Here is a 539,647-nt window from a genome sequence, read left to right as displayed (position 1 = left end):
ATGTGGAACGAAAAGAACGAAAGAACTGATTCACTGATCTGGCAATCCGCTCGCAGGCTGATCAAAAGACTCAGTTCTTTGAAAGAGCGAAATCTTTCGCTCTCAGAAGAACTGGTTCTTCCGATGGCTCTTTTGTTCAGCTCGCAGGCAATCCGCTCGCGATCAGAAGATTTCGATCTTTTAAAGAACTGATTTTCTGATCAGCTCGGGAGCGGGTTGTCTGCATAGATTCAAAAGATCAGTGAACTAGTTGTTTCGCTCTTTTCGTTCCACTTTTCATTTGCGTCCCGGCGTTAGCCTGCCCGTGTGCTGTGTGTGAACTGTGGCAAGTAGATTTTATTTTTTATTCCCGCGGCGGGAGGATGGTTATGCATAGGAGAGCAGGCAGCTATATTCTGGGAGTTCTATTGCAGTGTCGCACGCCGCGTTGCGCTTGGGGTGTAAAACATTCATATGGCTCTCGCTTGCGGTGTCTGATCAACAAAATCAGCTTCAGCTTTTTGCTTGAAGTAAGGGGTGAGTTACCGCTCTTTAAAAAAGAGCGATAGATCACTCACTCACTTTGAAGAACCAGCTCTTTAGATCAGTTCGTGAGCGGATTGCCCACCTCTAGTGTGTAATGATTAGTTATAGCGTATGTATGGATAGTAATAGCACATGGTTGGATAGCTTATGCGTGTGTATAGATAGTTGTATCGGATGTATGGAAAGGAATAGCGTGTGTATGGATAGCTATAGCTACAGCGTGTGTATGAATAGTTTTAACGCGTGTTTAGATAGTTATAGCATGTGTGTGAATAACTATAGCGGGTGTTTATCGAAGATTATTATTGTCATTGAAAATATTAAAACGTCTTAACGAACACAGTTGTGAATTTGATTTTACAGCAGCGATTTTAACTTCTTCAGCCAGTCTTTATTCATCGAGGAAAAATTACTACCTATGAATGATCAACACTTATTTACTAGAAATTTGATTTAGATCAAAACGGGTTCTTTTGAGTATCATAAGTTATTGGTAAAAAGAGTTGCAAGTTTTCTCAATGAGCATTCATTAAATTTTCGTTTTTGTTACTCGGTGCGCGGTTTTGATTTTGTTTCTCGCACACAGAGAAAGAAACAAACTTGTCGCTATCGTGAAAAATAACAAAACAATTAGAAATGCTCTAAATCACAACTGAAGAAGTTAAGATATTTTCCTGTCACTCGCCCAAACCTTGATAACAACTACCGAAAAACGTGTGATTGAGCTCTTGCTATATTGAGTTATTGAACCAAACGTTTTTTTTTCAAATACATGAAGTTATATGCTGGGCTGGAACTAACCTAGCATGAGTTTTATCGATTAAATGTCAAACAATTTTCAAATTTAAAATTTTCGGTTGAATCGTTCTGGGCTCCAATTTCAGATAGTTTCGTAAAGTTTGCTTTTTGCTTAGATAGGAAAATTTTACCAATTCGCTCAATTAAATGATTGTCTTGGTAGTGCAGCAAACAAAGGGTTGATTCGAATATGTATGAAATGACAGCGATTAAATAAAAGATATCCATTCTTTTAGTATATATTATTATTTATAACGTTTTAACGTCTCAGCATCCAGAAATGCACTGTTAGATAAAATTGCAGCAAATACTAGAGTTGCAAAAATTGCAAAATTTCGCGCCAAAATTGAAGTGATGACCTTTTTGCGGCACAGAAAAAATAAAATCTGGATAAAATCTGGATCATCCATGAAAAATCTGGATAATTGGACATCGAAGCTGTCTACCTGGATACATGTTCAAAAATCTGTATATTCCAGCTAAATCTGGATACCTGGCAACGCTGCTATCGAGCACAAAAAAAAACAACAGTTTGACATTTTATCAAATAGCAACGATTCGGCTCGTTGCTATCGCGTTGCCAAATTTAATAACTCGCTACTACCCGAGGTGGGGATTGCTATTTCCCAAACCAACATAGCAACGCCCGGTGCGGTTGCCGCGTTATGGTGGGAGTTGCCAAACTAGCTTTAGAAGTTTCAATTTAGCCACTGGTGGGCTTGCTCTTATAGTGGGTTGAAAAATCATATCACTATCACACTATCATAGATTTTCTATTCCATCTTTTTGCCAGCTGTACTGTTATACGAAAAATGCGCAACTGAAACAAAATATGTTTTTTTTAAATTTTCTCTTTGGTGCCAATATATTTTTTTCCAATATACGCAGTGCTCACGTGCTGTTTGAATAAGTCGTTACTTAGTTTAGTGAATGGTCAATTTGAGTACAACAATCGAATTGTTGTGGAAATCGGTTTAACCGAGTTCCGTTTAGTTGTTAGTTCTTTAAAATTCTATCTGCTGTAAAAAACGTCTCATGCAAAATTCCAGCTCTACCGTGCATTAGCCTCTCTCCCAGAACCAGGTATGATCACAAAAGTTGATCCCCGCAGACAGCCCAAGAAACAATCAATAACAAATACAAATAACGGCTTTTGACGTTGGACTAACGTCTATATCGAAGTTAGGCACCTGAATTTGAAAATCTAGTAATTCAACCGGGGAAAACCAGGGAAAAGTGGTCAGGTTTTGAGCGCTTATATATCAGTCATTTCTTTTCAGAATTTCGAGGTTTTGGCATCAACCGATCAGAAATTCTTTAACGGTTGAATTTATGTAACAAAAATAACCTATTGTTCGAGATACACTATTGAAAAATTGATAAATCACATCGATTGTCTAAATCATACCGAGCAACCAATCACCACCTCTCTTCACAAGCACAGTCGACACTAACAGATACAACCGATCTGACTTTGTAAACAGTCTCACAGCTTTCAACCAATAACGAGCTCGCTTTCGGTAGCTGCAACAGGTGTTTCAACACCGTTTTAAAATGCTTCTTTTATCATTACCACTGAACAGATTCTAAACACCAATGGCTTGATTGATAGGGGAAATATTGCGCAAGATTGTCATATAATAATTTAAATATGTTTTCGATACTAAACTAGTTAAAAGTTGTGTTAAAATTCGTGCACATTCAACCAATCACAAGCTCGCTTCTTGTTTGCTCGCGGATGGATTTTTGCTTTGGGCTATATAATAGCCTGTGTCGTCTCATAGCAGTCATCAGTTAACAAGTGAAAGGCCACCAGGCCGGTCTTGTATAATCAGCAGCGGTGGCTGATTCCAGCGGCCAAACTGAGCTGCAGCAGAACCAGAGCGGTGGTATCAGGCAGCAGCGGCGGAGGTAGTGGGAAGCTGCATTTCTTCATTCAGTTCGGTGCTCCTTCGATCTGAGTTGGACCCCACCAGCGGTAATCCAATTCAGATATCGTTGGGTGAAAACGTTGGGTGTGTGTGCAGTGTGCACATATAGCGTATGTGCATCTGTATTGCTATGACATTTGCGATGATAGGGATGGCGCTGTTGCGTGTGTATGGCTAGCTATAGCGTGTGTAAGACACTAGCATGTGTAGCATATTATGGCTATTGCGTGTATATCTTCAGCGTGTGTACGGATAGTTATAGCTTGTGTGTGGATAGCTGCTGCGTGTGTAATGATTAGTTATAGCGTATGTATGGATAGTAATAGCACATGGTTGGATAGCTTATGCGTGTGTATAGATAGTTGTATCGGATGTATGGAAAGGAATAGCGTGTGTATGGATAGCTATAGCTACAGCGTGTGTATGAATAGTTTTAACGCGTGTTTAGATAGTTATAGCATGTGTGTGAATAACTATAGCGGGTGTTTATCGAAGATTATTATTGTCATTGAAAATATTAAAACGTCTTAACGAACACAGTTGTGAATTTGATTTTACAGCAGCGATTTTAACTTCTTCAGCCAGTCTTTATTCATCGAGGAAAAATTACTACCTATGAATGATCAACACTTATTTACTAGAAATTTGATTTAGATCAAAACGGGTTCTTTTGAGTATCATAAGTTATTGGTAAAAAGAGTTGCAAGTTTTCTCAATGAGCATTCATTAAATTTTCGTTTTTGTTACTCGGTGCGCGGTTTTGATTTTGTTTCTCGCACAGAGAGAAAGAAACAAACTTGTCGCTATCGTGAAAAATAACAAAACAATTAGAAATGCTCTAAATCACAACTGAAGAAGTTAAGATATTTTCCTGTCACTCGCCCAAACCTTGATAACAACTACCGAAAAACGTGTGATTGAGCTCTTGCTATATTGAGTTATTGAACCAAACGTTTTTTTTTTCAAATACATGAAGTTATATGCTGGGCTGGAACTAACCTAGCATGAGTTTTATCGATTAAATGTCAAACAATTTTCAAATTTAAAATTTTCGGTTGAATCGTTCTGGGCTCCAATTTCAGATAGTTTCGTAAAGTTTGCTTTTTGCTTAGATAGGAAAATTTTACCAATTCGCTCAATTAAATGATTGTCTTGGTAGTGCAGCAAACAAAGGGTTGATTCGAATATGTATGAAATGACAGCGATTAAATAAAAAATATCCATTCTTTTAGTATATATTATTATTTATAACGTTTTAACGTCTCAGCATTCAGAAATGCACTGTTAGATAAAATTGCAGCAAATACTAGAGTTGCAATTCTCTCTATTATTTGTTTTAATGGAATATAAGAATACCGTAGTCCAACGTCATGCGGTCGTGTCTTGAATACCACCCTCCTACTTTTTAAACTATAGTTCAGCCGAAATCCGCTTAATAAGCTGTAAATCAATAAAATTGTTCGTTGGGATGGAAGACAAACATTCGATGCATCCTTCTGTTCCATAGTGTGCGCTAGTATATTTTTCCGACATTCCTTCGTCCAAAAAAGTGCTGATACCACCTTGTTTCCCGTGGGAGATACAACGACAAAAAAAGAGTAACGATTTCCTTTCTTGATAACTATTGGTGACAGAGACAAAGGCAAGAAAGCAAGAGATTCGTTTCTCTCCGGGTAATCAAAAGAATAGGTTTAAGTAGAATTTGTTTAATGAAATCAATCTAGTAACAGACTCGATTCCGAGCAGTCGTTATTTTCTCCGAACGTATGACGACTTATGTATTGTATAAGTCCCTGACAAAGGTCTAAAAGATTAAATATAATTAAATATAATAAACAGAAGGTCGAGTTCCGATACCGAATGTAGCACCAAGGCTTTGCTTTGCATGATTAAAAAACATTCGGTTTCGACAATTTCTGTGCATTTTTTCATCGGTAAAAAAGTGAAACGTTGACCACTTTGAGGTTTCACATCCCGAAGTCCAATTGAGTTTAATAGCGAATTTATTTATTCCACTGTGTGCGGGCAAAACTGCCGAGGAATAATGAAACGTCATCGCCATTTAAGGGGTTATATACCTTTTTGGCCGAGAAAAATGAGGAAAGTTTGAATTTATTTTTAAGTGCATAGCACCATTTTCATTGCATCAAAGTGGTATTTTTTAATGGAAGTACAGTTTATCAACAACAAGACAATACATTTAATTTTGAGATATACCAATTATAACTGGAGTAATGGCCGTTTCCCCGAAACGCTATTTTTTGCAGAGGCTTGCGGTGATCCTGATAGAGACTCAGCGGATAAACCGAAATCAAAAAACTCATATTATTTCATTAGTTTAGAAGTGTGCCGGGTCCTTGAACGATCGCTTTTATGAGTATTTTGTTTTCAGTGCAAACGGGAACGTTTATCCCAAAAAATGCACGTTTTGAGAGCAAAAAATTGCATTAAAATTTTTTTTGCGGCAAAATGTAACTGTATGTTTCAAAAAGCGATCATTCAAGGACCGGCGAATTTTATAACGAAAATTTAAAAAAAAAGATGAAGGAAATCAGTTCAGTAGTTTTCCCGCAATCAGGATCACGGCAAAGTCATTTTCCGTAAAAAAACTATTCCGAGTTTTTATATTCAAGTTTAGCTTATGCGGCCGTGGCGAGGCGCGTTGCAAATCGCTCTAACTTTCTTTCTATTGCTCAGATCTTTATGAAAATTTGTGGAAATGTTCTCAAGATGTTGTATTTGAAGATAATGTAATAAAAAATTTTCCGGTTCTTTGAAAACTAAAAAGGTATATAACCCCTTAAGACGCAAGTAAGAAAGAGATGCTAGATAATTGTTTACGAACTTAGCGCGTGCGGTGGTGGGTTGAAGCTGACAAATTTTACAGTGCGCTTCGGGCAGCAAGGCAGGTCAAAACTGGTTCAAAGTCGAGCGCATAAAGAAGGGTTTTGACAGCAGTTAGTGTGCTTCCAGGTCAAAACGAGGTGAGCTGGTCAAATAAAGAAATTCGCTATAAATTAAGCAGGAGGACTTTTCTCGAGAAGACGAAGCTTTTGAACCCTAAACGAAACGTGTTGGTCAAATTTATCTCATACATTCCATGGGCACCCTAAGAAACAGTTATCCCGAAAAAAATAACATTAAAAAAACATTAAAAAAAGCTCAAAAATTGCTGTAATTGTACATAGCTATACCATAATTCATCTATGTTTTTCATTGTAGATACATCAATTTTTTTTATGGTTACAATAAAAACACGGTATTTTTACTGTAAGCGTGTAAACGATTGTTGTCATTACCATGTCTTAACAACGTTTTTTGTTGTTAAATCTACCTCCGACAGTAATTTTACCATGAAAAACATTGTCAGTGACTTCTAAATGTATGGGAAAAATGACTGAAAAAATGCTGTTAAAATACATAACGACCCCCCTTTTTCATGATAAAAATTGTAAAAACGATGTTTTTTATTAGTCTGGACAATGATATTTAATGTAAAATTGATGTATCTACAATGAAAAACATAGTTAAATTATGGTATAGCTATGTACGTTTACAGCAATTTTTAAGGTTTTTTTTAATGTTTTTTTAATGTTATTTTTTTCGGGATGCAGAACCCTAATTTTAAATTTTTTGAGGGCCAAAGGCTCTGGAGGAGGGAGGGTTTGCACGATGAGTCGATTTTGGTTATGATCAGAATTTTATGAGTATTTAAGTCATCAGATGGCAGGTGAAAGTGGTCGCATCCAAAATGTATGACGAAGCTAAAAGTCAATAATCTTACTCCGATGCCAGTGCGAAATAATGATTGCACATTTGGTTTTGGTTTTGACAGGCAAATAGAAAGTAGAAGCTATATTAGGTATATCCCATTTGTTTATATTCAGTAATTTTTTTTTTCTAAAAACAATAAGAAAAGGTATTTTTTATTTTTGAAAAGCAACTATAATAAAATATCTGTGATGGAAAGTTAATCATTATTGGCCAGATACCAGCAGCCATCTTTTCCTGCAATTTGTTGTATAGGACTACCATCCGCGTTCATATATTTGCATGGAATATGCAGCGATGCACTTTGCATCACTGTCTCGTTACGGTTAATTTTTGTGTAGCTTCCACCAGCGCTCCTTTTACGAATCGTGAATATTTCCTTCGCTTTTCTGTTCACTGACGGTGTGAGAGGTTTTGATTGAGGTACAAGTTCATAATGTTCCTGTAAAATAGCATGATCGCCGCAAGACAAACAATTCGGAAGTTTGCTACTGTCTTTTAACACCACACCAGCAGAGCATCCTGTCATTTTCAGCTTAGACTGTTGATGATCTTTCATCTGCTGTAAATTATATAATACTTTTTCGAGCTGTCTCTGAATATTTTCGGTTTCGGTTATTTGGGCTTTTGCGGCGATCAGTGTTTGCATCTCGTTGAATTTCGAAAGTGTCGATTTATTTTGATTGAAAATTTCATCATGAAGCGAAGCAATGCTTCTGGCGACATCGGTTTGTATAGTGTTGAAAAATTCAAACGGGACGAATTTATTGAGGTCTGTGGTGTAAGCTCGCAAAGACAATTCAGCGTGCACATCTGCCCTATCGGCTTTGACGGTTGAAAAGTGGTTCAGCTGCTCGGTGACTGATTGTACGTTCTGCAAGAACTGCTCTCTCTCTTTGTCTATGCATCGAATCGAACATTTCACTTCTCGAAGTTGGATTTCTAAGCGGTCTAGCCCAGCACCGAATTGTTGAAATTGGGTTTCATACTGCGACACTAGTAAACTAAGACACTCCAAATCAGCCGATACTCTGGCAAGCTTTTTTTGCTCGTCACATAAGCGACTTTCCAAGTTTTCAACTTGTCCTAGAATTTTAGCCGAAAATTCGAAAATCTCCAGGTTTCTAGACTTCACTATATTGACGTTATTTTCAAGAACCTTCAAGCGTACTAAATAAGCTTTTAGGAGATCGTTTATCGCAGCTAATTGATCGGTTGTGTTGTGAGTTGGTAGAGGTCTATCTTTTGCAGATGCTTCGATTTGAATTAAGCTGTGAGTTCTATCAGCATCAGCAAATAGTTCCGATGACTGGTCAGTAGTTCCTTCATCTAATGGAAGATTATCATTTGTACTCGAATAATCATCTGTATCTGGAGATAGTCCATTTGAAGTTTGCCTGGATTGTAGTGATGATAAAGATTCGCTAACACTAGCGGATTCGAGGTCTTTTTGGTTTGATTTAGAAGCTGCTTCTCTAGGGAATGTATTCTTAGAGTCAACTTTCTGGTCGATATCTTTGTGGGAATCCGCTGTGAGTTGTGAGATTGTGTTTTCCGATTCCTGGGAGTTTAAGCCACCTGATTGCTGTGAGATTGAATCGTCTAAGGCCGTTTCTTTTTCGAATGTAGGGTTTTGGTTCTCGCCACTTGATTCCGTAGAAATAAGCTGATTATTACCTATGTTCAAGCCAACGATAAGTTCTCGGAAGAGTTTGTAGAGAAGTTGAAGGTTTACAATTCCTGATTCCGGTTTTTCAAATGCGAGCTCAAGTAGATCGATAAGCGTAACGGGTTTTGCTGTCATCGTTTTTGCTTCTTAAAACTTCGAAGATAAAATTGGACACGTCATTAGATATTTGTAAAATAATTTTAAGCTTACTTTGATGTAAAGTTTCTTAACAACAACAGTAGCGACTGTTCTGTTAAGATAAATTAAAAATAACTTAAAAAATATTGGAATTAATATGAAGTACGACCCTCTCTTCCCATCATTGCTAGCAAAAAGTGTTTTACTTGTATTTTTGTTCATTTTAGTAGCTTGTTACTCTTCTACATGTCAAAAACAATCCAAATCAATAAAGACAAATTGTCCCCTCAAAAAGTCAAAACACCACACAATTTATATCGTCCCAAATCCACTAGAACCTTTTGTTAGATCTCGTTCTGATGAAAATACCCCGCAATCAGCATTCATCCGAAAGGGGGTGATACAGAAGTAGTAGTAGTAGGCTACGAATGAGATCAAAATCATAATAGCACCCACCAGCCGTCACGATGCTAACCGGAGCGAGAGGGCTCGTAGAAGGCGCAAATCTAAAGAAAATCCGCCTTTATTGCTTTCACTTCTGTTTCCCTGCCAACCATTTCCGGATGGGTCGTGTTTTGTAGCAGCAAGCAAACAACAATGCGAATCATCGTCGCGCGGATCTTTTGTTGTGTTCTAATATAAACGGCTAACAGTGGTGGCTCATCCTTCTTCCAGTTTGCTTACGCGGGTGAATCTCTACCATTCAAAGCTCTTTTTACCTCTCGCAGGCATAACAACAAATTATTTTTTCACGCAGGATGGCAAAATAATTATTGAGACGTTTTGAAGATTCGGGAGTTATAACTTATTAAAACGATTTCGATGATCGACTAGGTCATCGAGAATCAAACAGTTCTAAGGCAGATTTATTTGATTTATTACAAACTGTTGTTTGGGTAAAAAATCTTGTTATATGCTTTATGTTTTGAAGAAAAAAAAATCTTATGAATTAAATAGGTTTGAAAAAAAAAATTTATATTTATTTACTTAATTTAATGTTATCGAGTTTAGAAAGATGGAATAAAGAATGGAATAAAATGGTGTAAGAGAGGTGCACGAACGTTATATTATTTTTATATTAGTTTCTGGAAAGAAAAAAGAATTAATTGCTCTAACCAATTAATTCTACCAGTTGGATCAGACGCTAATGGAAGGATGAATTATTAATTTTCACTAAACTACCTGAAATCCAAATGTATAATCAAACCACTGTTTTTTGATTTATGAGTTTATTTTGATTTATCAGTTGAACTGATAATAAACATTTGATGTTTAGAAACAAACAACGAGATCTTTGTAGACGCTCCCAGAAAGCAATAAATATCAGCACCCCATTTTCTGTGAACAGTTAATTTTTTTTTTGAGTTTAATCCTTTCGCCAAACCCGCATTATCCTGCAAAAGAGCTTTGTTTTCTTCAAATATTCCCGGTTTCGTTTCGCGCTGTCTAGGCTAACCAAACCGAAGGTGCTTCCGGCTTTGTTGAGGGTGATTGTAACTAGCAGGAGGAAAAATGCAGTATCAATACAGGGGAGGGAGCCTTCTAGCCTGAGCGGGACGAGCAATATGTTATTTGTCGGTTCTGTGCAGATGCAGCGATAGAGGCAAACAATTTGCTCGACACAAACAAGTAATAAAGACACTACTGGCGTTTGCATCTTTTATGTGCGACAATATTTCACGGATTACTATCAGCATTATGATAATCATCATCACATCATGCGGAAAATATATTGAGACCCCTTATGATGAGAGGATTATTGGAGTTCTATAGACCGGCGAGTGTTTCGCTTTATATTGGAACAGTTTCAAAGTATTTACGTCTCCACACATTTGGAGGAAACATGTGGACAGGATTATTTGGGAAATGTCCTGGGATGGGCGCATGGTTTTTGATATTTTATTCCATATGTTTAACGATTCGTTAAACCTACTAAGTGATTGTGGCGATGCTGAAATTGGTGATAGCCATTAGTCAATTTGAAGTAATCGATAGTTCCCGACATCGAAAACACTATTAACGTAAATATAGTTTGGAATGTAATTCTGTTAATTTTCAATCATTTGGGTATCATTTTACCAAAAATATTCCAGATCGCAGCGGGTTATTGTTACGTCACAGATAACAGCAGCGATGCCAACCTTTTTTTAAAAATAACTGAAAAAATTCGAAATAAAAAATTGGAGAAAGCTGGATATATAAATTTGACACTTTTACAAAAATTTGTTTGATTTTCGGTTCAAAAATGTTGCGTGAATAATAAATATATACATATATTGTATCTTATTATTGAATGTCAACAAAAAGGGTGAAAGAGATAATGCATTGTTATTTTGAATTTTTCGCTGATGGAGAAAATGGTTACTAGATATAAAGTCTGGCGTACCGTGCTGGATCGAAACCCGTACAGTATCGAAATCCGTACACTGTGATGTTTTTCTTCAGTTTTAAGCATTATAAAAATGAAAATTCATATGCTGATTACATGTACAATGTACATGAACCTATCATATGAATTTTCATTTTTATAATGCTTAAAACTGTTAAAACATCAAGGTGTACGGATTTCGATACTGTACGGGTTTCGATCCAGCACGGTACTCAAAATTTTAAAGATGCAACTAGAGCTCGATTTAAACCAGAATACCGAAGAGCTTGAATGCATGAAATACTGAAAAAACCATTCATTTAAGAAGAATGAATTCAACAAATATGGTGATGAATAGAGAGCTGGATTAAACTAGAACAATTTTCGAAAAACTGGAGATATTGAACCTTCAGCTGTTTCGCTGGCATGCCCAAAAAAACTGGAGATATCCAGGAAAAACTGGAGGGTTGGCAACCCTGGATAACAAGAGGCAATTCATTTTAATGCTTGTTTTAATATACTTTTGGTATTATACCTCCATTCTGGTGCTGTGCGAAATTCTACATTTTCTATTACTGTTGAGAGGTTATTATTGATAAGTTATTAAATAGGGTATAATTAGTGTTGAGAAGTCACCAATTAATGATTTATCAAAAAAATACCGGAGTCCCGTTAAAAAAAAAGGGAAAATCGCCATTTCATGGAATAGTGCCTATACTATTGGGCTGCAATATTTGTTGAGAAATAGTGAAAAAAAGATAATTTTATTTGGTTTGTTTATTTGTAGACCCTTTTATTTACTAAGGTCTTTTGGAAAAGTTGAAATTTCAGAAATTCTTGATGTTTTTTTTTTTCAGCTGTGTCTCTAAAATTTGTTGGAACCTACTACAAACAGCACTTTGTCATAAAGAAGAATGATAGTAAAAGTCCTCTTGGACCATAATAAAAAATTCCGTTCTCTTCTGAGACTTCAAGCGTTTCATCACAAGGCGGGGGCCTAGCGTGGTTGGTAACATCTCCGCCAACTACGCTCGACGCCTGGGTTCGAATTCCACCGCCGACATAGGTGTCGATGGTTGTGAGGTGGCGTGATCCACTCACAACCAACCAAACTGGTCTAGATTGAATCCTAGCCGATACCGGGAGATTTTCTGAGGTAAAAAATCTCTGGGATCACGCCTTCCATCGCATGAGGAAGTAAAGCCGTTGGCGCTGGTCCGTTAATCAACGGGTCGCGAGTTAGGGTTCTGGGTGGAGTCGGCTCCCGGGCGTCGGTGATTGGCACAACAACAGTGGCATAACTAGACCGACGGAAAATAAGCGAGATTAAAAAAAAGCGTTTCATCACTTCGTGTGCTACAAAGCATAACGGGTGACAACTGAAAACTTTTTTCTACTGCTGTCAAAACAAGTTGGATGAATTTAACGAAAAACTGATTTAGGGGAACTGCTCCATTATTCATCTCATTAAGCCGATATCCACGGATAATGCACGGATTAAACACCAAATTTTCACGAAATCATTGAACAAATTAACTAAATATGCTTACGTGCTCTTATGGAATCGTTTAGCATTGCATATTTAGTAAAATTAGTTAGATTCATCCTGAATTTTGTATAACAAACCATTTTTCACAACGCTTCCATATCCATCTCAAAATTTGAATCATTGCTCAATTATTCATCTCACGACTCCCCCATATTCATCACACTGTTAATCATGAATGAATCACATTATCATGAATGAACGTAGCCGCAGCCCGTCGTAGTAGGTTACCTAGATATCCGCTGCAGTTGTTTACGTGCAAAATTGGTAACCACTACAGTGCTGTAGATTTATTTCAATTATGTCGGAATAATTTAACATTTTCAGTATGATTTTTTCGTATTAACAGAAACTGATTTGGCAACTTTTTATCTTATTCAACGCAGTGAAAACAGATGAAAATACATGCAGTTGAAATTTAGGAATTGTGGAAATTCATCTCATATATTTCTGCTGATTCAAGCTTGTTTTAGGAAATTTGAGGAGAACATTTCCAAAATTAAAGTATTCTAAGTGTGGTGAGTGATTTTGTTTAGTGATCAAAATAAAAAGTGGTCCGCTAGTGTTGAAAAAACTTTGGTTGGTTGCTAAACGAGTCCCGTGGTAGCCGAATAGAACAATCCGCGGATTTTGTTTTCTGAGGTAGGTGATTGAATTAAATGAGTTTTCGAGTGTAGATACCCGACTATAATATCAAATTTAGTGCTTTTAAGAGAGTATTCGAGGATTATTCTTTATGAGGAATCTAAAGTGAACTAATAAGAATCCATTCCATGGATTAGCAGATTGGTTTAAGAAGAAAATTTGCTTTTTTCCTGTTTTCAATTGTGTTTTCATGTTGAATGAGATGAATATATGGGCTTAGATGAATAATGGAGCAGTTCCCCTATTTCTCATGAAGATACGCTCATTATAAATGAAAAAATTGAGCATTATAGAAAGGTCAGTTACCGACCTTCCGACGAGGCTGCCGGAACAAAGGCGTTGTACGGCCCTTACGTCGACTTTTCGGAATTCTACCAATCAACTGTTTGCAGTAGGTAGGGTAACGACCCCATAATTCGCCCACTTTATCCGAGTACCCCAAATTCGCCCACCTATTTATTTTTATTGTTCGCAATATAGTGTCAACTCTTAGAACCGTGTTCAAACATAAAAAAGAAACAGCTGATATTGAAAATAAATTATTTTTTGGCATAATTCAATAACAAACCCTGTAAACAATTTGTTGATTAGTGGGTGGGCGAATTATGGGGTCAGGGCGAATTATGGGTCCCTTACCCTACATAGATTGATCTCCAGTTATTTTTTGTACCAAAGAAATCATCGATTTGCTGACACTGAGGTAGATTCGTTGGGTTGTGTGTTTGGGGTACAAATGGAGTCGAATAATTGTACAGAAGCGTTTGTGGTTTTTGATGTAATGTGATAATATTTTATCTGGCCGAAACATGGTATGGTTTTGGAAAAAAATGAAGTTTAAAAGAAAAGTTAGTTTTAAACCATGATTTAGACAAGAAAGAAAAAATCTTTTTCTGTTGGCAAATTGTTGTTGAGGTTTGCATGAAATTGTAACTAGTCCTGTGCGCCGCCACGCCGCGCCGCCGCCGCCGACACTTTTACGCACGCCGTTGCCGCCGATGGTTTTGAGTCGGCGCGCCGCCGAAGAAATTTTTATCGCGCCGATAGTCATTTCTTTGCTGGTTGTTAAATTGTTTGTTTACTTGTTTCTTAACCAATCTTATTTCTTTTTTGACATCCTGTCAACCCGGAAGAACATATTTCTAACTATTCATTTTGAAATAAAAAAACCGAACATGAGAGTGTACACATCATACGCAATATTTTGGAAGTGGTAATTAGTGTCACGCCGGTACACGCCGCTGCCGCCGCCGCTGCCGCCGCCGCCGCCGCCGAGAATTACCAACGGCGTCACGCCGGCGCGCCGATCGCCGCCGAGGTAAAATGTTTTCTACGCCGCCGCCGCCGATGATATGGTCGACGCACAGGTCTAATTATAGCCAGTCAAAACGAGAAGATTTTTGCTTTCAAAAGGTTTACCGTGAACTTTTTGCCAGAAATTGTTGTGCAGTTCATAGCGAACTATACGATGCCCTTGCAGAATGCTCCTTGTTTCGACGCCATATTAAACAGAACTGGGCATGCATAAACAAAACAAAATATACTTGCATAAAGAGGAGAGAGAAAGAGCTTATATATACAAACTTTCATTTCTCTCTGAGCGTGTTTGTTATGGAGTAAGAGAGCCTCGAAAAAATGCAAATTTTAAGTTAGGCAAGTTAGCCTTCCGCATTGGGGCATATCATACTTGCCTTGGTATAAGGAGAAGCCTGCGATGTGGACATTTTTTTTTAATTGTAAAATTTTCGTGTAACAGTTATTACAAAACAAAATAATTGCAGTGCATTACCAATTAAATATTCTACCTAAATTCATGAAAAGCGATAAGCATAACAAAGATGCTGGCGTTCTTCCAACGACACACAGCTTCATATCCCCCAGAGTTATATTCCACCTGTTAAACTGCCGTAAGCCGACGAAACTACTAAAATTGAGTTTTCAACAAAAAAAACTAAACTAAGAAAATCCCATACGTCAAGATGTCCAGTTATTCATGCGTTTCGAAAAAAACCTGTAATTTTTGCTTAAGATAGATAAAAAATATCGTTTTTATCCATAATTTTCATTACGCTTATTTGAAAAACTGTTACAAAATTCTCCAAGATCTCGATTAAAAATTATTCTGCTATTCCATGCAAAAAAGACCTATACGAGAATATTTCCTTCAATAATACTTAAAGGTGCTTAAAGTCACTATAGTTGTTCATTATCGAAAACTTCTAGACCCGTATTATTTTGTTTAGCTCTTAGGGTGACACTTTCTGTCATAGGAGCAGGCTTGTTATTCTTCTCAATATGTGAAAAGAGCAAAGTGAATATTTACCGCTCACTTCTCGCCCAGCATAAGCGCTGCGTGTAGCAATTTTTTGCACCAAACTTTTTCATTCTGCTTTGTGGAGTGTGTGCCCACTTGCTGCGTACACCAACGCTGAGCAAAACGAGAGTGGTAGTGATAATACACAAACCTAAACCGCGGTGCGCACTGCAGCGATAAAATCTTCAAGCAAATCGGTCGCTTTGCTCACCAGTGTGAGAGCAGTTGTTTTCGCAAGATATTCCCCTATACGCTAGTGATTCTCTGAGGAAAATAACAAACCTGCATAACAGTTCCCAAAAATCGATTCTTTTTTTAAAAAATTTCTATTTTCAACATTTTTTCCTTTTCGCCGTTAATTTGTTAATTTGTTAATTTTCAATCAATTGGGTTACATTTTACCAAAGATATTCCGGATCAAGCGGGTTATTGTTACGATAACAGAAAAATTAAGAGGCAATTAATTTCAATGCTTGTTTTAATATACTTTTGGTATTATAACTATATTCTGGTGCTGTGTGAAATTCGACATTTTCTATTACTGTTGAGAGGTCACCTTTTGTTATATTTATTATTATTGTTCAGTTATAAAAAAAGGTATAATTAGTGTTGAGAATCTCCAATTAATGATTCATCAAAAAAAAATTCGATTCATTTTTTCAAAATTTTCTATTTTGAACATCCTTTTCTTTTCGCCGTTTTGGGGGGTTTAATACCCAGGAGACCTTCCCCAGAGTTCCCCAGAAAATTTAAAATCAAATTTTCATGAAGGTATATTTTTTTTTAGAAATAGATATTTTTTAAATCTTTAATGCCCATTATAACCACCAAGCGTCTTTATTCAAAAAAGCTATTGCGAAGCAGTAGCATGATACTAACCATGATTTACCATTCCAAGACCCGGGAGACGCTATCATTAGATATTTTTGCATTGCAGTATTTTTTTTTTTCCAATGGAGACGCATGGTGATTATGGTGGATATTGAAGATTAAAAAAATTCTATCTCCAAGCTAATAATACCTACCTTAAAAATTAGGTATTCAATGTAAAATTTTCTTAAAAGTCAAAACAAAAAATCAAATGATAAGCTCGCTCGGGTATCAAAACCTCCAAAACGAAAAAACGGTTTGTATCATAAATTTTGCAAGCTAATGGTTATTTTAAGTACAGTTTGATAGTTTTTTCGAATGTTCTATCATTTACCTTCACTTTTATGCCCGAAGGTTCAAAGTCGGATCAAAGGCTACAAATTTTTGAAAATTGAAAATTTTGAATGATAACTTTTTTTTGGACAACCCTGTAACAGAAAGTGCCACCTTTATGCTCAAATAAAAATATGGGTCTAGAGTTTTTTGATTAAGAACAATAGTACTTTGATGATCGAAGCAATTTTTTTTGGATAAGTCTTTTATGCACGGAATTGACACTCGAATCAGAGATAAATGTAGAAACCAGGATTTGATGAACAGTTTAGTATGCATAGCAAAAACTGGAAAAGCTTTAACTTTCTAAATTTTAAATTAAATCAAATAGGAGAGCTTTTTTTACAAATGTCGTTCGATTTGAAATGCCAATATTGTCAGATTGATTTGATTCAAATGTTTTTGAATTGGGCGTTTGATGGGAGTTTAACTGTTTTCCGTTTTCAACTCTTTTTCAATCGAAATCACTTACCATGACAACGTTACTACGTTATGATACAATTTTGCAGTATCCTGCAGTTTGGATGAATTAAATTTCGAATAGCCAATCTAATAAATCCTAATGACAGCAGAACTGTATAACGTAAGTAGAAGAATAATATATTCAATGTTTTCAAATTACGAAACTTTGCACAATTTAAAATTCTAAAATGATATATTTTATACTCCATCACAAATAATAATTACATTCTAAGTACATTATTTACAGAATGTTATTCTACTTTACAGCACTATGGCTTCGTGGGTAGAATTCAACCAAGTAAATACCATCCTCTAGGAGCACACCGACCGTTTATCTGTCGTCCACATTACATCCAATCAGGTTTTCTATGCTGAATCCCGTAGTATTTCCATATTTGCGCTTTCGATTAGCAAAGTCAAATCCAATCAGTTTTGTTTCGCCGTAGCTATCGACTACGTTTAGTTCATCCCCAGCTTCGATAGTGCGTTTCGCCGGTTGACATCTATCAGCAAGAACGTTTGGTAGCAAATGGCCCGCGTTATCATAACTATAAAGTTTTTTATCGGAGCCACGTGCGAAATCTTGTGATCCACTACTGATTTTATCGGAGTTATCATCATCTTCACAGCAATCATCTTCGGTGTCATTTTGAACCTTCGTAACTTCATTAGATCTATGATCTTTGGCATTCAGTTTTTTCTCTACGGGCGAGCTATGTCCATTGCGCTTTGTATAGTCATCATTATTTTTTTGCTCGATCTCGTACACTCTCCCTATGGAATGATAATCATCATCACTCTCAACATCAATTCTGTCATCATTTGAAAGATCTAATTCGTAAGGACTGGTATTGTCTTCAGTGCCCACGGCTGACGGAGAAGAATCGATTCGACTCATACCCAATTGATATCGTTCGGTGGGGATTGTCATAGGAACGTTGTTGTTTGTTTTAGTAAAGTACCCACTCACACTATCGCTAATAATTGAACTACCATTGTTATTATTGTTATTATTGCACTGTAAACTATTTACACTGTTTTCATAAGAACTACTGGGCCCCCCTCCTTCACTATTATATCCGTGAAAAAATTTGTTCATCGCACTGGAAATTTTCAAGCTGTCCACATTACGTTGCAGGAACTCACTGTTCTCCATAACTGCTGCATTCAAGTCGTCGATTTTCCCTCCGAATAGGCTTAATTTACTGTCCAGCATGAAATCTCCCCGCGCAGAAATCGGCAGTCCGTCGGTAAATCCTGCCATGTTTGCGTGCGGTGGAAATTGCATCGGTATCACCGGAACCGGTTTCCGTATCCAGAATGGTGCGAACGGGTTGAACACCGCCGGAAAATTCATTCCGGGCGGAATGGTGGTGCGTTTGTAGCGTTTTCGCCGTCGGAGGAAACTTCCGTTGTCGAACATGTCCTCGGCCAGTGGATCCAGCGTCCAGAAGTTCCCCTTACCGGGATTGCCGGGCTCGCGAGGTATTTTGATGAAGCAATCATTCAGGCTAAGATTGTGACGGATGGAGTTTTGCCATGCGGGGAATTTGTCTTTGTAGTAGGGAAATCTGGGAGGTGAAGCACAAAAAGTTTTCGTTAGTATAGTTTGAATACTCAGATAATCTGATCCAGGCGCCCTTCATTTTTGATGTAGGGAGGTCAAACGTGAATCTGAGAGTATAAAATAAAAGACTTCAAGCTCTCATTCCTGTCTTGCTATTGAATGGGTTTTGAGCGATACCCATTCAATCAGTCAAAACGCTTGATGCACAGTTACATAATTTATGACGAATCCTGATCTGTCGTAACTCGAATGATTTTTAATCCAACCGAACATTCAAGTAGCTTAAACATTACATCTTGACTAGACTACAGAATGCTTTACTTTTCTGGTATGATAAGCATAAGTTAGACGAACAATAAACTAAAACGATATAAAATGGCGCATAAGCAGGTAACGAACATTTTAAAGTTGCGAACACGATTTTGAGCTTCAAAAATCGTAACTAAAGGGTACTCCACAATTATACCTTAATCGTGATTGTGAATGTTTAATCAAATCGCGCATATAAAGAGTTTAAGCTTCTCTTCATTATTTTCCCTTTTAGATTACATTTTATCCTTATTGGTGTGCAAATTTCAAGGCAGTCTCTTAAGAGAAGCGTTCGTATACTTAGGTGAATGGTCTCTGAAAAAATGTTGTCTGTTTATGCTTTTTAAGTAGGCTGACCAGACGTACCGTTTTGAACGGGACAGTACCGTTTTTTCAACTTTTTTAAACCGTCCCGTCTTTTTGCTATTTTGTACCGTTTTCGGCTACTCCATGAAAAATTCTTAACTAAAGCTTTGCAATTTTGCTTAATGGAAAATAAGTTTCTAAGCAGCCAGGATTTTTTTTATTATTACTGAGTACATTTTGTGCCTTCCTGACAGTACCGCACAACTGGAAAGGACATCCGTATTGTGAACTAACGAAAAAGTCGCGATTTAAGATGAGACTATGATAATTTTTAGTCAAAATCTTGATCATGCAAGTGACAAATTTAGGAACCTATTGCAAAAAATCACACTCTTGTCGCAAAATTCATCGAACGCTAAGTATCGTACAGGATCCGGTAGTTTCATCAGGGCCTGCAACAAAAGATAATCAATATGATGGTCGCAGTGGCTCTTTTAGTCCCAATGCCCTTAAGGCATACCATAAAAAGAGGTTCATCAGAGCAACGAATACCTAATTGTTCGCATGCTTTTGTTAGTAAAAGTTTCCAAAAATCAATCTTATCATGTGTCCCGTTTTTTTGAACCCATTTGTCCCGTTTTTATCCCGAGAAAATCTGGTAAGCCTATTTTTAAGAAACTCTACTAAAGCTATGGAAAGTTATGAAATTTTACTGGATATTTTTCGTACGTGTAAGAATTTTTTTGGAACACATTTTTATTTTTTATGTTTATGTTGAAATTTCAATAAATGTGCATTATTTTGGGCCGTTCTTTTCAATATAAATTCACTTACAAAAATCAGATCCAGTTTTGCTTGTTTGACAATTTTTTAAACAAAATCATAGTTTCATGTGCCAATCAAGACACAGTTCGTTATAAGAGCAATTAATACGAAAAAGAGTCATCGACGTAATTGATGATGCTCGGTGTTTAATTCTCGAATCAAACAGATTTAAACATTGTAAAATTCTTTTGCAACTTTCTATCACGACAACCAGGTTGCGAACCATTTTGTATTATGTTGTTAAATTTGTGTTCTTTTTGAATGCAGACATCACGCGTCGGGAATAGTAATTGCAAATTTGTTTTCCAATCATAATTCAACTTTTCATTATTTTCAGTTCTCTCGAAGCTCAAATACTTTGAAGTAATGTTGAGTTTGGCTAAATACCTAATGGAATTCACCAAACGAAGTCAAAATTTAACAGCGTGACGATAAATTTCTTCAAAATATTACTCGAAATTGATCTATTTTGTATTTTTACCAGTTTCTCAATTAATAAATAATTATAGATTTGGTTTCTGTTCTCAACCTTAACAAAAAACCAAAAATCGCAGCATTCTTTGGGAAAATTACCTATTCATAATAAAGTCACAAATCCCGCTAAGCGTCAGTTTCTTTTGCGGCGACTGCAGTATCGCCATGGTAATGAGTGCAATATACGAGTAAGGCGGCTTTACCAATGCCTGAGCGCGTGAAGTCTTTGTACTTCCCGTTCCGTTGGTACTATTGTTTGTGGCAACTACACTGCTGCTCCCATCACCGGTGTCATCCTGGTGATTGCTGGTGTTATCGTTTGTAGTGTTGCCACTGCTGGAATTGCTTCCGGTTGCAATAGTGCTATTGTTGCTAGCAGTATTTCCGTTTGGGATATTCTGAAGATGCTGGCTGTTGTGAGAATGATGATGATTATGATGATGTGGGAGCTGGTGCTGATGGTGGTTGTGCTGCTGATTCACACTGTTGACAGCGCTGACAGGGCTTTGAACCCTGTGTAGTGTATCGTGTGAAGGATGCATGGTTGAAGAAATAATTGTTCCAGGGAGTACGGGTCGTAGATCCAACGGTGATGGTGACGGGAGAGGCGAGGCAGTGGCTTGCATATTCGATCGAAACAAAACAGTATCACACCTTTGATTTAAAATCTTCACTTATTTTAGTTTTACGTTACTATAGTTTAAAATAGTTTAGTAAGAAGCCTATTCACTCATCATAAGTTTCATCACACTAAAAAATCACATACATAACACGACGTTAATAAAGTAACAGATTTATCACGTTTTATTATCTTGAAGAGCAAACCACTCCAAAGCGTGACAGATTTCCGACTGAATCGTATCCTTGAAATAAGCACTATGGACTTTTGCAAGTGATTGCCACTCTCTCTCCGAGAAGCGGTGCTGTCCGCGGCAAACAGATCGTCGCACGTCAGCGTTCGAGAGAAAAATGATAATGTTATTTTAACTTTGTGGAAAATTGTGAAAATTTTGCGCTCACGTATGCATGATAATAGCGTGTGCGTCTGATGTATGCAAAAACTCGTAACTAAATGTTATCTATTCACTCAGGTCCTCTCGTTTTCCTTCTCTCTCAGCTACATCGACACAGGATGCCAATGTTATCCTGTCCCGTCCTCCTAGTACCACCTGGTACAAACTGGCAGCATCCGTTTGCTATGTTGTAATAATTTCTCTTTCCGCCTGGGACGCGGATTCCTTGCTTACATCCGACGCCCCTCTAGTAGAATCTCGCCCAATCCCTTCAAATGAGTCAAATCTAAGCGCGAGGATGTATTGTAACCTATACACCAAAGTACCAATGCCAGCATAACAACGAAAAGCACATACAAGTCTCCCACCCATCTTTCCCTCCCCTGTCTTGAAATCACACCCTGCTACAGAGCGGGAAATTTCGACCGACGCGCGGGACTCTGGCTTCAAAAACTTGTGAAAACTGTGTTCCTTGCTAAGTAAAACATTTATTTTAGGCAAAACCACGCCAGCGCCAAACGCCAAATGGGATATTAGTCCAACGGCTCGCTGCTTCATGGTATGACTGTGTGTGCTGGAAAAGGATCGTTGCTGGATATATGAAAAAGAGAAAATAATTGGGTGTGTCTTTGATTCATGCGATTGCTCTCGAGTAAAGTTCGAAGGTTATATGGTATTATGGAGGGGTGTGAGCGAGAGCACACTAGATTCTGTGCCGCTGGTATATAGCACAACTACTTAGCAGTCTTGAACGCAACTAATACCAGCGTGAAACCATAAACCAGCTCATGATTGGTGTGGTAGAGGAAGTGGAAGCCGTCTTCAACCTCCAATGCGGCTCGTACATTTCCGCCATGCTTGTTGCAATGAAAGGAAAATTATGTTTCTTTGTCCTTTACCGATGTTTCATCTGTGCTGTTACGATGTCAACGTTGCCGGTGGTTGGTAAACTATAACGCAGTTAGTCGCTAGTTTCCCAAAGAACATTATGTGATATTAGGATTTGTTAGGATAAATAGCATTGTTATTTTGAATTTTAGCTATTCACTAAAGCCAGTGTCTAGAGGTGAGACTAATTTAAGGTAAAGTAATTCATTCGAAACATTGTACTGTTCATTTTACATTTTTTTTACAGAATATAATTTCTTTGGAAGGATAAAACTAATATCTACAACTTTGCTCACAAAAGATGACATCTTCGGCCTATAGGAACCTCTGTGCAATTCAGGAACCTCGCTAAAAAGCAAAAAATCTCCTCCCCGTGCTTAATTTAAATTTCAAGAAACATTTATTATAACTATTTCTTATAGTACAGGCCTTGTTCAATTTTGGCAACACGTCCAAATTTATTTTTTTATGCTTACCGGACTAAAGCGAAAATTCAATTCAACGCTTGGATGGTTGCTGGTGGCAACAGGTCCAAAGTTTTTATGTTGTCAAAATTGAACCGTGAGAAAATCGAACGGGGTCTGTATTCCAAAATTTTCAAAATAACCATACCAACACCAACACATAAGAACTACTTTTTGTCTTGGCCACTGAAAAACTCTCTTTGTTAAACACCGAGACGATCACAAATCTTTGTTTCTGTTCTTCAACATTCTTCCTTTAATATTTTCCAGGTTTTCTCGCTGTAAAAAAAAATTTTGTCCTAAGACGAACTCAACAAAACAAATTGAGCACAAATCGGAGGAACCAACCCAAAGTTATGGAATTTCGCACATTTCTATCTTTCTCCTTAATTTATATATAGATTGCATATTTATTTGTTCAAATTTTGAGGTCAAATTAACTTGTTTTCATTATTCTTGTTGATTTGAGCATAATTTTTTTTATATAGGGGGGGAGTTTGTAATGATTTATTTATGTACTAAAATATCTATTCAGAATTAGTATTATGTGTTCTGCCACAAATGGTGATATTTCAACACTATTATATATATTTGTACGCTTTTTAGTATTATTGAATGTTATTAGCTTTCGCAGTTATGATAATGTAATTGTAGGAAAATTATTAAACCTACTTGTCAAGAAAAAAAAAGGAATAAAAGGAATAAAACGAAACTTAAAATAAACTTAAAATAAACTTGAAACTATCTTACTGACTATAAAGTGAGCTAATCGTTGCAATTGAGGATTGCAACGATTTTTGTCGGAATTTGTTGATAATTTGGCTTGACATATTTTCTAATGTTTCTACATTAGTGAGCCTATGTAGCTCGTTCGTGCTAAACCAGGGAGGACGCATCAAAATCATTTTCAAAAGTTTATTCCGAATCCTTTGAAGTGTCTTCTTCCTGGTTGCACAACAACTTGTCCAGATGGGAACTGCATATAACATTGTTGGTCTAAATATTTGTTTGTAAATTAACAGTTTATTCTTGAGACAAAGTCTAGAATTCCTGTTGATAAGAGGATATAAACATCTGATATACTTATTGCACTTTGACTGGATATTTTCAATGTGCTCCTTGAAAGTAAGATTCTTATCATAAATTAGCCCTAAGTATTTAACTTGATCAGACCAATTTAAGACCACACCGTTCATCTTAATAACGTGGTTATGGGTGGGTTTGAGAAATGAAACTCTTGGCTTATGAGGAAAAATAATTAACTGTGTTTTAGAAGCATTAGGGGAAATCTTCCATTTTTGTAAGTATGAAGAAAATATATCTAAACTTTTTTGAAGCCGACTGCATATAACACGAAGGCTTTTTCCTTTTGCGGAAATGCTTGTATCGTCATAAAACAGAGATTTCTCACAACCTGGTGGTAAATCAGGAAGATCAGAAGTAAAAATGTTATATAAGATTGGGCCCAAGATACTCCCCTGAGGCACACCAGCTCTAACAGGCAATCTATTAGATTTACCATTTAGATAGTTGACCTGGAGAGTGCGGTCAGTTAAATAACTTTGTATCATTTTTGGAAAACTGAAATTTGACATTTTAGCTATTAAACCTTTATGCCAAACACTGTCGAATGCCTTTTCTATATCTAGAAGAGCAACTCCAGTCGAATAGCCTTCAGATTTATTAGTTCGAATCATATTTGTTACTCTAAGTAACTGATGAGTAGTGGAATGCCCATGGCGAAAACCAAACTGCTCATTTGCAAAAATTGAGTTCTCATTAATATGTGTTATCATTCTATTAAGAATTCGGGAGTTTTCGGGAAGTCTTTTGATGAGGATATAGAAAATCCCATCATCTCCTGGTGCTTTCATGTTTTTGAATTTTTTGAGAATGGTTCGCACCTCATTCAAGTTTGTCTCCAATACCTCTTCGGAAAGAAATTCTTGGGTGGTGATCTGAACATACTTTTGGTTTATTCATTTTCAATAGGACTTACTACGTACAAATTGGAGTTATGAACACTCTCAAACTGCTGAGCAAGTTTTTGAGATTTTTGTTCATTCTTTAGAAAAATGCAATCACCATCTTTAAGGACTGGAATGGGCTTCGAGGGTTTCTTAAGAACCTTCGAAAGCTTCCAGAAAGGTTTTGAATAAGGTTTTAGTTGTTCAACTTCTCTCATGAAATTCTCATTTCGCAAGAGAGTGAATCTATGGTTAATTTCCTTTTGTAATTCTTGAAAAATAATTTTCAAAGCAGGATCACGAGATCTTTGGTATTGACGTCTCCGTATGTTCTTCAAACGTATAAGAAGTTGAAGTTCACTGTCAATAATTGGTGCATTAAATTTTACTCTTGCCTTAGGAACTGATAAATTCCGGGCACTGAGTATTAAGCTGCTAAAATTTTCTAATGCTCTGTCAATGTCAGCACTATTTTGTAAAATAATATCATCATTCAAATTTTCCTCGATCGTAGAACGATATCTATCCCAATTAGTCTTGTGATAATTTAACACAGATCTAGTGGGATTTAAAATAGTTTCATGGGAAATAGAAAATGTTATGGGAAGATGATCAGAATCAAAGTCAGCATGAGTTGATAAATCACTGCATGAATGGCTTTGATTTGTTTGTACCAAATCAATTGTAGATGGATTCCTTATAGAAGAATAACATGTAGGACCATTTGGAAATAAAACTGAATAAAATCCAGCCGAGCAATCATTAAACAATATTTTGCCATTGGAATTGCTTTGAGCATTATTCCAAGATCGATGTTTCGCATTAAAATCACCGATGATTAAAAATTTAGATTCATTTCTTGTGAGTTTTTGCAAAACTCCCTTGAAATAATTTTTTCGCTCACCAGTGCATTGAAAAGGCAAATACACTGCGGCTATAAATAAAATGCCAATACTTGTTTCAATTTCAATTCCCAAACTCTCGATAACTTTGGTTTCAAGATGGGGTAAAACACGATGTTTTATTCGACGGTGGATAACTATTGCAACTCCACCACCGGCAACATCAATTCTATCAAACCTATGAACTATAAAATTTGGGTTCTTTTTCAGTTTAATATTTGGCTTCAAAAGCGTTTCAGTCACAACTGCAATATGCACAAGCACATCGTGGACTGTTAAAAAATTTAAAAATTCATCCTCTTTCGCTTTTAAAGAGCGAGCATTCCAATTTAGAAAATTTACAGCATTACTTAAAATCATTGCTGAATTCCAATTTCATAACAATATTAGTTATGAATTTTATACCTTCTTGAACAGCCTCGTACATCGAGTTACAGTTCAACAAAACGGACATTAGCTGCAGCATGGATTGTTGTAGGTATTCAATCTTTTCGGGAGTTGGATTACCTAAATCAATACTGGCTGACTTTTCAGCACCAAACACGAATGGTTTGTTACTGTTTGAATTTGAAATATTACCTGAAAGGACACTGGGATATGAACAGCCTGGTGTTGCCTGAGCAGGATTATTTTTCTGAAATTTGTTATCTGAATTTAAATAATTACCTACAGACACACCTGCTAATGAAAGTGCTGGTGATGCCTGAACAGTACTGAAAGTCTTTTGATTACCCACATTGACGACAGGTTGTTTAGAATTCCTACGTTGTCTAGAAGCAATAATTTTTGACCTTACAGGACAATTAAAGAAATTAGATTTGTGATTTCCCCCACAATTTACACATTTGAAACTATTAGTGATCTCTTTCACGGGGCAGATATCTTTCGTGTGACTAGTGTCACCACAAATCATACATTTTGCAGCCATATGACAGTTTCGAGCTCCATGACCATAGGCTTGACAATTCCGACATTGCGTAAGATTATGGATTCCTCCATGTCTCTTGAAATTTTTCCACTTTATTCGCACGTTGAATAAAACACGTGCTTTTTCTAAACATTTTAAATTATGTACTTTGGTACGATCAAAATGTACTAAGTAATTTTCCTGGTGTATTCCAGTTTGAAAAATTTTGGCATTTGCCTTTCGTTTCATCAAAATTACTTGGTTGAGGGCAAAACCAAGTGATTCTGACACACAATCTTTGATTTCATCAATACTTTGATCATTTGAGAGACCTTTCAACACAGCCTTAAACGGTCTCTCGTTTTTGGCATCAAAAGAGTAAAATTTATACATCTTTTCAGTCAAATACTGTAAAAGATGTTTATGGCCATCAAAAGATTCGGCCAAAATACGAATTTCGCCTTGGCGACCAATTTGAAAATTAACTTTCACATTCGATAGAAATGATGAAAGTTCTGATCGAAATGCTTTAAAGTTTGCTACAAATACCACAATAGGTGGAACTTTAACCTTCTTCATAACGGCTTTATGCTCAGTATGAGAAGTTTGGAGTTCTTGATCCCCAACGGAAGAAAGAATATCATACCTGTTAGTCGAAATTTCAGTGTCACTTGGAGGAGATGCCTCACGTTTCCCTGAAGCCGCATCAAAGCGAGCTTTTTTATTTTTTCCAGGCATAACTGGAAAACTTCACTACACTTTCACTTCACTATAGAATTTAAGTAGAAAAAAAAAAAACAAAATTATTACTTTGCGTTTCAACAGGTAGTCTTTTAAAAAGATTGCCTGTTGAAAGCGAAAAGCAAAATTTCAATATCTCTCGGTAGTCTAAGACTTAGCCTCGAGCTGTTGGTAAAATGCGACCGTACTGTAGGACAGTTCAAGTCGATCAACTCAGTACGATTAAAGATCTCTTTTGCAAGGGCGGCTCTTAGATAAGGGAATATTGGTTATTTTTGAAGATGTATTTCATCTCGCCGGAAATGACTCTTGAAAAGTTATCCACAACTTTAATTACTTACTCTCCTGGTGAAACATCTCTCAGGATTTCACCTGCGTCACAATGTTACGGCGAAGCACTTTTGAGCGTCCTACATCTCCGAGATCTTGATCCACTTGGTCCAGCCGCCTGCTCGTTGCGCGCCTCTACGTATTGTACCGGCCGGGTTCGAGACGAGCACCATTTTTGCGAGATTGTTGTCCGGCATTCTTACAACTTGTCCCTCACCAGGGATGCGAGGCATTTTTTCAAATGTCGGCACGTTCCGAGAAAAAAATGTTTTCACATGTCTTCCCGCTCGAAGGCTGAAAAAAATTACCGCCGAATCGAAAACTGGCAAGCAAACAAAAAAAAAGGACACCATCGCTGAAAAATGCAGGTCACAATCACATATTTTCCAATGTCAATACCTGTTTTTCAATGTCTTCACTTTGTCTTCACAATGTTTTCCAATTTGGCATCGCTGATCCTCACATACTCCGCCGAAGATGGTTCTAAGCACACGTCGTTCGAAAATGGCTAGTGCTTACAAGTTCTCCTCGAACATTGTCCATCTTTCGTGCCCGTGGAGGAACACCGGTCTTATGAGCGTCTTGTACTTGGAGCACGCAGTACGGGGGTTTGCCAGACCTCAACGTGTTGTGGAGTCCGTAGTAGGCATGACTTCCAGTTACAATAGGTCTGTGGATTTCTCTGCTGAAGTTGTTGCCTGACGTTACTAATGATCCGAGGTACACAAATTTCGTCAACCACCTCGAACTCATCTCTGTCGATCACTACGCGTCCTACGAGCCCTGTCGCGCTCGGTTCCCCTGCTAGCAGATACTTGGACTTCGACGAATTCACCTTCAATCCAACCTTTTCTGCTTCAGCTTTCAGCTTGGTGTAGTGTTCGCTTGTCACGTCCTTCCGACAAGGTCCACGTCATCAGCAAAACAGATGAACTGGCTGGGCTGGCCCCGTATATTAAAGGCCTCACATTTCATAGGCGGTCCCCGTGGTTCTGTGGTTAACGATGTAGGTCGGCTAGCTCTCCCACACGGTTGTGATATCGGGTTCGATTCCCGATTAGGTCGAGGATCTTTTCGAGCTGGAAATTTTCTCGACTCAGCACTGGGGCACGGTGTATCGTGGTACTTATCCTACAACATGCGAAAATGTGCCGAAAACAATATCGATAACAAATTCTCTCAACTTATCTAGTTGATCGAGACCGCATTAGCCCCCCAGGCTAGCGTGCGATATTGTTTTTTACGTTTCATAAAACTTTCAAGCACAATGTTGAACAGGAGGCAGGAAAGACTGTCGCCTTGTTCTGTATCACAAATCCTGACTATCAGCTGATCCAGACAAGAAGCGAACCTATCCGGGCCTAGCTTGATAAGCTCCGCTGTGATTCCATTTCCGCTGTTTCGACGCATCCCTCAAGCGTTTAGTTTCTTGTAGAATCTACGTGTTTCTTGAGAACGATACAGCTGCTTATTTCACCCACACTCCACCGCTTCCAGGCGGGGCTTTTTGTTCCGGAAAAGATTGGCCTGCTGTCTTCGTTTCAGTTCGCACCGACTCATGTTATGACAGGTCCTTTACTGCAGCATCAATTCCCGCGCTGCATTCTTCTAGTCTAGAATCATTTGACACTTCTTGTCGAACCAGCCGTTACGTTGATTCCTTTCGACGAATCCAACAGCACCTTCCGCTACGTTGTTAATGGCTGCTTCCACAGAACTCAAACAAATCTCCAAGGTGACTTCGGTAAGCTCTTTCTCATCCGGTAACGATGCCTCAAGGCTTTGCGTGTATTCAGCAGCGAATCCGGGGAGTTTAAGTTGCTCCAGATCATACCGTGGCGGGCGACGGTAGCAGAAGTTGTCGACAACCGGAAGTCAAAATATGATCGATTTGTATTTCAGTCTGTTGTGGTGAGCACCAGGTGTACCGATATGGAAGACTATGCTGGAAGTAGGTACTACGTATGGCCATGTCTTGGAGACGGCAAAGGCAATGAGTCGAAGGCCGTTTTCGTTCGTGAGCCGGAGTGCGCTGAACTTTCCATTAAGCGCTCTGAGTTCCTCCTTCTGGCCAACCTGAGCGTTGAGATCTCCGATGACGATTAAACTGAGGTTTAAACGTGAAACTCAAACAAATTCTTCAAAAACTCGTAAATTCCCAAAAAAAATTAAGAGACAGAAATTTTGTTTCTTATACGAAGTTACATAAAATTTTCTAATCTAAAACTTTGTCGAAAACTGCAATGCTCTAGCGTGTAAGAATAAAAAGTTGGTGTCGAAGCGCCATCTCTGCGGCCAAATCGCGAACTAAACTGAGCATCAAGTTGAAGTTCTTATTACACTGAGAAACTTTGCTGAAGACTGCACATAGGTTGGATAGAGTATCAAAGTACTGGACCGTGTATTCCATGCAATAAATACATAGCAATTGTATTTTTATATGAAACCTATGGTTATATTCAAACTAAAATATCACAAAAACACCAAAAAACACTTCTTTCAAATTTTCAGAAAATAAAGATTTTTTGATGGACAATTTTTAGAAAAAAAAAAAGTTTTGCTAATACTTGCTACCCGTTGAGATATCTACTTCACAAAATTATGTATTTTTTTTTCAAATTTTGTGTATTATTTTCACTTAAGTACTTCAGAAACTTCTGTACTCGGAAGAAAACGACGCAATTATTCAATTTCTATCGAAAAAAAAATTGTAAGAAATCATATCGAGTGAATTCATAAAATTATCACAATAAAAAGTGAAATTCAGACAAAATTTATAAAAACTGGTAGATCTCTGAAACTTGAAGAGTTATAAATTTTGTATATCATGTAAAGTTTCATGGAATTCAGAGATCTACAACTATGTCGAATACCGCAAAGCTCTAGCGTGTAAGGGAAAAAAGAAGTTGGCATCGCAACGCCACCTTTGCGGCTGAATTCCGAACCAATTCAAACATCCAAAATGACGCCCTAACTATGCCAAGAAACTTTGTAGAAGATCGGAAACCGATTGGTCAAACCCCAAGAGCGCTATTAATTTCGTTCCGCTAGATTCCATTTCTGGCCCAGTGTGCAGTGTACCGTCAGTAGGATTTCTATCAGAAGTAACCTGTCCTATCGAGTTTATACGCTAAGCTGGACTGAGCAAACAAATTTGATTCAATTTTCAGGGCACAGGTAGGATCTGCAACATGTTGCAGAGGTTAATTTTGATAGAAATCTGATTGATGGCGGTACACTTGTAGTGTTGGCAGGAAACAAGATTCGACATACTCAACTTTTAACAGCCATTGCCATAGCATTTTTTATGGACATCGTAGCTCCTTAGTGTCTTCGGCACCGTTGTTAAGCATAAAAAAATACGCTTTGAAATTTTAAAACCTATGGTTCAGACCATTTTGAGCCCTTTAGAATGAAAAATGCAAAGAAGTAGGTATTTTCATGCAAACTTTCATACAAATTGGAAGTGCAATGCGCCTAGCGCAGACGAAACCAATCGACTCTCAAGAAATTTAGGATTGTTTGGAGTCCCAATCGAAACAAAAAAAACTTAGTTCTGGCTTTGTGCTCGCAAGCTTCATTTTTTCCACATATCGACGCCCCACTTTAATATGTATCTTTAGTATTACTTGTGAAATACCTAGATTATTTTCAAACCAAAAGTATCTCGCTTATCACGATAGTGACAAAATTATACAGTATGAATCAAGTAAATAATACATACCATCTTGCATTGCAGCAACTTCTGTAAATTCTTAATTCGTGTGTTAATTCTACGTATTCCAGACTTTTTCTTGACAGCAGGGTATCGATTTGTCTGTAGCTGTTTAATTAAGTGGTGATTTGGGCATTGATGAAAGTGGATTGTAAACGGTGAATGATCTGATTCGAATTTAATAACTATTGTGTTCATCCCCTTCGACAACGTTTATCGGCACCACTTACTGTCAAGCGGGCATTCTTCACTCGCAGCCAAATCTCACGCTGTGTAAATTAGATTTTGTTTATTCAAAGTGCTGTTGAAGCGGTAGGCAGAGGCAGTAGCGCGTTTTTTGAGGACTCTTGTGAGTATGGTGGCATCGTAATACCTACCACAGGGGGTTGCAGATGTTGGATAGTGAAACCGTCAATTTCCTATTCTCTTTCTCGCTACTGAGCAATCAATCAAAATCGTATCATCTCCAGGAAAACATGTTCCGCAAATGAAAATTCGTAATTTCGTAGGATAAATACCAACAAATAAATAGCCCTCTGTGAGCTTTTTATTCCTTTTTTGCTCGTTTGTGTGAGCGCAAAACATTAGAGTGTAGACACGTGGCCAACGTTCCGGGTGTAAACAGCATTTCGTTTAACACCATCTCGATGAGGCCTGGGTAGTTTTACCGATGTTGCTGTTTGATAAGCTAAGAGCATTTTGTTCCCATAACAACAAGCCGCGATATCAATAAGTTTGCTCAAAAAATTAATTAGAAGTGTTGACACGTGACCAAGCGTTCAATATAAATATCACGCTTCGGTTGACTTAACACGTGTAATGTAAGCAATAATCGCAATCAAGATCGTTGACAGTATCAACCAAGTTGTCAACCTACCACACTAAACCTTGCTACGTTTGTTTTGTTGTTCCGAACAGAAGTATATCGCGCGAAAAACCCTGTAATGTTTTTCTGTGGAAATTCGGTTCTAATATGATTCAATCAGTGTTATTATTCTGGTTTTAGGAATTCACAAAGAGATGATTGAATATATGTAGCTAAAAAATATCGCTGGAGAACAATATCGCACATGCGAGCGCAGCATTCATGTATACGCATGCGAAAATTTGGATGAAGTATAATAGTGCTAAAACTAAGAGTTTATTATAAATCCAATAAATAATAATAATAAAAGCAACAAAAGCGTCGTATTTTCACCTAAATTCAACTACCATCTTTGTCTGCGCAAAAAGACAAGGAATGTTGAATGGGTTTCAAATATTCCAAACTTTATGTGATTTTAACTGTTTGTTTCGCAGTGCCTTGTCACAATATCACAATAATACAATGACAGCGGGGCTTGAGCGCGGTGGGCTGAGCAAAGCGGATAATGTACCCATCGTAAACAGGGAGTAGGATGTTTATAATTAAACACTTACTTTTCATATTTGTTTTATTATGAAGCGCGATTGCCTGGTACGCCTGTCGCCAGTAGGTTGGCAATCTTTGCGGAAGGGGTGCAAAGTTACGAGGGTGTGCTGTAGCTTTGTTCTTTCTGCACCATCCTTCGCCACCGAGCACGACGTGGTTCCAGAGTAGTTTGTGAGCTTTGCACATGCCCTCGTTTAATAATTTTCCGGTCCAATACAGGGGTGAAAACTGCGGAAGCGTTTGAAAATAAATCGTCGCTCATATTTGTCTTCAAATTAAATATCATAAATAATAATGATCGGTTGCGGTAATGGATTTGGTGTGACAATAAGACATATGAAATGATAATTTCGAGAGGATTATGGGATTGAGAAGGTAGAAAAAGGGACAGAAAGCTGTTTGCGGCTAGCTTAATTGATTCTCATGAGTAATTTATTCCATATTCGTGCCAGAGCAATTAAACTCTGTTATTTTTTTTCTTTTCTCCGATTCACCATCACACAGCAATATACACATCCAAAGCTTTAATCTGAATTTATCATGTTATTTGATAAAGATGTTTTGCTTCATTACTGTACATGTACTATATTGATTCAATTATTGTTTGATGAATGAATTGATTGAAAAATGTGTATGGTAGTGAGCAAATGACTCCGTTTATTTGAAGTAGTTTAATTAGGGATTACATACAGACCATGCTCTCCAGATGGTTAAAAAACACATAATATTCGTGCCACTATAGACCTCAAATCTGTCAATTCAATTTCGAATGTCGGAGTCGAAAAGAGCATCAGCTGAGTAGAGAAGAGACAGCGAAAACCATGCAAAGTTTTCGAAGACGCAGCAGTTTGCAGATGTAGTCATGGCCTCTGTATTTTATGATATGCGTGGGTTTTTGTCTACAACAATTTCACTTAATGACCAAACGATGCATTATTATATCCATAGGATAAAAACAAGAAAAAATGTTTGTATTTTTTAGAAATGCAGCAATCTGCAAGTTGATGACAACAAGCGAATAATTTAATAATTGAATAATTTTCTAATAGACTTCTTCTTTGCTCTGAAGTTCTAGTTTATGACTTAAACTAATTTAAGCAATAATTAATGACTACTACAAGGTATCAAGAATTTTTATAAAATATAAATTTACCTCTAACTGGTTATAACACAGCATCATTGTTATTCTTAAAGTTCTGTAAAAATCTAATGAAGAGTAAGTTATTTTATTAGAGATCGTTGTTTGAGCTAGAATTATAAGTATTTTTTTTGGTTCATGATTGAAATCCAGAAAAGCTAATTCTAATTTGTGCAAAAACTACTACATCTAAGTAAGTACACGGGGAGTAAAACATTTAATAGACGTCGATACAATTTCCACAATACTTCCGAGCATACTGCTCGTTATTTAGCAAAGGATTTCCGCTCCAATCAAATTTCCACATGATTTCGATTCACCGAGCATACAAATATTGGTTTCATTTCGAATTGCGCCACAGAATCACATTTCCCATTGTTTAGAAAAGGTACCGATACACATTGAGCACATGCAATGCACGATGCATTGTCTGATTTCGCATGTCCTACCTCCTGGCTGGCTGGCTGACTGGGTGCCGAGATTGCTGCAGCGAAGCAGAAGTTTGGTTTCACCGATTCCATTCTCCGTTCAACAAATCATATTTAGATGTCCCTGGGACGGAAAATGGAAGCTTCACCGCAAGCGTACGCTACCGCACGGAATGGGAACCACACATATGTGAGTATACATACATTCATAGTCTATACCACTCAGGCAACGGGAGTTCGATCCGAAGCGAACAATTTATTTTATTGCCTACAGTTAGTACACAAAAGCGGTTCCAATTCAAAGGATTCGCCGGAAACAGCGTCTAGCCCAGATAACAATATTCGAAAACTTTTCTGAATCACAGAACGTGATTACTCTAAATAAAATCAACCTCTATAAAAATTTGTGCGCTTAATGTAAGTGTTCATTTTTTGTGTTCTATTAAAAGTTCAAATTTTTTTTTTTTTGTGAAGCTATCAATCGCATTTCCAGGCTGCCGCATAGACCACGGTACGCTTCACGTATTGATACACGCATCAATAGAGGATGATATTACCGATGGATGATGGTGATGATGTATGTAGCAGAGACTAGGAATTGTACCCGGTGATTGGTTTTGCATTCCGCACACATCAATCGACCAACCTCCGTCGAATGTTCCGAAGCGTGCACAGGCACTGTATTTTCGAATCGCTCACAGACTATGCTTGGCCGCATTTCCGTTCAATATGTGCTGTTCAATATTTACCTACTCGGGAAACGCTGAATATTGAATCGTTTTATAACACACAGCAGTACACACCGATGGAATTAGATCCAAGCGCCCTCTTCATTTGTAAAAGAATTGCAGTCTGACTTCTTGTTGGAAAAGAAAATTCAAATTCTCGAAAGTTTTATTTTAAAGAGCTCGATTTATTAGTACTTCTACAAATACCGAATTTCATAGTAACCGTTTGATTAAATATTATCTGCGGGGGTTCTCGATGAAAGGTGGAAAAAATACTTCTCCGTTTGCATTTTTTTAAGAAGGGTGTGTTGCTTAGCTGCAAAAGTATTCCACTATGTTTTTGAAAGTCGGAAATAATTTCATCGGATTCTTCTACTTCGGATGAAATTCTTGATATTTTCTCAGCGGTTGATAAAGTAAAGGTTTCAGAGATCGAACGCGTAGGAGTTGGATGTGCTTTCAATAATAAATCTTCAATTATTTTTCGTATTTCCACTTCTTCTTTACTGTAGGAGGCACAACTAGATTCACTGCCAAGATCGAGGCTCATATAAAGTAAGTCAATAATGATATCATGCGCTTCTGCGATGCTTAAAATACCAGCTTGCTTCAAAGCTTCTACTTTTTCCTCTAGATCTTTAAGCAAAACATCGTCGATAAAAACCCTTATCTTGGATTCATTAAGCGTATCAGAATCGTTCAAAGAAGCATTGGAACTCTCTGCAACCGGTTCATCATCGCCTTCCACTGAATAAACTACAGAATTAATCAATTGCTCCATATTGAAAATTTGTTCAATATTTCTGATCCCAAGGCAAGCATAGAAGGGATTTATGTCTTGATTTTCATCTGGAAGATTATTCAAAGTCGAAAACTGAATCCACTTGTAGGTCGAATAGATTTCCATTACACGTCCATTTCGCGCCTGAATCAGCCTCATATCGAAGTGAGAATTTTCCAATTTTGGCAGCTCATAAACACCATCGAATCCGTCCTTTTCTGCTCTGTATATGGCCATTCCAACATGTTGAGCAACTCGGAGGTCTGCCACATCGGTCGCCATGCATTTCTTCATACTATCAGTAGGTTTTTTCTCCTTCAAACGGTGAAACCCATTACCGTTTATTTGAGCTACATGATCATACATTCCGAAATGAGCACTGCAACGACCTCCTAGATTAAATAATATCCGATGAGTGGTCTCTAGAGAACGTGCTGGGTCACTCACTACCTGGTAGGTGATCTGGATCTCATTTTTATATGTCACTGTAAATCGTACTTGGATCATCAGGTTGTTGCATTCACCAAAAACAACATTGGTAAGAATTAGGTCGGAATTTGTAACGTAAGGTGACCATATACGCTGAGACCAAACGCTGGTTCGTTTTAACGGTACAGACTGGATCGATGAAGTCAATTTGGCTTCAGCGTAGTACAGATAACCTTTCACAGTTTTGCTGCTTCCAAGAATGATTTCATCTGGTTTAAAGTTTTTGTCCGGAACGCAAAGGCTAACAATTGCTGCGTCTAAGGTAATTACCTCGAGTGTAAGTTTATTTGTAGTTTCCCAGGTATATTTTTGTACTTCAAAAGTTGCTCCCGTTTGTGGACAAGTGAGTACACCGAATTTCGAAACAGATAATTTTAGTTTCTCGGATTTGAATATCACTGAAGGGTCGCACATTTTTTCGCCTTGCACGTCAACAATTCCCGTGGACTGCTATGATAGAGAACATACGTTTAAGTCTGCCACAGTATCAGTATTAACAAATTATATGACTCGTTATAACAAATTATATGACTCAAATTGGGACATGATTATGTTCCGCCCCTTCTGGTATTTTTGATTCTTTTAATTTGTTTTGCGATATAATTGCATCCTCATATAATGTCGTCCAAGTTCAGTTTGCCTAGCCCTATTGCTTTTATTTCAATGAGGAACTCAGTACATTTTATCTTACCTTGAACATTAAAGTTATTTTATTCGCATGAATAAATCGTTCATTCAAAATTCAACATGTTCATGGTTTTTGCCTTTCTCCTAGAAAGGTATAACAATCACTGGAAAACCAAAGGTATAAAAGCGGTCCCAATGGCCGAATGTCATATACCACTCGACTCAGTTCGACGAAATGAGCATTTTCTGTATGTATGTATGTATGTGTGTATGTGTGTATGTGTGTGTGTGTGTATGTGCCACTTTTTTTTCTCACTCACTTTTCTTAGAGATGGCTGGACCGATTTCCATGAAATTATTTGCAAATGAAAGGTCTAGTTGCGCCATAGGTTGCTATTGAATTTCATTGTAATCGGATTTTTAGTTTAGAAGTTATGTATCAAAATGTAAAAATCACGAAACATCAATATCTCAGAAACCACACAACCGATTTCAATAAACTGATGAACTGATTGCAAATGATCGGGCTGTCTCCAAAACTCTTAACTTTTAAATTTCGTGATGATTGAACATATGGTACAAAAGTTATCTAAAGAAAAGTTATCCTGAGGTTGTTTGAACTCACTCATTTTTCATGGCTGAACCGATTTTCACAAAATTAGTGTCAAATGAAAGGTCTAGTTGCCCCATAGGTTGCTATTGAATTTCATTGTAATCGGATTGTAACTTTGTCCGTTGTTAATAAAAATGTGAAATCACATAATGAAAGTGAACACATTGACTTTCTCCTAACGATCACTGGCTAATTAAAAGGTAGAAAAGTGATCCAAATGGCCGAATGTCATATACTACTCGACTCAGTTCGACGAATCGAGCATTTTCTGCATGTAGGCATGTATAGGTGTACATGTGTGTGTGGGTGTGGGTGTGTACGTGTATATGTGCACCTTTTTTTTCGCACTCACTTTTCTCAGAGATGGTCTGACCGATTCTTCCTATCTTGGTGTCAAATGAAGGGTATATTTGCCCCTTAGGTTGCTATTGAATTTCATTGTAATCAAACTTTCAGTTTTGGCGCTGCGGCAAAATGTAAAAATCGCTCCTATATCTCAGAAGCTATGAACAAAGTTGAATTCAAATTAATGGGCTTCAATACCCTTAAACAATAAATTTCATAATGTTTAAACATGTGGTTTAAAAGTTATAAAAAGAAACCTAACGCGGGAACTGTTCAAAACTATAGCTACGATCAAAATATGTGACCTCAACATCATTTAAATTTGATATTGTACTATTTCAATGTTTGCGGCCTTGTTCGGAATTGAAGTTGAAATTAGAAGTCACTTTCACTTTTTCTTAAGCACAAATATTAAGTCAAATTTCACATACTATACCTAAATTATTACTTTATCTATAACATTAATATTCTAGTACCCAAAGAGTGGATGCACCTTCATTGAATTGTATTCGACAATTTAAGGATGTATTCCAGAAACCGGTAGCTACAAAATCGAGTTTCAAAGTGAAATATGGATTTTACTCCCGGCTTGCGGGCCCGGGATAATGTTCCTAAATAAAAACATTGGGTAATGTTTGTCCCTTTAAGGTTGTTTTCCAGAAATTGGAAGCTACCATGTATCTAGAAATTTAAAATGGCGTCCTAAGTTGATTTCTGGCCTCTGGGTGTTACGCTTCCGCAATACTCGTAATAAATGATATTGGGTCATCTTAAAATGTTTCCCAGAAACTGTAAGTCGACATCTTCGCCATTGAAATACTTTTTTTTTATTGCTTTATTAAGGTGGCTTTCAGCCACAGGCTGGTTCGCCACTATATCATTGAAATACCCGAATTAGGCACAATTTGGCTATCTTAGGATATATTCCGGCAAACAAAAGTAGTCATCTGGATTTTTCGCGTGTTGTATTTGAAACATATTTATTTCATGGTATGTTTTAATGTATGTTTTAATGTATGTTCATATGTGTGTGAATGTTAGGTTTTGAATGTTCGGTATAGTTGTGCTGTTGGCTATTTGAATGAGAAAGGCTGGGTCTCACCGCTAGGTGGAATAATTTGAGTTTTAACTATTCTATTGGAAGATTATCGAAGTTGTTTGAAGTTTTTCACTCAAAAAAATTTGATCAAGACGATGACTTTTCATAAGCTCAGCAACCTTCGCTTGGGAAGTGTCGCAATTATCTACAGCTGCTACCGTCATTAATTTTCTTTATAATTGCAGATCTGAAGTATTGATTTAATATTGGAAATACCAGGATTTGCCGCTCTACAGGATACCGCCATCAGTATTCAAGAGACTTGAAGATTCCAAGAGATCCAGAGCTATTAAAGATTTGCTGCTCTACAGGATACAGGAATCAGAGTTTTCAAGGGGATACCGCCATCAGTATTCAAGAGATTTGAAGATTCCAAGTGATCCAGAGCTATTCAAGATTTGCTGCTCTACAGGATACAGGAATCAGAGTTTTCAAGGGGTTCGAAGGTTTCGAAAGATCAACGACAATTCAAGTACACCAAGAAATTTGAAGATCAAGATTTCTTTTATTATAACAGCTAAGTATAGAACTTAATTTACTATATTTGTATCCATTTGCATTTTTTGTTGCCCTACCATAGTGTGCTCTTTTACACACAATGGAAGTGGATGAAAAAAATTGGGCCGATCCTGTTTCTATTACACCTAAACCTCCTGACCCTTTTTCCACTGTTTCCTCAATTCCCTCACGCGTTAAACTGTATCCAGACGGATCGACTGGTTCATTTGTTGTTTATTTCCGACCAAAACTAGGGCCTCAATCAAAGCCCTTAAACATCATTCAGATATCTAAAGATTTAGAGTCTCATTTCAAGTCTATCATTGAAATTTCTAAGGTCAGACCTAACAAATTGAGAGTTGTGGTTAAAGACCTTACTCAAGCTAATAAATATGCTACTTCGGAGTTTTTCACCCGGGAATATCATGTTTATGTTCCCGCTCGAGATGTAGAAATTGACGGTGTTGTTACCGATTCCAGCTTATCCAGTGAATTTCTTTTAAAAGACGGTGTTGGATATTTCAAGAACACTTCCATTCTAACGGTTAAAATTCTCGATTGTCAACAATTGAGATCCGTGTCCTTTGTAGAAGGGAAGAAAATATATTCCCCCTCAGATTCATTTCGTGTCACATTCGCTGGATCTGCTTTACCATCTCACATCTCGATTCACAATGTCCTTGTACCCGTTCGCCTGTATATTCCACGAGTCATGAACTGCACCAATTGCAAACAGTTAGGCCATACTTCTGCCTACTGTTGCAATAAAAGTCGATGCGGTAAATTTGGGGGTAACCATCTTGATGACTCTTGCAATCAAGAAAATAATAATTGTTATTACTGTGGTGAAACTAAACATGAACTCTCGAATTGTTCCTTATTCATTCAACATAAAATTAAAATGAAACGATCTCTTAAAGACCGCGCTAAACGCAGTTTTTCTGATCTCCTTAAGCAATCGGAAACAAATTCTCTTATTTCTTCTAATATTTATGATTTATTGTCCTCTGATGAGACGGACTGCGATGTTCCTCTTGCTGGTCCTTCTTTTTCAAACCCTGGTTGGTCTAGAAAAAGGAAAAATCTTTCTTCCCCAAAACTTTCCAACAAGGGCCCTAAAATATCACTTAATAGGAATTGTAATGTTCCCAAATCTAATCACGATACTGAAAAATCAAATCAAACTTCCTCTAGAATTTTAAATTTAAAGTCAACACAAGAGTTTCCACCACTATCACCCAAAAACTGTGATAGCACATTCACACCTTCAAATAATCAAACAAAATCAGGAATTCTGAAATTTTCTCATGTAATAAACTGGATTCTTGAATCATTAAACATACCGGACCCTTTCAGCAAATTTATTCATTCATTACTCCCTGTTTTCAAAAATCAAATTTCAATGCCCCCTCATTTCTACTTTAATATCCTTCGATGACTAACTTATCGTCTGAGACTAATGATTTTATACATATTTTACAATGGAATTGCAGAAGTATCATACCAAAACTTGATTCATTCAAAGCTATGATTAATAATTTGAAATGTGATGTGTTTTCTATTTGTGAAACATGGCTCACTTCAGATATCAATCTCAATTTCAATAATTATAATATCGTACGATTAGATCGAGATATTCCCTATGGAGGTGTACTTTTAGGGATTAAAAAGTGTTATTCTTTTTATAAAATTAATTTACCTTCAATTCAAGGCATCGAATGTGTAGCTTGTCAAATTAACATACAAGACAAAGATCTCTGCATTGCTTCTGTATATATCCCTCTTAAAGCACTAATTAGACAACAAATGCTTTCTGATATTGTCGAATTTCTACCCTCACCCCGTTTAATATTGGGAGATTTTAACTCTCATGGTGTAGCTTGGGGTTCATCTTACAACGATAACCGCTCCACTTTGATATATAATCTTTGTGACAATTTTAATATGACTGTTTTGAACAATGGAGATATGACACGTGTTCCGAAACCACCGGCTCGTCCAAGCGCATTGGATTTATCATTATGTTCAACGTCATTACGGTTAGATTGTAGCTGGAAGGTTGTCTATGATCCCCATGGTAGTGATCATTTACCAATTTTAATTTCAATTTATAATGGGTCAAATAGTACTCGACCAATTGACATTCCGTATGACCTTACATTAAATATTGATTGGGAAATTTATAAATTAAAAATTACAGAAGCTTTAGAGGCATTGCAACACCTTCCACTTCTTGAAAAATATGATTCATTTGCGGGTTTAATTTTAAATTCTGCAATACTAGCCCAAAGGAAAAAATATCTTGGCGTTTCAACTAAAAGACGACCTCCTACTCCTTGGTGGGACAAAGAGTGCTCAAAAATTTATGTTAAAAAATCGAACGCGTATAAGATTTTCCGGAAAAAAGGAAAAATCGAAGACTTTGTACGATACATGAAGTTAGAATCCATGTTTAAAAACTTGATCAAAGCTAAAAAACGTGGTTATTGGCGACGATTCGTTAATGAGCTTTCCAGAGAAACATCTATGAATACTCTTTGGAACACTGCTAGAAGAATGAGAAATCGAATAGTAGCTAATTAAAATGAAGAATATTCAAATCAATGGATATTAAATTTTGCAAAAAAAGTATGTCCAGACACTGTTCCTGTTCAAAAAATTAATCGTGACAATTTTTCTGAACAATCATTGATGGAACTACCATTTTCTATTACCGAACTGTCTATCGTTCTTCTCTCTTCCAATAATAATGCCCCTGGTCTGGATAAAATAAAATTTTTTTTACTGAAAAATTTACCTGACATTGCTAAAAAAATGTTGTTAGATTTATACAATAATTTTTTTGAACTAAACATCATTCCACATGATTGGAGACAAGTAAAGGTGATTGCTATCCAAAAACCTGGAAAACCTGCTTCTAATCATAACTCATATCGTCCAATTGCGATGCTTTCTTGTATTCGTAAATTGTTTGAAAAAATGATTTTACATCGTTTAGACCATTGGGTTGAAAGTAATAATTTATTATCACATACCCAGTTTGGCTTCCGTAGAACTAAAGGAACAAATGATTGTCTCGCATTACTTTCAACAGAAATCCAGATTGCATTTGCTCAAAAAGAACAAATGGCTTCTGTATTCTTAGACATTAAGGGAGCCTTTGATTCTGTTTCTATAGATGTTCTTTCTGATAAACTTCATCAAAAAGGACTTCCTCCTAAATTTAATAATTTTTTATACAATCACCTATCAGAAAAACATATGCATTTCTCTCATGGTAGTTTGTCAGCGTTTAGACTTAGCTACATGGGTCTTCCACAAGGCTCATGTTTAAGTCCACTGCTCTACAATTTTTATGTGAGTGATATTGATGACTGTTTGGTAAATTGCACTATCAGACAATTTGCAGATGATAGTGTGATTTCTGGCACAGGTCCCAGGGCATCCGATTTACAAAGATCTTTACAAGATACCTTGAACAACTTATCCAATTGGGCAATACAACTAGGTATAAACTTTTCAGTTGAAAAAACTGAATATGTAGTTTTTTCTAGAAAACATGAGCCAGCTCAGCTCCAACTTATGTTAGTGGGTGAACCCATTACTCAAGTTTTAGTTCATAAATATCTTGGCGTATGGTTCGACTCGAAATGCACTTGGAAAAGTCATATTCGATATTTAATACAGAAATGTCAACAAAGAGTTAATTTTTTGCGCACAGTAACTGAATCATGGTGGGGAGCACATCCTTGGGACCTTATTAAACTTTATCGAACTACAATTCTATCAGTGCTCGAATACGGATGTTTTTGTTTCCGTTCTGCTACAAAAAGTCATATCATAAAACTTGAACGAATACAGTATCGCTGTTTACGCATTGCTTTAGGTTGTATGCATTCAACTCATACGATGAGTTTAGAAGTGTTAGCGGGCGTTCTCCCCTTAAAAGATCGTTTTTGGATTATCACTTTTCGCATTCTTGTGAAAAGTGAAATTTTGAATCCTATGATAATAAATAACTTTGAAAGACTTGTTGAACTTCAATCTCAAACTCGTTTTATGACTGTTTATTTCAATTACATGTCTCAAAATATCAACCCTTTTTCATTTCCTTCAAATAATATTTACTCATTAGATACCTTTGATTCTACCCTATTTTTTGATACATCAATGTTAAATGAAGTTCGTAGTATGCCTGATCAACTACGTATACAACAGATTCCAAATCTATTTCGTGAAAAATATCAAAATATAAACTGTAATAATTCATTTTATACCGATGGTTCTTTTCTCAACGGATCTACTGGTTTCGGTGTTTATAACAATAATTTATCCGTCGCTTACAAACTCGAAAGCCCTGCTTCTGTTTATGTCGCAGAGCTGGCTGCTATTCAGTACACATTAAGTTTTGTTGAAAATTTGCCTAAAGACAATTACTTCATCTTTACGGACAGCCTCAGTGCTATTGAAGCTCTCCGATCGATAAAAAGTATAAAGAGTTCTTCGTATTTTTTGAATAAAATACGCGACCATTTGAGTACTTTATCCGAAATCGCATCACAGGTTACATTAGTATGGATCCCTTCTCATTCTTTAATTGAGGGCAATGAGACGGCAGATTCATTAGCTAAGATCGGTACGGTACATGGTGACATTTATGAAAGACCTATTGAATTCAATGAATTTTTTAGTTCTATACGTCGAGAGTCGCTCATGAACTGGCAAAACTCTTGGGACAATGGAGATCTAGGAAGATGGTGTCATTCAATTATTCCTAAAGTTTCTTTAAAACCTTGGTTCCACAAATTGGACGTAAGTCGTGATTTCATTTGTATGATGTCTCAGCTTATGTCCAATCATTACTGGTTTAATGCTCACCTTCGTCGTATAGGACTCACAGAGGATCACCTTTGCACCTGTGGCGAGGGTTACCACGATATTGAACATGTTGTTTGGTCATGTCCGTTATATCGTGAAGCTAGATCCAATTTAGGAAATTCTCTTAAAGCTCGGAATAAACAACCAAATGTCCCTGTTCGTGATGTCTTAGCAATTTTAGATTTCCCATATATGCGTCTGCTATATTCCTTCCTTAAATCAATTGATGTTCCTATTTAGTACACTTTTGTTTCCATTTCAGATTCTATTTACGCGCTTAACCAGGAATAAGACGTTCCCGAAAATATATTTGGCTCTTGAAGCTGCAGGAACCATATTAATCAAGATTGTGTTTTATGATTTGTAATTTATTTATAATTGTATTATTGTATATGAAAAGATGAGAGGGTTTTTATGCCTGTTTGAGGAGAAATATTCATTAATTTTACTCAAGCAGGCTTTTCCCTACTCCAATAATTATTTCGGCCTCGTTATGCTCTCTGCGATTGGGCCTTTATCTTATTACATTTAATTAGAAAAAAAAAGACGATGACCGCATGGCCGGATATTCAATTGATGCTGGTAGTAGCTGGAAGTCCGCCGTTGAAACAGTCCTGGAGCTCGAAGGCCTTTGGTGCGTCGTCAAGCCCAAATTGAAGGAGGATGGAACCTACGAAGCCGTGAATGCAGACAAAGATCGAAAGGCAAAAGCGAAGATCACTCTGCTGCTTGATCCCGTTATTTACGTTCATGTCCGGTAAGCGAAGACAGCCCTAGAAGTATGGTCGAAGCTGGAGTAGACATTTGAGGACTCATGCCTAACGAGGCGAGTTGGGCTTTTGCACAAGCCGATCAAGACGGAGTTGTCATCGTTTGATCCCATGGGTGACTACGTAAACCGAATTGTAAATACAGGGCATCATCTCTACTGCTGGCCGCGCTTCCTGTATCGTCCAATGATTATGGCATCAAAACGAAGCTGCTACAGGAAATGGAGGGGCCGTCTATGGATTCGGCGTTTACTGTGGGCAAGAAAAGCAACCGAAGTAACAAGCAGGTAAAGAAATCCGAACCCCCGAAATGTCCAAAGTGCCGGAAATGCCAGAAGTACGGCCATATAGCAAACGACTAGAGATGCACAAAAATCCATCGCATCAAAATCATCGTTTTTTTTTGGTTTGTTGATTCGAGTACAAGCATGTACACGACTCGACGGAAACTTGCTGAAAAACATCAAGCGGCACAGTGGTAGCTGCAACCGGTGGTAGAATGAACGTGGTAGAAACTGTTTCACTGCTTTTTAAGCCCCAGTACCAACAAGAAGCGAGAAGTTCAGCTGCTACCGGAGCTTAGTGCAAATCTACTCTCCGTCAGCCAAATTGTGAAAAAGGAGCACACCGTGACAGTTACCCACGACGGAAGTAAAGTAGCCAATATGAATGATGACATAATCGCGACCGGAATTCATAACAACAATCTCATTAAACTTGAACAGCGTCAACAAGATACGAAAAGCGCTCTGGCTTATTCGTTAGCTGTGAACCTGGAGGTTTGGTATCGGAGATTGGGACAACGTCAATAGCGTTCGCCGGTTGACCGAAGGTTTGGTCAGTGGCGTGAAAATCAATGGCGGTAAACAAGAAGACTGCAAAATTTGCTCAAGGCAAGCAAAGCTCACTTGCAGAAAAAAGCTTGGCGTCGTTATTCCGATATATGCGGTCCGTTGGAGCTGACTTCGCTTGGAAGAAGTCGATATTTTCTTGTACTCGTAGATGGCCAATCCCGGCGCATGTGGGTGTATTTCCTGAAAACAAAATCGGAGTCAGGAATCCCGAAAGTATTTAAAGATTTCCATGGAATGAAGGAACGACAATCTGGCTTGAAACTCAAGATACTGAGGACCGATAACGGAAAGGAGTACATTAACCACGGTTTCGAGAACTATTTGAAGCAGCACGGCATACGGCATCAAACGACGATGATCGACTACACTGCGGAGCAGAATGGTATGGCAGATACTACTGGACCTAAGATGAGAAAATCGTGTTCGTTGCGGTGTACGTTGACGTCGTCCTTAAACAATGAATCTGTAAAGAATGAAATCAAGGCCAAGCTTAGGAGTACATTCCGAACGAAGAACTTGAGACCTGTAGTGAGCTGGTTGGGCATTCGTGTTAACCGTGCGGAAGGTTCAGTATCGCTGGCTCACACTGATTCCATCTTGCGTCGATTCAACATGCAAGAATGCGAAGGCTGTCACTACTCCAATGAACGCTGCAGAGAAGCTCACGATAGACGGAGCAGTATCTTGGGGTTGTAGCCGTCAAACCATCGTGTTACTACCAACGTGAGAAGCGGAGTACATTCTTGTTGACCGCGGTACAAGCGGCGTCAGGTTGTCGAGGACTGGTGTCGCAGTGACTCAATCGGGTTGCGGTTGACAACCAAAGCACAACCGGCATAGAATGAATCGGCAAATACACATCTCGAGCGCAGCACATCAATATCCGGCACCATTTTATACGCGATGCGCTGCATCGGAAGATTGTTTCGCTGACCTTCGTCGAGATTGATGAGCGAGTAGCAGAAGGTTTGACAAACCCATTACCACGAGTCAAGCTCAACTCAATTGAAGTCGGCAGCTTAAGAAGGACTTTTGAATAAATTGAATAAATTTGTATTATACTTCCAACTGTCATCCGAATTATGATGTATAAGAACATGGTGTAACGGTATGTCAAAGGCAAAATCGGCCATTTGGAAAGGAATTGTCAGAAACTAAGTTTGTTTATATACAACTAATGCATAAAATTATCGCACCTTATAATATATGTTTTACCTTGTACCAAAAAACATTTTCATTTTAGAAACAATTTTTAACTTATAACACACGAATTTGCGGTTTTCATTTGTCTAGTAGGGGAGAGGGGGGCAGTTTCGGACACTGGCTATGAGAAGGAAAGGATACAAGAACTATGCCATTTTCTCGGCAATATTTGATTGGTTCAAAGTGCAATGGCATTCGTGATTGTCAAACAACAGCAAATTGGTTCACTTACGCTGCTTTGGAACCTTATTCAAGTGTTCCAGAAATATAAATTGTCCAATCGCCTTGGTATACGGTACGTCAATTCATAATTCATATGGGAACTTTCGATTAAATATTTCTCTAGAATGGTTTCTTCCACGTTGTAAATACTTGTTGATCTGAGTTTTCAGACGAGAAAACTCTCTGATTTTTCCGTTTTTTAGTTTCTTTGATTTTTCAGACGATAGACCAAGGTACTTTTTTTAATTCCGCAGATATCAGAAGCGTGTCTCAAAGACATTGTTCCGTTAGAAACTCTTCCCAGCTCATCTTCGTTGATGCTTGCTCTATCGGTTTTCCTTCTGTAGTTCCGAACCATGTCTAAAACTGAGAAACCTGCCAACTCACTTATATATTTTGTTTGGTTGAAAATTGCACCATTTGTTTTTTTTTTAACCTCTGTCCGAAACTGCCCCCTTTCCCCTAAGTAACGATATATCAACAAACACAACAAAATTATTTGCTGTCGCCTGGTGATGCTTTGCTTCTAATTCTCCAAAGCAAAAAAACTCTACCTAACTCCGTGCTTACTTTTTGATCAAACCGTAACACCATGACGTTCTCATACCACACTCTCAGCAAATTCGAAGTTAAATTTTAAAGATTTTTTTCAATAACGAATTTTGAAAGACACAACAAAAACAATATCGCACGCTAGCCTGGAGGACTAATAGCGGTCTCGACCAACTACATTGATTGAGAGAATTCGTAATCGATATTGTTTTTGGGCTATTTTGCATGTTGTAGGATAAGTACAACGATATACCGTGCTCCAGTGCTGAGTCGAGAAAATTTCCAGCTCGAAAAGATGGACCTGATCGGGAATGGAACCCGACATCACAACCGTGTAGAAGAGCTAGCCGACCGACATCGCTAACCACAGAACCATGGGGACCACAAGTTTTAAAAGAATTAGCAAATTTTAATGATGAAATATGATTTGAACGGTGATTTTAAATCATGAGGCCATGCTTATAAAATGACTGTGTATCCACGACAGCAAGTTTTCAACTAATTCGACTCTCATTGTTTTGCACAGGTATCCCTACTTCCCGTACATTCGGTACATAACCTGACAGCCACTGACGATAGCACACACATGCAATGCCAAGCGGGCTGTTATTTTTCATCTCCTCATGTCTGTTGGTTCTTCCAAGCTGTCGCTGATGACAGTCTATAATCCCCGACATCCTGCGGCACGAATCCGAGCGGCATGTCAGGTGATTATGATTCACGAAAGTATGGCCGATGCTATAATGAAAGCGAGATGGTGCGAAACACTTTTTTTACGTGGGGAATAATATCAACAATGGAAACACATATGAAATGGTTTGCTTCGTATTCATTATGCCACCGGCTTGAGATAAAGGAGAAACGAAAAAGTGCGAGTCAATGGTGCTTATTACGGGAGTCACTTCACGGTGAAATCAGAGTGAAGTGAACAAAATCCTGTTACGGGACTCACGTAAGTGAGAAAAACGTCGCGAAGTGACATCTGCCGTGGAATCTGGGTTATTATGAGTGTCATATCAGTGAAGTGAGAACGGGAAAAGCGACGTTTCGCGTGGAATTATTTCACGACCATTTTGGACGGTGAAATGATTCCACGAAGCTGCCATAAGTCTTAAAGTTGATTGATTTGTGATCTAATGGTAAATATTGGATTTATTCTTCAATAACGAAGCGAATCAGAGTTTGATCCGTGCCTTAAAGCGGTCAATTTTTCATTTTTTTGTCCGATGAAAAAATGCAAACTAGTTCAGGAAATTTTCGATACCGAAAAAAACATTTTTTTTGATGCCGAATGTCTTAGTAATGCAGAACACGTCAAGATCTGGTGTTATCTAAAAAAACGGGAAAAAACGACTTTCTGGGACTTGGACATTTTTGAGCTGAGAAACAATCCCATTTCACTTGTCCTATTCTCAATTTCACTTCACTGTCAATCTCACTCCACGAAGGTGATTTTTGTCACCTCACTTGAGGTGGAATCGGGAATAGGTCTGAAAAAGTGAAGTGAGCGTGAGAGTGAAATATATTTCACCGTGAAGTGACTCCCGTAATAAGCACCAATGATAGCCGTGTGCAACACAAGGCAGTGTAAGCTTGAGCTGTATGTGAGCTCTCTTGAATTCAAGCTCAAACTTATTCATGAGGCTGTTAGAGTTAAAAACAGAGCTGATGTCAGTATAGTGTCTCCATACAGTCTTTTTACAAACCCTGCATAAAGTTCTTAACTTTCTATATCTATATTTTTGAGATATTTCAAAATTAAGTTTTTAATTAAGGCATTTTTTTTATGAAAATAGTATTTAACAAGTATTGGAATATACGTTCAATATCATACAATTCATTCTTCAACAACAAAGAGATTGGATGAATAATTCAGAACAGCTCACATCCTTGTTGTCAGAAGAAAAGCGAACTTTTTGTTTTTGCAAGACCAACGTTGAGCTTTCTTTATTTAAAGATACGATATATCAAACCATTGTTAATGTTAATTGAAATGTAAAAAAAATATAGTTCTATTTTTATATTCTTCAGAAAAATGTTTCCAGGACCACCACGAAGCAAGGTTGCATATACAATTTTAGGGTGTTATTTCGCCGCGTGCCGATGGCTCGCTCCACAATTTTGACAAACAATGTATGACAAACTTGCAGTCCGTAAGCAGTACTACAAACTTGTTGAACAGTGCAGTGCTCTAACTTTTATACTTGAAGTGTGAGAACCCATATTCAGTGCAACATTCAGCCAATATTCGCGTTGAATATTATTGAATGTCGCACTGAATATTGGTTTTTACACTTTAGGCATGAGAGTTCTCTAGTACAATTCAATTCTCTAGTACTTTCCAATACCTTTTCTGACGTTGCATCCATCTCAACTTCGCATGAGGAAAGGTGAAAGCAAAAGTTTATTTATTCAAGTAAAAAAAAAGACGATCAACACGTTCCGGCCTGTTAGGATAGTGAAGGATAAAAACATTGTCGCATAAATCTACACTCTACCGGAGGCTATTTATCCGTGCCAAAGAACTGATCCGAATTACAAAAACATGAATTGAAATGAGTTTCCGTTACGTATTTTCGCTCGCTGAGCTGCTGGAAATGTTATACCTACTCCCCTCAATCCGCTTTAGTACTAATTTATCAAAAAGTTACATTGCAGATGATACGAGAGGATTCCGTCCTAGGAGTAGCAGTATAAAGCATATAACCGTATATTAGAAGGTAAATAGGATGAACAACTGAAAACAAACAGCTAGAGCACAATATGCGAGACAACCGGATTCCGTCAAGCATAAGCTGCCTGTCATCCCCGAGAAGATAACTTATACAGCACTTGATAAAATAAATCTAAAAAGAGTATAAAGATGTTTCAATCAAATAATGAGGGTTTTCTGTTTGAGTGAGCAGATTGCGCGAAAAGTAAATCAAACATGAACAATCTACTCTCGGGGATAAACAAATAATTTGATTTGATGCCCTCAGGCCGACAAGGGCTCGTCTGTGAAAAGAGCATTTCTCCGGCTACATATATTCGACATTATGCAGCTGAGAGCAAACGACCTGCGGGTGCTGGGTTATTTTGTTACTATTGGAAAATTTGTCAAATATTTACGTGAAATGAAGGCTGTTTTCGGGATATCATACAATTGTTGCGCTGTCATATTTTTGATGAAATATTATTAGTCGGAAACTAATTCTAGTTTATTTTTCTTTACAAAAAAGCTCCACTCGTGTGTGCTTCCAGAAACAGAAAATCCGATCTGGTTCGAATGCTCTTGGTGAGAACGTTACAGATGTTCTATCAAAAGAAGCAAACAGTGTACCAACACGATAAATGAATCTACGAAAACTAAATATTTAAACGCGTACTTTATCCCAACTGGGGTGCAAAGTGTTGTTACCAAAGTGAGCATCAGAACATAAACGAAAAATCTCTATGTTGCACATTTCTTCAACAGGTTTCATCGGAGTCAGAATCAATTAGCAAACTTCAAGCACATGTTCTTTGTGATTACTGATTAAACTAATAATAAGTTTATTGATGGACTTCGGAAAACTATATTATGTTAGGGGTTACTCAATTACGACTGCCGAATCCAATCATTTCGTCGTCCCATGTTTGGATGGTCAAAAATAAAATCTGGTGGAATTTATGGCATTGTCTACGTTGCTCTTTCTTACGAGAAGCATCGGTTTATCACATTCCAATGATTTAATAAACAACCAGCTAACGCAAGGAAATAAGTACGGCGCGTGTTGTAATCGCAAAAGCTTGTCGAAAGAATCACGCACGTTACTGATTCGCATTCTTTTAAATCCTCCCACTGACACAATGTTTAGATCGAAAAGAAATTTGTTAGATGACGCCACAAGTGCGTGAGCTTGTAAAAGACCGTATTCAAGAGGACTACATATTATGTTATTTTTTTGCAGGCATAAGATGTTTCAATCAAACTCAGGGCATTACGAATTTTGAAGGAAAACTCAAAATTCCCCATTAGAAAAATTATCCCGCAATTACGCCCACTAAACCAACTGTTGTATTTTGCTCATCAAACAAAGAATAATATTAGTCAAGCATCGTATCAAAAATTGCTCTTTGTTCAACTTCAGATCCTCACGGCAAACAGTAACGAGTGCCGCTTCTGATTTTCTATTCTCAGCAAAATGGCCCGGTGGAAACTGTGTGCCTTTTCCGCTCGGCGCAAATTTTTCAAGTGGCACTCTTTAACGTGGTATTATATTGTTGTTGCATACCCTAGTAGGTTATGTTCGAACCACTTCGGCTTACAACAAAGAAGTGAGGAAACGAAATTCACCATATGATACCCGGATGAATACTTTTCTCTCGTTAAATTGACGGGCCTGTTTGATTTTCGTTGTTGGTGTGTTAGGCCGGTGATCACTGAACGGTAGACTGGAAATATTATTCCCAGTGAATTACGAGGCTCAACACCAATTGGTTCGAATGTTTGATTTGCACTCAATTTTGTATTATGTTTGGTACAATATATGTAATATTTTATTGCAACGCTGATTAGGTAACATCTAAACTACTTAGTAACACAGAAAATTAAAACTATTTTGAATACGCAAGAAACCTTCTTGTTCATCGGATAAAATATTATTATTCGAATTGTTCCAACGACGTTGTGCATTCTGTGCAGCTGAATATCGTAAAGAACAAAGTAGGATAAGTGCGAACATAAAAAGTGCACATCCAAGTGTGGCAGTGAGGGATGTTCAATATTTAAAACATCAGTGGCAATAATTAAAATGATATGTTTATCAATTAACAGTGTTTATTTATTCTTTTGTGTATTCATTGTTATGTGTCTAATTTTTTAAATAGCTATAAAAATTAACAAAAAGATAGAAAATAAACATCCCTAGACCCTGGGCAAAACAATTCATTCCAAAAAAGGCATCTGATATTGCAATAGGTCCAGGAAGCGGTGAGCAAATGAATGGAAATTCGCATCGCTAAGAGCCCACTTCTGGCCGTTAAGTAGGATAAGATTATCGTTCCCTTTGCCTTTGACTAGGCTCGTGGTTGCTCGCCAAGAACGGTTTCCTCTGTGCACTGTACTGTATGTGTGTATCTGGGACAATTCGTTGGTTCAACCGTGAGGTTGACTGGTGGTAGATTTGGTCCTGGATGAAAAGTGAATCGAGCGTGAAATCTGTATTTATAACGAGACTCCTTCTGCAATACGAAAAAGGGACACAACAAAGGACAGCAGAACTGTGTCGGTGAGGGGGTTTTAATTCGCTCGATTTAATATCACTCGTTTAATTCACCCAGTTGGGTGCCTACAGCCTTTAGAGTGGCGATGATGGCGGATGACATTGATCGGGATCATGGATACAAAAACAAATTGTAGCCCATGATCGATTCAATGATTTGCTGCCGCTCACCGATCGTTATGCTGAGAATAATATTTTTTGTTATTCCATAATCCCCTGGTAAACACTCTAAATTCACTCTGTTCATTTTCAATAAGGTCAAATCGGCGGAAATCAGCTTTGCTGAACCATAAATGCAAACAAAGTGTGTGCGGAACGAGAGCAAAGAAAAAAGTACACTCGAAACCTTGTTTACCGGGGAGCTTTACATCAGTAATCGTCGTATGGCCGCCATAGTTTCGTGTAATGTTCGTTATAGGCTTGGGTTGTTTGGGATCCTTTTGCATTGTGCAAAACATAGGGGATGTATACAGCGATAAACAACAAAGAAGATTGTTTGCCATTCTTTGCAAATGGAGTGGGGCATTGCTTGGTTGGAGACTCTGGCGTCAATAATGTCACACTCAAGAGATTTTGTAGTTTGGCCATTACAACACGTAAAATAGAACAAAAATACTAAAAAAACTATATATCTGTGTAATTTATTCAGGCTTGATGAAAAAATGAATAAAAAATTTATAATTGGCAATTACAAATAAGTATACAATCACATGCATCATTATTTTCACAGATTTCAACTGCCTCTCCCAAAACCATTTTATAATTTACAGCGAAGTATGCACAGTACTTCAATGTAAAATGATTCCACTTGGTAACTATTAATAAGCGAGGAACATGTTGAAACCAAAGGTCAACCTAATAGTGACAGACAAATTCTATACAACTTATTTTCATTGTTCTGGAAAGATCACAACATGTACTCCAACTTTCAATTCATAAATCTCACACACTTTAGGACCCTAATCTCCTGGAAGATTCTGTCTCAACAGCTATTTCAGTTTCCGACCGAATTCTTCCGTACTACATTCCACATTGGAATACACATCGTGCGAGGAATCACCAATGATTCTTTATAGGGTCTACTCCAAAAGTTTTAAGTTTGTATTATTTTTAGCTTGAATTATTGACATGAATGTCGGCATTATTTTGTTTAAAATTGAACCAAAGCGTCCAGCAGCATGCAGCAATTCTAAGTATTTTTCTGAGTTTATTCTAGGTAAATTGGTATCGATAGGGACGTGAAAATCTAAAGTTTTGGTTTAGTTTAAACTCAGGATTCTTCATCAAATTATGCCAGAAACATTCGACAATAGAGATGTTTATGTTTGAATGTTTTCCCGAGGTAATCGTACCACAACTCAAACAACTTTCTATTCTATAATCACACGAAACTAACTGCTACTAAATGAATATATGACAAGCATGTACATAACACCGGTGATGTACAATTTTTGTTAAGCTAATCGATTATTTTTCCAGTGGCCGGTAATCAACCATCGTAATCGGCATCAAGTAACCGATTAATAATTCGATTAATTTGGCACTATCCGAAATCGAAGAACTTGGAAGCTTTTGATAGTTTAGTAAAGCGGGCAATGTATGCAGTTTGCGAGGATACGAAAATGAACGGGAATAGAAGGTGTGACTTTTAGGCTTAGAAAAAATTTTCCCTCGTCCAGACGGGACCGTCTGGACCCAAGAAAGATTATAGCTTTTTATCCATATCTGTGAATTTTGATGCCCCTAGCCATCATCAAATGAGTTCACATAGTAATTGCTCGCCGGGTTCGTCCTTTATATTTACGAGAAAACTCATTTAAGTCTCTGAAAAAAATGTTGGTGGCTGGGGACTCCAATATTCCAATATACGGCTAAAAACCTATATTCTTTTATTTTTTTCTAGTTTGAGATTTAGGGCAACACCTGTGTTGACCGGTGCAATCCATGTGGATAAACGATAGCCCATACAGTCGTGACTATATTCTGAACTAGTTGTTAGGTAGGTTTTATGGTGATTGATTATGCGGGTTGTTTGTTTTACTTGGTTAAAAAAAGCTGGAGAACTTTTTCAAGGTTTCCCATGATCAACCTCAATAACTCTATTGTCTACTGTAGTCACCGTGTTGAGAGTCCGAAGCGATATTTGTGGCATATGAAACTAGAGTTAGAGTGTTGTAAATAACCTAAACAAATAGAGATTGAAAAGTTTCATTTGGATGGAGTGTCATGGGTCTCAATTGGTCTCGATGGTCGATGCTAGTCTAGCAATCCAGTCGTCGTATGTTCGAGTCCCGGTTCCGGCCGTGAAGTGTGTGTTCAATGAACAGATGGATCAATTTCCGATAGTGGAATGGACAAAAAATTCATAAGCATTCGCCGGCTCTTACTCTTCTCTTCGCCGGAATTAAGCAAAGTCTTGGTGCTACATTCCGATTCGGAACTTGACCTTCTGTTTATTTATACACAGACTTCGCAGCCTACTGTTTAGTGTACAACAATTGCGGGGCTAGCGCTACGATCCCAGACTTGGTAAAGCACGTACCGCACTAGGAGCGGAACGCAAATTGAGCTCTTGCTTGCTAGGTAACACGCACTCAAGCTAGCTGCTTCGGTCGCCGACTCGGCTCGTGAAGAATAAGAGAATAGCACCAAAAAGGTGATATCTCTTCGTTGGTGTTTCTATAAAGTTACATGGAGCGCGCGGTGTAGCCCCGATCCATTTTTGCTTTGTGGCATCTCCGCCTCCTTGTACTCTGATTCTCCTTGCTATGTACAGGGGATAGTCAAAATAAGTAGGATAGGCAAAATTTTGATGAAATTTGAAATGCTATAGCTTTGCTAAACGTTATTCGATTTCAATAATTCGAACACCATTGAACTGGAAAACTTTTGAAGTTTCATTTTCTGATCCCAGATTTGGCCTAGGTCACCGGATATAGGAAATATTCCTGAGTTCCGGTAGGCATGTCAAACCTGCTAATTTTTGGATGGATTTGGTAATGGGTTACCTGATAAAAATGCTCATTTGCATCATTTGCATAGATGACAAAATCATTTCTGAAGCGAATGGTTCATCAAGATCCTGAATCGGCCAAGAACTCATCGAGAAATGGCTATTTTTCATCCGGAAGTCCTCAGAGGAACCTTTAGTAGGGGACATTTACGTTTTTGCACCAAATATAGCGTGTTACACCTCTATCTTCAGGATTTTTATCAGGAATCTTTTAAAAGACATATATCTGAATATAGGCTGCATTGGCCACTTCCGGAACGACCTGGAGGCCCCGAAGGAACCCGTAGTGGGAGAATTCACATTTCTGCATCAAAATATAGCATGCGACACCTCTATCTTCAGGATTTTTCATCAGGAATCATCCAAAAGACATATTTTTTCAAATACAGATTACGTTGGCCACTCCCGGAACGATCCAGATTCCCCGGAGGAACCTGGAATTGGGACATTTACATTTTTGCAGCAAATAAAGCGTGCGACGCTTCTACCTTCAAGACTTCTCATCAGGAACCATCAAGAAGACATATTTTTGAATACATATTACGGTGGCCACTCCCGGGATGATCCAGCCTATATTTGGAAATATTTTTTTTGTATGATTCCTGATGAAAAATCCTGAAGATAGAAGTGTCGCACGCTTTATTTGATGCAATAATGTAAATGTCCCCATTTCCGGGTTACTACGGGGTATCCGGATCATCCCGGGAGTGGCCAACGTAATCTGTATTCAAAAATATGTCTTCTTGATGGTTCCTGATGAAAAGTCTTGAAGGTAGAAGGGTCGCACGCTTTATTTGATGCAGAAATGTAAATGTCCCAATTCCGGGCTCCTCCGGGGAATCTGGATCGTTCCGGGAGTGGCCAACGTAATCTGTATTTGAAAAAATATGTCTTTTGGATGATTCCTGATGAAAAATCCTGAAGATAGAGGTGTCGCATGCTATATTTTGATGCAGAAATGTGAATTCTCCCACTACGGGTTCCTTCGGGGCCTCCATGTCGTTCCGGAAGTGGCCAATGCAGCCTATATTCAGATGTCTGTCTTTTAAAAGATTCCTGATAAAAAATCCTGAAGATAGAGGTGTAACACGCTATATTTGGTGCAAAAACGTAAATGTCCCCTACTAAAGGTTCCTCTGAGGACTTCCGGATGAAAAATAGCCATTTATCGATGAGTTCTTGGCCGATTCAGGATCTTGATGAACCATTCGCTTCAGAAATGATTATGTTATCTATGCCAATGATGCAAATGAGCATTTTTATCAGGTAACCCATTACCAAATCCATCCAAGAATTAGCAGGTTTGACATGCCTACCGGAACTCAGGAATATTTCCTATATGCGGTGACCTAGGCCAGATCTGGGGTCAGAAAACGAAACTTCAAAAGTTTTCCAGTTCATTGGTGTTCGAATTATTAAAATCGAATAACGTTTAGCAAAGCTATAGCATTTAAAATTTCATCAAAATTTTGCCTATCCTACTTATTTTGACTATCCCCTGTATATTACACGTTGAGCTAGCGCACAGTGAGCGCTGACGACGTTTGCGGGTGAATGGGTGACTATATATTTGTGTTGTTTTCAAAATTAAATGTCTTGAATTTAACGAAATGAAATTTAATGAAATTCAATGAAATGAAGCAACAAAATAATGCTCTGTTCAGGAACACCAGTGTAGCCAAGGATACAAAAAGGGTTCAAGTGATAACTGATCAGTAGTCTAAACTGATTTTCTATTTCTTTTTATAGTTTTAAAAGAACATGCGGTGAAAATTTTTTATTGCAACAGTTGAAATTACTTGGCTTTGTTTGTTTCGTTCTCACATTTGATATTTTTTCACAAGTGTACTGTCCACACGCGCAAACCAGGAGACTAACTTACTTCTTTTGAAAAAATGAAGCAAGAATAAAAGTAAGGTGTTCTACGAGGTGTTGCTCTTTAAATATAGAAATCTTGATATACGGTTAAGAACCGAAGCGCATTACACAGTTTTAAAGAATCCATACGTTTCGGTGAATATTTCCTCTAATATGAGGTTTAAATTGTTTTATATTTTTAAGCCTTTAGCCAAAGAATATAGTAGAGAATGATCAAGAAACTATTTTGATACTTTCCGTCGTTTCAGGAAGCATAATCATCAATTATCTATTCATAACACGAGTTCATATTTCAAAAAATATTACAAAATTCCTATTCGAACTTGGTAAAGCCCGCACAGCATCTCGAGCAAAGCTTGATTGTAGCTCTGCTTCATAACCCACACGCACTCGGTCTAGGTGCTTTTATTTTCACCTGTTAGTTGTTAAATTATTGAATGAACCTTCTACATATCAGGTTCATATCGATTTCCAACTATTTTTAGTACTAAAATTAAAATGTTCGAATGTACAACAATCGCAAAAAATCAAAATAATAAGGAGCGAATTTTATTACTTTTATTACTTTTTATCTCATTTACTAGTTGAATATGCTGCTTATGTTGAACAGAAGGATGGTTTTCGTAAAACAAATGCAAATATGTCCTGAATTTTCGAAGAAATAAAGTTATTTAAATACATTTGAGGGACATAACAAATTCGCCACCCACGGATTTTTCGAAAAACCTTATAAGAAATTTTAAACCCAATGTACATACGCATGTTGCAATACAGATCGGACTCGATTATCTGTAGGCGATTATCCGGAGGCTCGATTATCCGGGGTTCGACCATGCGGAGAGAATGGCTTGATTATCTCGAGTTGTTATTTTTCTCCGATTTCGGATTTTGTTGACTATTCTACCTAGAAATACCAACTTTGATTCAGTATTTTGCGTTATATGCTGCGTAGTCAATTCAATGATGCAAAAAGGGGAGGAGCAAGATTGATTTTGGTTCAACTTATTATTATTGAATTTCTACTATTTTGACGGTCACCGTCGCATGGATGGGTTGCTTCTGAATAAATCTTAGTCGCTTTCTCTGATCCGCAGCTTATCTAGCCGCAACGCTTATATAATTACCTATAAGAGACTTATAAAAAGTGTATCAAGGTGTTTTAGCGGCTTCATGTTTCCTTCATAATTATTATGGAACTTATTTCGGAATCTGGTGACCGATTACGATAAAGTTTATTAGAATATGAAGGCAGCTATACCTTTAAAACTAAATATGTTGCGTATAAATCCGTTCAGACATCTCCGAGATAAATGAACTTAAATAAACTGAAAGTGGTTCATATGATAACCTACAATAACATTTACACTTATTTTTATTAGCTATCTAGCTGTTCTTGACAAGCAAAAATAGAAAAAAAATCTAAATAAATAAACGGTTCTATTATCCGGAGAATTCAGTTATCCGGAGTGAAATATTATTCAATGCTCCGGGTAATTGAGTCCGACCAGTACATACATTCAGAGTTGCGATTTATCATCAATCCAGCTACTCATGTGTTAATTCTGATTGAACAAGCGAGACATAATAAGATATATTTTATTTTATTTAATCTCCATTAATGAATATTCTTTGATATGATAAAAAATTTTCATACTAATCAAATTATAATAATATTCACCCTGGGCTCAGTAACGAAAATGAATTGAAGGCCTAAACGGAAGAGAAAAGTGCTTCCAAACAACTTGCACATAAGCTAATAGCCGAATTGAAAAACACATGTTTGCCATCACAATGTTACCGGTTCAGTCAATGTAATGCAAATAAAAAAAAACAATGCTAATTTACTTATATCGCTAAAACTATTAATTTATCAAATCTCAAATATCATCAAATTGACTAACGTTTATAACAACAGCTTTTGATTTATGAAAGCATAATCTTGATTACAAATAGCATAGACGAAATGCAGTAAGCTCACGATCCGTAACGAAGGTAAATGATATCACTCGTATTGCATTCATTGTTTTAAATCAATAGATTTATTTTTTCATGCGAGTAAATATCACGCTGTTGAAATGATATTATTTTGGATAAATCAGTGTCGGTACTGTAAGCAGTCGTATACTTGTTTACTAAAAAGTACAAACCACGCATCATCCAAGTTGGCGGATTGCAAGAGCAAGACATGTTGATTTATTAGAAGCCACATCAAATTAGAATTACATCAAAACGAACAACGGCAATGCAAAATCATGTTCAACTACACAAGCAAACACTCAGCCATCATCCCTCCCTGCTCATCAATCCATAGCAGCACTGCCCAAGTATGATGACAATTCTACAAGGTATGCTATTCACGTCGATGCATTAGTATTAGTGATCGTTATGAACTTTTTCCAATTTTGTATGAAATTTGAAGATTTTGCATTTTAAACTAAACTTATAAAACATACTTTCCTGAAAAGTTATAGAAATGATGTTGAAACATGTTTTATTTGTGGGGAATACATAAACATGCTGCGGTTTAGGTAAAATATGCTGTTTTTCATCAATTTGCCGGTAACCTTTTTGCACTTTTCGTTATTTTCTTGAACTCTAATAGCGCTTCTAAATAGAGTCGCTTATGTTTCATACAGTAACAAAAGTCATGAGCTATGACAATGACTAAGATTATGCTCCAACTATTAGAAATATAGCATTTTTATATATTTTATTTCGACATATTGTCGCAATTTTTCACACTAAATCTAAATTAATATCAATTTCTAGTGTGTTTCAACTGGAGATTCACTCTCCAACCAAAAAAATCAGATATAAAACAACATAAAACGAGAAATTTCCAAAAATGTTCTGAATTCCATACAAAACGCGAAATTTTTCATAACGAGATTTGTTTGTGTGCGTGGATAGACAAAAATGTAGCATACCTTGTAGAACTGTTATCATACTTGGGCACTGCAGCAGAGTAAACGTCGAATGCCGTGCGCGAGCGGTCTCAGTCCAGCCGACCTGACGCACTGGCGGTTCAAAACAGAACGAAAAAGATGAACGTTCAATGTGTATGTGCCTCCCGGTGACGAACGAAAGGTTACGGCACTGCATTCGTAGCTTCTTAGCTCTTGCGCCGAGCTGGGGCTTGCTGCGAATGTCGCATGAAAAGATAATACGCTCGTGGTGATGGGTGCCTAGAATTTGGCGATGTCACCGAGCGGCTCGGAGCGGTGCTTTTACCAAGTCTTGCTACGATCCTACTGACACTAACAGTCTCTTCCAAGCCGAGACTCGAACCTACGACGACTGGCTGGTCAAGGCCAGCATCGTACCTCGAGACCATCTGGGAGTTATTTAGGAATTAATCTTTCGATATTATCCAGTCACAAATATTTAGTATGGAAACTGAAATGAAATAAAAATAACATATAACTTATATTCTTTGCGAAAATTGCAACAATTCTTGTTGGGTTATTTATGGTAATCATATTCATGAGATAAACTTTCAATTACCATCAGCAGCAGCAATGCAGATTTCCTCGAATATAAGTGTACCGCTGCAATACGAATAGTACCGCTGCAGTACGAATAGAAGTGTACCGCTGAAACGTACGAATAGAAGTGTACCACTGCAATTATAGACGACGAGAGACCTACGGCTCTCTGCTACACATACACTGTACGGTACTGTTGCTTTTATCATGTTGCATGTTTTCTTTAAAGACATCAGTTTTTATTACGTTCTAACAGCCTATTTAGAAATTGTTCATGGAAAAGGGTTGCTTTAAACTTCTTGAAAAGCCTTTACCTTCAAGACATCAAATTAGTCTAAGTTCATGAAAGCAAACATAAATTGACCTATTGGGACGGGGAGACTCTGTCAATTTTTCTTTTGATATTGATAAAAATATCAGGGGGAATGTTTGGTGTCTATTCATGTTGTCTGTGCTAGGAATGCTCACATGTGATTGGTTCTTGTTCACCTTATTTCGTTTTCTGCGCTGAGCAATGGAATAATAATAATAATTAGCGTATTACAAAATTGTCCAATATTTTATATATTCAAAAACATATTGGATCCTTTATGTGGTTATGTGGTTATGCTGTTATTATTGTTTGAAATCTGACGCAACATTTGCCAGTTTCATTTCCTTTTTTACAGAATGCATTCCAGTATAGAAAACAAAGACGTAGTCCCACGTCAAAACATGCCTGCATGCATGTTTTCGTCCGCCATGGCCGGTTGCAAGGGCGTAGATGTTTTTTTGCAAATAAGCTGATGTAATTATCTTCCATGGGAAATTTATCAAACTCAATTATCTGCCTTAGTTTTGTATCACCAACCGAAAAAAGTCTACATTTTTAATGCAAACGTTAAATTTAACTCCTCGCTTTCAGCAGAATTGTCCCCTATATTCTAGTTCGTCGTTTTCTCTTGTTTTTCCTAATCTATAATGAAATCTTAGGATCAAAATTCTGGTATTTGTCTTTGAACAAACGATGTGTAAACACCGTAACCATACTTTTTCACAATTATCACGCAGAATTTTGTATTTTCGCGATTTATGTATTTTTAATCAATTTACTCAGTGTCCGGTAATTTTTTTTTCCAAAACCATTCAAAACCAAGGTCAAGGTCGAGTTGTTCCTGAAGTCTGAAGTTTTTTTTCTTCACTACACTCTTTTTTCCTTAGAATCATTATTACATGTGGTATAGTTTTTTTGCGGTTCTGAGATCAATTAGCTTAGCTTAGCTTAGATTGACTGCACTCCGTGATTGATCCGAACTTGTAAAATTGCCCAGTAAATCAACTGAAGAAAGACTCAATACTTCGAAGGGTTGATAACGACGCCGGCCATGTCCTTGCAATCAGGTGGAAAGAGGGAAGGGATATTAGAGCGACTCTATTCTCTACATCTCCACAAAGGTAACAGGAAAGAGGTTTCTGTTTGCAGGGAATGGTAAGTTGGATCAGGATTCACTTCGATAATTGATGCGTTCATGCATAGAGTTTATAGCTTATTTAAATTTGGTGCTGGTCTAAACTAACAGACTTTAATAATGCTGTACAGGACACGCATAAGTGTGTAATTAATTTCACTAACTACAAAACTACAAAATACTACACTACACGAAGTGGATCTGAATTCTACCGACATACCATAGATAGGTTGTTGGGGCCACTCACAATTTTTTGCAGTTGTAAAAGCAATTGTCACAAAAATAGAAATGCATTGATGTTTTTAATTTTTATACAAAACTTGAGATGAATCAAGAGAGCCGTAATTGAAAAGACAAAATTGAACATTTAGTTGTGTTATTAATCTAACTTAATTAATTAAAAATGCAAAGCAGTTGCTTTTAAAGGCAAATTTCACACAAGATTTTTGCCTAACAGCCTCTCGTTTTTAATACTTTCTCAAAAAAAAATTGAAAATGACTTCTTGTTTTTTCATGCCAAATACTTAGAATAAATGAACAATAAAAACGATATGTATGTATAAAACTGCTTTATTCACATGAAAATCAGCTCTTATCTGATAAATTTACGTATATTTCATAAGTAAAATGTGTGACATATATTTTAGCCCGCCAATAGATCTATAGGTACAAATTTATTCCATAGAGTAAGTCTTTGTCGAGGAAGCTTCGTAGCCGTTACAGAGGCTATAGAGTACACTTTGACAAGCGGCTGATTGTGGGTTCAAATCTTAGTAGATTCAGGTCATTTGGTTGTCAAAAGACTTTGACATGGGTTATACGCCGAATTATTCGAGTAACTTTCCTGTTAACAGAATAAGCCTCTCCTAACTATAGGAAACGTATAATACTTCTTTTCAAGGGACTAAAATTGGACCTATGTTGGCACGAGGAACGAGCTTTCGATAGGAATTCTTCCTCTCGACAAAATAAATTCCTCCCTCAATAAAACTGACCAGCGGGTTCGTTGAGATCTCTCCTAAGAACTGTGATTGGAAAAAAATGCGGGAAGGAAATACGCCCGGAATAGAATATATAAAGTGAAATAAAAAGAATTGCTTAATATTCTAACACACAAATAGTTGGTATAATCAGATTATGAAGTAATTTATTTGAAACAGTAATAATTTTCTGAGCGTTCAGAATTTCGTTCTCTAGCCAAAAACAAACTCCTTGTTAATTTCAGAATTTTCACAGCGCTGGACACCCTGTCATTAGTTTTTTCTGGCGGTTAATGTTTTACTTGGTGTTTGTTTCGATTCACAAATAGAAAACATTTTATTTTCCGATTGTGCTATAAGAAAGTTTGAAGGTGAAATTTGAATGTCTACAAATGGCGTTAGAATTGCTCAAAATATAATTTTTTCAAAAATTATTTGGCTCCATGGCCCAAGGGGTCCAATAATATGATCCAAAGTGGTTTTCTCTTTTTTCACTACTCTAAATCATTTAGGCATATAAATATACTCTTTTTGAGATATCGTGGAATGTTTTTTTAGCGAGAATTTCTCAACTTGGGAAAAATGTTCAAACCCAATCATAGGCGTCAACTTTGAGGGGCAAAGAACTTCTTGACCATCCCTTCTCTCAATATTTCTACGGAGTTGGAGCTTTTGTTTGCATTGCCCAAAATTTCATATTCCTGATTTTTTTGTTGTATTTCTAAACTTTCCAACCCTCACCCTTGTTTGAAAAATTGTGGTCTATGCTGGTTATCTCTCCTAGATGGTCTCGAGGTACGATGCTGGCCTAACAAGCCAATCGTCGTAGATTCGAGTCTCGACTAACTCAACAATTATTGTACCGTTTAATCTACATGCTTGTGGTGTTATTCAATATACAACACAATGTATATTACACATATATTATGCTATGTTATACAATATTTAATTAAAACTAATGCACAACATTATCAGTTCACAACTTACATAATCCACCCAGAATTGAACGAGAATAATGCAATGAATCCAATAAACTTTTGAAAACAAAATATCGCTAAAACTCAAGAAAATAATATATATCATTTTCATCGTTCACGAATAATAGTTGAAAGATTGATTCAAATTAGTGAAGACGATAATCAAAAGCTGCTCCTTCGAAGGCGAGGGGAAAGGAAGGGGTGGCGTTATTCCATCCTGTGTGACTCTTGATGTTGCCTATGAACGGTATAAGGTATGTGTTGTATGTATTATATCAACACTGCCATCCAATCTGTAAGTAGGAAGATTTTCCTAACAAATTCCATTACAGTGTGGTGCGTCGCAAAATGAGTGGATGCTGGCTGCTTTGTGAGCAAGTAGATTGAGATTGTTGATTTGGAGCCTGGTTAGCTCGGCACCAATTCGCATCAGTCCTGTAATAGATATTTCTGAACGATGTTGTTTCTGGCGTACCATCATATACCATGTACCCCGAATACCCTTCATCCCATGAAGTGCGTTTGGATGTGTATGTTTCAGTAAATGGTTTCTATAGAGACGAATCTATGTGATGCGATAAAAAACATATTGTTTTCTTTGTATTGGTGAGCATATATATGCCGAAGGGGAGATATCATTTTCAAGTGGCTGGCCAATGAGAGCCAATGCTGAAATTTGAGTATGGGGTGGTGGGAAAGGATATGATTATGTTAAAGCGAAGAAAAAGGACGGAATTATTTCCGTGATCCATAGAGAATACTCTTACCTATAAATGAAAACATTGGTTGAAGCAAAAGACTGCCGTAGACGCAGGAATGAGGGACAAAACAAATTTAATTCGCTTTACCATCCGGCCGTGTCGTAAAATGTTGTGTAATAGAATATTGGCGTCCTGGCTGCTGGTTGTTTTGGACCGCGTACCACTGTGGTAGGGGGAAGGCCTCACTAGAACACTAATGGAAATCAGTAGTGTTAAACTTGCCAGGTTGCAACTACGGGACATAATAACGAAGTTTTCTTGAAGCATCCACTTGACACGAGGATTGGGAGAAACGTGAGTATTGTGCGGCGAAAAACGGATGTTGGAAAAACAGACACTCTGTTTGCTGCCTTTTCCAACAAACAACGATCAGGCGAATGGCGGCAGCAACGCGTAGTGTGGAAGAACATGCGTCCGTCCATCGAGGCGCAATGACACTATGTGGAGTGACGAGTAAACTGTGTTTTTAATATGATAATATTTAAATAGTGAGAAGAGATATTTGACTGAATAGAGTGAATGATTTTAGGCTTTTATGTGCAATTGCGCTGTGCTGAGGCTGTGTATGAAATGAAATTATGATAAATTTTTTTTCGCAAAAGTGTTGGTTATGTGATGTAAAATCATGGTTTAGGAAAACTTTTGTTTAGGTTATTCAATATGTAGTTTGTTCAGGTTTCAAGTGGTATAATTATTACGGTTGATAATAATTTCGCGTGATCACACAGATAGATTTTATTTGTGCCAAGATTTAAATTCGATATTTTTTTAATATTTTTCATTTTAGTGACTTCCACCCGCCGGTTAGTGTTTGCATACAACATATAATTGCTTGTGTCTTCTAGATAATTTTGATATTTTCATGGTTAAACAAAAGTTATGGAAATAATTTTTCTATATCAAGATAAATCTATTTCGATGATTTTTGTGTATATTTATAGCAAGAATACATAGCTGTAGGAAGATTATAGTAGAATTTAACAGCACAATGCCAAGTTGCACTTCTCAATAGCAAATATGCTCTTAAACTAAAGTTGAAATGGCACCACTAAGTTGAAATTTTTGTAATAACCGGCTCAGTTTCAGCTGTTCACCAACCTAAATGAATAAATTGGAATTATGTAGAAGTAATATTCAAATCATATAAAACGATTGTCTCAAACAGTCTGATGTTATAAGAAAGATTTGCTATCAATCTCAACAAACAGTGAGAACTAACATTCTAGAAATGTAAGGTGCTGTTTTTGTACGGTTGTAGCAAGCCAGTATGTTCAAATCCCAACTCAAGAGAGCCTGTTAATGTCAACAGGTCATTGCAATTCTACTCTGGGTCGTGCACATCAACGTGGACAGAAAAATGTTAAATATGACTTCTAGCAAAACAGAATTAGAGGCCAAACAGATAGAACTTTCAATTGAATTGTTTAGCTATTCACGGATTTCTGATTTTTATGTATCAGCTAAAAGAGTGTAGTTTTCTGAGCAAAACGTGATTTTTAAAAAAAATTATCATTGTCCTTAGATTTTTAAATGAAGAATGAAAAACCGCTCTAAATCGCTACAATGACAGTTGGTACATGGGCGAACTGTCATTGTAACGATTTCGAGCAGTTTAAATTTGTGATTTAAAAATTGAAGGCAATGATAGAAAATTTTTGAAAAACACGTTTTGCTTAGGTAATGCAGCTCCTTCAGATGATATAAAAACTGATATAGCTAAACAACCCAATTCGGCTGTGAAAACTTTGAAGCATTTATATACCAAATCCAAAACATTTATATACCAGAATAACCAAAACCAATCAGAATACAGCTCAAACTATCTGAAAAGCATTGCTGGAGGAAAAAATAAACCATAGCAGAAATGGACTAAATCTGGCTGAAAGTGGTTTCAAAAACAGAACTAAAATTTTAAAAATGGAGAGTTTTTTTCAATGAATCTCAATTCTATAACATCTTATCCACTAGGAAGGACATAAAAATTTATCAAGTTTAACTGGAGCGGTCTTAAAAGCAAGAAAAAAGTAGGAACCAAAATAATCAAAAATGCACTCTGAAATAACTGAAAATACCTGAAAAGCTTAGGAAAATAAACCAAAAAAGGATATGGCTACTAAATCGACTTTAAACAGCATAAAAATAAAATAAACTTAAACACATTTCCCATTTCTAAAAGGTAGAACGACCAGAAAATAACATGATCAAAATTCGGCCAAAATACCTGAAAAACGTAGGCCAGTGAAAAGGTCATAACAGATATCAACTTCAAACTAAAAAGAAAGCCGTTCAAAGGAGCAGAGAAACGTTTCTATGACCAGGGAAAACAGCTAAAAATTGATACTTTTTATATTATAGAGCGCATCAGAAAGTATGGACACACTTAGAAATGATTGAATAATGGGTATTTTCATTTCTGAGGTTAAACTTTTATTATACAAACATTTTCTCTAATATATTTATATACAAATGTGTACTGCTTTTTGCTGTTTCTCATCATTAACCGTATCCAAGATGGCCGACTTTTTCTTCAACCGCCTTCATAGCACAGACGCTCTTCTAACGGAAGTGGCCACTTTGATCCAGTCTTTTTTTGATTTTTTCCACTGGAGAGATACCAACTGGTCTCGGCTGGCCAAACAAGCCTGTCGTCATATGTCCGAATCAAGGTTCGGGAGAGGCTGTTAATATCAGTAGGATCGTAGTGCTAGCCCCGTAATTGTCCTGTACACTAACAGTTGGCTGCGAAGTCTTAGATAAACAGAGGGTCGAGCTCCGATACGGAATGTAGCACCAAGGCTTTGCTTTTCCACTGTATCTGCTGCTCTGACATGTTTCCTGAGGTTTGCCTTCAATAATGCCTAAAATGTCTCAATAAGGCATATTTCCGAGCAATTTTACGGATTCATGTGCTTCGGCACAAAAATTACCTCGTTGTCTTCAATCCACTTCGTGATATTTTTCGTGAAACTTTGACCGCATTGAGGTACGTGTTCCCGAAACTTTTGAGCACTATTTCTAAGCGATATTTTAAGGTTATTTTTTCAACAACTCTGGAGTATTTTGTGATAAGGTCATATGTCTGAACGTAAACAAAACGAGTGAGAGATGATTTGTGCTTGTGAAGTACAAGAGATATAACTCTCACTCGTTTTGTTTACTTTTAGAAATTCGACCTTATCACAAAGTAGTCGAGAACTCATTGCCGCCCTAGTACACATTGTGCGAATAGCCTTCTAAAACTTAAACATTAGCTTATATAATGCTCATTTCGTCTATAAGGATCCCCAAGAACATTTCAAAAGTCAATTTGTAGTGAGACCTTGTAGTGAAATACAACCGACGACGTAAACATACAGACATAAGCTGTACTACTATTCAGGTTTCCAATAAATATTTATTCATATTACTAACAGCATTAGGTACAGCATTAAACATAACATCGCAACGAAGATTTATACTAACTACTCGAACTAAATAGCACTCTTCCAATGAATAAACTTACTAGCAAAATTAAACTATTTACAGCATTATCACAGCTACTCGAACGGCCGTTTCGACCGCCCGTCAAACTGAGCGGCAGTTTGTAGTTGTAGTTCTCATTGTACTTCAGCTTGACAGCGTCAAAATCTTCCGGTAGCTCAACGCATTGCGAATCGAGGAAGTTTATCTCTTCGTTGCTGCTCTTGGCTAGAACGCACAGCTCGAGCGAGGACAGATCATTTCCAACAATGTCTCTGCCGTTGATAATCGCGAGGCGGTTACTATAGGACACGACACGTTCGTAAATGATGTTGTTCTGTTTATCGCGGACATAAACGTAGAAATCTCCAATGTCATTACTTGAGGTGACATACCAGTGAGCAATCAGTTGGCCACGGAAGCTGTGGAACATCAGAAAATAAACCCTTATTACATTGTCTAATAATACGGCATAAATGGAACTCACTAGGCTACTTCTCGAAACCGCAACTCTGGAAGAATTTTATAAATATCTTTATCTGAAGCTGGAACGCACGATAGCAGTTCATCAGTAACAGTATGTAGATACTTGTCGGCAGCTGTGGCAGGCTCAGAGCAGCGAATCCGTTGATATATCTCGGGAATCACTGGCAATCTTTTCAGGTAGTTATACAAGGGTCTAACATAGCAATCGCACAACAACGGGTTGTCTATTGGAATTCATAACAAACAAAAAATCATTATTAGTGTGACTTTAACAAAACACGCAGTAGGCTTATCAAATTCGGGGTAGTAAATTTAGACAAATAATTGTTTAAAACATAATTCATTTGTGAGGTTAAATAGCTAGCGATGAAATGTGTTACTGAAAAAGCAAATAAGTAATCTGATAATTGATTGGAGACCAACCTTCAAACCACACACTCAGGTTCGATGACTTCATCCTATCTACCAGCGCTGTATCAAATTTGCCAATCTGATTAGCCCGCAAGTCTAGTAGAGCCAATCGCTTCAGCTTCAGTAAACTGTCGTACGATACGTTCAAGATGCGGTTATGATGCAGCACCAATTCGGAGAAATTTTCAGCCATATTGAACACGTCACTTTCCAGTTTTGTTAGCTCGTTGAACGAAAGATCCAATGTTTGGAGGGATGTTAAATTGCCCAGAACACCCTTCCGGATATCTTTAATGTTATTGTGAGAAAGGTTGAGATCCGTTACGGTCTTCGTTCCGAATTTCAGATCGTGCGATATGATTGACATTGTGTTGTAGCTGAGATCAACTTTACGCAATCGATACGGGATGTAGGGATCGGACGGGAAAGTCTTCTTAGTTAAAAAGCTAAACTGATTATGGCTGAGATTGATTTCCTCCAAACTGAGACAGTGGTCTAGTACTCCGTTGGTTTTGTTGTCCAAGCTGTTCAACATGTTATGTGATAAATCCAACTTCCTTAGAGAGACCAGTCCTAGGAATGCATCGTTAGGAATCGAGCTCAACAGATTGTGGGACACGTTCACCGTCAATAACTGTAGCAGTCCATCAAAGGCTTTTCCACTAATTTTCTGCAATCCATTGTTCATCAGTTGTAACTCGAAAAGAATTGGAAGGTTTCCTAATGCTGCTTTCGGTAAACTGGTGATATTGTTGTCTTTCAGATGCAGATACTGTAGCGTTCCTAGATCTCCTAAACTGTCACGCGGTAATTCAGAGATTCCGTTTGCTTCCAGGTTTAGTCGCTGTAGGGTTAATAAACCGGCAAAACTTCCTCGTTCGAGATTGTTTTGTAACCTATTATAGCTCAGATCTAACGTGAGCAATGCGTTCATTGTAGGCCAGGTCTTATCCGGAATTTCATTTATTTCATTGTAAGCCAAATTCAAATGGTTCAACGAAATTGGGATTTGGAAAATTCGTTCTAGTTTGTTATGCGTCATTGTAAGAAAACGCAGTCCGCTGGTTTTAGCCAAAGCCCCGCGGGTAATGTCCTTCAAAAAGTTATGACTCAGATCCATCTCGAGTAGAGTCGGCAGGGTTCCAAAGGTGGACGGACCAATTTTCTCCATAGCGTTGTGGCTAAGATTTAAGACCCGCAGCGAGAACAGATTCTGAAATACGGCATTGTAAATGAACGAGATGTTGTTGTTAGACGCATCGATTGTATGCAATTCGTAGAGTTTGGGGAATGTATTCTTGGGTATCTCCACGATGTTGTTGAATGATACGTTGAGCACTCGGAGCCCCGTCATATTGGCCAGCGGAATTTGACTCATGTTGGTCAGTAGATTATGGGTAAGAAGCCACTCCGAGGCGTATGTCGTTTCATCGAATGCTGTTCGTGGGATGCTTTTAATAAGATTGTGGGATAGATCGAGAACTGTCATGTTGGCACAATTGATGAATGAATTTGGCTCGATGGTTTCCAACCGATTGTATGATATATTGATGTGGGTAAGATAAAGATCTTTGAACGCATCTTTTTGAATTTCTGTTATCTCATTTTCAGCTAAGTTTAGCACCTGGAAATTGTTCGAAAAAATTAGTTCTATTGAATATAATGGTCGCCAAGTACTCACCTCCACATAGTTCAACTGGAAAAACATCTGATAGTCAACCTTCTTGATTCTGTTTCGAGCCAAATCGATAGTGCCGATTCTAGTCACTGAGCCGAAGGTTCCTCGACCAACATCACTTATCATGTTGTCATTTAAATATAATCGTCTCAAAAATCTCATTCCACGAAATGTATTGGCATCGATTTTTTTAATACTATTGTGAGCCATATTGAGAACTCTCAGGACAGCATTACGAGCGAAGGTACCCCGCATGATCTCCGCTAGGGCATTGTGTGATACATTGATCCACGTCATTTTAGTCAAATCTGACACGTGAGACGCATCCAGTTTCGTGAGGTTATTGTAACTGAGATCTAGAATTTCAGCTTCTCGAAGACCTTTGAACTGTCCTTTTTTCAATGTGACTATTTGATTACCGTGAAGATCTAATGTTTTAATTTTTTTGAACGACTGGAATTAAAAATAGTTTTATAAATAATCCTTCTTATCAAATTTTGTTTACCATAAAAACGTCCATTCCGATATCGGCCAGCAATCCGTTGACAAAATGGAACTTTTCCAATATTCCATCGAATGACATCCCGCTAAAGACACCTTTGGGTAAGTTTTCGATCCGGTGTCCATCGATGTTGAGTACCTTCAGTAGGCCCAATATTTTTAGCGCATCGGCGGGGAAAGCTGCCAGCTCGCTGCGCATCAGATGCAGCTCCAGCAATGTATCGTTAATTCCGTAGAATACATGGTCACTGATGCTAGCGATGGGTGTATCATGTGCATAGAGCCGCTTCACGCTTAGCTTGTGCAGTAGGGTTCCAAAGAGGTTTTCTGTTGTAGAGGAAATGAACGTGTGGATAGTAAAGAAACCGGAGTTAGTATTTGTTCATAAGTTAGTGTAAACCAAACGGCCTCTCAACAATTGAAAAATGCCGGCGTTCCGATCACACGGATTTGAAATAAAACAAAAAAAATAACATATGCCGTTCACCAGCGGAGAAAAGCCTTGAACTTGAATTCGATTTGTCTAACACGCGGATGTATAGGCAGACACCGAACATTAAAACTATGCTATCCGCGAGCGTTCGTATTCATTTACACTACTATATGCAATGCGATGCAGCAACTGTTGAGAGGAAAATGTATTGGAACAACAACACTGTTTCCTCATTTGATTTTGGGAAATCTCGAAACGCATCGATAGTGGCCTCTTTGAGCACGCGCAATTCAATTAACCTCTATGATGCGTAGTGAACAGCGAATTTTGAAAAGTGTAGCGATTAATAATGAGGAAACGTGAGCGCGAACCATAAACTATTACCCAACAGCTGTAATGGATTAGATGCGGTTTTTTTTTAAATGCCATAAAAAATACTAAACAACATTTGCTTATTACGAAATCGATTAAGTGATTCTGGGTTTTATGTGTCGTATTGTTGCGGGTCGAATTCAGCAGTTTTAGTTTCTCTCTCAGGTTTTTAGAAGGCTTCACTAGATATATTAACCCTCTAGTGCCCAAGTTATATTTCTAGACGGGCTTCGATAAAATCGCTATGAATCATTATAAACCTTTTTTAAGTACACTAAAGTCGCTTTTTACGCGGGGGATACGTGCCGCGTAAAAAAAACCGCGTAAATTCCGGAATCCGCGTAAAAAAAACCATCGTTCATTTTGCATTCCGAGTGAAGGGGAACCGAAATCCGGGCAAAAAAAAAATGCCGCGTAAATTCCGGAATCCGCGTAGAAAAACCGCGTAAATTCCGGAATCCGCGTAAAAAACCGCGTAAATTCCGGAACCCGCGTAAGAAAACCGCGTCAAAAGTGACCTTAGTGTATTTATTAAAGCTTTTAGAGGTTTGACTGAAGCCCGCCAAAGGCGTGTAGAATTTTAGTGATTTGAATCAATGACCTATTATGTCTTTTTTCTACATTTTTGAAAAAATATCCTAGTCTAGTCATTTGTTGTTTCCACATTAAAATGTCTGAAATGCTCTTTGTTATATGCAGTAACTTTATTTTTTATTTTTTATTAAATCTTATGCTACACAAAACAATATTCGTTAAATAAATATTTTATTCTTTTGAGATTTAGGCTGAATTGGGCACAACTATTCATTTAATTTTGCAGAGCCGGATGAAGCATTAATAGTACGAAAGTTGGAGCAACGATTCAATTGGTTAGACGAATATGAAGGCGATTCTCCTCTTTACTACACACTTAAAACTGGATCTCGAGCTCGGCCAAAAATCATCCGAGTTCACTCGGCAATTTTGGATTCAACCGGTATTTCAGCAAAAAAATGCCGGTTGCCGACAGTTGTCAGATCATTTTGCCGAGACTTCGTCCAAAAAACTAAGCTTGACGAATCTCGTCTCTATTTTTTGCCGAATTTATCGTTAAACACTGTTGATGCCGAGGTCAGCAAAAACATTACTGGTATCTCGGCACAAATTTTACTCGTTGCCGTGTTTCGGCAATACAGCTGTCATTCTCATGAACGAGTTGCCGCCATTTTTCTTAATGCAAATTTATGCGTGTTACGGGTGAGCAAACAGGAATCGGATACAAGTTTGGCTGACATTTGTGCAAATTACAAGTGTTTACAATCCGGTAGCAGAAAAAAATGTAGTACAGTTTGGGGGGAAGTGGCTGGAACTTAAAAAGTGTAGTTTCAAATCGTGTGAATACAATATTTTATTTGTTTTAGGGATAGGCATTGACGTAATTTTAGATTAGATGTTTAGCTCAATGCCCTACTGGCGAGCAAGATAAAGATAAGTATTCAAGATTAAGTATGAATAAATTTCTTTACTTACTAAAACTCATCGAGCTTATAATTTATCTTTTGAAAGAAAACTACCTGAATCACAGCAAAACTATTTTCTGCGATTGGATTCCACTGAAAAAACGGCTCTTTACTGTGCCGAACATTCAGCTTATATAACCGAAAGGTCGTTAGACGGTTTGCCGCTTCTCGGCTGGATTTGCCGAGAGCACAGTCAACTGTGTATCGCGATTCTCGGCATAAAATGACATCTGTCAAATATTGGTTTTCCGAGATTTTCGGCAAAAGAGATTCAGCCGAGATGGTTACCGAGCACTCGGCTGTCCAAATCTCAGCACAAACAATGCCGAGATTCGGCGAAATTTTTTAAGTGTGTACATTAGAGTTGTTGTTAGTTTCCATAAGAGTAAGAGTAAGTAAGTAAGTATAGTCTCCGCGAACGTTGGGTTCATAAGATGACTATAAAAACAAATATCCTAATTGCTATCATTTTCGTGATTTAGGCTTCAGTTTTACCTTTGTTATACTAAACAAAGGTTATAAAATCGGTCGAAAAACGCAAAATAGATCCATGATCCGGAGGGCCGAATCGTTTATACCATTCGACTCAGCTCGACGAACTGAGCAATGTCTGGTCGTGTGTATGTGTGTGTGTGTGTGTGTGTGTGTGTGTGTGTGTGTGTGTGTGTGTGTGTGTGTGTGTATGTATGTATGTTGTCTGTATGTATGTGTCGCAAAATACTAACGCACCTTTCTTACAGAACGCCGATTTTAATGTTCTTATACGCAAACGAAAGCTACTGTGCTCCCCCAGAATGCTACCGAGTGGATTTTTGATTAGTGGCTTAGATTTTAAAATATTGATCAAAGAGTATTTTTTATATAAGACATTTAACTTTTAAGGCAAAATTAATGGCACGGAGAGCCATGTGTTGTACACCAATTTACTCAGATCGACGAATTGAACAATTTATGTATGTTTGTGTATGTGTACTTGTACGTATGTATGTGTAAATATGTTGTTTATATGTGTAGTATATCAAAATCGACCCAAAAAAGAAAAATAACAAAAAAAAACTCTCTTTACAGAACGCTTATTCCGATTTTGATGTTCGCATGCTCAAATGAAAGCCCCAGAGATCTTTGGAAATCATACTGAGTGCGATCTTTTATTGGTTGCTTGAACTGTAGAGTTTTGACCAAAGTATATTTTAGACATGGGATATTTTACTTTCTGGATAATTTTTCTCTCTCACTGCTTTTTTCTCTTCTCTATCCCTCTTTTTTCGTATCGCTATTTATTTCTCAAAGAAAATCAACAATCATAGACAACTTTTTATAATCTTTACACTCTTCGTAGTGCGTCTTAACTGGTGTAAATAAATTACCGTTAAGCTTTTTCTTTGAAATTTGAACCAGATTTTAGAAGAAACTGCAATGCTTACTTAGCTCCTTTTCTTCCGAAGCTCCCGTCCTCACTTCTTATAAAATATATACTGAATTGTACGTTGAACCTAGATTTGCGAAGAGTAAGAAACATTTACAGCTTTCCGGAGCCAAGCATTGTAGCAAAATCTGATCCCACAATGTGCACATGTAACACAATTAGCGATGCAGATATTTAGAAAAGCTTTACCAAAGATGTAGAGACCTATTTACGCACGTATGTTTTAGTGCCACCCGTTGAGAAAAACACAAATAAATCGCTGTTTTGTTTGCAATGCTACGTTTTAAACAGCTGGAGAACTTTTTAGTTGAATACTTGTTTTATGTATTAAATTTGTGACCAGAAATCTAAAGTAGCAGGTGAACGTAATCGGCAAAATTAGGAAAAAGTGTTGAAGCAACTCTACATGGCTATACACGTTTACTGGTATGCGCAGGTGAAAAGTCACTTATCTCTATGAATGAAACAATATGCTCATGTAAGATATAAATATTGCTTTCTAATTTAAGACTAAGTGCAAACAGAGTATCCATGTTATTCCACTTCTCGTTATCGCAGCAAGATTTAAAAAGTCTTTATTTAGGATTTTTTCATACAGCCTAGGCCTTCGAAAAGAATAATGTTCTTGCATACACTCTGAAAATCTAAAATTCTCAAAGATCGTGGAGAACCTTCATTTTCAGATAAGAGAGAATTTGAGATAGAATTAAATTGACAACTTTCATCAATAGCTATATTTTTTTCCTGTATAATTCTAAACTTTATTTCGAGAGCAGGTTTGTAGAAGTTTGCTTCAATTCGTAAAAAAAACTTGATGCTGATTCATAAATCTAGGTCCTGCGATTTCTGAAAATAAAGCGAATAAGTAGAACCGCATTAAACTAACATACATGGTTGCTGTTCTGGTGTGAAATCAGCATCATTGTTATTTACAGTCAAACCTCCATGAGTCGATGTTCTAAGAGTCGATATTTTCCTATACTCGATGATATTTTCAGTCCCTTCGATTTCCCATACAAACTCAATCCCAGTAGTCGATATTTCTATTACTCGATGCCTCCTTCACTCGATGGTCCCGCATGGTAACTTTGCTAGTTGTTTGGTTTCTATGAGCCGATGTTGTTTTCCAATTCCAAGTTTTGTTGACGTGAAAGAGTAAATGACATCTCAATTCGCGCTGAGGATGAAGAAAACTAAGAAATGAAGGAATAATGTGCTGACTGTAGTCCATATATGATAAGCTAGACCGGATTTTTATTGAATTTTGTTAGCGAAACTAGACGAAACAACAAACTCTAGAGCAATAATACCGGAAGCTTGACAGTTAGAAAAACATCTTGCTTCTTAGTATCTAGCTGAATTTTTTATCCAGGCAAAAAATCATTTAAAAGCAGAGGCGAACCAGCTGAAAGCCTCTCAAATAGACATATCATTAGATGCTCACAACTCATTTTACAAATCTGCAAATTTTGACACACGATATCAAGAGATGCTAGATTTATAGTGTAAAAACCAACGGACATATAAAAATGCCCTCATTTCCTATAATCAATTTTAACTCTTGCTATCAAAGGAAATGTTACTTTTACAGTGTGAATTTTTTCTCCAGAACTGCAGTTTAACTATCTATAACATTGCCGAATACACTGCCCCTGTTTACATAGTTGACGTAAGAGCCAAAATGACCAAAATGCACTTTTTCGTTGATTCAGCTTCCTTTCCCTAAAATACATACACTACAAACAAAAAGAAACCCATCTTGTTCTGAAACTTTTGAGAAATATTGCAAAAACGTTTTGGCGTAACTGCCAATTGGTTGCAAAAACTGGCGTCACTCAAACAGGGTGCAATTGTTTATGTTAAGACGTTTTATTCGACTGTCTAACTACTGTCTGTTTGTCTAAGTTAAGTCGTTTAATTCGACAAATATTCCATGGAAAGGGGTGAAGGGGAAAGTAGGATTGAATAATTGTATTGCATATTAATATTTTCACAAAACACTCAGCCTCAGGAAGGTGTAAAGTCACCGTGTCCTTCCCCCTACTAGTGGATATTCGCATCAGATGAAATAATTAAAACGTGTGTGTATAATACGGTGGGTAAACTTAATTGATTTGTCAGAACGTTTTTAAGGTTCTATTTGGGGCCCCAAACAATCCTGACACTACCGGAAGTGGATTGATCGATCAAGCTCTCTAGGAAGGAACATGCGCAAAAGTTTTCCTATACAAATTCATACAAATTAATGTATATGCATATGTAATGCACCAATCAGAGGCACGAGTAATCCATATCCGCAAGGTTTAGCATTGTCTGGGGGCCTAAATTGAATCAGAGAAAAACTTTGTCCTGGCTCTGTGCTGTCAAGTTTGCATTTTTCCATGTAACGATTACCCACCTTAGCGTAAATGTAAGTCTTTATGCATGTGTTTGTGCGTGTTCGTCTAATCGCAACTGTCGATGTACAATAACTGACGTTTGACCGAAACACGATTGATCAAACTGAATCAACTGCGAGGCAGAGTAGGAAGTAGTCAAGTTTTTACGCCAAGCTATGCGAACAATCTGCGAGAAAAATACTTGTTTATTCGCATAAACTGGCGTAGCGGTTTTTCTGGATCAATTACTACGGGCCGACTCGTATAATCCATGGGGCCTGTTTTCAAACATCAATCTTTATAAAATTGACAAACTATTTTGTTGGAATTGTATTTCAATATAATGATTTAGGGTAAAATAACAAAAACGCGTTTTTCTCGCAATGATGGTGTTGGTTGTTACGTCAACTATGTAAACAGGGGCAGTACAGTATTTCAATAAAACATATTATTATTTAATACATTATATTTGACATATTTTTGCCATTTTTGAATTATTTTCCTAGAATTGTGATTTCAAATGATCAACCAATATCATAAAATTAAATCTTTATCAATATCGAACAAATTGGCAGCTATATCGAAAACAATCGGTCCGGATCGATTCGCGAAGCAAAATGAATTGACTCTAGACTAGGGTGGTTTACTGGTAAAACAAAAACCGAAAAAAACCGGTAAAACCGATATTTTTTCCAATACCGAAATACCGGTATTGGAGAGGCGAAAAAACCGGTATTTCCGGTAGTTTTCTTAAAATTAAAAAAAATAATTGTCACAATATTCATAAATCATTGTAAGGTTAATGAATGCTACCCACTTAGGTAGGCGTAACAAATCAAATGACGGTCTATATAATATTATATATTTAGAAACATTGAATATTAATTTACTCTAACCTATTTATCAATTTTTGTTTCTTTCTTGTTTGTTCTGCTTGGATTCAAATTATGTTTTTGTGTGTATCGATAATATATCAAAAAACTTCTTATCAATAAAGCAAGACATTTATTTTTTAAGTAGAACAACTAACTTCTTTACACACTCATACTTACAGAGGCAACCCGTGGATTTTGAACCTACCAGTTCAACCACAAATTCTGAAAATCATAGTTTGGGGCAGTAATCACAATCTTGTCCGCGAAAAAACGTAAGTCATTATTCGTTTTGTGCTATTTAAAAGTAAAACTAAAAAAATAATATTTAAATATAAATTTGGATTAAGGATTTTTTTGGCGTCTCCGAGTGCATTGCACAGGTTGCACCTAGTTATGAACATGTTGCTCCTTATACAAAGCGTTTCCAGGATGAAATAATCAATCAATAAAAAATTTTGTCCTAAAAATTATTGCTCCTTATTCTTGAGGAAGCGAAATTTAAATAACTGTAGCATGGCCAAAGCTTCGTCGCCCAAACCGCAGCGAATTTTATTAGCGATAATTATAGCTGAGAAAAATGCTTTCTCAGGTTGAACTTATTATGGAAGAACTGTCAAACAGAATAGAGAAGTATTTACCTTCGATTCCTTCGAATTTGTAGAATGTAAATACTTGTCTGATCGTCATTTCATTTTCTTCTTCATTCATTTACTCTTCTCAACAGTTTCAATAATTGTTCCTCTAAGAATTTTAAATTTATTCAATAATTTCAAACTAAGTTTTGCGATGTGAAAGAAATTTGCAATAAAAATCTGCATGTTTTTTTTCATTAATATGAGTTTCGAAATAATGTTCTTCGCAATCATATCACTGGGTTCATTCATTAAAGTTTTCCAAACACTATTAAATTTATCCAGTGTTGTATCTGGATCGTATAACACCACAAAAGATCAAAACAAGTGGTCCAAATCTTACAGAAAAAAAAGCTGGGTCGTAATGAAGCATAGGTACTCATCAATGCAAAAACATAATTATGCAGCGACACGTCCATAGATGCGACCTAGGCAAAAAATAGATTTCAAATCCAAATTTCTGTATATATTTAATTATTTTTCAGTTTTATTTTCTAATAGAGAGAATGATTTGCGTTATTTCCCTAAACAATGATTTCCAGAATTTTGTAGTTGAACAAGTAGGTATAAAGACCACGAGTCGCCCCTGGTTTGTATTAGTCAGAAAAAATAAAAATACCGGTTTTTTACCGGTTTTTATTTTTATAAATACCGAAATACCGGTTTTTCGAAAAGTCGGTAATACCGACCACCCTACTCTAGACACCTGTTGCTAATAAAATTGATTAATATCTTGAGTTTATAATAACAAAAAATAGTGTACACTACTCCATGCAATCTACTGTATGAATAATTGACGACTTTAAAATTTTATTCTATGAGTCGGTATTTCCTTGAGTCGATGGTCCCCACGTTCGATTATCTCAAGAAAAAAAATTCAATTACTTCTAGCCAGCATTTAAAAATTGGTTTGTGATCGAAAAAATAAGACTCATGTACTCCAGTGATAACATTCTTATTACTTGCAAAAACCACGTCAATCTTTTAGTCAATGATCGTCTTTGGTTAACTCTCTGAAAACTATCTTTCAAATTCATTTCATTCATCATTGAAATTGGAATTATGATGGTATACGATTTGTAAGTGACTGGCCAAATATGTATAAAGTAATAGTTAGTATAACAAAGGTTTCTGCACCACTAGGTGGATTAATTTAGGTTTTTGTTTGTATGATGGATTAATTAACACAAAAATAATTTCAAAGTTTTTGAATTTGCGCAGAATTTTATCCAGTTTACAGGCAAAAGGTAAATATCGAAGTGCATGGAATATTCACACTTCAAACTTAAAAATCTCTAGCTTCTTCGCTATAAGCAAAAACATAAAGGCAACGCAATTAAGGTTTGTAGTTCAACAAAGACAGGACTTCACAATAGCGATAAGTGACCTTTCACGTATGCACACTGCTAAATGCGTATAGCCGTGTATAGTTGCTTTTGTTTTTTTTCCAAACTGTAATCTTGTTCTCGTTGTTCCAAACTGTGTCTCGTTGTTCAAACTTTTTATCATTTTAGCCATTTTTTGCCGAATCCCTTTTGCAGTTTGGTGAATAGTGTTACGGTCAAAAAATGGTCAACTTCAATTTGCCGTATTATTCTTATCGTGAAAAAACGTGAACATCCCTCATTTTAAAGATGTGTGTGTATAGTATCATGCTTTATGTTTGATTTTGACATTTGCTCTTCCGTTGTGAAAATGGCGTCGGAGCAAGAAAACCAACGCATCAAAATTTTGCTCGCGCATCGTGGAAAATCCGAAGTACTTTACGCCACGTTTGTCGACCGCCAGGAATACAGGATCGGGGGGAAGCCGACATCCGAAGGCCGCCAAAACGAAAAAAATAGTGACCAGTAGTTTCAAGCAGAATCCCAACTTTTCCGCCCGAGATTACGCTACGCTTGCAAACTGGGAGTATCGTCTACAACTGTGAATCGAGCGACAAAACGAGTCGGACAGTCGACTTACAGAAAGTTGGTGACTCCAAATCATGACGATAAGCAAAACCAGTCGGCAGACAACGATCGCGAAAACTGTACGTGAAGATGCTGACGAAAGTTGATTGCGTGGTACAGGATGATTGAACTTACGTCAAGGCAGACTTTAGACAGCCTCCTGGACAGGAATGTCATACGGTAACTGGATGAGGAAAGGTGGTAGAGATTTTCAAACACATTAAGCAGTCGAAGGTTGCAAAGAAATATCTCCCGTGGCAGGCCATCAGTTCCCGTGGTTCGAAGGGGAGCATTTTCCGCTCAGTCAACCAGAAAATTTATGTGCAGTAGTGCCTGAAAAAACGTCGGTTGCCTTCTCTCAAAAACGCAGTTGTTCCGTGCTGTTTTGGCCAGATTAGACATTGTGCCATTATGGAAAAAGGCGATGGAGTCGTGTGCCGTGAACAACATCTTTCCATATAGGAAAATACTGGGCTATCGTCAAGCGAAACCTAAAAACACTAAATTTGATTTTCTAACAAAAAAAAAATACCGAGAAAAACCGTGCCAGAAGCCGCAAGCTCACTGCGACTACGTGTAAGAAAAGAGGAGGCAAGAGCTGTCGAAAATCGAGTTCACCGTCGGAAGAAGTGTGAGCACGTGGAGCAGGTGCTCGCCAGCGCAGAAGACAACTTTGCTGGAAACGACGTGCGAAGTCAGAAGCTGGAATTTTCTTGTGCACACATAAAGTGTTCTCTCGTATCCTGTTCTTCAGATTAAGATTATTAACGGAATCCTTCGTCGGTGAATACCAGACTGGTTTTCGTCAGGGGCGTTCCACGACGGATCTAATGTTCACGCTGCGACAGACCTCAATAAATTCCGGGAGTATAACTTACAGACTCACCATCTGTAGGTTTTAAGATTACATATGACTCTCACTAAACGAGCTGTGGCAGGTTATACTAGAACACAGTTTCCCGACGAAACTAAATAAGCTGAGTCATATGACGCTGGAGGGATCGAAATCATGCGTGCGGATAGCTGGTGGGACATCAGTCGCGTTCGTAACGTTAGATGGGCTGAAGCAAGGGGATGCGCTCTCCAACTTACTGTTTAACTTCGCCCTTGGATTGCAGTACGAAGAGCAAACACGCAAAGAAACTACGATCATCACGAAATCTCATATGCTTCATGGTTTTGTGGAAGACATTGATATCATTGGTATCGACTGTAGGGCCGTGGAGGAGGCCTTCAGGACTTTCAAGAGGAAAGCAGCGAGGTTGGGATTTATCATAACTCTGCCAAAACAACAACACAGAGCCTCCTACGAACTACGTAACCAGCTAAGGGCTCATAGTATCGTCACAGTGGGCTTTCGCTCGTAAATGTAGAACAACAGTCGCCTCCCACAGAAAGAACAGGATGGTCAATCGACACTCGCGCATTAAAGAGATGCACACTGTTATTCGTTTGGCTATGTGGTTTTGGCTCATTTCTGTTTACTTGGTTCTATCTATGTTGAAAAATATTAATACAAGACTATGGTATAATTATTATCCAGAATCTCCGCACACAACGTGCGTAATTTTCATTTCTAGAAAAAAAATGTCAAAATACGTTTTAGGACAAAAACGTCGTGTTGGCGACAGCTCGTTTGACATGTTTGTTCAAGAATGTTTTTAAATAGCGAGCCGTGCCAATGCAGAAGAAAAAGAAGACGATTATCGCAGTGAAAAGTGGTTCTACAGTGACCATTTACAAGCCTGACCATGATACTGCATTGCAGCAGCTTTTTTAATGGAGACGCATGATGGTGGACATTAAAGATAAAAAATTCTATCTCCAAAGTAAAATAAATAGACTTTCGTGTAAACTTGATGAAACTTGAAACAATGTCAAACAATAAGATCTCCTGGATGTAAAACCCTTCAAAACGGCTAAAAACGGCTTGTAGCTGCGTTTTCGCATAGTTAGTGTTATTTAAGGTACAGTTCAATATTTATCTTGAAAAGGTCTTTAAAGGAAAGGTATTATTTAACTTCAAATTGATACTAAAAGATTTAAGATCGGTTAAACGGCTCAAAATTTACAATTTTTTTTAAGTTTAACATTTTGAAAAAGTTGATTTTTGAGCTAAACATTAAAATACGGGGTTAGAATTTCTCTATGAAGAATAACTATAGATTTGTGTATGATAGGGGTAATAAAATTTTCGGATGTCTTTTTTGCAGGGAATTGCTGATAGATTAAAATCAAAGCAGAATAGCTCTTTAAAAAAGTACCAATCCTATTTCAGGCTATAACAAAAAATTATCTCCCTACTCTACACAGTACCAAAGAATGAAATTTACAACTAATACAAATGAAAGCACATAACGATTTCTAGCACATAAAGTGAAAAACATATACAATTCCACACCGTAAATAATGTACAATACAGAATCGTTTTAAGACATGTAAATTTGTACGTTAATTGATATAAACTTAAAGCTTCGAATATAAATATGCATGCAAATTCACAATATATTCATTTACTTTGCATGTGAATATAATGCCACACGGAATATTACGTGGTTTCCAATGCTCCATTTATGTGCATTTAAAGTAATGTAAATTTTCTTTACTGTGTAGAGAATTTTGTGTATGTGTACTACTAGAGTCAAATCTTCACTTCTTTCGTTTATAATTATTCATTTGATTTTTCTAAGTTGAAAGTCTATTTTTAATCTAAGACAAAAGAACAGTTTTACGCAAAACGTTGTTGCAAAAAACTCAGTGCAATGATATTCAAAAATAAAACATTTATGACTAAACTCTTGGCAATATCAATCATTCAATTTGTACCGATTCACAACTTTGAGCAATTTTAGATGCAATCTTCTCTTCTCATTCCAAGAAACGGTGTTCAATGTGATTCTATGTGCATCGCCAACAATAGGTTTGCCTAATTTTTTCTTCTGCATGTGTTTGCTTCGAACTTCTGCAGTTGCTACTAATTGCCGTACGATTTAATGGTGGAATCCGCAAAACAGCAAAAAAAAAATCACGAGCATTGTCAAGTATTTTGATGTGTGAATTCGACGACTCTCAACTCGACAGTTGTTCGTCAACATTTTTCAATCTGGCTCGAAATTCAGTCTTAAAATGTACCTCTGGAGGCCGGAGCCCACACTTTATTCTTCCATTGAACTTTCAACTCCGATCACTTTTTGGCAATTGTTGTTACGCTAAAAATATTAGAGCAATAACCATCATGAATAAAAAACTGTTGAGTCCGGCGTGTATTAACTTCACGTTCACTTCGCCTTGGCATATGCTGTTGCACGAAGGAAACTCATCATTTAATTAACACATGGTGTATCGTATTATGTAAAGCGTAAAACTTGCCGTTCCTTAATCGATTTAATATAGCGCTCGTTAAAGATACTTTCAAATGCAAACCATGCATGGGCGGCTCAGCTACAACTGGGTCGGTTGACGTAGACGTGAAGAAAGAGTTTTTTTTCAGAGCTGTGCCTACATGAAGCGAAAGTCCCAATGATTTTCTACCAGCGATTTGCGGGAACTTACATCCGTTCCATACGAGAGAATTAAGTTGATTTCCGGATAAATGTGAAAAAATTTAGAAGTGATGTTCAATGGAAATCCTAATTAATATGACATAAACTGAAATTATGGTTAAATTTAAATTGAATATATTGGAATAGATCCTGCGCCTTTTTCGATCAATTGTTTTCCTCTCCATCGAAAATTTTGATTCAAACATACAAGCGGAATGATGTGAAACAAGAAAAAAATTCGTCCATTGTTACGCTTTAGTCGACAAACATGCAGTGAAAGCTCTAACATGTTTTTTTTTTTCAAATATGTCGAAGTGGTAGGCTCCACTAGGGTTTATGTTAAACATGCTCACTTCATTTACTTCTGATGAAATAAAGTCAACATGAAAAAATTTTGTCATTTACAATGAAGCTGGACAAACTTTGCCGGGAAAACGTGCAAAAAAGTTTCGAAAAGCGTTGAAACAGAAATAAATGCACACTTTCCTCAACACTACATGACCAACCAAACTGGAAACCACCAAGAAAAATACGACAGCCATGAACGGCAGTTAGAGTGGATTGCCAAATAAAACAACTGGCACACAACACACAACAAGCAAAACCGCTTGAATGGCACATGTGAAATCTATAAAGAAACAAAACGATAACTCGAGTGAGTTTTCGAAATATAACCTGGAGACCTGCATACACCTGTTCCCTCGAGTGAAATGCCGCCAATTGTGTGGTACTTACTTATTTTACACCGCTTTATGTGCAGCTCCTCCACCGGTACGTTCAGGCTGGCTACATTGATGAAAGCTACCGACAGGCTTGCCAAGTTGGAGTTCTCGCACTCAATGAAGATTCCATCGTCCGTTCCACGTGTGCAGACGCAGGGGTACAGGAGTTTTGTTCTATAAATGAGGAAATAATTTTCGTGTCAGTTGGTGCAATTTGATCGATGCATAACAAAGAAGCTTGTGCAGTGCAGTTGTTCATGTTGAATAATTCCAATTTGATTGTATGAAAAAATATCAATTAAGACAATTATAGGACAAGAAATAATTTGCTGGAAAGTGTAGCAATTTTGTATAAAGCTATTGGACCCCTCAACTAGTAGCATATAATTGTCTTAAACTTTTCAATAATATAATATAATAAATATAACAAAGGTGAAAACTGAAGTTTGAACATGAACTAATATTTTTCAAGGCTTCTGATTATTCTAAATACACGAGAAGTATTACCATACTGCTTTAGATTGGTTATCTGATCATTTTTGTGACAATCTAGCTTTCTTTTGTATATAACATTCTTTATTTTTATTTCACTTTTTTAAGAAGATTTTCAGCCTTCGTTATACATAATTGTTACAAGTAGTACATTCGGAAAAGATGAAATGAAAGATTTTTCGTGTTCGCTGCCGGAGTTTGTTCTTGTCGGTGTTGTTTCGTTGCCTGTCTAGGTCGATGAAATGCTTGACGTCTTGTTTGTCATCGTGTCAGATTTGAGCATGTATACCAGTATCCTTCATTCATTCGCCAGGGCATCTCGAATACTGTCCGGGATTCCATGGGAATCCCGGGTGCTTTAAAACCGGGACAGTTTATAACCATGTGTTCCATCGTCATTGTAGTATTACAAATGTCTTTTTTTTAATCTTTTCTTAAAGGTTGTTGCTCTACCGATACTTATAACATTCTTATTGAATGTGTAAAAGCTGTTGAAATTCTGGGTAACACTGGTTTAGAGTGTAATATTTACAAGTGCAAAGTTTCGTCTCAATCTGTGTATTGGTTATCGAGATGGCTTCAAGCAAGAAGTGCTTCGACAGCAAATTATGAGCGTAATCGTGGAAATCCAGGCCAGTCCCACTAATGAATTGCGAAACAGTTGAGAATCTACCATTCGACCGTGTCCCGTATTTGTATTTGTATTTGTATTCGAATTTGAATATAGGCTGAAAGCCCGTTACCCATTCTTAATAATAAGTTTTACATTGCACTTATACAGGTTAGTTACATACAAAAATATAAATATACACACTTAAAATTTATTGCCGGGTCTCGGTAATTTTTGCCGAGAACGGCACCACTGAGTGCTCGGTTAAAAAAAGAATGACAGCTGTCACATTTTTTCGTAAATCTCGGTTCAACCTAACTGAAATTTCGGCATAAATTATTACCGAGCTATCACTGCCGAGATTGCGGATATTTTGTGCTGAAATTTCAGTTAGGAACACCGAGATTTACGAAAAAATGTGACAGCTGTCATTCTTTTTTTAACCGAGCACTCAGTGGTGCCGTTCTCGGCAAAAATTACCGAGACCCGGCAATAAATTTTAAGTGTGTAAGGTTGGTAAAATACTAGTCAAATAATGAGAAAAAAAACACTAATATAGTTGTCCTTTAAAGTATAAACTAAGCTTATGTTTTAACACTGATGTACTCATGTCAATTCTGATGATCTGCTGCAGTGTGTTGAAGGTATTCATAAATTGAGTAGTTGGCTCGTTCTGCGAATAATTCCTGGATCGGAGAGGAGGGTCAAACGTTCTACGTGGTCGAAGCGTGACTTGACTGTTGTTAAAAATTAGTCTTTCAGCAAGAAGTTGGCTGTCAGTGCATCCGGATAAAATGTTCGTAAAAAAGACGATGTCGTTTATCTTGTGTCGTGAGTTTATCGTGTCAAGGTTCACCAGAGAGCACAAGTTCTGACAGGGAGGTAGTTCTTCTCCATTCCACCCGAGATTCCTAAGAGCAAGCTTAACGAATTTTTTCTGGACTGCTTCGATTCGCTGAATGTGAGCTACGTAGTAAGGCCGCCAAACGACACTTGCGAAATCGAGTTTGCTTCTAACAAGTCCTTTGTAGATTGCTAGAATTGCGTGAGGATCATCTAGGTCTCGGCTATACCTTCTGACGAGAGAAAAAAGTTTCAAGCTATCCACGATAACATTGTAAATATGTTTCGTGAAAGACAGTGTACAGTCGAAGGTTACGCCTAAATCGCGAACATATTCAGCACGTGGTACAACATTACCTGAATAGGCATAATTGTACAATACGGGGTGAGCTTTTCTAGTAAATGTCTGTACTGAGCATTTGTTTGCGTTCACATGTAGTCCACAACTATCACAGAATCTTCCGAAAATTTTTAAATCACTCTGCAATCTTTGGCAGTCGTCATTATGTTTAATAGGTAGAAACAATTTCGCATCATCTGCGTAAATCAAAACGATTGCATGGCAGATCACATCAGGTAGTTTATTCATCAAAAGCACAAACAGTAATGGGCCCAGATGACTGCCTTGTGGTACTCCTGAGTGGACAATAAATTAATTCGATTTACTTCTCCGGACCTTCACAAACTGCACTCTACGTTCTAGATACGACTTGAGCCAATTGTAGAGCGAGCCACGTATCCCTGCATCTGCTACTGCCCTTAATATACTGTCAATGCTAACAGCGTCGAAGGCTGTGCTCATGTCTGTATAGATACAATCAACTTGAAACCCTTTGGAGATGTAGTCCGTAACCAAAGCGGTAAACTCACAAAGGTTTGTAACAACGGATTTGTTTTTCAAAAATCCATGCTGCACTGGAGAAATCTGATTAGCGATTGTTTCATAAAGCTTTTTATACACTAGTGATTCGAAAAGCTTCGGGACAGCTGATTGTATTACAATTACACGATAATTTTCTACATCATAGCGTGAACCTTTTTTATGCACCGGCGTAATTTGCGATATTTTCCAAATTGACGGAAAATGACCGGAAGCAAGCGAGGAGTTAAATAGCCATGTAAGAGGTCTTACAAATTCCTGCTGAAACTGTTTTAAAAGTTGGTTCGATAATTGATCTGGGCCAATGGACTTTCTCGTGTCTAGTTCTCGGACACTACTCTCCACGCTATTGTGCGACAACTGATATGTTACTCCATCATCTCCGTCCCATGTGGTAAATTCGTTCAAAGAGACCCAGACGACCCAGTAGCGACCTGGCTGCGGAGGAACAACGAAGACGACCGACTCTGTGAAGGCAAGGAAGGTGGGGTGTACTTCAAGCGCGATCCAAACCTTTTGGTTTGGGACGTGGCCAAGAAGTTCAATTCTTCCGTTTAATTCATCCAGCAGACAATGAAGCGGACCGTACTCCATGTCTTCAGTGTAAGGATGGCCAATCCCGTGCCAGGAGCCTCTACCGGTACAGTCGAAATACATCGCCAACCAAGCAAGTCCCCGGCCTCGAGTTAATCTTTAACTAGTCCCACCTGGATATTCCGGACAAAATTGCCAAGAAGTATTTCATGTGGTAGGCAACTAACAATGGCACTATCAATGGCCAGATATATGAAGTATAATGCCTCCGGAAGGGCCTGCTGCTCTTCTTCCGGTCCCTCAAAGGTGACACTCTGTTTCGATGGGCGATTATAAAGAACAAGTTCCGGAGAATAGGAAACGGTTTTAAAAACGACTAGCATTTAAGGAAAAAATGGATGAAAGTATGTAAGGTGCAAGTGTTGCACAGAATTTGATAGGTAGCGTTGAGTCCAAGGTGCGGACATTTAGCCTAGGAGAGGATATTAAATAAACCAATTGGGCAAAAACATAGCTAATATGTGTTTATTTATTACCTGATCGTTGCTGCGAGTATAGTCTTTAGTATGTATTGATCTCGAGTCCGAGATATTGTTCACAAACATTTCCCAACACAGACCTCGTATCGAAACTTTCTACTAAGCAATAAAACTACAATGAGTTGTGAGATAGTTTGTAATCTCCAGGTTTTCTTTTTAATTCTTCTTGGTTTTAACATTTTATGTTGGAACATTTTTTATTCATAGGGAATATAACCGTATTAATTTCACAGAACTCGATTAGCAGGATTTTTTTTTTCTAGATTTCGAAATCAATGAAACACATGAAATATTGGCAGCTGTGGCAATAAATATGAGGTAAATTCGAATATTATGTTAATTATTAAGTTAATAATTAAGTTTAAAACTATTTTTTAGCAGCTTCGAAAATTGAATATATATTTGCATTTGTGCACACAGGAAAAATAGTGACAATAGCACATTTTAAACAAAACGCTATACTTACTTTTCCGGACATGTATACTTTGGCCCTGGTGGTATATACTCCGCAGCGGCAATTTGCAGTAGGCTCAGGAGAACGGTTATAATTAAATTTCGCAGCATACCACTCCCCAGCGTGTGTTGTTTCATTGTTGAGCAGTTTGAATTGCCTTTCGCTTTTGATATACAACTGCTAGCTATTTTCACGCAGTCACTGCACTACACATTCACTGACTAGACCGGTGTTCTCAGCGCTAGCCACACTATTCAATGTGTTGTTCGTTCAGCACCCGAAACAGGAATCGCAGTGTCGTTGTCAGTCATGCGATAAATCGGTGCGACCTTCAAGATCATACTGGCCGAGGAGTGGTTCGGCTACTCCCCGGTTGTGAGTTTTTTCTTACTATAAGCACCACCACAAACGTGCATCGAGAGATTCTATGCTCCCGTCGCCTTTACGAAGTTTACATTTCTATTCAACAGTATTACGCTGTAATAATAGTTGGTTACTAGCTATATATTTAGTAGTAAGGTAGAAGAAATATATTTTTGTTATATTTGTTATAATAACAAAAAAGTCTAAAGGGTAAAGAAACTTTCTAATTGCATCAACCAAACTTAAGAATGAATGTATGTTAGCAGCATCATTATTTCTTCATGATTATGAAGTATTATATTAATGGTCTCGGTAAAAGTATTTTCAATGTCCTAACTTTATGATAAGGCTAAAAATGATCAGACTGTACGAAAACGAGGGTAAATGCTTTGAACATAAACCTCGCATGGATTACTCCAATTTGGATACGCTTTTGCTTCTGTGATGCTGCCACAGGTTCGTCACCACTGATGTTTGAGTCTCTCGTTGAAAGCGCGGCTGGCTCCGATCGACTTTGCAGCTTAACGCGTTGTGTAATAGTCATAGAAAACTGTGGACAATGCACAGCAGCGTAAAATACGTTTGATTTAACGTGGCCTTTTCTATTTCAATTCAGCTGGTCCTTCTCATTTACATTAACTATTCATTAATGGTTGTAATTTTCCACCTGTACGCTTGGCGGATCAGCGCAGACGCTCCGACATTATGTTGCGATTCACATGTTCACTCTATTATGGATAATTAATTCAGCAAACCACTCGCATCTGCGCTAGCTTTATATGAGACTGCAAGTTACAGACGGTCAATGATATCGTTGCGCTCGCCAAGGTTGCTATACTGGATTACATTTTTATATGTGCAACTATTTCCTGGCGACAATCCAAATCAGATTTTTCGTTCGAGACAGCTACAATTGATCATTCTTTTTGACACACTTATTCACCATAGCAAAACATGACTAACAATTGCTAAATTCGGATTTGACTATTGAAATGCCCACCCACCAACGTGCACTCCCGTTGTAATGTGGTCAATTAAGTTCGACTTGAGATGTTGAGCTCGTACCGTAAGATTGCCACGATGCCAGCAAGATCGACTAAACGCGACGAATGTGAAAGTGTAACTGAGACGAAGCAGTCCAAAGCTGGTTTCAGGTTGGATTTGATCGCTGGCCCCATCGCTTGTAGTCTTCTGGTCATAGTACCGCAGCGCACGAGTCATGAGGCAAGTTACGGTAGGGGCGGCGTACGATCATGTTTGTATGTGGGTGTGTTGACGTTGAAATATCATACATACTCAGCCACCTCGCGATCATTCTTTTTTCTGTTCCCTTCATACATCACATTGTTTTATTGGACATAGTGTAGCCCAAATGAAAAGCTATACTTCATTTTATTTGTGGTTATTCTACATGAAGTAGTCTTCATTTCACCAATGGTTGTTTTTAGAGAACTTGAATGTAAATCTATAATAAATATCAACGGTAAGTATAAAAACGAAAAGATACAAGATTTGAAACGCAAATGTGTTTACAGATCGGTGGAATAACATTTTGTAACAACATTGCAGGATTGATTACTAAATTCTAGTAAATATTGTAAAATATTACGAAATATTTGCATAAATACTACAAGGTATACAGCAGGGTTATATGAAATGGTGGCGAAGGAATTAACCGGTAATTAGAGGGATTTTTTAGTTACAAACGTTACAGAGTCCGCAAACAGAATCGATTGGTTTGTTTAGACCTAAGAGGATATACAGTGTAGAAATATAAAAAAAAGATTTTGAATAAATCTCAGTAAATGGAAAAAAATCACGAGTTTTCGCTGGCTCTTACTCTTCTATAAATTTCTTTTATTGGGAGAAATAAAAATAACTTATAAAGCCTGTATAACACCCTTTGACCAATGGTCAAATATTGGACCTTTTGACATAATGGTCAAATTCATTTGACATCATGATTGTTGTTTGCCCGTGTTTGCCCCATGTAAAAATTGGAGAGTGACAAACAATTATCTTTGACCAAATTTACATCTGTGAAAAAGTGACAAATACTCGACGCTTGGTCAAAGAGTGTATTACAGCCTTAACGCATATAACCGTTGCAAGAATGTTCAATTCTTGTTGAGTAATTCATGGTTTCTATGGTAGCCATATTCATGAGATAAACTTTCAATCTGATTCACCATCAGCAGCAGCATTGCAGTTTTGACGTAGAACTACGTCTCTCAGGAAGTTCGGAAAAAGCGAAAAATATGTCCAATTTCAAATGCCAATAAATCGGTTAGTTTTCGATGGATTTCCTTCGTTTTTGCAGCAATCGAATGAAAAATCGTCTAAGAATTCTCCCAAATGTAGAAAATTGTAATATTATTATTCGAACTATTGTACTATTGAAAATTGTCAAGCTTATTCAAAGCGCAAAATTCAACCTCTGATTGGTTCATATATGATCGCTTTCCCAAGCACGGTCGACAGAATTATAGACCTAGTAATTCGAAATGTACTGAGCGATTCCACAAAAAACGGGCAACCAATTTAATCGACCATTTTTTGATTTGGCATAGACGCAAAAAATGCAATAAAAATTCAGCCCAATTGTTTGTTGAGCAGTTTCAGCTGAAACTCTCATATTAGTTTCAGCTTCAGCCAACGGTTTTATGGCGGTTAAACCCGTTGCCAAAAATAGCAAGTCGTAATGAACACTGATAGCTGTCAATAAAACTCTAATAAAACTTCCAATAAAACCGGCAAGAGTCAATGCGATTTTGCTTTATTATTGGTTTTATTATTACTATCTATTGCCACTTAAAACCACTCCAGCTTGCTGTCATATAACATAGAAACCAGTTTAATTGCGGTCATTCAAATGCCCAGTTTTAACCTGTCAAACTTGTAAACAAATATATGCAGGCAATGATATACATACAGGTGAGACAAAAGCAGCTGAGTTGGTTTAGTGTGATGCAGAATTCTGTCGCAGTCTCCGTAAGATGTGTGTAAAATGCTTTAGAGCATCTTGCAGCGCATTTGTGAACATTGATGACGTAGAACTCCAAAAATCTAATAAAGTAACACAGCAAACTTAGTACTTTTCGGTAGTTTTTTTAAAATTTTATCGCCAGATTGTCTTGTTTTGGTTGAAAATAATTTCCTATGTCGTTAAATTATGCGTCCTTAAAAATAAGGTAGGGGCGAGACACTATTGATATATTTCGAAATATATTCAATATTCAATTAAACTAAGTATGTATCGTTGCATTTTTCGTGCACCTCTCTATTTATATCAAAATTTGTCGATTCCTCATTATCGTCGGTGTGATGTCAGATTTTTCATAAAAATAAGGTTGTCTAGGTCTAGGCCTAATAATGCAGGCATCCAACCTTTGCCGCACCTTACAACATATATATCATTGAACTAGGCTTATTGCGGCTACGATTAATGCCAACTAATTTCCAACCACGCCATATTGATATTTTTGAAACTTTTTATAATCTTGAAACGAAAATCGAATCGTCGTCTGACTAACAAATAAATTGAATATCCAAAGTTGATTTTGATCTATCTCTGTATTGAAGAACACGGCTAGATTTTTTTTCTGAAAACTGAGCTGAAACAATCCAATTCATTTTTGCTAACAATGAGATAATTTTTGTAAGCCCGTACTATTTTGATGGCGCATAAATTTTAACGCCTATAATCTCAAAATGCACGACAAAATTTCATGCGCATATGCTTGAGAGTTACAAAACCTACCAAAAACCCCTCCTTATTCCTTATTTTTCTACAATATCACCATCAAATAAAATCGATTGCACGATGATAACCAACACAGGTGAAACATTCCTCCCGCGACGAGAGACTTCCTTATTAAAAAAAGTGGCGTGATGTTCTGGTGTGTGTGCAGGAACGGTACAACAAATCAACTTATTACGGTTGCTGCCGAGCAATGAAAAGTTGATTTGGACTTATTGTGGCAAGTAGCAGAGCGCAATAATGCAACCAAACTTATTGCGCTCTTAAAGAGGTAATGCCAGTTGCTTATAGTATGCGGTACTCTTTCCATGTGGTTTTAAAGCAGTTTTATTGCCATTCTTATAATTGATTCAATAAGCTTGGCAAGAGTGGGCCACCTGGCTGTAAAGCAAACTTATAGCGGTTATCAGGAGGTTCTGATAGTATTTTTAGTTTTAACAGCAATTTTGCGAAATTGGTCATGAAAACCGCTAAAAGAATGCAATACGACTTAAATTGTTACTTGGGATAAGTATTAAATAAATTAGTCGGCACTTCCTTTAATGAAAAAATGCCGTATTTTGACAACAAACAAACGTTTTGGGATGTTGGTATTAAAAATATATGGATCGTCATCAAAATCGAGTTGCAAAATTGTCCAATTTAATATATCGAACAACGTATTGGTTATTGTTATCCATGATGTGGTAATACTGTTACCACAGACAAACAAACGTGCCTCTTCGAACAAAAATCCAGCAAAATCTTCGTCCTTATTAGTGATGGGAAACTTATCGATAATATCTATAAGTGCTGGTCATCGATATTATCGTTAATTTTTTGACGTTAACGATAATTATCGATGTTATAAGGGTGAGCACCCTACCCCAGGAGTTGCTTTTGCCGCTAGGTATTTATTGGGTGCTGCTATTCGACAAGATTTAGGGTGGGACATTGTTGCGGTTGGTGTAAAGGTTCGCCCCGGGTGTCACTAAGTTTCTGAGAAATAATGGTAACTAAAAAAGTATTTATAGTTTTTAGTTTCCTAAGAACATATGAATGCTACAACTTAGTATTGGAGAACTTTAAAAAAATATCCAAACTTTTTATAATAAATACATTTTCTTTGGCTTGCCAACTCTTATAATATGATGGACATGCATAGCGGCAGTCTATTGGTAATTCTCTGGTAATTGTTTAGTTTAACTTCGAACTATTTAAGTTTAAAGTATCTGTTACCCAACAAACAATTTTTAGTTCCACTAAAAATTCAAATCAACGGAATTGTTGCGCCAAAAAAGTATCCTGATTATACAGGGGGTAGACAAAATATTTGAGATAAAAAAAATTCTCTCGAATTTTAAATGGCCAGAACTTTACGAAAAATGGATCAATTTTGATAACCAGTTTTATTCACTGGAAAACAGTATTATATTAGTATTACTTGGGAACTTGGTGTGACCAACCTACACCGAAAATGTTTCGGATTTCAAGAGTGTGTGTCAAAGAGTAAATTTTTGCAACGCATTGAAATTACTTCATTTAAAAAAATCTGAGATCACCAATATTTTCTAAAATCATTTTTTGTTTTTAAAATTATATTTTTTTCGGAGTAGGATCTTTAACTCATTTTTTTATTATTTTTGAAGGAAAGTTCAGATAATTTTTACTAAGATATGTTGATTCATAAGAAAAAGGTTCAAATACAGTTAGGTTTTCTTACGCGGGGGGATACATGCCTCGTAAAAAAACCAACATGGTTCAGAAATCCGGTGGTTCAGCTTGCTAAACCGCTTTAATTCAAAAATTCGCGTAAAAAACCACGTTAATTTGAAAATCTGCATAAATATCCTTTTAAAGAAAATCCGCGTGAAAATAAGCTGACCTTTTTAAATGTTAATCCAGATAAATTTTCAAACGCAAGTTTGCAAAGTTGCTTGGTTTAATAAGACCTACACACCCACAATGTTCGATTGAATTCTGCTAGAGTGCTGCAAGCTCCAAGAAAATTAGTACCCAACAGGGAAAAAACCGCCAAAATCAACACCCATACTTAATAAATTCATACCTCGATGATTCCTTGGCGAATTTTCAATCTTTGGCTACCAATAAACCCGAAATAAATTCTTATTTATTGACAACATATAAACCTAAGTGAAACAGAATGTCGGAAAAAGTTCTACGCGTTGCAAAAATGTACACTTTAGCACACACTCCGGAAATCCGAAACATTTCCAGTGACCCTTGGTCACGTCCAGTTCTCAAGTAATACTAGGAAACTAGGACAGTTTTCCAGTAAAATGAAACCTGTTTTGTCAGAATTGATTCATTTTTCGTGAAGTTTTGGCCATTTAAGAATTGATAGAATTTTGCCTGCCTCAATTATTTCCCTTATTGTACAACCTTCAAAACGAACTTCGGCTTGAAACTACTCCGTAGAAAGCACTCCCGGCAAAAAACCCGAAGACATTCCAAAACAAACTGTTTAACTCGTCCGGTTGTTTGAATTTTCATTCGCAGTATCGTAAGATTTGTCATTCAAGGCCTTAACACAATGGATACGTTGTGGTTGCGTTTGCGGCAATTTGACAGTTAGCCCATACATTTACTGTCACATTGACGGCAACGCAACGCAAACGTATTCATTCTATTTGGGCCATCTCTGTCTCTGTTTTTAACAAATTTTTATAGCAAAATTGCATTTGTCGAATAACGTTTGCGGTAAAAAAAAATGGACAAAAATTGCCGATTTGCATGGGTTTACCTTTAATCGCACTGACGAAACTACCCATGCATCATCAATCATTAACCCATTAGTAAGCAAAAAAAAAATTGACAGCTCTATCAGTCAAACTCTAACTGTGATGGCGAAAAAAGTGAAGCTACTCCGTTCAGAAGTGTGCGCGTTCAAAGAACGGTACCCCGCCGCGTCAAAAACGGACATAGTGCGGCACTTTGTGGACGCCGGGAATGCCGGTTCTGGCATCTACAACATCTTGACACTATTGGCCAATGATCAGAGCATCGAAAGAACGCCCGGTTCCGGACGGCCAACGACCCTGAGCGACAAGAAGCTTCAAAGGATGCTGAAGAGGAAGACCGAGGGAAAAGTGGCTAAATCGCTGCTTGCACTTGGCCGAGGAGCAAAAAACTGTAAGTACCTTTTTACAAATTCTACTACTACATCATGTCATCTATGTTTATTCTAGCAACTATTAATGCTTGTGATCGTTGAAAAGGACAACACTGACGACTTTCGGCAAGAAGAATCAAAGGCGAATTTGTTTCCCGAATTTTTAAACCTCGAGGTATCACCTGACGTAATCTTACATTAACTTGTACTCTTAATTATATATTTGCAAGTAAAGAATCATTGATCTGTTCTTATAACATGCATACATACGAACAATAAATTTTATAAGTATGACTAATAAAAATCGTTAGTGATCGAGAATAAAATTTCCCCTCCGATTCATAAGACAAACTTATGACTTCTATAAGGGATCTTTGTGGAGCAAAATCATAAGAGGTTCTTATGGAACTCAATAGTTATTTTTTCTGGGTGTACCAGCGACAGTCAGATTTAATTTTTATTGTTTACTTTTGCATCTGCGACCTTTTGACATGGGTGTCGAACAATGCCCTGCACGGAAAACGAAAAGTACCCATTTCCATGTCGATTTCACTCAACGGCGTCGTTCCGTGCAGGAAGCCAATTTTGAGTAGTTGTAGATTTATTCAATAGAAGGTATATAGTACTAAGAGTAATAATACGTCAAAAATACCCAACGTTTAGTTCAATCTTTTAAACTATGCCTTGGGTAGAGTTCAGCTAATTTCATTCGATTGAATTAATATTAGTTGAAAAAAGCGGATCATTGAAAAAAATCTATAAAATCTATCTCAAAACCTACTCACGTACCTTCTAATTTGGTGTAACTGGCTTCATTAATTTCCCCTTTGAGTGCCTCCGTTCCTAGCTTCATTCTCACAATGCAATTTTATTCTTCTTCTTAATTGGCGGCTATTAATTAAAAACAGAAGCACAAAAGCAAGTTCTTCACTTAACATCACCAATTTAAAACCAAAACTACCAATATCAAAGAAAACTCTGCCACTTTCTCGAAATCAATTTCATTACGCGGGTTATGAATTTTCAACCAGTTTGATTTTTCATCCAATATTGGGTTCAAACTACTCAATGTTGACTTTTTGTCAAAACACCATCATTGAGTAAAGGCATGTTTAAAATAAATTAAGTTGAAATGACTCAGCGATAGTATTGCAAAACTACCCAACACGTAAGTTGTAGAAGGTTCACATCATTTCAGGTAGTTTGTACCCTCTGGTTGGGTAGATTTTGTTTTCCGTGTGCTCAGTTAACGATATACGTAAAAATCGTTAGCTTGAAATATCGATATAATTGGCCCTGACGACTCTGTTGATATTAGTGATGGGAAATATCGCCCAAAACCGACATCGATAACAATCGATAATTCCGGGGCTTTTATCGATATTATCGATAAGTATCGATAATTTGACAGCTAACGTTTGCGGTAAAAATTTTTTTTCAGATGGTGATGGAAAAAAACTATTTCAGATGGTGATGAAAAAAAAAACTAAGACAGATAACTGAGTTGGATAAATTTCCCGTGGAAGGTTATCATGTTAGCTTCCTCACAAAAAAATATTACGTCCTTGCGTGCAGCCTTCCGGCAGTTAACCGGAACATTCGCCATGGCGGACGAAAACATGCGTGTAGCCGTGTTTTTAAGCTCTTTCTTCGTTTTTTTTAATTAATGCCTCCTCCGTTTTCGCGACAAAATTGTTGGAATAGATCTTGCGGTTCAAGTTTGTCCAGAAATTCTCGATGGGAAGCAGATGGGGGACAATATATCTAGCTAATGGTAGCAGTGGTCATAGGCTCCTACAAGGGAGATGGGGGACATTGGGCGGATTCGCCGACTTCGGTACCACATCGATATTCAGCCGCTCCATCTCCTCCAACGATCGCTTCGAGTAGTTGGCCGACGTCAAATCTGGCCAGAACACCGTGTCTTCGCGCTTATGGTATTTCTTGATGAACGACGCAACTTCTGTCAGGCACTTCGTACTATAAATTTTCCCATTCACGGCCAGCCCGGAGCGAAAGAAGAGCAACTTTGAAATACCTTTCTCACTGATTGTCAGCCAAAGCCGCACCTTCTTGGGGAGCTTGGTCTGTGAAATAAACTTTACCTCGGTGCTCACTTCCTTCGTGGGGGAGGTAAAACACGAAGAGCCCTGCTAGTCGTTGCCATCCATGGTGAGATAGGTCTAGTCGTCCAATACCACTGCCGCGTCGCGATTCACCGGGAAAATTGACTTGACCATCTTATTCAACCGCTGTTGCTGCGTCATTGTCTGCAGCTCCGAGACCAGTGGACGGGACTGCCGCTTCCTGCATGTATGTCCATGTTCTCCACACTGTTTTAGAGCATGCACCAACCTCTCGGCCAAGTGCACGCAGCGACTTTTCCTCTCGGTCTTCCTCTTCAGCATCCTTTGAAGCTTCTTGTCGCTCAGGGTCGTTTGCCGTCCTGAACCGGGCTTTCTTTCGATGCTCTGATCGTTGGCCAATAGTGTCAAGATGTTGTAGATGCCAGAACCGGCATACCCTTTCTACGGAGTAGTTTCAAGCCGAAGTTCGTTTTGAAGGTTGTATAATAAGGGAAATAATTGAATCAGGCAAAATTCTGTCAATTCTTAAATGGCAAAAACTTCACGAAAAATGAATCAATTCTGACAAAACAGGTTTCATTTTACTGGAAAACTGTCCTAGTTTCCTAGTATTACTTGAGAACTGGACGTGACCAAGGGTCACTGAAAATGTTTCAGATTTCCGGAGTGTGTGCCAAAGTGTACATTTTTGCAACGCGTAATACTTTTTCTGACATTCTGTTTCACTTAAGTTTATATGTTGTCAATAAATAAGAATTTATTTCGGGTTCATTTGTAGCCAAAGATTGAAAATTCGCCAAGGAATCATCGAGGTATGAATTTATTAAGTATGGGTTTGGCGGATTTTCCCTGTTGGGTACTATATTTTTCTGAGCTTGCAGTACTCTAGCAGAATTCAATCGAACATTGTGAGTGTGTAGGTCTTATTAAACCAAGCAACTTTGCAAACTTGCGTTTGAAAATTTATCTGGATTAACATTTAGAAAGGTCAGCTTATTTTCACGCGGATTTCCTCTAAAAGGTTATTTAAGCAGATTTAAATTAACGTGGTTTTTTACGCGAATTTTTGAATTAAAGCGGTTTTTCAAGCGGATTTTTGAATTAACATGGTTTTTTCACGAGGCATGTATCCCCCGCGTAAGAAAACCTAACTGTATTTGAGCTTTTTTCTTATGAAACAATATATCTTAGTAAAAATTATCTGAACTTTCCTTCAAAAATATAAAAAATGAGTTAAAGATCTCTACTCTGAAAAAAATATAATTTTAAAAACAAAAAATGATTTTAGAAAAGATCGGTGATCTCAGATTTTTTCAAATGAAGTATTTTAGATAGACAATTTAGTTGCCTAAAACGTTCTATGCGTTGCAAAAATGTACACCTTGACACACACTCTTGAGTCCGAAAAATTTTCGGTGTAGGTTGGTCACACCAAGTTCCCAAGTAATACTAATATAAATCTGTTTTCCAGTGAAATGAAACCGGTTATCAAAATTGATCCATTTTTCATAAAGTTCTGGCCACTTAAAATTCGAGAGAATTTTATTTATCTCAATTATTTTGTCTACCCCCTGTATAAATCAGGATACTTTTTTGGCGCAACCATTTCGTTGATTTGGTTTTTTAGTGGAACTAAGAATTGTTTGTTGGGTAACAGATACTTGAAACTTAAACAGTTCCAAGTTAAACTAAACAATTACCAGAGAATCACCAATAGACTGCCGCTATGCATGTCCATGATATTATAAGAGTTGGCAAGCCATAGAAAATGCATTTTATTACAATTTCGTATCATTGTTTTCTATGAGATGGTGCAAAAAGTTTGGATATTTTTTTAAAGTTCTCTAGTACTAAGTTGTCTAATTCATCTGTTTTTAGGAAACTAAAAACTATAAATACCTTTTTAGTTACCATTATTTCTCAGAAACTCAGTGACACCCGGGACGAACTTTTACACCACCCGCAACAATGCTAAATCTTGTCGAATAGCAGCACCCAACAAATACCTAGCGGCAAAAGCAACTCCTGGGGTAGGGTAGGAGAGGTCTCCTTCTTTTGGGTCTCCTCCAGTAACCAACTGCACTGACTTGTGCTCACCCTTATAATATCGATAATTATCGTTAACGTCAAAAAATTAACGATAATATCGATGACCGGTGTTTATCGATATTATCGATAAGTATCGATAAGTTTCCCATCACTAGTTGATATTGGTTTGGTTTTTACTTGCGAAAGTGAAGGAGGGAAATATTTTTGCTTTTGTTTTCACACATAAATTGACAATTGCAAATGAGAATTCGCGTAAGTGCGAACAGCCATAAAAATCTCTTTTACTTGTGTCAGGGCTAATACAAGCAACAGAACTGTCAAAACTGTATAAACAAAATTTATTCACGTTGTTTGCTGTGCAAAGGCAAACCGGAATAACACGCGTAAGTCCAATTTTACGTTTCAAGTTTCTACTGTTCAGTTCAGTAACATAAGAATCGGATGCAGCAAAATTTCACCTTTCAATATTGCGTACATGAGAGCTTAGCTTTGAAATGGGTATCGGGGAAAAACACTGGGACACCGACAGCAAAAACTACAAGAAGGTGCAAAAAGCGTTAGAGGTAAGTGGATAAGATTGACTTGCATCAATTTCGTTGTAAAATCTTTTTTCACAGGACAAATGGAAACTGGTACCGGCTTTCCTCCAGGTGAAAGGTCTCGTCAAGCAACATATTGATTCGTTCAATTATTTCATCAATGTGGATATAAAAAACATCGTCCGTGCGAACGACGAAGTCAAGAGCGATGCTGACCCTTGCTTTTACCTCAAATATCTCAATGTCAGCATTGGCATGCCAGATGTTGAAGAAGGGTTCAATAATACTAAGTCGACCACTCCACATGAATGTCGACTGCGGGACATGACTTATGCGGCACCGATTACGGTGGATATCGAGTACACTAGAGGTACGCAGCGCGTTGTACGGAACAATCTCCTTATCGGACGAATGCCAATTATGTTACGTTCATCAAACTGCGTTCTTACTGGCAAATCGGAGTTCGAGCTATCCAAAGTCAACGAATGTCCAATGGACCCGGGAGGATACTTCGTAATTCGGGGAACGGAAAAGGTCATTCTCATTCAGGAACAGATTTCGTGGAATAAAATGATCACCGAAGATTACAACAATGTCATACAGTGTCAGGTTACTAGTTCTACACATGAGAAAAAGTCTCGAACCATTCTCTTATCGAAGCATGGCAAATATTACTTGAAGCACAACTCAATGACAGAGGAGATTCCAGTTGCTGTTATTTTCAAAGCAATGGGTATAGCATCTGATCAGGAAATTATGCAATTGGTTGGAATAGATACGGAAACTCAGAAACGATTTGCTCCTTCGCTACTTGAAGCCGCTAACCATAAGGTGTATACTCAACAACGCGCTCTTGAATACATGGGCTCGAAGCTTATTGCGAAACGTTTCACGACAGCGGCTACCAAGTATAAAACTACAGCTGATGAAGCGAGAGATTTACTTGCTACCACTATCTTGGCACACGTTCCTGTGCCAAATTTCAATTTTCAGGTAATGTTTAAACTTCCTTAAAATGTAATCATACATTGTATAACATATTTACATTGACAGGTGAAAGCAATTTACGTTGCTTTAATGATACGTCGCGTGATGGCTGCGGAGTTGGACAAATCTGCCGTTGACGATCGGGACTACTACGGCAACAAACGATTAGAATTAGCCGGGTCGTTACTTTCACTTATGTTTGAAGATTTATTTAAGCGTTTCAATTGGGAGCTGAAAATGATTGCCGATAAAAATATCCCGAAAATCAAAGCTGCCCAGTTCGATATCGTGAAGCACATGCGAGCCGCATTGATATCAACAGGTTTGGAAACGGCGATTTCAACTGGAAACTGGACAATTAAGCGTTTCAAAATGGAACGGGCTGGAGTGACGCAAGTGCTTTCGCGTTTGAGTTATATTTCAGCACTCGGAATGATGACGAGAGTTAACTCTCAGTTCGAGAAAACCAGGAAAGTCTCTGGTCCTCGTTCACTGCAGCCAAGTCAATGGGGTATGCTCTGTCCATCGGACACACCCGAAGGAGAGGCTTGTGGGTTGGTTAAGAATTTGGCCCTAATGACACACATCACGACAGAAGTGGATGAGGAACCCGTCATTCGATTAGCGTATAACTCCGGTGTGGAAGACATCCGTTTACTGGGTGGTGAAACCATAAACAACCCGAAGGTTTTCATGGTGTTTATTAACGGTAACATTCTGGGAGTTACTATTGGATACAAAAGGTTGGTAGAAGTGTTTCGTATGATGCGGCGAAAGGGTTTAATCGGCTCGTTCGTATCAATTCATACATCATTCACCCAGCGCTGCGTTTATATACACACGGACGGTGGTCGACTGTGCAGGCCCTACATCATAGTTCAAAGCGGTCGCCCTTTGGTACAACAAGAACACATCGAGCAACTTAAGGTTGGACTCAGGAAGTTTGATGATTTTCTACACGACGGTTTAATAGAATATTTGGACGTGAACGAAGAGAACGATTCATTTATCGCCTACCAGGAAATTGATATTGATCCGGAAAAAACAACTCACCTAGAAATTGAGCCGTTCACTTTGCTGGGCGTTTGTGCTGGTCTAGTCCCATACCCTCACCATAACCAGAGTCCTCGTAACACATATCAATGTGCTATGGGCAAGCAGGCGATGGGAATTATTGGGTACAATCAGAAAAATCGAATTGACACACTCATGTACAATATTGTATATCCGCAAACACCAATGGTGCGTTCGCGAACTATCGAGTTAACTAACTTTGATAAGTTACCTGCTGGTCAGAATGCTACCGTGGCCGTTATGAGCTATTCCGGGTATGATATAGAGGATGCATTGATCCTTAACAAAGCTTCAATAGATCGAGGCTACGGTCGTTGCTTGGTGTACAAAAATAGTAAATGTACTATTAAAAGATACAGCAATCAAACATTCGACCGCATCATGGGCCCGATGAAAGACTCTCTCACCAACAAGATTATTTTCAAACACGAGTGTCTCGATACGGATGGAATAATTTCTCCTGGAGAAAAAGTACTTTCAAAACAAACGATGGTTAACAAGGAAATGCCTGCTGTCAAATCCACCAACCCAATAGAGCAGAAAGAAGCGGGTCAGCAACCGATTGCCTATAGCGCAGTTCCCATCACCTACAAAGGCACTGAACCAAGTCATATCGAAAAGGTTATGGTTTCGACCAACAACGACGAAGAGTTTTTAGTAAAGATTCTGCTTCGCCAAACTCGTCGCCCCGAAATAGGTGACAAGTTTAGTTCACGGCATGGACAAAAAGGTGTCACAGGGTTAATTGTCGATCAGGAAGATCTCCCGTTCAATGATTACGGAATGTCTCCGGACATGGTAATGAACCCCCATGGTTTCCCTTCACGTATGACGGTTGGTAAAACACTTGAACTATTGGGCAGCAAAGCAGGTGTTCTGGAGGGCAAATTCCACTACGGTACTGCTTTCGGTGGATCAAAATGTAACGACTTACAGGATGAGCTGTTTAAGAATGGTTTTAATTATTTGGGCAAAGATGTGTTTTATTCTGGAATCACAGGCGAACCGCTTGAAATGTATATATATTCCGGTCCTGTCTACTATCAAAAACTCAAGCACATGGTGCAGGATAAGATGCATGCTAGAGCCCGAGGTCCCCGAGCAGTACTTACTCGACAACCGACACAGGGACGTAGCCGTGAAGGAGGTCTTCGTCTGGGAGAAATGGAGCGGGATTGTTTGATATCTTACGGCGCATCGATGCTAATCATGGAACGGTTGATGATTTCGTCCGATGCATTTGACGTGGATGTTTGCAATGTTTGTGGCAGACTAGCTTATTCTTCCTGGTGCCACAATTGTCGATCATCTGCCAGTGTTTCTAAAATATCTATGCCGTACGCTTGTAAGCTGTTGTTCCAAGAACTAACCAGCATGAATATTGTACCCAAATTAAAGTTGCACAACTATTAGTTATTGATTGAAGACTGCTATCAATTAAATGCTGTTTGTTGCTAAATAAAATACAAAAAACGTTTATTTAAACTATCATAAATGTAAACTACAAATCGCACCTCTTATGCTCTTTTTGCGACAGAAGCTGATTTTTTGAAGTACTTGGCTTCAACATTTTTACAAAATGTTGTAAGGTTTTTGTATTTGTTGATAGTCATGGCCAGCACGTTGTTTGGTAGTGTCATTGTAAAAATGCTAAACAAATGTCCGAACACCAAGGCGTCTAATTCAGTAGGTCTAAAAAGAGTATTAATATGGTATGGTATTATTTCACTTCACATTATAACCTTACTCATCGCCGTAGAAGTATGTTTTCTCATCCAATTTCGAGCTGAGCGATATACATAGTTTATCCACCTCTGCAACTACCTCATCGAGCTTCAAATTCAAATATTCTGCCACATTCAGTTGACGACACACAGATCGCTGTTTGCGCCAGTTCTGGATGTGATTCAGTGGAAACGGATAGACGCAACCATTCCGTTGTTTGGTTATTTCGTTTCGTACTTGTGGATCCAGCCAACTGATATATTGCTAATAAATCCAGAAGATATAAGCGGTGATAACCATAGGAAGTGCAATCAAATCAACAAGTTAAAGCTCAAACTTACCTCTGCATTTGTGAAAATATGTTCCACTAAACAAAGATTGGTTCGAATGTCGTCTTTCACATCGGGTGATAAATTTCCGGTCAGTGTCAACTTTTTCTGCTCGACAAAACTAAGAATGGGCCCAAATTCAGCGTACGTAAAGTTTTCTACCCGCAATACAGGCAGCTTGGTTCGTTTACCACCCGGGGATATAAATTCTGCATTAGCACGTTGTTCTACATTGAAGGGCAATTCCAGCATCCTAAGATAGGTCCGTACTGCCAAACAACTGGCATTTTCAGCCAACAATATTTGTCCCTCTTCGTACGGTTGATAAAGATAAGCCGTTTGAGGCCATGGTTCTGATGCTAGAAACAATGTTTTTATTCTTTTTTCATGAAGATGCTATGCTGGAATCCTAAAACAGATTTTGATACAAATCATGCTTACCTATAAGATTGTCAAGGTATTCTTTAGTCATTACACTCATTCTCGTTTGTATTTAGTCTAAATATACTATGTAACGCGTATAGAAAAGTTAATTTGAATCTAATTGAGATTTTTCTCTTCTTTGATTTTGCATAACCACCAGAATGCCAGACGGATCGTGTGTCGAGCCCTTATAACAAAAATCAAAACAAAATAGAATCCCTTACAACGGTGCACATTATGAAAAGGTGCGGAGAAACATATATACACACCAAAACGTGGGAGTCTATTTTACGTGAAATTTATGTAAACTAATTCATATAGATTTCCTGTCGCTAAATCTCACTAAAATTATAGTTGAGAATGTATTCCATTAAATCGGTTAGTGTATTACTGTCAACTAAGAATGAACTGAGAACCTGTTCTTAAACGTATCATATTTGTAATTTTTCTACACATTGAAGCGAAATTTGGCTGGAAATAAGATGGTAATTGGGTTGTTTAGCTATATCAGTTTTTTATATCATCTGAAAGATCTGCATTTTCTAAGTAAAACGTGATTTAAAAAAAATTTCTATCGTTGTCCTTTGCTTTTTGAATAACGATTTAAAACTGCTCGAAATCGCTACAATGACAGTTCGCCCATATACCAACTGTCATTGTAGCGATTTCGAGCGAATTTTTATTCTTCATTTAAAAATCGAAGGATAATGATATAAAGTTTTAAAAAATCACGTTTTGCTCAGAAAATTACACTCTTTCAGATGAAATATAAAAATCGTAAATCCGTGAATAGCTAAACAACCCAATTGAGGTGGAAGCTAAATTTTATCAAACTTTTAGTTCCTCTAATACGGTCCCTCTGTTTTCCACCACTATTATGTTCTTGTATTTGAATTTGTTTACTGATACTATTAACAGTAACAAGAACTAAAATAAGAAGGGCACTTTTGCTAGGCATTTGACAGAGCACAAGAAGTTTAAAATCATTTTAAACAAACAAAAGGGTCGGAACCACAAAATTATGTTCATTATCAATACTTTATCAAATTTAGTCACTATATATAGACACCACAAAGTGAGTACATGAACCAATAGATTTTTGGGTTCCTCTGGTGATTGGTGATCCTTTTTAATCGCTGCCGTCGCCAGCAGTGATTTCTACTTTAACAACGAAATGCCTTTGATTCAAGCGCGGTGTTTAAGATAGACCGCGTTCAGTTTTGTGCAAATCTCTCAATTTTTTTTACCTAAGTAGATTTTTACCTTTTTCTGAATAGCCGTGAATAAAAGTGTGATATCAGCCGTATTTGATCGATTAAATTTCGACATTGATTAATCGATAACTTTGAACTCTGACTCGATTCATCGACAATAATTAGTGACGATTGACGATATCGTATCAGCCTGGTATCTTCTTAATCTAAGTAACCAATTTAAACGTTATTAAGTTCGAAAAATTACCACGTGTATTCCATGGATGACTTGAATGTTTGATATTTTAATTTGTAATTTTTTAATGGTTGATATAAATTTATCGATATGGTGGTTAGTTACGATGTCATAAACGCAAAGCTCCGAAACCGACTGGACCACCTGCAACAAAATCATGCGAATCCGAAAGAGAAATTCCGTTTACTTAAGCGTTACCTGTCGCACTTTGTCAAGTTGGTGCGGTACGGAAGACTTTTTGAGTCATCATTCTACGACCACTTACAGATGATTGTGGTAAGTAATAAACTTGCAAATATTCCTTTGATTTTTGCCCTATTTTGTTTCCAGTCACACTTGAACGATCGTTATCCGATAGACCTAGAAGCATTAGGAACGGTTATTAGAACTCTATGCGTAATCTGCTACACATCAGAGGTTCCTTACCAGATGGTGATTATAGGACTACAGGGTTTACTAGATATATTCGAACGAATTTCTGGTCAAGAAACTTTGAATGTTTTACAGTGCTGTAATTCGCATATGTATGGCTATCATATGTTAAATATGACTGTGGTTTAAGTAATTTTATTTACAGCAAAAGGTTGATTTCACAAATCAAGAAATTCAAATATATGAAAATTCAAATGCAATTGGTCGAACTGGTTTATGTCAGTTCGTTAGCCTATGCTGGCAAGTCGGTCGAACGTAGAGAATACGTTAAAGGTTTCATTGGAATTTTGGGCGATTTCTGTTTGGAACTTCTTGATTGGAAGCCGGTTCAAGTGACAGAGGTATTCATTGTACATTTTGCAATTTGATGTATTAAATAACTTTTATTTTACTGTTTAGGAATGTCGGAATTTTCTCATGAGACTGCACACCCGTAACCCTGATTTGAATGTGTTATCAGTTCCTGTAGAAAGATTTGGAATCAATGAATATAACTTCACTAAACTAAACAATATGAGCACTCTTTGGCTGGATTTTAACTTTCGCCCTGCAACCATTCATTTTTCAGCAGCGGTTGTTGTTAACCATGGCAACCATCGAAACGAGATGACTATCAATGTTGAAGTGTTGCACAGTAGTGTTAGTCATGTTGAGTTTACTGGCAGGTAAATTAGGTGAAATTGCATTGATGTTGTTTTTTAATTTTTATTCTTTTCAAAAGTGACGAAGAACCTGGGTTGAAAATCAGCTACACAGCTATTTGTTTGAATCCCGCAGTAATAAATGTCGACAAAAAAGGAAGCTTGATATTCAGGTTATCGCCAGAATTTGATTACACCCGCTTTCGTACCGAGGTTCTCCCTAGTATCCAAACTAATCAAGAAAACGAAGAAAGCTATGGTCCGTACTCATTGTGTCTAGACGGTTTGCTAAACATGTCCTTACAAAACACATTTCCATCTGTATCTGCTACAGCTGCCTCTGTGTTCGACCAATCGGAAAGACTACAAGAGCACCGAGAGGCCATCGAACAACACAAGAAAAATCGGCAGCAAATATTAAATGATCTTAGCACGGGAGACAGTAACAAAGAGAACGAAATACCTGCCGACTTTAATCATTCTCGTTCGTTGAGCCAGGATGTTCAGAGATTACGTGTTTTTGAACCGCTAGTAGAAGATTGTCAACGGCGAATAAACCGCGACCTAAATAGGCAACGCTGTTCGAATCAGCAAACGGTTGGAAAACGAAGGATTTCTACCGAAAAGCGAAGTTTAAAAAAAACTGTCGATCGTCTGAAGAACAACAAACATGATACAGAAGAACTTAGATGCCCCACTGAGCTCGAACAACCCAAATCGAATGAATCGTCGGCCAAAAAACGCAAACTATATGCCAATAAAGTTGAAGAAAATGAATTAAATGCAAGTAAAGACTCGCAGACCCAGCGTAACATTTTTGTAGAGAGAAAACTAGTGAACACGGTAAAGCCTATGAAAACCCAAGAGGAAAAATTTGGCGTTTCTGCAGAAGACCATGAGTATGAAAAATTAGAGACATCTGCTGATATAACAACTTCGGAAGAATTTCAGCAATCGCTTAAAGCTTACATTGATAATAATGGCATTTTCGGTATTACACAGCAGAAAATTCTAGATAAAAAACTTGAAAACAACATTCGTAAAATAAATCAAATTGTTGATCGTACTACACGACGATTTTTCAAGCGCGAGCCTTCTGAGAATCCTTACGAATTCAATGAACCAGGTGATCGTACGAAAAAACGTAAAATGAATAACACGACAACTAAAAAAGCAAAACAGAAGCCGGACGATGCTGATCCAGATTTTTTGCCAAATAGAAAGGCAATCAAAAATAAATGTAATGTTTCTCGCCGTAACAAAACTGGAAATTTACAAAGTAAAACTAAAACTGAGATGAACGTTTCACAACCCGTACTGTTGAAAACAGAACCGTTAACTCAACGAAAATCTCTGCCTCGTAAGACGAAACCGTCCGCAATAGTGGATTTGATATCTGACACAGAACATACAGATAATGATGATTTAATACCGTTGAAAAACTCTTCGATACGGCTACCGAAGGAAGACACTTTCCAAGATTTTAACATTTCTCCCATGGAATCTGAGCACTGGCAGAATCGACGATCACTCGAGCCAAAAGCTAAAGATTCCACACACAAACCATCCATCATGCCGACTGGCTTAAAAAGTGGCAAACGAACTCCAGGCGTCAATGCAATGAAAGGAAACTCTAAAACTAGGGCATTGATTGATGCATCCACAGAGAACGTTGACTCAAGCACCATGTTTACACTAAGAAATTTCAACAAACCAACAGAAAATGTTCTACAAAAAACTACAATGGAGATAATTGAACAAGAAAAAATAAAGAGTAAGTGTATTTAAGCAAGGATAGCGAGCTTACAAGAGTTTTCGTTTATTTTATTTTTTCGTACAGATCAAAAGCGTGAATCATTCTCTTCATTATCGGAGAACAGTGTAGGATGCGTTGTTTCAATAAAGTCAATAACTCCTCCATGTAAACAAACTGAAAAGGTAATTCAACCGAAACTAACTAAGGAACGTATTGAGCAACATTTGGCAAACGAGAGTCTTTCTACTTCACCGCAGCAATCTGCAGGATTGAGTCGCTGTTTCATTCGATCTCACCCGGAGAGCTTATCTGATAGCCGTGCTCGGGATGGCATCGCAAAATATAACATGGAGTATGCACATAGTAATTTCATGTTAAATAAGTACATCGCAGAAAGTCATAACGTTGATAGACCAGCACAAACAGACGAGGGTGGAGCAAATGGTGAACCTCAAGAGGGCGATGTAAGTGTTCAGGTTTCATCAATGCGAGAGGCACCTGTTAGAACATCAGTGTCTTGCGATTCTTTATCTACCCACTATCCTATGATGAAGAACATCACAACTGAAAATATACATGATGAGCTTGACAAGAATAAAACAAATACTGACCATAAGCCTTTCGAACAATTTGATAGAAGTTCATTCAAGCGCATTTCTTCTGATGAGGAAAATATTGGTACTCATGTAAAAGTGTCTCAGGTTCAGACAGAAAGGCAAAAAACTTCAGCAGCGAAGCCTGTTAAAGAACGCTCGAATTTAGCTGCTGTTATGATAGCAAAGTTCAAAGAAAATTTGCACCAGCAGCTTAATCCGGCTTTAAGTGAAATGGAGAATAAGATAGGTAAGCTTAATGGTATGCAAAAAGTTTTCGAGCAGCTTTCGACCGATTTCCACGCGAAGGAAATCAGTATGAAATGCAAAGAGATAGTAGCACTAGAAGAGAAGCTAGATAAACTTCTTGATGATGTGGCTTCATTGTGTAAGGACTCTAATGAAAGGTATTATTTTTATCAATTACGTGTAGATTGATTTCGGTATAAACGATCGTTATATTTTGCAGAAGCAACTATGCTTTCCAGCTAGGCAAGAATCTAGTCAAATACGACAAGTCCAAGCGTAAAGACTACATAGATCAACTGGATATTGGTCGACAGGAAATGCCGCTCATAGTCAATGACTGCATTAAAGACGTCTGGAACGAACAGGTGTACACCAGGAAGCTTCAGCTAGAGTTACTGCTTAAAAAAATGTTAATGTGAGCTCTAATGTTTTCTTTCTTGTTATATTCTTGTAAAAATTGTGTCGTTCAATTGAGTTTCGGAGCATATCTGAATAATTGTAAATGTACAAACCTAATATATATTTCTCCATAATAACTTACCTGGTTGAATTGTTTCGGCATTCCTTCGCTGGCCCATCCATCATGAAGGCCTCGAAGAGTGCAGAGTAGATCAGATAACGCACTGCGATGGAAAATAAAATCGTATCGGTCTAAGTTTAGAGGCCCGGATATTCGTTTTCGTTCAGCGGTGTACGGTACCTAGAACTGCGACGTCCAGTCTAATGCGATGGATTTTAAGATAAAGCTAACGAGCCACACCAAGTCAGCAGTGCTGGAACAGACGATGCCCTTTTTTTTGTAACGCACAGATTAAAATTAAACTTTCTTGCTAACAGGCGTGTTGAACCCGCCAAAGGTTAACAATATTCGTGGACTCGCTTGAGATAGAAGATGCAGTAACCTAGGTGATGTCATCAAAAAATCAAACCGAACTAGTAATAAAACACCAACTCTATTTGTTCAGCTTGTCCATTTACAAGTTTGTTTTGGGTTGCTCAATAATAAATACCATGACCATCTAATGTGGCTTTTGTTCGATATTGGAAATGGTTCACTATATTCACTCCTATCGTACGCACTTGTCCTGCTATTTCTGTGCCATAAGTATAGTATAGTTTATCTCTTTAAAACTACTACTTTCCTTTCACCGTTCAGTGCTCTCTGTTCGTTGCCACTCATTGCAGTGATCCATCCATTGTGACCTAATCTCTCTCTCTCTCTATTTTTCTCCAATAATTTAGTTGGGCAACATAAATTAAACTTACGCTATGGAGTGTTGAAGATATTCTCAAGCGTCAGGCATTCATCTCGCTTTTAATTTCTATTTTTTTTTTACTATCGCCAGTATTTAGCTTAGTGTTTACCTTGTATGGCGCATGTAAATGTGTTTATAATCCAAAGTTAAGTAAATCGATTTTAAACCTATATAGGTGGAAATGACATTGGAACAAATAACATGTAGTTTTGAAAATAATCGTTCACAAGTCTGGTTAAGGTTAACCGAATCACGTAGCTCAAGATGGGAACGTTCCATTGAGGTACATGAGTAGGTTTCGTTTACGTATAAATAATAATAATCCTCGCTAGCGGAACTTTCATTCTACTCGTTCAATGATGGTAGTTGGGTTTTCAACTCTAACGCCATTTGATGCTGGACTTCAGTAAAGTTCTTGTTTCTAGTTTGATAGAGCAAAAACATCCAACCCTAAAATCCTTTTGTAGTCATTTCAATTAATTGCGCACCATTCAACATGTACATGTTCAGTGCGCACAGGAACACAAAATTTATCTCTAGGCGTTCTGTCAGTAAAAATCACTTGCTTCGTTGGGACTGCCAAGATTGAAACTACTTAACCTTAAAATATCTGAACGTAAAATAATTCACACAATTTACTCAAACGTCATAACCGAATGAAGCTCGCATTTTTTTGAGTAAGTTAGTTGGGTAGTTTCCTCTTTTGTCCCTAATGTTTCACCTCCAGAGTGGTCTAGTGTATGTGAGATAAACGAATATAAAACTTCAAATGGTTATCAAATTTCATGGTTGATTTTATTCCTTTTTTTGTCGATACTAACTGTTTTCCAATATGAAACGTCTTTTGATTTGTTGTATGATTTCTGTATAACTTTTTCTGTCTTTCTGAGGATGTGTAATGATGCTGCTAGGTACGCATTTGTGAATGTTATGATAATGAAGTCTTTTTGCAGTGCTTGATGAAATTTGTGTCGAACTTGTTTTCGAACAAAGAAGTGTTGTGTATGACGTCATCTGAACCTTTTCAAACATACAGTTTACTTTAGTTTAGAAGACATTCCGAATATCGTTCCATGGAAAGTGACTTTTTCAGTTTCAGGTAACGAACGAACGATTGCCATGTTCTCGCCAAGAGATCCACAGTACATCGATTTGTCGCTATTGTACACTGTAGACAAGAATGATGATAGAATTTTGGGGACTGTTTGCTCTTGTTCTTGGGGTTTCGAATTTACATACATTCTGTTCGATATTGTTTACTCTTTGGGATTTTTCGAAAAACAGTGTTCATTTAGTTATGTCATCTCAAGAAAGTGAAATCGAACATAGGCATATAGGTAAGAGTCTCAGGATTTTAGTTAGACAACACACGAGTGATACTTTTCGTCAATGAATCAAGAGATGCAATATACATTTATCGAATTATTTACTGAAAAAAGGAGAAACAAGGATCAACCAACTGAGTAAACAAATTACCGAACATGTGATAAGAGCAAACAAATCTACGTTCTTTTGCTCAAAAGGTTCACTGAACTGATGACTTAAAACGTTAGATGACTGTTATATATTCCTTCTCTTCCTTTTGTTATGCTATCTCTGGTTTTTAGCTACAGTAAACTTTTTTACAGTTATTCTAATGAGTCACTCTTCCGAAAAAAAAAAAATAAACGTACGACCAACCTAAAAATTTGATTATGCATGTAGTATTGTTAATAATATGTACCTTACGATTTCTCGGTTATGTTTCCACTATGTTTATCTGTTCTGTCTCTCTTAATAGTTTTTTTTCTTCTTCGCATACTTTCAATCTCGCACGTTCGCAATATTCACGCTTGTTGCTCGCTTTTATACATGAATGTGATTTTCGGTTATTTCCGCTAAAAACTCTCCGTGCTCCTCACCGGGTGATGCATGCCCGATCTGTTGTTCATGGCGCAACCTGGCCAGTCGCGCTTCAGCTTGGGCGCGTGTCTCCCAGAGCGAACCGTTGTCTCAATAGCTGCCCACCTCGCATGTGTCTGCCAGCTTAGGGCAGATCTCTTTGAATACCTTTGACACGAATGAACATTTGGCGTCAAGACCACCGCCCGGTGGCAGATCCGGAATGTGTTGTTCGCTGAGCTGTTTCAGCAGTAATCCGTATTCTACGTTCGGACCCATTTCGGTGATTATCTCTTCGATCTTCTTACGCAATGCTAGTTCCAGTTTTTCCTCTTTCTTCACAGCTTCTTCGCTCGGACCGGGAGCACCTGGGAATGCAATGATAATTATACTCATATTGTCACGGCTTCCTTTGTGCAGACAGGTGTCGATGACTTGGTTTGCTATATCTTCCAAGTTGTCCGAAATCTGCATCCGGCTGTACACAAACTGGCAGAGATTAGCATTGCTCATCACGTCCCATACACCGTCGCAGGCAAGCACCAAAAATTCATCGGCAGAATCCCGATCTTGACAAAATATTTCAGGCTCCGGAGAAACCAGCTGTTCGCACTGCCCCAACTCCTTGACATTCTTGAAATCGTAATCTCCAAGCGCTCGTGAAACCGCCAGGCTGCCGTTTACCCTTTGAATCATTACAGAACCTCCTGCTTTCTGGATTCGTTGCTTCTCGCCTGGCAGTATGGGTTTGTGATCTTGGGTTGAAAAAACGGGTCCACCATTACGACAGAGAACAGCTCGCGAATCGCCACAGTTAGCAATGTAGATGCTTTGTCCCGAGATGAATGCACAGACTGCAGTTGTCCCGGATTTATCCGCCCCAGAGGCCAGCTCCGGTATATCCCGCATTGTTTCGTCCAATTTGAGAAAGCCAGCATGTATGCCCTTGGTAATATCGTTATTGCTAAACTCTTGTGTTCTGATAATAGACTGTAGCAAATTTTTGGCACAATGATCGGCTACTTTATGGCCGGCATGGCCATCGAAAACCGCAAAATAGTTCCAATCATCTAAACCCTCACCAAGCCCGGTTTTAGAATAATGTGCGTCTTCCATTTCGCACCGCCATCCTTGCATCGAGCCGACACCATACCGTAAACCGTTTCCCTCACCATGTTCGTTGTGTTTCGCTGTCATCGGCTTTTCCAGAAACGCACCCATCTTCCTAACTTTCGGACTGTAGTCTGCTTTTCTCACAACAGTACCAACATTGGCCACTCACTACCTTTTACCGACTGCTGCGGCGGGTGGTCAACAGACACCTTTTTCCGCCACAAAACAAAGCGTGTACCTTTTTGCTTGCTTCGTGAGTTGTGTCCACCGGGAGCAATCAGCTGAGCTCAATCTGTGTTTGATAAAAAAAGTAAATAAAAACGACATAAATTTAGTGTTCGGTTTGTGATAAGATACAGCTCCCCATTAATCCCTCTGTAGTCGGAAACGCTATTCTCCCAAAACCGAGCCCAATGGGGAACAAACCGAAATAGAGATGACCTCAGCGCAGCTGGGGAAGCTAATGTTGAGCTCGGCACTTTGCAGCCACTTCGTTCTACTTGTTTTTTTTTCTTCAATATTGATGAAGGGTTATGCGTCTATAAACTTATTCAAGTCGATTTTCTCAATAGTAATTAGATTGATTAGTGTTTTGTTTATCTAAAAAATATGTTTTTAACAGTCCATGATCAATTTTTGAAAAAGTGTCACGTAAATTATACAAGTCTGATTCTTTAGGATGTGATGTATTTTAAGGTTCATAAAGCCAAAACACAAAGAACCTGAGAAAATGCATTTTACGCTTAGTGCGTTTAACAATTGCGTCAGTCAGTTTCAAGATCGACAGATATACGCTATGTATGTAATTGGTTTGTTGTACACTGCATTAGTGGTGTAACTGGTCACGAGATTCGGTACGGCGGCACATACATGCATAGGTAAATGCAGTCACGATTCATTCATGAGTTCATAATTGTTGCTGCAAACGCTTTCACGATTTCAGTATAGTACCTATATATAATAGAGGTTATTTTCATGTGATACGTTAGTGAGAGAGAGGCTGTGAGCACCGGCTATCCTCGCAATGAGATGGGGTTGTTTGGCCTTTTTACTTCAATTCATACTACCTAACACATATGACAACTTGTTTGTGCATCGTCTTTTCAATACAAAGTTAGTCGATCGTGTTATCTTGAGGTTGGAAATCAAACCAACCAACCAACTTCACCAGCAGCTTTTTGTTTAGGAATTTACATTCATACGCAAAGCTACGGTAAATGACTTCTTTCTATTTATCAAGGTGGAGTTGAAAAAACCTTTAACTAGACAACTTTGTTCCAGATATGTACAAAGGAACATGATGATGATGATGGTCTCACCTCTTACCCCTACAAAGGTTTGAGAAAGACGATTTATCTACAAGATAATTATTATAAAACAATTAAACCAGATAAGCAAACAAAACGAACTGGTTTTCATCGCAGATATAAATTTCTTCACAATTGATCCAATGCTTTGCAGCGATTCAAATAGAGAAAATATTCGCCAAAAGTCAAGTAATTCATCGACAAAGCGTTGTCGGTATCAATTTATTTGCAACTGTCAGCCAAAAGACATTTACACATTGTTCAAACATTGACTTTTTGGCAGATGGGAAATGCACTAAATCGAGATATAAGTTTATCTAATGCGTAATTGAAATGTTGAAAAGTTGTAAAAAATGTTCGCGAGGGATTTTGAATTCACAATTTCAATGTACCTGGATGCAAGATAGATTAGTTCTCGTAGTTTACATATGCGATGTTCTGTCACCTTAAAGGATGTATCCGTCCTTTTTTTGGGGTTCAATTTTTTAAGCCAAGTTTTGTAACACGGATTTTTGGCAAGAACCACTTAATTTGCCCAAAACTTTTTGATACACTATTTTGCGCTGGAATAAAGGATCGCAAATAACTGTTTTTTTCCAAATAGTTTTTGGTGGCTATTGTTAATTTCAAATTTTAAGATTTTCGTTATGCTGGTTGGTGAACAAGCTTTTTTCTGTCCCGTCAGAGTCCACCCGTGTAAAAATGACGATTGCGAATATTATGACACGGCGTCACAGGAAATAATGAGGAAAAAACTTTGCAACACAGAGCACCTGAATTCTTCCGATTTTTCAGTTGTTAGTGAGTTATCCGTGTAAAACGCACCGTTTTTTCCGACGTGTACAGTACAGCAGGATAAAATTCAAGCGAAAAAAGGATGTTTGCTGTCGCGCGGATCTGATCGTGTGTATTGAAGAACTTTATGAAGCAAAATCGCTCAAAATACAAATTGGGCGGCTGACGTTTCTCGGCCACACAACCACATTGAAAAACAGCCGTCTTGCGCGCAAATTTGACGTTTTCACAGATTTTGCGCACACATCGTCACAGTGATGTCTATCTGTGACGGCGGCTTGGGCGGCTTTGCAGTACACTGAACACAATGGAATGGCAAGACTGGTATGGTAGGTTTACCTACTCAATGTTCTTTCGCTGACTGAAAAGTTAGCATATGAACCCTAGTGCCTGTATATTAGAGAAATGACAAGACACTCACCGTTAAGGCAACTGTCATCATCAAAACAGGCGAGCTGTATAATTTTGCATTGCCATTATTCGTTTTGATGTTGGCAGTTGCCTTAACGGTGAGTGTCTCTGCGTCTCTCTGGTGTATAGGCTCCCTAGGACCCTTTAACAGAAGACGAGTAGACTCGACCAAAGTTGCTGATTATCACAATCATTCATAAATCATCATCGTCGCTGCTCACTAGTGACATGGTACTATAGCTGCAGCCTATCGCATCATCAAGTGCGAATAACAGTGCTCAATGAACTGTTTGGGTGTATTCTATTCTTTACTTCTTCTCCTGCTATTGTATCTCATTGGGTTACCACATTCGGCCACCCGAAAAAAAGTTACCCACGAGCAATTCGACTTGCATCAGAACGAAGTGAACGAATCTAAAGAAGCGAACGAAGCGTCGGGAAAGACCAATGACGTTTACAAAGGAAAAAACACGGTTGGTTTTGGAGAGAATAGATTCGTACAAGACTCAAACATACATCGCCACAAAGGGTGGCAGAGGCTTAAGTCACTCACCATGGCACGGGACAATCAACACGTTCGTTTCATTTATGAGTGCATGCTCTGTTGCCACTGTACTTAGCACTTCTGGTAGCAGACAACGTATTTGAGTACAGTGGAATTTCGATTTTATCAAGGTCAAAAAAAAAAAACACTTTCCGGTAAATCTAACGTAACTTTGTATTCGAGGAAATAATGAAGGTTAGTATTTTTTGTTGCATAGCAGCCAAATCTAACGAAAAATACTAATTTTTATCATTTCACCAAGTCCACAGTTTTGTTGGATTCACGGGAGGATTTTTTTTGACCGTGATAAAATCAGTGCTGATAAAAGTCATTTTCCCCAGCAAAATTCTTCGACAATTACAGCCAATCATTTTCAATTTTCACTTTTAATGATCGCAGCACTCTTTCAGATACACTAGATTTTCGTTCTAGTAACGTGCTGTTATACTCAGATGAAATAGATCGCTCGCATCGTTCACGGTTACGGAATAAAATTTGACGACAAATCCAACCAAATGATCTTCACTTCAAATCGAAAAAGAAAAACAAACAGTCCACTCAACCAAAATGAACCTCACCGAAATACTTTTTCACTGACACTGACCGATGCCTTGACAATCTTCGTTAACTGATAAACTGATTTTGTTGTCTTACTTCCATCGCATGAAATACAATGAGGTGTTTTGACAGTTCACTTCCATGCAAAAAGCGGGAAGAGAGAACTCAGAAAGGATTGTAAAAAAATAACGTTGAAGGATGCTTTTTTTCAGTTTCACTCAAGAGTGTCAACAAATATCAACCCTGGATAAAATCGAAATTCCACTGTATAATGAAGCGATAATCAGCAACACTGGACTCGACTCGACCTGTATTTTGAACGAAACGAGTTAGGCCTCTGCCAGGCTGAACGCCAACGCGAGCGATCGGGCGAGATTCTTGCCGTAGGTAAATAAATAGCCGTTAGTAGAGCTGTTCATCAACCTACGGCGAAAATCTCGCGCGATCGCTCGCGTTGGCGTTCAGTCTGGCAGAGGCCTTACTCGTCGTAGCTTCTGTAAAACGGTTCTATTTTTTCGTGGATTGCGCGAATCTTTTGCGAATTGTTTCTTCCAATTCGAATCCGCAGACAAACGTCCAGAATTCCCAACACGTGTGATATTTTTTATAGAACTACCAGTACGTAACGAGTGACGCCAGCTTCGTACATCTGCGAATTAATATTTTGTTGTAACAATAAGATCACTATGTGGCGCTACACGTGGTTTACAAACGAATTTCTGTTTAAAAATTTACACGAAATTTTCGATCAATACTGTTCCTGCTGGAACGTCTGTATGTGATTTGTCTTTCAGTACGTATTATAATATTAAATTGCTTTTCTCTATTACTCAGAAACGGTATAAGATATCGACCATATTTCAATCACGTTTTCCGTTTTAGGACAAGAGCAATTTTGTATTCATTTTCAAAAATAAATTTAAATTTTAGGTATGAATACTGAAAATTTGAAATATGGCATTTTGATCTTTAGATTGACCGCTATCTAATCAAATAAGCTCCAAACATTTCAGGACGGTTTTTCGTCATATTTCCAACTCCAAAAAGTCTTTTTTACGCGTTTACATGCGAATTTGAAACGCATCCACCGCGTGAAAAAAAACCTTAGTATATTCCGATTCGTTTACGCATAGCTATAATTAACAGTGGCCAAATGGCTGAAAGCAACGCGACGCGACAGATACTGATTTGATGTTTCGCGGTTTTGCGGACGATATCGACATCATTGGTATCAACCGTAGAGCTGTGGAAGAGGCCTTCGGACCTCTCAGGAGGGAAGCTGCGAAATTAGGGCTTGTCATAAACTCCGCCAAAACGAAATACATGGTGGCTGGCAGAGTGCGTGGTAGTCCGTCGGAGTTTGGTGCTGCGGTGGTGCTAGATGGGGAAACATTTGAAGTAGTCGACGAATTTATTTACCTGGGAACATTAGTGACATGTGACAACGAGGTTAGCCGTGAGATAAAGAGGCGGATAGCAGCCGCAAACAGGGCCTTTTACGGAGTACGTAACCAGCTAGGGTCCCGCAGTCTGCAAATCCGTACTAAACTTGCACTCTATATAACACTGATTCTTCCGGTGGCTCTCTACGGCCATGAATCATGGACACTGAAAGAGGCTGATCGGCGAACTCTTGGTGTTTTTGAGCGTAGGATTTTGCGTTCAATCCTTGGCGGCAAAATTGAAAATGGTGTTTGGCGCAGACGCATGAACCATGAAGTGTACCAGGCATACAAATCGGCGGATATAGTCAAGCGGATAAAACACGGCAGGCTTCAGTGGGCTGGGCATGTAGCGAGAATGCCGGATGAGCGTCAAGTGAAGGCTATATTTAGCAGGAATCCCGATAGAGGTCGTCGACTTTAGGGTAGACCCCGCACTCGTTGGATGTGTGCTGTCGACGAGGTTGCACGCGAAATAGGTGTTAGGGGCTATTGGAGGGTAGCAGCCCAAGACCGAGGGACATGGCGACGTATTCTGGATTCGGCACTGGATCGATAATCGGTCTGTCGCCTTAAAAGTAAACAGCCACCCCGTTAACGCATAATATTCAGAAAATTGATTGCTCCGAAGCATTAACAACAATATTTTATATTATTGCTGCACAAATGTATTCTTTTTTTCTCCTTATAGCAAAGACCTATCGGTCCGTAAAGAAATGTATTCTTTATTACATGCAGAAACTTTAGTGATAATCTGATTCAGAGAAGCTATTTACATTTTCTCACATTAACTTTGCGATGTTTACTCTTCCAAAAAAATCAGATTGAGTTTTTATGTCCGAAAAAACAACAAAAATTCGTCATTTTAGCCAAATTAATACACAAGGACATTAAATACAATGTGAACAATACATCCGTGATGATAGGTGTCAATATTTATGTTTATGTGCATGTCCTCTTGTCATACAATGAAGACTGAATTTCTGCATGCTAGCTTTCGAACGTGACTACTGAGCATTAAAGCTCTGGTAGGCGTGTCTTTTCGGACTAGAACAAGTAAAACAATAACAACAACAATAAATCGGTTATAAAGTCACATCGTTTGGATACTTTAAAAAGCTACTTTCGAAAGCTACATTCTGTTAAAAAAACAATCAACTTGAATAAATGAAAAATAAATGAATAAATATAAGGAATATTAAATACATTTTTTTGGGTTTTTACGAAATAATAGATGCAATTTCCGATGATTTTCGATTGAAACTCACGAATAAAACCATATTTTTCTATCTGAAGCTTCTACATTCCCATCAGCACCAACGCATAAATGAAAAAAATCCGAGCCATGACTTATGTCAAATTATTTCTTCAAAGTTGAATGAAAAGTTTAATCAGAAAATGAAAATTTTAACCTGTGTCTAGGGTACAATAGGTTTTTTTGCTTGAATGTATATTTTCCTTGAGATGCAATTTCCTTAAGTAAATCCGGTTGGGTCTTCAAAAACTTATTAAACTCTGTGCAAGTATATGTAAGTAGGATTACTATTCGCAACAACAGGGCCCTTGATAGTTTCAACACGTAACTCTGTGATGTAACTGAGAACATTTTGATTTCCAAATGTTGGCAGTCTGCGAAAATATTCGTTAAACAACAGCGGTTGTTTCCGGAAGTACAACCAACGATTTGTGCGAGCTCGGAGAAGGGAACAGCTTATGCGTTAGAGCAGCGGTTCTCAACCTTTTTTTGTCCGCGTACCCCTTGACGATATTTTTCATATCGATTGTACCCCCTGGCTTGGTATGTTCTCGCAGAGTGGGAGAGAGTAGCGGTAGATCATGTTTTAGTAGTCAATTTCAGGTTTCAAATTGAACTATGGTTTCTTTGATTGTTACAGTCATGTTTAAAGCTCATGACTGAATAACAAATGAAATATTATGAAGTAATAATGCTTTGTCCGCCATTACTGACTTTTCTTTCGCGTACCCCCTGAAGGCTTTCGAGTACCCCCAGGGGTACGCGTACCCCAGGTTGAGAACCGCTGCGTTAGAGGATTTGTTCATCGCTACTGGTTCTTTTCTGATTCTGTTCGTCGATATTTTCGGCGGAACAATAGCTATTTTCATTTCTGGTTGTTATGCTTAGTTATAGCACAGACAGACGTCCAAGCAAGAACAACATTGATCAAAATTTCCGTGTAAATTTTCAAAGTAAATTGCGTTATAAATCACTTGTACACTAGCGCCGCTCGGTGACCTTATCGCTACAATACATTTTTTTTCGCTGGTGTACGAGGCTGGCGGTACTGGTGGCGCTATCTGGTTACGGATTGCTACTACAAAAAATCTTTACACAAATTTGGAACTCAGCTTAGACGTCTGTCTGCGGTTATAATATACAGTTTGAACAGTACAATTTGGAAGTCATCTAAGGTGATTCCCGCAGCAACTTGGGTTACTAGAGCCACTAGTTAATTCTGAAAACCGCCTATCACTATAACATGGGTAATAAAAAAGTTGTGTTTTAGATCTATTTAAGAACAGTAAAAAATGACCGTTGATTGGTTGTAGTAGATGTTTATTTTGCAACTTTCTGTTGCCTACATTATTGTTGGTCACTTACAAAGACAATATCTCTTGTGTTAATATTATAAACAAGCATCTGTGTTTGTTTTTTTTTTTTTTGATATCGTACAAAAATATATCAGTCATTTCGTTTCTGTACGGTTGTTTCACTTCTATCAATTTTTGATTCAGGTTTTAACTATTAATTGGGCCATGCAGGTGGTTACATGTACATCATGTTTCTACCAATACCTGTTTCAACTAAAACGACTGACGAAATAAAACATATTCGCTTGACATACAAGATTTGTCGCACGATACTCGATATATATGATTAGTGTTAACGTGTAAATAAAATTATGAGGTTTATCACCATAAAGCTATCTATAATGAACGAATGGCTTCAATCTTAAAACAAACTACAAGCCTACCGAAAACATACGAAGCTCATAAAGTAGCTACGAACGACTAACAACGACAAACTTCAACAAATTTGAAGTAAGTTTTAGGCAATCAGGCCGGCAACTTGCTCAGAATAATCAGAACAGGGATTCAAGTTGTACAGCATCGGTCCTATCTATCTTGATTCGATTCGGAAGACTGCGTTGAACAGAATAGTCCCATTGTGAACTTACTTTGGACAATAGCTGCTTTGCAAAACAGATGCGCCCAGAAATAGGTACTTAATTACGTATCGCCGTAATTTGCCGAAAAAAATTCAAATCGAATTCCAAAGTAAATAATGGCAAACAGATTAGATCGAATTACTTCCAGTGAGACTGAAACATAGAGTATAGCTATTACTTTTTTTTAAATATTGATATCACAAATGTTTTCTCGTGTTTTCATGTTCGATTAAATTTATGGTTTCATTATAGCAATGTTCTACGCGTCTATCTATCGCTTCACTTTGTTTCTTCATTAGCTGCTAGAGTGACATCAGATTGCCATCGGAACATCCTCCGACACAGGGCTGTCGGCAGTCACTTCCTGTACAGTGCTGACTATTTCCGCTCGGCACATTGGACAAAACTGCAGCAATGCCGCGCACGTCGTACAAAAGCCACGATGCTTGCAGGGTTCTATCCGAATCGAGGCTTTCTTGTCGACGCAGAGCGTACACGAGTCCTCGCGAACGCTCAACTTTCGTAATTGCTCTAAGAATAGATGCCGTGGTAAAACAATCTATAAGATTAGGTTGTGGTTAGTGAGTATGATAATAGTGGCATTTGAGCATTTTTACCTTATCTTGATCTTTCAACTGTGCATGATCATTAAAACTCATGAACTGTCTGTTTTTCGGAGGATACACGAATGGTGTCGATCCGAAATTGAACCTACACTGCTGAAAGGACATAAATGAAGCCGCCGCGAAAAATCCATCTCGAGCACTACCGAAAACCTGCTTCAGTATACCACCCTCGAATCCGTCCAAGCTAAATATCACTTCTCGTGCATCTAAATCCAGCAGACATCCAAGAATGGAACCGCCCTTCCAAGTGTGAAGATCGTGAGGCATTGAGCGGGCGCTGTGCCAGATCAGTTTCCGGCAACCGTCGAATGCTATCGAGTACGCATCGTCACCGATACCGTAGCCCTCGTGGCTAAGAAAGTTGGAGTCCTTGGTAGCCCAACCTATCTGCATGACGCCAGGTGTGATTATCTGTACCTCGTAGTACCAGCAGCCGGTGTTAACTTGGAATGTACACCGGACGCTCTCGAACGAGTATGCGTCGCACCGTGCTTCCAGCCCGTCTGGTGAGATTTTAAGGTATTCGCTTACGTCACGGGTGTTGAGCATCACGTTTACATTACTCATATCCGTTACCTCGTACGAATACTTTCGACCCTCGATGAGGACTGAAAGAGAAGATTTCAAAGCTTTAGTTATTGATGAAATCAGGGGTGTTCTACAAAGCGGATTTTTATTAGTTTGATAATATTAATTAGAGATTCTCTAACAATAGAGCTATTTGTTAGTTCAATACCTAATTGAATTTTAAACTTTGGAAGAACCTAGCACGCGTACAAGAAAAAAATACTCACAATAATTATCCAAGCACCAACGAGCGCAAAATCCAACTTGCCGAAAAATGAACTCGTTGCTTTCGGTGTGCCTTTCCAATCGCGTCAGTGGATTTTCAGGATAGAGGGCAAGTTTTCGCTGCACGAAACAATCAATATTTGGCAAAACATTTGTTTAAAGAATCGATCAGAATTAAAATTGAAACAATCCTACCTTGATGGTTGCCTTGTTTTCGCTCGTCTGTGCAAATTTCTCCAGCGCAATCAAGGAAAAAAGCATCACATCCGGGTTGATGCCTTCGTCCTGCAAAGCCGCATTAACGTAATGGAATGTAATCGAATTAAAGAAGCTAATAGTTTATGAAAGGTACCTACCAGATTCCCTAGTAGATATCCAAGCGTGATGTCGGATAACACTGCAATGCTGCTGGGGCCGGCCAACTTTTCCGCCAGGCAACCTAGAATAACGCAAAGATTCCGTTCCCTTTTGGGTGTGCGGCGAATTGAGTGCGTTATCATATCGGCGACCTGGAAGTGCGGTAATCAAAATGATAAACAAAGTAAATCAATGTCAATGACTTTAGCACTCGAGAATCATTTTGGATCAATAATCGCGTAACTGCCCTATGTTCAAGTCTCAGTTGATAAATATATCAACCTTTTAACACTTTTTGGTTCAAAGATTCGTAGAGCAAGCTATACATGTGCATCGAAAGCGTATTCGTGGCAAAACTCTTTACATCACACCGACGAAACTTGAAAAACCGGCAACGCTAGATTAGCATGTCACCAAGGTCGCATGAGATTGTTGGTCAGCGTTCGTACTATGTATTTGCATCGCGGTTCATTATTGGCAGATTTATTAATGGGCGGTACAAATGCTTTGTTCATGACATCTTGCTACTAGTTACGAATGTTTCATAAAGGAATAAAAATAGAAAAAAAACGAAGGCTATTCACCTCTAGGACTGAATCTTTCGTTGGAAGTGGACTGTCGTCTAGTAACAATGTGATAACGCTTGGTCCCATCGGATGCTCCAGCGGTACGACTCGGATAAGTGACTTTACCAGTTGAATCCAGCCAGATGGCTTATCAGTGATGTCGTGCAGCATAATCATCGAGTTAGGTGGTTCGGGTTCACTGAAATCGAGACATTGTAACGGAAGGTTATTGGAATGATTGTTAGGAGGAGTTCATGGCTGTTTTTTGGAAAACTTATCTTTTTTCGTGTGCAAAGTCAATCTTTACAGTGACGTTAAATTTGTTTAAAGTAAAGAGTTTTTCGTATAACATATAGGCTATAATTCTTGATCAAAGTTTTGTGTTACTTACAGAGCGCTTCTGAACGCTAATGAGGTGATTTGTGCTTCTCATCGTTCAAGGTAATTGTATTGACGACAGTATAACCACGTGTAACCGTCGAGGGTGTTAATTTTGTTACGCATAGATTACTAATTTTTGTCATTTAACTGTGATTCATACTACGCATCTACGTTATTTTTTTTAACTTACAAAGCCTTGCAAAGTTTTTTTTTCTAGTTCAGCATTGAGAGACAACTCCCCGTTGGCCAAACCCCAACAATCAGATATATGTAAATATCACTTTTTTCAACTGTATTTTTGTTTTCAAAAAACTCATCAATTTGATCTGTTGAAACCCACTGTTTGATAGATATTCAACTCACACCACTTTTTTCAAGTTCTTTGAAAAACTGTTTTCAAAATCTAAACGGCTCGGGCAATGCTCAAATTTGCAGAAATAACAATATTAGTATCGTGTAGTTGAGCTGCATAATTCTTCAGACTGTGTAAAATCAATTCAGTATTCTTAAGATAATCAAACCCGAAAATGAATATTTAATTAATATATGAATATTATCATTTGAAACATTTTACCTCTTTTCTTGAGAACCGTTCCCCCAACCGTCCTGTTGTCGGAGAATTAATTGTATAATAATGATCATACATTTCAATGAACTTATGGTTTTTGCTGGAGAATCACGGACAAATTAAGAAAAACGTGTATTTTCTAAATTTTGAAAAAAAAAATTAACCTAATTTCAAAATAACTCGAAACTGATGCATTTAGAATGTTAACTAACAGGAGCTTTTTGATTTTTAATGACTTTCTGAATATATCAAAATTATTAGAATACAAAAAAATGAAAACTGTTGAAATTAGATTTTTTTTGCAAAATTAATTTTCCATATAAATTTTGATTTTCATTTCTCCATCCTGGACTTTGTTTAAAGTTGCGTAATAACTTCAAGTTTCTTAAGAAGTTGGTGAATGACTGGACCAAAGGCGCATAACAGTTCCCACTAGTGAACCTCAGCCTTCCAGCTACCGTACCCCTACCTTCTCGTGGTACCAACTGATGTGCGAGTAACCAGTGGAAAGATCGGGTAACCAACCCTGGTGGGACTGCTGGTCGCATGCTGACAGGGGACGGGGCTTCCTTTCTCGGAAGGGAGTTTCCTGGGATCGACACCAACAGAAGCGTTCTAAGTAACGCAGTGTCCTTCTCAAGTCCTGGTAGTGCCCGGGACTCTAAACAATGGCACTACGATGGCCCTCCTGCGACATAGTGGGGTTGGTCGCTGGCCTTGCAAGCCCGCACCATTAAAAAACAACAGCAACGAACGCAATAACGTTAAGTACGGACCGGAACAATCGGCTAAGACCTAGGCAACGAAAACGGACTAACGATTGGATTCTCGGAACATGGAACTGCCGATCTCTCAACTTCCTAGGAAGTACCCGCGTGCTTTCCGAGGAATTGAAGACCCGCAAGTTCAACATCGTAGCGCTGCAGGAGGTATGCTGGAAGGGGACGATGGTGCGTACGTACAGGGATGGTCACACCATCTACCAGAGTTGTGGAAGCACACATGAGCTGGGAACAGCTTTTATAGTGATGGGAGAGATGCAGAAGCGGGTGATCGGGTGGTGGCCGATCAGCCCTAGAATGTGCAGGTTGAGGATCAAAGGCCGTTTCTTCAACATTAGTATTATCAACGTGCATAGCCCACACCTCGGAAGTACCGATGACGACAAGGACGAATTCTACGCGCAGTTGGAGAGTGAATATGACCGCTGCCCAAAACATGATGTCAAGATCATCATCGGTGATTACAACGCTCAGGTTGGCCAGGAGGAGGAGTACAGACCGGTGATTGGACGATTCAGTGCACACCAGCTGACGAATGAAAATGGCCTCAGACTAATCGACTTCGCCACCTCCAAGAACATGGCCATACGTAGCACCTTCTTTCAGCATAGCCTCCACCATAGACTCACCTGGAGATCACCGAATAGAACAGAAACACAAATCGACCACGTTTTGATTGATGGTCGGCACTTCTCGGACATTATCGATGTCAGATCACATCGAGGCGCTAACATCGATTCGGATCACTACCTAGTGATGGTTAAGATACGCCAAAAACTATCCGTTGTGAATAACATACGGTACCGTCGCCCGCCACGGTATAATCTCGCGCGACTGAAGCAACACGACATCGCAACACAGTACGCGTCATCGCTCGAAGCTGCACTGCCAGAAGAGGGAGAGCTTGAAGAAGCCCCTCTAGGGGATCGCTGGAATGCCGTGAAAACAGCTATCAGCAGTGCTGCGGAGGAAGTCCTGGGACACGTGCAACCGAATCGACGTAACGAGTGGTTTGACGAAGAATGTCGGCGGATTTTGGACGAGAAGAACGCAGCGCGGGCAACAATGCTGCGTAGAGCCACCCGTCAGAATGTGGAGCGATATAGACTGAAACGGAGGCAGCAAGTCCAACTCTTCAAGGAAAAAAAGCGTCGCCAGGAAGAGGAGGAATGTGAAGAACTCGAACAGCTGCACCGCACACACGAAACACGAAAGTTCTACCAAAAACTCAACGGATCCCGCAGAGGCTTTGTCCCACGAGCCGAAATGTGTAGGGATAAGAATGGAGGCATTTTGACGGATGATCGTGAGGTGATCGAAAGGTGGAAGCAGCACTACGATGAACACCTGAATGGCGTGCAAGCAGGAGACCACAACAGGAGCGGAGAAGACGTGGTCGGTGCAACGAACGACGAAGATGTGCCACCCCCCACAATAAGCGAAGTTAAGGATGCGATCCGGCAGCTCAAGAACAACAAAGCGGCCGGAAAAGACGGCATCGGAGCTGAGCTTATTAAGATGGGCCCCGACAAACTGGCTAGCTCGCTGCATCGGCTGATCGTCGAGATTTGGGAAACAGAACAGCTACCGGAGGAGTGGAAAGAAGGGGTTATCTGCCCCATATACAAAAAGGGCGACAAACTAGACTGCGAGAACTATCGAGCGATCACAGTCCTGAATGCCGCCTACAAAGTGTTTTCCCAGGTCATCTCCCAACGCCTGTCACCATTAGCCAGCAGGTTTGTAGGAAGCTATCAGGCCGGCTTCATGGAAGGACGGTCTACAACTGACCAAATCTTTACACTGCGGCAGATCCTCCAAAAGTGCCGTGAGTTTAGAGTCCCTACACACCATCTTTTCGTCGATTTTAAAGCCGCATACGATTCAATAAACCGACAAGAGCTATGGAAAATTCTAGACGAAAACGGCTTCCCGGGGAAGCTGACAAGACTGATTAAGGCTACGATGGAGGATGTGAAGTGTTGTGTGAGAATTTCGGGTGGAACGTCGGACCCATTCGAGTCTCACAGGGGGCTACGACAAGGTGATGGTCTCTCCTGCTTATTGTTTAACGTCGCGCTAGAGGGTGTTATGAGACGAGCGGGGTTTGACATGCGGGGCACGATTTTCAACAGATCGGGTCAATTTATTTGCTTTGCGGATGACGTGGATATTGTCGGCAGAAAATTTGAGACGGTGGCAGACCAGTATACCCGACTGAAACGTGAAGCAGATAGGATCGGACTGAAGATTAATACGTCAAAAACTAAGTATATGCTTGCAGGTGGGTCCGAGCACGACAGGGCACGCCTAGGCAATACGGTAACAATCGACGGGGATGAGTTCGAGGTGGTCGACGAGTTTGTGTACCTCGGCTCTCTGGTAACTGAGAATAACGATACCAGCCGGGAGATAAGAAGACGTATTATCAGTGGAAGTCGTGCCTACTATGGGCTCCATAAAAAACTACGGTCGCAAAATCTGAGTCTTCGCACCAAGTGTATCCTGTACAAAACGCTAATAAGACCGGTCGTTCTCTACGGGCATGAGACGTGGACAATGCTCGAGGAGGACTTGCGAGCACTCGGAGTTTTTGAACGTCGGGTGCTAAGAACCATCTTTGGCGGTGTGCAGGAGAACGGAGTGTGGAGGCGTAGGATGAACCACGAGCTTGCGCGCCTCTACGGTGAACCCAGTATTCAGAAAGTGGCTAAAGCTGGAAGGATACGCTGGGCTGGGCATGTAGCTAGAATGCCGGATAGCTACCCTGCAAAATTGGTGTTCGCTTCAAATCCGGCGGGAACGAGAAGGCGAGGGGCGCAACGAGCGAGATGGGTGGACCAGATGGAGCACGATCTGCAAAGTACCGGGTGCCCGCGGAACTGGAGGCAGGCAGCCATGGACCGAGTGAATTGGCGGAACCACGTTATGCAGGCCATGTCTTAGGACGTATGGCCATCTAAGTAAGTAAGTAAGTAAGTAAGTAAGAAAATTGAAAAAAAACAACTTTTTTTTTAAATCGAAATTTAATGTTTATTTTTATTTTTGTTTAGTCAAAAAATTTTTTTTTGCGATGTATATTTTTTATGAGGCATTATTAAATCCCTACAACTTATTCTCAACCAGTTTTTTCTATACAACCAACAGTTTCTGAGCTACAATGCTTTGAATAAAATCTAGGGGAAAGTAGGGTAAGATGGACACTTTTAATGGACGGATAGGGGAAAGTAGGCACTGCGGGTAAGATGGACACTTTTAATATTTCACAAACTAGAATGTATTATGATAGTTGAGTGATGCGAATACCTTCTTTATAGTGTGTTAATGCTTTTGAGTTGCATTATCGGTTTTCAGCAAGCAAACTGTCAAATTTGTAAGTAAAACAAAGAATATTTTCGTGAACGCGCAATTTGATGTAATTTTTATTCCACGGAAAACAGTGAAAAACTCGTGAAACTTACGTGTTTTTATTTGTTCACAATAGTATAGTGATTAATTAGTCTTTCCTCGGTTTTCTAGTGAAAATCCAGCAGATTTTCGATGTTCCGATGAAGAGCTACGATCGTTTGAAAAATTTACAACCAGGTCGGGCAAGACGGACACACGGATTTTCCAAGAATTTTCGCATGTAGCATCTGTTGTGTACTACAGATGTTCACAAAGTACACCCGCGAGAGAAACCAGCAGATATTAATCACTTAGCAGTTAGAACAGGCCATATAGGCGGAGAATTTTCGCCTTCATCGAAACCCATCCTCTCAAACTGTTCATGTGATGTATAGATGGATTCTAATAACGTAGAGTAATGTATGGCCATCACTTAACACATAAATCAAAAGAATACTCAACGTACTACATCTTTTTTGTGAGTGTCCACCTTTACCTTCGTAGTGTCCATCTTACCCACCCCAAGTGTCCGTCTTTGCCAACCATGTCAATAAACAGCAATTTGTAGTCTTAATTTTGAAGACCCAAAACACATAAAACTTGGAGGAAGTTCACTAATACCAAAAATGATTATGAAAACAAATGACCTTAAGTTTCAATTTGTATGACTACTACGATCTAAATAGCAATACCTAAGTAATTATTTAGATTAAACCTAAGGGTGTCCGTCTTTACCTACTTTCCCCTACGTCAAAAAGCATACGCCCATTAGGAAATAACTCACGGGTCTAAAAAATCTCTACATCTGTGCAAAATGCTCAGTTTACTAAGCCAAATACGTGTGCAAAGTTTCATTCAAATCAAAAATGGTACATTAAATTTTTGCGTATTTCCAGATAATTTGAGATGATTTTGTTCTATATAAGTTTCACTAAATTTCTGGCAGCATGGCAGCACATTGTATTTCTTATTTTGCCAATGTAAAACGGGAATCCAATCAGCAAAAATAATAGATAACAAAGTGGTACGAATGCAATTAGAATTTCACGTTTCTTCTGCGGGCAGAATTTATAAATTGATTAGGAGAAATAAAATTTCAACAAATTTAGAATTATTGATTTGTCCGTAATGTTCCAAACGAGTCTCTTTTTCTTAGCTCGGATATTAGTTACAGAATCTACCGCAAATATTCCAGCAATTTGGAAGAAAATATCTGGAAACAATTTTGTAAATTTGAACAGTGAAATAAAAATTGTGATGATGCATTTTCAAAAGATTTTTTTAAAGTTTTTTATGTTTGGTGGAAAATGGCCTCAAGTAATGACGAAGGAAACCGAAATGAAATTAACCAAAATTTTGCATTGTTGTATACAAAACAACATCACGCAAAAAAAAACAATAAACGCTTCGGATTTTTTTTGCTGCGACCAGAAAGGTTGGCGTACTGCGAGTAAGTGTTATTTAACCCTGGAAAGATAATCTTATTATGAATCATTTAAAATGATAGTTTTTGTTTAAAATTTAATAATGAGTGATTATTACGGTGTTAACACATCGATACATAACAAATACCAGAATTGAGTTTTTTGAAAAACGAGAACGGATTCGCACTATTTGAAAAAGAAAAGGAAAATGTCACTAAAAGCGAGGAGTCAAATTGACACAGACTATCTTTCTAGGGTATATGTGACTTTCCCTTCCTTATATGCTAACTGCAACCTTCCCTGGAGAAGCTTCAACTATGTGTCTCTTCGGCCAGTTTCTTATAAAGAGGGACTTATCTTGTTTAAAGCTAGTCACAGTTTTATAAAGATTTACAAGAAGGAAGGGTAAGTGGGTAGAAAAGAGCCTGAGAATAAGTCTTTTGAGGTTCGAATCCACGACCATCCGCTTGTCAAAGCAGACTCTGTAACTTCGCGGTTACGCAGTTTCTCATAGCGCTACAGATTAAAATTTGTTCTCTTTGTTTGTTTTAACTGATTTTGTTCAAACGTTTTGTGGTTTGCCTTCAAAAAATAAAATATTTTCACTATGCAACCAATGTTGCTGTGAGTATTGAAAAAACAATGTTTTCGCAAAATAATGCCTGAAAACTTAATAATATTTCATGTATTTATAAGCCATGCTTTATCGATTAGAATAAAAAGAAGGATAGCGCTTTAATACCCTATTAATGTTTGCAAAAAAAAATGGACAAAAATAAGCGATTTTTCATGCATTCACCTTTACACGCACTTACGAAACTACCCATACCCCAACAATCATAGTAACCAATGAAGCAGAAGAAGTTTAACAGCTCTATCAGTTGAACTCTAACCGTGATGACGAAAACAGTGAAGCCACTCCGTTCAGAAGTGTGCGCGTTCAAAGAACGGTACCCTGTCGCGTCTAAAACGGACACTGTGGACACCGGATTACTTCAAGCGATCGTTGGAGGAGAAGAAACGGCTGAATGTTGATGTATTACCCAAGTCGGCGAATCCGCCCAACTTACCCAAGGTGCGGAATTTCTGGGTAAACATGAAGCATAATATATACTCTAACGCGTCCCGAAAAAGAAGAACTCAAATACATGCCTACACGTATGATTTCGTCCGCCATGGTTAATGTAACTCCGGAAGGCCGCGGTAATATAATTACCTTCCATGGGAAATTTTTTAAATTCAATTATCTGGCTTAGTTTTTTTATCACCATCCGAGAAAAGTTTTTTTAAATGCAAACGTTACATTGTAGCTGGCAGTTTTTATAATTTAAGAAAATGAAGATTTGGATTTTGGCAAACACATCGACTGTCTAAGCATGAAAAGAGAGCTAAACCCTCTGGTATATTGTTTTAATACCTTTAACTGTTTATCGATTTGACCATTCATTTTGTACCGTTTAGGATTCTTAATGAAGTACATACGAATTAGGGGCATTTCTACATCAGTCATTACAGGAATGTGGGTGGGAGCTCCGGTGGAGTTAGTGCTGAAGTAGAGATCGATGGGGAACGATTTGAAATAGCCGATGATTACGCTTGTGACATGTGACAACGATATGAGCCGTGAAGTAAAATCTCGAGTTGCGAACAGGCGTTCTATGCACTACGTAACCAGGTAAGGTCCCGTAGTTTGCAAAACTAGCGCTGATTCTGCCAGTGGCCCTTTACGGACATTAAGCAGGGACACTGAAGGAAGCAGCTTGATACTTGGCGGTATATTGGAAGATGAAATGTGGCGCAGACGCATGAATTCCGAGTTGTACCAGGTACACAAACGTGATGATATAATGATACCTTCGTGGCAGGCTTCAGCGGGTTGGACATGTAGCCAGAATGCCTTACAAGAGCGCGTCCACATCTATCTTCAGCAAAAAAACCAGGAAGAGGCCGTCGGCTCCGTGGTAGGCATCGCACTCGGTGGATTTGCGCGGTGGGAGAAGATGCATGATCTTCTGGTGTACGAGGTGACTAAAAAACGGCTGCCAAGGACAGAAGAAGCTGGACATCTCTTATTCGTTCAGCCTTAGACCGGTAAACGGTCCTTCGGCCAACAAAGTAAAGTAAGTAAGTACATAGAACAGATTCCACAAATGGCAGATGGACGCACCGACTTATACCGGAGATATCCGGCTGGGTCGGGTGGCGACATGGCGAGGTGAACTTCCACCTGACACAGATCCTGTCAGGCCATGGTTGCTTCAGGCAATATCTGCACAGGTTCGGGCCAGGCTTTGTTTTGCTCATCTTCATCTTAAAGAGAAAAAGTTTTCTTCCCTCTTAACAACTGTGAGCTTACATTCAATGTGCATCACACCATCTGCTGTAGAGAGAGCGCAGAGTAATAGTTTCTCTGACGAAAAAAACGCTCCTAATTCGACAGAGCAAAAACCGAGTGAAACTCTTGTAAATTGCTCATCCGCGCACGCAAGAAAAGTGAAATAAATACCTCGGCAATCAACTGAGCATTGCATTACCGTTCTCATCGCTCTGGGGTGCGGCAAAAACAGTATAAAATCGAACTTTCTGCAGACTACGCACCCTTGGTGAGTTGTGAATCTTCCTATAATATTAAATTCGAAAACGGTTAGGATGTGGCTTCAATGTGAACCTAAATGTTTTGATATTTGGCCAACTTCTCTTCTAGTAAAGAAGAAGCTAACGAAAACTACTCCCTCTTAAACCTCTTAAATTTTTATCCCTAACACGCGATGATTAAGAGTGAAAAGGAACTCTGCGATTGAAATACTCTACGCCTAAATGTAAATAATTACTCACTCTGTGTGAGAGAAAAACTAGTTCTCCAAGGGGTTTGGCAGGTAGAGAAAGAAATTCGAGCAAAAATAAAGAGAACGGAAGAAGCCTGGTTCGGGCACGCGGGGTCCCACATGTGTCCCGAGTGCGTGGAAGAGGAGGAGACTGCAGAGCATGTCTTCTTCGTATGCCCCCGTTTCGTAAGAGCGAGGAGCAACATGATGGCTGTGAGCGGGCCTGGCACTACTCCGGACAATCTTGTGTGGCGGGTCAATCACCAACACGCCAGTGGTAGCTAACTACCAGTCTCCAGGTAGTTAGCTAGGAGGTTATAAGAGTAAAGAGGGTGCATCACGCACAAAAGCCACTTCCCGACGTAATACTTAACCGTCGTTCCGGGAAGACCAGGGCTGGAGACTGGAGGGGTTTCAGTGGGTCGGGACAGGGATCAGTAGGTGTCTGGGGGAGTATAACTACCACAGCATCTCTCCCCTAGTCTCATCCCCACACCCTGAGTTCTCTTCTCAGGTGTCTGTTTGCAGATTTCCCCGCCACCTTTGAAAAAAAAAGTACATAGAACAACAGCGATATTTTTTTCCATTATGAGCGTTATAATGGCTTGCCTTCGAACAATACTATATTTTCATTTTGCAGTCAATTCAATGTTGCAAAAAAAATAAAAAAAATTTTTTTTTTGCAAAATAATGTTTAAAAATACAAAATTGAGAATATCTCATGTGCTTATAAGCCATGCTTTATTGGTTTAGATAAAAACAAGATAGAATCTTAATAAGAATAACCTATTGAGTTTTGATACACTGGAAGCGATTGAAGAAACATGCGAAGTACTAAAAACAAAAAGGAGAATACTGTTTCACTTATACGCAAATACGCAGAGCACACATTGCTGAAAAATATGTTTGATACAGGGGTTCTCAGATCTTTTACAAGGCGGAGCACTTTTTCAAGCCAAAACGATTGGCGGAGCACTTGTATTTTTTTTTTCTTTCATTTATTAAGGACGTTTTTGATTCTAAAATGTAGGAGCTCCATTTAATGTTTTGGTTAAAATAGTGTTCCACCCAGCAGAAAAGTAACGGTCGAAAACAAACTTATTCATTCGCCCAGTCTATAAAATAGCCAATATTGCAGCAGCTATCGAGACACAACACTCCACAATTCTGTATCTGAGCTTCTTCCGCTTGTTATATACTGAGGCCCTTGCAGGAAGCCTTTGTTGGGGAGTACCAGTGCTTTCCGGGAAGGGCGAAATAAATGTGCACTACGTGTCAAATTCTTGATAAGTTCAAATGTACTTACAGACTCATAATTGGTTTTTAGACTTCAAAACGGCATACGATTCAGTTAAGCGTAACGAGTTATGGCAGATAATGTTTGAACACGGTATCCCAACAAAACTGATTAAGCTGATTCGTGCGGTTTCTTATCATGCGTCAGGGTAGCGGACGTTATTTCGAACCTGTTCGTTACGTTGAACGGTCTGAAATGAGGTGTCAGGCTCTCAAATCTGTTGTTTAACATTGCCTTGAAGGGTGTAGTACGGAGAGTAACTGTACCATTATCCTGCAGCTTGCATGTCCGCACAATATTTTTGCTCTATAGGACGCTGATTCTCCCGGTGGTGCTCTATGGCCATGAGTGTTGGTCGATGAAGGATGCCGATCAGTAAGCATTTGAAGTCTTCCAGCGTAAGATCCTGTGTTCAATATTTGGCGGAAAACTGGAGAATGGAGTGTGGTGCGGCGGGCGCATGAACCACGAGATGTACCAAGCATATAAAATATATCAGGCTACAGTAGGGTGGTTTACCGGTAAAAGAAAACCCGGTAAAACCGATATTTTTTCCAGTACCGAAATACCGGTATTGGAGAGGAGAAAAAACCGGTATTTTCGGTATTTTTCTTTAAATTTAAAAAAAAACTTGTCACAATATTCATAAATTATTGTTAGGCTAATGAATGCTACTTACTTAGGTAGGCGTTACAAATCACATGACGATGTACACAGGGTGTTAGGCAGCTCACTTTTAATCAAATCCTTCAAGGAATGATAGGGAACCCTATTTGATGAAAAAATCTTTCTGCGCATATGGTCAACATTTAACTACTGAAGAGTTATTCTCTTCTTCTAGTTTACGGTTATGTTCACCTTCAACGAGGTCTATCACAAGAAGTATGATAGCTAGCTCAGTTCTGTTGGTTCTCTTGGAGAACTGAGAAAATTTCGTAATCAATAGTGTCTCAAAAATTCACGATTTTCTGCTCGTTAAAGGCGAACATAACCGAAAACTAAAAATAGGGAATAACTCTGCAGTAGTTGACTTTTGGCCATATGCGTAGAAGAATTTTTTGTTCATCAAATATGGTCCTCTATCGCCCCTTGAAGGATTTTAAGCAAGCTCCCTAACACCCTGTATAATAAATACATTTAGACAGAAGCAACATTAAATATTAATTTAACCTGACCTATGTATCAATTTTTGTTATTTTCTAACAATTTGCTCGGATTCAGACAATGTGTTTGTGTGTATCGATAATATGTCAAAAAACTTCATATCAATAAAGCAAAACATTTACAAGTCTAAGTAGAACAACTAATCTCTTTACACACTCATACTCACAGAGGCAACGCGTGGGTTTTGAACCTACCAGTTTAACCACAAATTATGAAAATCATAGTTTGAGGCAGTAATCACAATCATATCAGCGAAAATACGCAAGCTATTATTCATTTTGTGCTATTTAAAAGTAAAACTAAAAAAATAATAAATAACTATCAATCTGAATTAGGAATTTATTTTTTGTTGATACAAAGTGTTACAGGATGAAATAAGCAACCAATGAAGAATTTCATCCTAAAAATTACTGAAAGTGAAATTTAAATAGCTGTAGCATGGTCAAAGCTTCTCATTTCAAATATTTATTTCTATTTCAATTACAAACTTGTTCATATGCCCCATTTTTCGTTTCTCCATCAGAAGCTAAAGTTAATAAAATAATTATAATAATAAACGATTGGCACGAACTGTTTAAAGAGCATCGAACAGAATAAAGAAGTATTTACCTTCGAATCATCATCTTTTTTTACTTTATTCATATACTCTTCTCAACAGTTTCAAATATGGTTTTTCTACGAATTTTAAAGTTATTCACTAATTTGATGTGAATGAAAATTAAAATACAAATCTGCATGTTTTTTTGCTATTACATGAGTTTTAAAATTATGTTCATCGTAATCATATCACTAGATACATTCATTGGAGTTTTTCAAAGACTGTTACGCAGTGTTGTATCTGGATCGTATACCCCAAAAGATCAAAACAATGGTCGCAGAGGTCCTAATCTTCCAAAAAAAAAAAGTCTGGATCGTAATGAAGCATAGATACTCATAAATGCAAAAACATAATTATGCAGCGACAGGTCCATACATAGATGCAACCTGAGACGCTAAGCAAAAAATAAATTCCAAATCCAAATTTCTGTAGGTAACGTCTTCGGCAGTGGCTTACTTCGGCAAGTTTTTGCATGAGACTGCGACAGAAAACCGGCCGAAGAGAACCACTACCGGAGACGTTCGACACCCTTTAATTATTTTTCAGTTTTATTTTTAAATAGTACAGAGAGAGTGACTTGCGTTTTTTTTTCGCTGACAATCATCATTACTTCCCCAAACTATGATTTTGAGAATTTTGTAGTTGAAAAAGTAGGTTTAAAGACCACGAGTCACTCCTATTTCGTATTAATCCGAAAAAAATAAAAATACCGGTTTTTTACCGGTTTTACCGGTTTTTATGTTTATGAATACCGAAATACCGGTTTTTCGAAAAGTCGGTAATACCGACAATGAGCTGGCCACGTTGCACAAATATTGGTGGAGCGACCAGTGAAGATAGTCCGTGGAAGACCTTAGTACTCCTTGGATGTGCGGTGTGGATGAGAACACTCGATCCGCGGGTGTTGGGGATGATTGGAGAAGATTGTTCAGATGTATTCTGGATTTGGCAAAGGGATGATCTCTTGCCAAAGAAATAATATTTTTCGCCCTCAGCAGAAACGCCGCGAAGTACTTGTCAAAGTTTCTCGGAGCACGATGTTTGGAATATAGAATCATTGCTTCCATACGTGAGTAGTTTCAATAAATTAGGTGCATTTTCCATTAAATATATTTTTTCCAAAAATATTTTTCTGCACACTTAAGAAAAAAGTTAGCAAAACAATGGTCAAAAACAGTACTTTCAAGCAATAAACTGTTGAAGAATGGTCATAATAATTTCATGTTCGTCAAATGCCTTTGAAAAAAAAACTGGTTTTCATGATAATTTTATTGTATGGAAGCATTTTATTGGCATCTAATTGTATCAAAAGGTTTTTGATCGTTTTCAGAGGAAAAGGTTTGAAAAAATTAAAGCTACACATGTATTATCATATTTTTGAAAAATTTAGAAAACTCCATAAAATTATTATGAAAACTAGGTGAACTACTCGCGCATGAAAGCATTTCATTGGCATCTAATTGTATCAAAGGGTTTCTGATCGTTTCCAGAGGAAAATGTTTGAAAAAATAAAGCTATGTATGTATTATCATGTTTTTGAAAAATTAAAAAAAAAATCAATGAAAATATCATGAAAACCAGATTTTTTAAAGAGCATTTAATGAGCGTCATATGTTTTTGACCGTTATAGAATTGTTTTGTGGCTAAAAATGCTATTTTCGTATATTGTCTGCTGGCTATGAGCATGATGGAGCATTAAATTCGGCGATATGGCATTAAATGAGCATCGATAGAGCACTAAATTTCCATGCTATTAACTATTTTTTCTGCTGACCTTGTACTTCCAGCTTAAGGGACAAAACGATTTTTTCGTCGACCAATTTAGGCACGTTCAACTCTTTCAGCTAAAGAAAAAACAAAAATTCTTGAACTATAAACTCGCCGAAAATTTTCATATGTCTACGGATAAAAGAATTAGAAGATTAGCAAAAGCCATCCGTTAACTGCCAACTGTAATTCATTTAAACAACATTAAAAATCTGTTCTCGGTTTCATAGCAATAAAACTGATTTTCTATACACATACAAATAATGACCTCGTTTGTTTGGTTTCCAAAACGAGGCGTGATTGTAGTAATGTTAAATGATAAGAATTCAGAGCAGCGTGTGAAAACAAAAGTGTGAGTTGCCTTGCTATGTCGTAAAAGATTGTCGATTTTGATTTAATAAATCAAAATGGTAAAAAAATACATTTTGTCATATCACCTTTCACATTGTTTTTTTTTTTTTTTTTTTTTTTTTTTAATTGGTGACGTCAGTAACTAATCGTTCAGCCTGATATCAATTGGTTCGACCCGTATTTGTGCAAATAATCTTATCAAAGTAGCAACAATAATGGATTAGTTGATGATGCACTTTTCGTCAGGCGATTACGTTTTCCATTGCAGGGAAAAGATAAATATGACGCACTCTTTGAACCACGAAAAATTTCGGAATTATGAGTAATTCCAGTTTGCGAATATGACATATGTAATCCTTTGGCTGTTTGTTTTTGGGTATTACCTAGAACGAATAGTATCAGCGATGGAATCCATAAATCATTTTTGTATAATCTAGATTAAGATTAGATTTCAAGAGATCAAAAAAAAAAAATTGCAATGAAAATATTTTAGAATAATTATTACTGTATCGTATAGTCGTAAAATCGTTGTGTGGTTCTGAATGTTTACAAAATCTATATCATATTTATCAGAGATATGAGCAAGGTACTTCAGCAATGCATAAAACACCAACATAGTCTCCCTCATATAAGCCGCCTATTTATCGTAGCTCGTTGAAATCGCTTTCACGATAAAGCTGAACTGTAGCCATCTTCAACCACCGGCAAAAAGGCACACTATGCCTATCTTCTTGCGAAGTGGATGTAGGAAATGGAGAGCGTTATTGACTTAAATTTTATTTTGTGTTAGACTTTCTACCACCTATCGCAAACGCTGAATACTACTTTTTTGCTTGTTTACTATGACACGTTGATTTGTTTGCTGGAAAACACTCGACCTGGATGATGACATGTTGGTTTTTATTTTGAGTAGGTAATTCAAATTTTTAGAATCGGATTTTTTTCATGAGAAATTCAAGTTTAGTGATACATAAATATGTTAATGAAATGTAAATATTCACCACACAATTATCTATAGGTACATTCGAGTTTTCCTAGCTGTCTAGCAGAGGCGCTAATTACGGTGGACAAAACAGAAAGCGGAAGTGTAGAACGAAACCATACAGTTCCGCTTGCTTCTTTGATGGATTTAAGTACAGATATAACAAGTCACAGCCTCCTTCATGTGCCTGGAGCATTTTGGTGCAGTATAATGAAATTGAATAGCGACACAGCGCGAGAGTGCTCTGTGCTTTCCGATCGAAAATTCTGACTACGTGTTTGATTGTCAGGGATTTTGTAGGACAGTCAAGTATGCGACGAGGAGGGGAAACATCATAAGGATAAATGCTTGCGATATCTGCAAATATACAGCGGCAAGCTCTCGGAATAAAGTTTTTTTTTGTAAACCACCGTGAAAATATGTGACCATACATCGTAAGCGGAAATGAATAACATAAACATTCTGTGGTTTTGCATGTATGCACATTTCACGATGATTTCCATGAATTACAACGTGTGACATGAGATCAGTCGCTCAGTAGAAAATTTCTTCGTGTATTCAAACAAACTTTAAAACAAATATTTATTATAGCAACATAATCGAACATTTATTCTTCTTTTCAAATACAAATTTATAAGTTATGCAAATGTGAATTTACCATTGGCGCCGTTTTTCTATCTAATACGGAGAACGTACCGCCCAAGTCACTGGTTTCGACTAATCGATCGCTTTACTTGGGACTGAGCCTATCGATAAGCTTCGTGTCATACAACCGAACTCACCGGAAGGAAGAAAAGATCAAAACCGATTGTCCTTCATCGAGTCGTTACTAAGTAGATACTGAGCAAATAGCGAAGGCAACTAAAATAGTTCCATGAGCGAGTATGCAGTTGGTGCCTAGTTAATTACATAAAGCCTACAACTGCCGTTCGCTTGTCGCGCACACAACGCTTGTCATATCCAACATGTTTATGTAGAACTCCCAGTGATTTTCCTCATTGGTTCGTGTTTGAAAATGGTACAATAATTGCAACTATTAAAGGTTATATTCACTCATTTATTTAGTTAAATATTTAGTATTATTACTAGTACACGTTTACCCTAGGAAATTTCTGGATATTTTTTGTCAAGACATAGTTTAGAAAATTCTACATTCTACAATTCTAGCATTAAGATCAACCTATACCTTCATATTTAAGTTTGTTTATAGTTGATAAATGTAAAATATGATTCAATGATAACTGCAGAAATGCAGACTGCAAGACAACCTATATTTGTCAGGTATGAGGAATTAATTACTGGGCCAAGTCTCAATCGAATTGTGATAAAGAGACAAAGAGGTCTAGATATATCAATCATTACAGAAACTCACTTGTCAACAATGGATCCTATAATTTCCAATGTTTCCTTCACCAGTTCATCCACTGTGTCCGAAAGGGAAACTTTCCGATCCAGGCGTCCACAGGACCGTCCGCCATGGTGACCCACTCCGACCAGACCGCCCCTGCCGTCATCATTTCCACTGGCAGCGTACGAATCACGACTATTCTCGTTCAGATAACCATCTTCCACCTTGTCCTTACACAAGCATACTCCCATCTTTGCAGATGCTTGATCATACACTGTCTTCACCAGATGAATACTAGAAACTGACTTCGTCGATCAAGTTGATCATCACGGTTTCTCTGTTTTATGTTCAAACACTGCGCCACTTTCTCCGCCTGACTCTCACTTTAGTATAAAATTTAATTCTACCAGATCTTATCAATAAACTGAAACAGAACTAAACTCAAGCGAAATACGTTCCGAAGTGTTTTAGAATAAACTTGAAACTTCCCGAAACCTGGTAAAATCGTACATTTACCTACCGCAGGCAAAATGGGAGTTTGGTTTAGATCACACCACAACGTCACAAACACACACGTCAACAAAAATTATCTCATATTCTAGGAATTCCACAGCTTCATGCGTCACGCACTACGTCTAAATCGGCGATTATTTACCGAATTCCTTTCTGGATTGGTTTTGCAATTACAATAGTTTGTAGGTTGCACAAAACACGTAGAGAACTGGCCTGTCATCAAACTCAAAACACAGGCAGTGTTGATTTCCCCGAGTGTCTAGTGTCACACACAAGACGGCCACATAAATATTTCACATCAACCCGCACGTAAGATCTTTTCCTGAATCAAACACTTCACGGTTCTCCTTTTGCAAATCTCAATGGCTATTAATCGATTGAATAAGTACGATAGCTCTTTCACAAATTTTATTTTCTACAGCTTTTATTCTAGCAGTGACACGACCAACCTATTCGTCACTTTTACTTGAATGAAACTACGATGGTGGTGGATTCGTAGATTGTACGTTGGTTCTTCTTGTTCTTCCTCCGAGTATGCGGTAGAATGGGCGCGTGAGTTTCGTTCAATTCGGTGACATTTATTTATCATCTCTCACGAAAAAAACTAGCGTAATTTTTGAATGGGTCCTTGCCGAAGAAAGCTGTAACGTAATATTACTGTTTTATAACGAATTTCTTTATTCCGCACTGTGTCCGGGCAAAGCTGCCGAGTAGTAAAGAAACGACATCGCAATTGGGCTCTAAAGCTATACCGGTTTTTATATATCATTTGAAAAAGCCGCGTTTTCTGAGCAAAACGTAATTTTTAAAAAACGTTTATTGTTTTCCTTCGATTTTTAAACGAAGAATAAAAGAACTGCTCGAAAGGTCTTAAATGACGTTTCGCTCATGTACGGCATATAAGAGAATTGTCATTTAAGGCACTTCGAGCAAATTTTTATCCTTCATTTAAAAATCAAAGGAAAATGAATAAAATTTTTTTAAAAATTACGTTTTGCTCAAAAAATTCCACTCTCCCAGCTGATATATAAAAATCAGAAAAGCGTTTAAAATTTTAGGACCCCATTTACGACGCAAGAGAGAAATAGATGCCAAATAATTGTTTATGAACTAAGCACGTGCGGTGGCGGGTTGAAGCTGACAAATTTTACAGTGCGCTTCGGACAGCACGCCAGGTCAATACTGAGTCAAAATCGAGCGAATAAAGTAGGGTTTTGACAGCAATTAGGTTGCTTCCAGGTCAAAACGAGCCCGAAAAAAAAAAAAATTACAAAAACATTAAAAAAACCTTAAAAATTGCTGTAACTGTACATAGCTATACCATAATTTAACTATGTTTTTCATTGTAGATACATCAATTTTACATTAAATATCATTGTCCAGAACAATAAAAAACATCGTTTTTGCCATTTTTACCATGAAAAAGGGGGGTCGTTATGTATCTTAACAGCATTTTTTCAAGCATTTTTCCCATACATTTAGAAGTCACTGACAATGTTTTTCTTGGTAAAATTATTGTTGGTGGTAGATTCAACAACAAAAAACGTTGTTAAAACATGGTAATGACAACAATCGTTTACGAGCTTACAGTAAAAATACCGTGTTTTTTATGTTACAGTAAAAACACGGTATTTTTACTGTAAGCTTGTAAACGATTGTTGTCATTACCATGTTTTAACAACGTTTTTTGTTGTTGAATCTACCACCGACAATAATTTTACCACGAAAAACATTGTCAGTGACTTCTAAATGTATGGGAAAAATGCCTGAAAAAATGCTGTTAAGATACATAACGACCCCCCTTTTTCATGGTTAAAATGGCAAAAACGATGTTTTTTATTGTTCTGGACAATGATATTTAATGTAAAATTGATATATCTACAATGAAAAACATAGTTAAATTATGGTATAGCTATGTACAGTTACAGCAATTTTTAAGGTTTTCTTAATGTGTTTGTAATGTTATTTTTTTTCGGGAGGTGAGCTGGTGGAATAAAGAAATTCGCTATTAGATTTTTGGTGGAAGTGTAAAGCTCAAAAGAAGCTTGGCTTTTTCAGCTTTGTCAGGATTGAAGCAGAATTTAGTCAATAGAATTTATACAGGTACGGAGAATGGTTTGAATCCTATGTTTAATTTCTCTGCTGTTGAAAAAATAATACTTGTTTAATTTCGAATGAAGTGTATCATACAGTAAACGACAGAGCTTTGAAAAAAAAAATAAAATAAAAATAAATTAAGTTTCTGAGCAAAATGAAAGAGTGAGGAGGAAACCAAATAATTACATGGCTGTTAAGGGTGGGTAGACAATAATAAAAATATGGTATTATGAAGCCGAACCTAACCAAATGAGTTATTTGTTATGGTTTTAAATATACATTAGAGTCTCTTTTCGATCGTCTTATTTTACGCGGATTTCAGAATTTACGCGGTGTTTTTAAGCGAATTTCGAAATTTATGCGTTTTTTACGCAGATTTTGGAATTTACGCGTTTTTACGTGGATTTCGGGATTCACGCGGATTTTTTAGAAATTTGTTTATAATTGTTTTTGGTTTCGGCGTGTTTTCAATGATTTTTCATTTTCAAATCGTTTATTCAGATCAGATGATTTTACCTAATCCAATTACTGAATCACTGATTTAGCCTAACCGTTTCAGATTTCTTCTCGATTTTTAGCTCTATTCTCAGGCGGAAACAACACTGCCATTGGTCTTTTCTTCGAAAGTGTTTAGCAGAAATTATTAAAAATTATTAGCAGATGATTGTTTTTAAAGCGGATTTTGGAATTTACGCGCGTTTTTTAAGCGGGATTTTACGCACTATAACGTATCCCTTACATAAAAAGAGACTTTAGTATATGTGTAAACAAACTGAGGCACTGAATCAACTTTTAGATAGAGTTAACAGTTCAGTTGTTTTTTTAATTCCGGTCGAAAATAACTCTGCTATGCATTATGGCAAGATTCAATTCTGGTAATAATCTGAGAGTAATAACCATTGATTTAGTAATTTTGCCTGAAAGTTTAAAAGCTTCGTCAAATGGTTTATAAAGTGCTTCAAAATATGCCGACGCCTTTTCGATAACTTCTGCTAGAGATTAACTCTTGACATTGACACTTGCATGCAAAACTTGTATGTAACATCGATATAGAGATTAGGTATCGATATCTTTGCAATCCTTCGTTCGTTTTGTGCAAATTGATACGAGATACGGTGTTACTCATAAGTTTCTATTTCTCAATAACTTAAAATTAAAACATTTTATTGGATTTTACCTTCAGAAACAATGGTAGTGCGTGAGTATAATGAGGAACTCAAGTATATCGAGCGTATTTCGCCGAATAGCTTTCGAATTAAAAAAGGCTTCCAGCCAAACATGAATGTTGAGGGTATTTTCTACGCCAATAGCCGGCTCGAGAAGCTAATGTTCGATGAGTTGCGGAACTCTTGTCGGCCAGGAATGACCGGTGGATTTCTACCAGGAGTGAAGCAAATCGCCAACGTTGCGGCACTTCCGGGAATCGTTGGCAGGTTAGCGATCCGTTCGGTGTTATCCAGTGTTTTTTGGTTTTAATAATATGTGTTTGCAGATCTGTTGGTTTGCCGGATATTCACTCTGGATACGGATTTGCGATCGGAAACATGGCTGCTTTTGATATGGGTGATCCAACGTCTATTGTGTCACCAGGGGGTGTAGGATTCGATATCAACTGTGGAGTACGGCTGCTGCGTACTAATCTCTTTGAGAAGGATGTCAAACCTGTGAAGGAACAACTCGCACAAAGTCTATTTGACCATATTCCAGTTGGAGTAGGTTCGAAGGGAATAATTCCGATGAATGCGCATGACTTGGAAGAGGCACTAGAGATGGGAATGGATTGGTCTCTACGAGAGGGATACGTTTGGGCTGAAGATAAGGAACATTGCGAAGAGTATGGACGCATGCTGAATGCTGACCCTAGTAAAGTTAGTATGCGTGCAAAGAAACGAGGCCTTCCTCAGCTTGGAACATTAGGAGCTGGTAATCATTACGCGGAGATTCAGGTTGTGGAGGAAATTTACGATCGATATGCAGCCAGCAAGATGGGAATTGAGGAGCTCGGTCAAATTTGCGTAATGATTCACTCTGGAAGCCGCGGTTTTGGCCATCAAGTGGCCACTGATGCGCTTGTTGAAATGGAGAAAGCTATGAAGCGCGACAAAATCGAAACCAATGATCGGCAGCTGGCTTGTGCCCGAATCAATTCAACAGAAGGTCAGAATTATCTGAAAGCGATGTCAGCAGCAGCCAATTTCGCGTGGGTCAATCGTAGTTCTATGACATTCCTCACCCGACAAGCATTTGCGAAACAATTCAATACTACTCCGGATGATTTGGATATGCACGTTATCTATGATGTTTCACACAACGTGGCCAAAATGGAGGAACATCTAGTCGATGGTCGTCCAAAACAGCTTCTAGTTCATCGGAAAGGCTCTACCAGGGCATTTCCACCCCATCATCCCTTGATACCGGTGGATTATCAACTTACCGGACAACCGGTCCTTGTCGGTGGTTCAATGGGAACATGCAGCTTCGTGTTGACTGGAACCGAAAAAGGAATGGCTGCTACCTTTGGTTCGACTTGCCACGGAGCTGGAAGAAGTTTATCGCGAGCAAAGTCGCGTCGTAACTTAGACTACAAGGATGTGCTGCGAGATTTAGAGGCAAAAGGTATTTCTATTCGTGTAGCGTCGCCGAAATTGGTGCAAGAAGAGGCACCCGATTCGTACAAGGATGTCAGGGACGTGGTGCAGACATGCCACGATGTTGGCATCAGTGCCAAATGTATTAAGCTTAGACCCATCGCAGTGATAAAGGGGTAATTTGTAAATTAAAATGACTGGTAACTTAATTTTTGAGATAATGTTCTCACATATAATTGAATAATACATGCCTGAAGAGTAAACGATCGTCGGCGAGAGCATTGAAAACCGTGATGACTTTCTGACGTAGATCAAGGAAACGAGAAACCGAGTAAAAGATTGGTGGGGGATATTGTCAAAATACCAAACCCTTCTGCCTGGACCCGTCTAGGCCAAATATTAGACTAGTACTATAACTGTGCGATTGGTAGGGATAATTTGAAGAAGTCTTTGGGTTTTTTTTAAGGTTCCAAAGCTGTAGAGCTACCATCTACAGCCTGGCGAAAAGTTTTGCCATTATTTAAAATTGTCTTTCGAACCAATTCATTAGGAAATACCTAGTTTAGTTAGATGAAGGAGAATTGGGAAATTAATAAATCTTGGATAAAGTTAACAACTCAGCAACTTTGGACGATGCTTTTCATTTGTGAATGTGTATTCTAAATTTTGATTGAATCACTTTTCACGCAAGTACACAGTTCTCGTAATGTACGCTGAAATATGGATTGCAATTATATTAGTCAGCTAAGAATGCCCAAAGTAGACTCATTTACCCCGGTTCGAAAGCATTTCATGTGAAACTGGTAAGAGCCTCAATAAAACGAATTCGCCATTATTAAAGCACAGTGCGATACGTGGGTTGGCAAATCGTATTAGCCGTGCGCGGTCGTTCTAAATCTCTACGGGTTCTGACGCTAGTGCGAACGACGTTCTCACTTCAGATTGCCACCGTCATTAGCGCGCGAATCAGTGCCGTTCTTAGAGCTGAAATTTTAAGCAGCGATTTAAACTTACAGTTTACCGAACTTACAGATGAAAAACTACAGAATTTTACCCGCATGAAGCCAAAAAGTGAACATAATTCAAACTTGATCTGTGACAGTTTGCCTAAAAACGGTTGAACCAATACGCAGGCGGGCGGATGTCCAAAAATGAAATGTTGTTTTTCACGTGAAAAAAAAAAACATCGTATGTATATCTCAACAGATTTTGCCAGATTCGGTGGACTTTGGATATTTTACGTTCAGTTTTCACCCGGCTACGGAGCGAACCACTGGCAGTGCCCAAACAGTCGAACATTGTGCTAATTGCATGCGCGCGTTCTCAGTCAACCGAAATTTACGATCCGAGAGTGTAGGCTTTTTACGGGTTTGAATTATTTGCGAATTCGGTTACCAACGGAAGGTAGGAGAGCAATTTGTCATCGAGAGGATTTACGTGTTTCGGTGTATAGATAAATATAATGAAGAAAGCGTTTTTTCGAATGCGAGAAACAAGGCATCAGCTCGAACAACGCAGATGTTGCTGCTAGAGCTGAATGTGTTTATAGCGAATACGTGTGTGGCGGATGCAAAATTCACGCGTGGGAGTTCTTCAACGCCGACGACGACGGCTGCAAACCTTGATGGTTTTGCTGAGCTAAGCGCGGACTCAAAGCTTTCGTGTTCATGTAATGACCCAGCAGCTTGTGCGCTGTATGAAGCGGTTTAGTACTATGGGCGTGTATGCATTCACCGATAGGATGATTTCCAGCGACTTTGAAGTCATTCTGGAGAATGGATTTAGTATCCGCTAGCTGTTATTGAGTTGGTGAGTATAACTTAACGAAATGTAGAACTTAGAAAATGATTCTCTCGCTATTATAATCTCCGAAATGTGAGAGTATAGTGTGATATTTTTTAACAATAGGCGAAGGCGAATTTAATATAAGTGATAAAAGTTCAATGCATTCAATGCAATGCATTGCTGATTTTATTTTACGGAGATCATTGACGTTCCTGTACATTATAATACTTCATTTTCCCTTGTAAGAGACTGAACCACTGCGACCATTATTTGATCTATTGTGATTATACGTGTCCCTTACGGAAGAGACACGATCTGCATTGTATTAATATTTGGCATTCGCAGTAGAGATGGTCGGGTATGGGAAATTTGTTACCCGTACCCGACCCGTACCCGACTCATCGAGAATTTTCAACCGGCACCCGACCCGAACCCGAAGTCGGGTTTGTTTGAAATACCCGTACCCGACCCGAACCCGAAAAAGTTTGTTTTCAACTACCCGTACCCGACCCGTACCCGAAAGAAAAATACCCCGAAATTACCGGTACCCGACCCGTCCTTGATTTTTATTTTATTTTTTTTTAATACCTGATTACCTCGTACATTTTATGCACTGATTGTCATATGTGGTTTCTCGAGATGATGGCCAGAGTTGGGCTAGACCCGAGTGTTCATGTGAACGAATGTCAATGAACCAGAGTTCCAGGCGATGTATTGGTGCTCCCAGAATCCAGCGTAGCATCTGTCACTGAGAACGTCCGCTCGTCTGATGTTGAAAAATTTGATCATTTTTATCATGCAGCAAAATATCTATTCATAACAGTGTACGGATAATTTGGGTTCCGTTAGTTACCACATATTAAAATTGATAAGGGATTTCAATTATTTATTTTGTATGCATACGTATGTTTCATATAAACTGCTGAAAATTTTTATTTTGTTAATTTACCCTACTAGCACAACTCGCAGAATGGTGAAAAATGCATGTCTGGTAGAGTTTAAATTAAGCGGCGAGTTTTATGTGCACATCGTAGCAATCAGGAATCTAAAATTCGGTATAACACAGATCAAGACCTGGGAGGCAGAAACGAATACTACACTAAAAAATTATCGAAACAGATGACACGCACATTCGTCGTTTTTTGATAGCGTGTAACTATTTTCCTGCTGTAACCCGAGTATGACTCGAACATCACGAATACTAAATGTACATTTGTATGCAAAACACAGATTTTTCGAGTCAGTTTCTTCAGATTTCTGAGTTTATTTATATTTACGTAGACTTGCGCAGAGTTGCAATAATTTTACAATTTCATACCTCACTATTTCGTGAAACGAAAATCAAGACTCAACCGTGATGAAGTGTATAGTTAGAAACTGTTACCAAACGACTTTTTTTTTGATACCCGAGTAATAATTACGTAGGAGGTCTGCCGAAAAGAGTTTATTTGCAAACATTGCTTACACGTTTAAACAACAAAAATGCTTTTAAAAAAATCGGCAAACTTTCAAAACTCGTAGCTTACCAAAGGACAGAAATATTATGTTTCAGAAAATGTTGTTAATTTCATTGCTTGTGTGGATGTTATTTTTTTATTTTTTATTGTTTATTTATTTCGTCAAGCAAATTTAGATTACATAAATATTTCATTACAGTTATTATTTATAGTGTTTACAATGTTCTTGTTACGAGCTAAATATTTCTAGTGTATTTCAGACAGTTTTTAATTTCTTTTTTTTTTGACATTGTTATGCCAATGGTTTTACAATGTCGATTATACTGACACATCATTTGATTTATGGGACCATTTTTTGCATAATTAGTTCTGCAATATTTTTCTGAAAAAAGTTTTCTCGTTCTAAGATGCCGTGAAGGTGTATTAAGGCTGAGTTGTGATAGTAATGCAGATGAGTCTATACGAATTGAAATAATGTCATTGACGAAGAACAGCATTGCAAATTCGTGGCGTTGTTTAAGTATTTGCAGATTAATGAGCATGCCAATCTACTTTGATCGTCGCTTTTTCTCATTCACCAAGTTCAGCTTTGAAAGCGCTCAATACGACAGCGAAAGGTTCTGGACCACCAAAGTTGGGGGATGAATCTTTTCTAGCTAGTCAGCCAGCCTTCAGTAAAAATTAACCTGGTTTTTCTTAGCCAGCTGCGGAGCGTTCGGCTCTACACTACTTTAGAATGATAAGAAGTGGAAATCAGGGCTTCAACATGCCTGAAATTTGCAAAAAAATTCAATAATTTGTGTGTCGGCAGTTAAAAAACAACGTGAGCCTTCCAGAATTCTGGCACCACGTTGTTCCCAATTTCTCGTTTGGTCTCTAATATTCTGTAGAGAATTTCCATGTTTGGTTTTATTTCCATCCAATCCTCGTTGCTTTTTATTAGATTATTGATTTGGAAATCTTTCAGTGTTTTTGTCCCTGTGCTTGGTGGTTAGCCTATAGGGCGCGTACTCCCGGGTGGCGGATGGGAGTGGGAGATGAAGAGAGTTGGTCATCTGTAAATTTCCTTTCTTCCTATTATGACTTCTCTTGGCTATCTCCTATGTGTGAGAATTCTTCTACAAAATAAAATATGCTTTTAATTTTACAAAAGGCTAGTTTTGAAAAATGGATCTCACACGTGGACCAAACCACCGTTTTATTGTTTTTGTTTTTCTCTTTTTTTTTCTTCTTTTTTTCAGTTTTTTTCTTTTTTTCATCTATTTTTTTCTTCCTTCTATGTTTTCTTTCTTTTTTCCTTCTACCTTTCCTAAAAAATTAATCCTTGCTCATATCGTCGGTTGGTTCGGTGTTGGCGCGGCTTAGGGTTTTGCAGTTTTGAGTTTTTGATGGCAAACGATTCAAAATACTATTAAATTTCATCTCACATGGACCCGTTTCAAAATTCACAAAAAATCAGGAGTTGTAGGTGGATGTGTCTTTATGGCTAAGGTTTTGAATGTCCTGAAAGGGACCACAGAGTGAGGTTGCAACTCGTATAACTTGCTCATTTTAGACCTGAACAAATTCAATAGGGGTGGGAAGTCTTAGAATTTTGGGTTTTCACGGAAATTCTCAAACGCGGTTTTCTCGAAGCTGTGAGTTTTGAGTTGTGCCGGGATGAAGTTCATACTGACATTAATGTACTTTGAAGTCTTTTATATGCGGGGGATGGCGCGTAAACAACCGCATAAGTTCCAAAATCCGCGTAAAAAACCGGATGAATTCTGAGGTCCGCGTAGATTCCGAAATCCACGTAAAAAAGATGCGCTGAAAACCGTGTAAGGGGAGACCTTAGTGTACCATTATTTATTATATCCTTTTTTCTCGTTTCTCATTTTCTATAAAATAATGAGTCAGTTTCAGGTCAAAATAGAAAGAGAGAGGGATAGAAAAAGGAGGTGAAAAAAAAACAAGGAGTACACTAGAACGACCAAATGAAGAACAATCTTGATACATAAGATCCTTGAAAGGATAGCAAACATGATGCATGAGGGATCAGAGACAGCAAGAACACGAACCAATTCTAACAGGATATAACAAGGCAAATTAATGCGAAACGACTCGTGAATGAAAGTAAGAACGACTACACATAAGGTAAAAAAAACATAAAAATAAAATTTGAACGGCAATCACAGGACGAAAAGATTACCTTCACAGGTGTATACATTTCTCAGTCGACATTGACTCACCCACCTCTGCCTGTGAAGGCCGATAATACAAACAATTCATTCGTCAAAGATAACATTCTTTGACCTTTTAACACATTTAATTTTCAGATTTTAACAATGCCGGTAAGAATGGTAAGAGTGATCAAATTTAAATCAGATTGCGTAAATGTAGCGTATATGCTGTCTTCTGCCCATACAATAATAGGCCCGTGTGGGGGATGACAGCTAAACAGTGTTTTAGTGGGTGACATTACCCGTCTCGTCTGGTATGCTATAACGCAAATCTGAAGAGCCCTGCTTAGTTACCCCCAGCCCTCCGGCTCCAGCAGAATTAGGCTCTCCAAAAGACAAAAAAAAGGAAATCTTTCAGTGTTTTTGTGTTGTCAGCGATGCGAGACAACACAAACAACACTTTTCGCTCTTACAAGATTGAAACTTAGTTGAAATTCTCTTTTTCGTTGTATGGATGCGATATCTCTTATCTTCCAGAGTTTGTCAAAACTCTACATTCCTAGTGAAGTTGATAAGCTACGTGGATTAGTTGAAAGAATTTTTTCAGTGTATGATTATAAAACGCAGTTTTTTCCAACTGGTTCATAAAAATTAATATAACTAAACAGCCAAATCGCGTAGCGTATTAGTGTATCCCGACATTGCCAATTTTCAGACACTCAAATATAACCCACAAACTTAAAGAAAGATTTGTAATATATACTACCCACTTACTTATTTTTATGGCGACAGATCGTTGAGATCCTATGTCGAATCCAGGATACACCTCCACAAAACTCGGTCTTGGGCTGCTCCTCTCCAGTCTCCCCTCACACCCGCTGCTCTGGCATCCTCGTCGACGGCACACATCCAGCGCGTGCAAGGTCTGCCTCGAAGTCGTCGGCCTTTATCCGGTTCTCTGCTAAACATTATCTTCGCCGGTCGCTCATCCGCCGTCCGTGCTACGTGGCCAGCCCACTGTAACCTGCCTTGTTTCATCAGCTTGTGACAATATCAGCGTGTTTGTATACTTCGTACACCTCGTGATTCATGCGCCTGCGCCATAACCTATTTTCTAGTTTGCCTCCGAGTACTGATCACAGGGTTCTCGCTCGAAGAAGCCAAGCGCTCGTCGATCGACGTCCTTCTACGTCCACGATTCATGTCCGTAGAGCGCCACCGGAAGGATAAGCGTCCTGTAGAGCGCAAATTTCGTACGGATATGTAAGCTACGGGACCTAAGCTGGCTACGCAATCCGTAATAAGCCCTTTCGCTGTCGCAATCCGTCTCTTCACCACACGGCTCACCTGTTTGTCACATGTCACCAAGATAAACAAATTCGTCGACCACTTCGAGAGTATCACCCTCCATCTTTACCGCAGCACCAACACCCGCAGAACTATCACGCTCTGCCAGCCACCAGCAGTGTTTATGGGGAATCCAATTCTCTTAGCTTCCCTTCTAAGAGTCGTCCTCAACAGCTCTGCGGTTAACACCAATAATGTCAATGTCGTCCACAAGGTTTTTTTTGTGAGATTTGGACCACTGCGACCATTGTTGATCTTTTGTGGTATACCTCTTAGTCTAGGTACTCGTGGCAGACATATCACTATTGATGGAAGTGATCGTCGTTGTCATATCGCACCCTTTCTCCCAATTAGGCACTGAATTTCGTATGAAATGTATTACCTCATTAGGATTCGCAGACCAGACCTCGAAAGGCTCTAAAGTTCCTTTTCCAAAGGCTCTTATTCTGCGCTGCATCAGTGCACTGCAGTGGCAGAGCAAATGTTCTGCGGTTTCACATTCGAACCCGCAGAGACGACAAATTTCGTCATCTGACTGACCAATTTGTCTCAGGTGATGCTTACTTGGACAGTGTCCTGTAAACAGTCCGGTAATTGTCTTTAGTCCCTTTTTATTTAAACTAAGCAATTGCTGACTTTTCTTGACGCTTGGTTTTATAAAGCGTTTAGACTGGCGTAGCCCTACTGAGCATATCCAGTTCTCTAGTATTGTCCTATGTTACCAGGTTTTCAATTCTGCTTTCAAGGCACTTGGTGACACCCCACAGAACGGTTCTGGGCCTATGAAATTGGTACATGACCCCTGTCTAGCTAACGTATCGGCTTTTTCATTGCCTTCCACTCCGCAGTGACCAGGAACCCAGTATAACCATACTTGGTTCCTTTCTGCCAGTTGTTTCAATGAAAGGATGCACTCCTATACTAGCTTAGAGGTACATGTGAAGGTTTTTAGTGCTTTAAGTGCTGCTTGGCTATCAGAAAAAATGCATGTGTTAGCATGCCTGTATTTCCTAGCCAAACAGACTTGTGCAAATATTTCGGTCTGGAACACTGTTGGCCAACGGCCCATTGGTATCGAGATATCTTAGACTTATCCCAGGACCATTTATACCTGCTCCGGTTGAATCATTCATTTTTGAGCCATCTGTGTAAAAGACGACAGAGCCTTGTCGGATATTCGGGCCAACTTGTTCCCAAACTTCCCGTTCGGTCTCTATGATTTTAAAAGGTATTTCGAAGTTTGCTTCTGTATTCATCCAGTCTTCGACACCTGGTATATGTTTGCTCAGCTGGAAATGTTTGAGGATTGCCAGTTGGCCTGTCTGATCTCCATCAGGTACTTTTTTAAGGCGTGTTAGTCTCAATGCACTTCTTTCCGCCTCTAGTTGTACTACCTGTTGGAGTGGTAATAGATGCAGAATTGCATCTAAGGCTTTCGACGGGCACACAAGGTGCAGAAGAATGTGAGACTTCGTGCTCCTCTGCACACCTGCCCTTCACATTGCACCTTCTATAGATAGTTATGTTGAAGCGCCAGTGCGAGCCCGTCACCTTGCTTCACACCATTCAACATCACAAACGCGTCAGAAAATTCGCTCGCATTCCTGAAGCTTGATGCCAAGCGTCGTACGTAACAGTTTCATTAGTTTTGTTGAAAAACCATGTTCAAGCATAATTTGCCACAACTCGTTGCGTTTCACTGTATCGTACGCCGCCTTAAAGTCTATGAACAGATAATGTGGCTGCAAGTTATGCTTTCGAAACTTGTCGAGAATCTGTCTCAAGGTGAACATTTGGTTCGTTGTTGATCGTCTCGCTCGAAAACCGTATTGGTATTCTTCAATAGAGGCTTCCTGCCACGGCCTCAATTGCTGGAACATGATACGAGAGAATTTTATAAGCGGAATTGAGGAGGGTTACGGGAGTCACATAACGGAGAAATCAGAGTGAAGTGAATAAACCCCTATCACAGGACTTATCTAAGTGAGAAAAACGTCACAAAGTGGCATATGACGTGAAATCTAGATTATTATGAGTGTCATATCACTGAAGTGAAAACGGAAAAAGCGAGGTTTCGCGTGGAATTATTTCACGACCATTTTGAACGGTGAAATGATTTCACTAAGACGGGATAAGTCTTGAAAATTGATTTTTTTGTGATCAAATGATGAGTATTGGATTTATCTTCCAGTCCGTGCCTAAAAACGGTCAAAGTTTCAACTTTTTGACCGATGAAAAAAATGCACAGATAATTAACTAATGAAATTGTCGATATCGAATTTTTTTCTGATGCCAAATGTCTTAGAAATGCAAAAAAACGTCAGCTCAAAGAAAATTCACAGCTGCTACTAAAGTGTTGGCGTAGGCCCGATTCTTCTCTTCCGTCACCTCTAAACACTCCGCTTCGAACCAGTAAGTTGAGCAATAGAATTTAAAGAAAATTCATTGTTAGCTCACTTCTATGAGACGTAATTAAAAATACAGCCAGTACCAGCTAAAGCTCTATAGTCAAACATTTCGGATCTTTTCAATTATAATTGGACGGAATAATTGTTCAAAAATGTAGAGAAAATTTTACATTTGGATTTACAAACTAAATTTTTAGTATGCTTTGATGACTTGCCAAACTTTGTTCAAACAAGAGTATCCACAAGCAAGCCTACTGCCTGAGCTTTTGGCAATGTTAGTAGAAAGGTGCACCTTGGTTACGGTTTTCCGTGAAATGTCAAACAGATCAAACAGACTGCTTTTTCCCTACCACAATACACTGGACTTGAATTAACTTTCCTCAACCCAACTTAACCTCAAAGCAGGCGCTCTGTCATAGCTTCAAGATAAAAAAAAGTTGCTCTCCTCGGAGGTTCAGTCGCTTTTTCCGTCAATTTAGTTATTATATATAGGACCAGACAGGGCTTGACGATGGGTTGCTTCCAGTGGGCGTCTAAATTTATGCAACATTAACGCGTTCTTGCAACCAAGAAGCTTGCCGCATGTAGCTCCGAGCATAGTTGTGAACGAGCGCAATTCCTCGTGTGGGCATAATAGCTTTTCGAGGCAGTTTTTGTCCTAAGGAATCGAGACTGGCTGTCACATTCGTTGCGTTGTTTGGTTGTGGTCAGGGTTTCGGATTAAACAATGTTTCCACAACAAGATGGATGAGTATTGTTCAACTTGATTGTATATCTGCTCGTTCTGCTTCAGTTCTACCAAAACTTTATAGTTTATTATTCGCACATTTTTATATTTAGGGAATTTACTCAAAAAAATGTACTAAACAAATGCAAACCCGCGGTGCAAATAAAAACCCGATCTCTTTCCACGTATGAGAAGTGTACGTGAGTGCATATGTCCCGATTAAGAACATCCAGTGACAATAACTCTCTCACCATTTCGCCTCCACCTCCACTTGTTTAGTCATCAGTTGATATCTTTCATCATAAATCACGATGAGACGTTGAGATGCTGGTAGACGCAGCGACAGACGCGGTTTTTTCACCAAACAAAAAAAAATCACCGCAGTTCATTTTGTCTTTTTAAGCCTCTCATAAAATAATAACGGCTTCGAGGGTCGTATACAAAACTGACGGCAGAACTTATGGCCATGCCGTCTTGCGGTCGACGTTAAAGTGCATTAAAGATGCAGTATTGTGAAAGAGAGAGGTTCATTACATTCCGTGGCGCGTCCGTCGTGCTGAGCATTAAAACCAAGTGCGTAGGTGAACTACATCTCATCATTAGGTTTTCCTTTTCCGTCGGTACCGTGTACTACATGTTTTGCTTAAATACTAAATACAACGAGGATGTCTCGATCGCAGAAGAAAAATGGCTTCGACGCCATGAAGATTTATCATACGCCCTGCAGTTGTGTGATGTGCGGCGTAAATTGAAGGATGTGTTGTTCTGCAGGGGAGAGAAAAAGAGATTAGGGGGAATAACGGCCCACCACCGCATCGCCGTGTGTGGTGAATTTATCGGTAATGAATGTTGCTCGCTCACTGACAATAATAGGCGACAAGCAATCCTAGAGTCATGCAACAATGATTCATAAATCAAAACAAGTCAGACTGTACAAGCGGGAATGATTTCGAGGAGATACCGATGGCCCTGAATCTGAACTCATGTACCCTTTGATTTGATTTTGATCGTGGTCATTTGCAGGAAAGGAGCCTTATGAAGGAAGTTGTTTTTTCTTTCTTCCTTTTGTATTTTTGCTTTTTTGATCTTTTGTATTTTTGCTTTTTTGATCTTGTTTTGTAGCTAATCTACTGTTTAGTGTTTTGCTCCTTTGTTCTCTTACTCTACTTTCATCATTACTTATTTTTGGTCGGCGTGTCCTTGTCCTGTTTGGTTTATTTTTTCTACTATGTCTCGCAGGAAGGTTCGATTGTGGAATGAAAATCTTCCCATGCAGAAATCTTTATCTTAAACCTGCACTAGGTCACTGTTGCATTTGTAGTAACGTGTTATTGTTCTAAAATGTAATATCATTTCCACAAAATCTTGAAGTTTCCAAAATAGAGCATCAATCACTATGTTTAACTTTTGTTCTAGCAAATGCATATATAATATATGTCTAAATATTGCAAATGATAAAAGCAAACGACTTGAAGTTGTTTTTTTTTCCACATAAAACTCGGAGTTGTTAGAATTACTTGAACGATGAAACGATAATTTTAAACTCTAACCTTTAAGGGAGAGTTAAAGTGCTGTTATTTTTTTCTTTCAAGTTTCGCAAGAGGTTCGAAAAAGAAAAGTTGTACCTACGTATCTAAAAAAGAAACATACATTCCAATGAAAGAAATGGTATTCAATAATCATACTTTTTTAGACACTAGCTATAATAATAGGATTTTTTTTCCAAAGTGTTTGAAGTGTGCATCAAAACGGTGAATTGCTAAGGAACAAATTCAAATTGCCCTTCACGATTCATCTGACAGCTGTCAGTTGCTGCGAAATCAACCGTTAGGCTTTCTAGGAATTGTGATTAAAATGCATCAATCAGACCACATTTTCTTACAGCTTCCTCCGGCACTTGATGTATCAAAACCGAGACAAGGGCATTGCGTCCGGGTTGTTATATGTCCACTTACCAAAATGGCATTCTGCGCGGCACTTGGCACATGGGAAATAGTTGGATCGATAGTTTGCGTTTTTGCCTACGACAAGTTTGCCATATCCGTTACATTTTTATTAACTTGTTATAACGGATTCAATAGCGTAGAGTATGATGATGATGGCTTGCGAAGCTGGCAACAGCGGCAAATGAGATGCGATTCATTCCACCATCAGGGCTTTATCGGCCATGCGGTTGATCGCTTACTGGAGCTCAATTTATCATATGACCACATGAGAATGAATACTATACGCCACAGGGAGCGGTAAAATTAGCGATCACGTATGCTTGTAGTAGCAATAATGGATAGACATTTTTTTCTGCCGATCAATATGGCCATTTCCTTATACGAGGAAAACAACTTTTGAAAACATTCATTCGACTCATCCGTCGACAGTGTGACGTCGAGACCAGTGGCAAACAGTCCAACGATGTCCGATATATTCGTGTATGCATAAAATGGTAACACTTCAAGTAATTCAGTTGTTCTGCTGTTCTTATGTACACGTACATCATTGCTGACTCCTAGGCTTACTTCTTTGCCTGCTAACGAAATTATTCGAATCATATAAAAAAGCTTGATTGCAAATGTTCGTTCCAAATCCATTGTCAGTGATAGCACACTCATAATCTTCTGATAGTGTTATATGAGTTGTAATGACGAGAAAAAATATTTTAGGCTTTTTTCCGCAATGAAGTGCGCTTGTGGTACCACTGGCGGTCACAGTTCCAACATGAAACGCGAACATTGTACATCATTAACTGTCTGCACATTGTACCAGTAGCGCAAGTGAAGCACGAAACCTAGTGGAAATTAATACCGAACGTTACGAAATTGATCTTTTTTTTTTTTTCAAGACCTATCGGTAGTGAAAGTTTGACAGTTGCTCAAAGTGGATTTGATCAGGAGACTCAATTTTTATTTATTATCGATTAAATATTGTCTCTTGAATAAACCAGCATCTAAATCGTTAACAGCATCTAAATCGTAATTCTCGGTATATGTTTGCAACATTATCGCCAATCAAATTTCTGAAGCGTCTACGTGACTCAAACAAAATATGATTACTTTGAATTTAAACTAATTTGAAATCCTCAAAAATTGAGCAGTCCCTTCAACTCCATCATCCGATTAAACATTTTAGTAGGCCAAAATCGCGATAGTTTTTCGATCTTTGATTTTTTCTTTTGTAACTGCTTGTAGTGATTGATTTTTCTGCAAAATCCAACGAATCTATCTCGACTTAGTTCGGGTTGCTGATCGTGCGCACCGCGAAAGAAAACAAAATCTATTCGCGGCGCATTTCCATTGCCGCAGTTGTTGTACCTGCCCGCTCGACCATAATTGGAAGCCTTAGCTGTGCGGCTGATATCTCCATGAACATTTTCTTTTCTGGGCTGGAAAGTTGGATAGAGCAGAACATAATTACAGCCATAACTTTGCATCGAAGTTAGGTGATCCATGCAGAAATCTTTATTTCGTCGTTTCTATCTCATTTATCCTTTATGGGCGATGGATTTGTATGGAATAGCCGGCAACATAATTTCTACTTTTACGTCAACCAGGCGCGGGATTTGTTTCGCCAGGCACTATGATGCAGCTTGATTCTTAAGTATAGTGCGCGGCTTTCACGATTTTCGCCTTCCCATTTTGGAACCGGCCCGGTGCACAAACGACACTGAAGCGAGCGCAAATAGAGCGTATCGATTGGAAACTACCTTGAACCAGCGAATCGCTCGGCAGGCTCTAGACGGCACGGCACGGACCCTGCCAACTTAGCTGGCAAAGCTCGCGGGTATATCGTTTTTTGCATATCTTTCACCCCCACGCCCTGACCTGTAAAACTGTTCATTGACAGCGAATGGTGCAAGGCTTTTGAAAGTAAGAGCTCCAAGTAACATTACGGTAGAGCAGCTACAGTCAAAGGTCATTTAGCCGGTCACTAGACCTATCTTGTTTGAAGTTTATCATGATAAACTTTCCTTTTCGGAAATCGGGTCCAAGGATTTTATTTGGAGCGATGCAGTGTTTAAACAAACCCAACTTTGATGTTCCTAATAACAAGAAACCAGATACGATCGGCCTTTTCAGAAGAAAAAGTCGTTTTTCGATCTTGGCCAGCATGTCATCGAAAATGGCATTTACAAGTGATAAATGCCGGTAAAGAAGCAATCGCAAAACATTGCGCAGGTGCACATATTCCAGAGTAATAAAGAAATTAACCATTCGCGTATGTGGGTCAATTATGGGTTTATAATGTGATTTGTTATTAACTTGTTTAATATGATTTTTAACGTTTCAATAAAGCAACTATAAGCAACAGACATGTAGTCGGTTTTCTACTGAGCAATTCCATAGTAAATGTGCCAAGTTTAATATTTTCGACTGTCATTTTTTATTTGGCTGAAACATTGCACAAATCCTATCGGTTAAAAATGTAGTTTTGTGCTGTTTTAAAAAAACTAAATCAGTGTCTCGAAGAGCTCATTTGAAAATAAACATGTTTTACTTGTACGAAAAGAGTAAAAATGATTGTTAAGAAATAACAAGAGAAAACGGTGTAAATTTACTAAAAAAGACAAAAAAGTAAAGCCGCAATAGTTCAGTTGGTATGGGGACGTTCCTAAACCACGTGGTCATGTTTTGATCACTTTTTATCGCTTTTTTGGAATCGCTTTACTGAGTATTGCAACACCCAGTTTGAATATTGCAACACCCCGAAAAGTTTAGCATCACTTGATACGGGCAGATCAATGTAACTCTATTTCTTGATTCTGAAAACCTAGCGAGTTGTGGTCTTCAGCATAGTTGCTCAGGAGGTCAAGAAGGCGCTAGTGTGCATGAAGTTTTGGGTGTTTTGAACGCTATTTAGCTCAATAATCCCACCATTTAGAGGGGTGCGATTCTCAGCAAAGTTACTCAAGAAGTCAAGGGCTTGTAAATGGCGAACAGTATTGTGTGGAATTCAGCCGCAACGCAGCGCTAGTGTGCATGTAGTTTTGAGCGTTTCGAACTTAGTTTAGCTCAAAAATCACTACATTCACACTTATTGCTTACACATGACGAAGTGAAACCAATTTGAATGTTGAACATTTGATCACCACACACAATACGTAAGCTCGTGTGTGATTCAGTACTAAATTGTCTACCATGTAGAAGCCTTTAGCATCCTGAACAAGTTTGCTGAACACCGTAACTTTCTAGCAGGTCGGAATCGTGAGATTAGTTAAGTTCAAAATACGACGAATTGCGTGCCCACTAGCGCCACATAGCGGTGAAATTTCACACCGAATTGGTCACCATACAGTAGCCTTTGACCTTCTGAACAAGTTTGCTGAAAACTGCAACTTTCTAGGTTGTCAAAAACACGAGATATCCGCTTATTCCAGGTGATGCTAAACTTGTCGACAGGTGTTGCAATATTCGAGCTGGGTGTTGCAATACTCAGTAAAGCGATTCCAAACTTATGACGGGTAGTGTACATCGTTAAAACCATTATTTTTTTATAAAAATTTAACTCTTTTATATTAACCTCAAAAAACTACCAATGCATAACTGTGTCGTTTTAGTAGCAAAAAAAAAGTTTTTTAAAAAGTGGGGTTTTAAAGCTATTCAATTGGCAATAATATTTTTGTGTTTTTTCATTAATGTTTGTTTTTGTCTAACGGTGTTATTTGGAAGGAAGGACAAAATTACTGGGCGATGGATCTACAACTTTGCTAAGGTCATGGTACCAATCAAAGAATCCGTACTGGCTTATTTTTTTATAGCAACAATTAATGTTTAACACATTTTTGTCCTTTTCATATACACTGGGATCGATTTTTACGCGGTTGGTTATACCGCGTTTAAAAGATTAGATTAGATGTACTTATGCTTAACTCATTTGATATCGCGTGCAAATAATCTTCCGAACCGAGTAAAAATAATCCGCGTTATTGTAAAAATATCTCGTTTAAAAAACCGCATAAATACAACTTGCGTGAAAAACGATCCCAGTGTAACAAATGGTTTTTTAAAAAATTAGCTTTTCAAGATAAATAAATTTTAATATAGTTCATTACTTATTTTCGCAAAATAAAAGTTTTCTGCAGGGTATATTTTTCGAAAGAAGTTCAAATGGGAGTTGACAACCTGGAAGGAGCGTAAAACTTAGCTTCGGTCCTCACAATTTCCTATCTCACAACTCCACGGGTCATACAATCACAATAGACTGCCAGCTGAAAACCAAACACAACTGGTTGGTGTATCCTGGGTAATGTTGTCATCCGACAATAACTAAGTGAGAAGGTGCGACGCGATCCTTGCGCGTTCACCATATTCGGCGGGAGAGGAAATGCTTCGCCAACCCGAGCGTCTGTTCACTAAAGTGGTGCGGCTCAAAACAGCGTCTGTTCTTCATGTTAGGAGCGACTGATCAACATGGGACTCTAAACAGTACTGCCAAAATGGTCCCTCGGTGAGACTGCAGGTCTCATAGATCTAGGCAAGGAAAACGGACTAACGACTAGAATCTCGGATCGTGGAACGGCAAGCCTCTTAATTTTTTGGGTAGTACCCGCATTCTTTCCTACTTAATAAGGGTCCGCAAGTTCAACTTTGTAGCGCTGCAGGAGGAATGCTAGAAGGGAGTACCGGTACGGTACACACGTACAGAGATGATTACACCATCTACCAGAGCTTCGGCATCACATACGAGCTGAGCACAGCTTTCATTGTGATAGGCAAAGTGCAGAAACGCGTGATTTAGCGATGGCCAATCGGCAACAAAATATGCAAGTTGAGGATCAGAGGTATGCTTGTCATTCTCCTCAGTATGTGGAAAGAGCGGAGAAAAAATTCACTGCGCACTTCCCTTTCAGTATGTGCCTGCGTGTAGTAAATGCTTTCACCACACTGCTTCTTTCTCCACTCCAAAGTTTCTCAACCAACTTACAGAGAGACAAACACACTTCCAGCTCACCCCACATCTGATAGAAACTAGAGGGGTGAATCACTCCACGGAGAATACGCAGAAGTACACCACAGTGTTCACTGGCGAGTAGTCCGAAGTAAAAAAAATAACATACCGGGTAAAAGTGTAGTCCTCGTGTAGCTACACCGCGAAAACGAATTCGAACAGAGTAAACTCGACCGGCACGAGCAACGCAGTCTATTTTTTTTCCTCCCAATCTCTTTCCGTCTTCTGCCATGCTCAAGAAACAAACTGTAAAACGCACTGCAGATAGCTCTGCTGTGTAATTATTGTGCGTGATGTCCATACATGTGAGAAAGTACACCATAGTTGATTGTCTCACAAGAGAGAGATTTTAGATGTCACCGCGGTGCTTTCAGGGAGCTCACCAGATAAAAATCGTCTGCCGTTCGCTTCTAGCATGTGCGTTGGTTTGCTCTTTAGTGTGAGAGCAATTGTTTTCGCAGTGCAAGATGTTCTCCTGCACTCTAGAGGTTTTCTGAAAAGAAAAGACAAGCATGATCAGAGGGCGTATTTTCAACATTAGCATCTTTAATGTGCACAGCCCTCACCTAGCAAGTAACGATGACAATAAATACGCCATTTACGCGCAGCTGGAGCGATACGAAAGCTGCCCAAAACATGACATCAAAATCGTTGACGGAGATCTCAACGCTCGGGTTGGCCAAGAGGAATATTTCAGACCGGTTATTGAAAAGTTTAGCGCACACCGGCTCATGAACGAAAACGGCCTTCAACTCATTTTCTTCGCCGCCTCCACGAACATGGCCATTCGTAGTACCTACATCCAGCATAGCCTCCCATATCGGTACAGCTGGAGACCACCACAACAGACTGAAACACAAATCGATCACGTTTTGATTGACGGAAGGCTCTTCTCGGATATTATCGACGCCCGAACCTATCGTGGCGCAAACATCGATTCAAAACGTCGTTGTCAACAACTTCCGCTACCGTCACCCGCCACGGTATGATCTGGAACAAGGAGTTCAATCCTCGAAGTCGCTACTGAGCATGCGCAAAGCCTTGAGGCAGTGTTGCCGGACGAGGGAGAGCTTACCGAAGCTCTTCTGGAGAACTGCTGTAGTACTGTGAAAGCAGCCAATCGCAGCGGAAGGTACTGTTGGATTCGTCGAGAGGAATCGACGTAACGACTGGTTCGACGAGAAATATCAAACGATTCTAGACGAAAAGGATGCAGTGCGGGCATTGATGCTGCAGCAAAGGACTAGTTATAACGTAAGTCGTTACAAACATAAACGAAGACAGCAGACCTATCTTTTCTGAGACAAAAAGCGCTGCTGGAAGAGCTGGAATGGGGAAATTGAGCAATTGTATCGTTCTCAAGAAACACGTAGGTTCTACAAGCAACTAAATGCATCCCGAAAGACGGATTCAGCGATTTCTGATTCAGGTGAAATTTGTTCTATGCAGACTTGCTCTGGGTCTACTAGAACAGAAAGAACTGTATCAGATGTGGCGGATAAAAATTTTACGAGAACCTGTGTTATGTGATCCCTTGAACCCTCAAAAAAAATTGAAGTCACTTTCAGCTATAGAAATTGCTCTGTGCTCTTTCTATGATATTGAAGGTGCTTTTGATAACGCGTCCTATTCTCCAATGTCTAGTGCAATGAGGAAAAAAGGATTTCACACGAGTATTGTTGACTGGGTTCAAAAGGAGAAATCACCTCTGAATTGTGAGGCTCGTCTATCGCGGTAAGGGCAACGAAAGGATGTGGACTTTGGTAATGGACTATCTTCTCAGAAGCTTAGAAGCAAAAGGTTTCGCAGTTGTGGGCCTTGCAGCTCAAGAACAACTTTCTGTCTGCATCAACTGATGGTCAGGATCTGGGATACGGAACAACTACCGGAGGAGTGGAAGGAGGAAGTAATACGCCCGATATATACTAGAAGAGAGGCAAGTTGGAATGGGTGAACAACGGAACAATTCTTTACGCTGCGGCAGATCCGCGAATACCACGTCCCCTCACACCACCTATTCATTGATTTTAAGGCCGCTCACAACACTATCGACCGTTTCGAGCTATGGAAAGTTATGGACGAAAATGGCTTCACTGCGAAAATAACCAGACTGATGAAGGCCACGATGGATGGCGTACAATGCTGTGTGAAGGTTTCGGGTGCGATATCAAGCTCGTTTGAAACAGACAAGGGATTTCGAAAAGGCAACGGTCTTTCCTGCCTCTTGTTCAACATTGGGCTCGAAGGTGTTATGAAACGTGCGGTCTTTGACATGCAGGGCACGATCTTCAATAAATCCAGTCAGTTCATCTGCTTCGCTGACGACATGGACCTTGTCGGGAGGACGTTTCTGGCGGTTGCTGAACAGTACACCAAGCTGAAACGTGAAGCAGAAAAGGTTGGAATGGAAGTGAATACGCCGCAGACCAAGTATCTGCTAGCAGGGGTTCCCCAAGCGTGATAAGGCTTGCATAGGCAGTAGCGTAGTCATTGGTTAAGATGAGTTTGAGGTGGTTGATGAATTTGTGTACCTCGGATCATTGGTAACGTCAGACAATAACTCAGACTTAGGACCGTCTTCGGCAGAGTATGCGAGGATGGTGTATGGAGGCAAAGAATGTGTGCATCGCAGAAGGTTTCTACTAATAAATGTAGAACGATTGTCGGCTTTCGCATATGAACCAAATGGTAGAATAACATCCGCGCATCGAAGAGATGCCAACTGTTATTCGTTTGGCGATGTTATTTTGTTTTTTTTTCCCTCTATTTCATTTCTATTGAGAAATCTTATTACAATTATAGATAAATAATATAAATCATTCTCAAAATCTTTTCAAACAATGTGCGTATTGATCATTTCTAGAAAAAATGTCGAAATACGTTTATGAAAAACGTCGTGGTGGCAAGTACTCGTTTGACATGTCTGTTAAAGGATATATTTGGACAGCGAGCCTTACCAACGTCAGATGCAAAACTTTTTTTCTTTTTTTCTCTAGGTTGTAATATTTTATTTGTAAGAAAACTATATTAGGCTCCAAAAAAGTTGGGAGGAAGTACGTAATAGTTTCTCATATTTTTACTTAAATTGATCAATGTCTTTTATATTTTTGTAAACTCAATCAAACTATACTGCCGTTCCAATCATAGTAGTCCCATGTTCTACAAACCTTATGAACGCTAGGACAACTATGCTTGGAAGGGCAGTATACAAACCTTCAAATTATACATATCTTTGTCAATGCTACGTTTGTTCCCTTGAAGTTAGAGCTGGAAATGCTCCACAGTTTAATGCTTACGAACTGAAAAACAGTTTTCGTTTACGCTATTTATATAATGGAAAAACCACTATCGCAGAGTGCGTCTTGAGCTGCCCGACAGATCAGACGTATTTTCGGTTGCTTGTGGACTGGTCTTTGACTGCCTATAGCTTCAAAGTTCGTGTTTTGTCAGTGTGTCTTTTAAAGATTACCTGGAAGTTAACTTACATCAGTCTTTCTCAAAACTACCTATTTTTTTCTTTCTCAATACTTGCAATTTGATATTATTTTTGAACTTTTTTCGTATCACCTGAAATGGCAGGACGAAAAAAGAAACCACGCATCGCTACGGGGAGGAAAAGAGAGGCATCTCTTTCTGAAACTAGCTTATGTAGTGAAAATTTATATGGGATTCTGCCTGAGTAAGAAGCTGGCGAAATTGAAATGTTCGAAAGTAAAACTATCCAAAGTGAAGTTTCTGTAAAAAAGGAGAAAGTTCCACCTATTGTGGTAACTATTGCTTCTGAATTTAATATTTTTAAAAGAGAACTTTCTACGTTTCTCTCCGACGTCAAAGTTACTTATCAAATTGGCCGAAGAGGCGAATGCCGTTTACTGGCCCAAACATTGAAAGATTGGAATCGTCTTATTCAGTATTTAACTGAAAAGATGTATAAATTTTTTACATATGATACGAAGAGCGCCAAGCCGTTCGAGGTCGTATTGAAAGGCCTCACCAACGATCAAACCGTTGATGAGATCAAAATTACTTTGACAGAATTACTTGGTATATCCCCTACCCAAGTAATTCTGATGAAACAAAAATCACGAGGCGAAAACAGTCAGCGAACTGGAATTTCCCTTGTAAATTATTTAATTCATTTTAACCGCAGTGAGTTTAATAACTTAAATTTCTTTGAAAAAGCACATGTTTTATATAACGTGCGTGTAAAATGGGAATTATATCGAAAGTTTGGCGGAGGTGAAAAGCACATCACCCAGTGCCGTGTTTGCCAACGTTATGGCCATGGTTCAAAGTTTATACCGCCTAGTGTTGGTAGTTCGAAAATGACCGTTAATATGGGTAAGCAAAACACGCTAGAAAATTGTACACCTATTACTCCAGCTAATATTGCTGCCAAAAATATTTTTTCTAATGTCAACTGCCTGGGGCCTATTACGGCAGGTAAACTTTCTTTTTTGCAACAGGCAATGTTCGATCTTATGAACGCCATGTTGCAGGCAAAATCAATGTTTGAAGCTATTCAAATAGGCACAAATTTTACTATTAAAATTGTTTCTAATTTAAAATTTAGCAATGATTTTGAATAAATCAATTAAAATATTAAATTGGAATGCTCGCTCATTGAAGGCCAATGAAAATGAGCTTTTTATTTTTTAACAGTAAATAATGTGCATATTGCAATTATTACTGAAACATGATAGGATTCAGGGTTCCGGCGGTGGAGTTGCAATTGTTATTCATCGCCGAATCAAACATCGTGCTCTTCCCCACCTTGAGACGAAAGTTATTGAAACTTTGGGAATTGAAGTTCAAACTGAACTTGGGATTTTATTTATTGCCGCAGCATATTTACCATTTCAATGCACACGCGAGCACAAAAATTATTTTAAAGGTGATTTACAAAAACTCACCAGAAATCGTTCGAAATTTTTTATAATCGGCGATTTTAACGCTAAACATCGTTCATGGAATAATTCTCAAAGTAATTCCAATGGCAAAATTTTCTTCAATGATTGTTCATCAGGATACTATTCTATTTTGTCTCCGAATAGTCCTACATGTTTTTCTTCTGTAAGAAACCCTTCAACTATTGATTTGGTGCTTACAGATCAAAGTCATGTATGTAGTGATTTGATCACACATGCTGAATTTGATTCTGACCATCTTCCAATAACTTTTTCTTTATCACATGAATCAGTTTTAAACCCTATGAGCTCTGTTTTTAATTATAACAAGGCTAATTGGGAAAGATACAAAACTCATATTGAGAGAAATTTCAATAATGAGCTTGATTTGCAAAACGAAGTGAATATTGATTCCGCTTTGGAAGCATTAAAATGTGCAATTGTTGATGCCAGGAATTATTCTGTTCCAAAGGCTGAAGTGAAATTTGATTCACCAATAATTGACGAAAATCTTCAACTTCTAATTCGTTTGAAAAATGTCCGCAGACGTCAATATCAACGTTCTCGTGACCCTGTTTTCAAAATTATTTATAAAGATTTACAGAAAGAGATTAAACATAGATTAACTCTTCTGAGAAATCAAAATTTTGAGACTAAATTGAAAAATTGGAACCATACTCAAAACCTTTTTGGAAGCTGTCGAAGATTCTTAAGAAACCTTCAAAGCCTATTCCAGTTTTAAAAGATGGTGAACGTTTTCTTGTATCCAATGAACAAAAGGCTTAAAGACTTGCTCAGCAGTTTGAGAGTGTTCATAACTCAAATTTGAATTTTGTGAGTCCAATTGAAAATGAAGTCACACGTCAATTTGATTTAATTTCTTCCCAGAATTTTTTACCTGCAGAAATAATTGAAACTAACTTGAATGAGATTAAATCAATTATTAAAAATTTCAAAAATATGAAAGCACCTGGAATCTTTAATGTACTAATCAAACATCTCCCTGAGAGCACAATGGAATTTTTAGTAAAAATTTTCAATTGCTGCTTCAAAATTGCATATTTTCCCAAATTATGGAAAAATGCAAAAATTACTCCAATTTTAAAACCGGATAAGAAACCAGCTGAAGTTTCAAGTTATCGACCAATCAGTTTGCTTTCTTCAATAAGTAAACTGTTTGAGAGAATTATTCTTAACAGAATGATGTCACACATCAACGAAAATTCAATGTTTGCAAATGAACAGTTTGGATTTCGCCATGGGCATTCCACAACTCATCAATTACTCAGAGTTACTAATATGATACGAGCTAACAAATCTGAAGGTTATTCCACTGGAGCTGCTCTTTTAGACATAGAAAAAGCATTCGACAGTGTTTGGCATAAAGGATTGATTGCGAAATTGCAAACTTTTAATTTTCCAATTTTCCTAATCAAAATTTTAAAAAATTATCTTACTGATCGAACTCTACAGGTTGTCTATCAGAATTCAAAATCTGATAGATTTCCTGTCAGAGCAGGTGTACCTCAAGGTTCAGTCTTGGGTCCAGTCCTGTACAACATATTCACTTAAGATCTTCCTGGTTTGCCTCCAGGATGCACAAAGTCATTGTTCTGCGATGACACAAGCATTTCCGTAGAAGGAAAAAGTCTTCGTGTCATATGCAGTCGATTGCAGAAAAGTTTAGATATTTTTTCTTCCTACTTGCAAAAGTGGAAAATCTCTCCCAATGCTTCTAAAACTCAAATGATAATTTTTCCGCATAAGCCTAGGGCTTCTTTCTTCAAGCCAAACAATAATCACGTTGTCAAGATGAATGGGGTTATTTTAAGTTGGTCCGACAAGGTTAAGTACTTGGGACTAATTTGTGATAAAAAACTTATTTTCAAAGAGCACATTGAGAGTATTCAAGCCAAGTGCATCAAATATACGAGATGTTTATATCCTCTCATTAACAGGAATTCTAAACTTTGTTTAAAGAACAAACTTTTGATTTACAAACAAATTTTTAGACCAGCAATGCTTTATGCTGTACCGATCTGGTCAAGTTGCTGTTCAACAAGAAAGAAAACGCTCCAAAGGATTCAGAATAAAATTCTGAAAAGGATTTTGAAGCGTCCTTCTTGGTTTGGTACACTCGAATTACATAGACTTACTGGTGTTGAACCATTAGAAGCTATGTCAAATAAAATTATTAACAATTTTCGACAAAAATCGTTGCAATCCTCAATTGCTACGATAAGCTCTCTTTATAGCCAATAAGTTAGCAATTAAGTTAGTTGTAAGTTTACTTCCCCTTTTCTGACAAGTAGGTTTAAATCCCTACGAATGATAGATCCTAACTGCGAAAGCAAACAAATCCTAACAATTAAAATTACAAATTTCTAACAGTGTTGAGAAGTCACCATTTGTGATTGGACACACATACTCATTATTTACTAATATTTATCATAAATACTTAAGCTACTAACAAATCCCCCCTTTAAAAAAAATAAATAAAAGAAACCACTATCGCATTTCTTAAAACTTGAAAAATAAATATTGGAAAAACAATTTTACACGGTAAGTACCAGAGCCTTTTTTTGTGTATTTTTTGGTGGTACCCTTAAATGCCTCACCTCACCCACGGGACTATATGAGGATTGTTTTAAATGGTCAAACATTTTTTCCTCTTGAAACGGTTTTATGGGATTTACGAATTGAGATGATAAAATAAAATAATGTAAAAATTAAAATTAGCGTTATTGTTTCTTCGCAGGGCACAAACAATTCGGTCACTGATATTATTTAATATCAAAAATTTAATAGGGTATAAAAATGTGCTGATGCTTTAAATGAAGACTTCACGTGGAGAGCGCATCCCGCGGTGCTAGCCGTCGCCCAAATACTTTCAAGCAAATATGATCGCGTGTTCACGAACCATTCGCTGTGTTTCTAGTTATCATTGTTTTTGAAGTCTCGCCACCTTGCTTACTGCTGCGCCACCACGATACTGCTGATTAATGGTTGTAAAATATTGAAACTTTTGCTCGCGAGCGCATAATTGAAGCATGTATAGGATCAGATGAACGGCTAATTAGTAAACAAACGTGGGCTGTTTTACTGAAGCTGGTTTATTGTTTTCCGTGCTATTGGTTGAGCATCTGGTCAATTATACTTTCGTTTTTTTTTCGCAACGGTTTGAGACAAAATGTCTTTATGGCTGTTTCCAGTTTCTCTGCCGTCCGATAAAGCAACAGAAAACTAGTTTCAGCTTCTTAGACCATTCACAGTTATTAAAACAAAAAATACGCTTCAGACAGACCGATTACTGTACTCTAACAGTGTACTGCTATAATCATGCCATATTTAGCAAAGTGCTTCAAGTACAAAGTTACCCCGGAAATCTACGAGCGCGCATATAAACATTTCATGTTCAAGTTCACTCACGTTTGTCTCCGCTACATCTCAGCTCATCTCCTCGGAGTGGATTCGCGATATTATATTGAGCCTGCGAACACCGTTACTGCAATCACACAGTGTCGGCAGCCCGATGATGTCCACTTTACGATTCGGTAATGGAATTCTCGCTAATAAGAGCCAGTACAGTTTAACGATAAGCTTGAGGGATTGTTGTGCTATACGCTGATGGTTCATTGGTTTCGTAGCTGGCAGGCGATTTTACGATTTGATTTGACGTACGTAGGCAGCAACCGGCCGGAGAATTTTGTTTCTTACCGTACCGCAGGTGGTTGGTTTGGGTTATAGTTGAATTTTATGGATCGAACATGATCAGCAGTAGATTTCTTCCTCCATCCAAATTAGGAATCCCAGAGGCTAGCCAACAATAGCTATTTCGTGGAGAGGCATTATAGTTCGTTGCTGCTTGGTGGAGGTTACGCTTGTATTGTCTAAATAAAGGTTACACCCTAATGATCGTTGTCTCTTGAAATTATTCTTGTGAAATTTTCGTTTGTTTGTAGCAAAAAATCCTAACGTATCTTAGTCTGGTTTTCTGAAGTATATAAAGTATAAATATTTGGTTATCTATTGTGTTAAAATTTTATATGAAGATGAACTTTACGTAAATTTACTCCTCTGTCCTACTCAGCGACTAAACTATGTAAGTACATTGAACGCAGAAGAGCAGTCGTTCATATTGAGAAGGGTAGCAATGAACCTGATGTGTTAGCTAGGTAAACTACTATAGTGGTAACCCGATCAGGGAGACAAAACAAAAATGTAACAGAGGCTGTTAGTTTGTTACGAGAAAAACATATCAGGTTGTGTTTTCAATTTGATCCCGTTAGGTGTTAAAATAACAGAAATTATAACAAAAAAAAATTCTACTAGTATCAAACCCATATCAAACTTTGTTACCAACGTATCACCTTTCTAACAATATATGACAGCATATAGAACAGTATAATAACAACCGTTGCTAGAAACAACAAGTTTTGATAGAGACAAAAATTTCGTTAGACTTTTTCCAGAACAACTTCATTTCACGATTTGTTATGATAACTTATTCTGATTCTATTTAGTTATCTTAAGCATACGGGAAAATACAAAATCGTATCAAAATATGTAATTCGTATCTCCTGTTGATAGAATGTTGTAATTTTTCTGTTATGCTCTTCTGATCGGGAATGCTATGCCCTGTGGTACATGCATACGGCTCTGCTGCGAGCACGCGAAAGCCAGAATAAGACATGACACATTGCGTGTTTATCTTCCGGTTGAATAAAGTAGCCCGTAATATCAGGGCCACGACGCGTTACGCCGACATTCGCTGAGGCTTGGTCGCTGTTTTACAGGGCGGTGCGACGATTCACTGGTTACAGACAAGTGTAGGAAAATGTTGGCAATTGTTGAATAATATTTACATATGAAGAGGTGAGCGCTTATACAGGGCTGGAATCTACTCGGCCACTTTACGCTTAATGGCGCCGTACCGGGGAGGGTACTCTCGACGAGATCTCGAAGAAGATTGAATCTCGAGTTGCTTTGGATCTGTAACCTCTACAAGGATATGTGATATATATATTTTCAGCCGGCACAGTAATAGGCACGCACGGTAAGCCTACAAAGCGGGTAGGTTGATATAGGGCTGTGATGGCAATAACGTTTATTTATTTCATATTGATGCGCTGAGAATCTTACCCAGCTAACCGGCGGCGGTATCCTACAGTATAAATTCCCGACAATCGCATGGCATTTTGTATTGCCGATGTTCGAGATCGAACATTTCCGCGTCATTAGGGTATAATAATTTTTGCAGCATTCGGATAATTTTTTGGGTTTTTAATGCATTCTATCAAAGATTTACATTCTATTTGATCGATTGGATATTTCTTGGTAAATCGTTTGACGAAAATAAGGCTCTGAGCATTGCTTACTGTTTCCGCGATTGAAATAAAAAAAAATCATCTCAGATAAATAAATAATGCGGTCATGCGGTCACTATTGAACTGCACAATTTGCATCGAAGAAAAAATAAAATTGGCCAGAAGTCTGCCCAACCAAACTTCTCAAGGGAATTCTAAGTGGCGATATTTGACAGAGGAACAAGGCTCGGTGTAGTAGAGCAGTAAGCGTGTAAAAGAAAGGGTAACATCATATTACACACAAGCACGGATAAATACTAAGCATGTCACTACTCAATAGCGGTATTGCTGATAGGGCGACATCCATTAAGTACGTCACACAAATTTTACTATTATTATTATTATTATTATTATTATTATTATTATTATTATTATTATAATTATTATTATTATTATTATTATTATTATTATTATTATTATTATTTTTATTATTATTATTATTATTATTATTATAATAATAATAATAATTATTATTATTATTATTATTATTATTATTATTATTATTATTATTATTATTATTATTAATATTATTATTATTATTATTATTATTATTATTATTATTATTATTATTATTATTATTATTATTATTATTATTATTATTATTATTATTATTATTATTATTATTATTATTATTATTATTATTATTATTATTATTATTATTATTATTATTATTTATTATTATTTGCATTCATCTGACATCAGGGTCTACATGAATATAACTTAAACTAAACAAACACGTTTGTGCGCAATAATCGTTGTCTAAAACTATTTGTACTCAGAGAAAAGTCAAATAAGGTGTACAGATTGTTAAATAAAGAACACATTACACGTAAAGGTTCATTCTGACCATATTCGGTGCGTCTAAGATCTAACCTGATAAAATCAAAACTTCTTAGATTACGCGGTGGAACATTCACATTAACATGCGCTAGAATAGGAGCTGAATCTATACTTCCAGTTAGCAGGTTTTGTATGAACAATACTCTTTCCAGTTTATAAGCGAGTAAAGGCGCTATATCATTGGTTTTGAAACCCGAATATAAAGAGGAAATACCTATGTTCCATCCCAGCAGATTGGTCAACAAAGGAGTGTACTTCCTTAGCTTTATCACTCCCAACGAATTAGGTATAGGGGAACTGCTCCATTATTCATCTCAGTCCGAATATTCATCTCATTCAACATGTAAACACAATTGAAAACAGGAAAAAACGCATATTTTCTTCTTAAACCAATCTGATAATCCATGGAATGGATTCTTCTTAGTTCACTTTAGATTCCTCATAAAATATAATTCCCAAAAACTCACTTTAAAGCACTTAATTTGATGTTATAGTCGGGCATCTACACTCGAAAACTCATTTAATTCAATCACCTACCTCAGAAAACAAAATCCGCGCATCGTTCTATACGGCTACAACGGGACTCGTTTAGCAGCCAACCAAAGTTTTTTTCATCACTGGCGAACCACTTTTTATTTTAATCACTAAACAATATCACTCACTACACTAAGAATAGGGGAAAGAAGGTAAAGACGGACACTGCGGGTAAGATGGACACTTTTAATATTTCACAAACTAGAATGTATTATGATAGTTGAGTGATGCGAATACCTTCTTTATAGTGTGTTAATGCTTTTGAGTTGCTTTATCGGTTTTCAGCAAGCAAATTGTCAATATTTTCGTGAACGCGCAATTTGATGTAATTTTTATTCCACGGAAAATAGTGAAAAACTCGTGAAACTTACGTGTTTTCATTTGTTCACAATAGTAAAGTGATTAATTAGTCTTTCCTCGGTTTTCTAGTGAAAATCCAGCAGATTTTCGATGTTCCGATGAAGAGCTACGATCGTTTGAAAAATTTACAACCAGGTCGGGCAAGACGGACACACTAAGGTAGGGAAAGATGGACACACGGATTTTCCAAGAATTTTCACATGTAGCATCTGTTGTGTACTACAGATGTTCACAAAGTGCACCCGCGAGAAAAACCAGCAGATATTAATCACTTAGCAGTTAGAACAGGCCATATACGCGTAGAATATTCGCCTTCGTCGAAACCCATCCTCTCAAACTGTTCATGTGATGTATAGGTGGACTCTTATAACGTAGAGTAATGTATGGCCATCACTTAACACATAAACCAAAAAAATACTTAATGTACTACATCTTTTTTGTGAGTCTCCACCTTTACCTTCGTAGTGTCCATCTTACCCACCCCAAGTGTCCGTCTTTCCCAACCATGTCAAAAAACAGCAATTTGTAGTCTTATTTTTGAAGACCCAAAACACATAAAACTTGGAGGAAGTTCACTAATACCAAAAATGATTATGAAAACAAATGACCTTAAGTTTCAATTTGTATGACTACTGCGATCTAAATAGCAATACCTAAGTAATTATTTAGATTAAACCTCAGGATGTCCGTCTTTACCTACTTTCCCCTGCTTCAATCTTTGAAATGTTCACCTCAAATTTCCTTAAACAAGCTTGAATCAGCAGAAATATATGAGATGAATTTCTACAATTCCTAAATTCCAACTGTATGTATTTTCATCTGTTTGCACTGCGTTGTAGAAAATCAAGAGTTGCCAAATTAGTTCCTGTTAATACGAAGAAATCATACTGAAAATATTGAATTATTCCGACATAATTGACATAAACCTACACTGCCGGTACCCGCATAACTGTCCCATACTGATTTTGGTCACTTTTGAGTTATCATCGAGAATCGACTTAATTATTATCATATTTTCTGGAAAAAAAATAAAATTGATGCTTTTGCATGGAAAAACATGGAAAAAATACCAAGCTGTTTTTGTCCCATATTGAAAGTACCCGCATTACAGTCCCACTGCATAGTGGTACAAACTGCAAACATATAATTTTGCTCCAGATTAGTGTATATCGGATTATTTTAGGCATATAGAAGTATGTCATTTAATTAACTAATCTAATGTTGTTCGTCTGTAGTACAATCTTCGTTGCCAATGATACTGCCGGTTGCTGGTTGAATTAATATGTGATGGGACAAAATATGCGAGTACTTTTGAAATGTACCCGCATATTTTGTCTCATTTTGTCTTTTTTTTTCAAGTTATATAACGAAAAACCAATTCCATCAATGGTTTTTTGTTCACAACGATAAACTTGTGCTGTCATGAAACTGTTATGGCCGTTGGTTCTGGATGTAATTGCTGGAAATCTGAAAATTCACGGATAATATTAAATCGCAGTTTTCTCAACATGTTGTTTTTCATTATGGGACAGTTATCCGGGTACCGGCAGCACTGTGGTGGTTACCTAGGTTACCAGTTTGGCTCGTAAACAACTGCAGCGGATATCTAGGTAACCTACTACGACGGGCTGCGGCTACGTTCATTAATGATAATGTGTTACATTCATGATTAACAGTGTGATGAATATGGGGGCGTCGTGAGATGAATAATTGAGCAGTGATTCAAGTTTTGAGATGGATATGGGAGCGTTGTGAAAAATGGTTTTGTTTTACAAAATTTAGGATAAATCTAGCTAATTTTACTAAATATACAATGCTAAACGATTCCATAAGAGTACGTAAGCATATTTAGTTTATTTGTTCAATGATTTCGTGAAAATGTGGTGTTTAATCCGTGCATTCTTCGTGAATATTGGCTTAATGAGATGAATAATGGAGCAGTTCCCCTATTACTTCTTACATACGGATCGGTTGGTACGGATTGTCCCCGATCTTAGATTATATTATATTATATTACGCTGCACAGTAGGCCTGGCCGTTGACAAGAAAAATGTATGGAAATCATTTTAAAAAAAATGGTGGATATCATTTTCCAGGATCCTTTCAAGTACTGGCTGTGTTAGTGTACACTAGACTAGACACTAGACTAGAACAATACTCTTTCCAGTTTACGCCTCCTTTCCAACGTGTCCATTCCCAGATAACGGCAACGATTTTTATAGGGAGGCAGTTCATTGGGATTACTCCATGGAAGAAACCTAAGTGCAAAAATTTTGATCCTTGTCACATTTTGTCACACATCAACGAGAAGAGAAGTACGTCACGTCACAGCAACTCCCCTCCCCTATCAAAAAAAAACCTTGAGTGTCCTGCCCCGAAGTGCCTGCCAGTAGGTCTCGAGGTTCGATAATGATCTAACATTTTAGTCGTTGTAAGTTGGATTCCCGGACAGATTTTTGTGAAAAAGTACATATAAGTACAGATTTTTCAAATAGCTAGAAAAGATTAGCCTAAACTTTGTAACATACACAGTAACGATACAATGAACATGCTCTCGCAATCCAAAAGTTTCATTGACAAGTGAGCTAGTAGTTCAGAACTAATATTAACAAAGTCAATGCAATCACAGTTTTCTAAAAACTCATTGTCAAACGTCTTTGAATTTTTTTCGCGGGTTTACAAAATAAACAACTATGTTCCAATGGAACAGATTTCTGTCGGAAATAGTACAAATAAACAGGATTTTTGCAGTTCCCAGTACAGAAAAAAATGTTGCGAAACTGCGCAGACCCATTTGGGGACTCAGGACTTTCTGCTGTGTCTTGAAGTAACCAGTTTCGAAAGAATTTGTTTTACTTTTATTTTAGTTTGATTATTAATCGAACGATTAATAATGAATAAAAAGGAGGTAAACTGAATAATTTTTCTAGTCAATTTTTTATTTTTAAATATTTTTCATGGTACGTTACGCAACGTTCTACCCCCCTTCCCTCATCGTCACAAAGCGTTACGATTTTCTTATTCCCTCTCCCCCTTTATGCTTTATATAATATTAATATATATAATTTCTGGTTACGCCACTGCTCATCAATCGAGTAACATAACGAAAGAAAATAATAATTTTACGTTCGTTAAAGGCAAATTTGTAAGAAAAAATTGGTGAGTCAATTATCCGTGAAAAATTTTTCGACACTTCAGATAATCGAGTCTGACCTAATTTTTTTTCAGGACAGTGCGATAGATCTCTTTTATTTCAAAAGATATAAATAGTTTTATATAGAAAGTTCACTCAAATCATAATTTTGAATATAACTTTTTTCCAAGAGTTTTTACTCTTTTTATATATTCTTCAAAGTTATTAGACTAGATTTTTGACGTAGGACTACGTCTTTCCGTAAGGGTTCAATTTTGGATTTCTCTCGCATCTTGCGAAACGTTTTATATATATTAAATCAATCTTGTATACTGCCGCGCATAGCAAGTCAGTCCCATTTGCATTTTCAGTAAAATTGAGTTATTAGGCGTAAATGGTAGCTAACAATGCATAGTTTCGTAACAATGGATGAGCTCAACGACTTTGTTTTGAAAAACTGCTGGAAAACAACCAAACATATTGTCCCATCTCGTAAGAAGCAATGTTATAAAATCATATAAAAACGCGTTTTTCTCGGCTTGCTGAAAATGCAGGTGGGACAAACATGTTATGCGCGGCAGTATAGCGATGTAAAAATCGACACATATGTTTATGCATCACTCGTTTCCTGCATTTTACAAGATTTGTTATTTGCATCAACAGTACGACACACGGTGCTCCCACAGCCCGTATTAAAAAAACGCACCAAAGGATCTGACACCATTCGATTCGCTATGACGTCCTGAATCTCTGGTCAAAACTTCAAAATCATCGTACGGTACATTTTTGAGTAATACCCTTTTGAAGGTCGTAAAGTACAGGAAAGTGATATAAAAACGACGAAAAACGTATTGTAAAGCACGTTTTTCAACAACCATTTCATGAAACAACATCCAAAATATTTTCTACACATCCCAAGTATTACTTTCCATGACATTTATCATTAGAAGAAGGATTTATTTGAAAATCTCACAGTGCACAGTAATCTCAACTTGAAAAATCGTGATCGTCTTAGAGTTGACTGTGAAAAATTGATTTTATGTACTCAATGTCTTCAGCAAAATTGTTTTATAGAACAAGGCCTTACTTTGGGCGTTTTCTTCTGCTGTCAATCGTGACACGGTAGAAGACAGTTTCCGACTGTAGAATAGACAAAGTGGATGGTGGTTGCTGTGAAAGCAGCAAAAAAGTGCTCATTAACCACTAATCGAAACGAAATTCGGTTTTTGTTTAATGGCTGGGGGCAATTGTTTCAAACAATTGATTGGAGGCTATTGTTCCAAAAATTGTCCTTCTCAAGACGAACAAATTTACAGCTGAAAAGTAAATGAATTTTCTCTTTTGGTTGTACACATAGTGGTAGGTATAGACCAAATTAACATGAGCTTGAAGAAATATTCTCTCTTTTCTGGTGGTAATAGCTCGAGCACTGGTACACTGTCCGCTACAGGACAAATAGGATTCCAAATTAAAGAGTTGATTTTCTTATTATTATAATAATTATATGCAGTTTCAGCCAAAATTATTTACAAGCTTGAGGAAAAGGGCTCTAATATATGGTGTTGATAGCTCTAATATTGGCACACTGTCAGTCCTCTAATCTATAGGATAAAATTCAATTTTTGACATAACGAAACATGAACAATACCAACATTTTTGTTCGCCGATCGCCGGGGTAGGAGGAAGTTATGTGCTGAATGCTGAATATGTCATTACAATGAGACCAAATAATATTCAAGCGATGATGAAACTGAAACCAATGGCTTTAGCAACAAACAATTAAGGACGTGGCAAATAACAATTAAGGACGAATTTAAGTTTTCTACCCTCTAACTCACTGTGTTGTTTGTTAATGAATGATAGCTCCTCGTTGTCCTACGTCAGTAATGCGAATGTTTGTCAGATATACACTTCTACTTTTCCGATTGTTTTAATAAAGAAGATTCTTTTGTGTAAAATTACGTACTTTTTAAAATAATTCTGCTGTTTCTGAAGTTGGTGTTTTACAACCTTCAGCAAAAATATAAACCCAGAAAAATGTAGAAGAATAGAAATTAATTCATTTCATCATGGGAAAAAGGTATAACGAAAAATGTCAATTTTCTGCCAAAGTTTAACACATGAAGTCATAGTTTTAAAATGTTCAGTAAAAATAGGTGTTTTTCTAGAAAATGTATGATGTATGAATGTATGTAGAAAATCTTGAAAAAACCTAAATTAATCCACCTAGCGGTCAGACCCAGCCTTTCTCATTCAAACTTTTATTTGTTTCAATAAATTTACATGAACGCTTCAATCCAATAGATGTATATTCTCCCTTAAGGTTCTAAAATATTGATGTTGTAATCTATACATATAAAAATGCAGTCCGGTCTGTCTGTCTGTCTGATCCATATAGGCTCGAAAACTACCAAACCGATCGACGTGAAAATTTGTATGTAGGGTTTTTGGTACCGATAAAGGCTCATATGATAGTTTGAAACCCCTCCTTCTTCTGGAAGGGAGGGGTCCCATACAAATGAAACACAAATTTCTGCACATCTCGAGAGCTAAACAACTAAATGGAACCATATTTGGCAGGTGAATGTTTTTAGTGGTAACAAATTTGTTCCATAATCGACCCCAGGCAACATTTTGGATTGTAAGATGGCAACTTCCGGTTTCTGGAAAACAACCAGAATGGCCGATTCCCACCCAATATAATAACATCCGGATCTAGAATGATACTCAGGAGCTAAAATCGATAGGAATTGTCGTCAAATGTCATTATGAAATCCAAAATGGCGACTTCCGGTTCCGGGAAAACAGCGGCAAACGGGAAAATATTACTCAATATGGGTATTTCCGGAACCGTGATGATGCACTGAAGCCACAAATCGACTTCAAACAACATTTTGAATTGTAAGATGGCAACTTCCGGTTTCTGGAAAACGGTCTGAAATGGACGATTTCCATTAAATATGAGTATCTTCGGAACCAGGAAGATGAACAGAAGATGAAAATTGGCTGATTTCCGTCTAACATGAGTATCTCCGAATAGAATGATACACAGCAGCTGAAATCGATCACAGACCCCATTTTGGATTCCAGGTTGGCGACTTCCGGTTTCTGGGAAACAGCCGAAAATGATCGAATAACACCCAAAATGGGTTTTTCTTCAACCAGGATGACGCTCAGATGCCAGAAATTATCTTAAATACCATTTTGAAATCCAAGATGACGACTACCGGTTTGGGAAAAACAGCCTAAAATAAACAAATACTATCCAATATGAGTATCTCTGGAACCAGAATGATGCATGTAGCTAACAATTGACCTCAGGCACCATTTTGAATTGCTAAATTGCAACTTCTAGGAAACAGTCGGAAATGACCGAATAATGCTCAATATGGATATTTCCGTAATCGAGATGATGCATAGAAACCAAACATTGACCTTGGAGACCATTTTGAATTTAAAGACGACCACTTTTAGTTTCTGTAAAACAACCAAAATAACTAAATACCTCCAAATATGGGTATTTCTGGTGTCAGATTGATGCTAGAAAATCTGTTGAAAATGACCGAATACCACCCAATATGAATATATTCAGAATTAAGGCGATGTACAGAAGCCAAAAGTTGAGAATGTTGTCATTCCGATAAAACCAATCATTTCAAACGATTCGTTTTTTGACTTTGATCATATCTTATGGCCGATTCGTCGTGCATTTGCAGATTTTAAACACATCGCAAGGAATCAATGAATTTGAAACGTTCAAATAGTACGATACCACATTTAAATTATGTTGAGGCCACATATATCGATCAAAGCAGGTATAGTTTTGAATGGTTTTTAAATTTCTTTTCTTTCCATAACTTTTGAGCCACATATCAAATTGTTATGAAGTTTGTTATTTGTAAGTTTGCGAGATGACTCGTTCGTATGACACTAGTTATGTTCAAATAAGTCATGTAATCTTTGAGATAATAGACTTTCGTTGTTTTATTAACAATTTAATACATAACGGTTGCTTAAGTTCGATTAAAATCAAATAAAATGGGAACGTATAGGGCAGCCAAAATTTGAAACCACGTGTTCAATCGTAATTCATCAGTTACCCCTTAACTGGCCCGCTCATCTGATAATAATATTGATCAAATCCTTTCTAGGAGAAAGGCTAAAAGGTTTATTGTAAATTATGAACTGAGTGAACTTTCTATATAAAACTATTTGTATCTTTTTAAATAAAAGCGATAGAAATGTGATATCTTCGACAAAGTTGCCTGCAAAAGTATCTGCTACAACTTTTTCGGAGACATTGGCTATCTGTCTCAATGTCCTAAAAAACCTTATTTCACTTTTAGGTGGACTAATCACTGATACGTTCATTTGAAAAGAAGCACAATGAAATACACAGAAACTTTCTCAAATGCAATGAGAGAACGCTATTAATTCAGAGCACGAAATCAGCAAAATTACCACTAAGGAATACACGGATTGCAAACAATATTCTAATGAAATCATTGAAAAAGAATCTAAATACGCTTACCTGCTATTATGGAATCACCCTGCTATGGAAATATAGCGGACTTGGCGAAATTTATACCATATTCTGTAAAACAAGCCATTTTACACAACGACCCTTAATTCATCTCAACACTTGAACCACAGCTTAGCATTCATTTAATTTTTTTTGGAATTTACTATCCATTATTCAGGCAACTTTGTATCGATGACGAATCATATAGCTTTACGAGGTTTGTGTGTGCAAAAAATGCTTTCATTCATTCCGAAAAATGTTTAATTTCTCGGACTCCTTTTTTCGAAAAATATTGCGATTTCTGCTATGTGGAACGTCTAAATGAATGAAAAATAAATACTTCTTGATGTGAATGTTTTTGATCGGCACTTTAAATTTTTAACGCAAGAGAGTCATCGTCGTCAGCTCTTGCTGCTGGTAGTGCCTCGAGCATTAAAGCCCTGAAAAATTTATCAAATTTAGGGCTTTGAGGTTAGCTTGTAGGATTTAAACTTCAGAAGAAACCCAAAGTAGACTGAGAGAAATCCGTTTCATGGATTGGTAGACTGATAAAGTCCTAATCGGTATTACAATTGCTTTCGCTTATAAAAACATATAATTTAGACATTTGTAGATAATTCAAGCATGTTCTACGATATAATAAAGGTTAGATACGCAGTCAAGTGGTTTTTGGTTTGCATGATGCCGGTAGTTTGTTATCGCCTGCCGTGCCGTGGACAGACATACTATTTTTCAGTGTAGGTACTTTTTTATCCGTCCATGAAAGAACACTCGTTTCGCTTCGTCTGGTGGGTTTCCGAAAAACTACTTATTTGGATCGAGAAACCGACTCGGTATGATACACTGAGCATCGAGTCCAAGTTGAGAGCAACCACGGTTGTCGTACGAAGCAAAAACCCACTCACTGTGAGCAGCCGAATGCAAGTCGCTCGATGCTACGTTGTGCAATGCAAGTGCTGCGGCCGCCTCTGCGGTCGGTAGGTCTAGGTTCAATCAGATTTTTTTAAAAATCAAATACAAGTTGTAAAATTTACAATTTTTAAGAATTTTCGCTCTCTGTCGCTCTTTTTAAAAAAATATAGAGATAGTCTGAGAAAATTATAACTAAAATTATAATTATAATCTAAATGTTGCACTTCAAAATACATTGCAGTATGAATAAACGGGTATTAATAATTATAATTAAACAATGAATCAGTAATAATAGAATAATAAATCGATAAATCTGATCGAACCAAACAAGTTAGGTTTTGCACACTAAAAACTCTGTTTGACTGATTTAGAATATTCCAATATCAATCGATTCTGTTTTGGCTGGATTTTTTACCTTCAAAGGACATTTTACAGCTAAAAACAGGTAAATATTAAACTGTATTGATATGCATAAATTGCGTTTTGTTTTCAATTAGAAAGCGCTCAAAGACTTGAAATGACGTTATGACGGTGTTTGATGCTTGTCTCTGGAGGCGGCAAATTCCACGAAGCAATTTCATCCAAATTTATAGCTTTAACGTTTTGGTATATTTCGACTTTCAATGTACGCGGTCGATGGTTCGTAACTAAAAACTTTGTGTCAATATTGGTACATGGTGAACACACCGTGCGCTCGCACGAAACGACTTGGAGACTTCAACGCGGCCAGCGACGAACCGACGCTCGGGATCGCACTCTTTAGCGACGGTTCGCTGCACGGTGCAAAAGTTGCATTTTTGCGGACCATGCGTGTGCTGTTTATGAACGGCGGTGCTTTTGTTTACATCGGCCGATTTGCAAGATTGAGTGGCCCAGTCTGGTCGCGTGTGAGAGAGTGAGATCTCACCGCACCGGAGCAATAACATGATCGGCAGCCCACTCAAGTACTGTCGGCGGTTGTATTTATTTACAGACATTTACAATGGTTGGAGACCGCAAAGTGGTTTTTAGTTCGGCCGGTTTGGTCCGAGGCTTGCAAGTTTAATGTTTTCTTCGTAAGTCAGTTTCGCGTTGGCGGGCAGCCCATACGGACCACAAGTCGAGCGGCGGATCGAAATAAAATAAGTAGAAAACGAGCAAAAATAAAATGAAATGAAAACTGGATGTGAAGCGAATTAAGCGAGAATCGTACTTTTTGAGGGAAAACATCAGCTCAACGGAACGATACGATTCGCAGCGAGGCCACCGTCGCTGCTGCCGCAAATCGCAAAGCGCTTGTTCCCAGCTTACGTACGGTACCTACAGCGTAGCGTTTGGATTATGGTTGATCATTTTCCAAGGAACGCTGTACGTTTTCTATTTGTTTCTGAATACTGATAGCGTTTGCTCGTAGAAAAGTCACGGGAGCATTTTCTCGATTTGATTACAACGAAGTTAAACCACCTGTGCAGTGCAGGTAAACAAATATTGGTGCAGCGAAAGTTTTACTAGGGAGTCGGAGGATAGTGAATTGTTAGAATCATTGACGACATTAATTTGTGGTAAAATTACGAAGAGTTGCAGTTACGAAGACGGTGTTGTTTCGTTTATCTTAAAATATTTCTAACTGTACCGAAGAAAAGTGCTCGCAGTTGTCGATTGAAGTCAATAAGTCACGTTTCGATTCCCGGAAAACCGTTCAACGGGATATCTTGATCCTCGTGGACACGATTGTTCTTTATTTCGTTGTTCTACACCGTTGGATTATCATTACTTCGTGCTGTGAAACTTGTGTCGTCTTTTTTTCGCTCCATAGTTCTCTACGGCTGTACGGCTCTATCAACGGTACTATTGCCGCTATCGGTAGCGGTTGAAGCGAGAATAGTTGGAAGAAAGTTGTTGCCGAGCCGAGTGTGCAACTGGACGGAACAGTCACCCCTGAGTGACGACGTAAGGTAGCGTACATCTTGATTATATATGTACACTGTAACGGGGCTTGGCCGAACGTTTAAAAGTTTCGAGTTTAATTTTCTGTTTTTATTTTTAGTTTAGGTAGTATTCGTGTTGTTTCTTCCAATTTGGAATTATTGCTTGTAAACTCAGTTTTAGTACTACAATACATTTACGAAAATTTCTTTTTCACAATTACAGATGAATTCACCATAATCGGTGACAAAAAGGAAAAATCGTATAAAAGCAACATTTTAGGAAAGTACAAGCAAGACGTGTGCGACATTTGTTTCCCTAGAAGCAAAATTATCGAATGCCGAAGTGTATCCTTGATGTGCAGCCGTGTGTTAGTGAGGAATGTATCATTGCCAGTTAAAAAAGGAAGTGCTCAGTCGTTGTTTCACTTGAATAATAATATTGAGTTTAGTTTTGCTGGTGGAAGTGAACTTTGGAGGAGGGTGAATTTGAATTGACCGAGCGGCGGTATAGACCATCAACCGTATCATACTGACGAAAACCAATCTGCGCTGGATTTGTGTTGGCTCTTAACTTCAAAAAGGTAGGTAAACATCAAATTGATGGTTTTCGGGCTGAGAGCGCTGCGCAGGGTTAAATGAATGAAGCAATGATTTTAAGCGCTGAGATGTGCGATAACACTTTAAATTGGTGTTTTATTTGTTCATCTATACGTCTTCACGTCGCGTTGGATGGGTACTGGTAGTAAATTTGCATTAAGCCATCTGATTCGCTTTTTATGGAACAGTTAAACAAGTTCATCGGCAGGGTTTGTTTGAATTTTGTTTCTACAAACAGCTTCATCGCAATCGATTTTTATTATTTCGTAATAGTTATTTCACATCTTTGAGAAATTTCGTAACATGCTCATTACAGTTACAACAGTTGTACAAACACTAAACAAGACAATACATAAGTTGGAACATTGCAATTCATCTGATTTCCACCTAAGATTAATTAAAGCTTGGAGCGGTCGATTATGTGAAAGCACTCGTTGATCCTTGGCCAAACATGTCTGCAACACAAAGTGCGTAAGCTTTCGTTTCGCATTGAATGATCATGAGTCACTTGTCCAAATTTACTGCGTCACTGATGAGCAATCGTGGCACGTGATCACGACACCGTGTGATGCCATGACAATCATCATTTGATCACTCGATCGTTTTTTGGATACCAATGTTTGCCCCTTTTACTTCAATATTCCAGATTTAAATTCGCTTCCACAAACTCCTCCTGAGCTGAAGAAATTTGCTGCAAAAATAACAAGTGGAAAAATTGCAATTTGTAACATTTATCGTGATCTCTTTCACTGACTACGCAGTGTACAATGACAGTACTGTAAGTAATGTGAAATAAGTGTTTGGATGCCAAATAGGTTTTTAATGGTTGTCAATAAAACTGAATAGATAACATTGGGTTTCAATAGCAGTGTTTATGATATAAAATCGCTACTGCTGTTTGCCTGTTGACACGTACGGTTGTGTATGGTCTCATTATATTGGCTATTCTTTGTAATAAGTTATATCATTCTTCAAAGACCAAAAATTAAGAGAAGAAATATTTTTTGTCAAAAATGCCCTAAAATATAAAATTATAGCTTTATAACCGTTCCTGTGAATTTTGGTGCCCCTAGCCAACTCGGAAGTGCGTCAAAAGGTCGCATAGTAATTGCTCGCCAGGTTCACTAACAGGAAAACTTCATTCAAGTCTCTGATTACTTTACGCTTTCAACTAGGTTAACACCAATATTCACAGGAACGGTTAAAGATATAATATTTCATTTTTTTTTCTTCAATTGGGCCTCTAGGGCTTTTTTTTGTTTTTGTCAACCATGCTTAATAATTGAAGAATATAAACAGTCTCCACTATATCTTGCAGTGTACAAAACATTCTGATAACGACTTCATAACGACTCATGGGTAACTATTATTGATGCTGCATGGGTAGTTTCGTCAGTGCGTGTGAAGGTAAATCCATGAAAAATCGGCAATTTTTACCTATTTTTTTGAATGGAACTGGGGTTTTCATGTGAAATTTTCTGACGAACACGATAAAATCATCAAATTTCAAATCAAAAGACCTAGGTACTCATTTGCCAAAAAAATGCACTATATTTTTTGAATTCAGAAACAACATACCTGGTTACACTGCAGCTTAAATCTAATATATTTTGAATTCTTTAATTTTTTTTTTCAAAAATAATGTATCAGTTTATTTCTAGATTTCTATTATTTCTTTTTGTATGTTTTGTTTTTTTAGCCGTATTTAAAAAAACTAAGAGTTTTTGACGAAAAATGACACATTCAATATAAGGCGGGAGAGTCCCAGAGCGAGGAGTACCCGATCGCACAGTGCTCCAATAAGGCAAAAAGTGGAACCTAATTCAATAGCACCTTTCATTTTCATCCTAGTTTAATAGTGTCTTCGGAACAATTGTTTGTATGAATGATCTGCATAATCGCGAAATAAAATAAAAACACTAACTTTTTGTATTGAGAGATAGAGAAATGGTTTATTCAGCAAAGTTGTAGAAGATTCGGAAATATGAAACTTTGTTGAACAAATCAAAACTTTATCTTCATTGGGTACAAAGTTAAAAAGTATATTATAAGCAGGGATGGTATTCTGCGCGATTTTTCGGGACTCGTAAGCAAGGATGGAAAAACTCGTATCGCATAACAATCATTCGGGTATCATTTCTGAACGTGCTATTTAAAAGCTTTCAATCCTAGTAAACCATCGCTATTAGAAGTTACACATTCTCAAGCTTGCAAGAGACAACTTAGAGCAAAGAAATATATGGTAGCTTTCTTGGCCGATTTTGTTTCAGTATTGCCTGCTTTAGGCGGAGCGAGCAGCATATAGCGAGTGTTTCACGAAAGAATCGTAAACGATTGCACTCAAGCGATCGCAGTGATTCTTTTAAATGTTGGTTGCTTGTAGGCGGAACTCGGCTACTCCACGTCGTGCTTACACCGTGATATACCACGATGATTCTTGGTGATTTCAAGTATCACATGCTAATGCACCATGCTACAACTTCCGTTAGCATTGATGATACCTGCTTGCTCCGGTAAGCAAACAATTGAACGCAATCTAACGTTCATTTGGATTCATAATTTTGTATCACTGGCGATAATATCTCAAAGATTCTCGCAATAATGTTGAATGCAAGTGAACTTGGATACAATAAATACTATCGTGTTTGAATCATTCAGTCTCCTTCTATGGTATTAGGAACTCTCAGAAGCGAAAAACAATCAGCAGCGTTTCTATGGAAAACTTGTACGCGAGTGGAAATAGTTGAGCGATAACTGATGAATCAAAGAACACATTTGCATGGAATATTGCTAGTGAGTGAACTTTTCCATGCTTGCTCGTAACGTAAGTAATCTACGTAGAAAACTGTATTCTACGTTTTCTACGGTAGAAAACCTCTTGCAAGTAGAAAACTCTCAAACACTCGAAAATTCACAGTATGAGTCATAAAATGCCATTCGCTGCGCTGATTAGATGTATTAAAGTAACGGGAGAAGTAACCCTCTAGTGCTCAAATTAATTTCTAGACGGGCTTCGGTCACTATGAATCATTAAAAACACTTTTTAAGTATTTTTTAAAGCTTTTTAGAGGTTTGACTGAAGCTCGCCAAAGGGCGGCATTGGGCACTAGAGGGTTAATATAACAAAAAAAAAAAAAAAAAAAACACGAAGAAGCTAGAAAGTTTTTTTTCAGATTATTTTGTGATTATGGCGAAACAAGCAATGATAAAGAAACTCAAAAAAGCAAACAACATATTTGTTGTCATCTAAAAATGCTAATGAAAGCAAAATCGCATATAATATACGCTACATACAAAATCAGTGCAACAGCAAAGGCGCATCTAAGGCCTGATTTTTACAGAACGATGCTATCGCTGTCAAATCTCATATATTATCCATTTAGTTAATTGTAGTTGTCGACTGGCGTCAATTGATTTTACTCCCGCACATTATACCTTACGTCGCAAATAGTGCGCTGTATAGCGCATCTGATGTGCTATACAGCACACTACTTCCCACGTATCCTTAGAGTCGCAGCGAAAAGTCGCGTGCAACGAAAGTCGCGATTTCAATTTAGTGCTGCGACGTTAATATTTAGAGCGTACCCAACATCTCAATGATTCATGGTTTCCCTGGCATATATAAAAAAGCCCACCAAAAATTCCATGCAACTTTAAACGGTTGCAGGAAGAATTCTTTACACCCTCGGGAATAATAACTCTAGAATGAGTAAGATTTGACGCATTTTCGTAAAAAGATGAACAATTCGTAAACTGAGTAACTCCGTAAATACGCATAATTGAGAAACAAGGCGTTTTAAAAACTGAGTGATTGTTACTCACTTTTTGGGTACATTATTACACAGTTTTGAGCTTAGGGGTTATATACCTTTTTGGTCGAGAAAAATGAGGGAAGTTTGTATTTATTTTTAAGTGCATAGCACCATTTTCATTGCATCAAAGTGGTATTTTTCTGAAAGTACAGTTTATCAACAACAAGAAAATACGTTTGATTTTGAGATATACCAATTATTACTGGAGTAATGGCCGTTTCCCCGAAACGCTATTTTTTTGCAGAGGCTTGCGGTGATCCTAATAGAGACTCAGCGGATCAACCGAAATCAAAAAACTCATGTTATTTCATTAGTTTAGAAGTGTGCCGGGTCCTTGAACGATCGCTTTTATGAGTATTTTGTTTTCAGTGCAAACGGGAACGTTTTTCCCAAAAAATGCACGTTTTAAGCACGAAAAATTGCATTAAAAATTTTTTTTGCGGCAAAATGTAACTATATGTTTCAAAAAGCGAGCGTTCAAGGACCGGCGAATTTTATAACGAAAATTTAAAAAAAAAGATGAAGGAAATCGGTTCAGTAGTTTTCCCGCAATCAGGATCACGGCAAAGTCATTTTCCGAAAAAAAACTATTCCGAGATAATCGCGTGTAAAGTTTCAAGTTTAGCTTATGCGGCCGTGGCGAGGCGCGTTGCAAATCGCTCTACCTATCTTTCTATTGCTCAGATCTTTATGAAAATTTGTGGAAATGTTCTCAAGATGTCAAGATCAAGATGTTGTATTAAATTTTTTATTACATTATCTTCAAGATAATGTAATAAAAAATTTTCCGGTTTTTTGAAAACTAAAAAGGTATATAACCCCTTAAGTAATAACTCATTTTTTGGGTTCTGAATTGCTACTCAATTTAATTTTCGAATTTATATAAAGTTTCGAAGATAAAATTAAACATACCTGGGTTTGTTGTTTGTACTGGCTAGAAAGCCCTATAATATTTTGCAAACGGGAAGTATTTCTAATCCGAAAATTTATGAAACACATCAAAAACAAATTCAATCGATGGAGATTAAAAGCAACGATTTTAAATGTCAAATTCGTTCTCAATTCACACAAAATAATCATTACAATTAAAAACAAATAATATTTTCAAGCTTAAATTTCGTTTATTCTTTTCGTAGAATACTCGTGAAACACTCTAGACACTATTAAGCTGGGATAAAGGTGAAAGTCGCTATGGAGTTAAGTTCCACTTTTTGCCTTATTGGACCACTGTGCATCGGCTACAAAGTTAAGATTTCTGCATAGTGACCTTATATGAAAAAAAAAATTCTTTAAACTTTCAGACAAATCTGAGATGGTCGTTGACACGATTGTACTCCTTTTACACACTTGGGATGGATATTTTTAAGCTATAATCTAAAGCATTTTATAACCATTTTAATTTATGAAACATGTTTCTAGTAGGATCAACAAAAATAAGCACAAGAACTTTTGTTGAAAAATTTTGCCTTGATTAGCGTTTGAAATGTTTAAACAAAATTGTTCGGAATAAAATCATTACCTAAACAGTGATCCGAATTTGAATCGAAAGCAGAGATTCAAATTCTCCATATTCTCGTTACAAAACGTGTTTGACACTTTGAAAATATTACTTCATTGCAACAAAAATAAAATTCGTTAGTCAAAGAAAGCGAAAAAAACTGCTCTCACACCAAATTTTCTCTTTATGGTTCAGCAAAGTACATTGCTGAAGGTGTATGAGCAAACCACTTGTTTACTTAATCACAGCATTTTTTTCAAAAGTTTACTGTAATTCAGTTCTACAATTTACTGAATTTCGTTCAGCAATTTCGTTTTTGCTGTAAAGCAGTATTTCATTGATAAATTCACTGAAAACCAGTAATCGATTCAGTGATTCGCGAAAATACAGCAAAACTGTTTGATGAGCAGAAAACAGTAAATGAATGTTTGCTGGAATCCAACGAAAGAATTGATATGTCAAAAACTTCTACGTCAAGCTGTCAATAGTAAAACGCGCTAAATCGCTGTGCAGCTGGTACGGGATCATCGCTAAGCTCCTGATAGTGGATATGAGACTATAACTAAATCACTGTTGGGCTAGATGAACCTTAAAGTTGAAATGATAATGATACATCTCTAGTTCAACAGTAATTTGGCTATGAACCGATGGGCGGGTGGAAGCTGGTGCCTGAGGGAAACATGGTTCCCTTGAACTAACTGGTTAACCAGTAAATTGATTTATGCTTTGCTGAATGTACAGCAAATTGTCATAGCTGACAACCAGCAAGTTGTGTTTTGTTTTACAGAACATGCAGCAAACGATCACTTTTATGCAATTGAGCATTACTGAATAATCAGCAAATTTCATTTTGCTGATCAGATCGCTGGAAACACAGCACACCAAAAATCAGCAAAATTTTGCTGGTTTCCAGCAATGAAAATTTGGTGTGTGGAGTAGTGTTCGACATCGGAACGAAAACGTTGGGTCCGCGTTCCGGTCCGGTCCGGTAAAGAATCGGAACTAGCTCGTTCCGGTCCGATTTGGGTCCGGTCCGATTGGCTTCGTTCTGGTTCCGGTCCGGAGTCCGGTCCGAAGTCCGGGAACAAAAGTTGCCAGTTTTTTCGAGAGCGTTATTTCAGTGAAAAAATATTATTTATGCATGTTGAAAAATGTTTGACTAAATCAATACAATACAAACTAAGTTTTGCAATTTGTTTTTCTATTTTTTCATTATATTTTTTTTCTAATTGAAAAATTTGGAGTGTAGTAACAAAAAAGGCTGGTTCTACAATTTTCCTAGTTTTGGAACATTTATTTAAGCCAATATTTTAGTAAAAGTAGCTGCCGAATTCTTTTCCTACTTAGTCTGTTTATGCGTGATGTGACGAGGACCCGTCCCGAAGAAAATTTGTTTTCGAGTGGAACACTCGATGCAGAAACACACAGGACGTCTCTTGCCATTAACGACAGGTTCGGAAATCTTTCAGAATTGTTCTGAATGATGAAAAGAAAATAAACAACACCATAAATGAAACAAAAATTATGTTTATTGTAACTCACTTTCCACCAATTTAGCCGATGGCATTTAATTAACAGGGTGGCCAGGAGATTTCCAATTTCAAAATCCCGGTTTTTTCCCGGTTAGAAATTGATGTTTTTCCCGGTTTTAAAACGCATAAATATATAAGTTCAACCACGTTTATTTATTGACAAAATAATTTTGTGAGAGAATCTTGTTTTTCATTATTATATCATTATTTGATTTCAAAACTTGAAAAAGGGTTAACTTCTTCGGCACACATGTATTTGCTGTTGATTTTTCGACTTTTCATGGCTGAGATTTTCATTATTTCACTCAGCTAAAATCAGGATATAATTTAGAATCAATTTGTGCTTCATGTTTCAGAATATTTTCACATAATTTTTTTATTTATTTTGAACCGTTTTTTGGAACAATTTTCTGTCATTTTGGACTTACGTAAATAATTACTGTTTAACTAAAGCAATATTTGTAACTTTCTGCACTCTCTGGTTGAGATTTTCTGCATTTTGTAGGACTGGTTTCTGCTTTTTCTAACCTTTAATATATATTTTTACAAATTTGGAATTTAATTCAAAGTTGTTTTGGCAGTTGAGCTTCGGAAACGACAAATCTTTGAAATCATTTTCTATCATTTCAAGCCTTGTGAAATTTCATTAATTGTTTTTAAGCTTTGTTATTAGTTCAATTTGGAATCTTTTCTAGAGTTTCTTCTTCTGATTTCTCGTCAGACTAAAATTTAGCAATTTTTTTTAGCTAAATTCCCAATTCTGAGTTCATTTTCTCTTTTAAAACCTTTTCGCCTCAGAAAATCTCCGGAGGATTGAATCTAGATCAGTTTTGGTTGGCTGTGAGTTAATAACGTCATCAACAACCATCGACACCTATGGCGTTGGGATTCGAACCCAGATCCAGCGTGGTTGGTGGAGGCATTACTTGTTTCAGGTTTAAAATATTTTTTTATCATAGTTTAGTTTTTGCCTATTTCAAGTTAACATATAAAATTTTATTGGAATCATTGTTGACTTCTCTGACTTCTCTGACTTAAAATATTTTTTAGTAATTTGAAGTTTTTACCTTCCCTGGGATTTGTAGGTTTTTGTTGGCGATTTGTAACCCAAGATTCAAATCTTGTTTCTTTTAAAAGAGTATTTTTACATCAATTGTGAAGAATTCGGTACATAACTTTGAAACAAACTCAGCCATAAATAACATTAGACGTTGATCCAGTAAAGTGGTGGTTGTTTCGATGTTTGATCGCCACTTACTGTTGAAGCCCTAATCAGTGCGAATGAGAAGGGAGACAAATTAGAGAAAAACAATCGCAGCCAACTGTTAGTGTACAGAACAATTGCGGGACTAGCGCTAGGATCCTATCGACTCTAACAGTCGTCTCTCTTAGCCGAGATTCTAACGAATGACGACTGGCTTGTTACTCCAGCACCTTACCTCGAGACCAACTAAATGGTTCCTTGAGCCTTCCAGTGTTTGTGAGATGGCAGAAAATGTATAGTGCGTTGAACTAATACAACAGATCCAAGCATGTGTAAATGAAAAATAATGCTAAAAATGGACATGATAAATTTCCCGGTTCAGTTTCGAATTCCCGGCTTTTTCCCGGTTCGCTGACCACCTTGAATTAAGCACAAACTCAGAACAAGTTGTGCGAGTCTATCAGTTGTTCACTAGTTTCGAAGTGATAGCAGGAGCAAAATTGAAATAGCAAAAAAAAAGTATCAATCAATGTCTTTCTAATTTAATATGAACCATGTGATCAATTAAAGCATATATTACAGGTTAGAAAGGCGAGCAAGGCCATATGGGTTGACTTTTAATAAAAGCAGCGAAGAAAATCTAAAAGGATGAAAAACTTGCTACGTTCTATGACCTAAATTAAATAATTTTTTTCACCGAAAATGTCCGGGGTCCGGAAAGCATTACCCGGTCCGTTCCGAAGTCCGGATGGCTTCGTTCCGGTCCGGTCCGGAAAAAAATCGGACTTTGAAGGTTCCGGTCCGATCGGACTTCGGACCGGACCGGACCGGACTTTTACCGGACCCTACCCGGCCGATGTCGAACACTAGTGTAGAGTTTAATCCGAAAAAAACATAATAACAGGCAGTGAATTTTATTGCTCCTAGCAACCTCTGAAGTGCGTCTAGTCTTCAGAGACTTTTATTGTCTTGTAAGCAAACGGAGAAGTGACGAACTTGGCGATCAATTGCTCTGCGACTTTTGAACGCACTTGTGAGCTTTTGTCGACCAGTGTAACTATAATTACTATAACAACACATTTTCATACTTCCATATTGATGGTTTCCAAAACAAAATCACGAAACATATTGAAACAAATATCTAAATTATTCCAGCTAGTGTTGTGGTCTGGTTCTTCTTGTACAAATTTTACCGGTTCTTAGAATAAATCAGCACTTAGTTTCGATTTCGATTCTTGAAATATTTTTTTAGTGCCACATAACTAGAATGTGTTCAATAACCATCCTCCGCTGTCAAACTTAGAGAAGAAAACAAAATCCTTGTACCTTCATCAACATTGAAGATGACATGTTTATTGAGCAAACGCACACTTTATACATCCGATCGAATTGCCTTAGTATCAGCAACAACTGTATTAGTTGATTTTGGTAGCAACCTTTCTTTATTGTGCATTAGTGCTGGCCACCGAATGAGGGTCCTATAAAAAAGAAAACTAGAAAGAGCTGTAAATTGTGAAATTTAATAACATCGCTTAGTTTCGACCGAGCTACCGTAGATCTAAACCCGTAGCCGGCGGGAACGACGACCCGTTTATGACCTTGCTTGTCTAAACCGCGAAGCGGCAAGCAAATGGAAAAGTTATGTTCGCAAGGGAATTAACGGACAAACCGAGCTTGGACCTGTCATCGCGAACACACGAGCCACAAAGCGCATGCATTCGTTTGTTTGCACAGCCCCCTCGTGTAAGACGAACAACCGAAAGTTGATGCCGTGACTAATCTAATCATGACCGGTAATTTATTGGTCATTAATCATGGTGGTGCCGTTCCTTGTGCATCGAAGTGATGTATAGCATTGGCCAGACATACATTTTTAATTTGTGCTTAAATTATGGAACAGATTGACACCACTTCTTTTGTCGTTTTTTCGAAATCGAACCAATCGAAATCGAAAAAGGTTCACGTCAAACTCGTCTACATATTTGGTCATGCATCGCATTTCCGATTCGGCTTGTTCAACCAGTTCAACTGTATATATAGTAGACGGCATTGATGTATTTTTCAAAGCAGATTTTGGAAGAGAAACAATTTTCCGTCTTGGATTATGCAGATGGAACTGTGATGAAACAATAGAGAAAGTGCTTCAGCAAATCAAGTTTGATTTCTTTCTTTACCTCATTTGATTCTGAATTTTACCCTTTTCCTTCACTTTTATTTGAATTGATCACGCCTATATATATCATCATGCGCGATCTTGATTAGTGCTGATAATTCAAAAGGTAACGGGCTGTTTTAGTTTATAGTGATCAATACCCGGATGTTTTTTTAGATCTCATAAGCACAAGTCATAAAATTATAAAAGTACGGACGGAGACCATCAATTATTCCAACTATCGATAATTTAATGCTAACTCCATTGTTTGTAGGCACGGTGTTGAATCGATTTGATAAGAATTTTGAACGTACAACTCATTCTCGCCAAACTTGGCCGCTCTACCAGCTGCGATCATGTTTAGCTGTTGGTGAATATCTCACCACCTCTCATTAGTCATTGGTGTGTGATCTAACACCGCTCGCAGCGCCTCGCAGCAATTTTCCATTCTGTATTATTTAGTTGCTCTTGGTGGAATTTGTATTCAAACCCGTCGAGTCAAGCTTCCTAAAAAGGAAGCCCGAGGGTCAGTAAATTTCATAGCCATTTGTTGCCGCGGGGTCGGGAATGCGTCAGTCAGTGTAGTGTCTTTTCGTTAATACCGTGGATTATCAAACTACGGACTGATTTTTTATTACGATGTTTATTTCTTACAATTGCAAAGGCTAGATGAAATTATGGCGGAAGTAATGAAGTAATACGCACTAATGCTAGGGAATGGATGCTTACGACTGATGTACTGTGTATAATGTTCCAGAGGCGATGGCAACAATTTGGAATAGCTCTAAATTATGACTTCATTTCCAGTATAAAGTACTGCGGTCAATGGGAGTGGCGTCTTCGGAAAAGATGCGTTCCCGGCGTGGTCGTTGTTTACAAAAGTGCACTGCCATGTGGGTCGGGTAGCTGAGCGTTACAGTTTACCGCAAGCCTAGAAAGTGCGTACACAAACATCAGGATTCTTTTCGCTTATCAAACACTTCATAGAGAGGAATTCGGAGTTTCGTCATGGCTGGTTCTGTTTCTCTTGAAATGCTATCCGGTAGAGGTGGATTGCTATATATGGATATAACAGCAAGACTTGACTGGATTTAGTGATGTCTTATTCAAAAAGTCAAAACATATTGATAATATCATCAATTTGTTAAACCTCTTGATTAATCCTTTGGGCGGTTGATTTATAGTTTTTTTTTTTTAGTAGAAGTCATGTTCCCAAGTTAAAAAAAACCTACTACGTGACAATTTACAGCAAGTGCCGAGCCCATCGATCATGTCACCTGCGTGATCAAGCACGAAGAGCGTCGAAGTTATTCACTGTCGTAATCAGAGTCAGATAAATTGCTAGTATGATTCGTCGCTCACCTTGGCAGAGTATTAGAACAAAACACTTAATTGCGCGATAGCTGGCTGTATATGTATGAGACAGCTTTTTTGGTTTCGTATGTTAAACGTATTTTGTGATTTACCATATTCAGTTGTTGTGTTGTAGTTTTAACGAATAAAAATAAACAGTGCGAATCTAAGCTGGTAGTCAAGTTGTTATCTTAATCAGGAAGTAATTTTTTTTTTGACACTACATTCGGCCGCTGCTATTTTGTAGATTGATGGCTCAGGTGGAATGTTTTTGAGACAATGCAAGTTCGTTCCGCTACCACCTGATTTGAACAAGACGATTTGTTCGCCCCGCAAAAAAAATAAAAAGAAACAAGCGGAAAAAAGTCGGGGTTTTGTCTTAAAGTGCCGATTTCCTCTTCTGATGAACCCATCTAGTTCGTACGTCGTAATTAATTCGTTTGATGAAAATTTCTCAACCCACAACAATGGAAAGTTTATAGTTTCTTCGTTTTCACCAAGTAAATAACACTGTCGATTGAATAAACATGTTCGGGGTGGCATTTCCCAATGCCTTTTTTTCGCTGTCATTGTTGGACTATTCTTCCTGCGGGCGTTTCAGGGGTGCATCGTATTTTAACCAACTTGTGGCCACTTGGTCTCATCTCGGGAACTTACCTATTTTTCACGAGTCTGGTTGCGAAATTAAAGTTTCATAAGTATACTTCATTTATTTCATGTAACAGTTGTACAAACAGCATGTTCACGTGTGCCTACAATGAACGGGTATTAGTTATTTTCACACATTATTATCATTTATTTGTTCTTACAATGTGTACTTGAATAAATTCTTCATGCGAGAAAAAATATCTCAGTCATTCATTGCAAAACAAGGTAAACCTGTATAGTGAATTCGGTTATACCACAGTGAGCAAGGAATAAAATCGACAAACAGAGACGGCAATTGCGGTAAACGTTCAATCGAACAATTTAATGCTTTCCCAGCCAGACGCCAGACAACAAAGATCCCCTGTTGCACCTTTAGCTACTCGGTTCGGAATGATTCTGCATTGCATTGCAAGGTAGAAGCGAAGCAATTCTACAAAACTGACTTTGTTTTATTTTTTTTTTAATTAATGATGTTAATTTGGCTGAAACTTTGCATATATGTTTCTATGGGCAAAAGATGCCATTTTGTGCATTGTGTGTGGTGTGAGTGTATATTTTCGGAAAGACAATATTATTTATTATTTAGTTGAAAACACTGTCATCATCGAACAGCACTGTGATATGCGTTCTCGTTTATCGAAATCCCAAAAAAATGACTTGCACGAGGGCACAGTGTGATTGTGCAAAAAATCTTGAAAATTTAAACATTGACAAACTGTTATAACAAGTGAAAATTTTGAATTGTCTACAACGTTTTAGCTCGCGATGATGTTCTGTTTGTTCAAGAGCTATCTTCAAATCTTACAATAAAATCTAACTTATATAAAGGAAAGTAGCATCGTTGTATCCTCATGTAGACTAGCAAGATGTGGAAGAGGATCATTAGTGCTTTTGTAGTGTTCATAGTTGGGGTAATTTGCATTCAATATGGTTCACGATGTCTGTTCAATAATCATTGTATTCTCTCTGTTTAAGATTTCCATCGCCGAGCCGTTTCCCAACTGGGGAATTGCAATCATGGTTCCAAACTCGGCCATTATCACAGCCGGAGGCAACAACATTGCTAGCGGTGTAACTCTGATAAATGGTTCACTTGGTACCTTAAGTAGCGTGTCCTCGGTTGGAAATATTTCTGTGGCTGCCAGCACTCTAATTAACATGGTGAAAACCCTTGTGAATTTGAACACTGCTATCAGGACCAGCCTATCTGCTGCCAACTCTAACACTCAATCCGTCGGTGCAACATTTGGTGCAATTAATGCTTCCACTGTCAACATACCTAGCAAGTACGGCGCCGGAAGTGGTTACTAATCTGACAATGTATCTTGGTGGTTCCAATGTTGCCGGTATCAATGCGACATTGGTTGCTATGGGCACCGCTGTAACAAAGCTAACAGCATCACTTGCTGCAATGGAAACGGCCATAAACAACACGGTTTCGGCCGCTGGTGGAAGTACTTTGACTGCCACGATGGTTTTGAATGGAATTCCGACTGCTCTGGCTACAACGATCAATAACAATTTGAATCTGCTCAAGAGCAGCCTCTCCGACATGGTGACTCCGATCAAAGCTATTGTCAGGAGAATCACTGCTGCTAATGCTTTCAATCAGTTAGTGACCACTGCAGCCACGAACTTAGATAATGCATATAACACTTTTGTTGAAACTATAACCACTCTAATGTCATCTTCAAACTTAACTGTTACCAACTATGCAAATGCTGCAGTGAAGGCTATGAAGCCTGACTGGACTTCCGTTACTGCAAAACTTGCAGTGTGTTCGACAAACAGTACACTAAAGCAGTATGTAACCAATTATACCACATTTGTAACAAAAACTTCAACAGATATCTACACGACGTTTGTGGGAACTGCTACTAACACAACCAACGGTGTTGCTGCTAATTTGACAGATATTGTTACCGACTATATGTTTGATTATTATTTCGAGATTGCGTTTGTAGCAAATTCTGTTTTCTTTCAAATAATGACAAAAATAGCCGCAGGATCGATTGTTTGCAGCACAAACGTCGGGACATATTGGTTATCATTGATTGCGAGCATGTCATCATCATTTAGTACGTGTACGACGACGGCTATAATGATACTTAATTTAGCTATCGCGCAATTCAACAATGGTCTGCAAGTCCCAATTGCTCTCAACCAGCTCGATAGCATCTTGTTCAAAATACACAACTTTTGCGAAAGACAACATTGCCTTTAGTGAAGCATTGGCTTGTTTAACGGTTAGTAAGACTATTCGAATCAGTTTCAGTATATTTTCCCCTAATAATTTTTATTTGATCAGAGTACATCGATTGGACCAAACCAACTGCAAACTATTTTGACTCAAGGAGTAACAGACGCGTTGAGTTATTTAGTGTCTCTAGCTGATTCCATATCTTTGATGGGAGGCATTATTGAGAATTTTTACGCCTTCCAAACGGCCCAGCTCTCAGCAGGATTCACGGCCTTGGGTACGGCGATTGCAGCTTGTTAACTATTGACATGATTTTGAAGTCTATTTCGATAGCATAAGATATAGTATAGTAGTTGCTAAAAAAACGAGTAAGATTTAAGTTCTATCTTAGTTGAAACTAAATTTTAAAGCATTCCGAGAATCGCTACATCATCATATTGTTTTTTGTTGTGGAATGCCTCAAAAGGTTCTGGGCCTGACGGAATTTCTCCAGTATCCATGAAAAATTTTGCAACGGAACTTACTGCTCCATTGTCCTGGCTTTCCAACTTGTCACTAGCACAAAAAAAAAATGGATAGCTCGTTTCTAGTGCTCGTTTTCAAATCCGGCCGGAAATCCGACATACGTCATTATCGTGGAATAGCCATAATTTTTTGCATTCCTAAACTATTCGAAGCAATTGTTAACGAAAAACTATTTCTCCAAATTAAAAACCGAATTACTGAGAAGTAACATGACTTCTTCAGGGCCGTTCAACATCAACCAATTTACTTGAACTCATAAATTATTCATTGAATGAATGGATAATGAAAACCACGTAGAAGCTCTTTACACATACTTCAGCAAGGCATTCGATCGCATAGACATACCAATGGTACTCCTTGATTTGCAGCCAGAACTCCTGAAGTGGCTCGAATCATATTTAACTACACCAAAAAATAGTTAAATTCAACGTACAAAACTCAAATCCGATTCTAGTCACTTCTGGTGTCAAGGCTCTCACTTAAGACCTCTTCTTTTCATCCTATACGTTAACGACAGTTCCTTTATTCACGAAAAACTGAAAGTGTTAATTTATGCCGACGATAAGAAGCTCTTAAATAATAAATAAAGAAGACATCAATGCATTTCAAAATGAAACATACATATTCTACGCATGGTGTAAAAAAAGCTTACTAGAGCTTAATGTGAAAAAAATGCAACCCAATACCATCGTGTCGAAAAAAAAACAACACCGGGAAACCGAACTGTAGCAAATTCTGAAAGAGTTAGGGACTTAGGAATTGTCTTACTTCAAACTAACCGTCATTGACCATTACAACACAATAATCCACAAAGCTAAAAACATGCTAGGGATTATAAAACACTTTTGTTACAACTTTCAGGATCCGTATACCATCATAACATTGTATATAGTCTATGTAAGATCAATACTGGAATACTGCAGCATTGTTTGGTCACCCTGTACACACGAAGAAAGAATAGAATCAGTGCAAAAGCAATTTCTATTGTATGCTCTTCGTAAATTAGGTTGGACATCATCCGTCCGTCAACTGTTGTTCTTTCCAGTAGGTACCTAGTTAATAAATTACGAGTTGACCCATGACCAACCATGCAAATTGACGTGATGTTCTATGCAGCTTGTAGGGATTATCGCAGTTATCTATAGGTTTCATACAGTCTCCAGTCATACTCTTCCAAAGTATTGCAGAATACTCAGATGACGAACATTTGCACAAATTCATGCAGACACAATAGGTGAAGAATTGCATCCAACGCTTTCGTTTGATTACGTTTGATTTACTAAAAATAATTTTGTGCGGATTATTAAGTACTGTTCGTCTCTACGTTCTCAACATGAATGGATTGAACCATGATCCAGGAACCGAATGCAGGGGGAAATTTGATCTACAGTTTCTAACGTGTTTGATTTACTAATAATTTACCTCTAGTTCTCAGGTTAGCTAATCTCATAAGCAAGTTTAACGAACCTTGAATAAAATTACATTGAAATAAAAAACAGAAAACAGTAAGATACAGGGAATTGACTAGATGACATGACGTTATTCAGTTTGTTTTTTGTTCTATTAGACATTTTGTAGTCGTGGCATACAATTTCTCATTTTTTAGCTGGTTCAAAGTTATAGGTTTTTGAATATTAATTATATAAAAAAAAACCGAATATATCGAAAAAACCGAATATGCAAAGCCACGACCGCAAGGTTAACGTAGAACTACATAAGGTTGTTTGTTACATTACTTGTATTGAATATGTTTAAAATTTTGTGCAAAAGAGGAGTTGAAAAAAAAAAAAATAAAATTCGGTAGTATAATTTTAGTTTGCACATACATCACTGAACAAGAATGAAACAGGCGGGGGCCTAGCGTGGTTGGTAACGTCTCCGCCAACCACGCTCGACGCTTGGGTTCGTATCCCAACGCCGACATAGGTGTCGATGGTTGTGGGGTGGCGTGATCCACTCACAACCAACCCAACTGGTCTAGATTCAATCCTAGCCGACACCGGGAGATTTTCTGAGGCAAAAAATATCTCGGAGATCACGCCTTCCATCGCATGAGGAGATAAAGCCGTTGGCGTCGCGACGCGTCGGTCCGTTAATTTAACGGGCCGTGAGTTAGGGTCCTGGGTGGAGTCGCCTCCCTGGCCGTCGGTGATTGGCACAACAACAGTGGCAGAACTAAACCGACGGAAAATAAGCGAGAATAAAAAAAAAGAATGAAACAAACAACATACAACGCAAACAAGTTCTAACAATCAAAGTACATGAAGATTAAAATAATATTTTACTTCAAATTCCAGCGCAACGAGAAAATATCAAATCTCCAGTAATTTGTTTGTTGTCCTTAGGTGCCATCCACATACCACGTGGACAGCTTGGGGGGAAGCTTGCCGTGTGTAGACGCTTTGTTTATCGTGTCCCTCATAATCGCGTTTAATTGTGGTGCATAGTACAAAAATTATGAAATTCAAGTAATAGTTGTAGCTGTAGGAATACCCTATTCCTTGTTTATTACAGTATGTTCGAAGTGAATTACGAGTGAAGGGATTCAGGAATTAGAATTTTATTACAGTTTTCTTGTACAGTTTATCGCTCTGCAAATGGCTGTCCTAATAGCGCAGTGGTGCGTTGGTGAACGCGTTTAGCGTTCGTGTTCTTGCGGAGAGTGTATTGTGTCTAAAGTTCATCGCAGTGAAACCTCTTCTCCAGTGTTACGCTGTACATATGCTTGTCGCCGATGGCAAGTTCTGCTGAGGCTGAGCGGCAGAAGCCGAGAGAGCGACAACTGTAATCATGGAAACGGTTTGTTTGTGCTCGCTCGGGTGCGAGCTCGGCGGCATGCTTGACTCACTGAATGCAGCTTCGGTGTAAGATAAGTGCATACATTTACAGACATGTTTATTTAAACTGCTGGTGGCTTTCACGAACATGAATCAAATACTTTGGTATCCGCGCTGTATCCCACGATTTTCTAGGCTGATTGTGTGTTTAGGCTAGACGGCGCAAAGCGCAGTGTTTTTATATATTTTCTCATTGTTGCTATTCATATTTCTTACTTGAGAAAAGCTGCGTACCGCAGTATGTTTCGCAATATGTTTAATTGTGAAAATGTTTTGAAATTTCGAATTTAAAATTTGTACGATTACATTGTTTCGATATGCATTGTTTTTAATTTGTTGTTCATGACTTCTCTGGCTTTTGAATGATTATTTTTAGCTTCAAGCTAAATTTTTGCTATATATTCATAGACGCAACACAATTAATTTAGGACGTTTTGGTTTAGGTGTGTGTGTCTCCTTTTTTTTAAAATTAAAGAGCTTTGGACTCGTGGAACTTTGCCATTTTTGTCTTTTTTAAGGTATTTTTTTGCGTCAACGATTGATATTAACGGTGAATATTCATATAGTTAAACACATGAGCAGGCTGAATGCGACCATACCCGCGTTTAAAAATAATTTACTTTTTACAACTCGCAATCGAATATAAGTCACATGTCAAATGTGATGAAAACAGCAGCTGCATACCGTATAGCGGCCGCTTTGAACAACGTCATCGCGATATATATTAATTGTTCTCAGTATTGTTTTTATTATTAAATATATCAACTTTATTGATTCTAAAATAACAATAAAAGATAGATAGGTTTTGATCAATCATTTGAGGTCGGTTTGCGGTAGCTGGTGATCTGGAGATTCGTATCGCGTAGCTTACTCTTACAGGGCATAAAATCGGTGCCTGCAAATCAGCTCGTTGATTCGCGCTTAGCTTTTGTCTCTGACGATTTTCTATTTGGTTGAAAAAAATATTCTTCTCGCACGGGATTAGAAAATATTTAATCGTATTGCCTACCACGGCAAATCCTGATCTTTCCTACCCCATCATACTGACACAAATACCCTTCCTGTGACATCCGTAGAGATGCAGAGGTGAACTCTGTCCCATAACAACGTTTGTCGAACTAACAATCCTCTTCCTATTTTTTCCCAACGACTGTAAGGACGTGGCCGGCGCCGTTATTGATCTTTTCAAAGTGAGAGTTACTGAACTGTTGTACATTGAAGATGGTATAACATCCCAAAAACTATCTATGTGGTTCTCTGTGCAACTTCACTAGCTCAGGTCAAACACGGAGGTGCAACTACGATATGTACGGTCGTCAATGCTCATGCTCATGTTTGTTGATATAACGTTGATCGCATCTGTGTGCCACCCCGATAGAGGGGATTGAGACATTTTTCTGATAGCACAGTTGTAAGCTGTTTTCACATTGAAAATTTAACGGTCCATATATTTTAAAAGCCAGCATTCCAAAACGTTTGTGTGTTGTCAAGTACGGGAACTTTTCATTTGAGGAAGTGCCGACTAATGTACCTACTACTGGTGCTGCTGGCTACTGCACAAAGGCAGCTTTTACTAGAGGAAATGCCGCTGCACCAGCTGGCCCTGCCAATATCGCTGCTGATGCTATCCGCTGCCACAGCTCCTACTGTTGAGTAAGGATTGTTGTAGTCGCTGTCTAGAACTAACTAGAAAGAACTAACAGGCTCTTATATAGTTCAAATAGCGCATTAAAAATGACTAGGTCTATAATTTTGTCGACGGTACTTGGAAAATTAATCATTAGGCTGGGTAAAAGAGATCGATTTTCCAGAACCAAGTTTTTTTGGTTCCTTTTGGGGCCCCAAACAACCCTAAACTTACCGGAAGTCGATTGGTTTTGTCTCCGCTTGGCGCATTGCATTTCAAATTTGTATGAAAATTTATATGGAAAAACCTACGTTTTTGTATTTACCTTTCCAGAGAGCTGAATAATGATCTAATAATGCACTACATTATGTAAAAGTATAGTATTTTAGATTACCTAACAACTTTGCAAGAGGCGCTGAAAAGCTAGGATATCCCGAACAAGAGCTATAGCTGTTTAAAGTTGAGTATGTCGATTTAAATGCAGAAAATCTTGTTTTCTGCCAACATTACCAATGCACACTGGGCCAGAAATGGAATCTAGCGGAACGAAATTAATAGCGCTCTTAGGGTTTGACCAATCGGTTTCCGATCCTCTACAAAGTTTCTTGGTATTGGTTCGGAATTTAGCCGCAAAGGTGGCGTTGCGATGTCAACTTCTTTCCCTTACACGCTAGAGCTTTGCGGTATCCGATAAAGATGTAGATCTCCAAATTTCATGTAACTTTACAGAATATACAAAATTTCTAACTCTTCAAGTTTCAGAGATCTGCGAGTTTTTATAAATTTTGTCTGAATTTCACGTTTTATTGTGATAGTTTTATGAATTCACTCGAAATAATTTGTTACAATTTTTTTCTCGATATAAATTGAATTATTACGTCGTTTTTTTCCGAGCACAGAAGTTTTTGAAGTACTTAAGTGAAAATAATACACAAAATTTGAAGAAAAATACATAATTTTGTGAAGTAGATATCTCAGCGGGTAGCAAGTTTAGCAAACCATGATTTTTTCTAAAAATTGTCCATGGAAAAATCTTTATTTTCTGAAAATTTGAAAGAAGTGTTTTTTGGTGTTTTTGTTATATTTCAGTTTGAATATAACCATATTATGGAATACACGGTCCAGTACTTTGATACTCTATCCAACCTATGTGCAGTCTTCAGCAAAGTTTCTCAGTTAAATAAGAACTTTTACTTGACGCTCAGTTTAGTTCGCGATTTGGCCGCAGAGATGGCGCTTCGACACCAACTTTTTATTCTTACACGCTAGAGCTTTGCAGTTTTCGACAAAGTTTTAGATTAGAAAATTTTATGTAACTTGGTAGAAGAAACAAAATTTCTGTCACTTAAATTTTTTTGTAAATTTACGAGTTTTTGAAGAATTTGTTTTAGTTTCACGTTTTTTGTAATAGTTTTGTGATTCGAAACATTAGAATCACCAAAGAATATGCAATTTTCTGAATCAGCATACGTTTTCGGTTTAAGTATACGTCGAGTTTTCGTTAGTAAAGTTAGGCTTATTGAGTAGATCCGTTGCTATTGGATTTAGATACGAAACAAACAAAGTAACATTTGATCCAATAGCAACGGATCGTGAAACTCAAACAAATTCTTCAAAAACTCGTAAATTTCCAAAAAAATTCAAGAGACAGAAATTTTGTTTCTTATACGAAGTTACATAAAATTTTCTAATCTAAAACTTTGTCAAAAACTGCAAAGCTCTAGCGTGTAAGAATAAAAAGTTGGTGTCGAAGCACCATCTCTGCGGCCAAATCGCGAACTAAACTGAGCGTCAAGTAAAAGTTCTTATTTAACTGAGAAACTTTGCTGAAGACTGCACATAGTTTTTATAAATTTTGTCTGAATTTCACGTTTTATTGTGATAGTTTTATGAATTCACTCGAAATAATTTGTTACAATTTTTTTCTCGATATAAATTGAATTATTACGTCGTTTTTTTCCGAGCACAGAAGTTTTTGAAGTACTTAAGTGAAATAATACACAAAATTTGAAGAAAAATACATAATTTTGTGAAGTAGATATCTCAGCGGGTAGCAAGTATTAGCAAACCATGATTTTTTTCTAAAAATTGTCCATCGAAAAATCTTTATTTTCTGAAAATTTGAAAGAAGTGTTTTTTGGTGTTTTTGTTATATTTCAGTTTGAATATAACCATATTATGGAATACACGGTCCAGTACTTTGATACTCTATCCAACCTATGTGCAGTCTTCAGCAAAGTTTCTCAGTTAAATAAGAACTTTCACTTGACGCTCAGTTTAGTTCGCGATTTGGCCGCAGAGATGGCGCTTCGACACCAACTTTTTATTCTTACACGCTAGAGCTTTGCAGTTTTCGACAAAGTTTTAGATTAGAAAATTTTATGTAACTTTGTAGAAGAAACAAAATTTCTGTCACTTAAATTTTTTTGTAAATTTACGAGTTTTTGAAGAATTTGTTTTAGTTTCACGTTTTTTGTAATAGTTTTGTGATTCGAAACATTAGAATCACCAAAGAATATGCAGTTTTCTGAATCAGCATACGTTTTCGGTTTAAGTATGCGTCGAGTTTTCGTTAGTAAAGTTAGGCTTATTGAGTAGATCCGTTGCTATTGGATTTAGATACGAAACAAACAAAGTAACATTTGATCCAATAGCAACGGATCGTGAAACTCAAACAAATTCTTCAAAAACTCGTAAATTTCCAAAAAAATTCAAGAGACAGAAATTTTGTTTCTTATACGAAGTTACATAAAATTTTCTAATCTAAAACTTTGTCAAAAACTGCAAAGCTCTAGCGTGTAAGAATAAAAAGTTGGTGTCGAAGCACCATCTCTGCGGCCAAATCGCGAACTAAACTGAGCGTCAAGTTGGAGTTATTATTAAACTGAGAAACTTTGCTGAATACTGCACATAGGCTGGATAGAGTATCAAAGTACTGGACCGTGTATTCCATGCAATAAATACATAGCAATTGTATTTTTATATGAAACCTATGGTTATGTTCAAACTGAAATATCACAAAAACACCAAAAAACACTTCTTTCAAATTTTCAGAAAATAAAGATTTTTTGATGGACAATTTTTAGAAAAAATCATGGTTTGCTGATACTTGCTACCCGCTGAGATATCTACTTCACAAAATTATGTATTTTTTTCAAATTTTGTGTATTATTTTCACTTAAGAACTTCAGAAACTTCTGTACTCGGAAAAAAACGACGTAATAATTCAATTTATATCGAGAAAAAAATTGTAAGAAATTATTTCGAGTGAATTCATAAAATTATCACAATAAAACGTGAAATTCAGACAAAATTTATAAAAACTCGTAGAACTCTGAAACTTGAAGAGTTAGAATTTTTATATATCCTGTAAAGTTACATGAAATTCAGAGATCTACAACTTTGTCGAATACCGTAAAGCTCTAGCGTCTAAGGGAAGGAAGTCGGCATCGCAACGCCACCTTTGCGGCTAAATTCCGAACCAATTCAAACATCCAAAATGACGCTTTAACTATACCAAGAAACTTTGTAGAAGATCGGAAACCGATTGGTAAAACCCTAAGAGCGCTATTAATTTCGTTCCGCTAGATTCCATTTCTGGCCCAGTGTGCAATGTACCGGCGTCAGTAGGATTCCCATCAGAAGTAACCTATCGTAACGAGTTTATACACTCAGCTGGATCGAACAAACAAATTCTGGTCAATATTCTAGGCATAGGTAGAATCTACAACGTGTTTCAGAGTTTATTTCTGATGGAAATCTGCCTAACGCCGGTACACTGGCAGTGTAGGCAGTAAAAATGATTTGCAACATAAGTTTCGACATACTCAACTTTGAACAGCTCTATTTTTTTTTGGAACACCCTAGCTCTTTGATGTCTCCGGCCAAGTTGTTAGGTATCAAAAAACCTTCCATTTGAAGTCATGAAACCTATGGTTTGAGCCACTTTAAGCTCTTTAGAATGGAAAATGCAAAAATGTTGGCTTTTTCATACAAATCTCCATATAAATTTGAAATGCAATGCGCCAAGCGGAGACTCAACCAACCGACTTACGAGAAATTTAGGATTGTTTGGGGCTCCTAATAGAACAAAAAAACTTGGTTCTGGCTTTCTACTATCAAGTTTCGTTTTTCCCATATATCGATTCCCCACCCTAGTAATCATATAACGGCTAATCAGATAAGTCGAATTTGCGTTTCAACAAGGATTGACTATTTTGAATAATACATTCGCATGTCATATCAGGCTTGACAATTTCGAAGGTTTTACTATGCGATAACTTAATTTTTACGCAGATTATAAAAGCTGTTCGGGTGCTGTACCAATTATTAAAGGAAATGATAATTCATGGAGATAAGGTCAAATTTATAATTTTTCCAACATAACGTAAATAACATAAATTAATTGAAGAGACAATATCAACTCTTCAATTAGGTTATTTCATCCTGAAAAGAACAATTTACTGTTAAATTGAATATCGATAAGATGCTTATCACATATTTGCGTTATCACTGACAGTGCGAATCTATTTATTTTATTTTTTATTTATCTATTTAGGTCTTTGGTCGTGTCTGGAGGCCGGGAATTGATTTTCAGAGACCGGAGCATGATGTCGAAAAGAGGGAGGAGCAACTATCAAAGAAGAAGGGGGTCTTAATTGATAAGAAAGTCAGGTCTTTTAGTAGTCTTGAGTACGATAACTTTCATGATGTGGCCGCAATCGGATGTCAGAATTTTCACTCGCATTATATTTCAAGTAAAAGTTTGTTTAATATTGTTGTACCTATAAATGTTAGCGTAAAGTGAGTTTAGTTGAGAAATTTATGAGTGTTTTTTTTCGGAAGAGCCGGTCGGACGCTCATCGGGTGTCGGTGGTGTACATGTTACGTCCGGAATTGTCACGCTTTTCGGAGTGTATATTACCTAAAAAACCTAAATTAATCCACCTAGCGGTCAGACCCAGCCTTTCTCATTCAAACTTTTATATGTAAAAATAGATTTACATGAACGCTTCAATTCAATAAATGTATATTAACTTTTTATGTTCTAAAATATTAATGTTTTAATCTATACATATAAAAATGTAGTCTGGTCTGTCTGTCTGTTTGATCCATATAGGCTCGAAAACTACCGAACCGATCGACGTGAAAATTTGTATGAAGGGGTTTTTGGTCCCGATAAAGGTTCCTATGATGAGACCCCTCCTTCTTCTGGAAAGGATGGGTCCAATACAAATGAAACATACATTTCTGCACAACTCAAGAACAAACCAAGCAAATGAAACCAAATTTGGCATGTGGATGTTTTAAAGGGTAATAAATATGTCCATAATGGTTCGACGCCCTCCCTCTTATGGAAGCACATGTTTATGCACAAATTTCTGCACATCTCGCGAACTAATCAACTAAATGGCACCATATTTGGCAGGTGAATGTTTTTAGTGGCAACAAATATGTTCCATAATCGACCTCAGGCAACATTTTGGATTGTAAGATGGCAACTTCCGGTTTCTGGAAAACAGCCAAAAATGGACGATTTCCACCCAATATAATAATTTCCGGATAAAGAAAGATACACAGGAGCTAAATTCGACCACAGATACCATTTTAAATTCTAAGATGGCGACTTCCGGCTTCGGAAAAACAGCGGCAAACGATAAAATTCCACCCAATATGGGTATTTTCGGAATCGTAATGATGCACTGGAGCCACAAATCGACTTCAGACACCATTATGAATTGTAGGATGGCAACTTGTGGTTTCTGGAAACAGCCAAAAATGGCCGATTTCCGTCTAACATGAGTATCTCCGGATCTAGAATGATACACAGCAGCTGAAATCGACCACACATCCCGTTTTGGATTCTCGGTTGACGACTTCCGGTTCCTGGGAAACAGCCGAAAATGATCGAATAACATCCAATATGGGTGTTTCTTCAACCAGAATGACGCTCAGAGGCCAGAAATTATCTTAAATACCATTTTGAAATCCAAGATGGCGACTTCCGGTTTGTGGAAAATAGCCTAAAATTACCAAATATTATCCAATACGAGTATCTCTGGAACCAGAATGATGCAATGAGCTAACGATTGACCTCAAGCACCATTTTGAATCGCTAAATGGCAACTTCTAGGAAACAGTCGAAAATGACCAAATAATACTCAACATGGATATTTCCGTAATCGAGATGATGCATAGAAACCAAACATTGACCCTTGACACCATTTTGAATTCAAAGACGACCACTGTTAGTTTCTGGAAAACAACCAAAATAACTAAACACCTCCCAATATGAGTATTTCCGGTGTCAGATTGATGCCAGAAAATTTGCTGAAAATGACCAAATACCACCCAATATGAATATATTCAGAATTTGGGCGATGTACAGAAGCCAATAGTCGAGGATGTTGTCATTTCGATAAAACCAATCATTTCAAACGATTTGTCTTTTGACTTTGATCATATCCTATGGCCGATTCGTCGTGCATTTGCAGACTTTAAGCACATCGCAAGGAATCAATGAACGTTCAAATAGTACAAAACCACATTTAAATTATGTTGAGACCACATATATCAATCTAAGCAGGTATAGTTTTAAATAGCCTTTGAATATCTTTTCTTTCCATAACTTTTAAGCCACATATCAAATTGTTATGAAGTTTATTATTTGTAATTTTCAGAGATGACTCGTTCGTATGACACTAGTTATGTTAAAATAAGTCATGTAATCTTTAAAATAATAGACTTTCGTTGTTTTATTAACAATTTAATACATAACGGTGGCTTAAGTTCAATTATAATCAAATGAAATGGGAACGTATAGGGCAGCCAAACTTTGAAACCACGTGTTCAATCATAATTCATCAGTTAACCCTTAACTAGCCCGCTCATCTGATAATAATATTGATCGAATCAGTTGTGTAGTTTCTGAGATAATGAAGCTTCGTGATTTTCACATTTTGGTACTTTACAGACGAAGTTACAGTCAGATTACAGTAAAATTCAATAGGGTGTTACGAGGCAGCTAGACTTATTAGTTGACACTAATTTTGTGGAAATCGGGTCAGACATCTCTGAGAAAAGTGAGTGAGTTCAAGTAGTCTTCGGAATATGTTCCTTTTCATTGCTGGATTTCACATTTTTAAACATAACAGACAAAGTAATAGTCTGATAGCAAAACAAATCAATAGGGTCTAATGGAGCAACTAGACCTTCCATTTGACACTAATTTTATGAAAATCGGTCCAGCCATCTCTGAGAAACATGAGTGAGATTAGGTAGTCTCCATAACACGTTTCTTGTCATAACTTTTGAACCACAACTTCAATCTTCATGAAATTCAAAAGTTAAGGGTATTTTAGGTAGCCCGTTCATTTGAAATCAATTTTGTTCAAATCGGTTGTGTAGTTTTCGAGATAATGATGTTTCATGATTTTTACATTTTGATACATAACCTCTAAACTAAAAATCCGATTACAATGAAATTTAATAGGGTCTTATGGGACAATGGAACCTTTCATTTGCAATTAATTTCATGAAAATCGGTCCAGCCATCTCTGAGAAAAGTGAGTGAGAATAAAAATCTGCACATACACACACACACACACATACACGCACACATACAGAAAATGCTCAGCTCGTCGAGCTGAGTCGAGTGATATATGCCATTTGGCCCTTTGAAGCACTTTTATACTTTCGGTTTTGCAAGTGATTGCTATACCTTTCTAGGAGAAAGGCAAAAAGTGAAATCTATGATGTAATTGTGGCTGAGAATATTTCGATTTATGCCCAGTGTATTTAAAGTAAATGGGCAATTCACAGGTGTTTAGCGGTATATAATTCTTTTCTGCTTCGAAAATGGTTGCCTTGAAGTTCAGTGTTGTGTTCGTGATTTTTAAGGGAGATTCATTGCATTGTATAATCCGACAGACAGCACCATCTGCTAAGAGGCAGGAAGCGGAGAGAACCATGGAAGGGTCTGCTTATGTTTGGTTCTGTGAAGGCAGCGGAAAAAGTCTGCGCATAAGTTGTTGAATTTGATGGTGCGCAATGCAACAGTTCGTTGACCTGCACATACGAAAAATCTTCGGATTTCGCCAAGATAAATATAAATATTTATCTCTAAATTTCTAAATTCAGGTCAGCTTCAGGGTCAGCTACAATAATGGGTCACTTTTACGCAAATACGTGTATCCTCAATGGTATTTTTTATAACTCACTTGTAATATAACAAGATTTTCCTGTACTTTCGTGTTCGTGAGCGTGTGTTATACAGGGTATGCATCACGATTCCTTTGCTGTTGGGTTCGTGCGGCATTTAATGTCGAACACGTTACTCCGGAGTTACATTTTCTTACTGGAATCATTCGTCTCTGATTTCGAACTGCACCAGAACATAACTTGAATCGCTTGAGAAAGTGTAGCACGCAAGTGGAATAATAATCTGATAACATAATTCTGATATGCATTTAATTTCTATGACTTCTCTAGTTTTTGAATAAATTTTTAGCTCCTAAACAAGTTTTACATAATTATTTTAAATTTTCAAAGCTCAGCCACTTTGAATCAATAATGTTTATTTCGGCATTTTTTAAATAGACTAAAAATGTTGTATTGTTACTTATACTTATAAGGTTTTTATCGAATTTTCGGGCTTTGGATGCATGAATGGTGCCAGATTTTAAATTTAATAGGAATATTATTATTTTTCCTTTTTCAATAACAAAAAACAATACCATATTCATTTCAGAGAGCGAGTAATGGCGCTATAACCATAAGCTAGAAATGCTAGGACTAGAGTTAATACTCAAGTTCCAACCGTAACAGTGGAAGCGAGTAAAGGCGCTATATCCTTGGTTTCGAAACCCGAACATAAGGAGGAAATACCTATGTTCCATCCCAGGAGATTGGTCAACAAAGGAGTGTACTTTCTTAGCTTTATCACTCCCAACGAATTAGGTATATTACTTCTTACACACGGATCGGTTGGTACGGATTGTCCCCGATCTTAGATTATATTGTATTTTATTGCGCTACACAGTAGGCCTGGCCGTTGACAAGAAAAATGTATGGGAATCATTTTTTTAAATGGTGGATATCATTTTCCAGGATCCTTTCAAGTACTGGCTGTGTTAGTGTAGACTAGACTAGACTAGACTAGAGTACGATAACTTCCATGATTTGCAGGGACCGGAATATGATGTCCGATGGTGAGTCCGAGATGGCGACCTTCAGGGAATCTGTATTAAACTGTGGAAAACGTTTACAAACCTCCTAACATTGGTATTTCTGGAACCAGGACGATTCTTAGAACCAGAAATAAAAGTCCAACGACATTTTTTAAATTCAAGATGGCGACTTTCGGTTTTAGAATTTTGCGAAAAACGAATATATGCTTTGCAAAATGTATATTTTCGGTATCAAGCTGACGGCCAGAAATGACAACGGGTGTCGAACGCTATTTTCAAATTTAAGATGACGACCTCTGGTATCTGAAACGCTGTGAAAAGCTGAAGAGAATATTCAAATATTCCCTGATATTAGGTTTACAGATCAGAGTTGACTCCTCGAGCATCATCTACCAGAGCTGCTGTAGAATGATCAACATCATGCAGTTAGATTACATGGAGCAAGACATTCAGCTAGACAGTCGCACAAAATGCAACATATCGGCCTAGCGTTAGAAGCGTTCCACTATGATCCAGATAAAAACTCTAGGCAACACAGCAACGGTGAGTATACCACAATATATATAACTAATGGTAGCAGTGGTCTTAGGCTCCTACAAGGGAAAAAAACGGTGCCATTGGGATAATGAAAACAGTTTGCACACTATGCCGAGCACCGAGTTTTTACGAGAAGCTCCAGATTTTTCTTACAGTCAATTATATGTCGCTTGTTCAAGGGTTGGCTCATCTGCAAACTTGTGGTATATGAACAAGTTCGTAACTAAAATAGAAATAAAAACACATATAAAATAGAAATAAAAACACATATGAAATAGGTTGGTAAAAAATATATAAAAATATAGAAAATTCTAGAAAAACCAGGAATTTTTCACACGAACAAGACCGGATACATTCAGCTAGTAAGGTAATAAAGTGATAGATAACACATTAAAAAGTTGAGTGCTTTACTGCCGTTCTACGCATAGTTGTCCTATGTTACTTTTGGTCGATTTTCGTTTTTTATCACCAATGAGTTTATTTTCATCTCCCAGATGGTCTCGAGGTACGATGCTGGCCCAACAAGCCAGTCGTCATAGGTTCGAGTCTTGGCTCGGGAGAGACTGTTAGTGTCAGTAGGATCGTAGCGCTGGCCCCGCAATTGTCCTGTACACTAAACAGTCAGCTGCGAAGTCTGCGTAAAAAAACAGAAGGTCAAGTTCCGAATCGGAATGTAGCACCAAGGCTTTGCTTTGCTTTGAGCCTGTTTTCATGTATATTTCAGAAAAACTTTTTAAAATAGCATTGTTTGTTCCGAAAATCTTGAAAAACCTTCCCAAGTCTTTTTGCCCCATCGATGATATTCTACAAATAATTGTCCCACTAGTTTTTTTTTCATTCTAATTCATCCCACTAACCACTACTTCCCATATTAACAACTTGGGAAGTGCTACAGAGCACCAAAGACTTCCTAACAACGTTTGGCTACATTACGGGTTTCAAAAAGTCGGTATCGAAGATAACTTTGCTTGATTATTTAAATGCGGTACGTTCATATCTTTGTTAGGTATACCTAGGGACAGTGGTAAATCGCGATTTCGCGGAAGAACTGTGAAAAATAACAACGTTCTTTGCCAATCATCCAAAATTTCGATTTGAAACCTGCGAAATTCATGGAAACCAGCAACACGGACAAAGCTGAAGATTAATGGGCATCTCTATGGCAACGGGAGGCCTTTCTCTACGTATCCAATAAACTGAATTTTGTCGATTGATAACCTGCATGATAGAATTTCAGAGTGTGTAGCCAAAAAATCAAAGTTGCAAGCTGAACTAAGTACAAGCAAGTATTATTTTTTAAAATACCCGACAGTGAGATTGGTATTATAACTTTAACAGATATTCGGATCGCAGACATTTTCTTGGACTATTACGGTTGGAAAATAAATATTTAGCGTTCCCGGAAAGTCGGTAGATCGCGAATATAATACGAGCCTGAAGACAATTTAACACATACCTATAGGTTTTACTGACTTTTAGTCAGTAATGCAAAGAAATTATGAATCGTACGGTTAAATGACAGTATATTAATTTAAACCAGCGAATTGTTTCTTGTTTTCGCCAAAAAAATCACTTTATTCAGTATTTTTTGAAGAAGAAGGTTTCCGCGAAATTACCGCGAATTTTGAATATTTTTCATTTTGCCACCCACGAATTTTCATTTTTTTTGCCACGAATTACCACTGTCTCTAAGGATACCTAAACCTTGTTTGCTGGTTTGTTATCTAAATGCTTTTCCTTTTCAAACATGTAAGAAAATAAACGCTTGAGATTCATACTAATTGGAAGTTGTAAGAACTGTCTTTTGTGTGTGGCCAAAATGATAAAAGCCCAACGACGTTCAAATATGATAGGAATGGGCAATATAAAAAAACAATTCCTCTTTGCAATGGTAAGTCATCTGATACTTATTTAATTAACTAAACTTTCATCTCGACTATTATCACTTGCGTATAAAGACAACTAGTTTAGCGTGATCATTTTCGTGAAAGATTAAACAGCCTTGTATCCCCAGTACGAACTTTGTATTGGGAAATATCGAATGCACGTGGTGGGACTGATATGCGTAGAAATTACCTATTAAAAGGCAAATTTCTCGGCATTTTTTTTATTCTCGCTTATTTTCCGTCGGTCTAGTTCCGCCACTGTTGTGGCCAATCACCGACGCCCAGGGAGGCGACTCCACACCCAGGACCCTAACTCACGACCCGTTTATTAACGGACCGGCGCCAACGGCTTTACTTCCTCATGCGATGGAAGGCGTGATCCCAGAGATTTTTCGCCTCAGAAAATCTCCCGGTGTCGGCTAGGATTGAATCTAGACCAGTTGGGTTGGTTGTGAGTGGATCACGCCACCTCACAACCATCGACACCTATGTCGGCGGTGGGATTCGAACCCAGGCGTCGAGCGTGGTTGGCGGAGACGTTACCAACCACACTAGGCCCCCGCTCTAAATTTCTCGGCATTATTGTCCCAGTGGGTATTTTTATGGAAAAGAGTGTTAAATCGAAAAACCTTCAACTAGATTTATTGAAAACAGTCTATTGCAAGGTAAAACTGGTTAGAAACCCATAATTGCACTTGTTGCATTGACGCAATGCGTAAAAGTATTGTAAAACTTTAACACCGTTTTTCTCGTTTGCATGATTTGGAACATGGGAAAATTATGCGTAGAACGGCAGTTCAACACTCAAAGTTAGACGGCTCATGTATTTTGAACCCCAGCTTTTCAGAAGTGTTTTCAAAATGAGGCAACTTACAATTGGATGCATTTACTACTGCCCGCTACAGACAGAATTTCACTAAAGGAAGTGTCCCGCCGCATCACCTGACTCTGCTACTATCGACGTGATACCCGCTACAACTGCTGCCACTATCCGCTATCCGCTGCACTGCTGCTGCTGCTTCTAAGTGAGGATTGTTGTTGTCGCTGTCCAGAAATAATATGAGCAATTTCGGCTGAAACAGGCTCTTATATAGGGATAGGCCAAAGAACACATTTCAAATTACTAGGTCTACGATCCTATTGACACTAACAGTGTCTCTCCCGAGTCGGGATTCAAACATATGATCGTTCCTGGAGACCTGCTGGGTGCGGCTTGGACCTAATCAGAAGAAAGGTAATATGTTTGAGTAATCCTGGCTTGACTGCAAGAGGCCGTCGTTTTCGACAGCGGATCGGTGGCTTCGGGCTGTCTCGATTCATCGCTCCTGTGCTGCGTTTTTGACACATGATTTATTTTTAAATTTGTTACACCCAACGCAAATAACGCACAAGGTTCATTATGTTTTATAGGTAAAAAAAAATAGTTTAAGTTGATCATTATACGGGTGATATACTCTGCGCAAGGGATTCTGCTGCCAGTACTTGTTGAAAACTTGTGATATTTATTCAGAGAGAACAGACAATAATGTTCATATAAATTTTTTTTAAATGTTGTGTAAAAATTTGAATCAAAATACATTGTTAACGTTGTGTGACGTCACATAAAAAATATTCAAAAATTAAAATTTACTGTAAACATTGTATAGTTCACCTTCTTGTTATTCACATTTTTTTTATTGATAACAAACGAAAACGGTAACAGTAAAGAAAATTTTGGCAAAACTGGTTCAAGACATCAGCAAAAGGTTCTGATTCTCTAATTCATCTGTACCACTTCCGACAAATATCTGTTCCATTGAATCATAGTTGTTTATTATCTGAATTTTTGACAGAAACAGCTTCGACGATATTGGTTCATTGTTTTGCGTTCTGTACTACTAGCTCGCTTGTCAATGCAACAATGGAAGACAGCGTTACTCGTATCGTTACTGAGTCTGCTACAAAGTTTAGTCTGATCTTTCTTAGCCTAGATTTTTTTAACAAAAGTCTGTCATTTGTACAGTAAAGAATCTGTGCTGAAAAAACTGAGAAAATCTGTTAGTTTCCAGAAAAACCTGTGCAGTTGGCATCAAGGGTCTGAAGAGCTCGAGCTAATAAAAATGGTATGGATTCATTTGACACATCCTAGGCTACTGAAACAAATCCGATTATAGCAATCGGAGACCTTTTCTAGAATCCCTAGCGTTCATTAACGATGAGCGAGATGTTATTTTCTATTGTGTTTTGTTATTTTTTTTGGGCATTAGGTGAAGCACTCCGATTTGTAACTTGACCATCTGGTTATTTAATACAAACTTTGCAGCCAACTGTATTGGAGTACAAGACAACCGCGGTTTGAACTTACAACGACTGACACGTTAGGTCAGTATCGAACTTACTGGTAAGCACTTTGGTGTATTAGGACACTCACGGCTAGTTTTTTTTTTAATGAAGGAGGGGAGTTGCCGTGATGTGGCGTACTTCTCCTGGGGAGGTCGTCAAAATGTCACAAAACGTGACAACGATGGGGAGGGGTTGTAAAATTTTATCAAAATTTGCGTGACGTACTTAGTGGATGTCGCCTTATTTGACCTGAGGCAATCAAGCAATGTCGTACTTGCCATCGCGTCTATCCGGTTTCATATCAATTCGGTTTAGCGTGCATAATGTCAAACGTACTATGCCTCGCTTCTGGGGGGTGTCATCGTAGTGACCATGATATTTTGTTTTGAGCATTTTGTTACTATTTCTGGTATTATTTTATTTTCCTCAGTGTGCCTTGATAATGTTTCGAAAAGTTTCAAACTGTACCATTTACGGTCTAATTTTTGATTACGAATTTACGCGGTTTTTTTCTTACGCGGATTCCGGGATATCTTCACTCAGATTCCGGAATTTACGCGGTTTTTTTACACGGTTTTCTTCTACGCGGCACGTATTTCCTGCGTAAAAGCGACTTCAGTGTATCTTACCCTTAGGCCTGAATATTCTCCAATTCTCAACATTATAAATAAAACTTGGATTCCTATGTAAATCATTCCAAATTACGATTTACTTCACTCACTAAATTTTCATTTTCATTTACTTGTATGAAATGTATAAGTATCCTACAAATTTGTTGAATAAAAGAAAGTGTTATTAAAAAAACATGTTTTTGAATCAATCTATAAACATGCCCAGGCTGTCAGAAACTTCAGCGTAAAAATATTAAGTTTTGTATTTGATTTTATAAATTTTCTCTCCTTCCTCCTTTTGTTCTTTCTTGTAAGGTTTTGTCGAATGTCCGCTCTTTTTCATTAGAAATTTTTATACTCTCCTCCGCTGACAATCCCATAATTAATTTGTGAATGACCCGTGAAATAAATAAAAATAATATAAATAATCATCGTAGTTTGTTGTTCGTTAGTTGCTATCGTCATATAACAATATGGTATGGCTTACTCTATCCTTTTTCAACATATTTCCAACTTATTGAATAGCACGAGGATACAGTGTGCTTGTGTTGGACTAGGAGTTGGACTACAAAAAATCTTTGATAGTTAAACATTGGCAAACTGTTTATACAAATGAACATTTTCTCATTTTGTACAACGTATCAGCACTGTCCTCGCAATCCAGCTTTGTTTGTTCAAGAGCTATCTTTAAATCTTCCGATAAAATTTAACATATAAATAGGAGAGTAGCATCGTTGTGGCCTCCAGTAGACTAGTAAGATGTGTAAGTTGATCATTCTCGCTTTTGTCGTGTGCACAGCTGGGGTAATTTAACTTTGTTTTGGTTCAGAATGTCTGTTCAACAATCATTGTATTTTATCTGTTTAAGATTGCTAACGCTGAACCGGTTCCCAACTGGGGGATTTCGCTTTCGGTTCCAAACTCAGCCATCATCCTAACCGGATCCAACTACATAGCTAGCGGTGTAACTCTAATAAATAATGCACTTGGTACTTTGAGTAGCTCGTCTTCGAATGAAAATGTAACCATAGCTGCCAACACCCTGATCAACATGGTGAAAACACTTGGGACTTTGAATAATGCTATCAGGACTAGTATAATTGCTGCCAACACGAACACTCAGTCCGTCGGTGCGACATTTGGTGCAATTAATGCTTCCGTGACGGGATTGTCAACATACCTGGAAAGTACAGCGATGGAAGTGGTTACTAATCTAACAACGTATCTTGGTGGTTCCAATGTTGCTAGTGTCAATTCGACATTGGTTGCTATGAACACCGCTGTAATTGCGCTAACAGCATCACTTGCTGCAATGGAAACGGCCATAAACACCACGGTTTCGACGGCTGGTGGAAGTGCTTTGACTGCCAAAATGGTTTTAAATGGAATTCCGACTTCTTTGGCTACAGCGGTCAACAATAATTTAAATCTGCTTAAGAACAGCCTTTCCGATATGGCGACTCCGATCAAAGCCATTGCCAGTGGAATCACTGCTTCTACTGCTTTCTATCAAACGGCAGTCACTACAAACCAGACTGTCGCTACTACAATAACCACTTCTGGATCAACCATTAAAACTCTAATGTCATCTTTGAAATTATCAGTTACCAACTATGCAAATGCGGCCGCGCAAACTATGAAGACTGATTGGACTTCGGTTACTACAAAACTTGCAGTGTTTTCGACAAACAGTACATTGAAGGCGTACCTCACTAATTATACCACGTTTGTGACAAAAACATCAAAAGATTACTTCACGACATTTGTGGGTACTGCCACCAACACAACCAACGGTGTTGTTACTAATCTGACAGAAATGATTATCGCTGATATAAATGAATATTATACTAACGTTACAGCGATAGCAATATCGGAGCTTGGCCAATTGATACCCAAGATAGCCGCGGGATCGACTGTTTGCAACACAAACGCCAGTACAAATTACCTTTCATTATTTACGAGCATCGCAACAGCACCCAGTACGTGTATAACGACGGCTACAACGATGCTCAACTTAGCTATCGCGCAATTCAACAACGCTCTGCAAGTCCCTGTTACTCTCAACAATTTCTACACTACCGCAATAGCATCCTGTTCAAAATATACAACTTTTGCAAATGACAACATCGCCTTCAGTGAAGCATTGGCTTGTTTAATGGTTAGTAATACTATTCGAATCAGTTTTAGTGTGTTTTCATCTAATAACATTTATTTGATCAGAGTACATCGATTGGACAAACCCAACTGCCAACTATTTTAACCAAGGGAGTAACCGACGCGTTGAGTTATTTAGTGGCTCTAGCTGATTCCACATCTTTGATTGAAGGCACCATTGCGAATTGTTACGGCTTCCAAACGGCCCAGCTATCAGCCGGATTTACGGCGTTAGGAACGGCGATTGCAGCTTGTTAACTATTGGCATGATTTTAAAGCCTGTTTCGATACCATCAGATATGTCACAGAAGATGCGAAATAAATGAGTAAGAAGGAAATTCTATCATAGTTGAAACCAAATTCCAAAGCATTCCGAATACCGATGATCGATCTTTACGAATTTGTTTCATTCTGTTTGCTTGACAAAGAAATATTTTGTGCAAGTTTCAATCTTTGAGTTCTAGACCTCAAAATATAGTTCTCTCTGGTACTATATCTTGAATAATCCTTTTACCCTCTAGTGCCCAGTGTCGCCTTTAGTTGAACCTCTGAAAAGCTTCAATCAATACTTTAAAAATGTTTATAAAAATTCATAGTGATTTTTTCGAAGTCCGTCTGAAAATTATCTTGGGCACTAGAGGATTAAGAAAGTATATTCATATAGGGTATCGGCTCTATTGTCATCAGGTTTGTCTCATCATCGTCAGGATTATTAGCGTTATTTTCTTGCATAATGGTTCTTTATATTGCGATGCATCTTCCTGCAAAAAATTAGTTCTTTATGATTTTATCACCCTCCGGACGATAATAGGACAAAGGACTTCGTTGTAGTCCTACTACAGTTTTACTTTTAGTTTAACCATTATCTTCCAAATTGTGGAAATAAAGAAACTGTTTTATCTCAGAGATTTCGTGACTGATTTGAACAAAACTAGTGTCGAATGCACGAGTTGTCTTTCCAAATCATAACTGATGAAAATCATAAACATTACGCGTGTGCTTCGAAAGTGAAAGACAGAAACATGATAAAACCTGTTGAAATCTGTAATTTAATTCATTGTGCTTCTTTTTCTTATTTATAAAAATGGAATTTCGTAACGCAGTTGATCTTATTGACATTATTCCGTCGAGTTCTGAGGAGTTTTGTGATCACAATCATTCATCATTATTAGGGACAGTGGTAAATCGCGATTTCGCGGGAGCCGCGAATCCCGCGAAACCCAGCATCGGCCGCGAAATTCACTACAACCTGCGAAATGCCGCGAAAGTAATGAAAAACAGCAACATTCTATGTCAATTATGATACATTTCGATTTGAAACCTGCGAAATTCATGAAAACCAGCTAGACGGACAAAGTTGAATATTATTGGGCACCTAGATAGCAGTGCGACGCCTTTTTCTACGCAACCGAAAAGATGAAACAGTACTAAATCGCTCACTTACAACGCGATTTTGTTAGCCCGAGTTGAATTGTCTTCGAAATATTCGGATGCTAGATGCTAGATATTTGAATATTTTCTAATTTGTCACCCGCGAATTTTGAATTTTTTTGCCGCGAATTACCACTGTCTCTAATCATTATTTATCGAGTAACCGTTATCGGCTTCATCATCGTTTTCTTCATAAGCGATATGTGATTCGTATGCAGAATTACCTTCGGGAGAATCCGAAGCGGCTTTGATCTTTCGCTAACTCTAAAAGGAAAAAAGCGGATTACCGGTTGAGATGCGGTTGTATGACACGACTAGCGATACGATACAGAGTAAATCCTCTTTGTGGAACACTTTAAAGCTGCTTTCAACAACTCAGTGGCATCTCGCTCACAAATAGCAGATGCATTCGTAGATACTCCGTGGGATGCAGTCGAGTTTAGTTTTTTTGAAATCCTAACGAACCAAGTTGAAGCAGCCGTCGACAAACTGTTATCTTCCTGTTCAGTTGGTTAATATAAGGAATTCCTACCTAAACAAACAATATCGCACGCTAGCCTGGGGGCTAATGCGGTCTCGATCAACTAGATTAGTTGAGAGAATTCGTCATCGATATTGTTTTTGGCACATTTTGCATGTTGTAGGATAAGTACAACGATACACCGTGTCCCAGTGCTGAGTCGAGAAAATTTCTAGCTCGAAAAGTTCCTCGACCTGATCGGGAATCGAACCCGATATCACAACCGTGTGGGAGAGCTAGCCGACCGACATCGCTAACCACAGAACCACGGGGACCACAAGGAATTCCTACCTGGGTGCTTAAAAAATATAGTGATGCTCTGATCCATATCTCTGTTCAATTGTCTCTGTCTTGTTGGAAATGTTCCGTCATGTTCCCTGTTCATAGGATAGGCGACAAGTCTGACATCGGAAACAATCGTGGCATCATTTCGCTTAGTGCCCAAAGGTGGCTTAGCTCGAAAATATAATAAACGATGCTCTTTTTGCAAGCAGCCAGCACTACATATCTACTGATAAACATGGATTCTTTCCGAAGCGGTTCGTCTCTACGTGCTTCAAAACCATGGATGCTGGTGCCCAAGTTGACACTGTTTCAACGGATTTCAAAGCTGCGTTAGATCGAGTGGATTATGGTATTCTCTTAGCGAGAAAATCGGCGTGTCTCTCGCTTTTGTCACCTGGTTTAGATCCTATCTGTCTGATAGAGCTATTTATGTAAAAATCGGTTCTGCCCGATCTCAGACATTTTCCAATGTTTCTGGAGTCCTCGAGAAAGTAATTTTGGACCATTGCTGTTCGTACTTTTTATCGACGCAATCGACAAAATGCTTCCATCTGGCTGCCGAATGTTCTACGCGGATGATGTTAAAACTTATAAAATTTTTAAGAGCCTTGCAGACTGGGACGAAATTCAGAGGATGATGAACTGTTTTGTTGAGTGGTGTTCCCGTAATTGCATGACTGTTAGCATTTCCAAATGCAGCATTAAATCTTTACAACGTAAAATGGTACCGGTTGTATTTGACTACACCTAGCAGGACAGCTTTTGCAGCGAGTAACTCAAGTTCGAGACCTGGGTGTTATGCTAGATAGTGCTCTTACACTTCAAACCCACTATTGTGAAGTTATCTCGAAAGCGAATAAACAGCTTGAGCATATTTTCAAAATTTCTGCTGAGTTCATGGAACAATCCTTCCGAATTGCTACGTTTTGAAGACCGTTGCCAGTTTCTCTGACTTCGAGATGGTATATAAAATTGGTATATAAAATGACATCATAAACCTCCAGCCTATGTGGCAATTTGGGAAAATCCCATTGCTGTCGTGGTTGACCCAGTAGATCATTGACTTTACTGTACACGGCTGTAGAATCGGAAGCAGAATTGCCTTAGAAACCATTTTGAATTTTCTAGGTGGCTTGCACTTTTTGGAAAACAACCTTCACCCCATATTTGGATACCTACAGAAGGCAGTATATGATACGGGGTACATGCAGCTGTTGTTGCTTGCAGTTTAGCTATCCTTCTAGAGACACCCGACTGACAGATACGAATCGGTTAAAACAATGCCAATAGGGCATTTGCACAGTGCATATGTATTAGTCATCTGTTGGGCAGGCAAAAGTGACAGCTCAATATGATTAACACGGATCGGCCAGCGCAAAATTATTTAAATAATTATTTTAGAGTACTCAACACGAAAATCACGCAATTAAAACTAATTTCCTCAAGCTTACATGTTTATTTATAACATACAAAATTTGTCTTCAGTATTAAAATTCGGTATGCGGTAAAACTAGGTGTTTTAAAGTTGTGACCCAGGCTAATCGGAGCGGCGCGAATATGGAACAATGAATTTATCGAAAAATATTACATTTCCCGTTGTTGCAGAATAACTCGCCGGTAGAAATGTACCTTGGAAATTATATAAAGGTTTTAAAAAGTTTAGATACATTTGAAAAATACCGGATTCCGAAAACGTTATGTTAGAATTTTGTTTCACTTTCGTTTAAATAAATTGTTGATTAGTATTGATTTTTGTATGTCTAAGAAGTAGTAAATCTTGTTAAAAATATCTAGAAATTAAATAAGAGCTATTTTTTCTGGGCTCGGAAGATTTATGATCGCCAAAGAGTGTATACATTCTAGATTTTTTTTGACAAAATGATATAATAAAATGATAGTTATCACTATTCGTAGATATTCAATAAAAAAAATGACACATAAAGGATTAGAATCCGTCAAGTAATTGATGATTGAATCTCGAATCGTCACAACGGAAACAAATGATAAATCTGCAATGTGTGCCCAACAGATGCTGTGTATGTATGTGTAGCAAAAGCCCTATGTCCAAGTCTCGTGCGGGCACATACATTGTTAAGCAGAAGTCGAAGCTTGTTCGGTCTCTTCTGAGATTTCAGTCACAGGACTCACAGGCCTGTTATGTCCTCCGATGTCTCGATTTTGGTCAGCGGATTTGGAATGGAAACTGGAACAATATCTGTCTAGGGGGCCATCCACATACCACGTGGACAATTTTTATAACGATTTTAACACCCCCCCTTAGCCTTTCAACACCACTCAGTACGTGTTTGACGACTACTACAACCATACTCAACTTAGCTATCGCACAATTCAACAATGGTCTACAAGTTCCTGCTGCTTTGAATAATTTCTATACACTACCGCAATAGCATCTTGTTCAAAATACACAACTTTTGCAACAGATAAAATCGCTTTTAGTGAAGCATTGGCTTGTTTAATGGTTAGTAAGACTATACGAATCTGTTCTAGTGTGTTTTCTCTAATTACTTTTGTTTCATCAGAGTTCATCGATTGGGCCAAACCAACTGCAAACTATTTTGACTGCGGAAGTAACTGACGCGTTGAATTATTTAGTGGCTTTAGCTAATCCCACATCATTGATGGGAAGCACCATTTCGAATTGTTATGCCTTTCAAAAGGCACAGCTTTCAGCCGCATTTACGGCTCTAAGCACGGTGATCGCAACTTGTTAACTAATGGCATGATTTGAAACCATGTTGTATATAATCAGATAATGCAAAGATTATAGAAGATGCGAATAAAAACGAGTGAGATTTCAATTTACCGATAGCCAAATTATAACTCTACGTTGCTGATGTCAAAATATTGATATCTTTTTTCCCCCTGGAAAAATATAACGAGTAAAAATCGTTTTCCGTGTTCATGACCTTTTAGGCCATGAAATCATGAATCTAGTTCATGACACATGACTAGAGACAGTGGTAATTCGCGGTAAAAAAGTTGAAAACTACCGGGTAGTAAAAAAGGAAATATTCAGAATTCGCGGAAATTTCGCTGCAACCTTTTCTTCAGAGAACGCAAATGAAGTGCTTTTTTAAGTAAAAACAATAAAAAATATTGTTTTAGTTAATTTAGGCGTTTCATTCATTTTTAGGCGTTTTCATGAATATGACTAATGGCTGCTACAAGCGTTTCACATCGCTGTCGCATGGACTCATGGAATAATGAGTTATGACTCATGATACCATGTTTCGGACTCTGAATATCATGAGTTAACAAGGGGTTGTTCACATTCTACGTGGACAACTTAGGGCGTTAGTGTGAACGCAAATGTCTACGCTTGTCCACGATAGGGCGAAGGGGGTATTGGTAATGTCCATGTTGACACAATGTTTTTCCGAAAAAAAATGAAAATCTGCCAAAAATAAAAATGCTGGCCTGCAACAATAAAAAATCTACAGCTGTTCCAATTTAAGAGTCGTTGGCAGCTGTATTTGTGACAAATTAGCTTCTATGTAAGGTGGTCGGCATTACCGACTTTTCGAAAAACCAGTATTCCAGCATTCGTGCAACAAAAAACTGGTAAAACCGGTATTTTGGTTTCATTGCATGAAACAAATCCATTAATTGATCAAGTTTCAACTTATAAATCTACTACTTATTTTTGGAAATGTGAAATTTTTTTTCGTCAAGATAAAGCTGTTATCTACTACTTATTCGAATACGTCACGCCCAAAATTCCAAATTATCAGAGTGATGTATCTAATTCAAAGTGTCATGAACGTTATACTGAGTTCAAAGAATTTTATTTGAAGTTTCATGAAATAAATTCCTGGCTCCATAAACCAAAACACGATTTCATAATCCATGTCAAACTTCGTGATCGATGAATAATGATTAAATGATCCAAAGCGAGGTTTCACAAATTAAATGTAAAGTTTCATGAGTCGAATCCCATAAATCATGATTTCATGAAAATAGCTCATGAGTTCCATTCATGGTTTCATGAAAAAATCGGAAAAATCTGCGAAAAAAGTTAGAATGAAAATTGTGATTTTTAGTGCCTTATAATAGAAAACTCAATGTTGCTCGTAATATGTAAGAGATAGAAACATGTTGTCTTCGGTAAAGTTTCTTGTTTTAAGATAACCTAAAACTTTGTCGAAGACACCTTGCGTCTATCTCATTCTGATTGAAAAGTAAATTTTTTATCTCACTCATTGGTGGATTGATCACCCATTTTTCTACATTAAAAAACATCATTTTTGAATATCCTGAAACTTCTCCGAATATATCTTATGGTTATAATCAACAAAAACGCCAATATATCATCCCCTCGATAAGATATCAAGAATCTTTTTTCATGTGAATTTTCGTCTTGAATTACGCTTCGCAGTAAAAATTTCAGTTCTTGATCAAAAATTTTTTTTTATATGTGTTTTGAAGGGTTTTATCTGCAAATTATGAGAAAGATTCACTTTTTTGTTATGTTCATTGGGCTCTGTGAGTCAAATAATTGAATGCAATGCTGAACCAAACCATGCAAGATATTAAAAAACCACCCCACAAAAATAAAAAAAAATTTATGGAAAAATTTAGAATTCGAATCCCATAAATCATGATTTCATGAAACTATTTATGAGTTCTATTCATGGTTTCATGAACTAAAGCGAGTTATTATAAATCGAACGGCCGATTTCATGAGTTTAGCTCATGTTTTCATAAGTTAAATCATGGTTCCATAGCCAAAGCGAGATTTAATAAATCGAACGTCTGATTTTTTGAGTCAAAAACTAGGTCTCATGACTCGCCAATGAGGTCAGTTCATGGTTCCAAACCGAACGCCCGATTTCATGAGTAAAATGTTAAATTTCCCGAGCCATAAATCATGATTTCATGATCGATAACTCATGGTTTAATGCCCATTCACTCATGATGTTAGCATAACACTAACGTACGTCTAAGAATCTTCGACAGTTTCCAAAAAGACTTTGATAATGCTTTGAATTTTTCAACTTTAGTCTCGAAATTTTGGTTTCTCAGAAGAGTAAATCTATGTTTAATCTGTCTCTGTTAATTTTTGAAAATAGTTTTAACAACAGGCTCACAGGGAAAACATTGATATTGACGTCTGCGAACATTTTTCAAACGAATTAAAAGTTGAAGATTTTCGTCAATTATTGTTCAATCAAATCACTTGAGCTCCTGGAACAGAATAATGTCTGGCATCAATAATTACTTCAATACTTCCATGGCGGAATTAATGTTCATTTCATTTAGCAAATTTAACTCGTTTTTGAAACTACTAGTTGGCCCGTAATGGTTAGCCACTTTCAAATGCATTTTGGACTTTTAAAAGTTGGTATTTAATTCGAAATGATAAATTATTTTTTGGAGTATTGATTGGAAGTTCAAGATGTAACTATGACACTATCGACAATTCAATGCAGATGGCCAACGCTGGTCATCTCAACTGCGATAAATCCTGAGTTCAGTAGATCATGAATTCGCTTGGATCGATTGCTTACTTGAAAACAAATTCACATCTCGCTTCTTATACGGATCCACTTTTTTCAGTTTTTTCTCCAATATCTAAAGTCTTTTTCGCCATTATTTGATTGTTTTTGAAAAATTGTTTTCTAACGATTTAATTTTTTTTTAATTACATAACTTAAATGATAGTTGATTTTTTCAATCGTTTAATGGTCTATTCAAACTAAATTCACAAAATATATAAAAATGAATGTGATTGAAAAAAAAAAAAACAATTTACAAAAAATATTGATCGTGAAAAAATACTGGATTGCTCAAGAAAATATAAGTTTGTCTCTGCAACTTGTTAAAAGTCATAGCAAAGCTTGGAATAACTGAGTAATTGGTTTTTGATGGGTAGTTCAAATCACTCTCTAATACTCCGGTATAACTTCACACATGATAAATGATGCGCATTATGTGAGGAGAAAAAAAGGACGTGCATGAAACATCTGTCATCTACATTCCAACACAGAAACCTTCTCTTATGTTGCGTAACAATATAACAATCCTCATCCACAACCACCTTTGTCTATTTCTTTGTTTTCATCTTTTTCTTAATAAACAAACAAATATTATTTGGTAAAAAATTTAAAAAAAGTTGGCTTACTGTGTTGAATTTGCAGGATAGTAGGTAAACCTATTTTAAAATTAGAGCTTTAAAGATTAAAGATTTTGTGTCGATATTCCAAAATATTGTAAATCAATTACGATTATAACTACGTATACTGAAAGGATTAATACAATGTGTGCTGCTGCATACACTGTGTAGGTTAAATGTCTTTTTATATTTCAAAATATCGAAAAAAAATTGGATTGCTCTATCTCTAACATTTTTGTAAACTTTCCTAGAGCTTTGAACAATAGGGAGAAAGTTGGATAGATTTCAAGTGCGGCTCGTCACGGCGCCATAAGCTAAACTTGAAACTCGATTCGGTGTTTCGCAAGAAATGACTTTGCCGAGTTACAGTCGGTTTTCTTCAATGTTTTCTAAATGTTAGTTAATAACCGAAGACGGTCGTAATTGATATTTTTAATAAACAAATAACTTTTGGCTATTGAATAACTGTACTATTAGAAAATTACAATTTCAATGCATATAAAAATTGCTACACGCTTTGAAAAAATCCAAACTGCTTGTTTTCTCGAATGTTTACGTCCCCATCATGTTCGTTTATAATCCCCATCATGTTCTTGACTTTTTCATAGTCTATCCTCAATGAATTACAACGGGTACTGCCTTATTACATCACTTGATAACCTAATTTTGATGGTAATGCCATTAAACTATAGAACTTATTGGACATGTAGATCTGCTTAATATAGACCACTTCCTTTAGTGGACCACCTGAACTTCTTACACCAAATTACACATTATAAATATACTTATTTTGATTTATGCTTTGACAACTTCAATAATGTTCTTCATTAGAAATGTTGCAAGAGACGTTTACTATAATATTCTTCATTAAAGCTGCAAAAAATGTCTTTTAATAACAGCTCCCTGGTTTGCCATGGTTTGTTGACGTTTTCATAGAAAATGGCTTTGCCAAAAACTGCACTGACATCACACTTTCCGAGCGAAAATAATCAAATTTTCGATGAACGGGTAGGATAAGAGTGTCTTTAAAAAATAAGCAATAAATTTTACTAGAAAAACACTTAAAATATTGAAAAAATAGTGGCCCAATTAAGGGTGGAAATAATACTGTTTTCCTTATTCATCGAAATAACACCGCGAATCATAGTTACCATAAATTTGTTATGATTGAGTTATTGTATAAAATTGCTGCTAAAATGGGAAAACGCCGTAAATTGGTAAAAAATATACTGAAGCAGCTGTTACTGAGTGTCTTCAAGCAATAAAAAGTGGTGTTTCGACTAGAGAAGCTCGCAGGTGCTCCAATGTTACACGATCCACCGTAATGTTCCGTGCAAGCAGCAAGTGGTCAGTAGAGATGGTCGGGTATGGGAAACTTTTTACCCGTACCCGACTCATCGAAAATTTCCAAACCCGTACCCGACCCGAACCCGAAGTCTGGTTTGTTTAAAATACCCGTACCCGACCCGAACCCGAAAAATATCTATTCTAACTACCCGTACCCGACCCGTACCCGATAGAAAAAAACGCCAAAATTGCCGGTACCCGACCCGTACCCGACCCGTCCTGGTTTTTTTTTTTTTTTTTGTTCAACATGCCTGGGTACCTCGTACATTTTATGCACTGATTGTCATATGTGGTTTCTCGAGATGATGGCCGGAGCCAGGCTAGAACCGAGTGTGCGTGTGAACGAATGATAATGAACCCAGAGTTTCAGGCGGGTGGTCCACTATAAGGAATCGGTCCACTATGAAAAGTGCATGTCTGGTAAAGTTTAAAATAAACGACGAGTTTTATAAACACATTAAAGGGTCAAACGAATTTTAAAAGGTCAAAATTAATATAGTTCATAACTTGAGACAAATTTGATAATTCACTTCATTTGCCAAAAACCTGTAATTTTGAGTATAGATTCAGTGTCATTGATAAATTCTAAAAATCAGTAAAAAACAGATATTAAATAAATAAATAAATAAATAAATAAATAAATATTTAAGTGCTTAAGTCCAATATATGGGTGCAATATCATAAAATTTGATTTTTTTATAACTTTTCAAAACTCGGCATACTGACGTTTTTTGACATATTTAAAAAAAATATATTATTACTTTGAAACGCTCTGCAGCTTTAATGATAGCTTGATTTTTTTTGGCCTCGAAGAAAAAGTTGATTTGTAGTTAGTTTTTATTACCTATTATAATATATAATATTGTTTTAATTTTTATAAAAACAATTTTTTTTTGCGAAATTTGTTTGATTTGAGGAGTTGTGCTAAAACTACGTAAGCTGTTTTTGTAAAGAGGACGCCCTGTGGCGTTGCTTGTGGTTGAAGATCATATAATTCTGTTTAATAAAAAGTTAGGGGAGAAGTGCTAAAAAATCATGAAAAATTAAGTCACGTGCTTTATGAACGTCTCCAAATAAAAAGTGGAATGGAGATTCGTGTTCAGCACCCCAAAATTAAGTATATACCATATTTTTGTCGTATTTATCGACACTTTTTTTTTACTTGGCAAGCATTTGTATTAAGTCGCCCCACTGTGCAATGCTCCGCGGTTTTCCTGACAGTTATGAAAAAAGCCCGACAAAAACTCCATTTAAATCAAAACCGTTGCAGGAAAAACTATTCAATCTAACATTAGAAAGCGATAGCATGATGTCATTCCCTTGGTGCATAGACTGCCGACAACTGTCAGAATAGGTATTGGGCGATCTCTCGTTGAGTGATGATGGGCGATTTTCTCTCCGACCTTACCGATTATCGACATTAAGAAAACACCCAGGCTTGAAATGATAAAAATTGAGTTCTCACAATTCACGAAAATTGAATTACCCGTACCCGACCCGTACCCGACCAATTGAGAATTTTTCAAACCCGTACCCGACCCGAACCCGAAGCCTTGGTTTTTTAATTACCCGTACCCGACCCGAACCCGTAGAATATTTTTTGGCGTTACCCGAAACCCGACCCGAACCCGTCGGGTACGGGTCGGGTACGGATTTCGGGTAAAAATACCCTTACCCGACCATCTCTAGTGGTCAGGAAAACCACGGAAAGGTAATCAAACTGCATTGACTGCCGCGGATAACTCGGATGGCACGTAAAGGATTCCCTTTTACGAAAGAACGGGTGTAGTCTACAGTTGATCCAGATCCAGAACTCTCAGTGCGTAAGCCAGAGTTAGTTTCATCAGCGGCAGCTACGGTTGAAGAGATATAATATTTAGACCTGGCACGAATTAGGAAATTGCCCATTAAAGGAAACTGAAGCGATGATTTATTTCTTTTATTATGAAAAAATAAAGGTATTATCTAGTTGTTTTTCATGCAGGAATGATGATAAACATGTTACTTCATGTTTATATATAATGAAATACTTAATTCAGTTTAGATATTTACACTTTTTCTTGCAAAATTTGCAGCTACGCTACTAAGTAGTCCATTAAAGGCAGTTATACCCTAACTATGAAGAAACGTTCATAATCAACTGACAGAGGTTTGGCTAAATTTAAATTTCATATACATGCTTGATATGTTTGTTGTATTCCTTACATCTCAAAATTGCCTTCCTCCCTTTATTACGTTTTTGGCGGTTTTTGCCGATGCACCTGCATCAGAACCTTTAGCCATGTGCTAATTTAACACGTGTGTCGAATATTAGTTAAGACGCAGTTAGCTTTGATTTCCTTACGAATGGCTCCATACCAGGCAAGAGGAGGTAAGTGGAGGACTAAAAACAAAGGTAACTTGTAATCAGAACAGGAGTGTTTGCGTTGCTACACACAAAAAAATAACAAACTTCAGTGTACCTCAGGTTCATAGTTGCTTGGGAGAAAGACAATTTGAGTAACTTTCATTTGTTGTGAGTGTGACTGAAAGACAAGCAAACTATATATATTCCGATTCTCAATATGAGTTTCATATCTTTCCCAAAAAGCCTTGTGATAATTAAATACAACGCTCATATGGTTTAAAACGGGTTCCTGTGATATGGAGAAAAAGTTATTGAAAGAAAGACGCAGTCCCATGTCAAAACTAAACTTTCTTCTTAAAATGTTCGTTTTTTCCCAACAACTGTGAAGTTTACGATCAATCGAATATGATTTGAAGCTGCTTCTCGAAATGTGATGAACTGCAGATGTCGTTTAATCATTTAAGTAATTTCTTGCAATAAACAAGAGTAATGCAATACAAATCAATCTTTAGATAAAGTTCTCGATACTATGCGTGTAGGGTGCTGCTATACGGTGGAAACAAATCTTATAAAACTCGTATCACTTTGTATTAAATATATTAGCTCTAAAGCTCAAGTTGATACAGTATGTAGGTACCAATTTAGAAGCTGACATTGATTCGGTAAATCATTCCATTTTCTTGTCCAAATTAGAGAAACTTGGCTGCACTGCGCGCTTTTGAAAATGGATAGAATCGTCTTGTTCGAAGGGAATTGTTTGTACGAATTGGAAACTGTCAATCTGCCTCTTTTTCAAATTGTTCAGGAGTTCCGCAAAGCAGTAATCTGTGGCCACTGTTATCTTACATCTGAGCAAAATCATTTCAATTCGCCTGGAAATACGCAAAAATTTAATCGACCATTTTTTATTTGAATGAAACTTTGCACACGTATTTGGCTTAGCAAACTGAGCATTTTTCACAGGTGGAGAGATTTTTTACACCCTTGAGTTACATTCTAAAAGGGCGTATGCCTTTTGGTATTGGTTTTATTCGAAGCATTGTAGCCCAGAAACCGTTGGTTGTATAGAAAAACTGTCTGAGAACGAGTTGTAGGGAATTAAAAATACACCATAAAAAAAATCTACACTGTACAAAAAAAATTTTTTTTTGACTAAAAAAAATTAAAAATAAACATTAAGTTTCAATTTAAAAAAAAAAAAGAGTTGAATTTATTTTTATTTTTTTTAAGAAACGTGACGTTAATACGCAACTTTTAAAAAAAGTCCAGGATGGAGAAATGAAAAATAATTTTTTTATGGTAGATTAGTTTTCTTATAAAAATTCTAATTTAAACATTTTTCAAAATCTTTGTATTCTGATGATTTTAAAAGATGCAGAGAGTCATTTTTGATCAAAAAGCTCTTGGTAGTAAACATTCTAAAGGCATTGGTTTTCGAGTTATTTCTAGTTCGAGGACTACAAGGAAATGCAAAACCTATTGAATTTGTTCAGTGACTGGTGCTCTCGAAACTGCTTATTGTTGAGCATTGAGGAATGCTTTATTATCAGTTATCATCGCACACGAAATATGTTGTCCTATGAAAACGCATATAGCAAATCGTCAACTGGGGTTTGTTTTTAAAATCTCCCGATAATTTGTTGACCCGCTGTGCTTTAAAGCGCTAAACTGTGCAATTGTTCGTTCGACGTTAGAATTCGCCAGCATTGTGTGGTGACCTTATCAAACAGTTTGGATAAATAGGTTAGAGAGTGTCCAACTCGATGTTCCGGACCTTCTAGCAGAAATCGGATTCTATGCGCCATTCAGAACATTACGACCCAGAGCTAAGCTGCATAGGGATTTCCAGCCAACACAGTATGCCGCAAACTCCCCCATCTCGTTTATGATTCGCCAATTCAATGATTTTAGTGACAAGTTTAACTTAAACGAATCTTCAGTAATGTATCGCCGTAGATTAGTTTCCAATAATATGTTGTGATCATTTTATGTATTGATATGTTCTTGTTTTGTAAAGTATATTTAGATCGAAAGTTGGTGAGGTTTTCACGCACATTTGAGGTAGGTCCTCGTGACCACCTCAAGTGAGCTTTTCTTCACCCAATATTAATGGAGACAGATATTGGTCTGATGATGAAAACACGAATAAATAAATAAATGAATGAATGAATATTTTCTCGTGTTTTCGTTTGTATTAAGGAAAAACTGTTGACCAGCATTAGGAATATATCTACAGAAGATTTTATTATTTTATTATGCTTGATTGATATTATAATAAATCAATTCATTACTCATTAATCTTTATCTTGTTATCAGTTAGTTAGTATGTTCTATATAAAATAAATATATTGAGTAAGTAACATCGTTGATAGTTACTGCCGCCTTGATTCAATTTTTTTTTCATGCCAAACAGATAACTAAATAAAATAAAAGAAATTTCCCATGACTCAAAAGTGGATTCTGATACCAGGAAATAAAACAAATAATACTTTCGGATTCTATCGCTTAATGCTACACGTTTTCGCTAGTCTCGAATTGTGAGCTGTTTGTAAATATTATTTCAGATTATTGCGTGAATGCATCTGGATAAATGTTATTTTCCAGCGTGGAAACAATCTGCTCCGAAATGCGTGTTGTTTGATTTTCTGCTTCTGTTTCGCACAGTTTGTGCTGACATAGCCGCTTGTGTTACCGCGTTTACAGTTGTTTTTTCAATACCTATCAGGTTGCTGTTGTAACAAGTGAATATTACAGAAACAGGAAGCATATGACAGAAAAATTACACTGCCGCTGGATTGGGGTTTTTAGTTATTTTGCTAATTTTTTCCTATTTTTTTTTTGTTCATCTATAATTTATTTGACACGGCACAAATACAATTTAATGTTTAACGGCGCCAATTATATCTGGTAGCTTACTTTCTAAAGTATCTTAATAACTAAAAGCAAATTTTTTATCCTCGCTGCCGACTACGAGCTGAAACTAAATGTAACTTAAAGCTATAATATTTTGCATTAAAAGCACTGGTTTACTGTATGATGGTTTTCATTGCCATAGGTAAGCACATGTTCCGCTGCTGGGCCAAGATATTACGAACTGGCATATTGGGTTGTCTCCCTCGGGACCTGAGAGTATCGTGCGGGTCTAGTTGCTGTTTCCGGATCCGGGGTCTTAACGTGTTCTTGTCGTTTGGTTGGGTGTAGGCGGAAGGGAATAGGATTAAACTGGGGCGTGGATGGATTTCAGGAAAACGTATATAAGGGACATGTAGGATAGGTCACGGCTCGCCAAGACATCACGAACAGGAACAGCCGGCTGCCTACTAATAATTTAGACCTGGCGTCACGGTGTACAGGGCATGACCAAATAACGTGCTCTATGTCGTGATAACCTTCACCACAGGCACAGATACCACTTTCCCCGAGCCCAACACGACGGAGATGCGCGTCAAATCTATAGTGGTTGGACATAAGCCGGGACATCACGCAAATGAAATCCCGACCTACATCCAACCCCTTGAACCACGGGTTCGTCGACACCTTGGGGATTATGGAATGTAACCACCTTCCCAGTTCCCCTCTGGTCCAAGCATTTTCCCAACTGATAATCGTATTCTGTCGTACAAATGAAAAAAATTCATTAAAGGCAATTGGTCTTTCATAAATTCCACCGTTTGTTGCGCCCACCTTAGCCAAAGAGTCCGCTTTTTCATTGCCCGGTATCGAGCAGTGAGAAGGGACCCAGGTAATCTGATACGATTTTTCGGATAAAGCACTCAGATGTACCCGTATTTTCCCCAGGAAATACGGAGAGTGCTTAACATCTTTCATCGATCGGAGAGCCTCAATGGAACTAAGACTGTCCGTAAAGATGAAATAATGGTCCGTGGGCATTTTTTCGATAATCCCTAGGGTGTACTGAATTGCAGCCAATTCTGCGACGTAAACAGAAGCAGGATTATCAAGCTTATGGGAGACGGTTGAATTGTTATTGAAAATACCGAAGCCAGTGGACCCATCAAGAAGTGTTCCGTCAGTGTAGAACATATTGTCGCAGTTGATGTTTCGATATTTATTGGAAAAATTTTTGGGGATCTGCTGCACGCGTAAATGATCCGGGACTCCACGAGTTTCTTCTATCATGGATGTATCGAAAAACACAGTAGAATCAGAAGTATTTGATAAGTCGACACGATTTGGAATATTCGAAGAAGGGTTAATATTATGGGACATGTGATTGAAATACAATGTCATAAAACGGGTTTGAGAATTAAGTTCGATTAACCTTTCAAAATTTTCAATCACAGGACGGTTCAAGACCTCACATTTGATAAGAATGCGAGCAGACAGGCTCCAGAAGCGGTTTTTCAATGGTAGTACTCCAGCTAAGACCTCCAAACTCATCGTATGGGTCGACTGCATGCAACCCAAGGCGATACGCAAACAACGATATTGTATTCGCTCCAGTTTGATCAAATGTGTGTTTGCTGCGGAGCGGAAGCAGAAACACCCGTACTCAATGACAAACAATATCGTTGTTTGGTAAAGCCTTATAAGGTCTTCTGGGTGGGCTCCCCACCATTGTCCGGTTATTGTACGAAGAAAATTTACTCTTTGTTGACATTTTTTCATCAGATACCTAACGTGACAACCCGAGGTGCCTTTAGAGTCGAACCAGACACCAAGATATTTGTGTACCAAAACCTGAGAAATCATTTTACCCATTAATTGTGTTTGAAGCTGAGCAGGTTCATGCTTCCTAGAAAAAACTACTATCTCAGTCTTCTCCGGAGAGAATTCGATACCTAGCTGTAAAGCCCAAGCAGACAAATTGTCCAAGGTATCTTGCAATGGTCCTTGCAAATCGGCAGCTTTGGCTCCTGTAACAGAGATTACACTGTCGTCTGCAAGTTGTCTTATCGTGCATGAATTTGCCAGACATTCGTCGATGTCATTTACATAAAAGTTGTAAAGAAGGGGGCTTAAACATGAGCCCTGGGGAAGACCCATGTAGCTAATGCGAAAAGTTGCCAAATCGCCGTGCGTAAAATGCATGTGCTTTTCGGACAACAAATTGTGCAAAAAATTGTTCAAAATTGGAGAAAATCCTTGTCGGTGAAGTTTACCCGAAAGAATGTCAATAGAAACGGAATCAAAAGCCCCCTTAATGTCCAAGAACGCAGACGCCATTTGTTCTTTGCGAGCATACGCCAGCTGAATATCTGTTGAAAGCAACGCAAAACAATCATTCGTCCCTTTGGCACGGCGAAAGCCAAATTGAGTATCTGATAGTAGACCATTTGATTCGACCCAATGGTCTAAACGACGGAGTATCATTTTTTCCATCAATTTCCGGATACAGGAAAGCATTGCAATCGGCCTATAAGAGTTGTGATCAGAAGCTGGTTTTTGGATGGCGATCACCTTCACTTGCCTCCAATCCTGCGGTACAATGTTTTGTTCCAGAAACTTATTGAACAAGTTCAACAAGCGCCTCTTGGCATTGCCGGGTAGATTCTTCAACAAGTTGAATTTGATTCTATCTAACCCAGGCGCGTTATTGTTACAGGACAGGAGGGCAACTGAAAATTCTGCCATCGTAAAAGGTGATTCTATCGCGTCGTGGCCCGGAGACGCATCGCGAACAATGTTTTGCTCAGGAACAGAGTCCGGACATACTTTCCTGGCAAAATCAAATATCCACCGACTTGAAGACTCCTCGCTTTCGTTGACCGTTACGCGATTCCGCATTCTTCGGGCTGTGTTCCAAAGAGTGCTCATCGATGTCTCCCTCGACGTCTCGTTCACGAACCGACGCCAATATCCGCGTTGCTTTGCTTTAGCCAAACTTTTAAGCTTGGTATTAAGCTCCGAATACCGTATATAGGCTTCTGGAAGGCCAAAAACGCGTCGGATCTTTGCGTGTAGACATCGGAGCATTCTTTGTCCCACCACGGAGTTGGAGGCCGCTCTTTGATCGTTACGCCGGGATATTCCTTCGTTTGGGCTTGCAACGCGGTGTCGAGGATTAAGCCCGCGAGGAGGTTGTATTCTTCAAGTGGTGGGTGATGTTGAATCGACTCGACCGCTTTTGAAATCATTTCCTCGTATAACTTCCAATCGACATTCCGTGTGAGGTCATACGGAATGTCAATTGATCGCATGCGAGTTGAACCGTTAGTAATTGAAATAAGAATAGGCAGATGGTCGCTACCGTGAGGATCGAGGATTACCTTCCATGTGCAATCCAACCGTAGTGACGTCGAACATAAGGATAGATCCAAAGCGCTTGGGCGCGCTGGAGGTTTCGGGATACGTGTCATTTCACCGTTGTTCAAAATAGTCATATCGAAGTCATCGCAAAGGTTATAGATTAAAGAGAAGCGGTTATCATTGTAGGGGGAACCCCAAGCCGCACCATGAGAGTTGAAGTCTCCCAAAATCAAACGTGGCGAGGGAAGAAGTTCTATTAAATCAAAGAGCAACCGTTGCCCAACCTGTGCTCTGGGAGGAATATATATTGAGGCAATACAAAGCTCTTTACCTTGTATTGTCATTTGACATGCGACAACTTCGATGCCTGGAATCGAGGGGAGGTTAATACGATAGAAAGAATAGCACTTTTTAATCCCTAAAAGTACTCCTCCATATGGGGTGTCTCGATCAAGGCGAATAATATTAAAATCATGGAAGTTGAGATCAATATTTGAAGTAAGCCAAGTTTCACAAAGGAAAAATGCATCGCATTTGTTTCTATTTATTAAAACTTTAAATGAATCCATTTTTGGTAAAATACTTCTACAATTCCACTGTAAGACAGAGATAGAATCCTTCGTATACGCAGATGAATTAGGCATCGAAGGATACAATCGCTGCAAGGAGGGGCCATTGGGCAGTCAACTGCTTCAAAAATGATCTAACTGTTGGGAGGAATGCTGTAAGAAAAATTTTAATTGGATCGGGTACATTGAAAGTTTCAAAAATCCAGTCCACAATGTCAGAAAATTTCACTAATCCAGAGTTTGTTTCATCAACTGGAAGTGCAAAAGGAACAACTGGGGTTTTAGATGTTCCTGGCAGTGCTGGGAACTCCTTCTGGGACTTTAAATTTGCAAGCCCAGGAGGAGTTTGCTTCGGTTTTTCCGCAGCACTGTTTGGTTTGTTTGTAACTTTCATTTCACTTTGGGAAATCTTAGGACCTTTTCGGGGAAGTTTAGGAGAGGAAATATTTTTCCTCTTTCTAGACGCCCCAGGATTGGCATAAGTTGTTCCCGCTGGTGAATCGTCAGAATCGGTTTCATCAGAGGACAACAGATCAAAGGGGTTCGATGTTATGGTAGAAGTGGTCACGGTCTTCTTCAGCATCTCAGCGTAAGATCGCTTTGAACGCTCCTTAAGTGACCGTTTGATTTTATCTCTGCGCTGAATGTACACCGGGCATGTGAATTTTCCCAGCAGTGAATACATTTTTCAGCATTTACACTGCAAGAATCGTCCGCATGAGTTTCTCCTCACTTGCTACATCGTGCCTTATTGCAGCAGTAGGCGGCTGTGTGGCCTAGCTGCTTGCAATTGGTGCAATTCATAACACGGGGTACATACAATCGCACAGGCAGACGAACCCGATCGATCGAGACGTGGCTAGGGAGAGCAGATCCGGCAAACGTAACACGAAACGAGTCTGACGGAGTGTACACTTTTGTGCCGTTGACAAGAGACACAGACCGCAATTGCTTGCAATCTATGATCTTTACTTTTACGTCGGACACAAAGCATTTTTGTGTAGCTTGCCAAGATACACTCGACCGACAGACTCGAATCGGTTATGACACCGTCGATCTCCACGTCTCGTGCGGGTATATAAACGCGATACTCGCGTGTGAAAAGCTCGGAGCGAGCAATAGCGTTGGCCTGTTCCAGGTCGCTGACCACGACACGGAGCTTGTTGGGTCTGACCTTGGAGATTTCGGTCACGGCCTTGTACCCCTCCGTCAGGTCTTCCGAAATCTGCAGGATGTTTAACGGTTTCGATTTCGGTCCTACTTTTGGCCGGAAGAAAACAGTAAAGCTGCCCTGAAATCCGTCCGGGTGAAGCCCGGGGCGAGGGGGGACTGGAGAATTAACAGAGGAAGGGTTGGCAGGAGGGACAGGGTCGGAGGGGTTCGGGGAATTTTTTCCTATCTCCGTCACAAAACAAACACCATAACGTAAAGCAATTGGTGGTACATTGCCCCGCTAGCAGAATTAAGGAATGTTCATTTTATAAAACGGACATTTTGAATAGACGATAAAAACTAAACATTAACTCCAAATTTGATGAATCTTCCTTTATCGTGTAGTTGAGTTTGTTGACATTGTGCCGGTGTTTTGGTTTTGGTGTCGGAACGGTTAAGTTTCGGAAAATGGCACGAATCGATCAAGATACTCGTTTTTGGATTGTTCAAAAGTACTGTTCCGAGGGACTATCCTGTAGAAATATTGCAAAACTTGTGAAAAGGTCTAAGTCTACTGTGTACCAGATCATCAGAAAGTTTGGAGAATACGATTATCTTGAAGATTTGCCAAGATCCAAAACCAGAAAAGGTGCGGCTATTCCACAAATCGAGCAGAAGTGTGTGAAGCTTTTACTGTCCAATGAATGTGACTCTGTGCGAAAAATTGCTTAAAAACTCAGAGTTAGTATAGGAACGGTTCAAAATATCAAACGAAGGAATAACATCAGAACCTACAAAAAACAGAAGACACCGAAACGGACCGAGGAACAGCATGAACGGGCAAAGGAACGATGTCAGAGGTTGGATAGGATACTGAAAAAGCAATGAAACTGTTGCATTTTAATGGATGACGAGACTTACTGAAAACTGGACGCAACAACACTTCCGGGGCCACAATTTTTCAATTCTATTGTAGGTAGGGAAGTACCAGATGTAAAACGATCGATTAGAATGGACAAGTTTGGTAAGAAAGTGCTTGTATGGCAAGCTTTTTGTTCTTGTGGAAAAAAAGTTTGCCATATTTCACAATAGGAACCATAAGCGCTGAGAATTACCGGAAGGAGTGCATTCAAAAACGTCTTGTTGCTGTGTATCGTCAACACAAGACCCCACCAATGTTCTGGCCAGACCTTGCATCCGCCCACTACGCTGCTGCCACTCTTGAAATGCTGAAGAAATATACGATTAAATTCGTCGAAAAGGTGAATAATCCACCAAATTGTCCAGAGCTACGTCCGGTTGAACGCTATTGGGTAATTATCAAGCGGTATCTTCGAAAGGATGGTAGAGAAACACAGTCAATTGATGAGTTCAAGAAAATGTGGTCATCTGCAAGCCGAAAAGTTAAGCCAGAAACTGTAAAGAGGCTTGTGAGTGGAGTTCGAGGAAAAGTTCACCAGTTTTATAGTTGGATGAACTTAGTTAGGTTTTACATTTTGTACTTTTTGTTGAAAACTAAACCTTCATTTTGCAAAAAACCGTCTAGAAATTGCTTGAAAAATAATAAAGATATCACCAAAACAAAGTGTCCGTTTGATAAAATGAACAGTCCTTAGACCTTCTGTTTATTATATACAGCTTTTGAAGCCAATTGACACTAATAGTCTGTTCCGAACCGAGATTCGATACAACAAACCAGTTGTTAGACCAGTATCATACCTAGAAACCAGCTGGGAATACATCATTATCTATTTCCTAAATACATTCTAAGTATAGGTAGCTAAAGTCCTCATGAACGGGTTGTTTTTCTCGTTGCCATACGTTTATCAATTATTTTCTAACTGAAAAAAGGTTTTTTCTATAAATTCGAATTGGAATTCACAAGATACTGATTTGTTTAACTCAATGATTTTATGACACTATTGATATGACAAAATAACGTCCGTTGAAAAGACATGTTTATTGTACAACTGTTTTCTATAAAATGCATTCATGTTGTTTTCACTCAGAATAAGCACTACGCGAAAACGCGAAAAATTCACGCATTTCAAAAAGTCGATGCTCTATTTCAAATGCCCATATTTTCGAAAAAAATAATGTCTTGGCCTCGAGAGAGTATTTCATTCAACTCAAATGTTACAGCTTTGAGCCCTGAATGTTGGATGGTTTTGAAAGTGTGGTTTATTTCATTCATATTTTTCGGTACAAATAAACAGGAATGATATCAGAGTAAAAATGATTGCTGAATTTTTAGAATAACGGTATTTAATTAGCCAAATCTTAACGGCCAGCTATCCGCACGCACGATTTTGATCCCTCCAGCGTCATACGACTAAGCTTAATGAGTTCCGTAGGGAAACCGTGCTCCAGCATGATCTGCCACTGCTCGTTTATTTCACTGAGTCGTATGCGACCTGAAATCCACAAACAGATGGTGAGTCGGTAAGTTGTATTCCCGGAACTTATCGAGGATCTGTCGCAGGGTGAAGATTTGATCTGTCGTGGAACGCCCCTGTCGAAAACCAGCCTGGTGTTCGCCAACAAAGCATTCCGTTAACGGTCTCAATCTGAAGAACAGGATACGGGAGAGCACTTCAAACGGAGTTGCCTCGATAGTTGCCACAATCCAATCGATGGCCCTTCTTATAGATAGGGCATATGAGGCCTTCCATTCGTTCGGCATTTGTTCATCCGCCCAGATCCTTAGTATTATCTGGTGGATCGCATAGTACAGCCGCTCGCTTCCCGCTTTAAGAAGTTCGTCCTTGTCATTAACATGACCTGCACAGGGAAATTTCTGCTTCTGACTCTGTTGACAGTTCTATAGAAGCTATCTTCTGGGCTGGCGAGGAACTGCTCCTCGTACTCGCGCTTCTTCCGACGGTGGGATCTATTTTCGGCAGCTCTTGCTACCCCGTAACCTCTCTCTGTTCTGACGCGTAGCCGCAGTGAGCATGCGGCTCCTGGCACGGTTCTTCTCATCTGTCGCTCTGTGGCACTCGGAATCGAACCAAGTGCCTCGCTCGCAGTCGTTTCGATGGCGCCGTGGATACTGCTCCACAGCCCATTTATGTCGTCCACTCCTTCCTCCTGCTGTTCTGCGATCCGTGGATCCAGCTCTCTGGCGTATTCTACTGCCACGCCAACAGCTTTCAACCGCTGAATGTTGAAACGCGTCGTCCTCTCTATGCGAGATTCCAGCACGTTCGACAACCGTGCGCGGATTGTACAAACGACGAAATAATGGTCAGAGTCAATGTTTGGTCCCCGAATAGACCTAACATCAGTAACATCCGGAAAGTGCCGACCGTCAATCAGTACGTGATCGACCTGGGAGCAGGCTTCTCCATTTGGATGTCTCCAGGTGTGTTTCCGAATATTCAAACGTGGAAAATAGGAGCTACATATGGCCATTCCTCCGGCCGCAGCAAAGTTTATCAGCCTCAGGCCGTTTTCATTGGTTGACGAGTGGAGGCTATGCCTTCCAATGACCGGACGGAAGAATTCCTCCCTCCCAACCTGTGCGTTTGCGTCTCCGATGACGACTTTTACGTCGTGTTTTGGGCACTCGTCATAGATTCGCTCAAGCTTGTCATGACTCTCGTTTTCTGATTTCCCAGTACTACGAAACCGACGCCCGTTCCGCTGCTTTGCCGCCACTGTAGTAGATGTGGTACTTTAAAGAAGTGCGTGTAATAGGGTCAACTGCACGGAATTCCCTTTCTCCGGAATTTGGCCACCGAACCTCCTGAATCGCAGCGATTTAGACTCCCTGCCGCTGTAGTTCTCGAGCAAGCAAGCCAGCCCGCGCCGGTTCATTAAGGGATCGGACGTTTCAAGTACCCAATTTCCAATCGTTTACCGTAATCTTTTTCCGTGTTCGTAGCCTAGGTCTTTGTCGATTGATCCGCTCCGTGTTTCTAAATTCGTTGTTCGTGGTTGAAGAAAGGTTTTGGTATGCTATCTTACTAGGGTCGCGATACCTACCCCATCTTGCTGATGGGGCTGCCATCTTAGGTGTAGCTGACGGGATACAGCATTCCATAATTCAACCGCCCGCTCTGGGTCAGACGCTGTTGTACACCGCCCCTATTGGGATACAGCCGCGTACGGCCCCCTTCCCAGTCAGCATACGACCATAGTTTCCACCGGGGGTTGGTTACCCGATCTCCGCTAAGGTTACTCGTATTCCGGTTGGCACCATGTGGAGCTTGGGATAGGAGTTGCTGGACAGAGGTGAATGGCAACATTAGGGTCTCAAGTTACATGTGTCCAGCCATTTGCCAACCGAAGAAAAGAATATCATTATTATTTCTCATGAAAATTCAAATAGCACATAGTGGGCATTTGCCAACATTATCGCATGGGAACATTCGGGAATAATTGTTTTTGTCATAAACACTTCTTCTCGATTCAAAATTCTCGTTTTCAGCCGTTCAGTTGCGGTGAAGGGTTGTTTTTCTGTTTCAATTCGAAAAAATATACAGCCGAGGTATACCAATTGCTGTCAAATACCCCTGTTGAAGCCTTTTTGAGTGGAAGAACGTGTCACGAGAAGTTTTAACGCTTAAAAAATGGCTATTTTCACGTTGTAAACCGGCATAGCGGTGGAAGAAAGAAGGTTTCCGAAGATGTCGAAACTTACTTGACCAAGACGCATTCCAAACGCAAAGGAAATCGGCTGAATCAGTTACACCAGTTACACAGCGAACCGTGTCCAAAGTCCAAACGCCTCAAAGTCATAAGAATGATTCAGCGAGGACAATGGGTTCCGTATTGGGATAGATGAAAAAAAAAAAAATGGGTTCCGTACCAAGAGATGTCGAAAGGGCCTTTCTCTGTTTGTGACCGTAACTGGTGGCGAGAAATGGTTGCATTACGATAACCCAAAGCGCAAAAAGTCATGGTGAAAGCTCGGGTATGCGTCGGAATTGATACCGAAAGCAGACGATGCATTTAAGCCATAAGAGCTGAAGGAAAAACGGCCACAATACTTGGGCTTCTTGGGTCACCTCGAAAAAAGAGCGTTTTTTCGTCAGGAAATCCGCAGAAAGATGAATAAAAGTATAAATATTGCTAGTATGTAATATCTTCTACTTGTACGAAAAGTATTTTAAAGAATTATCGTATTCCAATGATACTACATAAATCTAATTTTCATTCTAAATCATAAAGCTAGTAGTGATCAACGTTATAAAAGCATCCGTTTTTTATATATTTCAAATCTGTATCGTTTTCCTTTTCTTCTGACGCCGGTACACTGGCAGTGTTGGCAGAAAAAATGGTTTGCAACATAAATTTCGACATACTCAACTAGTATTCTAGTATTTTTTTGGCTCACCCTAGCTCTTTTGTGTCTTCGGCCAAGTTGTTAGGCATCAAAAAACCTACCGTTTGAAGTCATGGAACCTATGGTTTGAGCCATTTTGAGCTCTTTAGAATGGAAAATCCAAAAAAGTTGGTTTTTCCATACAAATCTCCATATAAATTTAGAATGCAATGCGCCAAGCGGAGACAAAACCAATCGACTTGCAATAAATTCAGGATTATTCGGGGCCCCAAACAGAACAAAAAAAAACTTGGTTCTGGCTTTCTGCTATCAAACTTCGTTTTGCCTTTCTCCTAGAAAGGTATAGCAATCACTGGAAAAACCAAACTTAGTGGTCCCAATGGCCGAATGTCATATACCACTCGACCCCTTTCGACGAACTGAGCATTTTCTGTATGTATGTATGTATTTCTGGCCTTTGGGTGTACCGCTTCCGCAATATTCATAATGGATGAAGTCGGCATCTTCGCCATCGAAATACCCGGATTAGGCAAAATTAGGGTTTGGAGTCCCGGGAACGATTTCCCGGGATTCCCGGATCCAGGGAACAGAAATATTGATTCCCGGGATTTCCGAGTTCCGTGAAAAATTGTAAGATTCTCTATAGTTTCTTATGCAATATTGCAATAAAATTAAATACGTCAAACTAGTGCGACCTGAAATAAATAATTCAATAAAACTAGAAAACTAGATTTGCGACGCAGTTTATTTAAAAATATCACAATGGCATAGCAAATATATTTAAATGAAAAAAAAAAAAAAAAACCGAATAGGTTTGCTACTGCTCAAGTAAACAGTAAATATTTACTGTAGTGTAAAACATATTCTGCCCAAAAAAGCCGTATCGAATATAGCAAATATTTTCCGCGTCCAATGCCTGCCTAACACTCAGTTTTCTCTTCAACAAACTGAAAGAATTGGACACCAGTTTTCAATTAAGTGTAGCAAAAGCTGTAATCGGTGTTTTGAAAGTATTCCAAAAATCGAACATCAGCGGCGATTCAGCAGACTTGATCAAAGTTTTATAGAAGGAAATAACATTTTTGAGTTTAACGGAAAATTGTCAACGGATCTGGAGCGATTGTTTGACGACATGAAGACCCTTAATTCTCCTCTTCTGCAAATATATGCTACAAGATCGATCACGGATTTTTGGTGTTAACTTGAATAGGTTTTGTATTTTATTTGTTTTTGTTTTGTTTTTCATGCGAATTGAGAATGAAATTTCAAACATTTTTTTGTTATCTTTGACTGATAAACTTCATTTAAAATCACATTTTGCTAAAAAATTCGTCCGTTCCCGGTTCCCGGGAATTCCCGGGAAATGCGATTTTTCATTCCCGTTTCCCGGGAAATCGATTCCCGGGAATATTGCAAACCCTAGGTAAAATTTAGCCATTTTAGGATGTACTCCGGTAACCAGAAGTAGTCATCTGGATTTTTGCGTGATGTATTTGAAACATATTTATTTCATAATATTTGCATATGTATGTTTTAATGTATGATCATATGTGTGTGAATGTTAGGTTTTTATTTTTGATTTAATAATGGTATAGTATTTAATAATGGTATAGTTGTGCTGAAACCAGCATAAATTTTCAAGGAGTATTTTTTCTCTTGAATCGTGTAAATCTATTCTAACATATAATAAGTTCGAATGAGAAAGGCTGGGTCTGACCGCTAGGTGGATAAATTTAGGTTTTTCCATATAACGATTCCCCACCCTAGTGTGTATGTAACGCTCTCCCAATCTCACTCGATTTTCTCAAAGATGGCTGGACCGATTTCAATGAAATTATTCGCAAATGAAAGGTCTAGTTGCCTCATTTTTTGCCGGATTTTTAGTTTCTAGTTTTAGTTAGTTTTTAGTTTTAGTTTTATAGAGATTGAACATGTGGTTCAAAACTTATGGAAAGAAACGTGTTCCGGAGATTGTTCAATCTCACTCATAATTCTAAGAGATGGCTGAACCGATTTTCATAAAATCAGTGTTTAATGGAAGGTCTAGTGGCCCATAAGACCCTATTGATTCGTTTTGCAATCGGACTCTTACTTTGTCAGTTATGTTTAAAAATGTGAAATCTAGCTATGAAAAGAAACATATTCCGAAGAATACTCAAACTCACTCACTTTTTTCAGAGATGGCTGAACCGATTTCCACAGAATAAGTGTCAAATGAAAGGCCTAGCTGTCTCATAACACCCTATAAATTTCATTGTAATCGGACTGTAACTTCGTCTGTAATGTATCAACATGTGAAAATCACGAAACTCCATTATCTCAGAAACTACACATTCGAATTGAACAATACTAATATCAGATGGATGGGCCAGTTAAGGGTTAATTAAAGAGTTTCATAATGATTAGGCATGTGGTTCAAAAGCTGTGAAAAGAAACATGTTCCGATAACTTTTCAAGTTCATTCGTCTTACCCAAGGAGAAGAATCTTAGTGTCAAATGAAAGGTTTGGTTGCCATTTCATTTAATTATATTTGGACCTTCATTTCAACCGTTATGTATTAAACTCTGAAAACAACGAAAGTCTATTAACGCAAAGAATACACGACTTATTTGAACACCACTACGGGCTGTCTCTCAAACGTACAAATAACAAATTTCATAACCATTTGATACGTGATTCAAAAGTTAAGAAAAGAAACGAAATTGATTGATCAAAATATTTTGTACTATTTGAATGTTCCCGGTATTGCTCTGATTGAAGTGTTCGATGTTAGGAGACATTTTTTTATTTCGATATTTCTTTAGCACAAATATAACGTCCACGTTTTGCTCCAATTATTACTTCTAATACAACATTAATATTACATTGTATTGTATTGAATTATTGGATTGAATTCGGCAATATAAGGTTGTTTCCCAGGTCGCAAAATCGACTTTCGAAAGAAAGTATGGAGTTGATTCCCGGCCTCTAAGCATTATCCCGGTTCCTGAAAAACTCACATTGGGTAATTAAACTGGAAGCTACTATCCAAAAAATTTAAAGGGCGTCTGAAGTTGATTTTTGACCCCTGGGTATCATACTGTTCCACAAATTCTCATATTAAATAAAATGTGGTCTTTTTTTGCTGTTATTTTTTCATAAAATTGAAGTGTTCGTGTGAATCCATTTAAAGAAATAATAAGGTTGAATAAGAAAGGCTGTGTCTGACCGCTAAATGGATTAATTTAGGTTTTTTAAACTTTCTTTCAAAAAAAATTTTTCGTTGTGTATATTTTGTTTCAAAAAACCAAAACTATTCTGAGCAACTTTGCCAAAGACGTCACACCAATCAAATAGACCGTTTTGGCTCTAGAAATATTTGTAATCATTAGAGACAGTGGTAATTCGCGGCAAAAAAGTTGAAAATTCACGGGTGGTAAAATAAAAAATATTCAGAATTCGCTGTAATTTCGCGGCAACCTTTTCTTTAAAATAAAAAACGCCAAAATGAAGTGCTTTTTTGGGTACAAACTATACAAAAACTGTTTTAGTCAATTCGATATACGGTAATTTAACCGTACGATTCATGAATTCTTTGTTGAACGGACTACTGTCAAAATGTCTTCAATCTTATTTTGGTATCGGCAGGCACGTATTATTCTTGTTATTCTAACTTACGCTGCATTCCGCATCTATCGAGTTCCCGTTGGATTCTATTTACCAACCGGAAAACCTCAAGAAACCGTCCGCGTTTCGAATGCTTACCAATATTATAATATCAGTCTCAATGTTGCGTATTTTTAAATATGCAAAAATCTTTGCTTCTTGAATTAAGTAGGTACATTTTTCATCTTCGATTTTGCACACCCTGCTCGAAGAGGATCTAGTATCAGAACCGCCCGCAAACAATTCAACTCAGGCTGACGAAATCTCGTTGTAAGAGAGCATTAGTATTATTCCATCTTATTCGTTGCGTAGGAAAAGGCCTCCCGTTGCCATCGAGGTGCCCATTAATTTTTAGATTTGTTCGTGGTGCTGGTTTTCGCGGCATTTCGCGGATTTTCGATAATTTCGCGGTCGATGCTGAATTTCGCGGAATTCGCGGCTTCCGCTAAATCGCGATTTACCACTGTCCCTAGAGTTAACTATGCTTTTTCTACATAGCATAGAAACCAATAGCACAAAATAACATCATTTGCCCAAAGAAAAAATTGAAAAAAAAACTGCGGTAATTTTTGTGGAATTGGTCTGAAAGAACATTGGGTGATTTTTTTCTTCCTGAATCGTTCTATTTTTTTGGTATAAAATGCGGTTCTATTGGAATGCGAATATTCTGGAACGATACAGTATTTAGAAAATGCTTTGAAACTGAACCGTTAAAAAATGTCTAACATTTTTCCATTCTGGATTTACTACCAAATTTTTCGTTATTACCACGAAAATAATGACAACAAAAGAAAAAAATCAACTGTTTTTGGTGATATGGTATATCAGAACGAGTGTCTGCAGTATTATTATCCACTTATTTTATATTTCACATTTATCTTGTAATAAGCAGTATTCAACTCCTATTTTCTAACCCTTAACTGATCTAACGGCACTGCTGTCATACGGTAGACGCTTGATTTACGTTGTCAATGAAACTAATCAGATGAACAACAGAATTGTCTTTGTATTCAAATCAAGCCAGGCTCATTGAAACAAATGTGTGACCATAAGAATTAAAAGATAAGTATGGATATTAGGAATCAAGGTTTCTGGCGAGATTTCGGGGCAGACTGTGGTTACACTATTTTTCTCAAGACTGTTTCGTAGTACAAAATGCGAAGTTTTCGATGAGTGGACTTTTATTATTTCGATTATTTGGTTGATTACATAGAACAACTCTTTCCTTTGAAAGGCATCGGCTTAGGTACAGTTGCCAATCAAGGTGCTCAGTGTTGTTGTTTGAGCACTGAAAACGCTACTTGCCAGTGTAAGGCATTCGTTAAGTCGTGCTTGAGACATGCTGGCTTCCACAGCAAGTAACGAAGCTGCTGTATCGAATTCCGGTTGGACTAACGTAGAATACAGCACTGTAACAGTGTCTGCGCTTGGTATCATCTGGAAAATGATAAATTGAGGTAATAACTCGGATGCTCCTTCAACCGTATCTTACCGTTTGTAGGCATGCCAGTGCTTGTTGGTAGGAGAGGGGAACACTAGCGAAGTTTGTGTAGGAACCACAGCTTCCGATGAGGGCGATAATATTTTGGTGACTACCAATCGCCATTTGTTGCAAACGGACAATGATGTCCATAATGGCAGCCGCTTTCGTTTGTTCCGATTGAAGGCATGATCCAATAGCGGTCTGGGCTGTAGATAACGCGGTGGTGATAGAGGCAGAATATTTGGCACTGCAAGCAGCTCCCGTTGTTCCTAGGCTCATGACCTGTGTTCCCAAAGCAGCCGCCAAATCGGAAATCGAACTGGTGTACAACGCAGAAGCAGTCTGTACCAGTTGCACTGCTTGACTGTATATTGTGCTTAGGCCGTAGTTAACGGTATCCATATTGTTGGAGGAAATTGAATTCATGGTGCTGGTAATGGTTGTAGAGATAGAAGTCCATGCGGTGGTGTAGGCGCCAAGGTTTAAGTCCTTTGCGTAAATAGCAAGCTTTGTGGCAACTGATTTCAAATCACTGGCAACAGTTTTTGAGGCAGTGCTGAAAAACGAAACAGCAGTAGCGTTAACACTGTTAAGAGCACTCAGGAAAGTGGCTTGAGTCGCATTGATGCTCACGGCTGCTTTGCTAACAGTGGTGGCCATAGTCGTTAAGTAGGTGTTAGTTGAAACAGCAGCAGTGGCCATTCCTTTCACATTGTTAGTGATATTGGTAAGCTGTTTTGAAATGGTCGTGAAGGCTGTGTTAATGGCCGTACCGGAAGAAGCGTCGATTGCAGAGTTTGCTTGAGTTGCCGTTACCGCGGCGGCAGTACCGGCGTTCGCAATAGCGGTATATATTGCCGTTTGCAAATTCGATAAAGCAAGAGTAATATCACTCATCGCTGTTTGAACGTTATTAATCTGGTCCATTATTTGGTTCAACGCGCTACTGCTGGGTAGAACTGAAGATATAGCACTAAGGTATGCACTGCCATCCCCATTTAGGTACGTTGAAATACCATCGAGAGACGTAAATATATTGCTAAGCAACGTACTAGGTTCCGTTTTTGTATCCGACAGTGCGACAGTGATGTTTTTGTTTAAATATCCTGCGACAACCACGAGCCCATTCACGTAACTCTGCAGGTTGGTGCTTACCGTAGAAATCATAGCATTAGTACTGGTCGTTGGCAGACCTTTAACAGTACCAGCCAGCGTGGTTATAGCTGTCATGAATGTTGAAAGCCCAGACGTTATTCCAGTCGTTGGATTAAGTTTGGGTGTCAAGCCAAAATTTGGGGATCCATTCGAAATCTACAGCAAAACATGTTACATATTACGTGGGCAGATATTAATTCGGCAAAAAACTTACCCCAAAATACGCCAGGGCAATCAATAGGAAAATCTTTCTCATCTTGCAGGATTAGCTGATGCTAGTGTGCTTTCTACTGCGAAACTGATAGCTAGCACCCAAATTTATTGTATATATCTGGTTCTCACAATCAGCCACGTAGCACATTTATTGAGAAACTTGTGCAAAATTACACATGTTATGCAGGTGGCTGTCATGTGGATGGGACGGGTACTTGGTTGAATCCATACTCCATAGCGGCATGTGTTTTGGGAAGGTCATTTCACCTCCAGCAAATCTGTTTTGAAGGAACGGAATCTCTCTATAACGGCTGTTTAAATAGTAAAATCAAACTGTTTCTAATTGTTTGATGGTGGCCTAAAATCTTTACCATAAATAAGTGATCGAGTGATGAAAGCTGCCGGATTTTGAGACAGTAATGAAATCTTTAGGTATAAACTTGAGTTGGCTCAGAATTACATAAACTAATGAGTTTTCGGCGGTAATGCGGTGGAAGAAAATGTGTGAAACTATTTACTTACTTAGAAATTATAAACTAAGTTCGATACTTCATGAAACATAGCAACACTGTGAGTGAGAATGAACGCTGTTTCAAGTAATGCTCGCATTAGAACAATTCGTTAATTCTCTCTTTACTTTTTATGGCATGCAACCAAAGCTAAAAATTTAGGAATTATCTTTATCCTCTATAGGAAGTTGTTGTTTTTTGGAGAAGTGTATTTGAAAAAAAAAAGAAACAGTTTTTTGCGCTCTACTATAAAGATTCACTGTTGGGCGTTAAATTAATTTTTTATTTTGGACATACGAAAAAAACAAGAGATTATAAGTACTTTGAAAACCATGCTTTTCTTTCTCTTTCCTATTTACATATTGTTTAAATATAGGGTTTTGATTGCAAAGTATTTAATACCAGATCATAATTGTCAAGACTTGCTTGATTCTGCAAATAAGGCTAATCATTCGCAGTGATTTATACCTTTTTATCAAGATGAAGGATATAACGTTACAACCAACTTAATTGCCAACTTGTTCAATCAAAAGAGACTCTTTCCGTAGCAATTGAGTTTTGCACTTTAAATTCTGATAGACAAGCTTAAGAGTTAGATTAGTTAAATAACACTGCTCAACCAGGTTCCGCCGTGGAGCTCAATCGGGAAAAATTGTGGAAGATTCTAGCTTTTCAACCTTTCATGTAAATTTTAGTGACCCTGGCAAATATAAAAAAGCGTCAAAAGGCAGAAGAACAATTGCTTGCCGGGTTCGTCGCTTTTATGTTTGCTCACGGGAAAACTTCACATAAATCCCTGGAGATTTTACGCACTCTGAGCTGGTTAAGGGCACCACAACTCTGGAACTGTCAAAGACTTATGACCTTTAACTTTTTTACAGGTTGAGCTCAAACCTGTGTTAACAACAGGTCGACAAAAGCGAAAAAAATTGTCTCAAAGTTTAGCCTGGAAAAAAAATGAAAGAATAAAGATTTTGACCCATACCTACGAATTTTTTTCGCTTTTGTCGTCGCTTTTTGTAATCAATAGTTGTATAAATTACACACAATGTAATCTTTACAAACATGAAACACTTACACTGTGAAATGTTTTTTTATGTCAAGAAAACCAGCTCCTGTGAAATAATCCGCAGGATTTCTAGATCGTGTCATAATAGTAGCTCCGAGGAATTGATGGTTCGTTTGTGGAATGCTTATGTTCATCTTGAAGCGACGTTTTAATTTTGCATCTACGAGACCCCAAAACAACGATCCCATATTGACCTCACCAAAAAGGAAAGAAAACATTTCTCTCTCTTTGATCTGTGTTGAGAATGTGTCGTTGGCAGGGGTCCGTTACCGTTAGGTGGCCAGTCGTGGAAGTATCGCGCTCAAGAGCGGACATGATGGGCTGGATTAAAATAATCCCATCGCTTCTGGTGGTGTTCGCTGTTTCGGCAATGGTAAAACATTTTCTCTTTTAATCGAAAACAAGAAAGTTAATAGAAGACATATTTTTCCAGATCAACCGTGCTCGGGCAGATTTTGGGTTAAATGCAGTGGTTACTGATCACAATAGTATCATCTACAGTGCTAATGGAATAAATAATGCCTTGAAGGAATTCGATAAAACTGTTCGGAAAAATAGCGTAGCTGCCCAAACGGATCGCGTGCGGGAGATCAATAAACTGGTTGTCGATATGACATACGACATTGCTGAACTTAGCAGAGCAGTAGTTGAAAATGTAAAAAAAGCCTTGGATGATAGAACAACACCCGTTGATGAGGTGTTCTTGACGCTGGGTGGATCGTACTGTCGAATGAATCGCTATCTAGAATCAAATGTTACGATCATGGCATACGATCTTAACAATACTGTAGGGAGCGCATTTACTTCGAAAATTACGCAGGTTTTAGGCTCGATGAATGCAGCCATCGTGAACATATCATATGCGACAGCGCAAATTGAGGTTGTCATTGGTAATGCAATGGTTGCTACCAAGGGAGAGCCACTATCTAAAAATGTTTTAACGGACAGCGGTCCATTGAACGTGACGAGCTCTCTTTCAACAGCACTAGAACAAATGAAAGTTGAAATGTCGACCCTGACTCGAGTGATCGAGAACTTACTACGGGATATGTCCCAGATCGATTCTTACATTTCTAAGTTCAATAGTACATCTCAATCAATCCAGCAGAACTTAAATGCTACTGCACTTAGCGTTCAAAAGGAATTGGAAAACGTGCAAGCAAATCTTTTGAAAAGGTATTATAATTGTCAAAACAATGTAAAATCAGAACTAGGTAATGCAATCTTAAAGATCGATGGATTTAGCACGCATCCTAAATTGCAACCGTTATTGGATAACTACACTGCCGAATATACCCGAATTTACTACAATCTATTCAATCGGAACGACTCAGATGTTTCCGATTTCGTAAACTTTTTCCAGAACTGCACTACTTTAATGTACCAGTTAAGTCAGCATTACTATGAAGAGCTAGATTCAAATATGCAGGAAATTAACGACGATGTGACAAATGCATATTTGGAACGAAACGAAAACAAAGAGGCTTGCTTTAACAGACAAGTAAAACAGATATTTTCTCATTTATCAAACTTCCAATACAATATAAACAACTGCATGGGACAAGAAAAAAATCGACTGTGGCGATTCGACGAAGTGTTTGAGAAGATATCGCAGCTTGTCCAGTACACCACTCAAGAGTTTGTAGCGAATATCGTCGGCTGTAGCGCCTACTCAGGTTTCGCCAATTCGGCTGTTGCATTTAGTCAAGCTGAAGCGTGTCTAAAAACGGTTAGTAACTAGTGAAATATTAACATCTGATCGAAATTATTTTAGTTTATCGGATTTCAGAATTTAGAGAATATGCAAAGTTTTCAAACTATCATAAATCACCAGCTGGACGGAATAAAGCCGATCAATCAGGTGGAGGCTTTGGCATGCCGTTTTCGGTTGGAAAATTGCATGGCGGTTTACTACAAAACAGAAACCGCCGCTGTTGAAGTTTGGAGGGATGAAACTGAGTTGTGCGCCTCTAATGCAGTGCAGTGAGATACAATAGAATTTCATCCACCAACTCCCTTGTTCAGATGTTACTTAGATCAGCAGAACGATGGATCAAAAGTACTTTTGAAGAGTTTTAGTTGTATGTGTAGAAAACGCTGGTCGACAAAAACGAAAAAAAATGCTTTAAAGTTCAACAAGTTGACCTATAAAGATTATAGCTTTTTAATTTTGGTGCCCCTAGTAAATGCTGAAGAGCGTCAAAAGGCCGCGGAGTAATTGCTCACAGGGTTTGTTTGTTTTTACGTTTGCTTAACAGAAAACTCCTTTAGGTCTCTGTGAAAGTTATCTTTGCCAGAGGTACCAAAGTTCACAGGAATGGGTTAAAAGCTATAATCTTTCAATATTTTTTCAATGTGAGCTCTAGATGTTTACCAGTGTTATTTGAGTATAAACCGATCAAAATGTATTATTTACGTCTGTCAAGGTGAATTTTTAGAAAAAATATTTAAAAAAGTTGTTGCAGCTGTGGTGCAATATTTAAATAAATAATATTTATAAACATTTTTTATCCATTTTATAGTACTAGAAGTAATAAATTATTTTTACAATAGTTATAAAATAAAGCGGTTCATGTTGATTTTTTTTAAACAATATTTATCGCAGTATTAGCATATCGCAATATTCTACAACATCCACGATTAATGTGCGTAGAGCACCACTGGGAGAATCTGCGTCCTGTGAGCAGATCTGTAGGCTGCGGGACCTAAGCTGGCTACGTAATCCATAAAATGCCATGTTCGTTGCCGCAATCCGTCTCTTCACATAGTTATCACACGTTACGAGTGTATCTAGATAAACATCTTGTTGCCGGTCCTTTGCACACCTGCCCTTCGTATACCACTATGCTATGTTGAACCGCAAGCTCGTCCCCTCGCTTCAGACCATGAACGTGTGCGAAATTTCGCCCTTGTTCTGATACTTAATATAAATAAAACTGTCAAGAGTCGCACGTATCAGCTGATTCAGTTTTATTGGGAACCCTTGTTCAAGCACGATCTGTCACAGCTCGTTGCGTTTTACTGAATCGTACGCCGCACAGTGCGGTGAATGCATGGGAATATGGGACAAAATTCAAAACAGCCATTCTAGTAAGCAAACGCTACTATTTGTATAGCTGGCATACTAATCGCAAAAGTGTCTCCAACGTCAAATTATAAAATATTAAAAATATAAAATATTGCTGGTATATTTTCAACATCGAGATGGAAGGCCGGTAACTTAAAAGTGACGCAAACGCCACCAAAATGAGGTTCAATTTTTATTTTTATCTATTTCCCATTGAATTATGTTTAAAGACGTTTTACTACTGCAAAACATTTACGTATCATCAAACCGGGAAATTTTTAAAATGTTCTACACATCTGTTGTACATAAAAATAAGGGACGGATGCTAGATAATTCTTGGTTGCAGGTATCATTCGAAAACGTGATTTGGTTGAAGGAGCGAAACTTTTTTTTCCTTCAAGGTTGAAGGCACCGTTAGTAACTAGAGCTGACGACGATGATTGCCTGTCTATGTGCAGGTTGGCCACGTGTTTTAGCTTTTATTTACTTTTCTGGCATTATAAGTCTTTGAAATCCCGATCAAAAACATTCCCGATCAAACGATTATAACAAACAGGTAACACAAATATATCTGAACATGATATAAAAAACAAAGCCTGTAATATTCTTGATATGCCAGAATGATAAAAAGTACAGAATTATATCAAATTCTGTTATCATACACTTGAATGTGCAAAAGTGTGTTTTTTTAAAGCATATTTATAACAAAATTTGTTATTCAATTTACAAATTATTGTACCTTCTAACTAATTCTGATCTTTTTCTGCCAAAAATCTTACAAAACTTGCTATAATTTGTAAAAATCAGTAAGTTATTTTGATAGGAATTTTGATATTTTAACTATTAACGAGACCAAGTTTAGAACACAAGATGACACAAAAAGTTCGTAACAAAATATCAATATTTGTTGTAACCCTGACATTTTTGACTGATCGGGTTCACAATAAGAAACACCTGTTTCTCCATTCATCTCAACGTTCGGCATAGCAAAGATCACAAGATTTTCGACAAAAAGCGATCCGAAACAAAATATTTTTTTTGCACACTGCTCAATCGTCATCGACACAAAGTTGCCAGATTATTGAATAGTAAATTCCAAATAATTTTTCAACTATAGCCTGAAAATGACGAATATCACACAAAAAACAGATTTTTTGACATGTTTGTAAAGGAAAAATGATAAAGTCGATTTCTGAAATCTTCATGTAATATACTAGTAACGATGTATTCTTCTTAAATGGTTTCGTGCATTTATTAAAAAATAAATTGTTTTCGTCTACTTTGTACTCAGTTCGAATGTTGCGCATAATTTAGCTGGTAACTTTATTGAACTGAGCCAACTATTCAATAGAAAACATATACTTTGAAATCTCAGCCAAACGATGGCGTAATCACCAGACTTCTCACTGAACAAAAATTCCTAAGTACAGTAATGGACACGTGGTTTGATGCAGACGTGCAGCCAAGTTTATTTCATTTCACACACTATCAGTGCCTTGCACCAATACTGACACTTGTTAATGACTGTGTATGAATGTGTGTACACACTCGTTTCTTGTTTCTTTGCCCATTAAGAGTACCCATTAGGGTGCTAATCACTTGTATGGGAAAAAGTGACCAGAAAATTTCAGAAATAAACCCTATACAGAATTTTTGACTGTCCCGAAGAAACACCCTGTTTCACTTTTTCATTTTTCACTATTGTTATTTTCCATTTAACTTTATTTGATTTCACGAAGTCCTAGGTTTTTCCAACGTTTTGAAAGCCAACGAAAGTTAAACACCAAATGATAAACTCTATGCTTGCAATAGTATTTGTGATGCTTCTTCAAGCTTACTAATACTTGTTTCCAAAACAGAAGGTATTAGTGGACAATTGTGGGTACTTAATGCAATCAACAACAAAAAAAAAAGGAAAATTATGTTTGTCTATGGCTCAACGTACTGTATTTCCTTTCAAATGATTGTTTTGTTTTTGAGCCAAATATCGTTTGCGTTGAAAAATGGACTTTATTCGGATGGACTAAGACAGATAATTGAGTCTGATAAATTTCCCATGGAAAGCCTATCTGCATAAAAAATCTACGCCCACGCGAGTAGCTTTCTGACAGTTAACCAAAACATTCGCATGATGGACGAAAACATGCGTGTAGGCATGTTTTTGAGTTCTTTCTTCGTTTTATTTATCAATTCCTCCGCAGTTTTCGCGGCAAAAATGTTGAAATTCTCGATGGGACGCAACTGTTGTACGTTGGGTGGGTTGAACTTGGGTACCACATTGTTATTCAGCCGCTCCATCTCTTCCAACCATCGCTTCTAGTAGTGGGCCAACGCCAGATCCGGCAAGAATACCGCGCCTTCGCCCTTACGTTCTATAAATTTCCCCATTCACGGTCAGTCTGCAGCGAAAGAAGCGCGGTTTTGACAACCCTTTCTCGCCGATTGTCAACCACAGCAGCACCTTGTTGGCGAGCTTAGTGTGTGAATTGAACAATAATTTGAAGCTCACTTCCTTTTGGGGGAGGTAAAATACGAAGTGCCCTGCCAGTCATTACCATCCGGGGTGAGACCTACACGGAAATAAAACGACACGTCATGTTAAAGTGCTTTACACTTGAATTCGCCTACTGAATAAAACATTCATAAAAATTCATGTGCAAAACACTGCAGATTTATCTATAGCCTGTCACCACATTTTCAACAGAAAAAAACATATTCGATTCGTTTGTTATCTCATAGTAATATAAGAATTAGATCTTGAATCTGAAATAAACTTGGGTGTTATTGAAAAATATTTTTTTTATTTTTCATTAAAAACCATGTGAAATGCAAATGATTTTATGATTTTATTGGATGTGTTTTGATTAGATAGGAAACTGGTTAATTAACTTAAACTTTTCGGAAACATCTAATTACAAGTTAATAATACCTAATAATAACAAATGCAATGTTACTAGTCGATCTTTCCCTAAACTCATGCGTCTTGTCGTTATCCTAAAATGTCACAAAATGATAATTAAATTCACGTTTCATTTTCTAAAGAAAGTACACAGTTGCTTCATCCAGGTGTAAAATTTCCCGCGTAGCTAGAGGTAAATCCTCCATGGGCTGCAGAAAAAAGATATTATCAGTATTATTTATTCTTTTAAAATTTAATGCATATAATAACCGAAAATGTCGTTTCGTTGCCCTAATAATTAGGTATATACTTACTTTGTAAAATACACTTTTTATATACTTACTTTGTGGTCCCCGTGGTTTTGTGGTTAGCGATGTCGGTCGGCTAGCTCTCCCACACGGTTGTGATATCGGGTTCGATTCCCGATCGAGTAGAGGATCTTTTCGAGCTGGAGTTTTTTCGACTCAGTACTGGGGCACGATGTATCGTTGTACTTATCCAAACACAATATCGATAACGAATTCTCTCAACTAATCTAGTTGATCGAGACTGCTATAAGCCCCAAGGCTAAGCGTGCGATATTGTTGTTACTTTGTAAAAACTTTCGTATGTCATCTTCATAGGTCGTCGGCCGTCAAGAACCGGTCTTTATTTCGATGCTCTGATTGTTGTCCAATAGTGCCAAGATGTTGTAAATGCCGAAACGGGGTATCTGTTGTCCACAAAGTGGCGCACGATGTCCGTTTTCGACGCGGCGGGGTACCATTTTGTGAACGCGCACACTTCTGGAATGGAGTAGCTTCACTATTTTCGCCATCACGGTTAGAGTTCGACTGATATAGCTGTCAGTTTTTTTGTTGACTCATGGGTTACTATGACTGATGCTGCATGGGTAGTTTCATCAGTGCGAGTGAAGGTAAACCCAAGAAAAATCGGCTATTTTTGTCTGTTCTTTAATGCAAAAGTAACCTATGCGAAGTTTTATCCAAATCGAATTCACTCGAAATTGATCGATAGGTGGCATGGAAATGCTCACATATGTGCGTGCACTGTCTTTAGTGAAAAATACACCAATTTTACAACAATCATAACAGGTGTCGACTTAGCCAAAAAAATATATATATTCTGAATTTGACAGCTTTTAATTACGAGGAAACTATAGATTTATAGAATATTGATCATTTGTTTCAGGCTCACATTCGTTGTCCTATTCTCCTTGTAAGCTGCTAAGCACAGTAGCTGATTGAGCTTTAAAAAGCTAGAGAAACAGAGATTTTTATTTTATACAATTTTATCTTCAAATAGTATATGGAAAGAAAGACCAAGCTCCAGTCATCTGACAGTTTACTGGTTTACTCACTTGTGCTGCAGCTGTCACCTGCTTGACGCGTCGCTTTAGCAGTTGTCAAGCGCCTCTCAAAATCAGGGTCGCTAGTTCGGTAGTTCGCTTACAGCAAATGAAACTTATTTCATCTTTGGCAGAAGCGGTGTAACTTGGCCTAAAAATATTACAGTCCGTTGCATTTATGCAGAAAGTCTTGGTATACATTTTTATTTTTTGTTAATGTTATAAAGATGGAGCTTCCTTTACATAATTGAGAAAGCAGATCGTTAAATCGCGATTTGAAGTGTTAGAATCCTTTTTCGACAGAACTCTTTTAGTGATTAGTTTCGGTCTTTTTCGAAACGTGTTTTGAAAAATTGAACACATTTTTAAGCTTAGCTGTACTGCCTATAATCGCATACCAGTCCCATATGGATTTTCATCGTTTTTGAGTTAAATATCGGATTCCATCTATTTCTTGCTCTACTATCGATTAAGGAAACAAAAAAGTATGTTTTATTTGAAAAAAAGCCAGAAAAAAATGTGAGGTCAAATTGTCCCATCTTGAAAATAATCACATATTAGTCCCACCAAATGTTTTTCTCCTGAGTATGGCCATATTTTTTTCTACAATACATATAATAAGTACTGAGTGCTGTTTTTCAAGCTTTTTACTGTTAAAAAATAATCAAATAATTAATAATTGCAAGGTTATTTCAAATAAATTCCACACAAAAAATAATTTGAGGTAGGTAAACACTGAAACTGCAACTTTTTCTGAAAGTTCGTTCCCGAAAGGTTATTGGTTTCGTTAATCAGAGGGATAATAGCCTTGAGCAATGCTGCTTTTTGCAAGGGGTTAATTTCCTGTTGATGATCTACTCACTTCAAATAATTATTCAAGTTGAAATTGTCAGAACTCAGAAGTTTTTAGTTTCTTAGCCAAAAACAGCTTGTATCTCTTTTCATCGCCGTCGTCTTCCGTCAAGTCACTGTTATAATGAAATTGAAAACTTCCCTTTCTTAATACCACTTCTCCAATATGCTAAATGTACGGGCTAATGCGGAATAATTTTGTTCAGCAAGTATTGCGAAACACTGATAACATAAGAAAGGATATTATTCAGTAGCATATCCAAGACTTCAACCATGTATTTTGCTTTTTCAACGACGACCTCAAAGTCGGGGTAAGTAATGGGTGGATATTTCCGCCATTCTCCATGCAGAATATTTAGACGCTGTCTGTGGCCACAAACGTCTGCCTATATTCAAAATACTTGAGAAAAATATTGAGTAGTACACCGAGTGGTTGAAAGTGAGACTGGTATGCGATTATTTTGCTACTCGATGGCCTAAATAATCGCATATTAGTCTCTTCCTTATTTTTCATTGTAATTTTCACGACAAAGGCAATTCTTCAATGAAGAAGTTATGATTAAGGTCTATTTCATTACATCATGACTAAAAAACTAAAATAACCCACCCCAAACAGGAGAAATATCCAAAACAAGAAAAATATCTTCAAGCGCTGTTTTCTCAACTTGATGATTTTCCAGATGGGACTGATATACGATTATAGGCAGTGTACACCTTACCATTTCCTCTTGCATCTGCGCCAATAGAAAATAACATTCTCCACTTGAAGCGCTACGGTAATCAAGAATACATGCTCTGGTCAAAGCCATTCCATTTTCAATCGTTAACGCATGTAAATATTACGGGAGCCTTCCGCAGCTGGTTATGCGTTTCTACTCATGCTGATCCGGTAGTTCTGCGTTAAGGGGTTATATACCTTTTTAGTTTTCAAAAAACCGAAAAAAAATTTATTGTATTATCTTCAAATACAACATCTTGAGAACATTTTCACAAATTTTCATAAAGATCTGAGCAATAGGAAGAAAGTTAGAGCGATTTGCGGCGCGCCTCGCCACGGCCGCATAAGCTAAACTTGAAACTTTACACGCGATTATCTCGGAATAGTGTTTTCCGAAAAATGACTGCCGTGATCCTGCTTGCGGGAAAACTACTGAACCGATTTCCTTCATCTTTTTTTTTAAATTTTCGTTATTAAATTCGCCGGTCCTTGAACGCTCGCTTTTCGAAACATACAGTTACATTTTGCCGCAAAAAAAATATTAATGCAATTTTTAGCTCTCAAAACGTGCATTTTTTTGGGAAAAACGTTCCCATTTGCACTGAAAACAAAATACTCATAAAAGCGATCGTTCAAGGACCCGGCACACTTCGAAACTAATGAAATAATATGAGTTTTTTAATTTCGGTTGACCCGCTGAGTCTCTATCAGGATCACCGCAAGCCTCTGCAAAAAAATAGCGTTTCGGGGAAACGGCCATTACTCCCAGTAATAATTAGTATATCTCAAAATCAAACGTATTTTTTGTTGTTGATAAACTGTACTTTCAGAACAATCCCCTTTTGATGCAATGAAAATTATGCTATGCACTCAAAAATAGATTCAAACTTCCCTCATTTTTCTCGACCAAAAAGGTATATAACCCCTTAAGTGTGCAACCATGCATCAAATTTTGACTGATATGCCATCATACTGGTGAACATATGGAACTCACCGTACCCTGTTCGCCATTTCTATGCATCCGCTTGGTGTTTTTTTTCCGCGAAAAGAACCAGGTTTTTTGTTCTTCATTATTTTAGAAACCAAATTTTTAATAACATTTCGATTGCTCTGCAATCATTTTTCTTGTTTGCCGTTACTAATTTGTTTTTTCTTTTCTTTTTATGATTACAGGTAAGACCACAGCTGGAATTAATCGAAGCTTTCATCCTGTACGAAAAACTATGTTTGGTGAGCATAACGCAGTACTTAAGCTTTGCTATGCACCAAGTTGTTGCATTTGTTTGCACCCGCAAATTTAGGTGCGGATATGGTATGCGCATGCTCGCACATAACTCTCCACTGAACAGAAGGAATGTGGTTCTGGTAACGTATTTTGCTATAACATCGTTACGTCCAGAGGTAAAAACTAAGTGACTGTTTTTGGTTTAAGTCTATTGTACATGAAAAAACGACTGGCCTTTCAGCATAAAAATGGAATGTAAATGCACTCATGGTTATTTCAACAGATTAACTATATAATGAGTATAATATTAGCGGACTGTTTCAATTCGAAAAATAAAATGAGCGAATGAAATTACAGTAAATTGACAATTGATCAAATACTAACAAGGCTTCAACTTGACATATGTGTACACAAAAGGGGCAATTTGGGATATTTTTTGCACTGAAAAATAACGTTAACATCTTATGACAACTAGAGCGAAATTTGCAACACCACTGATGGGGTAAGTGTCCACGTTAGTAATTGTTGAAAACATGTATTTAAATCAATGTTTATGAGCACTACTAATTACCCTTCAGATTCATCTTGAAAAGGCATACTTTAGTCTGATTTATGGGCAAGGTTAAAAAATATGTAATTTGGAGAGATATAATAAGTAAGTGCATACTCTGGGCCAACTTTACTCTAACACACAGATCGCTTACAGTTTGGCCTGTACAAATCAAACAGAATAGATGATCACTTTGTTAAGTAAAATCTTATGGCTAAATTGTATTCAGCATCTTGTTTTCTAAAATGCTTTATGGTATTTTTGAAAACAAGATTTTTTGATATTTTTATTCATTGTGATGAATTCAAGTAACCTGTATGTTCCACAACGAAAATGATAGATAGCGCCGTAGTATTCACATAGCGGTAGATTTGTTCAAATGCTGCAAAAAATGGTACATTAACGACAAATAGTTAGCCGTCATGTTTCTGCACCTTGTGATGGCTAACCGGAAGTAAAGTGAGACATGTTTAACTTTTTCAAAAATAATTTATTTTTCTAATATTCGCATATAAATAGGTATCTATTTATGATCCACTGGTGAGGCAATTTGTAAACTTAGTCTGAACCTGGACGGTGTTGTCTGCGATGTCACCCGCAACAGCTGTCGTGCAAGTTTCGATACGACTTTGAATCGCTTGTATTTCTTGCTCAATCAGCTGGTTGCTGAGTTGTAGTTTCTCGCTAACCCGTTGGGAGAGATCTTGAAATGAGGTGAAGTGCTGAAATGAACAGGAAAATTTGAAAAATATGTTTTTTATTAATTTCCACAGCAGAACTTTGTCTCTGGAAAGCAATGATTGAAAGGGTAACGAGCTGTTCATTTAATAAATGCTTCACTCGTAACTAAGTCGTAACCCACGAAAAACGTTCGAAGGGTCTTCACGTCGATCTCGTATACAAATACCCAGCCGTATACTGTGTAGCTTCCATTACTCATCAAAAGAGGTGAGTATTTTTGCTGCTGGGTTTTTGTATACGAACTCGACATAAATACCAACATTATTGTTAAAAATAGAGAAAAATAAAGAAAATTAACTCACCGTCTCCATACAGCTTGATAATCCTTGGCTACATTGGCGGGATAAAATGGTTGCCGTGCCGGAGCCGGCCAGTGTTTTGGTTTGATCTAGTAACATTCTGTGCATCCTGGTGATGGCACCAAAGTTATCATTTTCCGATTGTAAACAAGCGGACGCCACACGATTCACGAGCAGCGGATTTTGGTTCAGCTGTCCAGAATACTTGCCGATGCATCGATCTGCGTAGTCACTGCCACTAGTGTAGGCTTGTATGGAAAGGTTTTGTGCGGTATCCAAGAGCAGCTGGGCAGTTTGGTTGGTTTTTAAGTTCACCATGGTTGTAACATTCTGCTGAAGTTGGGAAAGAGCTTCCGTGATGTTGTCGTTGGAATAATTTAGATAAGATTTGACATCTGACAGAAAGGTGTTCAAATTACTGATGTCACCCCCGTTGTAGTTTTGGGGTCGCGAAGTGATGGAGTTATACAACTGGTCAATCGCAGAACCAATGCTGTAACCATATTTGACAGTAGTTGAGTTTACATCGCTTGAGGTCCTGTTAAAAGCTGTAATTGCCGATCGAATTATTTTGTAGTTATTGTTGAGCGTGGTATTAACGCCGGTTTGAACATTCAGCGCCACCATTTTGTCCTTGGCAACAGCGGTAACAAGTTTTGCAAGTCGATTCACACTATCAGTTATGGCACGCACTGGGTTTATTACCGTGTTTACTATAGACTCGGGGAAGAAATCGTTTACTATCCGGGTCGAATTAGTGAATTCTGAATTCTGCGCCAATGAAACCGTTGTACTGAGTACTGTAAACGCATCCTGGAGTATTGGTAGGTTAGAAATAATCATAGAGATATTCTCCTGAATTTCGTCAAACTGCAAAGGACGTATGCTCCGCTGGAGATCTTGTGCTGCTATCAATGCTTTACCGACTGCCGTTTCCGTGTCACTAGTCAACGATGAAATACTAGCGAACATTCGCTGATCATTCGGTGTTTTACTAGAAGAAACTGATAATGCCGTTCCGAGCAATTTGTTTAACGGACTTGTCACGTTATTCACTACCAGAACCAATGTCGTGAGTCCTCCGGATGGATCGAGTTCCGCATTGTTCTTGATTGTTCCGTTTGCTTTGATTAAGGCGATCACACCCTGACCTACAGCATTGGTCATTCCGCTGACCAGACCAGGAACTGTAACATTGAGCCCGAGATCTGCGGTAACGGGGTTTCCAAAGAATGGAACTAACAACAGCAAAGCTAAAACGCGTCTCATTTCGATGGTGGAAGAAAGTATAACTGATGTTCGAACTTTGAAGTCAACTAAAACTGATCTCCGCTAGGGAACTTTGTTTGGCGTATCTGTATGTAAATAGGACATGCCGGTCAAAACTGTTTCTTCCGCATAACTATGGGCTCCGTAGCATTGTGTCACTTTGTCTCCTTGTGTGGAAAAACTGATTTCAGTTGTCCCCCGCAAACATATGTTCGAATAAATCAAGTTGTACAAAATCTACTCTTCTTTACGGTATTCACATCTGAAGAAAGAAAGTGCCAAGCGTAGTTTTCTAGTTTCTAGAGAAAACAGTTGTGGGGAATAACGGGCAGCTAATTGGGATGACGATGTTGGCCGCAGTTTGTGATTAAGAAAGTGTTTATGACTGTCGCGTTTGTCGCAAAACCTGTTTTTACGGTTTTGTTTGGCCGGATAGAAATTCTAAAACTGATCAAACGAGGCAGATAACGGTCTACTTTAGCCGGTTTTGAACTCATTTGGGATTGGATTTTTTTCTATTCACGGCAGCCTCTGTGTTTCTTTAGCTTTTTTTTTCCTAACGCACTGGCTCTAAATTATAAACGCACGTCCTTTAAGGTCATGAGAATGAATGTTTTTTTTTTTAATTAAGTGAAGTTTTTAGAGCTTGAACGAAAGATGTTCTTTTTTAGAAGATATTGATATGTTTTGATCTTTCGGATGTTCGTTTCTGAGCGATTTTTTATAACTATCGATTGTAAGAACTTTGCAAATCTTAGACGCATCATTTTTTTTTCAGCACCTTGATACAGGGACTCAATTAATAAAATTTTAGAATATCATTCATTCTCAATGTGTAAGAATTGATGACCCAACCAGGGCTTTGGGAATCTGCGCAAAATTTTTGTAATTAATATGTTTCGGCGAACTCTTTCAACAGCGTTGAATTACCTGTTTTTAAACAAAGTATAAGAAACATGTTTAAAATATGGGTACTACCTGCAGAGTATGAGGTACTACCTGCATTTTGGGATGGCGAAAAAGTTTTCAAAATTAAATTCCATGATTTTCTCTGAACTATGATATTTAAATAGCTGATATTTAGCACTAAAAAGTGCAAAGCACACATGAACGAAATTCTGGAATCACAACGTAAAAAGTATCCGTATCGGATATGAAACACAAACGGAACCGTCAGTGCACAATGGTTCAGAAACCAAATTTAGGGGGAAATTTGGGTCAAGAGCTCTATAGCAATATTTTAGAGAAAAACTTTCTTCTACAAAGTATGTATATGTAACAGATAAAACGCTTATTGAAAAAATATCAAAAATTGGGGTAACCCAAATTTTCGATGAAATAAAGTATCTAACTTTTTAATCTTTGTAGATAGAAGAAAAAGTTGTTCTACAATGTTATAGCTCCGTTGATTTCAAGTAAATTTGTAAAAAAGTTTTTCTCTATCTTTAAAAACAACCGATTTATATTGAAAAAAAAAAAAACACACTTTGCGCTCTAACTTTTTTATTTAAATTTTCACTTTAAAACTGTCTTTGAGCTACTTTTAGGGCATTCTAAGAGAAACAATGCAATGCTGGCATCGTGAATATCTCAATTCTACTCAAAGTTATTAATGTTTTTCATCGAAAAATATGCATTTTTCATTTGTTTGTCATTCTTTTTGAGGCAAACATAAAAAATATCTCTTGGTCTTCATTTTAAGGGCACATTTGACTCCATAAATGAAGAAAGTTTTAGAAATATGTTGTTTTTCAAATTTGAGTAGATTCAATTTAAAAACATGACCAAAATTTCAATAATTTTATATGGGTCATTCCATGTCAAGTGTCCGAGGAAATGCATCGACCATCTCTGATTTCGACCAAAATTTGTGAGTCGATGTATTTTGGGCTGGAACTTATAAGTACAAAGTGTTGTACCGATTGGTGGACTCCTCGGCCAATGGGACTGCCTCCACTTTTTGCGAATTTAGCGAAACACTTTTTTTATTTTGTGAATATCTTGGGACCCTGAAAAGCTACAGGTGATATTGACATATCATTTTGAAGGGTTTGAGCCGTGGAATCGAACTACCTGGTCCATTTTTTTCCTGCAGTGTTGCCAACATTGCATTTTTTTTTATTCAAAACTGAATTTGCGATTTCCTCGAAATACCCCCCCCCCCTTCGATTTTGATTTTGACCACCCCAATGTGTTTAGCAGACGATTTTACATAAGAATCACTTATCAGCAAAAAACAAAATGTAGCGTTCCAGAGATACAGCATTTTCAAAACTGCAAGATTTTGGATTTTGTCTACGCACGAAAGCGCTTCTACATAAATTGCTGCTATCTCAATGGTATCCTAGCAGGCGTTTGTGTAATCGAAGAGATGTACCTTAAAGGAGCATCCGCTAATGATGTAACGCAAAAAATCCCGCTTTAGAATCATTTTCACGAACGGTGACAGGAGAGTTTTGGCTACACTTTTCCCATGATTCTTCATTTTGTTGGTTTATCACATTGTAAAAATCATCCAATTTTAAACCGTTTCCTAACAGGCGAATTGTCATGTTTTTTTTCCTGATTTAAGGTTTGCTATGATTTCAAAATTGTGAACATTGTGTCTTATCACGTGTGCAGTCATTTCATTCTTGAAGATGGTGTGTTTAATTGGATTGTATTTAAAACGAAATTGTATCGCTGGAAAACGGTATTGGTTATCACAGCAGCTTACGCGATGAAATTTAATAGCTACTGAGGGAGCATGCATAAATGACGTAGCTTTTTTTTAGGTTTTTTATACCCCCTCCCTCCTCTCCCGCTGTAGCACTTCGTCAAAAGTCAGACCCCTTATAGATAATTACGTAGCTCTATAACAAACTCCATCGCCCCATCCCCCCCACCCCACTCCCATGACTTTTTTTGGAAATTTCATTACTGAAAACATTTATTGTATCATAAATGAATAAGACAAGATAAAGAATTAAAATTGACTATGAACAAACAAAGCCGTGAAAAAAAATTTTTAAATTTAATATTTAATACGTAGCTTGGCTTGACCCCTTAGCCTCCCCCTCGTCAAATTTCGTCACAAAACTGCTATTCGTTGCATGTTCGAGTCCCGGCTCGGGAGAAGACTAATATTATCTGTAGGTTCATAGCACTAGCCTTACAATAGTCCTGTACACTAGACAGTTGGCTGCGAAGCCTGTGTCAAATAAACAGAACATAAAAAGCCACCTCCGCTCTAATCCTGGGTAAAAAGAAGAAGAAGAACATAGGCAAATGAATGTTATGATAGGCTTACTTGCTTATTACGTGCTATGATATGAGCAAATTAAGCTGTGTTCGGTTATGATAAAGTATTTTGGATACATTCGGAGATTTGTTTGAACATGTGGTCTTGAATGTAAATATGCAAAATTATGAAATGAAATCTGAAATCAGCATTTTTTCCACGTTATTAACCAATGTCTCAAGTTGGTTTCAAAATTCGAATCATGGACAAAAGTGTACATTTAACAATAAACAGTTCGAATTTAAATACGAAAAGTGTAGCCAAAACTCTCCTGTCACCGTTCGTGAAAATGATTCTAAAGCGGGATTTTTTGCGTTACATCATTAGCGGATGCTCCTCTAAGGTACATCTCTTCGATTACACAAACGCCTGCTAGAATACCATTGAGATAGCAGCAATTTATGTAGAAGCGCTTTCGTGCGTAGACAAAATCCAAAATCTTGCAATTTTGAAAATGCTGTATCTCTGGAACGCTACATTTTGTTTTTTGCTGATAAGTGATTCTTATGTAAAATCGTCTGCTAAACACATTGGCGTGGTCAAAATCAAAATCGAAGGGGGGGGGGGGGTATTTCGAGGAAATCGCAAATTCAGTTTTGAATAAAAAAAAATGCAATGTTGGCAACACTGCAGGAAAAAATTGACCACGTAGTTCGATTCTACGGCTCAAATCCTTCAAAATGATATGTCAATATCACCTGTAGCTCTTCAGGGTCCCGAGATATTCACAAAATAAAAAAAGTGTTTCGCTAAATTCGCAAAAAGTGGAGGCAGTCCCATTGGCCGAGGGGTCCACCAATCGGTACAACACTTTGTACTTATAAGTTCCAGCCCAATAGAAGACTTCGAAATATTCCAGAACGAAATTAATGTATTCTACACTTGGTGCAACAAAAGCCTATTACAACTCAACATTAAAAAATGTAATTCAATAGCCTTTAGCAGAAAAACAGTAACACCACCAACAAACATTTTCTTAGGAAACCAACCAGTAGAAAAATGCAAAATCGTTAGGGACCTAGGCGTAATCTTAGACTCCAAACTCACATTCATAGAACATTATAATACAATTATCAACAAAGCAAATAGTATGCTGGGCTTTATAAAACGCTTCGGCCACAATTTTAAAGACCCATATACAATCAAACTATTATATATTACATACGTCCGACCAATTCTGGAATATTGTAGCATTGTATGGAATCCCTATATTGCCACACATGAAGAACGCATTGAATCTGTCCAAAAACAATTTCTTTTGTACGCGCTTCGTAAGCTAAATTGGACATCATTTCCCTTGCCATCATATGAAGCACGCTGCATGCTTATAGACATACAAGCACTTAAAGAACGCCGCGATCTTTCAATGCTTTATTTTATCAATGACATTATTTCTCAACGCGTGCAATCTACTCAATTATTATCACAACTAAATTTTTATGCACCCAGTCGTCAATTAAGAAATCGTAAAATATTTTCGGAAAATTCTCACAGAACAAACTACTCAAAAAATGGCCCAATAAATCGCATGATGCGTCACTATAACCAGCACTGCGAAAATATCGACATCACCATGGGCAGAAATCAAATAAAAAAACGACTAACTACTGGAAATAATGTATAGAATATAAGAAAGCATTGTATTATTATAACTGTAGTCTACATTTGCTTGACGAAATAAATAAATAAATAAATAAATAAATAAATACATCGACTCACAAATTTTGGTCGAAATCGGAGATGGTCGATGCATTTCCTCGGACACTTGACATGGAATGACCCATATATTATGAATATCAAAGCACACGGATTTTTTTTTTTGCATTTTTTTTTCCTAAAATTAGAGGAAAACACCTTTAATTTAATCCAAAAATATCGAAAATCGATCAACTGGTTCAAAGTTTTGAATTTTTGAAAATAATATACATCGAATAAACAAAGCCTGTAATATTTTTGATATACCAGAATGATAGAAAGTACAGAATTATATCAAATTATTTTATCATACACTTGAATGTTCAAAAGTGTGTTTTTTTAAAGCATATTTATAACAAAATTTGTTATTCAATAGACAAAAAATCGTACATTGTAACTAATTCTGATCTTTTTCTGCCAAAAACCTTAAAAAACTTACTTTAATTCTAATAATCAGTAAATAATTTTGATAGGAACTTTGATAATTTAACTATTACCGCGATCAAGTTTAGAACACAAGTTGATACAAAACTGTTACGAACTGTAACAAAATGTCAAGATTTGTTATAATCCTGATATATTTGACTGATTGGGCTATGCAACAGAAGGCTACTTTGATTAACTGTTCGTCTATGTGAAAATTTTTTTTGACTATACCTGCTTGTGGGAAGGAGGCTGCTAAACGCTTGAGCTGGAATTTTCATGACGGCTTTTTCCAGAAGACAAAACTTTTAATACTAGTGCAAGTTCAAGATCCTGATCGAAACTTTGCACAGTTCTTTTTTGATGAAGAGGTCATTCTATAATATCAGTTTCAGATATTTTCGGTTTTCGCCTAACTTGATATCCCGGGTTCTGTGATGAAATAAATCGAACTTCCGCTAAACGAAATTCGAAAAGCCGATTTTCATTGGTACCCTACTGTTCATGTCATACGATAAACTACAATTATTTTGTTCTCGAACTGACAATTCACTGAACTATGCAACAGTTTATTTGAACAGCATGTGCGTTGAACGGTAAGCAGTATCGTTAAGATAGCAAGAAAACACTTAACTTTTTTACGTTGTTCTCTCTCATACTCGCTCTCTTCAATACAAACGATCACGCTAAAAGTAGCAAGAAAACACTCCAGCTTTTACGTCGTTTTCTCCTATTCTCTCTCTTCAATATTCTTCCGTACTCATATCTTTACTACAACGCAACCTGTGAGTTATGTGAGCGCGCTAAGACGGCATTTAAAAAATACGTAACGCTCATAGGGGGAGGGGGGTATCCTTGAGCGTTACGATTTGTTACATAGGGAAGGGGGGAGGTAAGATCAGCGTAACGTAACAAAAAATCTCTGGAGAGATTCTCCAAAAACTAGCATTTTTGTTGAGCAAATTCTTCTACAGCGTTACGTAATTTTTATAGCAGGGTTGGCGTTAGCGTTACGTTTCGTTATTTATGGTGGGTTGGGGATGCAATAATTGGATTTTTCACGCTACGTAGTTCATGGATGTCGTCTAAACCACCTTTTTTCTTATCCCGTTTCGCTACATGATAGTCATTGATTTAGGTGCATTAGATTTTTATTCTGGAAAAACGAATCACGTGTCGGTCTAAAGTTTTTCCCTGATTTATTTCCAGTTTTCCATGATCGAAAGTTCCAAGTTTTCTCAGGTTTTCGCCAACCTACATCTTGTCAGAAAGCTAAAATTCTAATGACTCACCAAGATACGTCTCGCTATAGCACTGTGAAAGTGACTCGCACACTTCTTCTCTTTATTATTTTACACACAAATTTGCACAAAGAAAGAATAAATAACTCTCGCTTAGCGCACCAGTATTGTTAGTTTCCTTGTTTTTGGATACAAAAAAATACCTATTTGGAAAAATAAAATATTAGCCCGAAAACCTTTTTTGAACATGCAAGTCGCAGCCAGCTTCTCTCTTGTTTACATTTCTGCCTCTTAAATTGAAGAAAATTCGAACGCGCAAGCGTAAATATCGCAAAAACGGGTGTGTCAATCAGCCGATTTAGGTCGTCCACCACTGATACCAATGGAATCCCAGAGGCACAGGTTTAAAGCGAAACTACGCGCTCGAATTCTACCCGAATTTCGCAAGATAATTTCCTCGAAAACTAATGAAATTACGCGTGTGAAACTTTGATCAATTTTTTGTACCGCTGACGCATGCATAAAGTCGCAGTTCGAGCGCTATTTATTAGATGGAAGCTGAGATTTTTACGCTCAAAATCGTCAAGTGAAAATAAACCCAACCTCAAAATTGTATGGGAAAAAGGCACCGTCCAGCTGCACCTGATTTGTAATCTTTTTATTTCAGAATAAGAACAATGTAAGCCACCGTTGCGGTTCACGCTGCTGCGGAAGAGTTATTACGCACTTCCAATTCTACATAACTTATGTTACGTGGAATCTCTGATATTTTAATGACTTGCTGAGATCTTCATGAAGTTGGGATCATGATGTATAGAGACATGGTGTAACGGTATGTTAAAAGTAGAATCGGCCAAATTGGAAACCTAGCTAATTGCAAAAAGTTTGTTTATAAACAGATTCTGAAAAACAAATTTTCGCATCATTAAATAGGGTATCGGCCTTTTATCGTCAGGTATGTCTTATTATGGTCTGGGGTTTAATGAAGTCATAGAGAACTATTTTTTTGCAGGAATATGCTCTGCAATATGAAGAACCATCATGCTCTAAGACATTATTTACCTCTCTGGCAATTATTGGACTGATACCCCATAACATTCAAATGCATTTAAATTGTAAACTCTGTATCAAAATCTTTGCTCTTCAAAAGTGTCTTACAAGTTAAAATACTAGAAATTGGGACAATTTCAATCAATTGAGCAAATAAACATAAATAAACAGTGCTACCACGTCTCCAACCTTCCGGATCAAAAACGCTACCTCACCCCGCGCCTACTTTTTGATCAAATCGTTACACCATGTTTTACTCATCATGATTGGGATGACACGGCAATAATCAATCCATGACATCATATGAATTCCAAGATGTCGGACAAGGGCTGTAAGATTGTTAGAGTGTCAATGACAGTACTGCGTGCTCGCTTTTCACTTTTAAAATGCGTTGCGGGACTAACTATGAAAACTTATATTTTATTAACAAAAACTAATGAAAAAAAGTGAAATAGTTCGAATATTTTTTCTGAGCGTTCAGGGAAATTTGTGCAGAAAATATCTGACGATAGCAAAAAAGACACCAATTGACATCCTTCTATACCATTCACGAAATGAGAAAATTGGACTGTCATCGTGTTCAACCATTAAATTTGCACTAGTTTTTATACACTCATCGCTTCTTAGTTGACCTAATTCAAAGTCCAACATTTGGTAGCCTATTTACCGGTCTGCAAGCAGCTCACAAATTTGTCCTGGATAGTTCCCGATACATCCTGAATATCCTTAGAGACGGCAGTTATACAGTCGTCGATGCCCGCAGTTAAAGTAGTTTGGTCTCCGGTGTAAATATCAGTCGCTGCAGTATATTTCAGCATAACTCTAGCATTGAGTGTTCCTATGGCTGTAAAGTACTACATTTTGGAGAAGAGAAAAATATAAACAGAAAATTTAGTTTGATAACGTTCTCGTTGATGTTGTGTTTTTAGCATACCGATACACTGCAGGTTCCGTTGGTAACCGTGCAGCTGCTGAGTTTTACTGATGTCGCACCAGCAGCCAAAACCATGCTAGTGAATTGCGTACCAACTGCACTCACGGTTGCCGTGATTGAGGGGGTGGGTTGTGAGACACACGGGTCCAGTCGTGACACTGATACACTAGCTTGCGTGTACATTGATGCGTATTTGGTCTCGCATTGGGATGCGTATTTGCTTTCATTTGTGGATGCCATAGTGCTGATGTTTGAGATACCCATCGATAGGGCGTTGATTAGGTTCGTTAGTTCTGTATTGAAGGTAGTGTAAACAGTATCTTGTGTGGTTTGGGCAGATGCATTAACTGTCGTTTGAAAGGTTGCATCATTATCTGAGTTACCGGATAAGTACGTATTTAGAGGGGTCATATCCCCATTATTGTAATTAGCCGATTTTGCCAGGACAGGTACAAAACTAGTGTTGATAGCAGTCAACGCTGCTTTCGAGAGCTTAAGGACACTTATTGACGAGGCATTAACGGTTTTGTTGAATGCGAGCATTATTGGAAGCAACGCTTGCAAATTCGTATTGATCGTTTTGTTCGCATTGACTTGAAGGGCAACGGAAGCTTGCTTGGCCTTACCGATGTTAGAAATGATTGTGCTCACCATGGTTAAATTACCGAGAATGTAGTTAATGGGAGTTACTACCGAATTGACAGCCGCTGCTGTGATTAATTGTGTAATGTTGTTCGCTGTGTAAGGATATTGTGCTGAAGAGGCTGTGGTGAGTAGGGTGCCTAAATCAGAAAGTGCGGAGCTTAGGTCACTGAAATCGCTGCTTGCACTTGATAGATTTCCTTTCAATGCGTTGTACCATGAAGGTTTGGTGACGGTTTCCAATGCAGCCGCATCTGTCAGTGCCATTCCAACGGATGTCCCTGCTTCTGTTACCAAACTGGTGAGATTCATCACCACATCGTCTGCAGGTCCTGTTTTATTATTTGTCGCACTCTGAATACCAGACAACAGATTTCCAACAGGAACTACAAGATCGGCTACCACAAGTCTGAGTGCGGTTACTGCACCGCTAGCGTCTAACGTTGCATTTACCGTGAAACTTGCATTGGCTGCAGTAATCATTTTGACACCATTCCTTACGGCATTCCTCAGGCTCGTCAATGTGGTTATTGAAACTTTCAATCCCAAATCAGCACTCACCAAGCCGATAGCCACCAGGGCACATCCTATCAAGAGCCACTTATTCATTAGTTCGAAATAATCACACACGTATCTCCCGGATTTTCGAAACTAAACTGCTCACGAAAATTACAATTCAGATGCCTATATAGCCAACGGAAAAAGAAACGAAAGAAAGAAAGAACCAATCGAGTCAGATCTGTTTATACTGTCTCTTATCCCATGTTTGACGAACTACGTTCTATTCCAATCAAAACCTTCAAATCATTTTCACTGTGTAAGTGTATCAGTGCTATTCGAAATGAAATCAATGTTGGCACGTGATGACGATCGCTACACTCCAAACTGGTATTTTTTATCATGAAGGTTCGAACAAATGGAGCTGCTACCTTCGCCCTTTAGAGAGTGGGGGCTTATTTCGGCGATAATTTTGGTCTTTTAGTTTCTCAATGAATTTTCAAAAATTTTGAATAACGTTATCTAGTAATCTAGATGCTTACTTCATTGCTTAATCTGCTGCCGACTTTCAATGGGAAAATGAAACAAATGAGAGAACAAACAAATGAAAGTCATAGTTGCCATTCATAGGCGGTAGGCTCCAAAGGGTTCAACAGATGATACCATATAACGGGAGTTTTTTTTTCAGTTTCTTCTCTATGTACTCCAATGTCGTGAGGTCATTGTCCCGAAATCCACCGATGAGTTGGTGGGTCATAGTTCTTTGAATATGATTTTTTATCCCCCCCGTGCGTTCGTGTAGGGTACAGTTAGAAATTCGGAAAACAAAAGCAGATTGTAAACAACTTGTAATACTGAAACAAATACTACAAGGTATACAGCCCTAGGGTTGTATGGAACGGTGACGCGGGACTAAACACTGTAATTAGGGGATTTTTTGTTACAAAATATACAGAGTCTGCAGACAGAATAAATGTGTTTGCTCAGCGACTGTACGTATATTTATTTTCAGCCTCCCCTGGAAATCAATTTTTGAAATATATTCAACAACACTCGAGAGACTATCGTTTATATTTGACGATATTATGCCTGTAGTATTTTTTTGTGCAAACAACATGTATTTGACAAGGCACAAGCATATCGTGTTTGTTGAAGAAACACCAAGAATTTCTCGTAATGCGTCAAAGTCAGAATTAACTCTAGATCCTCAAGAACCCAAATCCAATAATATTTACGTTATCATATTGTATGGTTTTGTTTTATTTAACTCTGATTAAATCAAATCTATAATACGGATCTTACTAACAAAATAAAATGGAAGCCCTTACAAAGGTTCATTAATTGGCAAACATAAACAAAATTAATAAAATTAATAAGTTCCAGTAAAAAATCGTAGCAATCAACAATTCCAAAGACATTAAAGTTTGAGAAGATTCATTTTTGTTTTATGCTATTTGCCTACAACTACATCCGCTATATTACGAAGACAGCATATATACGTTTATTATGGTAAAGCTTAGAATAATAATATTTCGTCTAACAATTTTGAAATGTAAAATGAGATTCTGAATGAATCTTAGTAAATGAACCAAAAATTCACAAGCATTCGCCGGCTCTTACTCTTCTATAAATGTGTATATTTGGGAATTTACTCTTTCAATACTAACCGGTCACGATTACGTTGCAAAAATTCACCATTCTTGTTGAGTAATTTATGGTAATCATATTTATGAGATAAACTTTCAATCACCATCAGCAGCAGCATTGCAGTTTTTCCTTGATTGCACACGACTAGAAATGTACGAACAAAAGTGTACCACTGCAATACGAATAGTCCCGCTGCAGTACGAATAGTACCGCTGCAGTACGAATAGAAGTGTACCGCTAAAATGTACGAATAGAAGAGTACCGCTGCAATCATAGACGACGAGAGACCTGCGTTTTTTTCATTCACTGGTACTGTTGCTTTTACCGGCATGTTTTCTTTCAAGACATAAGTTTTTATTAGGTTATGAAAGCACGTTTAGAACTTTTCGGAAAACTTTTACCATCGAGACATCGTATTAGTCTAAGCTCAAGGAAGCAAAAATAAATTAACCTAATAGGACGAGGAGACTCTGTCAATTTTTATTTCGATATTGATACAGATAATATCACAGGAAACGGATGGTGTCCATTCACGTCGTCTGTGTTTGCCAGTTTCATTTCCAGTTTTACAGAATGCATCCCAGTATAGTAAACAAAGACGTAATCCTACGTCAAAAAAAAAACAACCCTGAAAAGACATTCTGCGTAAATTTGACTCCATTCTGTTTTTTGGTCATATATCCATATTCCATTGTTTTTCATCAATATTGATGCAAATTGGAAATAGAATACATTGAATACTTAGGATAATGTTTTTTGGAGATAAAATAAATTTCTGCTATAGAATATTTTTTAAAGCATTTCTTCAAGCAGAAAATTGTTAGTTTAGTGCTCAGGTACTCTCCTCATTATAATCTTTCTTTCCAGGGGTACAAGCCCTCCACAATTATGGGTCAGTCCACGTCTTGTCTGCATGTTCAAAAATAGATATTAAATCGGAAAAATTATCAACTACGAAAGTTTTACTATCTACCTCTGTGTTCTGATGTGTGCTTTCGATCAACAATTAGTTTCACTGCAGTTGATGCGTGTAAATCGGTTGGGAAGAAAAATATCAAAAGATGCAATTATGAGTCACTTTTAGCATTCAAAATCATTTAGTCTATAAAATCGGCATAAGATAAACTTGAAACTTTACACGCGTTTATGTTGGAATTGTGTTTCTTAAAAAAAAATGACTTTGCCGTGTTTACGATTACGGTCAAACTACCGAACCGATCTTCTTCAACCTTTTCTTAAATGTTCGTTATTAAATTCCCCGGTCGGTGAACGATCGATTTTGCATACACGAAGTGTAATATAGCCGAAAAAACAATTTTATTGCAATTTTCAGCGTTCAAAACATGTTTTTATTCGGAAAAAAAGTTTGCACCGAAAATAATCAAATACTTATAAAAACTATCGTTCAGATACCCGGTACACTTCTAAACGAATGAAATAATATGAGTTTTTTATTTCAGTTGATCTGCTGCGTCGCTATCGTAAACACCGCAAACCTCTGCAAAAAAAAGCGTTTCGGGGAAACGGCCATTACTCCCCAAATAATTGGTATTTCCTTTGAACCAACGCGTTTTGTTGTTGTTGAATAACTGAACTCTCAGAAAATTACTACATTTATGCAAAAAGAAGGTGCTACATGCTTGAAAAAAATCCAAACTTTGCGCAGTTTTCTCGAGCAAAAAGGGAAAATAACCCCTTAAAGCTGTCTCTGCAAGAGGCATGGATATGCCACTACTGAGAGACACACGGACAGACGTTCACAGACGTTTGAAATCAAACGAAAAGTTTTCGGGAGGTATTGAAATGGTATACGCGGAACCATACGTTTTAACCTTTGTATTTTTCTTTTGGAATTGATGATCAATGTTCATTATCGCGAACGTGGTGCTTTCACGCAATTGAGGCTATGTGATATCATGCAAAATTATAGTTATCGATCCAATATTCAAGCGCATAAAGACTGAAGGTGCAAAAATTGATCAACCAAAAATTTGTTTCTTTTAGTCAAAATTCATAATATCGTTCGACCAGGGCCCAATACAATTCGAGAGGGCTAAGTTCTGGGCTGTTGGGAGGATTGTGATCTCTGGACTCTTGATTGTTGGTTCTTGTAGTGATAAAAATAACGCTTTTTAGATGCAGTGGACCTGCCAGACAAGGTGTTTTTTTCGGTAACCTTTCCTTTTCCTGATGTGGTATGAAACTCCTGTCCCGGAAGTTGCATGAAATCAACCTTCACATACATAAGTTCCGTAATCCATGAGCATGACGACACAAAGACGAACTTTGTGAACAGATTCGTATACAGCTTTCAGGACTGCTGCTTTGCCGATGTGTTTTGTTAGTAATCTCGGATCGCCCCCTTCACCTCCTTAAACGTCTTCAACTCTTTTTTTTGCCCGCTGCACAGTGGTATGGGAGACATTGAGTTGGCCAGTGACGTTCCGGATGGAGAGGTTAAGATTCCGCTTGTTTTTTGCCGCCATCTTCTTCGTTGTCGCAGCCACGTCCGAATTTAAATTGTCGCCGCTTTCAGGCTTCCCGGTGGTCGACAGACGCTCCCCGAACACTTTTCAGAGGTTTTGCACGATAGATTTGACCACATTCAGCTATTTTGCCAACTTGGCGTGCGAAAACGTCGGATTTTCTTGTTGCGCGAGCAAAATTTTGATACGCTGTAGAGCAAACCGCAAACGAGAGGGGTGTGGCTAGCGTAGTTGGTAACGTCTCCGCCAACCACGCTGGTGGCCTGGGTTCGAATCCCAACGCTGACATATGTGTCGATTGTTGTGGGCGTGACCCATTCTCAACTAACCCGACTGGTCTAGAATTAACTCTAGCCGACACCAGGAGATTTTCTGAGGCGAAAAATCGCTGGACATGCCTTCCATCGCATGAGGAAGTAAAGCCGTTGGCGCCTGTCTGTTAATCAACGAGTCGTTAGCTAGGGTCCTGAGTGGAGTCGCCTCCCCGGGCGTCGGTAGTTGGCACAAATAGAAACTATTATTTTCCTGCGAAAGTTGTGTTTATTTGTGGTAGTTATTTTGTCTTCATTGCACCAATGCACCGTGCTGAAATTTTTGAGCTTTGACCTTAATTTGAACACATGGTTTCTCGATCTCCACATTACACCGAATTTTTCTTTCAACATAAGTGAACAAGAGTCAACAACGTATTCTACTAGTAGTGAATCTATCTTTTAATCTGGTACAACTGGACTTTGGTTTAATGAGTTTCTAAAATAGTTTCTAAAATGAACATTTGCGCTATATGTCTACTATCGCACTACTTCGGCAGATTTTTTCAGCATTCTTATAGTAACCTTACCGAAAGAACCATTTCACTGTATGTCGGCTAGCTGCAAGTCTTCCCGAGTGTCGTTTATTCAACTACCCGTTTTAAGGCAGTTGGTAAAACTCGCAAGAACTTTTGCTACTACACCCTCGATATCACCGGAAACACTTGAGAGGCAGGTATCTACCCGAAGCGTCATCGTAGTTTCATAGATACTGGCAATTGATGAGACTACATTGAAGAAACGTAATCCGTCCGCTTCTAACACCGCTAAGTTGAGGAACAGCTGCAAGTACAAGAAAAATGTGTTGATTACAAAGTTTAAAATTTTCGAATAAATTACGATGAAAATCAATCTGCCTTCGTGGAGAATAAGTTTTTGTCTTATTATGGTTATTTTTTATCGGTCTAATTGCTTCGCCAATGTGTCAAACACCAGCCCTTTCGCAAATGATTCGAAAATATTTTGAGCCATATTAGAGCAATCGTGCAGTGTCAAATATACTATAATTGATTAAAAAAACTTAGGTTTTAGAGCAAGGCTTACATTCCGTTTTTGGAACTTGACTTTCTGTATCATTCAACTGAGCATTTTTTACCAAGATTTTTCAATCATATTTTTATAAGAATATTTCACCTCATTTACATTTAACAAAGAAAATAATGATCACTATCCAACTAAAAACCAAAAGCTCAACAGAAGAGGAATTCAGAAGTTTTTTGGTAGTAATTGCAAGCTTTATGAGAGAGGACAGATTAATTCACTCTACTTATGCTATCACAAATATTTTGCTGATTGAGAGTTTTACTGTTGATGAAAATCATCATGAAAAAACTGCGATTGTTCATGTATGTAGTAATTATATATCTATTCTAAACGGATACTGGTTCGTTACTGCGGCATTGAAGTCTCTCGAGTGCAAAAGTAGATGTCTTTAAATTTACTAGCTTGTGGTATCGACCAAATCATACAAACTTACCGTTGCAGTGCACTGCCCGTTCGTAATCAAGCAGAGGTTGAGTTTATAGGCTGGTGAACTCATGGCGGATAATATACTGTTGAGCTCCTGTGACACAGTAGACGCCATCGTCGATGCGCTAGTGCTTTCGGAAGACACGCAGTACGAAAAGCGTTGCATCGAGACACTGACTTCTTGCAGCATGGCAGCGTACTTTAACATACATGTCGAGGCAAATTTACTTTCGCTTTTCAAGGCGGCCGAAGTGATGGTGATAGCTGCCTTGATAATTGTCGGTGTGATGATCGCTTCCTGTGCAGTTAGAGTGGTTTGAATAGTATTTAATGCAGTTGCAGTCGCCTCTGATATTGTAGAAAGTGCAATCGTTCGAGATGCCGCTATAAACTTGAAGAAGAAGTTTAGATCGTCTATATCTCTGTCATTGTAGGATTTGCCTTAGCCAGAATGGAGTTGTACGATGCCTTAATGCCGGAAAGAGTAATGGCCGAGTTATTGACGATCGATGTTATTGTAGCGTTCACGGTGTTATTAAATGATTTCCATGGTTGTACCAAAGCGGCTACTCCTGCGTTGGTTGTTGTATTTGTTTTAGAAATAATGGATACTATGTTTCTTACATCAGCAGTGACAGAAGTGATTATAGAACCTGTGGATGTTATTCCACTGACTAGAGTTTTTATTGGTTTGGTGATTGCTGCCGCAACAGCCGAGGTAATAATTTTAGTTATATTCGACGATGTGTACGCAGGTTTTGCAACCGTAACTTGCATCATCAAGGTTTCTAGGTGAGTAAAAGCAGAAGTTCTGCCCCAAAGTGCTTCTGTTATGGAATACAAGGCATCGGATAGCGATGTGAATGTGGTAGCCTTAACAATAGTTTTCAATGCAGTTGCATCTGATGTTGCGGTATGGATAGCGTTTTCCGCATGCCCCAAGGCTCTCAGCACACTGTTAATCTCAAAACATGGAACACAACAAGTTGCAGATATCGCAGTTTCAATTGTATTAAACAGCTTATTTAGAGATTTTGTCAAATCGGTTCCTATCAACTGCATAGCAGTTACTGGCCCAGTTGTATCTGCAGCTGGATCTATCTTCATGTTAGCGATCGCTTTCTGCAGCGATTTGACACCAGATCCAATGGCTGAATTCACTTGGTATAAAGTTGAAATCGAATATTTCACACCTAAACTACCATTGACTATGCCAATGGTCGCGAGAAACTTCTTCATAGCACCGCTTCTATCGTGCTCCACTGATTCTACTGAATTGGCAGCGAAAGTCACTCTGTGCCAAAACGAGTGCGAACTTTCTTTTATATTTAAATAGAGTGCGAACTTTCTTTTATATTTAAATTTCTTTGTGAATGACAACTTTTTTGCATAAGAGAAACATTATTTAAACATATTTTATGAGCAGTTGACAAGAGTTTATTTACATATTTTTTACATCAATCATACTATTGGTATGATTCCCCATAAGAAGAGCCAGAAAAGAACATAATGATTATAGATTATGGGTTAGCATCGAATATTTCTTACGAATTGCAGCAAAGTCCTACAAACTTGCTCTAAAGAAATTATAGTTCAGAGTACAGGAACGCGTTAAATGCTTTGTTACCATAGAAAAGCTTCTAGAATCACACGTGTGATTATTTCAAGAAATCAACAAAAATCTTGATGAAATCTGTGAGGATCAGGTGCTAAAAGATTTCATTGAAATTCCTATAACTGCTGTTGAAATGTCTGGGAATTGACATTTCAGATGCTGTTGAAAGTTGTTAATATAATTCTATTTCAAATGCATTTTTTATTAAAAATTGAGGTTTTTCGCAAGAATTAAGGATTTTGGCTGTTTAAAGTCTACTCGGGAACGTAACTCTTGTTGAAGGCCTAGGCTGTATGGAAAAATCTGAAACACTTGCAGAACTTTATAGAACTTGCTGTCAAAACAAGAATTGGGATAACATAGATACTTTGTTTGCACTGACCTTTAAAATAGAAAGCAATATTTATATTATACAAAAGCTTAGTGTATCAAGCAAATGATAACCGGACTTAAATAAGTATTGCTATTTCTTCTGAAATCTATTTAAAATTGTTAGTAAAAAGCTATTAAGAATAGAAGGTTTAATAATTTAAACCAGTTAGGACGAACTACACAAAGTATGAACATTATGCTCAGATGTCTTTTACTCTTAGTATCTTTTGAGGAATTAATAGCTTTTGGAACAAAAAAAAAATAGAGCGGAGAAAGAGAGAGAAAAGGAGAGAGATAGAAATAAAGGATAGAGAGAGGAATAATCCAAAAAGTAAAATATTTCATGTCTAAAAACTCTTTGGTAAATATTCAAAAATTCAAGCAAACAATGGAAAATCGCTCAGTACGATTTTCAAAAGGCTTTGGAGATTCCATTTGCACTTTTAAACACTTAATTCGAATAATGCATTCTGTGAGAGAGGTGGGATTTTTTTTTGTTTTTTTTTTGTTCGATTTTGATATACTACACATACATATTAGCAACATATTTATAGACAAACTGAGTCGATTGGAACACAACATTTGGCCTTCAACAAATACATTTTGTGTTTAAAGTTAAATATCTTATGTAAGACAACTCTCTTTGAACAGCATCTCAAAATCTAAGTCAATAATCAAAAATCCACTCGGTAGCATTCTGGGGGAGCACAGTAGCTTTCATTTGTATATAAAATCATTAAAAATGGATATTGCGTTCTATAAGAAAGGTGCGTTAGTATTTTGCGTCACGTACATACAAACAACACACATACATACAAACGGACATTGCTCAGTTCGTCGAGCAGAGTCGAATGGTTCATACCACTCAGCCCTCTGGTCTTCGGATCTACAGACCCAGTTCGATTTTGGCACGTTTCGTTTTTAACCAAAAACGAACGGTTTTTTTTATTCATATTCTTTTGTTTTCTCGATTTTACTTTAGCCAATTTAAGTTCAATAACCGCCAAGAGAAAGGTATTATGGTCCCTAATGTTGCCAAGGAGGATGGCCGGAATCGGTCCTCTGGTTCCGGATACATGGTCGGAACATGTTCCGATAATATAATGGCTATGACCAAAACAATGATTACCATGCCTATCATATTTACCATGCCTCTAAATATTTTGGTGGTCATAATAAGTGTCTAGGTCGCCATTGGCCACTTGCGGACCTATTCCGGTTGTGTTCCGGATACTTCCGGATTAATGTACCAAAACCTATAACGACTTAGAATCCAAAAACTAGTGGTAGCCATCCCTAGAGTCTAAGTCATCATAGCACACAAAAAAGTAAAAAAAAACTATGGTGAAAATAAACCGTTCGTTTTTGGCATGGTTCGATTTTGGCAACATGAAAAATTTTGACGTGTTGCCAAAATCGAACGGGGCCTGTATTTTACGTTTTTCGACCGATTTTATAACCTTTGTTTAGTATAACAAAGGTAAAAAGAAGTACTATGAGACCAAGCTAAGACATGTCAATGATGGTTGTTGGGCTGCTTTCTGTGGCTCAAAAAAAGAATTTTAATAAATTATCTTTTTCGGGAGGAGGACACAACCTTATCCGCTTTGTACGTTAATAGGTGGCATCGATAGCAAACACATACACAAGAGTTTTGTTCCTTCAATTTTCAGACAGGCTCACTGAGAACAAATGGTTCTGTAGCCTGTCAACCGTAGTCCGTATCTCCTGCCTCAAACAATAATAAGGAAAGCACTGGACAGATATCAAATTTGCCGCTTCGATTGCATACAAAATAAACCCTGTATTAATATTGATTGATTTTATTTGTATCGATTTACTGTATCGAATAAAAAATACAGTCATACCTCGATATAAAGCAACTTTATTTTTATTTTCATTACGTTATATCGAGGCAAAAAATTTTTTTTTTAAATTTATGCAAGAATATTAATGGTTACTCAAAGATGCGCGAAAACCTATTTTCCATAACCTATCAGTATTTTTAAACCTCTCTTATGCCTATTTAGAAATATCTTCAGAAGCAAAAAAAATATTTTTTTTTTAATTGATACAAGAGGTTACTCAAAGATGCGTGAAAATCTATTTCCCATTACCTATTAGTATTTTTAAATCTTCCTTATGCCCATTTTGGACAATTTTCTTATCGGTTTCATTGGTTTAAAAACTTACTACAAATATTTTTTGAAGCAATTTATAGCCCAAAAACAGTTACTGTATCATTTATTTTCAATTTCAATACATTTTAAAAAGTTACGTTATATCGAGTTACGTTATATCGAGGTTGCCTTATATCCAGGTTGCCTTATATCCAGGTTGCCTTATATCGAGGTATGACTGTAATATATAAGTATAGTGCATACTGTCTTGTACTTGGTGCGACGATACTTTTGCAAATACAAACACTAATACATATATTTTTAACTCGAGCCTCTATTCATAGCGGAAGAGTTTGTGTAAACAACAATAATTGTACCTACTACTTCTGAAATGAAATGAAACTGCTTGCCAAACAATTTTGATAAAAGGCCATAACAATAGTTAAAAACTTGACTCACGAGATTGTTATTCCTATATATGTTCACACACACTGACAGTTAGGTAATTGCTTGAAAATACGTCTGAGAAATGGCCGCAAAAGTGCACTCCTTTCGTTTCATAACTTTTAGTTTCTGGCTCATTTTTCACTCAACTAACAATCTACACCCATCACTCAGTAAATCATTCTAACCTTTCCAATTTTTTAATCCACAAAACTTAGATTTTGAAAGAAAGAAGAACTTTGAGTATGAAGTCTGTGTGGTCAATTTAAAATTTTTTGTGGTGACATTTTAAAGATCGAGTGTTTTTTGGAGGACATTTGAGGATTTTTTTGAGAGATTTGGACCACTGCGATCATTGTTTTTATATCTTGTGGTAATATTTGAGAGTTTCTTCAAGTTTTTCCTCCAAAAACAGAAACCTTTTATCAATCGAATGTTAGAGTGCCTCATCAACCCGAATAAGGTATTTCTGAAGAAAGCTCGGCAAGTTATTACACAATATAAAAAAAAAAACAATAAAATTTTTACAATGGATGTATGAAAAAGGCATGATAAATGCACTCATTCAGTAGAAAAAAAATCAGCATATCTGAACGTTCCAACTTCACATTGATCGCAATTACAATATTCAGAAACACATAACCTTTCCAATGGTGGGTGAATTTTTGCTGGGACTTGCTGGGAACCCGAACAAAAATCCCTTTTTCAGAAAATTTTGTTAAGCAACAGATACTGGAAAACACGTGTATAACTAGGCCTTGTTTCGATGCAATTTTTCCCCTGCAAAACATGCAAACTGCTTAAAAGGTTCGGGGTGATCGGAATAATGTGCCTCGATATGAAACTTTAATTGATATTGTCAAAGTTTGCTGAATCGGTTAAAGAATCTGAAAACAAATGCTGACAGAAAAAAAGATAGAGAACAAATTTATATACTTATGTTTGTATTTCACCTTACAGATTTCAAGTATTTCGTCTCAATACACAGGCGACCCCTAAAGCTGCTCAAAACATGTTCCCTACCCTAGTTGATATTTGAACAAACGAGAGATTCACACCGCTATCGGCACGGTATTAATTTTTTTTGTCAAAGCATGCTGTTTGAGGGATACAATAGAATGAAAAAGGTGGAAATATTGTACTCTGAATGCTCTTATTATTCGCCTTCACACAGCTCTGCCACTTTTTCCGAACTCTAGTGTGTGGAGTCAATTTCTGGCCTCTGAGTCGATTTGGAGTCGATTTTTAGCGTTTGTGCATCACCCTGATCAATTTTGAATTGATTGTTTTAAAAGGAAAAATTGGCAATTTCATCATAGAATCATTTTTCGCGCATGCCAAATTTGACTACATTCGCTTGGTTAGTTCTCGGGTTATACATATACTTGCGTTTTATTTGTATGGCAGCCAGGGGAAAAATGTACCAAGCGATGACAGTTTTTTGATGACATTCGAGAGCGTTCCTCTATGACAGTGGTGGTATTGGCAAAATAGATAGCCGACAAGAAATGTTTTTCGAATATAACATTGCCGTTTTGTTCCCCATACACGAATGTTTCTACTTTGCCATTCATCTTATACTTATGTATGGTTGTATATAACATTCTGTGTGCGATAACCACACCCCTTAGTACACAGCCACTCTATTACCGAGTTTGCTTTTCTGTGCACAAAGGTTTTCGGTAAAGTGCCGAGCAGAGTAGGCAGTGTGATTTTGCACTCGTATCCAGGTGAGTTTTAAATCTTGCTTGCACATTTATTTTCGGTTTGCACGTAAACCCTACTAACAGTGCATTACACTTGAGTTAGATTTGAGTTTGAATCCTGCATAATAACAATTGCATAAAAATCGAATTGCGATGAAATTCACGCCGCGTCTGCTGCAACAGTTTGTTGCATCGTCCTTTGAAAGCATAAATTCGATCTAAAAACAAAACTCATCTCGTCACATCATCGCCTGCATCGTTGGATACATCGTGCACTGCATGCATTGCACGCATTTGAACTCAATCGATCAGAGTGTGCGATGCAAAAAAACTCAAACTATCGAGAGGAAGCGGATTCGAGTTGGATTTAAGTCTGGAAAAGTGTTACTCAGTTCAACTTTGCACGAGTTCATGCCATCACTGGTGCCGAGCAGTCTCTTGTTCCTTACACTTTTTCGTCTTAGGGGCCGTTCAATAATTACGTAAGCATATGTTTCCACTTTTCCAACCTCCCCTCCCTCCCTTGTAATACATCGTAAGATTTTTTGATAAGAACCTAGTAAGATCTTACTGCCAGCGGTGAGGACAGTGAATGAACATTTTTTTATTGTAATCATAAAAAACATGGCATTATCACTGTAAGCTTGCACACGGGTTTTGTCATTACCATGTTTTAACAACGTTTTTTTTTTTGTTGAATCTACCACCGACTGTAATTGTATCATTGAAAACACTGTCAGTGATGTCAGTGAATGTATGGGAAAAATCCCTAAAAGATTGCTGTTAAGATATATAATAACCCTGCTTTTTAATGATAAAAGTGACAAACACAATGTTTTGTATTGTTCTGGACAATGACATGAAATGTAAAATTGTTGTTTTTTAAATGAAAAATATAGTTAAATTATGGTTAAACTATGTACAATTACAGCAGCTTTTAAGGTTTTTTCGATGTTATTTTTTTCGGGGATGCTTCTGGGGGAAATGTTTTCGGATTTATTTTCGGAGAGACTTTCTGTCTAGGGGCCATCCACATACCACGTGGACAGATTTTTAACGATTTTGTGGAAGGCCCCCTACTGTTTTGTTTAACATTTTGTTACACCATTCATTTGTTGCATTTATTTGTTACTGAAAGCCATTTTTCCAGTCCTAGTTGTGCTCGGCTTATCCCTCTTTTATTTTTACACTTTCAATCAACTGCGCATAGCAATCAGTTTGAATGAATGTTTTCTCAATCTCAACGAAAAAAAAGACTCATATTCAACATTCAGTGAATTTATTGACACAGCGTAGCGTTTATCAGCGAATGTATTTTTCAACCAACTATGATCGATTGAGTATCATTCTAAGCTTAAGCCAAACTACCTGTAAACGGGGATCTAAAATAAACATTTTTCTGTCAACCTAGATAACCCTGCTTAGTGAGCAATTTGGATGGGTCCACTTTTTAACTACCCGTGGTAAGGCAGGTGGTAAAGCTAGTTTGAATATTTGTTACTATATCCTGGATGTCGCCGGCAACACTCGTGAAGCAGGTAGTGACTCGAGTTGTCAGCGAAGTTTCATAAGCACTGACAATTGCCGAGACTGCGCTGAACATGCTTGCCGCATTGGTCGCCATATCTGAGAAACCGGTGAATATCTGCAAGGGTAAGTAAAATGTGTTATACCGGGATTCTGAATAGTTTCGAATTATTGCAATAAAATGCGAGGTACTAGTGTTGAAATGTACTCAATCAATCAGAATTTGTGAAGCATTTGTTTGGATCGCTGGAATTTACGGAAACGATGTTTTTTTTTGGTTTTCAAATACGTTTTTTCTCGAAACTTTTGATCTTGAGTGGTGCCAGTTTTGAATTCAACTTACCATTTGTAGTTTAGTTTAAGAATTAGTTTTCAAAATTGTTCAACTATATATACTGCCTATAATCGCATATCAGTCCATTTTCGTTGAGTTGAGAAAACAGCGCTTAGAGATATTTATTAGGCTGTCCCAAAAAAATCGATGGTGGAAAAGTCAACCCTAAATTAAAAGCTTATGTTATTCATAGTGTTTTAGTAGATCATTTCGACTTTCTGAAACAATGTTTTCAGGTTGCCCAAACGTGATTTATGAAAAAATGATTTTTTAGGCTACAAAACCACTCTTTTGTACTTTTTGCGATTCTGTTCGAATCTCACATTTCTTCATATATTTTTTACTTCTGTAGGGTTATTTTTGGATATTTTACATAAGTTACTACAGCATCGCATTCAGTTATTTGACTCACAGGGTCCACTAAATATAAAAAAGTGTTTTTTCTTTCATTCTTTTTAGATTAAACCCTCCAAAACACATAAAAAAATTAAGTCAGGAACTGAAATTCCAACTGCAAAGCGGGATTCATGACAAGAATTTAAATTACCAAGATCCTTGATATTCTATCGGGGGGCTAAGATATCGGCATTTTGACATGTGATGGAAAACTAATCATTTTTTACGGAAATGTCAATAAAGCTCAATATTTATATAGCATATTGTTTAATTTTGCCTTTTTGTGCGAATAATTGAATAGTGATTCAAATGTTGATTAAAGCCCTGATGTTGTGTTCCGTGAAGTTTTAAGATATACAAAATTGCAATTAATGTACAATGTGATCAATCCATCAATGAGAGCGATAGAAAATTTACCTTTTAATCAAGTTGAGATAGAAGTTTTAGGTTTTCTTAAAACAAAAAAAACCAAAAAAATTTCAAAGACGAAACGAGCGAAATAAAGTTTTCTATGAGGATACACTAAAATCACATTCTTCGTTCTAACTTTTTGCTTAGATTTTTCGAATTTGTAAACCTTCTGCTAAGTTTTCAACCATCCAAAAATGCATTTGTTTCCTGAACATTGTAGCATATTTGTAAAAACGCTTAGTTTTCTATCACGTATAAAAATGCCAATAACTCATAACCAATAATCAATAATAAAAACGATTTTCTCCATTAATTCCGCTTTGCAGTAAATATTTCAGTTTCTGACTGATTTTTTTTTGTATGTGTTTTGGAGGGTTTTTCCTAGAAATTATGGGATTTTTTTCGCGATATTCAATGGGCTCTGTGAGTCAACTAACTGAATGCGATGCTAAACTAAACCATGAGAAATACTTAAAAATAGCCCTACAAATAAGAAAAAAATATATAGAGAAATGTGGAAATCGAACAGAATTGCAAAAAGTGCAAAAGAGTGATTTTGTAGCTTAAAAAAGTCATTTTTTCATGAATCACGTTTGGGCAATCTGAAAACATTTTTTTTGGAAAGTCGAAATGTTCTGCAAAAATACTATGAATCACATTATCATTCAATTTAGGGTTGAGCACCTTGACTTTTTCAACATCGATTTTTTTGGGACGCCCTAGCATTTATCCTATTGCAGCTATTCCATCTGTTGAGTATGGGTTATTCAAATTGTTTCGATATAATATATAAAAATAGAATAAAGTTGTGAAAGTTCTCTATTAATTTTCAAATTAAAAAAAAATATATAAGGTAGAGACTGATATACGATTATTTAGGCCATTGAGTAGCAGTAGTTCTTTCCGGTCGCAACCGTTTTATGTAGAAGTAGTTGCATTTTTCTGTAATCTTCATCTGTCTAAATATCTTTCTATCATATGTTGTTAGTCATTTCGAGTTACTCCCGTTTATTTTAATTATGGATTTAATCAAAAAGTTTTACTTCAGTGAAAATGAAAATTTCTTTTAAAAAAGAGGGTGAGGTATTGATTTAAAAAAGTTGACTTTCCGGATTTATCAGAATCAGTACATAGAACATTTGTGACACGAAATAGTGATTTACGCTATGACTCGATTGGAAGTTTTTCTGACGATGGATGCAATTTCAGTGTTTACTTAAAATTTACTTTTGCGTGGAATTTAAAACGTTAACGTGAAACGTAAAAATCAACAATGAATCTGGGAAAGTATTCAGTGGGCCCAATACGCGATTATTTTTAAGACGGGACAATTTGACAGCATATTTTTTTCTAACTTGTTGGTGTAAAAAGAACTGTTTTGTGTCTTTAATCAATTAAGGTGGGACTGATATGCGATTATGGGCAGCAAATGTCAAGCAAAAATTAAATTTCCAGAGTTCTTCAGCATTTCAAAAAAATAAATAAACAAATAAACAAAAAAAAAGAACCACATAACCCTTATCAATAATCACGCAAAGGAACCCAATTAAATTAATTGAAAAAAAAGAAAAGTAAAAAAATTGAAATAGTATAAATATAACCCGGAAGTATGTGAATAAACCGAACATATAGTGATTTTTTTAGTTGTTTTTGAAATAGTAGAAAAAAAATTCCAACATTGTTTTCAAAATATCTGGTTTTTGGTTTTCAACAATGCGATTTACACTATTGATAATTTTAAGTTTCACCGAGGAAGATCAGTTGTTGAAAACTTTAGTAATGATACAACTTATCTATAGCCAACAATTAACCCAGTTGAGCCATGATCATTCGAGTGGTGAGTCTACAATTTTTCTAAACTGAGCGCTGGTACATAACTACGGCTTTGAAGTCACTCGTATGCAGAAACCATTGCGGTTAGATCGTACATTCTTCAAATTTACTACCTTTAGATATCAAGCAAACCACATAAACTTACCGCTGAGCTGCATTGCCCGTTCGTGACTGTGCAGAGGTTCAGTTTGACGGCTGATGCACTCATAGCGGCAGTCATACCGCTGAGCTCCTGTGACGCGGTAGACACCATCGTCGAGGCGATACTGGTTTCCGGTGTGACGCAGGCTGAAAAGCGTTGCATCGAAACGGTAGATCCCTGCAGCATGGCAGAGTACTTAGACAAACACGTTGAGGCAAAGTTACTTGTGCTTGTCCTGGCGGCTGTAGTCATGGTGGTAACCTCACCTGTTATTGCCGTTGTGACGGCCGTTTCCTGTGTGGTTAGAGCAGTTTGAATAGCTGTTAAAGCATTTGAAGTCGCCGTTGATAGTGCCATAAATGTATTCATGTAAAGAGCCGTGAAGCCAGATAAAAAGGTATTCAGAGGGCCCATATTTCCACCATTGTAGTTAGCTGACTTAGTCAGAATGGAATTGTACGATGCCCTAATGCTGGCAATAGAATTGGACGCGCTAGTGCTAACCGATGATGTTGCTGCGTTCACAGCTTTCGTAAATGCTGCGTAAGGTTGTACCAATGCGGCTGTTCCTGCGTTGATTGCTGTATTTGTTTTGGCAATAATAGATACTGTGTTTCTTACATCGGCACTGATGGAAGTGATTATAGCACTTGTTGATGCTATTCCACTGACTAGAGTTTGCACTGGTGCGGTGATTGTTGCCACAACTGACGCGGAAACAATTTGTGATATGGTCGACGATGTATACGGAGGACTTGCACTCGTAACTTGCCCCATCAAGGTTTGTAGGTTAGTAAAGGCAGTAGTCATGTCTGTGACTCCTTGTGTCATAGTAGACAAGGCACTGGTTAGTGTCGTGTAGGTGGTAGTCTTGACCACATTTTGCAAAGCAGTTGCATCTGTTGTTGCAGAAGTGATAGCTGTTCCTGCATTCGTTAAAGCTGTTAGCACAGTGCCAATCACAGTACTTGGATCACAACAAGTTGCAGATAACGCAGTTTGAATTGCGGTAAACAGGGTGTTAAGGGGGACATTCAAATCGGTTCCTATTGCCTGCATGGCAGTTACTGCTCCACTTGAATCCGCAGCTGGATCTATCTTTATGTTCGCGATCGCTGTCGTCAACGGTTTGGCACCAGTTCCGAGGGCTGAGTTCACTTGGGATAAAGTTGGAATCGTATATGATACGCCTAAACTACAATTAACTATGCCAACGGTCGCGAGGACACATACTAGCAGAAGAAACTTTTTCATGGCACTGCCGCTATCGTTATCCACAGATTCTACTGAATTGGTAGCGGAAGTCAAACTAAGCAACAGCGAGCGTGAACTTTCTTTTATAGAGAAAGCATCTCTGTCGAAACTCCCAGATAGAATGACAGCTATTTACATAAGGTCGAGCTCGATTATGTGCTTCCCTTCTTGAGCCGTAGTAACGAGTTCATTTACATATATTTTTGAGATCCATTTCGATTTCTGCACAGTAAAAAAATACATCTGTTTAAAAGCACATAAATGGAGCATTGGAGACCATGTTATATTCCGTGTGGCATTCAATTCGCATGCAATGTATTCATTTATATTGTTAATTTGCATGCATTTTTCTATTCAGAGCTTTAAGTTTATATCACTTAACGTATAAATTTACATGGTTTGAAACGATTCTGTATTGTGCATTATTAACGATGTAAAATTGTATATGTTTTCCACTAATGTTTCTAGCGTTATGTGCTTTCTTTTGTATTAGTTGTAAATTTCATTTTTTGGTACTGTGTGGACCTATTTTATTTACAACATATGGGTCATCTATCAATCTCAGCGCTTGAACCATCGAAGAATTTACGCTATCCACCGTTCGACGAAAATCTTTAAGCTATGATAACAACCTATATAGTAAGCCTACATCTCTCTACACAGTCATCACAGAAAACAACTTTTTTCTATGTATGTCTTTCATCTTTCCCTTGATGTAAACATTCCAAACATGTACAGCTAGGACCAGAACGAGCTGTTGAAAAAAAAAAACGAAGAAAGCGGTTATGACTTTTCAACCAGTACCGTTTGGTTGTTTTGAAAAAGGTTAAATTGCTGTTTATATTTTTACATAAATCTGCAAATCGGCGACGTGAAAAGAATGTACAAATTGTATGCGTGGTGTGATTGATGAAAGTTTTACACAAAGATGAATACTGCTTATATACCTACCTATATACAACGTTGACGTTTAGAAAATTGAAAGTTCATTTATTTCTCTACCAATGTACACTTTTCTGCAGCACTAATAATTTTTGGGTGATATTAAAAATAAACGAAAAATTGGATTTCGACAAGCTGAGCAATGACACATTTGTGTCTTCACGATAAACTCGCTCCGAATGCGACAGACCGGTATTTCCAGAGTCCACCTAAACCAGTTTTGGAATCGTAATATAAGCCAATTTAGTTCATTATTGCACTCTATATGGAAAAGTTTCAAACTGTCAAAAATATCACACGGAATGAAACAAATAGATGATATAAAGAAACATAAGGAAAATATTTGAAACAAATGTCGAAATGTGTGAGTTAATAATCGGATATTGGAATGCTTCTAGGTGCTATTCTTTCAGGTGGAAGTTTTTGCATTTTTTGTGAAGAGCTTTTCGTTTTCCCTTTTCATGAACATAGATAACGTTTTTTAACATTCACAAACTGGTTAGAAATTTGTGAACGTTAAAGTTAGTTAGAATGTTTGTTTTTGCTCTATCTCTCCAAAATTCCGTATTTTTTCTCAACAGTTCTCAACAGTGAATTTATTGAAGAAAGAATGGAAACATAGAATTATGCGGCGAATCTATCCTCTAACCTGGTAAACCAGAGCTCTGGTTTAGCGAGTGTTATTGAGCTTGGCAGTTTTTTTGCCAGCCGTGATGAACCAGGTCAATAAACAATGTCGCCGCATTTCTTCTCCGAGATCCGGGAATCGTCTATTTAACTTCCAGTGGTAAGGCAGTTGGTAAAGCTAGTTTGAACTTTCGCTACTACATCCTGGATGTCACCGGAGACTGCCGCAAGGCAGGTATCGACTCGAAGTGTCATCGTTGCGTCAAATACACTGGCAATTGACGAAACTACGTTGAACATATCTGAGGCGCTGCTTGCTAAATCCGTGAAGGCGGCAAAAATCTGCAAGTGTAAATGAAATCTGTAATGCCGAAATTATTAATAGTTTTAAAATGTTGAAATAAAACGCGAGTTGCTAGTTTGATTATGAAATAAGTTAAACAGTATTTGTTGAGAATTTACATTAATTATCTGATGACACGTTTGGCCATTTATAGACAACTAATCAAAGTTGGCAGGAACGATGTAAACCAACTGGCATTTGATGTCGTTTTTCTTTTACAATAAAGGCCAGAAGAATACCGCACAGTGCAAGGTTTCATAAACAAAAGTTAAAATTTAACTTTCCTTTTAAGCCACATCAATATGTAAATGTGTTTTAGACATATTTTAGACATATTGTGATGATAATATTGACCTCGTAAATTCACAAGCCTTCATATCGGAATGGAAAGTATTCATGAACAACTATCATTTAATGTTTTTGAACAAAGAAATGGGTGTTCAGACGCATTTGCGATTACGTACCTATGTAACTGAGAAGGTAGAAAATTCAGAACAAACGATTACCATGTGTTTTTACATCGTTAATGTTTGTTAGTAGTTTCCAGTGGTATTGCTGTTAAAAATTTTATAACTATATGTAGATTTACTGATAACTATATGTAACTATATATAGATTCACTCAGTGCAGAATGCCGCGTGTGAAAAGCGTGAAATTCGATCGAAACCAAATAGTTCAATAACAAAAATCGGTTTTGAAAGTTGCTTTTTCAATTCGCTTAACTGTGTTTTTTACCTTTCCTGTTTCCTTGGTGACAGTTCAACTACGTGCGGTGTGCGTGAGCGCGAGAGTTTTGACAGTCTAATAAGCTTTTCGTATGAACGAAAAATGTGTGTAATCAGATTAACATAAACTTATCGTTTCGGTTTTAGAGAAAATACTGTAGTGCCGGAAGGAAAAAATTGTTCTCAGGGAAAATAACATTTGAGGAGCGAAAGCTAGGTATACATTTTCCCATGGATTATTGATTTGTTTTGTTCTAATGTCTGGCGTAAATACTACGACGGCGTAAACCAATATGACTGCGTTCCAATTAGAGTAATCTTGTCTGAAAAGCTGCGTGCTATAATTATTATGTGTTTTTTTTTTGTAGCGAGATTCTTCTGGCTTAAAAATTCAGGTAGGTGCGATTATAGTGTTAGCGTTAGTGGGGACATCATAGCGAATCAAAAATTTTCAACATTCTGCCATATATTGAATCGGTATTAGGAAAAAAGAAACAAACTAGGCAGGTGCGAACAATAAATCGTGAAATTAGATAATGATTGCAAAAAGACTAGATCCATTACGGACGTTCGACTAAGGAGCTAACTTAACGCGTAACATTTTCCAATTCCGTCAACTATTACGGTTGTCCGCGATCTGGCTCCAGGCAAGATAATCAATTTGAATTCTTCAGGCTTTGAATGTATGGAACTTCGCCAATTTGTCTATTTAATAGGCAATTCTTGCGTCGATATGTAAGAGAGAATAGCCGTGAAACGCCGTGTGCCTGTAAGTCTGTGTCAATTGGAGGGAATAGAGCAATCGGGCGTTATGCTTCGGCGTAAACGCGTGTTCGGCTCGGGTAAATTTTGTTCATCTAAGGGTAAGCATTGCAAATCGGAGTTCCTTCGGTCGATGAATAGCGTGATTATTCTAATGACTACGCAATGCATGCTTCTCAAAGAATCGCGTCTGCTGAAGTGCATTTGTTTCCGCCGTGCTTCGTCAGAGTTGCCAATAAAATTTTCGATTTAACTGGAAAACGGCTGAAAAAAAAAAGACTGGAGAAAACTGGATTCCAAATAAATTTGAAAGAAAGCAAAAAAATGATTTTGAGAGCGCTTTTCTGTTATGGGAATTAAATCCAGTTTCAGTTTTGAATACAGCAACTGAAGAAATAACTCTTCACAAAAAAATACTCATTTTAATCAGAACTGTTTTGTTTCGGGCTTACATTTTGTTAAAATTATGGACTGTAAAATTGCCTCTAACAGCAAAAATTAAAATTTCGCAATCAATCTATCTCAAAATTTAGAAAATAAAGCTTTTCCAGTTACCTTTATCTTTAACAAAAGTATTAACGCAATACATCAGTGAAGTTTAAATTTCAATTATTTCTGACTTCGCTATCTTTTGGTATCTAATACTTCTAACAATTTTTTAACTGCTATGCAACAGAAAATAAATAGAAGATTTTTTTATGATCTGGTAAAATCTTTTTGTTTGGTTTAATCCTAACTATGTCATGCAGTCTTTTATTTGACCGTGTTTCGTGCGAGAAGATAGAATATTGAAAATGCTGTTAAGAATTGTCATAATAATTTATCAATCTACAAAATTTACGTTTCAAAAATATTTTCGAAAACCAATCGGAGCTTGAGTGAATAAAAAACTAGATAAAACTGGTAAATATCTGAAAAAAACTGGAAGATTTTGGGAATAAACTGTTTGACTGGATCACTTGAAAAAAACTGGAGGAATCCAGTTTAAACTGGAACATTGGCAACCCTGGTCATCGTTCGTCTTCGTAATGAGCTAACTTTCCTACCATTGCAGTCGTGGAGATGCAGAGGTAAACTCGGTCTCCGACAACAAAGACTGTTACACCTCCTTCCTCACCTTAACGATCGCGAGGACGTGGCCGGCGTTGTTATGGATTTATACAAAGCAAAGCTACTAAATTCTTGTACATTGAAGATGGTAAACTAATCCCAAGTAGTCACGTGGTTCTTTGTGCAACTTCATTAGCTCAGATCCGTCACGGAGGAGCAATTACGGAATGTATTTGACGACTCAAGCATGTAACACAATAAATATCACACCTCAACTGGGCACTTGCTAGGACTTTAAGTAGAGAGAAATTTGGTGCGATGTTTTGCAAATCTATTCAGTAATTTCAAGAATTTCGATAGAAAAACCGTCAAAATTTTCTAGTCTGCGATAGCATGAGCATTGACGACCGTACATATCGTAGTTGCACCTCCGTGATTGACCTGGGCTAGTGAAGTTGCGTCGAAATTTTCTAGTCTGCGATAAATTGATTTTCTCAACTGATGTATGTATGAATATTTTGCTGATTTTTCGCCAAGTATGACTTATGACTTATTTTCTTTAAGTTTATCAAACAGAATACAGGTTCGTGGCTATGGCATTGAAGTCACCCAAATTTTTAAAATTAACTTACTTCGGGTATCAAACAAACCACAAAAACTTACCGTCGAGCTACATTGCCCGTTCGTGATCGAGCAAAGGTTCAGTTTTAAGGCTGGTGCACTCATGGCGGCAGATATAGCGTTGAACTCCTGTGACACCGTGGCCGTCAAAGTTGAACTGCTTTCGGAAGACACGCAGGATGCAAAGCGTTGCATCGAAACGCTAGATCCCTGTAGCTGTGCAGAGTACTTAGACAAACACGTCGAGGCAAATTTACTTGTACTTGTTAAGAAGGTCGAAGTGATGGTAGCAGCCGCCGTAACAACTGCCGGGGTGATGATCGCTTCCTGTGCTAGTAAAGTGGTTTGTATAGTATTTAAAGCGTTCGATGCCGCTGTTGAAATTGCAGAAAGTATATTCGTACTAAGAGTTGTAAAACCAGATAAAAAAGTGGTCAGAGGGTCCATAACTCCGTTATTGTAGTTAGCTGACTTAGCTAGAATAGAGTTGTACGAAGCCCTGATGCTGGCAATAGAATTAGCCGCGCTATTGGTAATCGATGTTGTTGCAGCGTTTACATTATTAGTAAAGGATATATATGGTTGCGTCAATGCAGATACTCCTGCGTTGATTGCTGTATTTGTTTTGGTAGTAATAGATACTGTGTTTCTTACATCAGCACTGATGGAAGTGATTATAGCACTTGTTGATGCTATTCCACTGACTAGAGTATTTATTGGTGCAGCAACTGTAGCCGCAACTGTCGAGGTAATAATTTTTGTTACGGTCGATGTTGTATACGGAGGACTTGCAGCGGCAACTTGTACCATCAGGGTTTGCAGGTTAGTAAAAGCAGTACTCATATCCTGAATTGCATCTGACATAGTCTGCAAGGCACTAGATAGAGTTGTGAAGCTGGTAGTCTTGACCACATTTTGCAAAGCACTAGCATCTGTTGTTGCGGTGTTGATAGCTGTTCCTGCATTCGTTATGGCTGTTAGCACAGTGTTAATCACAGTACTTGGATCACAACAAGTAGCAGATACCGCAGTTTGAATCGCGGTAAACAGTGTGGTAAGTGGGGTTGTCAAATCGGTTCCTATCAACTGCATAGCAGTTACCGCTCCAGTTGCATCCGCAGTTGGATCTATCTTTATGTTCGCGATCGCTGTCGACAACGATTTGATACCATTTCCAATGGCCGAACTCACTTGGGATATAGTCGGTATCGAATATGAGACACCTAAACTACAATTAACTATACTGACGGTCGCAAGGACAGATACTAGAAGAAGACACTTATTCATAGCACCGCTCCTATCGTTTTCTACAGATTAAATTGAATTGGTTGCAAAAGTCGAACTGTTTTCAAATGAGTGTGAACTTTCTTTTATATTTAAACAGAATACCATCTCTGCCAAAATTCCCACATAGAATGACATCTTTTTCCCAAATTAGAGATTAATTATATACCGTAAAACGGTGCGAATAGAAACAATAGGGTGAATATCTATTACAATTTTTGTTCACACATCATTTTGTTTAAACATGGTTGTCACGAACCTGTTTTGTTTTTTCGTAATTGTAATTGAAAAACTTAGTTTACAAGATGCTGTTTTTATTCGGCCCATAGCGGGGTGAATAGAAACATACCATTTTTAGTCAAGTTAGTTGAATGATTCAAAATTATTGTAAGCAGGAATTATAGAAGATGTTAAGACACATGATTTAATTGATTTTTATCGTTTCTAACTTCACACGTTTTTTAATGCATCAATATATAAGTTGGAAAGTGTTTCTATTCACTCCGTTTTGAGGTAGTTACTGATTTGAGCCGGAACCAGGAGTTTTTATTTACATTTTCTGCGATCCATTTCGACTTCGAGACCTAGTTTGTTTCAAATATATACTTTCTACTGACTAGCGAAAATTTCATTTCTGCCATTGAACTAACTGTTTACATTTGACACATTTCGCGCCAATTCGACTGAGAAGCTGGCAGCGCCCTCTTGGAATTCGATAAAAGTTTGTGGATGCGTAGATCTTACTAAAACAAGCAACTAAGCGTGCTTTGCTTTGGATTTAAAAAAAAATATCTGGTAAAAAGTTATCCAGATAATGAAGAAGAAACGGAGAAAATTCGCCAATAGATGGACAGATTGTATGAACCTTCATTTTAGAATATTGAAAAAAAAAATGAATTCGAGATCCAATACTGAAAAAAATATTTAAAAAAAGGTAATTTTGAAATATAAACCATTTTAGGTTTTTTTCGAAATAACTTTTTAGACAACTTAGTTGTTTGAAACTATTCTGAACAAATCTAGGTGGCCACTTTTAAACAAAAACAGTTTTTCCAAAACAAAAACTTTCATTCACATTTTTTATACATTGAAATTGTTGTACATAAAAAAGTTTTTGCTTAAAAAACTGTCTCTTCTTGAAAGTGCCTCTATTTCTCTAAATAGTGCTCTCTATTTCAGATATATAGCTTTATAACAAAAAAATCTTAATCTGGCAAAGAGCTAAAGTTTTTTGTCTTGAATTATGTTTTGTTGCGGTTTAGTAAGGCCTACGCACTCACAAAATTTCATTCAATTCTGAGAGGGTGATACCAGTATTTCAGTAGAGTTCACGCGAAATGCGTCTACAGTGGAATCATCTATAGATCTCAGCGCTTGAATCAACGGAGAATTAACGTTTTAACGTTAATGAGTTTTGATGATAACCTATTTAGTAAGCCCACACCTTTTCACAATCATCACAGAATACAACATTTTTTTCTTTTGTTTTTGTTTTCTTTATTGTTAACATTCCGAACGTGTAAAGCTAAGTCCAGAAAGAGCTGCAGACAAAAACAAAAAAAGCAGTTATGGATTTCGAATAGACCTGTGTATCGATCGTATCATTGGTGGTGGCGACGACATAGAAAACATTTATTTCTTGGCGGTGGCGTGTAGGGCGTCCAATCAATAACAAATTCTGAAAAATTGCTAAATCAGTGCTTTAATTATGCACACAGGTTTGGATTATTTTCAATTCAATTGTCATTTATAAAAAATGTCTGCGATCAGGGTTAACGGGGTTAACAGAGCGTCAACAACAAAAATAAAAGAAGTAGAGTAAGAAACAATTATTTTTGACATTGGACTAACGCCGTTCTGGAAGTAGGGTGCCCTAATTTGAAAATCATATAATTCAACCAGGGAGAAAGTAGTCAAGGTTCGACAGGGACCTCAAAATATCAGTCATTTCTTATCAGATGATTGAGGTTTCGGCATCAACCGATCAGATTTTTTTTTACATTTGAGTTTTTGTAACAAAACCAACCAATTGATTGAGATACACTATTGGAAAATTGGTGAATAACATGGATTGTCTAAATTATACCGAGCAACCAATCACTTCCTTTCGGAGCAGAGGACTGATCTTAAGACCTATTTTACTGCAGCGGAACACTCATTGCAGTTCTGTGCTGACGAGAAAATACCAAAGGGTGATTTTTTTGCTATTTGGTTTTTCGTGTATTCAGATTTGACAATTCACGCGGGAATTCTGACAGCTGTCAAAGTCTAATGTACTCAGTTTGGTTTGCCATTTCACCATAAACAGACTTACGCCTGAACAACGCTTACAAATAATCGAATTTTATTACCAAAATTCGTCCTCTGTGAAAAATGTTATTCGCGCATTACGACCATTTTTTACGAAGCTCATTTCTGGTTAAATGGGTATGTTAATAAGCAAAATTGCCGCATTTGGATCGAAGAGCAACCAGAGGCAATACAAGAAACGCCAATGCACCCAGAAAAATGCACGGTTTGGTGCGGTTTACACGCTGGAGGTATCATTGGTCCGTACTTCTTCGAAGATGATCAAAATCGCAACGTTACGGTCAATGGCACTCGCTATCGCGCGATGATTTCTAATTTTTTTTCTGCCGGAAATGGAAGAGCTGGGTCTTGTTGACATGTGGTTTCAGCAAGACGGAGCAACGTGCCACACATCGCGCGAATCAATACGTTTGGTGAGCAATTCATCTCACGAAATGAACCGGTGAATTGGCCGCCTAGATCATGCGATTTAACACTGCTAGTTAATTTTTTGTGGGGCTACGTTAAGTCTCTCGTCTATGCGGATAAGCCAACAACATGGTCAACATTTGGTCAACATTTGAATGAAATTATATTTAAAAAGTTAATGGCATAAACCCATTTATCGGATCAAATAAAGATTTCATACAGTTTTGTAATTTTTATGCGTTTTTTTTAAAGAAAAACCAAATTCTTAAAAAATCACCCTTTACAACGCTTCCGATGGACGATGAACACCGCTCCCCCAATGTTACCGACAGATACCGTTAGAATTTTTACAGATCAAAACAGGTACTTGCAACTCAATTTTTTTTAATTTGAAACCAATCACAAGCTCGCTTTCAGTTTGCGTTGGTTGGGTTCCACCCTTTTTTATGTTAGCTCATTCTACCAGATTCGTTGTTGTACCAACAATGAATCTTATGTCGTGTTGGCATATACAATGCTACCAGCGGCGATCAGCAGTGATTTTCAGTACGAAATTTTTGTTTAAAATTACGTCAGCCTTCGAAAAAGTTCAGGTCTTTCTCTACTGTCGTTTTGAAGGAGTTATCACTGCTGGAGACTATACTCTGCATCAGGGTTGCCAATGTTTCAGTTTAAACTGAATTCCTCCAGTTTTTTTTTTCGAGTGATCCAGTCAAACAGTTTATTCCCAAAATCTTCCAGTTTTCTCAGATATTTGCCAGTTTTATCCAGTTTTTTATTCACTCAAGCTCCGATTGGTTTTCGAAAATATTTTTGAAACGTAAATTTTGTAGATTGATAAATTGTTATGACAATTCTTAACAGCATTTTCAGTATTCTATCTTCTCGCACGAAACACGGTCAAATAAAAGACTGCATTCATTCTGTGCCGAACACGCATCAGTATCGGACGTGTGATCGGTGATCGCTCCGATAGAATATAAAACAAAAGACGTGTGAACAAGTGTTGGCATTGTTTGCCTGGTCGAGTGAAAAAAATCCGGGTTCAAGGTCGCGCCTTTGTGCAACTGTTTCGCATCGTGACTACCAGCTGGTGCGTAAGCCCATTTGGCTGCTGGCTGAATTGTGCTACAGCAGTGGACGAGACACAAAAGAGGAAAAAGAAGAAGCCATCAGTTGACAGTGAGTTGTATCGCTGTGTGGAGTGATCTCACACCTGGCTCGCTGCTGGTGGCTGTTTGGTGCTGCTGTATTGGTGCTGCTGGCTGTAACGGCTGCAACTTCGAACGATCGGACAACCAACCTTATTGGAAGGGAGAAGTAAAAAGGTACGTGCTCTTGTCGGCGCTAGTGCGCTAGACTTAGCGGGATGGATGTAGATCCCTCGCCTCCCGCGCCACCATCCCCGAACCCCCCTGACCCTGACCCTTCTGTTACCCCCTCCCCTGTTCATTCTTCAGTCCCCCCTCGCCCCAAGCTTTACCCAGACGGAGCCCAGGGCAGCTATACTGTCTATTTTCGGCCAAAGGCGGGACCGAAATCGAAACAGTTGAACCTCTTGCAGATTTCTGAAGACCTGACGAAGGAGTACAAGGGCGTGACCGAAATTTCCAAGGTCCGGCCTAACAAGCTCCGTGTCGTGGTCAGTAACCTGAAAGAGGCCAACGATATAGCTTGCTCTGAGCTCTTCACACGCGAGTATCGCGTTTACATACCCGCACGAGACGTGGTGATCGACGGTGGGTGTCATAACCGATTCGAGTCTGTCCGTCGAGTGTATACTGCAAAGTGCCAAAGGGTGCTTTAAAAACAAAACCTATCACGATGTAAAGGTGCTCGACTGCAAGCAATTGCGGTCAGCATCGATCATCGGTGGCAAAACAGTATACACCCCGTCAGACTCGTTTCGAGTAACGTTCGCCGGGTCAGCGCCACCAAGCCACGTCTCGATCCACCGGGTTCGTCTCCCTGTGCGATTATATGTGCCTCGCGTCATGAACTGCCTGAATTGTAAGCAGTTAGGCCACACCGCCGCCTACTGCTGCAATAAGGCACGTTGTGGCAAGTGTGGGGAGAATCATGCGGATGATTCCTGCAGTAAAAATGCTGGAAAATGCATTCACTGTGGGGAGAGTCAGCATGAGCTCTCGACATGTGCGGTATACATGCAGCGCAGGGATAAAATAAAGAGGTCTCTCAAAGAGCGTTCGAAGCGTTCTTACGCTGAGATGCTGAAGAAGACCGTTACCACTTCTCCTATTACATCAAACCCGTATGATCTGTTGTCCTCTGATGAAACCGATTCTGACGATTCACCAGCGGGAACATCTTACGTCAATCCTGGGGAGTCTAGAAAGAGGAAAAATATTTCCTCTCCTAAACTTCCCAGAAAAGGTCCTAAGATTTCTCAAAGTGAAATGAAAGTTACAAGCAAACCAAACAGTGCTGCGGAAAAACCGAAGCAAACTCCTCCTGGGCTTGCAAATTTAAAGTCCCAGAAGGAGTTCCCAGCACTGCCAGGAACATCTAAAACCCCAGTTGTTCCTTTTGCACATCCAGTTGATGAAACAAACTCTGGATTAGTGAAATTTTCTGATCCAATTAAAATTTTTCTTACAGCATTTCTCCCAACAGTTAGATCATTTTTGAAGCAGTTGACTGCCCAATGGCCCCTCCTTGCAGCGATTGTATCCTTCGATGCCTAATTCAACTGCGTATATGAAGGATTCTATCTCTGTCTAACAGTGGAATTGTAGAAGTATTTTACCAAAAATTGATTCGTTTAAAGTTTTGAGAAATAAAAACAAATGCGATGCATTTTCCCTTTGTGAAACTTGGCTTACTTCAAATATTGATCTCAACTTCCATGATTTTAATATTATTCGCCTTGATCGAGACACCCCATATGTAGGAGTACTTTTAGGGATTAAAAAGTGCTATTCTTTCTATCGTATTAACCTTCCCTCGATTCCAGGCATCGAAGTTGTCGCATGTCAAATGACAATACAAGGTAAAGAGCTTTGTATTGCCTCAATATATATTCCTCCCAGAGCACAGCTTGGGCAACGGCTGCTCTTTGATTTAATAGAACTTCTTCCCTCGCCACGTTTGATTTTGGGAGACTTCAACTCTCATGGCGTGGCTTGGGGTTCCCCTTACAATGATAACCGCTCCTCTTTAATCTATAACCTTTGCGATGACTTCGACATGACTATTTTAAACAACGGCGAAATGACACGTATCCCGAAACCTCCAGCGCGCCCAAGCGCTTTGGATCTATCCTTATGTTCGACGTCGCTACGGTTGGATTGCACATGGAAGGTAATCCTCGATCCTCACGGTAGCGACCATTTGCCTATTCTTATTTCAATTAATAACGGGTCAACTCGCATGCGACCAATTGACATTCCGTATGACCTCACACGGAATGTTGATTGGAAGTTATACGAGCAAATGATTTCAAAAGCGGTCGATTCGATTCAACATCATCCACCACTTGAAGAATACAACCTCCTCGCGGGCTTGATTCTCGACGCCGCGTTGCAAGCCCAAACGAAGAAATATCCCGGCGTAACGATTAAAGAACGGCCTCCCACTCCGTGGTGGGACCAAGAGTGCTCCGATGTCTACACGCAAAGATCCGACGCGTTTTTGGCCTACCAGAAGAGAGGTATACCTGGCGACTATTTACGGTATTCGGAGCTTGATACTAAGCTTAAAAGCTTGGCTAAAGCAAAGAAACGCGGATATTGGCGTCGGTTCGTGAACGAGACGTCGAGGGAGACATTGATGAGCACTCTTTGGAACACAGCCCGAAGAATGCGAAATCACGTAACGGTCAACGAAAGCGAGGAGTCTTCAAGTAGGTGGATATTTGATTTTGCCAGGAAAGTATGTCCGGACTCTGTTCCTGAGCAAAATATTGTTCGTGATGCGTCTCCGGACCACGACGCGATAGAATCACCTTTTACGATGGCAGAATTTTCAGTTGCCCTCCTGTCCTGTAACAATACCGCGCCTGGGTTAGATAGAATCAAATTCAACTTGTTGAAGAATCTACCCGGCAATGCCAAGAGGCGCTTGTTGAACTTGTTCAATAAGTTCCTGGAGCAAAACATTGTACCGCAGGGAAACCAGCTTCTGATCACAACTCTTATAGGCCGATTGCAATGCTATCCTGTATCCGGAAATTGATGGAAAAAATGATACTCCGTCGTTTGGACCATTGGGTCGAATCAAATGGCCTACTATCGGATACTCAATTTGGCTTCCGCCGTGCCAAAGGGACGAATGATTGTCTTGCGCTGCTTTCAACAGATATTCAGCTGGCGTATGCTCGCAAAGAACAAATGGCGTCTGCGTTCTTGGACATTAAGGGGGCTTTTGATTCCGTTTCTATTGACATTCTTTCGGGCAAACTTCACCGACAAGGATTTTCTCCAATTTTAAACAATTTTTTGCACAATTTGTTGTCCGAAAAGCACATGCATTTTACGCACGGCGATTTGGCAACTTTTCGCATTAGCTACATGGGTCTTCCCCAGGGCTCATGTTTAAGCCCCCTTCTTTACAACTTTTATGTAAATGACATCGACGAATGTCTGGCAAATTCATGCACGATAAGACAACTTGCAGACGACAGTGTAATCTCTGTTACAGGAGCCAAAGCTGCCGATTTGCAAGGACCATTGCAAGATACCTTGGACAATTTGTCTGCTTGGGCTTTACAGCTAGGTATAGAATTCTCTCCGGAGAAGACTGAGATAGTAGTTTTTTCTAGGAAGCATGAACCTGCTCAGCTTCAAACACAATTAATGGGTAAAACGATTTCTCAGGTTTTGGTACACAAATATCTTGGTATCTGGTTCGACTCTAAAGGCACCTGGGGTTGTCACGTGAGGTATCTGATGAAAAAATGTCAACAAAGAGTGAATTTTCTTCGTACAATAACCGGACAATGGTGGGGAGCCCATCCAGGAGACCTTATAAGGCTTTACCAAACAACGATATTGTCTGTTATTGAATACGGGTGTTTCTGCTTCCGCTCCGCAGCAAACACACATCTGATCAAACTGGAGCGAATACAATATCGTTGTTTGCGTATCGCCTTAGATTGCATGCAGTCGACCCATACGATGAGTTTAGAGGTCTTAGCTGGAGTACTACCATTGAAAAACCGCTTCTGGAGCCTGTCTTCTCGTATTCTTATCAAATGTGAGGTCTTGAACCGTCCCGTGATTGAAAATTTTGAAAGGTTAATCGAACTTAATTCTCAAACCCGTTTTATGACATTGTATTTCCATCACATGTCCCAAAATATTAACCCTTCTTCGAATATTCCAAATCGTGTCGACTTATCAAATACTTCTGATTCTACTGTGTTTTTCGATACATCCATGATAGAAGAAACTCGTGGAATCCCGGATCATTTACGCGTGCAGCAGATCCCCAAAATTTTTTCCAATAAATATCGAAACATCAACTGCAACAATATGTTCTACACTGACGGATCACTTCTTGATGGGTCCACTGGCTTCGGTATTTTCAATAACAATTTAACCGTCTCCCATAAGCTTGATAATCCTGCTTCTGTTTACGTCGCAGAATTGGCTGCAATTCAGTACACCCTAGGGATTATCGAAAAAATGCCCACGGACCATTATTTCATCTTTACGGACAGTCTCAGTTCCATTGAGGCTCTCCGATCGAGGAAAGATGTTAAGCACTCTCCGTATTTCCTGGGGGAAATACGGGAACATCTGAGTGCTTTATCCGAAAAATCGTTTCAGATTACCTTAGCGTGGGTCCCTTCTCACTGCTCGATACCGGGCAATGAAAAAGCGGACTCTTTGGCTAAGGTGGGCGCAACAAACGGTGATATTTATGAAAGACCAATTGCTTTTAATGAATTTTTCGCACTTGTACGTCAGAATACGATCATCAGTTGGCAAAATGCTTGGACCAGAGGGGAATTGGGAAGGTGGTTACATTCCATAATCCCCAAAGTATCGACGAACCCGTGGTTCAAGGGGTTGGATGTAGGTCGGGATTTCATTTGCGTGATGTCCCGGCTTATGTCCAATCACTATAGATTTGACGCGCTCCTCCGTCGTGTTGGGCTCGGGGAAAGTGGTATCTGTGCCTGTGGTGAGGGTTATCACGACATAGAGCATGTGGTTTGGTCATGCCCTGTACACCGTGACGCCAGGTCTAAATTAATAGCTTCCCTGCAGACCGAAAGTAGGCAGCCGGCTGTTCCTGTTCGTGATGTCTTGGCGAGCCGTGACCTATCCTACATGTCCCTTATATACGTTTTCCTGAAATCCATCCACGTCCCAGTTTAATCCTATTCCCTTCCGCCTACATCCAACCAAACGACAAGAACACGTTAAGACCCCGAATCCGGAAACAGCAACTAGACCCGCACGATACTCTCAGGTCCCGAGGGAGACAACCCAATATGCCAGTCCGTAATATCTTGGCCCAGCAGCGGAACATATTCAATACGCTGCTTACCTAGGGCGATGGAAAACCATCAAACAACAAATCAGTACTTTTAATGCAAAACATTCTAGCTTTAAGTTAGATTTAGTTTCAGCTCGTAGTCGGCAGCGAGGATAAAAAATTTGCTTTTAGTTATTAAGATACTTTAGAAAGTAAGCTACCAGATATAATTGGCGCCGTTAAACATTAAATTGTATTTGTGCCGTGTCAAATAAATTATAGATGAAGAAAAAAAAAAGACTGCATGACATAGTTAAGATTAAACCAAACAAAAAGATTTTACCAGACCTTAAAAAAATCTCCTATTGATTTTCTGTTGCGTAGCAGTTAAAAAATTGTTAGAAGAATTAGATACCAAAAGATAGCGAAGTCAGAAAAAATTGAAATTTAAACCTCACTGATGTAAGGGAATGTTGCGTTAATACTTTTGTTAAAGATAAAAATAAATGGAAAAGCTCTATTTTCTCAATTTTGAGATAGATTGATTGCGAAATTTTAAATTTTGCTGCTAGAGGAAATTTTACAGTCCATAATTTAAACAAAATGTAAGCCCGAAACAAAACAGTTCTGATTAAAATGAGTATTTTTTTGTGAAGAGTTATCTCTTTAGTTGCTGTATTCAAAACTGAAACTGGATTTAATCCCCATAACAGAAAAGCGCTCTCACAATCATTTTTTTGCTTCTTTTTAAATTTGTTTGGAATCCAGTTTTTTCCAGTTTTTTTCAGCCGTTTTTCAGTTAAATCGAAAATTTAATTGGCAACTCTGCCCTTAACTAGCCCGTTCATCTGATATCAGTATTGTTCAAATCGGTTATTTAGGGTATCGAACGTCTTCGTCAGTGGTTTCCTTCGGCAGCTTTTCTGCAGCAATCTTATGGAGAAACCTGCCGAAGAAAACCACTGACGAAGACGTTCGATACCCTAGTTTCTGAGATAATGAAGTTTCGTGATTTTCACATTTTGATACATTACAGACGAAGTTACAGTCCGATTTAAGCAAAATTCAATAGGGTGTTATGAGGCAGCTAGACCTTCCATTTGACACTAATTTTGTGGAAATCGGTTCAACCTTTTCTGAGATAAGTGAGCGAGTTTATGTAGTCTTCGAAATATATTTCTTTTCATAGCTGGATTTCACAATTTTAAACAACACAGGCCAAGTATAAATCCGATTGCAAAAAAAATCAATAAAGTCTTATGGGCCAACAAGACCTTCCATATGACACTGGTTTTATGAAAATCGGTCCAGCCATCTCTGAGAAACATGAGTGAGATTAAATAGTCTCCAGAACACGTTTCCATAACTTTTGAACCACAAGTTCAATCTTCAAAAAATTCAAAAGTTAAGTGCTTTTTAATTAGCCCGTTCATGTCAAATTAATGTTATTCAAAACGGTTGTGTAGTTTCTGAGATATTGATGTTTCATGATTTTTACATTTTGATACATAACCTCTAAACTAAAAATCCGATTAGAATGAAATTGGACAGCGTCTTATGGGGAAACTAGACCTGTCATTTGCAATTGATACCATGAAAATCGATTCAGCCATCTCTGAGAAAAGTGAGTGAGAATAAAAATCTGCACATACACACACATACACAGACACACACATACACAGACACACACACATACACAGACACACACACATACACACACATACGCACACACACATATACAGAAAATGCTCAGCTCGTCGAGCTGAGTCGAGTGATATATGCCATTCGGCCCTTTCGAGCACTCTTATATCTTCGGTTTTGCAAGTGATTGCTATACCTTTCTAGAAGAGAGACAAAAACATGGAAAAACGCCGAAAAACCAAAAAAAATTTTTTTTACCAACGCCCAAGAGACAGCGAGAAACTAGTGAAACCATCTTGGAAAGCTAATACTAATCTCCATGTTTCGCGTGTAGATTGTTGTTTTTGCAGCTTAGCGAGAAATTTTAGTTTGAAAAAGTTCATTTTTTTATCAAAAGTGTCATAAACCCTGCGAAAAAATTGAAAATTGGCCCAAGGTATGTTCGGCAGAATGATTTTTTACAGTATTTTACAAATATGACAAAAAGGTCTAGAACAAAGCAGGCCTCTCGAATCGCATAAAAAAAAGTTATTTGGTATTTTTGATTTTTAGAAATTTTAAGAATGTCTGGGTATAAAACTACCTGTATGTGGTCGGTTTACAACAGATAGAACCAAATAGTCTTCAGCATAGTTTTTCTAAATGAGATTGTCTACAATTTTGTCGAAGGTTTCAATTTGATTTGACAGGTAATTAGAAAAATAAAATTTTTATCTTACTTTCAGGCGAATTAATAAAAATTATTTACATCAAAAGATGCCTCTTTAGATCTACAAAAACTTGGTCGAATACACTATAGCATTTAAACGGTATTTTAATGCTCAAAAAAAGAAAACGTGACCGTCAGGTTTTTCGCCTTTCGAACCACTGTGCGGTAGAGATGGTCGGGTTGGGCATTTTTCAAACCCGTACCCGACCCGTACCCGAATTTTTTTTCGGTTGAAACCCGAACCCGAAACTTTTTTTTTCGATCAAACCCGAACCCGACCCGAACCCGAAAATTTTATTTTTGTGAAACCCGAACCCGACCCGAACCCAAAACTGTGAAACCCGAACCCGAGATTTTTTTTGAGGGGCAGATTTTTTGTACCAATTTGAGGCTGCCCTGAAGCTTTGGGCCTCGAATGGTATTGAAATGTTAGTGTTTTTGCAGTTGCTGTTTAGTGTTTTTGCAGTTTTTGCTAATGCTTATTTGATATAGTCGGGTTTCGGGTTTTCAGACCTAAACCCGACCTTTTTTAAAACCCGAACCCGACCCGAACCCGAAATTTTTTTTCCCACCAAACCCGAACCCAACCCGTACCCGACACCTTCAAACATTTTCAAACCCGAACCCGACCCGAACCCGACACTTTCAAAAATTTACAAACCCGAACCCGACCCGAACCCGACGGGTACGGGTCGGGTTCGGGTCTCGGGTTTGAAAACCCGAAACCCGACCATCTCTACTGTGCGGCCCATCGAATTCTTTTTAAGCAGGTATTAGACGAAGCAAATATTTGCTATTTTTGGTACGGAATTTGCACCAATAAAATTCGTATTAAAAATAGCAAATATTTGCTTCGTGTAATGTCCGCTTTAGGCAATATTCTCAAAATCAACTTCAACATTCAACAACAAAATCAACAAACTTTACTACTCTGATTTTCTGAATTGTGAAAGTCTAGAAAATTCGGTTCGTAGGATTCGAAAACAAATCGTCCAAAAAGATGGCTGTTTTTCGCATACAACTTGGTTCAAGCCATCTCTAGGGCACATTTTAAGTATTCAACAAGTCAAAAGTCCAGGTCAAAAAGATAGTCTGACAACAACGCAAATTATTCTTTTCTACTTTATCGACATTATAAATATTCATTGCGATGAAAGTACTATAATGTATAAGTTTCATAACACCAAATTTCATCGTTCATCTCAATTTAGAATGATAGAAACCGTTGACATCTTAAAACTCAATAAATGGCAACTTTTGACTATCTAATTTTTTGCTAGGGTAGGGGTCAAGATTGTTTCGCATTGTCAATTGCATTATTCAGTACAAACTGTTCAGAAACTTTTGAGCATTGAAATTAGTTAGGATGCATGTTTTCTCTATTTGAAAAAAAAACAAATTTTTTATCAATATTAAGTGAATTTATTGAAAGGACCGTCTACAATATTTAACTTCCAGTGGTAAGGCAAGTGGTAAAACTAGTTTGAGCCTTTGTGACTATATCCTGGATGTCACCGGAGACTGCCGCAAGGCAGGTATCGACTCGAAGCGTCATCGTAGCCTCAAAAACACTGGCAATTTGCGAAACTACGTTGAACATATCTGAGGCGCTGCTCGCAAAATCGGTGAAGGCGGCAAAAATCTGCAAGTGATAGTAACATGTGTAATATCGGGATTAAGAATAGCTTTAAAATGTGGAAGTAAAACGCAAGGTACTGGTGTATGCAATTAATCAAATCAATCAATTAGTATTTGTTGAGATATTCGGTGCAAAAACTAAACAACACCGAGAAGAAAAAAAGGAATTTTTCAACACAAACTTGTATGCAAGATACAGCTTTTGTAAATTGCATGATAATGAATGTTGAACTATAAAACATTATTATTAGTATTGTTAATCATTTACCTTGCTTTTCGGCGACCTTTTTTACTGGGCTTATTTGTTGTTAAATTGACCATATAATATTTCATATACATATGATTTATGTTTAATTTCTAATAGAACTGAATATTAGGGAAATTCATCCTGGTTGAATACTATATTTAAAGCTGATACAAAAAATCACGAAAGCAAATTCAACATTACTGGAACAAAATTTATATTTCTTTTTAATTTAAGTGATACGAAATTATGATAAATTTTATCATTTTTTGGAAACTAAGGCGACATCCATAAATTACTAAACGCTCATAGGGGGAGGGGGGGCATCCTTGAGCGTTACGATTTGTTACACAGGGGAGGGGGAGCGGTGAGTTCAGCGTTACGTAATGAAAAATCTCTGGAGCGACTCTTCAAAAACGAGCATTTTTGTCAAGGAAGTCCTTTTGCAGCGTTACGTAATTTTTTGGAGGGGGTAGGTGTTGGCGTTACGTTTCGTTACATATGGGGGGTGGGGGTCCAAAATTGGGGTTTTTTGCGTTACGTAATTTATGGATGTCGCCTAAACAAATGAATCATTCACAGCGTTTTTTCAATCATCTGTGTTGTTAATATTTCTTGCATCATAGACATTAACCAACTGGCAAGCCATTATCGTTCTTAAACTTTACACCCGCTGGAACTTCAACAGGAGAGAACTCCTGTGCGATATTTCGCATTCTACTGTGCAGAAATTTCAAGAATTTCGAGAGAAAATTTGTCAAAGCTTTCTGGCTTACAACAGATTGATTAACTAGACTGATGTTCGCATAAATATTCTGCTAATGTTTTCTAATAGTGTCACCGACATTGATCAGCTATTTAGAGTTTCACTGATGATGAAGTTTATCGAACAAGATACACTGGTTCGTAACTACGGCATTGAAGTCACTCGCTAGCAAAAATAATGACTTGAGACTTGAGATAGCAAGTAAACTACAATTACCGTCGAGCTGCATTGTCCGTTCGCAACCGTACAGAGGTTTAGTTTAACGGCCGGTGCACTCATGGCGGACGATATACTGTTGAATTCCTGTGACACCGTAGCCGTCAACGTCGAACTGCTTTCCGGTGTGACGCAGGACGAAAAGCGTTGCATCGAAACGGTAGATCCCTGTAGCTGTGCAGAATACTTGGACAAACACGTCGAGGCGAATCTACTTGTGCTTGTCATGGCGGCTGTAGTCATGGCGGTAACCGAGTTTGTTATTAACGGTGTGATGATCGCTTCCTGTGCGAGCAAAGTGGTTTGAATAGTACTTAAAGCATTTGTAGCCGCCGTTGATATTGCCGAAAGTGTATTCGTGCTGAGAGTCGAAAAGCCAGCTAAGAAGGTGTTCAGAGGGTCCATAACTCCGTTATTGTAGTTAGCCGGTCTAGTCAGAATGGAATTGTACGATGCTCTGATGCTGGATATAGTGCTGGTGGCGCTATTAGTGATCGTTGTTACTGCAGCATTCACGGTGGTAGTAAATGATTTCCATGGCTGTACCAATGCGGCTATTCCTGCGTTGATTGCTGTATTTGTTTGGGTAGTAATAGTAACTGTATTTCTTACATCAGCAGTGATGGATGTGATTGTAGAGCTTGTGGATGCTATTCCACTGACTAGAGTTTTTATTGGTGCAGCAACAGTCGCCGCAACTGCCGAGGTAATAACTTTTGTTACGGTCGACGATGTATACGCAGGACTTGCCGCGGTAATTTGAACCATCAGAGTTTGCAGATTAGTAAATACAGTACTCATACCCTGAAGTGCCTCTGACATAGTTTGCAAGGCACTAGATAGCATCGTGAAGGTGGTAGTCTTGACCACAGTTTGCAAGGCACTAGCATCTGTTGTTGCGGTGTTGATAGCTGTTTCTGCATTTGTTATGGCTGTTAGCACAGTGTTAATCACAGTAGTTGGATCACAACAAGTAGCAGATAAGGCAGTTTGAATTGCGGAAAAAAGTGTGGTAAGGGGAGTTGTCAAATCGGATCCTATCAACTGCATAGCAGTTACAGCTCCACTTGTATCCGCTGCTGGATCTATCTTTATGTTCGCGATCGCTGTCGTCAACGAATTGATACCATTTCCAATGGCTGAACTCACTTGTGATAGAGTCGAAATCGAATATGACACACCTAAACTACAATTAACTATACCGACGGTCGCAAGGACACATAATAGCAGAAGACACTTCTTCATAGCACTGCTCCTATCGTTTTCTAGGGATTCTACTGTGTTGGTTGCAAATCTCGGACTGTGTCAAATCATGCGTAAACTTTCTTTTATATTAAACAGAATACCATCTTTGCCAAAGTTCCCATACAGAATGACAGTTTTTTTTTGCATAAATTAGAAATAAATTATATGCTTCCTTTGTTGAGTCGTAGTCGGGAATTTATTCACATTTTTTTTGCGATCCATTTCGACTTCGAGACCTAGTTTATTTCCAGCATATACTTTCTTCGCCTAACGAAAATTTCATTTTTTATCATTGATAGGTTGTATACTTTATTGGTTTCAGCGCTTAAATCTTCGAAGAGTTAACGTTATAACGTTAATTAGTCAGTTAGTATCCTATATCGTAAGCTAGGATCAGAAAGAGCTGCTGACAAGAATAAAGAAAGGGGTTATGAATTCACTTTACTAGACCTGTCCACCGATCATATAAGCAGCGGAGACGGCAGTTTTTTCTCGGTGGCGGGCGGTTGGTCTCGATTTTAAAATGGACATCGTGGATCAAAAATAAAAATTCAACTTGTACCTCAACTGTAGTGATTTTTTTTTAAAATCTTGTTGAAACAATTATGGTTTTAAGATGTTTTTTTGAGTTAACCGTTGTGTGTTCGACGGGGAACTTAAGAATGCCTTCTAAGAAACTGCTCATATTTTCGCAACAAAATAAAATAAATAGTGATTAACATACAAAGTTTTATTGGGAAACAAAAAAAAAAAGGAAATAAAGTCTAAATATTGTAAAGATAGTCAAATACAACGAAGCTTAAGCGCCGACTCAAAATAAACAGCGGCGCAGATGTCTTATACTGAATCAGTGCCATTTGGTTCCATCGAAGGAGTTTCCTATATTAGCTATTTCTATTTTTATAGAAACTGGTTCAATCAAAATCCTACCGGCTATGCAATAAAAGTTGTACTAATATATTTCATGGCGAAATATCTGGTATTTTCTAATTTAGGTAAGGAAGCTTATAAGCTGCTATTGCTATTAATGAAGATTTTACGTAGAAGTAAATTTAAAGTTTAATAATAATCTCATTCAAACTATTCTACTATTCTGAACAGTTTGCGCAAGATAATGTGTATTCAGGTTATATTATGCACTTTAAATTAGATTTCGACAAGTTGAAAAATGGCACACTTTTACCAACACGGAAAACTCTCTCTGGTTGTAACAGTCCGGTTTGATTAGACTCCACGCTAACCAGTTTTGGAATTGTAAAAATAAAAACAAAAACATTTCATTATTGTTCATTATTGTGCTCGTCAATCATTGGAAGGCGCCAAATATGGGAGCGAAAAGATAAAAAAAACCAAAATTCGAAACCACAATAATAAGTTAAATGTTTGGCGAATTTAGTTGGCTATTTTTTTCAGGATTGCTTATCGAGTCAATAAAAAACGCTCTCAATTTTTCAATATGTGCGAGATTGAAACGGAAAGTTGCATCCGGAGTTCGGTCCAGTTCGGTCAAGAATCGGAACAAGCTCTTTCTGGTCTGTTTGAAATCCGGTGCGATTGGTTCCGTTCTAGTCCACCCAAAGTCAGAGAATGAAAATTTTTTCGAGCAAGCTTTATTTTAATGAAAGTAAATCATCAAGTCTTTTATGCATGTTAGAATCAGTTTGATTGAATTAAAACCTTTCAAAACGAGTTTTGTTGTGAATTTTTACTTGACTTCTCAAAGTGTTGTATTTGTCAAATTACGAGTGACACGATGTTTCTCAACCACTGAATATGTACTTTTGATTTTTTTTGAAACATTAATTAAAAAGCAAATAAAAATTCGTATTTTTCTTGTATAATACAGATGGCGGCATTGGGCACTAGAGGGTTAAGTATTTTTAAGACATTTGGCATCGAAAAAAAAGTTTCGATTTTTCCAATTTCATGTACTCCTCCTTCCTTGGTAGATTTTTGATGGTCGAAAAATCACAACTTTGAGCGCTCTGAGGCACTCCTAAATCGTGTCCGATTGAGCTGAAATTTTGTACAAATGGTCTTTTGGGCCAATAAACAAAATATACATACGGTTTTTGAAATTCGATGATGAAATTTTTTCCATACAGTCATTGCCACCCTAACATCTACATTTGCTTTAAAATATGTTACTTGGATTGAAATTACGCACATAGGGTAAGGAACGGCTTAAGCAGTAGCGCCTATTTTAATCAGTCGAAGAAAACAGGCCTCAAACTCCTGCATTTTGATCAATATCGACAATTTCAATGATGGAAACGAAGACTTTGATTGTCTAGCTGTCTTACGAATATAAGAAATACCGTTAATCAAAGAGAAATAACACAGAAATCACCATTAGAAACAAATCGACCTATATTGCAGCCATTCAGGAGCCACTTCGGGTGCTGAAAAAAACGCCTGCAAAACAGATGGAAACTGCTTAAAATAGGTTCGGGGTGATTGGAATAGTGTCCCTCGAATGGTAACTTTAATTGATGATTGTTGAAGTTTGCTAACTTAGTTTTACAGTCTGAAAACAAGTTCTGACAGAGGAAACGATAGATATACTACTGTTTGGATTTCACCCAACACATTTCGAGTATTTCGTCTGAATACACAGGCGGTTCCTAAAGCTGCTTAGAATATGTTCCCTACCCTACATAGAAATGCAGATGAAGCAACCTGAAAGTCTGCTGCTTATGATTTAAATCACGTTGAGTTTGATTTTCAACCGGACTTTTCCGGATTCCGGGAACATTACCCGGTCCAGATAGCTCCATTCTGGTCCGGTCCGGAATTAAATCGGACATTGAAACCGGGAAAACTTGGGACCGGACTCTCTGGAATCCATGTCCGATTTCGAACATAACTATTGATATACAGTGAGGTTCTTTTTTACGCGGATGTTTTACGAGATTTTTTTTACGCGGATTTTTGAATTACCGCTATTTTTCATTTAACACGTTTTCTACGCGGATTTTCGAATTAACGTGGTTTTTTATGCGATACCGCGCGAATTCAAAAATTTCACGGGTTTTGAGTGTTTACTGAGTAAATGACTTAGTCAAAAACAAAAACCCTCCGCCTTTCGAAAGATCAGAAATAACCGTCGTAGAGCGTCTTGGGTTTTTTCAAAACCTTTCTTGGTGGTTTCTTTTAATTTTTGAATTAGCGCGGTTTTTTAAGCGGATTTTTAATTACCGCGATTTTTGACGCGGATTTTTGAATTAACGCGGTTTTTTTTCACGCTGATTTTCAAATTATCGCTGTTTTTTTTTCACGCTGATTTTCAAATTATCGCTGTTTTTTACATGTTTTGCCTTTCTCCTAGAAAGGTATAGCAATCACTGGAACCGAAGGTATAAAAGTGGTCCCAATGGCCGAATGTTATATACCACTCGACTTCTTCCGACGAACTGAGCATTTTCTGTATGTATGTATGCATGTGTGTATGTGTGTATGTGTGTGTGTATGTGCAACTTTTTTTTTCTCACTCACTTTTCTCAGAGATGGCTGGACCGATTTTCATATAATTAATTGCAAATGAAAGGTCTAGTTGCGCCATAGGTTGCTATTGAATTTCATTGTAATCGGATTTTTAGCTTAGAGGTTATGTATCAAAATGTAAAAATCACGAAACATCAATATCTCAGAAACCACATAACCGATTTCAATAAAACTGGTTTCAAATGATTGGGCTGTCCCCAGAACCGTTAACTTTTGAATTTCGTTATGATTGAACATATGGTTCAAAAGTTATGTGAAGAAAAGTTATCCTGAGGTTGTTTAAACTCACTCATTTTTCTCAGAGATGGCTGAACCGATTTTCACAAAATTAGTGTCAAATGAAAGGTCTAGTTGCCCCATAGGTTGCTATTGGATTTCATTGCAATCGGATTGTAACTTTGTCCGTTGTTCATAAAAAATGTGAAATCACATAATGAAAGTAAACATATTGACTTTCTCCTACGATCACTGGCTAATTAAAAGGTAGAAAAATGATTGAAATGGCCGAATGTCATATACTACTCAACTCAGTTCGACGAATCGAGCATTTTCTGCATATATGCATGTATAGGTGTATATGTTTGAGTGTGGGTGTGTACGTGTGTAAGTGCACCTTTCTTTCGCACTCACTTTTCTCAGAGATGGTCTGACCGATTCTTTCTATCTTGGTGTCAAATGAAGGGTCTATTTGCCGCTTAGGTTGCTATTGAATTTCATTGAAATCAAACTTTTAGTTTTGGCGCTGCGTCAGAATGTGAAAAGCGCTCTTAAATCTCAGAAGCTATGAACACAGTTGAATTCAAATAAATGGGCTTTCAAACCCTTAAACAATGAATTTCATAATGTTTAAACATGTGGTTTGAAAGTTATAGAAAGAAACGAAACCCGCAGACTGTTTAAAACTATAGCTACGATCAAAATATGTGGCCTCAACATCATTTAAATTTAATATTGTACTATTTCAATGTTTGCGGCCTTGCTCGGGATTGAAGTTGAAATTAAAAGTCATTTCTATCATTTCACTTTTTGCCTTTCTCCTAGAAAGGTATAGCAATCATGAGCATGAGCATGAGCATGATTGACCGCCCGCGGTTGCTACTCCGTTATTGCCAGATCAGCTGTAATAACACAGAGAACCAATAGATGATGTTTGGGACCAACATGCATCCTCAATGTGTAAAAACTGGTGACCTTAATCTTTGTATTAGGCAATACCAGCGCCGGCCGCATCCGAATGCAGGTCAAAGAAGGAATTTGTATAGGAAAATGTTGACATGATACTCGCTTATTGGAAGCCGAGAACACCTCTGCACTTCCACGAGAAATCACTGGGATGCTGGAGAAAGGGCAAGGTACACCGCAGGGTTCGTTTTGGTAAACGATGCGCTGGTTTCGAGTGTCGGGTTCTTTAGAACAAGTATCGCGCGAACAAGTTCATTATATCCGCCACGATATTCATAATGCGATTCGAACTTATTCAGTTTGACAATGTAACACCGCAACAATAAATCGTACGCGAGAATACTAGACCTTTGATCAAATTGGGACAACTTCAAATGATATGGTATCTCCTCGTAAGGTGATCCCCTGTCCCTTTTTACACCGAAATCAAGGGCGCGTTGTTGATCTATCTTTAGATAATTCGACCTCATGGGGTTCGTTCTAGGGGTTCGTTCAACCGGACATTTCTACCTAACAAATCGACCAACGACGTTTCTCGTATACACTTTGTCTGCTCTAAAAAAAACGATACGATCCCGCGAAAAACACACCTGAAAAACAGAATATAACAATGATGCGCGCTTATTACGAAAACGAACCATGAGTATATTTCTTGCCAAACGGTCCGCGATGTAGCCTTTGCTACTCGTAGCCATCAGCTATTTGTCAATCCCGAGTACTTTCGAAGAAACGACTGCACGTCGGCCGACGCGATTCTTTAGAGGGTATACATTGTGTTTTCGTTAATCGCGATATTTATCGACCGGACGAAATCTTCGGTTAAACAGTCACAGTGAGACATGAACAAGTATCTGGGTATAGCCCTCGAAATCACTATATTCTAAAAACGTTCTTATAAGTAAAATGCTCCCGAGCCGGAAACGCAGTTTACATCGAAGCACTATGCACGACCGCTCTATTCCCTCCTACCGACGCAGAAACTCGGGGACACGACTTTTCACGCCGATTCTATCTTAGTTGTCGATGCGAATGTTGCCTATTAAATAAAAAAAAAAAATTGGCAAAGTTTCATGCATGCAAAGCCTTAATAATTTAAAAATGCAAATTTCCATATTGACCAATATATGGTCTTAAGTTTGTTAACAAAATGCCGACCTAGTCATGTTTGGAACATTGTATACAAAACATAAACAGCCCAAAAGCTAGAAAAATCGGAAAAGTGAAGCATAAGATTTCATGTATTATCACTGCACCATACTCCCAGCTTTCATAAACCACACCATTGCTCTCGAGGTGAGAACATGTTTGCTAATAAAACCCTACTTGAAGCCTGACCGTGCAACACCGTGGTAGATGACGGATTCAAAGTATACTATGCGTCATATTGGCTCATTACTAAGTGTAGCTACCCATTACCTTATAATGGGTGTGATACTGTTGGAAAGATAGAAAAATGGCAAAGTTTGGTGCATCTAAAACATTAAGTGCAAACATCAGGTGTGGATGTACATACTAATCAAAAGTCTTGAAATTATTGACAGGACCAAACCAATCATGATTATTTCAGGCTGACTAAATAATCCTCGAAAGTCAAACTCGACTCCATTGAATTTTCTATTACCTGTCATGCGAGAGTTAGTGAGTTTAAAAATTCATGGCACACGACACATCAGTAAATACAACTTAATTAATCTTTTCTACCATAAATTCTAATAAACAACACTATTACACAAAACCACACGAAAAAAGTCTCCAGAAAAACATCTTAATTGCACTCTGTTTTCTATATGGACAATCGAAACTGCAACAGTTAAACATTCATAACGGCCACAATCAAACGGCAACGGCACGGCAACGTCGTTCCTCAAACTGGCAACTACGTGGTATCCGGTGGATCATCACATGATGTAAACCATATTCGAACGCGGACCAATTAGAAAAAAAAAAATAAAATTCCAAAAGCGAATCGTGTATGTCGTATCGAGCCCGTTGATAAGAAGATAACCTACCTCACCTGACGATTCTTGTGGGAGAAAAAAAGTAAAACATTTCAAGACTCATCGCGCAAACAAAAAAAAACCCTACTCGCAGCCGAAAAGCTACCACACCTCGTGCACCCAACAGATCACACATTCACGCTTCTGCCAAAGTCCAAAGCCCGCTAAAAACCACAACACACATAGCCTTACATTCATGAAATGTTTGATACAAAAAACATATACTCATCTGTTTTAGTTTGGTTATGCCTATGCCAGCGAAACAAACGCCGACTAGCACAGCGCAACGCTATTCTCTCCGCTCTCCAGGAAGTGTCGTTCTCTTCGTTCACACCACCATATGCACTCCATTATCGCACGTTAATAATGAACCGCTTGTTAGCGCGACGCACGAAGTAGGCACTCACACTCACGCAACCTAACTGGCCTAACAATTTTCAGTTTGATTTCGTGGATAAATTATAACTTCCACGCATAGAACACTGTGTTTTTCACAAAACCTCCACTTTTCACACTTAAACAAAGCATCACAGATCACAACTGTACACTTTTTAGCAAGTTTGGTCCCTCATTTCACTTATAAATCAATAATTTGATTGCTTTCGGGGCACGTATTATCCTCTCCTAGAAAGGTATAGCAATCACTGCAAAAACTAAAGGTATAAAAATGCTCAAAAGGGCCGAATGTCGTATACCACTCGACTCAGTTCGACGAGCTGAGCATTTTCTGCATGTGTGTGTGTAACGCTCTCCCAATCTCACTCGATTTTCTTAGAGATGGCTGAATCGATTTCAATGAAATCAATTGCAAATGAAAGGTCAAGTTGCCCTATGAGACCCTATTGAATTTTATTGTAATCTGGTTTCTAGTTTAGAGGTTATGTATCAAAATGTAAAAATCACGAAACATCAATATCTCAGAAACTACACAACCGATTTGAACAAAATTGGTTTCAAATGAACGGGCTACCTAAAAACCCTCAACTTTTGAATTTTATGAAGATTGAACATATGGTTCAGAAGTTACAGAAACAAAACGTGTTCTGGAGACTGTTTAATCTCACTCATGTTTCCCAGAGATGGCTGGACCGATTTTCATAAAATCTGTGTCATATGGAAAGTTTTGTTGCCCCATAAGACTCTATTGATTTTTTTTGCGAACGGATTATTACTTTTCCTGTAATGTTTAAAAATGTGAAATCCAGCTATGAAAAGAAACATATTCTGATGACTACTTGGGCTCACTTACTTTTCTCGGAGATGGTTGACGCGAATTCCACAGAATTAGTATCACATGAAAGATCTAGCTGCCTCATAACACCCTATTGAATTTTGCTGTAATCGGAATGTAACTTCGTCTGTAATGTATCGAAATGTGAAAATCACTATACTTCATTATCTTAGAAACTACACAACAGATTTGAACAATATTGATATCGAATGAACGGGATAGTTAAGGGTTAAGTGATGAATTATGATTGAACACGTGGTTTCAAAGTTTGGCTTCCCCATACGTTCCCTTTTCATTTGATTCTAATCAAACTTAAGCAACCGTGATGTTTTAATTTGTAAAACAACGAAAGTCTATTATCTCAAGTATTACACGACTTATTCGAACATAACTAGTGTCATACAAACGAGTCATCTCTCAAACTTACAAATAACAAACTTCATAAAAATTTGAGATACTGTTCAAAAGTTTTGTAAAGAATAGAAATTCAAAGACTATTCAACACTATAGCTGCTTTGATCAATATATATGGCCTCAACATGATTTAAATGTGGTATCGTACTATTTGAATGTTCCCGGTTTCACTCGTGATTAAATTGTTCGACATTAAGAGTCATTTCTTATATTTCGCTATTTTTGAAGCACTAACATTACGTCAAATTTCATATTTTATACTGTATTTACAACATCAATATTTTAGAACCCAAAGAGTGAATACACCTTTTTGGATTTAGGCATTCATTAAAATCTATTTTTACAAATAATAAGTTTGAATGAGCAAGGCTGAGTCTGACCGCTAGGTGGATTAATTTAGGTTTTTTTAACGAGGTACATATCCCCCGCGTAAAAAATAAACGACAAAATGAAGGGGGCGCAAAAATAAGTTTTCGCCTGCAGCTCAAATCAGTTTTCGTCCGCTCCTGCCTATCGCTTACAAAATCTATTAGGATCAATTATCAATTCTCGATTGTAATGTTTTAAACTGCCATCCTTCTTTAGTAAGCTGCCTAATTTCATCTCATATTTTTCTGTCATACTTTCCTACTTTTCATCTTATTGTAAAAATTAAGAAAAGTCACAGAAAGTTCAACACAGCTTCTAAATCTAATTGTAAAAAGGCCACTATTACAGTTCCTTTTTGGTCAAGCCATTTCTATTGTAGTCAGCATTTGATTGAGTTTGCCAGCAGCAGAGAGAGAAAGAAAACTTGTAAAACTTTACTCGTTTCTTCAAGTTTCATTGCTATGAATTGCAAATAAACGCTTCAAGGTAAGTTAACATACATTGAGTTTCTAGGTGAAATAGAAGCAGTAGAGCTTGGCAAACTGAATCCTGCCACAATGCATACCACCTGACGAAGCCCTCCGAATTTTCAATTTCGAACAAACATCACAGTTACGTAACTGTCTCTACTACCCCCCCCCTCCCTTTATGCGTTACATAATTTGTGTACCATGCCTAAGTGTTTTACGCAAGAACGAAAAATCGTGTACTGTCTTACCGTATTTCAGTGGCGCGTCTGCCCTGCCTGGGCCTTTTATTACAGTTTCCCCATACCTACAGGTCGGACGCGAACCTGTGATACCAAATCAGAATGGGCTAAAGTGCTTTTTTTTAATTTTGAAAACTAGAAAAAACGAATATTTTCTTACTAAACTCATCTACTAATCCTTGGAGTGGATTTTGCTTAGTGAATTTTAGACTTCTCGTTAGGTAGAATGCCCGTTAGGTAGAAAACTCACTCAAAAGCTCTAAATTTGATATTATAGTCCGGTATCTGCACTCGCAAACTCATTTATTTCAATCACCTACCTCAGAAAACCAAATTCATGCATTGCTCTATACGGCTGCAACAGGACTCATTCAGCAGCAAAAATATCCATATGGGTATTTACCCACACGGAACTATCGGACAAAACCAAATAAAAGGTAACGTTGCGAGCGCTGTTTGATGGATATTGTTTAGCTGGAGGTTTTAAATCTACAGATTTATGTACAGTTGTAACGTTTCTCAGAGAGAAGGATTATTTTTTTAATTGTTTCATTTACGATAGAGAGTTCCATTTACGACAGAATTCCAAAGTTTTGTTTTCTCGTAAAAATTTCCCATGCCAAATTTGAGCTCAATCGGATTTCGGTAAGTAGAGCCTCAAAGCGGTCAAAGTTACAGTTTTTCAATCGATGAAAGAAATGTTCGAACTAGGAGTGTCTCTTGTTTGTTCTGGTGTAGCTCGAGTCTCCCAACGCAAAAGTTTCCTTGTCCCTGAAATTTAACTTTTGTTTTTAAAACAAATTTTTATGAAACAACATCAGATCTCGACATTTCGTGCATTTCTAAGAGATTTGTTATCAAAAAAAAATTCGATTTCGGAAACTTCAAGAACTACACTTGTGCATTTTTAGGTTGGTCAAAAATGTAAGACTTTCACGACTGTTAGTGAAATCTTATCAGAAATTTGATTAGGCTTAAATTTTGGATGGAGACTTTTTCGAGAAGACAAAATTGCTGAGCCCTAACGTTTGCATTAAAAAAATGCTCAAAAAATGCCGATTTTTCATGAGTTTACCTTTACACGCACTGACGAAACTACCCACATAGAGAACAGACATTCATGTTCATATAAAGAAATTTGAAAATCGTGTGTAAAAATTTGGATCAAAATACATTGATACACTAACGACATCTGTCTTGTGGTACCCCAGAGCGCCACGTAGCGGGAGCATTACCACTTGCTAGTAAATGACGGTTGCAAGTTTTTACACATCTTTTAAAAATAAGATGAACGTCTGTTCTCTGTGCTACCCATGCAGCATCAATCATAGTAACCCATGAGACAGCAGAAAAAAATTGACTCGAACTTTAACCGTGATGGCGAAAACAGTGAAGCTACTCTGTTTAGAAATGTGCGCGATCAAAGAACGTTACCCGCCGCGTCGAAAACAGACATCGTACGGAAAAGGGACGCCGGTTACGCTCTTTTCGGTATCTATAACATCTTGGCACTGTTGGACTACAATCAGAGCATCGAAAGAAAGACCGGTTCCGGACGGCCGACGACCCTGAGCGACAAGAAGCTCCAAGGAATGATGAAGAGGAAAACCGAGGGGAAAGTGGCTACATTGCTGCGAACGCTTGATCGGGAGGTCGGTTCAACCGGCCAAACAGTGGAAAAGTACTTGGCGAACATGAACATCAGAAAGCGGCATCCATAGGTCTCGGAGCTGCAGGTGATGACGCAGTGTCAGCGGGTGAATAAGATGGTAGAGTCGATGATACCGGCGAATCGCGACGTGACGGTGGTGGTCAACGCCAAGACTTATCCCACCCTGGATGACAACGACTGGCATGGCACTCCGTATTTTACTTCCCCCACGAAGGAAGTGACCTCTGAGGTGAAATTCGTTTCACACACCAAGTAGTCAAAGAAGGTGCCGCTGTGGCTGACAATCAACGAGAAGCTCCGTTCTGGCCGTGAACGGGGAAATTTATAGTACGAAGTGCGTGCCGGAAGTTGGGTTGTTCATCAAAAAATACCATAGGGGCGAAGACGCGGTGCTCTGGCCGGACCTGGTGTCGGCCCACTACTCGAAGCAATCGTTTGAGGAGATGAAGCGGCTGAAAATCGTTGCGGTACCTAGGCCCGCCAACCCACTCAACGTTCCCCAGTTGCGTCCCATCTAGAGTTTCGGGCAAACCAGAAGCGTAAGACCTACTCCAACAAATTGATAAATAAAATGAAAAAACGAACTCAAAAACATGCCTACACGCATGTTTTCGTACAGAATGGCGAATGTTCCGGTAAACTCTCGAAAACCCACTCGCAAAAGCGGGGAATTGCTTTTGCAAATAAGCCTATACAATAACCTTCTATGGGAAATTCATGGGAAACATTACATACTACTAAACGAAATTCGAAAATCTAATTTCTCTTAAACATTCCATTGGCACAGTGTTGTTGATGCACTGTCGATTTTTCGTAAAATTATGTTCAGGTATCACAAGGTCGCCCCCCGGCTACGTTTTTGTCACCCATGAACCTTCACTATTCCTTACTACCCACTCGGGAAAATAACGTGACGCCGGCCCTGGTTACAATAGCAATATTCTTCCTAAGAGGTATCCTTGTCCTTCTTATCCTCACTTGTTCTTCCATATTGTTTCAAACAGTTACAATTCATTTTAGTCTCAAACCGAGCATGATATAATCCTTAAAGAATGCACATCAGCCAAATTACACACGGGTTTGTCAACTTTCTTTGTGTTTGAAATAAAAAACGAAAAAAAAGGCTGCTACGTTGAAAATACCTGCCGGATCGAATTTGGCTGCGAATTCCTTTGTTTCAACTCAACGGAAAGGTTCCAGCATAAGAATATATGAAGGGTGATATACTGATTAAAAGAGTTTCCATGGATGTTCGAAACTTTTGTACCGAAATAATACCTAAAATACTTTAAAATTACTTAAAATAATATCGAAACATGTCTATGGCATATTATTCCATTCTCACTTATAGGCAGATTATACCACATCTGCAAGTGGAACAGCAAAACTTCACTTCGGTCTCAGTCCTTTCATATTTGAATCAGAAATATCCAATTATTAAAAGTAACAACTGTATACATAATTTATCAGTTTAATAATTTTTTAGTAGACTGAGGAACCAAATTGCAGATTTTTTTACCACATTTTTCTCTAGATTTTTGTGTATGTGGAAGTACCTACTTAGGTAATCTTAGAAAAACAATTGAAAGATTAGTAACCACTAATGTATATCACATAAACCGTTTTTGAGGAGTATTTTTTAAACAACCTGTTTGGTTATCCTTAATCCAAATTGACGCTCATAAATAGGAAGAACGGAGAGATTCAGAGAAATTCAGTGCGATACTCTACAAGTTTTCAATAATAATTTCGGGAGTTGTAATCGAAATTTTTAAAATTTACAATAGCTCTAAGTTCTGTATATATCAATGGCTGCTTCTGTGATAAGCTCGAGCGACTGACAATGCACAATGAATCAACTAAACGAACAACTGAAAGGGATAATTCCTCCTCACATCGTTCAATGACCCGCTTTTTCATAAACCAGAAACGGCCACACTGACACGAAATTATGTTTTCTAAAAAATCATTACTTACCGTTGAGCTGCATTGTCCGTTCGTAACCATGCAGAGTTTCAATTTGGCGGCTGGTGCACTCATGGCGGAGGATATAGTGTTGAACTCCTGTGACACAGCAGACGCCATCACCGAAGCGATGCTGCTTTCCTGTGTGATGCAGGACGAAAGGCGTTGCATCGAAACGCTAGATCCATGTAGTGTGTTAGAGTGCTTAGACAAGCATGTCGAGGCAAATCTACTTGTGCTTGTCATGGCGATCGAAGTGATGGTAGCAGCCGCGGTTGTAATTGCCGGTGTGATGATTGCTTCTTGTGCTGTTAGAGTAGCTTGAATAGTATGTAGAGCAGTAGTGGCCGCCGTTGATATTGCAGAAAGTGTGTTCGTCCTAAGGCTCGTAAAACCAGATAAGAAGGTGATTAGGGGGTCCATAACTCGATTGTTGTAGTTGGTAGATCTAGCCAAAATGGAGGTGTACGATGCTCTGATGCTGGATACAGTGCTGGTGGCGCTATTACTGATCGATTTTGTTGCAGCGTTCACGGTGTTAGTGAATGATTTCCACGGTTGTATCAATGCGGCGGTCCCTGCGTTGATTGCTGCATTTATTTTGGTAGTGATAGTTACTGTATTTCTAACATCAGTAATGATGGTAGTGATCACAGAACTTATGGATAATATTCCACTGACTAGAGTTTTTACTGGTGCGGCGATTGTCGTCGCAAATACCGAGGTAATAATTTTGGTTATACTCGACGATGTATATGGAGGACTTGCAGCGGAAACTTGAACCATCAGAGTTTCTAGGTTAGTAAAAGCATTAGACAATTCCTGAGTTGCATCTGACATAGTTTGCAAGGCACTAGTTAGCGTCGTGAAGGTGGTAGTCTTCACCACAGTTTGCAAAGATGATGCATCTGTTGTTGCGGTGTTGATAGCCATTCCTGCATTCACTAAAGATGTTAGCACACTGTTAATCACAGTACTTGGATCACAACAAGTTGCAGACATCGCAGATTGGATTGCGGAAAACACTGTGTTAAGGGGATTTGTCAAATCGGTTCCTATCAACTGAAGAGCAGTGATTGCTCCACTTGTATCCGCAGCCGGATCTATCTTTATATTCGTGATCGCTGTTTGCAGCGATTTGATGCCTGTTCCAATGGCGGATTTCACTTGGGATAAAGTTGAGATTGAATACGACACACCTAACCGACCACTAACTGTGCCAACGGTAGCGAGGGCACATATTAGCAAAAGACACTTCTTCATAGCACTGCTCCTTTCGTTTTCTAGGGATTCTACTGAATTGGTTGCGAAGGTCGCACTGTGCCGAAACGAGTGGGCATTTTCTTTTATATTTGAACAGAACACTACCGTTGTCAGATGGCCAGATGAGAAATCCAGTAAAACATTTACCACTCATGTGTTAAGCCAGATATTAATACATCTTCCTCAAGCTTTTATCAATTTACATGAAAGGCAGCTAGACCTCATAGTCAGCAATTAAGCCTTTTTCGTCTTCTTTATTTTAAAAACCTTCGCGAATGCTTTCACTTGTGTGTAGGCAATTATACACACAACGGTTGAACATATTTTACGAATATGTTTACCGACGCTTTACACTCGGTGTGGATAAATTGGAAAAATAAATAACGCAGTTTACTTCAACCTTTGATGTGCCCAGCTCAAAACCCGCTAGACTTCATAGTCAGAACAGGTCAGCCACAATAAACCAGCAAGGTATATGTATTATAAAATCAAAGTTTTTACAACATGGTTTTTATTTTTGACATTTTGTTACTCCAATTTCCAATTATGACATGTACAATAAACTAGAAAGCATTATGGTTTTTCGTCAGTACAAGCTATCTTTCAGCCTTAGTTGGGATTCCCCGTAGTGGTCATCTTGGTTTGTCCCGTTTTTTTTGCATTACCAATTATATTAATCAACTATAAACTGTGCAGAAACTGTTAAGCGTTTATTAGTTTAAATACATGTTTTCTCTATCTCAACAAAAACCGCATGTTTCCTTCCCCATCAAGTGAATTCATTGAAAAAAAAAAAACAGCGTGAAATCTATTAACGATTCGCTACTAGCGAATCTATCTTTTAAACTGGTAAACATGAGCCCTGATTTGATGAATGCTTTCGTAGGTTTGACAAACCATTTTCAGAAACGGGTTTTTGAAATGACGACTGTCGTGATGGCCCAGGGTGATAAACAATTTCGCTATTTGTCTGCTAGAGAACTCGAGGATCGTCTATTTAACTACCCGCGGTAAGGCAGTTAGTAAAGCTTGTTAGAGTCTGTGTTATCACATCCTGGATGTCACCGGAGACTGCCGTAAGGCAGGTATCGACTCGGAGCGTCATCGTAGCTTCATAAGTACTGGCAATTGACGAGATTACGTTGAACATATTTTGGGCGCTGGTCGCTAAATCCGTGAAGGCACTGAAAATCTGCAAGTATAAGTCAAATATGTTATACCAAAATTACGAAAGTTTCAAGATGTTGTAATAAAACACCAGAGCAATTGTGAAATCAATTTATCAGCATTTGTTCAGAATAGTTTATGTTACTATCATTAATTGAAAACTGATTAACGTATATGCGCAATCAGCAACGAGCCCTTGTTGTTTTTTCGCAATTTGGAGCATACATTTCAAGCGTTCTGTATGACAACTTTGACAAAAATCATACATTTTTCTGAACAAAAAAAAGCAAAGTTAATCGAAATTATGTTCAGCCTAGAACACAACAAAATTTCATCTTTGTGACAGTTTTTAATTCATTTTTCAATGAAACACATATTTTTCACTGATTTGAATATTTATCATGGAAAGTAACTTTTCAAATTTATTTGTGTAAAATATCTACACGTTGTTGGAAGCACATTATAAATTCTTTACATTATGAAATGCACACTTGATCACACATTAGACTTTTTCTGTTTTCTCACAATTGAATTCCTAGAAAAATGTGAAAATTTATTCGTTGAAAACAGTCTGATACTGTTGAAAAATTCGATTAATGATCGAAAAAAAAAATCAGTCATATTTCGAAGCCGTGATCATTCGAAAGAAACGGTTTCACAACTATTCTGAACGAATACTGGTTCGTAACCGTGGCATTCAATTCACTCGCTTGCAAAAAAAAGCAGTTTTATCGCACATTCTTCAATTTACTAACTCGAAATATCAAGCAAACCACTTCAACTTACCGTCGAGCTGCATTGTCCGTTCGTGACCGTGCAGAGGTTCAGTTTTAACGCTGGTGCACTCATGGCGGCAGATATAATGTTGAACTCCTGTGACACGGTAGCCGTCAACGCCGAACTGCTTTCGGAAGACACGCAGGACGAAAAGCGTTGCATCGAAACGCTAGATCCCTGTAGCTGTGCAGAATACTTGGCCAAACACGTCGAGGTAAATTTACTTGTGCTTGTCAGAGAGGTCGAAGTGATGGTGGCAGCCGCCATCATAACTGCCGGTGTAATGACCGCTTCCTGTGCTGTTAGAGTGGCTTGAATAGTATTTAAAGCATTCGTTACCGCCGTTGATATTGCAGTAAGTGCAGTCGTGCTAAGAGTCGAAAAACCAGCTATGAAGGTGGTCAGAGGGCTTATGTCTCCGTTGTTGTAGTTAGCTGCCTTAGCCAGAATAGAGTTGTACGATGACGCGATACTGGCAATAGTGTTGGCCGCGCTATTGGTGATCGATGTTGTTGCAGAGTTTGCATTGTTAGTAAAAGAGGAATATGGCTGCGTTAAAGCAGTAACTCCTGCGTTGATTGCTGTATTTACTTTAGTAGTTATAGATACTATGTTTCTTACGTCAGTACTGATGGCAGTGATTACGGCACTTGTTAATGTTATTCCGCTGACTAGAGTATTTATTGGTGCGGCAACTGTCGCCGCAACTTCCGCGGTAATAATATTTGTTATTGTTGCCGATGTAACCGTAGGACTTGCAGCCACAACTTGTACCATCAAGGTTTCTAGGTTTGTAAAAGCAGTACTCATGTCCGCAACTCCTTCTGACATAGTTGTCAAGGCGTTCAATAGCGTCGTAAAGGTTGTAGTCTTGACTATAGTTTGCAAAGTAGCAGCATCTGTTGTTGCGGTGTTGATAGCTGTTCCTGCATTCGTTATGGCTGTTAGCACAGTGTTAATCACAGTAGTTGGATCGCAACAAGTTGCAGATAACGCAGTTTGAATTGCGGTAAACAGCGTGGTGAGAGAGGATGTCAGATCGGTTCCTATCAACTGCATAGCAGTTACTGCCCCACTTGTATCCGCACTCGGATCTACCTTTATATTGGCGATTGCTGTCGTCAACGATTTGACACCAGTTCCAATGGCGGACTTCACTTGTGATAATGTTGAAATCGAATATGATACACCTAAACTACTATTAACTATGCCAACGGTCGCGAGGACACATATTAGTAAAAGACACTTCTTCATAGCACCGCTTCTATCGTTATCCACAGATTCTACTAAATTGGTTGCAAAAGTCGAACTGGGCCAAAACGAATGTGAACTTTCTTTTATATTTAAACAGAACCCCATTTCTACCAGAATTCCCATATAGAACGAAAACTTTTTGCATAAATTAATGAATAAAAATATGCTTTTTTTCAGAAAAACATTTGCATATTTTTTGCGGTCCGTTCCGACTTCGAGACCTAGTTTGTTTTAAACGTATACATTTGACTGCCTAGTAAAAATTCCGTTTTTTGCGTAATATTATTGGCCTCATCTATCGATCCTAGCATTTAAACTGCCGGAGAAATGACGCTATCCACTAGTCGACGAAAACAATATTGCTTCTATAAATTATGGCTATAATCTTTATGATAAACCTACATCTTTCGACAATCATCACAAAATAGCACCTTTTTCTGTTTCTGTTTTCGATCTGTTCCCTGACGTAAACATTCCGAACATATACAGCGAGGTCCAAAAAACCCGCTGAAAAAACAAAACAAAGAAAACTGTTATAACTTTCAAATTAATGCTATTTGATTCTATCGGAGGAGCTTACTATTAGATTTTATTTTTGTTTATATATTTTTTATGTACCAGCAAGGTACAATATAAAATCAAATCGTGATGTAGAAGAAAATGTGCAAATTTATTCTATGGTGTGAGCTAAGTGATCGGTATTTTTCTACCAGCTACTACCGCTATCAACAAAGTTTTTTGCATACCAACACACGTGGTAAAAGCTAGGAAGATTGAACGTTTGATAACTACTGCTCAAAAACAATTTAGACGATGTGCACTAGATAAACGTTAAACTAGTTAGGAGCCATCCACATACCACGTGGGCAGATTTTTAAAGATTTTGACCCCCCTCCCCCTCCGTGGACAACTGCCCATATAAATTCTGAAAAAAATTGTATGGACCGTGGACATTAGCCAACCCCCCCCCCCCCAAAGCTGTTATTCCGGGAGTTGGGCATTCTAGTGGGTTTTCCGGAGGGATGCAAAATCAAAATAACACTGTGTTTTACCAAGGGGCTTCACAATTGTTACCAGTGCATGCGCAGATGTGTTGCTCTGACAATTGTTAACCAGCGCATGCGTAGTGCAACGAGCTCGACAATCGTTATCATCAGTGACAATTTTAAATAATATTAAATTCATGATAAGAAACAATATTCAACCTTTAAAAATATTGCACAAACTTCTCAGCCAACTGCCTAAGGTTTATTAGAGGACTCTAGAATACCGATCAACAATATTTACCTGTTTCTCCATTCATTTCAACTTTCCGCATGGCAAAAATCATAGTACCTCCGCAAAAAGCGATCCGTTAGAAAATATTTTGCGGAAAAAAAATTAATGAAGACATTATTTGCACGCCCTGAAGTCCACAAACAGATGGTGAGTCGGTAAGTTGTACTCCCGGAACTTATCGAGGATCTGTCGCAGGGTGAAGATTTGATCCGTCGTGGAACGCCCTTGTCGAAAACCAGCCTGGTATTCCGAGGATTCCGTTAACGGTCTCATTCTGAAGAACAGGATACGGGAGAGCACTTTATATGCGGAGTTGAGCAACGTTATCCCTCGATAGTTGCCACAATCCAATCGATGGCCCTTCTTATAGATAGGGCAAAGTACAGCCGCTCGCTTCCCGCTTTTAGAGGTTCGGCCGGGATACCGTCCTTCCCAGCGGCCTTGCCGTTTTTCAGCTCACTAATCGCCTTTTTCAGCTCCTCCTGTGTTGGTGGCTCCACAGCTTGTTCGTCACTCATAATCGTCATCCTGTTCCTGCTCTGCTCATTCGGCTCCTCACCGTTCAATAGCGCCTGAAAATGCTCCTTCCACCTGGCTGCAACCGTCGGTTTATCAGTAAGCAGGTTGCCGTCCTTGTCATTACACATGACCGGCACCGGGAAATTCCTGCTTCTGACTCTGTTGACAGTTCTATAGAATCTCCGCACGTCGTTTTGAGCGTAGCTGTCCTCTGCGCTGGCGAGCACCAGCTCCTCGTACTCGCGCTTCTTCCGACGGTGGGTTCTATTTTCAGCAGCTCTTGCCACTCTGTACCTCTCTCTGTTCTGACGCGTAGCCGCAGTGAGTGGTGGAAATCTGTTTGTGAACTTCAGGGCGGCATACGACTCAGTGAAAAGAAACGAGCTGTGGCAGATCATGCTGGAACACGGTTTCCCTACGAAACTAATAAAGCTGAGCCGTATGACACTGGAGGGATCAAAATCGTGCGTGCGGATAGCTGGCGAGACATCAGTCGCGTTCGTAACGTTGGATGGACTGAAGCAGGGGGATGCGCTCTCCAACCTACTGTTTAACATCGCTCTTGAGGGTGCAGTACGAAGAGCAAACGTCGAAAGAAACGGTACGATCATCACGAAATCTCACATGCTTCTTGGCTTTGCGGACGACATCGATATCATCGGTATCAACCGTAAGGCCGTGGAGGAGGCCTTCGTACCTTTTAAGAGAGAAGCAGCGAGATTGGGACTTGTCATTAACTCTGCCAAAACGAAGTACATGGTAGCTGGCAGAGAGCGTGGGAGTCCCCGTGGTGTTGGTACTGATGTGGTTGACGAATTCGTTTATCTTCGGACGCTTGTGACATGTGACAACGATATGAGTCGTGAAGTGAAACGACGAGTTGCAGCTGCGAACAGGGCTTTCTACGGACGACGTAACAAGCTAAGTCCCGTAGTTTGCAAACTCGCTCAAAACTAGCGTTGTATAGAACGCTGATACTCCCGGTGGCCCTTTACGAGCATGAAGCATGGACGCTGAAGGGAGCTGATCGACGAGTGCTTCGAGTTTTTGAGCGTAAAGTTCTGCGATAGATACTTGGCGGTAAACTGGAAGATGGAGTGTGGCGCAGACGTATGAATCACGAGTTGTACCAGGTATACAAACATGCTGATATAGTGAAGGTAATACAGCGGGGCAGGCTTCAGTGGGCTGGACATGTAGCCAGGATGCCTGACGAGAGAGCCGCCAAAACTATCTTCAGTAGAGAACCAGGAAGAGGCTGTCGACCCCGTTGTAGGCCTCGCACGCGGTGGATGTGCGCGGTGGAAGAAGATGCACGATCTGCTGATGTACGGGGAGACTGGAGAACGGCTGCCCAAGACAGAAGAAGCTGGACATCTCTAATTCGTTCGGCCCTCGACCGGTGAACGGTCCGTTAGCCAAAAAAGTAAAGTAAAGTAAGTAAGAAGACATTATTTGCACACACCAACTTCGTAAAGCTATGAAGCTATCACTCAATCATCATCGATACAAAGTTGACAGATTAATGGATAGTAAATTCCAATTAACTTTTTGATTGTAACCTGCAATAAGCGAATATCACAAAAAAACATAATCAGATTTTCTGTTCACAATATGGAAATGTTCGACATTAAATTACTGGTCCCTAGATAGTGGATTAAAATACACACTATCTAGGGACTGAAAATAATAATAATAAAAAGACATCGAGAAAATAACCTAATACGTCTGCGGTAAAATAATGGACAAAAATTGACGATTTTCATTGGTTTACCTTCACACGCACTGACGAACTGGCCAAGCCGCATCAATCATAGTAACCCATTAGTCAGCAGAAAAAATTGACAGCTCTATCAGTCGAACTCTAACCGTGATGGCGAAAACAGTGAAGCTACTCCGTTCCGAAGTATGCGCGTTCAAAGAACGGTGCCCCGCCGCATCGGAAACGGACACCGTGCGGAACTTTGTCGCACGTCGGACAACAGACTATCGAAAGAAAACCCAGTTCCGGACGGCCGACGACCCGCGATAAGAAGCTCTAAAGGATATTGAAGAGAAAGACCGAGGGAAAAGTGGCTACATCGTTGCGTACGCTTGGCTGGAAGGTCGGTGCAACCGGCCAAATAGTGAAAAAGTACCTGGCGAACATGGACATGCATTTCAGAAAGTGGCAGTCCCGTGCACTGGTATCGGAGCTGCAGGCAATGCCGCAGCGGCAGCGCTTAGAGGTCAAGATGCTCAGGTCAATTTTCCGGCAGATCGCGACGTAGCGGTGGTGATGGACGACGAGACCTGTCTCACTCTGGATGGCAACGACTGGCAGGGCATTTCGTATTTTACTTCCCTCTCGAAGGAAGTGAGCTCCGAGGTGAAGTTCATTTCACACACCAAATTTCCCATTTTTGCTGCTGTGGTTGTCAATCAACAAGAAGGTGATTTCTTTCGCTCCGGACTGGTCGTGACCGGGTAAATTTTATAGTACGAAGTGTCTGCGTCGTTCATCAAGAAATACCATAAGACCGAAGACGCGGTGTTTTGTTCGGATCAGGCATCGGCCCATTACTCGAAGCGATCATTGGAGAAGATGAAGCGACTGAATATCAATGTAGTACCCAAGCCGGCGAACCCGCCCAAAGTCTCCAAGTTGCGTCCCATCAAGAATTTCTGAGCAAACCTGAAGCGTAAGGTCTACTCCAACAGTTTTGTCGCGAAAACTGAGGAGGATTCGAGAAATAAAACGAAGAATACTACAAGGTATACAGCCCTAGGGGTTGTATGAAATGGTGACGTAGGACTAAATATATAATATATGCTAAACTAAATATTATTATATGCTGCGCTAAACTGTTCATAGGTAACACTACCGTTTATTTTTGATAGTCGTTATTTCAAAACTAACGATGCATGAATACATGAAAATTTTACGCTAGTAGTAGTTGCGAAAATTCTCATAACTCTCATTTTAAAGCATCTATAGTTCTGAAAAGAACCGATTCCATAATATTCAGTTAGAAATTTGTGCTACAGAACGCTGATAATCGCACCAGGAATATTTTGTTGGCCGCGCATAAAATTTGCTCTCCGCTGTGCCCTCCAGTAGCTGTGCCAGCAAAATATCCTGCATCGAACGATGGTAACTGTTGCTGCCGTATGCAAAATAAAGGTGTAACATGTTCCGCAGTGCCTGGAAGTTGACTCGTATGCAGCTCTCGTTTCTCAATGTCGCGTACCTTTAACAGCTGCACTGCTCTCGCTTATGTGTAACAAACTAAACTGAAGCTGAATTTTCTACACGCAGTCTTTTGTATCGAGTTCAGAGCAGATTTTTGCAATTAAGGCGTGGCTACGTAGCTTCGAGAAAGAGGAACAAACCAAAACACTTTCGATACTACTGAGTGATTTTCATAAGCATCAAAAGAAAGTTTTTGCTTTCCCGATGCGAAAATCACTCTGGTTCTTAGATTAACTAATTTTCGTTTCTAATATTTGACTGATAACGGAGTTCGAGTGGGCACAAACATACAATTAAATCGGAAAATCACTCAATTCAGCAGTGAAAATTCTTGAAATGAGGGTTATATCTTGTTGTGATAAACTATTCATAGGCAACACTACCGTTTATCTCTGGTGCGCCCTGGTCGTTATTGTCAAAATGATTATTGAGAAATAGATGAACATTTCACACTAGGAGTAGTTGTGAAAATTCTCGTAACTCTTATTTAAAGCATTTATAGTTCAAAAAAGAACCGATTCGATAATCTTCAGCTCGAAATGTATGCTATAGAACGCTGATGATCGCACCACCACCGGTAGTATTGAATATTTTGTTAGCCGCGCATAAAATTTGCTCTCCGCTATGCCCTCCAGTAGCTTTGCCAGCATTATATCCTGCAGCGAACGATGGTAACTGTTGCTGCCCTCCAGTAGCTGCGCTAGCAAAATATCCTGCAGCGTACGATGGTAACTGTTGCTGCCGTGTGCAGAATAAAGGTAACATGCTCCGCGGTGCCTGGAAGTTGACTCCTATGCAGCTCTCTTTTCTCAATGTCGCGTACCTTTAACAGCTGCACCGCACTCGCTATTGTGGAACAAACTAAACTGAAGCTGAATTTTCACACGCAGTCTTTTGTATCGAATTCAGCGTAGATTTTTACCATTAAGGCGTGGCCACATAGCTTATAGAAAGAAAGAGAAACAAACCAAAACATCTTCAATACTACGTCTTCAATACTACGCTATTGTGTCTTTTGTATCGAATTCAGCGTAGATTTTTACCATTAAGGCGTGGCCACATAGCTTATAGAAAGAAAGAGAAACAAACCAAAACATCTTCAATACTACGTCTTCAATACTACGCTATTGTGGAACAAACTAAACTGAAGCTGAATTTTTCCCACGCAGTCTTTTGTATCGAGTTCAGCGTAGATTTTTACCATTAAGGCGTGGCCACGCAGCTTAGACAAAGACAAACAAACCAAAACACTTTGTTGAGTCAAAATATGTAGGCAGTGGAATTTATTTCGTCCATGTTATTGTTATCTGTGCTTGGGAAGCAAGCCAATAACGAGGGATATGTATGGGAAAGCTTGACCTTGGAACTTTTCACCTTTTTCCACCATTAAGCAGTAAAGCAACAATGTTGAACATAATATCAAAAAATTGTTACACATTTTATCTATCCACCGACATATAAATGACTAAGATGCATTAAGTCGTTCGCTTGCTATAACCGTTTGAAATCTGACGCAACATTTGCCAGTTTCATTTTCCTTTTCACAAAGTGTAATCTAGTATAGAAAACAAAGACGTAGTCCTACGTCAGAAAACTGAAAAACATGCCTACACGCATGGTTTCGTCCGCCATGGCGAATGTTCCGGTTAACTGGCCGAAGACCGCTCGCAAGAGCGTCACTTCCGTGAGAAATTTATCAACCTGTTATAAATATTTTTTTACCGCCACCCGAAAAAACCCACTTTTTAACGCAAACGCTTTACATTTTTTTAACGCAAATGTCAGCCGTAACATTCAACTGTGCTAGTGTGTGCATTTTGCTGCTGCCGGCCAAATCTTTCGTGCATTTGCTCAAGTTTACTCGTGACTTTATGAACTGTACTTATATTCATGTAGGGTAGGTGAGCCAATTATGGAAAGTGCACTAGTTATGGTTATATTGCGTGAGGGGAATGGCACCAGTTATGGCACTACTTTATTTAAACTCTATAGACCATAACTGGTTCATGTAATAATTGGTATTTTTTTTAAGTATTGCCATAACTGGTAAGCTTCCCCTACTATTTTGAATACTGTGGAATTTAGTGGAAAAGTGACAAAGTCGATTTCTGCAATTTTCATGCACACCACTGGTAACTCTTCTTAAAAAGTACTCTTCTTAAATAGTGCATTGAATAAAAAATAAATTGTTTTCATCTTTTTGGTAACTTCATCAAACTGATCTAATTATTTTAAATAAAACTCTAAATTAACTTAGTAACCAAATCTTAGTCAAACGAGAAAAAATAACAATTGGCGTAATTATGAAACTTCTTACTGAACAAAAGTTTTTAAAAACAGTGATGAACATAAGGTTTAATGAAGGCGTGCAGTCGAGCTCATTCCATTAAACACACTATAAGTGGCTTTCATCAACACTGACACATGTTGATGACTGTGTAAGAATGTGTGTGAATGATCTCTTCTGAGCCGAGAGTCGAATCTACGACGACTGGCTTGGTAACACATTTGTTACATAAAAAGCAATGAAATACTTCCCCAGTCAAGTAACAACTGAGATCGTAACTATCTAATAATAGCCGTTACGACCACACACAGAATTTTCACTTGGTTCTCTAAAAGGAACAACGAAAGCTTCTCTCTTGTATAACAAATTTGTTACTCATAAAGTAATATCAATCATCTCCCGTCTAGTAGCAACACCTACTGCCGCATATTTTGCGTGTATTAGTTTGTTTGCTGTACGCATACGGCGTAGAGAAAAAATACGATAAGAGCTGTCAGGTATATTTTCCGTTCCGTCATAAAGTATGCAAACGTTGATGATTTCAAAGACATCATATGCTTCTTAAAATCAATTTACGACCAGAAACTGCGTTAGAGAGAAACACAAACAGTTGCTTTCTTGCAAGCAGGCTTGTTACTCTCTTTGATATGTGGAAAGAACTGTGTGTGGCATTTTTTCTTGCACCACACTTGTTTATTCTCCTTTGTACTGTGTTTCTGGCGCTGGTAGAAAAATTAAAACACTTGCTGCTCACACCACAGTTGAGCGAAGTTGAATCACTCTAGTAAGAATACACAGAAGTACACTGCACTGTTGAGCAAAATTCGATAGCATTCGAAGAGGAAAAATGCATGACGGACTGCAGGGTATTTTTTCAGTTTATGTAGACAAAGCATACAACGCAATCTACTTCCTTACCTAGATGCTCCTCTCATTTGATATATGCTCAAGAGCACTGCAGTGAGTTCAGTTGTGAACTTATTGTGAGTAATGTCCTTTTGCGTGAGCAATTCATTATCTCTCTGGAGAGATATTTCAGATTCCACCGCATGTGTATTTTTTGTAAGCTACTCAGATATACACGATTCATAAATAAATAAATAAAGCGGATGGAAATGAACCTGATCGTTGCTTCAATACAAATGCAGTGAGTGAAGCCCCGCTAACACATGCATTGCGGCTCTCGATTGTAGGTTCCCCTGTAGAAACACATACAGGCGCGTAGCCTAGCCGTCATATATTATTTTACTTCTAGTTTGTTACTTTTCTTGTCTAATGCGCGGTTATAAGATACGAAAAGTAATAAAATGTTGCTGAAAGTAATGAATTCTTCTCCGTTTGCGTTTGAGGGGGGGTAGTATCATTTTTTTTTTGTGTGGACCCTACTGCGACCAGTAGTTGTTTGATTTATTGTGGCATTGTCCGGACGTTTTTTTTGCTGTTTACACACTTCTGTTTTTTTTTTTACCATTTTGCAGTGCTACTTATTGAGAAGTAACCTGCTCCGTGTTATAGTGCTTATTTGTCTTCTCCTTCAGACTTAGTAACCTACTACCTTCCTTATCGACCTTATCATATCCTCCTGCACTGCCGTGATATGACATTGTGACGTAGATCCAAGTGATCAGTTTTTCAGTACGGCCCAAAAACGAATGAATTTCTCGTCAATTTTGTATTGAAATAGGTGCCTACGTCACTTTGTTTTTTTGATTTTATACAACGTACGAATAAGTAACAATGAAAAGGAAGATACCAAAAGATAGGTCTTCGAATAATGAACAAATTGGCATAAAAAAACTCATATTCGAAAAAATGGCCTTTACGTCACTTTGTCATCTCACGGCAGTGCAGGCTATCACTCTAAAAGCATATAACGTGGTATAGTCTATGATATTATCGAAGCTTTAGACGAGAGGTTATTAAATCTGGAGAGAAGATTTTGTGTGGAAGAGCCTGAGAATAAACCCATACTTAAAGTCCTTTTTGCGAACGAATGGTTTGGTTCTACTAAGATTCAAACCTATCACCATTCGCTTGTCAAAGCTGACTCTGTAACCTTGCGGCTACGAAGCTCGTAGTATCGTTACTTGATTACGTAATGTCTCACGGAAAAAGTTGTATAAAATGTGAGAAATAGGCCTCGAAACATATGTTTCAGTTTTCGTAAGATTCATATAATTCAGAAAGCTTATATGATCAACACGTGTTGATAACATTAAATTAAAACGATCGGATTCTAAATTACATTAATAAGTGTGTATTTCATAACATATTGCAGTAACCCGTCTCATCTTGAATGGGCATTTAATCGACAGTTCCCCTGAAGAAACAAACAAGGATTTTTTTGGTAATTGTAGACCGTCTCATCCAAAAGAATTTTTTATTGAGCGTCTTAGTAGAATGGAATTGGTCTTATCCAAATAATTCGTCTTATCAAAATCCCAACCAAAGAAAGATGAACGAAATCACTTTATGATACTGTGCCAAAAAAGTATAATATGTAAAAATATAATACTCGAAAGTCTCTTTTTATGAGGCTTTTTACGCGGATTTCGAAATTCACGGATTTCCCAAAAAAAAAGCCGTTGTTTTACGTGGCTTATTTTTAATGGTTTTTCATTTTCAAATCGTTTATTCAGAGTGTCCGTTGAATTTACCTAATTCAGTTACTGAATATTCACTAATTTGGCCTAGCCTTCTTATAGTTTTTCGTGATTTTCAGCTCGATTCGCAGGTAAAAATAACACTGCTGTTGATTCTTTTCCGAAAGTTTTAAGCATTGATTGAAAATCTTAGCAAATGAAACTTCTTTACGCTGATTGCAGAATTTACGCGTTTTTTACGTAATTAAAGAAAATAAAAAATGGATTGCCAATGTAAAAACAGCCAAATTGTCCCAAGTGCAACACTGAAAACCTTTAAAAAACTACTAGCTTTGTCGGCACGGTCCGGGGCTTTGTTTACGGTCCGGTTAAGAGACACTTGTTGAAACGCTTCCTAATAAATCGTGCATTCTCGATGATGTCCGCCGTGGTTCCATGGATGCAGCTTAGAGTCCGGCCGGTTACTATGTGCTCATCGTTGCTGATTCCACCGGCGATGACAGAAACTTTGTTCTGCACCATCTGAGAGTGGTCCGGAAGGGCTGCAAAATACTGCAAACGTTGAAATTTAATATATTTCACTGAAAGTTGATCAATTTACTAAACGTTTACCGCCTTGGCACAAAGCCCCGTTGGCCGCTGGCAGGTTTTGGCCAACTGATTCGCAATCGATACGGCTGCGTTCTTGACCAGATCCATTTGAAACTGGGCAAACGTGGTCGTAGGTTGGAAGGCGTTGGATTCCTGCTGTATGCATCGGGAGAGTCTCGTGAGCAGCAGAGGATTTTGCTGGAGTCGTTGCATGATTCGCGCCGTACATTGGTAGGTATAATCGCTTTCATTGACGGTACTTTGATTGGCGACGAACCCGGCAGTCGTCAAAATCATTTTCGATGCTGCACTCATGCTATCCTGCAGAACCGGATTGAACTGTTCCATTGTATAATTGGTGCTAAGGCTGACAAGCTGTGAAAAACTGTCATTAGCTGCGACTAGGTCCGATAGGAACATTGTTAGATTGCTGATATCTCCTCCGTTGTAGGCGGATCCACGTAAAGCTATCGTCGCGTAGGTTTGGTTGATGGCTTTGAACGCGTTCACTTGATAAGTACTTATGCGGCTATAGGTTTCCAGTACGGTGTGGTTAAAAGCTGCCGCTGCATTTTGGATGTTTTGGAGACTTTTATGCAGTGTTGTATTGACTTGTGACAAGTAGTTCACGGCTTGGGTTCGTTCGGAACCAATGACTGTGATAATTGCGGCGACATTTGTTAGACTGCTCTTGATGGCTTGCAGTGGTGTTGTGACGTTGGATAGTACAGTACTGTTGAGGTAAATAGTGATGTTTTGACTGGATAATGGATATTGTTCATTCGCTGCTTGTTGGACTTGCGTTTTAAGGTAGTTTAATCCATTTGAAAGGTTCGTTAACATTGTGGATAAAGCTGTTAAATTACCATTCACTACTTGATAGAGAAAATCTTTCGTTTTTTCTTGAAGGTTCTTCGCAGCATTCGAAGCGGCACTGAGCGCTGGCTTCGTATTCGTCACCAATGTTGATAGATTTGCGAACGTATCTTGAATGCTAGCATTTTTCACCGCAGAAGCCGCTAAGATACTACCCAGTAATTTGTTCAGAGGGGTTGTGACATTATTAGCGATAAAAATTAGATTCCCAATAGTGCCACTGCTGTCACTCTCTGCGGAAATTTTTATCGTTGCATTTGCCCTTATCACTGCATTTATTCCATTGTCTATAAACTGATTAACGTTGTCCGTGTAGCCAGGCACTGTCACATTCAATCCAAAACTACAGTAAACACTATTTGCAGCACAGAGTGCCAAAATTATGACCGTCCAAACCCGCTTCATAACTCAACGAAAGTTTTTGCAATTTAAAATCCTGCACAGGGAACGATCTAAGCTTTAACGTAACCAAACTAAGACTAACTGTAGCTTGGCAGGGGCTTTATACCATCGTCAGCGGTTCTGAGAAGAGTAGAATTTCGAGGCAAATAACATATCCCGAAAAGCTTAAAAAGTGCAACTCATTCTAAATCTGTTCGCTTGGTGGCAGCATTATTCTACTATCCACCTTCAATTACCCAAAACAGTGTACAGCCAACTTTCTGCTAAAGTGAATCAGTTTTTCAATGAATGGGTAACACGCATAAATACACACACTAGTATGGTATTGCTTGAGTATGACCTTACAATTATAGGTTCAATGCCCCATTGTACACCATCTAATTATAACTTTTTCTGAATTTTGGAATTCATAGCCTAACATGATATTTGCATACTCAACTTTTTTTTTGAATTTATTTTCAATACTCATAACCTCCAATTCGTTTCCTTATTTTCCAGATCACCCGAGCCACGAAAAAGACTCAATTAAATTAATAGAAACATAACGGACACCCAACGGCTTTGCATTACAACACACATCACTGTAATTTCCCGTTCAAACCTATCGCTCGCATTCGCCAAGTCTACTGGCAGCAGAAACCAGTTTCTGGGAGGTGACCGAACTGAGCATCAAACTCTCCGCGCTGTGTGGTGATAGTTCCAGAGTCCAACTGCAGAAGGGTGTCATCGAATATCGGGCATCCGCGTGCTTTGGTCGTGAAGAAGTGGCGATATGGAAGTGGCCGCAGCAGCATCTGCTACGGCATGTTCGATTCCTGCCGGTTCGGCACTGCGGGGTCCCTTCCAGCGTGAGATTCGTGAGTGGCAACATGTTGATCCGAATACCGGTGCTCTGCTGACCGGGCGGCTCGAAGCAGACCGCTGGGTCAATGGACCCCTTAGCAGTTTTGGAAAGGTTAGTATCCACATTTGTTCTGTTTTAATTTTACGCTTTCTTACTGGCGCCGTGGAGCAGCCAACGGTGGAGATGTTGTTGTTTTGATTTTGGCGTAGAATTCTCGCGAAGTGGATTTGGAGAGAAGAACGAATAAATTTAACTCATCTCACGGTAATATTATGAATTCGATAGATTTTTTCAGTATTTTATTGGTGTTGTTTTATAAACAATGTCATCAAAAAATAATTTCTTTTGTTGTGATTTTGTAGAGGTTTCGTTTCTCTTTTATCACTGAAATCATTTTTGTGCTGTTTCATTCAACGGCTCGAAGCTTCAGTGCAATGATGTTTCGCTATAGGTACTACTGCCATCAAAGCGAAACCGTCTCAGGAAGTCATTTTCGCCGCTGCACCGGATAGAAATATTGCTTTCATTTTCCCATGCGTCATATCATTTACATAAGAAATGGGAGAAATGTTTACATTTACATCCTATGGGAGTATGTATGTACTAAAATAGAACCAGTTTGCAAATTTTGTCTGTATTATATTGAAATATAAAGCAGGTGTTTTTTATAAATTTAAATTAATAGTAGCAAATTTGTAACAATCCATAAAGTAATCTATTTGGATGCTATGCACAAAATTGGCCGTTCTCTCAACGTGAGATTTTCTCAAGATATTTGAACGTAGGCACGAACAAAAACAAATCACTGAATAACTGGTAACTGGCCAGCGTAACAAGCGGCAAAACAAAAAAAACGAGAAGAAAAGCTTCCCATACCCTAGATGCTGTTATTTTTTTCCTACCGCAACAACAAGTTGCGGCAATGCATTTTTTCATAAGTAGCGCTGCGGTATGAAAAGGCGCTAGTGTTGAAGCATAGTGTTTTGCTACCTAAACTACAACATCATCAATCACCGGTTCGTCAACGGCGCTGCCGCCACTCGCGGTGGACGTTTGTGAATGGCGTAACATTTTTTTGTACTCGGTCCCATTTGTTGCTAGATGATCAATGATTTTTCGGCTAAAAATTTTCGCGTAATTTATAACACAATTTGGTATTTGGAGCATGGATGGATGAACTTTCCTGCTTCCTACAAAAATGTTGTTACAACATCAGAGATTCAATTGTACAATGGTACTCTTTGAGAGCATTTGTTTTTTTTTTTTGTTAAAATTTTAAACACTATGATATTCGTTCGAAGCAACGTAAGTAATCGCTTCCTTAAATGAACATGTTTATGGTTTGGTCCTTGGCACAGATAACACAGTGCAACAAAAATTTACTTTTTCTACTGCCTTGGTCTCCATGTATGATTTTTTAAATAGTTTGATGCAAAACTAAATTTCCCCGACCGCGAATGGACGTGAAAAGTTTTCGCTAGCGATTTTTTGGGCGTATTTCTAGAATATTTGCAAATATTTTCCGGTTTATTGTGCTAAAGTGCTTTAGAAATTGGGTCGAATTGCAATCACCATTTTATTGCTGTGGTGGGAAAGGCTGATATGAGAGTCACATCGAGCGGTCGTGTCGGGATCTCTCTGTCACTGTCGATTAATGTTTAGTCACGTTTTAAAGGGTGAAAAATGGTTCCAGCATGAAGTTAGATGGCTAGATTTATTCGGAAGAAAAAAAGTGATCATTTCTGTAAAGAAAGCAACAGAAGTAAAGTGGAAAAGTGTTTTCCTTTCCCTTGGAAGTTATTGCGCAGGGTGCGAAGGACGGGAGTATGCCACCGGTGAGTGCCGGCTGCGTTTCCCAGCTTGCTGTGCTGTGGGCGTTCAAGGTCAAAGCATTTTTGGTTTCGATATCAGTGGCCGTTTGGGTCCGGCAAGGCCGAACGTCGCAAGAACGGGATCCTGGATGGTGAGTTCGTTCCATGTGATCGTTTACAAGCGAGGGTTGACTCATGTTAGTGTACGCGAAGTGTCAGAGGGAGCCATTTGTTTCGCATAAGTAACAGGAGATATAGAGTCTACATAGACCATTTCTTGGTATATATGGAGCTCAAATTTATTTCCTAATTCATATTCCTTTCAGAGAGCGAGTAATGGCGCTATAACCATAAGCAAAAATGCTAGGACTAGAGTAAGTACTCAAGTTCCAACCGTAACAGTTGAAGCGAGTAAAGGTGCTAGGGGAACTGCTCCATTATTCATCTCAGCCCATATATTCATCTCATACAACATGAAAAGACAATTGAAAACAGAAAAAACACATATTTTCTATTTAAACCAGTCTGCTAATCCAAGGAACGGATTCTTCTTAGTTCACTTTAGATTCCTCATAAAGTATAACCCTCAAAAACTCACTTAAAAGCACTAAATTTGATATTATAGTCGGGCACTTATTCAATTCAATCACCTACCTCAGAAAACAAAATCCGCGCATTGTTCTATACGGCTACAACGGGACTCGTTCAGCAGCCAACCAAAGTTTTTTTCATCACTAGCGGGCCACTTTTTATTTTAATCACTAAACAAAATCACTCACTACACTAAGAATACTTTAATCTTTGAAATGTTCACCTCGAATTTCCTAAAACAAGCTAGAATTAGCAGAAATATATGAGATGAATTTCTACAATTCCTAAATTTCAACTGTATGTATTTTCAACTGTTTTCAATACGTTGAAGAAAATCAAAAGTTGCCAAATCAGTTTCTGTTAATACGAAAATATCATACTGAAAATGTTGAATTATTCCCACATAACTGACATAAATCGAGAGCACTGCAGTGGTTACCAAGGTTACCAATTTTGCACGTAAACAACTCCAGCGGATATCTAGGTAACCTACTACGACGGGCTGCGGCTACGTTCATTCATGATAATGTGATTCATTCATGATTAACAGTGTGATGAATATGGTGGCGTCGTGAGATGAATAATTGAGCAGTAATTCAAGTTTTGAGATGGATATGGAAGCGTTGTGAAAAATGGTTTGTTTTACAAAATTCAGGATAAATCTAGCTAATTTAACTAAATATACAATGCTGAACGATTCCATAAAAGCACGTAAGCATATTTAGTTTATTTGTACAATGATTTCGTGAAAATTTGGTGTTTAATTCCTGCATTCTTCGTGAATATCGGCCTAATGAAATGAGTAATGGAGCAGTTCCTCTACATATCTCCTTGGTTTTGAGACCCGAACATAAGGAGGAAATACCTATGTTCCATCCCAGGAAATTGGTCAACAAAGGAGTGTACTTTCTTAGCTTTGTCACTCCCAACGAATTATATTATTTATTACATACGGATCGGTTGGTACGGATTGTCCTCGTTCTTAGATTATATTGTATCATATTGCGCTACACAGTAGGCCTGGTCGTTGACAAGCAAAAAGTATGGAAATCATTTTAAAAATAGGTGGATATCATTTTCCAGGATCCTTTCAAGTACTGGCTGTGTTAGTGTAGACTAGACTAGACTAAACTAGTTTGGACCCTTTTCACCTCAAGGAGCAACAATGGCGCCATTTTGAATTTTTGAGAAATCGGAAATTTTCGATGATTTTTCGATGCCATTTTGATTTGAAGCCAACAAATCTGAAAATTCTAAGAGTTTCTCCACATATAAGTATATTCTTACCCATCAAAGTATATCAAAGTATATCTTAAATCGGATAAAAAAAACTGAGCCCAAAACGGACATTCTACGAAAACGGTTTCGGCATGGTTTAAGTATATTTCAAAAAGCAAAATAATATCGAGTATGTAGAGCATTAATGGTAATGTGCTAATATCTAATAGTGGTAGACAAATTATGTCTTATATTGAGTAAAAAAGTCTCAGGAATCGATTGGTGGATGTCTGATCTACGTAAAATGTCAGCAATATGTCAATTTTGCCTTAATTCCTCTACAATGCTAAAATTGGTTTATTTTATTAGAAAAAGTGAATTTTTGTTGCACTGTGCTGTCAATTTTATTCTCAATTCCAATCCCAATCTCAATCTCAATCCCAGTATCAACTCCAACCTCCATTTTCTGTCCTAAGTGCAATTCCAACCCCAATTACAACGTTATCCCAAATTTAATCCCAATTCCAATCTCAATTCCAATTCCAATCTAAAACCAAAAACCAATTCCAAACCCAAACTGAGTTAACAGAACTCTACTCCAATTTCAAACCCATATCTAAAACCCAATCTCCATCTCAGTCTAAATCCCAATTGTAATTCCAATCCCAATCCTAATCCCAATTCCTATCCCAATATTTCTATTGCAATTCCAATTACGATCACCATCTCAGAAATTCAGTTGCAATTCTAGTCCCAGTCACGACGCCAATCTCAATCCTTACTCCAATCATAATCCTAATACTAATTCTGATTACAACGCTAATCTCAGTTTTAATCTCAACTCCAATTATTCTACTCTCAATGCCATTAGTGGCCCTTTCTGGTTCTACACTTAATTTTGATGATTTTATATGATTTATTTTGATTTATTTTTATTTTAGATATTATATCTTCGACAAGGAATTATTGTCATGGTCCATGTGATGTGATTGCCACCAATAAGGTGTAGAGAAACAACACATGTTTTTCTTACGACAAAAACCGGCAAACATTCTTTGTCCAAATCGGGTTCAAACCATTACAATTCGGATTAAAAACATAGGTTCGCTGGCGCGTTTTCGACGCCTTCGCCGGCAATTTTTAAAATGACATGAAACGTCAATCACTTTTTGGAGAGAAAAAATATCAGCATTCCAACTGTATTACAAATCATCTGAATCGGTTGTGAACCAGCTTTGGAATCGTTGCGTTCTCCATAACTAACGTAATAATAAGAGCTGAATTTAGACGGGGAAGGAGGTTGGGGTGTCGCAGCCCAGCCTAACTCTAATCTGTTCTCAACCAGAAACGATTTTCAATCGAAAGTCTTTGTAATTCATGCTAGACCTCCTGTTATTCTCTGGAAAGCTGGAGATGTCACAAATAAACACTTCATTTGACTTGAAGCAGGACGCTTGTAGGAAGAAGTTCTAGAAATTTATGACCAATTTTTAATGGGTTTTCAAAGACAAAGGTTTCGAAATATAAGTTTGTTTATTTTGAAGCCTCTATAATCTATGCATTTTTTCTTGTCGCTGGCTGGTATAGTAACAAGTTTCATTCGCGTGGGTTCTAATATTATATACTGTAATAATAGGAGAGGCGAGATTCTAGCATGTACTAACGCACATTTTGATGCAACTTTCCATGTAAGCCAATAAATTCGGTAATTTGGTATCCACCTAACAAGTGGTGTACTTTACCCCGATTAAAAATGTATGGCTGTACGTTGAATGCACGAATTGTGTTAAAAACAGCTGTGCAAACATGTACTCTCGCTCGGTTGGAAGATTCCTTCTAAAAGCGAAAAGCTCGTAAGAAACGGTTAGTTTTACACCAAAATGAGAGCACTTGTGAGTTTTCTAGCTGCGGTTCTACTGGTAGTGGAGGTAAGTTTCTAATGAACTTTTATTAGGTTCTAAAAACAAATCACTCCGAAAACCCTTCAGATATCGGTTGCTGTCCAGTTGGACGAAGTTCCCGGTAACCAACTACAAACGCTAGAGGCTTTGATTGGAGATGCTCTAGTGAACGTTGGAAAATTAGAAACCGATCTCCAGGAGGCTTTATCACTCAATCGGTTCAGCAACGTGGAATCAGTTTCGGCGGATGTCACCGGTTTGGCACAGAAACTGCAAGGAATCACCAATACGACTGAAACGCTTCTGCAACATTCCCAGTACGAGCGCTATCGTACAATAATCGCTGCCATAAGGATTATCAACAGCACCTGCGCACGTATGGCCATCGAATTAGAAAGAGTTCTACCGCTTATTGTACCTGGCACATTCACATACGAAATGCTGGAGAAAACTGCTGACGTTAAACAACACTTGAGTGTGGGACAAGTTCTGCTGAAGAGATATCTCGCAATGTTAATAGATACATCTTGAATTGAAATGAATAATGTAGGTCGAATGCTTCTTCTGCAATTAATAAATTGACGTCATCACCAACTGTTCAAATCAATGCTTTATTTATTAATCCAATAAGTTGTCTCAAACTAGAACCAAATGCAGTCTCAAGGGATAAGCGGAAAGCATTGGTCAACATGAAGTGGCAGCTCGTTTTTATTATCGTTGGGATAGCATTTTGGCAGGTAATTTTTCCAACTTTTGTACAGATTCGCATGTACTGAGATGCCTGGTCAATTTTCAGAACACAATTTCTCAGCAATCGTCTGCAGCGGAAACGCTGGAAGGAATATTGCATACGTTGTCGGGCGCTCTTAATCTTGCGAAAAATCTGCCGAGAACAGTCGACTCTCTGCGACAATCGCAGCGCGCGCAGGATGCCGATCTGGTTCGCGAAATAACCGATGTCGTGTTAAGTACCCTGAACGCTACGTCAATTGCAATTGGAAATCTTGCCGCTAGTGCGGATGTTAGTGGCGATTCTGAGATGAATAATTGAGCAGTAATTCAAGTTTTGAGATGGATATGGAAGCGTTGTGAAAAATGGTTTGTTTTACAAAATTCAGGATAAATCTAGCTAATTTAACTAAATATACAATGCTGAACGATTCCATAAAAGCACGTAAGCATATTTAGTTTATTTGTACAATGATTTCGTGAAAATTTGGTGTTTAATTCCTGCATTCTTCGTGAATATCGGCCTAATGAAATGAGTAATGGAGCAGTTCCTCTACATATCTCCTTGGTTTTGAGACCCGAACATAAGGAGGAAATACCTATGTTCCATCCCAGGAAATTGGTCAACAAAGGAGTGTACTTTCTTAGCTTTGTCACTCCCAACGAATTATATTATTTATTACATACGGATCGGTTGGTACGGATTGTCCTCGTTCTTAGATTATATTGTATCATATTGCGCTACACAGTAGGCCTGGTCGTTGACAAGCAAAAAGTATGGAAATCATTTTAAAAATAGGTGGATATCATTTTCCAGGATCCTTTCAAGTACTGGCTGTGTTAGTGTAGACTAGACTAGACTAAACTAGTTTGGACCCTTTTCACCTCAAGGAGCAACAATGGCGCCATTTTGAATTTTTGAGAAATCGGAAATTTTCGATGATTTTTCGATGCCATTTTGATTTGAAGCCAACAAATCTGAAAATTCTAAGAGTTTCTCCACATATAAGTATATTCTTACCCATCAAAGTATATCAAAGTATATCTTAAATCGGATAAAAAAAACTGAGCCCAAAACGGACATTCTACGAAAACGGTTTCGGCATGGTTTAAGTATATTTCAAAAAGCAAAATAATATCGAGTATGTAGAGCATTAATGGTAATGTGCTAATATCTAATAGTGGTAGACAAATTATGTCTTATATTGAGTAAAAAAGTCTCAGGAATCGATTGGTGGATGTCTGATCTACGTAAAATGTCAGCAATATGTCAATTTTGCCTTAATTCCTCTACAATGCTAAAATTGGTTTATTTTATTAGAAAAAGTGAATTTTTGTTGCACTGTACTGTCAATTTTATTCTCAATTCCAATCCCAATCTCAATCTCAATCCCAGTATCAACTCCAACCTCCATTTTCTGTCCTAAGTGCAATTCCAACCCCAATTACAACGTTATCCCAAATTTAATCCCAATTCCAATCTCAATTCCAATTCCAATCTAAAACCAAAAACCAATTCCAAACCCAAACTGAGTTAACAGAACTCTACTCCAATTTCAAACCCATATCTAAAACCCAATCTCCATCTCAGTCTAAATCCCAATTGTAATTCCAATCCCAATCCTAATCCCAATTCCTATCCCAATATTTCTATTGCAATTCCAATTACGATCACCATCTCAGAAATTCAGTTGCAATTCTAGTCCCAGTCACGACGCCAATCTCAATCCTTACTCCAATCATAATCCTAATACTAATTCTGATTACAACGCTAATCTCAGTTTTAATCTCAACTCCAATTATTCTACTCTCAATGCCATTAGTGGCCCTTTCTGGTTCTACACTTAATTTTGATGATTTTATATGATTTATTTTGATTTATTTTTATTTTAGATATTATATCTTCGACAAGGAATTATTGTCATGGTCCATGTGATGTGATTGCCACCAATAAGGTGTAGAGAAACAACACATGTTTTTCTTACGACAAAAACCGGCAAACATTCTTTGTCCAAATCGGGTTCAAACCATTACAATTCGGATTAAAAACATAGGTTCGCTGGCGCGTTTTCGACGCCTTCGCCGGCAATTTTTAAAATGACATGAAACGTCAATCACTTTTTGGAGAGAAAAAATATCAGCATTCCAACTGTATTACAAATCATCTGAATCGGTTGTGAACCAGCTTTGGAATCGTTGCGTTCTCCATAACTAACGTAATAATAAGAGCTGAATTTAGACGGGGAAGGAGGTTGGGGTGTCGCAGCCCAGCCTAACTCTAATCTGTTCTCAACCAGAAACGATTTTCAATCGAAAGTCTTTGTAATTCATGCTAGACCTCCTGTTATTCTCTGGAAAGCTGGAGATGTCACAAATAAACACTTCATTTGACTTGAAGCAGGACGCTTGTAGGAAGAAGTTCTAGAAATTTATGACCAATTTTTAATGGGTTTTCAAAGACAAAGGTTTCGAAATATAAGTTTGTTTATTTTGAAGCCTCTATAATCTATGCATTTTTTCTTGTCGCTGGCTGGTATAGTAACAAGTTTCATTCGCGTGGGTTCTAATATTATATACTGTAATAATAGGAGAGGCGAGATTCTAGCATGTACTAACGCACATTTTGATGCAACTTTCCATGTAAGCCAATAAATTCGGTAATTTGGTATCCACCTAACAAGTGGTGTACTTTACCCCGATTAAAAATGTATGGCTGTACGTTGAATGCACGAATTGTGTTAAAAACAGCTGTGCAAACATGTACTCTCGCTCGGTTGGAAGATTCCTTCTAAAAGCGAAAAGCTCGTAAGAAACGGTTAGTTTTACACCAAAATGAGAGCACTTGTGAGTTTTCTAGCTGCGGTTCTACTGGTAGTGGAGGTAAGTTTCTAATGAACTTTTATTAGGTTCTAAAAACAAATCACTCCGAAAACCCTTCAGATATCGGTTGCTGTCCAGTTGGACGAAGTTCCCGGTAACCAACTACAAACGCTAGAGGCTTTGATTGGAGATGCTCTAGTGAACGTTGGAAAATTAGAAACCGATCTCCAGGAGGCTTTATCACTCAATCGGTTCAGCAACGTGGAATCAGTTTCGGCGGATGTCACCGGTTTGGCACAGAAACTGCAAGGAATCACCAATACGACTGAAACGCTTCTGCAACATTCCCAGTACGAGCGCTATCGTACAATAATCGCTGCCATAAGGATTATCAACAGCACCTGCGCACGTATGGCCATCGAATTAGAAAGAGTTCTACCGCTTATTGTACCTGGCACATTCACATACGAAATGCTGGAGAAAACTGCTGACGTTAAACAACACTTGAGTGTGGGACAAGTTCTGCTGAAGAGATATCTCGCAATGTTAATAGATACATCTTGAATTGAAATGAATAATGTAGGTCGAATGCTTCTTCTGCAATTAATAAATTGACGTCATCACCAACTGTTCAAATCAATGCTTTATTTATTAATCCAATAAGTTGTCTCAAACTAGAACCAAATGCAGTCTCAAGGGATAAGCGGAAAGCATTGGTAGCATAGCATAGCATAGCATAGCATATTTGATCGCCCGTGTGTTGCCCGCGATTGACCAGAATCAGCTGAAATTGCACAAAGAACCGTCAAAATGGTGGCTAGGAGTAGCAAGCCATTTTCAGTGTACAATTCCTGGTGATTTTTCTTTTCACTGGTCAATAACGTAGCTGGCCACGCCCAATGCAGATCAATAGAGGAAGGGATATCGGGAGTGTTAGTTTAATACTTGTTGCTACTAGAGACCGAGGAATCCTCTGCATCATCCACAAGTATCAAAGGAAGGTATTAGTGTTAGTGGAAAGGAATTGATCTGGATCCATCGAGGTTGATGGTGCGATCTTCTCTACACAAATTCGCGCCCGATATGGATATTTCTCGGTCTCTGCGCAACCGGCCATCAGAAGACGATATAAATAGAACCGCATCACGATCGCTGTATCGGCATATAGGAGAATCGAAGTTTCTAGGTATCACCGGCAACCAATCGTTAACAGTCTGTATCACACCAAACTTCGCGTTTCATCCCGTGAACTATTAAAATTTACCTCGAAACGAATGAATTTCGTAAAACGCACCGCACGCCGAACGCAAACTACTGGCACCAGCTCAAAGAACCGTTAGAGCGAGTAAAAAAAAACCCACAAGGCACACCCGAGCATTATACGATGTAATGGTCATTGAACTCCGAAACCGCTGTATTAAGATAGTTACACTGAGCGCTGTCAAAATAAAGTGCGCGAAACTGAGCTGACCTCCCCGAAGCAAACAATAGCGTGCCCACTACACTCCGGAAACCCTTAGATAAACAAAACTCACCCGGGCCGATGATGCATTTCACCGGGGCATAATGCACGACCGCTCCATTTTCTCCTACCGACGCATGCGCGACACGACGTTTCGCATCAAAGACCTACTGAGTATAAAAACTGACAAAGTTCCATGCATTCATAGCCCAAAAACTCAAAAAAATGCAAATAAGCATATTAAACAAAACAGAGTTCCAAGTTTATTATTTAAATGCCAAAATAATTGCAATCAAAGTTCAGTTGTCGTGAACTATTTTCACGCCCAAAACGATTTCAACATAATTAAATAAAAGTTACTTATGTATATCAACATTTGTCCAAAAGCTAGGAAAATCATAAAATAAAAACATAGAGCTGAATAAAATGTCACCGCCCTGCCAGGACTCACAATTGTAGACGATGCATCAATCGCATGCCGCATTGTCATGCTCGAATGATAAATTTTGAAACTATATTGTAAAACTGTCAATTTTGACCTGTGAGAGTGCATCGCACAATCTGGTTTGTAAAAATAAAAAAAAAACTCTACCCGCAACCGAAAAGCTACCACACTTTGTGCACCCAACAGATGACACATTTACACTTCTGAAAAAGTCCAAAACCCGCTAAAAACCACTACACACAGAGCCTATGCATTCTTAAAATATTTGATACAAAAACTTATACTCATCTGTTTTATTTTGGTTATGCCTATGCCAGCGAAACAAACGCCGACAAGCAAAGCGCAACACTACTCTCTTCTATTTGTGCCGTGTCAAATAAACGATAGGTGAAGAAAAAAAAACACTACTCTATTCGCTCTCTCTCCAGATATTATCGTTCTCTTCGCTCACACCGCCATGCATTCCATTTTCGCATGTTAAGAACGAACCGCTAGTTAGCGCGACGCACAAAGTAGGCACTCACACTCACGCAACTTAGCTGGCCTTACAATTTTCAATTGCAATTCGAGGAAAAATTATCACTTTCACGCAAGGAACACTGTGTTTTTCACAAAACCTTCACTTTTCTCACTTAGACAAAGCATCACAGATCACAACTTGACACTTTTTAACAAGTTTGGCCACTTAATTCACTTATAAATTAATAAATTAAACGGATAGCTTTCGGGGCACGTATTATTAGTTAGCCGTGATGCCAGCCTCCCCCTCAAGGGATAAGCGGAAAGCATTGGTCAACATGAAGTGGCAGCTCGTTTTTATTATCGTTGGGATAGCATTTTGGCAGGTAATTTTTCCAACTTTTGTACAGATTCGCATGTACTGAGATGCCTGGTCAATTTTCAGAACACAATTTCTCAGCAATCGTCTGCAGCGGAAACGCTGGAAGGAATATTGCATACGTTGTCGGGCGCTCTTAATCTTGCGAAAAATCTGCCGAGAACAGTCGACTCTCTGCGACAATCGCAGCGCGCGCAGGATGCCGATCTGGTTCGCGAAATAACCGATGTCGTGTTAAGTACCCTGAACGCTACGTCAATTGCAATTGGAAATCTTGCCGCTAGTGCGGATGTTAGTGGCGATTCTGTGAAAATGAACGCCATCGCGGATATTCAGTCTGCTGAACAATCGTTGGCCCTTCCGGTTGTACAGCTGCAACACGCACTGCAGGAAGTAAGCGCCAAAGGGATGACACAGGCGTTGAGTATCCGGTTAGAATTGATCGAGAAAACACTACGCGAAAGCACGGTTCAAGTGCAGGCTGAAGTAGCGAAAGCAGATCGCGTTAAATTCTAATGAGGGAAGCACACATACATTGAATGAACTTGTCAATTGCCAGTTCTAGGATTTCCCCTCTAGAAACCAGCAACGCAAAATCATAAACTATTTAACAATTCTTTGAATGCAAAATCATTAAATAGTGTAAAAAAACTACACCATCGTTACCTTCACTTATTTACCATTAAGGGGTTCTTTCCATTTTAATGAAATAATATGAGTTATTTTATTTCTGTTGATCTGTTGGGTCGCTATCGTAAACCCCACAAACCTCTGCAAAAATGAAGCGTTTCGGGGAAAGGGCCATTACTCCACAAATAATTGGTATTTGTTATGATCAAACAGGTTTTTTTGTTGTTGAATAGGTGAACTTTCAGAAAATTACTACTTTAATGCAATAAAAAGGTGCTTAAAAGTTTTTCAAACTTTTCTTTTTTTTTCTCGAGTAAAAAGGTATATAACCTCTTAACATACACCATAGTCGAACCACCCTAAAAAGATGTCGATCCATTGTAGACGTCTTCCGCGCAGTGCAGATTGCCGGTAGCGCCACGGCACCGGAGAGCGGTTTGCCGAGATAAAATATATTTACATTGAAGGGCACCTTGTTGTACACTCGGCGCGATCAATGCATGTGGCTGCAAGCAAGTCTGAAAGTTAATCGCCCATTCTCGGATGCCTAATATACTTGCAAACTCCGGCGAACCCACGGTAGCTCATGACGACCGTGGCAGTTCTGTCTGCTACTGCATTTTACTTCCATCAGAGCCCATTGTACGTAAAGTAGTCTGATGTGTTGTTGATAAGCTGCTATGAATTCGAACAATGTGAGGCTTTATCAGATCGCGCTGTGTTTAGTAAGGGTACATCCACATTTAAGGTATGCCTAATTTATACTGCTCATGGTTTCTCGCCGGCAAAACCACCCTAGAAAAAGATATTTCCATAAAACAGTGGTTTGATGTATCGTTCCTAGGCCTGAATCTGACTGTTACGACCTGGCTCAGACCGCAATTAATTTACATGTGCAGCTAATAATGGTCTGATATTCACTATTTAGTCAGTGCTAGGAAACGCGTGTTTTCAAGTGAGCGTTTATTGCTTTTGTACGATACTATTCTGATTCATGGTATTGAGAGAACCTTCCAGCGAGTTCAGCATTCTACAGGTTGCTCGAAATTAATGAACCGATATTCGATACAGTTAACGAAGCTTTATTAAATGATCGTAAATCGAAGTTAAATGGCAGTTTGAATAAGTGTTACTGGGTGCGTTTATTCATGCACATATTGTGATTTTTAAACGGCGTATTATACCTTGAATGTAATAAAGTTTTAAAGCTATCGAAACTAAGGCCAGGTCCTGTATTGCTACGAAATTTGATCTTCTGTTTAACGGGAATAGATCTAGCAGCGAACCGTTGGTGTACAGGAAAATTGCCGGGCTACCGATAAGATCTTATTGGTTCTAACGGTCTCCCCAGCTGTGATTCGAACATATGACGGTTGGCCTGTGGACCAGTATCTTATCTCAAAATCAACTGGAAGTCAAGTTTTAAGAACTAAACCTTGTCGATTTTTGGAATATTGTACCATCCTAAGAATTAACAGTGGAGTGGATAATTTTCGAAAAAGGTGTTGGTTTAGCATACACATTATTTGAAGTATTGTAGTTCAGAATCCTTCGATTGTTTAGAAAAAATGCCTGAGAATCAGTTGTAGGAAACTAATAACGGTTTGTAAAAAAATATACACTATACACAGGATAGAAAAATATAAGATTTTATTTAGACTAAGTTTAGGATATATTTTTCAGTTCCAAAATTTTTCAAAATAATTGTTGCCCATTTTTTTAACAGGGAATTAGAATTACGTTGTCCATTGATGTGAACTTTTGTAATATATCCCAGTCAATTGCTATACGTGTCCCCTTGCAAAATACAATGACCACTATTGTTGAGTGATCAGGTACCCGCACCGACGAGCTCCCAGTCAGGTAAAATATGGTTTGTGAAGCCAATCACCTTCCCAGGATTCAAAGACCAAATCTCTTCGGGCCGTAAACAGCCACTGCCAAGGAATCTTGATCTGCGTTTAAATAACACAGTGCAACAATTTTTTTTGCCTTGGCCTCTTAATCGGAAATTTTCGATGTTTTTTCGATGCCATTTTGTTTTAAGACCAAATATCAAAATTCTTAGAGTTTGTCTTAGCATGTTCTTACTCATCTTTAAAAAAAAACATATCTTAAATCGGACAAAAACTGAGCTCAAAACGGTGATTCTACGAAAACAGTTTTGGCATGGTTTAAGTATTTTTCACAAAGCAAAATAATATCGAGTATGTCTGAGCATTAATGGTAATTCGCTAATATCTAAAAGTGGTAGTCAAATTATACCTTATATTGTGTAAAAAAGTCTCAGAAATTGATTGGTAGATGTCTACGTAAAATGTCAGCAACATGTCGATTTTGCCCCAATTCCCCTATAATACTCAAATAGGTTTATCTCGACGTTAAATTAACTTATTTAATATCTGTTTACTGGTAGGGAAAGCCCCCACTCTACTACGAACGATGGCCTGAGGCTTGTTAATTTCGCTGCAGCTAGGGGGATGGCTATCTGTAGCACTTATTTCACACGCCGTAACATACGTAAGCACACTTGGATGCACCCGAATGGAGAGCTTTGCTCTCAAATTGACCACGTTCTGATTGATGGACGGCATTTTTCAGACGTTACAGACGTGAGGTCGTTCAGAGGACCGAACGTTGACTCGCATCACTATCTCGTAGTAGCCAAAATCCGCGCCCAGCTGTCCAATGTGTTGAAATCCAAGGCAACGAGGAGGATACAGTTGAACATCCAGCGGCTATCAACTGAAGGAGTGACTGCAGAGTACCCGCAGAAGGTTGATGAACGGATTGAGGAAAAAGTTGAAGGGAACCTGAATGTACAGTGGAGGCACATCCACAGTTCGATTAGCACTACAGCGCGAAAAGTGTTGGGTGCAACTGCGGCAGCTGCGTCTAATGAGTGGTTTGACGCTGAGTGCCAGCGAGTGACGGAGGAGAAGAACCGCGCCAGGGGTCACATGTTGGCCACGGCTGTGACTCGTCAGAGCGTGGGTAGATATCGAGATGCTAGAGCCGCTGAAAGGAGACTCGCCGGAAGAAATGACAGCATTGGGAGTATATTCTTGCGGAGGCGGCAGGTTGCTTCTCCAGGCACGATGCGAGGAGCTTCTACAAGAAGATCAACGGAATCAGGAATCGAAACGTGTCAGCCCCTGTCATGTGCAACGATAGGGAGGGGAACCTGATAACCGATACAACAGAGGTGGCCAGGCGTTGGAAGGAACACTTCAGTGTGCTGTTGAACGATGAGGGGAATAGTGGAGTCGAAAGGAGCAGAATGACTATTGAGAATGATGGTCAAGCTGTGGATCCACCATCCATGGACGAGGTGAAGAAAGCAGTGAAAGAGCTGAGAAACTGCAAGGCAGCCGGGAAGAACTGATGAAGAATTGTCTCGGACTGGTTGGAGGGGCCCCATATGCCCGATCTACAAAAAAGGTTATCGCCTGGACTGTAGCAATTATCGGGGCATAACTCTTCTCAATACCGTGTACAAAATTCTCTCCCACATCCTGTTCCACAGACTGAGGCCGTTGCAGGAGACATTTGTTGGCGAGTACCAATGCGGTTTTCGAGGGGGACGCTCCACGACGGACCAAATGTTTACCTTTCGACAAATCCTCGATAAATTTCGAAAATTCAACTTGCAGACGCACCATCTGTTCATAGACTTCAGGGCAGCGTACGATTCAGTTAAGAGAAATGAGTTATGGCAGATTATGCTCGAACATGGCTTCCCAACAAAGCTGATTAGGCTGATACCCTTGAAGGTTCTACATCAAGCGTCAGGATAGCCGGTGAGATATCGGACTCGTTCGTGACGTTAGATGGTTTGAAGCAGGGTGACGAGCTGTCCAACTTATTGTTCAACATCGCATTGGAAGGTGCTATACGGAGGGCTGGTGTGCAGAGAAGCGGCACCATCATTACGAAGTCGCACATGCTTCTCGGTTTTGCGAACGATATCGACATCATTGGTATCAACCGTAGAGCTGTGGAAGAGGCCTTCAGACCTCTCAGGAGGGAAGCTGCGAGATTAGGGCTTGTCATAAACTCAGGCTGGCAGAGTACCTGGTAGTCCGTCGGAGGTTGGTGCTGCGGTGGTGCCAGATGGGAAAACATTTGGAGTAGTTGATGAATTTATTTACCTGGGAACAATAGTGTCATGTGACAACGAGGTTAGCCGTGAGATAAAGAGGCGGATAGCAGCCGCAAACAGGGCCTTGACGGATTACGTAACCAGCTAAGGTCCCGCAGTCTGCAAATCCGTACTAAACTTGCACTCTATAAAACACTGATTCTACCGGTGGCTCTCTACGGCCATGAATCATGGACGCTGAAAGAGGCTGATCGGCGAGCTCTTGGTGTTTTTGAGCGAAGAATTTCGCGTTGAATCCTTGGCGGTACCATGTCACAAAATATCAAAAAATTGGTCGCAGTGACGAAAACACCCAACAAGGAAAAAAAAAAGAAGTGTACCAGGCATACAAATCGGCGGATATAGTCAAGCGGATAAAACACGGTAGGCTTCAGTGGGCTGGGCATGTAGCGAGAATGCCGAATGAGCGTCAAGCTAAGGCTATATTTAGCAGGAATCCCGATAGAGGTCGTCGACTTCGGGGTAGACCCCGCACTCGTTGGATGTGTGCTGTCGACGAGGATGCACGCGAAATAGGTCAATCAAAGAAATAGTTATCGGTTTCCGTTATACTCTACTACATTTTTTGGAAGTAAATATTGAAATTCAGTCCGCAAATATATATTTCGACTGTGACGTACAGTCTTCCTCAGTGCTTATGTGGACTGGTAAAGAGCAAAGCGTAAATCCTGTTTTTTTATTTGTAGTAGGTAAAAATAAAAATTTAGCACCCTTAATTGGAGTTAGGTAGGGAATTATGCGGTCGATTGTTTACCGTACCATGTCTGGGGTTTTTGGGAAGCAGATTGAATAGCCATGAGGGGTGATTACCTGCGTCTTTATTGAGAAGCGTGCATGAGTGTTGTTTATAAATTTCTAAACTTTCAGCTACGTCTAATTTCCATAAATTATTAACGGGGCGGAGGAGGTGAATGTTATCCGAAGTTAGTGGATGTTCCTCGTTAAAAATATGTTCAGCCACTTTTGATTTGAAATGGTGTGGTGGGGCATTTGTTGAAACATTACTTGCTTTGGTCACTTCTGCGAAATGTTCTTTGAAACGTATCAATAGGTTACGTTTAGTTTGTCCAATGTAAACCATGTCACAGTGACTGCATGCAATTTTATAAATTCCAGCTTTGTTCAGGGTATCAATAGGGTCTTTGGTAGACCCTAATTTTGTTTTGAGTTGGGTATTTCTACTAGTGTAGACAATATCCATCCCAAATTTTCTAAATTTTGAACGAAGTCTGTCGCCTTAAAAGTAAAGTAAGTATTATCTGATTAATGTAATATCAAGAGTGTAAGTGATACTTGAAGATACAATAATAATTTGTCTTCACATAATCCTTTCCTTTTTGCGTGGAGGGGGTCGCATTTAGCTTTATCGAAGACGCGATGATTCTAAATAATAATTAATAGCTAAAGCGAGATTTTTATGTTTTGACCGGTCCTGGCTAAAAATGTAACTCCCTCCCCGCAAAAGGGGGAAGATCATGTAGAGACAAATTGTTATTGTAACTTTGAGTATCGCTTACACTCTTAATATAACATTGAACAGATTTCAAATGAGTTAGTCTAATGTCAAGAAGAACCTATTTTAGTATTGTAGGGGAATTGGGGTAAATTTGATATGTTGTTGACATTTTACGTGGGTCAGACACCTACCAATCGATTCCTGAGAATTTTTAATTCAATGTAAGATATAATTTGACTACCACTTTAAGTTATTGGCGCATTACCATTAATGCTCAGACATACTCGATATTATTTTGCTTTGTGAAATATACTTAAACCACCCAAAACTGTTGTCGGTGTACCACCGTTTTAAGCTCAGTTTTTGTCCGATTTAAGATCTGTTTTTTTAAAGACGGGTTAGAGGATGCTAATATGTGGAGAAACTCTTAGAGTTTGGATATTTGGTCTTAAAACAAAATGGCGTCGAAAAAACATCGAAAATTTCCGATTTCTAAAAAATTAAAAATGGCGCCATCGTTGCCCCTTAAGTTGAAATATGTTCAAACTCGAGGAAATTTGGTTCAAAATATACACAAAATTATATATATAGATAACAAGGCAGAGAAAAAAACAATTTTCGTTGCACTGCGTAATGCACCACAACTGCACAGCAGATGTTCCGATGTCTCGCTTTCTATACATATTACAAAAGCGACAGATATCAGCGACAAAAAAAAGCAAAGCCTTGGTGCTACATTCCGATTCGGAACTTGACCTTCTGTTTACTATACACAGACTTCGCAGCCAACCGTTAAGTGTACAGGACAATTGCGGGGCTAGCGCTACGATCCTACTGACACTAACAGTCTCTCCCGAGTCAAGACTCGAACCTACGACGACTGGCTTGTTAGGCCAGCATCGTACCTCGAGACCAGCTGAGGAGGCAGCGACAAATGTAGCCCAATAAAATGGAATGATTTCCAGAAACCTAATGCTAATTCCTTAGTAACCATAGATAACCATAGATTCATCGAAACGTGTGATCAAAAACTACAATCCACTCATTAAAGTAAAGATATTGTATGAATAATTCAAAAGTTATCTTCATGAGTGTGGAAAAGCAACGATAAATTCTGAAATTTCTCTTGCTCTCAAAGAGTAATCTGTTTATTTTTCATCATACTTCAACAAATTGATGGCTGTTGCTGTACTAGGAATAACTTACAAAACAGGTGTCTTTTCATAAAAAGTAAATTTTTTTAAACTTTATTTTGAAATATCTTGAAAACGGATTTAAAATATTTGGACAGTTAATTACCAACAGCATTAGATTATCACAATATTTTATTTAGATTATCACAATAATTGTATTGCGTCTCCTATTTTCTGTTAAAAGTTTAAATTTGAAAAAATGCTCTACATCTTAACCTTTGCAGAAAAAGTTTTTTCCTGTTTTTTTTTTTTTGTCAGGGTTCATTTGTTTACAAAGCATGATTTGTTCCCTTCAGCTAACAGTTTTTGAGCTACAATACTTTGAATACAATTTATGTTATAAAACTTCCGAAATATTTATCCAATATTTTTGCTCTCAAACAGTGATTTATTACACATTTAATAGAATCAGATAATTACAAGTAACTTTCAAAAACTCAAACTATTGAACATAAATGCATTGTTCCCTTCTCAATATGTCTTGCAAATAGATAGTTCAACTAAACTAAATATTATGAAGAAAGTACTACTTCATACTATGTATACATTGATCATCACTTTTATGCCGTCACTTTCAAGCTGCTTCAAAATACAATATATCACACTGGAAATTAAGTTTTTCTTGGAATCAACTAGCATTAGCTGAAACATCAAACAATAACCTACTTGGCGTCGTATGATAACGCGTGGAGATTTATCCATCAAATAACAGATTTAACGCATGAAGCGTTACCTTTTGTATCACTTTCGGGATATATGGAACATAGCCGAGTTATGTAAAACCTATCGCGGTTAATTTCATTTTTTTGCTTTACAAGACTTTACCTGCTTTGACGGCATCGGCATTACTACTTTCTACATTTAGGCGGATATGCATCATATTTTCCAATCGAAACTGCAAAAACGATGAAAATCCATTGATAACTAATGAAATGATAAGCATTTGAAAAGGGACAAACTTTGTCCCCTTTACCGTTTTGACAATTTGTATTGAAGCGGAGTTTCCTTAGAGATATAGTTCTAGGTCAAAAAATGTATCGGAAATATTCGAATATTGCGACTTTTTCTCCGAATTAAACCTAATATTATCATTCGTTGTTTTGCTTTCGTCCCGATTAGACGCAAGTTGTTTATCTCCGTTCGATTCGCAAAATAACAATACACGAGTTATCGTACGGGTGTTTTTTTTTTTCGATTAGTTCTTGTGCTGTGCAATAACAATAGCCTGCAGTATATCGGCAGAAACATCTTCTGCACACTGGTAGGGGCAGGCTACCCCGCCAGTGATCCGATACGCAGCTGATATATCAGCAAGAATAATTCTCCCGCACCGCTGTTACCCCGCTAGCAGCACGGACCACCATACGATCGAGCGTGTGGAAGTCAACTACAAGTGGCATCTACAAGGTCGCGTGTGAGATACGGCCACTGTGTCACAACACGAAGCTGGCTCGTCATTGTTTGTTCTGCGGAGACACTCGATTGATCCCACTATCAGCCGTGAGGTCGTGACTTAGACGTTCGGTGAAGTATTCACTTTAGAATTTTTATCTTTATTATTAATATTATTACTATCAATATTATTATTATTAATATTATTATTATTATTATTGTTATTATTATAATTATTATTACTATTATTATTATTATTACTATTATTACTACTGTTATTAGTATCAGTATTGCTGTCTTTTTTTTTATTTCGATCCATTGTAGTTTGAATAATTGTTTTTAAATTTAATATCAACTACTTGATCCCCCCCCTACATTCGAATATTTATCGTTTGTGTGCGGTAGAGCGTAACGCTCCCGCAAAATGGACGACATGCAGGTGCAACTATTCCTGGATGTGGAAACAAATGGGGAAGAGATTGAGATCTCCCCCATCAATTCCCCTTTACCTTCCCCGCTACCTAGCCCCCCTTCGGACTTCTTCCGTTTACATTCGCCGGATACATCTCTTTGGACAGGGTTCGTCTGCCTGTACGCCTGTTCGTACCGCGGGTCATGCATTGCCAAAACTGCAAGCAGTTAGGACATACAGCCACCTACTGCTGCGACAAGGCACGCTGCAGCAAGTGCGGAGGCAATCATGCTGAGACCGCTTGCAGTGAGGATACTGAAAAGTGTCTTTACTGCGAGGGAACTCGGCATGACCTTTCGGTGTGTCCCGCGTACAAACAGCGCGAGAAAAAAATAAGCGTTCCCTCAAGGAATGATCAAAGCGCTCTTTTGCAGAAATGCTTAAGAGGGCTGAGCCACCCTCGACAAAAAACATCTTTTCCTTTTTGCCAACCGATGAGGGTACATCTGACGATCCCGTCGAAGGGTGTTCTTATGTCATGCCAGAAGGACCTAGGAAGAGGAGAATGATCAACTCTCCTAATCTTTCTCGCAAAGGTCGTAAGATAACCCCTAGCGGAATGACCAATAAGCCAACACAAAAAGGAAGCGGTGAAGTAAAACCGAAGCAAGTACCTCCCGGTTTTAATTTTAAATCAAACCAGGAGTACCCACCGCTTCCTGGGGCACCAAAAACCCCTCGTGCACCCATTTCTCGATCAGAAGACATAAAAGAAACAGGGTTCATAAAAGTTTCTGATATTGTGGACTGGATATTAAAAGCATTCAACATACCAGATCCCCTACAAAATATTCCTCTTGCCCTTCTTCCTACACTGAAAACCTTCTTGAAGCAACTAGCAGCAACTTGGCCCCTCATTTCAGCTATCATATCTTTCGATGACTAATACGGCGAAAGAGGTTAGGAATTATATCACTGTATTACAGTGGAATTGCAGAAGTATCACCCCCAAATTCGATCTATTTTCTCATTTGATAAATACATACAATTGTGACGCATTTGCGCTTTGTGAAACCTTTCTCAATTCAAACGATCAACTCAATTTCCACGATTTTAACATTATTCGTCGAGATCGAGACTCGCATGGTGGAGGGGTACTTTTAGGGATTAAAAAGTGCTATTCCTTCTTCAGAATCGACCTCCCCTCGATCTCGAATATTGAAGTCGTTGCCATTCAAACGAATATGAATGGATAAGACCTATGCCTTGTTTCGTTATATATCGCTCCATCCGCGCGGATTGAACAGAGGCATCTCACTGATATAGCAGAGTTGCTTCCCGCGCCTTTTTTGATATTGGGAGATTTTAATTCTCACTGTTCGTTATGGGGGTCGCTGTGCGACGACAACCGATCTTCTTTAATCTGTAACTTAATCAACGACTTCAATATGACAATTTTGAATACTGGGGAAGCGACACGTGTACCTAATCCTCCAGCACGTGAAAGCGTGCTTGACCTATCCCTTTGCTCGACATCACTAGCGTTAGATTGCCAGTGGAAAGTAATCAATGATCCCCACGGTAGTGATCACCTACCAATCGTTATCTCAATTGCTAATGGGTCAACTCCAACGGATCCAATCAATATTGCGTATGACCTCACACGTAATATTGATTGGAAGTCTTATGAGACCATAATATCGCAAAGAATCGAGTCCCACGTGGAACTTTCTCCGGAGGAAGAATACGCGTTCCTTACTGGCTTGATCATCGACGCCGCGAATCAAGCTCAGACGAAACCGATACCCGGGGTAACGATTAGACGGCGTCCTCCCTCCAAGTGGTGGGACAAAGAGTGCTCAGACCTGTACGCGCGGAGGTCCTCGGTGTATTTGGCCTTCCGAGAACAAGGCACTATCGATTTGCTCCGAATGTACGATGTACTGGATAGACAAATGAAGAGCTTGATAAAAGGACCTTCTAAGACCCAGGAGACCTTCTAAGGTTATACCAAACAACGATACTGTCAGTTCTTGAGTACGATTGTTTCTGCTTTCGCTCCGCTGCGAAAACACACATTATGGGTATTCATGTCGAGCTCGTAAACAAATACCCAGCCGTTAAAATACTCACCTCCATTGACGAGTAATGGAAGATACACAGTTTACGACTGGGTATCCGTATACGAGCTCGATGTGAAGACCCCTATTATAAAACTAGAAAGAATACAATATCGTTGTTTGCGTATTGCCTTGGGTTGCATGCAGTCGACCCATACGATAAGTCTTGAAGTGCTAGCGGGTATCCTTCCGTTGAAACATCGTTTTTGGAATCTCTCTTACCGGTTGCTAATTCGATGCACAGTTATGAACCCATTAGTAATTGAAAATTTCGAGAAGTTGGTCGACCTTCAATCTCAATCCAGATTTATGACTTTATATTTTGACTATATGGCTCAAGATATCAACCCTTCTTCATACGTTTCTTTCAATGTCGCATGTTTAGATACTTCTGATAATGCTATCTTCTTCGACACCACCATGAAAGAAGACATTACTGGTATCCCGGATCAATTGCGACCCCAAGAGATCCCTAAGATTTTTTCCAATAAGTTCAAACATGTGAGTTGTGATAAAATGTTTTACACTGACGGATCTAATCTAGATGAGTCCACTGGCTTCGAAGTTTTTCACGAAAATTTTACTGCCTCCTACAAACTCGATGCTCCTGCTTCCGTGTACGTCGCAGAACTAGCTGCTATTCAGTAGTCCCTTGGGATCATCGAAACCCTACCCATAGACCACTACTTTATCTTCACAGACAGTCTCAGTGCCATTGAGGCTCTGCGATCGATGAAGACTGTGAAGCACACCCCCTATTTCCTGGGGAAAATACGGCGGTTTTTAAGTGCTTTAACAGATAAAAATTACCGGGTTACCTTAGCGTGAGTCCCTTCTCATTGTTCCATTCCGGGCAATGAAAAGGCTGACGCTTTAGCTAAGGTGGGTGCTATTGATGGCGATATTAATGTAAGAGCAATTGCATATGATGAATTTTATAGCATTTCGCGTCAGAGAACACTCAACAGTTGGCAATCATCATGGAACTCAGATGAACTGGGACGGTGGCTACATTCCATTTTTCCTAAGGTATCGACGAAAGCATGGTTCAAGGGGTTGGATGTAGGTCGGGACTTCATTCGCGTGATGTCCAGACTTATGTCCAATCACTACACGTTAAACACGCATCTATTTAGTATAGGGCTTGTAGACAGTAATCACTGCGTTTGTGACGATGGTTACCATGACATCGAGCATGTTGTTTGGTCGTGTACCGAATACTGTGGTGTTAGGTCCGAGCTTATAGATTCCCTTCGGGCCCGAGGAAAACAATCGAACGTACCCGTTAGAGACATTCTGGGAAGTGGTGATCTCGAGCACATGACACAGCTATACGGGTTTATAAAAAATGCTGACATTAAAATTTGAATTTTTTATCTATTTGTTAGATTACAATTCCCGTCAAAAACTGAAAGAAAATGACACACCATGCTGGAGACACTAAGACGAAGACTCGGCATCTTTATGTTCACGCAGACACCTCAGACAAAACTGCTCAAATAGAACAGCACTGCTAGCCATCTACAAATAAATAAATTCTATAACTTAATATTGTTAAAATGAAAATTGTAACTCCCCTCCTCTCCCCTTAAATCCCCACTAGCTCGTAGTCGGCCTCGAGATATAAAAAATGTGCCTCCCTCTTTTCCCTGCTAATTTAGAATTTAAAAAAAAATGTACTTGGCTCAGTTAAACACAAATTGTATCGTGCCGTGTCAAATAAACTATTTTAAAACTAAACCTAATATTATGTAAAAACTTAGTATAAGTTTACTTTTGCATATATTTGCAATAGTTGTCCCTGTTATTAACCCCTTTGGTTTTTTTTTTAATTTCTTGTCAGTTTTGTCTTTGCAATTGAATGTGAAGTAATTTCATTGCGATTGTTAGAAGACTCAGGTGACGCTTTTTGTTTACCTAGCAGTTTCATTGAAAACTACTAAGGATAAATACAATCAATCTTACATTAACACGTGATTCACTGTGTACATTTTTGAAACGTCCACCGTATCATTAATTATTTGGTTAAATATTTTTTGTTTCAGTATTAAACAACAAATATGATTTTTTCTTATCATCTCAATCAAGTGCCGAAATAAATTTCCATAGACAAATAGTAATAATAAATAGATTTAAAGTGAGATTTTTTATAGTAGTTCAAACCTTTCAGAACATATTCAGACTGCCGAGAAATAAATACATAAGCATTAAGTTATACAGTTCCCCATTTCAGGTCTTTCTGCCTGCAGCCAAATTCAAGTGGAAAACAAGTCATAAACAAAAAAGGTATTTTTGAATTTTCGATATTATCTGATTCCGCTGAATTTTTAGAAACAAACTTCGAACTTTTGATAAAAGAATCGAGATTTTTAATTATAATCCTGTAGATATTTCGAATGGTAATTTTGGTGAAATTGATGCCAAAATGTTAAGCCAATTAGGTATTAAGTTTATGTAGCAACAATTAAACGCAATCCCATTGGAGGATGACAAGGTTTTAATACCGTCTGCCGGGGTGATACAAGGCCACGGGGGTGTGATTGAGCCAAAACAGGAAATGTTTGTATGTGAAATTACTTGAGATTTCAAAAACATAGTGCTTGAACTCAATGCTGTTTGAAACACGACGCATTCACAATTTGGTACATACATAATGTTACTGAACTGTTTTACTTGAATTATGCTGCAAAGTTGAGGGTGAAAAACACGGGCAAATAACGTTACTAAAAATGTGCCATGCAAACCAACCCGATCAAAAAAGCAAATCAGCTTACTGCTCAGATGATACGTTATGATATCGCCTCCAATGTTTTGATGAAATATTATGTATTTAACCTGTCTTGATTCAGAAAATAATGTTTATCCAAGCTGTACACTTTTCGAGCTCTTCTGGGGTGACTTCGTGCTAAGTTATAATGATCGGTGCAGTGTGTGGAATTCACATCCACGACAGAATCATACCAGTATACACCAAAACACTAGTACTGTTAGCATAGAGTAGGTGTTCTAGCTATGGAATTATTCGAAAAAAAAAAATACTTAAAGCTGTTCTAGTCTAACAATTTCCAGATGGAAAGTTACAATGACTGATAATACTTACGGAATGTAACAAAAATTGGTACAACAGATGACCTTCAAAGGAAGTAAGGAGGGTTGTGGGTACGTGTCCAGCGGCTTTGAGATCTCCAATGGAATATACAGTCGTCAATGACAAATAATAATTGAAAATAAAAGTCTTCTGAGGCTTATGCCCTAACGTTTCATTTTTCTTAGAAACCTGGAGACACCACCATGTGTATAAAGCCTGTCTTGAAACTACGCTCTCATTACTGGCTATTCGAGATATCGAATTTATCTAATACATTTTTTTTATAATTTGTATGAAACATAGTTTCTGGTCAACCCCTGCCATGTATTTTTATGGTCGGCCCTAAACTTGTTGTTTTATAATGTTAGTCATGTGAATTATTCTTAGAAATAATATTGTTCATTTTTCTGGTACTGAACTCAACTTTTTATTTTTAGCACAATGTCACTTCATGAAAACGGTGAAATTAGGCCTGAGTTCATGTATTTTTAACGAAATTGTAGTTTATAGTAACTTAACCCTTAAGTATGCATTTATATGCTTTGGATAAATGCATTGCTCAAATGTGTGCATTACAAGCTAAGGAATAAAATAAATAAAAATAAAAATAATTTTGCAAAAGTATTTTCACCATCATCATACAACACAACCGTTTGTTTACAAACATTTATCTTTCTAGCTTAATCATTCAAAATGACCTAGAGCGCAGTTAACAGTAATGGTTATTATCGAGATTTTTTTTATCTACTAATTAATTTTGAATGCTGCTATAAGAAGCAAGTTTCATATGAAAAATATGCTAAATTATGCTAAAATTTCGAAAATGACCGGCTTCGGATGCTGTAAGACTGTTATTTTACAGACCCCAGCATTAGTTGAATGAACTAGACTAATTTATTCATTCTTAAAAGTTCCCGTTATCTGCTAACTAAGTCGCGAAATCGGAACCAAAGACCGAATTGATCGCCTTTAGCTTGCCTCGTAAATCGAATCGTTTTGCATAGCAGCAACAATTTCGGCCGCGAGCCGTTCCAGCGCGTTTTTCAATTGGGGAGATCGTTCGCACAGTTCTTGTGTAAAATGCAAATTAAACAATTCGTCTAATCGAAACGCACGGATCACCGGTCGGAACGAGTTCCCAGTTGTTTTGCACGTTTTATACGGGGCGCGAAGAATACTTGTAATATAGGTTATTAGTATGTTGCATTTTTGAGCAGTAGTCCTTATGAAATGAAGGGTTGGAAATATGTATTAAAATGAACATTCCTAACGTAAATAAAAAGTTTACACTACAATCTCGACTGGCGCGAGTTGTACGAGTTCGTGAAAAGGGTCCAACAACGTTCCTCTGCAGGGAAAAAAAACAAACAAACAAACAGCAGCGAGACCACGAATCAGTGTTGGCAGCGTAATTTGCAAATATGCTAACACGCTTGTCTGTTTAAACAATTTGGTGTAATTTTCTGACCATCGAGGCAAGCGCCGCTGTACAGTTGTTTTGTCTGGGACACGGCGGCTGTAAATCGGTCAAATTAGCTCAAATTACTAGCTTAGTCGCGCACAGTAGCGTGGTAAGGTACGTGTAAAATGTCGCTAGCTTCATGGCAGTGTAAATAAAATATTTATTTCTCACAATTAGATCCAGGTTCAGAAGTAGAACAACAGTACGGTTCGAAGCGCTAGCTTTATTGAGTTTGCTTCTAGTTCTTTGTGTTACTTAGTCAAGTAATACTCCTCTTTGATGGATGGTCTGGGCACATTACTGTTATGCTCTGTGCAAAATGTTTGCTACTGCTCCATAGCATACCCGCAGTAAGTGTCCGCCTGGTGTCATTATCTATGCAATACTTGATTGGTGTATCAATTCCTATTATTCGACTTATTAAATTAGTGACGCAAGTGGTAACGAATTACCTAGCCTACTTTAAAACGTAAACTTTTATGACTCGAATACAACGCAATGATTGCGTTGCTGTATAGGTCATATTTTTTGTTCGCCAAAGACCGACCAGATGTAAAACAAAAACCGTTCAAAGAGTCCGCCGAAATTTATTGCCCACAGTAAAGTGTCATTTCACTTTTTACAAACCGGTCGTAAATTTTGTGAAGTGGCTTCGGGCAGCCGAATGCCAAATTAGGATTCGCCTCAGGCACTCGGTTGGGTCGGATCGCTACAAAGCAATCAGTCATCCAGCGGACACGAAGTATCCGAATCCGGTACAATACCGTGCAATCGAAGCGAAATTAGCGCGGCAGAACCGTGAAAAAGGATATATCATTAAATTGAAGAAGCTGAGAAATAGTCAGACCGTAAGTTAGCCACTGCAGCTAGAATTTTCAATTAGTTGGAACTAGAACATTAGGAATAATGACGAGCGATTAGAGCGCCATAAGTCTCGCTGACCGGAGTACTATTTGAGTGAACACGGATACGGTTTCAGACCAAATTTGCTTAATGTATTTTGGAATCTTAAAACCTTTTAAAATGGAAGGCATTTTTTGGAAACTTGCTTCAGTTTAAAAATTGAATCTGGAAACAACTGATGGCATCGAAAAAATATTTCAAATTTTTTTAAGAAAATCTATTTTAATGAATTTTGTGAACAGGTAAATCGGTTGAACGACCGTTGTTGACGTCATTTACTGGTGTGATGAACGTTTGTTCTATTGAAATATATTATTTATTTTGGAATATACGCGATTAGATGCATATAGTAGTAAGGTGAAAGCTAGAATAATATTTTTGTCATTGCCGGAGATTAAACGGCACCAAATGTTCAACCATTTCTTTTACTGTATAAACTGCGACACCTTTTGAACCATATATCTGAGCTCCACCTTGACATATTCCGTTTACGACTTTCGTTCGCCTATGACTCATGATTCTTAATGATTTATTTAAATTTTTTTAATGTTCTTTGCCGCACAGATGGCCTCAACTAACCTGTCCACTTCGGACGGGGCAACGCAGCACACGCAGAAAAAGCAAATGGAAATTTTACAAGCCCGCACATCGTCCGGATCGTTGCAGGTGGTCCGCGCTCAGACCGTTCAAACAACCTCTTCGCGCTGGTCCTCTTCTACGCTGCACTCGGAGATTAGCAGTAATTCTAGCAGCCACACGCAACTAGCAGCCTCCTCTAGTGCCATCAGCAAGACTGGTAGTACTTTAACGACCAATGGGTTCTCGAGTTCGCATCTACCGCTGCAGTTCCACCGGCCGTTCATAGGTTCTAGTAGATTATTGGTAAGTTAGACAGTAATTTCCGACCAATTATCCAGAAGGTTCACGGAATTTAGCCCAAATACAAAACAGCTTCCCGTACAACTAGCACTTTTAGAAGGCCGTGGCTGATTGGCATTTCCGATCAAAATACACCCCTGTTTGCGATCAACCACAAGACCAAAACCCATGCGTCCATGATCAATCCATCAATCCGCGTCAGCCAGGGGGTAATTGATCTTCCTTTGTGCCGCCTGCCGCCTCGTTAATGTGAACAGTAGCACAGAAATGGACACTTTAAGCACACCAATGGCCATCGCATGCCATTGAAATTCAAGTGTGACGCCGGTTTACGCATGATCATTCGGCACCATCGATCTACTCCTACAAGCGTCGCTTAAAAAGGCCGTTACCATTATGGCTCCACCCCTGGACTATGAGAATTGAAGTGTGTACTCTATGGACGACCTTGAAGCATACTAGGCACATGGTGCCGTCAAAGCTACCGCTAGCTAGTTGGGCATGTTGGTGTACAACTTTTTCCAACTCGAATGCACACACCTTTGAGCTTGACCGGCTCTCGTCCTGCGAGGCGGTGCTGGTTTTTTTGTTACTGCAGAATCAATCATATCGGCTATTTTTATGGCTCATCAATAATTTATGACATGTGCTCACGGGTCTATAAATCCTTAACTTCCATCGAATTGAATTTAAAATTATTATAACATGTGTTTATTACGAAAATGGTGTACCGCTTTTTATTGAGAATCCACTGTATCTCCTATCAAGTTTTCTAAGTTGAAAGTGTGAACAGCGCAAGGTTTGAATCCGTGAACCTTCCGTGAACATTTGAACACCAAAACAAAACCTTTCCAACGACTGCCATTTACTGAAATTTGTTCCAAAAAGCAGCACAATAACTAACTATCTTGTTTCCTGTCACAGTCACACCAACCTCAAAGCACCATATCCAGCAGCATCCCACACAGTAACTCACAACACCTGAGCTCACAGCCGTCGCTGCCACTAGCCGTGTCTTCTTCTGCAAATGTCGCGACGTCATCGGCAATAGCAACCTCTTCACAGTCGAACACCGGACAGGCGACCGGTTTCGGTATCAAACCGCATTCCAGCGTCCCTGGGCTACCGAACGTGGGTGGACTCCGCAGCACCAGGGACAACAACAGTACGGTTGACTACAGCCGGCACAAGTTCGACAAGTTCAAAGATATCTCGGCAAAGGAGCAACCGGTCGACGCAGAGAGGTGAGTGAAAATTTGTTTTAATTTAAAAAAAAGCTGCTGCTATTTCCATCAAAAGTATTAATTTTTTCAACTATTAATGTGTATGACAGAATTGGGCTTCAAACGAGTTTTGGTAGTAAAGGCACAGCATAAATTATTAAAAAATAGAAGAACATTTTCGTTCGTCCCAAAAAAAAAATAAATAATTTAGCTTAGAAAATAATTGCATTGTTGTAAAATTATGAAAAATGACTAAAATGTAAAAATGTTTAAACGGTCAATGGTTGGACAAAAATGTCCAAAATTTAAAAATGACAAAGTTGTTGAAAATTTCTGATGTAAAAATTTGCTAGATGTCGAAACTATTGAAATACCAAAAATGCCAAAATATATGTATGGCAATTATATCAAAATACAGGGTGTCACCGTAAAAGTGATACACCTCATTAATGCCATAAAATTAAACAGGGGAATATTTCTTCCATGGTTCTTTTTATTATCAATAGTAAAGTTACAGTCGAACCAGTTCAATTAAAATCTTTTGCCTTTGCATTTGATTACGGCCCGCAAACGCTTCTCAAAATTACCACAAACCGCATGCACAATTCCGATCGGCATTTCATCCCAGTTTTTCATCAAACGGTTCTTAAAAGCGTCCAAAGTCATGTGTTTTACTTCACTCAGCTCTCCTAGCATGTACCCCTAAATGCTGAAGTCCGATGGATTCAAATCGGAAGAAGATGCGATAAAATACGGTAAATTTACTTTACACCACTTCTGAACTACCAATGTCAAATGCGCTGGACCCAAATCCTGTCAGAAGTAGAACCTTCCTTGGCACAAGGCTGACGTGTTGCAGATAGTGCTCTTTATTAATTTCCACACCTCTGTCGATAAATAGCAGTGAAAAGTTTCCTCTGTTGCACTCCAAACCAGCACAGCTGAAGCATTCTGGAATCGCTCCACTCCCCTTTTGTCAGCTGGAATGTTACAAAGATACTCTATATACACGATGATTCTACTTATTGTGATTGCGCAAATAGTTTTTTTTTAAATATTTTGTGGCAGCGTGCGTCTTTAGTAGCAATCGAGATCTGGTAACTCCGTCTGCAATATTTCTGCGAGATAATCCGTGAATCTTTTATTTTTTGAAAGCTCCGTATCCAAGGTCAGTTTTCGATTATTTTATGCATAGTGTTATGACTCATGTTCATTTCACGAGCCCTTTTTCTTGCCAATCGGATTGAATTTCGTCCTTTAACCGCTTTGATTACGCTACAGTTCGCACTCTGTTTTTTTTTACCCGATTTCTGCTGGGGTACAACCCTTCCACTTTCCTCGAATGGTTTGATGGTCCTGTACACAATCTGTTCAAATTCAGATGTGACAGCCCCCTTCTGATCTGTATGTTGCTCATTCCAGCAAGATACAGAATCTTGATTTGTGAAACACTGCCTCACTTTGGCGGCATCAATGAATTCCGTAACGCTTATAGGAGGGAAGGGGGGGGGTATCCCTCAGCGTCAGGGGGTCAGCGCTACGTAACAAAAAATCCCTGGAGAGACTCTTCAAAAACGAGCATTTTTATTAACCGTTATGTACTCGGCAGGGTACCCGGGTACCTTGTCAGACTTTATTGCTTCAAAAACCAAGGATAACGTCAACTTAGACAACTGAAACTTATGGAATGCTCCTAACTAGTGGAAATAAACCATTTTCCATCATTTGTCTGTTTGTAGGGGGGGGGGGGGCTTCGAAATTTTTTACCACGTAAGTACTCGGCAGGGTACCCGGGTACCCACAAAATGAAATGCTTCTTGCTAATTCATTTCTCGACCGATTTTCGATCTTGGCCTATCAAAAGATTGGAAAATCTGTCTTCTTTCAGAATCTGGGATTGACATGAACCTGTAACCACATCTGGTTCCTGTAAATCCGGATGTACGGGAGCATGTTCCGGTGAGACAAATTAGTACAATTGTCAATAAAACCGAACAAGATTGGTATCAAAATTCTTGAAATTACTCCAGGAATCGATCTACATCAATTTCGAGTCCAACTGGTGAGTTGTCCTCGAAATGGTCTTACCGGAGCAGATTCCCGTGGGGCCCTAAATGGCCATCAACATGAGTGGATAGAAACCCTAGCAATATGCATATCAAAATTCTTGGAATCACTTCAGGAATCGATTTACATCTATTTACAGTCCAACTGATGAGTTGTCCTCAAAATGGTCGCACCGGAACAGATTTCCGTGAGGCCCTATATGGCCACCAACATAATTGGATAGAAACCCTAGCAATATGCATATGAGCAAGTTATTGGCAAAGAACTCGGATCAACAACTGCAGCTGATACATCTACCTCGGTCAAACGAGACTCAACTGGAAGAGTCCCACAAGCTGGCGTCTGCCACATTTGCAAAAATTTGGACAATAAACGCAATAAGACAAGGAAGACGTGTACAGCATGTTGCAAGCCAATATGCAACGAGCACAGCAAGGACATTTGCAACGATTGCTAATTTTGTTATTTGTTATTTTTTTTATTCATATTACTAAGTTTTTTTTATATTTGTTATGTTTCAGACTTAAAACGACTTGTTATTCGTGCAAAAACTTGAAATAATAAACGATTTACAATGGGCCAGAAAACTCTAAATAAAAATATAAAGCCTTTATCATTACATTCTGAATTGAAAAAGCTTCGCATAAGTTTTTGAAATAGCCTTCTGGAGACAAATTGACAGATGAACTCAAAAAAGATTCCTGGAGTGATTTCAGGAATTTTGATATACATATTGCTAGGGTTTCTATCCACTCATGTTGGTGGCCATATAGGGCCCCACAGGAATCTGCTCCAGAGTGGTCATTTCAAGGATAACTCGGAAAATGGACTCAGAATTTATAAAAGTCAACTTCTGGAGTGATTTCATGGATTCCGATACCAATATTGTTTGGTTTTATTGACAATTGTTAAAATTTGTCTCGCAACTTGAACCTGGCCCCGGAGATCCGGATTTGCAGGAACCATATGGGGACCAATGGCTCTTTAGGTCCCGTTTACTAAAAAAAGACAAATTTTCCAATCTTTTGACGGGTCCCGGGTACCCTGCCGAGTACTTACGTGTGTTAAAATTGCCGAGTACATAACGGTTAAGCAAATTCTTCCACAGCGTTACGTAATTTTCATGGCGGCAAGTGTTGGCGTTGAGTTTCGCGGGGGGGAGGGGGGGTTTGTAGTGTTTGGGAACGTTAACTAATTTAAAAACATAAAATCGGTATGTTTTTAAAACAGAAAATTTGTGGAGCGAAGCATGTGTAGTGTTCAGCTAGGAGAGTCCTATCAAACGTTCAAATTTTAAAATTGTCAAAAATGTCTTAAACATTTCAAAATTTTAAACGGTTAAAATATCAAAAAAATAACAAAATATCCACAATAGAAATGTATCAAAAATATCATTAAACATAAAAATCATCATAAATATCGAACATATCAAAATAATATACAAGGTGTTCGATAAGTTCGAATACAACTTTCCGTCCTTGTGTTGGTGCGCACCATGTGCATTCTGTGTTTTAGTATTGGTGTCGCTTTAGCCGCATATACAGGGGGTAGACAAAATGATTGAGACAGGTAAAATTTTGGCAATTTTTAAATGGCCAAAACTTCACGAAAAATTAATCAAACTTAATGAAACCGGTTTCATTTTACTGGAAAACTATCCTAGCTTTCCTATTATTACTTGCGAACTTGACGTGACAAACCTCTACAAGAAATGTTCCGGATTTTCGGAGTGTATGTCAAAATGTAGATTTTTGTAACGCATGCAGCTTTTTCTGACATCTTATTTATTTTAGGTTCATATGTTACCAATAAACTATAATTGGTACCCAAAGATCGAAAATCCGTCAAGGAACCTTCATATTTTTAAAATCATTTTTTGTTTTCCAATTTATATTTATTCAGTGTAAATTCGTTTTTGCCAGATGAATTTTCAAAAAAATGTTTGCAAAATTGTTTAGTTTTGCAAGGCTTACACACCCACAAAGATTCGTTGAGTTCTGCTAGGGTGCTGCGAACCCAAGAAAAATTTTACTCAACTCAACCCATCTCAACAACAATTTATATCTCGATGGTTCCATTTTGACACACACTCCCAAAATCTGAAATATTTTCAGTGTTCGTTGGTCACCTCAAGCCCTCAAGTAATACTAGGAAACTGGGATAGTTTTCTATTAAAATGAAACCGGTTTCGTCAAATTTGATTGGTTTTTCGTGAAGTTCTATCCATTGAAAAATTGACATAGTTTTGCCTGTCTCAATCATTTCGTCTACCACCTGTATAGGCGCATGGTGTCGTCAATAGACACTATATATATAGACCTGCGGACTGAATCGCAGCGAGCCAAAATAACTGTCAAACGTGCGAGCCAAAATGAACATAATGAAAAATTTGTATCAAACAAATAACAAGAATATAAAAAACCAGCGATTCCAGTGCTGCTGTCATTCACTACGCAGGTCTATATATATAGTGTCTATAGTGTCGACTTGCTGATATTTGTTGTTTGTTTACCACGCACGATGAAAGAGTACCGCGACGTCGTAGTAAAGTTGTTGGCGGAACGCAAGTCGGGTGTTCGTGTTATCTGATAAAAAAATTGTCTTACAATAGCCGCATAATGTCCAAAATAATCAGCTGTGGGCACCGACATTGGCCAGCATCCCCCTGCCCCAAATAAATATTCCGCGGTTCCAGAGCGCCGTATCGGTGATGGTTTAGGGATCGTATCCAGGCGTGGAAAGCTCCCACTGGTGTTTATCGAGTTCAACCAGGGCCGATGCTGTAGATAAGGTTTTGGCTCCGGCACTTCGGGAAGGATCATTACGTCCTTCAACAGGACGGTGCACCGGTCTACGCGGCGAATATTGTCCAAGCGTGGTGTCGAGACAGTTTAACGGATTTCTCGATAGGACTTGGTGGCCTCCCCGGACCTTAATCCCCTGGACTTTTGTGGATAGTCGTACAAGCTGGCCAAGCAGAGCGAACAGAAAGTTAGCACTATGCACAGTGGTACGAGAGCTCAGAAACGGGAACTTAATTCATTTGCTCTCCGAATAATGGTTTTATTGACAAACTATCTTTCGAAGATATTTAGTATAGAAAAAGGCTAAAATCATGACAATAAGTTTTAGTTCGAAACTCAACCGCTAGTTGTGCTGCAAAATCTAACTTTTTAGTCTTACACTTTAGAGAAATGGTGTCTTCAGCAAAGTTATAGATAAAGTTCTCACAAAAAACTTTGCTAAAAGCACTTTTCTTCTAACTCTTCTTGTTTTTGATAAATAACGTTTTATATTAGACTTGTCTTTATTTTTTTCAAATATACAAAAAACTGTAACATTTAGAAGATAATAATGTTCGGCATATATTTGTATATTATTAAAACACACAACTTTGTAGAAGACACAAAATAGATAGCTTCCACACAAACCGAGTTATTGCCAAAAAATGTTGAAAAAGCATCATTTCTTGTACACACCAAGAACACAAAAAAAGCAAAAACTAGCAGACGAAACGTCTCGAGTTCGCCATACAGCAGCTAACATGTCGCAAAGGTACGCAAATTTGCTGAAAATCCAACTAGATGTTCCTCCCATTTATTAAAGCTAAAATGAAAAGCAAACAGCAAGTGGTATCAAAATAAAACTCCAAAATCCATGAACGGACTTTCCGAAACCAGGTTTTTGCGGTAGTATTTTTGTCCTCCATCACTAATCGCGGAATACCACAAACCGAGTTTAGACAATAACATATTACACACCAAAACTCAGAGTAATAAATTCTCAAGAAATTTGGAATGGTGGGAATCGAACGAATACGTTTATAATACAGACCCTATATAAACAGTCTGGTGGATTCTGGTATCGGAGCCAACCGAACATAATAGTTTAGAAAAGTTAAAATTTTAGGGAGGTATTGAGACCCAGATGGTTTCGAGGTGCGATGATGGCCTAACAAGCCAGTCGTCGTAGGTTCGAGTCTCGGCTCGAGAGAGGCTGTTAGTGTCAGTAGGATCGTAGCGCTAGCCCCACAATTGTCCTGTACACTAAATAGTCGGCTGCGAAGTCTGTGTATAAATAAACAGAAGGTCGAGTTCCGAATCGGTATGTAGCACCAAGGCTTTGCTCTATTGAGACCGCGGTGTGCTAAAAAATATCAAAATAATTTTAACTATTTCAATATTCATACAGGAACTATATAAGAGACAGTAAATCACACATAAAAGTTTCTATCATAATCTGATGCTCTAAGTAAAAAAATTAAAGACGGCAAACAAGTATTTAAAACATAGTTGAAATTATGAATAGTTGAAACAATAAGACGAATATTCAATATTCAACGTTTCAATAATTTGAACAAAAACTGAAACATTGCCAACTATTTTGATCAAATAATCCGGTTGCCAGATTGCATGATTTTCTATGAACCAGACTGTAAATATAGGGACTGTAGTTTATATTGCGACTGACGGATAACTTGATCTTTTTTGCGAATACGAAAAAAAGGTGGAAGACAAAATGAACATTGAGTGATAGTGAAATATTTCCTTGTCTTGGTAATGATTTCTTTTATGGTTGTTATTTTTCACTTTCACGCAATTGCACTGACAATTATCGGACATAACATGAAAGACAATAATAGTAAAAAATATCGTAAGATTGAAATATTATTTAGATTTGAAAATAAGGGAAACAAAATGAGAAGAGTTGGGGAAAATAAGTCAAAAAAATATTTACACTGGTCGACAAAAGCGGGAAACATTTTTACCCACAAGTTCAAACTGTTTTAACCAATCCTCTGACTCTGAATTTCTGGTTTCCCTAGAATGGGTAGAAATGCGTCAAAAAGTAGCACAGTATTCGCTCGCCAGGTTCGTCGCTTCTACTTTTACTTAGTTACTGAAGACATTACGCACTTCGGGTTCAGCTAAAAGTACCAAAATTCATAAAAATGGTTAAAAATCCATGATCTTTCATATAGGTACCCAGTTCAAGCTTGAGGATATTTTTTTTCGATTTAATCAATACAGGTTTGCTTAAGATCCCTTTTTTCTGTACGGATTTACTGCGACCAGAATCGATATGTCCGGGTGTCTGCTGTATCCCGCACATCTATTATTAGCAATACCGCCATTGACAAGTGGCATGCTGATTATTTATCCGTGCTTGTGTGTAATATGTCACACCAAGGTATTTTATAAAATTCAGCGTGAAGGAAGGGGAATTGGTTGGAGTGCCTGAGAATAAACCCATGCTTAAGCTCTTTTTGATTCCCCAAGGGCCCTAATCCGACCTATCGCGAAATCGACCTTAGAAACAATGCAATAACGAGGAATGACAAATTATTGTGATGAGTTTACGTTAGTATCAAGGAATATTTGCAAATTTGTAAAACGAATAGGCTGAAGAAATGTATCTAAATTAAAAAGCGGCGATTAGTCTCATTTTAACAGCTCAAATTGTACTGATTTGCACTTTAGATCGGTAATCCCCAACCTTTTCAACTTCGTAACCCCGTTTGCGAAGTACAAAAAACTCCGCTGTCGATTAAACGAATTTCAGGGATTTTTAGCACTGATTTAGAGCATTGCTTTATGTTGGCTCTTACAAAGGAAAATAGAAAGAAATTTATCACTTTATTTAATAAGAAATTTATCACTTATCAAAATTAGCAAGTGCCTTGTGGCCTTTTTCAATGAGCCTCGCAATCTCTTTCCCAGCTGCGAACCACCAGTTGGGAGCCACTGCACACGGTTTTCATGGCTGGAAAAATGTGATCGAAATTGTTTTGACCCAAAATAATTTATTTTAAAGCGGTAGCATCTTCGGCAAAGTTCTTTTATTAATTATTCTTCATTTTAAAGAAGTTGCAATTTTTTGAATAATTCACTTGAAAGCCATAGGCAGAAATGTATTTTTCTCTTTTTTGCTTATGAAAATCCATTTTGTTCTGCAAAGTTGTGGTAAATTTTACAAGAAACAACTTTGCCGAAGACACTCTATCTGCCTATTTGAAAGGGCATTTGTGGTATTTTCTACAGAATACCCTTCGAATCGATTTTTTCAACATAACTTTCCATAGTGATATTTTTCAATTTTTCAATGTTTTACAACGTTGTTTGCTATAAACGCGCAATTTAAAAAAAAGTGTATTTTTATTTATTATACTTCTTTAGATATTGAAAATTTTGATTTTAATAATGCACAATTTTACTACCAGATATATCAAATGTACCAAAAACTATAAACAAATGTCTATATCCGGGTTTAATGATGTTTCACTTATACTTTGGTATAGAAATGCTTCCGTCTGCGAATATTTGCGATTTTCGTACATATCTATTAGATTATTAGTGCAATGTTTCAATAAAAATCTCCAGTAACTAAAGAAATATAAGAGATAAAAATACACTTTCTACGAGGAAATGTTTTGTTATAGCATATAATATTATAAAATATTGGAAAATTGCAGAAAATCATTATAAAAAGTTATTTTTTTCTTCACATAATTATAAAAAGTTATATTAAAAAAATTGATTATTTGGGCCACTCTATAGAAAACTTTACTAAATTCTATCCCAATTGGCAAATATAGTTGAATCTCTCTGTAACGACTATTTCCATAATGACAAATCTCTCTATTGCGACATTCTCAATGGTCCCTTCTGTTTTGCATACATAAAAATTCTTCGTTTTATTGCGACATTTCCCTATTACGACGGTTTCTTGAAATGACGTTGTGAAGCGATTCGACTGTAAAATAGTTTCTAATAAAATTTGCCGCAACCGAAGAAAGTGGATTTCTATTTGCAAAAATAAGAAAAGCACAAATTGTTTCTCACTTTTAAGTGGGTAACTTCCATAAAATGAAAAATAAAAACTTAAAGAACTTTGCCAAAACCGCTACCGCTTTAAAATCAATTATTTTGAGAACTTTGCTGATGACACTACAACTCTAAAATCAATATTTTTGGGTCAAAATAATTTCACGTTTTTGCAGCTTTAGAAACAGTGTGCACTGCTTGAATGGTATACATTCCGCCCGGAAACATCAACGCGACAAGTGACGAACACCAGTTTGGCGGAGACGATAATTTCATTCCTCACTGACTCAAAAAAGAAGATTAATTTAAAATAAAGCATTTGTTTTTGCACGGTGCTTCACGGATGAAATGATTCAAGTTGGTTTTATCCAGTGAAGAAAAATCATCAGCAAGTGTTTTTTTTTGCAAATCAGAGCCAGCCTCCATTATCATTCAATATGAATCACCGCTGCTGCGCGTTGTTTTGTTGCGTTGCAAAGAGAAAACGATCGGTAAACTCCTCATTCTGGCCTTTCAATTACCGCGCATAAGCGTTCGTTTATGTAAATGGAACGGAAGCCGAAGCTTTGGGTCGCGAAACGAGACCAGCTCCCGTGCAGTTTGTCTTGTTTTGCGGGAGACCGGCGGCGGGGTGGCCTTCCTGTGCAAAATGTAACTCAACAGTTTCAACAATAGCGCGAAGAGAAGCATATAATCGACAAAAAATAGTCCACCCACTTACTTGGACTTGATTGCCCCAAACACTCTTCTAGTTGACCACTGCTTTGTACGTTCAAATAGTTCGCTTGGCAGATGGATGTATGGAAAGACAGGCTCAGGTACTGCACGGAGAAAGACTGTTGATGACGATGGTTGTAAAGGAAGTTGGAAGTGCAGTTGATCAGCCAGCGACGACGGGTTCTCCGATGGTGATGTTGCGAATTGAATACGGTTTTAGCAACGGGACATTTCGCCATCGTCTTGCTCCCTTCATTCTTGGGGTTTGGATCGGTTTGTGTGGGACAACTTTGCTTGCAGCCGGCTGGTATGCGAACGTCCAACGCATTTTTAAGTTGAGTGTACCGGAGATTCACGAAGCAGCTTGCCGCTCAGTACCAGGCTTGGTCATTTATTTGTAGAAACATCATCACGTCAGACAGTATGGATGTTCGACACGTCTGGACGAGATCATTCGTCAAACAACATTTGATTGGTTGACTACAACACCGGATTTAGATATACGCGAGCGTGCGAGTCATGTTTCAAGTGCAGCGAATGGTGAAACAATTTGAGAAGCAGTGCAAAATAATTCTGCAAATCTCGCCGTTCGATTGGTGATCGTGGAAAGCCGAGGGCATGAATAATCGGGCTGTAAAACTAAGTTAAAGTGAAAAAGTTTACCAATTCTCGTGCACCCGAATGGTGGTGAATAACGAATCAGCTTTCCCTCGTTGGCCGAGCTACGACTACATGTCAAAAAATTGGCATAAAAAACAACAGAGCATTACTGTGGCATGAAGTTTACATTAGATAAGGTTGAGTGCTAAGCTATAAACAGGAAAATAACCAGGTAATTCGATGGAGAAACTTGAAGAAATGATTTTTCCATACTGAAAGCTGCTTGAAAAGCGCTAATAATGTGCGCACTGTTGGTTGTGCAGTATTGAATCGTGATTTGTTTCATAAAGTTTTGCTAGTTAGCCCATTGGGCATTTGAACATTACCATATCCTATTTATAATTTTATAGGTGCAAGCTATTCTCGGTAACCAAACATCTTAATTTACTCACAATTTTTATGGTTTTGAATGAGAAACAACCAATTCCTCCCCTTTGCACTTCACTTTAATTTCATCGCTAAAGAAATACGTTATCGTAGTTTACCAAATAGTGATCGAAAACAGTGCCCTGTTGTATTGAACAAATATTTTATTCCCGAAGACATGATGAGTCACTTTTTATTGGTTACAAGGTGTGGAATCACCGGCGTATTGAATTTACTATAATAAGTGTCACACGTTCAGCTTGTGTCTTTTTAAAATACAGTCATAGGAAACTTGTAGAAATTTTCATCAGTGTGAGTCACTCCTTAGCCCCGAATAGTTTTGCGACGCAAGAAATAAATAGGGCACGAGACTATTTCGGCAGGTTTTCTGCAGCATTCTAATGCAAAGCCAGGTTGACTTGGAACTACATAAGGTTGTTTGTTACATTACTTGTATTAAATATTTTTAAAATTGAGTTCAAAAGAAGATTTGAAGTGCTACCGAATTTTAATATGCACATATAAAAAAAAACAGGACAGGGACAAACACTATGTGGTACAAACAAGTTTCAACCTCTGTGCAATCTGTTTAATAGGATGGAAGAAAGTAAAATATTATGAAATCTTATAAACATTTGATTTAAATATTATTACCAAATCTAAGGTACTCTGATAATACACACTAAAAACTAAATACGGCCGGCAGATTTTGGTTGCCAGTAACCCAAAATAGTTTGTGTGTCGTCAAAATACGGTAGAGCTTTTCACTGGAGAAACTACAACCAAAGCACCTACCGCTGATGCTGCTTTTTGATAGAGGAAGTGCCGCTGCTCCTACAGCTGACGCTGTAGGACCTACTTAGTTGCCATCCATTAGGACCTACTTAGTTGCCATCCTCTAGTAAAATGATCGGTGCATTAAGTGCATTCCCAGTATATAATTCTGCCGACCATGCTAGGGACAGCAGGCATTAGGTGACCAATCAGATGTTCAAATCAGTGCTTCAACAGGGTTTGACAATTTTCAATAGTACAATACAATTTTACACTTTTCTATATTTGGTCAGATGTATAGATGATTTTCTAATCAATTACTGCAAAAACGAAAGAAATCCATTGGAAACTAACCGATTTATTAGCATTTGAAATTGGACATACAGGTATACCTCGATATAAGGCAACTTTATTTTTAATTTCGATACGTTATATCGAGTTACGTTATATCGAAGCGAAAAAAAAATTTTAATTTATGCAAGAATGTTAATGGTTACTCAAAGATGCGTGGAAGCCTATTTCCCATCACCTATCAGTATTTTTGAACCTTTCTTGTGCCCATTTAGTGGAAATTTCAACAATCGAAGAATTTGTTTTAAATTGATGCAAGACTGTGAATTGTTACTGAAGGATGCGCGAAAACTATTTTCCATCACCTCTTAGTATTTTTAAACCTCTCTAATGCCCATTTTGGACAATTTTTGCATTGGTTTCATTGGTTTCAAAACTTACTACCTACAAACCTTTGTTTTGAAGCAATTTATGCCCCAAAAACAGTTGCTGTAGCATTTATTTTCAATTTCAATACATTTTAAATAGACGTTATATCGAGGTAAACGTTACGTTATATCAAGTAACGTTATATCGAGATTGTTTAATATCGAGGTTGCATTATTTCGAAGTATGACTGCATTTTTTTTCTTTTTCCGTTTTAAGATTTTCATTTTACACCCCTATGTAGTCGAACTTCCTGAGAGAAATAGTTCTACGTCAAAACCTGCCGGAGTGTTTTCATACCTTAAGTGGAACTGTATTAGTACATGTCGGCACTGAAAATTCAATAGTCTATAAACTGATATTTTCGAGTGTAGAGCTCATTAAATTGTGTTTTCAATTTTGGTTTTTGCATAGTTTTCCATCACATGTAAAAACGCCAATATCTCAGCCCTTCAATAAGATATCCAGGATCTTGTTTCTTGTAAATTTCCGTCTTGAGTCCCGCTTTGCAGTAAAAATTTCATTTCTTGATCAAAAATTTTTGGTATATGTGTTTTGAAGGGTTTTATCTAAAAATTATAAGAAAAAATCACCTTTTCGTGATGTTCAATGGGCTCTGTGAATCAAATATTTGAATGCGATGCTTAACTAAACCATGCAAAATATTCAAGAACAATCCCACAAAATACAAAAATATATGGAAGAATGTAGGAATCGAACAGATTTGAAATAAGTGCAAAAGAGTGGTTTTGTAGCTTAAAAAAGTCATTTTTTCATAAATCACGTTTGGGCAACCTGAAAACATTTTTTTATAAACTCGAAATGTACTACAAAAATGCTATAAATAACATTAACTTTCAATTTAGGGCTGAGCACCTTGACTTTTTCAACATCGATTTTTGTTTGGGACAGCCTAATGAGGAAGTAAAGCCGTTAGCGCCGGTGCGTTAATCAACAGGTCGTAAGTTAGGATCCTCGATGGAGTCGCCTACCTGGGCGTCGGTGACTGGCACAACAACAGTGGCGGAACTAGACCGACGAAAAGTAAGCAAGAATAAAAAAACGTCCAATGAGGGGCCAGCGAGCGACGGATGAAAAGAACCGCGCCAAAGTTCACATGTTGGCTACGGCTGTGACACCTCAGAACGGAGGAAGATATCGAGCAGTTAAAGCTACTGAAAAGAGATTCCATCACCGGAAGAAACGTCAGCGTGTTTTTGCGAAGAATCTTCGGGCATGATGAGAGGAGCTTTTAAAAAATATTAGCGAAATCAGGAACCGAAATGTACCAATCCTTGTCATGTGCAACGACAGGGAGGGGAACCTGATTTCCCATAAATCAAAGATTGCTCTCGGACTGGTTTGTAGGTTTCATATGCCCGATCTACAAAAAATCCAAGACGTCTGGACTAGCAATTATCGAGGCATAACTCCTCTTAATTCCGTGAACCAAGATTTTCTTCCGCATCCTGTTCGACAGACGGAGGCCGTTGCAGTAAACCTTGGCGAATACCAATGAGGTTTTCGAGAGGAACACTCCACCACGGACCAAATGCTCTTCGATAAATGTTGAGAAATCAATTCAGTTAAGAGGGATGAGCTATGACTGATTAACGTTCGCATTTAAAATTAAAAAACTTCCCATAGAAGGTAAAAAATTCTGCGCCCTTGTGAGCGGCCTTCCGGTAGTTAACCGGAAAATTCGTCTTGGCGAACGAAAACATGCGGACGAAAACATCAACTGCTCCGTAGTTTTCGCGACAAAACTGTTGGATTAGATCTTACACTCCCGGTTTGCCCAGAAATTCTCGATGGAACGCAGCTCGGGGACGTTGGGCGGGTTCGCCGATTTGGGTACTACATCGATATTCGGCCGTTCCATCTCCTCCAACGATCACTTTGCGTGGACCGAAGCCAGATCTGGCCGCGTTTTCACCCTTATGGTATTTCTTGATGAACTACGCAACTTCCGGCAGGTACTTCGTACTATAAATTTCTCCGTTCACGGCCAGTTCGGAGCGACAGAAGAGCGACTTTGATATCCACAGCAGCAGCTTCTTGGGGAACTAGGCGTGTGAAATGATCTTCACCTCGGAGCTAACTTCTTTCGTGGGGGAAATAAAATACGATGTGCCTTGCCAGTCGTTGCCATCCAGGGTGAGATAGGTTTCGTCGTCCATTACCACCGCCACGTCGCGATTCGCCGGTAAATTCGACTAAATATCTTATTCCAGTGCACCAGCGGACGGGACGTCCGCTTCCGGACAGGTATGTTCATGTTCGTCAGATATTTTTTCACTGCTTGGCCGGTTTCACCGAATTCCCGGCCAAGCACTCGCAGAGATGTAGCCACCACTTTTCCCTTGGTCTTCCTCTCAAGCATCCTTTGGAGCTCCTTGTCGCTCAGAGGAGTCGGTCGTCCGGGACCGGGCTTTCGTTCAATGCTTTGATTGTTGTCCAATAGTGCCGATATGTTATAGATGCTGGAACGTATTCGGTAAAGTGCAGCACAATATTCGTTTTCGACGTGGTTGGGTACCGTTATTTGAAGGTGCACTCTTCTGAACGGAGTAGCTTCACTGTTTTTGTCATCACGGTTAGAGTTCGACTGATATTGCTGTCCAGTTTTTTCTGCTGATTCATGGGTTGCTATAATTGATGCTGCATGGGTGATTTCGTCAGTGTCTGTGAAGGTAAAGCATTAAAAAATCGGCAATTTTCTTAATGCAAACATTATAAAACACTGATTCTCCCGGTGGCACGCTTTAGCCATGAAGCGTGGACACTGAAAGAGGCTGATCGTCAAGCTCAAGGTATTTTGAGCTGGAATGCTTTCATCCTAATCGGTAGGAAGAAGACCCAAGTTTGTAATGGTTTTTAGTTTTTTTTTTTAAATCTGCAGATTCATTAATGTGATTGTTCGAATTACACTCGTACCATTTACCTAACCGTTCGCATAAAGATTGATTCGTTTAGAAACCAGCGCCCCTAGTGGGGCAGAATTGCACCCCTAGTGGTCGAACGTATGACTTTCCGATCGGGATATCACCAAAAAATGTAGAGCTAACAATAGTACTGTCCGGAGGATCCGTACTTTCGTGCTTGTAAGCAACCCAAAAAGACGCCTAAACCTAGTGGCTAAAACACGTTCTTATAAGTTGTACGAGAAGCTTCTGGCAAAGTACAAAGGATGGACATGGAAACATAGGGTAGGGGATGGTAATTTCAACATTTTCAGCCACATTTACCTGCCCGAATGATTTAACGTTAAAAAAACAAATGCAACAGCATTGTTAAGTTTGATGGCTACATGTTTTAATAGTTTTCTTCCCGAAAATCCCATTATGTAATTGGTTTTGGCAAGTTTTACAAATCAATATCACGTTGCTCGCTATTTTATGCAGCATCCTGCTAAGTCGAAAAATTAGAAGCTATCGCATATGGAGAATCACAAAGGGGCATTGGTTGAAAACTTTGCAGGTATAATGTTATTTTTTTTTTTTTTTGTTAGGGAATTAGGATTACGTTGTCCATTGATGTGAACTTTTGTAATAAATTATTTTATTAGCGGTAACCCCATATTTATTTGTAAACGGAATCTACAAGACTTTCGAAGAATATTTATGGAGAAATCGGTTATGTAGCACATTTTATAACTGAACAATTAAAGAATGAAAACAGATTGCCAGAAAATTAACCGTGAATCTTATTTCGGCCCCAAGCATGAAATTAACAAACAATGAGCAACATCCAAGTAGCTTCATTGTTCTCGATAATTCAGGAAGATGTTTAAGACGGCTAAGTACCTACAATAAAATGCCTCCATATTTACTACTTAACATTTTTCCTAAGTCGAACCATAAATAGAGCTATTTTATTTGTTCCGGATTCTAAATGAAGCAACCTTTACGATCGCAAACAATAAAAGGGTGGTTTCCAACCAAGACATAAGCGTTGTATTCAAAAATTTTACGGAAAAACAAATCTAAATACGATTAGTTACAGAAAGTCGCTTTCAGTAGGATTTTCAAGAATATGGTTTATCGAATAAGATCATGTTTTGATTGAAGTCTTTCAATACTAAACTGGTATCTAAAGCAGTCGCATTTAATTTACTGCAATGAAACAGAATGTTTCTATTTTGTATTAATATTTGAAAGTTTATTCACGTCAAAAATCGATATTACACAAAAAATGTGGAGATAGTGTTTCATGAGGAAAACCATCTAAATCTCATGAACTTCTACTACTACGGTAATTTATCCTCAATATGAGAAAAATCAATATTTTTTTCAGATTTTTCTGGGGCCACACTGAGAGCTGAAAGTACAAAACTCGCCAACGATGAATCTCATGTAATTTTTTTTATTTAGAGCACGTTGCATTATGTGAAACCGTTTACGTGCCATACGCCTTGGAATATGCAATTTATTGAACATGATACATGAAAATTTACAGCAATTGTCATTTTGGTTTTTTGGAACATCTTAGAATAATAAATTGTAAGAACATTGTGTGATAGGAAATATTCATCAAGAGTTTTTAGATTCTTCTTATGTTGCATAAATGTTAGTTTTAATGTTCTTTTCGTTCGAACCACAGTTCTGGGACTTTTTGGCTAAGGTAAGCAAATATTTTCATTCTTGATATTTTTTTAAGTTATATGAATACTGTGCCAAATGTCTGTTAAATCTGCATACAATTTTTTTTTTAAATTTTACAATAGAATCCAATATAAAGTATATTTATTTCTTTTAAAGTAAGATTGCAGATAATTTGCAATATTACGTCATTTACTACATATTTCTTTTGAAGCACACAAAAAAGCCGGTAAATGGGCTCAGAGCTTTGTTTTAAAATATAAATGAATATGCAAAAGTATAAATCCGCAATTTTTCAAAGAAAAACTATGAATTGTGATGGATTTACTTGGATTCAATTTGGATTTAATTTGAAAAAAATGTTGTAATAATTATAACAATTCGGCAGACTTTTTAATAGCGCTCTCTAGGTATTACAAAAAACGTTCTCAAATCCAGCAAAAAAATTGGTCTCAGATTACCCCCATGTCGTACATCAGAAAATTTATAAAACAATTTTAGAATAGACAACATGTAAAAAATGTGAAAAGCCAATTTCACCGTTTTGCTTGGACATATTCTACCGAGTATAAATGAAAAGCTACACCACATAACCTCCATTCAAAGTGGACCAATAGACCTCTTATTCCTGCCATGACCTTTAAGATTTCAAGTCGAAAAAGAAACAGCTCACATTCTTGCTTGCACCCTTAAGAATAATTCTTATTGATTGATGGATTAAGTTTAGCTTCCAGCAGTCATTAAGGTTCATGAGCGGAACAAGCTCATGCTGCGGAGCCATCTGGCCACTGCAACTGCAATGAGCGCAACATATTGAGTCATTTGCCGGCTTACGCTCAAAGGGGCGACCCATCGGAATAGTTACGGCTATAAATAGCACAGGAAAAGTCGCGAAATCCACACACCTGGTGCTGTCGATCGGCCACGTGTGCCGGCTGAAGGAGGTGCCTACAATCTGTAGGCACGAGCCAACGATCGAAGTGAATGGTTTATGACCCACAGCTTGCTCACGCGCGCGCGCCTACTCAGGTTCGCGTTCGGGTGACGAACAGAAAGTCTTGCGCGATCGCAACTGCCTTCAAGCGGCTCACGAAGGCACGCTCAGTCGCTAGTTCAACCGCAGCGGGCAAAGATCGCCAATCTCTGGAGGTAGTGCAGTCGAAAAGAGAGCAAAAAGGAAACGTATAGAAGAACTGCAGCCCCTGCCGGAGGCATTTTAGAATAATTAACCAACACCATGGTAAGCTGGGACGAATGGGAAAAGAATTGAATCAGCCAATTTTTGGCAATCGCCAGTGCCGCTAGTTTGCTGGTGGTCGACAATGATCGGTTGCCGTCTGCTCTAGTGTTTGTATTATATGCAAATTAGTAATTAGAAATTCCAGGCCACTGAACCTGATTTGAATTTCGCTGAACCAGAAATAGCAGCTTTTTTGTTTTTAATCCCATATATCTACTCGTTTCCGTCCGTCTTTATCATTAGTGTGCCTCCTCAGTTTTGATCGTGTGTTTTTTTCTTCTCTGCAGTTTCCTGAGCCGCGGCAAGAGCATCTCAATCGAAGATTTAGCCACTGAACGCGACGAAACGAACTTCGATGACGACGTCGAACCCACGCAGTGGAAGCGAGTCAGCAAGATCCGTCGTTCGCTACAGTTTCCAAGGAAAACTGCACCAAAGTAAGTGGTTGACTTGCATGTTTCTGTGCTCTTATGCATACTAAGTGGGACGCACTCTTAATAATGCTTTTTCTTGTTTGAACAGAATCAACGCCCGTCCAATTGATCTGCCAGAAAATTCCGTTAGCGTCAGGAAAATTCGCCAAGAGTTGGAGAACGGTCGCCGTTTGAATACTGCCATGAGGAACAACCACATCGATTTCGTTGCACTGGATAATATTCTAAAGAATGTCACGGAGAGTCCAGTTCCAAAGGTGGAGTCACCGCGGACACCAACCGCTGTGGCTGTCGGAAAAGCATCGTCTAGCACTTTCCTCACAGCGGAATCGTTGAAAGAAATTCGTGGGAAGTTGCGAAGGCTGAGTAACGAGTCACTCTATCGGGAAGACATGAGCCCAGGCGAGGAACGCAAGGATGAAGATGATTCGGTCACCATAACGGAAGTCGAAACACGGTTAGGACAGCTACAGACTAGCAGTTCTTCTGATTCCTATAAAAGTAATAGCTTAGAGTCGAACCGTAAAGGTTCGACCGATAGTAATTCTGAGGACTGGCATTCGCGGAGAAAGTCCTACGGATTTGAAAGAATGAATCAACAGTCAGGGTTTATGGCGAAAATGGACTCTTCTACGGACAGTGGAATTGGTCGTTCATCGGATCTCAGCTCTAGTTGGTCTAGTGGTGGAACGGACAATAACGCCCATTCGAGAGGAACCATTGTAACCTTAGGAGATCATAAGGAAAAACCTGCGAGTAGTGCGATGGTAATTAAAATCATCAATGAAGGTCAGGATAGTGTAAAGTCGAATTACCACGACGAGGATGTCAAACGACATTCGATAGCCGTTGATGAAACCAGTTACGTTCGTGACAGTTTGAAAAATATGTTCGAGAAGAAGTCATCAGTGAGTGTGAATGGGTTTACCCATACGTTTATCGATGACTTTAACAGGAATAAGAAGAAAGTTGAGTTTTGTAAAACGGAAGTTCATTTCACTGCTGATTCGGGTCGTGTGAACATCGTCGAGACAGATGAGAAACCGCCACCTACGAATGTTTTTCGCAGGCGTCGGAGGTCTTCGGGAGGATCGATAGGTTCGTCCTTCTTGCAGGCTATCAATTCTGGAGTTCCGGTGACACATTTCGGCGATTTGGAGAAAGAAATCAATGAGTCGGATTTGAAGGACAATCCTGTCTACACAGCGCCTCCAGTGGTAACCACTACAGTTGGTCGTCCGGAGAATAACGCACGTAAAATTCCGGTAACTTCGGACGACAGTGATGCTCATTCGGCCGATGAAATATCACTTCGCGGAATCCTGAAGAACAAACCCGTTAAACCGAAACCCTACATGTTAGGCGAAAATCTAGAAAATAGTGAAAGTTTATGGGGAGTGAAATTGCGACCTGTGTCAACTGAGCTGAACTATTGGAGTGGTGAATTGGATGAAAAACAACAGACAAGTGAAGAACCGATGACAGTAAATGGTGCTTTTTCAACTAAGGTTAACCTTTCTCAAGTTTCACCGAGTGTTCGAGCGTCTGATGGTAAGTTATCAAATAAAGTCCTAACAAGCTTGACATCTTTTCGAGGATGAACTATCGCCGCACATTTCCTTCTAACTCTAACCAAACGCTTCCACGACGCACGCCAAATTGGACCAAAACAGTACTAATTCTGTGCAACGGTCACCTATTGTTGGTCTAAATCTGTCATTTTTCTTTCGCACCATTCGTTTTTTCTTTAATGCAAATTTGCAGAATCATCCGAATCGAATTCGAAATCTACTACCAAGATTACTATCGGTATGACACAAAGTGATCCTTCGGATCGCAGCCCACTAAAGTCCACATCACTAATTATGCGAACAATGCGCTCGGCAACTCAATTCGATGAAGCAATGAAGAAGCTCGAAGCAGTTCGTAGGGAATCCATTGACAGCAACGCAGATGACGAAGGTCGCTCTGCGATTCAACTGATTTCCAGTTCGATCTCCAAATCGAACTCAGCTAGCAGCATCTATAGAGAAGCTCCCAAGCTGAAAGTAGCGAAATATGCAACATCGCTAGATGGTGACATAGACGATGACGAATCCTGCTACCGATCCCCCGTGGCTGCCTACAGAAGATCTACGAACGAATCTCGACTGTCCGACTTTGAAGCCTACATAAGCAAAAACAGCATCCGGCGATCGAGTGCGGATGAGTTTTCCTCGGTTAGTATGGTGTCGAATGTTAGCGCAAAGCCCGTCGCAGCTCCTCGGATGAAGAAGCTGGGATCAAGCGTTCTAAGTCATCAGTTAACCCAGCTGAAACGACTATATGATGCGGCCGAGCAATACGACAGTGATGATAGTGCTAAAGCCGATGAAGAAGTTAAGCTCTACCTGGGAAATTTGGCGGGAAACAGTGAAGAGAGAGGCAGTAGCGAACTGTCGGGAAGCTGGAGTCGGTTGAAAGCCAGAAGAAGTTATCAGAAGTATCGTGATCAGGACACTACAATCACCGTTAACTCTACCTCAGGTAAGTCACGGAGTGCACGCACGATTTGTTTGATAGTTCATCCGCCGTGTACATATTTTACCTTTTCCTGAAAGTTTTCTCGCTTATGATTGTTACTAATTATTGACGTAAATTTTACTGAATCTCTTAGAGTTTGAAATAGTGAAACCTTCATCAGCCGGAACAACGACCACTACTATTACGAACGAGAAACAGCTCAGAAATAGCAACATAATGTCCATTGCTTTGAAAAGTCCTACCCCTATCAAAAAACAGTCAACGACCCCTAGCGGTCAGCCTAGTAGCAAACCTTGCTCACTGCCAGTTGGTAACCGTAGTGCTACACCAGTGAAAACCCAGCCACCGCAAACGATCGAATCTCAGCAAATTACAACGCAGCCACAGCAACTGTCGACGCATTTCAAGCGCCACATTCCGACGGCTGCTAGCGAAACGAATGGCACAGCACGAAACGAAGAACGGGCATCACTTCGGTTGTCGTCGGGTGCACGACAACTTCGCGAACATGAACTGTCATTCTTCGGTGTCAACACAAACAAAAGCCACGAATCGTCCAACTCATCGGGTAATTCGTCGTCATCGGTGTCAGCAAAGACTGCCAGCCCTCACACGTTTACCCGATCCACAACTCTTACCTCCTCGTTTATTAAGCGTAATTCGATTAACATGCATCCCCTGTCAACGTCTTCCGCACTTTCTACAAGTTCTTCGCAAGCCAAACCTCAAAAACCTTCCACCTGGCAATTGACGAATGACAAACCTGATTTGCTACGGCACAGTCAACGTATCGACAGCGACACAGTTGAAAAAACTACTGGTACTCCGACAACAACGGTTCCGGTTATTGAACCGCAATACGAGAATTTAGTCAAACCTGTGCTAGAACCGTCAAACAGACAATATGATCGTAAAGCAGATCTTAAACGGGACGAACAGATTCTCGAGGAGCTCACGCGAGCTGCTGACGAGATTTTAAACGTAAGTTACATTTGAGCATGGCTGCGGACTCCAGTTTAACGCTTCATATTTACAGGTTGTTAACAACATGTCGAACGCTGAAAGTACTGAGAGCCTCCTCAACGAATATCGAGCTACAAACAGTGGTGTTACACTAGGCACGATTCGGGAATGCGCTTCCACCAACAAAATAATGAAATCTCGAGGTATTCAAGTATCCAAGAACTTCGACGAAAGCTTGAAGCGGCATCAACGATCCGATAAAGGTAAGTTTTAGTTATCACTATGACAAAATCACAATTCGGATTTTTTTGCAGTCTCTTCAGCATCATCTAACGAGAGTCTCCCGCGACCAACTCCCATGAGTACGTCTGTAATGCGTCCTACACAAGCATCCGAGTCTCGCAACAGCAGCGGACGCCGTAAACTGCCCAGTTCGGTTACGGAGACCCGTCGGCTAATCCGTATGTGCAGTAAAGAGCGATTGCATCAATCGAATGCCAGCTCTTCAGAGGACTTGCCAAGCTCTGCCAGTGTTGAACCTCCTCGTAGACCACGAAGAACTAGACATCACCACAGTTCCACGGACAAAGACAGTCCTCGAAACGGAGTGACAAAATCATCAACCGCAGAAAGTCGACGAAGTGATGAACATACTGTGTCCACCCGAACGCATCGTACCGAGAGATCGTCCAGTAGAACTACTAAAGGTGCGTAATTCGTATATGATAAAGTAGTGTCATCGGAGTTCAGAATTTGTCTTTGTAGGTACGGCTTCCCAACCGTCAGGCAGTGTAATTCCTACCGGAGACCATCATCAGCAGCGCGTAGTCCACCGCAGCAGCAAGCCTGGAACGTCCGTCCTCACCACTACGTATGTATTGCAATCGTTTATCGTACCACCGCCGCGCCATCGCCGTCGGCGCCATCAAGCCGCGAAAGCCATTGTACGCCGGCACTCCTCACGCTTACGATCCTCCTCTGCCATTCGTGCCACTACCGATGTAACTAAAACGCTTAAACGAGGACGCCAGCTAGAGCTGTGCATCTGCTCGTAAATTGCGCCGTGTATTTGTATGTTTAAGTGTATGTGTGGGGGCTTCCGGTGCCTTGGTAATCTACCACCCATTTAGCAACTATATATAAATAGCAAGCAGTTTATATGGGCGTACATTTTGTGTTTAATAAGGGCCCTTTGGTGGCTTTCTTCAGGGCTTCACCCGCTAAAACCAAATCAAAAGCCAAATGACACGTATGATAGCTTCACTCTGGCAGATGGACACACCGAAAATGCGCATACGCCTACTGCATAATTTGTGATAAAATCGATAGGTGAATTGTTGTTACGTTTTAATTTTCCTTTGTTTTCTTTTTTGTTATAATAATAATTTTCCTTCGATCTTCTAACTGTGCTATGCCATAAATGTTTGTCCCAACTTAACTCTTCCCTGATCGGTTTGCGGCATGTTTTTGGTACGTTCACGTTTGATGGTTTAATATTTGTTATATTATACGTGCGAATATCTTGATGTAATGATACATCGACTTTGTACAGAAAAAAAAAGAAATACTGAGACCTGGTCTCCTGAGGCATGTTTGTTGAGCTTTAAAATCTTCTGCATAATAACACGACTCATGGCGTTGGGATTTGAAGCTTCTTACTCATTCACTAACTTCCTGAAGGATTTATGGTAGTAAATTCACCAAATTCAAGTTGCTGATCGTGAAATTGAATACTACCCAATGGTTGTGTATTGCTGCGTTTTTTTGTACCTTGGGGGCCGCTCCTAAACCACGTGTTCATATTTTGATCACTTTTTATACCCCCCGTACCCCCATGTGGTCTATCGTGGTCTTTTGGCCAACCCCTCTCCTCCTTTGGGACTTTAACCACGTGGTCTTTTCATTTGTCAAGTGCCAAAAATTCGCTTAATTTTTTTACATATTTATTATTAAACTTTCAGTACATTCTATATTTCTAAAATGCAAAAGCTTTATTTTTGACTCGGTGGCAACAAAAAATTATAAGTCAGGAAAAAAGACCACGTGGACCACGGGATAAAATGAGACAATAGTTGGATTTACAATAATTATGAGAATAAATCATGCTACACGACTTTGTTGTCTACGACATGATAAATTTGTTCGTTCTTATTTTTAAAATTTTATTGAGTTGATGTTTCAATATCACAAACATATGACACTACAAAAAAACTATGGATTTTTGAAATTAAATTGGCGGCTTTTCTTGATAAGAAAAACGAATTCGAATGAATTAATAAAAAATATATAACAGATAATCGTGATGAATATGAAATCAAAAATTCAATTAACAGGAGCTGATATAATATTCATGTGGAAAAAAAACGCTCGAATATTTCACAGTCATGACCAGCTCACGTGATTCACCGCGAACTTTCTAGGACATTGTTGCGCTAAGAATGCACGGCCAATCGATGCCCGCTTACGGTCAGATCGAGCATGGAGCCATAAATTGTATTATTCATTGTAATATCGTTTCCTTTGACTGCGCAGTGCATCTGCGATGGAACTGTTGAAAAAAACTATTCTGTAAAATGAACTTTAACGCCAATGTAGCACACCAATAAATTTTGCATTGTGTTATGAAAATAATTAGAATCGAACATTGGACCATGTTATTAAGCGAAGTGTGTCATTGTCAAGAAATCTTCTCACTGTGCATTGCTTCAGTTTCATCACACTTCGACGTTGATTAGTAATGCTGCTTATCACCATCGCACTATAAAGTTCAATCGGCACTATAAAGTTCAATCCCACTACAAAAAGCACATCTGACCAGTGCATTCGATGTGGAAGCAATTGACCTGACCTGTGCGATTTTCTTATTGCGCAATTCTCGCAATTCAATTTTTGATTGATGAGAGAGGGATAGGAGTTTATATTTCGTAGCAGTGAATATACGTTTTAGTTTGGCACACATTTTTGAAATCGGTTACCATACCTTTAATATCAACCACTTTCACAGAAGAGGGCGTCTTTAGTTGATAAGGCAACTGATTGGCCTGTCTGTTTGGTCATGCTCCATCATCCGTTTGACAGTATCTGCTTCGTTCTTACGATTATTGCTTACACCCCCCCTTGAAGTTACGTTAATCTTGATTGGTTACTATTTCTTAATTTGCATCATTTTGGTTATGTTTGCAAAACGTGGTATCTCAAAAAACGTTCTATTCAAACGATCAAAAATCCCATATAACCAAACGTGAGAATCAACCACTTATATTTTTACAAAAAAAAAAAAAAAAGGTTAAGAAAACCGAATAAGATATATAATAAATATAGGAAAAAATAGTCTTTTATAAATCGTTCAAAGTATTACCCATCGCTAGTTGCAACTTTGTCACATCTTTCTGACAGAGCTCGAATACCGTTACGGTAAAAGTGTTCGTCTATTGAAGCTATCCACGAATCATGCTATTTTCCTATATCTTCCAGGGATGCCACATATACAGATTTTTCTGTATTTTACAGATTTTTTAACTAAATAAGCAATACAGAATCTGTATTACAGAATTACAGAATATTCCCAAAAATACAGATTTTACAGATTTTTTTGTTATTCCGACGAACTGAAATCAATTTCAAAGTTAGAATTTGATTATACGATTGTCAAAGTTTTGTAAAAAAAAACATCAGGATTATGTTGGTATCGATGCAGAAGAAGTGGGATGTGACTTGGACGCAACGCGAAAACTAATGATTAAAAATATTTGTCGGGATTTCTAAGCAAAGTTCGTGAAACAAATTGCAAAGAGGTGCGATTTCACCGATCCTGGCAGCTTTGGGTAATCTTAAATCGTTCGTAAAATTGGAAAATTTAAACGATTTGATGCGTCAATTCCCCAAATTCGTATCAGCAACTGACCGACAAGGGTTGAATAACGAATTTCGCACGCTTGAAACAAACTTTTTGAACGGAAGATTCAGTGAAACAAATGATTTAACTTGATCTGAGATGTTGGACACCACTAGGCGGGATGGTAAATTTATGTTTCCGTAAGAGATCATTTGCATGAATGGTCGTATGATGATCGTCGAATGGCCATGCATATGCAGCATGTATGGATTTCTTCTGCTGAGCCACGAAGTCATGAGCTGGGACAGGGGCTTGTAATCCTTGCGTCCTGGAGGTATTGTAAGGGGTCTAGTTGCTGGTTATGGTTCGTTGTTGTTGATCGCTGGTGCTCAAGTGGCCATATGGTGTGTGCCGCTGAGCCAAGATATCATGGTAGGCCTCGGGTTCTCAGGTCCTGGCGGATTCGTGTGGAGTTCAGTTGCTGATTCCGAAATCGAGGTCTACGACGTATTCTTGCCGTTTTGTTGAATGTGGGTGGAAAGGAATGGGACTAGACTGGGGCATGGATGGATTTCAGAAAAATGTATATAAGGGACATGTAGGGTAGGTCACGATTCGCCAAGACATCACAAACAGGAACAGCTGGTCCTGTTTGTTTAAATATGTTCTGTGAGTAACAATTTTTCTATCCAACATTCTTAGTTTGCTCGATACAGATATACAGATATTTTCGAAAAAAAATACAGATATAAATGTGGCAACCCTGATGTCTTCATAAGAGCAGAACTGCTGATCGGCCGGACCGGGGGTTCCAGCGCAGTTGATGCTCCGCGGAGCATTTGCAAGTGTTCCGCAGCGTTTTTGACAAAAATAGAAACAAGCCGCAAAGAAAAAGATTCGGTCAGTTTTCCACTTTTTTTATTCGGTGGAACACTTCTTTGAATCAAAATATCAATGAGAAAAACTTCTAAGAAAGTCTCTGTAGAAAAGCTGCTTGCTCCCGACTTTGAATAGACCATCTCACCGAAATTCTTTAACCTAATATTTCTGACAGTTAGTGGTAACTTTGTATACATTTTGGACTTTGTGCTTTTTTTCTGCTGGAGCAACCGTGTAATGCTGCTCAATTTATAATTGTTCTTGATGTAGATACTGGCACCTTACACACAATATTTAAAGGGCATTTTGGAAACAATTGAAATGATCTGCTATAATTGAAAGCAAAACTGCATCGCCCGAAGGTAAACAAAGTTACCAGTAGCTGTCAAATTCAGATGCGTGACGTCACCGTGCGATGGTCTATGGTTCGGCTGGGATACCGTCCTCTCTAGTTATTTTTGTGTCTTTTTAGCACTTTTCAAGCTTTCTGTATCTCATCCAAACCGGTTCACCATTCCATTCGTAAGCTCGTAGAGCTCAACTTGTATACTATACTTCGCCAACCAGGCGAGTCTGAGTAGACGTTTGGGCCTCGGCTCGGAGGGACCGCATATCGATGGCATCTGAAAAATGCCATCCGTCAACCAGAATATAGATCTGACAGCAGGCTTCGCCATTACCAATAATTGGACGGAAAACCAACCTGTCCAACCTCTGCGTTTGAGTTTTCGGTGAAGGTCTTTATATCATATTTTGGGCACTCTCCATATGTTTTAACGAGAAGCCCATAGAACTCCTTTTTCATGTTTTCGGGTTTGTCGTTGGTCGGTAAATATACATTGATCAGGCTGTAATTAAAGAACCTGCCCCTTGATTCTCAACACACGAAACGATCACTAACGGGCCTCCATCTAATGACCTGTTTGATGTATTTTCATCGAATGACGAAATCAACACTTCGTTCACCTCTGACGCAGTCACTGTAGTAGATGTGGTATTTGAAAGTCGTTCCCACGATAGGTTCTACCACTCGGAACTCAAGTTCACCCGTCTTCGCAAACCGCACTTCTTGGAAGGCTACAACATCCTTAGATCTCCGATCTTCACTAAGGTTACTTATATTCCAGTTAGCACCTCGAAGAGTTCGAGGAGGTTCTCACTAAAGATAATCTGCATTTTTGAATCCATTTACTAATAATACGAGTACAAGGTCTGGGAACCCCTCAACCAGACCGTGTGCCATCGAACGAAACATATCTGAAGAATAAGGAGGGTGAGGCAGGACTTCCCGTTTAAACGTCTCTATGTAAGTTTTAAAGACTTTCGCAGTATGAGGCCGAGTATTGTCCTGTAGTAGAATCACTTTTTCGTGCCTCTGTTCGTATTGTAGCCATTTTCGGGGAGTGGTCGGCCTAATCGCATTATTTTAAGTCAATACCGTTGCCCAATGATGGCTTCGTTCGGTTTCCCACTAAATACACAGCATCACCTTCGCAGTGTGTACATTCGGCCGAGCCGACGACGCATTGTGGGGCAGAACCCTGAAAAGATGAGACAAAACTATATAAAAAAAAAACCGGTTTTCGTGCCTCATTTTATTTTGTACTCGAAATAGACATAATATTGATTGTAAATACGAAAAATTCCCTTTGATTTCAAAACCGTGTTTGAGTATTATGAGAATCAGGATTTGCAAGGCTTGTTAAATGGAAGAAAAAATAATTTCATATATTTTCCAGTAAGGCATACAAACACTTTAAAATTACTTAGCTTACACATATGATCCACATAAAATAGTGTGTTAACTGAGAGGTCATGAAAATAAATTAAAAGTAAGCATACTGTTTAAAGCATGTTATTTTGTAGTTTTACTTATTTTCAACAGTATGCAATAAGAAAATTTTGCTGTTTTTCCTGACCCTACTATAAAATTAAAATACAGTGTATCGACTAACAACTTAACTAAAAAATCAGTTACTAATAGTTGCGACTTACAGAGTGATTCAAGTTCTTACAATGATTGTTTTCATGTTTTTTTTTAGGTTTAAAATTAGTTTATTTGACACGGCACGATACATTTTCTGTTTTACTGAGCCAAGTTCAATTCGTATTAATTCTACGTTAGCAGGGAAAAGAGGGAGGCCTTTTTTTCATTCTCGCGGCCGACTACGAGCTAGTGGGGATTTAAGGTGAGAGGAGGGGAGATACAATTCTTGCTTAATACTAATTAGGATATACGATCTATTTGTGTTTCGACTGGTGTTCTTTTTTGTTTTTTAAACATAGATTTAGGCTCTTCGTGTTCGTGTCTCCAGCGTCGTATACGGGTATTCTGACAAATAAACAAAAGAATATTAAATTTTAATGTCAGTCTTTTTCAAATAACAGTACAGTTGTGTCATGTACTGGAGATCACCGCTTCCCAGAATGTCTCTAACGGGTACGTTCGGTTGTTTTCCTCGGGCCCGGAGGGAATCTATAAGCTCGGACCTAACATCACAGAATTCGGCACACGACCAAACAACACGCTCGATGTCATGGTAGCCATCGCCACAAACGCAGTGATTACTGTCTACAAGCCCTAAACGAAAGAGATGCGTGTTTAACGTGTAGTGATTGGACATAAGTCTGAACATCACGCGAATGAAGTCCCGACCGATATCCGACCCCTTGAACCATGCTTTCGTCGATATCTTAGGAAAAATGGAATGTAGCCACCGTCCCAGTTCATCTGAGTTCCATGATGATTGCCAACTGTTGAGTGTTCTCTGACGCAAAATGCTATAAAATTCATCATAAGCAATTGGTCTTTCATTAATATCGCCATCAATAGCACCCACCTTAGCTAAAGAGTCAGCCTTTTCATTACCCGGAATCGAGCAATGAGAAGGGACCCACGCTAAGGTAACCCGGTAAATTTTATCTGTTAAAGCACTTAAAAACCGCCTTTTTTCCCCAGGAAATACGGGGTGTGCTTCACAGGCTTCATCGATCGCAGAGCCTCAATGGCACTGAGACTATCTGTGAAGATGAAGTAGTGGTCTATGGGCAGGGTTTCAATGATTCCAAGAGAGTACTGAATAGCAGCAAGTTCTGCGACGTACACGGAAGCAGGAGCATCGAGTTTGTAGGAGGCGGTAAAATTTTTGTGGAAAACACCGAAGCCAGTGGACTCATCTAGATTACATCCGTCAGTGTAAAACCTTTTATCATAACTAGCATGTTTAAACTTATTGGAAAAAATCTTAGGGATCTCTTGGGGTCGCAATTGATCCGGGATACCAGAAATGTCTTATTTCATGGTGGTGTCGAAGAATATAGCATTATTAGAAGTATCTAAAAGTGCGACATTGGAGGAATCGTATGAAGAAGGATTAATATCTTGAGCCATATAGTCAAAATAATAAGTCATAAATCTGGATTGCCAGCCAGCTAAGAACGCGTATTCTTCCGGAGGAAGTTCCTCGTGAGTCTCGATTGATTGCGCTATAATAGACTCATAACACTTCCAATCAATATTACGTGTAAGGTCGTAGGAAATATTGATTGGGTTCGGGGGAGTTGAACCATTAGCAATTGACATAACGATTGGAAGATGATCACCACCGTGGGGATCGTTGATTACTTTCCACTGGCAATCTAACGCTAGTGATGTCGAGCAGAGGGATAGGTCAAGCACGCTTTCACGTGCTGGAGGATTAGGTACACGTGTCGCTTCCCCAGTTTTCAAAAGTGTCATATTGAAGTCGTCGATCAAGTTACAAATTAAAGAAGATCGGTTGTCGTCGTACAGCGACCCCCATAGCGAACAGTGAGAGTTAAAATCTCCCAAAATCAAAAAAGGTGCGGGAAGCAATTCTGCTATATCAAGGAGTTGCTTCTGTTCAATCCGCGCGGATGGGGGAATATATAACGAAACAAGGCAAAGGTCTTTTCCATTCATATTCGTTTGAATGGCAACAACTTCAATATTCGAGATCGAGGGGAGGTCGATTCTGAAAAAAGAATAGCACTTTTTGATTCTTAAAAGTACCCCTCCACCGTGTGAGTCTCGATCTCGACGAATGATGTTAAAATCGTGGAAACTAAGTTGGTCATTTGAATTGAGAAAAGTTTCACAGAGCGCGAACGCATCATAATTGTATGTGTTTATCAAATGTGAAAATAAATCAAATTTAGGGATGATACTTCTGCAGTTCCACTGTAACACAGTGACAAAATTCCTAACCTCTTTCGACGTATTAGTCATCGAAAGATACGATAGCTGAAATGAGGGGCCAAGTTGCTGTGAGTTGCTTCAAAAAGGTTTTCACTGTAAGGAGAAGGGCAAGAAGAATGTTTTGAAGGGGATCTGGTATGTTGAATGTTTTAAATATCCAGTCCACAATATCAGAGAATTTTATGAACCCTGTTTCTTTTATGTCTTCTGATCGAGAAATGGGTGCACGAGGGGTTCTTGGTGCCCCAGGAAGCGGTGGGTACTCCTGGTTTGATTTGAAATTAAAACCGGGGGGTACTTGCTTCGGTTTTTCTTCACCGCTTCCTTTTTGTGTTGTCTTATTGGTCATTCCGCTGGGGGTTATCTTACGACCTTTGCGAGAAAGATTAGGAGAGTTGATCATTCTCCTCTTCCTAGATCCCTCTGGCAAGGCATAGGAACACCCTTCGACGGGATCGTCAGATGTACCCTCATCCGTTGGCCAGAAGGAAAAGATGTTTCCTGTCGGGGGTGGCTCAGCCCTCTTAAGCATTTCTGCAAAAGAGCGCTTTGATCGTTCCTTAAGGGAACGCTTAATTTTTTCTTCGCGCTGTTTGTACGCGGGACATGCCGGAAGGTCATGCCGAGTTCCTTGCAATAAAGACACTTTTCAGTATAAGCATGATTGCCTCCGCACTTGCTACAGCGTGCCTTGTTGCAGCAGTAGGTGGCTGTGTGACCTAACTGCTTACAGTTTTGGCAATGCATGACCCGCGGTACGAACAGGCGTACAGGTGGACGAACCCTGTCCAAGCGGACGTAGTTCGGCAGCGCGGATCCGGCGAATGTTACTCGGAAGGAATCCGAAGGGAGGAATTTCTTCTTCCCTTCTTCGATGGATACTGAATGCAATTGCTTGCAATCCAGTATCTTTACACTTTGCATCAAGGGGTTTTTAAAACAGCCAACTCCATGACGCAAAATGTCATCGACAGTGAGATTCCCCTCGGTAACCACACCGTCGATTTCTACATCCTTGGCAGGGATGTACACGCGATACTCTCTCGTGAAGGGCTCGTAGCCAGCAATTTCGTTTGCTTGCTTCAAGCTACTCACAGTTTGTTCGGCCTTCGTAATCTCGGTTACGGCCGAAAAATGTTTTACCAGGTCATTGCCAATTTGAATAATATTCAATGGCTTCTTTATGGGCCGGAAAAAAACAACATAGGGACCGCCAGCGGCATCTGGGTAAGCTTTTACCCGTACTTCCGGTACTCTTGGTACAGGACTTGGCAAAGGGGAGGGCACAGGGGAAGGTAGGGGTGAGCTGATGGGAGAAATTTTAATTTCTTTCCCGTTTGTTTCCACATCCAGGAAAAGTTGCACCTGCATGTCGTCCATTTTGCGGGAGCGTTACGCTTTACCGCACACAAACGATAAATATTCGAATATGGGGGGGGGTTCAAGTAGTTGATATTAAATTTACAATGGATCAAATAAAAAAAAAGACAGTAATACTAATACTAATAACAATCGTAATAATAATAGTAATAATTATAGTAATAATAATAATAATAACAATAATAATAATATCAATAATAATATTAATAATAATATTATAACATAGTAATAATATTGATAATAATAGTAAAAATTCTAAAGGTAATACTTCACCGAACGTCTAAGTCACGACCTCACGGCTGATAGTTGGATTAATCGAGTGTCTCCGCAGAACAAACAATGACGATCCAGCTTCGTGTTGTGACACAGTGGCCGTATCTTACACGCGACCTTGTAGATGCCACTTGTAGTTGACTTCCACTCGCTCGATCGTATGGTGGTCCGTGCTGCTAGCGGGGTAACAGCGGTGCGGGAGAATTATTCTTGCTGATATATCAGCTGCGTATCGAATCAATGGCGGGGTAGCCTGCCCCTACCAGTGTGCAGATGTTTCTGCCGATAAACTGCAGGCTATTGTTATCGCGCAACACAAGAACTAATCGCCAAAAAAACACAATTTGCGTCTAATCGAGACGAAAGCAAAACAACGAATATTGTTTTCATGTTCATTCGTGTTAAAAGCGGTTATCAACGGCAGTGTCCGTATTGATGGTATTCTTACAATAAACTTCGCTGACTGCCGGTTGTGCAACGTCACCATAATTACTGTTAAGGAGTTATAAAGTTTTGTCGCACCAATGGACCGATTTGCCCCACTGTGCGACGTAGAAGCACGATCGGGCAATCCCCATGACTTTCTTTACTGTGACTAGATGAATTAAATTATTTTTTTATCACCCGTTGCGATGCGATGATGAAAACCTCTTTTTGCCGCAGGAGAAGTTGTTCACAGGACACAAAAACGACGCTCAAAGTCCCTTGACTTCAAATCGTAAAAAATTCTTTGTTTTTTTTTTGTTTTTGAATGATTCCTAAAACATGCAATCGCATGGAAATAACATGGCGGCTAACTCCTTATACCGAAGCAAGCTGTTCCTGCATTTCGCATCGATCCTCATCGAGCAATTCTTCTGATACAGCGTTTATAAAGGTTATTGGCCTTCCTATTTTTTAATTCAGGTTTTTTATGTCAATTTGTGAAGCTATCTTTTGGTATCTTCCTTTTCGTTGTTACTTATTCATATGTTGCACAAAATCAAGAGAACAATGTGACGTGGGCACAAATTTTAATAGAAAAGTGGCAAGTAGTCCATTCGTTTTTGGGCCGTATCGACTGATTACTGATGAAAAGGATCTACGTTACAACGTCATCTCACGGCAGAGTAGGTAACATCAAAACTACCGTCTTCAAAGCGACAAAACCAATCACGACACGTTGTTTTATTTAGAGCAGCATTTCCGTAATCTTTTATCAACTCTCGATGCCACTGTTTTCTTTGAATCGAATGAGCAAAGTAACACTTCCCGCAAATGACGACTATTTGGCACAAGTTCAGAAAATTTCACACAATTAACAGTATATGACGCCACAATAAAACCACTAACATGTCAAAGCGGTTTGTTTACCATATTTTTCACATAACATTTACCCGAAACGGTAAATTATAATTTAGGGTTATACGGAGCTAATTATATCTAATGCCTGATTGTCTAAACTATGTTATGAATAACGGGCCCTCCCTGCCGACTACAAGCTAAAGCTAGATCTGAAAATAAAACCAGCATGCTTTATTTTATTATTTGTTCGATTTGTTGTTAAATGGCCCCTTTGATGGTTTTTGAATAGCAATTTATAATGATTTGTTTACCATATGTCTGAGCTTGGTTAATCACGTATTAGATATGTCAAAATTTCCAAAACCTGACTATATTACTGAAAAATCATATCTAGAAATTAGAAAAATCAATCTAAACAACAAACAAACAAATAAATGAAAAAATATACAACAGATTTTTTTGTAAAAACTATTAAATGCAATTATATTGAGGTATAAAGACTTTTCTGTAAATTTACTACCTGTTTTCAAATAGAATGGCGAGAAAACTGTGTTGAAAACTTTGTGTTGTGCTGCAAGTAAAATTGTTTAAAACCTGAGATTTAAAACCAAGACTAACAATGAGCCAAATCAGCTACCGGCTTTATATCGCATAATAAGACCAGTCAGTTGTAGTGCTGGGACTTTTAACCGGATATATTCTTGATCCGGTTATCCGAAGCTCGGATCACGGATAGGTAAACGAATACTATCCGGGTATCCGGATATTCGGATACGGATAGTCGAATAGTATGCCCGGATATCCGGATATTTACTATACGGATATCCGAGTTTTTTTGTCTTTTAAGGCCATTCAAATAAAACGTAACGCGAAAAATGACTTTTTCCTCAACCCCCCACTCTATTGTAACTTTTTATGTAAATAAGTTTCATTAAACTATGTTCGGATATAGAATCCGGATATCCGACTATCCGAAAATCCGGTTATCCTGTCGGATAAAATCCGGATATCCGGTTGATCCGGATTTTGGATATTTGTCGGATATCCGAGCCCGGATATCCGGATATCTTAATCCGGATAGTCCCAGCACTAGTCAGTTGTATTCAAGGCAAAAGTAAAAATTTCAGGTTGAAAATTTTAACGTTTTCATTCTCACTGCAAATTCAGCTAAAAATTTTCAAGCAACTTACCTTTTTCTTTTAGAGTGTTGGATTACCTGCAAATGAAAAATGAAAAGTTGAATAAAATTTGAACAAATGACTAACTACATTAGAAAATGAAACAAAATAATAATCAATGTACATAGTAACATTATAAGGGTCATACATTTCCATATACCCTTAGCGAAAGGCAAAAAAGAAAATGCTGTATCGACATTTGAAAATCTGGATTACGTAACTGAACTGTCACACGAGACCCGTGGATCTTCTTTTTTCGCTTGATACCATGATATCACTCTGCTGGTTAACAGTTTCAGTTGGGAAAACTTAGATCCAAGAATAAGCACCAATCTCACGACACAGATATTGTGGTATCAAAAAAAAAAAAAACACTTTTACGAACTGGAAGAATTCACAGAACATCCGCTAAACTCATTTACTATTGATTTCACCAACGTTCTCATTGCTATATGAAAAGACAATTTGAAACTTGTCGCGCCTCCTTCGTTCAAAACAACCACTGGCCCTTGAATAATATTGTCATTCGATTATGGCAGTTTATGATGAAGGCAACTAGCATAGTTTTTCGATAGCATATAGCAGCGGTTCTCAACCTTTTTTGTCCGCGTACCCCTTGGTGATATTTTCCAAACCAGTTGTACCCCCTGGCTTGGAATGTTCTCGCAGAGTGGGAGAGAGTAGTGGTAAATCATGTTGTGATAGTCTAATTCAGGTTTCAAATTAAACTATGGTTTGTTTGATTGTCATGTCATGTTTTAAGAGCCAATTTGAACAACAAAAGAAATAAAAAAGTAAAAAATTGCTTTGTCCGCCATTAAAGATTTTTCTTTCGCGTACCCCCTGAAGGCTTTCGCGTATCCCTAGGGGTACGCGTACCCCAGGTTGAGAACCGCTGGCATATAGTCTTTATTATCGATCCAACAAATAATTTAAATGTGTTCAAAGTCACAAACCAATACCCAACCCAATGCATTGAGTTTATTATCTTCAATATGTTAGCCAGATCGTCATTGTTTATAAATTTTCTTATGCACAAAAGAAATTTCATTCAAAAGTAAGCCCGAATGAAAATGATGCCATTCACAACCTTCGATTTCGTTGGATAGAATTGGTTCGCAGTTTCAAGAGAAATGAAATTTTGACAACTTGCGTTTTTCACTAGCGCGAACACTCTAAATTAACCATAACTTGTTATAAACCAAAAAACTTTCGTAGCTTAAATACTAAACCTGTATTATAATTTCTTATGTTTCTCTATACATTCTAAAAGATCGAAAGTGATAATAGAATGATTGATGTTTGATTCATCTCTGACCCAATATATTTTAATAAACTTTGTTTCCTTTTCTCTATCAGAATATTGATAAGTTCTGTTTAGAAATAAGAAACAGGAAAAAACTAGAAACTACCACATCAGATGCTTACGACAAGAAACCGGATTTTACCAGCTCCCGTCACACTGTTCCGTGATCTGATTAGTATCAAGTCGTAACAAAGTAACAAAGCTTATCGCAATCAATCGACGTAATCTCAATCAATCAAACTAATTCAAACTGCTTTTGCCCGCTTCTATTACAATGAATAACAGCTTAACTTAACCTCCCTTGATCTTGTAACATTCGATTAGAATGCTTCGCCGTTATTCTGCCGCCTGGTAGTTACGTGACCGTTGTTTTGTCTATATCTGCACATGCTCTCATTTTTTTTTTTGGTTTTCATATGTTCAATTACTCAAGTTCGGTTATTTCAGATCATCCAAAAAACATCACCGGTGAGTCTCTGCAGTCTGCTGTGCGGCGCCTCCCGAAGCCTAGGGTGGCTAAGAACGGCAACTTCGAACGAATGTGCGACCACAATCCATCTTTCGACCATACATCGGAACAAAATTAAAAAAAAAAAACTTGTATACAAACTAACACAGATCTCGAGCGAAGAAAAAAAAACATTTTCTATATAATTAACGAAAGCACACGCGCACCGAATGCGAAAGTAAACAAATGTGATGATAAAGAGAGAGGTGATAAATACTATCTCTTAAGCGAGTAGAAGAGTAAACAAACAAGACAATACGAAACGATGCGAACTTCCGATCGACAATTATATTTTGTTGGTTCAATCCAGGCAATCCAGCAGAACGCGAAACTAAGATATTTTATTGGAATAGAAACTTTTTATATAGAAACATTGTGTGTGTTCCTATTTTGGTTTGATTCTGAATATTATTTGTTAGCTTATTATACACATGAGAAAAGACAATTTTGACGATAAGCCTATATATAAAGTACGAGACTAATCAAAGCAGAAATGCGGCTAATCATCGAAATTATTTGCTTTTGCATAATCTCAACAGGGGTTCTACTATTCGCAATAACGACGCATTACTAATGAAGCTAAGTGATAACGAACGAATTATTAAAATGCGAGTTTTGCAGACTTGTAAACGGTCCTTTTTTATTAGTCAGAACAGGGAAACATAGCAGTTTTTTTTTTTTGATTTTGCAATATACTTTAACAGTTTAACACTCCTTACTGTATGCCCACGAAAAATATTTATGTTATTCACAGACTTGAAAATAAAATAATTACAAAACTAGCGACAGATCATTCACAGCTCGAAAGAAATCCCTTAAGTAGCTTAATTTGCTCCTGCACTGCAAGCTTGGATGTGCCTCCGACGACGGCATACTGCTCCACACTGTTCTCGTAGTTCCACAGTTTGCTGACCGTTTCATCGAAGAAGGGACTGATATCCTGAAGATCCTCCAGCGTCAGTTTGTTGAGTGGAATTTTGACATTCTCGGAAAACGCTACAACCTCACCGGAAATGTGATGTGCCTCCCGGAAGGGGATTCCCTTGCGCACCAGATAGTAAGCCTGTTTTAGGAAGCGAGCATCAGTAATAATTTTTCAAACGTTTATCTCACCCGAAAAACTTACCATATCGGTTGCGAGCATATCGTAGCTCAGAGCACTGAGGCAGCGTTCCTCGTCAACGCGCATCGTTGTTATCACACCGGTCATCAACGTCAGCGAAAGTGCAATCTGATCGTACACGGCAAACATGCCACTCTTATCGCACTGTAAATCTTTGTTGTATGTTGACGGGAGCCCCTTCAAAGTCATCAGCAGGCCGCAGTGCTGGCCAAACACCGACCCGGAGATACCACGAATCAACTCCAAGCTGTCCGGGTTCCGTTTCTGGGGCATCAAACTGCTACCGGTGGTGTATTCTTCCGACAACTCTAAGAAATTATATTCCTTCGTGGAGTATAGGATCAAGTCCTCTGCCAGTCGGCTCATATGCACAGCTACCAGAGTACAGAGGAAGTTAAATTCCACAACAAAATCGCGATCGCTAACAGTGTACATGCTGTTGTAGGTAACTCCAGCAAAGCCAAGATCATCCGCCAGCTGATGACGATTAATATTGAAGGGGTTCCCCGCTAATGCGCCAGTACCCAGTGGAAGAACATTCATCCGCTTTGCGAACTCCACGATCCTCTGGTAGTCTTCTTTAAAGTAAAACGCGTAGCTTAAAACCCAGTGACTAAATCGAACAGGTTGAGCTTTTTGCATGTGCGTATAACCAGGCATCAGAACATCCAGATATCGCTCCGCAACATCATTAATCCCATCGATCAATGTGCTCAGCTGCTTCAGCACGTCTCGGACGGCTTTCCTCATCCACAGTTTCATATCAACCACGACTTGCTCGTTTCGGCTTCGTCCGGTGTGCAACTTACCACCAATCTGTGGTCCAACGATTTCGATCAATCGTCGCTCGTTTACGGTATGAACATCTTCATCTCTTGGCATGAGCTTGATCGTTCCCTTCTCCCATTCGTCTCGTATCGTCTCCAGACCGTAGCAAATCACTTTGAATTCACTCTGCGTCAACAGGTTCGCCTCGGTTAAACTCTTCGCGTATGCTATGCTACCATCCAGATCCTCCGAGTATAGCCGCTTGTCAACGGACAGCGAATTGTTGACTCTCGACAGAACATGATCCGTACCTTTGGTGTATCGTCCGCCCCACAGTTTGAATGGGGTGGCCATCGTTTCCTCACGTTGCGAGCTCATACTGTTCTACTGTTCTGCTGCTGATGCTGCTATACCGACTTCTTAGTAGGATGTCCACTGTCAGACTGAACCCTGACCGGGGTTTGGAGCCGGCATAAATAGCGCGCGGGTAAAAGGTTATCAGTATTACTGCGTCGCAATAGCCGCGTCGCTCTCTCTCGCGCCGAGCTTATCACGATAACGTTACGGGTTTGCTCTCACTATTTCATCTTTTCGATAGTGAAATTTTGTTCCAAGCTAGGCTACATTAGCATTACAGCTGTTGCACGAGAATCCCATCGTAGATCGCTGACTTGCAGGAATAAAAGACTTCTCAACGAAGGGATGACGCGCTAGTAATCATTGATCCAGACAGAAAACTTAGCTCTAATCAGATTGAACAACTCGCTAGTGTTGCTGTTAAGTAGAGTTGGGCCGCTTTGTTTCAGTGGAGTAGTTTTGAAATTCCCATTAACATATGTGGAATTGTATTCTACGCTATATACCGGCTGATGTGAAACTGATAATCATATGAATCTCGGATGAAATTCAATAAAATCGTAACAAGAAACCTACTAATACGATCGAAATGACGTTGTAGAGAAAGTTGTTGATAATACAGAGCAACGATTTTTTTCGCCTTGGTTTCTATGTATGATTTTTTGATGTATTTTGACGCAAATACAAATTTTCCCGAGTTTGAACACATTTCACTTTAAGGGGCAACAGTGGCGCCCTTTTGAATTTTTGAGAAATCGGAAAGTTTCGATGTTTTTCCGATGCCATTTTGTTTTGAAGCCAAATATCAAAATTCTAAGAGTTTGCCCATGTATAGTCTAGTCTACACTAACACAGCTAGTACTTGAAAGGATCCTGGAAAATGATATCCGCCATTTCTTTAAAATGATTTGCATACATTTTTCTTGTCAAGGGCCAGGCAGACTGTGTAGCGCAATATAATATAACGGGGACAATCCGTACCAACAGATCCGTATGTAAGAAGTAATATAATTCGTTGGGAGTGACCAATAGGGTGGGGAAAAATGATCGATTTTCCAGAACCAAGTTTTTTTGGTTCCTTTTGGGGCCTCAAACAACTCTAAACTTACCGAAAGTCGATTGGTTTTGTCTCCGCTTGGCGCATTGCATTTCTAATTTGTATGAAAATATGGGAAAACCTATTTTTTGCATTTACCTTTCTAGAGAGTTCAATAATACTCTAATAATGCACTACATTATGTTAAAGTATAGTATTTTAGATGCCTAACAACTTTGCCGAAGACACTAAAGAGCTAGGGTGTCCATAAGAAGAGCTATAGCTGTTCAAAGTTGAGTATGTCGATTTAAATGCAGAAAACCTAGTTTTCTGCCAACATTATCAATGTACCGGCGCCAGTAGCATTCCCATCAGAAATAACCTGTCGTAACGAGTTTGTACACTCAGTTGGATCAAACAACAATTTCAGGTCAATATTCTAGGCGTAGGTAGAATCAACAACGTGTTTCAGAGGTTACTTCTGATGGAAACCTGACTAACGCCGGTACACTGGCAGTGTTGGCAGAAAAAATGATTTGCAACATAAATTCCGACTTACTCAACTTTGAACAGCTCCAGTATTTTTTTGGGACACCCTAGCTCTTTCGTGTCTTCGGTCAAGTTGTTAGGCATCAAAAAACCTACCATTTGAAGTCATGAAACCTTTGGTTTGAGCCATTTTGAGCTCTTTAGAATGGAAAATGCAAAAAAGTTGGTTTTTCCATACAAATCTTCACATAAATTTGAAATGCAATGCGCCAAGCGGAGACAAAACCAATCGACTTCCGATAAATTTAGGATTGTTAGGGGCCCCAAAAAAACAAAAAAAAACTTGGTTCTGGCCTTCTGCTATCAAGTTTCGTTTTTTCCATATAACGATTCCCCACCCTAGTGACCAAGCTAAGAAAGTACACTCCTTTGTTGACCAATCTCTTGGGATGGAACATAGGTATTTCCTCCTTTTGTTCGGGTTTCGAAACCAAGGATATAGAGCAGAATAGCGCCAAATGATCTGAAAATACGCGAAAATTTAATCGACCATATTTGATTTGAATGAAACTTTGCACACGTTTCTGGCTTAGCAAACTGAGCATTTTTCACAGATGGAGAGATTTTTTACACCCATGAGTTATATTCTAAAAGGTTGTATGCCTTTTGGCATAGGTTTTATTCGAAGCATTGTAGCCCAGAAATCGTTGGTTGTATAGAAAAACTGAATGAGTTGTAGGAAATTAAAAATGCATCATATACACTGTATAAAAAAAATTTTTTTTTGACCAAAATAAATTAAAAATAAACATTAAATTTCAAATAAAAAACCTAAATTAATCTACCTAGCGGTCAGACCAAGCCTTTCTTACTCGTACTTATTATTTGTTAATATAGATTTACACGACACACTTCATTTCAGAAAAAAATACCCCTTGATAATATTTACTGGATTTATTTATCACTCTAAAATAACAGATCATTGGTAGCAGTGAAACCATACCGAACATTTAAAACATAATCTTCAAACATATATGAACATACATTCTCACAAGCGAATAACATGAAATAAATATGTTTCGAATATATGACGCGAAATTTTTTTTTTGATCGTGGTATAATCGAAACGTCACTGCACTTATATATAGGTTGGACTTGATTATATGTAGGCTCGATGTATCATTCGTTAAAATATAATTTTTGATTCGATTGTTTATAGTAAGATTTTTTTTCTATATCGAATATGACTTACTTTTCACAACTTTTGAACCACGTGTACAATCATAATAATTCGTCAGTTAACCCTTAACTAGCCCGTTCATCTGAAATCAGTATTGTTCAAATCGGTTGTGTAGTTTCTTAGATAATGAAGTTTCGTGATTTTCACATTTTGATTCATTACAGACGAAGTTAAAGTCCGATTACAGTAAAATTTAATAGAGTGTTATGAGGAAGTTAGACTATTCAATTGACACTAGTTTTGTGAAAATCGGTTCAACATTCTCTGAGAAAAGTGAGTGAGTTTGAGTAGTCTTCGGAATATTTTTTTCTTTTCATAGCTGGATTTCACATTTTTAAACACAACAGGCAAAGTAAAAGTCCGATTGCAGAAAAATTCAATAGGGTATCATGGGGCGACTGTACCTTCCATATGACACTGATTTTATGAAAGTCGGTCCAGCTATCTCTGAGAAACATGAGTGAGATTCAATAGTCTCCAGAACACGCTTCTGTCAATAGCTTTTGAACTACAAGTCCAATCTATATAAAATTCAAAAGTTAAGGGTTTTTTAGGAAGCCCGTATAGTTAAAACCAATTTAATTTGAATTTAGTTTCTGAGATACTGAAGTTTAATAATTTTCACATTTTTTAACAGATAAGATTATAATAAAATTCAATAGGGTCTTATGAGGCAACTAGAACTTTCATTTGCATTATTAGTTTCATGAAAATCGGACTAGCCATCTCTGAGCAAATCGAGTGAGATTGGGAGAGCGTTACATACATACATACACACACACCTATACACACACACCCATACAGAAAATGCTAAACTCGCCGAACTAAGTCGATTGATATACGACATTCGACCCTTTGGAGCACTTTTATACGTCTGGTTTTTGCAGTGATGGTATACCTTTCTAGGAGAAAGGCAAAAATCAATAGAGTCTTATGGCGCAACTAGACCTTCCATATGATACTGATTTTATAAAAAAAATGGTTCAACCATCTCTGAGAAATATGTGTAAGATCAAATAGTCCCCAGAACTCATCTCTTTCCATAACTTTTAAACCACATGTCCAATCTTTATAAAAATCGAATGTTAAGGGTTTTTTTAGGTAGCCCGTTAATTTAGAACCAATTTTGTTAAAATCGGTTGTGTAGTTCCTGAGATAATGAACTTTCGTTATTTCCACATTTTGATTCATAACATCTAAACTAAAAATCCGATTACAATATAATTTAATAGGGTTTCATGGGGCAACTAGACCTTTCATTTGAATTTTTTTTGAAAATCGGTCCAGTCATCTCTGAGTAAATTGAGTGAGGTTGAAAACTTGCACACACACACATACACACACACACACACATACAGAAAATGCTAAGCTCATTGAGTTGAGTTGAGTTGGGATATATGGCATTCGACCGTTTGGAGCTCTTGTATACCTTCGGTTTTGCCAGAGATAGTTATACCACAGACTAACAGACAAAACACGTCGAACAAATTTTCAAGAAAATCATCGTTTGGATGATTCCAGTACTTTACGTTAGTAACACTAGAACCATCTGCTGTCATGTTCGCGCTGCGTCATGTATTTCGACATCAACGCCAGCGTTACTGCATGTGTCAAATGGGAAACTACAAAATATGTATGAGATTGCATGACAGCGCCCCAGACGACGATTTCGCGCGATGACTGTAATTCGACTGAAAATTTGAAATGAACGTTTTTTTGCGGCGATGGAGCTAGGTTCCAGTGTTACGTCTGTTAGTCTGTGGTTATACCTTCCTTGAAGAAAGGCAAGAATTCGTGAATGATAAAAACTCATCGGAAAACGTTTATATTTATAACTTCTGGACCACATGTTTATTCATTGTAAAAATCATCGATGGTTCCGAAGACATGTGCATGTTCGTTTGATACCTGTTTTGTTCCAATCGGTTGTGTAGTTTCTGAGATGATGAAGTTTCGTGATTTTCACATTTCGTTACGTAAAAAACAACGTTACAGTCCGATTATAATAAAATTCAATAGGGTCTCATCAGGCAACTAGACCTTTCGTTTGCAACTTATTTCGTAAAAATCGGTCCAGCCATCTCTGAGAAAAGTGGGTGAGTACAAGTAGTCTCAGGATAATGTTTCTTTTCATAGCCTGATTTCACATTATTATACATAACGAACAAAGTTAAAGCCTAATTACAATAAAATTCAATACGGTCTTATGGGGCAACAAGACCTTTCATATGACACTAATTTTGTGAAAATCGGTCCAGCCATCTCTGAGAAAAGTGAGTGAGATTAAACAGTCTTCGAAACACGTTTCTTTGCATAACTGTTGAACTACATGTCCAAACACTAAAAAGTTAATTTACAAATGGTCCAAAAAACAAGCCCGTTCTTTTGATACCAATTTTGTTCTAATCGGTTGTGTAGTTATTGAGATATTGAAGTTTTGTTATTTTCATATATTTCATATATTTGACACATAACCTCAAAACTAAAAATCCGATTACGATAAAATTCAATAGGGTTCTATGGGGCAACTAGACCTTTCATTTGCAATTAGTTTCATTAAAATCGGTCCAGCCATCTCTGAGAAAATCGAGTGAGATTAAGAGACCGTTACATACATACACACAAATACACACACACACACACACACACACACACACACACACACATACAGAAAATGCTCAGCTCGTCGAACTAAGTCGATTGATATACAAGATTCGACCCTCTGAAGCACTTTTATACCTTTGGTTTTTCCAGTGATTGCTTTACCTTTCTAGGAGAAAGGCAAAAAGTTGTTTTTTTTACTTTTTATTTTGAATAAACTTGGCGTTAATACGCAACTTTTAAAAAAAAGTCCAGGATGGCGAAATGAAACATAATTTTTTATGGTAGATTAATTTTTTATAAAATTTTTAATTCAAACATTTTTCAAAATATTTGTTTTCTGATGATTTTAAAAGATGCAGAGTCATTTTGAATCAAAAAGCTCTTGATAGTTAACATTCTAAAGGCATCGGTTTTCGAGTTATTTCAAATTTAAGCTCGAAAAATTATGATTATTTAGGAAAATACACGTTTTTCGCATTTTGTCACTGGTTCTCCAGCAAAAACCATACGTTCATTGGAATGCTTGATCAAAAATATACAATTCGTTCTTTGACAACAAAACGATTGGATAAATAACTCCAGCTCTGTACCTTAGCCTACCTACACGTTCCCCCTTGCCGAATGTTTTTTGAAAAAATATGTTTGTCGTGCAACACTACCTACTTGTTTGTTGGGAATAACATTTCACTACAGTCACTATGAAATGTAAATAAAAGCAATTTGCCATTCATCAGGCGCTTTACTTATATCAGTTAGTATGTAGGTTGAGAATGTATCTTGATAGCCTGCATGTATGCAATATTACATGTAAAGCTTTAGGTGGGAAGCTTAAAGCTGTACAACACATGCGCGGCAGCTTAAGTGTGTGTGCTACAAGCAATAGTAGGTAGACAAGTCTAAGAAGGAGAAACACAAAATAACTGTAACAATCGCTAGACCAACACGGTCGCTTGTAATAACCTGACAAAATGATTTCGAATAAAGATTACCTTTTAACCTGGAATTAAAACCGAGTAGTTTAATTTGGCTTTACATTCCAACAAATGGTTATGGGCCCAGTAGTTAACTGGTAGCAGACGCATACCCAGTGGTGAACTGGTAGGTGCAAATCAGTGGTTAACTGATAGCTGCAACAGTCCTCAGATTGGACTTGGAAAACCAGTGGTCAACTGGTAGGAATAGCAGTCCTAGGATTGGACTCGACAAACCAGTGGTCAACTGGTAGGAACAGCGGACTTAGGATCGGATTCGGACCGGATTCGGCAAAACAGTGGTCAACTGGTAGGAACAGCAGACTTGGGATAGGACTCGACAAACCAGTGGTTAACCGGTTATAGGTTATAGTCAGCAAGAGGACACCGCTTGACTGAACCAGGACAGGACTACATACCAGGAACGCTAAACAATGGCTGGACATAGGGACAGCCGCTACGAAAGGGGAAATTTCGAGCGTGCCTTACCCTATGCCGCTACCGTTGTGCAAGCAGAGCGGGCCAACGTCTACGACGGTACAGGAGTGAACTTTGGTCCATGGTAGTGGCGCGTCCATAACCGGTTGGAAAAGCAACAGCATCACCAGTGGTAAACTGGTAGATGTAAATCACTTAACTGGTAGCTGCAGCTGTTCTTGGATTGGACTTCGAAAACCAGTAGTAAACTGGTAAAAGCAGCAGACTTCGGATTGAACTTGGAAAACCAGTGGTCATCTAGTAGTAATAGCAATAGCAGTAGTTGTAGCAGCAGATATTGGACCGGACGCCTTAGACCAGTAGTTAACTGGTAGTAGCAAGTCTTGCTAGAGTCGTGATCAGTGGTATACTGATTGTCAGCGAGGACATCGCCAGGACAAAACGACAACTTGACGTAGGAACGGTGGCTACGAAAGGGGAACTTTCGAGCGCACCTTTTCCTATGCTACTATCCTTGTGTCAAGAGAGCGTTATTTTATTTGTACTGACGGATTAGAACCTGCACCAGCGGAATAAAGCGGGTGCAGAAGCTGGGGAAGACAAGGCGAAGGAGAAGACTCCGTCGAACGTCGCCCTCGTATCGAAAAAGAAGACCAGACGTTGTTTCGGCTGTAACGTTACGGAGTATTTCTACAACAAGTACCCTCTCGTAAAGTAGTTCAAAGCGCAGGAGAAGGAGAAGTACGAGATGGAACAGAAGAAAAAGGACAACAAACGAGCTCACGCGAGGATGACGAAACCGAAGGCGATGATGCGGAACAAACGAATTTGTTTCGTGGTCGACTCTGGACCGAGCGACCACATGGTTAACGACCAGCGCCTGCTGGATGACATTAAAGAATTTCCGGGACCACTGGTAATCTCAACAGCTAAAAGCGGCGAGAATCTTCGGACCACGAAGATGGGAAATTTGCGGCTTAAGACAATGGTCGGGAAGAACTTAATAAAGGAATTGGAATTGTACAATGATCTATTAATTCCTATCCTACTTTCGGTTAGAAAGGCAAGTTTTCATGGGAAAAGGGTCACTTTTTCTGAAAAAGAGGATATCTTTGAATATCGAAATGAAGCAATCGGTGAAGGTTAATTCACTGATGGTTCATTCTATCTTGATTGCATTTGGGATGGAAAGTCCGAAGAATATGCAAACGAATCGGCATATTCTGGAAAACAGATGAGTCTCGAGACATGTCATAAAAGACTGGGACATCTAGGTACTACTGGTTTGGAGATGCTCATTAAAAGAGGTATGATTGAGGGAATCAACATATCTTCTGGAAAGAAAAATCAGGCTGATGTATGCGATGGTTGTTTGGCAGGGAAGCAAGCTGCTTTCTAATTTCAGGGTATGAAATTGCCAAGATCAAAACGACCATTAGAATTAATATATTTGGATGTCTGTGACAACATGGAGCAACAAACGTACGATGGTTATCGCTGTCGATGACTATACGCGTTTTGTCGTAGTTTACCTAATGAAGCATAAGTCTGAAATCTTTGAGAGATTCATAGCGTATGAAGCCATAGCGTTAGCATACTTTGAAACCCGTATTTCAATGCTGAGATGCGATAATGGCGGAGAATACTTGAGCAACGAATTCCATAGATATTATAAGGAAAACAAAATTCAAATGATTTATACTGTTCCATCTGCTCCCCAGCAAAACGGAGTCAGTGAACGGATGAATAGATCATGAATGGAAAAGGTAAGAGCAATGCTTTGTTAAAGCGGGTTACCTAAAGATATGTGGGGTAAAGCATTGAATGCATTAACATATCTATTGAACCGATCTCCAACAAAAGGGTTAGAGTCAGATAAAATTCCATAGGAAATGTGGTTTAGAAGACGACCCAATTTGAAACATTTGAGAATCTTTGGATGCAGAGCATTCAAACAGATCCCAAAGGAGAAACGTCAAAAATTGGATTCCAAGAGTAAATCATTGATCTTTGTGGGCTACGCAAACAATGATTTTAGATTGTGAAATGTCGAAACACGTTCTATTGAAATTATAAGAAACGTATTCGACGAATCGGTCATAGTTCATCATGGAAATGGATCGAATGAAGTCAAACCTGTGGAACAGGATTTGACACTTCATAGACAATTCCAATTCAAGGATAACTATGAAGATCTCGGTGAAAATCAAGATCATGAGAGTGATGGTCGGGAATCAACTTCTGAGGAAGATTAGGAGAATGATAGTCATGGATCACCATCCGATGAAGATCAAACAGAAAATGCTACCATAGTTGAACAAAATCCAGATCCAGGTGAGAATCATGATGCTTCGGAGAAATCAGTTGGCGAAACTGATTACGGGAGTGTAAATGATAGTCAAGCCGATGGAGAGGAAGATGGAGACCAACAAGAATTGAGACGAAGCCAGAGAGGTAGAAGACCACCTCATTAGGTTTCCGACAAGTCTGGTGAAATTCCGCAGAACATCAAGGACTTGAAGGAACTAGTGGACTGGGAGGAATGGAAGCAAGTAGTTGCATTGAATGGCAACAATACGTGGACAGTGGTTAACTGTAGTTGCATTGAATGGCAACAATACTTGGACAGTGGTTAACTGTAGTTGCATTGAATAGCAACAATACTTGGACAGTGGTTAACTGTAGTTGCATTGAATGGCAACAGTGGTTAACTGTATACCAAAAGGAGTAAAACCAATATACTCAAAGTGGATCTTCTCGTTGAAAGAAGATGGAAGGCACAAGGCACGGTTAGTAGCCAAAGGATGTTCACAGCGACCAGGATTCGACTTTAGTGAAACATTCGCACCTGTTGCAAAGCTAGAAAGCGTTCCTTTAGCACTTGCACTTGCAAACGAACACATGTACATCAAATGGATGTCAAAACATCATTTTTGAATGGACAATTGGAAGAGGGAATCTTCATGAAATTGCCACTCAATGAAAACGAATAAAGTCAGATTGTTCGTCTAAATAAAAGCTTGTATGGACTAAAGCAAGCAAGATGATCTTGAAACAAACGTTTCAATGATGCTAACTTACTGATCAACCATACGGATTTTGCAAATAATCTTGACGACAGGAAGTCGGTATCAGGATATGCATATCAACTTGATGGGAATCTGATTTCGTGGTCAACGTAACGACAGCCAACAATCAGCCTATCATAGAGCGAAACAGAATTAATTGCACTGTGTGCTGCTGCAAAAGAAGGGATGTGGATAACAAAACTTCTTAATGAATTGGATGTGGTTATAACACCATTCATTATAATGGAGGATAGCATTCCGTGCATTAGCATAGCAGAGGAGCCGAGATCGCACCAGAGGATGAAGCATCTGGACATCAAATATCTCTTCATACGGGATCTCATCAAGCAAGGACGAGTCAAGCTGCAATTCATCCCGAGTATAGATCAACCAGCCGACGCATTCACAGAGGGGTTACCTAAGAACACGCATCGGAGATGTGCTGAATGTGCAAATTGTGGGGAAGTGATGGGAATAACATTTCACTACAGTCACTATGAAATGTAAATAAAAGCAATTTGCCATTCATCAGGTGCTTTACTTATATCAGTTAGTATATAGGTTGAGAATGTATCTTGATAGCCTGCATGTATGCAATATTACATGTAAAGCTTTAGGTGGGAAGCTTAGAGCAGTACAACACATGCGCGGCAGCTTAAGTGTGTGTGCTACAAGCAATAGTAGGTAGACAAGTCTAAGTGAAAATGGAGTATATATATATATATATATATATATATATATATATATATATATATATATATATATATATATATATATATATATATATATATATATATATATATATATATATATATATATATATATATATATATATATATATATATATATATATATATATTTATATATATATATATATATATATATATATATATATATATATATATATATATATATATATATATATATATATATATATATATATATATATATATATATATATATATATATATATATATATATATATATTTATATATATATTTTAATGATGCATTTTAATTCCCTACAACTCATTCTCAGACAGTTTTTCTATACAACCAATGCTACAGTTTTCCTACCTACAATGCTTCGAATAAAACCTATGCCAAAAGGCATACACCCTTTTAGAGTATAACTCATGGGTGTAAAAAATCTCTCCATCTGTGAAAAATGCTCAGTTTGCTAAGCCAAATACGTGTGCAAAGGTTCATTCAAATCAAAAATGGTCGATATTCGACCATAGGTCATTTGGCGCGATCTTGCTCAGCTGTATGTGAGCTGTCATGAATAACTCATGCATGAGGCTATTAGAGTGAAAAGAGAGAAAAGTCGTCAGTATAGTGTCACTCTCCAGTCATTTTCCTAAGCTTGAATGCATCAAATTTAGAACACTTAAGTTATGATGTAACTTCTTGCACTAAAAAATCAACAAAAAATTTACTTTTTCATCGATCTTAAAGGTTTGTTGTTGCAATTAAGTGCTATTTATACATATTTGAACACATTTTGTACACGAAAACAAGGAGAATTTAGAAATCGGCATTGATTCAAACTCCGAACAATTCAACGTAATCGCTAAGAGATAGATAGGCAAACCGTCTGAATACTAACTGTCATTTTTTTCAACGCCTGCTGATTTCGCGGAAGTGGCCCTGCTGTAAAGAATCATACATCACTAGGTGAAGGACATTCCAAGGCAATAAGGTATATTACAAAGGAGTGGCAGATAAGTTCTCGATTTGCGATCAGAGGTGGCGAGTTAAAAGTTGTGACGTCACAACAATAGTTTACGTTCGGCGTTCAGTGCGGATTTTCGACAAATTGTACTTTTTTCGAGTTTTTAACGTTTTACGGTTACCAAAGAACGCGAATGCAATCGTGTGGAGGTAAATCATGTGGTGTTTCGGTTTATCAAGCCTATAAGTTAGGCATAAACATACATGCTTCTCCCAAAAATCCCAATGTTGAGAAACGATGGCGTTTGCTCTGGCGGGTACCACATCTTCCCGCAATGTTTTTTATTTGTTCACAATATTTTCGCGCGGAGGATTTCGAGCATAGATTCCAGGCCGATGCCTGGCGCATTTTACATCGGAAGGTAATTTATCAATTTATCATTCGTAGCTGTCCAAAAGTAACTGTTTACGTTTTAGCCGTTCCAACAATTTCTACACTTCAATCGGTGAATTCATCATCACGGACGGAGCAGAGCTTTTAAGGCAATACGAGACAGATGCACCAGCTGAAAAATACGCTCCTTCGGCCATATATCAAAATACATATTTCACACCATTCGAAGAGAAGTTCATTATGAGTTGCCTGTTTGAAAATAAAAAAGAGCTCTCTAACAAACTTGGAATCGCGGAAGAAATATCCTTATGTGATGAAGAGGACGGCATGTGGACCTACAAGCCAGCGACCCTTGAGAAATCAGATGGAGTAGAGTACGCCATGAATTATATTGCTCGATCAGTTTTGGAAAGTAACCCCGAAATGGGAATTTACACCAATGAAATTGAAGACTCTTCGGAAGACGACTGCCATGAAAAAATATTTTGAAGATTTCTCTAACGGTGGGCTAGTTTAGTTAATCTATGACAATACCTGGGAGACACATGTTGTTCCTGATATTATCATAGCACCACAATATAATGCATTCGATACGATTTCAAACAAAATCTATATATTTTCCTATGCCAAACTGTGTTCAATTGGTTGTTGTGACGTCACGATCTCTGTACGCGAAACTGCCTAACACTTGCAACCACGCTCATCTGCCGCTCCTTCGTATATACCTTATTGATTCCAAGGAACGAAATAGTGTATAATAATCATGCTTTTTAATAAACTAGCTCTAATAAATCAATTTTTATTGTGAAGTGTTCGAAGTTTGAGACTGTTCGAAGTTTGAATCAAAACGGTACTAACTCTAGTCCTAGCATTTTTAGCATTATGGTTTTAGCGCCATTACTCGCTCTCTTAAAGGAATATAAATTAGCAAATAATAATTAAGGTAATGTTTCTTGTTATTAAAAATCGAAAAGGATGTTAAGAGTGTAAGAAATCTCGGATCATCAAAATTATTGATATAAAAATTCTAAGTTTTTTTCCAACCTCCGACCACACAGATCCCCTACTTGTTGACGCAAAAACTACATGCAAGCAACGCAAAAACTACCAGCATATGCGAGAAAGAAAATGATTAAAGCAAGAAGCTTTCACTTGAAACTAAATTTGTCCTCTAGAGTCTTATCTCGAACATCAATCCGAAACCTTTTTTCCTTAATCTTATTCCCTCCACATGGTCAGAGCAGTCAAAATTTTCCTGGCTTATTTTCACAGCAAATTTAAATTTTTCTCATATAAATTCACATTTGGCGCTCACAATATAAATGATTAAATAAATTAATATATACATTGTTGATATTTAGTCGCTTTGTCTTCCAGAATTTTTTTTTTTTTTTTCCTAAAAAACGCGAACGCGAAAAACAAAAATACGTCTACTCGTGCCCACGCTTGCTTCGATCTTCTCCAACAAAAACGATACGCTTGTGTTGTTAAAGTCAAAAAACATTACGGGCACAATATCACCAATCGTAAACGAAATTCGTTCTAGTGTGTTTAAATATAGTTGAAACAAATTTTAGGGAATGGCTGAGAACAAAAAGAAAGTGAACAAAGGAATTGATTCTGTCTGCGAATTCTGTAACTTTTGTAACAAAAAATTCCTTTGATTACAGTATTTTGTCCCACGTCTCCATATCATACAACCCCTAGGGCTGTATACCTTATAGTATTTTCTGAATGGCCTGGTTTATTTTCTTCAAAAATCACCTATGAACATTTTTCGGATGTCCTGCGTCTATAAGTTAAAGGGAAAGGAAAAAAGAGGTTTTTAACAAAAAGATTCAAAGATTCAAAGACTCAACGATTCAAAGTTTCAAAGATTAACAGTCTCAAAGATTCAAAGTTTTAAAGATTCAGAGATTCAAAGATTCGAAGAATCAAAGATGCAAAGATTCAAAGAATCCAAAATTCAAACGCTCAAAGATTCAAACTTTCAAAGATTCAATGATTCAACTATTCAAAAATTAAGCGATACAGCACTCGTTCGCTAATTGCACGCGATTTAGTTGCACTGCGTTTTGATTGCACGTCCGTTAGTTGCACGAAAGTGCAATTAAAAAGCAGTTTTGCGTCAAACTACACGTGGTTTTTGAAGCTAATGTCTCTCTGTTGCGAGGGGATACTGAATGCGCGAAATATTTAATTACCTGAAAATAAATTCAATATTTTTAATTTTGTTATTTTAGATTCCGGTTGTATGTACTAAATAACAAATATACATAATCACATTGCACGTTTGCCCAATTTGTTTTCAATTATAGTCGATCTAGTTAATTTCAATTTGATCACTTGTGCCGAATCCTCACTGAAATGTCGCATTAAGCTGTCCACACACTGAACAGCTTCTGAAAACGTGGGATTCTCTGAAATACAGTAATGTTCGTTACACTCCAACTAAGTTGCAATGCATGAAAAAATCTGACTGGTTCGAAATTGGTTCGTAAACGGATACACGAAAACCAAACATTAGCGCACCCCCTAAAAATTTTTGACAGTTTTGAGTTCATGCAATTAAAAAGCCCATCCGCTAGTTGCACTGCAACCTTCGTGCAATTAGCGCACGAGTGCTGTACAAGGATTCAAAGACTCAAAAATTCAAATGATAGTTCTACAAACCATGCGTTGGGAAATCATTTCATTTTCATTTTTGGGTGCAGAAGGAGGCCGCAGGGCCAAGTCTCTAGTGCTTAAACACTTTTCATGCTGTACAAGAGGAAAAATTTAGATTTGGCATCGCAACATAGTATCCCGAGAGGTCAAATAAATCCTGCGTTGGAATGCTGTATAGTATATAGCATTAAATATTGCAGCATTAAGGATGATGTGATATTATCGAAAAACTGCGTTACGTGTAGAAAACAAAAATCAAAAAACAGAATAGACACATAAAATGCCACAGCTGATTTTATATAAAAAACAACACTTTATTATGCAGAATAACACTATACGAGACAGATTTGAAGTTATTCTCGTTGACCTTTCGGTGTTTGTTTCACTACAAAATCTCAAATATCAGATATACAATACTTATCGTTCGCTTCCATCAGTAGTCTGACATTTAAAAAACGAGCGTCTAATTAGTCGTAAAACTCCACGTCTCTAAACATTTACTATGTTTGGTTTGTGTTTAGAAAAATAAAATTTTCATCTATGATTTTTATGGAATTTGGTTGCTGCTCTTATAGGTATTAATGGCAGAATCAACCAACAGTACAATTAGGAATAGTTCCGTTTTTTCTGCTACAGGAAAGCTCGGTGTTCAATCAATAGTAGTACCAGATATCATAAGATTCAGGTAAGCAAGAAATGGCAACGAGGTATGCCCTGAATCCTGTCCTTTTCCGTCCGATTCAGTGCTGCAAGGCAATCGTGTCTCCTAACTTTTTTCCTCAATGCAAAGCTACACTCATTTATGTACATTTTACTAACCCTGATCAACAAGAACATTTACCTATACTATATTTTCACTCGTTTACGTCATTTTATATTCCATCTTTTACTTGTGGGCTATTGCTCCTGATCATTATCAGATTCAGTTAAGCACCAACAACACAAGGCGAAATAATAACATAGAACTAAAATGTTTACTTCTTTAATCAATTTATTTTCCATATTTCCATTGTAAAATACAATAACAGATTGATTTAGCTGCTGCCACCCCTCGTAAACATTAGACGCTCTAATACAATTAAAACAGTGAAACACAAGGTTTTTACACAACTAAGGCTAAGTTCTTCGAGTCATTTGGAAGAACACACCGCGAATATAAGCTAAGAAATTAGTTATAACCTGTTCATCATATTGACCCGAACAACATTTGGATCTACTCTGTAGTTCAAAATATACAAATCTAGTAAAAGTTCTGTGCTACCTATCACCTAAAATACTTTTCGATAAATGGAATAAAGAAGAAAGCGTTTGATTCTTTCTTGTTGAGAGAAAAAAAATTTAATCAACCTACAGTCATTATTCATCATTTCTAATTCAAATTGTAACTGAGAAAAAAATGGACCGGATTTGATATTTTTTTACATCCTGATATAATTTTCTAACGGAAAAAATATTATTATTATTAGCAGTCATAGATTACAGACTATTTCATTGAAGATGGATATCATAGAACATAGATAAATGACGAAAGCGCATAACGAAAGCATCACGTAATTTTTACCTACGTCTACTTTGTTACCTAATTTAACTCAAAGCTTCCTGGTTGCGCATAATGGACGACACAAAGATGAGTACGCAACATATTCGACCTACTATCATAATGCATCAGGCAACATTTTGAAGTTATTGCACGTAACGTAACTATCACTGAACCTAGCTTTGAAACGAAAAGAACTGTTCCGCGGATTTGCGTACCCATCTCTGAAGCGTTTGCTGCTATGATTATCTCTGGTTTGCTTTTGCAGTCAAAGCAGAATGGTTTTTGCAGAAATGAGCAATAAATAGATTTTTTGAATTTTATGTTTACAAGCTGTAATGATGAACCAAATACAAAGAAAATTATTATGTAAACCCACCCTGCTTTGACACTCGTTGTTATTCCTCTAGAAACACTCGCAAGCGTATACAGAAATCAGATTTGTAATACTTCACGCACTTCACTCAAGCCGATTTATCTACAGTACTATTCCGAAGTTGAAAACAGGAACTGGAAAATAAGGCGATTCACTTTAGCACCCAGCCGCAACTTCAACTTCGATTCACGTACACCTCCATCCAGGGCAGCCTTGACATAATTTGCTACAACAGTTTCCTTGTATTCAACGTGTTTTTGACCGTATGTTTTATAGTAACATTTAGCCCAGGATACAGTTATGCATACTTACACAACTAAAAACTAGCCTTTTCATGTGATTATCTCCTAGACATTGACAGTTTCATTGGTATTTATGTTTACTTATGTGTTCTCTTGTCGTGTCTGTCTCTTCTCTTGTCCTGCCTCCAAGTTACATAACATTCGTTCAGTTTTACCCGAGCAACAATTTTGAGGTTGTTGTTTCCGTCTGTCAGTATTCAAAAGAATATAATTTCCTCTCCAATTCGTTTGTCTAAGAATGATCGCATAAACGCTTTTCTGTTAGAATAAATTGATTTTTTCTTGGTACAAAACAAGATCTTAATCATAGTACCTTACGACTAACATACGTAATATGTATAAGAAAAACGCCATTCGTATCTGGATTCTATCGTTTTCTCAGTTATCCACACTCGACATTTTCCGAAAAAAATACGTTCAATGATTGTGATTCAGTCAGGCTGAACGACTATGGCTTTTAACCCTTACTTTATTCTGAGAACGAAAATGTTGAAACATCAGATCCAACAGCTTCACAGCAGTTATTAACGTTCATATCACCTAGCAGTCGAAAGTTATTGTAAGAAGTTCCTCATTCAACTAGTTGTTATCGCCCCTACTACTGGTGTCGGGAGCCATTGCCGCTACTGATTTGTCGTCAAGAATCACATGCTTGTCACTGGTGTCGATAGCTACAGATCGGTGCGTGGAGCCGCGCGTGCTGGTTGATGGTTGCAGAAGAGGCTCGGTAAGTTGCTCTGTATACGCTTCCGGATGGACGAAGACGCGCGTTTGGTGCTGGTTTCGGTCGTGGTATCGCCACTGTCCCTGCGGACGGTCGGCCGGTTGGTCCAGGAAATGTTGCTGGGGCTGCTGTGGGTACTGCTGGTGCTGCTGATGTCGCTGCTGTTCTTGTTGCTGGTAATAGTGGTGCTCTTGGTCCTCCGCATCTTCTTCATCATCATCGTTCTCAATCTCATGGTTGGTGTTGCGGGGGGTGACGTCGTCATTGGAACGTCTTCTGCGGTACATCACGCCTGCGGAGGTAACCGAGATAGAGAGAGAGAGAAAGTCGCGATGTAGGCGCGATGAAGAATTCACACTTCTTTGATAGGAACAGAATAGTTACTGAATCTTTCATGGATTTTTTTTAGTTTTCATAAAATCAGATATAATACCATCATGAAAATTTCAGTTTGTTCAGAGAAAAATTAAACATTTAATAGTGGCATAGAATATAGTGTACGATAGCAGGCGGACGTAGAGCCGAAGCGTGTTGATCTATGTACAAAGCAATCTTCAACCATTCTGTCTAGTGTTGAAAAATATATTGCAAAAACAAGGTGGTTTTTTAAACACAATCATATATTTGACGCAGGGCCATCGTTGGTAGTCGCAGTTGGAATAAGTGTTCTCTCTTGAACGATAGCAAAAGAAATCTTTAGATTAACGAAAAGCTGCCATTTTTGAAGCAGGTTTTTGTTTCAGGTAAGCTCTAACAACAAATGATTGAGGGAGCAGTAAGCTACATCTTTGTCTAGGTTCATGAAGACAAATATTAACTGATCTGTTGAGGCGGTGACATTTTTTCGATTTTTAGAGAAATAGAGAATTGCGATTCCCTGTTTGGTTTCTTTTCATTTTCATGAAATGCGAGAGAAATAGGTACCCCTAACGTGTAACGTTGTCCTACGTCGAAAAAATGATGAAAATATTTCAAAAAGAAAATTTCAGACGAGGTTGAGAGCTTATAATATGTGTAGAAGGTTTCTCTGCTCATTAATACCTATTCTAGTTGGTTTTAGACTACGCTAGTTTTTTGAGCTAAGATATCATGCCGAGTTGAAATGATAGTGACTAAAAATTGTAATGCGCTTTTGTAAATTAAAAGTGGTATTTGGTCAAGCGCGAAATAAGATGTTGAAAATAATTGACCTCTCATCGTAGGCACAATTCATTAAAGCATGTCTATAAAAGGTAAAAACAGTGAGTTCAAAGTGTACAAACGGTATTTACAATGTTATTGAAGGTGTGATGCACAGACCACATTTAACATTGCTCTTGTCTGCCCATATTTGAAAAACGGTCTAAAATGCCATAGACATGAAATCGATAAAAACGCATTTTAAATGTTTTTGTCGGTACATATAACGAGTTTTGAACGTTCAAGATAACTTTTGTAATAAAAATGCCACCCCTCATTTATGCTGCTAGAATCTCGCCGTTGAGATCAAGCAGCCAAATTCCATCTATCGGGTATTTTTAACGCAGTAGCCCGTTTTTCAATTATAAACGCAAAGAAAGTTGACAAACCCGTGTGCAGTTTATATAATATGCATATTCTGAGAAGTATATCGTGATTGGTTTGTGAAAAAAAAAATGGCTTTTAATTATTTGAAACAGTATGGCAGTACAAGAAAGGGCGAGAAGGACGACGAGACAGATGTTCCGTGCACCCCGATCAAACATGGCGGAAGCGTGAGGATCAAGCTCAAGCAGCTTTACCATTCTGTAACTCATGGAAGCTGTGAGTCCTGCCACCTGGCTTGTACGTTTCAAATAGAAAAAAAAAGATACCGAATCAACTACGAATATTGGCAGAAAGCTCCAGGTCACAAGAACACCTCGGAAGTGTTCTAAAACAATATGCAGTAATAACACATGAGGGTTGAAAACATCTTGAATATTAGACGATTTCTCAATTATTGTGGATATCAGAAAACATTGTTTCTTATTTGCTGCCTTTACAAATGCATATTTTGACAATCGGCTGTTTTTTACTATCACGAGACACTGTTTTCTCGATTTTGGTAAAAATGGCATATCAGATAATTTTTCAATTATAGGCAGTTGTGTTTTTGTTATATTGTGCGCCTATCTAGATCCATGCCCTGTTTTTATGCTATAGATTGATTGCTTTCTTACCAACTTGGCGTCCTTTATCATTCATTTCACTCCACACATTTTTCACAGTCATATATGTGCAAATTTGTAGAAGTGATAGGTTTTAAAAGCTGAACCATATCTGTTCAACCAAGATTGTTTTTTTTTTTTGCAGATATACCAAGCATTTGACATAAGCACTTGCTAATGAGTTGTGTCGTTGCTTAGAGATTCACTGTTTTTTTTTCGCTAAAAGTGTCTTTATGGCAGAACTACGCGCTTTGGTATGACAGGCTTCTACACATTTAACAAGTAGTATACTTATTAACCATGGACATCGGCTTCGACTTGGTCAAACACAAAGATACTTTCATCCCAGCGCTGCAATTAAAAACAAGATTGAATACAGAAAAAGAAAACAAATCAGGAAAATGGGAAATAAACGTAACCTTGTCTATCAACCAATTCGTAAAATTTACAGTTTCGAAAGAAAACAGCTGAGTGCGAGTATGCTACTTCGAATTTTGAATCTATACAAAAATCCTGAATTGGAGAATGCTTTGTTTACAACCGCTGAAAATGTCAGTCGACCGCCACCAAAATTTATCTTATTACTATCCTTGTTGACAAACCTGCTTTCGATTTTTTTTTTTTAAATTTGACAAACTACTTGAGGAGTGAAAATAAATATGCAATATAAATGTCTGAACACAGGAAAGCTTTGGGCATATTTTCGTTAACAAAAACCTACTAACAAATGAAGGCGATTAGAGTTTGTTTGTTACTAACATTTTTTAACTTTACCAGAAGCTATGAAAAACTAAAAAAACATGCAACCTCGCAAACCCCATGCAAACAAAGGATGATTTACCAGTGTTGGAGTGACTACATGATTAACTAGAAAAGCTACAGAAATCCACAAAACTATCATCAATTTTGCTCTAGAGTTGCAACGTGGATCCAAAGCAGTAGTCCGGATTGGAGTAGATAGTGTTGTTTTCTGTTGCCTCGTTGACTTCCTTATTACGCCAGCAAAGCGCACTCGGCCATAGTATGCCGAACTTGGGTTGATTTGCTCCGCTTTTATTGGATCCAGGTCCACGTACGGTATCCGTTCCAAAGTAATACTTTGGTGGCCGATCGTCATATCTAAAGCTACTACTGGCAGTACAACCGAAACTAAGATTTTTATTCGAAGTGCAACAACTGCTGTTGCTACCACTATTACCACTACTACCATCACTAGCACAAGTGCAATTAAATAAGTTGGTGCGATCAAGCAGTATTGTACAGAAGGCCCCGTTCGATTCGGTTGGAGGGGTGTAAAGCTTAGTGCAACATTCATAACAACGAGTACTACTACAACGAGTCGGAAGTTTGCTTACGTTTGAGAGTGATGTTTCCTGAGTGTCCTGCATCGCCTGCCGTCGGTGATTCGCCAGTTTTACTTTGTTGATGGGAGCGCCTGTTCGTGGGAAGGTGCATTCAACGTGGATGATAGATTGCAAGGATAAGTCGATGTTATAGTCCGAGAATGTCGATCATTTTTTTTTTAAAGATTTGTATTGTTCGGGGATCCATGGAAAGTTTACGTTCGAGATGATGTGTGGTTTATTATTGTTTTTATATTGCGAAGCCACAGATGAAACGAAACGAGATTAAGAAGAGAATTTAATTTAGATGTCAATTTGGCATAATTTCGATTATTTCACGCACATAAAAACATCACTGTTACCGAATAGTCACAAGAGAAAATACGCCACATTTATATGTTTTATTAGATTTGTTTTTTTTTTGTTTGAAAAGTTTACAATGGTACTCGAACAGAGTACCTAAACTTTTAATTTCAAATTACTCACAAATTTGAACGCATTTAATGTCTGGGAATAACCCCTAAAAAATGTTCGCCAAACAACAGATAAAAATAGCGAAAAGTTTGAAGTTGATTAGAAATAGAAATAACGGAAACCATGCTTTTCATAAATATCATTCGTTTTTTGTCTTTAAATGACTGTGCTGTCAAACTTCTTAGCGATAATAATTTTCTTTACAAAATGTATTCCTAACACTACTCGTACGTTCTGTTGGGAACAACTCGTCAGCAATTACGATCACACGCACGCAAACACAATCGTTTCATGGGTGGCTGAACATGCAAGAACAATGTTAGTGCCTACAAACTACAAATGAACAACCATCAACGTTTTCACATGTTAGCAAATCACACTACTATGCGTTCTCTCTGCGACATTTATATCGACACATTTCGTTCAATTTTTTAAGTTTGATTTTCTATGGACCGGAACGAACACCAAACACGCACAACACACTGCCGGGTTACTTACCGATATAGCTCAGCAGCACCGGAAGGAACACGAGACCGTGGGCAGCACCGAACAGCACGATTCCCAGGTACATTCTAAAATAGAACACCTGGAATATCTGGCTCTGGGCAAACCCTAGTACTAGGATACCGCCAAACTTAGTGAGCGTGATGCCGGAAAACACCGAGCTGCCCATCCTGGTAAGCGCATCCGCCGACCGCTTTTCGCGGGTTTCTTCGAGAGACACGGAGAAACTGTGCACCAGATGGGAACAGAACTCCACGCTGATACCGACAGCCATAACCAGATTCACTAGAGAGACGGCATTTAGCGAAATATCCCAGTGGTACATCAAACCACCGATATTGATTACGATCATTGTAATAGTTATGACCACTACCAGCGACGAGTGGATGTCGAAACCCATCAGCAGGAATGTCACGATGAAAATGGCTAGCACAGAAATGCCCATGCTCTTGAGGGTGTCGGGCCACATTGTCAAATACTGTTCGTAGAATACGTAAAACACCGAATACGGGAACACTTCCACCTGCTGAATATCCGCTTCAGCGCGGCCTTCCAGGCGCAACTTGGCATGGATTGTGCTGGTGATGTTTGATGAAATTTTCTGAGCCGACCGCAGCGCTTCGTAATAGTCGGATGACGTTTTTAAGATCGTGTGGTAGGCCATAAAATACGACGCCCCTACATCGCTGTAGTTAGCCTGCATGGGATTTATGAGATTTACGGCATTTCCATACGCAGCGTGACCAGCCTTGGCACAGTTTTCGTCCGGATTGTCTTGCAGGAAGAACGAAACGTACCGACGGAAGCTGGTCTCGTTTGGACGATTCCATGAAGTCAGGTTGATGCTGCATTTATTGCAACTTGTCACTGTGAGTAAACAATAAAAACAATGGTTAAATAGATATTCAACAATGGTTAAAGAGAGATTATTTACATTCATGAGGACAGAAGCTTCCGTTGGGTTGCTGACGGCAGCACGATTCTGCCGAAGACCAATCGATATAATCGTCTAGCCAAGAGGCTGCCGGTCGCGCAATGTACGTCTCCTCCGGCCGTTTGCTTGCGATGTACACCTGGGTTGACAAACTGTCCAGATTACAGTGCTGCCCACCGCATATTAAGTTCTGATCATAGGCCTGCGAGTAATTTAGGCCACCCTTGACTACAAAGTACATCGGCGGTCCTATGCTAAGATACTGGCCCAGATAGCGGAAATACTTCAGTACGAAACTATCGCCCGGCATTGACAATTCCTGATCCAATCCGATGTCGATGTGTGGTGCGACAGAAATACTGCTGCACAGCCAACCGAAAAATACCACCATCACTAGGACTCGAACGGGTTTCTGCATGATGAAAGGCACATATATGCTCTTAAAGAATTTGTACAGCAGACCTTCCTTGCTGCTGCTGACTCCGGTTGGCATGTCTTTCTTAGAGCCACGCAGGAAAAATAGCACATCTAACCGATTGTCTGCCTGGCGGGCAGTATCTAGGGCCAACAGACTCACAAAGCAGGTGATTTGCAGGAGAAAATCAATCAATAAGGCCATACCAGCATAGAGAGCGAAGGCACGAACCGCAGGCATGTCGGACAATCCTCCAAGGAAGAAACAACAGCTTTCGCTGACTGCAGTCAGCAGAATGGAAGGCCCCACTCGACCAAGAATGCGACCAATGTGTTCTGCGTGGGTTTCAGTGGGTTGCTTAGTATCACGTTGATGTGTTTGTACTAGAATAAAGATGTTATCCACTCCGACGGCCAGCACAAGGAACGGTATGACTTCAACAATGATAAGCGTTGCAGGAATACCGATATAACCGAAGATCCCCACTGATGCTACTACTGAAGCCAACACAATAACAACCCCACCGAGACCCAGTGTAATCTTCGAGTCAATCAGGGCTCTGTTCCATTGATTCACGTGACCCAATGACACGGCAATGTAGGCGAACATTATGATGTAGGAGACCAAAATGGTCGAAACGTCGGACTGCGATTCGCGTCGTAATTCATCCTCAATCGATCTTTCTGATGTGAAAGCAATACTCATATTAGCTTTTGTCCAATTCTTCATGAACGCCACGTAACTTTCCTCCCACGAGAGAGCAGCTTCAAGTTTGCTTTTGTCATGGTAGTTTCGAACAAGGAACGTCAAGATAACGGCATTCGCTTGTTCGTATTCTGGTTTAGTTTCGGATGTTTTTGGTTTTGGTATGCCTCCAAGAGCAATGGCAGGATCGACCGGGCCTCCATATGGTGCTAAGCACTCTGGATTGTAAGGATTACCGAAACACTGCAGCATTTTGTCGAGATAAATAATAGGGTATCCCTGTGGATCTTCATCTTCCACATCGAAACTTTCGATGTCGTCCTGGAAGTAACCCCAGAGGGACTGCACTACACAATCTTCTGTTTCAACCGGTCCACGGTAAGCCGAACTCAATGGTGCATAGCAAATGTCCTTCAGCCCAACTGTACTGTTATCCGCTAGTTTGGATTCAACCTTCTTGATTGCCTCTTGTAGCTCGAAAACATCCAACAGGAACTGTTTGTTGTATACTGGACCAAATTCGATTACCCCGTTAGAGGTGTTATGAATTACGTTGGTAAGATTCTCCGCTTTGATAATTATTTGTTCGATCCGGTAGAACGGTTCGAAGTGTGAATCAAAGTACTCTCGCTCTACGCGGGATCGCGAATTAGGCGAAGCCCACAATTCTACCGGATTGGTGGTAACATGCAGGAACATAATACCGAAGCCCATGGCGACGATGAATAGGATGCCTGCGTTGTGATAAGAGTTTAAAAATCGGACTAATCGATAGAAAAAAAATCAGCTTACCCAACAGCAGCACGGTCCACGGATTTTTGGCGCAAATTGTGCCCCAAGAGGTGAAAAATTTCTCCAGGACCGTTTCCGTTTTGGCTCCGAGTCGCTCGAAGTACCCGGACTCGGGATCTTCATCGCCGTGAATGGTCGACGGATGGGGACGGAGCTCCTGCTCGCCATCCCAGGTGGCACCTGCGAGTGAATAAATGTGCTTCGTTAGTCAAATGATTGCGATAGCTGATGACACAACAGCTGCGAAGGGCCTGGACTGGTCAAAAAGTCGTAAACCTAGTGGATTACTTAATTATAGTATTTTATTGATTTGTGCGGTTTGCTTGAGACGGGTTTCACAGCGAAGTTAGCGTAAGCAACACTATGTGGGTTATATTTCATGAATTGATAAGTTGATGTAAAAATAATTTTTTATTTGCTCGAAAGAAATAGAGAAAAAATAACTACACAATAAGAAACATAACAACAGGATTAAACAAATATATACGGTGAATTTTTGAAATTAAAAATACAGTATTCTATATGTAAAATAACTATCGAACATGAGGAAGATATTTCGAGTTTTTAAAAATTGTTCATTGCTGAATTATTTGATTCAGATTCTAGCCTAGGTTCGGAGAAATCTTGGGCGGACTTTGCAGAAACTGAGACAAAGTAATGTATGTTTACTCATTTCTAACCTAAAAAACTACTAACAATCATGTATAAAATCAATTTTTGTGAAAAATTTAGAACGCATTCGAATAGTTAATTCAACGAAACAATTCAACAGTTTTAAGTGATTCATTGCTCGATTTGTGTTCTGAACTACAGGATTATACTGCATTTGTTAGACAATACAAAGAATCGTTTTTAGGAGATTTAAAATTCTTGAATGTACCTGGACATGCTTATTTCTACTACTCTGTTTCTGGGTCTTCAGTAGTTTTTTCCTGCACTTCAAAAATTCGAACATTCTTATTTTGTAATTTTTCGGTCATTGAAGGTCTTAAGAGAATTTTTCGACGATACAAAGCTTGCGTAAGAATTATTTTAAATATTCACATTTGCTGACCTAAAGGGTGTAATCAAATTGCACCACAAAAAGGATTTGAAAACATTCAGATAGTAAAAAAAAAGCGTTATTTAGTTCTTTCATTGTTTGTTTTATTCAATTTCATCCCCATTTCCAAATGCAGGAACTTTCCTCTTAACACTGCTCACAACGTCTTGTACAACGTTTGGATCCACTGTTTTTTGTATGTAAATATATTTTCTCTACATATCCTCCTCCGATTTTACGTCCTTATGATATTTCCGAAGTACCTGCTTCATGATGGCCCAGTACTTCTTAATTGGCCGCAGTTCAGGTGCGTTTGGAGGATTCAGATGCTTGAGTACGAAATTGACTTCCTTAGTCTTGTACCTCTTTTGGGCGCAAAGATCGTTCAGCATCAACTGTGCTCGTACGGCCACAACGATACTCGTAAACAACTTATGAATCATTCCAATCAACGGTGCAAAGTCCGGTTAATACTGATCCAGCTTGGCCTTGGTCTCGGATACCGTTTTTTCTTTTGCGTAGATTATAGTGTTTGATCAAAACTCGAAACTCAGATTTTTCATATTAAAACAAAACTCGAGGCTAGTCGCTTCTCAGTGCTGTAACTTGTAAGTACGTAAAGAATTTGCAGGTACTTATCAGACTGCCTAGTACCACTCCAGAACACCTTTTGAGTAATGACACGAGGCGAAAGTCTGCCAGATAGTTGTAGGACCATTATGTGACCTCAGAAGTGGAAGCAAACGCTTTTGGAGGCATCCCCTCAAGTATACCTACCCATTGGCCGTCCCAGTTGTCACGAATCACAGTGGTCCAATAAGGCAAAAAGTGGAACTTAATTCCATAGCACCTTCATTCTAGCCTCATAATGTCCTCGGAACAAAAGTTAGTATAAATAACCCGCATAATCGCAATTGTCCAAAATTATGAAAAGTTTACTATACTACAAAAAAATAACTTTTTGGTGTTAAGAGATAGGGGAATAGTTTATTTAGCAAATTTTAAGAATGTGCAAAAATATAAAACATTGCTGGACAAACAAATATCCTATCTTCATTGGGTAAAAAGTTACAGAGTATTTTATAAAAAAGTTACCTAAAAATTAAAAATTAGCAAAAAAACTTTTGTTAGTTACATTTTACAAGAAAAGGTATGAGGTAAACAGGGGCAAGTGGAATCATGAGGTCAATACATGTTCACAGAGTTTAGCTAGAGTAATCGAAACTGTCATAAGTTCTGTCCGTCTCAATCCATCCACTCTTTATTCTGTTTGTTGTGGAAGTTTTCGAAAAAATAAACTAAAATATGCTTTAACTTTGTAAGGGAAAGTCCTGGAGATGTGTGGTCTTCAACAAAAACGTGTGTTTTGTATGTCCAAATGCTTCTTTAGATCAACGTCTTCTTGTAAAATGCAACTAACAAAAATTAAGTATAAAAAACTAACTTTTAGATAACTTTTATATAAAATACTCTGTAACTCAGTACCCAATAAAGATGAAAATGAAGAATTTGTTCAGCAAAGTTTCATATTTTTGCACGCTTTTAAACTTTGCCAAAAAAAATATTTCTCTATTTTTTAATGCAAACAAGTTATTAGTTTTAATATTTGAAAACCTACTGTAACATATACTCGCCGTACTCTAATATGGGTGGATTGGGACAAGGGGAACCTACAAGAGTTTATAGTTCTACCGCTTAACATCAAAGAAAAGTATTGACATCATGATTCCAATTGCCCCTTTTTAACCTGAATGTTCTTGAAGTTATCGGAAAAATGAGCAAAAATATGATATAATTGGAGATGTATGATCTTTGGCAAAAATGTGTGTTTTGTGTGCCCTAACAATAGCTCCAAACAACACATTCGTGTTGAATGCAGCTAACAAAAGTTAAGTACAAAAAATTAAATTTCAAGTAAGTTCCATATAATATACTTTATAACTTTGTACCGGATGAAGTTAGGATTTTCATTTGTTTAACGAAGTTTCATATTTTTGAATCTTCTACAACTTTCGTGAATAAATTTAGTATAGTAAACTTCTCATGATTTTTGATAATTTGGAATTATGTGGATTATACAAACAATTGTTTCGAAGACATTATTAAGCTAGGATGAAGGTCAAAGGTGCTTTGAAATAAGCTCCACTTTTGCCTTACTGGACCACGGTGGAATGGGATGTTCCGCTTTCCACACTTTGACATCTTCTGCTTTCTAACGTCCTCAGGAAATTCGAATTTATGATGAGCGGTGAAGTACTGGAGCCCTGGAAGACTGCTTTTACATAAGTCTCGTCATCCATAACGAGGCAATGTGGTTTCAACAGTTTCCGTGCATGTGTTTTCGCTACCGTATTCTGCCGTATTTTTGTTGTTCTGATTTAAAACGCGAGTTACCGGAGATTAAACCATTCCCAGCTTCCTGATTGCACAATGAGAAAGATTCGGAATATCGAGGTAGGTGCGCAAAATTTCGTTACGCCTCTTTTGTTCGTTCGACTCCATCTTCGCAACAATAGCACTAACAGCCAGAGATGGCAGATGTTTTTGAAAAATGTCTGCAACTGATCGAAAAACCGGAAAAATCTGCTTGAAATCTGAAAGAATCTATTCGTGATTCGAAAAAAATTCGCTTGCACAGGCAAAAGTCTGCAAAAATCTACACACATTTGGAGAAAATCTGCGCGAATATAAGGAGACTCTGACGAAAATCGGCAGAAACTATGGAAAATCTGCAAATCAATAGATGTGCAGATTACACGGGCTCCACAAATCTGCGTGTTGCAGGCACCTCCTTGCTAACCAGCGATGCCAGATTAGAAGACATGTCTTCATTTTAGTTGCGTACACCCTTTTAATGAGTTTTCTCGTGAGTTTTGACGTAAGTTGAAGCGTTTTGACATTGGCGGAAGGCACTAAAATTCACGGGAATGGTTGGAAAGCTACAATCTTTCTGTTTGAGCTACAATCTTTCTGTTTGGGCAGCTTTTTTCGCTTTTGTCGTGTAACTTTCAAACATTCTTTATCCTCTGGAAAACACACCAAATCTCCTGTTTATATGTAATTCAGTTTTGGTTGTGATATAAATATAAATATATAAATATAAATTTTTCAACATAAAAAGGGGTTAGAAGCTTTCGTAAAACTAGTAACACAAAAATTTCACATCTGAACCAATTGTCAAAGCCATGAGATGACGTTGTATGTAGAACTGAATTCAAACTATAAAAAGTTTCAATATAATGATGTTTCATATAAGTTTTAAAATGCGTATACTGTTAGTAGCTTTATGCAATACAAACTGCATTGAAATGAGTTTCTAAAACATTGAAAAAGTTAGTCGATGTTGGAACATAGAAAGTGTACTAGGCGAATTATTTACATTTTCCGACAGACTGCAGATGACATTAGCGAAATACATGTGAAAGTTTCAATGAAGTTGTTAGCACTATGAAACCGTGTTTGGTCAACGAACAATTAGTACGAGCCGTACAATGTGCCAATGTGACATGTGTGATGCATTACATAAAGTGCAAAAATTATAAAAAAGAGATCTTGAGACTACGTTGAGATGTATTCATGAGCTCCTGCAAACGAGGGTTCACAGGTTAGAAAAAAAAACTTTTTAATGATGGTAACTTGAAAGAGAATGAGATTTGCAGAATGAATGAGTTACGTTAACGCGAAACAGACAGTGCGCACGTAACAGACAGAAATTAAAACGTTTGCCAAAAATAACCTACTCGATCTTTTCGATTGAAGGGGCGAATCTTCGCGGTCAGTACCTAGATCGCCACTGTTCGACAGCTCACCGGCCAAGCGGCGGCCCACGGTCGAACGCAGGTCTGAGTGTAAGGTGTCGCTCGGTACCAGCAGCTCTGAGAGCCGCAGTGTTTGTGTTTAACATTGTAGATAAACGCAATTAGTAGTATTGTTCGATCGAGTAATGGGGGTTTTGCGATAGTGCACCATCAAATGATCATCCGTTAAAGGTATATGGAATTGAAGAGAAAGAGAAAAATGTTCTTATTTAGATCCCGATGTCACTGTAGATTGAGATTATTAGATGAATGGAATGAATGAACTAATGATTTCCATTGGGGGGCGAAGACTTGCGTGTGAGCTTTGGGTTTACCAGTACCACTTACCCTGCTGTAGTATGATAAAAAAATATTAGTGACATTTTTTTTCACCCTAAACCAAAACCAGTTATTTCCATATCGTTAAATCGAAAAAATCTAGGGATAATTACCAATAAAAATAAATAAACACGAATGTAAGAGAAAATAAACAAAACCAATTGACCGAAAACATAATTTGTTTCGCACGGCAATTTGTTGTTTGCTAATGATCGATGCGGTTATATTCGTTTTCAATTTTTCCGGCACATGCAAGGCGTATTGACAACCAGCAGTACGATTGTTTTCTAATGCGAAATACAACGCAAATATTTATTCATGCTGTCGATTTTTCTTTTTCTTACAATAAACAAATAAATTCCTGCCAGTATAAATCAATTTTTGTACGACAGTCGCAATGCTCTGCTTTACGTTGATAATTTTATGCACAATGGCTTTCAACTAAACACCGACTATGTAAAAGATCATCTGGATATCTCTTACAGACCTATTAAAAAAATTATTTGTTCCACTAAGCAATAAGTATTTCAGCAACGATAATGCAATTTAAAGCATCCAATTGTCTGGAACAGAGCGAGTCATGAACTGATTTTCGACCAAACTAGGCGGAACGAACGTGACACCGGACGTTCGCCATTAGCATGAACATGAGTGATTTTGCGACTGCAAAGAACAACCGAATATGCTAGCATTTTTTATGACGTTAACTCATTAGATAATCACAAAGCCGGAAGAAGACTGGCGTGTCCGAAAATTCAAATCATTTAATTTTCAATTCACGAAACTCTTTGTCATATCTTCCAACGGTAAACTATATATCGCGAACGACAATTGAAAATTCGTTAACATTCAACATTTTAGAATTCAAAAAGGGATTCAAATTTTCCTTTTTAACTCGACCGGAATTGCAAAATGGCCCATTACTGTAGGTCACCTCTGCGCGCGGTAAGGCCTAGGGCGCCCCAGAGGCGGCGTTTATTAGCAAGATGTGAGTTTTATTTCACAGCACTCTGTACGTACATAGTTGTCAAGATATCGCATGCTGACGAAAACAGTTCGTTACCTTCAAAATTAGAGCTATGCTAATAAGGTACAGTAGCTGCGCTACTGGCTACAGTCCGCACTGTTGGTTGTTGGGGATGCAAAGAAAAGGAAAATCGGTTCGGGACGTCCTGTCACTTTCTGAATAATTTTCTTTTTGGTGCAGAACACCTTGACGGTATTTGAATACGCGGATAATATGCATTTCTACTCTTCCATAAAACTTGTTAAGCAAATAGGATATATGAAACCGGGTAAGCAATCCAAACTATGATTTTTCGACCAAAATTACTACACCTCAAGCTACCATTTTTGGTGGAACTGAATACTGAATCATGTAGAATTTTATCTCTCAAGAACACCTGTGTTCACAAAGAGCCGGCATCTGCAAGGCTTGCTATTTCGCACTTGCCCGTTATGATGATTCAGTCGCCGACTAATTCCTTGGAATATACAGTTTCACATACCGACAACATTCGACGGCCATATTTCTTATCTGATATAAATATCGACAGGGCTGGCTAGAAATAAGATATCGCACTATAATAACAATCGCTGCTGTAGATGCCACTTGCTATCGCCTTGCATGTGTCTCGCATTTCTGTTGAATGGACGTCTTCTTCATGTTTATCAGCGAGTGTGGCTTGATGATGGATTTCTAGCCTTAAGGAAAACATTCTGGTAACGGAATTAATATCGAAAAGCTTTAAGGATTACGATGATATACGACCGATTATTTAGTGAGTGTTGACTCTCTAGATTTCCGTTCATATTTCAAATTATGCTTTCTGCAAAATGTCCTAGTTTTGATTTGCTGCTTCGAATGATACTCGAAAAAGCCAGTGAATACTATTCCAAACGAAGTTGGCAAATGTGCAATATTTTGCGGGTGAAAGTATAAACAACGCAGTTTGCTCGCCATGGAACTCAATCGTGTATTATTTTTCTTTCTCTAGTAGTAGTAGTACTAGTAGACGGGATGACGAACGTGACAATGGAGATGAAATTGATGGAGTGGAACCGGGCTGAGAGTGCAACGGGACACGGACAACTTACCGGCACCGTTTCCACCGGATTGGCACACACATGCGCCGATCACGAAGAGACCGCTGCACACTAGGAATACAAAGAACATCACCACAGCGTATCCGTCGAAGCCGTAGATCATAAACGGTTGTGTCGGTGGAGCTGGTGGTGGCGGCCGCGGGCAGGAGGCTTCGCAGTCGATGCAGGAGCATGCCGGTGTTTTATCCTGCGGAGAAATGGTAAAGGTAGCGGTAAAATGGCGTTTTGTTTATTCTGATACTTGTTCAGATGAGAAGAGAATGAATGGCCTTTGTAAAAGGTTAAAAGTTCAGCGTGGCGCTTCGCTCCTCGGGGAAGTACTATAATTTAAGCGCAGCAAAAAGAGCGTAACAAGGAAAGTAATTTTAATTGGAATATCAATCCACTTACATCCAGCCTCTCACTGCAAGGTACTACTCGGGGGTCCAGCGGTTGGAAATCACTGACGTCGGTAGTTTGATGGGCAATGTAATTGATTTGAAACGGCACGTAGTAGTTGCCTTCTTTGGTGCCCATATAGGTGAACCACTTTTTGGCGCTGCAGCGTGACGCTCCCCACTCGCCACACATGAGATCAAGCGCCAGCTGTCCGGTAGAAGGAACTGCAACCTGACTGCAAGAACCGTACGTTCCGTTCATGTAACGCTCCATTATATGCAAGTCAATCTCGGTGATGTAATCTGTATCTGTGTAAAAAAGCATATTGGGTAAGTTTCATCCAAAAAGATCCTATTGAAATGTGAAGCTTACTGTTTTTATTAGGCTCCGTAGCCTTCACCTGCATGAATGTTGACTGCTTCGGGTGACAGGTGAAGTCACACATGTGACGCACCAAGTTCGCCATACAAGACGGACAACGAGCCAAGAAATTCGCTGCTATCTTGACGTTGTTGTTAAGGATTTGTACCTGTCGAAAGAGTAAACGAATTTAGTGATTGAATGTCAATGGGACTATTTCCAATAAGTCAACTACAAGTGGATCGACCAATTAATTAGGAGGTACGTTGAACCTCGCTTTGCTAAAGTTGGGTAACGTTTACTATTTGATTACGTCTCGCTGCATACATCATCGTCAGATTTGAATCTTTTCAGGTGGTTTATGCCGACGGAAATGCACGCGTTCATTGCCAAGGCAAGTCAAGCCGCAATTTCAACCGAGACAAACATCGTCTCTATACTCGGCTCCCGGTCTCCTCTCGATGCAGCGTCATGGCAGTATTTTAATACGAACAATGAATCCATTTGTTCGGGTTTATTGCTTCAAATCGACCCTCTATGAATAGCATTTCTCACGCCAATGAAATTAATGCGTTTACTTGCAAACGATGATTGGTGCTCTCCATATAGTTACTTATGTTCTAATACACTACATGTAAAGAGTAATCAGGTAGAGCCTCACCTGTTCTGCATCGCAACAAGTCTCGATGCTGCCATCACTGTCCTCGTCGACGAGCAGATGCTTACACCAGACCTTTAGCAGATCACGTGTTTTGCTCTCGATCGGTTTCGCTGGCCCGCTGTAGTTGCAGTACTGCGAGGTCAGAGGGCTTTCGTGGTTACACACCCCGTACCATATACACTGACCTCCGCCACCAGCGTCATCCCGTCTGGCTAACCGTGATCCTTCGCCAGTGTTTGCGGTCGTTATTTGGGCTAGTGACTAAAAAAAGGAAAAAGAAAAACACATATATGTAGTTAGCAGTTGTAGTCAATGATCTCAGCATCCTTATCAGTATATAATATAATTAAACATCAGAGCGCAAGATGGAATGACTATTTGCAGTGGTTAAATAGAACTCAGTTTTTGAACCTTTGTTCAATTAACTGAAGGGGCACACAAGAAACGAATAAATGGACTGGAAATAACCAAACAAAGACATTAAAACCGCCAGTTTACCGAGTGACGTGCTTCTAAGTACCTCATAATATATCTATAAATAGTATCTTCCGTCTGTGGAATCAAAAACCAAAAATAATATTCTCCGAGCTGCCCTTTATTCATTACTTAGGATACATGAGAGCTGCAAAATATGGTTCGCTTATTCTTTTCTGTTAGAAATTTTCGTTGCACATCGAGGTCTTGCTGAACAACGTAACGTAAAGCACACGTCCCCGTCAGGACTTATTAAAAGTACACCTAATAATACAAATTAAAAAAAAAAACATGAAATTCACATTATATGTCCTCAAATTAAATTTAAAGCTAATTATATTGGAACACTATAACTGTTAGACGGTTATCCCATTATTAATTTGTGTGCCTGTACAGTTTGTTTTGCTTCTCTCTCGCATTTGGCGAAGCGTCAAGAAATCTTTCCGCTGTTTTAGACTTATTGTAATGCGTTGTATATAGGAAATCTATGTACGCAAATTCTAAACATTCACGGACTGCTGTGCTGACTGCACGGACTGTCGTTGTGATTCATGTTATGTTTGATCTCACCCAACAAGAAACGATTGGAATGGAGACATCTGCTCACAGATTGATTGACAGAAGGAATAAAATAAGTCTTTCCGGGAACTAAGAATCGATTCTTTTCCATCGTTCAGCGTAGCAACTTTAGTAAAATAGTAGACTTCATTAACCTAAAGCAATACATCACAATGCTTCGCGATTGCTCAAAAGATGAACAGAAGAAAGTTAGAGGTCGGTTCACATAATGCATGCATGAAATTGCACTTTTTTATCATCCAGACGGCAAGGTTACCCCCACAAAACGCTACTACAATCCATTCGTTTGCTGCAATTTGTGACATGGTTTGATGGCTTGATTGATTTCAATTAGATGAGAAAAACTGGCTGCTCGGAAGAAGATAAAATCTGGTACACTGACTGAGTTGGTAGCGGAGCATAGGTCAATTAGCGCTTGGACCGCACAATATATCTGGTGTCTGTCCCACGAAACATCTCACCGAAGACATTTGATTTTAAATGACAGATACCTGAAGGAATTGCAGCTCGCATTTGACTTATTCTCTGTTAATAAGTGTTTCAAATGACTTATCCAGTCTAATCACGTTTCTGTTCCTGAATGTCGATTATTACTTTTGTGCTCTCGAACCTAACAAAGACTCGCCACACATTGTATGAATAATCGAGTACGTTAGTAAATGGTAAATAAAGTGTAAGTCATACGATTTGTAGTCGGATTAGTGCCACCGCACTCTATTTTACTCGATGCAGAGGCGCGAAGGAAGTATGTACACTGCATGAATCAGCAAATGTCACTCGAGAATTGCTTGTGAGAAGTGACGCGTCTTCTCTTCTCCGTACCGAATAACAAGTGCTGGGTAATAAAGTCGTGAATGACACGACTTGGAGACAAAAAAGTACACACATACATATATCCTCCACCACAGCTGATAACAAAGCCTGAGTTACAGTGTTACAGCAAGCAATCCGACTCCAGCGACAAAAGCTGGTTTCTGTTGGATGATTTACTATAACAATTATAAGTAAAAGTAGAAGTGGCACACTTTTTAATATCTTGTCAATACATACTAATGGAATCAAATCTGAATTATGGTTTTAGTAACATTTGTGCAACTAGAACAATAACTCGCGTAGGCTGTCATCACGAGACATTCCTCGGTTTCAATTACAATCTGAAGAGAAACCTTACAAATGCCAAGTAACCTAAAGGAATACTAACACATATTGATTTTTCAAACCACCTCAAAGCTTAGCGCCAATGGCGACCAACCATTCTACTTCACCTTATTGTTGACTGCGCAACGGCGGCAGTGGCAGCAGTTTGTCGTAAACATCAAACCCCCAGCGATGATGTAAGAAAATGTTTTCTCGTGCGATCCGTAATTGTATTTATTTTTGTTCTCATTAGCAAATAGTATCCGGACTACACAGCTATCTGTGTGCAGTCACCGGTCAAAACTCCCGTCATTCGTACTATTAATGGCGGATCATATTTCGAACGACGTTCACCTTGAACTGTCATAGTTGTCGGTGCAGAAGGCTGGTAAGATTTTGAAATTTAGTGATTTATCATGTGAATGATCTTTCAATCGACTTTTAATAAAAATAGAGGATACATTTTATCGAAATTCTTGCATGCACTAAGTAGAAGATACTAAATGACCTTCCAAAGCGTCATTAAACACCGCGTGCTGTAGATAAACTACCGCTGACTTCATACCATTTGGCAGCTAATGACGCATCCGGTGTCAAACTGGTTTGCAGTCCTTTTTAGGAACACATGGTAAACGTTAAGTTCCGGTTTACAAACCGGGCAACGGGTCAACCATCAGCTCCAAAGTACCTAACCTTCAGAGCGGTTAAAATCATAACTGTACACGCAATGATTGAGAAAATACTGAGGAACTAAATTTCAGAACCATTCATCAAAAAATGCATAGCAAAACGCTGCAAAAACATAAACACTTTGGTCGAGACCGCTTCTACACGCTGCGTTGAAAAATAAACGGCTGTTGCTTTTTTGCGATCTAGAGTTAAAAATAAAACATAAACATCACACGATGGTGGTAAGCGAACAGAACAACAGGGACCGGCGGCTACCGTCCACCCACGGGGAAATGAGCTGGCCATATGGTTATTATCTGTAGGTACATACATCGATTGAGAGGCGTGGCGACTTTTTGTACTTTTCAGGACCATCTTGGACTTGGGCGATTTGCTGAGAACATACTATGGAAATAGTTTTCCGGAAAATTGGCCGGGCGCCACATATTCAATTGATTCGACAGACGAAAGTGAATTGTGGAAGTGAAGTTGTATAACTTGTCTCTGAAGTTGGTCAAACGTTCGAACAAATATTTTGGCACAAGATGATTTGAATTGAACTAGTTATAGTTTCATTATTTTAAATTTTTGTTTAGATACTTCGAATCCAATCCAAATCCGATAGAAGCTCAACTCTAATTGAGTCTAGTAATAACGTAAAGGCAGGCCAAACTTAATTAAAATCAGATTCAAATTGAATATAAAACTAACCGGGGAGTCATAAGTAGGTGGACTAAATGAAAACATGTTTGGTAAAAAAGGTTATCGTTCAGTAAAAAGCTTCGCCCAATTGCATATTCATAAGTTCATACTATGTGTCTTTCAGGTGTGAAACAATCAGACAGATAGTGACCCTTCTTCTTCAATCTTCCTCGAGATTCCCGGAACTCTCGCCTTCATTGCAAGGGCCACCTTGCGGTCTGCATTTTGGCAATTTGACTTGTTGAACTGTGGTGGCTTCCCAACCATTTTCGGAAACCAACTGGGAGAGTATGTTCTTTGCTCATTTATACTCTTTTCCACGTACGGCGCAGCTATCGGCACTTTTCCAGGATTTTCTGCAGCTGCTACTTCATCTACTCCGGTCTGGATTCTCGCTTGTAACGTTCCACGCTCTCCGCCTCCAGGATGCTCACCACCGTGCCAGCGATGTATCGAACTTCTTGGTCAGCTTCCTGGTGCTGGGGTCAATCTTATTCTTGACTTCAGCTTTTAATTTCGTCGGCCTGGGGTCGTTTTTTTCACTCCGTCGGCCAGGTTCTTTATTGTTGACTTTTGGCTCTTCAGCGTAGACCCGAGCGACCAGATTGTAGATTTATTGTGGCCCTTCATTAAAAGGTGCCTCGTCACCCCCGATTTTGAATCCTGTTCAAGCATCTGAAAGAAGCGCTCCCGAGAAAACTCTGTTTCGCGACCTTCATCTATACATATTAGGGTGGGGAAAAATGATTGATTTTCCAGAACCAAGTTTTTTTGGTTCCTTTTGGGATCCCAAACAACCCTAAACTTACCTGAAGTCGATTGGTCTTGTCTCCGCTTGGCGCATTGCATTTCAAATTTGTATGAAAATTTATATGAGAAAACCTACTTTTTTACATTTACCTTTCTGAAGAGCTCAATAATGCTCTAATAATGCACTACATTATGTTAAGGTATAGTATTTTAGATGCCTAACAACGTTGCAGAAGACACTGAAGATCTAGAATGTCCCTAAGAAGAGCTATACTTGTTCAAAGTTGAGTATGTCGATTTAAATGCAGAAAATCTTGTTTTCTGCCAACATTACCAATGTACCAGCGTCAGTAGGATTCCCATCAGAAGTAACCTGTCGTAACGAGTTTATACACTCAGCTGGATCAAGTAAACAAATTTAGGTCAATATTATAGGCGTAGATAGAATCTACAACGTGTTTCAGAGGTAACTTCTGATGAAAAACTGATTGACGCCGGTACACTGGCAGTGTTGGCAGAAAAAATGATTTGCAACATAAATTTGGATATACTCAACTTTGAACAGCTCTAGTATTTTTCTGGCACACCCTAGCTCTTTAGTTTATTCGGCTAAGTTGTAAGGCATTAAAAAACCTACCGTTTAAAGTCATGAAACCTATGGTTTGAGCCATTTTGAGCTCTTCAGAATGGATAATGCAAAAAAGTTGGTTTTTCCATATAAATCTCCATATAAATTTAAAATGCAATGCGCCAAGCGGAGACAAAACCAATCGACTTGCAAGTTTGTTTTTTTCCATATAACGATTCCCCACCCTAATACATATAAAAATGCAGCTCTGTCTGTCTGTCTGTCTGTTCCATATAGGCTTGAAAACTACTGAACCGATCGGCGTGAAATTTTGTATATGGGGCCGAGAAAGGTGACTAAGGTAGTTTGAGACCCCTCCCTCTTCTGGAAGGGAGGGGTCCCATACAAATGAAACACAAATTCATGCACATCTCGAAAGCTAACCAAGCAAATGGAACCAAATTTGACAGGTGGATGTTTTTAGGGGTAACAAAATCATCCATAATGGTTTGATACCCCTCCCTCTTCTGGAAGGGAGGGATCCCATACAAATAAAATACAAATTCATGCACATCTCGAAAATTAACCAAGCAAATGGAACCTAATTTGGCAGGTGGATGTTTTTAGGGGTAACAAATATATCCATAATGGTTTGACACCCCTACCTCTACTAAAAGAGAGGGGTTCCATACAAATGAAACACAAATTCTTGCACATCTCGAAAACTAACCAAGTAAATGGAACCGAATTGGGCAGGTGGATGTTTTTAAGGATATCAAATATATCCATAACAGTTTGACGCCACTCCCTCTCTTAAAAAGGGAGGGGTCCCATAAAAAAGAAACACAAATTTCGCACAGCTCGAGAACCAATCCACTAAATAGAACCAAATTTGGTATGTAAATGTTTTTAGAGGTAACAAATATGTCCATAATGGTTCGACACCCCTCCCTCTTATGTGAGGGAGGGGTTTCAAACAAATGAAGCACACATTTCTGCACTTCTCGAGAACTAACCAAATAAATGGAACCAAATTCGATAAGTGAATATTTTTAGAGGTAACCAAGATGTCTATAATGTTTCGACACCCCTTCGTCTTCTGAAAGGAGTGGTTTCACACAAATATCTGCACATCTTGAGAAATAGTCAAGCAAAAGGAACCAAATTTGATATGTCGAGGTTTCTGAGAGCAAGAAAAATTTTTGACTCCAGACGCAATTGGTCAATTTAATATGGAAACTTTCGGTTTCTATCCGGAAAATGTCTCCAAATATCATTTTAAAATCCAAGATGGCGACTTCCGCTTTCTGAAAAACAGCGAGATATGACCAAATACCACCCAATATGGGTATTTCCGAAATCGTGATGATGCATTGAAAACAACCAATCGACCTCAGACAACATTTTGAGTTATAAAATGGCAAATTTTGGTGACTGGAAAACTGCCGAAAATTACCTAAAACCAACCAAATATGGGTGTTTCTTTAACCAGAATGATGCTCAGAGACCATAAATTGTCACAAAATGTAATTTTGAAATACAAGATGGCGACTTCCGGCTTCTGGAAAATAGCCGAAAATGACCAAATACCACCCAATACGAGAATGACGCTCAGAGACCAGAAATTGTCTCTAAATGCCATTTTGAAATCCAATATGGCGACTTACGGTACCCAATCAACAGTGGCAAATGACTAAATAACACTCAATATGGGTATTTCCGGGATTGCTATGATGCACTGAAGCCACAAATCGACCTCAGACAACATTATGAATTGTAAGATGACGACTTCCGGTGAATGGGAAACTGGCGAAAATGACCAAATACCACTCAACATGGCTGTTTCTTCAACCAGAATGACGCTCAGAGGCCAGAAATTGTCTCCAAATACCATTTTGAAAGCCAAGATGGCGACTTCCGCTTTCTGAAAAACAGCCAAAAACGGCCGATTTCCATCCAATATGAGATGCTTCGATACCAGAATGATACACAGGAGCTAGAATCGACCACAGACACCATTTTGAATCCTAAGATGGTGACTTCCGGTTTCTGGTAAACAGCCGAAAATGACTAAATAACACCTATTATGGGTGTTTCTTTCACCAGAATGATGCATGAAGCTAAAACTTGACCTCAGACACCATTTTGAATTGTAAGATGGCAACTTCTGGGAAACAGCTGAATACTACTACATATGAATATTTCCATAACCGAAATAATGTATAGAAGCCAAGCATTGACCCTGGACACCATCTTGAATTCGAAGCTGACCACTTCCAATTTCCAATAATTTAAAACGATATAAACAAATCGCAAGAAATAAATGAATTTGGAATGTTGAAAATTATTAAATTAAACACAAAAATAGGCGGGACGAAGTTTGTCGGGTCAACTAGTTGTAAATATAAATGAAAACACATTGAGCACGAACAATGCCCACAAAGAGGAGAACAAGACCACATAACGCTGTTTATCTCTCTCTAGCGCGTGTGGCAAAAAACGTGACATGAATCTAGTCCCGCTACTAGCGACCCGTTAGTTCCAATAGGGTGTTTTAGGGGTATGAATATTATTTTTTTCTTTTGATAAGAAATGTCAGGAAAGATATATGTTCCACTGACTTTTTTGAATTTAAACAGCAGAACTATTGAAAAAATCGATTACGAATTTTAACAACTGTAAATGATTTTAAGACAAAAAGGTCTGACTGACTTTGTGTTTCCAGTTACGAGGACATCACGCATGAAGCTTTTAATCGATTTCAACAGTATTTGAAAATGGTTGCTTTTACTTTTCTTACTTTTGCTTCAAATGTTTTTGCTGTATGTAATAATTATTGACCGGCTGAAATACGAAAAATATTTTATATTTTGTTCAACTTGATATATTCCTAAACCTGCTTTATGCTTAGTTATCTTTTTAATGTAAGAGATATTTGTTCAATTTTTATCACTATTTCTCCAGTTATCGGTAGTAGAGTCAGATTTTCTTTGAGGAAGTGCTTTTTTTCTTCTTCCGATTGAGTTACACTGAGGTCTTTTTATGCGTTAGTTTTTACTCCAGTACTCGAAAACGGTACAACATATCGATCTCATTTCAATCACGTTTTAAAAAATCACAATTTGTGGTGTGTCGATACTGAAAAATTAAAATTTTTGGCTTCATACTGACCACTATCATAAGGTTTTAACATTTTGGGATGGTTTTGTTCGTTATTTCCAACTCCAAAGTCTATTTTCTCGTGGTCCCATACAAACCTTAGTGTATTATTTTTTTCCAGAATCAATAGTTGAATATTTCATGCAAATATATCTGCGTAGGGCCAAAAACATACTGGCGCGTCCTGCGCTGCGGAGACGATTCGCCCTGCCGCAGGTTAATGTACAGCTCTACTTAGGGCTGTACATTAACCCACGGCATGTTTTCGGTCTTAGAATAAGAGATAAAGAAGATAAAAGATTAAGGAGAGAGCGAATTAAAAAAAATAACACTGTCGTGGGCTCGAATCTTAATAAAATCAGGCCATTTGGTTGTCAAAGCACTTCAACAAGGGTTCATTCGCAGGTTCCCCTTTAAATACCCATCGTTCAAGCTGAATTCTATAGTACCCCTGTCACCTGTGATTTTCATCCTAACAAAAGTAAGTCCTCCTTAAAAAATTCTCTTCAGGGAATTGTAATTATGGCGTGGTTTTGGTTGAAGGAACGAGGTTTCGATAAGACTCCTTCCTCTTGACAAAATGTGAGTTCTATTTATAATAAAACTGATCAGAGCTGTAGCATTAAGTGAATTGTGATTGTGACGTGGTGTTGGTAGGAAGAACGAGGTTTCGATAAGACTTCTTTCCCTTGACAAAATAAGTCCCCCTTATAATAAAACTGATCTCAGGAATATTTATCCTCTTCAGGGAATTGGGATTGGCGATATTGACACGAGGAACGAGTTTTCGATAAGGCTCCTCCCGCTTGACATAATAAGTCCACTTTTAGAAGTAACCTGGCCAGAGAGGAACGTTAGATGTAGTCTCACTCCAGGGAATTGTAATTTGGCGGCATTGGTAGGATAGAAAGAGGCTCGGTATAGTAGATATTGAAACGAAAGGCCAGGGTGGCCATTCAAAATCAATTTTCGATTTCCCTGTTTTCCCGATGATATTTAAAAAATTTTCTCGGTGTTTTATTTTTAAAACATTTAAGAAAAAAAATAATTTTCACATACTCATTTATGCCTTGCAAAAATAGTGTTACAAAACTATGAAAAACATTTCTCTTTCATCGTTTTTAGCTGTTAGTCGACGTTAGCGAGTACCTTCATAGTGATCTGCTGCACAATTTTCGCCCTCTTTATCACCAAATCGTTGACAATCTTCGCCTTCTCGCGCTTTCTTGCTTCCTTCTGCTACTTTCTCTGTCAACCTACTCTCGAGCTTGCAGTGCTTCTGTATCAGGATTCAAATGAAATGCATGGGATAAATTTAAGAGTTGGGATATTGAGGTTTTGTCTTCTCGAAAAATGTCCTCAGGCAAAATTTCAAGAAGACTTTGGGAAGAAGAGCCTCAGAGTGACCGATGAAAATTTCACATGAAACTGTCAAGATACGTTTTGCAAAATGCATGAAACGTTGGGATCTGTTCTTTCAAAACAATTTTTTTGTTTCGAAAAACTTCAATCCTGGGCTCTCATGGTCCGTAAAATAAATTTAACTGACTCTCTTCCCCAACAAAATCCAAAGTCAAAAGTCAAAAGGTCGAACACAGAATAAAAAAACTATTTTTTTTCTGCGAAAAGCTGCTGTGGAGAATGTTGAAAATTACAGAGTCTTGATTATTGATATTATTAACGAGATTTCAGCAGATATTGACCTAGTTTCCGCAACATGACAGTAAAGTAAAGTATGTCACTTGCGAATGCAAAAAAATGATCCGCAATATAAATGTGTTGCTTGTGATTAAAACCATATAAAAAACGAGAACTACAAACCGGGTAGCTCCGTTCCGGTCCGGTTCGAAATAAAATCGAGACTCTAAGTTTCCGGACCTATCTGACTTTTGATCGGATTCTACCCGATGCGATGTCGAACACTATTCACAAGAAGTTCCAATACGCCTCCCGCGATGCTGATTACTTTTGACTTCTTTGAAAATCTGACAATATATGTTACGAAACAGTAAATTTATCCACCTGACCAAGTCTGATTTTATTTGACGCAGATCTTGCTGCGAAGCCGCTGTCGACTTTGGTTGAAACCAACAACCAGCTCTCCCCTAACCGGCAGAATCAGGTTTTCATGTTGACATTTCCTCAGAAACTGCTGAACAAATGAAACGGCAGACATGAAGGAGGATGATTTTCCCGGCGTGAAACCTAATTTCCCGGTTTTCCCGTATTTTTCCCGGTGATTTGAAATTCCCGGCTTTTTCCCGCTTTTCCCGTTTTTCCCGGTAGAGTGGCCACCCTGTTCCTTAATTTCTCTGATCGAAAAATGAAGTTCCCTGATTTTCCAGGTTTTTACGTTTGCCCATATATGACGTAATGAACCACGCGACGTATGCATAACTCAAGATCCATTTCGAAGCCTAGAATCATTTCCAACATTATTTTCATCTGAAATAAAACTTAAACGACGCATATTCAAAGTGCTCCAACGACCTCCGACCAAAATGAACTCTTAATCGAGTCCGTTTGTTTTAAGCACCTAATCCACCAACCTGCCGTGGCATGTGTTGAGTGGAAATGGTCTCGTCAAACAACGGCCGTGTTGATTTTGTACCTTTTTTTTCTTCATTTCCCTATAACGGTCACGCTATAACAGGAAGCGCACCAAAACACGGGACAGTAATTGAAACAAAGCCCTCTGGGGTCGTGTCCTAATGATTCTGCGGCGTAATATGTACATATTCCCATGGCGAATCGGTTACCTTCACCGGGTCGACACAAATTTGCGTGCAACCGAACAAAAGTACAGTTTTCATCAGGGGAGCCCCGTTGGCTGCCAAGTTTGATTGCATGCGAGTCCTTGTTCATGAACTTTTCGGAGCGGATAAACAAGCGCGGTTTGTTCTGACTTTGGTTGAGGAAAGATAAAATGGAGCGACTGTCGTTCAGATGCTTATCGTGAGTGATATGTCGATAAACAAAACGTGTTTTTTTTCATCTGCCGAGTGTTTCATATCGATTGTTATAAAAATAGCGGCGCAAGTTGATTTTCTAAGCCGATGTTCAGCAAACATAATGTCCAGCAAACATAAATAAAGATTAAAGATAATTGATTTGCTTTTATATTAAACCTGTATAAAAGTTATAGGTTACGAAGTAAAAGAGTAAATTCAATAAACATCAATTTTGCTGCACACCCTTAATGCCTCGAAACGCAATTCCAAATGCGATAATAAAATCCCATTAGGTTGTAATTTTCTCACTCGAAGTCAGCCTCGACTAGGCGACTGAGTGGCGACCGGCGGCATCGGCGACAGTGACGTCACGAAGAAAAACCCTGGCCCACTATCTGTTTCTAACGGTAGTGTGTAACCAATGGAGGCCGGTTCCGCTGGTGGATAAAAACACAAGTAAATTGGGATGAAAATAGGTCAAAACTCCCCAGGGTATTCGGCTATCGCAAGCAAGGATATTTTAAATTCATCTTTAAAAAAAATCTCTCCATCGAACAGCTGGATAGTCGCAATGGGAGGGAAAGAACGACATTAACCTAAATAACAGCGATGGCGCGGGATTATTCGCGGTAGGGATAAAATGCATCGAAAGGTTGATGCCGGCGAAATTACACTTGTTCCGAGCTGGGAAAGGCTGGCCGCGTTACCATGTCCCGTCAAGTACGAACAAATTTTCTCCGGCCTTTACCTTGGAGTGGAACTGTGTAGAACAACAGTTATCGTTCTGGAATATGCAGCGCTTTCTAGAATAGTTAAGTAATTGTCGATTTAATATGCTTTCGGCAAAATTTCTCACAAGCTATTAACTCTTAAAAATGAATTTGAAGGAAGAATGTGTGGCGAATTAATATCCTGTGCATGGTTGTAACCAGTCTCATCTGGTTAGCATGGATCGATAATGCAAATCACTACATCGTAGACACTAGGGTGGCAGCGTAAATTAACATTTCGAATTACCAAAAAAAATCAAGAATCGAGCAACTCTGAGAACTGTTTTTTTTATGAATTCAAAATGTAAAATGTGCTTGTGTCCGGCGAGAATACCCAAACCCTAGTAGTGTATTCTCGCCGGACACAAGCAGGTATAATAGGTCGCTTTAACGCAACCAGCACGCGCGTAAATCATGCACGAATTGCAACACGAAATGTGGCCACAAGAAGTCCTTGGTGTAGTATAGGAAAACAATGAAGCTATATCCAGTTTTGTCATGCATACATTCCCCATAGTAACATAAGCTGGATCATTTTGCAAAAATAAAACTGGATTTAAGCTCTTTTTCATTTGTTTACAACCCTGTTGTTTTTATGTTTTGCGCAAGCATAAAATAAGGGGGATTACAATTTGACCCAACCATCACCAGGAGTCACTTAAATAACATATAATAAGATTAGTGATTTGAATCAGCATCACATGGAGACATATTCAAAGTGAAGAATGGAAACCAATAATGCAGTCATTAATTAATGCAGTGTATCGTCGTATTGGCAGTAAAACTTTTACGATCGGTGGATGCAAATTTGGGTCGATCGATGTTTACTATAATACAATTTCAGCTTATAAAATGTGCATGTGAACACACAAAGTGCATAAGATATTTACTGTAAAGAGCAGCGTTGCCAACCCTCCAGTTTTTCCTGGTTATCTCCAGTTTTTTTGAAGATCGTCAGCGAAACAGCTGAAGGGTAAATATTTCCAGTTTTTTGAAAATTGTTCCAGTTTTATCGAGTTTTCTGTTCATCACCACATTTTTTGAACTCATTCCCATTACATGTATGGTCTTTTCAGTATTTTGTGCATTCATGCGCCTCGGTTGTAAAATTTTATTCGAAATCTACTCAATTTCAAGTACGCCAGTGACTATAATCTCCATGTGTAAACAATTTTCTTTCAGCCTTATTGGTTACATGCAATAATACGGTGCAGCATTTTTGAACCGAAAATCAAATAAATTTATGTAAAAGCATCAAATTTATATATCCAGTTTTCTCCAGTTTTTTATTTTGAATTCTTCCAGCATTTTATAAAAAAATGTTGGCATCGCTGGTAGAGAGTAAATCCACGCCCATTGAGCAATCGATCAATTTGGAATAGTTGCGAGTTGAATGAAACTATACACACGAATTCGGTAGAATTACACACGTATTCGGTAGGATTATCTATGGGTGGAAAATTTTTCTTAACTCAAAATACTATTTTCACATAATGTGTACGCATGCAAGACAAGTAGAATTTCAAGTCTTCAAAATTGGAGGACTATGCATAATTAAAAAAAAGCCGCATTTGCGTCAATGATTCAAATTTCTCAAACCTGAATTGAGCTACGGTGCACCTATTCGAACATGAATATCCGTCCCTGACACCAAATTCCAAAACAAAGCCGTACGTGCGGATATATCATCATGGATATGCGTAGCAATGCTTGATGTAATTGATTTCTTTAAACAGTCAGGTGGAGGTGGTGGTTTGTCGATCGCATACGGCCCGTCGGAAATTTCTCGAAACAAGCGATTCGAGTAAGGTGCATTGGATCGAACGATCGATCGAGTCGAAAAGTAATGCGTTATCACACAAATCGGTGTCAATGTACGGCTCGGATTGTGTACGCAAACCCAACAGAAACATTAATGCTCAGGCAAAAAACCCTCTTTGCTATGACTGGTTGCCAATATTTCACGTTCCTCACGCCTCGCTTCAAGATACAAGCATTTGAGAATAGTTGCTGCTTCATGCTTACTCACACGCAAGTAATGCGTAGACAAATAGAAGTGATTTTTTTCATGGTTTCTAGATGCAAGTCGGATAACTACCGTTCCGGAGAAAAAGCATTACCAGAAAAGTTAGGTAGTAGTACATAGTGCGCAAAATAAAGCTCTACATACAAAAGCGAAAAATATACAATTTTTAAAAAAGGACTAATGGAGCCTCACGAGCTATGCACATGTTGCTTTGTAACGAAGACCATCCCGCGAGGACGATTTCACAATCAATAAATAACAACGCTAGCGTGCTGGTGTGTAGCTCTTCAACACTTACGACCGGCAGCGAATGGCATGACACAGCGACAAATGCAGGTTGTAGGAAGAAAAAACCCTCATACGGCCATCAGTTTCAGCGGCTGCGCCTTACGTCGAACGCTGAACCGGTCAACCTCTGTAGAAGGAAAAATCAGTGCAAACCGCTCTTCCTCTACCTTAGCTTTCCACAGATAAACTGGTAACCGTGGAATTGCCAGCCAAGCAAAACAACTCCACCACGCGACCAGTGTAGCAAAAAAATGCACACAAATTACTTTTTTATGATACCGGTGACGATGACGTCATTGTTTTTTGCACTGTAGCAGATTCCTGTCAATCGCGTTGAAGATGAAGTTTCGTTACTGGACGATTACATGGTAAGGGACAATAACAACAAGTTACTAAAATTCAATCAGGGGAAACGCTACCCGGTGTAATTTGCTAAAATCACAGTTATCACCTAAAATCCAGTCCAATCATGATAAAATCAGAGCGAAAATCCAGTTCTAGCCGACTTTTCAAACATACCTGGAAGGAAAAGAGAAAATCGTTGTTTATTACTATGTGTTGGAACATCGTTTTTCATTTAGACTAAATGGATTATGGAGCAGGCGCCGCAACCTTGTACCCTTTCCACACACACACATACACGAGTGGTCACATAGGTTTAGCTAGCAATTAAGCAAATTGGCGACGTCAATTAAAACAATTAAAAGGTGATTCCGATAAGCTATCTTAATGCAGCTTTTTCGTTTTAATGTTCCGCCTGCGGCGTTACAATTAGCAATCCGGAAACCATCAATTCACCATGTTTCAATATGAAATCGGTAATACCGAAAATAATTCTTTTTCTAAACGAATTCTACATCCGGAATGTGTTACTTTCTAATTCTTTCCAGCTTATCTCCATTATTCATGCGATCTAAAAAGAAACAGCTGACCAAAAAAAACTCACCCGATTATTTCATTTCTGTGAAAGCTGATAAATCACTGCAACGATAGATTCCTTAAAATAAAGCGTACGACCTCCAACTGTTGCATATACTGTTCCTTTACATATCGAATGATTGATTGACTTTCAAGGGAACGATAGCATACGGCTACCTCTGGAAACAGAACGAAACGACGAAGTAGGCAATGATGCTAATCTCATATTGGTCATGCACGCATATATGGCTTCATGGCATCATCGTCGTCATATCCGTATCAGCACGCGTTGGTCTACGTGTATGTGTGCTGAAATCAACGTTTCCGACCAGTTCAAGGACTACCCGTTCTTCGTTCAGTATTGGGAAAAGCATAAAATGAATGACAACGATGGAGGAAATTGAAATTCTGTTGTGTGTGCAATTCGCTCGAATAGTAGAGAGCACTGACAGCACTGAACGACTTCTGGGAGCATCGACAAAGTTTGCTTGATAATTAATAGTTTTAAGAAAGTTTTATTATTGCAAAAAATCAAATGGACATTAATATCCAGACTAATCCAAACATCCAGCTCAAAGGGATTCGAGTGTCCCCGGACTTGGCAAGATAACTTCTCACCAAGCTTAGAATGACTGTAGAGCGACATTATACTGACGACTTTTCTCTCTTTTCACTCTAACAGCCTCATGCATGAGCTGTTCATGAGAGCTCACATACAGCTACAGCTTACACAAGGCAAAGAAACTGTCTTGTGTTGCGTACGACTCATTCTTGCGCATGTATTTTGTTCTTTCGGACATGACAGCCTAGTTTGCTCAGTGTGACAGTCTGCTGATCAGCTGCGGCTGTCATCGACTCGAATTTTTTCGTTTCTCCTTTTTCACAGGCCGGTGGCATATTGAATACAAAGCAAACCGTTTCCATTGTTGATATTATTCCACACGTAAGAAAAAACGTGCTTCGCACCATCTCTCTTTCATTCTTTCATCGGCCTTACTGTCGTGTATCATAATCACCTGACATCCCGCTCGGATTCGTGCTGAAGGGTGTCAGAAGATTATAGGCTGTCATTTACCGGCGGTGTTGATCAACGTTATGCCATATACAGATTTTTCTGTATCTTACAGATTTTTGAACTGAAAAAGCAAAACAGAATCTGTATTACAGAATTACAGAATATTGCCAAAAATACATATTTAACAGATTTTGTTATACCAACGAACTGAAATCAATTTCAAAAGTAAAATTCGATTCGATTTTCAAAGTTTTGTAAAAAAAACATCAGGATTAGGTAGGTATCGATGAAGAAAAAATGGAATGTGACTTCAACGAAGCCCGAAAACGAACGTTTCGAAATATTTGTCAGGATTTTTATTTAAAATTCGTAAAACCAATCGCAAAGAGGTGCGATTTCACTGATCCTGTTGTTAAAATGGCAGCTTTAAGTAACCTTAAATCGTTCGTGGAATTGGAAAATTTAAATGATGCGACAATTCCCAAAATTCGTAACAATAACTGACTGACAAGGGCTGTCTAACGAATTTCGCACGCTTGAAAAAAACTTTTTGACCGGAAGATTCATTGAAACAAATGACCTTACTTGGCCTGAGCTGTTGAACACCATTAGGCGGGATGGTAATTTCAAGTTACTATTACAGATCATTTGTGAGATTTTTTTTATATAAATCCAAACTCTTCAGCTTGTTTAGAACGCATACTTTTAATATATAGTTGAAACCAGAAATTGCATGGCCCCTAAGCTAATGAGCTCAATTTCAAAAGCTGAAAGCTACGTTGCAGACTAGCGAACCTATACATTAGAGAAATGACAAGACACTCACCGTTAAGGCAACTGTCAACATCAAAACGGATAACGGCAATGCAAAATAATACAGCTCGCCCGTTTTGATGTTGACAGTTGCCTTAACGGTGAGTGTCTTGTCATTTCTCTAATGTATAGGTTCGCTCTTGCAGACCAAGGAGGAGATATTAATATTAAATTAACGAAAGCCTTAAAAAATAAATTTAACAAAAACCTGTATGAACATCACGTAGAGAAGAATGAATATGTTTAAATATGTTCTGCAAGTAAATTTTTTCCATCCAAGATTCTGAGTTTGCTTGATACAGATTTTTAATACAGATTTTTTGGCCCGAGATACAGATATACAGATATTTTCAAAGAAAAATACAGATATAAATGTGGCAACCCTGCTTGGAACAACCAACAGACATAAGGAGATAAAAACTAACAGCCCGTTAGGAGTTGCATGTGTGCTGTCGTCAGTTGCTGTCGGACTGTTTACCGAACGTGTGGGGAACAGAGAGAGCTGTGCAATACAATGAGAGCCGGATCAATTAAAAATTTGCTGTCATTTTCTTGCATTCATTTTCATAACACTGCTTCTCACAAACCTTCCTGCTAACGGCGAGAGACGGTAAAAGGTGATCTGAATAGTCAGCCTATACACCAGAGAGACGCCGAGACACTCACCGTTAAGGCAGCTGTCAACATCAAAACGGGCGATCTGTATAATTTTGCATTGCCGTTATCCGTTTTGATGTTGACAGTTGCCTTAACGGTGAGTGTCTTGTCATTTCTCTAATGTATAGGTTCGCTAGATCTGAAAGAGCATTTTGTAGGCTGCGTTGAGAATCGTGATCTCACATTCTAACTTGTCGCTCTTCTTGTATATTAAACATTTTACCCCCTTCTACCACTCCCCCGATAGCTGTTCTATATCCCAGATACTGACGAAATTAGACAGGAAGCCAACTTAGCCGGGCCCAGCTTTATAAGCTCCGCTGGGAGCTTTCCAGCTGATTTGTTGTTTTTGAGTTGCTTGAAAGCATTCTCAATTTCACTTATCGTGTGGGGCGGTATGTCTCCCTCATCCGCTGTGCTGACGAAGACGTTCATCCTACCGTTTTCTGTCCTGTCTTCTGCCTCTGCGCCACCTCATCATTGTAGTGCTGCTTCCGCTTGTTAACACATCCCGGTAATCCGTCATGATTCCTCCATCTTTATACCGACATATTGCAGCTCACGTCACAGTCTGCGTGGGATGCCTTAAATTTCTGATAGAATCTACGTGTTTCTTAAGAACGATACAGTTGTTCCATTTTCTCACACTCCAGCTCTCCCAGACGGCGCTTTTTGTCCCGGAGAAGATGGATCTGCCGGAGAGTGAAGGTTTTATCCATAGTAGTGCGTGGTTGCGTGGAACCCGCTTGTTACTGCCCCGCGAAACCTTTTGCTAGGGGAGAAAGACGGCGGAACAGAATCTGGGAGAGGACTTTGCAGGCGGTGTTGATCAACGTTATGCCATTGCTGCAGTGTATCCGATCGCCTTTTTCTAGATGGGACTTACAACTCTTCCCATCCATTTCTTTGTCCTCTTTCTCCAAAATCCTGGAAATTACACAGTGGAGTGCCGTTGCTAGTGCCTCGATTGTTCTTTAGTGACTCAATTTCCCCTTTTGATCTCCACGATATCGGGAACTGGGACACTGTTATCGTTTGTTGGCACTCCGAGGTTGACTCACCTTTTGCCTCCTTCCGTTGCTCCGCTATTGGGGTGTTTTTCGAGAAACTGCTTCCACCGACGCCGCGCTCACTTGTGATCAAGTTTCCCTCCTCCTTCCTTAACATATCTGGACTCGGTGTGTGGCATAGCCCTTATTGGTCTACCTTCATCGTAAAACTTGCGCGTGTCATTAGCCCGAAACAATTGCTCCAGCTCTTCACGATCTCTGTCCTCCTGCTGGCGTTACTTTCTCCTCAGAATCATGGTCAACGCAATTATTTCGGAAACAAGCAAAAAAATGCGATAATTTATCAGGATTCATGATATATAAATCTAGTTTTATAAACTGAATTAAATTGCTCAAATTTTAAGATAGAGCAAAAAAGTGTCATATCTACTAGAATTTGTTTGTGTTATAACATAGTCGAAAAAGAATCGTAAAAAGCGTATTTCTTCAACTGACGAGCAGAAATTACGTATTTTTCGAACAGATGAGAGAGGAGACCTATCAAAAGCTTAAATTTCTCGACAGTTTGGTTTTCACAGAAAGTCGATTTAGAAATAATAAAAACTAGCGGTTCCACAGTTCCACATAAACAAGCATTAGACTCTCTTATCTATGCTTACGAATGGGGAAAAACGTTCAACAACCTTTTTTTCTTTCTATTATTCATTAGGGTGGGGAGTCGTTATATGGAAAAAACGAAATTTGATAGCAGAAAGCCAGAACCAAGTTTTTTTTGTTCTATTTGGGGCCCCAAACAATCCTGAATTTATTGGAAGTCGATTGGTTTCGCCTCCGCTTGGCGCATTTCATTTCAAATTTATATGAAGATTTGTATGGAAAAACCAACTTTTTTGCATTTTCCATTCTAAAGAGCTCAATACGGCTTAAACCATACGTTTCATGACTTCAAATAATAGGTTTTTTGATGCCTAACAACTTGTCCGAAGACACTAAAGAGCAAGGGTGTGCCAAAAAAATACTAGAGCTGTTCAAAGTTGAGTATGTCGAAATTTATGTTGCAAATCATGTTTTCTGCCAACACTGCCAGTGTACCGGCGTCAGTCCGATTTCCATTTGAAGTAACCTCTGAAACACGTTGTAGATTCTATTTACGCCTAGAATAATGACCTAGATTTGTTTGCTTGGTCCAGCTGAGTGTATAAACTCGTTTCGACAGGTTACTTCTGATGGGAATCCTACTGGCGCCAGTACATTGGTAATGTTGGCAGAAAACAAGGTTTTCTGCATTTAAATCGACATGCTCAACTTTGAACAGCTGTAGCTCTTCTCAGGGACATCCTAGCTCTTCAGTATCTTCTGCAAAGTTGTTAGGCATCTAAAATACTATACATTAACATAATGTAGTGCATTATCAGACCATTATTGAGCTCTTGAGAAAGGTAAATGCAAAAAAGTAGGTTTTCCCATATGAATTTTCATACAAATTTGAAATGCAATGCGCCAAGCGGAGACAAAACCAATCGACTTCAGGTAAGTTTAGGGTTGTTTGGGACCCCAAAAGGAACCAAAAAAACTTGGTTCTGGAAAATCGATCATTTTTACCCACCCTATTATTCATACAAATGAGCGATCTGGACAACAATCAGAAGAACATGCGTTTTAAATCTCGTTTGGTGTTGTATGAGTGGAGGAACATACATGGTACAGTGAATTTCTCGCTATCAACTGAAATCTTTCGATATTTATAGCTAGAAATTTTCCAATCTGGCTTCTTTATTGACTAATTAAGAATTCATATTGATTCGGAAGAACTCATTTTCAACAAAATCTACGACTCATGAAACCACACGAATACTGGCTTTCGAGCTGACACAAAGGTTGGTAGATTTAATTATTAAAACAGAGACATCGCATTTCGAATTCTCAGAAAAATATTTGTTTTGTGAGATTAAATCGAGTTATTTTCAACCTTTCATCCAAGCCGAACGGCAAAAACTATTGTCGACTATCATCGGCTTTGTGTGGATCGACCATATAAGCTAATCGGCCGTTCGATTTAATCTGATATTTGTCATTTTGGCCAGTTGTATTACAAACTAGGGCAGCATTTTTAAACAGTTTTTATACTGATTCAGTCAGTTTTTTAACGAACGAGTTTTGAACAAATAATATTTTCTTCACAAATATTGACGAATGCGTCATCGCTATAATAAGCAGTTAACTTTTAACCGTGAATTCATTGATTGCGTTGGTCATTCCTTTGAATTATTAGTGATATGGTGATCGAAAGGGAGTGTCAGCTCAAATATTCTTAGAATCATTTCCATTTTGTAAACAACCCCGCGTTTCGCAGTTAGCAAATGTTGCTGATAAAGCTTCTACGCGATGGTATGTTAAACTGGTCAGTTCCTGAGAGAAATCATAATCCAACAAAACACAGTGAAAACTCGACGCAACTCGATCAGCAAGTAAGGAATTTCAAGGCTAACCAGTTACGGATCGCAGTGCGTAAAATAATTCAGTTCTGAATTAACCGACAACCGGGTTCTTTTTGCATGTTAGTTTAATTTTGAAATCAAAATCTGTGCTAAGTATTGTTTCATTTTCAGACAAAAACCGAAATAATCATCTTTCAATTATTAATGCAACACAATTGATTCGTGACGTCAGCCGCCGCACCACCAGACTATATACTTGCAGCCAGAGTTGCCAATAAAAATTTAATTTGAACTGGAAGAATGCTGAAGAAAAAACTGGAAAAAACTGGATTCCAAAAAAATTTACAAAATACTGAAAAAATAAATTGTGAGAGAGCTTCTTTATGAGGGTTAGTGAATACAATATAAGTTTTAAATACAGCAACTCCGGGCTTACATTTAGTTGAAATAGTAGACTGAACTGTAGGCTGAAAATTTTCATTTACAGGAGCAAAATTTGAAATTGCGCAACCAGTTTATCACAAATCCAAGAAAATAAAGCTTTTATCGTTTACTATAACTTTTAACAAAAGAATTGATGCAACGTTTTCTTACGTTACAACAGTAAATACGAACAATCAAATCAGCTATGCAACTGGAATCAATTTGAAGAATGCCGCCTGCATATAATATTTTTGAGGTGGATTGTTTTTATTTTTATGTAATTGCAATTATTTCTTTTCTTCATAATCTGATAAAATCTATTTGTTAGTTTTAGAATAACTGACTCGTCTTACTGAACTTACTCGTCTTTTTATCTCAACCATGCAATACAATCCTTAATTTGGTCGTGTTTCATGCGAGAAGATACAATACTGAAAATGTTGTTAAGAATTGCTACAAAGACTTATCAATCCACAAAATTTACGTTCTAAAAATATTTCCAAACCAGTCGGAGCTTGAGTGTCCAAAAAATCTGGATAAAACTGGCAAATATACAAAAAAAAACTGGAAGATTTCGGGATTAAACTGTTTGACTGGATCACTTGAAAAAAAAAAAACTGGAAGAATCCAGTTTAAACTGGAACATTGGCAACTCTGCTTGCAGCACAAAAAAGAAAGGTGTACGTGTTTACAAACATTAGTCCGTTAAGGCAAGCAAACGATTCCGTTGTGGGACTGACAGCTCAGTGTGGTTGTGGTTGTACGGCGCAGCGTTTACTCATGGATATGAGTATGTGTGTGTTTCCTTCAGGTGACGACTCCCATATCCACGAGTAAACTCCAAGGAAGAAAATCGAAATGACTGTAGACAGCACAATATTTTCTTACCAATTGCGATAATCCAAGTATCAGATATATGACGAAAACGGATGCCTTTCCACAGCAGGACATTTTGATACTAGTAATTTCACTTAGGATGCGATATAAGCAACTAAATGGATAACAAATCACTGCCACAAGCCCTCGACGAGGGACACACACACAATTTGCACAACTGCTTTACAATATTTTCAACAAAGCAATTCTCACATTGGAGAAACCAAAAAAAAAATCGGGAAAAACTCAACTATTGCGAAGTTTTTCCAAACACAAAAGTCAAACCAAGGGGATTTGTTGGCAGCCGCCAAACGATATTTTCGTTTGGCTACTTGGAAAGTATTTTCTCTTGTTGCACCACTTAGCACATAACTATTTTCCCCTGTTCACACAATCCGCGAGAAACTGACACACTCCAACGTTCAACCGCACTTCGCGAAACCTGAAAAGAAACTGATGCTGAACTGAAGCGCAACTACGAACGATTTCTCACTGCTGCAGCCTGCAGGCGAAGTGAAGCGAGTGAAGCACTCGTATGCAGTGTTGCCGGAAAAAACTTACAGCATAGATTACCACGAATAATTAGGGAACCTATACATATGTATAGGTTCCCTACGAATAATAGAGGCGGTCAGTAGACGGGTGTATCGTGCTTCGTACTGATTTGACTCAAAGGGTTTTTTTTTCTCTGTGTGGACTCATCACTGCGACCAGAGACATTTTGATCTATTGTGATATTGCCCAGGTGTTTTCTGTACTCCGCACTTCATATTATTGGCAGTATCACTATTGGAGTGAATGATACGCCTTTTTTTTATTTATATCCGTGCTTGTGTGTGAGAGTTTACCCTTACATTTCAAGCTTACTGCTCTACTATACCGAGCCTCTTTTCTATCCTACCAATATCGCCAAATTACAATTGCCTGAACTGAGGCTACACCTAACGTTCCTCTCTGGCCAGGTTTATTCCTCCTACCAACACCGCGTCACAATCACAATTTCCTGAAGAGGCACTCAATGCTTCACCTCTGGTCAGGTTTATTATAAGTAGGACTTGTATTTTTGTCAAGAGGAAGGAGTCGTATCGAAACCTCGTTCCTCCAGCCAAGACCGCGTCATAATTACAATTCCCTGAAGAGAACTATTATACGTTACTCAGAACAGTTTTATTATAAGAGGGACTTTTTTGTTAGGATGAAAGTCAGCAAGGGTACTATAGAATTCAGCTTGAAGGAAGGGTATGTAGTAGAGAGCCTGAGAATGAACCCATGTTAAAGTCCTTTGACAACCAAATGGCCTGATTCTACTAAGATTCGAACCCATGACCACTCGCTTATCAAAGCGGACTCTGTAACCTTACGGCTACGAAGCTCTCTTACTCAAAGGGTTTGGATTTCACATAGAAACGATTAACCAGCCGTTTCCATCAATTTCCTTCTGTAGCGCATTTTGACTGCGTTGATAATCGCCTGATTTATTGGTTGACACTCCATCGTAGTGTGCCTGTCTTACAATAGTAACGCGTTTGGCTGTAAAATGGAATTTGTTTGAGGACTCTCTCACAGCTGGCCCTAACTCGCTGTAGAACCATGCTTTGAACAGGTCACGCGTCATCCAAGGTTTCTTCGAGTTGTAATAAGATACAGGGATCGAGCGTGGTTTAACGGTAGTTCCAATGAACATCAATTTTAATTCATTTGAACTGTCAAGGGTGCTGCATGGCATGAACGTGTAGCGTAGCGCACCTTATTCAGTTTCCTTCCTGCAAGTTGATGCTCGTTCAAAAGCAGAAAAATATCCTTGAACCTTAGATATTCTGCTGTATTGGCTAAAGCTTTCTCACCTGTAACTTGCTTGACACGCAACCCTAATCAATCGTTGAAACCCCGAATCCAACCATCCGAAAACGTGGTCTACGTAATGCCGTAACGAGGATGATGGCGTCTTGCTGCTGGAGAATCTACACGTATAGCGACTTCTCCATTACCGAAGAGCGTTGTCCTTTAGTTATTCTCTTCTCTTTTTTACTCCGTCATTTCGTTCTAAGCTGCTCTTGTGTTGTATAAACCGAGACTCATATCGATTCAAGCCACCATTACTTCGGAACCCCTCTTGGACTTTAATGACATTTGAAATGTCCGCCCAGTCAGCGAACGAACAGTGTACATGATAATATGGCAACATTGCTCGCCGTTAATGCTGTCGGTATAGTTTGTAGTTCACTTGGTTCATTTTCATGACACCACCCCTTCTTGACATTTCTAGAACCATAGTTTGTTTATCGCCTATACGGCTTCGTCTTGGGTAGTTGACTGGAGAGAGTACATCTCCAATCAATGGCCGAAAAAAAGTGCTACTAAATGGACCCCACCCTGCCGGAATCAAATCTAAACGATCTTCGACTGCGTGCGACGCAAACTTTGCAGTTGATCGGTTTGGTCGAAGCGAACCGTTTGCTGTACGATCCAACGGATAAAAATTATACACGGAAAAGGACAAAATCGATTGCGTGGAAGAAAATCACCAGTGCAATTCTCGGCATCAAACCGGACGAGGTAACCCGCTTGCAATCGCTACAGATACAACACAAGTGGAAAAGCCTTCGAACGGCCTACGTTCGGCAACGAAGACTCGCCAATCCACTGGCACCGTACCGTTATGCGGATTTAATGAGTTTCCTAGATCCATTCATTCGGCGGGAGGAATCCGATGTAGTCCTTGAACCGAGCCAATTCTCCGCTCCATTTGAACTAGACCTCAGTGGCGATGTTGGAACGGAAATGGGATCAGTATGTAAGCTACAGTTAATAAATAATTGATTTAAAGACAAATGTTCTAATCTGGTATCGATTTGGTTCTTTCTCTCACTAAGCAATCGAGAATCAATGCATCGATTTCTTTGATCCCATCGAGGAGGATTTCACCTGTGACATCCAGATGCTTCCAAAGCAGCAAATCATCGATGTGATGCCTGCTGCACCCCCAGCTTCGTCGGCCGTTTCCACAGCTTCGGATGCCAACGAAAGTACAACCACTTGTACCGCCAACAATCATTCAGCAAACAACCAAACCATCATAGACGAGCTGGAGGTGTTTTTCTCCCAGATGTCCCGCACGGTTCGCAAGTTTAATGCACGCAAAATAATTGAACTTAAAATGCAGATTTTCAATCTCGTGTCGCAAGCGGAACTTGACGAGCTGGATGCGGCCGCCAGACATTAGATCAGCCCGTGAGATCAGACTGAAACGAGAAATGCAACATTAACTAGTCAACCCGTACCTTAATGTTCGCTTTTGTTTTTGGATTTTTATCCGATTGTAATTATTGTTTTTTTTTAACCTATTTATTTGCTAACTTATTTTAGTAATTACTGAACATTTTGGTCCATCAGAACCATTCCATTAGTTTAATTTATTTTTATTTTCTATGCGTAATGGAACTATTTATTACATAGAATATATATGTACCAGCATACATACATAACTGGTAGTGCCAATATAAAGAAATAACGCAAACAACTGACTATTCTAGTCTCTTATAAATTCTGTTTTACACGGGCGTACTATTAATCTTGATAAAGTAATTGTGCACTAAGAATTTTAATCTAATAAAACGAAATATATGTAATTTTCAACAATTCTCAGAACAAATGTTTTGATTTGATATGCCCTAGTCCCACAGTATATTATTGAAACTTTGTAGAGTAATCACTACCGAAGTAAAATATAGGGTTTTCTATACTACTTTATTTCGATCTCTCATAAATTTCACGTTACATTCATTCAAACTCTTCCATTCGGTCTGCCATGCATTCAGTCTCCATCTTGTCCGGGTTCTCCCGCACGGTCGCTGCTGCAGTCTATTTTCTTCCACCTTCGTACCTTTTTGTCTTTACTTTGGTTTTAAGCTATCCATTTGATCATATATCATTAATAACCAGTGGTGGCTGGTGGGCACCGCTAACCGAAAATTTAGCGACGCTAATCGCTAACTTATCAATATGTAAATAATCATATCGATATACGCCTTCGTAATGAGCTAACTTCGCGCGCAGCATTGTCTATTGCTCTAAACCGGTACCAAATATAAATAAGCTAAGTGTGCTCCTCTAGTCAGCCGGCTGAATATAGAATAAACCGAAAATAGCTAAATAGAGACGGGTAGGAGTTACATGTATGATCGCATCACTTATCAAAGTGAATCCTGATCCAACGAGCCCTCCCCTACTAACAAAAACCTCCTTCCTGTGACCTTTGTGGAGATGCAGAGGTTAACACGGTCTCCAAATAGCAAGGGTCACACTAACATCCTTTCCCTCTTCCCACCTGATTGCAAGGACTTGGCCGGCGTCGTTATTGATCCTTCAAAGTATTGAATCACCAAAACTTGTACAATGAGAATGGTCGGTCACTCCCAACCCCCTCCACTGTGCAATTTTACTGATTCGGATCAATTACGGAGTGCAACCATTGATATGTGCAGTCAGTCAAGCTAATCTAAGCTAAATAGTCATATCGCTATACTTATTGATCGTGTTTTGTATGATTTGGACCACTTTGATCTTTTGTGGTTAAACAAACGAAAACAATTACTTTTAAGAGCTATTTACAATAAGAGGTTCACAAAACGGAGTTCATGCTTGTTTTTGTGAAAACGAGAAGTAACAAAAGTTATTCATCTTGCATTAATAATTGATACTTTTAGGAAAATTTTCATAAAAATTCAATTATTATCTGAATCGAAAAAATAGAAGCAAAGTTGTCATAATTTCAAACGCATTGCAATTTACAAAAGTTCTTGGTGTGCCGAAAATTCAATCTAGACCTTGAGCTTGTTCTTCAAAATGCTCCTGTGGCTTGTACGATAACTGGAACTTCATTCTAGGGTAAAAAGACTGACAAAAGTAACTTTCGCAGTAAAGTATGTTCATCTTTCGAAGCAATTTACGTACGCCATCAGCAATTCACAGTTTTTCTAAATAATTCTATTGTCGCTTCTCTACAGAATTTGGCGAACTAGCGATTAGCGTTTCGAAGGCCAAAATTTTAGAGACGCTAAAGCCTGTAGTACTTACCTGACCAATGGTTAAATATTTGACCTTCTGAAATAATGGTCAAATTTATTTGACATCATGATTGTTGTTTGTCCTTGTTTGCCACATGTAAAAATTGGAGAGTGATAAACAATTATCTTAAACCAAATTTTTATCTGTCAAAAAGTGACAAATATTTGACGCTTGGTCAAAAAGTGTAATCCAGCCTTAACAGTTTCGCTAACCAGCTGAAAAATTAGCGAAATCGCTAATTGAATATTAGCGTCGCTAATTAGCGATTGGCGAATTAGCGGAATGGTGCCCACCACTGTAAATGAAGTTTACGAAATTCCAGTTTTAAACTCGCAAGAGGCTGCCGCTTTCGATGGCGTGTCGGCGGGTAGCGTTTTACCGTTAGGTATCAATTCAATGTTCGCTGTAGCAATACATGTTGTTTGTCAATGTTACGGCTTGGAAGTTTTCATCGCTTCCGCTTTAGTCCTAAATCAATGACCTATTTGTATAAGCCTCTGCCTTTCATTAGGTTAGAAAAAATACTTCTGAAATTAATGAACCAAAACCTTTGCCTAAAATTGAAGTTTAGGATCGAGGTGCTAATGGAGGACAAGGAGTTGCTGGACTGTCTGAAGAAAGCCATCGAGAACGAGGAGTATGCGAGTAAAATGCCAAATGACTCTACGGACGTCAAAACGGAGAAAAATCAGAAACTCGAGAAGAACTTGCTAATCCACCGAATCGCGGAAGACCAATTGGAGTACGTCAAGGACAAGAGCACGGCGAAAGACGTTTGGGGCGGTTTGAAGAACATATTCGAACGTGTGGGAATCGCCAGCAAGCTGTTTATGAGAAAGCGGTTCCAAACACTGAAGTTGAAAGATTGTAAGTCCGTGCAGAACTTTTTGTTGCAGTTTGAGAAGGTTCTACGACAGCTGCGAGCTGCTTAAGTAAAAATAAATGAGGAGGACGACGTATGTCAGCTGGTGCTAGCACTTCCAAAGTCTCACGAAACACTAATTATGGCGCTGGAAATGATTCAGCCGGACCCATTGACGCTGGAGTACATGATAAAAAACGGTTTTTGGATGAATAAGTAAACGAGCGCACCAAAACCCATCGAGCAGCGGAGAAGAAAATTCCAGTGAGTCAGCTTTTGAGGGTAAGAATTCCAATATGATGTGCTTAGGTAGCCTTCGGTGCGGCCCTAAGCGTATGGATTACAAAAATGTTGGTAACAACCGGAAGAAAAATCAGAAGGCTGTTGGGAAGATTATTCAAAGGCGAAAATCCGATGCAAATTCGAACTGAGTGGCTCTTGGATTCGGTTGCCACAGACCACATGATGAAGGTAAAATCTTTTTTCGAAGACCTGCATCCTCTAACAAGGACAGTTCACATTGCGGTAGCAAAATCGGGTCAGCTGCTCATGACCAAGTTAGCCGGAATGTTCCGGATGAACATGTTCATCAATGGGAAGAAGTATCTGTCCGTCATTAAGGAGGTGCTGTACGTACCCCTTTTTTTCTCTGCGTGGACTCATCACTGCGACCAGAGATTAGATCTATTGTTATATTGCCCGGGTGTTTTCTGTACTCCGCACTTCATATTATTGGCAGTATCACTATTGAAGTAAGTGATACGCTATCTTTTAATGTCCACCTGTACGTACCTGATCTGCAGTGTAATTCACTTTCGGTCCGTCGGCTAGAGGACGGTATAATGATGCTAGAAATTACCGGAGGTAAGGTGTCCATTGAGAAGAATTATCGAGTGATATGTGTTGGACAAAAAAGGGTCAATTGTATTCACTGGGCATCAGTCTTCGAATTCAGCGGAGGCAGTAGAAGCGAGCGCTTAGATGTCAAAGCAGCACAGTTTCGAAGTGTGGGCTCGACGATTGGATCATCTGGGAGAGGCGAACATGAGAAACATGAGCATCTGCGAGGTGTACCTGGCTGGTAAGCAAACTAGGCAACCGCTCGACGATATGAAGGAGAGACGTTCATCCCAGTCATTGGAATTTGTCCACTTCGATGTGTGCGGGTCATTCACACCAACAGCGACGAACCAGAAATGTTATTATCAGTGGTGTGCACCATCCCGCTATTTCGCTAATTAGCGACGCTGATATTCAGTTAGCGGTTTAGCAATTTCGCTACTTTTTGAGCTGGTTAGCGAAACTATCAGCGTCGCTAAAAATTTGACCTTCGAAACGCTAATCGCTAATTCGCTAAACTTTGTAGAGAAGCGACGATAGAACTATTAGAAAAACTGAATTGCTGATGGCATACGTAAATTGCTTCGAAAGATGAACGTTTCATTCAAACAACGTTCAATTGTCTGAAGTTTTTTTTTTCCTTTCTTAATTGTCTACAGTTCTTCTCTTTACGACACAAGTGCAAGTCAGTCTTTTTACCCTAGAATGGAGTTCCACATATCGTACAAGCCACAGGAGCATTTTGAAGAACAAGCTCAAGGCCTAGAATGAATTTTCGGGACACCAAGAATGTGAGATTAGCGTTTAGCGGTTATCGAGCTAAATTTTCCGATTAGCGGCTTAGCAATTAGCGTCGCTAAATTTTCGGTTAGCGGTCCCACCACTGGTAATTTCCGTACCTTTATTGATGCCTATAACCACTTCACAGTAGAATACCTTCTGAATTCAAAGAATAAAGTCAAGGAAAAGTTTAACTAGTATCGTGCGCAGGTCACTGCATTCTTCGGGACGAAAGCCGCCAGGTTCAGTTGCGATAAGGGGCCATCCACATACCACGTGGACAGATTTTAAACGATTTTGAACGATTTGCTTTAGGTGATAAAGAGCAGGGCAGTGTCCGATAATAACTGCCATCTTTGCTTGGGCTGTCACTTCATTTACCTATGGCCACCACACAAGAGCGGCGTAAGACATTCTTGGCCGTGCAATGGTTATGTAGGAACAGAGAGCCAGTATGACCCTATCTTATTTTTTGTATAAAGATGAGTGGGATGCCGTCTGATCCTGGAGACTTCATAGGTTCAAAGGAACTTAATGCCCTATTGATTTAAGTTTCCGTGAACAACCTTGAGCGCTGTACGTATTATCCTCGGACTCTGTTGCTTCGATGTTAGTGTTTCGGTTATACACGTGGACCCAGGGAAGTGCGTGTTCATAAGAACCTGCAGTGATTCCCTAGGTGTGGCGATGAGACTGCAGTCTTCTTTTTTTAACTGCTATAGATCGTTGGTGTGGTCTATGGACATTCGCTTCCCTGAACGAGGACCAGTTAACCACACGAATGTGCATACTTCGGGAGATGGATATAGTCCAGGTCACCAAGAAAGTTAGCGGATGCGATGACCATGTCTTGGTTTTCGTTGGTAGTCGAGAGTTCCGCTATTATGACAACGACGTCACGTTGAATAAATTCTGTAATTAGAGTGTATTTGATTACTCTGCTCAACAGAATTGCTGTCCTAGGTTTAGCCTGAGTGTTAGAGTAGATTAACCTACTTTTTGAGTCCGCGAGGTCAAGAACCTTTGTGTCGATGATGGTTGATAGTTCTTGAACCAGAGTAACGGTTAATTGCTCTTTGGCGAATCTTCTGCTAAGAACGCTGGAGGCCCCCTTAGCGTAAAGAAGATCCACTTGGATACAACGGAAACTGTTCACTACATGTTGGATCCGCTTGCGGTTGGATTGGAGGATCCAGTATCTGTCGGACGGTTGCCATCAGCAGAACTGCTGGTCGCCTTTTCTCCGACACCGGTTAGCTTTGCCTGCTGTAAGCGGTGGGCAACAGACACATGACACATGAAGGTGGTTTCTGGGACCTATATTATCGAGCTAAGATGGTTGAGGGCTCCAACTTGAGGCAGTGAGCTCCTTGAAGTTTTCCGCGGAACCTTCTTTTCACTCGTGGGGGTGTGAATGGGGAGTGGTTGACGCATCAAGTTGCTACTAGCCTACGTTGAACCTTAACTTCCAATGCAGGGTTGCATTGAGTAAAGAGCTGCTCGCAACGCTATAAATTTGACAACGATGAGACGTACGCACCCGTGGCAAAGATAACCGTGGTACGAGTTAGTGCTGGGACTTATAGCCGGATATATTCGTTATCCGGGTATCCGAAGCTCGGATCACGGATGTGTAAACGAATATTATTCGGATGTCCGGATATCCGGATACAGATAATCGAATAGTCGGATATCCGGATATACTATCCGGATATCCGGATTTTTTTTCTGTCGTTCGAATGAAATATAACGCGAAAAATAGCTTTTTCCACAATCCCCCATCCCCACGTAAGTAATTGTTTACATAATTCTCATTAATCTATGTTCGGATACAATATCCGGATATCCGACTATCCGAGAATCCGGATATCCTGTCGGATAATATTCGGATATCCGGTTGATCCGGATTTTGGATATTTGTCGGATATCCGAGGTCGGATATCCGGATATTTAAATCCGAATAGTCCCAGCACTAGTACGAGTGCTGTAGGCTGTCGCAAATCAAGAGGGGTTTCATGTTCATCAGATGGATGTGGAGAAGGTCTTCCTGAATGGCATATTGAAAAAAGAAATCTCCATGCGACAACCTGAGGTACCCAAACCTGGTCTGCCGTCTCAAGAAGTAACTGTATGGGTTGAAGCAAGCCCCACGAATCAATCTGGACAGCTGCCTTTACTGGAAACGAATCGGGTCCGTTGTCGTTTAGCTACTGCTCTATGTGAACGAAATCATCCTGGTCTCTAGCCATTTTGACCTGGTGACATAAATCAAGGCGAAGTTACGCAAGCGATTCGACATGACGGACATGGGAGAACTCAAGCATTTCCTGGTTCTCATATCGCTGCCAAGCAACAATGAAGATCCAACCGAAATATGTTTCGGATCCTCTGCGACGTTTTGGAATGATGGAATGCAACCCGGTATCAACTCCATTGGACCCAAATCTGAAATCTGCCGAAAACTTGTGGAACATTTTGCTGAATTTATTAACTGTTGAGTTCTTGGTAATAAAATCTAAGTGTGCAGGAAGCAAAACACTGTAGCGTTGTCTTCAACAGAGGCCGAATACGTTTCACTGAGCCGAACTTTCTGTGAAGCAATTTGATTAGGAAATCTTTGAAGAAAGCTTGCAGTGTGAGGATAACCAATCTTGCATTCGCATCACTGAAAAACCCCGTGAATGAAGAAATGGGATATCCGCCATATTGCAGCATGTGGATATCCGCTATAATTCGCGAAAAGTTACAGGACGGATCTCTCAAAGTTCTTTACGTACCAACAACCGAGCAAGCCGCTGATATCTTCACTAAAAGAGTATCGAGAGGCCCTTCGAAGCACTACGATCGAGGATGGGATGACATATTCGGTTAGATAGCAACCGACTGCTGTAGTAACCCAATGATTGCTGTAGCAATACATGTTACAAACATAGTTAGGGCTTGAAAACATCCATCACTTTCGCTTCAGTCTTCGACCAATAAAGACTAATTTGTATGAGCCTCTGCCTTTTATTATCTACAAGGATTAGTGATACACAATTGATACAATGCATAGCCATTGATTCGCATTGATAAACATTAAATGATTTTCTTTATTTCATCTTTTTCGTCCGCTTTTGACTTCAACATGGTTCATGTTCTGGGGATTCACTGCTGATTCCTAGACGGGTTTCAAACCTCTCAGAGAGTTTGTTACATCCTAAGATGGCTTAATTCCCAGGCTTCTGTTAGATACCTGATGTTTAGCGGCAGTTTGTTAATTTTTTTTTGTTATCGATCAAAACACTCAATAAATAGGATTGACTTTGCTATGTTTTTGTCTTTTTCCAGTAAACAACACGTCGTACATTATGTGTGTGAGTGTGTGATGTTTGCAGATAAATTTGGATTTTAGTATAATTTTTAACTTGCTTTGTTTTTTTTAACGTCTATCATTGTAGCATGTTCCACGCATGAACGAATTTCGATGCTATTCAATTTAGCGCATATTTTTGGTGTTTGAATAAATAAATTTTGTGACTGCTTTTAATGCTTTGCAAAATACAGGTTTCAACTCTATAGGTGATACACTCAAAGCATCCTCGAAACCACTATATTTTTCCGTGGTTCAAAAATTATAGTGATCAGTTCGAACGCGGTATATGTAAAAAGCTAAGCTCTAAACAAAATTAGGAATGCTATCTACGTTTGAGCGCGAAAGAAAATAACAGTGCGGGACACCGAGGATAGAGAATTCCAATTTTCAAGGACACAGTTTAGCGACCCTTCTAAATCTGTTTTGAGCATTCGAACATTTTTTTTCTTCACTTTTTATATTACCGTTTTGTTTGTTTGACAAACATCCACGACTATTACCCACCGTTTATAATAAGTTATATTCTTTTCTCCATTTAAAATCCTTACGATGTCGAGTTTATCTATTTATAAATATTACCTACTCTCAGCTACAGAGTTTGACCTTCTAATAAGTTTTTTAAAAACATGTCTTTCAACTTGGCAACCGTTTATATGGATATCTGGTTTGGTTTTGTTTCTATCGATTTATGATTTTCTTCACTATAAATATACTTAGTATTTCACTCGCTAAAACTGCTGTTTATTGGGGAATGTTGGATATTCGAGGGAGAAACAGTGGATGGGAATCCAATGAGTTTTGGGGTTTGGTAAAAATCTGTGGGATTTGACTTTTTTTTCCTGTTAAAATTATATCGAATAATTGCAAGTCTTTCGAATTGGTGTGGCATCTATATTGCAATTCAAAATCTAATGATACGCACATCACAAAAAGAAAAAACTGCTTGTGATAATGTGAGATTTTTAGTCTTTTTCATATACGTAATAATCCAATATTCTCATGAGAAGTTTGCATATGTTTTTAATCTGTTTTTTGCTTCATAATGAAAACATTAGTTATCCAAATGCAAAATTTAATATGTATCGTTTGTTTGCGCTTGCTGATTTCTATATATGTGTGTAATATTACAAATCTTATTTGCTGTTTGATGAATGAAATGTTAATATGGCAATTTTATTTTTTTTTTTGTTCGGACTAACTAGAGAAATCGAAGTATCAAAATTATTGATTCATTTTAATAGATTGTGTGTAAGATATAGCGTACATGCGTTTTAATTATTGTTTCGTTATACGAGAGTACAAAACTTGTCATATAGAAAATTGATCCTCCGATGGTGATTTGGAAACAAGAGTGTTGTTTCCGTGAATGGTATTATAAATGGTGAGTTCCGAATGATGACCGTTTGTAAGCTTGCTAAATGAGTAATGGTATTCGATTAAAAATTATGAGAATGCATCTGCAATTAAAATGGCGCCGAACATAAAGTTGTAAAGAACACTTACACTGTTACAACATTTTACTTTGAAAGTGTGCAACCACTATTTTAAAGAATTTTCCTTCGGCAGTCTACAATCTAACTATAAATTCCACGAGAGGGAAAGTGAGCAAGATATATTCTACAAAGCGTTGTTAAAGTCAGCGTAAAGTGTGAACAACAATGTTATCAACAATCCATGAACTCAATATTTGTGTTTCGACGGAAATTGATTCAACATTCTGATATTTAAAAAGTAGTATTAAATTCAAGAGCTAAGAAAATACCTTCACACTTTAATTACGCGAAAAAAGTACTTTTGAAAAACATTATGAAGGAAAAAATCCTCTATCGAAAATGATTAGAATCATCACGTTACAAAATTGAATTTGTTACACACTTTAACATTCAGTTGTTAAAATTGTCAAACAAAAACTTCAACCGAGATTCTCACTTCTGCGGCTTCTGCCACCAAGCCCATCACAAACGGTTCCTCATCCGGGAGTCGATTCGAAACTTAGACCGAAAATTAGGTAGAGCACAAGTTGCTCTTCTACTTAGTAGAGTGATGAATATGTGTCATGTGTGCCGTTCACATTTTGCCTTTCGATTCTTGTCTTTTCGCTTCGCGTCCTTCTTAATATCTGCTTTTAAAAAGTTACTCAACAACGTTATCAACACTAGAGCGTCCAATAATGTCTATGGGTCAGAATTCATGAAACAGATCACTAAAAATCGCGATGTCTTTTTTTTTTTCAAATTAGTATTAAAAACTTCAAGAGTTTCACTCGGGAAGTTGATTCTCCAATTTTTATTGAATTTGAGTAAGTTTACAAGTTTACAAGTTTACAGACATAGCTCTAAAAATATTGCATCGAATTTGATGAAATTTTCACAGCAGATGCCTTCTAAGTTGTAGTTCACGAAAATATTTTTTTTGGAGAAAAAAATATTTTTTCAATAGTAACTATTTAAAACAATATGTTTTAAATACTTACAACAACTTTGAAGGTCCATATTTTTTGATCAAAAAATATCACCACCGCGAAATTTCCAGGGCAATTTCGAAATTTCGTCAAAAATACTTGTGATTATTTTCAGATTTTTCAGTCCCCCAGAACATAGATTTTCAACATATTGTTTTAAATAGTTACTATTGAAAAAATATTTTTTTCTCCAAAAAAAATATTTTCGAAAACTACAACTCAGGATGCATCTGCTGTGAAAATTTCATCAAATTCGATGCAATATTTTTAAAGCTATGTCTATTTAAAAACAATTTTGACCTAAATTTCAAATGACAATAACAACTTGTAAACTTACTCAAATTCAATAAAAATTGGAGAATCAACTTCCCGAGTGAAACTCTTGAAGTTTTTAATACTTATTTGAAAAAATTAGACATCGCGATTTTTAGTGATCCGTTTCACGAATTCTGACCCCTATATAAGTATCATTTCTTTTAAAAATTTGCCTTTTTATCTTCCTTGTTTTTTTTTTTTGTTTTGCTAACGTCATAAATATGTATCTGTTATCTTTTAATTTCTATTCGCCTGTTCTCAACATTGCTTCTCTATACACGAGCCATTAATTGCCCACTGCTAATATCTGTTAAAATCTCCCTACAGTTCATTTCGATCGCTATTGTATGATTAGAACACGTGACAAACTTTTTGTTTTGTTGTTGAAAGCCTGCCTAAAACTAAAAGTTTTAGTTTGGTTGTCATTTATTCGAAAAAACGTAGAATTGCGCACCTCTACCGGTGAAGCTGATTATCGGGGCAGATAACGGTGCTGCTTTGCACTATGTACAACATTTGTATGCTTTCAATCAGACATAAATTACTACCGTCTATGTTCTCCAGATAAATAATGTAACAACTTAATCTGTTTTCGTTCAGAATGTTCAGGATATGGAGATAAATCACACCATAAATGACAAAAAAGAAAACAATAACTATCATAACAAAAAGAAAAAGTAAACTGTTGACTTTTAGCACGACAAACTCAACGCTGGCAAAAAATACTATCCCTTAGCATTAGGCGAAACCAATCAGTCGAAGGTGGTCCAATTGTTGAATGTTTTGGTACCGCCGGTGCTAGCAGTACTGGCATTGCTGGCGCGTCCATTCACAAAATTGTTTACAGTGCCTAACTTATTAAATCCATTATTACCGCTAGTGTTACTATTACTACAATGATGACTACTACCGTTAGTATTTATATTTCCCTGTTGTTGATGATGAACTGCTGAGTTGCTGAGAAGACTTGCCATGTGATGTTGTTGTTTCCGTTGTGGTTTTTCTTTGCCGTTACTAGCGCTATCTAGGAGCGAGCCGAATCTGTCTAGACCGTAGTTTCGTAGCAGTTCGAAATCGTCTTGTGCGCTATTGGGGATGAGCTTAGTGGAACCGCTACCAACAGGACCAGTCCGTGCCGCTGAGAAGTTTCCTTGCGATAGTGAGTGCTGATGGTGTGCGTGGTGATAGTTTTGCGCTAGGGTGTTATTGGTGACGGCATTGAAAGACGAGGATAACGGTGACGACGTTGCCGATTTGGTGGTACCGTGGAGATGCGTTGGTGTAAAGTAAGGATAAATAGGATTATCGAAACCTAGACCACCAGTTGGGGCCGGTGGGGAGCGGCTGAGAGTCGCGGCGGGTGCAGTTAGTCCACAGGAATTTAGTACAGCTGCGCTGGCTGTCGGTATTGGCTTAGCGTTATCGTTTAGCGGATCGAAATCTTCTAACTCAAAGCTTGAATTGGTTGTGTCCAGGTTGATCAGGTCTGTGGATGTGTCTGGTGGCTCGTTACCGAACGGAGACGGGGGCTTGATGGGAATGGCTCCCGTTCTGGGCACAGGGGATATGGATGATGTTGCGGTAGTGACAAGAGCATCAGCCACATCGTTGTTAGACTGCAATGATACGGTAGACAGAATTAAGCGAGCAGTTGGTTGTTTTCGGAAGGGCGAGGAAGATAGTACGGGCTCAGTTTTGCAACGGACTCTTGGCGTTGTCAGTTAGCGAGGAAAAATCTCTTTCCAATGAACGTGTAGCTGAATTACAAAGCTCGCTCATAGTGAAAAGAGCCTTTCGAAGCTTTATTAACCTTCATTAACAACTCAAACTTATGCTTAAACGGTCTCTAGTAAATTGTTACTTCATTCCTAGTTGAACAGCAGAGCAAACGTTTAACACGAAACGCACACATACAAACCAACGCATTTTCGAACACTTAAAGGTAAAGTCACAACACACATCAAGCAAATTACCATTTAATTGTATAAATTTTGCTTGCGAACAAGCTAACGCCAATTAACAGGGATTAGCAAAGCGGGGTAAAAATTCAAAAACAAATAAAAATAAAAATAAAATGCAAACGGAATTGAGGAAAAAACGGTTTGTCACACGGAATGTCGGATGCAATAAGAAAAATGGAAAACTCGCGCGAGCAAATGGGTAAAGGAAAGTGCAGGCGACTCCCATACCATCGCAACCGTGAATGATTGAAAAACTGGGTGGGTGTGAGCGCGCGCCCAATGCAATGAAAAAAATGAACGGATGATGTTGTGAAGGATGCCTTCTAAACAACAGTGACACTACACATCATGGGGTGAAATCTTTGTTGATCTGATATGAAACGATTCTAATGCAGAAACTTCGGTAAGCCAGTGTATCATCATAACATTTGTTTACTTCAGGCGATAGAAAGCGATAAAATTTGGAATCTTACTTAATGGCGCATTTTCGGAGGTTAGTGGTGATGGTGGTGCTAAACTAGTCTTATCAAAGGATTCATTTCAAATCGTCATGGATCACACCGTGTTGTTGCATCTCTACGTTTGGCCGCCAGATGGATCACTACTACTCGAAGCAGTTAATTCATTCTCGCTAGGGTGGTTATTTATTAGCTAGTTCGATTGTACGGTTGGTGGCGAAGGTTGTACTATTTGGCATCTTTCCTTGGTTCAGTCGAGAGCGAAATTGTGTTTGGCATCTCCGGTTGGCGTGGGGAATTTTTCGAGGATATTTGTTAACCAGGGGAGGGTAGGTATGGGATACATTATTATCGAAAACGGATGAGAGAAAGAAAAACAAGTAGACAGAGATGTAAAACGTTTGATTCATTCGTGGTTAGAAATGATGTTCTCGCGATGTAAATTTTGCTTAGACCCCAAAACGGTTCGAATGGCTGGTTCCGCCTAAACATCGTGGTTCATCACAGTCTGCATGCTGAACTTTCGCCCAATACGAATTCTTGCCTGTGTTTACGGGTTGGGATTGTTCAGGTGGAGTAAAGCGGTATTTCGCATTTTACAATCAAGTAGGTACACATGCCATTTGGGTCAAAATCGAGCAGAGGGCATAAATGCGACGTTGGTATAGCGGTAGTTTTTGTGGTGACGGTTACGAAATCATAAAAGAAAGAAAAAGTATATTGAAAAGTTAGCGAGGAGTGAAGCGAAGTATGTCCTACTCTACTGTTGTGATGTGTTCCAGCGGGGATATTGATTGCAGTAAATTTTAACGTATCGAATATAGGGTGGAAAATTTAGAGGGCTCGTTCATACTTGTTCTGAATTCTATTGCGTCAACAGAGACTTTTTTGAAATTCATCATGTTAGAATATACATTTACTATTCTAACGACGAAATATTCGTAAAGTGGCCTGAAATAAGGTTTAACAAATCCAACTGGTGCTGCTGTTTACTGTCGAAACAATGGTTGGAGGAAAAACCTATCCTCATAATCGTAATATACTAAGTCAAAAATATTCTGATAGTTCTAATTTTACTGGCTGAAAATTGAAAATCATTCTCAACAAATAGTAGAAGTATTACGAAAACACTCGATCACTACTGATGAAAACACATAAAACTCAACCGAGAGTGAGATCAAATTGGCCTAATTCTTTTCCACCAACAGATAAATAAAATCGGGTATGAAAAAAGTATAATAAATTTTGAGTTACTTCAAGTTACAAAATACAATTTTACTATTTCAAATGATGGAAAAAATTATGGCGCCAAAATTGATGATTTTCACTTTTTAACTTTGCTGTATAAATTCTTAATTTTTTTTTCAAATAGTAAAATTGAAGGAAAAAAATAGCATAAATTTGTTGTTTTTTTTTGTATTTCAAAAGAATATTACTGGGTTACACAATGAATGTCTGTATTTTTTCTAAATACAGGGGATTTTTCGTTATAGCGTAACTCTTCTTTCAATTCATTAAATTATGTCGAATTTACGTTATATCGAATCATGTTTTTTTTTTCTTGAAAATGCAGTAGAAAAATGACTTTAAACTTGTTACGAACATGATCCAAAATTTTAGAGTACCGTACTTTTCATTAAACATTTTCATGTTTAATTTAACGATTTTTTGTCACAACATACATTATACATTATTGTATATTATTTATATACATAAATAACGAACATATTTGAAAAATATATAACATATTGAATCTGCTACCTAATGTTTCTTCTCGATTATTTTGTAGATATTTCTGGTCATCCAAGCATTTTTAGATGCACAAAAAGTTTATTTAATTCAAAAATTAAAAAAAAAAACATTATATGGAGAAAAAAAAACGTTATATCGAATTACGTTATAAAAAGGTTACATTGTAAGGCAGGTTACGTCATAACGAGGAATACCTGTACACTCGGTTTGTTTCAAATTTAAAGAACGTTTTTTTCCAATAATCTATCCCAATTTTCTTATGGGCAGGCTTCTCATTTTTCCTATGAAAATCACTAGCGTACAGGAAAATGTCTTTCACTGCGAAAACAAATTGCTCTCACACTGGTGGGCAAAGCGTCGCATTTGCTTAAAAAAAGCAATAACTACACAACAGAGCTTACTGCAATACTTTTACTGTGCGTTTCTTAATCATATATCAAATGAGGGGAGCATCTGAGTAGGAAAGTAGATTGCGTTGTTTGCTTTGCATCTCGGAACTGGAAGAAAATCCAGCCGCAAATCACGCATGATTGTCTTTCGAATGCTATCGTATTTATCTCAGCAGTGCGCACCGCTGTGTACTTCTATGCAATCTTACTAGAGTGATTCATCAATCTTGTTTCGCTCAGTCCAGCTCAGCCATATGGCTGCTGATGATTTTTCCACTTTTTATGACTGTTTATGATTTTCACATCAATTTTTAATTTATTTTCAGCAACAGTTCTTCGAAATAATTTTCTGTCTTTTCAAACTTTCCGCAATTATGAACTGGTTTAATTTAACTGTTTAACTAAAGCGATTTGATATTTGTGACTTCCTGCCTTCTCTGGTTCAGATTTTCGGCATATTGTATTGTCAGTTTCAAGCCTTCAGAATATTTTCTCTTGAATTTTGAATTCAATTTAGAATCTTTTTAGCTTCCGAGCTTCGCAAACGCCAATTCTTTGAAATCATTTTCTAACATTTCTGACCCTAGGAATTCCCTTAAACGATTTCAAACTTAAGGTGAATCGGGATGTGGTCGCGATCAACTCGAATTTTGCTATCTAATTTTTTCTTGATTTATGAAGACTACGTACATGAAACAATTGTTTTGATCAATTGTTTTCACAACTGTTGCATGCCTGAAGTAGCAATTTGAGTGCTGTTTATTTAGTGGAAGCCGAATTTTTAGCGCTCAAACTACAAAAGTAAAAAGAACTCTAACCTCAAGATTGTATAGGAAAAGACCACAATCCCGTTTCACCTTAAGTATTTTTCGTGGGACTAGTTCAGCCATTGTTGTGTCAAACACCGACGCCCGAGGAGGCGATTCCCCCCAGAACCCTAATTTTTCGTCTTAGAATATCTTTCATTATCGGCTATGGATGAATCTAGACCAGTGTGGGCTGGTTGTGAGTGGATTACGCTACCCCACAACTATCGATACCTATGTCGGCGTTTGGATTCGAGCCCAAGTCCTAGCGTGGCTGGCGGACACAGTGACACCTCGTTGAGCATACAGATTCGAGGCATACGAATGCTTGGCATAACGAACGGTAGGCATACAGACACGAGGCACATGGACACCAAACACGAGGCACATGGATCGAATGGACGCGAGGCCGAGTGGAAGTGAGGCGGAATACGGTGTTATCGTCATTATCATCACAGCACTTTTTCAATAACATGAATTCCGGATCAGAGTATCAAATGGAAAGCAATACACTGGCGACCTTCGGCCGACTTGCTGTTCGAGCGAATGCTGTCCTTACTCGCTACCACTCGTTCGGACTTAACTAAGGAAAAAAAACTCTGTTTGAGTAGACCTAACAAACCAGAAGATGTCGTTTGTATGCAAGAGGCCGCCGCTTCCGACGGCGGTTCGGCGGCGGACTCGGACTGCGGAAACCACGGCGGCTTAGTACCTTGCTTCTTTGCCCTCGATTATGTGTCTTCGCCGCATGATTTAAAACAAACAAATGCCCAACTCTTTAAGAATATATTTACATTTGAGCTACATACGCAGTGTAAAAAATATCTGAGTATGATATATAATTCATTGAATGGTGCTTTTTGTAATCATCTAATATGCATAACATATTTTCAATAGACATTCTGATGCAAAATGGATATTGCAAATCCGGGACACACAGTGAAGATAATTGGATCTCATGCGATCATACAACATCGTATTCGGCCTTGCGTCCATTTGGCCTGGCGTCCATTCGGCGATGCGTCCGTTATGCATCGTATCCATTATGCTCGCGTGTGTATGCTTAGCTTACTATGCCTAACATCCAAATACCTAGCGTTCATATGTCTCGTGTTTCGTTCCCTGGTGGTCCAGGAGACGTCATCAACAACGCTGGGTCGACGTTTTAGTTACAGTTTTAAGTTTTGGATCTTATTTTTTTATGGTTCAGTTTTTGTTCATTTCAACTTAATATGATTGGAATTATTCTTGGCTTTTCTGGCCTTCTAAATATTTTTTATTTAGCAATTTTGATTTCTAACTTTCCCTGGACCTTGATAGTTTTTGTTAGCGTTTTAAAACCTAAGATGCAAATCTTGTTTTTTTAGATAAATTTTTACATCAATCGTCGTTTTGATTTAATCTACGAACAGTCTCATACTTCGAACACTTGAGAATAAAAATCACATTATTATAGCTAGAGTAATCAACAGTATGACAGTAAACCATTTCGTTCCTTGGGACGTCCTTTACTCAGTGATGTATAGCTCTTTACTATAGGATCACTTTCAGGGAACCAGCAGTGTTCGGAATTTGAACAAAGCCGAGCTTTGAATTCTAGTCAATTTCATAAACAAAACATGTTTGAATCTAGATAAATAGCACTTAATTGCAACAACAATAATATAACCAAAGTGTTAAACCTTCAAGATCGACGAGAAAATTCATATTTCGTTGATTTTTTAGTGCAAGAAGTTCAATCATAGCTTAAGTGTCCGAAATTTAATGCACTACGGTATACAACATAGCTTTGAAACAAACTCGGTTATAAACGACAACAGATGTTGGACCTGTGTAGTTGACGATTGTTGACGGTTCATCGGCACTCAAGCGCTGATCAGTGCGAATGAGAAGGACCACAAATTAGAGAGAAACAAAACATCCAGAAAAGCAAAGCTCAACTACATTCTACCGTTTGCCGAAGAATCGAAGGAAATGAAAAGGCTGACTTACTAGCCAGACGAGGGTCATCCACTCAATTTGTTGGCCCAGAACCCCCACACGTAGCGAAGCGTAACGCCAAAAACCTGCTTCCTCATAAAAATTACGTAAGGCAGTAGATGCATTTGCTCAATAAAAATATTCGTTTTTGGAGAGTCTCTACAGAAATTTTTAGTTACGTTACGCTGATATTGCCTCCCTCATACCCATATGTAACAATTCGTAACATTTAGCATCAAGTTTAAAATACCTTTGATTTGTTGGAGTTGCTATTTTTTACCAAAACATGTGAGCTTATTCAGGTAGATTTAGATTATGCCTCTCCTATTTATTCTTGTTTTCAATGTTACATTTCTTCGTTTTTTATATTTTCTTAGTTTGGAATTTAAAAACTTTTTCATAAATTTCATAATACTCCATTGACTACTTTCTATTTATTTTTCTTATATTTCGAATGAGGATTCTCGATATTACCTAAGTTCAAACATTTGTATTTCTAGTTTATGAAGTATATATTGGGGTTTTGTTTTACTTGTTATTGTTACAGTGGGCGAAAAAGTTTTCACAATTGAATTCCCTGATTTTCCCTGATACTCTCTGAAATATGACAATAATTTCCCTTATATATTTTTCAGCATTCACCACAAAAAAAGTGTAACGTAGATGAACGCAATCTGAAATCCCAGTGAAAAAAGTGTTCGATCGGATAGGAAATTGAATATTGAAGAAGGTAGCCTTTTACGCTGAAAAAAAAAAACGGTTTGGCGCTAAAGAGCCGTTTAAAAAGAATCGCGTCTCGGTTTAAAATTTTTTCTTGAATGTTCTTCAGTTTTGCCCTGATTTCCCTGATCGAAAAATAAATTCCCTGATATTCGCTAATATTCCAGGTTTCCGGCACTCTGTATTATGTAATTAGGTGCTAGAAGGTGAAAAAAAAAAGACACACAGTGAATGTCTAACACGTTACTAACGTAAAGTACTGGAATCATCCGAACGATGATTTTATTGAAAATTTGTTCGAAGTGTTATGTCTGTTAGTCTGTGACGAAAGTATAGAAAAATCGAACTCCGATTTTCGTTCGTATCGATTTGAATGTTAGAAAAAGAGAATAGGGTTTTCCAATTCGTTCGCCTCGTTTTTTCCAGTACGAATAATTCATCTCAAAATTCATTAAAAAACTATAAAATTCTGTTGATTGCGATAGAAAGCACAGCATTTAAACATCTCATTCGTCACTCATGCATCCAATTTTGAGGTACAGTAACTGTGGTGAACGGTTTTTTTCTCCAATTAGGGTAACGATTTTCCAAAGCCAATCTTCAGTTGCCAGGGGGGAAATTGTAGCAGATGATATATATAAAAATTTTATCATATTTAATTATGAAGCGAAAAATGGTGATAGCAGATGAGCAAATAGTAAACTATCAAGCAATGGATGAAGTAGTAAAATAGGTAGTAAAGCAGCGTTACCTCTTTGCGGAAGGTGGGCTTCGGCGCCAGCGGTGGCCTTTGCGGTGGCTGTGGAGCCGGTGGCTTTTGGTGATTATTATGGTGGAAGGGAGCATGCGGCGTTGCTGGTTGTGTATTGTGGCTGCTGCTGTTGCTAATACTGTTGGAGCGGCTCGGTTGGCGACCGGTCGGTTCCAGCACGATTTGGCTACTAGCATTGGTGGAGCTATTTGGCATTAAGGTGATCAGTTCGTCGTCGTCAAACTGGGTCACAAGCGGATCGTTCCGGCTCGCTTTGAGTGGCGGCGGCGGTGGTGGTGAAGGAAGCGGAGGTGATTGACTAATGACCGACGGGGCTGATCCGGTCGAATTCGGATTGAGTTGAGCCGAATGGTTTGGTTTGGGTTGCATTATGGCAGCTTGTTGAAGGAAGTTATAATTTCTATAGGGTGATGCCGAAGTTGACGAGGAAGACGAGGGGGGAGACATGGGCGGGGGTGATATTTGAATGGCTGCCAGTGCTTCAGCTGCCGTTTGGAAACGACGGGGTGGCACTGGGGGGCAGGGCATATCAGGCGAGAGATCAAAGTTGGGATCGTCATCGTCGTCATTGTTGTTGTAGTTGTTCCCGACGCGCCCGTTTTCCGTTCGCACTGTGCCGAGATCCAGTTGCAGCAACGGTTGCGCCGCGGCTGACGAAGATGATGGTGCTTCCTGTATGCGAGGTAACATTTGGCCCGATCCTGGCGGGCTCAAAGGAGCTCCGGTCCGGGACGATGAACGGATAGTTCCGTCCATACTGTACGCTGGTTTGAGCTATTCAAGTTTTTTTTGGTCGATGATTCGATGGGAATGTTACATTCGATCATAATGAAATATCAGTTTGAGTCATTTTAATGAACGAAGTTGAAAATGAATGTATTGAATTGGAAGTCGAATTATGGCAAAGGTATGGTATTTGATGTCGACACAGAATGGTTTGGGAAGAAATGAAAAGCAGAAAGTATAACACGTGAGAAAGTGGTTCTGTTATATATGTATAGGTGATTTTAAGATTTGATTTTGTTTTGTAAGAGCATCAAACACCTATTCTTTCTCAACTAACCTAACATTGTGTAACCTTGTACCGTGAGGGAAACTAACAGATTACTCCTAACTTCTCCTCCTTCACCGTAGTACGAAAATATGAGAGGATTAGTCACAAATATAAAATGACTGCTGGAAACTAGAAAATTTAGAAAAAGGTTTCATCGGAGAATCATTACTTATGCTGCTTGTCTAACCCTTACGTTAGAGGTGTCGCAAGACCGTCAGCCAATACTGGAAACTACTTTCAAAAATAGTATAATATGTTCAACTTCATCCAATGCTTCTGTCATGCATTTTGGTTACTAAAACATCATTTGACGCTCTTCTTTTAGATGCCAAAAAAGCCTCACGTTGCTGAATGCAGCATAAATTGCATTTCTTCGTTTAGACATTCAGATGTAGTAGAGCATGTTAGTGTTTGTACGCAAAATATAGGAAATAAAGAATGCTTATTTCAACAGAAGAAAAAAAAAACAAAGAACAGAATAAGTACTAAACTGAGAACAAGCAACCATTCGCTAAACAAACCAAAAAACCGACTGTCTACTACTATGATATAGAGATCAGTTCAAAACAAGCAGACTACTTACATTTCGGTTGACCGCTGGCGATTTGAAAAGCGCCAAATGCTGCAACTCCTGCAGCAGATTCATTTCCGATGAGGAGTTCGAACTGGTTGGGCTGAGACTGAGTGATGGACTCCGTACGTCGCTGCTGCTGCTGGTGTTATAGTGATGGCCGTGGTGATTGTTGTTGCTACTGCTGCTGCTGAAGTTGTTGTTCATGGTTCCAGTGCTGCACCCGGTGATCGTGTTGTAGTTGTTATGGCTGCTATTGCTCATCATTATGTGCGGCGAGTTGTATAGAGAGGTGCTGGAGGGGGTCAACATTTGGGCGTGACCGTGGTAGGAGTCGTCCGGCAGGGCGATCGTCTGTGGCCGTTTGTTGAATACGGGCGAGTTCGGTGCGGACTGGTGACCTATATCGTACTGCGATACGTGCGAGTGCAAACTACTGTCCAGTTTGGACTTGGGAGGCGTGGTTTCGCGGAACTTCGACCGGAGCCCTTTGTAGGCAGTTTTCACTCCCTTGCCACCTTCCTTCACCTGTCGGAAGAGTCGAAGATAACAAGATTATATTATGATTTGTTTAGTTTCGAGATAGGTTATCAGTGTGAGTCAATGTGAACATAAATGACAAGTTCCCACTCACCGATTTAACAGCGGATCGAACAGCCGGGTTGGTCTGGAACGGACAAAAGCCGAGAAATGGTTCAAAGCAGTTCAATGGTAGCAGAAACGCGCAGGACCAATTTAAAAAAAAAGTAGAAGAGTATACAGATTAGAAGCCGTGATGATGAATGGATGCGAACATACAATTTTAAACGAATGATGATTCTGATTACGTAACTGGGATAACAAGATGATATTGGAAACAACTGCCGAAATGAGCAGACGTACTACAAACGTAACTAAAATAAAGCAGATGACTGTTGAAATTAAACTCGAACAGAATGTTTGTAAAATTGTGATTTTATTTTGAGCTGGTATAAAATACTGTCAATTAAGTATAATTAGTCGTAAGACTAGAGAATAAGTTTCTACGCTAATTTTTTTCTTATTGACACATCAAAGTTCGGAAAGAAACAGTATCTGTTACGAAAAATCGTAATTTATGATGCCGAAGGCCTATGACGTGGAATGTTAAAAATGTTAAAATAGTCAGCGCCGTAAGCGTCAATTTGTTTAGACGTGTTATTGCAACCACTTTCTTTGGGTTTGCAATACTTAATTCAGGTTTTAGTATATTGAGGAAGCAGGAAAGCTTCTCCTTAGGAAATGCTCTGACTTTCGGAATTTTTTTGGTTTCACCTTTCTGCTTTTTCTACAGGATTAGATTTTCAACTTTTTTTAATTGATTTTCAATTTTGAGCAATTTGTGAAGACTTTGATATTTTGTTAGATCAACAAAGTGTTCACAACATTATTATTTTGAGTTTTTTGTGGAAGAATTGAATTGATATTGAGCGAGGTTGATACTAGAAATAGCACTAGAAACTGATACCATCTAATATCATCTTCAAATTTTACAAATTGTTAAGACAGACATAAATGATGACAGCAAAATATTTTTCCTATTGTTAAGACATTAAAAAATTGTTTACGACAAAAACTGCCTTTCAGGGTTGCCGTTAAAACCAAGGTTTTACTAAGCAAATGTTAACGTTATCACGTGTTTTATTACCACAGACTAGTTAGTATTATAAAATTAAGGATAGCAAGATTTCTTTTTGGTCTGGGTTATGAAAAAGACCTGAAGAATCAACGTTAAATCTGTTGAACGTCTCAAAATATTGTAGCGCGTCTCTCATGGTAAAATATTTAATTTCATCTTAGAATCAACACGGATGTAACATACAAGCAAAACTCCACAAAACACAAAACTCCGACAACTTAAAACAAACAAAAAAGCACTTCTACTATCTAAACAATTTGTTCTTGAACAATACCTTATCCTTGAAATTCTTCAGCAAATCTTTGTATTGCTTAACTTTCCGGCCGGATTTTTCCGCGTACCGAAAGCATTCCACCTCAAATTCATCGGAAAACCCCTGACCGGTGTTCAGCATGTCCAGCCGCTCCTCAATAAACTGCAAAAAAAGTAAAAAAAACGTCACCAATCTAGTGCGGGCAGGATGCTCGAGCAGTACTTACCTGCTGGAATATCTGTAACTGCAGCATGTTCGCTAGAAATGGCCTCAGATGCGACGGTCGGGTATCGATGAACGTGTCCGGATCGAAGGTGATCTTATCGTTGAACTTTACCGCGTCTCGATACCCGCCAATTAATTGCACTAATATACCTGTAATTAAGTTGAAGTTTTAAACCACTGCAGTGGCAAAGAGAGAAGAATCAAGCTCACCTAAAAATATCTTTGACACCCGATCCCCCCGATGCTCAGCCGAATTGGCCAGGTGTTTCTTGAGCGAGGCGACCAGTTCCGGTGGCATATTTTTCACATCGTCGAACGGTGTTTCCAGCGTTCGTTTATCACAGTTCAGTATGACGACATCGCCGATTTCCTCCCGGCGCAACGACTCAAAGACCGCCTCCGGAACGCCAATCAGGAAAGGCATCGGGGCCCCGAGGATGTCCTTCATCTTCATCGGCAGCACCGGAATGAAAATGTGCTGCCAGACCATCGGATAGAGGAAGGCGTTGGCCGCCTGGATGCACGATGACAGGATATCCAACCTGCGAGACACGAAGATTATTCGCCGCTCTGCCAGCATCGCGGCGAAGATTCCTATCATAAATTTTGGCTCCACGAAATTATAGTACAAGTTTAAATTGTGCTGGAATTGAGAAGAGAATATTAGTTTCGAATTGTGTGACCTGCGACGCCGCTTACATTCTCCGGTATACTGGGAAGCAGAAACTGCTGTGGTCTCTGAAAACTGAACGTTTGCACCGGTCGGTCATACTGCAGCTTTAAGCATCCGCCCGGCTCGGGCACACCCTTGTTGTAGGCTTCTGCTAGGAATGCCTCAAACTCGCTCTGAGAATGTTTCCGCACGTCTGCTAGCACGTTCAAAAAGCGGATGAAGGTGTCGTGCCATGGCAGATAGGTGACGATAACCATCGCTGTGGGCGACTTCGGATCATGCCTGCAGAATCCAAATCGCCACTTCGAGTCGATGTTGGTTAGTACAAACGAATGCACCTGGATGGTTCGCCTGTGTGAATGCCGTCGTAAGAGAGAAGAAAGATAGATAATTAGAAAAGTTGGTGATTAGGGTAAACTAATATAAATTTATTTCATTCATCCATCTTTCCATCCGACTTTTACTCATTACGCTATGTAATTCGCTGCATTTGACTGTTTCCCCTTCCTGAGATAATAGCCACACGAGTCGCACTTAGTCATAAGTTTCCGATCTCGCGAACTTCACGCTCAGCTGATATGAACGAAAGGAATAACCTGTTTGGCTTGTGTTGATATATACATAGTATACCTATAGGTGGTAGTGCTAAATGTGAATCATTTCAGCACCATTCCATGTTCGCTGTCGTCCATCGAATTGCAGGAACAGATATTTCTGATTCGAGGAAGTTTTTGCGCTGCCTTGTCATCATATAGAGAAGAGTGAGCTTTGTAAGCGATGGTAAATATGACAGATACTAGAAATACGTCTACTACTAAGTATATAGCGTCTTATACTTTTTAGCGTGATTGAATGTTCCTTCCATAAACCCCAAGCAGCGGTTCTTGTTTTTTACATAGGAAATCGCGCTTACGAATTGGATCGCATTATGAACCATTGAATAATTGGATTGAATGAATGAGTCAAATAAAACGATCTTCAAAAGCATGATCCGGGTTTGTGTGTCGCGGCTAGTGGACCATAACAAACCGACCGCGTGAAGCAGGAAACTATGGGCTCACTTTTATCACCATACATTTTTATATTTATGGTTGTAGTAAGCAGTTTCCTTCGTCTTCCAGCTGAGATATGATCGCATGTTAACTCTCCCGTTACCCACATCACTTAATCATTCTGATTATCGTGTTCTGCCTCTGCCCGTAACGGCAATAGGGGTTCACGAAGCATACCATTTCAAAGCCACGATGACCGCAGTCAGCAACAATTTGTACCAGTCACAAAGAACGGTTCAATAACAATTGAATTAAATCATTAGTGCGCATTATCGCACTATTCGGTCAGTTTCCATCATGTATATATGGATGAGCGTTTTTTTATCGAAAGAGAGAAATGGCGTTGAAGTGATTTCGAATTTACTCGAGCGAGCGTCCGCATGGTAATCATAAAACTAAACGCACTCGTCCGTATTGAAGCTTAAAAATCCATAAAATTCTGCACCATACAAACGGTTTGACGATCACTCGTAGTAAATCAAATTATATTACCGCTCGACTGTCTATCGACGACACTCGAAACGATAGACGATAGCATTTCCTCCGAAGGCCTTGACTACACCCGTTATCGGACTAGAGAAAGTAAAAGCGCTCGGAGTGTGTACACCCGGTATGAGGAAATCGAAGATCGCGTTAATAAACAAACCAAGGGATGGGAGCCGGTAGTGCCGGTCGTACAATTATCGGACGGACAAGTCAAAATAAACCGCGTTTTTTTTACAAATTCGAACACTGTGGAAGTATGGAAAAGTAAATAATCAGCAACCGTAAACCGCGCGCGTACGGGACGGCAAATACCGGAAGATATAAGGGGGGAAGTAAATGGAAATAAGTCAAAAGAGCAGCGAAGACTTGCTGACGCGATCGCATCGGTGGGAATCTGACGCGCGTGGAAAACACAACACGTAAACTTGATGACAAACGATATTTTCGGTAAATTGGCTGGTGTTGAATTCAATGCCGTTTTAACTGTTTTAGGCTTATTTTGAGACAAAAGTTAGCAATTCTTGATGTTCTATTTGAACTATATCTTTGAAATTTGTTATGTAACCTACTATAAGTAGCACTTTTCTGTAAAGAGGAATGATAGAGCTTTTATTTGGAGTGATCAGAATTTTGGCCGCCATCTTCGATTATATTAAAAAAAATGCGATTTTGACCCTGTTCGCAACTACCGATTTTCAATCTGAGAGAAGCATCAGAAAGCTGAGAAAAAATGCTATAAGACGCAAGGAAAAAAAGGTGAACTTCAGTAGTAACCTACCAATTGAACGAATTTTCCGAAAGAAGTTTCAAAATATTCAATGCATTTCGCGCAATCAACGTAGAAGCCATATGTAGAAACTTTTCCCTCCAGTATTATTTTTTGAAATGCGATAAATTCCTGGATATTTACGAGTTTTATTAATAAATTGCTGAACAAAACCAAAAAATTTTCGATTCGAAATTGGGTGCAAGTCAAGAATCTGTTTCAATTAATTCGAAAGAACTGTTCATTTGAAGAGTTCGTAGACACTTTTAGTAGTTCATTGAACCAATGGTTAGCTCATTCTCTGCCCCTGAGGTAAATTAGCGTAAGTAAAATAAATCTTATTCACAATATACTATAAATGTTGAATACGCTAAATGATTTTGTTGTAATCGAAACTTTCTGCTACATTTTTCGTATATCCTAGGCATATGACTACCGAGTATATACTTATTAGTGAAAGAATAAGAGTGAGAGCAAATGTAGGAACAATAATTAAAAAAAAAAAATATTATTTCAATGCACCAAAATTTAAATTAGATCTTTAGAACAAAATGCCACTGAAACAATGAATTTTTTTTAATTTTTTGGAATTTCATGATTTTTTAAGAGAAAAACATGTTTTACCCGGTTCTAGACACCCTGATTTTTAGTGTTCAAAAGGCAAAGAATGGATGAGTTGATTATTTTGCGCGCTTCCAACACGCTGTGTATGGAAAGCAAAATACGCAATTTATTGTAAAGAGCAGAGAAACTTTTTCGATTGCAACTGAGAAAAACATCGGATGTGATTTTTTTGGGTTTCTCAGTCTTTTTTAAGATATTTTACGACATATGTATAAATTGCCTGACGTTTCGGCCGCTTTCGCTCATTGAAAACTTTCGCTCATGAGCCACTTCGCTCATTGAAAACTTTTCTGGCTGTTTCCTTAATAACCTATAGCTTATACGTAGGGCTGTGCGATATGCTCACTGAGGTTTTTTTTATCATTACGGTACAGATTTTTGATAATTTTAGCCCAGACACAGTTAATTTACTCAATAGGCAGGTTTGATGCACCTACTCATTTTATCCAAGATGGCGAGGAAATCTGTTTACAGACACCTGAGAAGATAGCTAAGGGAGTGGGGTTGAATTTAACTGATACCGCAAACATCTCCCTCCCCCCAGGCTTCAGCCCGTACCGGCAACGAACGGTTAATTGTTACGTCGAGAAGTGGTTTTTTGTGCTTCATACACCCTCTTTACTCTTATACCTTATAGTCAACCACCTGGAGACTGGTAGTTAGCTACCACTGGCGTGTGGCTAATACCTTGTAGCTCCAGGACTATCAGCAGCTGGAGGCACCCTAGATGTCCGGATCTTCGCTCACCTTCCGAACTAAGTTGTTCGGCTCTTCGCACGCGCAAGCAAGGGCATACGGAAAAGACATGCTCAGTGGTCTCCTCCACATCCACGTACTCGGGACACATGGGGGTCCCGAACCTGTGTAGATAATGCCTGAAGCAGCCATAGCATGACAGAATCTGTGTCAGATAGAAGTTCACTTCTCAATAGCGCCTCCCGACCGAGACGGATATCTTGGGGATAAGGGGCCATCCACATACCACGTGGACAGCTTAGGGGGGGGGGGGGGGGGGGGCGTGTGATGGACTACAAGACTCTGCCAGGACCGGAATTTTATACATCACCGAAGGGAAAGGATGTCCCTGGACCAGTGAAAGCCATTTACACCGAAAAATTCGGCAAGAAGGTAATGGTTTAGCAGGCCATTTGGGAATGTGGCAAAATATCTCGTCCATTCATTACGAATGACACAATGAATGGTAAAATTTACGTGAAAGAGTGTTTGCAGAAAAGGTTGTTACCCTTTCTTTTGGCCCGATCTTGCTTCCTGCCATTACTCTAGGGATGCACTAGGGTGGTATAAAACAAATAATGTCACATGTGTCCCAAAGGAGATGAATCCTCCAAACTGTCTTGAAATTCGCCCTATTGAAACTTTTTGGGCTTTGACCAAGGCAAAACTGAGGAAATATGTCAAACCAGCGGAAAATGTTGAAAAATTTAAAAAAGATTGGCTTAAAGTGGTAAAAATGGTCGGAGAACACACTGTGCAAAAGCTTATGAGTAGTGTTAAGAGAAAAGATAGGGAACTCGCGTATCCTACGAAAAATAATCCCAACTTGAATTGAAACTAGAAAGAAAACACTTATTATCTATATTTCAAAATAAAATGACCGAGATATCGTCTGTGAAGTATCTTTATGAGTTACTGAATAAAGCTATGAAAACCAGATTCAGATTTTCTTCTTATTCTTTGAAATATTGATATTTTCCTGTGTGACCGGACTTTTTTGTCACCCTTTAATACAATTAGATTTATACATCTGCTTTGAAGGACCTTACAAGATCTGGTCGGCCATGATCTGCGAGAACTCCGCAAGTTGTTAAAATTGTGAGGGAGCGTCCGGTGAAAAAGGCAACGTTTAGTTAAAAAACTTGCCATCTGAATATACCTGATGGATCTGTCTACGATATTTTGGCAACTGACCCTAAATGCGTGGCGTAAAAAAGCATAAAGTTCACGGCGTTTCCGAGTTCTACCAGTGAAAAAAAATGCGTCCGCGCAAAAAAGAATCACGTAAAAAAATCGCGTAATTTTAAACAAATCGTGAAAGAAAAGATCGACGCGATTTTGATAAAACTTTCCGCTACGTGTAAGAAAAATCGTTTGAATTCAGTGTAATTTAGTATCATTTCCATTTTTGGCATTTTAACAACATCACAAATCTTTTTCGATATTTTTAAACCGAATTTGTGATCAAATTTCGAAGCTGTTGAAGCATGGAAGATTTTGGTTTCGTGGTTCAGTTTAGAATTATTTTATGTAGCGGTTGTTATATCCCGCATCGGCAGGCAGAGAAGTCATAGAATTGAGCCTGAAATCGTACATCTAATATAGTGTCATTTGATTTTGAAGTCTTTGAAAATATTTTGCATAAGTAGCAAAAGTTATTTGGCGCCTAACATTGTATTCAAGTGATTGGTTCGCAAATTAAAACTTTTTGTGGGTATGATATCATGCTATTTTAAATTAGGGATTTCTCATAGAATGTGCCAAATAGTTTGCAAACTGATGATTGATTAGCGAATACTCGTCAATGGATTTTTTTTATGAGTATGTATCTAAACTTAGTTAATGATGTAATGTCCGTTTGAAGACAAACTCATGCTGTTGAACGGTGAAAAACTTACCTCTCGAAGGCGCACGGAAATGCAAACGCCGGAATATCAGCAATCACCTTGGTATCCTTGAATGATTCCGGAAAGCTCTGCACAATGCATCCCGGCGGACTTTTGTCTGTTGCTGTTGCTGGAGCCGGACTTGTGTTGGATGGGGATGCCGCTGACGGCGACGTCGCAGTTCCGGGGGAGATTTCACACCAGTACTCGAACAGGCGGCTGACATCTTCCCTGGGTTTGTCGTCGTTGTTGATGACATTTGAAAAAAGGGAGAAAGAAAAAAAGGGGTTCAGTTCATGTTGCAGAGAAGGGGATGAGCCGTAGCAAACTGGAGCACATAAAAATCGATGCATTGGACTAGTTCCCAATGTTGTAATGTTTAGTGTACAAGGAGCAACAAGGAGGCTGTTCATAGAATTGATTCTCCTTACAATACACTAGATATAACGAAATTTGTAGTATTTGATTATACACTTCTGAATGAACAAACGTATGAATATAGAGGATTTGAATTTCTTCGAGTAAGAAATCGCCACAAAAAATATCTTTTTGGCCATTTATCTATCTGAAAAGATAGTAAATCTTTTCGAATGACATAACAATATCAGAAGGTCACAGTCTATAAAATCGTTATTTCACGAAGATCATGTCAATACGGTCAATACTAAATATTAAATGAGATAGTTTCCGTTGTCGGTACAGAATTTGCCTTAGAATCATATTGTTTTGTCCAAATGTTTAAAGATTTGGCGCACATTTTGATGGATAACACTGGTCGACAAAGGCGTAAAAAAAAGTTTCCCCAAAAAAGATTATAGTTTTTGAAACGTTTCTTTACAAATTTGGAGCCCATAGTGTATGCAGAAGTGCTCGCCGGGTTCGTCGCTTCTACGTTGGATTTCCCGGCATTTAAGTGTCTGAGAAAGTTATCTTTGCTAGGGGCTCCAAAGTTCACAGGAATGGTTCAAAAGCTATAATCTTTCATTTTTCTCCAGTTCGAGCTCTAGGGCAGAACCTGTGATTACCAGTGTAATTCACGGAAACAATATCTATAATTCATATTTGAATTAAATTAAATACACTCTACTTTATCCGCATCATTCTGCTAAGCGCTACTAAAAGAATATTGCGAAAACCAAAAATGAATAATTTGAGCAACATCGCAAAAAACAAATTAGACACAAATTTGTATTAATAAAAACAAAAATCATTTTTTATTCTGGCAGCACTGCTAAATACTCAAGGCCTTTCGTTTCATAAGATTACCGTTCTGGATGCCACCTTCTAGAGCAGAAAACGTCGATTTTAAATGGCCTCCTTTCGAGATGACTATCATCTCCTACCTCTTATTTATAGTTTCTCATGTTCTACATTAAAGTTTTCGCCACTTTAACATTTTTTTATTACTCACTTTATTCGGGAGTTCATGACACGTCCTACACTGGTACTGGAATGACTGCCGTCCGCTGCTGGTGCCACTAGGGTTGGGAGTAGGATTTGCCTTCAGCAAAACACCACCAATGGGGCGTTAGCCACTTGCAATATTTTCGCTTAGAACGCGAATTCGTGACACGATTCACCTTCGAAACTGGATGTAGCTTCCAGTTTTTCTTATTTTCTACGCACTAAAGACCGTCCATTTCGATCTTTTCTCACGGCTGAATCACGGAATCACTTTTTTTGTGCAGCACTTTTTCTTCGACACAGCTCACGGTTATCGCTGGTCGTGCGATTTTTGAGGCCCCATATAGGTATTATTTCTACACTATTAGCACAGCGCTAGTCGTCTGCCATATTCCATTCTATTTGGGTAGAAAAATTCTAGCCTGATAAAGACGACAAAGAGACACAAACGAAAGCACTAAATGAAGATTGCAACGAGAAGACGTACCGTTTTTCGCAATGAAATTTTTACACACTCCCCCTTTCTAATACTACTCCAGCAAATGTTTACTATGTTGCTCTACAGTAAACGGCACTACTACGAAACGAAGCAGATTTTCTACCGAACGAAGCAAACGACAACCGTACTGTGCTGTGCTGCGGGCGACTGCAAATCCTTCGCGAATCAAACTCTTTCTTGAATGAATGAAGTGAAGCAGGTCACAGAAAGAGACAGACAGAGGGGACAGATAAAGTAATGTGTCAACGAAGCGAAATGATGCTGGCAGATGACAGGCAAGTTTGACAGTGTTGACATGATGATGATATATCACAAGGTAAATACGAGTTCAAAATATATAAAATGAAATGAAATCATAAGGAATTTATTTGTTGATTATCAATGAAAATAATTACCAAATGCATGATTAATGTTCACTTTTTGAATAGAATTCTATAGCGGTTATTTCACAAGTTAGTGCTCACCTTATAATAACGCATCATGAAAACGAGGGACACACGGTAACTCATACTGGGCGCATGATCGGGAAATGTTTATAAACAACGTAACGCAAACTGAAATATTTCATAATTTTATTTATCTTTTATCAGCTCTGTTAAGAGCTAGCTTAATTTGAAAATGGTCAGTAATTATTTGAGATGTTTTGAGCTGTTGAATAACGTTTTTAAAAAAAATGAAAGCATGTTAGGAACCGTCAAATATTACATAATGCGGAATTTGGTTATTTTCAATAACCCACCCTCACGTAACGCAATTTTTCATTGTCGCACGCAGTGTAACACTTGGCTGAACACCTCCCCAACCCTGAGCGCGCCATGTATTGGGGCTACCATTTAAAATTTTCTTTCACATATGCGCTTGACTTCATACTGTAAATTATCGACATATATCACTTAAAATATAAATGGAAAATACTTCATTGGTAATATTTTGTATGCGTGTATAGTGCGTGTACGTAATTCACGAACCTCTTTGCTTACGTCATTTTCGTGATTTCTGGATTAAAGTGTCAAACTGACGTAAGCAGACTTGTCAAAAGGGTAACCCTAGGACAGGACAAGACAAGAGAAACCAAAAATCACTTAAAGTTCCGTCAAAGTTAAAGCAAACATTCGATATTGTTGGTTTACACTGTTTCTGCCACCCCTTTGGCATCACGCCATGTTTCAAGGGTTAACACCTCAACATATGTAAAAACGAGATAGCATATCACCGCTTCTTTTCATGCATCTTTATTTTACTGCTGACAGCGGGCACAAATTAATTTGCGCCCAGGACATGAGTTCATTGTCATTCACTGTTACTCGGTATAGGGATGCCAAAGGCTCGGTTTCTGCTTACCAAGAAGATGAACTGCGTTTTGTTCAACAACTTCTCATACACTTTTTCATACACCGGACTTAGTAATATCTGTGAAAATCAACATTCGAAATATTAATCATGTTTGAAACTACATACGTATGACTGCAGATTTATTTTATAAAAAGCAAGAGGAATCCGGAATAAGTTGAAATTATGACTAGTTCAAATAAATCCAAAATTTGTCTTTAAATCAATGCAATATTCACTGAGCAACCATCATCAAAAAAATTAATTATAATTGAAACCCAGAACTTGAAAATCTTAGGAATAGACATTTTCTTTATTAAATATTTTTAGCGACGCTGGCAAGCGTCGAGTCAAAAAATTAAAAATTTTTATGAGGGCAATTTTGAGCAAAAAGATAAATAACTAGAAGCCACTTGTCACGTCCTGTCCTAGGGGTAACTTATTACTGGATAATATCGAGGATGCATCCAACATTTCATATGGTTTTCGGAATTTCACCCGTCTGATACTTCTGAATAATAAATCTTTTAAAAAAGGCCCGTCGATTCCGTTCAATGTAACGACATTTGACGTTACGATCGCATAGCAGGGCTGCCAAGTATACAGATTTTTCTGAATTATACAGATTTTTTGACCATCCACGATACAGGAATGATACAGAATACAGAATTTATACAGAATTTTGATTTTTGAGATTTGTACAGAATTTCAGGAATCGATTTTTTTTAAAGATTCGGTTTGAAATTGTAATGTTTCACACAATGTTCGAACTAAAAAACTGGTAGCTCATGCCTCACAAACACTTCATCCGAACATAAGTTTTCAGTTTTTCGAATGCATTTCCCGCATGACGGAGTTACGGTGCTGCCACCTTAAATTTTTTCAGTCTATGAGTGCAGAGTATAGCAATTTCTTCAAGGGTGAATGAAATAGTAAACATTTTGGTAATTTTTTCTAAAGTTCACATACGGGTCAGTTTAATGCGTGAGAAAAAACCCGGTTATAGACCTGAGTTTTCTTTTAGGAATTTTACGGAAACCTTTTTCGCGAGTTTTAAGGTTAGATTCCAAGCCCAGTTACCTAAAACCCGAGCACTTGTGAGCACAAAAACAAAATACAGAAGAATACAGACTTTTTTAAAAGGAAAACACCTTCGATTCTCGTATTATAACATATAAACATAAAGTGTTTGGATTTTGAATCTCAACTGAAGGTTTACCGAGCTTCGAGCGACTTTTACAGATGTAGTCCGGAAAATCTTCGAACTTTTCTCTACTTTCCAGCACAAACGGCACATCATTTGACACATTAAAACAAAAAAAAATCAACTGAAAGTGTTTTGCATGGCTCATTATAAAACAGTGGGGTAGATTCAAGTGCAATTCACTTGAATGGGATGTTGGAATCATACGTAAATGAAATGCGGCGCATAGATGTAAGTTAATGTGTGCGACAACTTGAAACGAAAGTGAAAAATGATTGAATTCGATAAAAAAAATCTTCAAATAACAATGCAAAGTCATTCTCATATCCAATTGATGAAACACTTGGATGGAGCGTACGTAGTTTTTTCAGTGTTTCAAATACGAACTCGACAACAATAACAACAAAAATGTCTTGTTAAACGTGCCAAAACTATAACGCGCATACAGATACAGCTGATGTTTCTTCCCAACAAACAATTTTGTTGGATAACGGCTTGTTAAGCTGTAGTTCAGCCGAAATCCAGTGAATAATAGCTTATTAAGCTGTAAAACAACAAAATTGTTTGCTGGGTTGGACGCGATTTTCGATTTTTTTACAGTAACATGCAGGGTCTCGTACTTGTGGGTACAGTAACATGCTGTGCGTCTTGTTACCAGGGATGCCACAAATACAGATTAATCTGATTTCGCAGATTTTCGAGCCTAAGTAATGTTACAGAATCTGCATTTACAGATATACAGATTTTCGTCAAAAAGTACAGATTTACAGATTTTTCAAAGTTTATATGAACACTCCAAATTTTAGTGCATTGAATATTAAGCCAACTGAATATATTTTCATTCTCTCACACGTTTCAGCTCAAAAATGGATGTTGTATATGTACCATAACAACTTAAAAAATACAAAGTTCTCTATGTTTAGACAATACAGATTTTTTACAGATATTTTTGTTCCAGATACAGATGCTCAGATTTTTCCAAACGAAAATACAGATTTAAATGTGGTAACCCTGCTTGTTACTTGAAAAGAAGATTATAGAAGATAACTAGGAAAGGTATTTAGTTCTTAGTCCAAGGATGCTGTTAATGGAGTCGCAGATGGGAAATATCGAGCAAAATCGTTAACGATAAGAATAATTGGCTATTTTGGATAGCTACTATATGATATTTTGCAAGTGCAAGAAATAATTCACATGCTTTGTGCCACCTGAACTGCCGCCTGCGACTTATCGATAATTATCGTAAGCGCTAAAATTTAACGATATTATCGACATGAAGCAATTATCGATATTAACGATAAATATCGATAACTTTCCCATCACTAATGTCGCATATCAACGACATAGAAAACCGAGACAGTAACTGCAGCATCATTGCTGATTTTTGAAAAACCATCAATATTTAGTTCCTCTTCTTCAATCAATTCACAAGCCAAATCTTCTCCACATGTTACAATAGCCAAGCATTTTCATTTACGTTTTGTCACAATTTTTGTGTTGGTCGGATTGAGAGACACTAAAAATCAATGAAATTGCGCTGGCATTCATAAACGAACATGCACAGTAAAACAGAATTAACGAACATTATGCTTTTACTAACGAGAAAAAAAAAGTAAATTATTTTATCTAAAGCAAATCTTAAGCAAAAAAATCATAGGATCATAGAACTTTAAATGAATGTTGCAAATATCATAAATAGTTTTGAGTTGATTTCAGTAATTTGGTATGTGACTTTTTTATTTATTTATTTATTTTTTTTTTGAGATGAAATGTGATGTCACACTCAAGCTAACCCCCCCCCTCCCCCATATGTCACAAAATGTCACAATAATTGAAACCCCTCTCCCTAAACGCGTGACATCGTTAATGGATGGTCCCTTAAATATAAGGCAATCTACCGTCGACGTTTCACTGTTTGTACGTTTGCTTTGTTATGTTGCTGTTTTTCAAGCTGCAAAACCAAAACACGACCATAACCGAAATCTGTTGATGTCGGCTATAATATCAAAACTGATTTTTAATTGTTGTATTTAAGATTGGAACTCGCGATACTAGCGCTATCGATCGGATACTTACTTTACTTTACTTTGTTGGTTAACGGATCTTTAACCGGTCTAGGTCCGAACGATTTAGAGATGTCCAGCTTCTTCTGTCTTGGGCAGCCGTTCTCCAGTCTCCTCGTACACCAGCAGATCGTGCATCTTCTTCCACCGCGCACATCCACCGCGTGCGAGGTCTACCACGGAGTCGATGGCCTCTTCCTGGTTCTCTACTGAAAATAGTTCTGGCGGCTCTCTCGTCAGGCATTCTGGCTACATGTCCAGCCCACTGAAGCCTGCCCCGCTGCATTACCTTCACTATATCAGCATGTTTGTATACCAGATACAACTCGTGATTCATGCGTCTGCGCCACACTCCATCTTCCAGTTTACCGCCAAGTATCAATCGCAGAACTTTACGCTTAAAAACTCCGAGCACTCGTCGATCAGCTTCCTTCAGCGTCCATGCTTCATGTCCGTAAAGGGCCACCGGGAGTATCAGCGTCCTTAACAGCGCTAGTTTTGTTCGAGTTTGCAAACTACGGGACTTTAGCTGGTTACGCAGTCCGTAGAAAACCCAGCTGCAACTCGTCGTTTCACTTCACGGCTCATATCGTTGCCACATGTCGCAAGCGTACCAAGATAAACGATTTCGTCAACCATTTAAAATCGTTCCACATCTATCTCCACCTCAGCACCAACACCACGGAAACTCCCACGCTCAGCTACCGATCGGATAACATTTGTTTTTCACGCTTCTGGATCCGGATTGCGTCCAAGTTGCGACCGATCGAACATACATAAAGCTTCATAAGTTGAAAATAAACTAAAATCAGCTGATCGCAACTGTCTCGTGGATTGCCTTATAACCTGTAAAAATCCAGCGACATCAGTGACATTACTTATCTGGAAACGTAACACGAAATTTTAAAATAACGATAAATTCAAATGGGTTTCAGTTATGCGGAATATTCCCGCCGCAGCGGTGGTGAAGCTGATGTGCTTTATCCAGGGGAATAATGTGGCTGTCAAACTGCTTACATTTTCCATCTACCACTCCTTGATTCTGGTACCCACTTTTTGGTTAGTTTGCCCTAAAACAACTAAAATAGAGTAAACGTCCCATAATTGCAAGTGATTAATTTCCGAATAAATATGTTTATAAATGGATGAAACCATAATTTAAGGTTCGTTTTACTACAATGTGCACTTTAAATGAATATCGTATATTATGTGTAAGCATTTTGCATGGAATTTTGATTTCCTAATGAATTTATGATTTGTAGGCAAAATTTTGACGGCAGCACTCCCCTGGCTTTTTCTCCTTTGAACTCAGTTGACAATTGTCGAGCGCCATGTTGCCAAAAACAGTAAAAATATTATCTTTTCCGGAATATGTCCAGTAGGTGTCGCACTAGTTTATCGGAACCAAAACTTTCTTAGAATTTTGTATAAAGTGGTACGTCTGTTTGTCTGTGCTTTTGAGTTGTGACGTAGATCTCGGACAACGAGCAAATGCCATTTGAAACGGTATTTACCATTGTTTAGTGGCGCAGGAAGGCATTTTGTTTTTTCCACAATATTTTTAGAGTTCTACTTCATCACTGTTATATTTTTTTAGCACCTAATTTTGATTTGACACGAAACAATACATATTTCTACCTTGTATGTCAATTTGTCAAGGGAACCATGATAAAATGCTTGTATAATGCGAAATTGGAAAAAAATACTAAGAAATCATATTTCTTTGGAATAGTTCTCAAATTGGATAATATTGATTAAATTAAATTTCAATAAAAAATATACTACGCAATGATTTATGATGACGTCTTTAAATTTATGTAAAACAGTGGGATAAATCGAGTCATTATTGCGTTAGGTAATCCATTCAAAGTCTTTACACGTAATGCTGTTTTCGGTAATTGACCTCCAGAAACAGACTTCTGTGTTCCATTGACAAATATTTATTTCACTTGGAGTGGGCGCCATTGGGCTGTTCTTTCTCCTCCGAAGTACCACGTATCGTATTGAAAAATCAGTTGGGCATAAAAATTGCGAACCATTGCCGAGGTATACCGGCTGGAATAATAACAGTTTTCTGTTGAAATCTATACCATGCATCGGCTTTTATCCTGGTGTCTGATGTCGGTTTTAGGCTTCAAGACAAAGCAACATTTAGAGTAATGGTTTTATACGCTATTTTGGGACTGGAATTTGAACCATAGTACACTTACTCCGACAGTTAAAAAGTGCAAGATGGTGTACTGTAAATACTCAATTGTACCCTATACGATCGGAATAATTAATGCGTCGGTCGTCGACATGTGTTCTTCTCGCGTACGTGTGCCGACAGGGCGGTCTCCGTCGCTTACGCAGGAACGAAGCGGACAGAAAAGGAATTAAAATATTTAACATAATTATCACGATTTAATTGTGTGTTCTCAGTTCTAGTAACTGACTATTAATCAAGTTAAGTTGATGGTAAGAGAAATCTTTCTCTATGGTTGCTCTAAATGTTCAATTAGCGTTTCGAAATTGTTGTTGTCCAGGACATAACGTGACAACTGGGCTCCAGAAGTCAGCTCATCTACGGTCTAAGTGATGGTTCTCTTCAATTGACCGATTTCATCTAGCGCTCTGTTAATGCAAAATCTGCGTTTCTTTATGAGCACTCGAAATCTATACTCTTTATAAATCTCGTAATTTATACGATCAAAATGATCAGAACAGAAGTTATAGAAAAACACACGAAAATAAAATCATAGCCCTGATAGTGGAAGCGAATGAAAGCAAATTAAATATTTTTATTATAATTACCTCGAAACTTACTGCTCTAAGAGTATGTTTACTATAAGCATTTTTGATATAAATTTTATCGGAAATCGTTATTTACAGTTGAAATGTTTACATACAAAAAACATTAATTTCAGAAATGTACATCGAGTATTCGAGCCTTACATGTCGTACAAACAGTAAAAAACTAGTTAACTCAATTGGAAATTTCTGCAAAACTAGCGAAGTTTGCATATGAACGAGAAATACTGCTAGAAGCAGAATCAGAACTGTAAATAATACTATCATTTCGAGCGTGTCGGTGCATGTAAATTGATATTAAACATGCCGATGGAATCCGAGCAGGGTGTTCCGTTAGTGCGAGGGATTATATTTTTTTTTCTCACTCAAAACTGTGCGTTCTGATGTCTCAATTTCGAACCTAATCCAATAATTTAATCTATTTTCCCCCAGCTTTACTCTGAATCGCATTCTATTACGATCGCCATTCAACAACCACTTGCTGCTACGATGAGCTCACGATTCACAACCCAATGTGCAGCGCATATGCAAAATTTTCTGATTGCATCAATACACAATTGCAAAATTGAACGCAAACAAAAGTGTGAGACCAGCCGTTCCCACTTACCCTAGCATTTGAAATAGATTTCGGCTCACAGTGGTCATTCACCGGCAGGGTGCCGCTTTATTTAGATATTGTTAGCAGACTTTGATGCGTAATAAAGTTCAGCAAATTAGTGAAATCAAGTTACGTCAAATGTTTCCACAATAGTTCTAGCTTAACTATTCAAAGTAAAGCTAGCCACTGTCCAAAACAAGAGATACCCAGTCTTATTCTCAATAGTGGGGTTCTACAATTGCATGCTTCGAAGCTGTTGCAATTTTCCATTCGATTTTGCTTTTTAATCTATTTGAACATTACGTTTTCAACTTTTCCTTTAAACTCAGGACAAAACATTGAGCCCGTCGGTCTCGAAAGTTTGGTTCTCTCCAAGCCAAATATGTACACGTTTCACTAGGGGCTTATATTACGTCTGGAATAGTTCCTCACCCAGAGAGCTGCTATTTTACGTTGTTACTTCCGCTTGCAACTTTCGACCACCAGATCGACCAACATTTTGCGCTGGTAGTCCGTTATGTCATTATTTGATTGTCATCTACTGCTTTTTGCTATTTTTCGTTGCTTCCCCCGCGGGGTCCCGTTACCAGCAGCGGCTGCCAATTGGACATTGCTACACTGAAAATATTTTTTCGTTATTCCACTCATGCACATTTCGTAAACAAGAAATTCGTAGATTGTACAGCACTTTTGTTAATTGTATATAACGTTCGTATTACAAGTTATCGATTAGAATTGCAACATTACGCATGATTTGTATAATTCACGAATGTACTTTCGTACGAACATGGATAGCAACGATAATTATACGAAAACTTTCGTTCATAATACCTACATATACTAGCAGCACTTATTCCATTACAGAGCGTTCATTCATTTCGTCGCCATTGTTTAATTCGGTTGATAGAAAAACGGTTGTTAGGTGTTTTTTGATATTCAGTGCAAAAAATCATCGTTCCGGAGATTAAAAGCTGTTAATACCAGCAGAATTCAAGCAGGGAATAAAACCTTGGTAAGTTGTTACGATTTTTTGGTCCAATCTTAATCCATTCTAATAGCATAGAAAAGTTGCGTCATTCAAGATCATCAGTGTTGTGATTGTCTACCAAATTTTCTGTCATGCCAAGATTAAATTTAACATACATTCGAATTTCAGGCTAGTAGAAACATAGGTACCTCGCTCTAAAATACGAAAAACAAACATAGTGTGTGCATCTTAGCTTATAGAGAAAAAATGAATTGCTTTGTATGTGGTATTCACTTTGATTCTATTCCATTCATGAGAAAACATTTTCGCCTGTTTCATGATCTACCTGAAAAACATAATTATCAATGCACATTTCATGGTCGATGCAACACTTTGCTCGGAAGCCTGAGTTCATTAACACGTCACTACAAAGATCACATTGAAGCACAATCCACTAATCATCCAAATAATGAAATTGATACTCTGAATCACCCAGCTCTGACTTTACATAGTACTGCATTCTTCGAACCATTACCTTCATCTATTTCACAAGAAAACCAACATACATTCAAATCGACGCCAGTATCAGATACCTATCACTCATCTATGTTGTCTTCGGGAGACTTCCTCTACGATAATGCTTCAGTTGATGAGTGTGGTGTGAAATTTACACTCAACCTCCACAATAACAACAATTTTTCACGAACAGACGTTTTGAACATCCAAAAAAGTGTTATAAAAGACATTGTTAATCCGATTGTTGGCTCCGTTAACACATTTTCAACTCAATACTGCAACACAAACGATCTGGAAAATCGCTTACGATTAACATCACTTATTCATGAAATTTCAAATCCGTTCTACAAATGTGAAAATGAGCAACAATTGTACAGTTGGCTTCTACAAAGTGACAACGTCTGCGATTACGAAGTATTCGAAATTAACAAAGAGATTGCTGAACGATACCGACGAGGAGAACTTGTCTATGATGAAGTTGATGTAACGGGAGTTTTGCTACCTATGTCATTCCAATTTCGAAAAGTTTTTGAAAAAAATTCCTTGCTCCTAAATACTCTTAGCAATATGAAATCAATCAGTGAATCAAATACAAATACACATTTCATCAATGGGGCATTATGGCGAGCAAAAAGTAAACCTTTCATTGATACGGGTAAAATTGTCTTGCCGTTTTTTCTATACATTGATGATTCAGAAATCAACAACGCCCTTGGTACACATACTGATCCGGTATCATTCGTATATTATTCTTTTCCGGTTGTAGAGAACTCAGACATCTACTTGGCAGCAGTTATAAAAGGAAAAGACTATAAAGAGTTCGGTAACGAAAAATGTCTTAATGCTTTGATCAGGTCTATCCGGGATATTGAGGAAAATGGAATTCTCATAGAAACGCCTGAGGGAAAGAAACTCGTGTACTTTGTCCTAGCTCTTTTCATTGGAGACAATTTGGGCCTGAATAAAGTTCTAGGATTCACATCATCCTTCAACCACACATTTTTCTGTAGATTTTGCAAAACTCCTAAGCCCATCACACACACATTGTCCACAGATAATCTGAGTTTAGCTCGTAATCCTGAAAATTATTCTGCAGATGTTGTAGCCAACGATCTCAGTTTAACAGGTGTGCAAGAACATTGCATATTTAATAACATAAAATCTTTCAACGTAACTACCAACTATGCAGTAGATTTGATGCATGATGTTTTTGAAGGTGTATGTCATTATGATATCTGTCATGTTATCAATTATTTCGTTTCAATGAAATATCTAACACTTGAAACACTGAATACACGCAAACACATGTTCAACTATGGAGAAATAGAAATTGACCACGTATCTCCTGAAATTACACAAAATCATTTGAATAAGTTCCGTTTAAAAATGACTGCAAGAGAGATGATGTGTTTTATACATCTGTTTCCTTTAATGGTCGGTGACCTTATTCCGGACGATGATGATGTATGGTCCTTTATTCTGAAATTCCTAGAGCTGATTGACATTCTTCTCTGTTTTGAAATTTCAAGCGATTTAGCAGAACGACTGCGTATTTTAATTACCGAACACCATCAAGATTACGTTCGACTCTTCAAAGATACCTTGAAGCCAAAACACCATATGCTTCTACATTATTATAAAGTGATTCTGCAGTCAGGTCCTCCAAGGCATTACTGGTCTTTTCGTTTTGAAGCGAAGCATAAGGAATTCAAAACGTACGCTCGTAATATAACTAGCCGCAAGAACATATGCATCTCCATAGCGAAAAAGTATCAACTGAAATTTGCTCATTTTATAAATGAGCCTGTTAAGCCAGTATACATCGTACAGTCTCATCATGCTATCATCACAACACATTTTGATTTGATACAAGCGTTCTGCAAGAAACAAAATTTTGATGGAAACAATTTCCGTTGTTATTCCAAATGTGTGTATAAGTCCAAAAAGTATAAACAGGGATATTTTGTGTGTCAATATTTGGATGCAACTTCTGTCGAAAATGTGGTAGTTTTCGAAATAAATGAGGTAATTTTATTTGGTAACTCCCCAACTATACACGTTGTTTGTAAACGAATTGAAATGATAAATTATTATGAGCACTACGCTGCTTATGCAATCGAAACGTGCAATTCCACGAAACAAAGCAAATACTACATTCTTAGCGTTGATAATCTAGCTGGCCCTCCTATTAACCTTCATAAAACAGCTCGGGGGTTGAACATGATTAGGCCGAAACAATATTGCTAAATAACATATTCGAACAGAAAATTGTACGTTTATTGTACTTACATGTCGCAAAGAAAAACTCTAACGCATAATGGAACACTCGGAAGAAACTAACAGTATGGGAACGGTAGTAGTATCAACGCAAGCCACTTCAGACGAAGAACCATCGCAATTTGTGAACATAGAAGATTTTGAACAAATTCCGATTATAGGCGTTATGAATGTTGAAAACAATAATTCTACCTCAAACACGAATGAAAACGAAACCTCCGCGGATGTTACATTTACGTGCCAACAACTTATACAGAAGTATGCAAGCTCTAATGCCGATATACTTGAATTGTATGCGTTGCTTAATAGCTGGAATGTAGGAGATCTGTTCCCGTATTGCTGTCGTAAGTTGAATTTATTTTCCCGAACGTTTTTCAGACACTGTATCAGTCTTAATTGTTCATTCATAAATAGGCCAACACTTGTACGTCGGTGTGCTGAGACATCTTACTCCGGAAATGGCTATATCAATTTTGAACCAACCGTGTATCCCTCTGGGGGCACAAGTTGAATTCTATCACCACTGGCACAACTGGATGGAATCTGCGCGTTCAACAATCGACGTCGAGAAAGCCGAATGTTCTTCGCAGTCCATTACGAGCAAATCTTCGATGAACGAATCAAATTCAGCACAACAGTCCAGAGCTATGGAAGCTCCGCTTGATTTGAACACCATATTAAAGTCAAATCAGTATGGTTTAAATTTGATTGCTGTATTCAACCGGGACAAAATTCTCAACGATAATCTTCGCAAGCTGATGTTGGAATCCATCCTTCAGTTCTGTATTGAAAACAAACACGATTTAACAGTCAAAGACTGTTCTGTATTGGCGGCACAAATAGTCCAGGTTTTTCCAGGAGAAGTAATGGTATGTATAATGGACACTCCACTTCACTATCTTTATCTCTTTTGATTTTGAGTGTAAACAGCGGACGGAAAAGCTGAGTTAGTAAAATGTAACCTAATTTGAAATTGTTTAGCGCTCTCTGTATTTGGCAACTTCGTGAGAGCGAGCTATTGTCAGCTACTGATTAATAGATTTGAAGAACCTTACAATCAGTTCAGGTTGAGCATGATACATATACATATACAATATATGGCTGTGTTCCAATTGAAGACGCGCAAGGCAATTGGTGAATGAACCAGTCTGGCGAAAATATTCAAAAGGACTTAGGGTACCAAACGGCTTCGGCAGTGGTTTGCTGCAGCAATCTTACGAAGAATTCTGCCGATGAAAACCACTGCCGAAGCCGTTCGCCACCCTTTGTGCTTTTGAAATCAAAGTTCAAAATGTTATCTACTCGAATCTTTTAGAACTCCCACGCGAACATACATCATAATCAGAAAGAAAAAACTGTTAGGTACTCGATAGTGGTGTTAGTTTGCGTGGGAGTGCATTTGATCTTCCTTCACTAAAACACATAAGTCCTTTCGAAAATTTTCTCCAGAAGTACGATATAAACAAACTTGTTTCTTTGCAAAAGGTGGAAAATGTTCTTCACTTGTTATACACATTTTCAGTCTAAGCTCTTGAAGGAAAGTATGTAGCGTAGTTTTTTTTTAAATTACATATTGAATATTCATGCAACTGAACATAAGGGTTTTTTTCATAACATAACGTTTTCTCTTCACCTGTTTCGCTTAACAATATCATGAAAATTTCTTGGCTTTTCTATCAAATTTTTTCGATACGGTCAGTGTTCCAGAAACGTCAGAAGAAAAATAGGCCGTATAATATCCACGTTCTTAAATGTTTGCTCGATTACTACCGGCATATTTCTAAAAGCATATGTTAATGATTGACCACTAGACTCACGGGATGAGAACATAGATTCTTTTATCGAACATCTGTTGTTTGATACCTGTAAAACAATTGTAGACTACGACATTGTTTTCGTAACTCACATTATAATATTAATATTATAAGTACCTAAGATTCTCTGGATTTTATTCACCTTCTCATACATTCCCAAACAACTGAAACACTTTGAAGTTTTGACAGATTGCTACTGTACACGCTCGTGGAAAATAACTGTAAAATGAATAAAATTTGACGCATTTTCGTAAAAAGTTGAGCAACCTAGGGGCAAGACACTATTGATATATTGCGAAATATTTCCAATATTCAATATAACAAAGTATTTATCGTTCCATTCCATTCTCCATCATATCATAGCTCATTGACGTTACATTATCGTTGAAGGGATGTCATTGTGACAGAGAAACGATAAAAATCAAAAATATATTAACCAATATCATTATACCTAACAACTTGGGTACGACACTTCGAACATTTCAATGAATACAATCTTTTTTTGTGTTATATTTCAAAAATATCTGAAGCTGACTGAACTAGTCTAAAACTTGTAAGCGGTAATATGAGGTGACTTAAAAAATGCTCTCATTTTTCAATAGGCGTACTACTTCGTTGAAAGGAAAAATAGCGCACCGTTGGGTAAACTCTACCACAAATATCGAAACTGGAAAAGCAATCTCAACCGCAAATCAAGCTTAGAAAAAAGCACGAAGTCCATAGTTGGCAATCCTTCGAAAACGTTTACAACTGAAAAAGACGAAGAAATTCATATCCGCGCTCTGAGACATGAAATGGCTACCATGAGCTACGATGAAAAGCTTGCGCATTGGGTGGGATGTGCTGCAACGCGGTTGAACATAATTCAGAATCAAAACAACCCGCAATCCGCAAGCAAAATATTTGACCTTTGGCCACAGTTCAAAAATCCAGATGGCTATAGGATGGTTTGTTTGTTTCTTAATTATGATTTGTCACTAGACTAATTTGTAATTTTTCTTATAGATCGAAGCTGATTTTGTATTTATACACGGTCAGAAAAACGAATTACTTGATTCCCTTGACGCGTTCGTAGATGTGATGGTGGAGGAAATATTCCCGAAACATCGTGAGTCGTTCAAGTCATCTGAAGACAACGACATGTTGAACAAACTTTCTGACAAAAGCAACAATCTATCACAAAGTACAAAAATCAAGTAATGAATTAGACCTAAGTTGTTTATATAATATTTTATATACTTCAGACTCGTCAGCCGCTATGACGTTCCGTCTTATGCAAATGCTACTACCTTTTTCGCGGATTGAGAAGAAGTTAACAACAGATCCTAAACGACGATTCTACAGTATTCAGGAATCGAGAGAGGCGTTCCTAACTATTTGCGCTACTGAAACCGAGTATAAACAGAAATATGATGAGAAAGTGAAGCGTGAGTCCTGTATTCCACCTTTTATGACACTAATTGGAACTATAGAGAACTTCCATTCAATCATGGTAGACTTTGAGAACATAACATATAAGTTCTACAGCTTTGCAAAGGCTGTAGATGTATGTTTCAAAGCATACCAGCTGTTTAACATTGCTTACCCACCCAAGTGTGAGCACTTGTGGGATTTTTTGAACAGAGAATTCTACAAATTGGAATACGATGGTGCAAGAACGAAACCACATACTTTCGTACTACTAAATGAACTTAACGGTAAGTTTGATAATTCTTGATGTTCATAACATAGAACTGCACATTTTTTAAATTTAATTCATGTTTTTTAGCTGCAAAAGTCAGAAGATCTACGCAACCAGCTGCCGATGCCTGAATTTTCGTTTGCTATAATTTTAGGTTATTTGAAACATCTTCAACATCTTAAAAAATTATATGGATATGAATATACTTGAGTCAAATTTACTTTATTCAAAATATCAGAATTCATGAAATAAAAAAATACAGTCACGTTATTTATGTTTTTTTCAAGTATTGAGAAACAAACTACAATACAAAGCTTAAACCCTAACGACAACGTTTCTCATAATATTGCGTACGTTTCCGTCAAGTTCGTTATCCAGAGAAATTTCCTGTTTCGGAGAATTCTGATTTTCTCAATACTTAAAAATAATCCTTTCTTACCACTAGCGCCCCGACATATATAGCACAACTACATATGAACCCATCTTCTTGAAAACGAAAGACATAAGGATCATCCGAAATTTATAACTGACCTATGATATCTTTTTCTAGACACATTGGGGTTATCATTACGCAAATTTTATGGATTCTGGAAGTCCATTTTCTCCTCTTTCCGATAGGACATTGGATTCAGAATAGTACGAAAAATGTATGCAGCGTACATAATTGTCTGTACATTGTACGAAATATAGTCGAAAGTTTACGAATAGTTTTTAAACTGTACTACTAGGTTCGTTAGTGGTACGAATGTTCTAGTAGAAGTACGTAGTTGTTTTGTACATGCTACAAAAAACGTAAGCATGAGTAATTACTTGAACAAAATTTTTGTGTTCTGTGATTTTGATTTCGTAGAATGTATATATTGTTGCGTACGCTTACTAATTTTTCGTACTATTTACATTATGCAGCGTTTGTTTGTACGATTGATTTAGTTCATTTTAAAAACCTTTCGTCATGTATACGAATAGAAATCTGTTACAATGCTGACAGTTCTAACGAAAGTACCTCCATATTTATTACGCATTGGTTTCGTTGCAGAAAACAACAAAAGGTTTTGTATGTAAAACGAACGTTTTCGTGGAATAAACTAAAATATATTTTCAGTGTAGACGACAACAAAGTATCGAATACCCAGTCCTATTCGATTACAACTTGATCGTTCAGAAAGTCTGCATATCAATATACTACCGTTGCTACCGCTAGGTGGCTGCTTCAGCGTATGCAAATCGAACCTCATCATACCAGACACAGACAGGAAAAGTTATTAACTTCCATTTTACACTGCTTCCGTCCTCAATGATCACCTCTCACCAGCAGTGGCTATTGCATGCCAATGCGACACGATGACCGACTGAAATCTGCTTTGCATGTTGACGTTGTCGATAGCGGCAAAATGGATCAATTCCTCTCGATTTGAATTACGTGACTATTACCGAAAAAAAGTTTTTCGGTTCTCGGTTTCACAGCTTTTTTTTCTCTTCCTGTAGCATGATGCATACGATATACGAATTTATCTGGCCGGTATGCTGTAATTAAACTTACTCATCTCTACTGAGAGAACCAAAAGTCAGTTAATTGCGCGTTTGTGGTCGCATAAGACTCCAGCCGTGATGGATTCTCGATTTCAACTTTATTATTGTTATTATTTTCATTAAAACTGTTGACTTACATCGAAACAAATAAAATGCATATATTTCAATAGTCATATGTATATTATATATAAAAAGATAGTCATCAAACTTTTGGCTCTAGAAATATGCTTTGTTCCAGGGCGCCTTGCGGCTTTAGAACTTCTTCGCTATATGAGCTGAAAATTCTATAGCTTGCTTATGGACATATGGTGATTTTTTTTGAAACAATTGTTTCATTCTACATTTAGAGTCTTTTTGTAGCGGTTCTCTAACCTTTTCATGCCAGTTTTGTAGTGCTGCGCGTCATTTACTTCGAAATAGTCGTTTGTTTCCAACTCTACCACACTTCATTCGAATGGAATCGCTTGTGAGCCACATATCTAACCAACCCTCACTAACACGCAGAAAATCCATCCCCCGGATACCTATAACTCGGTGACGGAATCGTGAAAGGAATCGCAAACACGATCCGGAGGATTCCCACTCACGATTGTTATTTCAACAATCCTAGAGCCATATACAGGGCACTTCTGAGTATTCTTTCTCAGGAATCCTTTTCAAGGACGCTCAGGAATCCAATGTGAGGAATCCTAGAGAATCTATGCGAATCGTATGTGTTCGTCCGGGAAGGAAGCATGAAACAGTCGCTCAGAACCAAATCAGGCGAATGCAGAAGGTGGGGAAATAGTTTGTAGCACAATTCCTTTAATTCACCTGTTGTATCGCGAGTAGAATGAGGAGGAGCATTGTCTTTGTAAAGAGCACTTTTTTATTTCGCCATATGCGGTCGTTACATTCTGAATCGATTCAATTATCTACAGATAGTTTTACCATGTTCAAAATAGTTGATAAATATTATGCTTCGCGGAAACCAAGAAATACTAGCCGATATTGTTGTGTTTTAAGGGCGCTTCAGAAGACTCTCGTCACAGAACAGATATGAACAAAACTCTGCTGCAAATCCTAGCCCACGCTTTCGCATCATTACTTGCTATTCTATCCTACATTGATTTTGCAGAACATCGTTCAAACAGTTCGCTCCAATAGTTTGAACATGCCCAAAAATCTATTCTTTTTTTTTGCTTCTATGACCGGACAAAAAGGTGATTTTAAATCTATCAAAATCCGCACCGCATTCCAGAGATTTTTCACGCGGAAATTCAGTAACAATTCACAACCAACATTGCACACTGGGCCAGGAATGGAATCTAGCGGGTTTGAATTAGTTCGGAATTTAGTCGCGAAGGTGGCGTTACGATGCCAACTTCTTTTCCTTACACGCTATAGCTTTGCGGTTTTCGAAAAAGTTGTAGATCTCTGAATTTTATGAAACTTTACAGAATATACAAAATTTCTAACTCTTCAGGTTTCAGAGATCTTAGAGTTTTTGTAAAATTTGTCTGAATTTCACGTTTTATTGTGATAATTTTAAGAGTTCACCCGAATTAATTTGTTAAAATTTTTTGAAGTAAAATACTTCTCTCAGGAAATTCGGCTACATAGGGATGTGAAATGAAAATTTAAGACCGAAAACAGTGAAAAATATGTCCAATTTCAAATGCTAATAAATCGGTTAGTATTCGATGGATTTCCTTCGTTCTTGCAGAAATAGATTGGAAAATCTTCTAAGATTCTTCCCAAAATAAGATAACTGTAATTTTATTATTCACACTATTGTACTATTGAAAATAGTCAAGCCTTGTCAAAACGAAAAATTCGACCTCTGATTGGTTGTTATATGCTTGCTTCCCAAGCACGGTCGACAGGATCATATACCTTGCAATTGAAAACATGCTATTTGGCCTATATAAGAGCCTGTTTCAGCCGGAGCCGCTCATAATAGTTCTAGACAGCGACAACAGCAGTCGTCCTTTCTTAGCAGCAGTGGTGGGCACCATTCCGCTAATTCGCTAATAAGCGACGCTAAAATTTAGTTAGCGATTTAGCGATTTCGCTAATTTTTGAGCTGGTTAGCGAAACTGTTAGCGTCGCTAAAATTATGGCCTTCGAAACGCTAATCGCTAATTCGCTAAATTTTGTGGAGAAGCGACAATAGAAATATTTAGAAAAACTGTGAATTGCTGATGGCGTACGTAAATTGCTTCGAAAGATGAACATACTTTACTGCGAAAGTTACTCTTGTCATTTTTTTACCCTAGAATGGAGTTCCAGTTATCGTACAAGCCACAGGAGCATTTTGAAGAACAAGCACAGGGTCTAGATTGAATTTTTGGCACACCAAGAACTTTGGTAAATTGCAATGCGCTTGAAATTATGACAACTTTAATAATTATTATATAATTTATATATTATAAAAAACAATAATTGAATTTTCATGAAAACATTCCTAAGGATATCTATTTTCAATGCAAGCTAAATAACTTTTGTTATTCTTGTTTTTACAAAATCAAATATGAATACCGTTTCGTGAACCTCTTACTGTAAATAGCTTTAAAAAATAATTGTTTTCGTTTGTTTAACCAAAAGAGATCAAAGTGGTCCAAATCTTACAAAACACGAGCAATAAATATAGCGATATGACTATTTACATATTAAAAAGTTAGCGATTAGCGATTAGCGAAAGTTCCGCTAATGTGGGTTTAGCGTTTAGCGTTTAGCGTTTATCGAGCTAAATTTACCGGTTAGCGACTTAGCGATTAGCGTCGCTAAATTTTCGGTTAGCGGTGCCCACCACTGCTTAGCAGCAGCTATAGCCCTGTGGTTGGTCACCACGTCTTAGGAGCAGCCCGGTTTTTCTCAGCGTGTGTCGCCAGACAGCCATTATTCCCCCCGTGTTGGGGCAGCATGAAGATTGCCATCAGGAAATCCAATTTTGGAAATCAAAATGCCTTTTTCAAGGCAAATAAACAAGTCATTGAAAGTTAATAATTTTTGTCAACGCAAGCAAGCATTCTGTGTTGCATCCTAGCAATTTAAATCTGTCGCACCCGTCGAATTTACTGAATGTAAAATAGCTTCCATAGTGCATGTTGTCCGTGTATCTTAATTCCCCCAATGTCAGGGCAGCTCAAAAGTTGCGATCAGCAACCGATTTTGAACCGCAAAATGCCTTTTTCAAGGTAAATAAACAAGTAATTGAAGGTTAATAATTTTCTGGCATCAACACAAGCAGACATTCTGTGCGGGATGCAATCAAATTCTATTGTACACAAGCATTCTGGATTTTGGCAATCAAAACTTCTGCTGGCTGTCTGATTTTCAGTGTGAAAACAGCCTTTAACTTTGTTATCAGAGTGCCTGACTACGATTTGATAATATTGTTTGAATTAAATGTTTACAAAATTTTACAATATTCCTCTTTCTCCCATTCAATAAAACAGGTGTTCGGATTTGAACCAAATTTTTGTAGCAAACAATTGATTTTCGGTAAAGCTCAAACTGCAATTTTATTTTGATTATTAGCCTAAGTTTAAATATTAAATTACATAAGACTTACAAGAAGTGGATTCACCTTAGCCGTTTACGATCCTGCTTTCCTATCTACCGCTTAATGGTTTTCTATCGCCAATGTTATTTGTGCTTTGGACCAATTTGTGGGGAGTTTTTCTTTTTTATCCTCGTAGCTAACTCGATTTAGATAATAATTATTTTCCACTTTATTTTCCTAACTTCTACTATTCACTTGTAATGGCGATTTGTTTACTTCCTATCCTCTATGTTTTTGCTATAAATCTATTGCTTTTTCTCTCTGGTTACTTATTCTTTACCTATCTTTCATGTTCATCAAACGTTTAGCATAAATGTCAAACGCCATCCAAAACGACTCCAGTGTTGCCTGCGGTGTTGTAACACCCCAGCCCGTAACATCCGCTACTTCCGGATTTACCGAATCTCCAACACCGCCAAGTTGACCACGCCGCGTCTCTGTATGCTGCCATCAGCGTATCTCACGTCCGCCTGTCTTATCCGTCCATCTGAACCCTTAACTGTTGCCTCCACAATTCCTCTTTTCCAGCCTTTGCGGTTCTTACCGTCTACCACGAACACCAGACCACCCTTTTCGATCGGTTTTTGTTCACCGAACCACTTTGTTCGCTGATTCACCATAGGCAAGTACTCCTTCCTCCAACTCTCCCACATCTTGTCGGCTAGATACTGCGAGCGTTTGTACACATTCCTTAGAACTTCAGCCTGGTTCGTCGATTCATCGTTCCCTTCCAAATCAGCACCGGTTACCATTCCTCGCAGAAAATGGTTTGGAGCCAGCGCTTCAGTTTCTCCAGCGTCTTGTGGTAAATATGTCAACGGGCGCGTATTAATCATGTCCGCTATCTTCGCCAATGCCGTCACCAGGATCTCATCCGTCAATTTCTGACCATCGTCCAACGCAGCCATTGCCTCCTTGACCGAGCGCCCCATGCGTTCCCAGATACCACCCATATGCGGTGTGCTGGGTGGATTAAAGTGCCAGGCAGTGGTGGGGCTAACGATTTTTTCCGCTGACTTGTGTTTGATTTTTTTCCATTCGCATCATCTCGTTGTTCGCGCCCCTAAAGCATGTTGCGTTATCCGAAAAGATGTGGGCTGGTTTACCAAACTTGCTCTGGAAACGACTAATGGCCATCCGACAGGACTCAGTGGTGAGACTATGGACCACTTCCAAATGAACCGCCCGAACAGTCAGGCAAGTGAAAATTGCTACCCACCCTTCTCCTTTCGACGACCAACCGTTACCTCTAATGGGCCAAGGTAGTCAATCCCTACCGAGCTGAAGGGTCGCAAGTGAGAGGTCACTCGCTCAACTGGTAAAGGAGCCATCCTCGGGGTTCGTGGCTGACATCTGTTCACCCTGCACCACACGCAAACTCTTACCACACGTTGAATCGCTGAGCGCAGTTTCGGGATTTGGAATCGCTGTCTCATCTCGTTGAACACGGTTTCCGAATTCGCATGTCCAAACTCCTCGTGGTAGTGCTGAATCAACTTCGCGGTTATTCCATGTGAACGACATAAGATGATTGGATGTTTTTTGTCGAAAGATATTTCACCCGCATTTGCTAGCCTACCATCCATACGCAGCACACCTTCGTCGTCAAGCACCGGTGAACATTTGTAGATACGGCTTCTCTTTTGAACCTCTTCTATCGGCTGCCCCGGATCTAGCTACAAGTTGTTTGAAAGCGCACTCATTTCATCCGGAAAACTATCCCACTGTACTTGTCGCCACAGGATGGTTACTGCCTGTTGCAATTCCTCCTTCGTAAGCGGCGTTTTTACTGTGACATGTTCTGCTGCGACTCGTTCAATCGCTCTTTGTTGTTTCGTGGTGGCCTGCGAAGTTAGTATTGGCACTCCTTTCATCTTTCGCCTGCAATTGGCGACGAAACGCACTGCACTTGCCGTCACTCGTAGCAATCTCGTCCAGCGGGATATCTTCTCAACGGAAATCACTCCATGGAAGAGTATTATTCCCCTCGCATCTTCATTCGTTTCGTCAAGCGTTGCCCCGTCTGATGGCCACTCCGCTTGCGACCGGTACAGAAAGGCTGGTCTTTTGAACCACGCTCTATCGCTCTTCAACGGAGGACCCTGTCCCCACTTCGTCAGCACGTCAGCCATGTTGAGCTTTGTCGGAATCCACCGCCAGTCTTCCACTTTAGTTAGCTCCCATATCTCTCCAACCCGGAAAGCTACAAACTGTTTATACTTGTGCTGGTCCGAATGTAGCCAGCTGCATACGGTCCGGGAATCTGTCCAGAAAACGGTTCGAAGGAACTTGTGCGAATGTGTGTTTAGTATTGTCTGAGACATCCGGGCTCTCAGTACTGCGCCCATCAACTCCAAACGAGGTATTGACTGTCGTTTCAGCGGTGCTACCTTGGCTCTGGACATCATCAAACTGCACAATACTTCTCCTCTTACAACGGCACGCAAATACGCCACACAACCATACGCATGTTCGCTAGCATCTGTGAAGATGTGTACCTCCAACGACTCGATTTCGGTAGTCAACGCGCAGCCTAAATAGCATCGTGGGATTCGAATTGCTTCCACTTCCGGTAACAGGCCGGTCCAGCGCTGCCACAATTCCCAGCACCTGACATCGATCTCCTGATCCCAATCGCATTTGGAACGCCACAGTTGCTGGATGATTATTTTGCCGTGGATGGTAAACGGTGATAGCAGCCCCAGTGGATCGAAAAACCCCATCACGCAGCTGGCAACGAGTCTTTTCGTTGGTCTTTTTCCTTGGAACAGATACGTCAGGACCTCTTCGCGGTGCTTCTTTGAAAAGGCGAATTCGTCCAACACCGGATCCCAGATCACTCCCAACACTCGCTCATTGGAGGTGTGCTTGTCCTGACTGAAATGAACCGGCGCCAACGGCTTCTCTTCTCCCAAACCTTGCAGCACTTCTTGCGAGTTTGACACCCAATTTCGTATTTCGAAGCCCGCTTTCGAATGGACGAATCGCACCTCCTTTGCTAACCGCACTGCTTCGGTAATCGTGTCGACGCTGTCGAAATAATCATCGACATAGTGTCGATTTATAATCGCTGCAGCTGCTCCGGGATATCGGGCGGCGAACTCTTCGGCATTCCGGTTTTTAACGAATTGGGCCGAGCATGGAGAGCTAGTCGACCCAAATGTCGCAACATCCATGACGTAAACGCTCGGAGATACGTCGCAGGTTTTCCGGAAAACAAATCGCTGCGCTTGTTTGTCCTCATCGCGAATTTTAATTTGGTGGAACATTTCCCTCAAGTCTCCACCGAATGCGATTCGTCGTTGCGGAACCCGAACATTACTTTGATCAACGGAACCAGCATGTCCGGTCCTTTCAGCAGCTGTGAGTTCAAGGAAACTCCCTGCACAGTAGCTGCAGCATCCCACACGAGTCTTACTTTGCTGGGTTTCTTGGGGTTTTGCACAACGTTTAGCGGAAGGTACCAAACTTTATCGGGCGGAGTTTCCGTCAACTCCTCGGCGGTAGCAAGATGCGCATATCCTTTTAGCTGATACTCTTCTATCTGCTTGCAAACGTTTTCACGCAGCTTCGGATTCCTTTCTAATCGCTTCTCTAGCTGCTTCATTCTTCGCAGAGCCATTGGAAAACTGTCGGGAAACCGTTGTTCATCTGCTCCCCATAGTAGGCCGGTTTCGAACCTGTTACCAATCCGTTTTGTTGTTCCTTCAAGTATTGCCCGTGCTCGTTTATCTTCTGCTGATTCCTGAGGGAGTATCACGACCGATTCTTCAAGAGCGTAGTGGCGTCTCAATAGCTCATGCAGATCCTCGTTGGAAGTTTCGCGGTGGTACCCCAAAAACTCTCCCAACGATGCGTTGGCGGAATGTCGTGACCCATAAACCGATCACCCAAGCTTGCATCGGACCGCGATTGGTTCTACAGGGGAACCCGCCTTTGCTTCCAATGGAGCAAACGAGTGTATATTGTTCAGCCCGATAAGCAACTCCGGCTGCCCGTCGTAAGAGGCTATCGGCAACCCACGCATGTACTCATACTGCGCAGCTAGCTCTTGCGAGTCCAACTTCTGATTTGGTAGCATAAGCTTGCTTACAGTTCGGACGCCGTTCAACAGCAGCTTGCTCGCATCAACTCCAACGCCGGACGCCCACAAATTCATTCGTCGTGAATCTTCCTCTTCGCGTGTGACATCAGCAGTCCATTTTATCGTCAGCTTCTCTTGTACCCCGACCATGCCGAGCTGGTCTGCTAGTTTCTTCTCAACCAAAGTAACCGAAGCACCTTCATCAAGGAACACCGTTATTGCTTTATTTTTGTAGTACAGCTGCACTGGTACCATCCGGAACATTATTTTAGAATTGGACCGGATGTGCGCACTCATCCCCATCGCGTTTCCAACGGGGTGCATCAATGCATTGTGACGCTCTCTGCAATCGCCAACATTACAGCGAATACGGAATTTGCACACGTCACCGTGCTCATTCAGGCACACATTACACAGCTTTTCGCGAGTTACCAGCCTCAAACGGTCAGCGTATGACATTTGTTTGAAGCGCTCACAATGTCGCAATCGATGACCTGTGTTGCGGCAAACTTTACGGTCGATTACAGTGGCACCAGAATTACTAATTTCGCTGTGGACGAACAAGGCATTTTCTCCTTCGGCTTTTCCCTTCCGAACTGCGCACCACCTTTGGACTGGTGTATCAATTTGGGCTGTACATCGACATCCGCTGCGCAAGCATCGTCCACTATCTCCATTAAAAAATCCGTCAGTGTTCGTAGGGTTGGCTCTCCTGCGGCATTCCTCCTTTGATAACCCAGTCGCGCTTTTCCCGATCTGGAATCTTCGCCACTAAGCTTTTGATAAGCAACGGATTGACGAGGTGTTGCCGAAGTCCCGCCGCTTCCAAGTGTTCACAGAGCTGCTCCACTGTGTTTCCAAATGGGATAAAACTGTTTAGATTGTCCGGTTTTGGCGGCTCTAGTTCGTTTACTTGGTCCAGGAATTCTTGGAGCAATTGCTCCGGACAACCGATTCGGGCAGAAGTAGCTGACCGGATACCAACTCTAGTGCTTTGCCTTCCAGACATTCCTGCAACCGTACCAGATTTTCATGGTTCATATAACCGCAAGCTTCGTTTGATGCTTTGTAGGATGCAAAAAATAATGGCCACTGCTTAGGCTTACCCGAAAACTTGGGAAGTTTGGTGGTTAATCCCCTTCTGGCTGCTAACTGGGCCTTCGTCGGCCCGAATCGTTCCTGCCCCAGCCCATGGTGGCTGCTCTTAGGCTCTCTTCCTTTTTTGTGACGGAGTACTGGTCTCCCCTTCACTGAACGGATTGGAACGCTGACTTATACGATCCGAGTCTTCATCGTAATCATCTTCGAAATCGTCATCGGTGTCCTCTTCTTCTGCCGGCTTATTTATATTCGCCCCACTCAATCGTGGAAGTTTTTCTTTGCTTTCAATAGAAGCACCGCCCACAACTTCAACTAGCGCTGGGATCACCTTGGAAGTTTTGATGACCGAAAGCTCATTAAGCTCTTTATCGAGATCAGCCATCTGCTGCTCAAACGAGCGCTGATTTGCTCGCATCCGCTCAATCTGCATCTTTTTCTTCTGCAATATCTCTTCTTGCAAGGCTCTACGTTCTTCTTCTTCTTCGGCGCGTAGTTTGATCTCCATCTCTAACTTTTTCTTCTGAAACTCGCGCTGCATCCGTTTTCCATCTGCTGCAGTCGCATTTCCGCCTCCAGCTCCTCGTTCTGCCGCTTTTGCCTCTCCTCCAATTCCTTCATCCTCTGTTCGACGCTAGAGGGGCTTTTGCGCAGTATTGAGCTGGATTTTTCAGACTCGTCAGGGGTCTTTTTGCCACGAGCCTGTTTTCTGGCTTCCTTATACTGCTTTTGGTACTCCTGGGCTTGCTGCTGGCAAGCTTTGCTTTGGCAGTACCATTTCTCCGGAATTGAATCTTCAGCAACTCCCACGCAACGTGAATGAAACCATTTCATGCAGCCGTCGCAACAAATCATTTGTTCGTCGCATGTTGATGGGCCACAGATCCCACACGGAGTCGCTGTCAAGTCCAGAATCTCTCTTTCTGCTGTAGATCTAGGATCGTATTCACGGGGCAGGTCCGACATCTCGAATGAACACCTTTTGGTTCACTTCTTTTTGAGAATGTTTGGATTTGAACCAAATTTTTGTAGCAACCAATTGATTTTCGGTAAAGCTCAAACTGCAATTTTATTTTGATTATTAGCCTAAGTTTAAATATTAAATTTCATAAGACTTACAAGAAGTGGATTCACCTTAGCCGTTTACGATCCTGCTTTCCTATCTACCGCTTAATGGTTTTCTATCGCCAATGTTATTTGTGCTTTGGACCAATTTGTGGGGAGTTACTCTACACCGATCGAACCGCACTTGCAGAATCTGTATCTATGGTATTTTGGTAAGTATAAAGATATTTTTCTTATTACCTATTTATTTTAGCTACCTACTACAGGACGAACGAAACTTCCAGGGTAAGTATCTATTAATTTAGATTTCAGGAAATACCGACGAACGCTGTATCTATGGGTAAGTACAATGGATCAAATTTATTTTCGAATTTACACTAAATAACTATTTCTTCAGGCTGCACTCTACTCACAATTTTTCACAAGTTTTCAGGAGCAGTTTTGTAACACCTGTCGCGATTTTTTTTGATCCTCGTAGCTAACTCGATTTAGATAATAATTATTTTCCACTTTATTTTCCTAACTTCTACTATTCACTTGTAATGGCGATTTGTTTACTTCCTATCTTCTATGTTTTTGCTATAAATCTATTGCTTTTTCTCTCTGGTTACTTATTCTTTACCTATCTTTCATGTTCATCAAACGTTTAGCATAAATGTCAAACGCCATCCAAAACGACTCCAGTGTTGCCTGCGGTGTTGTAACAACAGGTAATACGCTGCCTTCGTCATACGCAAGTTCACCATAACACCGCTATCGGTGTAACACAAAAATGCAATCAGCGTCATATCCAATTTTTTTTTTTTCAACAATAAACTGTCCTTTTTAGGACAACCAAACAAAGAAAGATTTAATATTTTCTCGTTCTGAGCTTTAACCAAAAGTTAATTATCTTAATTTGAATTCACATGTACATATACTCTGACTGTTGAAACTTGTTTGCGCCGCAAAGAGTTTGTACTTTTCCTGTTCAGTGAGGTCGTATTTATATGTGAAAACTGAAATTGAGTAGGACTTCAACTTCATTTGCAAAGAATTTTCAATACTGCGGTCAACATTTATTTACTAGGAAAAATGACTGACACGCAAGCAGCCGGGTTAACTCTCTTGTAAAAGTATTCTACTTCAACCTTGCGGTCAAGGCTTTGCACACAACCCTCCTGTGATTTTTTCTTGACAGAAATTGATAATTAATCAATCGTTTTCATCCGAGTACAGACTATAGACTATAGGTCATTCCATACGAAGTGTCCATGATACGTAAAAGCGACCATCACGATTTGGCTCAAAGTTGAAGGAATTATTTATCTAGGTGCACTTCAAAAATCCCAATATTGGCGTCGATTGGAATACCGCCCGCTTGTTGAAAAGTAAGGCATTTTTTGTTCGAAATCTTTTTGTTCATTTTTTTACAATTCGTAGACGTAAGACGTTCGAAAAATATTGATAGATAATTTTAGAAGAAATACCAAGTCATTCAGAAAAAAATATAATTTTTGTTCGGAATTATGCATTGTTTTTGTATTTTTTTAAAAAACA

At 38.5% G+C, this 539,647-nt stretch overlaps 32 protein-coding genes and 2 long non-coding RNA genes across 52 annotated transcripts; 15 read left to right on the top strand and 19 right to left on the bottom strand.

The window, feature by feature from the left end:
* Positions 1-7,048: 7,048 nt before the first annotated feature.
* LOC129731034 (uncharacterized) lies at positions 7,049-17,426 on the bottom strand. Its single transcript, XM_055690748.1, has 2 exons — positions 9,039-17,426; positions 7,049-8,847 (listed from the first exon to the last, which is right to left on the bottom strand). Exon 2 carries the CDS (start codon positions 8,827-8,829, stop codon positions 7,225-7,227), a length of 1,605 nt encoding a protein of 534 aa, XP_055546723.1. The 5' UTR covers positions 8,830-8,847; positions 9,039-17,426; the 3' UTR covers positions 7,049-7,224.
* A 115-nt stretch (positions 17,427-17,541) lies between these two features.
* LOC129731033 (uncharacterized) lies at positions 17,542-22,169 on the bottom strand. Its single transcript, XM_055690747.1, has 2 exons — positions 20,948-22,169; positions 17,542-18,938 (listed from the first exon to the last, which is right to left on the bottom strand). Exons 1-2 carry the CDS (start codon positions 21,472-21,474, stop codon positions 17,699-17,701), a joined length of 1,767 nt encoding a protein of 588 aa, XP_055546722.1. The 5' UTR covers positions 21,475-22,169; the 3' UTR covers positions 17,542-17,698.
* A 3,269-nt stretch (positions 22,170-25,438) lies between these two features.
* LOC129732124 (uncharacterized) lies at positions 25,439-35,656 on the top strand. Of its 3 annotated transcripts, none has more exons than XR_008729182.1 (2): positions 25,439-34,942; positions 35,227-35,656. It is a non-coding gene; the product is annotated as an uncharacterized LOC129732124 (long non-coding RNA). The 3 variants fall into 3 exon arrangements; XR_008729183.1 differs by having other exon boundaries at positions 25,439-35,169; positions 35,246-35,656; XR_008729181.1 differs by having other exon boundaries at positions 25,439-35,169.
* A 5-nt stretch (positions 35,657-35,661) lies between these two features.
* LOC129728236 (uncharacterized) lies at positions 35,662-37,219 on the bottom strand (the record flags this gene model as incomplete). The annotated part of the gene is made up of 1 exon (XM_055686654.1): positions 35,662-37,219. A coding segment is annotated over exon 1 (1,503 nt), but the record flags the coding sequence as incomplete, so codon positions are not given.
* A 28,929-nt stretch (positions 37,220-66,148) lies between these two features.
* On the top strand, positions 66,149-75,053 carry LOC129728078 (uncharacterized). Its single transcript, XR_008728623.1, has 2 exons — positions 66,149-66,493; positions 74,360-75,053. It is a non-coding gene; the product is annotated as an uncharacterized LOC129728078 (long non-coding RNA).
* On the bottom strand, positions 69,574-92,451 carry LOC129728077 (toll-like receptor 6). 6 transcript variants are annotated; one of them, XM_055686456.1, is made up of 8 exons: positions 92,346-92,451; positions 90,930-91,394; positions 86,579-86,739; positions 72,739-73,061; positions 72,237-72,686; positions 70,568-72,179; positions 70,146-70,368; positions 69,574-70,080 (listed from the first exon to the last, which is right to left on the bottom strand). In XM_055686456.1, the coding sequence occupies exons 2-8, from the start codon at positions 91,052-91,054 to the stop codon at positions 69,657-69,659; spliced, it is 3,318 nt and encodes a 1,105-aa protein (XP_055542431.1). In that variant the 5' UTR covers positions 91,055-91,394; positions 92,346-92,451; the 3' UTR covers positions 69,574-69,656. The 6 variants fall into 6 exon arrangements, with proteins under 6 accessions (XP_055542431.1, XP_055542430.1, XP_055542428.1 ...); XM_055686455.1 differs by having other exon boundaries at positions 92,285-92,415; XM_055686453.1 differs by having other exon boundaries at positions 91,948-92,404.
* Positions 92,452-102,528: 10,077 nt separating this feature from the next.
* On the top strand, positions 102,529-106,375 carry LOC129730970 (DNA-directed RNA polymerase III subunit RPC2). The gene is made up of 3 exons (XM_055690643.1): positions 102,529-102,851; positions 102,906-103,820; positions 103,881-106,375. The coding sequence occupies exons 1-3, from the start codon at positions 102,783-102,785 to the stop codon at positions 106,299-106,301; spliced, it is 3,405 nt and encodes a 1,134-aa protein (XP_055546618.1). The 5' UTR covers positions 102,529-102,782; the 3' UTR covers positions 106,302-106,375.
* On the bottom strand, positions 105,832-107,586 carry LOC129730971 (metaxin-2-like). The gene is made up of 5 exons (XM_055690644.1): positions 107,384-107,586; positions 106,955-107,301; positions 106,636-106,877; positions 106,403-106,580; positions 105,832-106,342 (listed from the first exon to the last, which is right to left on the bottom strand). Exons 1-4 carry the CDS (start codon positions 107,421-107,423, stop codon positions 106,406-106,408), a joined length of 804 nt encoding a protein of 267 aa, XP_055546619.1. The 5' UTR covers positions 107,424-107,586; the 3' UTR covers positions 105,832-106,342; positions 106,403-106,405.
* Positions 107,587-108,730: 1,144 nt separating this feature from the next.
* LOC129729918 (restin homolog) lies at positions 108,731-113,507 on the top strand. Of its 2 annotated transcripts, XM_055688831.1 has the most exons (8): positions 108,731-109,090; positions 109,145-109,338; positions 109,392-109,587; positions 109,646-109,911; positions 109,968-111,661; positions 111,728-111,825; positions 111,901-112,643; positions 112,706-113,507. In XM_055688831.1, the coding sequence occupies exons 1-8, from the start codon at positions 108,905-108,907 to the stop codon at positions 112,902-112,904; spliced, it is 3,576 nt and encodes a 1,191-aa protein (XP_055544806.1). In that variant the 5' UTR covers positions 108,731-108,904; the 3' UTR covers positions 112,905-113,507. The 2 variants fall into 2 exon arrangements, with proteins under 2 accessions (XP_055544806.1, XP_055544805.1); XM_055688830.1 differs by having other exon boundaries at positions 111,728-112,643; positions 112,706-113,505.
* Positions 113,420-119,008, bottom strand: LOC129729919 (protein phosphatase 1B). 3 transcript variants are annotated; one of them, XM_055688833.1, is made up of 2 exons: positions 118,868-119,008; positions 113,420-117,027 (listed from the first exon to the last, which is right to left on the bottom strand). In XM_055688833.1, the coding sequence occupies exon 2, from the start codon at positions 116,841-116,843 to the stop codon at positions 115,734-115,736; it is 1,110 nt and encodes a 369-aa protein (XP_055544808.1). In that variant the 5' UTR covers positions 116,844-117,027; positions 118,868-119,008; the 3' UTR covers positions 113,420-115,733. The 3 variants fall into 3 exon arrangements, with proteins under 3 accessions (XP_055544808.1, XP_055544807.1, XP_055544809.1); XM_055688832.1 differs by having other exon boundaries at positions 118,435-118,985; XM_055688834.1 differs by having other exon boundaries at positions 118,816-118,985.
* Positions 119,009-124,456: 5,448 nt separating this feature from the next.
* On the bottom strand, positions 124,457-145,254 carry LOC129729952 (RING finger and SPRY domain-containing protein 1-like). Its single transcript, XM_055688879.1, has 7 exons — positions 144,220-145,254; positions 127,340-127,520; positions 126,755-126,907; positions 126,594-126,683; positions 126,401-126,518; positions 125,598-126,214; positions 124,457-125,539 (listed from the first exon to the last, which is right to left on the bottom strand). The coding sequence occupies exons 1-7, from the start codon at positions 144,444-144,446 to the stop codon at positions 125,294-125,296; spliced, it is 1,632 nt and encodes a 543-aa protein (XP_055544854.1). The 5' UTR covers positions 144,447-145,254; the 3' UTR covers positions 124,457-125,293.
* Positions 145,255-147,888: 2,634 nt separating this feature from the next.
* Positions 147,889-149,656, top strand: LOC129728004 (RNA-splicing ligase RtcB homolog 1). The gene is made up of 2 exons (XM_055686353.1): positions 147,889-148,238; positions 148,298-149,656. Exons 1-2 carry the CDS (start codon positions 147,994-147,996, stop codon positions 149,571-149,573), a joined length of 1,521 nt encoding a protein of 506 aa, XP_055542328.1. The 5' UTR covers positions 147,889-147,993; the 3' UTR covers positions 149,574-149,656.
* Positions 149,657-150,386: 730 nt separating this feature from the next.
* On the top strand, positions 150,387-419,916 carry LOC129732425 (uncharacterized). 3 transcript variants are annotated; one of them, XM_055693312.1, is made up of 13 exons: positions 150,387-151,202; positions 188,923-189,280; positions 351,306-351,762; positions 380,849-381,166; positions 382,088-382,407; positions 400,640-400,789; positions 400,875-402,337; positions 402,551-403,312; positions 403,443-404,290; positions 404,346-404,535; positions 404,587-404,979; positions 405,038-405,143; positions 419,074-419,916. In XM_055693312.1, exons 3-13 carry the CDS (start codon positions 351,580-351,582, stop codon positions 419,096-419,098), a joined length of 4,758 nt encoding a protein of 1,585 aa, XP_055549287.1. In that variant the 5' UTR covers positions 150,387-151,202; positions 188,923-189,280; positions 351,306-351,579; the 3' UTR covers positions 419,099-419,916. The 3 variants fall into 3 exon arrangements, with proteins under 3 accessions (XP_055549287.1, XP_055549286.1, XP_055549288.1); XM_055693311.1 differs by lacking the exon at positions 150,387-151,202 and adding an exon at positions 187,846-188,726; XM_055693313.1 differs by lacking the exons at positions 150,387-151,202; positions 402,551-403,312 and adding an exon at positions 187,846-188,726.
* LOC129732436 (uncharacterized) lies at positions 202,271-205,661 on the top strand. The gene is made up of 3 exons (XM_055693324.1): positions 202,271-202,406; positions 202,471-203,741; positions 203,804-205,661. Exon 2 carries the CDS (start codon positions 202,754-202,756, stop codon positions 203,717-203,719), a length of 966 nt encoding a protein of 321 aa, XP_055549299.1. The 5' UTR covers positions 202,271-202,406; positions 202,471-202,753; the 3' UTR covers positions 203,720-203,741; positions 203,804-205,661.
* On the top strand, positions 223,873-225,720 carry LOC129732428 (uncharacterized). The gene is made up of 3 exons (XM_055693317.1): positions 223,873-224,032; positions 224,097-225,386; positions 225,449-225,720. The coding sequence occupies exons 1-3, from the start codon at positions 223,988-223,990 to the stop codon at positions 225,638-225,640; spliced, it is 1,527 nt and encodes a 508-aa protein (XP_055549292.1). The 5' UTR covers positions 223,873-223,987; the 3' UTR covers positions 225,641-225,720.
* LOC129732427 (uncharacterized) lies at positions 255,476-257,272 on the bottom strand. The gene is made up of 3 exons (XM_055693316.1): positions 257,165-257,272; positions 255,805-257,106; positions 255,476-255,749 (listed from the first exon to the last, which is right to left on the bottom strand). The coding sequence occupies exons 1-3, from the start codon at positions 257,204-257,206 to the stop codon at positions 255,555-255,557; spliced, it is 1,539 nt and encodes a 512-aa protein (XP_055549291.1). The 5' UTR covers positions 257,207-257,272; the 3' UTR covers positions 255,476-255,554.
* LOC129732426 (uncharacterized) lies at positions 258,996-261,267 on the top strand. The gene is made up of 3 exons (XM_055693315.1): positions 258,996-259,114; positions 259,175-260,470; positions 260,531-261,267. The coding sequence occupies exons 1-3, from the start codon at positions 259,055-259,057 to the stop codon at positions 260,726-260,728; spliced, it is 1,554 nt and encodes a 517-aa protein (XP_055549290.1). The 5' UTR covers positions 258,996-259,054; the 3' UTR covers positions 260,729-261,267.
* Positions 269,870-271,727, bottom strand: LOC129732429 (uncharacterized). The gene is made up of 2 exons (XM_055693318.1): positions 270,444-271,727; positions 269,870-270,122 (listed from the first exon to the last, which is right to left on the bottom strand). The coding sequence occupies exons 1-2, from the start codon at positions 271,707-271,709 to the stop codon at positions 269,928-269,930; spliced, it is 1,461 nt and encodes a 486-aa protein (XP_055549293.1). The 5' UTR covers positions 271,710-271,727; the 3' UTR covers positions 269,870-269,927.
* On the bottom strand, positions 279,774-281,655 carry LOC129732432 (uncharacterized). The gene is made up of 2 exons (XM_055693321.1): positions 280,333-281,655; positions 279,774-280,252 (listed from the first exon to the last, which is right to left on the bottom strand). Exons 1-2 carry the CDS (start codon positions 281,581-281,583, stop codon positions 280,058-280,060), a joined length of 1,446 nt encoding a protein of 481 aa, XP_055549296.1. The 5' UTR covers positions 281,584-281,655; the 3' UTR covers positions 279,774-280,057.
* Positions 294,906-299,615, bottom strand: LOC129732431 (mucin-5B-like). Its single transcript, XM_055693320.1, has 2 exons — positions 298,290-299,615; positions 294,906-295,288 (listed from the first exon to the last, which is right to left on the bottom strand). Exons 1-2 carry the CDS (start codon positions 299,538-299,540, stop codon positions 295,094-295,096), a joined length of 1,446 nt encoding a protein of 481 aa, XP_055549295.1. The 5' UTR covers positions 299,541-299,615; the 3' UTR covers positions 294,906-295,093.
* LOC129728235 (uncharacterized) lies at positions 304,533-305,897 on the bottom strand. The gene is made up of 2 exons (XM_055686653.1): positions 304,653-305,897; positions 304,533-304,580 (listed from the first exon to the last, which is right to left on the bottom strand). Exons 1-2 carry the CDS (start codon positions 305,895-305,897, stop codon positions 304,533-304,535), a joined length of 1,293 nt encoding a protein of 430 aa, XP_055542628.1.
* On the bottom strand, positions 318,854-335,858 carry LOC129728234 (uncharacterized). The gene is made up of 2 exons (XM_055686652.1): positions 334,571-335,858; positions 318,854-319,048 (listed from the first exon to the last, which is right to left on the bottom strand). The coding sequence occupies exons 1-2, from the start codon at positions 335,819-335,821 to the stop codon at positions 318,854-318,856; spliced, it is 1,446 nt and encodes a 481-aa protein (XP_055542627.1). The 5' UTR covers positions 335,822-335,858.
* LOC129732434 (ice-binding protein 1-like) lies at positions 336,380-339,038 on the bottom strand. Its single transcript, XM_055693322.1, has 2 exons — positions 337,775-339,038; positions 336,380-337,013 (listed from the first exon to the last, which is right to left on the bottom strand). Exons 1-2 carry the CDS (start codon positions 339,017-339,019, stop codon positions 336,819-336,821), a joined length of 1,440 nt encoding a protein of 479 aa, XP_055549297.1. The 5' UTR covers positions 339,020-339,038; the 3' UTR covers positions 336,380-336,818.
* Positions 348,988-350,890, bottom strand: LOC129732430 (uncharacterized). The gene is made up of 2 exons (XM_055693319.1): positions 349,551-350,890; positions 348,988-349,490 (listed from the first exon to the last, which is right to left on the bottom strand). The coding sequence occupies exons 1-2, from the start codon at positions 350,808-350,810 to the stop codon at positions 349,296-349,298; spliced, it is 1,455 nt and encodes a 484-aa protein (XP_055549294.1). The 5' UTR covers positions 350,811-350,890; the 3' UTR covers positions 348,988-349,295.
* Positions 357,059-357,779, top strand: LOC129732439 (uncharacterized). Its single transcript, XM_055693328.1, has 2 exons — positions 357,059-357,199; positions 357,260-357,779. Exons 1-2 carry the CDS (start codon positions 357,152-357,154, stop codon positions 357,701-357,703), a joined length of 492 nt encoding a protein of 163 aa, XP_055549303.1. The 5' UTR covers positions 357,059-357,151; the 3' UTR covers positions 357,704-357,779.
* On the top strand, positions 357,829-358,326 carry LOC129732440 (uncharacterized). Its single transcript, XM_055693329.1, has 2 exons — positions 357,829-357,909; positions 357,969-358,326. The coding sequence occupies exons 1-2, from the start codon at positions 357,862-357,864 to the stop codon at positions 358,221-358,223; spliced, it is 303 nt and encodes a 100-aa protein (XP_055549304.1). The 5' UTR covers positions 357,829-357,861; the 3' UTR covers positions 358,224-358,326.
* On the top strand, positions 360,641-361,361 carry LOC129732438 (uncharacterized). The gene is made up of 2 exons (XM_055693327.1): positions 360,641-360,781; positions 360,842-361,361. Exons 1-2 carry the CDS (start codon positions 360,734-360,736, stop codon positions 361,283-361,285), a joined length of 492 nt encoding a protein of 163 aa, XP_055549302.1. The 5' UTR covers positions 360,641-360,733; the 3' UTR covers positions 361,286-361,361.
* On the top strand, positions 363,401-364,351 carry LOC129732437 (uncharacterized). Its single transcript, XM_055693326.1, has 2 exons — positions 363,401-363,473; positions 363,533-364,351. The coding sequence occupies exons 1-2, from the start codon at positions 363,426-363,428 to the stop codon at positions 363,980-363,982; spliced, it is 498 nt and encodes a 165-aa protein (XP_055549301.1). The 5' UTR covers positions 363,401-363,425; the 3' UTR covers positions 363,983-364,351.
* LOC129732435 (argininosuccinate lyase) lies at positions 419,748-421,483 on the bottom strand. The gene is made up of 2 exons (XM_055693323.1): positions 420,261-421,483; positions 419,748-420,197 (listed from the first exon to the last, which is right to left on the bottom strand). The coding sequence occupies exons 1-2, from the start codon at positions 421,401-421,403 to the stop codon at positions 419,925-419,927; spliced, it is 1,416 nt and encodes a 471-aa protein (XP_055549298.1). The 5' UTR covers positions 421,404-421,483; the 3' UTR covers positions 419,748-419,924.
* Positions 421,484-436,252: 14,769 nt separating this feature from the next.
* Positions 436,253-477,610, bottom strand: LOC129726822 (NPC intracellular cholesterol transporter 1). 4 transcript variants are annotated; one of them, XM_055683944.1, is made up of 12 exons: positions 477,155-477,610; positions 454,920-455,180; positions 454,271-454,427; positions 453,911-454,206; positions 453,512-453,707; positions 451,019-451,153; positions 446,237-446,416; positions 444,325-446,178; positions 443,385-444,257; positions 442,425-442,504; positions 441,369-441,420; positions 436,253-439,193 (listed from the first exon to the last, which is right to left on the bottom strand). In XM_055683944.1, the coding sequence occupies exons 1-12, from the start codon at positions 477,215-477,217 to the stop codon at positions 438,757-438,759; spliced, it is 4,584 nt and encodes a 1,527-aa protein (XP_055539919.1). In that variant the 5' UTR covers positions 477,218-477,610; the 3' UTR covers positions 436,253-438,756. The 4 variants fall into 4 exon arrangements, with proteins under 4 accessions (XP_055539919.1, XP_055539921.1, XP_055539920.1 ...); XM_055683946.1 differs by lacking the exon at positions 451,019-451,153; XM_055683947.1 differs by lacking the exon at positions 441,369-441,420 and having other exon boundaries at positions 439,017-439,193.
* A 1,796-nt stretch (positions 477,611-479,406) lies between these two features.
* Positions 479,407-480,788, top strand: LOC129729506 (uncharacterized). Its single transcript, XM_055688122.1, has 2 exons — positions 479,407-479,936; positions 480,016-480,788. Exons 1-2 carry the CDS (start codon positions 479,504-479,506, stop codon positions 480,363-480,365), a joined length of 783 nt encoding a protein of 260 aa, XP_055544097.1. The 5' UTR covers positions 479,407-479,503; the 3' UTR covers positions 480,366-480,788.
* A 6,965-nt stretch (positions 480,789-487,753) lies between these two features.
* Positions 487,754-511,727, bottom strand: LOC129726737 (DENN domain-containing protein 1C). 4 transcript variants are annotated; one of them, XM_055683780.1, is made up of 11 exons: positions 511,534-511,726; positions 511,054-511,444; positions 509,655-509,873; positions 504,120-504,444; positions 503,631-504,063; positions 503,422-503,570; positions 503,217-503,357; positions 501,920-501,952; positions 501,298-501,813; positions 499,640-500,434; positions 487,754-492,438 (listed from the first exon to the last, which is right to left on the bottom strand). In XM_055683780.1, the coding sequence occupies exons 2-11, from the start codon at positions 511,068-511,070 to the stop codon at positions 491,575-491,577; spliced, it is 3,492 nt and encodes a 1,163-aa protein (XP_055539755.1). In that variant the 5' UTR covers positions 511,071-511,444; positions 511,534-511,726; the 3' UTR covers positions 487,754-491,574. The 4 variants fall into 4 exon arrangements, 3 of the variants coding, with proteins under 3 accessions (XP_055539755.1, XP_055539754.1, XP_055539756.1); XR_008728400.1 differs by adding an exon at positions 493,257-493,785 and having other exon boundaries at positions 492,301-492,438; positions 511,054-511,727; XM_055683779.1 differs by having other exon boundaries at positions 511,054-511,726.
* An 8,634-nt stretch (positions 511,728-520,361) lies between these two features.
* On the top strand, positions 520,362-527,045 carry LOC129729977 (uncharacterized). Its single transcript, XM_055688912.1, has 7 exons — positions 520,362-520,541; positions 523,313-523,633; positions 523,704-524,158; positions 525,706-526,050; positions 526,109-526,286; positions 526,348-526,800; positions 526,872-527,045. Exons 2-7 carry the CDS (start codon positions 523,330-523,332, stop codon positions 526,913-526,915), a joined length of 1,779 nt encoding a protein of 592 aa, XP_055544887.1. The 5' UTR covers positions 520,362-520,541; positions 523,313-523,329; the 3' UTR covers positions 526,916-527,045.
* Positions 527,046-537,553: 10,508 nt separating this feature from the next.
* On the bottom strand, positions 537,554-538,009 carry LOC129728232 (uncharacterized). Its single transcript, XM_055686650.1, has one exon. The coding sequence runs from the start codon at positions 538,007-538,009 to the stop codon at positions 537,554-537,556; it is 456 nt and encodes a 151-aa protein (XP_055542625.1).
* Positions 538,010-539,647: the final 1,638 nt, after the last annotated feature.

This window comes from Wyeomyia smithii, chromosome 3, assembly GCF_029784165.1.
Source record: "Wyeomyia smithii strain HCP4-BCI-WySm-NY-G18 chromosome 3, ASM2978416v1, whole genome shotgun sequence".
NCBI classification, from domain to species: Eukaryota; Metazoa; Arthropoda; class Insecta; order Diptera; family Culicidae; genus Wyeomyia; species Wyeomyia smithii.
This window is presented reverse-complemented; position numbering and strand designations above follow the sequence as displayed.

Excerpts from the sequence above, each read along its gene's own strand:
- LOC129732428 (XM_055693317.1), top strand. The coding sequence starts at position 223,988 with ATGTGTAAGTTGATCATTCTCGCTTTTGTCGTGTGCACAGCTGGG. Across the intron at positions 224,033-224,096 it reads TTGTCGTGTGCACAGCTGGG|ATTGCTAACGCTGAACCGGT; the intron begins GTAATTTAACTT and ends TATCTGTTTAAG. Across the intron at positions 225,387-225,448 it reads AAGCATTGGCTTGTTTAATG|AGTACATCGATTGGACAAAC; the intron begins GTTAGTAATACT and ends TTATTTGATCAG.
- LOC129732439 (XM_055693328.1), top strand. The coding sequence starts at position 357,152 with ATGAGAGCACTTGTGAGTTTTCTAGCTGCGGTTCTACTGGTAGTGGAG. Across the intron at positions 357,200-357,259 it reads CGGTTCTACTGGTAGTGGAG|ATATCGGTTGCTGTCCAGTT; the intron begins GTAAGTTTCTAA and ends AAAACCCTTCAG.
- LOC129732434 (XM_055693322.1), bottom strand. The coding sequence starts at position 339,019 with ATGAAGAAGTGTCTTTTACTAATATGTGTCCTCGCGACCGTTGGCATA. Across the intron at positions 337,014-337,774 it reads ACGGACAATGCAGCTCGACG|ATTTTCAGTGCCTTCACGGA; the intron begins GTAAGTTGAAGT and ends TTATACTTGCAG.
- LOC129729918 (XM_055688830.1), top strand. The coding sequence starts at position 108,905 with ATGGTGGTTAGTTACGATGTCATAAACGCAAAGCTCCGAAACCGACTG. Across the intron at positions 109,091-109,144 it reads ACCACTTACAGATGATTGTG|TCACACTTGAACGATCGTTA; the intron begins GTAAGTAATAAA and ends TTTTGTTTCCAG. Across the intron at positions 111,662-111,727 it reads TGAACAAGAAAAAATAAAGA|ATCAAAAGCGTGAATCATTC; the intron begins GTAAGTGTATTT and ends TTTTTCGTACAG.
- LOC129730971 (XM_055690644.1), bottom strand. The coding sequence starts at position 107,423 with ATGAGTGTAATGACTAAAGAATACCTTGACAATCTTATAG. Across the intron at positions 107,302-107,383 it reads ATACCTTGACAATCTTATAG|CATCAGAACCATGGCCTCAA; the intron begins GTAAGCATGATT and ends CATTGTTTCTAG. Across the intron at positions 106,878-106,954 it reads ATATTTTCACAAATGCAGAG|CAATATATCAGTTGGCTGGA; the intron begins GTAAGTTTGAGC and ends TGGATTTATTAG.
- LOC129732429 (XM_055693318.1), bottom strand. The coding sequence starts at position 271,709 with ATGAGACGCGTTTTAGCTTTGCTGTTGTTAGTTCCATTCTTTGGAAAC. Across the intron at positions 270,123-270,443 it reads TATCAAGCTGTATGGAGACG|CACTTCACCTCATTTCAAGA; the intron begins GTGAGTTAATTT and ends TGTTCATTTCAG.
- LOC129731033 (XM_055690747.1), bottom strand. The coding sequence starts at position 21,474 with ATGCAAGCCACTGCCTCGCCTCTCCCGTCACCATCACCGTTGGATCTA. Across the intron at positions 18,939-20,947 it reads TGTGACTTTATTATGAATAG|ATTTCCCTACTACAAAGACA; the intron begins GTAATTTTCCCA and ends TTCACCTCCCAG.
- LOC129732436 (XM_055693324.1), top strand. The coding sequence starts at position 202,754 with ATGCTTCCACTGTCAACATACCTAGCAAGTACGGCGCCGGAAGTGGTT.
- LOC129729919 (XM_055688833.1), bottom strand. The coding sequence starts at position 116,843 with ATGGGTGCGTTTCTGGAAAAGCCGATGACAGCGAAACACAACGAACAT.
- LOC129729977 (XM_055688912.1), top strand. The coding sequence starts at position 523,330 with ATGGAACACTCGGAAGAAACTAACAGTATGGGAACGGTAGTAGTATCA. Across the intron at positions 523,634-523,703 it reads TCTGTTCCCGTATTGCTGTC|GCCAACACTTGTACGTCGGT; the intron begins GTAAGTTGAATT and ends ATTCATAAATAG. Across the intron at positions 526,287-526,347 it reads AAGCAACAATCTATCACAAA|ACTCGTCAGCCGCTATGACG; the intron begins GTACAAAAATCA and ends TATATACTTCAG.
- LOC129732432 (XM_055693321.1), bottom strand. The coding sequence starts at position 281,583 with ATGAATAAGTGGCTCTTGATAGGATGTGCCCTGGTGGCTATCGGCTTG. Across the intron at positions 280,253-280,332 it reads ACGGAACCTGCAGTGTATCG|TACTTTACAGCCATAGGAAC; the intron begins GTATGCTAAAAA and ends TCCAAAATGTAG.
- LOC129730970 (XM_055690643.1), top strand. The coding sequence starts at position 102,783 with ATGGGTATCGGGGAAAAACACTGGGACACCGACAGCAAAAACTACAAG. Across the intron at positions 102,852-102,905 it reads AGGTGCAAAAAGCGTTAGAG|GACAAATGGAAACTGGTACC; the intron begins GTAAGTGGATAA and ends CTTTTTTCACAG. Across the intron at positions 103,821-103,880 it reads TGCCAAATTTCAATTTTCAG|GTGAAAGCAATTTACGTTGC; the intron begins GTAATGTTTAAA and ends TTACATTGACAG.
- LOC129726737 (XM_055683779.1), bottom strand. Across the intron at positions 504,445-509,654 it reads TTTCCGTGCGCCTTCGAGAG|GCGAACCATCCAGGTGCATT; the intron begins GTAAGTTTTTCA and ends GCATTCACACAG. Across the intron at positions 503,571-503,630 it reads GGTGTCAAAGATATTTTTAG|GTATATTAGTGCAATTAATT; the intron begins GTGAGCTTGATT and ends ACTTAATTACAG.
- LOC129728235 (XM_055686653.1), bottom strand. The coding sequence starts at position 305,897 with ATGAATAAGTGTCTTCTTCTAGTATCTGTCCTTGCGACCGTCAGTATA. Across the intron at positions 304,581-304,652 it reads ACGGGCAATGTAGCTCGACG|CCACGAACCTGTATTCTGTT; the intron begins GTAAGTTTTTGT and ends TCAATGCCATAG.
- LOC129728232 (XM_055686650.1), bottom strand. The coding sequence starts at position 538,009 with ATGTCGGACCTGCCCCGTGAATACGATCCTAGATCTACAGCAGAAAGA.
- LOC129726822 (XM_055683944.1), bottom strand. The coding sequence starts at position 477,217 with ATGTCCTGCTGTGGAAAGGCATCCGTTTTCGTCATATATCTGATACTT. Across the intron at positions 444,258-444,324 it reads AAGCTTCTGTCCTCATGAAT|TGACAAGTTGCAATAAATGC; the intron begins GTAAATAATCTC and ends GTTTACTCACAG. Across the intron at positions 439,194-441,368 it reads AGTCGAAGCCGATGTCCATG|GCGTGATGTACCGCAGAAGA; the intron begins GTTAATAAGTAT and ends TTACCTCCGCAG.
- LOC129732426 (XM_055693315.1), top strand. The coding sequence starts at position 259,055 with ATGATGGGCTGGATTAAAATAATCCCATCGCTTCTGGTGGTGTTCGCT. Across the intron at positions 259,115-259,174 it reads TGTTCGCTGTTTCGGCAATG|ATCAACCGTGCTCGGGCAGA; the intron begins GTAAAACATTTT and ends ATATTTTTCCAG. Across the intron at positions 260,471-260,530 it reads CTGAAGCGTGTCTAAAAACG|AATTTAGAGAATATGCAAAG; the intron begins GTTAGTAACTAG and ends ATCGGATTTCAG.
- LOC129732425 (XM_055693312.1), top strand. The coding sequence starts at position 351,580 with ATGGAAGTGGCCGCAGCAGCATCTGCTACGGCATGTTCGATTCCTGCC. Across the intron at positions 403,313-403,442 it reads CACCGTTAACTCTACCTCAG|AGTTTGAAATAGTGAAACCT; the intron begins GTAAGTCACGGA and ends TGAATCTCTTAG. Across the intron at positions 404,980-405,037 it reads GTCCAGTAGAACTACTAAAG|GTACGGCTTCCCAACCGTCA; the intron begins GTGCGTAATTCG and ends TTGTCTTTGTAG.
- LOC129732437 (XM_055693326.1), top strand. The coding sequence starts at position 363,426 with ATGAAGTGGCAGCTCGTTTTTATTATCGTTGGGATAGCATTTTGGCAG. Across the intron at positions 363,474-363,532 it reads TTGGGATAGCATTTTGGCAG|AACACAATTTCTCAGCAATC; the intron begins GTAATTTTTCCA and ends GTCAATTTTCAG.
- LOC129732430 (XM_055693319.1), bottom strand. The coding sequence starts at position 350,810 with ATGAAGCGGGTTTGGACGGTCATAATTTTGGCACTCTGTGCTGCAAAT. Across the intron at positions 349,491-349,550 it reads CGGGGCTTTGTGCCAAGGCG|TATTTTGCAGCCCTTCCGGA; the intron begins GTAAACGTTTAG and ends CAACGTTTGCAG.
- LOC129732435 (XM_055693323.1), bottom strand. The coding sequence starts at position 421,403 with ATGAGCTCGCAACGTGAGGAAACGATGGCCACCCCATTCAAACTGTGG. Across the intron at positions 420,198-420,260 it reads ATATGCTCGCAACCGATATG|GCTTACTATCTGGTGCGCAA; the intron begins GTAAGTTTTTCG and ends TTCCTAAAACAG.
- LOC129732431 (XM_055693320.1), bottom strand. The coding sequence starts at position 299,540 with ATGAAAAAGTTTCTTCTGCTAGTATGTGTCCTCGCGACCGTTGGCATA. Across the intron at positions 295,289-298,289 it reads ACGGGCAATGCAGCTCAGCG|ATATTCACCGGTTTCTCAGA; the intron begins GTAAGTTTATGT and ends TTACCCTTGCAG.
- LOC129732438 (XM_055693327.1), top strand. The coding sequence starts at position 360,734 with ATGAGAGCACTTGTGAGTTTTCTAGCTGCGGTTCTACTGGTAGTGGAG. Across the intron at positions 360,782-360,841 it reads CGGTTCTACTGGTAGTGGAG|ATATCGGTTGCTGTCCAGTT; the intron begins GTAAGTTTCTAA and ends AAAACCCTTCAG.
- LOC129731034 (XM_055690748.1), bottom strand. The coding sequence starts at position 8,829 with ATGACAGCAAAACCCGTTACGCTTATCGATCTACTTGAGCTCGCATTT.
- LOC129732427 (XM_055693316.1), bottom strand. The coding sequence starts at position 257,206 with ATGAGAAAGATTTTCCTATTGATTGCCCTGGCGTATTTTGGG. Across the intron at positions 257,107-257,164 it reads TTGCCCTGGCGTATTTTGGG|ATTTCGAATGGATCCCCAAA; the intron begins GTAAGTTTTTTG and ends GTTTTGCTGTAG. Across the intron at positions 255,750-255,804 it reads CACTGGCATGCCTACAAACG|ATGATACCAAGCGCAGACAC; the intron begins GTAAGATACGGT and ends ATCATTTTCCAG.
- LOC129732440 (XM_055693329.1), top strand. The coding sequence starts at position 357,862 with ATGAAGTGGCAGCTCGTTTTTATTATCGTTGGGATAGCATTTTGGCAG. Across the intron at positions 357,910-357,968 it reads TTGGGATAGCATTTTGGCAG|AACACAATTTCTCAGCAATC; the intron begins GTAATTTTTCCA and ends GTCAATTTTCAG.
- LOC129729506 (XM_055688122.1), top strand. The coding sequence starts at position 479,504 with ATGGACCCCACCCTGCCGGAATCAAATCTAAACGATCTTCGACTGCGT. Across the intron at positions 479,937-480,015 it reads AACGGAAATGGGATCAGTAT|CAATCGAGAATCAATGCATC; the intron begins GTAAGCTACAGT and ends TCTCTCACTAAG.
- LOC129728004 (XM_055686353.1), top strand. The coding sequence starts at position 147,994 with ATGGTAGTGCGTGAGTATAATGAGGAACTCAAGTATATCGAGCGTATT. Across the intron at positions 148,239-148,297 it reads CTTCCGGGAATCGTTGGCAG|ATCTGTTGGTTTGCCGGATA; the intron begins GTTAGCGATCCG and ends ATGTGTTTGCAG.
- LOC129728234 (XM_055686652.1), bottom strand. The coding sequence starts at position 335,821 with ATGAAGAAGTGTCTTTTGCTAATATGTGCCCTCGCTACCGTTGGCACA. Across the intron at positions 319,049-334,570 it reads ACGGACAATGCAGCTCAACG|ATTTTTGCCGCCTTCACCGA; the intron begins GTAAGTAATGAT and ends TATCACTTGCAG.
- LOC129728077 (XM_055686456.1), bottom strand. The coding sequence starts at position 91,054 with ATGAAACAACACACGCTGGGGAGTGGTATGCTGCGAAATTTAATTATA. Across the intron at positions 72,180-72,236 it reads TCCAGTTGAACTATGTGGAG|GTGCTAAACTTAGCTGAAAA; the intron begins GTGAGTACTTGG and ends AACAATTTCCAG. Across the intron at positions 70,369-70,567 it reads CCTGAGTGTGTGGTTTGAAG|ACAACCCGTTGTTGTGCGAT; the intron begins GTTGGTCTCCAA and ends GAATTCCAATAG.
- LOC129729952 (XM_055688879.1), bottom strand. The coding sequence starts at position 144,446 with ATGGGAGTATGCTTGTGTAAGGACAAGGTGGAAGATGGTTATCTGAAC. Across the intron at positions 127,521-144,219 it reads ATAGGATCCATTGTTGACAA|TGAACCCGAACCACCTAACT; the intron begins GTGAGTTTCTGT and ends TCTCGATTTCAG. Across the intron at positions 126,684-126,754 it reads GATATCTACTAGGGAATCTG|GACGAAGGCATCAACCCGGA; the intron begins GTAGGTACCTTT and ends GCGGCTTTGCAG.